The 494,599-nt window shown below is 41.1% G+C and overlaps 14 protein-coding genes and 3 long non-coding RNA genes across 35 annotated transcripts; 6 read left to right on the forward strand and 11 right to left on the reverse strand.

The window, feature by feature from the left end:
- The first annotated feature begins 20,245 nt into the window (after window positions 1-20,245).
- Window positions 20,246-51,738, forward strand: arhgap20 (Rho GTPase activating protein 20). The gene is made up of 15 exons (XM_082507350.1): window positions 20,246-20,545; window positions 23,082-23,167; window positions 30,269-30,445; window positions 31,577-31,726; window positions 32,274-32,315; window positions 32,578-32,662; window positions 32,810-32,887; window positions 33,123-33,189; window positions 34,836-35,045; window positions 38,946-39,136; window positions 39,745-39,909; window positions 40,622-40,725; window positions 41,158-41,347; window positions 47,167-47,278; window positions 48,601-51,738. The coding sequence occupies exons 1-15, from the start codon at window positions 20,453-20,455 to the stop codon at window positions 50,259-50,261; spliced, it is 3,411 nt and encodes a 1,136-aa protein (XP_082363476.1). The 5' UTR covers window positions 20,246-20,452; the 3' UTR covers window positions 50,262-51,738.
- A 34,176-nt stretch (window positions 51,739-85,914) lies between these two features.
- LOC309691295 (radixin) lies at window positions 85,915-131,541 on the forward strand. Its single transcript, XM_082508925.1, has 15 exons — window positions 85,915-86,045; window positions 99,972-100,069; window positions 116,601-116,684; window positions 120,909-121,004; window positions 121,315-121,437; window positions 123,062-123,213; window positions 123,412-123,495; window positions 123,612-123,758; window positions 124,591-124,687; window positions 124,794-124,957; window positions 125,755-125,885; window positions 127,721-127,881; window positions 128,267-128,359; window positions 128,439-128,648; window positions 130,629-131,541. Exons 2-15 carry the CDS (start codon window positions 100,058-100,060, stop codon window positions 130,791-130,793), a joined length of 1,719 nt encoding a protein of 572 aa, XP_082365051.1. The 5' UTR covers window positions 85,915-86,045; window positions 99,972-100,057; the 3' UTR covers window positions 130,794-131,541.
- A 923-nt stretch (window positions 131,542-132,464) lies between these two features.
- LOC309691293 (putative ribonuclease ZC3H12C) lies at window positions 132,465-158,603 on the reverse strand. 2 transcript variants are annotated; one of them, XM_082508920.1, is made up of 6 exons: window positions 158,417-158,603; window positions 140,609-141,434; window positions 139,535-139,674; window positions 139,147-139,381; window positions 138,827-138,933; window positions 132,465-138,657 (listed from the first exon to the last, which is right to left on the reverse strand). In XM_082508920.1, the coding sequence occupies exons 2-6, from the start codon at window positions 141,319-141,321 to the stop codon at window positions 137,138-137,140; spliced, it is 2,715 nt and encodes a 904-aa protein (XP_082365046.1). In that variant the 5' UTR covers window positions 141,322-141,434; window positions 158,417-158,603; the 3' UTR covers window positions 132,465-137,137. The 2 variants fall into 2 exon arrangements, with proteins under 2 accessions (XP_082365046.1, XP_082365047.1); XM_082508921.1 differs by lacking the exon at window positions 158,417-158,603 and adding an exon at window positions 148,636-148,709.
- Window positions 158,604-173,871: 15,268 nt separating this feature from the next.
- Window positions 173,872-199,680, reverse strand: LOC309690331 (interleukin-1 receptor-like 1). 2 transcript variants are annotated; one of them, XM_082507372.1, is made up of 12 exons: window positions 199,320-199,680; window positions 193,233-193,299; window positions 192,589-192,838; window positions 192,246-192,435; window positions 189,580-189,706; window positions 189,234-189,302; window positions 179,962-180,088; window positions 179,512-179,663; window positions 179,265-179,402; window positions 177,862-178,023; window positions 177,502-177,647; window positions 173,872-174,740 (listed from the first exon to the last, which is right to left on the reverse strand). In XM_082507372.1, the coding sequence occupies exons 2-12, from the start codon at window positions 193,294-193,296 to the stop codon at window positions 174,492-174,494; spliced, it is 1,674 nt and encodes a 557-aa protein (XP_082363498.1). In that variant the 5' UTR covers window positions 193,297-193,299; window positions 199,320-199,680; the 3' UTR covers window positions 173,872-174,491. The 2 variants fall into 2 exon arrangements, with proteins under 2 accessions (XP_082363498.1, XP_082363497.1); XM_082507371.1 differs by having other exon boundaries at window positions 189,556-189,706; window positions 199,320-199,679.
- LOC309690339 (uncharacterized protein) lies at window positions 186,061-187,930 on the reverse strand (the record flags this gene model as incomplete). 2 transcript variants are annotated; one of them, XM_082507391.1, is made up of 2 exons in its annotated part: window positions 186,061-187,453; window positions 187,523-187,930. In XM_082507391.1, the coding sequence occupies 2 exons, from the start codon at window positions 187,928-187,930 to the stop codon at window positions 186,935-186,937; spliced, it is 927 nt and encodes a 308-aa protein (XP_082363517.1). In that variant the 3' UTR covers window positions 186,061-186,934. The 2 variants fall into 2 exon arrangements, with proteins under 2 accessions (XP_082363517.1, XP_082363516.1); XM_082507390.1 differs by having other exon boundaries at window positions 186,061-187,360; window positions 187,391-187,930.
- On the forward strand, window positions 193,316-195,462 carry LOC309690346. Its single transcript, XR_014271712.1, has 3 exons — window positions 193,316-194,415; window positions 194,501-194,618; window positions 194,750-195,462. It is a non-coding gene; the product is annotated as an uncharacterized lncRNA (long non-coding RNA).
- A 4,622-nt stretch (window positions 199,681-204,302) lies between the features above and the next one.
- On the reverse strand, window positions 204,303-223,456 carry LOC309690332 (interleukin-1 receptor type 1-like). Of its 3 annotated transcripts, none has more exons than XM_082507373.1 (12): window positions 223,330-223,456; window positions 222,219-222,294; window positions 217,184-217,397; window positions 216,238-216,412; window positions 212,268-212,442; window positions 211,321-211,392; window positions 210,839-210,965; window positions 210,442-210,581; window positions 210,192-210,338; window positions 209,851-210,015; window positions 206,931-207,119; window positions 204,303-206,630 (listed from the first exon to the last, which is right to left on the reverse strand). In XM_082507373.1, the coding sequence occupies exons 2-12, from the start codon at window positions 222,283-222,285 to the stop codon at window positions 206,437-206,439; spliced, it is 1,665 nt and encodes a 554-aa protein (XP_082363499.1). In that variant the 5' UTR covers window positions 222,286-222,294; window positions 223,330-223,456; the 3' UTR covers window positions 204,303-206,436. The 3 variants fall into 3 exon arrangements, with proteins under 3 accessions (XP_082363499.1, XP_082363500.1, XP_082363501.1); XM_082507374.1 differs by lacking the exon at window positions 223,330-223,456 and adding an exon at window positions 222,934-222,970; XM_082507375.1 differs by lacking the exon at window positions 223,330-223,456 and having other exon boundaries at window positions 209,851-210,009; window positions 222,219-222,426.
- Window positions 209,930-225,699, forward strand: LOC309690347. Its single transcript, XR_014271713.1, has 3 exons — window positions 209,930-209,986; window positions 210,220-210,370; window positions 225,087-225,699. It is a non-coding gene; the product is annotated as an uncharacterized lncRNA (long non-coding RNA).
- Window positions 225,700-225,790: 91 nt separating this feature from the next.
- On the reverse strand, window positions 225,791-252,836 carry LOC309690329 (interleukin-1 receptor-like 2). 4 transcript variants are annotated; one of them, XM_082507368.1, is made up of 13 exons: window positions 252,664-252,836; window positions 247,306-247,452; window positions 236,991-237,068; window positions 236,342-236,594; window positions 235,632-235,824; window positions 235,057-235,225; window positions 233,330-233,392; window positions 233,019-233,151; window positions 232,718-232,872; window positions 231,431-231,571; window positions 230,247-230,414; window positions 229,156-229,436; window positions 225,791-226,851 (listed from the first exon to the last, which is right to left on the reverse strand). In XM_082507368.1, the coding sequence occupies exons 3-13, from the start codon at window positions 237,064-237,066 to the stop codon at window positions 226,564-226,566; spliced, it is 1,920 nt and encodes a 639-aa protein (XP_082363494.1). In that variant the 5' UTR covers window positions 237,067-237,068; window positions 247,306-247,452; window positions 252,664-252,836; the 3' UTR covers window positions 225,791-226,563. The 4 variants fall into 4 exon arrangements, with proteins under 4 accessions (XP_082363494.1, XP_082363493.1, XP_082363495.1 ...); XM_082507367.1 differs by lacking the exon at window positions 247,306-247,452; XM_082507369.1 differs by lacking the exons at window positions 247,306-247,452; window positions 252,664-252,836 and adding an exon at window positions 247,216-247,239.
- Window positions 252,837-253,970: 1,134 nt separating this feature from the next.
- Window positions 253,971-276,006, reverse strand: LOC309690338 (interleukin-1 receptor type 2-like). 4 transcript variants are annotated; one of them, XM_082507388.1, is made up of 10 exons: window positions 275,838-276,006; window positions 270,480-270,626; window positions 260,168-260,245; window positions 259,519-259,771; window positions 258,809-259,001; window positions 258,234-258,402; window positions 256,505-256,567; window positions 256,194-256,326; window positions 255,936-256,090; window positions 253,971-254,986 (listed from the first exon to the last, which is right to left on the reverse strand). In XM_082507388.1, exons 3-10 carry the CDS (start codon window positions 260,241-260,243, stop codon window positions 254,955-254,957), a joined length of 1,074 nt encoding a protein of 357 aa, XP_082363514.1. In that variant the 5' UTR covers window positions 260,244-260,245; window positions 270,480-270,626; window positions 275,838-276,006; the 3' UTR covers window positions 253,971-254,954. The 4 variants fall into 4 exon arrangements, with proteins under 4 accessions (XP_082363514.1, XP_082363513.1, XP_082363515.1 ...); XM_082507387.1 differs by lacking the exon at window positions 270,480-270,626; XM_082507389.1 differs by lacking the exons at window positions 270,480-270,626; window positions 275,838-276,006 and adding an exon at window positions 270,390-270,411.
- A 1,138-nt stretch (window positions 276,007-277,144) lies between these two features.
- LOC309690673 (interleukin-1 receptor type 2-like) lies at window positions 277,145-283,725 on the reverse strand. Its single transcript, XM_082507904.1, has 9 exons — window positions 283,530-283,725; window positions 283,329-283,406; window positions 282,693-282,945; window positions 281,983-282,175; window positions 281,408-281,576; window positions 279,679-279,741; window positions 279,368-279,500; window positions 279,110-279,264; window positions 277,145-278,160 (listed from the first exon to the last, which is right to left on the reverse strand). Exons 1-9 carry the CDS (start codon window positions 283,546-283,548, stop codon window positions 278,129-278,131), a joined length of 1,095 nt encoding a protein of 364 aa, XP_082364030.1. The 5' UTR covers window positions 283,549-283,725; the 3' UTR covers window positions 277,145-278,128.
- Window positions 283,726-296,575: 12,850 nt separating this feature from the next.
- Window positions 296,576-303,837, forward strand: LOC309690836. The gene is made up of 3 exons (XR_014271821.1): window positions 296,576-296,793; window positions 302,780-302,889; window positions 303,753-303,837. It is a non-coding gene; the product is annotated as an uncharacterized lncRNA (long non-coding RNA).
- Window positions 302,709-308,805, reverse strand: LOC309690835 (interleukin-1 receptor type 2-like). The gene is made up of 10 exons (XM_082508217.1): window positions 308,738-308,805; window positions 306,558-306,651; window positions 305,610-305,862; window positions 305,038-305,212; window positions 304,719-304,896; window positions 304,174-304,263; window positions 304,004-304,069; window positions 303,736-303,871; window positions 303,042-303,187; window positions 302,709-302,869 (listed from the first exon to the last, which is right to left on the reverse strand). The coding sequence occupies exons 2-10, from the start codon at window positions 306,640-306,642 to the stop codon at window positions 302,724-302,726; spliced, it is 1,275 nt and encodes a 424-aa protein (XP_082364343.1). The 5' UTR covers window positions 306,643-306,651; window positions 308,738-308,805; the 3' UTR covers window positions 302,709-302,723.
- A 4,503-nt stretch (window positions 308,806-313,308) lies between these two features.
- Window positions 313,309-420,023, reverse strand: LOC309690320 (mitogen-activated protein kinase kinase kinase kinase 4-like). 8 transcript variants are annotated; one of them, XM_082507329.1, is made up of 32 exons: window positions 419,668-420,023; window positions 419,340-419,405; window positions 374,009-374,065; window positions 359,001-359,126; window positions 356,881-356,991; window positions 356,602-356,692; window positions 355,709-355,839; window positions 355,435-355,489; window positions 355,054-355,132; window positions 354,793-354,968; window positions 354,540-354,612; window positions 354,075-354,285; window positions 347,277-347,438; window positions 347,055-347,141; window positions 345,235-345,573; window positions 343,218-343,367; window positions 339,760-340,041; window positions 337,969-338,078; window positions 336,927-337,087; window positions 336,622-336,719; window positions 335,702-335,883; window positions 334,613-334,730; window positions 333,740-334,192; window positions 332,828-332,942; window positions 329,541-329,708; window positions 329,000-329,143; window positions 320,479-320,613; window positions 318,201-318,301; window positions 317,890-318,039; window positions 317,637-317,796; window positions 317,186-317,325; window positions 313,309-316,441 (listed from the first exon to the last, which is right to left on the reverse strand). In XM_082507329.1, the coding sequence occupies exons 1-32, from the start codon at window positions 419,722-419,724 to the stop codon at window positions 316,358-316,360; spliced, it is 4,572 nt and encodes a 1,523-aa protein (XP_082363455.1). In that variant the 5' UTR covers window positions 419,725-420,023; the 3' UTR covers window positions 313,309-316,357. The 8 variants fall into 8 exon arrangements, with proteins under 8 accessions (XP_082363455.1, XP_082363456.1, XP_082363458.1 ...); XM_082507330.1 differs by having other exon boundaries at window positions 333,740-334,084; window positions 419,668-420,021; XM_082507332.1 differs by lacking the exon at window positions 333,740-334,192 and having other exon boundaries at window positions 419,668-420,022.
- A 5,576-nt stretch (window positions 420,024-425,599) lies between these two features.
- On the reverse strand, window positions 425,600-445,365 carry lonrf2 (LON peptidase N-terminal domain and ring finger 2). Its single transcript, XM_082507362.1, has 13 exons — window positions 445,266-445,365; window positions 438,639-439,666; window positions 436,323-436,441; window positions 434,912-435,034; window positions 434,178-434,336; window positions 433,629-433,854; window positions 430,153-430,252; window positions 429,925-430,039; window positions 429,554-429,675; window positions 429,256-429,442; window positions 429,031-429,165; window positions 428,616-428,765; window positions 425,600-428,223 (listed from the first exon to the last, which is right to left on the reverse strand). Exons 2-13 carry the CDS (start codon window positions 439,381-439,383, stop codon window positions 428,065-428,067), a joined length of 2,340 nt encoding a protein of 779 aa, XP_082363488.1. The 5' UTR covers window positions 439,384-439,666; window positions 445,266-445,365; the 3' UTR covers window positions 425,600-428,064.
- Window positions 445,366-480,845: 35,480 nt separating this feature from the next.
- nms (neuromedin S) lies at window positions 480,846-485,677 on the forward strand. Its single transcript, XM_082507397.1, has 7 exons — window positions 480,846-481,231; window positions 482,850-482,896; window positions 483,299-483,355; window positions 484,050-484,076; window positions 484,169-484,222; window positions 484,656-484,730; window positions 485,459-485,677. Exons 1-7 carry the CDS (start codon window positions 480,994-480,996, stop codon window positions 485,489-485,491), a joined length of 531 nt encoding a protein of 176 aa, XP_082363523.1. The 5' UTR covers window positions 480,846-480,993; the 3' UTR covers window positions 485,492-485,677.
- Window positions 485,678-485,805: 128 nt separating this feature from the next.
- On the reverse strand, window positions 485,806-491,105 carry pdcl3 (phosducin-like 3). Its single transcript, XM_082507394.1, has 6 exons — window positions 491,000-491,105; window positions 488,603-488,720; window positions 488,364-488,454; window positions 487,878-488,021; window positions 486,801-487,009; window positions 485,806-486,374 (listed from the first exon to the last, which is right to left on the reverse strand). The coding sequence occupies exons 1-6, from the start codon at window positions 491,003-491,005 to the stop codon at window positions 486,229-486,231; spliced, it is 714 nt and encodes a 237-aa protein (XP_082363520.1). The 5' UTR covers window positions 491,006-491,105; the 3' UTR covers window positions 485,806-486,228.
- Window positions 491,106-494,599: the final 3,494 nt, after the last annotated feature.

Here is a 494,599-nt window from a genome sequence, read left to right on the forward strand (position 1 = left end):
GAAGACTCGGATGAGGCTGGACCAGGCGAGGACGAAGACTCGGATGAAGCTGGACCAGGCGAGGCTGAAGGCTCTGAGGCTGGACCAGACGAGGCTAATGATGATGATGCTGCAGCAGGTGGCTGGACGGGCTCCTCGGGCCCTCCAGCTGAGACAGGTGGCTGAACGGGCTCCTCGGGCCCCCCAGCGGAGACTGGAGACAACGGCCGGAGCGGTCCCTCAGACCCTCCAGCGGAAACAGGAAACAAAGGTCGGAGCGGTCCCTCAGACCCTCCAGCGGAAACAGGAAACAAAGGCCGGAGCGGTCCCTCAGACCCTCCAGCGGAAACAGGAAACAAAGGCCGGAGCAGTCCCTCGGACCCTCCAGCGGAGACACGAGACGAAGGCTGGACGGGCCCCTTGGACCCTCCAGCAGAAGCCATCACAAAGCCAGCAGGCATGGAGTCCTCTGGCAGACATGAAGGCAATGGGTGCTGTGCTGAGCACTGGCCCTGCTCAGACAGCACTGACACGGAGTTGTTCTCTGAGGGCTGCTTAATCTTCAGGGGTCCAGAATCAGCTGGGGACTGAGACCTAGCCTCTGGGGAAGCCCTGGAGTGCAGAACGGTGCCTGAAGCAGCTAAAGCGCGAGAAACTCCCTGACTGGACCTTAAATTTCCTCCCTGCATGGAGTGAATGAGTGGAACCGGTACTGCTGGAGCCAGAGCTACGGGTAGCGGGGGCACTGGAGCTACTGGGGCCTGCGCTACAGGCGGCACTGGAGCTACTGGGGCCTGAGCTGAAGGGGGCACAGGAGACTGAGCTGAAGGGGGCACAGGAGACTGAGCTGAAGGAGGCACAGGAGACTGAGCTGAAGGAGGCACAGGAGACTGAGCTGAAGGAGGCACAGGAGACTGAGCTGAGAGTAGCACTGGCTGCGGGGGAGCTAACCGAGCTGAGAATGGCTGCGGGGGAGCTAACCGAGCTGAGAGTGGCTGCGGGGGAGCTAACCGAGCTGAGAGTGGCTGCGGGGGAGCTAACTGAGCTGCCGGTAGCTGCACAGGCGATAAGCAGCTCGCGTTGACATCCGCCACACAAAACGCAGCCCCTGAATGAACAGTCATGCAGTCTGAAAATGAAAAAGAGTCCTCACTCACCACAGCCGGCGATTTAGAAGCCCGAACGTCCGGCTGTGGGGTGGCGCGCTTGCGGCGCGATCGGCGTTTCCTCCCCGCAGACGGCTCCGACGGGCCGGGCAAGATCACATCCGGCGAGTCGGGCAGCGAGGCAGGAGTGGCTGAGAGAAGGTGAGGTGTGTGCCGGAGAAAAGCCTGTATGGTCGGAGGAAGTGAATTCAGTAGCCGGAAAAGAGACGTTGTAGCCGACCTTCCACGGCGCGGCGAAGCTCGTACGGAGGATTCTCCAGCCACAGCCCGAGGAGGATCTCCACATTGTAGCCGATGTCATCCTGGAGCTCCTCGGATGGATTGACTGCCGCTGGGTCCATGGTGGCTGGTTCGTTCTGTCACGGTTTGCGGGGCAAGCCGTGTGGAGTAGTAGAAAAGGACCCAAAAGGCGGCAGCTCAGAAACGAGGATGCAGGGAGGTCCGGGGAAATACACAAGAAGAGACGCAGGGAGACCGAGGGGAAACAACACAGACGAACCAGCGATTACTGTTAACTTGTTATTTTCTGTTTTATCGCGAGAGTACGGTTGCCCGCGAAGTGTTGTTGTTGTGGTCCGTATGTAAAATGGCGGAACGAATAAAGCGCTGTGAATGAGAGTACGACGTCGTGTCTTTTGAGTTAACATTGGTAGCAGAGGATGGTTTCCAATTACAAAGTACCACCAAAGCTTGATGAAGCCAGGCCATACGAATGCTGGAAGAATGAAGTCAATATCTGGAGACGGGTTACGGAGCTGGATAAAAAGAAACAGGCCATGGAGATACCTGCGGAAGATTTAGACAAAGATGACGGTATGGAAATACTACTTGCAAAACTTGACGCGGTGTTTCAGAGAGAAGAGAAAGACCGCGCTTATGAAGCCTACTCGTGTTTTGACTCCATTGCAAAGAACCACAGCGTGTCCATGGCAGACTACATTATAGACTTTGAACAGCGTTATAACCCCTAGAGCTCACTAGTTCGGGACACTATTGTGTGGACATTAGAGATGAAAATACTACAGAAAGCTGCAATGAAAATGAAGTTCTCATGGTAACTGCTGAAATGTCTACAAAATAGAAACAGAAAGTCCTTGTGAAACTTCATAAGCAGTTTGGTCATGCATCTGCAGAGAGGTTATTGAGGCTCATCCAAAGCTCTGGCAATACAGATAAACAATGTGCAGTTATTCTACAAGAGATAGTTCGTAACTGTGACATTTGTCAGAAATATTGCAAAACCAAGCCGAGACCTGCTGTTGGTCTACCCCTGGCTTCTGAGTATAATGAGACAGTAGCGATGGATCTACATGAGCTGGAGCCCAATGTGTGGTACCTTCACATCATCGACCACTTCACACGCTTCAGTGCCGGCAGCATCGTAAAGACAAAGAAAGCTGCAGAGATCGTCAACTCCTTCATTCACACCTGGATAAGCATTCACGGTGCCCCCAGACGGCTCTACACAGACAACGGCGGAGAGTTCAACAACACAGACATTCGGGACATGGCTGAAAACTTCAACATTGAGGTAAAAACAACGGCGGGGTATAGTCCCTGGAGCAACGGACTACTGGAGAGACATAACATGACACTTACAGAAATCCTCCTGAAGGTAAAAAAGGAACGAGGATGTGACTGGCACACTGCGCTAGACTGGGCCCTTATGGCCAAAAACAGTATGCTTAATGTACATGGTTATAGTCCACATCAACTTGTGTTTGGCCAAAACCCCAACCTTCCTTCTGTGTTGATGGATAAGCCACCTGCCTTAGAGGGCACAACTGTAAGTGCAAGAGTAGCTGAACATATCTCAGCATTACATGCTTCCAGAAAAGCATTTACTGAGGCAGAGTGTTCAGAAAGGATCAGGAGAGCACTACGCAAACAACTTAGGCCTACAGATGACAAATATGAGGCAGGAGATAAAGTATACTACAAACGAGTCGACTGTACAGAGTGGAAGGGTCCAGGTGTAGTTATTGGGCAGGATGGAACTGTTGTATTTGTAAGACATGGGGGGACTCTTGTAAGAGTACACCAGTCAAGATTGACTAAAGTGGATTCACAGACTGGAGATAAACAAATACCACACAGTACTACTGATGATGACAACAAAGACGCAGTTGAAAATGATGACACTGACACACCCGATGGGGAACAGAGTATTAGTGAGGAAGAAGACATCACTATTGACAGAGAAACTAACACTACAGAAAACATGTCTGTCACACACACTACAGAAAACATGTCTGTCACACAAACTGCAAATGAGCCCTCTACACCCACTGATCATGTCTCTGCAAATGTAAAGTTAAGATCAGGACAGCTGATTGCTTTTACCAACAGAGACAACGGTGTTCAACACACAGCCAGAGTGCTAGGCAGAGCGGGAAAAGCAAAAGGGCAATACAAAAACTGGTACAATGTGCAATATCTTGAGCATGATGGTAGTGAAGGTGAAAAGAAAGCTGTAGACATGTCACTTGTTGATGGTCTTTGCACTGAAGCTGAAAACAGAGATGCAGATGTACTCATAACAAAAGATATTTCCTTTGATTCTGCTAAGCAGCAGGAGATTGAGAGCTGGCAAAGTAATGGTGTGTTTGATGAAGTGAAAGACCTGGGTCAAAAATGTGTGTCTACTAGATGGGTCTGTACACTCAAAGAAACTACTAATGGTGTTGTCCCAAAGGCTCGACTTGTGGCACGGGGGTTTGAAGAGGTAAATACTAAAGAACTACAGAAAGACTCTCCAACATGTGCGTCTGAGTCCCTCAGACTGGTGCTAGCTGTGATATGTCAAAACAAGTGGAGAGTAAATTCAATGGACATTAAATCTGCCTTCTTGCAGGGAATGGAACTGTCAAGAGACATCTATCTTCGTCCCCCACCTGAAGCTGGCAAGGACAATGTTCTATGGAAACTGAAAAAGTGTGTTTATGGACTTGCAGATGCTTCACTTTATTGGTACAATAAGGTCAAAGACATTATGCTCAAAACTGGTGGTAAAATATCACAGGTTGATCCTGCAGTGTTCTATTGGCAGAATGAACAATCTGAGGTTACAGGAGTGCTTGCATGTCACGTTGATGATTTCCTTTGGGCTGGTTCAAGTCACTTTGCAACTCATATCATTCCTGTACTGAAATCTACCTTCCTTGTGGGCCGTGAAGAACATGACAGCTTTTCTTATGTTGGTATGGACATTTGTACAGTTAATGATGTAATAGAGGTGCATCAACAACTTTACATTGACAACCTACAACCGGTTCAGCTACAAGCAGCACGGGCTGTACAGAGGGAGGCTTCCTTAAGTGAAACAGAACGTGAGCAACTCAGGTCAAAAATAAGACAGATTTTGTGGGTTGCCAAACAAACAAGGCCTGATGTTATGTTTGACACATGTAGCCTTGGATCTAATATCAAAGATGCAACTGTACAGTCTATTCATGAAGTGAACAAAATTATCCGTAAACTTAAGGCAGAGAAAGTGACTCTTAAGTTTCAGCACTTGGGTAACAGTGAGGATCTGGCATTGGTTGTTTTCAGTGATGCTTCATTTGGCAACCTTCCTGATGGCGGTACTCAAGGAGGGGCATTAATCGTCCTTATGGGTAAAGGAGGAAAGTTTTGTCCTCTCTTCTGGCAGTCTAAAAAAATCAGGCGCGTGGTCAGAAGTACACTGGCAGGAGAAACTCTTGCCATGTCAGATGGAATAGACAGTGCAGTCTTCCTGGCAACACTTTTTTCTGAGCTTACAACTGGTAACACTGGTCTAAACGCTCTTCCTTTGATCTGTGTAACTGATAATCATTCCTTGTTTGATGCACTCAAGTCTACTAAGCAGGTTACAGAGAAGAGACTGGGGCTAGAAATGAGCAGCATTAAAGAGCTCATACAAGGCAAGAAAATCAGACAGGTTTGTTGGTCAGATTCAAAATCTCAACTTGCTGATTGTCTGACGAAAAAGGGAGTTTCACCTTTAACCCTTCTAAAGGCGCTAGATGAAGGACTCTGGATACTGTAATCCTTTGTCTACAAAGTTGTCTTTGCATTCAAATGTACCATTGTTTATTGTGTGCAATGATAGTATGCTTTAAGTAAAGCAAAGCACTTTTGAAATGTTTTTTTTGTTTATATAAATATATACATATATGTATACAAATGTTTACAGGGGTGTGTTTATACTCTTATTTTATTTTTTTAAGAAAGAGGGAGATTAACTTGTTATTTTCTGTTTTATCGCGAGAGTACGGTTGCCCGCGAAGTGTTGTTGTTGTGGTCCGTATGTAAAATGGCGGAACGAATAAAGCGCTGTGAATGAGAGTACGACGTCGTGTCTTTTGAGTTAACAATTACTAAGACAGAAAATACAACTTAAATACACTCAGAACACAGGGAGATTACACACAGGTGGGAGACACAGCTGGGAGTGATTAACATGACGAGACCAGGGAGGCAAACTGAAAACACTCACATAAGACGCAGACCTTCACAATAAAACAGGAACACACGGGGGGGAACAGGGTAAACACCAATTAGAGAACAGAACCAAAATCGCGAAGAGAAAACACAAAACGCTGGGTCAAAAGGACCCAGGATCATGACATGTACATTGTGCCTTGGTTTAGTGTCTGGAAGAGTCCTGATTCAGTCAATTATAGATGATGTGAGAGGGTGGGTGTGTGTGTTTAGAGCACGGATGGCTTGGGGATAGAAGCTCCTCTTGAGTCTCTCTGTCCTTGCCCGGAAGATGCGGAACCTTCTACCAGATTGCAGAAGTTGGAACAGTTTGTTGCCAGGATGGGACGGGTCCTTCAGTATCTGCGCTGCTCTAGTCCGGCATCTCCTGGTGTAGGTGTCCTGAAGCGGGGGGAGAGCAATCCTGCAGCAGCGTTCTGCTGTACGGATCACTCTCTGGAGAGCTTTTTGGTCCTTCACACAGCTGTTCCCAAACCACGATGTCATGTTCTGTGTGAGGATGCTCTCCACAGCGCCTGTATAGAAAATCCTGAGGATCTTTGGAGAGACCCTGAACTTCCTCAGTTGTCGTAGGTGATACAGGCGCTGCCTAGCCTTTTTGGTCTGGACCTGAATGTGGGCAGCCCATGTCAGGTCTTATCAGCTGGTAAAACAGTGATGTTGTGGTCTTTGCTCAGGGAAGCGACGGCCTTCTTTTCCTGTATTGTGAGGTTGGATGGAGGGACTTTGGCACTGGAGAGCGTGGCTGAGACTTTCATCCTGATTTGCTCTGCTTCTGTCTGTGATAATTTATTAATCCGTATGGCAGATTCTGTGCCCAACACTCTAATGGAAAAGAAAGACAACGCAGGAAATTTCACACCTTGCTTCCAAAAACACACACTCCTCATCCTGAACCTACACAACCCAGAGAAGAAAACACACCTGAAGTCAGTCAGGAGAAATGGGTTAAGAACTTTTCAGACAGGATTCTCACTGAACCTGAAAAGAGAGTATTAGCCAAAGGACTCAATTTTGCCATTTCTCCACAACAGTTGCCCATAGTGGACCTCATCACAGCCACAGAATCTGCCATACGGATTAATAAATTATCACAGACAGAAGCAGATGGCTGATTGGGACCCACACCCAGTTTCACACCTTGGCTCAGGCGATTAGAGGATCATCAGGGGGTCCTTTTGTCCCTCTGTGGGGGGAAACTCCCACTAGGTTTATATCTGGGACTCTCCACCATTTGACCTTAGAACTGAAGAAGCTTCTCGGATGAGAGGTGAAACGTCTTCAAGTAACTTAAAGAAGTCCAGACGCTTTTCTTTGCAAGCTCCTTTGACTACGATGACCTGGATGACTGAGAACCTTCACAGACATAAAACTCTGTATATTCCAACAGATGTTGATACAGTGGGGTGGTTGTGTTTCAGGGATCAGTCCAGAGTTCTATCTACAGTGGGATCCTGGCCACATGCACACGTTTCTCTCAGGCTTTGTTTTGACAGAGCACATGACTGAATGTGCAGCAAGAAGCTATTCCAGTGCTTGTGGCTCGCAGCAGCTCCGCTGCCCGCTTAAAAATAGCAACAGGCGTTCCCTGCAAGCAGAAGGGAGAAAGCTCCGTGTGTCTGTCAAAGTCCAACCAACACATTTTTGTGATTGTGTGTAAGTTAGCATGTGACTAATAAGCATCTGTCTGCATAGTGTGTGTGTGTGTGTGTGTGTGTGTGTGTGTGTGTGTGTGTGTGTGTGTGTGTTTGAAGAGTGCTCTTAAATTAGGGCGGGTTAATTGTGGCTGGAAACTGGAAAAAGTTCAACATTATAATTCTGGTCCTGATCCTGGTTTATTTCTGGCATTGCATAGCCAAGGCGTGCCATCTAGTCTAATTAAGAAATGCACACACAACCACACACACACACACAATCGTGCCTTTTAATAAAATCCAGGCCTTGCTTTGCTGGTTATTGCAGGGTTAGTGAAGCCACACTGGGGTGAAATCCCATCAAATTCCAACAGAGATCTACGGAGCCGTTCCTTCTCTGTCCAGTCAAATTGTTTTCCACACATACAAACTATTATAAAAGTGCTCTGTCTATTCTGCACTTTAGTGTAAATTGTCTGGCTGAGGGTTTGGCAGGGTCTTGGCAGTGTGCTGTTCTTTTGTATTATTTAATAAAGCACATAACAAAAGAGATGAAAAAGAAAACTCAATCCTGCACTTCATTTCCATTTAATTTCAATTCAAATTTATTTGACAGGAACAATTTACAGCCATAACAAAACATTAATCTCCTACGAGAAAAGGTGCAGATTTAGCTAACAGCTAATTAGCTAATAGCTAATTAGCTATAAGCTAAAACTAGCAAACAAAAATGAGATGCTGAAATTGTTAATGATGACAAATCTGGTTTATCAAAATTCACCTTTTTACATCACATGAGAAAGAACAAAAGTGTATACTGGATTTCAAATAAGAAGCTTATTATCAGCCATTCCCTGATAGCTTTAAGGGATCTACCTTGCATTGTTTGCAGTGAGTTTATATTTTATAATACTTATAATCCACTGCAACTTGGAGAAAAATATGGCACTTTCTTTGTGTACTTGACCATGGTGGTGGTCAGAGGGCCCGGTGGCGCCAGTGTCCGGCAGCCTCGCCTCTGTCAGTGCGCCCCAGGGCAGCTGTGGCTACAATGTAGCTTGCCATCACCAGTGTGTGAATGTGTGTGTGAATGGGTGGATGACTGGATATGTAAAGCGCTTTGGGGTCCTTAGGGACTAGTAAAGTGCTATATAAATACAGGCCAGGCCATTTATTTCATTAGATACTTTTCAGATAATGCTAATTTGAAAATCTTGCTAACACATTACTGGATTAGTCTAGTTATGCCGTATAACCTATTAGCAAGTCTATATCATAAATATAACACTGTAATCTTACTGTAGCTACAATACTTCAGTTAATACCTTATCGACACTTTCCAAGGTGAAGATTTCAATTCTTCAACCAGTGACTGATTAGCACTTACATAAGCCCTGATTCACATTCATATTCAGCACACAGTCTTTTGCTGTTTTCCAGTGACCTTTGACCTGATGTTCCTCAACCTCAAAAGGAAACTCAGTCTGTTAAATTTTCCTCTGGGGAACACTTAACTGTCCGTAAATGTGAAACTTTCAAGGCCCAGAGGAACCCTCCTCCGATTTCATTTTTCATTATGAGTTTAGGATCCTGGACATAGGAATGCAGACTTTGACCTCCTGACCTTTAACCCCTGCCGAGGCTGATAAGACTCGGCTGGTAGTGATAGGGGCTCACACACTGATCCTGGCTTATGCTGTGAAAGCATGCGCTGATTGACGTGACTCTCACACACAAGCAATGTGCACAAATCCATCCAAACTCTGGGAGACGGACTTTACAATCTCACACACACACACACACACACACACACACACACACACACACACACACACACACACACACACACACACACACACACACACACACACACATACGCCTCTGGTGATAAAAGGATGAGGCTGCTGAGTGAAGTGTACATAAACACAGTTGAAAGTGTCTGATTGATTAGCGCTTCCTTCTCTGCTGCCTGTCTGACTCCTCCAGGAGAGAGCAACCAGTGTTATGAATCCCTGAGTGACTCTCTGTCTCCTCCTGTCTCCCGGCTGAGCTTCCAGACACATTATTCACAATCTAATGTGAGTCAGCACTGTTCACTGCCCTTCAAAAGAAGATGCTCAGATCTTTTATGCAAATTAGTATCTAGCTGGGTACCAGTTCAGGAAAGTTTCCCGTCTATTGTTGTTGTTATTAACTCAATTAAAGCATATCAGATGACAATTAAAATCGTTAGAAGTGGAAGGAAATGATGGATACCTGCAGTGTGTATAGTGTTGTATAGTTTCTGCATAAACAGAACACACAGCCGCTGCATTAAAACAATGTGGATGGAGAACTGAAATACAGCAAAGTTGTCAGATTAAAAAGGAAATGACACAAATTGCTGTTAACACTCAAATGTGACCAGAGGAGCTATTATACTGAAGTGAGAGAGATTTTCCAATGAGTTTGTATTATTCGCTCCACCTCATCAAGCTGTCAGACAAGTCGCTGGAAGGGCTGATGGGGTCAGCACTTCAAGTCCTGCTGAGAGGGCTCAGCTGATGGACCGGATGGGAACAGATATTAAATGCCTGATGAGCGACAGTGTTGGCTTGCAGGGGGTGGGGCAGACTGACTGCAATTCTAGCTGGTAGAATAAGAACGGGTGGTAACCCAAGTTAACTATCTAACTATCCATAGTCTAGCATGCAAAGATAATACATTTTCAGTGGCACAGAGACCCTCAGGCTCAAGAATAACTAGCAAATAGGGTTTGACATCAAGTTCTGGACAATTCTGACATGGACAAAGACACGTGCTTGTACATGCTGTTTTCCAGCAGATCTGCCCAAAAAGTTGTTCTGCTTGCTCTTTACTGGCAATCCACTCGTCATATACAGGTTTTAAGAAAACGTGCAGCAACCTGAAAAAGTCGTGCACTGAATTATCTCATGCACATTATCTCTGGCCAGCTGATCCTCTGCACCAAGGTCAAACTGCTTGAGTGCAATTCTTGCTTTAGGCTCTCATATTTCGGGAGTGCCATAACTTACGGGGGTAAACATGACCACGTTTTTACTTAAACAGTTCACATTTTAGGAATTATCCAGAATCCTATCTGCTGTCTTTGATTGTACATTATCCTTTCTTTGTGTTGCTGTGCAAACGGGTCAAACGTGATCGTGTTTACTTTGGGAAAATATGCTGCTCAGCTGATTTAAGGGTGACCTCTGCGCATACCCGTCATAGTCATTTCCCGGAGGGATTTGTTCCTACATTTTTCCCTAAAAAAATACTAAAAAAAGACATGTTGAAGTGATGTTTCCCGTGTTGTTTAGATGACAAAGTTTCAAAACATTACAGTCAGAAACTGCCAAAAATAGATGCAACATTTCCTGGCAGCTTCGTGATATATTGTATCAACAATTCTGAAGTAACTCCTTTTCCTTTTCTTGACTGAGAAAGAAAAGAATCAGATATGGATTTTACACTGAAGCATTTTTTCACTGTTTATGGAAGAATATGGCTGCAAAGTGCAGTTAAAAGATTACCTTTGTTTGAAGATGTCATTGCTCAGTGGATGGGGTCGTGAGGGTCAGCCTGCAGGGATCTGAGCCTGTAGCTCCAGTATGTGCTTCCGAAACAGACTGCTGAGTAAGTGCAATGGTTTCATTACTTTAAGAGTGGAAGAGCAGTAATTGATAGAGCTAATATTTTTATTAAACATGTATGATTAAAGTGTTATTGGTTGTATTACTGGTGTGTATCAAACTGTGCAGACCATGAATTTGCAGCGATCCTGGAATAATAAGAACAGTACGCTTTCAGGTTTTCCACTCTATGGATTAATCAACACTTTGGAAGCTTCAGTATAACCATCAGACATTTTTATATTACACTGTGAAATGTGTGCAGAGGACAGGCTGTCTCAAGTGAGGATCAAAAGTTCTCCAAGTTCAGTATAATTTATAAATATTTAATCTTTGACCCAGACTGCGGGCGTAAATGTGCACAACTCTCCTACTTTGGAGAAGCCTGTGGAAAGGTTCTGCTGGTGCCTGATGCTGCAGGTATGTAAAACACTCAAATTAAACAGTGCTATAAACATCTGGAAAAAGGTGATTTTTTGATTTCTTTGGCATTTTAGCCAAAACTGATCATTCACTGCCTACAGGTGGTATCCTGAAGCTGCAATTTAATTGAAAAAATAATGTGTAAAGCACATAAAACTGAAGAGAACAGTGAATTAGAGGTGTGTGGATTGATCCAAATATCCATAGTATTAATATCCATGCAGGTATTGGTATCAGAGCTATACCAGCACAATAGGACACAATCATATTTTTTTATCCTCTAATTTTAGCATGTCATCCACAAATTGTGTTAAATTATTTTATTTCTTTAACCCCTGGAGGGTCTTGGGTCGATTTGTGGCTCTAGGTCCGATAGTGTATGCATTTTTCTAAGACCCCCCAGGGGTTAATGAACAAATATAACTCAATCATTCACAATGAAAAGTGTCTGAACCTTTTTGTACTGATCGACACATCTGCGTTTTTTTTTATAGCCCCTGTCACATTTATACAGCAGGCACTGACCAGTGATGCTTTAGAGACAGACACACAAAAGCGACAGTTTTTTTCAAATACATGAAAAGCTGAAAGGTGTATTTCTTGTGTTAAGTCATTATTGTGGACATAAAAAATCAATGTGATTTAATAGTCATTAAAATGTGTTCAGAATGATTCACCTCATAAATTACGGCACTCTGCTGTCCCCTACATGAGCTACCTCTATACGTTAAAAACACATCAGTGTCGGTATCGATATCGGCGATGCTGGAGACTCGGTACCTATAAAAGCAGTTCTGTGTGCGCCTCTGACAGCACAATGCGTGTTGTAATCCGTTCCGATTTTATCCATCATTCAATAGAAAGCGGGTTTTAAAAATTCACCAGCGTTTTGAGGCTATAGTTTGCGTTCTCCAGAGCGAGAATTTTCGAGATGCTAGGAGCAGCAGATGGGTGGGGTGCAGCGCAACGTGCAAATTTTCAGGTAGGCTTCATCTGAAACAGCTGCATACCTCGAATAGCTCACACTAGAGAATGTCACTCACACCCTGGAGACGCGCCTTTTCTAAGTTTGGAGGAATGTGATGAAGCCACACCAACTTACTTAAATTAGCTGACTTTAAGACACAGGTGCACATAGATAGTGCCCCTTAATACTTGATTTTATAGAAACGGGGGATATCCAGGGATAGGCGCACGTGTGCCACAACATCCCAGTACCACATTGGCTGATCCACAGCGCCAGTGCACAGAGGATCTCTGGCTCTGTAACACAGAAATGTGGTGTGGTTGAATCTGCACCACGCACAAGTTCTGAGTTCTGATTAAATAACCTAACCCGTGTTGCTGCATCCTTAAGATATCTGTGGGCGAGCACGCGTAAACACATGTAAGCAAAACATGTGCACACTCTCCCATATACGCAGGAAAAAGGAATCCCTGATTATGAGCCAAGTCTCAAAAGCTAAATGAGTCCAAATTGCGGAAAATAAACGGAATTAAATTAAAGCGTAATGTATTCTAAATGGCTTCTTTGTTCTGGATCTGAGTTTAGCTTGATATATTTCGTATTGTTAAGATACTGGATGCAATGCACACTGCAAACTAAGCGAGTGATATAGTGACAGAGAGTCCGTCACAACAACTATAAAGCACAAACCTTCAGTGCATCAGTAGCATCTTTCACTCTGTAGGGATACTGTGCTAATCAGATTACAAGGGCTAGAGGGTTTGAAGGCAGGAGGGTGTGTGTGTGTGTGTGTGTGTGTGTGTGTGTGTGTGTGTGTGTGTGTGTGTGTGTGTGTGTGTGTGTGTGTGTGTGTGTGCGCGCACCTAACTAGAGAGCAGATGTAGCAGGCCAGCAGCCAGGCTTAGACCGTCTGTTTCTCTGATTTCAGTCTCAGTATCTCTGACTGAGTGAATGACAGTCTGTCTGTCTGTCTGTTTTTCTCAGACAGCAACGTTTTAGACAACAGACAATTTTTTTATAAATGGCTGCTTCCACAGTCTCTCTACAGCACTCACCATACCTCTACTAGATTAGTTAAACTCTTCCTCTTTTCATTAATAAAGAATAGAGTAGAATAGAACAGAATAGATCTTTATTTTCACTGTTACAAAAACAATGGGTTTGGCATCTCTCCATTAGCAGCATGTAGATTTTTACATTAATGTGGCTTTAGAAGGGGAAAAACAGTTTAAGAGGTGCCTACACAGGGAATGTATGTAATAACGTATAAATAAAGTTGAGCAACTTCTGTTTTTGAAGCTATACACCGATCAGAGATAGCATTTTGACTACTGACAGGTGACATGAATAAATCTTATTCTCTTATCATGACACCTGTTGGTTGGTGGGATGTTTTAAATGGTAAATGGTAAATGGCCTGTATTTATATAGCGCTTTACTAGTCCCTAAGGACCCCAAAGCGCTTTACATATCCAGTCATCCACCCATTCACACACACATTCACACACTGGTGATGGCAAGCTACATTGTAGCCACAGCCACCCTGGGGCGCACTGACAGAGGTTTTAGGAAACAAATGAACATTTTATTCTTAAAGTTGGTGTGTTGGAAGCAGGAAAAACAGGCACGTATAAGGATTGGAGCATGTTTGACAAAGGGTTCAATTGCATGTAAGGATGCATAGCTGCAGATCAGTCAGGGTGCTCATCCTGACCCCTGTCCATTGCCAAAAGCACCAACAATAGAAAAGTGAGCATCAGAACTGGAGCAGAGAGCAATGGGAGAAGGTGGCCTAGTCTGATACACACAACATGCCTTCAGGGGCCTAGTGGAGTCCATGTCTCGATGGGTCGGGGCTGTTCTGGCAGTAAAAGGGGGACCAACAAAATATTAGGCTTCAGGTTGTGAACTTGGCAGCTCCACCCACCTGCTGGACCAACCTTTCATTCGCAAGAGGCAGCCAATCCGAGAGCTGAAACAATATGTTTAAGACAGTGGATGGAGTGTGAACTGAGGATCTACATCAAGGTCAGTTACTGTGAATTTTACTCTGGTAGAGCCCTTGAACATACGCATGTGGCAGAACTGAGCATAACAGCTTTACTCCAAACGAGAAGAAATGTGACGTATGAACCACAACACACAAGATAATTATAGAAAGCATAAGTAACTTTTAGAACAATTTCTCCAGGATTATAGGCTGGATATATATACTAAATACTGTCCTAAAAAACAGCTAATTTTGTGCCGTAATGTGAAAGTGCTATGATTAAAAAACCCTGTCTTTTATCTAGTAAACAGGCTAATAGAAAACCAAAGGAAGTTCTCAGTTTGGCCTGAAACAAAGAAAACAAACAGCCTTTTGGTGTACAACTTGTGGGGCATAGTCTGCTTTAAAGTGGCCTTAACGTGATTGAGACCTGACTGTTATGTAATTTAAAAAAGCTTAAAATCAGCCCTGAAAATGGCGCACCACTTGAGACAGATCTGTTAGAAACAGTTGCCAGCTAACCCACAATTTCCATCTCCAACACAATATTGTTTAGACGTCTTTCTTCGCTCTCCTCCACCTGACTCACTCTCTCACCGCAGGCTTTGTCACAGTCTGTTTCGCCCAGGCCGCCTCCGTCTGTCTCCTCCACATGTCTCCGAGGTCTGATATGCCTCGGCCTCCCCACGCCACAGTGTTTAGACAAACCGAGAGGCACAGAGACACGCTGACTATGGTAAAGAGAGATGCTAAAATTTCTTGCCTTCTCTTTCTCTGAAACTAATCCTGATATTGGTCTCAGAGGCTTTAAAGACTGGATGGTTAAATCCCATAGGAGTAAACAGATGATGGGCTCAGTATGGGAAAACCCAAACAGTGGAAATGAAAACTAGCTTTCACTTTCAGCTGTAGATGAGCTTTCACTATAAACATATTAGGAATTCCCCCGTAAAGGTTTAATCAGAATAGAGTTAGGGGTTTTAAATTCTTCGTGCCTGTCCTCATCTGAAAAAAGAGAGCACAATTTTCTTTTTCAAACACTTAATATACATATTAGCAGGAACACGAAAAGGCCAAACACCAAGAGTGTTGTAACAAAGAAACATGCCTTATGGAAAATGCTGGGTGTGCAAAGCATTTGATTTAAATGGTTTGAATCCAGTGTCCTGGCAAAATTTATTCTTGTTCCATGAACAATATTTTCCCTGCATAAATGAAGCCGTTTCTTGCCTAACTACTACTAATACTATGAAATACAGACTGGAGTATCCGCGGGTTGAGCCACTGACCCTCTGACTGATAGATAACCTGTTCTCCTTCCAGAGCTACAGCCGGCCCATAGTACCAACTTTAGTACTAATAATTAGAAATATTTGTTTTCTGTATCACTCTTTATCAGTCCCTCAAACATCAATGTGGAGGAATTTTGGCCCATTGTTCTTAACATTGTTGCTTCAGTTCATTGAGGTTTGTGGGTATTCATTAACGCACAGCTCTCTTAAGGTCCAACCACAACATTTTAATCAGGTTACGTCGGGACTTTGATTGGACAATTGCAACACTTTGATTCCTTATTTTTTCAGCTATTCTGTTGTAGATTTACTGCTGTGTTTGTGTTGCATGACCCAGTATCAGCCAAGCATTAGCTTTTTAGGACAGATGGCCTCACATTTGACTCTAGAAAACTTTGGCATACAGAGGAGTTCATGGTCAGTCACGACTGCAAGGTGCCCAAGGTCCTGTGGCTGCAAAACAAACCCAACTCATCACCCTTTTTACCACGTGTTTTGAGGTCTCTGTGCTGATATGCTGTATTCGGTTTTCACCAAACGTCATGCTGCACATTATCATCAAAATTCGTCACTTTGGTCTCGTCTGTCCAAAGGACATTGTTCCTGAAGTCCTTTGGTTTGATCAGGTGCAACTTTGCAGACCTACAGTAAGCTGTGCTACTATGTTCTGTTTAGAGAGAAGAGGTTTTGTGCTGACAACCCTTTCAAACAAGCCATACTTGTTCAGTATTTTTTTAATTGTACTATTATTAACTTTAACACTTCACATGCTAAATGAGGTCTGCAGAGTCTGAGCTGTAGCTCTTATGTTTTTTGTTTTTACAATTTCTATGAGCAATGCACAATCTTTTAAGTCACACCTAAATGTTCCAGAGCAACAAACTGTCAACATTTCTGCTTTTATAGCGGTGCTCACACCTACTGGTAATCAGTTAACTGAGCGAATTTGATTTGCTGCACTTGGCTGCTACTTACCCTCTTAATTCCTATAGAAGCTGTAAGGTTTTACTTAGTTTCTCACATAACTGAATAGATTTTTGTGAAAACTTTCCTTTTCACTAATAATTGATTATTCAAGAAAGATTCCAGCCACGTGGAAGTCTGGCTTTTTAAAGTAGCAGCAGCGACAGTGGCTGCTGCAGTGGCGGTCGAGGCTACGGTGGTGGATGCCGTTTTGGGTCACAGTTACTCCCTGTCTGCCTGAAGTGTCTCCGTCATCTAACACACATCTATCTGTCCCTGAATCCGTCTATCCGTTTATCCACTAGAGCCTGTCATCAACCCCTCCCCGTACACGAATATGTGTGTTTGTAAGTGAGCTCTTTAAATAGACACTCTGCTATGTGTTTAAAATGCAAAGTGAAAGCCTAACACCATAACCCTCCAAAGACATGAATGAATCTTTCATAAACAGCTCCTGTCAAAACCCTGGACTCTCTCCAGCTCACTGTCTCTCTCAGGAATCTACTGTTTGTTGTCCAAGTCAATACTCTCCTCGCCTTCAGGTTTTCAATAGCCCAGCTTCCTGGGTGTGACAGAGACATTCCCTCTTCCCACACTTCAAAGAAAACGTCAGATGAAATTCTCAAGGACACGTATTGAAGGTCTGTGTTTCATGCCAGGACAGAATCCCTAGAGCAGATTAAGCTCCCAGTTGTTTCTTCTGACCTGAAGCCATTTGGGCAAACTTGGTTCAGCTTGGTTGGAGTTTGGGGCTGCCGTCTGACACAGAGATTCGTGACCCAATTTGGATTTCTGGCACGAATTAAAAGTGTGCTTTTTGAGCTACCGTGCAGAAATGTATTGCTTTGCCATGGTTACCAAAAACAAAATCCAAAGCACACTTTTTATTGGTGCAATCTAAAGTGGAACATTTAGGTGGTAAAAGAAAAAGCAGTGCAGTGCAGTGCAGAGGCAGTCATGGTCAACCATTGGTGTTTCCAACCACATTTCTGACACACCCTCAATTTAGTCTAACTTTTTTTCTTTTTGTTTCCTTTTTCTTTCTTTTTTTGGTGTTTTTTTTTCTTTGTTTTGTTTGTTTTTTGCTTTGGGTCCCTCCAAACAGCAGGAAGCAAAGGCAGTCATTTAACCCCTAAAAAATAGAGTGCACAAAGTGCAGTTTAGGTTCAGGGACAAATATGACTTGGCCGCACTCTGTTCTGGAATAAAAGCATTGATTTAGTGGCAGAATAAAGGAATGCAGCATTTTGTGCATCAAGCTATTTTCTCTAGACAGAATCCAGGTTCCCCGGCTGCTGTCTCACGTAGCTCGTGACGTGATCAAAGAGGATGGTCAAACACTATCAATGTGTTCTTATCATTCGATGCATGCCACTTTTCACAGGACAGATAAGATGGAACAATCACTGCATACCTTTACATTTGTGCAGGAGAGACAATGGTCTACAGTGGGCCGTTATTGTTCTTTAGCTTTGGAATTTCATAGACAGCAAGGCAAAGAAGAGAAAGAAAGACGACTTGGTACCTACATGTTCTTCCAGGTGAGCCAAACGCTTTTTAAAGCTTTGAAACACACCGCAGTGGCACAAAAATACAGATGTATTCAGATATCATTTATATCAGGTCACACTCATGTTGCTGTTGATTTTATACTCCCTGGTTTCTCCTGTATATGTAAGTCCTAACCGTGAAACCAGTGGACATGTGCAAGAGCTTAAAATTCAGTTCACAGACTCAATAAATCAGTTTAGCTTCAGTGGTGTTGGGTGCTTTTTGATTGCCTTCAGACTTTTAAAAGTAAACACTCTCAATCCACAGAGGAAGGTATCCCACTGAGGTTTACTGTAGCTGCAGCTAAAATTCAAATGAGTCAAGCGTCATGCCTGTGTTAAAAAAAAAAAAAAATACTGTGGAGATTCCTCCTCATCAGTTATTATTATTATTGGCCCTGGAAGTACATTCTTACACCTGAACTGGATCCTCTGTAAACTGCATTACTGTACTGCAGAAACAGGCGTCCTCTATATGGCACCGACTGCCAAAGAAAACACGGAGGGCGCTTCAAATGAAAACACACTCACATGCATATATACACGGGCGGTTTAAGAGTGAAACTAAAGCATGATTTTAGCAACAGAACTGGGTCAAAACATGAAGATTAGGCCATGACGGGCAGTCTTCAAAATAAAAGGGCCAAATTTGGCACTCATATGAACAACTTATAATAATTAGATAGAAAGTCTTCATTTGACATCAGTTTTTGTTGCAATACAAAAACTGCACTGAAGTCAATTCAAATGCTTGAAACAAGATTCTTTTATTTTGTTTTTACTGACGTGTGTCTGTGGAAGGGACATTGCAAGTAATAATTTACATAATCATAATTTTTAGCATCCTGGTGCCATCATAGTGTTTTCAGTGTTGTCACTGACATCCACCCTCTCTCACAAATGCATACTTGCTTCTGCCACAAATTTGTTCCTTTTACATCAACCAGTCATCAGTGATGTTGGAGTCACCGGTGGACTGAAACAATTATTCAGGCTACTCTTCTGATTCTGTTCCAGGCCTCTCAGACCAGTTATATTCATATTTTAATGTTTAATGTTTATTGCATTTGTCTTGTTTCTATAGGAAAGTGGAGTCTGTAAGCATAACTGTGCCCAAAAAAGTCATTATTTAGACACCTTTTCATAGAGTGAGACGCAAAGTAAGTTTAACTATCTTAGATTGAAGTATTACACAAAACTGCTCACACATGTTTCCTGAAAATGAACGAATTCTTCCTTTCTCTCGTTAATCTTTGCTTTTCCTTGTGACAATCGTTTACTTTAGGGCAGGGGTGTCAAACTCAAATACACAGTGGGCCAAAATTCAAAACTGGAACAAAGTTGCGGGCTAACACTAATATTTATTGGAAAAAAAAAATATCTTCCTCTAGATATAAGAATGAATCTTTTCTTATGGACTCAAACAAGTTTTGCTGAAAAACTGAATATGGAGCAAGCAAAGCTTAATACTAAACAATATATATATTAGCTGTATAATACCAGTAGGCCAGCTCTAATAGTAATTTGGTATGGCTTCGCGGGCCAAATGTAATTAGGCTGCGGGCCAGAGTTTGACACCTATGCTTTAGGGAGCTGAAATATTATCAAATGTTGCCTGCCTTGTCTGGACTCTGCACATGCGCCCTTGTGCGCGTCTTGTGCGCACTGCTTCCAGAGTTTATCTGCCAGAGCAGAGTGGCTTGATGTGTGGATTCTGAGAACCCACTGAGAATCTTACTTGTTTATTTTACAGTCGAGCTGACTGTTGACGGTAGGCCAAATGACCCTTTAGCTGCCGGGAAATATCCCGGTGCTTCCAGCGGGCAGTCCGCCTCTGCTTTGGAATTTATTAAACCACTTTCAGGCTTCCGGAAGCTGTTTTCTCTCCACAGACATCGAGCTGTTCTTCAACTAGTCTACGCTCACTGAATTTCTAATTTGAACAAACACTGCAATATTCACCACTCACCACTGCTGTTGTTATTTTTATATCAACTTGTATATATATATATATGTTATAGTTTTGTTTTTGATTTACAAAAATGTCTCGTGATATCTTTGGATGGGCTGAAAAGTGACTTTATTTTGAAAAGCACGGACGGAAGCTGTGTACCTCATTGTCTTTAACTTTGAAGTTCAGAGTGAGCTGAAGTACACCGTAACCGCTGCGCTCAGAGCAAACAGCGCTCAGAGAGAGACACACAGACAGAAGAGAGCAGTCACCTCTTTTCATACTTCAGATCAGACCTCTCCATCATGGATTCGTTTCTGGCTCGCTCTCCCTTCTCCGCCGGATAAACTTTTGGACTTACTTACGTATCATGGGAATATACCGTGGGTGCGCTCGGACCCGTGGATTTATACAGCCTTGATGGAAATCATGTCACCGCAGCAGGGGACCATGGGACAGAACAGGTCCGACTCTCTGACGGGAGAGAGCAAGGCGCTTCCCGACAGCAAAAAGGTACATCTGAAGTAATGTAACGTTATCTAGACGCACTTTCTGTTCACGTGTGCGCGTTTTTGCGCATCGGGTGCGCTTGTTGTGGGTCTTCTTTTACTTTTGAATGACAATATGAGATGTAAGACACAGAGCAGTATCTGCAAGAGTGAGTTAAAAGACCGAACGCACGTTTCTGTTCCTGGCTTGTTCATTGTGTTATTTTCTGATATGTGTCTTTTTTAAATGTATTTTTAAAAATCAGTCTTTAAACCCTCATCTGTGTGCTGCGCAGCACGTCTAGAGGATCTGAATTAAGACGCTTGACTGTTCCTCGTCCATGTCATTGTGATTGTACATAGTATGAGCGTTTATGTGATCACAGTTTTTCACAGGCTTGATCAAGGTTTGTCCTTGAAGACTTGTGTGGATCCACCCTGTGCACGTGCAATAGTGTAATCTTAAGTGTGGAAAAAAGAAAAGCAAAACCAGAGGACTGGATTCTGGTCTTTCCAACTTGTGATTTATTATTATTATTATTATTCTATAAAAAGTTGAACTTTTTACCCAAGAAAAACTCTTGAAAAACAAAACGGGTCATTACTTTGTTTTTTCATGCTTAGTGCAGAAAGTATGGCTGAAGCCAAACAACAGAAAAAATATATAAAGAGCGATTATTTGTTAATTTCACAGGCAACACGGGCATGGATGTTGCGCTTCGGTTAGTTGCGTGGCTTCTCTTCACTGAGAGCATAGAGTATTTAAACAGAAGAGGGGAAAAATAAACACAATTTTGCGTGTCATTCCACATTACCGCCTGTGCTGTAAATCGAGGGCTATGCATTACAATTATTTCATGTAAATATTTCCCTCCAGATCTTCGTCGCTGATAGAGCAGACGATTCCCAGCGGCTGCTGAACGAACGCGTAGCGCCCCCTCCTCACGCCTGTTTAAAGCAAGTAACTGTAGCTTTCAGCATGGGAGGATGTGAGCGCTAAGTGTGAACATAAAAGTGCCGCAATGCCTCCTGAAAGCAACAACTGGGTTAGAAAAGTTGACCATAGGTTAACAGGATGTGCGTGATGGTTGGCAAATATAATATGTACTCATATGATCTCCACTAGTTACTTCTGCACAGTACACTGGTGCTTTCTAAGTATTTCACCACTTTCCAGGCCTGGAATTTTATAGTGAAAAATAGTGTTATGGATTTACAAATGATGTTGCTGTAGCCCACCCCAACCCCTCTCTTCTCTTTCCCTTCTCTGAGCAATTGCTGCTCTTTGGCCTGTCTGCGACACACTGGGCTCTGCTCAGCCTTAGGAAGTTGTGAGAAATGCAATCTGTCAGCCAGAGCCTCACCGAGTGAGAAAATGCTCATGAAAATAGAGTTTCCACATGCATCTCTTTGAGTAGGACTTGTTTTTTCCTCTCGGATATTTCTGTGAGAATGTGCTTTCTTGAATTGTACGTGACAGGCATGACAGGCACATAATGTGTACTTGTCCTGCAGCTTTACAGTGCAGACTTCCTCTTTGGCTTTAGCACACAGGCTGCATAATTTAAGACTTGAGGCTTCAGGGTGTCCTGCCTCGTGTCAGTCACCACGGCAGAACAACGAGATGACACCTGTCACCAACGTCGCTGGTGCGTTTGAAAATCTGCGTGGAAACGAACTGAATTATCAAACTTACCGTACACAAAACTAATGGAAAAACCAAACCCGATTTAAAGGGTTTCCACAAAACCATCAAGTCAATTCAACTAATTTGTAGGTGTCAGATATTCATCTCAGGCAAGACGTGTCACTGTGAATTATTGTTCCTTTTTTAAAAAAAAAAAGAAAATAAGCACATTGAAGCTGATGCTTCTTTCCTTTTTCCAAATGTCCAATAACTCACAGCATGTTGGGCTGGGCTGTAGCAACTCTGACCTCTATTACTAACAGGAGTTTGTTAAGAGAGGAATGTCACCCTTAAGTAACTCCAAAAAGATTCCAGGAATCCGAGTCTTATTTAATTTGGGTCGCTACTTTAATTATTTCTTGCCTTCCTCTGATTGAATCACTGTAGTGTACGTCGTGGGGGAGGAGGAGGGGGAGGTATTGTGAGCTAACAAGGTTTTGGCATGCTGTAGGTTTAAATGAAATAGCTGTGGCGGACATAAAGATGCCTGTCATACTTCTGTGAGTGAGCGCACCATTTATCGTGCCACAGTGGGAATATGTGAACCATCATAAACATCACACGCCGATGATATATTTCCCAGCTCCGGCCATCTTTTCTGTCTCGCTGTCGCTTATTTTTCTGTCTGCCTCCATCTCGCTCGTTTCCTCTTTTCCCTCCTTTTTAACTGCCGTCACTTCTCCTATTAGTCGCTTTCTTCCCTTCTCTGTGAGTCCTGTATTTCCTGCATCGACCACAGCTAAACAGCCAGCTCAGAGCAGTGCTGACTGTGTACTTTGCCTTCCGTCTCTGTAACCATTGCGTGTTGTACCAAACCGAAAACAGTGACGCAAAGTAATGTCTCTGACCCACCTCTCTCTCTCTGACTGTGCAGAAGATGAAGACCCTGGCGCAGAGACGACAGTCAGCTCCTTCACTCGTCATCAGCAAAGCACTCACCAGATCAAGAAGCACATCCAGGTATCAGCAAACACACATACTGAGCTGCTGAGGTGCTGTCACCACTGTGTGCCATATTTCTCCCCTTTTTCTTCATAAACTATTGACCCTACCATGCATGCTTTATAAAGGCTTTATAAACTGAATTTAATGTATTGAAAAAATCCTTTTCCTGCTTTCTTTGCCTAGTAACCTGTTATTTTTTTGCACGTACAGACTTTCTAGATTGTTTAAACATAACTTTTCTAGACTTCATGCATTTTGATGGATATTTGCACTGACTCACAAACTTCCTAGAAAGTACTTACCTGTGGGTTTGATGAGGTGACAAGAAAGAAAGTATAGCTACGAGGCTGAGATAAAAATCACTGATTAGAAAATATATGCCTCTGATGAGCAAAAGTGGAATCCTTTGGTTCCAGGTCTGAGGTGTTTAGTATTTCAGACACACATTAAAGTGTCTAATTTCATCACTTAGATTCAGATATCTCTCCCCTTTTCTGTCACATTCAGTGTCTTCAGACATCAGCATTAAGACTGCCAGGCCTTTCTGACTCATTCATCGAGGGCTTTTAAATCCTCACTTCCATCAGAACTATCGGGCTTTTCATCACCCTCGTATCTCACAAATCCCTTCATCCTCCTTCAACAGTTTCGGAAATAAGCTATTACAAACCCTCCAGGAAGGGTATTTGTTTACTAGAAACTTTGTTTCTGTTATGCACTCTGTTTAATTTTCTGCCAGTGCCAGCTTTTTGGGGTTTTTAGAGGAAAAACACTTTGAGGCAGGCTGGCTTTTCAAAACACTTTGAGGCTTTAGAAAGTTTTCATGTTGTCATGATTTCACCTACAAGCGAGTGCCTGGTGAATAAACCTGATGCCTTCCCACTGCCAGCGTTACATTATAGAGAATTGCTGTTGGCAGCTTTTATGGAGATCAGGATGGTAAATCTTCACGATTTCGACAAAATCTTAAATAGGCCAGTGTTGTTGTAGGGTCTGTGTGTGTCTGTGTGTGCATATGTGCTAAACAGAGTTAGAAAGACAACTTAGATGCTCTGTTTGGATGCAGAGTGAGACACCATGAGACCATTTATTGAGTGAAAGACAAACAGAGGCTGCCTGAGAGTCTGTCCAAGTCTGACCTGTGTGTGTGTGTGTGTGTGTGTGTGTGTGTGTGTGTGTGTGTGTGTGTGTGTGTGTGTGTGTGTGTGTGAGCTGACCTGACGCTCTCTGCTGTCACCCTTAACCCCTGACCTCACATCAGGAGGCTTAGAGGCCGGTGGAGGTCAGCTGGGGTCAGAACCTAACATGTCAGTGAGTGTGTGAAGTAGTTATTAAGGTCCGGATATGTGTGTGCAGGGTGCTACCAGCAGAGTGCTTAGATGACTGAGAGTAGGTAAAGGCTGATGTGACTCTCATGCAGCAGGTGCTTTTCTTTCTTTCTTTATTAACTGGGCACTTTTTATTATGAATGCATATTTGTTGTTGTTAAGATTTGCAAACCACATGCAGGCTGTTATAAAACCCCGGAGCCCCAATTAAAGCAGTTAGAATGGGAATATCCATGTGCCAGCAGGTCTTGGCAGTGGGGTTGCACATCATTGTATCACTGCTGTGTTCTTTAAAAAGGCTCTACTGCTGTTACAAACTCTCCTTGCACAAATTTTTATTGTAAGCAGCTTTTTTGTTCTAGTTGATAACTTCTTGCCCTTATAGGCTAGGATTTATTGTCAAGTCTTTAACTTTATGCTTAAGAGCTCCTCTCTGAGAATAGCACTGACTTGCTGAGTGTCCTGTTGGTCTGGCATTTTCATCTTGTTCATGAAGCTGTTACTCACTCACAGTCAGTTCATTTTTCAGTATTGAGAACAGCTGGAAAAAAACAGGTTTAAATATTAAACAGTGCAGAGCAGCTAAAGCAGCTACAGAGTGAAACACACCTCAGGCTTTGATTTGAGTTTCTGTTCTGTTTTTTTGTCTCATCTCTGAACTCTTTCCCCCCTTTTTTTTCCTCTGCTCATGACTCGTGCAGTCAGTGAACAGCGCTGAGTTTTGGCTCCTGTTCACTTTTTTAAAATAACAGTGCTACAATGAACTGAGTTCTGAGGTACCGGGGGAAAAAACAAAAAACAAAACGAAGGATTAAAAAAAAAAAATTGGCACGGTGAAGTTTCCATTGTTTGGAGTGTGTCTTTTTTCACAAGAGATTCTTTTTTCTTCTTTCCCTCCCCTCTGTCCCTGAGATGCGTCCTTGCCTGTGTTTCCCATCAGCCCTAAGAGGCACCGGAAGGGTCTCTGGACCTTTAGCGCAGCCATTTACATCACCTCCGTGCACAAACTCTCACACTTCATCTCGAAGTATAACGTCATCCCTTTGCCTCCCAACTACAGTGCGGGGGATTAAGGGTCTCCTTCAACCTTCAGGCAATGAAATCTATACACATGGACCCCTCCTGACCTCACACTTTCACGTGCTATCAGCCGCGCACACATAAATGTGACAACCACACGGCTCTTTACTTAATCTTAAATCTAATCTTATTTCTGAGTAATGACTTTTAGAAATGTAAAAAAAATTAAAAACATCTCAGTTTTCAGTTTTTTTCCTGGTTGTTGACATCTGGATCTCAAAATGACAAATTCAAGAACACACACCCACTTGCACATCATGCAAAAATCATTTCCTGGTTGTAATAATGAGCTCTGTTAAGGATATCATGGCTGACAGCCCCTAGGCAATTCTAGCTCCTGATTCTGACCTCATCCCTGTGTGTGTGTGTGTGTGTGTGTGTCTGTGTGTGTGTGTGTGTGTCTGTGTGTGTGTGTGTGTGCTTCCTCGTCTATATCAGGGCACTGGTGTCAGGATGAACTAACATTATATTTTGCCTATGAACCTATCTGATGCACGCAGAGCAAAAAAAGGTCAAGTTTTAATTGTTTTATGTGCAGTAGTGAGTTGTTAGTGCGTTATTGTTAATGGTTATTATAGTGTATTTGAATGAGATGTTGCCTGGCTGTTCAGTTTCCTTCAAATCTGTAGAGCTTTTTAGCCTTTTTTAGCTTTTGGTTTTTTTGTTTCCCATTCTTCTAGGGGTCTAATTAGCAATAGAAAGATGCAAAATAGTCCCCTTTTCAGGTTTTAGGAAGGTTAAGGAGTTGTTCTGTAGAAGGAAAAAGGCACCTATACAGATAAAAACAAATCAAAGCTCCTGACCTAGTTACAACTATAGTAGGAATGTAATTCAGAAATGTGTGAGTAATGAAGTGAGTAATCTCTTTATTGCCAGTCTTACTGCAGCCTTCGGGGGTTTTTATGCCACGATAAACAAAAGCTTCCACTGTGATTCGGGCGATGGTGCGGAGTGGAGTGTGTTTATGCAAAAATGATGTCTTCCCAAATCCGCTTGTTAACAGACGGTCTCTTTTCACTGCTTCGTGCACAGAGATGCCAATTGTTGCTTGTCTGAAGATCTTTTATCTGGGACAAAGAGGTCAGGCTGTTGGTGATTCAACCCTCCTCGTACAGAAACATATGCAAAGGTTCAACGGGTGACATCTCTTGTAGTTGGGGGAAGGGGGTCTCCAAATTAAAAAACGTTATCTGCACTTCACAAGTCTCTCCTCTGCTCTCTGTTTCACTTTGCGCAGAGCAGAGGAGACAAAAGAAGAAACTAGCTTTGACTGAAGACTGCTGAACTGTGCTGAAATTTAATGAATGGTCACAAAAATGAATAAAATATTTAGCTTCTTACATTATTTTCCTTTCGATTTCTTCCCCCTTTAATTTCTTGTGGCTTGGGCTTCCCCTTTAAGGCGGTGAAAGAGGAAACACGGACATCTCTGCCTTTGCTTTTTCGTCCTATCTTTATTTTTATTCCCTGTCAGAATTTACGCGTTTCATGAGAAATAAGAGCGAGGCTGAAAGTTTGCTCTGAACACATTTCCATTTATTTGCTTCTTCTCGCCATGTGTTGACTTAATACAGGAAAAGCAGATTTGCCACCAAAGACAAATTAGCTGCAGACAAATTAATGACACAGATGATGCACAGAGACACATAAATGACACTCAGCGTTCTTCTCAGGGTTATTATCAAAGCTGAGCAGATGGACAGTTATATAAGTGTCATTTCTGCCCTGAGGGAGTCAGTCTGTTCTGTCTAGGCTGACTGTTTGACAGCTGGGGAGACTTTAAACTGTGCATCAAGACACAGCAATATAAGCAAAACAGCGCATCTAGCCCCACTAAGATCCCGTTACAATGGGAAATACCTGGAACTGGAAATAAGTGGTAAAAAGAAAGTGGAAACAATGAGTGGAAAGAAAGCTAAGCAACAAACAAGACAAGCATAGAAAGTTCCAGCTGTTTGTCCAGCTGTTTTCCCTCTGGGTATGTAGCACTCACACCTGATGGATCATACTCATGTCCATGACTAAGGCTTTACTTATCTTCCTTCATGATTTAAATACTCGGTGCTTTTGCTGCACGAGGCTGAGGAGATGCCACAGCCAGGCTTTTCTTTACACGTGAAAAAGCTCCATTTCTTTCTGCAGATGGGTTTTCATTTGGGCCGTCACAACAAGTTAACAGAGTCTGGCTCAGTGATGAGGATGCTTTTCTTTGTGATTCAAATTTGGCCTTTTTATTGAACACCGATTCTGTCTTCTTCATTCTCTGTAACGCTTGCTTTTCATAATTCCATCCCTCGAGCTTTATAACTTCGTAGTTCTCGGTTTCATGGTGTCGTTTTCTTTTCTCGATACGCTCAACTCCTCATCAATCAGGCGTTTAATGATTAGGAGCCATTTTTTCACAAATCTGTCAGTTTTTGCTGTGTAAATGAAACTCACTTGTGACTGTCAGACTGGGTGATTTATGCTTATAAGACTTTCATGCAGAAATGTTTCCCGCTCCTGCTTAAATATTCATGCGGGGACATTAGTATGCGGCGTTGTGCAGCTCATTGTACAACTCCCGCTCCCCCCTCCCATATCGTGTTTTAGAAAGTCAACAGTTCTCCTCACGGAGCCGTGCCTGAACAAAGGTGGCCATGTATGCGCGGGCGGGGTGGACGCTCAATTTATCAACATCACACGATGCACATTGGAGCCATTAGCTGTTCATCCGTCCGATTCAGCTGTCACTCTAACATTTAGGAGGAAGGGATGTGCGGTGAATACGGAAGATGTTGCCCTTTTTGTGGGGAAGTGAGATGTGAAAGAGGCTTTACAGGAAGGTGTTATTGTCCATGTTGATCTGTGCGTGCGTGTGTGTGGGCTCTTCTGACAGATGCATTTCTCAACTACATTTCGGTGTCCCTCTCTGTTTTAGGGGGTGTGCAACATTACGTTATGGTGCCACCTTGAAAGATTTAATGAGAGCCAGCTATCAGCTGTGCTTTGGAGAATTTATATTTGTGATATGAAGGCGATGCAAAGAAAGAAATGCATTAGTTATATGACTGGAGGGTAAGGGTAAATAGACAAAAGAAATGAAACTGCGTCACATAGAAAGTATTTATTTTTAAGCTGTGAGTGTGCCCGTGTAGTCGTCCTGGATCCTGGTTCTGCAGGCCAACATGTTCCACTGAATCACTGATGCTCTGCTGGCTAAATTCATTGAACCTAATTAAATTTACTGAGCCCACATTTGAATTTATTTTTGGATGACACACAAAGAGAAATAATATGAAAGCACTCTAGCGTGGCCGTCTGGTTTTTGTTAATTAATTACGTAACCGCTTATGCTGTAGCTGGAAGGACTTTGGCGAGTAAGAGATTCATCTTCCCTGGCTTCCAAATATTGGTTCTTTCTCAGATTTTTGCAGCAGAAAAGTGTGTCCTTGCATGTGTCCTGGTAGGCATCGGGGGTGAGAAACTATCCTAAGAAGAGGGTGTGTGCATGCATTAGTGTGTGTGTTTGTGTTTGCACACGTCTGTTTACATGAAAGAGACTAAGAAAAGCGGAGAAAGATTTAAAATGTGTATGTAAGTGGATATTTGGGTCTTTTATCAGCCACCTCCAAATAAACAGGAAAGGATGGAGCTCTCAAATGATTTCCTCTTCCTCTAAAAAATGATTTTGTCTCGTCTTAAAAAATAGCCCTTCTGATTTTTCTTTGTAGCCAAACAATTTCCCTGATGTTCTAAAACTATAATCTTGTCTTTTTTTGTATTAGTTAGATTACGTGCGTTGGGAATAAGAGTCGGAATGAGGAGAAAAATGAGGAGGAATGCTCAAATTTGGAGGGTCAGCTAAGCCTTTTCACAGCTTGGCTCACATGCTACGTGGGATTCCTGCTTTCACTTACACCATTCCTGGTTGTTTCACATTCTGTATAAGTTTGGAGGAAAAAAAACCCTCCACAAGAAAATATGCAGGAATAAAGAATAAAGTATTACTCCACCAAACCAAATGTATGTGGAAATAAAGTCGTGGTCTTGTGGCCAATATAATACAAAACGTTCAAGGTTGTTCAGATTGAGCTATACCATGGGTTTTGTTTCAAAACCGCAAAGCATTGACTCCCGACCTTAAAGTCGTAATAGCTCCCTCAGTGTTTACCGGGATGGAGCTAGTTTCCTCATACGATGCCAGGCAGACATTTTATGCCGTAACGTCTTCCTGGTGGTAATCCAAATTAAAGGGAGGTAGTGTTTGAATTGCATCCTTCTAAGCTAATAGTCTTTCATTTGATTCTTGAGTTTCGTGATGGTGGTAGGTATCTCAGGGGCTGGGGGAGCCTGATTTGGATCCATTAGTAAGAAAGGTGCACACTTTCTTAAGTGTCTTGCTCAGACGAGTTACTTAAATCTCCTCTGTCTATCCTCACAGTGGATTACAACTGCTTTGCTCACTTTTTAGGTGTTTCAAGCTCACAATGTTTCTTCACTCTTTTTTATTCTTGTCACTCGGCAGCTTCTGTGAGCTATTCAGGAGCTCTGTGGCAATTTTGCAATAGCTGTTGAGCGAAGCAAAGAGAAATTCAGTCCAACTGTGTTTCCAAACCTGTTGTTTCAGTGCATGCTTCCACATACTCCAAACCACAAATTTCTCCTTTGGGGATCAATAGTGTAAATCATTCCTTGCGTCTGCGTTGTCTCGGTTTTGTCCCCCCAGGGAAAGCTGCTTGACGCCAGTAAGCCCAGAGACTTGTCCTCTAGTCCAGGCCTTCCTGGCTGAGTGTCCAGGCCGTCTGTTCCTGGGTCACGCCCAAACACAGCTAAAGACCGGCTTGCAGATCCAGGAGAGACACCTTTTCCTCTTCACAGACACCCTGCTCGTCACCAAGGCCAAGTAAGTTTCTTTCAGTGTTTTGTGAAATGACAGGGAGATGTTTATACGTGGTTGTGAGTGTGAGAGGGGGCGGAACAGGAAATAGAGACAGAGTGACATAAACAGGGAAAAATAGGAACAAAAAGCGGCCGTGCAACATTTCATTGTTCCTAGTTGTTTCTCTGCTGGTCATAGCAAAAGAAAATTTGTGAAGGATGGAGTTTCCCCCTGTCTCTCTTTACATACTCTCCTGCTTCTTTTACTACTCTGTCCCTCATTTTTTCCCCCAGCATATAATTATTTCCCAGCCAATTAAATCCATATGAAGCCTGGCTCAGATCAAAGCCAAACTGGCTCGCCTTGGGCCTAAAGTATGGGGCTTCCCACCCACAAACTACACAACACAAGCACATTCAAATATAGAAAGCAAAGAGCACATAGACAATTTTGAGGTCCACACAAACACACACACACTCACACATACACATAAACACACAAGCTCTGCACACTTACAGTATGTACTTACTGTACACACAAACCCCTCAGTGCAGACACAGCAGGATGGCTGCGGTCTGTCCTGGGAGTCATGTGCCAGTGGGCGGAGCTGACCCTCTCAGTGGAGAGAGTGTATGCTATAATTGGCTTTAATACATTGTGGCTGAACCCAGGGTGAGTTAGAGGAATGTGTGTTGGTGTGTATGTGTTTGAAAGATAGTGATAGCAAGAGGGAGGAGGGGAAATTTTTAAAAGTTGAGTGGTGTGTGTGTCTGTGTGCGTGCGCCTTTATATCCATAAAGCAGAGAGTATGTGTTTGTTTGCCAAATGTATGCATTCGGATCATCTCCCTCGATAATTACAGATGCTGTGGCACATAAATACATGTCTACTGAGCATGCCTGTGTTTAACGTCTGAGAATAGCTGAATCTTTTAATATTTTGCTTCTATATTAAGTGTTTTTTTAGATTGCCATATGCCACAGGAGGTTTATGGACATCAGTTATTTAAAGAAAACTAAGTCAGATTCCGCACTTAATGCCCAAAAAGTTCCTTGTGGAATGCCTTGAAACCCTGAAACCAGTTGATAGATATGAGCACTTATCACATTTATCACAAAACACTGTAATATAGCATGCTGTTTTGCTTGTTTGCAGGTCTCCTACTCATTTCAAGGTGAAGGCTCAGGTCCGGGTTTGCGAGATGTGGACGGCTAACTGCATGGAGGAAGTGTGCGAAGGAAGCACAAACCCCGAGAGGAGCTTCGTGATGGGCTGGCCCACCTGTAACTGTGTAGCCACCTTCAGGTATGTACAAATTGTTCACATCCAAGAATAGGAATTCCTAGAAGGTGAAATGTAGCCATGTTTTTTCAAATTGTCTTGATTCGATCAAACAGGAGAAGCTTGAGGTAACTCAATTTCCTCTAAAGTATTCATTGCCAGCCCGTTAACCGCTTACTCCTGAATATTTCTGGAAAAGTACGCAATGTACTGAGGTGCAGATGTACAGTATAGTAGAGAACCCCACCGCAAAATCCATAAAAAGCTTAAGCACAAAGGCAGCTTTCAGTCATAAAGCTGTCTCAGTAAAAATAGAGCGAGTAACCACACACAGGCACAAACATGCAGCACGTACAGATGTATTCAGCGCCGTATATTTGCACCTGCCTTAGCAGCATCTACACCTGTGTACCCATTCACAAACACACCCATTATATTTTCCATCAAGAGGAATCCAGTCATGGCTCCAGGGGGAAGTCTGGTTTTTAACTGCGGGAGTTACATAACAAAGCAAGAGCGACAGTTACTTTTCCTCTGATTGTGTTTTGTAACATCACTGATTTCATTTCAGCTCTGAAGAGACTAAGGACAAGTGGCTGGCGCTCGTCAACAGGTAACATATTGATTAGAGGTTCTTTTTCTTTGGCCCTAATGCTTTGTTTAGCTTAAAGTTCTTCCTTGCAAATCAGATTCCCCTCTACAGGCCAGAAAGGATTTGATTTTAAAGAATAAAATGATTAAGCTGAAGCCTCCACAGCATGAATGTTTTGTATTAACAGACAAATTCATAAACTTATACAAAAGTGTTATTCTAAAACAATATTCTCGCTATAACACTGACCTCCTTCCCATTCCCTGTTTTCCACCAAACTCAGTCGGATAAGTGAGGGAAAAGAGAAGGACGACCCAAAGACCATTCCTCTGAAAATCTTCGCAAAGGATATTGGAAACTGTGCATATGTAAGTTTCCCTTCATCCCCCGTGAGTTTTCATTGCCTCTGTCAGCACAAAAACAGCTATTATAACATCTCTAGCACCACTATAACTTACGGATCACACAAACATCTACATATTTCCGTGATGTTTACCCAAAAATGTTTCCACCAGGCCAAGACGCTTGCGGTCAGCAACACAGACAGCACCACTGAAGTCATCCGCATGGCTCTGCTGCAGTTCAGCATATCAGTAAGTAACCGAAGGCCTGTGTTCAGGATCCAGTGATTGATGATCGCTAGATATTAAACTTTGTCGTGCGATGCTACAAAACTCTCTCGAGGCTCTCAGTAATGGACCTTCTGGGATTCACAAGCTCTGTGAAACAGTGCAAAACCTGATGGCTGAAGTGGTGTCAGAGCAGTTTTTACTAAAGGAGTTTCTTTTTGCAATCTCATTAAAAGTGATTCTCTTTTTCTCTTCTTAGGGTTGCGTTAAAGACCACCGGCTGTGGGTGAGCTCCATTAAGGATGACCCTCCATATCCACTTATCGGTGAGTCCTACTGACATCACTGTATAAAACAAAATAATAAAAAATAGCTTAAAGCAGTCACATTATACCCCTTTTTAATGAGTTTATGTAAGTCTCACAGGTACCTCGAACTGGTTATGAAACAGAACTTTATTTCAGCCTTCATGAAGACCCCGCAGTTTTATCGGCGTTTTTAAATCCAACTAAGCCGTTGATGCCCACGGCCTTTTTAGGTAGCGCTCTGTGAATGAATGACTGCAGCAGCCAGTTGGCGCAGTAATCCATTCATATATCAGATGCAGCCATGATTTTGCTTCTGGCTTTCTCTCTAAGTCAGGGATGTCCAATTCTAGGCCTCGAGGGCCGGTGTCCTGCAGGTTTTCAGCTGATCTAAATGGCTAAATTACCTCCTCAAGATGTCTTGAAGTTCTCCAGAGGCCTGGTAATGAACTAATTTGCTTCAGGTGTGTTGACCCAGGGTGAGATCTAAAACCTGCAGGACACCGGCGCTTGAGGCCTGGAGTTGGACACCTCTGCTTTAAGTGATCATTTTAGATCTAAATGAGGCCAAATCATTGCACAGCGTAGGCCTCCGTGCGTGTATCATGATTTTATAAAATCAGGTTTTTATCAGTGCAGAGGGGAAGCTTGGAACATGGTTTGCGCGTGCTACTTCATAGGCACGGTGTTGTCTGACAGCAGAAAATGAAAAGCACAGAAACAAGAGGGACCCTGCTGGGATTTCATGGGTTTTAAAATTCAGTACAGAGAAGGGAAGAAGTAAGCAGAGTAAAAATGGAGCCAAAAAAAAGCAATCTGAGGTCAGTAAGGACCAGAGAACAAAAGAAAACATAAAAAACGCAGTAACTGACACACAGTCTTTTGTTTACTGGTTCCCATAATTTCCTATTCTCCCTCAGCCTTCTGATATCATTAGCTGCGTAATTTGTTAACACTTGCTGGCACGTTGTGCTCGTAGAACAAACAGTTTGGCCCTTGAGTTTGGAGAAGCTGCTCTAGCTAGGAAATAACAATGGCTCACTGTCCTATTTTGGCAGATCTGCTGACCAGCTGGGGTATGTGCTTATCTAGTTTTGATGTCACAACCAGCTGCAAATCTGAGCACCTCATTCAAAGACACACACTTTCTGATCTGCGGAGAAAAGGAACAAGGAGACAAGGTCTCTTTCTTGTGTTTTTATGGGTCTCCAGTCACATCTGGGACACACAATAGATATGGCTGAATTTGATTACCTTAAAATATTTCCCTTTTAAAGGCACCCTTAAAAGAAGTAGTTCAACAGTTGGGTAATGATGTAGGATGTGGTGAATAACAAAACGTACTGACATCTAGAAACACAGCGTCTCTTCCTCAATGAGTATTTAGAAAAAAACTCTCCACTTCTCACTTCTATGCATGCATCAGTGGTTCAAAACTCACCATCTGGGAACATTTCAGAGGACGTGGTTTTCTTGTGGGTTTTTTGTGTTACCATAATCTTTTGTTTTGTAGTCCACACAGAATTCCTGACACGCAAACACAGAATTTATGACGCTGTGTTGCAAAATGCAATGCTGTATATGCCCCTTTTTTTTAAAGCATCATGTGAGGTGCACAGACTGCAAACACCAGGCCCTCCAGCGCTAAACTTTGACCTTTCATTCAGGCCACGAGTTTCCCTTCAGCATCAAGATGAGCCACATTCGAGACGTTGGGAGCAATTGTGGAGGACTTGGAGGAGGAGGAGGGAAGGATGTGCTGAGTCCCACAGACTGCCCAGGGGTTCTTCTGTTGGACCAGTGTCTCCCTCCAGACACGCAGTGCCAATTTATACTGAAACCCAACAAGGCTGTCCTTGGGCAGACTCAACTTTTAGGTAAGGGATTTCATAGTCAGTATGTGTCTGGTATTTTGGTTGTGTTTATTAGTAGTAGGTATTAAAATTACATCCACCATTAAGTATTTAAAGTTAATCGTTTGGGGTTTAAAACGGTAGCATTCTGATGATGGCCCTTCATGCACCACGGAATATTCATGAAGTGAGAGAAGTAAACATTGTTGTTTTTGTCATTACCGTGGCAGCTTAGGTTTTCTGAGTACATGGTTGGTCACTGTGAGGAATCCATCCATAAATCTAACTCTCTGTGAAACCACAAGAGGAAATATGAGGATACAGAAGTATTAATACAGAACTGAAAGTACTTCCCAGAGCGAGTTCCACTTATATAAAACATTTCAGTATGTTTGTGCTCGTCTTTGAGGTTACCGTCGTGTTTGTTAGTCCTCAGTTTGAATCAGCAGGTGGACAAGAAGGGGAAAAAAAGCGTCATCGACGGTGGGAAGAGCATTTTAATGGAGCGGTGGGTTACAGCAGGGGTTGGAACAGATGCGGTGTCAAAATAAGAAAAACATCGGACAGACAAAGAGGAAGAAACCCCAGAAGGACCGGATAAATGTGGGAATAGGAAGATGGAAAGTAGAAAGAGATGACACAGCTATTGAGTAAGTGTGGAAGGTCAGTAGAGGTGAAGGAAAAAGAAACAGACAACTATGGCAGAGAGAGAAAGGATTTGCAGACCAAAAGACTGAAACTTGGACCTTAAAGCAGAGAGGTACGGATAAATTAGGAGGAAGAAAAACAACATGACGGTGGACAGGAGTGAGGATGAACTGCGGGTACGGAGACCAGGATGGAAAAAGGACATGATGAGGTTTAGTGGCGGGAAGAAGCAGAGGAGAAAAAAAATGTGTGTTTTCCAGTCAAGTAGGCTCCAGTTTGCCAACCGCAAGCTTTGCCTCAGATTCCTTTGCTTCAGGCACAACAGGGTCTTACGTAATCTCTCCATAACAGCCCCGCCACCATACATGCCTAATTGCTCGCGCCCAACCAGAAAGCTAACGAATATGTGTTTACTGGCTTGTAGCCCTGACAAAAGCCTCATTTCAGCCATTTATTCTCAAACAATCACACAGGAAATTGTACATGTTTAACAACTAGCGGGTGTATGACAAATAAAACTCCTCCAGTTGTTCCCCAACATGCTTCATGTCCAGTTTGTGCCAGTCTACTGGGGAGATACTGTAACTGGACAAAAAGCCTTTGAGGTGGCTCATGGCAGCAACAGAGAGTGAGGCTGAACGTGGATAAAGAACCACTGCACACAGCAACACAGATCTATGCTGTCTCAGCACTTGAAAAATGAGCAAAGATTTTGTACTAGACCTATAAAAACAGGTATTGTTGTGCATTCAACTGCAAGAAGAGATTTTCTATGTTCCCATTACAATATGAACCATATTACTGGCATGTCCACCCTTGGAAGTGGCTTAAAGTCTGCTTGTCAAAGCATTCATTTCCTACAGTTCAGTAGAGCCCAGTGTTGCCAACTCCTCAGTAAGGAAAATCGTTATTGGTTGTCCTAAAAGTCGCTAAATGATGTCATCGCCTAATTTGCATAATTTGTCATGCTTATGTAATTGTAACCTAACTTTTAGGAGAGAGAAATAGCATCCTGGACGAGACGTAAAGTGAGTAAAAAACACCCTAAATGCATTCTGAATATATTTGGAACTACAAATTAAATTCTTTTAGCAATTATTGTTTTTTTAGTCATTCCAACCCTCCTCCTTTATCCGGGCTTGTGACCCAAAACAGCCTCTGGCGGAGTTACACACACACACATAGACACACAAAAAAGTCTGTGTGTGTGTGTGTGTGTGTTTTAAGTAGGTTTAAAGCTTGTGATCCACAAAAAGTAAGAGTAAAAGAAGAACTGACGTCATTACAGTCAGGGCTGGAGCAGCGGCTTCGCTCACTGGAGGTTCATTTGCAGGATGCGTAGGGGTGAACGTCTCCTGCTCTGACAGCAGCTGGGGGGGAGTGTTGCGTGAGGACTATCCGCCGCCTGTGAGCGCTTCGGCACGGGCGAGGTGCCCACGGTAGCACCGCTGCTTGTTGAGAGTAAGAGCGATACGTGCTTTCACGTCAAAAAGTGGTCATACGTCTTCCTAATAACACCAGCAAAAGTCGCCATATTTGTCGTTAGTCGCTTTTTTTGAAAAAAAAAAAAAAGTCACTAAGGGGGTCTGAAAACTCGCAAAGTATAGCGGCAAGGTTGCTAAGTTGGCAACACTGACAGAGCCAGGTTGGCCCATCCTCTGGAGCTAGCTACACCGGCAGTGTTGATTTGGTTATTTGGAAAAACTAAGAATCGAATAGAATTATTGCATTTATGCAAAGATGAAAGATTATTCCATTTGCCTAAAAATGAAATAAGTAAACTACTAACATGTCAGCACCTGTAATCTGGGGTTTCTATTACAGGACACTGACGTCACTGTGTAGTCATGTCTGTGGTAATTTCATTGTCAATGAAGAGAAATACAACATCTAGCACCTGTTTTATAACACAGTAGAAGATTAGTGTAAGATGACAGAGACTGCCCACCCAGACATGTCGTCTGTGTCTGTTTCCTCATTCCACTGTCTCTAAAACGGTTCCCTGCCTCGAGAGCCGTAATGATGTAACACCTGATTTACACCAAGGTCATGTTTTTTCATTTTTTGATGGCAAAGGCCTGCTGAGAAGTGCCAGAACAGGCCAGTAAATCTGTTACTGTTGAACTTTGTTCCAGAGTGTATTTGGGCATCACGCCACGGCAGATTGTTAAATAATGAATTCTATGTGAGGTATGGCGTGTATTCTGAGGGCCCTTTCGGGGCCGATGGGTCCCCCGCCCACCGAAAGAATCTTTTGTTTGTTAGGTTGAGTCCCACCCTTGGATACAAATCACCGACGCTTAATAACATAAATGTTATCATTTCAAGATTGTTGGCAATTCAAAGCTGCTACAATTACATTTCACTACAATGGCCCTTTAAGAGATTTAATGCACTGTTTGCACATTTTGCCCGTCTAAAAACGTCGGCGGTGGCTCAGAAAGGCAGTGCTGCCACAATTAGTGACGAATGAGTCATTATCATAACATTTGTGATATGAATCAAGGTTTTTGAAATGCATTTCAGCCCGGAGTGACATTTTATTTAATCAGCAGTCCAAAACACAAAGAAATTAAGTCATTATTAAATATACATTTCTTCTGTTTAGCAGCTAATTGTAATTCTAATGCGCTCCACGGGAGTTAATCATGCTAAAACTAGCTTTTTAAACTGCTTGTTTATTTTAGATGTCTAATTACACGCTAAAGTAAATGTACATTCTTATTTATAGGCACTTCAGTGCACACGTGCTATGCAAAAACATGCTGAGCTGGTGCTTGAACTACACAGGCAGACATTGTGCCTTTGCACTGCTGTGCAAAAACTTAGGAAAGGGAACACGCAGTCACATGCACATGTTCTTTTTAGCCTTTATTGAGACAGGAAAGCAGAGATGTGACCTATATCAGCTCGCTATGAGGTTTTGTTAAACGCACCCGCATGAGTAAACAGAGTAAACCATCGTCTATCACATCTGCTTTCATTGGTTTTCATTTCTCAACCATGAGCAGCGCGTTAGCATGATGCATGATGAAAAGCTCCTGCATCTGACGCTGATGGGCAATTCGTAAGCAGTTCTGCCCGAAATTCAAGCCCACAAAAGTAAACATTACGAAACAGTTTCTGAGTCTGCACTTTTGAAGCTATGTGAATCAAACAGTTTGGTTTCCTGAACGTACCTTGGGGCGCATTCGCCATCCATTACTCAACAACAAAAGTTTGATTATATCTCAAACTAAAGTTCTCCTTCCTCTATTTTTATTTTCCTACCCACAGAGCCTGGTCAGCAGAAGTCTTTTAAGAGAAAGAGATCTCTGATCAATTGGCCTTTCTGGAGAGGTTCGAGCACACAGCTGGACGGCGTGCCCCTGTCCCCAACCTTGCTCTCCGCCGCTCACGGTCGGCTGTTCGGACAGCCCTTGAGCTCCATCTGCTCTCCAGAAAACGGCCTGCCTAAACCTGTCATGGTAAGCCGAGTGGAGTTCACATAACAGGGGTCAGGACCCTGACTTGAGGGAACACAGGTTGACTGTTTAGTTAGGGAACGAGAGACTTGAGGGTGTGAGAAAGTAGATTATTTTAGGAGCATTTTATTTGACTTCTACTGCTGCAATCTTACTATTCTATGACTTTAATACATCCACCAACCACTTAAAATAATTGGCGGACCCATTTTCCATTTTAGATTAAATCAGATTTTTTTTCCTGGAAACAGAATATATTTTAATGTACACATTCTTCTTATTGGGAGTGAGTGACCCTCTCACTGAGGTGTCCTCTAAGAGAGACGTCTTTCTTTCGTTCTTTGTAGAAACACTGATTCAGACACGTTCCTCCTGTTGGTCCACAGAAGAATCTGTTAAAGGGAGGTGCCAAATTGAAATCGAGATAAAAATTCTGGCAGGAATTCTTTGCAATTAAGACCTCAGTGGAATGAAATGCCTTCTGCCATTAGGGCCTGTTTCCTAAGCTCCCGCTTGTGTAATCTCTGACATTAAGTTCTCCTGTTTCATCAAATGACATTGTTATTAAACTGAACAAGTTGGTAACCTTCTGTTTCGATGTTCCCCCAAAGGACATGCTGGCATTTCTGTACCTGGAGGGGCCATACACCAGAGGCGTCTTCAGGCGTTCAGCTGGAGCAAAAGCCTGCCGGGAGCTCCGAGACAGGCTGGACAGTGGGAGCGAGGACGCGGAGATCACACACCAGTCTGTGTTCGTCATCGCTGCTGTCCTCAAGGTAACCACACACACACAGCTCTTCCCCCGTCTCTCTTTCTTGTTTGAAACTGAAAACAGGCACGACTGATGTTGGTCCAAAGTCACCTTAGTCCAGACAGGATAATCTGTCTCTGCATAGCCAGGCAGACGGCCAGTCACACACACAAGGTGCAGCATTGTTCAGGATCCAGGCCAAACGGCTGTCATACAGTCGGGCATCCAGGAGGTAGCTCGGGCCTTCTTCTTCTTCATTTATTTCTTTTTTTTAGAGATGGTCCAACTCCCTTTTTAAATTTTGTTTCACTTGTTTTCCACATAGAGTGCAAGGATTGTCAGCCTCCTGTGATATAAAGGGGTGGCTGTAGCCCTTTAAATTGCAGGACGGAGAGGAAGTCATTTACTAGTCTACCGGTTCAATCCCTGGCTGCTCCAGTCTGCATGCTAAAGTATCCTTGAGGAAGATATATCACTGTCAGCAATCATCACAACTCCTACCTGTTGTGCCAGTAGCCTAACTTTAATTTCACAAGTAAAAATGCACTAACATAATTGGATTTGTTCAGTGATTATTATACGACCACCAAGCTAGGATCGAAAGAACCACAACCACAGATGAAGCCATAAAAAAGTGAGAGCAGCAAAAATCCCTTTGACAGTTGTTTCCAGTCTATAATGCCTGTCTGTCAGTATAAGGCATTCTTCAGCTTCACTTATAAACGTTTTGCATACAGGACTTCCTGCGAAATATCCCAGGCAGCATGCTGTGCGTGGACCTGTATGACCAGTGGATGGAAGCGATGGAAGGAGGAGAGGAGAGGATACCAGCTGTCCAGAGGTAAGAGATCTCTCTTGAAATCCTAAAACATGCGATATCTAAGGCCGTGATCGTCCTGCTAATCGTATAGCTGTCAGTGTCTGACAAGAAGATGCAAATCCTACGCGCATTTTACATAAGTCAGCAACACAGGACAGGAAAGATTGAATAAATGGCTGTTCTGGTGGCCTGTGGTAGAGCAACACCTTAGACGCTGTTGGTTTTTTCCTTTAATTACCTACAGTTTATGTTTAGAATGAGAACTAAAAACAGAGAGCAGGGATGTGTGTATTTCCAGTAGCAACAAACAAAATTCCTTCTGCTTAGGAGAAAAAGCAACAGTGGAAATTCTCGTCCGGGCAGAAACAAGCAGCCGTACTGAAAGGAAGAAGCAGGGACCGAGGATGTTTTTCGTAATGTGTTTGATCTCATTTCCTGCCCCACTCCCATTAGGCTCCTCCACCTCCTTCCCAGTGACAATCTGCTTCTGCTGCGACACGTGATCGCGGTACTCCACTGCATACAGGGCAGTGCCGACGACAACCAGATGAACGCCTTCAACCTGTCTGTCTGCATTGCTCCCAGCATGCTCTGGTCTCCGGCGCCAAGCACCCCTGAGATGGAAGGGGAGGCCACTAAAAAGGTGAGACGGGACAGGCCTATGGACACTTTAGAGCAGGGGTAGGCAACTCCAGGCCTCAAGTGCCGGTGTCCTGCAGGTTTTTGATCTCACCTGGGTCAACACACCTGAATCAAATGATAAGTTCATTACCAGGCCTCTGGAGAACTTAAAGACATGTTGAGGAGGTAATTTAGCCATTTAAATCAGCTGTGTTGGATCAAGGACATCTAAAACCTGCAGAACACCGGCACTCGAGGCCTGGAGTTGCCTACCCCTGCTTTAGAGACTTATCCAAATATAAAATCTTTAACTTGGCTGGTCACATTTAGTACAATAATGTGACATGTTGGGGGAAAACGCTTATCCAGCCTTCTTGCTGAGAGTTGAGGGAGATGTTTGTTGGAGTAATATGAGTCTCAGTGTAACAGCGGAGCAGTTTGCCTGCTCGGGGCCAAGAAATACTTCTGCACAGAACCTCTGGAAAAACCACAAATTTCTACACTTTGGTTTTTGTACATGCAAAATAAACGAGACACAGCATGAAACTTAAAGACTTTCAGAGGTGCTAATAGGAGGATTAGGTTACACAGAGCAAGGAGACCTACTTCCTTTGTTTCCCGTCTACATACTACCCTGAGATCTGCTGCCTGCAGCTAAATTTTCTTAATGTATAGAGATTAGAGTAGTATCGTTGTTATCATCCCGCTCGCAAGAAAATGCGTTTCTCAAAAAGCCAAAGTGCTCTGATCTGCTTCCACAGGCAGTTTGCAGAGTGCGAGGAATTTAACATTTGGAGGGAAAAAACAGAAGCAAACTGCTCGTGACCAAGCAGAGACCTGAATTTGACTGACAGTTAAGTTACAGAGGCTTCACTGACACAGGTGTATACGTACACTAAGTGCTCACATGCATACTTCACGTCAGGCCGAGAGCCATTTGTCTGCAGACTGAAGGCTTTCCCCGTGGACGTGACTGCCCACCTCAGATCAGGAGCTGACCCACTGCCACACAGCAGTCACACACACGCAAACCCCCGTCCCACAGACGCGCACTGTCAGTCTCATTCACATGTGATCTTTGACAGTTACTCATAAGCCTCTTACATTCAGCTAAGCTTCAAATCCCCGAGTTTAGAACAAGACTCGGCAAGTTTAGCTTCTCGTATAGAGAAACACATGCACAGCATCTAGTTTGGCGAGTGTCACCGGGGTTAATTCTCGTTAATTGTAAAGAAAAACAAGAACAAAAACAGGAAATTTAATTTACCTCTCGAACTACTTTGTGACAATGTTGGAGTAGAGTCTGCATGAATATCACTGCAGTTTCTCTGTACTTTTGTGTATATAAAGTGAAGTCTGCAGTGAAGCAACCGTATGTCTTAGCCAGCCATTCTGGCCTGGAATGGCTTAATTCTACAGCCAGAGCCCACATAGGAAGGCCCCTCGCCCACCAGAGCCCATCATATAGTCACTGAAACCCTAAGCATACAAAGTCTGCTGATTTGTGGTCTGTTTGGAAAGTTACAGTTATTTAGTTACACATAATCTCACTGGGTGGCTGTTTTGCTTATCTTTTCCAATCTGTGTGTGTATGTGTGTGCGTGTGCATGTGTGTGTGCGTGCGTGCGTGCGTGCGTGTGCATGTGTGTGTGCGTGTTTGTCTAGAAGTGGTTGAGGTTCATTTGAGAAAACACGCAAAGAATTTCCTACAGAATCTGAGGACTGGGATGTTTTTGTGGAAAATTGTGTCACTGAAACACCCTCTTTCTCTCTCCATACACACACACACACACACACACACACACACACACACACACACACACACACTCACATAAGTGCTCGTTGGCAAAAAATACCCTCATCACCCACAAATACTTAAATATCAGCTTCACAAATACTCCCCTGATAACACTTTCCCTCTCGCACACCGCATATTTGTGTGTTCGTCTCGAGCACAGGCGGCTATTTTCTGGGGGGGGGGAGACAAATTTTCAGCATTCCCACCTTGCAGTCAAAGACAGGGGCCAATTTAAAACTTTTTTGGGGGGGATCGTGGATGTGTATTGGCCGGTTTTCAACCTTTTCCGAGGACATGTCTGTGCTCACTGTTGGCCAGTTCAGTTTAGCCTTCGTGTCCCTCCTGCTTTCATGAAGCATATAATTTAAAGGTTTTTGGCTGAACATATCCCTTAAAGAGCATCTGAGGTAAATGCAGTTTGCGTCTAACTTTAAACGGAGACAGGAAGAGATAAATCATTTAGAAGTAAGTTGTTTTTCCTCAGGCTTGGCTCTGGAGAATGCAACTTTTGCTTTTCTTCTGCTTTGTTTTGCTTTTCTATATTATAGTAAAATCACAGAAAAGTGATACCCAGCTCAGAATGCTGCACGGATGGTTTTCCAGCGTGCACAGTTGCAGCATTTTTACGCACATACACGCCCAAATACTGGAAGATTTCTTCCAAATCTTGCAGTACTATTGTATACTCTTACAGTAGGAATCTGCAGTTCATGCAACAGATACATATTTTGTGAATGATGCATAGAGTTCGTATTTCCTGGTTTTCTGAATGCTTGAGAGAGTTAAAGATGACATCTCACTGAGGTGAACAAGAGGTTCTGAATGGGCTGCTGATGGATGAATAAGTGAAAATCTCCTGGATGCCCACAGGCTCCTTTTGTTCAGTGCTTTGCATCACGTAGCAGTGCTCACTCTCACTGGGTGACAGTGAGGGATGCTGAGTGTTGCCACAGTGGATGGATGCACAGATTTGATTCAGGGTAGATTTTTACACCTTCGTGATGCTAGCCTCCTATTTACGCTGCTGGTTTATATCAGCTAATTATTTGCTTCATTCGAAACACGCATGTTGCCAACAGGGAAGTTGCCCTCTGGTTGACATACTATGCAAAGTCAACACCCATAACACGGTTGGAGGATCTTTCTCACCTGTTTTCTGTAATATTTAAATTTTATTAATGCCATTATCCATAGATAGAGCTATAGATCCAGTATCTAACGAGAACAAAAAGAAGGAATCCAAGGTCTAGGTGTTTTATCATGGCCATATGGCACCAATTCCTCCTTTCCAAAGAAACCTAGGTTGTCAGTGTTGGGTTATTTAAAAGTCTTGATCAGATATGTTATATCCAAAATATTGGAGGCGGATCAACTTTAAATACCCGCCTAATGTTAGCTCTGTTTGAAAATCAACAATTACCTTTCTGTTGCCTCCCATGCAGATGTAAAAAGTCAGTGTCACGGGAGAGATTTGCAACAAGATCTATGTAAATCATTGCCAAGGTCTGGCAGGGACTTGTTTTTGGTGGTTGGAACTGCGGCAGGTCCTGTATATTGATCGCAAGTTCCCAAAACTCGCACCCTGTTCACACATGTTTAGTTGTCTTCTTTAAAAACCTGACCCGAGTTTGCTGGAAGAGCAATTTACCCTCCAGGACTTTGCGGCAGCAAACTGTGAGCAACTGTTTTTATAGAAAATAGAAATAAAAAAACTAGTTCAACGAGTCATAAATAACCACATCATCCAGTTTTAAATGATGTTTCATTTGTAAACGGACGGATTTAGGACATAATTCAGATTGACTGGGTGCTGTTGATCACGAACGCCACCGTTTGATTGATAGCGTGCATGTATGACCTTGACTAAAGTTGTTTGTGATGATGATTGGCTTCCTGAACACTTCAAAGAAACAGTTGTGGAGTTCATTGCGTTACATAACTCTGAATGTACAGCTCATCATCATCATCTGCTAGCTTAAATGTAAATAAATAAACTGTGAGTGGTAGTTTAAAAAGTGGATTTTTTTTCAAGCTTTAATAAAACGCTGGGTTTAGAGGAAAGAAAACCATTTTAAAGGACTTTTTAGCACAGCCTGATTACTCCTTGTTTGGACAGACGACGGTTTTTTGGCGCATACGGACACCGTGCAGACACAGACCAGACAACATCTGGCCCACAAACAAACAAATGAGTGTTTACCGGCGCAGTATTTCCATAGTGTCACAGGCTTATTTATGTACACATCAGGCAGATTTCAGTGGAAATTTCCCAGTGGCCCCGGCGTTTGCCAACTATTTGTGTCACAGGACGTCATGTGTGTAAATTTTGTCTGTTTAGTTTTAAAGGCAGCGGTTTCTGCCAAGTAGTGTGATTTGTTTGAGGATGGATTCCAACTGGGCTGATAAAACTCATAAAGCACAGACAGCGTTACAGTGTTTGAAGACATCAACTGAATGTGCTTAAATTAGTCGTTCAGCGGCGAACGATTGGTATTTGGATCCCTTTCAAAGATTCTTGCCCCTTTGTGACATTTGTGGCCGTGGTTTTGCTGCGAAAAGTCGTGATTGGCTTTAAGTAAAAAAAAAACACAAAAGCACACAAAATGGGGAAAAAAACTACACCTACATTGTATTCGGTATCAAAGCCAACTGATGATGTCATAGCCAGTATTATCAGGACATTTTCCAGGGCTGGTAAGAAGGAATGGATGGAGGAGAGGGAGTCGATGTTTTCCCGTTCACTGTGGAGGTTGACATCAACGCAAGCAAATGAAAAGAAATGTTTCCCCAAAATGATAATATGGGAAAAAAATGTTAAAAAGAGCTTTTGACAGCTGTTTGAAAACAGTGCCACAAAGTTATTTGGGTCACTATATCATAGAGCAGTGATATCACAAGTCAGTAGCTACAGTATTAACAACCACACACAAGTTTAAGCACTCTGCTTCTCAGACGTTGTTCTGAGCATCTGCGTGACCCGTTTCCTGCTTTTCTGTCAAGTCAAAGTCAAATTTATTTATATAGCACATTTAAAACGAAAACGTTGACCAAGGTGCTGTACAATTAAGATAATTAAAAGAAATAAAAACATAGGGAGACATGATAAGAGTTAAGAAAAAGAATCATAAAATTAGAAGATTTGAGTAAGAAATAAGATAAAAGTAATACAAACTCATTCTGATTTAAAAGCCAAGGAATAAAAGTGTCTTTTCAGATGGGTTTTAAAAGTGTCCAGTTTTGGGGAGGTCCTGGTGTGAAGGGGCAGTTTGTTCCACAGTTTCGAATCAGTTACAGCAAAGGCCGGATCTCCCCTGTGCTTTAATCTGGACCTCGGGACAGCCAGGAGCAATTGATCCGCAGACCTCAGCGATCTTGCAGGAGTGTAGCAATTTAAAAGATCAGAAATGTATCAGGGTGCTGTGAAAATCTACACTTTTAAATGCTATTGGATAAATAGAAAGGTGTGAGATCTAAAAATACTTACATGTCTGCAGAATGTGCATCAAGTACAAGTATCAAGTTAAAAATATGACACAGGCCGTTCACACGACCATGGCTGCACAAAACTCCGGTTTTTAGTCTTATTAAAAATGGATTGTGTCAGTAATTTCAAATGAAATCAGCAGTTGGTACCTACACACCGCCTGGGATGTGGTGGCAGCAGGCAGACCTCTCTCTGCTCCGATTTGCCTCTACATCGCTTTTATTGGACCACTGACTTAGACATAAATGTCTTTGTGCCCCAGGATGGAAAACACAAGCTGTCGGCTGGTGCAACCCAGTCACGACGCCACGTTTTGTGTTTCACGTTGCAGTTTGTGAGTCCGATCGGTATTGCACAGACACATAACAGTAAACTTTCTGTGTTGCTAAATTATGGCTGAACTGGCTGCTTCCGTGAGGTCCAGCTTCAGCAAATGAATCTGTAAACACAAACACCTCTTAATCTATAAGAGTGAAAACTAATCGTTTGCCACCGAAGTAGAGCAAAGTGAAGATGTTGGTGACAACATGAAATAATCAGGCGCTGTTTGTTCCTGCAGGTTTGTGAGCTTGTTCGCTTCCTAATAGAGAACTGCAGCACCCTCCTGGGGGACGTCACATCACTCTTCAGAACCTTCAGCCAGAAGAGCAGCAGCAGCGACCATGGATCTGGTAAGAACTGAGATTTAGGCCAGACAATAAAGAAAGGACAGAATATCAGTAGGAATTTAATTTAAAAACAGTTAATTAGGATGTACAGGCTTTTTCTTAACATTTTATGATTTTGTGATCCAGTTTAGTTGTATAAGCTTGTAGGAAAAAACTGTTAAGAATGGCTGAGACAGTGACAAAAAAGCCAAGAGGTCTAGAAAATACTGCTCTCTAATAAAGTGCTTAGTATTGAGACTTGATTCCTACATTGTTAAAGAGTCTGATCCCATAAAAAAACAAACAGGCTGCAACTGTAATGGAAACATTTACAGATTTTGCAATTTGGGTTTCTTTTGCTTTCAGTTTTCTGACTTAATAAATGCAAACTGAAACCGCACAGCCAGAGCTATTACAGGGAGAGGTGTGGCATTAAAAAAATCTTGAATTGAGTCTACTTCATTGACGCATAAGATGGTAAAATTCCACAATACTCTGCACGCTCGCCCCTACCATCAACTGAAACTGAAAAAGCCACTAATGTTGTTGCACATGTAGTTGTATAACCTGCTGGTAAAAAAAGAAAGAAAAGCCTGTTAAACCTTATTTTGGGGGCAAAACCACCAAACATTTTAAGCGTTACTATCTAAGATTTAACTGGTTATTCTGAAAATGTATTTTAACCCAAAATAAATGCCTGGAGTTGATGACGCTCTTGTGGCAAAGCTTTGTTCTAGGAGGGTTTTAGCACAGCTAGTCCTGTGAAAAAACATAACAAAAGAAAAACAGATGCACATGGAGACGATGTTCTTGTGTCAAATTTGTTCTAAAGGTCAAGTGTGTGTGTTTTGTGTGTGTGGGATAAAGGATCCTTTATTTATTATCTGAAAAAGTACTGATAAAGCCTCACTGTGTTGCATCAAGGTGGTTTGGGACTGACTAGCTTGCTCTGTGTGGGTGCAACTGAATTGCCCAGGAGCTTTAAGTCATGTTGAGTGGGGTCAACAAATTGACCTGCAGTAATTTCAATGATTGCCAGGATCACATGATTAAGATAGCACTGAATATCCTCATTCATGCTGTTAGCTCTTCCTCATGCTGTAAGTAACCACCAGGGGTCAAAGAGCACATAGCAGAGATATGCTTTGTCCTCTGTTCTCCTCATGTGCACCAGTGAACTGTGACTTTGTTCATTCAGCTCAGGAAATGCTCTCAGTTAATTGAATCTTTTTTTTTTTGTCCTCTAGCAATGGCAACCAATCAGTTAAAGCGACTCTTTACAGTGAAAAATGGCACTGTTGCTAATTGCTAATAAAGTGAACCATGTTTTCTCCTTTTCTTCCCAGATGTGTCGTCCTTCCAGATGAACGACTCGTCTTACGACAGTCTGGAGAACGAGCTGAACGATGATCCCGAGTCTCCCTTCCAGGAACAGCTTCCGCTTCGCGACAAAGACAAGCCGGACAGCTGCAGCCGTGACTCTGTCATCACGCTCAGTGATGGCGACCCTGAACCTGACCCCGATTCTAACCTTTTGCTGCAGCTCCCGCCTCTGGCCAGACCCAGTAGGTTCAGTCCCGTGGTTCGACAGCCTCGCGTACGCCACGCCAACGGCTCGTCGCAGGGTCCTAGGAGACTGAGGAGGAGCTCAGAACCGGCCTTAGCCCTGGCTAGCATGCCGAGTTCAAGCATGGTGTTGGCTCATGCTGATAACCGCCACCCGTCAGTGAGGAAGGCGAGCTACGATGCTGCCATGGAGGGGGAAGCAGATGTGGATGAGGTTTTTCTTGAACAGGGGCTGAACGGGCTGCAGCTGAAAGAGGAGGGAGAGGATGGCTGTGAGAAGAGAGGAGTCAAAATCCAGAACAGCGGGCGGAGGAAGACGAAGCATGCCCCTCCACCGCCACTGCGACTGGATGCCAGTTGTTCCAGTCTGTCTTCACCGGCAACCTCACCAACCGGCTCCTCCCTCAGCTCCTTAGACTCTGCTTTCTCACAGTACTCCACTGACTACGCCACAAATGTGCCACTTCCGTTAAATGAACCCCTTCCTCTCTCCCCCCTTTTTCCTGGACGCCCACAGCAGTCCTCAAGGAGCTCTCCCCCTCAGAGAGAAGCGCTGGCTCATTGGCCACAAGCCACCCAACCCCCTCGAACCTGCCAAAGTGCTTCCCACTCTCATGGCCTCCACCCTAACACGTGGCTTAAAAGGGACCGGTGCCTGACGCTAAGGCAGCCCGATAGTGGACACACTGAGGAGGACCTGCCCGTGGTTAACGGGAAATCCTTCTCAACCACTAACTGCTTCTCTGTCAGTGCCCAGGAGGCCATGGTGACAAATCAAGACTGCAGACATAGGTCAAGCAGCCCTCCATCTTACCAGCAGGCTCTGCTGCAGCTGCAGCGCAGCCACTCTCCTTTTTACGGTGCGACAGAGAAGCCTCTGACAGTCAAAGATCTGAGACAGCTCCATGACCAGACCTCTCCTAACAAACTCAAACCAAACCCAGGAGCTGAGATCGCACAGAGGCTGGCTGAAGGTGGCTGCGTGCAGCCCCCAAAAGGTGTTTTCTTTGGACAGAGTGCCACCACTCTGGTCCTCCAAAGACAAAAGTCCCACTCTCTAACTCCTGCCATGGACATCCACAGAGGGAGGAAGACCCTTCCTCGCCGAGCATCTGAGCCTGCTAAGGTCAATGTGAACTCTAACCGTGGCCCCAGCCTTATCTTAGACAGACTTCCTGCTTCTAAAGCCCGGCCCCAAGACGGCAGAGCGTCAGATAACCACGCCAAGCCGCGCCTCTGCTTGTCGCCCTCTGCCACCAGGGCTGTAAGGGACTACTTTTCCTCACAAGGTCAAGAGGATGTGGACGCCTGCCTGCAGAGGAGTCATGAGGTCACGCTAGCAATTGTGCAGGGTAAGAAGGAGTGGCAGAACAGGCGGTGCAGTGACCCGCGGCTGGAGGACTTTGAGCAACTTTTTTTTGCAGAAGAATCGTATGTGTAAAAAGGAACTTTGGAAAGACAAACTGTACAGGGGAGACTGACTTTCATGTGATATTGTAACTTGTACACAACTGTCTTTTTATTGTATTATTTTTCATATACTCCTTTAACCTGTTGCTGACTACTGTAATGGTACATCAGCGGTTTAAGATTTTTATGAGGTACAGATGCAGCGTAAGTGTAGCGTCTCGAACACCAAAAATCTGGTTTCTCTGGACAAAATGTTTCTCTCACCGCATCCTTGTGCACCTTCCAGATCTATGGTTGTTTCTTTTTCAGCATGTGATGAAAGTCTGGAGAGCTTGTCAGCAGTAAGAAAAAGAAACGACAAAGAAATCCTTTTTTTCATGTTCGGGAAGCTTGCAAAATGTTTAGAAAGCAAGCAGAACATCCATTACAGCTGATGGGAAACGAAGGCCGTGACAGTACAAACAGTAACATTAAAAACTTGAGCAACATTCGTGCCGCTCGTGACCGATCGCAACCATGAAGTGAACTAATTCTTTTCCAGTGACTGAAGTGTTTGTCTGAGTCAGTGAGTCGGTGGGGGCAGTTTTTGTGTTCGTATAAGCATCCTGCAGACACACAGCACAGCGTCGTCCTCAGTAAGTCTGGTTAATATCTCTGACCTGGAAGGAGAAGATATCTGCATGTGTGTGTGTGTGTGTGTGTGTGTGTGTGTGTGTGTGTGTGTGTGTGTGTGTGTGTAAAAGAAAGCATTGCTGATTGTCAGCGTGTCCTGAGCCAAAAGAAAATCAGTGCCGCTGAAAGAGAAATCGCATTTAGTTTTGCTTTCAAAACACTTAATTATCCTCATCAGGACCCTTTGGGTATCGCAAGGAGACACCTTGTTGAGCAAGTGCATGTTGAGTTGGATGTACCAGTTTGTGTGTTTTGTCCATACATGTATGATCTTTTTGTTCCAGCGCTGCAGTGTTGACTCCATAGTGACACTTAACAGTAAATGGCCTTATTCCACTGTCTATTACCGTGATGAAAAGTATGTAAATACATACCCACAGATAATGTTAGCTATTGTTAGTTTGCACCAGTAATAAACAGTGTTATCTCTTACATAGCTTCTTCACAGGACCACACACACAGAAGTAAGGCCATTGTCATGTGCTGCCATTTTAAATGATCTCATGGAGTACTTTGTCCTGTATTATTATTAATATTATTATCTCCTTTACAGAACTGTGTTCAGCCTGTATAGTTCTCCATATTTATGATGCAGATATATATATATGTATAAATCTCTATATAAATATATTATCTTGTTGTTTCGTATGTGGTGTGTGGTGTGAGGAAATCAAATGTGTATTTTTGTACATGCCAATTCTGCTGCTGCTGTCTTTATAGAAAGAGTATTTGCTACCAAATGCACCCTTTGTATATTGTGTACATCTGAATTCCAGCAGGAATTCACAAGAACCAAAATATAATTGATTTCAATAAATGTTGCTCTCGTGAAACTACTTTGCTAGTCAAATGTGAAATTTGTTCACAGGGGTGGTTTCGCGTGACAGTTTTGTGGCTATCACCAGGGTGGGATACAGGATGAGGATCATCATTAACATTTATTGCAAACAAATGAACAGCGTGTGGACACACTCCACCCTTTGATGGCTCTGCTCGGAAACCGAGGCCAGTTTGCTGTAAGGTACACCTTGCTGTAATGGGTTGGATCCACTTTTGCCTTCACAACATCCTTAATTGTTTGTGTAGCTTTAACAAGCTGCTTGGAAACATCCCCCAGAGATTTTGGTACATCACACAATTACTGAAGATTTGTCTGCTGCACCACCATGATCTCCTGATCTGGTGACAGTGGAGGCATTTAAGTGCAGTGAACTCCAAGTAAACTAATTTGGTTCAGGCTCAGATCATCACAATCACCAGCCTGAACTGTTGATACAAGGCAGGATGGATCCATGCTTTCATGCTGTTCCTGCCAAATTCTGACACTATCATCCTTATGTTGCAACAGAAATCAAGACTCATCAGACCAGGCAACATTTATTTTCCAATCTTCTGTTGTTGCTGCACACATCTCTCGGCTGACTGTAGATCAAGAGGTACAGCAGATCGGTTGGAAGTTTAACAGTTTGATCCCTGGCTGCGGCACACTGCATGCAAGACTTCTTGTGCAAAATACTGAACCCCAAGTTGCTCTCTAATGCATCAAGTGTTAGAGAGAAAGCTCTTAGAAAAAGCATAGAAAAACATGCTAGCAGGGATCTGTGTGAATGGGTGAATCAGCCCATTTACCACAGCTGAACAGGTGTGTCTAATAAAGTGAATTTAATTTGTAAATGAATTTATTAAAATGTCTTCAAATTTCCTGAAATCCAGCTTGGTAGTCCTTACTAATCTTACTACAACACAGGTGAGCATTAAAAAAAGTGTAAATATCCAAATATAAACTAAGGACTGTATGTAAAATATGTCTCTGTCCTGAGACCTAGTGGAACTGAAATCTGATTAATAAATTCCAAAATATGACAAAAGTGATGTTTAAAAACACTGGTCTATAAAGAGCTCATTACAGCTACATTTAAAGCTAAAAAAATAACACTTCTATCCATATTTTAATAAGTCAGCTTGTAAAGGAGGTCAGCTAATCAGAGCGCTACTCAAAAGTACAGCTTAACAAAGCAAGAACATAAGAAAACAATCTGGCCTAATGAGTACAGTTGAATAGTCCAAAAAATTTACCTCATATCGTGTTTAGCATTTAGTTTAAAAAGGTACAATTCCCTAAAGCCAACACTTATTCCAGCTGACCCAGAGTCTAAACTGATTCATGATTCTTCATGCATGACAACACCTTGACAAGAAACGGATCGTAAGGCAGCGTAATGTTCACAGGCTGTTTTCAAAAATCAAAACATATCAGTGTGCTGTGGCACGAAGTGGAAAGCACATGTTTTATTAACGTTTCCACGATCTCCACCACTTTATCAGTTTTGGTGACAAAAGTTTTGCTGGGGCATATTTACTGATCTTCAGAAGGTGAATCACTATGAATTATGGGATGGCAGTATCTTCGTTTCCTTGCTAAAGTATGGTGTGATGTATCCTGTGCTAAAGACGGTTTAACAAATCAGTGAAAAAGTAGTGAAAACCAAATGCACTCCCCATCATTTAGAATAAAGTGTTGTGTGACGAAATGTGTTGAAACAAATTACCAAACAAGCTGCGCGTGTGCTGTGAAACTCTCATGACTGCAGCAAAAAGGAAATTAAATCTGGCAACGGTGCGGGAGAGGGAGAAACTTTAGACCTGCACGTCTGATTAATGTGAGCGCAGAGAGTGGATGAATATCACCAAACTTGTTTCGAGTGTGTGGTTGTGGATACGGCCATCACAGCAACCGTGACGTCACCTACTGGTTAGTGAAGTCCCTTTGTGAAGGCTGGAGCTGAGCGACTTTGCGGGGGGTGATTCTGACTGAGGAACTAAAGAACACTGCACGCTCAAGGTCGACGTCTTTTGACTTGCTGGAGGTTTTCATTAGAGTTCAAACTCATTACGAGCATCTTAAAACCAAAGATAAAGGGAACAAGTGTCCATGTTTCCATTCCTCTATTGGGTTTTCTCTTACATGTTTTCCAAGTTTTGATCTTTTCCTTTATCACTCCATGAGTTTTTCTTCTCCTTGGACATCTCTGAATCGGTTTGATAACTTGAAATAAAGTTTTTTTTATGAACAATCCCTAGCTACATTATTATATAATCAAGGCTCACAAATCATGGTGGGATTCTTACAAAAAATCCCCAGTATGATTCCTACACAGCGGCAGAGGAAGAATTAAGTGGGGCTTTGTGATGGTTTCTCTAACCCTTGTTTATGAGTTTTTGTAAAAACCTTCAACACCGGCAGCCACGGTTGACTCATATATTTACAAGAAAACTTTGTAAGACGTCAACACCAAAAGAAATATAGACAGAATCATCAAAACCTTTCACATCTGTACACTTATGGGCCACATGTTTTCCACTAATGCATGATGTGGAGATATACAGGCACAAGCTGATGTTGCTAGGGAGACAGGTTGCACAGCAGGTTGGGAGAATTAGTCAAAACACAGCTTTGTCGGACAAACAGAGAGGTTCAGCTCAGTGTTAGAGGAACTACAGGCAAAAACGGGTTTTCTTACTATGAGTTCTTCAAGAACTCATGAGTGGCTGATCTCTCTCAGCCATATCTGACAACCAGCAGGCACCCTAACACCTGCTGGCCTCCTGATTTTTGCAAACTTCTGTTATGGGGGTAACAGAGCAAAATAGAGGAACATGTTCAGAGCAGCAAAATCTTCTAAAGATAGAATAAATCAAGTTGTTTGATGCTGTGCAAAAGTCTTGAGCGACCCCTCACTGTCTTTATATGTCAGTAGAAAAATGAGAAATGGGTGCATTTATGATGTTGAGGTCCAATGTGGAATTCATTGTGTGTTTTTCTATCCAGGTATGCTTTTACTGCACTGGCGTTGTGTCTGGGATCATTGTCGCACTGAAAGTGAAGCCTTTACCAACCAGATGCTTCCAGCTTTTATTGCACGGATCAAAATCTGACAGCAATTTTCTGTGTTTATAATTCAAACTGATCGAGTAGTATTTGAAATTGCCTTTGTTCTTGTTTTTTCCTGCTGCTGCTTCGTATTTTTATGCAATGCTGTTGTTCTCTATAATGGATCGGTCTACAAACTTTTAAGGGCAAGAATACAGGTATTCTTGAGGTTCGTACTCTATTTTAGGTCTCTTGCTAGTTTTACAGGTGCAGTTTGCGCTTCCAGACCTTAAGTTGCTCCCGTAGCAAAAGAAAGATTTGCTTTTATTTTCAGAAGGATGATAAAGGTTGTTTAACAGCCGCTTGGCTTCTCCATGAGATTCCTCAGCCAACGCCGAACTCGATGCACAGTGAGGTCACACTTGATCCCAGTCATGAATTTCAGACAAATCAGCAATCAGTATGCTTTCCCTCCCTTTGCTATACTGTTGACCCACTCTGAAAAGCATGCAACTCCCTGGGCAGTAACCCTGGTGTTATTCCCACATATTGTTTTTCTGACACACATTCTCCAGTTTTGGTGAAGCAGTAACGCTGCAGCAGGCGTGAGTGAACTCCCATTCGCTAAGACCCGCTAGACCCTGAATGTGATGTTGATTAGTTTTCTAAAGGCAAAATACAGGATCACAACACAACTGCACTAACACAGCAATACAACTGTAGAAACCTTCACAATGTTTTATAGAAGCTGCTGTAAAGAACCAAGCATGTTATGGCATTGTTTCTCCCTAGCTGAAAATCATAAAATAAGATTGTGTGATGGTTTATGGGGCTAGGTAGATGTACACAAGCACAGGAAAACATTTTTGTTTTACATTTGTACATATAAATACAGCAAATTATAGGAGTAGCTTAGAAGAATGTAAGACCTCCGACAAAGCTTAGTTACATAATAGGAGGGAAGATTTATGGGGTTGAAAAAATGTGGTCAAGAGAGCCTGGTAAAAACACCTGGTAAGAAGTCAGTGAGGGAAAAGACTGGATATGTGAAGGCATTTGAGCATATTAATGTGTATTCCCACTGAAATACTGTACGCAAAGCTATTTCTCAAACTTAATATTTCATGCGGTCAGTTTTAATGACATTAGCCATTTTCTACATGTTGCTGTGTGCTCAGCTAGCTAATGAGCTTGATTGTGTCATATTTGACTCAAGCTGTATATAAAAAATATACTTAGTCTCCAAAAACCGTAAAGCAAGAGGGAAGATTCAAGGGTTAACTATGATAGGGTTAAAGTTGGAGTTTTCAGTGGCAAGAAGGTGGCTTTCCTTTTACCATTGACAAGAAGCGTGATGCAAAGGTGACAAGTGTTGGTGTGATTATTTGGAAATAGAAGAAATATAAAATCATGTTGGTCTGGAGCTCCAGGCAAAATGTTGCCTCGTGGGGTAAGGACTTGGAGGGCTATGAGAAAGGTGGTGGATTGCTCCAAAACTACACGGATAGAGGTTGTTTGTGATTTGAAGACAGTTAGGACCACAGTCCCCAAGAACACCATTGGTAACTCACTATTCTATAATGGACTTAAATGTTGCAGTGCCCAAAAGGTCCCAGTGCTCAAGAAGGCACATGTACAAGCCTGTCTTAAGTTTACCATCTACCTGGGAGAAAGGGCTTGACCTTCCATTGTTGGAGGAAAAGAAATGCTGAGTATGACCCAAGGAACACCATCCCCACAGTCAACCACACAGGTGGAAACATTAAACTTTGGGCTGTTTATCTGCTAAGGGTAGACACTTGTTATTAATCTCTGTCTTTCTTCCACAGCATGTCTTTTATCCTGTTTTCCTTCTCTCAGCCCAACCGGTCGCAGCAGATGGCCCCGCCCCTCCCTGAGCCTGGTTCTGCTGGAGGTTTCTTCCTGTTAAAAGGAAGTTTTTCCTTCACACTGTCGCCAAAGTGCTTGCTCATAGGGGTCATATGATTGTTCGTTTTTTTTTCTCTGTGTGTATCCGGTTGTTCAGTCTGACGTCACTAGCCGTGTCTGGGTCTAAACTCCGCTGCAGGTCCATATATCAAACGATCACTATGGCATTACTGAGAGTTAAAAAACTGTCTAAAGTCTTTCATCTTTAATAAAATGATCAGCGTTCTGCTCTACCAGGTGTAACAATTGAGTTTAACATCCAGGCATCCATGAAAACGGAATTTATGACATTTAACGGAGTTAGAAGTTAGCAGGGAGTTAGCTCGCTAGCTTCTATCTAAATACAATATGCTGTGCTTGCCAACAAAGGTTTCTCAACCAAGTACTAAGTCGTGTTTTGCCTCGAGATCAAATACTCTGTCTCCCAAAACAATGAAAGTACCTTAAGAATAAGACTGTTCATTAAAACTTCAGCAGGGGATCAAAAAAGTGTTTCTTCCATTCTAAATGGGATGCATTGCAAAAGGCAAATTATCCTACTGCTTATTAAAAGTGTGATCTGAGTAAACAATTTTGTGATGTGTTTATGCGCTCAGTCCCTAGTTTCATACAGTTTGATACAGTTCGTAAGTAATGGTCCTATCCAGAGTAATAATAAAATAAATCATGGGTGTTATGTTGGATTTGGGGGTTTTATTTGCCATCCGGTCTTTAAGTCTGATGTCGTTAGCAATGTCTGGGCCCAAACTCTGCTGCAGGTCCCTAAGTCACACGATCACCGCGGGATCACTGAGAGTTGAAAAACTGTCTAAATTATTTCGTCTGTAATAAAATGATCAGTGTGGCTGCTCTACCAGGTGTAACAATTAAGTTAAACATCCAGGCATCCATGAAAACGGAATTTATTCAATTTAACGGAGTCAGAAGTTAGCAGGAAGTTAGCTCGCTAGTTTCCATCTAAATATAATATACCATGTTCTGACTGAGAGATTTCTGAAACAAATTCAAACATACAGCTCTGCTATCACTTCCAACATAAATGAAGACAAAGTAAACAGCAGTGACGTTTGTAGGGTTACTGAAGTTTGGCTAGCTGGTATATAACGATGTGCTACGTGATCGCTAGCAACACAGCTATGTTAGCATAATATAAACAGTGAAGCTGGAGGATGAACGCTAATTTTTTCCACTTGATAAAAGTTAACACGAGGGCTCCCAATGGTCAGGGACAAATGCAGTCGCATGGCAGGGTGGCAGGCTGTAAACGGACCAAACTTCAGCCAGGAGAACAACTGAGATAATCCATCCAGAATACGAGGTTAGTCATTCATATACTGCTGCATGGGCTGGGCTATAGTTACATCTAAGGTCTTAAAAACTGAGCTTTAAAATGATTAGCGGTAATAAAAACCGAGTGAAAAACAGTCACTGACTGTTTTTAGGGGCTTTTTGAGATTAAATAGAATAAGATACAAAGCATTAAAACATGTTAAAAACACAACAGTCTTATTAAACGCAGGGTAGTTTGGGCCCGGAAGCAGGATTCATCACATCATCACTTAAAGACCGGATTGACAATTTGCTACTGTATGCTGAGTCAGCACTACCTTGCATGTCACTTCAATTTAAAACAAACCAACCAACAAACAAACAAACAAAAAGCAAAATTAGGACCTTTAATTCAGAAGACCTAAATAAAATGGTTGAAGTCCCCCCCTTGGCTGTGTGTGTTTTATATACACCCGTAGTCAAGCCCAAATGTGAATTAAAGAGCTAAAACATCTGTGATATTTAATTCTTGACATGCCACCCCCTCATTGTTGTGAGGCACCTCGGATGAAAAGCTCCATCATTAAATGGCTAAAAATGACCCTGCATCATTTTCCCTTTCATCTACAAAGAGTTACGTCTCTATTGCTGTCCTGTCTACAGCTCCCTTTAAACAAGTCATCCTCATCCTCCCCGTCTCTTCTATTATTCTCAAGGAAGCACACATGTCCACTTATTGATAACTAACACTTTTTTCATATCCACAAACAACAAATAGTAAATCTGTTATTTGTCTGTGATATGCAGAAACCTCAGTACAACTCCAGTGCTGTTTTCCACATGCTGGGCTATGCATTTGTGTATTCCTGTACCCTTTATGTGGGTGCCAGGGGAGGTGGGTGGGAAGGCACATGAGTCTGACCTTTGCTGGCATTAAAAGAAACAGATTAAGCCCAACTTTCATCTGCCTCTTTGTTATCCACACCAACGCTCCCATCCGTGTTCCCCCATGAAATCAATAAAAAATGCTTTGAAGGCCTTTTTTTAAACTGCTGTTGGAGGGGAAACCCCAGAATATTCTTTGGGAACCACTCTGTAAGGTGATCTTACTGTACATCATACAAGTAGCCTTCCACAGAAATGCTAAAGTTCTTCTTCACGTATAGTTAGCTGTAGTTGTAGTCCATATGGAGTACAGAGCGTGACCCTAATATATAACATAGAGCAGTTATCTAAGTGCTTAGATAGTGCTTAGATATCCATGTCCCCCTCTCTCTATAGATAACTGATAACTGATATTTATCAGGAGAGAGAGGGAAAACTTGAGAATAGCCCTCTTTCTACATGCAGCATTTAAAATAAGCAAAGTTATTCAAAAATACTACAGTATACACTGTAACCTATAGCCTTCATGTGGTGTGCCTGGGGGATTCCCAAGTGAGTTTTTGAGAGAGCACCCAGAGCCTTAGCACACATTAAAAACTCAGTATTCAGATAAACTACTTGGTCAGTCCCAAATTTCAGTATTTTGCCGTCTGGATAACTTTGCTCCCAGCAGAACATAGTGGTCAAACCTGGGCCAGCCTGGCACCAGTTACATCAACACGTAGAGGTAGCCTAAGAAAAATAGCGGTCTGGTGGTTTGCATGAACAGGGTGGCCTGGTATGGACTCAAAATTCCCAGCCTTAATTATTGTTTTTGTCTGCCCCTGTGTTTAAACCTGAAGCTTTCATTGTACATGCGCGGAAGCAGGGTATGGTTAGTGAAGGAAAAGTTTTGAAATGAAAAATTAGCATGACATTATTATTTATTTATTCTTTTTTTTTTTTTGCATCTGGAGAAATCATTTATTTAGTTTTTCAACCTCAGTCAAAACAAATGTGAAATAAAGCAATTGTTCAAAATAAAACAACATTATAAAGCCAGAAAACCACATTAAAGGTTAAGTCACTGTCATTATCAGCAGCTATCATGACTTAACTATTTCAGAACACCAGCACAGCTGATGGGAAGCCTAACAACCAAAGGTGGCATCACAAAACCTTTCCAGAGGACAGCTGATTTCTCCTTTTAGTAATAAGCTCGCCAGCTTTGCTTTGCAGTTTCTATTTTTAACTTTTAACTGATCCTTCAACTCTTTGTTTTGGCTGGCAGCGAACACTGAAACATGAAACATGAGAGGGGGAGAAAAAGGGCAGGTGAGGTGGGGGTGCTGCGATGACCTATGAGTAAAACTGAGCACATCAAGAACCACTGATTTATCCTACCAAACATCAAGGTCTTAAAAGCACATTGTCCTCCCCTCTTCAACACCGACACCCCATGTTCCTCTCTGATGACTGACACACACGTGACTGATGTTTGTTGGCTGGTCAGTGCTACTCCTGTTGAAGGTATAAAGTGTGTTTTTATGGATTCACCTCAGGTATCAACCATCTTGCTTCTTTGACCCTCTCTCTGTTTTGGCCTTCCTGTAGCAGACTTCAGTGACCTGTTTTAAAGCTGTTGCATGATTTAACAAATGCCTTACGGTTGGGTCAATGATTTGTTGGGCACATTGTTTAGAGGTTTGCCTTTTGGACACCACCACAGTAGATTTTAAATAATCTACTGTGCAGTCTTTCAGCATTAATTCAATTTTAATTAAAAGGAAATTCAACACCTTGAATCTACTTCAGATGTCTGCATCATTTTTATAACATAACAAGGAAATGCTTTATCTCATGGCATCAGTCCAGTTACTTTTGAGTTTCTAAAAGTTGGGGACTGTCTATCAAAATGTCTTTGATTCCTAAACGGTTATTCCAAAAACCGTTTAGGAATACATTTGGGCATTTATTTTCATTCATATTGTTCATCTTCTCTCCTTTTTCTTCTTCATCTTCCTCTCTTATAATTGCTACTTCATACGGAGCAACAAATTCAGGTAATGTATAGAGATACAGTGTTTTGTTTTGTTTTTTGGCTTGGGAAATCTTTTTGTAGCCTAAGCCTGCTTTAAATTTCTCAATAACTTTATCCCTGACCTGTCTGGTGTGTTCTTTGGACTTCATGGTGTTGTTGCTCCCAATATTCTCTTAGACAACCTCTGAGGCCGTCACAGAGCAGCTGTATTTGTACTGACATTAGATTACACACAGGTGCACTCTATTTAGTCATTAGCACTCATCAGGCAACGTCTATGGGCAACTGACTGCACTCAGACCAAAGGGGGCTGAATAATTACGCACACCCCACTTTGCAGTTATTTATTTGAAAAAAAAAATGTTTGGAATCATGTATGATTTTCGTTCCACTTCTCACTTTGTGTTGGTCTCTCACGTGGAAATCCAATAAAATTGATTCATGTTTGTGGCTGTAATGTGACAAAATGTGGAAAAGTTCAAGGGGGCCGAGTACTTTTGCAAACCACTGTACCTTTGTTCGACACCTAAGTGCTTTCTAACCAACATTCACACTATGATGGATGCATCAGACCTCCTGAGCTACAGCAACCCAAGATACAGTCAGGTATACATATGTGTGCATAGGTGTTTGTGTGGACCAAGCATCCCCATAGAGAACTTGGCTGTCAGGTGAGATGCAGATGAAGTGTGTATGTGTTTTATATGCCTTTACCTGCCCGCTATATTCATAACTTACAACCCCCTTAAATAACCCTTCTTGTTTACTGCACCCAGGACTTTTCACAGACTGTAAAATGTCCAAAATATGAATGTGTTTCAGGCTACTTCCCAAGAAGTGACTCAGAGCTGGCTTTAAGGTGACATAAAACACCTTCTGAACCCCTTTTGGAGGTCTCCAGCTCTATTGAAAGAGTATTTTTGTACAGGTAATTGAGTTTGAGAACCTCTAACATCACCCACAGTCATATCTGTTGAGTTCTGACCAAAAGAATAAGTTTACAGATATAAAGGTGAGGCTCTTTGTACTGCAAAATACTGTAGAAACAACCAGGATAAGTACTTACATCCCAACTATACGGAAAGGGGAACAAATGTTCAAGTTAGTAGAGCTGAAAAACATAATTTATAATGGTAGACGGCATATATGTAGGGATAGTAAGATGGATATTTAAGGCGAATATTCAGAAACTGTCTCTGTGCACAAAATCAAAGCAACTAAAAGCGACCAGTTTGAGCCTAGTAAACATCATTCTTTGCACAACAAGTAATTCCAACATGAATTTGGAGACTTTAATGTCTTGTTTCAACATGACATCACTCCTGTGTATAAAGCCAGATCCTCAAATAAATGTTTTCCCAGTTCTGTGTGGATGAACCTGACTGGTTGGCCCTCAGCTTTAGGCAGAACTCAAACCTCATCACTCAACGTCTGTGTTAGACCTCACCAACTCTTTCTGAAATAAATGATGGCTGATGAACAAGTTCAGCACCTGGGGGAATGCTGCTTGGACGTCACCATATGTGATCACATTTTTCCAGGTTGTAAAATTGGTAATTTCCAAATCTAAAGAAGCCGAGCATAGAATTTCTCAAATAAGTTCAATGTGAGCTCTTATTTCCGGATTCACCCTGGTGTCTAGATGATGACTTCACTGTTTCTTCTCCTTCTCTGCATCCAAAAACATTTCCAATTTTATAAAAGATAACAGAAGAAAGTGCACACACAGCTGAAAAAAATCAAATGAAAAAACTGAAACCCGTACTGTCCATATCAGGGCATGCTGTGACTCCTTCATGCTACATTTTGCTGGCATGGTTTGGATCTACTTGAGGCAGTGGGTCACTCCAAATCAGCACTAATTCTGAGATTTTTGTTTGTTTTTATTCTAGGACGTGTTATACAGTGACTCGCGTTTTTTAATCAGGGCCAAAGCCCCAGCCAACACTTATCTCCAGTCTTAAATTTGACCTTTACCCTGCACCCAGTAGGAGTATCCTTTGTGAACTTTGCTTCACTTTTCATTATTCCTCCCATGAGTATCACATCCAGGAAAGTTCGTCATATTCTTGCCTGTTTTTCGCAATCAGGAAAAAATCAGGGATGCTGTCACTGCCTAAATGTTGCTTCTGGTAGAGTGTAAATGCCTAAGCTGTGTAACACACTAAACGGGTTCAGTTCAGGCTCACATTACATTCATAACTGAAAAGAAAGCACAGTACACACCCCCACCCCAGTCAAAATAACCAGCATTTGTAGTAACCAGTATAGATGACATCATGGTTGCATAACAGTAGTCAGCACAAAGGGGAAGTTGGTTGTGTAACCATAAATGTTTGTCAGTCCTGCAGCGAATGCAAATATGCTGGTTTATTTCAATGGGATTTGCCCAACACCTAAAAGCTGCTGCGCCTGTTCAAATATCACCGTCACTCCTGTTTGTGGCCAATATGCTGAAAGAATGATTTTCTCTGCGCTTGGTCAATAGCAAATTGGTCTCAATCCCAAGTCGTTGCTCAATAATAATCGGGACCCTGGGTGTTGTAGAAACTGCTCTTTTAATGTGTGCTTATCACTGTAAAGCAGGGCTGTCTAATTTTCTGTCGTGGGCCACATACAGGCCGGACCAGTTTAATTCACTTTGTCGCAACCCACTAAACAGCAAAAAAATCTTATCTGGCACATCACACACAAAAACAATTAACCACCAGATAGATAGTGTCAGTAGAAAACAAGTATTTATTTTACAGTTAAGGCAAACCAACCAATTACAGGACAAAAATAAACAACCACAGGGAAGCTTTAAGCTTCAGGGTCTCAAAATGTTTTTCAAAAGTGGTTTCATGAAAATCTGTATAACGGTTTTAACTGTGGACAAAACCTCCTGCATCCTCAAACACACTTTATAAGATGAGTCCCAAAGTGATGGAGCGCGAGAACTACTCTAACTACGTTTTATCATAGTGGGTATAAAAGAGAACTATTCCACACATCCTTTGTTTTAAGGTCACATTCATGAAGTAAAGAACTCAGGAAATTATCAACAGTGGACCGAACCACTGCAAGGCCTACAAGGGGGGAGTCCATTTACAAACCTTTGCTCTTTTAACCAGTATGAAAAGCAGTGCATGTTATTATTGTATTAGCATCCTCTCTCTTATCCAAATAACTTTGTTACCTTTCCACATAACTGAATGATTTAACCTAATCAAATGGAGACAGAAAAGTTAACTAAAGCACATTTTAAAAAACAAACAAACTTAAACTGACACTGAAAAAATGGTAAAAATCAAAATCTCCTTCCCAGTGTGTCAGAGGGGAGAGGGAATACCGATGTCTGATTTGTTTTTGTAGTTCTTCAGTATTTTTAATGGCAAAACAAAGGACTACAATTTAGTTTATTGCAATAACACGCTTATCTTACTGTCTAAACTGTCTAAACTTCTACCGTTTACATCATATAATGTGACGGTAATAGTTTTATTTATCAAAATGTCAGTCCATATCAGTATATTGATTTATTGCTTTCTTACAGCTCTCCCACATTAGACATCCATTCATACTGTATCTCAACAACAGTTACAGGACATCTTTAGCAGATGCCACAATAAGATGAACAGTTTTGAGTTTTCAGCAGCTCGTTAAATCCCTCAGAGGGATTTCGTTTTACAATATACAAAAAATAAAAACCATTCCAATCTGATTAATATCATCATCATTAAGTAAAAGGCTTTGGTCCAATTTGGTTTATATGACAAACTGAACAATAAGAGGAGGAAAACTAATATTCAGGCACATATCCATCACTGATGGGAGTATAATCTACCATGCTGACCCACTTTCTGGTTTTTGCTTTTCTATTGGCTCACAGCCCAGCAGTTGTCGGGGGAGACAGAGTTCACCAGCTATCATTCACCGGCCTGTTTGCTGGGACACAGTTCAGATTATCCGGTTTATCCCTCGCAATACTTATTTTGAAAGGACGTAAATCTGTCCTCGCAAAGTTTTAGTGTGAAGACTTTGTTTGAGGTTAGCTCCAGGTTAAGGCTGGGATAAAAGGTTAAGACAATTAATTTAAATAATGTAATGTCTACTTAATTTATGAATGCTGTGTGTGTGTCTAAAAGAGAGATTTCAAAGGCAGAGGTCCTGTAGGTCTACCACATTAACCCTGCGCTCCGTTTGGCTGTGCACATTCTTTTCCAAATATGTATTTTGAGACCAAAAAAGAATCTTGTTACAAAGTTATATTTAATTATATAATTGTAAAGTTTTGTAAATTTAAAGTCTTAATGCAATTTGCAGTTGATAACAGCAATGACAGCTACACAAACCTGAAGGTTTATCACTAAAGCACACAAAAAGAGTCACCATTCACCCCCTTTGACAGGTTTCTTTTGACATGGCTGCTTTTTCACTTGTTTTTAATCTAATCATAGTACCTATGAATGACTCAAGCAGAAAAAAGGTGCCAAACTCAAAGCATGAACCAGTGAGTTGCTAAAGCACATCATGTGTTTCCATTTCTTTTGCTGAAATGAAAAATGCCAAAGATAACACAATTTGACATAAAAGAGTATTTCTGCAACAACAAGATCATTCCCAAGGTGCTATTAGCTAAAAACCTGGCATGTCTCAGTATGCTTTTCATGTGTGTCCTTAAAAACTGTGAGGAAAGTGGACATGTGCAGGATAAAAGAAGAAGCAGACCTTAAATAATATCTACAGTAGATTAAGAGTGACTGAAAGTCATGTCCTTAAGAAATAGGGAACAGTCCAGTAAAGACCTGATGCAAGAACTGAGAAATGCATCTGGTGCTTCAGTTGATCCATCTACTGTTCGCCAAAGCCTCATCAGTCTCAGTCTCAGTGGATGGGTGGCTTTCAGAAAGCCATAGTTCAGAAAGAGAAAAGGGGAGAAAAGGCTGGGGTATGTTAAATTGCACAAGAACTGGACTGAAACTCAGTGGCAACAGGTCTGATGCAGTGGATGAAACAAAATTAGGAGTTTTTCATTCAAAACATTGTCAATATGGGATGACCACAGTTCAGGGGGATGGGAAGCTCATCTTGTAACCGGAAGGTTGCCGGTTCGATCCCCAGCCATGTCTGTCTTGGTCGTTGTGTTCTTGGGCAAGACACTTCACCTTCCGCCTACTGGTGATGGCCAGAGGGGGCGATGCCACGATATGGCAGCCTCGCTTCTGTCACTCTGCCCCAGGGCAGCTGTGGCTAGAACTGTAGCTTGCCTCCACTAGTGTGTGAATGTGAGAGTGAATGAATAATGGCGTTGTAAAGTGTTATATAAATGCAATCCATTATCATTATTATCAAACATATCATACATGAAGAAGGTCAGGGGAGAGGTACAACAATGAGTGTTTTCAGCCATCTGTAAAACACAGCAGAGGCTCTGTTAAATCAGTCTTGCCTGAGGCGTGTGCTTAAAAGACAATAGCAATGCAACATGAGCGTGCTGTTCTTCTCCTTCAAACATGCAGTGTGCAAGAATCTAAAAAGCAAACAGACAAACAGACAAGTGAGGGCACCTCTGCTATCTGTTGTAAGCCCCTCCCAACAAACCTCTCCTATGTACTACAACCATGCTGATTTCTCACAAAGACACATCTATCCCAGGTGAAAGTCCTCAGCAGACTGTGCAAAAGTCCTATGTGGACTGCTTTTTCTACCATTTTAGTCTCGTTGACCTGATCTGTGATTGCACCCCCTGTGACTGGCTGATTTTCTAAAGCCTTAAAAAACAAGCTCACTGGAAAGCTTGAAGTACAAGTCTGCTGATATGTGACTGTGGGCTTTTTTCCTGAACTGGATAGGTGAACATGATGGATGAATGGATGGATGGATGGATGGATGGGTACAGCTGATGCCTTGAGGCAATTTGCACACAGTAATCAATATGAACAAATAAAAGGCAGAAGTAAAAAAAGAGACAGTTTAATTTGAGGCAAATTATCCCTTCAGATCTATTGATGTGTGTATTCTCTAATATCTTTTATTAGAATGTCAGTCATGTTAAAGTCTTATTTGACATGAGAATTACTTTTTCTCCCAAAATGAAACTTAAAGCAGTCAGTAGAGACAATGAAGATATGAATATTGTGCTTTGGCAGTGATGCTCTGTAGATTCATCGATTTTGAGGATTTGGACATAAGTGAAGATCGACTGATTGTAGATATTTTTGCGCTTAATGACAGGATTTAGTGGAGGCATCGCATGACAAGTTGTTTCCTAGTCTTGCAGCAGCCAGACACTTTGATAGGTCAGTGGCAAATATAAATATTTGATCCAGTTATGCAAATCATCTTGGCCCAGGACCAGAATGCAGCTCACATGACTTGTTTTATATCCAGCACACGGAAGGAGCCAAATGAGGCCCCATTCAACTGCAACCATCGCTGCTGAACATCTGCCATCTTGGATCTAATAGAAGCACAGGCCGTATGCATCACCTCCCACTTCGCTCTCTTGACAAAAAATTGGATGCCACGTTGTAAAAATGGAAAATAAGACAAAGCAGGTCAAGGCGAAAAAACAATTTCAGCGTTCTGTGAAATACATTCCTGATTAATCGGAGCACCTGTTGTGTTTGAGGAGAAGTCAGAATGGTAACTGAGGATAATTTCAAAGTAAGCAACACAAAATCAGAGCTAGAAGAGAAAGAGCGAGTGGAAAAGGGAAATCTGAGGTGTAAATGAAGACATAGAGCCAAAGAGCTGCCAAGATCAGAAAGTTCTACATTTACTTTGGTAAGAGCGTGATGAATTTGAGTCCTTTCATTGAGGTCTTAGGGTGAAATCACATCTTTGGAATGAAGTTAGAATTCTTTTTCCTTCTGGGGCAAAGTATCATCCTCCACTCTGAAAGTTATCCTCTCATAACACAACCACATTAAAATGAGAACATCATTATGGACTTCAGATGAAGATTCCTTTTCAAACTAGTGTTTTGATGTCAGCTCCTCAGCTGAAAGCGCTTTGTAATGAAGTGAAGGGGAAAGACAAAGGCAAACAGAGGGAACAGAGTAAACACTGTAACAGGCTTAATCGTGATCCTGATTAGATTCTGTTTTAAGAACAGAGCCAGAGAGGGAATCAAACCATCTGAAAGCAAATGTTGTTTTTGGCAGACGGAACAATGGTTATAGGTTTCCAAAGAGCGGTGAGAGAGGGGACTGTTTATTTCACACAACTTAAAGGAAAAAAGCTCAGATTTTTGTTGTATAGAACCTGAAAAACTTCAGCATTTGTGTTTGCATTTTTGTACAAAGTGTGGTTCTTACTCTTGTAATATTTTGCAGTTATGCTTCATATATTTGCCCACATCATATTTCTGTTTTATGTGTTTTCATTGTGTAATGTTGCATGACTCAAAAGTGAAATATAAAGCAGAAACAACAAAGAAGCATCTGCTCCACTACCCCTGCTTTAAAGCACATGTCATGGTCTCTGAGTCTTGAGCCACTTGTTTACAGTTTCTGTTAGTGTTTGTTTTTGTTTAGTATGTTTGTGAAGTGAATAATGTTCATGTTTTGTTCCTTTTTCCATCCTTCTTGAAACGTAGTATTATATTTAACTCCTCTGAGGTTTTGTTTTTGGTAGCGCTTGTGTCATTCTGTTTGCAAACACGATAGCTCGGAAAATTTTGAATTAATTCTGATAAAACTTTTTAGGGGGTTAGAGTGGCGTCATGTTGACAATCAATTCGAACTTGGTTCATGTCCACCAAGGTCAGCTTAGTGATTTATTGGTCAAAAACTGAAACTATGGTTCTTACAAGTGTGTTGTGACATTTATTATGTTAATTTAACCTTTATTTAACCAGGTTAGTTCCACTGAGATCAAAGATCTCTTTGAAACATATGGGAAGTAGCATATAAAGATTTAAAATATCATGTCACCTCTGTGACCTCTGACCTCACCTTCAAGGGCAATAGATTGATCTAAAGGTCAAATTGATAATAATGCTATATAGAACTATTTAAAACTATGTTTTTTACTACCATTGTTTGTACTGATGACATGATAGGGACTAATATATGGGGATTCAAAATATCACCTTACTTTGTGCTCCTGACCTCTTGTTCAAAGTCAAATGAGTTCAAACTCTCATAAAATGTCTTTTAGCTTTAAAACTTTGCTTAAAATTGTGCTGCCTTTGTTTTTATCGGTAGCATTTAGTACATGATACTGGTATATGGGGACTATATAAGAGTCACAATATAGTTTGCATCCAAATATCACTTTTACGTTTCACAGCTGTTGTCCCCAAAGTTGACCCCAAAATGCATTATTTTTTACTGCACTAAAGACATCCTAAAGTAGGTTTAAATAGATCAAAGAAAAGAAAACGAATATATACAAAAATAACGCTTTGTTCCCTTAAAAGTAAATACTGCCCTGAGATTGAGCTGGCTTGGCCGAGGTTTGTGCTCATCATCTTTCCTGGTATTGTTCATTATTACCTTCCCAGTGGCCTGTTTGTATTTTGGCTTACTTAAAGTCCGTCATTTTAGCTTTTCCTTGGATTGAGTTTCCATATTTCTTGGTTAGCTGATGTTTAGTATTAAGTTTCTGTTGCTAATCCACTCTGTATTTACAAGTTCTATTTATATCATATTTTGCATTTGGTTCTCAATGGCTAAATTCCTAGTATTATTTGTCTTATTTTCTTTGTTTTGTTACTCTCAGATCATCCTTTAGTTGGTCCCTTTTGAGTTTCCATTCAGTTCCTCCATCTTTGTATTTCTGTGTGTCCCTGTCTTGTGCTCCTCTCTTTCCTATGTGTCACATTAATTCTGTTTCCCCTCATTCTGCTGTTTCGCGCTTCCTGTTTGATTTTGGTCAGGGTTGTGCTCTGTTTAATTTTTTGTGCCTAATATTTCCAGTCACGCGTCCCACCTGTTATCCCCTCATTATCTTATGAGTGCATTCATTGTCTCTGCGTTTGTTATTGCATCATCCTCCATAACTGCATGAACCCCAGCTCTTGATTCTGTATTTCCTGGCGATTTCTTATGTTTTGGTTTCCCTAGCTCCATTCCTGTATTTTGATCTAATCACCAAACCCTGTTTTGTGTTGGACTTCTGCCTCGTGTGCCCTGCATATGAGTCCGCAATAAACAGGTCACACAGCCCACTTATGACAGCAGAAGTGGAGTTATTCATGAGGAACTCATAAAAACTCCAACAGAACCAAAAAGCAACACACTCTGTCATCCAAGTCTCTGTTAGCAATGATTTGGCAACTGATTTAATCTGCCTCATCATCCATCCATCATCACTTTACGCTTTTAGACATTTTGATTCATATAATGCTTGGGTTATGACCTAAAATATATATTGTGAAGTCACAGAATGCTGGAACATTAAGATTTAACCACCTAGATTTAATAAGGTCATTTCAGGTTCAAGTGAATGTCTTTTGAAGAAAAACCCCAAGGCGTCCCTAATATATCACAGTCACAAGATCATAACGCCTCTACTTGTTGCTGCTGCAATCATGGAGGCATAAAAAAGCCCTCTGTAAAGCTGGATCCACATATTATTCATCAGAGTTAGTGGAAACTGGGAACAACCCCAGATTTCTTTTTAACATTGTAGCCAGGCTGACAATGACTCAGAGCTCTGCTCAGCTTTTTATTCCCTACTAGCGATGACTTAATAACCTTTTCTACAAATAAACTTTAAGAGAAGACAAGTTTTGAGATGAGAGGCTGGCAGCATGCGTTTACTTGATCAACATGTCTTTTAGACTGGAGTGCTCAGTGTTGTTTTAACCTGGATAACCACTTTCACATTAAATCTGATTGATCACTTTCATTAACAGTCCTCTGATTATCTTGATGCCAGTAAGAAAATCACTTCCAATTCTCCCACTGAAAATGCTACGTCCACATGAACAGAATCAACTTCATGAGAATCCTCTGATTAACCTCTGATTCAAAATCTGCAGCACGTCCTCGTGCTTCAGCCTGGTGCCTGACTCTGTTTGTAAAATGCATGAAAATGCTGTTGCAAACCAGCTGAGTTTGCTTTGTGATTTGTTTGAAAGGTTTCAGAGCAGAACATAGGCCAGAATCAGCCCTGCTTTAAGTCACCAGAGGTCTTTTGAAGGCCTCGCACAATTTGTCTCTTTATTTGTTCTGCTAGATCTCAGTGTTTCATTTGACAACATTTTATTACAGCAACTGGAGGTTATAATCAGGTTGAAAGGAATGACACTACGCTGCTCGAAGACTAGAGTAGAAGCACAATCATATACACCTTCCTTAAATTAACCCAGCCCAAGCAAAGTTACTGGCTCACAGCAATAGTGAAAACATGGAGGTGAGTTAAGTGCCTAAACCTAACAGGCGCAGATAGATTCCCTCCTGGTTCTCTATCATGGCTTAAAATTGGATTGCATGAGTTTTTTGTTTGTTTGGGTTTTTTTTGCTTAAATGGAAAAATGACACAAAGTCTTTTTAAGGTAAATTGAGTGTTCATGATCATCATGTGTTCTTCCACAGCATGTCTTTATCCTGTCTTCCTTCTCTCACCCCAACCGGTCGCAGCAGATGGCCCCGCCCCTCCCTGAGCCTGTTCTGCTGGAGGTTACTTCCTGTTAAAAGGGAGTTTTTCCTTCCCACTGTCGCCAAAGTGCTTGCTCATAGGGGGTCATATGATTGTTGGGTTTTTCCTCTGTATGTATTATTGTAGGGTCAACCTTAAAATATGAAGCGCCTTGAGGTGACTGTTGTTGTGATTTGGCACTATATAAATAAAATTGAATTGAATTGAATAGTTTAGATACTTCTGTTTAACCAAACAGCCAATCACAGGGCTCCAACTTAATGTATTAAGCCTTATAGATACAGTGAAGAAAAACCTGATGGGGTTCCAACTGAGCACAAAACATGGATGAAGAAAAGTGAATACAGTAACTTTGAATGGCACGGTTGAGAGAGTGATCTAAGTGTTTCAGAAGCTACTACCTGGATTTCCCAACACAACCGGGGTTTACTGTGAATTATCCCAAAATATCATCACTGAACAACCCAGCGAGCAATAGCTCTCTGGGGGAAAATGCCTTGTTGATGTCAAAGGTCAGAGGAAAGTGGCCAGACTACGTGACAGCGAGTTCACTGTGCTCAGATGTTCTCCACAGTCAGCAGATCTCAGTTCCAGAGAGCACCTTTGGAATGCGGTGGGACGTGAGGTTCACCTGAGGGATGTGCAGCTGACAAACTGGATGATGTTGTCATGATATTTATTAAAAATCTCTTAAAAAATAAAATATTTCCAGCATCTTGAATCCATGCCATGAAGGATTAAGCCAGCTCTGAAGATGAAAGGTCTACCAAGAAACTCCCATGGTCTAACTAGAGATGGACCGATCCGATATTACGTATCGGTATCGGTCCGATACTGACCTAAATGACTGGATCGGATATCGGAGAAAAATAAAAAATGTAATCCGATCCATTAAATATCACGAAAGCACCTCACAAAACTTGCAACACCCCGTAACTCACCTCAGAACGTTAGCATGTCGGAGCAGTATGCATCACGTGATAGAGCGGCTGTGGCATGCGGGACCTGTGGTCTGGATAGCATTTGGAGCTTCGCTAGCAACCTGGCATTTCATCTCCGACAAAGTTATCCCCGAGAGAAGTAAAGCACGTGTGTAAGTCCATCTCTGAATGTTTGTAAAGCATTCCTGCGTTAAGCTTAACGAGCGACTGCCTCTCGCTCTCCGGCTGCTACTTCAATCGTGAAACTGCTTAAATGATCAGCTGATCAGCTTTTCTGTCGCGAGTCCGTCTTTGTTTTTGGCCCACTTTGCACCAGAAAGAGGAAACCAGCGGCTGAACAACAGCAGCACGTTTAAGCTTGATAAGCTGTTGTTAGAATTTATTTATTATTACTTTCTACACCAGGATCTTTTTCTACGTAGCTGACGCTGGTAACTGTGCAGGGGCGGATCTAGCAAAGTTTAGCCAGGGGGGCCGATAGGGCATTAACAGGGAAAAGGGGGCACAAAGACATACTTTTCTTTCTTATTCTCATTTAAAATGTCTAGCTTTTAATAAATAATTATCTGACACACAAAGTTTTAATTTGATGTAAAATGAATAGAAGTCAATTACTGTATATAGTGACTATTAAGTCTAATATATATACCCTAGTAAGCTATAGTACTTTTTCCTTTGGGAAGGTACCATCTGTGCAGTCTGCAATTTTGTTGAAGAAAGATGTTGAATCTATTTAATATTTCTTGAAAAATAATTGATTTCTGTGCATTTTTTTTCACACTGCATCAAATTAAGGTTGATTACGTTGATTAAGCATCATGAGGTGGAGCGTGAGGGGTGGTTCCCTATTTTTTATTTATTTATTTTTGTTGTTGCTGGGAGTTGGAACCCTATTAGTTAGGTTGCTTAATATTTACGCTAAGTACTCTTTAAAATACCAGAATAGGGAGGATGGTGTAGGTCTAAGTTTATTAGATTGATCAGTATTGCTGAACTATTAAATATTTTTTTTGTACACAGGTATAACAGAATAGCTTTAGTGTAGTTGTTGTTTTAAACTTGAGTATGAACTTGCAGACTTGCAAAATGCAGCAAGATATTTTAAAAAACAGTTTTGTTGATTAAAAAACACTATATCGGATTCATATCGGTATCGGCAGATATCCAAATTTATGATATCGGTATCGGTATCGGACATAAAAAAGTGGTATCGTGCCATCTCTAGGTCTAACTAATGACGAATTTATCCCTGATTAATCATGGAACCTGCTGGATTTGAGGGAGAAGACGAACAACAACTGAGGGAAATTTCAAACAAAGTAAGCACAACAAAATCTGAGGAGGACGAATGACCGAGAGGAAAAAGAGGAAAAGAAAAAGGCACATGATGAATGGATGAAAGGAAAACTTATGCTCAACTCTGGCTCCTATAATTACTGTGGCAGCGACTGATGGTTTTAAATCACTGGAATTAAAATCAGGTTCTCTTTTTTTAGATCTATTTTTTTTAGTAGCGAATAGCTTTGGAAAAATACAAACAATGGCATGAAATCTGACCAGACTTTAGCAATCTCCACTCACAAATGCTCCCACAAAAAAAATGCTATTTTAAAGCAACTCTAAACAAAAATACTGCTGTTTACATCTGCAGTCACAATTCTGAGGAGGTTTACCGGCAGTCTGAGCTCACAATCAAAGTGTTAAAGCGTGTGTTTACAAGAGTGAAATATCATCTTTCAAGCTGTGTATGGCTGTTTACATCTTAATACTGTGAGCATGAATATCCCTGTTCACAAAAGTCAACAAACACAATAATCGAATCAAAACGGGGGCACAACAGAGCTAAAACACGCTCATCGCCACTGACAACAGCATCATATCTACTCAGTTAAAATTTCCCTAGACAGCCACTAGTAATTTAACACATGATGTTATATATTTAACTTTAATAATTCCACATAGATGTTAAGAAGGTGAAAATTTTGCATTTGTCAGTTAACACTGGGTAAGAGACTGTATTCTAGACACTTTACTGACCTACATCAGGGCAGTATGACGACATGTTTCTGCCTCTATCTAATATGCATATACACAAACCCATTCACACTCATGGTTCAAGCAAAGTGCTGACTTTACTGGGAAACACACACACAGCCCCAACTCGTCTGAAGATTCCCAGAAGAGAAGACGCTAACACTGCAATACCAAAATAGGTCAGAGATTCAGGGCAGCGGGGATGAGTAAAGTGTGAGAGCACGACAAGCTGTCAAAAATCAAAAATGGGGACGTGTTTCATCTGGACTTTTTTCTTAGTTACAGGTCATTCTGGGAAAATTATATTTTGACTGTGACTGGATTGTAAAACAAACTGAATTCACTGTCGGGTCTTCAGAGGGTAACTTCAGACAGCCTGGGTGCTATTAGTAATGCACTAATGTTACACTAACCACAGACTGTATATAAAAGATAGACGTAGCCAATTGGGGTGTCCGACACTGGTCAGTGAACTCTTGTATTGATACCTCGGGCAGAGAGTGAAGATTTTGGTGTTTGGAAGTGAGTGACTGAGCACTGCATACTGACAAAGCAGCAGCTAATCAGTTACAATGCATACTCTTCTTTGTTGTCTCGCTTTGACAGGATAACAAAGTAAATAATATGGACAAATATTATGATCATCTGAGGCCATGGACCCATTAGGAACGTGTTTCGTGGGATAGCAGATCAATGGAGATGAAGGACTGTTTTCTCGCAGGCTTCTATACAGTTCTTTTTGTAATTGGAGGGGTCGCCCCCTAGTGGCCATTGGAAGAAATGTTTAGGGTACTTCCAGAACGTTACAACCTAGGAGGCCATGCATCTTTTGTATATGTTTCAGGATACCTACTGAGTGCATTCCTTAGGCCTGCAATTGTTACACTCTTACCAAGATAAACAGCAAAGCAGAAACTTCCAGGTTAGCCAAATTAAAATGAAGAGAAAACTGAGGCCACATGCAACAATAAAATATTTCCTTTTTTTAAATTTTTTGTTACAGCGATCAAAGTTTGCTTGGTGATACATATGGGTATTACTGTTATCTACTGAAAGACAGGGTTTCCTCTCAACTTCTTCCTTAGTAGGGAAACTCTGAGTTACACCTCTCAAAAAGAGTCGTGTTGAATTATTTCTCCTCTTCTTTACTTGCTTATCTCCGTGTCTATCTCACTCCGCTGCTATGTGTTTCTCTTCTCTCCTGCTTCTTGTCACTGTGAGTTTTTATTTTATCCTCACTTTATCTTCAGTCTCACAGCCCACTACTCAGCCCCCTCACTCCTCTTCCCAGTTTCTGGCATGCACTCTTTGATGTTCTCATTCCTCCATATAAAGCAATGGAAACACTGAGGGTCTCGGGCTGATGATGACACATGCCACTTGTCACTGTGACTGGCTGCATGGGAAAGTGCTCCTCCGGAGAAAACTGAGACACTAACGTTGCTATACCAATATGTTGGCTCCATAGTGTAACTCACAAAGTATACACTAGTAGTTTAAAACGTATGATGTTATCATTCTGCTGCAGAAACAGATCCACAATCCTGACAGCCTGCTGTAAAACAATGCCTTCATGGTCGGATTGCACTAATTTCATTCAGTTTGCAACATGCTGACTGCTGAGAAATACAGACCAAATATTTACTAAGTGAGTTTATGTCCTTATTGCACATTATAATCTGCATCTGTATGGGACAGTACTGAAGAGCAGCCACGTCAACGAGAACCAGCTCAGCACCTTTTGCTGCATTCAAAAAAAATAAAAGCTCTCATTAGCTTTCAGATATGGATCAGATCTCACAGTCCTGATTAAGAGAAGATGCTAAATTCACTCATTAGATACACTGGTTCAACTGCCTGTTAATGCAAATATCTAATCAGCCATTCACATATTAGCTACTCAATGGTCTGCTGGGATTTTCCTGCACAGCCGAGGGCAGCATTTCGCTGGATGTAAATGCCATCTTCACGCTTTTAACTGATAGGAAGGCAACAGAACTCAAACAACCCCCCAGCTACATGTAATGTTCAACATGTCGAACCTTGAAGCAGAAGCATCAGAAGCAGGAAAAACAGGAAAGATTAGACACTAGAACATCGGAAAAGTGTTGAGTCTGATGAGTCTGAATTTCTGCTTTAATAGTTGGGTCACAGGGCCAGAGTTAGTAAACATGAAATCATGCATCTATCCTGTCTTGTGTCAGTGCAGATGTAATGGTGTGGGGGGCATTTTCTTGGCACACTTTGGCCCCATTAGCACCAACTGAGCATTGTTTAAACCTAGTTTTGAGCCTAATCTTAAAAGTAGAGAGGGTGTCTTTCCAGACTGAGAGCTGGTACCACAGAAGAGCGTCCTGAAAGCTGAAGGCGCTGTCTCCTATTCTACTAAAGATTGATCGATCTAATAATCAATAGTATTAAAGGTGTAACATTTGTTCAGTTTAGCCTATTTTTTTAGTGAAACTATAACATCTATTTTACAACTTTTCACAACGTTTAATGCAGGTTAAGAAGCTGAAAGAAGGTATGTGAGACATCTGTGTAGCAAATTTTTAAAAACCACTCTGTCTACAGGAAGGGCAGGGTCTACTTTAATACACTTCATTTCAGCCTTATTTACCTATTTATAATAATTTCTTATATTATTGCTCATTTTTCTGTTTATAGTATAAATAGGTGCTGGTGGAAACTATGCTACTGTTGGGCACAGGAGAGGAAAAAGGTGTGTTCACAGGCAGAAAGGGAGAAAGAAAGTAGCAAAGCGTATGCAAGATTGAAGAAAAGAGGAAGACCACATGTAAAGAAGATGAAGAACATGCAGAGGGTTGGTGTGACAGAAGATGATGCAAGGGATAAGATGAGATGGAGGCAGGTGGTCGACCTCATGGTCTTATTATCTTTTGCTGTCAGTGTTCCAACAGTGGGTTTGTTTCCCTGAAGAGACACAACTGTCTCCCTCTCTTTTGCCTTTCTCTTTGAGTTTTACTATGTTGCCAATTAAGGCAGTTAACCCACACTGACTGCTCTGTCATTTTTCGTAGTCCCGGTGTTTCAACTCAATGGTAAATTTGCTGTTACTAGGCAATTCAGTTTAGAAAACTACAGTAATTATTCTTATTGCAGTTAAGCCCACAATTTGATTAATCCACCACTTTTCCAGCCAGAATCCCATTATTCCACCTGCATAATATTGCTTTTGGCATTCATCTTTACACTGCTGAAAACACTGAGTCACCTTGCTGGCAAAGTCAAACTCTGTGTTTAGTATCCAAGTCTATGTCGCCCGAGCTCGACACCCCAGCTAACTTGAAGGTTGTGTATATCTGATGAGAGTGGAGGAAAAGTAAGAAAATACATTTATTTTCGTGGCCAGAACTTGAGTTATGTTTGAATCACAAATCGGGCTTCTTCTCGCAAATGCAAATTGGTCCTGTTGTGTTACTTAAATAAATCTAGTTAAATTGGTCAATTTTGTAAGATTAACATATTCTAATTCTTTGTCATAACTTCTTGAAGGCATGAATACTTCAGTGCAATTTTTGGCGGTAGAGCAGTGCTCCAACATGGTATCTCACCAGATGAGGAAATAAAAAACATTGGGTTTGGGAGGGGTTTCAGTGGCTAACTACCAGAACTCTTAGCTAGAGGTTTGCTTTTGTTGTAGGGCGTTTATTTACTTTCTCTTTTTGAAATTCTATTTTTTACTTTGTGATTGCTTAGATTTAAGATAAGAGGAGTGTAGGTTAAAATTCACCCTTTGACGACATTAAGCACATGTTGCAAAGTTATCTTGTTCCAATATTTAACAAACTTTTTCACTAGTGGTTTGTTATGGACACAATACCAAGTAAATACAGGGCCAGTGCTGATGCTGATACTTTTAACCTATAAAGGCAGCTGTAGGGAAGAGCAATGTGTCATGCTTTATGAGATGAATCATCATCAATTTGCAGATTTTTATGACCACTAATTGACTTTTTACTTTCCACAATACTGAGTTAGCATAATAAAAAGACACCTTTCAGTTTTTTTATGTATTTTGAAACCAGGAATTTAAACCTCCCTGTCTGTAAAGCACATAACACAAATGTGTTATCGAGTATAAATAAAACAGATGTGACGGTGAACACAAAAGGCTCAGACCTTTTTCATGTTGTGCGTTTGAGGTGTATTTTGTCATTTTCAAAAAAATTTATTATTGCACATAGTTCAGTGGGCTACAAACTGAACTTAGAGGAACAAAATACTGATGCTATGGCACTATATAGATCCAATATCAATTCCAGTGTTCATATTGATATTATTGATATTTAGATCGATCCGCACACATTTTCATTTTTTTCCCACAGTCTACTTTAAAGGATCAGTTGACAAAGAGCGAGCGAGTGAATTTGACAAAGTCGAAAGATGACGGCAGCTCGCGGCCCTTGCTGTCGAGGTGCGGCAATTGTGGCTCAAGAGTTGGGAGTTCGCCTTGTAATCGGAAGGTTGCCGGTTCGGTCCCGGCTCGGACAGTCTCGGTCGTTGTGTCCTTGGGCAAGACACTTCACCCGTTGCTTACTGGTGGTGGTCAGAGGGCCCGGTGGCGCCAGTGTCCGGCAGCCTTGCCTCTGTCAGTGCGCCCCAGGGTGGCTGTGGCTACAATGTAGCTGCCATCACCAGTGTGTGAATGGGTGGATGACAGGTTGTGTAAAGCGCTTTGGGGTCCTTAGGGACTAGAAAAGCGCTATACAGACCATTTACCATTTTACTTTTTGGCCACTAAGATAAGTCCTGCAAAAGTGATGACAACAGCTGAGTGCATTTGTTTAGGGTCCTGATGCTGCCGAACTCAGATACTGCTACTGTCCATCGGACAACTCTTAAAGTCAAACAACAAAACAAGCATGACACCCAGCTCGTTCACTGGGACACTATGGCCCTGAACGAGTTGTGCTATTTGGAGAGTCCTGGCAAAGTAGCCACATGTTTCAAGGCAACAGTGTTCAAACATGAGTGCATTTTAAATTATTGTATTTTGTTTTGTGTATTTATTCAGTTTTCACTTTCTATCTTCAACATTTCTTCACTCATAATTGGTTACTTCTGCACACAAATTTAAATTAAATTCATATACAAGAGATAAATTCCAATTTGTTCAGGTAAAAAAATCAGTCTTTCATGTACATACTGTAAAAACATTAATAATGGAGTTCCACAGGGTTCTGCACTAGTACCTGTATACTTTTTACTTTAAACATGCATTCCCTGGGAGATATTATTAGGAAAAGAGCATAAATAATAAAAGATTCAAAAATACTTTGATTTTAGGTGGTAAACTGTAAGAAATGAGAAACATAAATGCCTGTATGATTAGAAATGTTCTACTCCTCAGTCCCCAGTAAAGAGAAAAATGGAAAATTAACATGAATTAGCCCTATAATCACTTCAGAAACACATTATATAATTTATTCACGGTGTTTTCGGTTTCTGTAAACTTTACCTGCTGCATAAATGCCAGAAAAATAAATCATGGTGAGAGAGCATTCAGTCCCATCAACTTACGAGGGCAAACCACCTCCATGTGTAAACACACTGGTTTGTTATACTGTACTCTTAGGTAACATAATGAGGACATGATGGAACTGTATGCTGTGTTGACTCTCATATCAAACAAGTCAAACCTGTGTTTGCTTTAAACTTCAAGGAATCAATAGTAAAGGAATGCCAAACGCAAACATAAAAAGTAAACTGCTCAGCACCATTTGTTTGATATTTCATAGGGCAAAAAGAGCCACACTAATACTGTATGTGACATCAGATGGTGATATGCTGCTCCCAAGTGGTCATGGGAAAATTCACTGGGCAGATTTCAAACCAGTGTTTCCTTCTGAAATGACTGAAAGAAGAATGTTTTAATGCAAAAGCGCCTTATAGTGCTGTGAAAAAATATTCCTTATTTCTTGCTTTTTTACATCTATCATGCCATATGTGACAAATCTGAACTTGTTTAATGATCTAAAACTTTGCCTTTACTCAGGTATCTTTGCCTAATGTTAAAATTTGTTTGATGACCTGAAACAAATATGCAAAAGACTAAGAAATCAAGAAAGGACAAAGACTTTTTCACAGCACTGTGTGTAGTCCACTTTTACCGAGGTAATACATTTAATTTTCCAGCAAAATTAATATCCCAATAACTCTGGCCTGTGTTTAGTTCAAGAGTTTAAAATTAGGTCTCATTTGATAAGTCAGCTGTTGGAGACATTTGCCCTGACATTATTTTTTGTAATTTCTTTCATTTAGTATGTCAAACTCTATGAATATGCAAATTATCCACCTTCTCTCTTCTGATAATTGCTTTTGATTGCCAACCCCACAAAAGTTACCGTGCTTCATTAAGGGTCAATGTCAATCCACAGCCTTGAAGGAAACAACGGCAGGAGAGGAAGGGTTCATAGTTTGAAAACCACAAAATACAGAACATAGAGTGAAAATAGAGTTTGAAGAGAGGAGGCTCCAGCCTGCAAAATGCACAGTCACACAGTTGTGGTGCCAACAAAGCTTGCCCTTTAGTGAACATTTCACATAGACTGTATCGCTCAGAGGGACATTGGGAATGACACCAGCTAACTAATCTTCCAACAGATCAGTCAATGTGGGGATTTATGTTGTTAAAAAAGGGGTGCCCAAAAGCTGGAATGAGTGAGATGCAAATCAAGAAACTCCTAACTTGTATGAGTTACAGCAGGTAGGTATTTGAAGCAATTCAACACATGTGCTAGCTGGATAATTTGGATTAATGATGAGAATACTCATCTCCACTATGTCTCCAGTACTAACGAGGACGAGAGTTGATTATCAAATCAAGAGGATGCATGCATGCTAAGCTTGAGCTGCCTAAAGATAAAAGGGGTTAATCAACTAGCACTCCCTGCACTGCTCATAAGCTGTGTCTTTTGGCTGAATGGGACATAACTAAATTCCTATGTTCACCACAATGTATGCACCTACTAGCACTCGTTCCTAGCAGAGTTTTGGTGGGGAAAGGTGCATTGAGCACACCGGAAATTTGCACCAGTTCTTTCAGGAGTTAGAGAATGGTGAATGGACTGGTTCTTATATAAGGCCTTTCTGCTCTACCTGAGCACTCAAAGCACACGCCCATTCATACAAGCACTTTGTGATACAGTTAAGTGCTTTCTATTTAACATTCATGCTAATGGTGGTGTCAGAGACCATGGCATGCAGACTGGACTGAACCACCAACCTTTTGATCAGCTGATAACCTGCTCTACCTCCTGAGCCGCAACTGTTCCTGTACAGAAGAACTGCAAGAAATGGGCAAAGCATATAGGTAAGGACAGTGGCCGAAGTTTGTTTTAAGTCGACACTCTTCAGTAGTTTTTAAATGGGTTAGCTGTGAGAGGCTCCAATAGTTTAGGCTCATGTTCTTTCCTTACAAAGTCAGCAGTAAAGGTTCTGACCATGATGGAATATTCCAATACAGAAGGCTTTGCCTAAAGAAATGAGCTGCTTAGCTTGCTTTGAGTGGGATGGTCAGACACTTTCACACCTAGAAAAGCAGTAAAAGATGATAAGTGTCCTCGGCTGTTGCCCAGGAAAAAGTTTTGCTCCAACAAGAATTAAGGTAAAATGTTTTGGCTTGGTCTGAAGCATTATAGTCACTGATCAAGCAGTAGGGAATGCTGAGTGGTAAGTTTCTGGATCATAGGAATTGCATGTGGAGATAGCAGAGGAGCAGGCACTGACTGAGTGAGGAAACATGCTTAGTTTGGGTACGGACCCTCTGCGCTGTGACTCTCTGAATCCTTGCAATTAGAGTCTTTTCAAAACACAATAATACTTGGGGCAAAAAATTTAAATATTTGAAAGACACAGCTGATATTTTCTCCCTCATTGGGGTATTAAATGAACCAACAAAGACTGCTGGTGAGTGTGTAATCAGTGAAAGGCCTGTTCTAAAGTACACTGTACTTCAAACTTTGAAGCACATTTAACTTGTCTCTGAAGTGCTGATATGAATGATTGTGTTCTGTACGCGCAATCTTGTCTGTGTGATTGCATTTGAGTAAGACTGTAAGATCCTGCTATATTCTATAGTCTTCCAGCCTTGTTAATCAGTCATGCTTTAAAAAGCCTTTCATAATCTCAGCGAGAGTTAAATATTTGAGCAGAAGTTTTACTTTGTTCTTTTAGATTAACCTTATTGAGCAGAGAGGCTCATGAATGGATCAGCACCTATGGATCTTACTGGGGGGTTTTTTTCCCTGCAGGTAAATTTCCTGCACATTCTGCAGTAATCCTCACAAAGGAAAATTAGGCCCTTGAGTGAACCTCGTCTTGTAGGCTCAGTAATAAAAGTAAGAGGTTAATGCAGAAATGTAACACCACAGTTTTAACTCAGGATTTAAACGGGGTTACTAAGGAGAGAATTTATTAATTCATTTGATATTTTTGGGATTTTTTAGAGTTCGAGAGCGAAGAACACTTGGGTACATGAGGACAGCATTTTTGAAATTCCTGTCATTATATATTATTCTGTGTTTGCAAACACCTAAACATTTGTATTAATAAGAATGTAGTAAGTTCTTCACTGCAAATAATATAATGTATACTAACCAAGGTCTGCTTTCCATGTGTGAATTCAATGCACATTTTTCATTTATTACTAATTATTTTTTCTTGTCTTTGTTTTTCCACAAGTGAGGCCAGTGTCCTTTTCTCCACTACCCCCCACCCCACACACAAACACACACAAACACACACATGAATCTACAACTGACCTCTGAACTTCATGGTTAAGGTCATGGTTAAGGAAAGTGCCCACCTACACCCTCTAGTGGTTGCATCTTTACAGACTTTTTGCAAAAAATATGGGAAATTGTAGAACCTATAGGTTTACTCAAATTATTTAATTAATTTATTTTTTTTTTTCTCTTGGTCTACTGATGCAACTAGATTGTGGCTCTCCATCTGAGCTTTATAAACAATCTTTATTTCTCTTCCACCTTTAATTGGAGATCCAGATTATATACATATAAACAAAGGTTTATGCTATATTAGCCTTCATCTGTTACCAAACACAGCAACAGGAGCACCCTTTAAAACAGATGTTTCCCTGGAGACTAACAACTTGTGCTCATAAATGTACGCAACCATCGGGTGTCAGTGTTGTACAATAAAAAAAATCTCAGTAGTCCCTTAAACTCTTGTCTCTTTAACAATTAAAACAAGAAAAGAACACCTAAATAACAATTGCACAATCAATGTGTTACATAAATGACATTTTAAATAATCAGTCAGGTAAATTATGTTTCCTGAAGTTGTGCGATTTATGTTAAATGCAGGCTGGGTGCTATATATGCATTAAATTTAAAACAAAACAAAAAAAGCAAAAAAGTAAAGGATTTCAAATTCTGAGTTAAAAACTGAACCATTCAGCCAACAAACTTTTAAACATGGCTAACAAAGAGATGAATCATAGACTGATTTTGAATAGAATAGAGCTGCATATTGCAGTTTTGGATCGAAAGGTTTGATTATCTGTGTTCCAGACTCATTAGTTCAGTTTGCAGAAGACCTTAATTCACATGTTACTGGAAGAGAATCACACTGTGTCATGGAGCGCACTCATGAGATTACTGTAATCCCATTTAATGTACTACATTACTTCCTAAAACTGCCGAGTGAACAAAACAAAACCGTGGTGAGTGAAAGCGAGAGGACACGGCCTTGAAGAGGTGAGAACAAAAAAGAGGAGCCATATGTGGGAGGAATGTGAGCGCCATCACAATGTTAAAAGTATTGAACCTCTAATGCAGAAGAACCAAAGACCATTTGTTCTTCTGTTCTCCCTTTATGACCACCCGTTTTTGACAGAGATGCTGAAATAGGCCAAAGATGCAAACTGATGAATCAGCCCCCCTAGAGATATGCAATTATAATCTGGCCTCCATATTCAAGCAGATTCTTTCACTTTCTCCTTGAGGCTGACATCTGACACGGCCGTGATAGCACACATACCTTTCAGTTGCCCTGCATGCTGTATGCTGATATTTGACACCTGGACAAACTTACACATACTTAATGGGTGGATTATTCCCAAACGTTGCGCGAGTAAAATGTTTGGAAGATAAATTATAAACTTAATGAGCAAATCCGTCAGATCAGAGGCTCCTAATAGCAAAAATGTACACCAGTTCCAGAAAGCCATTAGTCAGGCTCTAATTGGATGTAAACAGCAATTGATATCTGCTGATATTATCCTTGTGTGGGTTTTTTTTTTTTCCTTTTCCTTATTACAACTTCAAGTTTAGGCAACTGAGAATGCCAGTGACTCACAGCTCAAAGATGACACATCTCTCCTCTTCATAACCACATGGACTGTTTCACAACACGGCTATTTTCATAAAGCTTTCATTTCCAGGCGGGGATGGATGAATGGTGAGCTTTTTCAGGAGATGCAGATGGGCGCTACCGCCTGCTGAGGTGGAAGGAAAACTCGACAGACAAGTGTCGACGATATTGTTCTACTTTCACTGAAGGCACGTATCTGTGAGGTCAAATGTTTCACGAGTGTCTGTGATACCACTGCAGCTCTGGAGTGAATCTGCTACTTCATATGGGTAATATAGGGACTAAACAACTAAGGAGGCATATGTGTTGTAAAGCAGTCCCACCGCCTGCCTTGTGCCTTCAGTCTTACTCCAACACATTCAGCATGAATCCAGCACTTATTTTTGACACTAAGGTCCGCCAGCAGTGTCCTGTTTCGTGTTTGATGTAAATTAATGCGTGCCCCTTGGTCATCCTCAACAGACTCCTTTCATGACCACACCTTAAAAATACCGCCTAAAAAACCAACCTATTAGACTGATTTATGTAGAAGAATTACATGAAAATGTAAAATTGCTGATCATTGGCCAACTGATGTGCCTTAAAGTGAGTTTTTCATCACTTTAGCTCACCAGCAAGGGACAGCAGGGCACGCTGCAAAAATAAATAAATAAATAAATAAAAACACAGGTGATGTAAAGAACCAGGAACCACTATGTGCTGAATGCATGATACACTAGCCATTTCACTTTGCCATTACTCTGCCACTGTCTCAATGTGAAGCTGATTTCTAACGGATCTGGAGCACTGTGAAGGAGTTAGAGCTGCATGCTCTTCTTCTTTTCATGTTTCTAATTTAATGGCCATGCCTGCAAGATTTACACAAACACTGAGGGTTCCCAGTGCAAACTGTTAGCACATTTAAAAAAAAAAATAATAATAAAAAACGAGTCTACATTCGTTAAAGCTTTGACTGCTTTGGTGCTTTTAGCTAAATGTCTATACAAACACTTTTACAGTCACACACTTGCCACATTACATAGCAGCAGGGGGGCACTTCTCAAAATAAAATGTGACCCAACACATTTACCAGAAGGGTCTGTGAGGTAATAAAACGTCTCCTTTTTTGGAGGGTGGGGTGATAAGCTCCTGAACCCCAGTCCTACACCCCACAGCTGGGCTGCTCTGCAGAGTTTCAGTCGCACGGTGTGAGGAGGAGGGGTGGGTGAATCTGCAGGACTCTGCTCACCACGCCTCGGTACGGTGAGTTTGTCAGCCATATTGACAACCTCTTCTCCGGTCGTGGGAGACTAGCGGAGGAGTCTCCCTCCAATGAAGCCTGTATCACTATAGCTACACTCTCAGTACGCACCGTGTCCGGGAACGTGAAACGGTCTATTTTTAATCGCTGTGGATATATAAAGTACTGCTGCCTGCTGGAGGGGGTGACAGTTGGGACACATCCTCGAGCGCAGCTAGGCGTTAGAGGTGAGTTTGACCGTCTTCATCTCTGCCTGTCGTCCTTCTTTTCCTTTAAGCCGTCCATTATGAGAAGGGATTTATTTTCTTCTCTGGGCTGCAGAGCGGCAGCTGTGTCTTTATTTGAACACTCTGGGCCGCTGACGAGCGGCACAACTTATTTTCTAGCGCACTTTGACTGGCAGGTTAAAGGCGGCGTGCCCCCGGTTTGGCTTCACCTCAGTTTCTAACCGGCTTCGTGCACGTTTTAGGACGGGAGGACGGGTGAGTAAGCCCGTGTCGCTTTCCTCTGAAGGGCTCAGTGTCAGTCGGTGTTAGGCAACAGAAGAGGGTAGTCATGGCAATTAGTTGTCATGTCTACTTCGAGATTCAAGCGGAATATATATGTGAGCTTTCACGAGCTCCTCTGAGCGCTTCGATAATGATTTCAACAGCTACCCGGGAGAGCTTGAACGTGCCCGCCTTTGCTGTTGAAATTCAGGCGAGGTCCTGTTCACGTGCTGGAAGGGACTGATGCTCTGGTGGGGAAGAGAAAAAAAAGCTCGCAGCGGAAAGAATGTTTCTTGCGCCGTTTGCAACTTTTGTGGTGCTGACAACGCGCCTTTCTTTCTGTAACAATGTCGAAAACAGCCGCTGCTGAAACACGATTAGCACATCGTTCACACTGAACTGTTAGCAGGTGCAGATACGGCATTCGGGGACTCGTGTGTTGCGGTCACCGCACTTTGAGATACTTGCGGTCGATTTAAATTCCGCTTTTTTTTAGCGCTGCCTCCAAGATTATACAGGCGATACTGTAACGTAAAAACAAATAACAACTTCGATTTAAGTCTGACTTTTTTTGTTTATCAGCAAGATGAGGATATGTTAACGTTGGCAACCTTGGCCTTAGTTTATCATTTTCAAGTTTAGGCGCTAAGCTTGAAGCACGCGGACCAGTATGGCTTTTGCACATAAATAACGGTTTTCAATTCAGTCACAGTAGCGCGCGCACACACACACACACACACATGCAGGACGCTAGCGGTCCATCTGGCACAAACAGATGCTCTGTCGGCGTCAGGCAAATTACGAGCTGCTGATAGGCACAGCGAGTGAATTTATTGGCCATTATTCCCATCGCTCAAATTCTCCTGTTGCTCTCGAGCCCGCCCACTCGTGGGACCGAATTACAACTCATTTGAGAAGGAGGCTCTCCGCACCATGACATCAGATACCCTTGACTGCTGGTTTTAGATTTCTCTCGGCTGCGCTATTTTTTTTTTTTTTGTAACCTGTTGAATAATCCCACGGCACAAGGCCACAAAAAGAGAATGCTAATGCTTGTCCTGACCACACGTCCATATAGCTGTTAATTCCTGAGAAATGTTGCTGTAAGACCACTTAAATGCAGAAGAAGAAAGCTTTACAGCAGAAGTTATTAATGAAGGCTTGAAAGTACATGCTTACTCATTGGCTAATTAAAGAGACTTGTCATTACGATTAAACTTCGTATTTGTAAATAAACCCTCACTGTATCAAAAATGGTAACCGTGACATAAATGTAAAGACACTAAAATGGCAATAACAGCAGTATCCCTCCGCTATTTTAAGAAAGAGAATAGGCCCTGGTTTTCTTTATTCTTAAAAATTTTAAACCAACTTGCACCAACCAAAAGAATGTTCATAATAAGACAATTTGCCAGCTGGAAGAATTTAGACAGAGTATTCACACACCAGCTGTCAACGTGAAACTCCTCTACTATGTTATGGCTATGGCTGTGTTCGTACTGAGTGCAGTTTTCCCTTATCAGCCTTGTTAATGAAAATTTAGACTTTTATGGTGTTTTGTTGCTATTTCCATTCTATCGTAGTCTATGTAAGCACTTTAAAAGTTTAGAGACAGTATTTACATTGTCTGTTTACATTTCTTCTGTTAATTATAGATGCCTGTCAAGTCTAGTTACATCTAAAACAAAGGAGAAATGTGCCAGAAACATCTATTATTGTCATTCGGTGCATTGTGAAGGTGCATTCATGCATGGGTAACAAGTTTAAATGGTCAGAGTTGAACCAGGAACATGCTTTGCATTGCAACAAAAGTAATGGTGAATCTTTAACTGTTCAAGTGGAAAAAGAGATCAAAAATATAAAACGCAGTGAGTTATTACTGTTGTTCTACTTTTTTCACAAACATAAGGCTGACAGCTTGCAACATCTTAAGTAATATGCCAGAAATATGCCTTTCTGTCTCATGTATGTTGGTGTAATTTGTCACATCAGTTGTTACGTTGGAGCATATGTAGTAGTATCAGCTGGGAACAGGGAGCCAATACTTTAGCTCCAGAGGCCTGTCGCAGACTGATGCTATCTAGTTTCTCTCATTTCTCCCTTATTTATTGTGCCTCAATCTCATGTCCTCTCTTTCACTTTCTTTGCCTTTATCTGCTCTGTTTCCTGCACACTTTAAAGCTGGTTTAAGTAACTCAGTGCGTGAAGAATTCTGACACAGAGGTTACGGTTTTGGAGGGATAACAAATGCAAACGTCCTTCATGCACGTCTGTAAATAAAACGGGCTGGTTTCAAATTCAGCCATAGTCATTACACATGCATCTGGAGCTAGTCTTTGTTTTTGGCTGATTAGCGTGGTCTTCTGCGGTTGGCTGTTGAGATTCAGCGTTATACTCCATCCCGTCCCCCAATCCTACCCATTCTCTGCCTCCCATTTCCTCCAACTGAGAGGGGGAAAAAAGTCAGCATGTAAGCTTGGAGCGCTTGGAGGTGATTCCAAAAAAGCTGCTGTTTGTGCCATAAATTTTATTATATTTGAGAAACTCATGAAAATTCACACCTTTTCAGTGGCTTGAAAGGAGTTTGTGTTAGCTCAGTTAGTTTCAGAGGTCACACCTGGGACAAGCCATTTGCGTTTTATCACAAAGTCTCCCCTCCTGACATTCACAGAGGGGTCAATTGGCTCTTTGGTGGTTTAAGTAAAGCTTTGTTTTCTAAGCAGTTGGTGCCGATTCCTGCTGTTGTAACAGCTGCTCAAAGTTATGAGTGTGTCAGCCCTGGCACTTAACAGCAGGACATTTTGTGGCTTCTGCAAACACACATGTAATGACAGAGATTTACCGTTGCAAGTATTTCACAGCAACAGTCGCCCTTTGTTTTTTATGTTTAAGCTATCACTATGTAAATTAACAGAATAAAGGAAACCGGTGATGTTGTCAAGAACTGTTGAAAATAATTGAACGAGATCCAGCTCCACATTTCTGAATGGGGTTTCATTACCTTCCCCCTCCCCCCACCACCACTTATTTTATTTTATTGCCATTTTTAAATGGCAAAGAAAGTCAGAACAGTATTTCCCAATATGAATCACAGCCCAACTTAACATGATTAAATGGCAAAGGAGGGACAAGTAACAGAGGTCTGTAAAGGCGACTGGAAAATCTATAAAAGTCTGTAAATTTTTTTGATATTAAGTTAGGGCTGTGCGATCTGACCAAAATCTCATATCCCAAAATAAGAATTCTATCGTCCGATAACGATATAAATCACAAAAATGTAACATTTTCTGTAAATTATGTGAATCTCAGGCAGCTCGACTTGCGTGAAGTGTTTCCAGCTGGAGTCGTGTTTTAACCTATGCATGAAACTATACATTTTTAGACATAGTAACGGCCGCCGTTTTCTTTATTACACGGCGTGCTGCAGGGAAAAGCCTGTTCTAACGTTTGAGTCTAAGGTTTATTTTTTAGCACCTGGCGGCTCTTTTTTGCTTCTCAACCGTAAATAATCTGCTCTTTCACGTGATTCATGTGAAAAATCTCAACAGGATCTTGAGCTTTATTGTGAAAGGTTTATGTGGAACATAAACAAGCGGACACGCGATGCTGTTACCGTCGTTGTTGCTAACGACAACGCATAAAAACAGGCGCTTGTCCGTCCCTAGTGTGGTTATATTAAATATAAGAGAAAGAGAGAACTTTAAGAAATTAATAAAAACTACAGTGACCATCAAAACCATGAAAAAATAAATATTGCCGTAAACAGTTTATTTTGCGACACCACGAAACAAACGATAGCGTAATATGAAATGATAGACGTTTTTATATCGTCATCCGATATATATCTTTATATCAAACAGCCCTATTAACAGTGTTGATATCAACTGGGAAAACGAGAGAGATGAAAGAAAGCAATGTTCACATTGAGAGAGGTTTCTTTTTGCATGAATGGGGACCTGAAAGCTATATCTTTTTTTAAGTGACCCTGTGGTTTCACTAAATATATTACATCACTTTTTTCTAAGCCTGTCTACACAGTGCAGACCTGTGTGTGCTGTGGGTTTTTTCTTTTTTGAACGACTGGCTTTATACTGTTTCACAGAACACAGACGTAAAACCACTTCAACTCTCTTAGCATTCAGTGTCTTCACCTATCTGCTGGCTGCAGGTATATGGGTCAAGTGAAGCTTTGAATTCTTACCGACTTTCTCTCTCTCTCTCTTTTTTTTTTTTTTTTTTTCTTCTTCCATCAATTCACTGTTGTAGTCCTTCCTCACTGTCTCTCACCCTCGATGTGAAATAGAAAGACACAGAGCAAGCAGAAGGTGTTACAGGGTTGGAAGAAAATTGCACAAGGTGACTCAGCTGATAAACTCATCCCAGGCTTTAGATTTTGCAGTCTACCTGCTTTAAATTTAAGTTTTCCAGCCAAGGGACTTATGCTGATAATGGTTCAGTTTCTTCTGGTTCAGTCTAGCTGTTATTAAATTGTGGATGAAGTTATTTTAGATCTATGAGACACTTTCTCATCTTTCCTACCTACAGCTGAAAATGGTTTCAACAATGAATTTGTTGCATTGATTGTAATAGGGCTTCTAGTGAAAAAGCTGTTAAGGCCAGCAGGAGCGATGGAACTGTCTGAGTTATTTATGCATTTGTGGTGCTGATACTGATATCTGTTTTTAGGGTGCTTAAAAAAATCCAACATCAATACAAATTGGTCAGTATTTATATATCAGTGCTTCCCACCACAAGTAGAGCTCTGTTGGATCTGGTTTGCACTGTATGTTAACAGCTGTCAGAGTTTGTTTGGTAGATAATTAATCTCACTGTTATTTAGAAAGTTCAGTTGCTGCTAGCCTGCTATCACCTGTACTTTCTATCTTGTGATTTCCATAGCTCTCTAGTTAAGTGGCTGTTCTGGTGTTAGTTTGTGCATATACACTACTTGCATATAGATAATTCATAGGTCCAATAAATATATAATTTCAGCATATCTGGTATGCTTAAGAACCAATATTGGAAGTAAGTAACATTTATTAAGAGCTTTACACAAAAAAAAGTAAAATTAAAAACATTAAGTGCCATAATAGCCAATAAAAAGATAAAATAAGACACAATTAAGAAAAAGATTTCTAAAAGACAAACAAATGAATAATAATAATAATAATAATAATCCAATAAAATCAACACAAAGCCTGTTTTATTAAAAGTTTTTACTGCTTTTTAAAAGCACCCACAGAGTCAACTAGACGTAGTTGTGGCGGTAGACTCTTCCATTGCCTCGGTCCCACAGACTTAAAGGCTCATTCTCCCCAGTCTTTAGTTGTGTACAGCAAACAACTAACAGATTCTGAACCCGTGAAGATGGTGAGGAGCAGTGTATATAATCTGGACCTTGGCCGTGACTTATTTCGTATGTTATTACAAGGATTTTAAAATGAATCGTAAACCTGTTGGGAGCCAGTGTAAAGAGTATGAATGCTAGTGATGTGGACTTGCTTTCTAGAAGATGTTACTAGCCTGGCCGCAGCATTTTGTATTGCTTGGAAGTGTGAAAGTAAAACTTTGTCCAAGCTGGTAAGCAGGCCATTACAGTAATCTAAATGAAAAAACAAAAACGATAAACATTATTTTCCATTTCAACTAAGGAGAACATAAGTCACAGTTTAGAAATGTTCTTTAAATGAAAGAAACAGGAATCGAGACAAAGATTTTATATGCAAGTCGAACCCCAAAGAAGAATCAAATATTACACTAAGATTCTGAATGCTGGACTTAGCCGTTGAACAAAAAACGTACGAGTCTGACTCATTTTAGGTTATAGTTCACAAGGAGCTATAATTATGGTCTCAGCATTGTTGGTGTTCAAAGCAAGGTAATTGCTAGCAAGCTTATACTAATCTGGGTTAAATAAGATGGACTAGGGTGGATAAAGCTGAATGTCATTGGCATCGAAATGATACGAAACGTAATTAAAAGATTTTAGATTTCCACATAATGACTGCGAGCTACACTAGAGTTTCCTCTGACTCCACCCTGCCTAACCATAGTTCACCATCTTTCAGTTCCTATCCCAAAAGTGGTAGAGATATATCCCGGACAGGCAAGTGTACTCAGTTACATGTCCTATAGATAGTGCAGTATTGTAGATAATGGAGATCAACATTCTCTTCTGGAGAAATTATGAAATGACACAATTTCTTAATTACAAAAGATTTTTATCGGCACAAACTGGAAACCCTGATGTATCTTTGATGGGCAAATATCAGCTGATATCAGGAAACCAATGTACACTACCAGTCAAAAGTTTGGACACACCTTCTTATATAATGATTTTCCTTTATTTTATTTACATTGTAGATTCTCACTGAAGGCATCAAAACTATGAATGAACACGTACGGAATAATGCAGTAAACAAAAAAAGAGTGAAACAACTCAAAACATGTTTTATAATTTAGATTATTCAAAATAGCCACCCTTTGCTTTGATCACTGCTTTGCACATTTTTGGCATTCTCTTGATGACCTTCATGAGGTCGTCACCTGAAATAGTTTTCAACACTCTTGAAGGAGTTCGCAGGGATGCTGAGCACTGGTTGGACTTTTTGCCTTCACTCTGCGGTCCATCTCATCCCAAACCATCTTGACTGGGTTTAGGTCAGGTGACTGTGGAGGTCAGGATATCTGGTGCAGAAATCCATCACTCTCCTTCTTGATCAAATAACCCTTGCACAGCCTGGAGGTGTGTTTGACATCTTTGTCCTGTTGAAAAATAAATGTTGGTCCAACTAAATGCAAACTGGATGGGATTGCATGTCGCTGCTGGATGCTGGGGTAGCCATGCTGGTTCCATGTGATATCAATTGTGAATAAATCCCCAACAGTGTCACCAGTAATGCACCCTCACCATTACACCTCCTCCTCTATGCTTCACGGTGACTATCTAAAAGACACGGTGGGTCGAACCAAAACTCTCAAATTTGGACTCATCAGACCAAAGATTTTCATCAGATGTCCATTCCTTGGGTCTTTTGGTCCAAACAAACTCTTCTGATTGTTGCTTTTCCTTAGTAGTGGTTTCTTAGCAGCTATCTGACCATACAGTAAAGGTCTGATTCACACCAGTCTCCTCTGAACAGTTGATGTAGAGATGCTACTGGAACTCTGTGTGACATTTATCTGGGCTCTACTCTGAGGTGCTGGAAACTTGTGTTTTCTGAGTCTGGTGACTCGGATGGATTTATCCTCAGCAGCAGAGGTGACTCTTGGTCGTCCTTTCTTGGGGCAATCCTCATGTGAGCCAGTTTCGCCATAGTATTTGATGGTTTTTGCGACTGCACTTGGGGACACATTCAACGTTTTAGCAATTGTCTGGACTGACTGACCTTCAGTTCTTAAAGTCATGATGGACTGTTGTGTCTCTTTACTTATGAAATCTAAAATTTGTCAAACAGGGTTGTCAGCTGTGTACAAACCCGACTTCTGCACAATGCAATTGATGATCCCAACCCCATTAAGAAGGCAAGAAATTACGCAAATAAACTCTGACATGGCACACCTGTGAAGTGAAACCATTTCAGGTGACTACATCATGAAGCTCACTGAGAGCACATTCAGAGTTTACAGTGCTGTCATCATGGCAAAGGGTGGCTACTTTCAGGAATCTAAAATATAAGACAGAGTGATTTATCAGTTTTTTTCTTTGCTGCATAATTCCATATATCTTTCTTCATATATTTGATGTCTTCGGTATGTATCTACAATGTAGAAAGTAGTAAAAATAAAGAAAAACCATTAAATGGGAAGGTGTGTCCAAACGTTTGAGTGGCAATTTATCTGTGAGCCTCAGTTAGCCACACAGTCTTAGTGACTGACCAGCAAACCCACACATTGACCTCCTGTGACTAAAGATAAAATGTATATTTCCTGACCAGCTGGCGATTGATTGAATTTTATTTTATTTTAATGTTTTCAATGTTGAAATCTGTTGCAAAGATGGTGTCACTAGCAGACTTGTGCGGTCACTCCGTTTGTATCGATGACACCAACTTACAACTTATGCAGACCATATCATCATCATCATTTGCTCTCTGACCTTTAATGAAACTTGAAAATGTGCAACGCAAACTGGAAATGGAACATTTGCCTTCAAAGTAAAAGTTGCAGTGGTAAGGTGCAACTTTTACTTTAAAGCTGGTAAGCAGATACAATTACCAGCTAGTTTCCATTTGGGATTTTGTGATACCGGGGGTCACCGACCTGTCTCTAGGCCTGCATAATTGGGGTTTTAGGAGTCAATGTCAATGCTATCAATCACTTGCCAAACGTGGAATACTGAATTTTTCCTCAGGACTGAAAATGCCAGATTTTCACTTGGTGGCTTCTAGCATTGTGACTGAGCCTTTGTACTGGATGCTCTTTCAGTCTATTTACCTGCTAGAAGATGACCTCACTCAGCAGTATTGTGTGATAGAAACCTGAAACTGGTCCTGTCGGAATAGAGCTTTTTTGTGATATGAAACTTTGGCTTGGGGGTGCGTTCAGTTGCTGTCACAACTGTCAGTAATAGTATTGTCCTAGTTGTCAAAGGAGCTTGCAAAGAAAAGCGTCTGGACTTCTTTAAGTTGCTTGAAGACGTTTCACCTCTCATCCGAGAAGCTTCTTCAGTTCTAAGGTCAAATGGTGGAGAGTCCCAGATATAAACCTAGTGGGAGTGACCCCCCATAGAGGGACAAAAGGACCCCCTGATGATCCTCTAATCGCCTGAGCCAAGGTGGGAAACTGGGCGTGGGTCCCAATCAGCCAGAGTTTCGGGTGTGTTCATTGTGAAACCTGGCCCCACCTTATCATGCGAATTCCTGAGGTCAGATGGCCCAGGATGTGAGTGGGCGTTAAGGCGTCTGGGAAGGGATCTCAAAACTGGATTATAGATGGCAGAGAGTTGGTGTCGTAAACCCCCGCCTCTGTTCAAAGATGGTCGCTCACAGTGGACATAGATGGCTTCTTTCACTCCTCTTTCAAACCATCTGTCCTCTCTGTCCAAAATGTGAACATTGGCATCCTCGAAAGAGTGTCCTTTATCCTTAAGATGCAGATGGACTGCTGAGTCTTGTCCTGTGGAGGTGGCTCTTCTGTGTTGTGCCATGCGCTTGTGAAGTGGCTGTTTGGTCTCTCCGATGTAGAGGTCTGAGCATTCCTCGCTGCACTGTACAGCATACACCACATTGTTAAGTCTGTGTTTTGGCGTTTTGTCTTTCGGGTGAACCAGTTTCTGTCTGAGCGTGTTGCTGGGTCTGAAATACACTGGGATGTCATGCTTGGAGAAAACTCTCCTGAGTTTCTCTGATACACCGGCTACATAGGGGATGACAATGTTGTTGCGTCTGTCCTCCCTCGCTGGTGTCTGATCTTCTTTTCTGTGCCTCTTTGCTGACTTTAAGAACGCCCATTTAGGATAGCCGCACATTTTGAGTGCTTCCTTTACATGTGTGACACACATGTAAAGGAAGCACTCAAAACGTGCGGACAGAAAGGACAGGTGGTTTGAAAGAGGAGTGAAAGAAGCCATCTATGTCCACTGTGAGCGACCATCTTTGAACAGAGGCGGGGGTTTACGACACCAACTCTCTGCCATCTATAATCCAGTTTTGAGATCCCTTCCCAGACGCCTTAACGCCCACTCACATCCTGGGCCATCTGACCTCAGGAATTCGCATGATAAGGTGGGGCCAGGTTTCACAATGAACACACCCGAAACTCTGGCTGATTGGGACCCACGCCCAGTTTCCCACCTTGGCTCAGGCGATTAGAGGATCATCAGGGGGTCCTTTTGTCCCTCTGTGGGGGGTCACTCCCACTAGGTTTATATCTGGGACTCTCCACCATTTGACCTTAGAACTGAAGAAGCTTCTCGGATGAGAGGTGAAACGTCTTCAAGCAACTTAAAGAAGTCCAGACGCTTTTCTTTGCAAGCTCCTTTGACTACGATGACCTGGATGACTGAGAACCTTCACAGACATATTGTCCTAGTTGATGTGGTCAAACTACAGCTGCTGCTACTGCTGACAGTACAATCAATCTTTAGTAGTCTTAAATATGTTCCTGCCCTCTGAAGGTGCCAGTGTTTCAAACAGTAATATTAGTTTTGCTCACTCTTCTTCTAGAATAATGATTTAAAACATGATTCTGTCCTACATCTTCCTATTTTAACAAGTACTATTTCAAGCGGTAGTCTAGAGGTCACTCGTATTACAATCTTGGCTTAGTTGAGATGCTTCTGCACCTGAAGAAAGAAGCTCATCTGGCTTCCAAAGCTCTCTTTGAACGAAAATGTATTCTGAGCCAGGTAGACCTTTAGGATTTGGGCCTCATAAGACGCTGATGTGATTATGGAAGGCTTGACTGAGACTGAGCAGTGCATTGATTTGCAGGTCATGTTGTACAGTTTTCTGACACATCAAAGGGACTTTTTAAAAGTGAGAATTTGTAAATTTACAATGCTCTCAGATGTGACTATAAAATTTCAGTTTGCCTCAAGACTATTCAAATATGTAGAAATCCTTCTGCCAGCCTTCTAATAGGATGGAAATATGTAGGGCAGTTATTGACCACATTAAATGGATCTGCAGTGACTTCTGTAAAGTATTTAACTGAGGTTAGTTAGCAGTTCAATGTAGTTGTCCAAGTTAATTATTCTTTAAATAATTTTTACTGTTTTTTCTGTTCAATAGCCTAATCCTTTAAATGTGATTATTGTAAAGAATGTTTTATGCAGAGACATGTAAATTCTTGGCTGAAGTCCTCAAAATAATTTTCTTTTAGTCTTGGAGGCGTAGGTTTGTTTAAATTCACTCACTAATAGTTAGACAAACAAAGCATAGCAGAGGCTGACTGCACTGATAAGTCAATTTGAGAACACACACTTTGAAACCAATTTCTTTTAGATCTAAACACCATCTTTATGACATACTGAATGTTTTATTTGTCCCAGTTTACAAACCAAACCTAGTTTCCATCATTATTTCGAAAATAAAAACAAAATGAAGAACTCTTCCATAATTCTTCTTGGATGGCTTCTTGTGGTCATATTAATTAGTGTAAACCTTTCCAGTAACTCTGAGATATTTAGAGAACCAAAGTCTTTCACTTTGTTTTTCTTGTCAGACCGAGCCTAAGCCTGTGTCTGAGCCTGGTTTAATGCTATGTGCTGACACTTGTGGAAGGTCTATTTCTAGCCCCACACATCACAAAGATCTGGCACCTACGGGACACCTACTAACTGCTCTCCTTACATTCTAATCATTTTAGGTAACAAGATGTACTAGATAAACCCACACTGTCCAGAGAACATAACATTTCTCAGTAAGCAAGTTATGATTTGTCATAGAGATCATGCAAAGGGCTTTGTAAACCCCCACCACCCCCACCCGTTTTGTCCCCACTTACTGGTTTGTTTCTGTTTCTTCTTTCTTTCCCTGATTTTCTCTATAACTAACCACTGTCCTCTACCTACTCTATGGTTCTCATTTGTTTTTTATGCTGAGTTTAGGACTGCTCCTCTGTTACAGCTTCATCTGAACACTGAGGAATTCTGCTGTAGTCAAAGGATCTCAGTAACATCTGTGTGTGTACAGTATGGTTGTTTGCTAAGTGTTGCTAGTTTAGTTTGTCCCTTTTTCATAACGTACTTGCAGTAAAACATGAAGTTAATAGTGGTTCAGTGATTTTTGTGACGTAATCTTATATCAAATGGCCAGTTTGTCCTGTTTTGACAGTGTGACCATGTCAGCAGTGTTCTGTTTGGAAAGGTTTGCATTTCCCCTTATTCCTTATTAACCTGCAGCAACTGATAAATCTGTTTTGTCAGGGCTATTTTCAGTCAGCGCACACATGGTTTAGAAAGAGATGTACGTAAAGGATTATTGAAGAGGCCTAATCCCACCTTTACAGGTAATATAACAGTTCAGTCACACAGTTATATTGTGTGACTGACTGCGGTGTAATGAAACATCACATAGTCAGACACACAAAGTAAATATGTTACAATAAAGAATTGTAACATCAGATTAAACAGTAACAGATTGTTTGATAAATGGTAAATGGCCTGCATTTGTATAGCGCTTTTCTAGTCCATAGGACCCCAAAGCGCTTTACACTACATTCAGTCATTCACCCATTCACACACACATTCACACACTGGCGATGGCAAGCTACGTTGTAGCCACAGCTGCCCTGGGGCGCACTGACAGAGGCGATAGACTGTTAGACAACTATGTGCTATATAGTTGTCCAGATAACAGTTCAAATCAATATATAGGTCGTTAGGAAACTCCAGTGAAGACTGATCTGTACACAAGGTCTAAGTTTTAAAGTGGGGAAAAATAAATATGTGCAGTAGTGCATGCAGCACCGTAGCAGCAGAGATGGTAGTGAACTGACTACAGCTTGTTCGTCTGCAACGAAGTTTCCTAACCAGTAGGAATTCAGAGGAACACGGTGGTGTGGAAAGTAGCACTGATGCCTTACAGCAAGAAGGTTCTGGGTTTGAATCCAGAATTCAGTCTGGGCCTTTCTGTTGATACAGCCGTGCAGCACGTTACACTTAACTGATGACAGGATTTCTCATTCGGCAGCTTCCTCATAGCTCTCACACATCCTTGCTAAGAGGAGTTTACATGCCTGAGCATAATGAAAAGCACCTTGCGTACATCCAGCAAACTCACTTCAGTTGCTGACTTTTAGAGAGCAAAAAAATTCTTGAGTTGGAGAAAACCCCGTAGGAACAAGGAGCACATGCACACCCCACACAGAAAGGCCACCCTCAGAAGCCTGGGTATCTGAACCCAGAACTCTGTTGCTGCAAGGTGGCAGTACTAGACCCGTGTATTGGTCGGGCTCTAGCATTGAGTGTGTGTCAGCAGTGTTTTTGTAGCCGCAGTATTAAAAATGACTAGGTATGTACATTTATAGTGAGGAGATGTGAATTCAGTTAGTTTATGTATGCACAGTGTGACTAAAATGTGGGAGGTTTATCTGTTACAGCAGATGCTGTGAAATCATCCATCCATCCGTTTATCCATCGTCTTCCACCTATCTAATTCAGGGTCGTGGGGGAGCTGGAGTCTATCCCAGCTGTCACAGGGCTGTGAAGTGTATATTAGAAAAATTACCACGTAAGGAAGTGGTTGGTATAATGAAAGGAAACGCAGTGCAAACTGTTGTCAGCATGAACCCAATCAGCAGATCCTTTGTTTTTATCTTTCTGTTTTCTAATCATAGCACTGTTCTGTCTTCAGCACAAATGTATAATTGTACTATAAGAGAACCAAGAAATATAGAAGAAACACACTACAGCAGAGCCCTGGGGCTACGTCTACCTTATGTTGTTTTTTTCTCTTATTTGTTGACATTTGCTTTCATTGTTGCTTTGTGTCTCAGGCGCTGGTGCCCCGGAGTGAGGCAGGAAGACGGAGGACGACTTCTTTCTGTTTCATCAGCAGCAGGGGACAGGAGAGCGGAGAAAGATGCCCAAACCGGTTAGTACCTACATCAGGAATGAATGGTTGACTTACTAGAGTCATGTCATAGTTACTCCCTGTATTGCTATTCTTAAGTCCTGCAAGGTTTTCCCAATCATCAGATTGCAGGGTTTTGGGGGAGTTGTTGCATCGATTTAGGTTTGTATCTTTTTTTTTTTTTTTTTAATTCTGTGCTATGGGCAAAGCAAGGATCTAATTGCTCATGTCAGCAGCATGTAAGGTTCCTGAAGGTTTGGATTTGCATTTTGCAAATGATTATAAAAGAAATGAATGACTTGAGGATGTTAGAAGATGGCAGCCCATTCAATTAGCTCTAAATTTGCCCAGCTAATGCATTTGCTGGACAGTGGGTTTGTCTGGGTTGTTTCACACTTATGCACACTTCTGATTTCTGGGGCTAGAATAAAGACAATGCAAAATTTAGGTTTCCTGTATATGTGAACAACCTTGAAGTTTCAGGGGCTTTCACACATAAACACCAATTTGTTTGTTTTTATCACAGTGAGTCAATTTGTCTCTTACAAATAGAACATTCAAGAAGATATTAACCACACAACCTGAGGATCATCATTTTATGTACAGTATCTGCTGAGCTCTTGGTTTTTCCTCCATTGAATACTCAGGCTAAAGCTTCTGTCAGAGAAAAATGGTTGGCTGTAAGCTCAGGATGGGTTTTGGGTTCTGGTTGGAAAACCGAAACCATTGTTCTTTTCCTTTTCCTCAAGTGTAGCTGGAGGCAGTAGTACTGGTGACATGAATTACATGAGTCTAGACTTTCTTTTCAGCTCTACTAGTCAGAAGTAATGCTTTGTAGGACAACACAGAGTTTTGGGATAACACACACGCATGCACAGAGGCACAACAGTCGTCCACTTTGTGGGATTGTCCTGTCTGTTGAGGGGGAAAAAACCCACAAAGAGGGCTTTCTCTGCTCTATTTTTAAACTGAAGGACACTGGGAGCTTTCATTTTGCTGTGACACAAACGTGTAGAGGCTGAGATTGCACTGCCGCTTAAATAACAGGATTATATTTTGATGGCTGTGATGTATTTTCTGTCTATTACTTTAATATTACTTTAGAAACACAATGTAAACTCCTCAGCATGATATAAACAAAATTAAAGGCGGTGGTTATGAAGAAATATAGAATTTTATTCCAGATTTAAATACTAACCAAGATCTAACAGAACCAGATGTTTAGTAAAAGTCAATTGTGGTTTTCCAGCCTTAGTTTGGTGAACCAGCTCAATGCATCGCTATAAACCTCAAGCAAATAATAATAATGGGTTCAAAGCAGATTACAGATGGAGCAGATAGTGATCATTAAAAACTAAAGCAAGGGCAGGAAGCTGGACGTTACGGGGCTTTTATGATCCTGCTGCACGTACACGCTGGCTGCTTACACGGTTTTCTTGAGCCAGAGAGCGACAGGACTGAACCCTTGGCCCATCAATCTCGGTAATGGGGAATTAGGCCAGACACAATTCCTGGAAAGAGGAGATTGTGGGGGAGAAGCAGCAAGAGGATGGGAGGTGAAGCATGAGACACAAGGTAATAGAATAGAAAGATGAAGAGATGCAAAATGATGAAACGGCTCATAAGAAAAAGGATAAAAATGACAGAAGAGCAGAAGACGATAAAATGTTCCTGTCCATAAAGATGCCTTCGGAGGGTTTGTGATATGAAATAATTTGGGGTAGTGTTACAGGCTTTTACAACAAATTTGAATACTTACGTAAAGAGGTTAGCTCTGCGAAACAATCAGAGATGGTGCTGAGCCAGATCAGATGGGAATTGCTGGAGAAATTGTGTGGTGGGAGGATGGAGACAGCGCTATGGACAGATAGATGGGGGGTTGGGGTGCAGGAGTGAAGGAGAAATTTGTAATGAAAGTGCAGATTATTGAAATTGACCATCGGGAGTGAAAACAAAGGGATAAAAGAGGATTTGGGAGAGGACTGAGTGATGGGCACTTTGTTCACCTCCAGTCTAGAAAAACGACACCCAAGCTACCCTTGAGGGGAACTCCCACTCTGGTTACATTACAATGCACTTTGACATTAAGCCTAGCGGTTGAATAGTAAACACATCAGCCCTTTCACTGCTTCATTTATGCATTCTGGTTTCCTGAAAATGCTTAAATGTCACTTTGGATTACAAGCTAAAGCTGAGTTCCCCCTGAAGGCATACCTATAACCATTGAGCACATAAGCTAGCCTGACTCCTTCAGCTCCAAGCTAATAAGCAACAAAAGAAGAAACTGTAGACAGGAAAAACGCATCAACAATTGAGGTGACCCGAAAGGTCTGCAAAGCATTTGTCTTGTTGGGGCACAAAGAAAGACCCTCAAAAGGCAAGACAGGCTATAAGCTAGCTAGCCCCAGGAAAGCCATTAAAAAGTGAGTTTGCACTAGATCGTAATCCTCCCTTAAGCAGTGTTTTAATGGCAAGTACACACCCCTAACCCAACATGGACGACCCCTGCTACTGACTGCTTCCTTCCTTCTTCTTTCATGTAGGTCAGAGGGGGTTGTACAAAACGAGTCTGTGTTAGGAAGCAGCCCAGAAATTGATTGCTGTAAAAACAGAGGGTGAATTCTTCAAAAACAGTGAAATGAAATTGAAATGAAATTTTCTTTTTTCTTTCCTCACATTTTCACATGTTGTACTGTGACTGAGAATTTTATATTCCCTCATCAGATAACCTTGATAATGAAACACAATACCACACCCTACCTTCACAATAACCTTGAGCTTGGATTTGGTTGGATCTTGACTATAAGGACACTTGAACTAAAGTAGGGCTGCCACAAATGATTATTTTGATAGTCGACTAGTTACCGATTATTTTTGCAATTGGTCGACTAATCAGATCATGCATCCATTGAACGTCAAACGTACAGCTTATTGCACCAGCATGCATCTGCTCTTATATAACTATCATTATCTTACAGCTTTAAGTGTTTAAGGTATGTGCTAACTAAAAATAAAGACAAGATGATAGTTTATTAAATTTTAATGAAATTTGCAGATTGTTTCTGTGAAGTTTAATAAACTCCTTGCTATCTAAACTATAACAGGACACCGGAGTATATTCTCGAGCATCTCACACTTCTGATAATCAGCTGTCTGCTTGACGTTTGTTCAGCTGTGTAAAAACTATAACTTTAATCTCAGCCAAACCGATTTACTCAGGAACAAATAAAATACTGAAAAAAGCCAAACAATAACATTTTTAAGTTATCAAGTGACTTATATATGTTTAACCTGAGTAGCGAAAGACGGCGGTGGGTTTAAAAATGATTTGCCGGGAGTCCGGTGTTCTCACGGGTTCTGGTGAGCCTTGCCCCCGCTAGCTATCGAGCTAGTGGGTAACAGACGTCTCTGAAAACGTCGGAGCGCTTTTGAAAATATGTGATGTCTTGATAAACTGAGCAGATATTTGAGGTTTACACAGCTACATTCTCGCCTGAAAATATGTTAAATGTTTATTTTGTGACCCAGAAAGAATAATAAGAGTAATATTAAAACTAACTAGCTGCCGCCATTGTTGGAAACTGAGCTGGGCTGCGCTGTGAATTCTGGATAGGTTGGGCCATGAAGTATACACCCGACCCATCCTTCAAATCTGGGGAAATGAAGGACGCATTTGTCGGAGTCACAGGAGGATGCGGTTCCTGAATTTGGACACCGCTACGATACCAGACACTGCTTCTTCTTCTTCGGGGTTTAACGGCAGCTGGCATCCTTGTACATGCAGTGCTGCCATCTTCTGTTTCAGTCCGTTATTACACTCTTAAATCCTACTACTTATTCCTGTGTCTTTTGGGATCTTACAAAGCTTCAAACGATGCGTCGACTACCAAATAAGCTGCCCACGATTTTGATAGTCGACGTAATTGTGACTAGTCGACTAATCGTGGCAGCCCTAGACTAAAGCAACATCTGAGATCAAGCTGAATGTGACCTTGCATAATGTAAGTTATTACTGTTCAAATCCCAAGAACTTTTATGCAGCTTTTAACAGAAATTGACAAACTTCTTATGTTCTGCAAAATCACTTTTCTGGTGATTTCTTAATGCTAAAACTGTTCTACATTTAGAGACATTAATCTTTGGCCGCCAATGCCAACTTCTATTTCTTGCAGTACATATATCCATCAGGAGTCTAGACAATGATGTAAGCTTGATTTGTTTGTGGTAGGGCTGTTCGATATAACGATATATATCAGATGACGATATAAAAACGTCCATCGTTTCATATTACGCTATCGTTTGTTTCGTGGTGTCGCAAAATAAACTGTTTACGGCAATATTTTTTTCATGGTTTTGATGGTCACTGTAGTTTTTATTAATTTCTTAAAGTTCTCTCTTTCTCTTATATTTAATATAACCACACTAGGGACGGACAAGCGCCTGTTTTTATGCGTTGTCGTTAGCAACAACGACGGTAACAGCATCGCGTGTCCGCTTGTTTATGTTCCACATAAACCTTTCACAATAAAGCTCAAGATCCTGTTGAGATTTTTCACATGAATCACGTGAAAGAGCAGATTATTTAAAAAAAAAAAAAAAAAGCCGCCAGGTGCTAAAAAATAAACCTTAGACTCAAACGTTAGAACAGGCTTTTCCCCGCAGCACGGCGTGTAATAAATACTCACAAAGAAAACGGCGGCCGTTACAACTTATGTCTAAAAATGTATCGTTTCATGCATCTGTTAAAACATTCGACTCCAGCTACATGACGCGCAGCTGGAAACACTTCACACAAGTCGAGCTGCCCGAGATTCACAGAATTTACAGAGATTGGAGATTGTTACATTTTTGTGATTTATATCGTTATCGGACGATAGAATTCCTTTATCGGGATATGAGATTTTGGTCATATCGCACAGCCCTAGTTGGTGGAGGCTTGCAGTCCCATGGCAGTAAATCGGTTAAAAAAATGTCTACCCTTAATATACTGTGTGCATGTGTCATTATTTATGACACATGTTTGATTGTGTGCTGCCCACTTAAAATTAAAAAATGAATTAAAGGGAAAAGACTCCCTTTCGAGGTTGCCGGGTTTAGGTCTTGATCAGTTAGACTTTGACACTTCAGATGTTCGGAGCCTGGCTTGACTGTGATGTGCGTATCGTGTATCATTACAGTCGACATGTTTGTTTTACCCATCCTCATCTGCCGGGTCGAAGCCAAAAGTTTAGCTGCTCACAGAGGCCACACGCAAAGCCAGCGTTTGTAGAGAGACCCACTTCTCTCTACTCATTTCACTTGATGATCATTTTAATGAAAATATTTGAAGTTTCAGCGACATGTCTGCCTGGGTGAATGCAGAATGTGTTGTTTACTTGTTTGCTGTGTGTGTGTGTTTGTAGGAATGAGCAGGCATCAGGCCTTTTAATCTAGGGTGTGAGATGCAGCGGGGGATCGTACATTATTGATTTATTGCGGCGTTTTGCACATGTTGCCCCTCCTGGCGTTGGTGTCCCTGAGGGCCAGGGGCTTGTAGAGAGGGGGCAGTGAGCCCTCGCTGGAGGCTATAAATATTTTACACAGCCATTTTCATTTATATAATGGGAATTATCAAGTCACTAAATCTAATTAGAGGGAGGGTGTGAAGATCAGCACTACTTCCACCTCCTCTCCCCACCCTACATTCAGTCACTGCTTCAGCTATATTTTCAAAATTTGTAGATAAAACATTAACATTTTAATTGTAAACTTTTATTCATTGTGATCTACAACTTAGTGATTTGGAGAAATAATCGTATGATGTGATTTTAACCATCCAAACGATTCAGTTGTATTTCAATGGAAGCTTGGTGTGGTGTAAAAACGGCAAGGTTCCATTCAGCAGTTTTATGTATGGACCTCTCTAATGTTGCTGGGACTGAATGGGAGGAAATCTCTGCAACCAGTTTCCAGAATCTGGAAAATCATTCGACAAAGCTGGATGCCATCATACTGATGGTCATCATTAGTGATGCACTGATATACAGTATCTGTATCGGCCAATACTGACGATGTTGACTGACACCAGTGGCAGGTAGTTTGTGTCACATTTATTGTGAGCTGGCAAAAAGTAAAAAAAAATTCTCAAAATTGATGCATATAATGGTTTCAAATAACTTTCAGCTCATCCACAGACTGATGAGCTAACACTGTGGCGAGATGTATATCTATTTGCAATTCACAAGAATTACTACTACAATAGTAATACAATAATACTACTATAGTATTGATCAGAAATCCATCAAACTTACTTTACAGTAAATTCTCACTGCCTCTCCACTGATTAGTACTCAGATCTAACACTTTCGAAAACACATTCTCAATATTGATACATTTATTTATACATAAAATAATAAAGAACTTCATGATATAAGTGAAATACATTAGCTGGGGCCTTCCAATCCCCATTATGTTACCATTAGTAATATAGTTAACGCTCACTTTCACATGGTTTTGAACAATGTTAATTTGTCCCAGCTGTGACTGTTAGTGAGCCTCCTTCTCAGGGGTTAGTTTGTGCCGCACAGCCAACCAAATGAAGCTTACTGTAGGGCCAACCAATCAGGTTTTACAAAGAAACCAGTAAGAGGCGGGCAGTATAGCCTCAACATTTGACAGACTACATTTTAAGAAAATTTGCAGTTATATTTCTGACAGTGTAGGAAAAAAAAATACTGAATGCTTTTATTGGCACTCAGCTTTCAGGCAGCAGCATTTATAAGTAAATGAAGGATTACTTTTCCATCCTTGTTACTGATGGCATACTGCCTCATATAAAGTGTAAATCTAATGAAACAAGGTGCCTGCAGCTTTATTTTATTATAGTGATATAATGCTCTGTCAGTAGTATTGCAAATGACACGGCACAAGTCAAATATAAGCACAAACTGTTAACTGGAAGGTTTTAAGTAGAAGCACAAAATAGCTGCAGAACACTGTTATATACTGCCTAAATTCATACTGGTTATCACAGAAGGTATGATATGGGATGACCCTATAAAGGATATATGTGATGGAAAAAATTGTATGTTGTGGCTCCACCACAAATTTTGTTTGTATTGGTAACCAATGGTAACCAAAGTATAATAATAATTTGAGGGAGAAGGAAGAAAAATCCACCTTTTATTTTCTCGCTGTTTCCTGAGCTGGAGGAAAGTATTAGATTTGTGCTGCCCTTCACTTTTTATTCTTGCTTGGATGTATTGTTTTTTTTCTCTGCATAACTGCAGGCAAAGCGAGATCTTCCATGCTATCCTCTCCCACTTAAGACCGCATCAGCCCTCATTACTGTGTAATTTCCCAGCGCTGATGTATGGATTTTTACTGTGAATCCATAATACCTGACTTTGAGAGCGAAAATACAAACAGCCATTTGAACAAACCCGAAGCAAAACACACTAGTCATTAATGTGCTGAATAAAAAGAGGTGTGGAAGAACAATGGGTCTAGGAAAGCAAAACGATGAATGGAAAACGGGTGAGGCAGAGGTGAGGAGATGAAGCTTGACAGAGGGCAGGTGTTAGATGAGATAAATGGAAAGATCATGCATGATGATGAAGCGCTGAAGGTGGCAGCATAGCCCCCGGTTGCCTTTAAAGCCTCTGTTAACCAGCTTAGCTACCAACAGCTTGTAATTATGGCTGTCTGAGAGTGTTCCTCCCTCACACACACTAACAGTCAACAGGTGGGCTGTATTGCGTGGGCAGCCTGAGCCTGTACACACTAGCCTACTATTTAGCTGTCACTACTTGTTATGAATAACATGCAGGGACTGGAGGATGCTGGTAAACACTGGAGCTACAGGCACACGGGATCCATTTCTCCAGAGTCTCCTTAGATGGAATCTTATTACAAAAACTGATATAGTATATAGTGTTTCAGCTCATCTGCAGTGCAAATAAATATTTCTGCTCTCTGTAGCTCCACTCAACTTTATGGATCTTTCTCTTCATGGCTGTTTTCACACATGCCCTGCAGACCTTTACTTTTCTATATACCTGACAGAGATGCCCCTGAGAAGACAGATGCCCCGTGTATCCAGATTGGACAATAAACTGTCTTTAACCTTCTTTAAAAAGCCACATGAACCCCATAGTTTTCTGTTCTTGCTCAACTCCTAAAGCTGGGAGATATAAATTTTTTCGATAATATGATTTTTTTCCAAGTGTTGTAACAGATTGCCGCTGTTACCTTACGCAGTTTTCTGTGTTCTTCTTTTTTTTTTTGTTGTTTGATGTTGTCTTTACTAAAGTATGTCCAAATAACAGGCACACAATTTTTATTTGGTACAAGCTAGTAGAGCTCAGTATTTGACTTTTCCTCCATGATGTTTGCATGTTAAAGCCTGGAGCCGTGTGACGACACACATGCTAGTGTGCTTTGAAGCAGACAGTACATAGTGAGGAAGTATTAACAGAAGTTAAAACAAACAAACAAACAAACAAAAAAAGCAGAAATAACAAACATGGGAACAATTAGTTCGATTAGAGGATCTGAGTGTTGGTTTTGATTCAAGCCCTAGTGCAGGTAATTCTAAATTCGCAGCTGAATACCAAACAGACTATTTCTAGTAGTGTCATGTGGACTCTATACTGGTCTGTGCTGCATTAGAGAATTTCCATGTTTGGTCAATGTCCCAACCTGATTCTCCAGGCAAAGTCCAGTGTTCATTTGTGGTAATGGTGTCTGGTCCCATATTAATGGCTGTCAGTCAAGATATCATAAGAAGCTGTCCTCAGAGACATGCTGATCATGTGGATTGACGTCATAAGGTTAATATTGTTAACAGTCTACATCAACATAAACAAATCCATGAGGTGTCATGTTGCAGTCAGGCATGATTTTCTACAAACAGCTACTTTTGTTGTCGACCAAGTGAAAGCAAAGGGATCTTCCTGTGCCATCACTCAAAGCGGTGCTTGTGAAATTTACTCATGAATTTTGTAAAGTTTACATTAATAATGTATTTATTTATCATAGCGATTTAACTTTAAACATGTTTGTGTCGTAACAAGTTCAAGCTGTGTTTCAACATGTTGTCTGACTACAACAAGCTATGTGACTGTTAGCGCGCACACTTGTGTGTACTTAACGGGAGTCCTGTTTAGAATAGACTATAATGAGTTTATGACATAGACAGTAGAAAAACTGACACGCTGATTGCATAAATCAAATTTTGATGCCATGACCTGAGCGTTGTTGTTGCTGCGTGTATGTGGAACAAAAAGATGTTATGTGTTTCTCTAAGTTTTATCAGCTGGAGTGAGTCAACAGTAACAGAATAGACTGTGGTCAGTAAACTGCTGAGACCGCCTGCTTTATCTGTTAACAGCTATCAGCAAGAAGACATGGCATGGTTCTTCATCAGTTTGTCCCACTCTTTCTCTGTCACACACAGACACACACAAATACAAATGTTAAAACAGCTCTTGCTCACATGCGTACACACAAATCTACAGCTGGAGTCTCATGTACAATATAGTGAACACTTTATATAAAGAGTTGTTTCAGGTATTTTTTTTTTTCTTTGCAACTAAAAATGGCAAAACATACATCGTAGCGATTTCTCTACAAGTCAGCCTGTTAGAATGTGGTGGTGTTGGGCTGTTTGTTGTTGTTTTGTTTTTTACTGTAACTTCATGTCTTTGGGCTACTGGTCAGACACAACTTAAAAAAAAAAACATATTAGTCAGTGATAACTTGAAGTCGATATCTGCACAATGCATTTTCTGAACTAAAACATGTGGGAGAAATAACACAAACAATCATTTTAGCCTCGCTTGTTTAACGTCGGTTTAGCGTTTTCTTCTTTTACTGTTGCCTGTCTGTTGAACCGATGAGCTTTTCTTTCATCTCAAGAGAGGACGATCCTTTCTAGGCCACCCTGTCAAGTGTTAAAATCCCTCATTAGGACGCCCACATGGCTTTTTAGAAAATTACATTAAAATGTGCCACTGGGATGTTGCTGTGAGGTATTATCATGTGGAATACATGGTGTACAGTGTGTGCACGTCATATGCCCCATATGGCTGCACTCTCATACATACGCACAAATGTCAGTCTTGTTGTTAAATGCATGCACACACACACATATACACACCACCATATGGTAGTGTTCCCATGCTTTCCCCGCATCTACTGCACAAACACTGTTCCCTCTTCAGACTTCAAACACACTTCATTTTTCACAAGCACATTATCAATACATTAACATGAGTAATTATATTTAAAGTAACAGCTACACAGTAACAGTGTGAAAAGCTATTTGGGTCTGAATTCCTGTTTATCCAGTTTAATGACAGAAACTTGATCAAAAATGATTGTGGTGATCAATAATAGTTGAGTAAGGGTTTGGTGTTAAAACTGAGGCCCAGTCAGTGTAGCAAACATCCACAATCTTGTGCTGCGGTCAGCCCGACAAAAATGAGGTAGCTGGTTATGTGTTGCAGCTGTGTGCGTAGGAACAGCCCCCTAGGAGCTGTTGGGTAACGAGTCTCGTAAGATCAACCTTGGATGCAATGTCAGACCAAGAACATTAAATGATGCCCTCATTTTCAAAATTACTTGAATTGGGACCTTTTTTTTTTTTTTTTTTTAATTTCTTTCTGCATGTGATAGGAAATTCATTGACATTAAGAGTCAGTAACCCACGCCAAGTCTTTGTGTGTACTGCTTTCAAACTGGCACTTTCACAGTTTCTGATCCATCAGCAGTGTGGTTGGGACATAGTTCTGGCATGTGGACAAGGCTTACGGGAGTGTTAGCTGCTGTGACTGTGCAACATGCTGATGCAAAGGATTCTCCTGGTTTTGGTGGGAGTGTTGCCATCGACAAGAAAAGTAATTCAGTTGTTCAGATGCCAGAAGTGCACAGAGGCTATTGGGTTATTTATCATGCTTGTAGCTGAGACATTGTAGAGTCAGAAATGGAGTGTGTAAATAGTGAGTAATTAAATAAAAAAATAAAATAAAATAAATCCATACAGTGAAGCAGCTGCTCATTCTGTCCTACCTCCGTATGTTATGAGTATAGTCCGTACTGTCTTAGAGGAGTCGCCTAAAAAGTGTGGACTGCGGCTGGTGGTATATAGTTTAGCACAGTGTGGGGTTTTTTGTTTTTTACAAGAGAGGACCTCACTTTGGTGTGGAACTTATTGGGAATTTATTAGTATCTTTGCAGACAAAAAGATGCAACACATTACAGGACGAGAGGGAAAATATAGAGTATAATATACACACTTTAGTGTGTGTGTGTGTGTGTGTGTGTGTGTGTGTGTGTGTGTGTGTGTGTGTGTGTGTGTGTGTGTGTGTGTACCCACTGTCTGTCGTATATTTTTCAGGTCAGTAGAGCTGTCTGTGATTTCTTATGATTGATGCGTAGGCATCATCTCTTTGTCTTTGTGTGTCTCTAAATATTACACACACACACACACACACACACACACACACACACACACACACACACACACACACACACACACACACCTTACTAGTTCCTTATGCAGCAATTTTGTACTTGAAGTGCATTTTATTGCTTTCGTTGTATGCATTTATACTTCAGAGCTGATGCAGGATTGACAGAACTATGACAATAAGAAAAACTCCATATGTCCACACTGGCAGATTACAGTAGTTATTGGATAGCATAGTGAGCAAGCTAGATACAGTTACATTCTATTACATGTAGTTTCACAGGGGTTACTGCAAAGCAGACAGTTGTTAAGGTGGCTGCAGTGTTTGCATTTCTGGGAAGGTATAAGTTAAGCGATTGCATAGATTTCTTATAGTAGTATAAAACGGCATAAGACTGGTAGTTTTTACTGTATCATTGTTATTTCTCATCTCCTCTGTGCCTCTCTCACTCCCCTCTCACTTTCTGCCAGGGTTACTTGAGGACAGTGCCAGTTGGTGGTTGGTTTCACTGCAGAGAGGGTTTCATACTGCGGCACAGGGCATTATAATGTATTGCACCTCGAGTGGGAAGAGAGGAATAGATGCACACCAAGAGAAATGTGCGATTGCATATTTATGTACTGCATGAGTATGAGTTCATTACTATTAAAAGTGTCTGGAAAGGATTACTGTAGGGCAGTGGTGTGGTTTTGAAGGCTGATCTGATCTCTGGATTTCTTAGTCTTTTAAAACATGTTACTGTGTTAAAATTTAAAATGAGGTGAAATTTCCTGAATTCACGCAGAGACGGTGTGTTTTCCTGAGATATCTGTCTGGGCTTTTCTTATGAATAGCACTACATCATAACTCATTGAGGAAGTGACGCATTCTCCAAATTATTATGGTTGTTTCTTGTGCAAACTTCCACTCTTCTATGCGGAAGCACAGATGTCCAGTGAACCCCAAAGATCCAGGAGAAATGGTTCTTATTTTAGTTTGAGTTAGGGCTGCTCAATTAATCGAATTTTAATCACGATTACGATCTGGGCTTTCAACGATCATTAAAAATGACTGAGCCGATTATTAGCCCCTCCCTCATTTATCTGCGACACCTTAAAGGCCGGTCCGTGAAAATATTGTCGGGCATAAACCGTCCGTGGCGCAAAAAAGGTTGGAGACCGCTGATTAAGAGGACCCGAGGGAAGCTCGGAAAGCTAAGCAGAAGTTATTTGGAGAGTGACTGCCGTTGGTTGAAAAGAGAGTTTAAAAAAAAAAAAACTTCAGTGGTGTTGCACACTATTTTATATTATTTTTTTAAAGTCATTGTTAACCCTTTAAAGCCGGTCAGAGCAGCACGCTCCGTTTTGCGTAACTATTGTTAAATCCCTGTAGAACCTGAACCGTGTAAGCTAGCGCAATAATTTGTTTTGCATATGAAACCGGAGGAGTTGTACTTACATCTGATGCCATCAGCTTGTCCTCGGTCACGGTTTCGTTCCACATATAGCTTTGCAAAAATTGCATAAAAAGCGCTTGCAGGAACAAAAACATAATATTCCAGAAACACGCTTTGCCGTTCCGATCAGCTGTTCGTAACACTTCCCACAGTGAAATGATGCACATGCTGTTTTCTTTGCAAATTTGCATCATAGGATTGTTTTTTGTTTTTCCTGCAGTATATAAAAATTGCTGTATCTCCAAAATAAAACTATGAAGACACTCAAAATAAATTTCCTGTTGTTGTAAACTATTTTTTGCAACTTTATTGTATTTAAAGTTTTGAGGGATAAGCCTCTTAAATTTCTCCAAGTAGAAATATATGTAAACAAAACAAAAGCGATTTTCAATTTTTTTTGTAGTTTATTGCACTTTTTTGCAATTTATGTAATTACTATGGACTTAATGCACACATATTATTAAAATATGGGCTATAACAGTTGTATTGATGTATAGCAACTTGAAATGCTCCCACAAATGGCACTACAGCATGTAAAAAAATAATATAAGCTCTGGTGGACTTGGTTCTATAGTAGGTCTTAAAGGGTTAAATAAATATCGTCAAATAATCGTGATCTCAATTTCAGTGAAAATAATCGTGATTATCATTTTTGCCTTAATCGAGCAGCCCTAGTTTGAGTCATTGTAGTTTTCACTGAGTACCCCCCTTTTTTATTTTTATTTACATTACAGTTAAATCGGAAACCTAGTGACAGGTCTTGGTAAAAGTGGAGTGAAAACTTCCTCTATTCAATTTACGGGAAGAAGGATAAGCAGCGTAAACAGACTGCACCTAATATGGAAGGTGTGTGTGTGTGTGTGTCTGTGTGTGTGTGTGTGTGGTCACTATGTGTTGGGAATATTTATAGAAGTCTGACAGGGACTCGCACACAGCTGCACAGGCAGTCCCACCGGCAGACTGTGGAGCCTCAGATCAGTCCAGTTTACTTTTTTCCAAGCTGCTTATATTTGCTTTCTTTCAATACAGTCTTTAGATTTTCACACGTTGTTAGGAACTTTCACATCCTGTTTTTAGCAGTTCTGCTTCCTCCACACATTTATTTATATATATATTTAGTTATTTTTTTTAATATACACTTAGGGTTCCCTTTTTTTCTAAATGTAATATATTAATTCCTATTACATTTCATTTAACCTGTTAAATGTGTTGCAGCTTCCTGTACACGCTTCCTTCTCCTTCCCAGTTACAGTGGGGCAAAAAAGTATTTAGTCAGCCACCGATTGTGCAAGTTCCCCCACCTAAAATGATGACAGAGGTCAGTAATTTGCACCAGAGGTACACTTCAACTGTGAGAGACAGAATGTGAAAAAAAAATCCATGAATCCACATGGTAGGATTTGTAAAGAATTTATTTGTAAATCAGGGTGGAAAATAAGTATTTGGTCAATAACAAAAACACAACTCAATACTTTGTAACATAACCTTTGTTGGCAATAACAGAGGTCAAACGTTTACTATAGGTCTTTACCAGCCTTGCACACACAGTAGCTGGTATTTTGGCCCATTCCTCCATGCAGATCTTCTCGAGAGCAGTGATGTTTTGGGGCTGTCGCCGAGCAACATGCACTTTCAACTCCCGCCACAGATTTTCTATGGGGTTGAGGTCTGGAGACTGGCTAGGCCACTCCAGGACTTTCAAATGCTTCTTACGGAGCCACTCCTTTGTTGCCCGGGCGGTGTGTTTTGGATCATTGTCATGTTGGAAGACCCAGCCTCGTTTCATCTTCAAAGTTCTCACTGATGGAAGGAGGTTTTGGCTCAAAATCTCACGATACATGGCCCCGTTCATTCTGTCCTTAACACGGATCAGTCGTCCTGTCCCCTTGGCAGAAAAACAGCCCCATAGCATGATGTTTCCACCCCCATGCTTCACAGTAGGTATGGTGTTCTTGGGATGCAACTCAGTATTCTTCTTCCTCCAAACACGACGAGTTGAGTTTATACCAAAAAGTTCTACTTTGGTTTCATCTGACCACATGACATTCTCCCAATCCTCTGCTGTATCATCCACGTGCTCTCTGGCAAACTTCAGACGGGCCTGGACATGCACTGGCTTCAGCAGCGGAACACGTCTGGCACTGCGGGATTTGATTCCCTGCCGTTGTAGTGTGTTACTGATGGTGACCTTTGTTACTTTGGTCCCAGCTCTCTGCAGGTCATTCACCAGGTCCCCCCGTGTGGTTCTGGGATCTTTGCTCACCGTTCTCATGATCATTTTGACCCCACGGGATGAGATCTTGCGTGGAGCCCCAGATCGAGGGAGATTATCAGTGGTCTTGTATGTCTTCCATTTTCTGATGATTGCTCCCACAGTTGATTTTTTCACACCAAGCTGCTTGCCTATTGTAGATTCACTCTTCCCAGTCTGGTGCAGGTCTACAATACTTTTCCTGGTGTCCTTTGAAAGCTCTTTGGTCTTGGCCATGGCGGCGTTTGGAGTCTGACTGTTTGAGGCTGTGGACAGGTGTCTTTTATACAGATGATGAGTTCAAACAGGTGCCATTCATACAGGTAACGAGTGGGGGACAGAAAAGCTTCTTACAGAAGATGTTACAGGTCTGTGAGAGCCAGAGATTTTCCTTGTTTGAGGTGACCAAATACTTATTTTCCACCCTGATTTACGAATAAATTCTTTACAAATCCTACCATGTGAATTCATGGATTTTTTTTTCACATTCTGTCTCTCACAGTTGAAGTGTACCTCTGGTGCAAATTACTGACCTCTGTCATCATTTTAAGTGGGGGAACTTGCACAATCGGTGGCTGACTAAATACTTTTTTGCCCCACTGTATATAGCACTTGTGTTGGTTATTTAAAATCACAGATTCTGTAGAGTGACCTCTCGACAGTTTCTAGATCTCCTTTGCCACCTCTTATTTCAACTCAGTGATCTCAAATTAGAATTTACTGAAGGGGTTTTCCAACACTCTGCATTGCTGTCAGTGTCACAATGGTTACAAGGTGTGGATCATCTTTGACCAAATACAGTGGCCATCACTGCCTTTATGCTGCATCATGGTCGTCTGTGGGAAACATTCAAACCACATAAATCAGGTTTTACATTTTCTACAGTATAAGTCTTCAGCTGACACTCGCAGAGCATGCTGGCAAGCTGCACAGCTATAGAAACCCAAATGAAGCTTCTGGTGCACGTTTCTTCTGCTGATGTTAATGCCAGAAGAGTTTTGGACCATTGCAGTTGTTAAGTGTGCTTTTCTGCAATACACACTTCAGCACTTGGCAATGTCACTATGCAACTTCACGTGGTCTACTGCGTCATATCTGAGTTATTGTGGTTCCTAAACACTTCCACTTTGCAATAACAGCACTTACAGTGGAATATCTGAAAGGGAGGAAATTTCACAAACTGACTTGTTGCAATGCTAGCGTCCTATTACAGTACCACACTCGAGCTCTGTGAGCTTCTGAAAATGACCCAATCTTTCAAAAATGTTCGTAAAGGCTGACTGCATGGCTAGATGCTCGAAAACTATATCCCTGAGGGTAACATCCCACTGAGTATGTCTGTCTTTTATATATCGTCCGTGTTCAACAAGTAGAATTAAGTAAACCATTTACTGATCCATTACTTGTGTTTCACAGATCAATGTGCGCGTCACCACCATGGACGCTGAGCTGGAGTTTGCCATCCAGCCCAACACAACAGGCAAACAGCTCTTCGATCAGGTAAGAGTCGCATACTGTAAACACAAAGATGTAAGTGTCTTATTTTTAATTTATTCCGTTTTGATCTCAGATTGTGAGGACCAAATCTTCTTCTGCAGCTAGAAGGGTTCAAAATGACTTCTACTGTTAGAATAGACACTACAGGTATTTTAGACTATGTGACCTACTGAAAGACTCATGGATTACTAATGAAATGCAACACTGAAACTAAGTGCTGGTGCGTGTACCAGGGCGTGCTTGGCTGGGTTCGGGTTGGTACTGGTTCTGTACAAAGAAAACATATAAAGCACTCTTTGTTCAAAAGAGGAGCTTTCAGGAGTCAGCAGATGGGTGGAAGTATTGTGTGGATGGTGTGCATAACTGTGTACGTGTGTACGCTGTCTGGGAAGTAAAAGGGCAGCTTTCAGTGTCGTTTCATGTCAGACTACAAAGGGTTGTTGGGGTTGTGGTGGAATACTGTGAAGACAAAATGCGAGAGAGACACATTTGTTTTCTGCTTTTGTTGTCGCTTTTGTTTTCATGTTCTGTACAGCATGAGGGGAGTAAGGCTGTGTGTTTGTAATAGATCTGTTTTAACAGCAGAAATCAGGACTTGTTGCAGTCTAAAGCTGCAGATCATATCTGTAGTATTTGTGCAATATACACACCCAGTGAAACTGTGGTTTTGTTTTTGTATTTGTGTGTTCTGCTTCCTGCTGTGGATAGCTGAGCAACCACGTTCTGTTTCAGAGCTGTCTATGAACGTGCCTTTGACCTTTGGGTACCAGGATCCATAGAGAAATCAGACTCACTTAATGACTTGCTTCTGTGACTCGTAAACACATTTTCCTAACATTTGTTATACAGTTATTTTTTTCTCATTCATATTCTGACACTGATCAGCTCATCTGATTGTTTGAAAGGATGATGACAGTTGGTGGTTGTAGCTGACTCGTGGAAACCACTGAGAAAGATACCAGCTTCTGTTGACACTAAACATTTTAATCTTGCAGGAAATGCAGGTGTAAAACTGCGTGACGCTGGAATATTAACACATTAGTTAATTTTGTAGTTAACATGAATTGGCTCTTTTTTTTTTTTTTTTTTTTTTTGGTGACTTCACAAAGTCTCTGCATCCATTACTCTCTAATATCGCTTTTCTTTCTATGAAACGCACAGACGCACCAAATCTGAACGTTTCAGCTGCCTGTGCCTATGCATCGCCATAGCAACAAACTGTCAAATGCCCAGTGATTTGTGTGTGTGCGTGCACTTGTGCTGCATAGTACCGAATCTGCCAAAGGATGCTTGTTTACAGTCAGCGTACAGTGATATGTGTGTTCAGTGTGTTTCTGTTATATTCACGCTCATAAAAAGAATACCAAATATTCATTTGTTTGAGATTATTTTGGTTTTAAAAGCAACCGAAAGTAAGCAATAGACGGGATGCCTTGCAGCTTATAAATGAACAAGCCAGTGGGGATAAAGTATTGAATGATGAGATCTTGTAGCATGTGAGTGGCTTATATAGCATTGGTGTGGGATATTTTGGCAGGTTTCAGACATGTGAATGAAGACACTGATTCTTTGTTCTACAGGACTCAACAGAGACCAAACAATGACAGGTCTCCACAGGGCTACATTCAGTAGCCATACAGATGAGCTCCTTGTTGTCTGTGTGCCTTTCAACTCTAAAAAAGGAGGTAGCACCACCTTGTGGTGATTTTGAGCATTTCACTAGAGCTACTTGAGAAGGCTTCGAACCAACATCGGCTAATTGTTATTAGTACACACTTAAAAAAGCTTTAAAAATCAGTTATTTACCTGAACAGAATTCTTAATATCAGTGAAAATTCTACCCTTCACACATTATAGCACTTATTCAGCTAGAAATAGATACGATGGTGGATATTTGGAGAAATTATTGTGATTATGTTACATGAATATACAAATCTTAATTGTTCCAAAATGAAGATAGCTCCTGTCTTTTCGCTTTGTTTTCCTCCCTTTATTATTTCAAGGCTTGTTATCGCTGTGTTGTCTGTTCTGGTAATTCCCATCATTAAGGGCAAAGCTGTTACGCAGGCAGCCAAGGTATTACAGGTGTATGGATTTAGCCAATGTGCAGTCAGAATTCCTAGAAAGAATTCTGCGAGTTTGATAAAATAGGTTTGTTCAGTCCAGAGATGCCCAATTCCTGCTGTAACTTTGCTATATGTAGGAAACTACCTTAATCTTTATTTGATGGATTTGTTTTGGTGATATTTCTAAACTTTTTTTTTTTTTTTTTTTGTTAATAAGAAGAAATATCCCAAAAGTTTGAAAATTACAGTGTTACAGTAACCAAAGTGTGGAAAAACAACTTTGCACAATAAAAAGAAAACCAAACCTCAACTGGTACTAAAAATGTATTTTATTTTATTTATTTTTTTAAAAACTATTAAAAATGAGCCTTTTTGTGATCTTCAAAAAAAAAAAACAGGTTTAAAGTGGAAAAGACTTTGTATCTGTTGCTGTGGCAGCGGAGCTGAAATGAATGTTAGACAAAGTGTTCAGCTGCTTGTTGTAAATGGTGCAGAGCGTGGTCTGGATCCACTAAATATCCAGAGCCACAGTCATTCCACAGAGGAATCCAAACAGTGTGATGATTCAGACTGGATTGGACCCATAATGACAGCAAATTCCCTCATGAGGATATGAATGCATTCCAACATCTAAAAGGACATTACTTCATGTTAGACCACCTCTCAATTACAGCTAGTACAGTCCCTCCACATTTCAAATTAACATCCACAAGAAGTCCTGAAGCCACACTGTGGTCCAGGAGTGTGGCAACATCTCACTACAGTGCTCCATGAAGCACACCAGTCTACACACTGTAGTACTGTGCAGTATTATAGTCCTCGCTGCAGGCAGCAGAACTGTCAGAGGCAATCAGCTGATAAAGATTGTCTGTACCAACCTCGGTCATGGAGATGCTGACATGGTTGTCTTTTTGTAAGACTCGGATGTAGTTCTTTTTAAACCATCCGTCATATAAAGTGTGATTGATATGCATAGCAACAACTGACGTGCTTCAGGAGCTATATTTCTTCTGCATCCTTTATAATCCTGTGATCCCTTAAATGCAGCCTGGCTATGTTACCTACAGTACAGGAAGTCACATGTCCAGAAGGCAAACGGAGGCAAAGGCAAATGACATGCAGCACAGGGAAAAACTGTGCTGCATGTCCTGATTCCTTCGCAGTGATCCAGATTCGCATGAATGAAGTGAGGGCTTCATTGATAAAGAGGCTGCAGAGCTCACTATAAATGGCTCACTCAAACACACACACACACACAGGATGATAAAAGGCCACATCATGATGGAAAAGCTTTTCAGACAAACTAACCCAAACATGTAAGCCTGTGATGGGTGATGATCACACTCGCTTGTAAAACTGCCCGTGTGAGCAAATGTTTTTATCTAGCCTGAAAGTATGAGACTCCTGCTCAGAGGTCCAGGCAGCTTGATCGCCTTTCCCCGTCTCTGCTACACTCATCATTCCTCCCCTCTCATCCTGAAGTCTCTTATCCACATAGCTGTCTCCTCGTACCGCAGTCCCACTGGAGGCCCGCTCTGTGTAGGCGTATGTGTGTGTGTTTGCAAATGTAATTGATTGTACCGTTACCATCGCAACGGTGTGGTTTTTTTTTTTTTTTTTTGGATGGGCGATTGTGGGGGCTTTCGCAGTTGTGCGTGCATGCAACATGGGTATTTAGCTTGTTTATGTCAGCATCTCTATTATTCTCTGTGCGTGAGAAAGAGTTAATTACATGGTAGAAGTGGCGTGGTATTGACTGTGTAAATCACCTTAACATCTGAGAGAGTGTCTACAATCCCCTCTGGGATCATCTGTGTCTCTTTCTCACGCTTCCTCTCTGTGTGTGTATGTGAGACAATAGTTTGTGAATGACAAACAGAGAATTGTGTTTGAGAACAGGGAGGAAAGACGAGGGGAAAATATTCAGTTTCACTTTTTAATGATGCATCGATTTGGTAAGATTGCTGTCAGTACATGATACCAGTGAGATGACAGAGCACTTTTACTTTATCTGACGCAGTGCGTACAATTTGTGGTCTCAAATCCTGAAAGAACTGAAACTGCAAGTACAGACAACAGTCATACTGACTACAGGTGTCGGGGAAATTTTGAGACTTTTTGAAGAGGAAGTGGAAAACATAAGATATATTTGTGGTTTCAGGTGGTGAAAACAGTCGGTCTGAGGGAGGTCTGGTTCTTCGGCCTGCAGTACACAGACAGCAAAGGCTACGTGACGTGGCTCAAGCTCAATAAGAAGGTGAGAGGCTGCTCAAAACACAGGAAGAAATCCATCCCTCAGCATAGCTTAAGCATGCTTATGTTTATATTCTTTGTAACAACTGAATTTATTCTCACATTAAGAAAACATTTTAATCTTATGACTCCTTGTAAATGGTAAACATTCATCATCCTGTTGTTAATACTTTATAAAACGACGTAGAGGATGGACCATGAACACTGAGATCTGTTTTTAATGTATTTTCAGTTTAGTTTTCTCAGGACTTTCATGTCCCATGCACTTTGTAAAGGGCAGATGATGAAGGCTTGTGTTCGGGTGTTCCTTCCAGGTGACCCAGCAGGATGTCAAGAAGGAGAATCCGCTGCAGTTCAAGTTCAGAGCAAAGTTCTTCCCTGAGGATGTTTCTGAGGAGCTCATCCAGGAGATCACACAGAAACTTTTCTTCCTGCAGGTACTGTGAACTGCTCAGGCTGCCAAGCTCATGTACGGGGTAAACCTGCATGAAAACTGAGCTGGATTTACAGCTGTAAAGAGCCTTTCTTATCTAAGACAATAATTACACCTTTTTTGAGCTGGTGTCATGTAATGTGGCTATTGTGGTTAGTATAGATCATGCTTACCGGTATATTTGCTTTCTACATCAATTATTGGCAGTAGATGGATCAACATATCAGCAAATAAAAGAGTACGTATGGTTGCCACTGGCTTACATTTATTAAATATAATATTGAAAGGTGGTTTGATGACGAGCTGAAATACTTTTCCTGGAGTTTTAAATCATTATTTATTTCCCTATCTGCATTGCCAATGTCTGTCAGCTAAATTGGGGGGTTTTGTTTTAATAACCATGTTTAATGTGCATCCCCCGCTGCAGAATAATATTGACAGAAACACTATTCTCTGAATCCTGCTGTTTAGTGAAAATCCCTGTAATTCCTCTACATTCATTTAACTATAGCCCACCCACTGACTGTTGTCACCCCCAGTTTTCTGATATATGAGTAAAAGGCCTCAATTATACTCTGTTGTGGGCGCGGACAGCTGGAGACACCACGGGTGAGCAGTGATTCCCGTTATGCTTCTTTGAAGCGTCCTTGTAGTCCGCCACCTGAGGTGCACTTGCCTGCCAGTTTTTCGAGACTACACTTTACAATGCACCAACTGTTCATGCAGCCTAGGCAGTGTGCTTCCATCCAGGTGAAACAGGAATGATTGCTCAGCTGTGATGTTTCCGTGTCCGCAACAGAGTCCTGTGTTCCATTTGCATCGTAAGTTGGAAGGCGGAACTGGGAAGTGACATTACCCCCAAGTTCAGCACATTCATTAGGAATGTCAGAAAAGGAAGAATAAACAAGGTTTGTTTCAGTGCTTAGCAAAGGTAAAGGTAGAGCCATTAATGAGGCACATGCATGGCCAGTGTTCTGCATATGGCTTATTTAATTTATTTATTTATTTTGGCTTATGTCTCAAACACACATATGTAGTAGTGTAGGTTACAAGTCACAAATGTTTACATACACTGCCGCCATTTGGACTGTTAAGTTAGGGTTGGTGGGGGATCACCAACTTCTGAGTTGGAAGTCCGACTAACTCAGAAATTCCTTCTTTGGACTTAAGATGGAATGCTTTGCATTGGCTTACATCTGCCAAAGATGATTTGGCTTGTAGCGCCAAAACACAACAGCAGTCTGCTCAAGGCGCTTTATGTTGTAGGTTACAAACCCTACGAGACACCCTAACAATCAGATGACCCCATATGAACAAGCCCTTGGCAACAGCGGGAAGGAAAAACTCCCCTTTAACAGGACAAAACCTCCAGCAGAACCAGGCTCAGGGAGGCGTAGCCATCTGTTGGGGTTAAACAGAGAGGGACAAGACAGATGGGAGAAAGCCAGAGTGTGAAAGGAATTACTAATTAATGATATAAATGTATTTTAAAACATCTTTGGACTGCATTACTATTTTAGTTCAACTCAGTTCTGCTGGAAAAACAAATTTTCTTTTTTACCCATGAATCATGGAGTCAGAAGATCTTGACGCTTGTGTGTTTTTGCTTATATGTGTCCTCTGAGCAGGTAAAGGAGGCCATTCTGAATGATGAGAACTACTGTCCTCCAGAGACAGCCGTGCTGCTGGCCTCGTATGCCGTTCAGGCCAAATACGGAGACTATAACAACGATATTCACAAGCCTGGCTACCTGGCATCTGACCGGCTACTGCCACAGAGGTAAAATCAGTAGACATAATATGCTACTCCACGTGGGTCTAATGAAATATCTGATTCCAGAGTCTCTCTTTGTTAAGAGTAAAAATGTGTACATTTTAGCATGATTAAAAGCCCAGGAGTGCTTGTTGTGTTATTGTTTTCACTGTTAACTCTTGTGTTGTGTCGCTTGTGTCCTTTTCTCCTCGGCGTGTCCTGTAGAGTTCTGGAGCAGCACAAGTTGACAAAGGAGCAGTGGGAGGACAGAATACAGACGTGGCACGAGGAGCACAGAAGCATGCTCAGGTGAGTGTATTGTGAAAGTTTCATGGTTATGGTTTCATATTATTTTGCATGGAAAGTTTCATTCACTGGCTCCTGCATGTTTCTCTGCTAACTGTTTTCTCCTATTGTGTGTGCAGGGAGGACGCGATGATGGAGTATCTGAAGATCGCTCAGGACTTGGAGATGTATGGCGTCAACTACTTTGAAATTAAAAACAAGAAGGGCACAGAGCTGTGGCTCGGGGTCGACGCCCTGGGACTCAACATCTACGAGCATGAAGACAAGTAATAAATCTACACATTTGCATGGATGTGTACTTGTTGTGTTATTCGTGGATATCGTCATTGTTTCTTGTGATCAGGGACTCAGCTCAGTATTTGTTTGACGAAATCATTCATGTAGCGGATGAAAACCAATACGTCATTTTAACCAAAGAAGGAGCAAAATGGAACAAAAAGAGACGTTTTGTTAGACAGCTGCTCGGTTTCATTTGGGGAAAAAGTGGAACAGAGATTGATGGCTGGCATACATACACTAATGCGGTTTAGAACAGCGGTCCCCAACCCCCGGTCCGTGAGTCGTTTGGTATCGGGCCGCGAGAGTTGAGGCTCAGGTGTGAAATGTATGATTTTCAGGGTTTTTATCGGTTTTCAGCGTTATTTTGTTATCGTTAACTCAGTTTTCCTGGGTCTTTTCACGTGTGTTATGAATAAATCTTCTTTTTCGGTACCGGTACTAGTTTTATTTTGTTGCATTTATCCACGACACCTGAAAATATTGTTGGGCATAAACCGGTCCGTGGCGCAAAAAAGGTTGGAGACCGCTGATTTAGAACTTAATTACACAAGAAAACGTAATTCAGTCGTTTGTTTAAATCGTTAAATCCACCTTCTAACACTTTTTTGATATTTAGTCCGAGTATGTAAATGAGGTCTGGGATGCACTGACATTATTTCCCTCTAATGGTTGTGAACAGTGGTACACAACTGATTGTTGAAACAAAACCAGGATTTTAATGGGCACCCATCGTCTGAAAGCCACTGTTGTTTTGAAGTTTTATGTTTACCAGCTCGTGCGTTTATTTAAGTGGAGTAAAATCTCTCTCTGCTGCCTCAGGTTGTCACCAAAGATCGGTTTCCCCTGGAGCGAGATCAGAAACATTTCCTTCAATGACAAGAAGTTTGTCATCAAGCCCATTGACAAGAAGGCTCCAGTAAGTGCTGATGAATTCATACACGGTTTAATGTTTTGTTTTTTTTCCCCCCCACAGAAGAATAAAATTTTTACTTACTAACCTTTCTTATGCCGGCTTCCTCCAGGACTTTGTGTTCTACGCCCCACGGTTGAGGATCAACAAGCGTATCCTGGCGTTGTGTATGGGAAACCACGAGCTGTACATGAGGAGGAGGAAGCCTGATACTATTGAGGTGCAGCAGATGAAGGCTCAGGCCAGGGAGGAGAAGCACCACAAGCAGATGGAGAGGTACGGCGCAAAAAGACCTATTAATGGATTTATTGCATGAAGTTTATATCTAAATACATACCAGCAGTTTTAAATGGTAGTCATTTCCCACCAGTCTATCCTGTATTTCTCCTAGTACTGCACACTTTGTATGACAACTACATACTGTAAGTGACAGTACGCTAGTAACCCTTTCTGGCCACTAGGGGGCAGTGCTGCTTTGAAGAAAATCATAAGGCTGAACTTTACTTTTTTCTGTTAACTGTAAATTTCCACATATTTCTATTTGGTAGCAGGTGATGTGGCGATTTTTATAAATGCCATCAATGTGTCCAGCATTGGTTTCACTTTGTGCTGAATTTTTGTGTGTGTGGGTAGATTTAGTTTTACTTAACAAATTGGTAAAAGTGTCTTTTATTGACTACATAAGGGTTTGTTTGTTTTTTTTGTTTTTTTGTAAGTGATTCTAAAACATATTGTTTTATCATCTTCAGTCTGTGTGTGCCAATATTATGTGGTTGTTATGGATAAACAGGTAAATTTGGCATAATATTGCAAGAATGATGTAAGCTGAGTAGTCAGTCGATCTGAGTGTGCACGCAGTGCCTGAAAAAACATGTTTTTTTGTGTGTGTCAGCGGGTTCACATGAACAAAGGAACCACAGCTTTCTGTGGGAAACTGGGTTAAATGGTTAATTGATATGAAGCTGGAGACACAGCAGCAGGGAGCCAGACTCAACACAAACCTTTAAAACCTTCCTCTTGAGTTTTGTCGGTACACAATCATGTGACGTTTGCTTTCTTTGTGGTCTGGACAGGGCACAGCTGGAGAATGAGAAGAAAAAGCGAGAGCTTGCAGAGAAAGAGAAGGAGCGAATAGAGCGAGAGAAGGAAGAGCTGATCGAGAGGCTGAGGCAGATCGAAGAGCAAACTCAGAGAGCTCAGAAAGGTACGTCTCCACCCACTTCACTAGTGTGTGCGTGCGCGTGTGTGACAGTGGGGTGTACTACAAACGAAGCTCAAGGAAGTATTACGGCTGGGCTTTGTTTGCTTTAGCTGGCTCAGCAAAACCTAAGCCCCACTCGGAGATAACTGCTGTCATGGTGATGGTTATCAGCTTTCTCTGTTTAGCTCTCTGTCTCAGGCTCTGTGCACGCTCGCATTAAAGGGGGGCCTTTCACCTCCTACATCAATCACAGATGAAGATGGTAAAATGGTGATTAAAAAACTTTAGAGAACAGAAAACACTAAAATTTCAGACTGCTGCAGATCAGGCAAAAGATCTGGTGATTTAGATCACAGAGAACTTAGATAACATAACGTAAAAAAGTGTATGCATTTAAACTATAAAGCTTGCTGACCCACAGTCAGAGGAGAGTTTGTTGGCACATCAAAGTGAAATTAATTTGATTGATTTAACAGGTACTCTTGGTGACAGTCTGATCAACTTTCTAACCTGTGGTCTAGCAGCTGCAGTTCCAGCTGTGTAAAAGACACATAGTAGCAGATTAGAGTCGAGCATAATTATATTTGGACATTTCCTTAGTATTACGTCACAACAATGTGATTGGTCACTTGCAGTGTTGAACCTGGAACAATATTTATTATGATGATGTGGGAACAACACCAACTCGACGATATCAGATCATCTGATGTAGCCAGGTAAAAACAAACCGACCGGTCACTCTCACCTCGTTCTGCACGTCCTCTGTTCGTCAGCCTGTGAGACGTAGATATTTCCTTTAGTCCTGGGAGTCATTACATGTTTGTAGCCACAAGTCTTTTATAGTGACATAATTTATATTTATTTATGTCATTTCACACATAACTTTAATTGTGGTTTCAGTACTGAACTGATAAGAGACATTTGGTAATAATGTTTTAATCACTGAACAGGGAGCTGTTTTTCTTTCCCTGGAGGTCAAATGCAGTTTCCCATCCTGAAGTGAGGGTTATTGTGAAGTGTATCTAATCTGATAATCTGCACACCTACCCACAAGTTTGCGTTACTTGGCTGATGTTTAACATTTGGGAACTGCTATCTAAGACGGATCAGCATCTGTGGTTCATCATCTTATTACTAATTCTCTGAATTTGCATAACATAGAAGCTGCAGTGCAGACCGCAGGCAGCAGCAGGCTGTACTGGCGCCGATCCCAGAAGATTAAGAACAATTCACACCTGGAGTGTTTTTAATCTAAGAAATGCTTGAAGCGTTGGATTCACCACTCTGTATCTGGACTGTACAGGTACAAATGTGGAAGTTTAAAAAATGAAAAATAAACATATTTTAAAGAACTCGTGACGTGACGTTTGAAAATATTGGTCTGCTGCAGTTCTTTAACTTGGATTTTTTTTTTTACCGGGTAAACATAAAATGTTTTCGGTTCATCATTAAAAATACATGTTATTTAAAAAACTTTATATTTGTTGACGACTTTACATCCAGGGTTGCAAGTAAAGCTTAAAAGTAGATGTGAGAAACATTTTAGTTAACTCATTTTGACTTCAGTTTTTTTTTTTTTTTAAATAAATGGATTTCTGTATTAAGACTTTAGATGCCTGCATAAGCTGAGAGGTGATTCCATTTAAAACACTAAAACTAACCCTGGACCACATAAAAACGAAATAATCTGAGAGCAAAAAGGGGCTAAACTGACACGATCAAATCCACTCTGGAAACTGAACTGAATAGAAAACAAAAACTCTAAAAAACAAATCTGAAACTGTGGTCACTGCATGTTAGCGATGCATATTGAGACGCTGATATGCGTGTGCCTGCAGAGCTGGAGGAGCAGACCCGCAGAGCGCTAGAGTTGGAGCAGGAGAGGAAGCGGGCGAAGGAAGAAGCAGAGCGGCTGGAGAGGGAGAGGCAGGTGGCGGAGGAGGCCAAGACAGCGCTGGCTCAGCAGGCCGCTGACCAGATGAAGACCCAGGAACAACTGGTACCTGCACACGCACGTGGATATTCATTCATTTATACTGGTGCTGTGGTGCAGGTGTAGATGCCACCAGATCTGTGAAAAACCACATAACAGTTTTTTGTTATAGATTCATGTTTGACCAGTTCAGTGATTATTCATCATTTTCCTCTTTTATTCACATTTAGATTTTTTTTTTTTTTATAAATAAATACATAATGTAAAAAAAAATTGTAACCATGTAGCAAAGGCTGTGTTTCTCCACCAGAACCATCCTTTCCCTAAAATATGAGAATTGCATCATTATTTCTGCTTCATATTATTTTGCATTGCAAATAGCATTGTGTGCTTGAAATGTCAGTTATGTTTGTGATAAGTTTTTGCTTGGATGTGTTATTATTTTCCACAGGCTGCTGAGTTAGCAGAATTCACTGCCAAAATTGCTCTGCTTGAGGACGCAAAGAGAAAAAAAGAAGAGGAAGCAACAGAATGGCAACACAAAGTAATGCCTGTGTTTGTGTGTCTGTGTGTTTGTGTGGTTGTCATTACTCTTTCTAAGTATGCATGTATCTTCTTTCCAGGCTCTGTCAGCACAAGAGGACCTGGAGAAGACCAGGGAAGAACTTAAGACGGCCATGACATCTCCACCGGCGCCAGAAAACGACGAGCAGGATGAAACGAACGCCGAGGCCAGTGCCGAGCTTCTCAGCGACGGTGTCACCAGCCACCGCAGCGAGGAGGAACGAATCACTGAGGCGCAGAAGAACGAACGTGTTAAGAAACAGCTACAGGTAGAAATGAGCCTGAGTTTCTGGGGGAGGGATTCTTCCAAAGGTACACACTCACTGGTTACTTTGTTAGGTCCCACTTGCTGGGCAACTGCTTTAATCCTGCACGGCAAAGATTAAACAAAGACCTCGAAAAATGCTCAGAGATTTCTGTCCATATCGACGAGACAGCATCACACAGTTGCTGCATGCATTAATGATGTGCGTCTCCTGTTCCACAACGTCCCAAAGGTGCCCAGTTGGATTGAGAGCAGCTGGTGACCATTTGATCTCAGATATCTTCTTGTCGTGGTCATTGTTAGTTTCCTGATCTTAGCTGACAGGAGTGTCACCCAGTGTGGTGTAGCCCATCTGCTTCAAGGTGTGAGTTGGCTGTGTTCAGAGATGCTCTTGTGCATACCTTGATTGTAACAAGAGGTTATTTGAGTTACTGTTGCCTTTCTAGCAGTTTCCAGCAGCAGGCCATTGTCTGCAGGCATCAACAAGCTGTTTTCACCCAGAGAAAATGCCGCTCACTTGATATTTTCTTTTTTGCTTTTAAGAAGAGAAAATATTTTCTGTAAACCCTAGAGATGGGTGTGTGGGGAAAATCCCAGTAGATCAGCAGTTTCTGAAAGGCAGACAGCCCACCAACAACTGTTTAATGTTCAAAGTCACTCAAAGTCCCTTTTCTCTCCCATTCTGATGCTCAGTTTAAATTTAGGCAGGTCATCTTGATCATGCCTAAATGCACTGAGTTGCTGAGATGTGGTTAGCTGATTAGCTATTTGCACGTAGTAGTTGAGTAGATGTACCTAATAAAGTGTCCAGTGAGCTGTTTTAGATGCACACAACAAAAACTGTATGTGTGTGTTTTCTCTGCATTAATGAGAACTCCTTTCATCAAACATCCAAGCTGGCAGACACGTACACACTTGCTGCCAGTTTGCTACAACAGAAACACCACCTGAGAAAACGGGTTTCTGCAAGACCGGCACAGTCGAGTTTGTCAGTGCAAATGCAAAGCCTCCAATCCCACTTTTCAACGCAATCTGTGTATCTGGCATCATTTGCAACTTCAGGACTGTCACAAAGCTGAAAGGACTAAATAAATAATGCTTCTTTCAGTTTATTAGACAAAAGCCAAGAATCGTACAATTTGATGGGGTTTTTTTGTTGTTGTTATTAATAAATTTCTGCAAAACTTTGAATGTACTTCTTTATTCAGTGTGGTGAACAAAGTGAGGAAGTACTGTGTATCAGTCGGTCGAGTTTTTGATGTTTCTCAACACATGCAATCATTGGAAAAACAAAGATTGCACTAATTTTCTGTCCTCATTGGCACTATCGTACAATCTGTACATCTTAAGGTGAAGCGTTGGTGGAAGGACTGCATCCTTTCTGAAACCACTGCTGCGTAGACACTGTGGCAAAGTTATTTTCCGGTAAAGCTGCTAAAAAGATCTGGGTCTGAATTTTGTAGTTTAATCCGCAGAAAGTAGCCTGTGCAGTGAAAAGCTCGTAAGTTTTCCTGCTGCACATTAGAATATACGACAGATTTGATTGCAGCTTCGGTTACAGCGGCGGTTTGTCTGAATCCAGAGCAGCTGTGAAAATACATTAACACTGCCTTTTATCTGCAAATCAGGTGGCGCATAAGCCAGCCTGGCAGGTTGTTTTCTTTTATCACTCAGATGTACCGATGTCCTGTTGAACGGCAGCTGTTAAAAGCTTTTCATCCTTATTATGATATGGGAGCAACCACAAGCTGCCGGCTGTCAGAATTCAGCATTTCTTGGCCGTTTGTTGATCTTTACAACAATGTGTCTTTGTGTTTCTGGTCTTTAAAACTTGACTGAATAAACAAAAGCCAAAATTCCCTGTATGTATCAACTCCCTGTAGGAGTTGATATAAATTTAAGCAAATATTTCATTCGAGCAACGATGGAGTCGATCTTAAGTGAATTGTGTCTCACCACCTCCCTCCCTTTGTCTTCCGTCCAGGCTTTGAGTTCGGAGTTGGCGGAGGCTCGGGACGACACCAAGAAAACGCAGAACGACATGCTACATGCCGAGAACGTCAAAGCGGGCAGAGACAAGTACAAAACCCTACGGCAGATCCGCCAGGGCAACACCAAGCAGCGTATAGATGAGTTTGAGTCCATGTGAGCCAGAAACGTGGATGGACACGACACTGAAAAGAGACCGTTTGGTCTCATTGCCATGTCAACGCCTCACTCTCCTTGTAAAGCCCAAAACCTGCTGCCACTGCAGAATAGCTTACCTTTTCTCTACCCCGGAGAAAGATGAGATAGAGGGCTTCGTAGCTTCAACCTCGCCAAAGCTCTGCCTAGCAGCGGCTGGCCAGCCACATACTCAGCTTTCTGCTTTTTAGAGCTCTGCCCTCGCCTCGATGAAGCACACGTCTTTTAATCAATCTGGACAAATAGCAAGCAACGTGTCGTCTCCCTGTACATTACTAGCAATTTAAATGCTTGCATGTTTGATAATTAAACAATATCGCAACCTTTAGACAAAACGTGACTGTTCCGAAATGGTTTCTTTTATTCAACAAAATAAAATGATCATTTGTAGCTATAGCTTATTGATGTTGGGAGTTCGCTTTAATCTGTACCTTTATTTTGTCTTCAGCAGAACAATTTAAATTTTTTTTTTTTAAACTGCTTTACTCGTGTCATTTCTTTCCCTTTCACTGCTGTCATTTTGTTTTGGTACAGTTACGCTGTCGTCCACATTCAGCAGTTAACTTGTTCTTTAACAGGTTGTGTGCTCACAGAGAGCCGTTAGCAGGCAGATAAGCAAACTAGATTTGCTTGGCGTTCTCTTTCCATTGAGGCAGTTGTTTCAATATATATTTTGTCTCACAATAAAGAATGAATTTATATTTCCAATAATACACCTATGGTATGATCTTGGTCCTGACTCTTCCGTCAAACAGAATGAGTATCAGATTTGCAGGATGTGGCCTGAGCACCTCTATAGAAGCAGAAGTGTTGGGAGTTCGCTGCTGTGGTGCATTTAGCTGTGGTTTAACACAGTACCATAATCTTCCCATGAGTGGATGTCCCAGCAAAGTGAAAGCCAAATATAGTTCATATCATATCACCATAAACACCTCATGCCAGCTGTCAAGCACGGTGGTGGAGGTGTCATGATTTGGGTTTGCTTTGCAGCTACAGGAGCTGAACACCTCGCAGGCATAGAGTCAGTCATGAATCATGAAGTCAAACTAGGTCATCAAGACAATGATCCAAAGCACACCAGCAAATCTGTAACAGAATGGCAAAAATATGAGTAAACTAATGCCTGCAAACCTCAATGGACTGAAGCTGTAAAGAAATCCTCCACAATATGACAGAAATTTATACAGAAAACAGATCAGTTATTGCTACTACAGGTGGTTTTACAGCTACTGAATCATGGAATTTACTTAATTTTTTCACGGGGTCGCAAAGTGGAAAGTTTCATTTTCATAACTTAATGGAAACATTTCACAGCACTTTTCATTGTTTCCTGCCACAGCTGATAGATCGTCAAAAAACAGGAAGAGTGATGCAAGTGTAAACAACTGCAGTAGAGCAGTGATGTCACTTCTCTTGCTGTGTCCAAAATACCCAAAAGAAAAACTCTTCTAAAATCGGTGTGATAAGGTCCATCCAAAAGCGATCATGCAGGTTTCTGTGGCATCTGTGGTTCAGTGTAGGCACATTACATTTAATACAAATAAAAATGTTCATGAAGGAAAATTAAAAGACTCTTATTTCAAATCACACTATACCAAAATCCAGCATGTACACAGACCAGGCAGGACGTGAAAGCTTTAAGTGAGGCTTTTATTGGTCACTTTTACATCACTCACAAGAACAGTCAACATGTCTCATTCAGCCACATTTTCCCTGATCCTGTAGGTATGTCACATTTGTTTTATGTGCTCTTGTTTTGGGTTTCAATCTCTAAAGCTTAATCGAGCACAACAAATGTTTGGTGAAACCGACTCTGGAATGGTGGTTTTATAGAATAAAAAGTTAAACTCATACAGGGGCGAAAAAGTGAAAGTACTGTACATTAAACCAAAAATCAAAAAAGTTGTTGTGAAGCACAATTTTAATCACCTTAATCAATATAGTGATGAGTGACAACATACAGCGTTGGTCCACCAAATACAAACAAAACGGCTTCAATGTCAATTTTCCACGTCTCTGACACTCATCTGGAAGGATAGTTTCATTCTTCTATCAGATATTCCCACATTTAGTGTTTTGATGATGGTGGTGGGAAGCATTGTTTAACATGCAGGTGGGGTTGGAGTCAGGTGATCAACTCATCAATGCCATCTGAACTGAAATGTTTTGTCACAGGATAAATATGACGCCCCAGAACAACTGACGCTTCCCTCCAAGGGGACAAATGCAACCCAGAAATTCCCTCCTCCCCTCCTTTTAGGTTTTCCTTTTAATTTGTTAACTCTATGTATGAATCAATACTGTGATTTACCACCATAATCCTGGATCACATTATAGAAAGAACCACTTTATTCCCTAGCAGAATATACAGTGAAACAGCAACAATGGTCTAACACTTTTTTTTCCTTTTTAATTTTGGTTTAATAAAAGCACCACTAGCCCGAGAGATGAGCAACAAACAGCCTTTTCCTTGGCTGTGGTCCCTGAAGAGATGGCACTTACTTATTTCTGTAGCAGAAATGAAGCTGTATTAAAGCACACTAAAAATAAACATGTGAATAAATGTGCTAAACAGGGACTGTCGGCATTTTACATTTTTTCTATTGATAAAACACCTAATAAAATACAAACACACATCATGATTTTAGTCAAATGAGCAACAAATGACAAGTTGCTCGTCATCGGTTAATACAAACCCCACATGCAAATTCAAAATGCAAATAAAGCGCATTCAGACTGAACAGGAGGCAAATCTGAGTTCACTACACACATACAAATCTCCTATTATTGCTTTGGTTGTCAGCAGATTGCTACCATCGTCTGTAGTTTGCAGGGAAAATGCTAACTACCACCTATGGCATAGAAAAACTGCAACCGAAGTTGGTGTGTTCCATGCTTACTGCTACCAACCTGCTAGCAACCAAAGCAGTCGCAAGGAGGTTTTTGCCAGCCGGTGGTGGAATATTTATTATGCCCTGGCTGGGGCAATCCATTTGCATCCTCCTTCAGAAGCTACTTGCCAACTGGTCAAAGACTACTCATTGCTCCCACACAACCAGAAGTTGCAGACCAGTTCCAAGGACTGTGTGACCATCCCTAGAGAGCCGAAATTGGGACTAATCATGGCTATAATTGATGGTAAAATTGTCTCCATGATTGTCATATATAGATGACCCTTTCAGAAATAACAGGGCAGCTTAAAGTACTTTATTACAGTAATGATAATCCAGGATATGCTAGTTGCCGAGTCCAGATTCAAAACACTAAGATGGTGCAAGAAAACGCTTGTGCTTTTCAATGGGGTTTTGCTACTCAATGCTTGACGTCACGGTGGCTAGGTCCATCTCTGATACTGTCTATCATTTCAGATCTTTTCCCCATGAACTGATATGAACCATCTTAGTTGTTGCAGAATTCTCCAACATATTTAAATCCAGGATTCTTGAGAGCCAGGTTCTTCTTTTTGATCACTGCTAGCTAAAGAGACAGAATATTAAATGGACATATGCATAAGACGGAAAAAAGAAGAGATTTAACTGTAGTCATTCCAAATGTGGCCTGTATGTTGCTAGCTAAAGAACATTTACATCTGTGTAGTCAGCACATTAGCTATACTTAAATTTAAGTATATAATTCAAGACAGAAATTTGCTTCGTGTTCAGTCGGAATTCACTTTTTCAAGCAACAGCTATGAAGAAATCCATTCACAGCATGATGTCAGGACATGATTTAACACACACTTTCTAGGGATTTTTTTTTTTTTGAGAAAAAAAAATACACACATTTAGAAAAATACCTTTTTAAAACGTTTGTAATAATAGAAAAATATGTATTTGTACACTGAATAAAGTTGTTAATATTTATCAGAATGTAAACACAATAACTTTAGAAGTTTGTTAAATTATACTGTAGGGTGTCTTAACCCATTTAGCAAACACTAGCACATAGTGCCAGACTAGCAGGGTTACCACAGACTTAGCCTTTAGCATCATAGCGGATAACAATGTAGGCTAATGATAAGAGAAAAAATGTGTAAAAAAAACCTGACAGACTGTTACTCACATTTGTTCATGCCTTGCATACAACTCTCCAGGGTTTGAGAATAAAGTTTTTTGATGTTAGAAAGCTCCACAGAAATAAAGAAATACATTTTCTGGAAAGTGTTTAAGAAACATTTGGAACATTCAAGCTAGCTACAGCGTTTGCTGCTCCCATGGAGTGTGATGCCAGGAAACTTTAATAACAGCCAATCACATCACAAAACAACTTTAACAAGCTCTTTCTGTTATAAAACTTTTAACCCTGATCACTTTTACTGTTTTATGAGCGTGTGCCCACTTAGCCTCTAGCTAACCAGTGTTAGAGGTTTCACCATTTCTGAGCTAGACTCCACCTTGCTTTCCGTTCACCGACAATACACACAACTATATCCAAAAAGTGCACTTGAGACTTTACTGCACCCGGAAACAGGGAACAAGAATCCCCCTTACATAAAAGCCGAACTATCACGGGCGACATATTTTGCCACATAAAAATATTCAACTGAAAACTTGTTCTCACATTTTCATATAAAACAATGTTTATTTTCACCATATAGGATACAATTTGTATCAACTAAGAGAGGTGTCATCGGGCTACTTGAAATTAAGCTAACCAGGCGAGAGAGTTAGCTTTCCAAACAGTTCCTCGGGTAATAAAAATAACCTCACTGGCAGAGATAGTAAAAATAAATTATCATAATTTCATTCAAAAACACACAGCTCCAAGCAAGCTGCATTAAGAAGACACAACTTAAAAATAATTTTAAAACACTAAAAATATATTTTAAATCCCCCCCGCCCCTCGATTTTTGGGAGAAAACAGGCAATTCACAGAAGTCACCTTGGGCACTGCAAAATTATTATGAATATAAATATATAAATAAAAAAAATATGGTTAAAAAAGTAAGGATAACTGGAAACCTATACGAGCCCTGCTGGCATTTAAGGAGGTCTGTGATGGTCAGGATCAGTTGAAGTTATTAAAAACTATTTTTATTGTCTTTTTTTAACAGAACCACAGACTTTGAAACCAAACATGAATATCTCCTGAGAAAAAAACCCCTGCAAAGTAAAAAACTACCATGGTCCAAAATGTAGTTCAGTGGTGATGTAGTGATTTTAAGGTTATGATTCTCACCCGGTGCCTGTTTTGTTTTTTTATTCAATGTCTCATAAACTAAAAAAAAAACAAAAAACTGTGGATCTGTGCAGTTAACACAACTGTATGCAAAGCATTAGAGGCAGATAAACCCTCCACCACTGATAAACGATACCCCGTGTCTCACATTCACAAACATTAAGTATAATAAATTAACACATAATTTAAATTAAAACAATACCAACAATCTGTTCCCCATAAACATTTCCAGTTGCCACACTTTGAACCTGATTTAGCACACTGATATTGTTTAGCGATGGAAAGGAACAGCGCGTGATGAACCGTGAAGTCAGCTGACAGGGCTATCCTAACAGAGGAAATAACTCTCATTCAAAAGTGAACAAGAGCTTGGGGTTTTCAAGTGGAGTTTTTGCTGTCTTCTTTTGTGGGTGCTGGTTAAGTTTCACTTCCTTGTTGGGGGAAATCCACAAAATCTCGCAACAACTGATCTGCCACCTGTCAGCACAGAAAGAAAGCCGTTTGTTGGGCTTACTTGAGCGTCAACTATGGTCGGGCTGTATTTGCAATGTGGCAAATACGTGCGTGCCACGTTAATGCTGAAAATGTTAGAGCTACATACCCAATGTTGTCATCTCAGTGACTAAAAAAAATTAGAAACAGAGAAACAGCGCAAACGGCTATAATTATACCCTGATATGATTGCCAAAAGAAATGATCTGAAGAAAAAAAAAAATAACAAAAAGTGCAATAAAACTAAAATAATTTTAAAATTATATAAATAACTTAAATGTAACAAATAAATAAGTTTAAAATCAACAATACTGCCACCCTTGAAACACCTTAAAAGCTTCCCTAAATACAGTGCTGTTTTGACTCATAACCAAAAAAGATGAAACATGCAGATGCACCCCTACCTTTTCCTATGTTACGTTCAGAAGTAGCAGGCATATTTCTAGAAAAAAAGTATGGCAATTTTGGTATTTCTCTGTATAATAATAGCATTAAAAAGGCAGCGTGTTAACAGCTGAAGGAGTCTCGTATCTTGTGATTTTGGTTTCTGTATGCCCAACTTGACTTTTTTTATTAAGCTTACAGAGGATATCCCCGCAAATACGAGTTTAGTTAAGATGAAAACTTCACTGTGTTTATTCAAGAGCTGTGCTGTGACTTCTCCATTAAAATGGCAGCTGCAAGCTCCTGAGCATCCGTCACATGTGGGTTCCTGGTCATTACCATCCTCACCAAATCTGGAGGGAAGATGCCGCACAAGTTAACAAACACCCTCTCCCTAAGGTCCTGGTATCGACCCAAGGCAGTTGGCTTTGCGTGCTGGGTTGCTGAGGGCATGTGGCTCTTGTGGGTAGGGACAGATGGAAGAGACTGCTGTGAAAGCGATGGAAGACCTGGTATTAAAAGGCCATGTGGTGATGAATGAACTTGCTGGCCCCAAGGAGAGTGTCCATGGACTTGTGGAAAACTCTTATAGGAAAACAGATCATAGTAAGGCTTAGGGGGTGGCTCATAATTAGGGTCCCAGTTCTGCTGGTGCTGAGGTTGTTGGGTTCGCACAGAGTAGTTTCTTCTAGAATGAACTGGTGAGCCTTCACACACTCTGTCCTGAAGCCCATGTTCCGGCCAAAGGGAGCCCACCATATTGTGGCCTCGAGGGAAGCTCTGAGACCGGGCATGAGTAGTGGGTGTTTGGGGTGGATGTTGTGGATGAGGTGGTTCCCCTGGAAAATTGGCGAGCAGCTGAAGCTGTTGCTGGGGTTGGATGTAGACAGAAGCGGTGTTGACGTGATGTGGCGAAATGCGAGAGGCGACAGATGCTGGAGTATCTTCTATGCCAAAATCACGTTGTCTCCAAAGTCCTTGAGGATGGACATAGCCACGAGGAGAATGCTGGCTCAGACTAGGAGAAACACGGCTTGCCTGGTGAGGGTACTGGCCAGAGTAGTGATGATGATGGTGGTGGTGGTGGGGATGATGGTGATGGCACTTGGGGCTATCATCTAACACGGGGTCAGGAGAGAAAGAATCTGAGCTGACACTGCTTTCACTGCTACAATCTGAAGCCAGTGAACTTGTGCCGAGCTCACCTGGAAAGAAGCATTCAGGAGTCTGTGGCACTACAAGACTGAGTCCCGAATAAGCTTTTACCACAGAGTTGTAGCCCACCACTGGAGAACTGCATCTGTAATAAGATTCAGCTTTGTTTGGTCCTGAAGCCCCGGCAATACCGGAGCTGCATCCAGTACTTCCAGCAGGGTGTTCCCATCTTTCCAGATGTCCCGATGAAGGCGGTCCCCCTGGAGCAGGATGTGCTACAATGTTATTGCTACAGCTGCCACTAAGACTGCTGTTTCTCCTCTGTTCCTCCACTTTGGAACTGACCTGAGTTTTGTCCTCTGAGAGCTCACTGAAGGAGCTCTGAAGGCTCCGATTTGGCTGTTTCTTTCCGGTATCCCGAATCAGCGGGGCCTCAGCCATTCCTTCTGATTGACCATTTTTTTGGCTCTTCGCCATCAGGGCATGTTCCAGCAGGCCTCTTGAAGCTACTGATGAAATTTTGGCACTGGCACGGAGTTCATCTGCCACAGCTCGCTGGGGCTGACTACCCCTTTCAGGGTGATAAAACTTGCACTTGTGGCCATATGTGCACTTTTTTCCTAATGGAAGAAAAAATGTGAAGTTTTTTTGTCATTGTACTGGAATAAAAAGCATTTATTCTCGTACAATTTTTTATCTAATTCCACTATGCAAGAGCAGACATCTTCTGCAGCATAGCTGATAAGCATGCATTTGATAAGAAACATAACTAAACATTTTTTTTATTACCATAAGGACATGGCTGCTTTCTATGTTCAGGAATAACAGGCCTCTTTCTCAAGAAATTCTCAAGACTAGGTCCATGGCGTCCCAGCGGGTCATCAGGTGGCATGAATCTAAATATACAGTTAACAGACTGAAATTAGATGCAAATATTGAGTTCTTTCAAACACAGACATAAGTTGAAATTCTCCCTTTTTTTTAACAACAAATTGGTTAGAGTAACACAAAGACAGCATGTTATTTAGTATGTTCAAAGGTGCAGGGAAACAATGACGTTAAAAGGAAATCCAACAGATTTGCTTCTTGTGCTGGTGCGATATGCTTACTTGTCATTTACAAACGAGTACATCAGCAGGCGCTCATCTATAAATTTCTTCCACTCTGGCTTCTCATTTGCTAAGTCACGGTAGTTGTCGTTTGAAACAATTATACCATCTGACTCGTAGGCCAGTTTGACGATGAATCTGTCATCGTAGCAAACCACACGACGTCCCTGAACGCGTCGTGATGGAGTGAAAACCAAGATCTTTTCTTTCTCCAGACGCCGCAGGATCTCTTGGTCTGAACAAGGAGAGGTGCAATAGTTAAATATAGAGAGAAAGACTAGAGTTAATGGATAATAGGAAATGCTTCCAAGAGCAGGATATTAAATCACATCCTTCACACTGTTGTTATTCTGGGACTTTCAACTGTGACAACGACTGTAATTTTTACCTGTGATAAGAGCATCAGGTCGCGACTGCTCCTTTCTCCAAGCAGGGACAAACACTGTGATGTCACGGTGGCCTCGCTCCAAGAACCAATCAACTGCTAGCTTGATACCTTGGCAGGAAAAAACTTCCTTGTTCCCATGACTACACAAACAGAAGGCAAGCATCAGCCACACAGCTAAGATTAAACTTTGCCTGTTTGCTTGTCATAGTCATACTGTCAGTATGGCAGGTTTTTCATGTTTTTTGAATTATAATCAAGTAACACAAAAAAAGCTTAGAAGTCAAACTCTTGAATTAGGCATCTGAATGTAGAGTATCCTCAGGTTGATATTGTTGATGAAGATGTGTTTTTGCATTTTACTAATGATTGTAACCATCTGAGGTTTAAGGTTGTAAATCCAACCCTCAGAGAAAGAACTGTTTTTTAAAATAGTTGTCTTCCCTGACTGCTGAGACTTTGAAAAACAATTTAGCAAAAACAAAAATTACATAATCGTATTACATCTTCCCACAATGAACAATTGTTTCACTTTGTGTCACTAATTACAAACCAGTGATACAAACTACAAAGGCATAGCATTAGTTCACACAGGCCACAATCTCAAGCTCAGCTAGAATTAGCTGATACCCTTCTATGCATCGAATTGGCAATATAAAGCACTGCAAGCCACTTTGCAACCCATCTGTATTCCAACTCGTTTCTTAGTAAATCTGATTAAATCAATCTTACACCTGTTTTCACCGATGTCTCCTCTATTGCATGCCGGAGTCTTGCTGCTTGTCTCAGCATGTATAGTATGTAACATGTAACTAACATTAATAGTTTTAAACTGATATCTTCTTAAATGGTTTTGGTAAAAACTGGATTTACAAAAATTCAGAAAACTAAACAATGCATGTTTTCAACAAATAAGCATTTCTCTAAATGTGTGTTATATGGCTTTCAGCTTAGCTATATATGTTAGGCTCTTAAGCCTAATATAAAGTAATAAAGCTACACTCTTTGTGAGGTAAAGAGGTAGATACATGAAAGCAGAACAAAACCCTAGTATATTCCAAAGCTTCTCCTCCTCACCTCATGGCTACATTGCTTCCATCCACAACAACAGGTCGCAGGTTTTCTTTGTCTTCTAGCAGGTGGGACCGGCACAGTAGCCGAGAAGAATCCAGAGAGGAGTTGGAGGTGGAGGACAAAGAGGACGAGGGAGACTGTGAGACAGCTTGACCTCCTTGCTGATCCATCTCTATTTTGGTTCCCAGTTTAACCAGCTCTCCCAGTATATCATTGATAAGTGCGTCAGGGCCTAGTTTCCTCAGGACCAGCAACACTAGCTCTTCGGGGTAGCCTAGTTTGAGAGCGAACTCCACCTTCGTACGGCAGTGTGTGATGGGGTCAGTCAGAGATGTTTCCGGGGGGTCTCCAGGAGATGTATTTGGTGCCAGGTCCAGCCTGACTGGCTGAAAGACTGAGGACTCCTCCCTTTGGTGTAGGTGAAGCTGATCGTGGTGCGGTGTTTTAGAGTCAGAACCAGACCCGGTCTGGAGTCTTTCATCTTCACTGTCAGAGATAGCACTCTCTTCAGAAAAGTTACTGCAACTGCTACTGCTGCTTGAATGAATGATAGAGCTAATGCCTCTGCTACCAGCAGTATTGCTGCTTTTAACAGTGACACCCGCTCCTAAATTCCCAGCCTGCCGTTCAGCACCTTCCACGTGTAGGTAGTCCAGATCCAGCCCTGGGCTGAGGATGTGGCCTGTCCCATCCTCCAGATGGTCCTTCAGGCCCATGAATCCTTCTCATACATCCAGCTCCACTACCTCCGTGACCTCCCAAACACCTGACTGACCCCACTGTTACTACTGATACTTAACTCACTTACTAACTAGTCCTGTGAGGGTACCTGGGAATTAAAACATAAAAAGGAACTGGTTAAATTCTCAGTATATACTCACTTGTCATGTGATACCATCACATGAGGACACAGGGCACTACACTGCATTTATGTTCAAATACAGAAACACTCGTGGTCAGTACTCCATTAACTTCTACATAAAAAACAATTGAAATGTCATAAACATTAAAAACCAAAAAATCTGTTTATCTAAAGTATGGCCCAATGATAATAAAAATTCTCCCCAGCAGCTGTAAGGGTATTTTATTCTGCTTCTTCCTCCCATCTCAAGCACGCCTCTTCTTCATCAAAAGGAAAAAAAAACGCAGGGCCCAAAGCAGCAACACCTCCTCTGCCCTGGGATGCGTCTTGACAGAGTCTGTCTGCTCCAATAGCTAATTTGCATATTAAGTTCTGACTGCAAGATTCAAATGAAAAGCTGCTGATGGTGCACGCTTTATGATGCTTAAAACATGCAGGCTGAAAACTATCTTTACCAACTTCTACTGATTTGCATTTTAACAGTGATGAGTTGTGTTGTCAAACAAATAACAGCTCTGGGACAAAACGCTAAACACCTTCCCCTCGAGCAAATGAGGGGAAGCCAGCACAGACGTAATAACTGTGCAGCACGGGCAATTTTCATCTGCTAAAGAACAGCAGCACTGTCAGAAACACTGTTGAATCATATCCAGCCCTCTGCTTAAGGCATTTTTAATTCTTCAGTTTGATACTTTACGATTTAAAGCACCTCATTTTATATGTACAGAGTACAAAACTTGACTCTGTCATATGCAGGCATTCTTATTCTTATTGACATATGCATTTTATTTTGTGAAATACATTACTTTACATTTTGAAACAACAGCTCAGTGAGAAATAGGCCAACGATCTTGCCATATGAAACACTTCATTGCTGCTTCACACCAGTAATATAAATAAAATAAAATAAAATAAAAGCCTTTTTAGCCAACAGGCAGATTCTCCGCTTACCTAATCAATGCATGCACTAGCTGTAACTTCTAAAATGGGATTGACATTGTTTGTCTCCTCATATTGTGGTGACTTCATACTCAAACATAGAAAAGCGCTTCTTCTTGATACATCATTTCAAAACAAATATGAGCAAAATTCATTCATATGCGTTTAGTGATTGCATTCACTAATGGAAACCGAAATGAACGTGACGACGTGACGTTACAGTAATTACAAAGATCTGCAAAGTTTGTGGCAAGTCATCGGACACGTTTTGTGTGATAACTCAACAGAGTGCGTTAACTTTTCTGTCTCACTGAGTAAGTGAGAAAACCCACTGCAAACATGATTTTATTGTTAGCAGCCCTGTTTGGCACATCTGTGTCCTCAGAGTAAAGGTAAGAATAAGCTGTCATACAGAATCAAACGCATTTTTAACTGCTTGGCACATTTTGCACATTCAAAATCTAAACGTGCAGCAAGAAAAGGTACAGCCGAAATTTACAAACATGAGCAGCCAACAGGAGATTAACTATAATTAAGAATAATTTATGAAAAAAGCCATGGATATATGTATGATAAATTAAATCCATTTTGACTGGACAAAGCTAATGTTAAGAGGCAGGAGGTGCTGGCCGTGACATGAGTCAAAAAACACATTTTCCACTTATTTCAAATCGTCCTATCAAAATCATAAAAAGAGGGCTCTTTCTGACACAAACAAGCGTTACTGTTACAGCTGTGTGAGCTACCATGACAAAGAAAAATTACAAACTGCCCATTAACACAAACACAGTACATGTTTTATGTTTTCCAGTTAGTTTACTGATCACCGAAAGCCCAGAAGAAATCCTCACAGTTGGACACAAACTACATTACATAAAGCTGTACTTCTATTTAAATCCACAACATAAAATCTTAAGTAATGTTTATGAAATTCAGTCAGTGATACACCAGCTAACACTGCAGTCAGTGTTTGTGTTTATGTGGCCTTCCTGAATGTTTCTCAGTTCCATCTGTGGTAGCAAATGAGAGAAACCCCTAATGTTGCTCAGAGCCTCTGAGTGTGGCCTGCTGGTTGTGTGGGGGTGCACAGACTGGCTGAAACAAAGAGTGATCTGTAAATTGTTCAGTGACCACTTTAAAAAAAGAAATTAAATGTCTTTGTTTACTTCCAGTGTATTCACACAAAACATCCACTAAATTACCGATGCTTTTGGTAGCTATAACCTCATTTTGAGTTGACTTTAAATGTTGCTCATTTCCTCAGAAATACTATGTCTTTTTTTTTTGCCTGTCCCGTTTGGTTCCTTTGCCATCAGAATTATTGTCTAAAGGCAAAGAAAGATGCCCAACGGATTTACTTTACCAAATTGACCATCCCAGCCTTGCCGTAATGGTCCATTTGATTCACCTTTTATTGTTTATTTTATTTATTTTTTATTTTCACTTGCTAGATACGGGACAGACTTGAATGAGGAAAAGAAAGGGGAGAAAGGAAGAGGGGGAAAAACAACGGAGAAGAGGGACGGGGATAAAGGGCAAAAAAACAAAAACCAACTAAATAAGCAGACAAAAAAAATGCATATATCAATCACCTGGATCACCTGTTGAGAAAGAAAAAAAGAAAACAAGCAGAAGAAAACGAGAGCAATACAATAAACAACATCACGATGATATATGGGAATATAACAGTAAATACTAAATATTAAACATTATTGTGCAGCACGTAAGATCGACAGCGCACAGTGTGCTTTGAGGTGGGAGCCAAAAAGGGTGTAGTTTGTGTGTGTGGACCTGTGAGCATGGACGCGCTTGTTTTTAAAAGGTTCCTTCATGTAATGATCTGCTAGAGGGTGTGGGGAGAAATACTATATATCTGGTTCCATATTTTTATTTAGCATACTAAATAAGCCTGGCATATTTTAAAGTTCAAAATAGTACCTTTATTTGATAGTGCTGGATATTTAATATTCTTAAATCACACTTACATCACCCTCACACAGCTAAACATGAACATTTGAAAAAAAAAAAAAAAAGAAATAAAGCTGTCCAGCGCTCAGAGCAAGCCACCAGCTAGCTGCTAGCAGCCTCGGTATGAGCAACGGAGGCAAGGTAAACATTATGGAGATGAGTGAAAAAGAGAAAAGTTATAAATATATAAAGATACTGAAAAATAGTGTAAGCACCTGACATTAGTTTTCTTAAGTAAATCTGCTGCACCAGCTTTTGTTTGGTAAGGTAAAATATGTTGGATAAAGGTGGTTTAAAGCAACTCTTTCACTTTTGCACATAGCATGTAGTTTTTAGATATTTAAGCAAGAAAAATATCCTTTAACTTACTCAAGTTTAGGGGGAAATAAGTTATATCCAGTGAAGTTTAATATTTTACATTAAAAAATGCTGTTTGTTTGTATCAGCAGATCACAAAAATTGTACAACTGAACCAGCCAAGAAAAATAAAATCAACTATTTACGCTCGGCCTAGTTCCTGCCCTTCATAAACAGCAGGTTTGTACACCAGGTGGGTGGGGCTTCTTCAGCCCAAGCTGATTGCCAGAGATGACTATTTCATATAATATCCACTCTCACTGACATACAGATCCAAGAGTAGATAAAAATTCTGTGAATCAGAGCGTGATGCCTCATGTTTGGTTCATATTGAACATGAACATCCACTGTTCTAGCACAATATATATGAAGGAAAGCAAGAAAAAGCATTGTATACAAATTACCCGTTAACCTAGTTTAGTCTTGTTGGCTTCATGCATAAAAAAACAGACAGAGCCAAGATCCTCCTTTGAGGGTACCTCAAAGGTACAAAAAAATTTATCTTCAAACAGAGGCATAGAAAAAGGAAGTGACAGTTGAAAACCAGTCATATGATGACTTGCCTCAACACCCCACCTGTAACTGGTATGATGTGGACAGAGTGGGCCTGCTTCAGTTTTTAGTGACAACGGTTCACATCACAAACAAATACCAACAACTGTGTGTTTGCATGTAAGGTTGTTTATCTGTGGAAATACCCACGGAGGGTACTTCCAGTGCATGAAACTGCCCTGAGATCTGTGAGAAGTGAACGGGAATGTTATTTACAAGTTTGGTGCATCTTCTTCAAATGTTGTTCTTCAAAGTACGATGTCAAAAAAAAAAAAAAAAAGATTTCTGTGAAAGAAAAATACTCTGTTATGCTGCTCTGGACAAATAATGCTGATTTTTTTTATGTGCTGACACAAGGTGAACAAATACTGTCTGGTAGCATTGGAAGACTTCAGTTCACTTCATGAAGCTGCTCCTCATACAAGACTGAACATTTATTTCAAAAGATACATTTTTTCACCAGTTGTTTGCAAATCACTTCAAAAGAGCTACTTCTGCACTCTGTATGCGCTCCTATTTATGGTTATAGTTTAAAGAAGAATTTCTCAGATCGCACGCTAAAGCACCGGAAAGCAGGGGCCTCTTAATGTCCCGACCCCCGACGTCTAAGCTGCACCGCCGCTGTTTTTCATCCTGAATGCCACAAGAGAGCCGGAATAATTTAGTCCAGCAAAAAAAAACCAGAAAAAAACAGAAAAAAAACAAAAGAGGCACAAAGGGGAAGAGAGCGAGAGTGAGTTTGTGTGTGTGTCGGGGGGGAAGAAGTGTGTCTGGCGTGCCGTCCTTCAACAATGCAGCTGCCACACAATCTGTCCTCCTGTGATGGGAGTATTGTTCTCTCGGCCCGAGCAGCATGCACAGACGGAGGCAGGGGCTTTTTTTTTTTTTTAAACCCATTCACCCCCCACACCAGCACATCAACATGCAAAGCATGCCTGCTTATGCATCAGCCGCGCGGACTTCAGTCGCAGGATGCCAGACGGAATCTGAGGAGTCAGCAGAAATGTGAGAGTGACACAGCAAGTGTGAAAACCCACTTATAAGGCAGTCCGGTGACATGTGGTGTGATCTCTGCACTATATACGTGTGCCATATAAAGGAGTGTGAATACACAAATGTATTTGCATGGAAGTTTTTGGGAAAACCAAGAGGAAAAAAAAAAACTCCAATAACTCACGAGGAATGCCATTAGCTGTTCCTTGTAGTATTTCTTATAATATTTCAGTTCCATTTTAATGTTACTTAATACTACACAAAGACCTGGATGACAATTAAGCTATTATAGTTTGTGTTTCAAACATACTAAATACATAAATAAATAATATCGCTGGTGGATTTGTACAATATCTGAAAATGTCCAGTTAAACTTTGAAGCACTGAACAGCAGCATCTATTGCTTCATTTAGTTTTATAAGTGTTGATGCTGTGGGTGTGGATCATAAACCAAGAAAGCAGTTCAAGAGTCCTGTACAGCAGCAAGAAGTGCTACAAAGGAGACTTTTGAGTACGTTGGAAGGTTTTTGTATATCTGTCAGTCTTTGGTAACATGACAGCGTCACCACAATGCAAGATGCAGTCGCGATAATTCACAGGTGTGCAGCCGACATGAAAATAAGAGTGGGTGTCTTCCAACAGCTTAGTGGTTTCAGAGCTGGCGTGATCCCTACACATGCTAAACTTTAGTTTTGAATGAACTTTCTGTTCACTGCTGTCTATCCGGAATAGCCCATCTTGAAGTACAGAAAACAAGCAATTGTCTCCTGGTTAAACGTGGACTTGGTTGTAGGGAGGAAACTCAGCCTATCAGATGACTGTATAGTGTTAATATACACGGAGAGAGTTTACATAGTTTTTATATTTAGTTACAGGGTGAGTTTTTTAGCTTCTGCCACCACACAGTGTCAAATCACCAACCTTTTTGTTCTTTTCAGTATGAAATATCAGAGATGGGTGAAAAAAATGCAATTGCTGGTGAATACTGTTTTTGTTGAGCAGCCATATATTACAAGATGAGCTGCAGTGACAGATTAGCTTAAACCATTTAGCTGAGCATGCATAGCCGTTGATTAGTCTCCTAAAAAACTTAATTACATGCATCAAAATCTTGAAGAACTGTAACGATCCTTTAAGTCCCTTTGGATAAAATAAAGAAAGAAAGAGTCTCACAAACTGCCAGCTACCGTGAGTTTTAATTTTGAGTGTGTATTTTATTGGAAAGAATAACTTGTCTACCAAACTTCGGTGAGTCAGTGTTTCATCGAGGGGAAGCTGAGAGTCTTTCCATACTGAGCAGATGCTGCAGTCTGCACTTCGTTGACCTACCCTGCCCATCCTGACAGTGGTCTGTGCGTATCATTATATGTGTTGTGATCCCGGGTTAGCCCCCTTGGGTGTGGGGTGGAAGGATGAGCTCCCCTGAGGAAAGACCCCGACCAGTCCCTCAGGGCCACCGCATGGCTGCCATTTGCCGGCTGAGTACAGCAGTGACCCAGTCTGCCACGCCAGCGACCGGCTGGGAGGGGGACAAAGAGGGTGCGGAGAGTGGGGGTGGGGGTGCATATAGGATTGGGGGAGTGGTGGTGGGGACAACAGATGCCTGCTGAAGCCACAGGGGACCTCCCTGAAAGCATCCTGTTCCTACACCCTCCCTGACTGCAACTGGTGGTGTCCAGATTCATCCTCATTGATACATATCACCACTGTCTGTCATGTGGCTTTTTCTGGTAGCGGACAGCACTCGGTTTCACCTCTAAGCTGTGCAGAGTCTGATTCTGCCTCCCTCGCTGCTCAACTAAAGGCCATCATACGGAGACATTTAGTGGTCCAGACCCTGCTAACGTTCGTCAGCACATATGATAATCTATAATTTGTTTACATTAATTTAATTGAAGTGAAACCTAACCAATGACCCGTTGAGGGGGAAACCCAAGGAATCCCCCAAAGAGCCCTGATTTAAAACCACAAACGGCCTTGTCTTAATTTCACTTGTGAGCTCAGACTGCGATGCTTATGTATATGACAACCTTCCAGAGTGAACTGCGCTGTCCTAAAAATCACACTCAGTAACTAACAGGTATTATTAGTCTATAAATGTCCCCGTTTGAGCGTTACAGCAACAAAGACTGTGCAGCTTTAACTGTTGTAGTATTACAGCACGTCTGTTCACTGGTCACATATGTTTATCATTAGGTTATATGGTTACAGAGATTTCATGATAAAAAAAAGAGTGAAAAAAACCCATCAAAATACTGCAGATAATCCAGGATGAAGTATGACAGCAGTGTTATCAGCGTCTTTAACGGGCCAACGCGAATCCAAGCTAAACGCACAAAAGTAAATTAGTAAGACTTACCGAACAGTTCCACGAGAAACAGCAAGGCAGTAAAGCACAGAAGAACCAAGAACTCCTACAAAGTGTCTCCTGACATGCTACTCTGGATCATATCAGCAACAAAGCACAAAGTGGGAAAGATTTTAAAAAAGAAAATGACCCAGTAAAGTGGTGAGGACTAAGCCCAGGAGTATGGCCCGATTTTCTTTTAATGGAAAAAAAGGAAGTTAAATGTCTTGTATCCACTAGAGAACTGGAGAAAGCTGCCAGTCCAAGTGGGGCTGAGCAAAAAATGAGTTTCCTGGTCGAGTCTGGCAGCAGTCTTAAGTGATCAACCATGAAGTTCTCCTTTTTTTTTTCTTTTTGTTGTTGCAAAGCAGAGTGATGTGTCCTGAAGCTGCAGGGCTAGCAGTGTTACTGACAGCAGATGGAGTTTAAGGCACCTACCGTCCCCTCCTCACTGTGAGTCTGCCCACCAATACGAGCACAGAAATCTCCTCGCACAGCTCACTTTCGTCTCTTCACCAAATCTCCTTCTGTACACATGCCAATCACCCCCCTCTCCACCAATAAAAAAGGGACTGTGAGATGTAGTAGGGTAACTCCACCCCTTCCCAACCCCTCACAGACACACGCACACATCACCAGACCATCCGCCGACCATCAGCCATGAATGGACGAGAAGGCATGAGTTGACAATAGAGGGGAGGGGGATACAAAGGAGGGCCCTCAGCGGGCAGCTGCACACGGACACACCGTCCTTAGAGCTATTACACCCAGACACACACGCACATGCACTCACAAACACACACACACAAACAGATACACAACAAGAAAGAATGAGTAAAAAAAAAAGGAAAGAAAGAAAAAACAGCACCCAGAATGGAGCCCTGCGTAACACCTGGCTCGGTGGAGACGGCTGTTGCCTTCTACATCTTTGTTTCATGGTGGGAGGACTGGCTTGACTCAGACAATGACACAATTATGTTAAAAGTAGTGTGTGCTTCCCAAAATGGGTGTCAGGAGTGTGATCGCCTACGAGTGCGTATGCATCTCTCTTATGGAAAGTTAGCAGGTGGGGAAGGAAGCTGCAGTGAGCAAAAGACACCAAACTAACGCAGTAAAAAAAACAAAAACAAAAAACCCCCAGCCATTACAATCAGGAGGAATTTTTCAGTCTCAAAGGAGGTCGGGCTGGACTTGAACAGCTCAAGTTAACCAGTCATTTCAAATTTAGATAGAAAAATATTTATGATTTTATTTTTCCAGAGAATAATAAAAACACATTTTAAAACATCCCGTGAACAAACGTAATCTTTAACAATTTCTGTGTGAGGTTTGCAAACACCTAAGGGGAAGATTGTGCTCCACGTTCCTGAGCAGATTAAATTCCTTTAATCTAAATGTAGATGTCAGCGAGGGAATGTTGATTGACATATAAATAACAGACTGTATACCAGAGTCAAAAACTGAAAAGTTAAGCCAACCGGAGGTATCCTTAATGACCAGCAGGGGGCGACTGCTTTAGTTGCAAAAAGACTTCCAATTGCGTAGAAGTCTAGGTTAGAAAAAAGACCCCTCAGCTCCTTTCATCAGCGACCATGGTTCAAACATTCCTGATCATTTTATGGGCTCAAGTGCTATTTTCACATCACACTTTTTACACGTGCACGTCATCTATACACATCTGGCTAGCAAAAAGCAAAAGATCTCAGTTAGGTCCTGGGAGTAGACAGGATTTCATCCGATATAAAAAACTCTGCCAAATCAAACATGGTGGAGCTACCTGCTGTGGCAAGCCCTTGTAAATAAGGGAGCAGCTGAAAGTAGCTTTGTTGTTGAGATTTGAGACGTTTCATAATCGAATTTCTGAAATTCTTTGATAAAAAAATCTCAATACCAAATCTCAGGTCTTTAAATTCAAATTGAACCTCACGTAGTGGAGCTTTGACCTTTAATGGCTCTTTGATCAAATCTGTCTTGTCTCGTGTAGAGTCATATGTGGCATGTTTCCATTTGAAATGCAGTCAATATTGCCAGCGGACGACAGTCAGGAAGATGTTCCAGCTAAGCCCACACAGTCTCAGTGGAAAGTCATTTATGTGGCATGCCACTCATAAAGCTACACTAACAAGACACTCGGTTAGGTGCATACTACTAGTCCCAGGTTTGATCGTATTTTGCTTTGAGAACTTCATAAATTTTTCATGACTCTGCAAATTGAATTCTTGTCAAATGTGTGTGGGAATGTGGGAAATATAGAAGTGCGCTACTGAATTGCAATCTGATGTGTACGTCTGTGTTCTTAGTTGTTGTTTTTGTCTGATCGGGGACTAAAAATGAAAAGTAGCCCTTTGGCTAATTTTGTGGATGCACAGCAGCCACCTGCTGTTCAAACCGTCTGTTTTTGTGGGGCAGCCAATTAGAAGAAAGCTGGCTCAAAGGGTGGGGCGTTAATACTGAAGGGCTTCAACCTCTACACCGGGAATGTCAAATTTCATATTAGGGGTCAAATACAGTCCACCTTGATCTTCAAGGCGCTGGACCACTGAACTTCCCACTTCTATCAGTGTGAAGAAGTTTAACCACATATTAAATCTTTGACACAGCTTAATATAAGAAAAGGAAGTGCAACTCCAACAGTATGTCCTAGATTTTCCACATAATATAAGAAATTTTCAATGACGTTTTTAAGAGATGTGAAAAATTACAGAAAAAATTACAGTAGCTCATTGTGCAGATTGTCCCGTAACTATAAAACAGAAAGTTTCCATTAATTCACAGAAAATGTTGTTATTTGGAGACCCATTGTGAAAAAATTGTCTATAGTCAACAGTGAAAAAACTGGAACTTTTCTGTTATTTAATTTTTTGTCTTGCTTAATTACTGTGGTGCAATATGAATGATCATGTCTCTGTAAGCAGAAAATGCTGAAAAATGTAACTAAAATATGTTAAAAAAGTCCAAAACTTTATGCCCTCCTTCACATTTTCCAAAGTGTCCAATGCAACAGATTCAAGTCTTTGCCTGGCCAACACCAATTCTGGACCCCGGACCTTATGTTCGACACCCACGCTCCACCAATACAAGATAAATAAAGATTACATTGAACTTTACTTTATTAGAGCCCAAAAGTAAAAATGAATAGGTCTCCTTTCATTTTCTTAATTCTCTTAATAAATAAAATAACGACAATTATTACAAAGACGATGCTTTCCCGTAGCTGTTTCTAGTTCGTCTGTCTTCCCCCATCTCGCATACTTCTTCCCAACACCATCCACAACGTGCTTCCCCCTCATTCTTTGTCTCAACTTCTCTAAGTGACCCTTATTTTTTGTTTTACTTTTCGGTTGGCCAGTTAATCTTCTGTCTTTTGTCTTCCAAAAACAAAAAGAGAAAAAATATATAAGGCCCCCTTTGCTTGCTTAGGAAAAACCCATGGTAAACAACTTTACATGTGGTAAACATGGTTCTTAATCCAGGAAAATTACTTTAAATTACTTAACATGAAAAGCAGCCAAACCTGGCTCACTTGGAAAGTCCAGGCCATGCAAAACTGTTGGCCTGCTCCCATTGTTGTCTAAAGCCTCAGAATTTATCCCTCAGGGTTGAGCACTCGCTATGTTTTTACAGTAGGCATCACTGGTTCTTTAAATGCAAATCTGACCACATCAAGCAGTAATACCTGTTCTGTGTACGCCCATGATAAACACAGGCAGCATAATGGTGTCACTCCCTCTACAGGGAAGACTTTAAAAAGATGTAGGTGCAGAGTTTGTCAAAGTTTCAAACAAAGAACCCTCTGAGTCATCACAGGCATTAACTCTGAATCTGTCCCTTAAATAATTTTTTTTAATTTTATTTTTTAAATGTGTTAGACTGATTTTTTTTTCTTTGACTGATTTGAGTTGGAGTCATCACCGATGATGACTGAAACCTCAGATGGATAAAGGTGTGTTATGTGCTGGCATCTACATATCTGGTAGTTATAGTGTGAAATGTGGACTTCTTCTGCTAAAGAAATGCTTCATTGTATTATCCATTGTCTAAGCCGTTGGTTCCCTTATGGTGTGAATTGTTACTGTACTGTCTACTGTGTACACGCTTTGAACACACTCATTTCCTCAAAAAACAAAAAAACTCTGTCAAACAGAGCCCCAGTCCCTTTGCATGGTTCCTGGATGATGGGAAATTCAAAGGCCCTGAATGACAGCAAGGATCGTATGCGGCGTTAGCCATCATGATTCACCAGCACAGATGATTGGCGATGACCTTTAGAAGAGAGAAAAAGTATCACAAAGGCAACTTGTCTTAAAGTACAGCTAGTCTGGGGATGTCAACAGCCCCTACGCCGTGAAATCTCTGCGTTATTGTAACTTTAAGCGCCTTGGAGTCAACTGTTGTTGTGATTTGGAGCTTTAAAATAAAACTAAATTGAAATCTGAGATTTATCCTCCCACATCTTTAAGGGAAAATAATAATTCAACCAATCCAGAGGCTACTGATATGTTCCGCCCTCCAAAAGAACATTCCCTGACAGGATTAACTTTATGCCTAAACTGGATCGTAGCTTAGGCCCTTGCAAACATCCTAGATGCAAACATCCTAGATGTTTGCAAGGGGGAAAAGAGGCCAAGCATACGTAAAGAAAGAAACCTCCACAGATGACAATGGTTTAATTGTTTTAAACAAGGTTTCACTTCAGCAAAGTTTTTTGTCTGTTATTGCTTCTGTGTTCCCTGCAACAAGTGCCAAGCTTAAAAACCAAGAGCAGAGGAGACCGGCTGTTCCACCCATTTCTGAAACAAGTGACAGTTCACACAGCTACAGCATGTAGGTGTGGCTCTGCAAAGCTCTGTTTAGACACTTGGGGACAGTTGGCGAACTCTAACCTTCACAGAAAACTAAAGAAGCATTTTTAAAAAACACAACAAACATCCCTTCAGATAAAAAGATGCTGCATCTGAACAAAAGGCAACACAACTTTGACCTGGATTATGTGAAACTGTTTGAGAAGGGAATTTAAGTCTGATATGCGCCAGCAAAAACAACCGACTCAAACGGGCTAAGAGAAAAGCAATCAAAAGCAGAACTTTGTGTGACTATTTACTGCAGATATGAATACACTGTGACTACACATTTTGGTTTTTCCCTTTTAAACCTCTGCACACAAAATGTTTGAAAGTGACTGCACAGATTTACTTAAAAGGATGCATCTTTCCAATATGGCACACTTTTCTCACATAAGTCTTTCCAATTCACCATAAAGAAAAACGTCCAATTAAATTATCTGAAACTTTTTTTACTTGGAAAAACAAACTGCTTAGTTTCAAGTGACAAAAGCATAGCTAAGTATATCATATATCTGTGTATGCTGATTAGATGACTCACATGTCGGGGGGTTAGTAATTAGTAAAGTAAAGAAGGGCTCCTAACTTAACCAGCAGTATCATGTCTTTTAATTCCACAGTCTGATTTGTTCAATTATCACGTCACAGTTATTTGATTATCAGACTGATTTTCCTCTCTCTCTCTCTATCATCCACCCCCACTCCCCGCTCCCCTATGACTTGCAGTGACTCCTTAATTGGGGCTCAGCTGACAGTTTTTCCCCTCGGGGGAGCAGGCGCCATGTGGACCATCTGCTTCAAGTCGCAGGATGAACAGGTGTCCTGCTCCCGGCCGCCTGCCTGCACCTTACCAACCCTATCGAAGTGTAGCACGGCACAGTGTTGCGCGGTGTAGTAGCCGCCGCCGCCGCTGTGTACACAAGATAAATCCGAGTAGTTTTGTTTGACCTGAGCAGCATTTCTGCCTCAGACAAAGGAGGAAGCATATGGAAGCGCTACCTAATCTGACATAAAGATCACAGCCATGACAGTAAAGCCTGTTACTGCACATCTGAGTCAGAGTTGTTTGGTTGATGCATCTGTTCTTAAAAGCATTTTGAAAATTGGGGTTTTGTGTTTTAATAAGCGATTTCTATATTGTGTCCATAATCCAGAAAATCCATATTTATGTTGTTCGTCTATATTCTACCCAGCTTTGGAACAGGATCTCACTCATGTGTGATAGTGGGTCACTACAAAGTGGTTCCTCTACAAAGGATTTCTATGGTTAGTTTGCGCTGAGTCTTGTTGAGTTTAAAATTCAGATAAGGAAATACAGACAAGAAGAGAACATATCAACTCTACACTGAAAACCACCATGTAAAACAGCGCAACTGGATGATATAACTATGGGTTAATACATGTCCCAACCTATATCTGGATGAATAACAACAACCGGTGATTGAATCAATATCAAAAGTGGCCTGCATTTCACAGGTACACATTTCCGATCTAATTCACCTAATTCTGCACCATCATATCCCACACCTTTACTATTTAAAACTACTTTTTTGCAAGACTAGGACTGTATTAAAACACATTTTACTCCTTTTTTTTTTAAAGCATTCTGCAGTATCGAATGAGTTCCAACAGGAAAATTAAAACTTCAATCTGGGTAAATTTAAACTTGAAACTTTTAGAGATGTCTGTTATAATCTTTGATGCTGCACCAAACATGCTGGTCTGCGTCGTGTGCGTTTCACTTCAGAGTTCTGGAGCTCTGATTGCAGATTACTTTAAATAACCTTTAACCTGTCTACACCACCCTGAGTACCTCCATTAAAAGATTATTTTAATGTCCTTGAACAGTGAATATCCAGTTGAGTCCTTTTTACTCTAAAATCAATGATCTAAGTAATCAAAACAAATAAGGACAGAGCAAAAAGGATAGAAATAAGTGTGGGTGTAAAGGTAATCCACGCTGAGGGCTGAGTAAGTGCCAGGAGCAGGGTCTGCAGCAGATCTTCAAACAGTACACTGGATAAACACTGATCCAGGCTGCAAGGATTACTCCAGCCCTTTAACAAGGCCTGAGGGGTGGAAACAGGCAGGGGAAGAGGTAGTCCAGCTGGTATCAATGACACACACGCGCACACACACACAATACTATGCTAACAGGCTCTACACATGCTGCTACCTATGAAGAGGGAAGTCAAACAAACCAGTGTGTGTCGGGTGTGTGTGTGGGGTTTGTGTGTGTGTGTGTGTGTGTGTGGGGGGGGGGGGGGGAATGGGATGGGGTCACTCAGGACTTTGAAAGAACAATAGGTTGGCCTTCAGGCCAGTGCCCTCTGGGTCACTTAAGGAGGCAGCATGAAAACATGTTAGTGCGCACACACACCACCTGCTGTTTCCTGCAGGCTTGTATTTGGTGTAATGGAGATGGAGTGATTCTGCAGCCACACATTACTGAGATTTACCACATAGCTGAGGCCAATAAAACCTCCATGGCAACTTGGCTAGCATCTTTGGAATTGTAGTTTTAAAAAGCACATTAGGGCCGTAACTGAGGATAATTTTCACTGTTGGTTTGTCAGAAAGCGGTTAAAGACTGAAACATACACTGGCAATATATTACTGCATCAGATTGAACTGTTTGCTGGGAAATTACAAACCAAATTATAATGGCACACAACACACGACTTGGCTACCAGCAAAGCTCGCCAGGACTCGACAGAGAAATATCAGCAACTGACACTGATACAGGTCCTTTTTGCCTGCAGGCTAATATCAGTCAAACAGTCGACAGCGGTGACCTGTCAGTACACCCCTGTTTCTAAAGAACTGAAAAGCGATAAGAGTGCTACAACATCCATATTTCTGTATTGCCAATTACCTGTGGCAATTTTCAAGCTGCTACCTGCAGACCTACTTCAGTGTTCCAAGTCTTTTGATGTTTATGGTAATGCTAGCGGGATTTTGAGTTCTTTTTCACTTTTTTCGAGCACTCTGTGAGAATTAGAAGAAAAAATATAGGAATGATCTGAAGCAAAACAAATTTCTTAATGCTACATAAAGTGAATCAGGCACATGTACACGGTGTTTCACACATAAATTCACAGCTCTGTGATTAAGTCATGATGGATCGTCCCCACAGGGCCTGGCCTATTGAGCACCGTTGTGTGTGTATGTGTCTACAGGGCGCTTTAGCAAATAATCAAATTTACATATATGCCTGCACATCCTTGCATGTGTGTGTGTGTATGCGGGGTCATGTGTCTGACTATGTGCAGGTGTGCGAAAGTGTGTGTGTGTGTTTGACATCAGGGCGAGTGCCGGGTCAGAAGGGTCACAGAGAAACAAAAGCATGGAGCAGCTCCAGCAGCTGCCGGGCCAAACGTCATCCACAGAGACCTCTGGCCTTACCATCACCCTTTCTTTTCAATGGGAGCGTGCCGTGGTCCTACTTCTGCTAACACATGCATATTTACACACACACAGACACACACATGCTCTGCCTGGCGGGCCACAGTCATGTCTGGAGCTCAGTGCAGCAGGCGAAGGAGGTAAAAGGTCATTTGGGGACATATGCAGAGGATGTATGGGTGCAAATCAAGTGTAAACCTCTGTGGCTGAAAAAGTGAAGACATCACTGAAGTGCAAAAAAAAAGAAGTTTCTCTAAAAGTCACACGAGTCTGCCTCCAAAAATGAGCCAGTCTTCATAATTCAGCATCAGCTATGCTTAACGGTTTGATGTAAAACTCTCTATAGTCTATTCCCCCTTCATAAAATCATCTCATGCACAGTAATTATATTTTTTTAAAAACTACAACACAAGCAGCTTATTCAAATCACTGAGCTACATCTCTTTACTTGTGGTGTTGGTGCCTTCTGGAGCATTTTTAACTGCAATACTTGAAAAGGTTATGGTCTGCTGTGTGGTACATCCCACTCATGAAGTTTGTGCTTCAGTTGCTTTTTAAATTCTAATATTTTACACATATGTTGCACTCATGCAGTTTATGGCTGACATTATTAGCTGATAATGTCTAAAGATGGCCATTTGTCGCAAAACACAGCACTCACCAGAACCTAATAATTCAGGCTTCCTTCCTTCCTTCCTTCCTTCCTTCATTCGTTTATTAACGTTTGCTGTGCCCATCTGCAGTGTATGGTGCAAATGCCCAACATGATTATACCTCAAATCAACAACTACAAGACTCTTAAAATTATCAATCAATCAATCAATCATGTCACAAATTGTGTAGAAAATCCATGACCTCTTCACAACCATTTGCCTTTGTGCCACTGTGTCACAGATCAGTTTTTCCTGTTCCTGCTCAATTCATCAAGCTCCCAGCTTAGATGACATGTTTGAGCACAAAGGGCTTAGTGAGAAAGTGAGTGGCAGTGTGTTTGTATGTGTTCACGAACAAGGAAACTGAATATACTTAATGAGGAATTATTTTAGTAAGTAAATTTTATCCCAACATTAGCTAATTATATTGTATACTGCACTTATGTCTGCAGACTATAAGCTGCACTGACCATGAGTTCATTCAGCACTATCACTTTACAGAAATATTTGTTTTTTTTTTTAAAAAAACCAACATAGAATAACTATACACCTGTCCCATATCTATTAACGATCTTTGGACATGTCTGTGATGCTACACCGACTTCATATTGATTTTACTAAAGTTAAAATATTTCCTGTGCATACTGTATTCTTGGTTCCAGTTTTTATAATGTTTTACTTTACTGATATCTTCTCTTTTCCCTAAATGTAAACTGCCAAGAATCAGTAAGGAATCTTTTGGTGCATTTTTGTTCAGGCAGTGTGAAAAGATTCATATATGATCCCTATTATATGTAGTATTTCATGATATAGTATTTCATTTCTTATGCATGTCGTTAATGATGACTATTCATTACTGTATATCTTGTTGAAAACAAAATAATGTCCACTTACTTTATCGTAGCATCCTCCCGTGTTGAATTCATTCTCCATCACATGTTACGACAAGTGTCCTTGTAAAAACTCTCATGGTAGTGCAAAGTTTGCATGCTGACGCTGCTGCTCTCGGGATCTCGTGGTTGTCAGAGAGGAAATCTACAGAACAGCCGAGCAGTGAGCGTTTCCTTGTGACTGCCTGAGAGTCTCCACCTAGCGGCCATGATCTGCATCTGCATGAAATCTGTTTCTTGCACTTTGCTCCAGAGACGATATTGCTACGCCTCACAGTCTATTGTGAAAGCATATTCACAAAATATGTCCCTTTATGCTCCAGTTTGTGCATTGAATGATTTCACACTATTTGCACATCAAAGCCTACTTAAGTCTATTCTTAGTGACAATGTGTTGTACTTTTCAGTGATGATCTCAATATTAAGTGCTTAAAATTTTGAACTACTTTGTTATTACATGTAAAGTGTGTTCTTGAAAAAAATGGGCAAAATGTTTGAATTTCTTCTTTAATTTACCACAGACAAAAAGAAAAACACTCCTTACAGGGATAGTCTATGAAGGAGTTTCAGACAGACTTGACACTTCAACCATTATTTGGAAAACCTTTCAATACCTAAATTCTGGAAACATGACTACGTTTCCCCCCTAATACTATAGGTACTAAAGGCAGCACATATATTGCATACAAGCAATTTTTGAAATGGAAAGCTAAAGAAATTTAATTGAACTGTCTAATATTGTAAGATAAAGACACGACAATATTAAACAAAGCACAAAAACAAAAGAAAAAAACAATCCACAAAAAATATAAAACTGAAAAAGGAAAAAAAGAAAAAAGAAAGAAAAAAAAAAAAGCAAAACCCAAAGATCGAATGTGACCAAGCACTTGGCAACAGTGGGAAGAAAAAACTGGTTTAAAAGGAAACTTCCAGCAGAACCATGCTCAGGTTGGGGCAGCCATCTGCCAGGACTGGTTGAGGTTTTGCGTAACTGTAATTTAATTAAATGCCAATTTAAGCAAATTTTTTAGATTAGGGGTAAAATAGAGCACCTGGTGTAAAGCAAATGCAACATACTAAAGCCAGACTTCACACAGTACACTGACGTGCTAACCTTCTTTCACGAAGTTTAGGTTCGTTACCATGTTGCCCAGATTCAAAATCAGAGATCTATGTGATTTCTTTGAGTAGTTGCTCATAAAAGGTGCTTTCTGAGTCTGAGATTACCCACCCTGTGCTTACTGAGTCTGTGAAATTGCTGAGTTCTGTTTTTAGAGCATGTCATTGTCTGCATACATTCTCGCATTGCTCTTGCAGAGCCTCTCATTTTCGTTTTTGGTTTATTCACTTCTTTTTGCAGGATGTTGTTGTGCTGTGTAATGTTCTTTTTTTTTTTTTTTTTCAGCTTGGGGAGCAGAAGTTAAAATCCTGAGGCTGTCGATCTCTGCTCTAAGTTCACTATTCTGCTGATGCAAAGTCTGTTCCTTAACAAGCTTTGACCGCAGCCCCTCAAGCTGTGAAAGCACAGAAAAAGTCTCCTACCAGCCAAGATACCGATACAGAGTATTATAATTTGCCTTAACAGCCTTTAGATCGTATAATCCATCCATTTTCATGAACAGTATCAATTTCTTTAGACACATTGTTATTTTCTTCTTTCTTTCTTTCTTTCTTTCTTTCTTTCTTTCTTTCTTTCAGTTTATTATGGTTTATTATGGTTTATTATGTTTGCCTCCAATCTTCATCAAGAACAACCTGTTTGGAGACATCAGCATGCCTTTTATAAAGCCTTCTGCTGCATGCCTGCAGGACTTTTTCTTCATTTTCCAGTGCGCTTAAAGCTTTTCTAATTTCTATACGATTATTTCGCTCACGTATTTGAGCTTTCAATTTCTCATTTTCAGTTTTCAGTTTTCTCATACATGTTATGAAAGCTTTGTTTTGAGAGGTTAAAATTGCGATGTTTAGGGGTTTTTATGAGAGAGAAGACAAATATGCACCAATTATAAGTTTTCAAAATTTATTATCAAAACTGTTAGAATTTCAAATTATTTTTACATGGCGCCATTAACCTCCTCTCTCTGGCTCAGAGACAAAAGGAAGTGGAAACGTATTCCTTTGAACAGATTCTGTGATGTTTAAATGCTCAAAGCAAAATACAGGAACAATAAGATGAAGAATTCCACAACAGTCACTGGTACTAAGTAAGGAGATGCGTCCTAATGCAGAGTATCTGTGTTTAGAAGAATAAAACACAAGGTATCTAAAGTTTGAGGTTAGTTTAATTTAATTTCTTCATTTAAAACAGAAGACTTCATTATTGAATCCACCATTTAGACAATCAAGTCCATATAACTGAAGTGAATACAATGTTTATTTTGAACAAGTTAAAAAAGTATAACAACAAAAACTGAGAAAAAGAGACAAACAAAAAAGGAAAACAAAAGGAAAACAAATCAATAATAATTAATTATAAATGTCTTACATGTTCAAAAAGGAGTAGGAAGAAGCATAAGGTTATTTAATCCCACCCTCTTTCCACTACTTAGCAACTATCAGCCTACACTTTTTCTTCCTGTTTATGTGCTGTTTATCATAAATTGTTCATTGCAATTTGTTACATGTATTATTTATTTATTTAATAACCTCAGTAACACATCAAAAGATATACAAAACTTGAAACTTTGTTATGTGTATGACTTATATGAGACTTCTAGCTTATTTTATCATCTATTATCACACTAAGAAACTCTTTCAATTTCCACACCATTGCTACAAATCTGCACTTGTGAGTTCCCTTGGGAATTTGTAAATAAGACGATCTCTCTCTCTCTCTCTCTCTCTCTCTCTATATATATATATATATATATATATATATATATATATATATATATATATATATATATATATATATATATATATATATATAAAATGCTAATAACTTAAAACAAGTAATCGGATGTTTTCAGTCTCCCCTTTCCTTTTAAGGAACCTTACTTTGTGACAAATATTCTGTCAAGAGGGCAGATGAACACACAGTAACAGTAATATTTGTCTCCCTCTACAGGACAAAAACATGTATAATTTTCTACATGTTAATAACATGGACAAGGACAAAGCAGAAGAAATCATTTACAATCTTTGTAATATTTGTATTATATTAGCATTTGCATTAAATAAGAAAATACAAAACAGAATTAAAGCTGCAAGCAGCGTTATGAGGGCCCTCGCACCCCGGCATGTCGAGCCACGCCCAACACCTACAACCAGCACGTCCGATCTGATTGATGGAATTCATGCATTTAACCACCAGCTAACAATTCATCTCATTCAATCATGATTATAGTCGTCCCACTAGGTGGCGCTCTAAACATTACTGACAAATGGCATAACAAACATTTCCGAGCTCGAGTCTCATCATGCCTGCGACCAGAGAGATTGGACATTGTGTTTTTGAGTGACAGCAGATTACTGCTTTTTGGCGAGTGATTGAAACTCCACGTGCCGCCATGACCACCCCGTTTCCCTGAACGTAAAAAGCTTCGCAATTTAACATCACAAAGGTCTTTAGATTCCACACAGACGATATCGCATTAATCTGATGAAATCCCTTGGAGGAGTTCGTCAAAGAACGGTGCCTGAAAAGAGGGGAAAATGTCGCTAAAATTACACATTAATTTTAAAATGGCTGACTTCCTGTTGGATTTGGGATATTGCTCCAAGAGACTTTTTTCTACATCTTGATATCTTACATTAAGCTTGCCAGGTTTCAGACTCATAGATAAAACACAGAGCAGGGGCTGATGTTTTGAAATATTGTAGGGGGCGCTGTGGAGCCATTTTGCGCTATAGGGCTTTGGAGTTGACGTCACGCCGCAATGCATTGTGGGAGCGCAGCTCCATTTTCGGGGTCTACGAATCAAAACAAACACACTGTGTTGGAACAACGACGACAAGAAACATGCTTAAAAGCAGCTCAAAAGAAAACGGACGGTATAGAGACCGATTGCGTCCAGAGGCGAAGCAGCGGTACTTGGAAAAAAAAATAGAGTGCATCGCAAATCTGGACCCATATGAAATACGGCAGTGGAGTAAAGACCCAGACGACTTACCGCCACTGTCCTACCCCAATATCTTCACGTATCTTGTTTGTGGAGTAAGCGCTTACACAGCGAACCAGTTTCGTAATTACAAGTCACTGGAGGCGCACATCCAATTTACAAATAGCTGGGTGCAAGATTTGGCTATTTTCAAGCCGCCAAACTCTGAGTACGTCGTCAAAGTAAGTCAGCTGGAGTGCATCGAGTGAAATAGCCATTTTCCACCCCCCACCATAATTAATGTTACACATTTATCATTGAACTGCTAAAATATCATTATCATATTATATGCCCATAATTGTAAAGTACATGCAAATTAACACATTGATAATCGGGTAAATTATTAACGCCAATTTGTGTCCTTCCTGTCTCATTTCATTTATTGTCTTTACATCAACCAATCAAGTCACTCCATTCTATGTTTGATCGCAATTTCTATAACTTCCGAGACCACCAACGATGATATTATTCAGCTATAAAGTGTGATGTGAACATATTTAGAACTTACCGGAATGAAAATGTCTTGAGCACACCAGCTGATATATCTGGAGACGTAACAGAACTGGATATCAGCTCGTCTCACGGCTTCTATCCAGGCTAGACGCCTTCGTTTGGTAATATCCGATACATGAGCTCCTTCATGTTGCTTCCAGGTTGGGAAAGCATAAAAAGACAATCGAAACTTATTCCCGTGCCGGTCGTAAGATCGAACATTGCAGCCGACCACACAGCAAGTACGAACCATGGCTATGCTTTCGCTCCTTACTTAGACCCCCAAAATGGCGGATCAGGCCAAAATCCTTTCCACGCCCACCCCCGTGACATCACGCTCCAAAGCCCTATTCAAGGAAAGTGATCACATAACAACAAAGCCTTCATCACATTGAATCTGTGGGCCAAATTTCAAGACTTTTTAAACTTTCCAAGCCCCTCAAAAGCCACTTCATTTTTCATGGTGGTCTGTATCCCTGAAGACGTCTGTGTCTGTCATGCTTAATAAAATTAGATTTATTCATTATATTAAACCAAACAACAGAAAGTTTAATGCTCCTAAAAGTTTGGAACTGAAACTGATATGTAAAACCAACTAGTGTCTCCACCTAACAGCCACAGAATTAAAAAGGATTGTAGATTACTGGTAAATTATTTTTGACAGAATGAATTAAGGCTATAGTGGGAATATCAAACACTAGGTTTAAAAAAAACAAACCTATTTGGCATAACTTGTTCTGGCTTATCTCACATGGTGATGAAATCCTTTAAAAGTTGGACTCAAAAGTTGTTGTTTTTTTTCCACAGAATAATCAGAGAACAGATCAAACTAACGGTTGTTTCTATTCCTCTCCATCAGAAACATTAAACTGGTGCAGTTGGTTGCTTTTCATATGGAATGACCCATCTATTGCCTGGATATTCTACTGTAAAATGTGACAGATTTGAACTTTGATGAACCCAACTGCTATCTGTCATTCAGTTTATTAATAAAACCCACGTAGCCGGTTTTTGGACTGAAAGTTTATTGAACACTAAAATTACCATGCTTTACAATGCAGGAAGAGAAATATCAACGTAAAATATGCTGTACAGATTTTTACAGTCATTCACCAAGAGAAATTGAATGGCCTCACCGCTTAGAGCCTCACTCCTTTAAGGTATTATGTGTGTTCTGTCTTAAATCTTATATCACTGAGTAATATTATACTGTACGTCTCTGACTAAAGTTAAATGCCATTAAAAACCATCTCTCAAGATTTTCAGTACAAGAATAAAAAGAAAAAGGTCTATTTGTTCCAGGTGTTATCCAAGTATTTAAACCCACCATTCATTCTCTAAATAAATAATTCTGTTAGCTCAGGTTGGAATTAAGAGATACAGATTAGAGCCGCTAGATGAATGCTTACTGGCTAGTGGGTAGTTTGCTTGGTACATTGGATCCACAACTGTCCAAATGTACGTGTTTGGTTAAAAACGGTATCAGTCCAGTATTTCTATGCCGTTTCCAACAACATAGAAATAATTCCCTGCAAATTAGATTGGGGGAAAAAAATATCTTATGAGTTATAAAACATGTTTGTTCAACTGAGAAATCCCTGAAAGTTAGCAAAATTTAAAATAATAAAATAGTAATAATTTAGCCTAGAGAAATTTTAATTTGTGTCTGCACCTACAGACTTAAGACAGGAAGGTTCATACTCGTGTTTTATCATCTGGTTTACTTCATTAAAGAAGCAAAAATGCGAGGGAAGGCGATAACTGGATAAGATGTCATCCTCTTTCTCCTCAGCTAAATCTACTGAACTGAAGTCAGAGCTCTAACACATGAAATGTGTAAAACATGTTCATTTTTTCCTGATTTCATCACAATTACTTATTGTTAGTAGATTAAACATGCGACCCTACTACCTACAGACAGCTGACACTGAGCTGGCTAAAACACAGCAGCAATAAGCTAATGCTATATTACCTAATGTTAGACTCAAGTGTCCTAAAAATCACATTTTCCCTCCAATAAACAATTTGATTACACTCTCACATTGTATGAGAGTTTATTCGCTAAGAGTCTGAATTTAACAAAGTTAGCTCCACTTCAAAGTGTCACTAACAAGGGCAGCACTTATTGACAGAGAAGTTCAGGATATCTTGAACAACACTGCAGTATCATTTTCAGACAGAAATGAGCTTCAGTGACTCATCGACTCATATTGGACTCAACCACAAAGTTTTGCGTTTTCCTCCATAGATGTCGATACATATTGCTACTGCTGAGCTAAACAGCGGACTGACAGCACACACTCACTACAGATAAATGGAAACCACCTTAGTTGGGATTGTGTATTTGGACTGGGAGGGGTACGAAAACAGAAATGGGTTGAATGCAGTCTGCTATGTACTGACATCTAGTGTTGAGATTTTGCACACTGTTACTTTAATCTTGATTAATATTCACAATAAAAATATTAATCAAACATTTTGAAGTCTGTATGTGTTTCATAGTGTCTAACTGTTCTGGTACATTTAAACCTAACAATTACTACATGATGGAAACACGTCATGTTATCTCTTTTAATAAAGTTTGTCTATGTATACACAGGTCATGCTGATATTGAACAAAAAACACAAAGATCAGATGTTAATCAGATTTATTTGCTCTCTTTCCTTCTTAAACATGTTTTTAATGTTAGTTATGATTCAGAATTGGTGACTGACCCTTTCTCACTGTCCCTCTTCCCTTCTGTTTTTCTTTTTCTTCATCTTTCTTTCTCCCTTTCCTATCCCTCAGTCATGTCTGTCCCGTCTGTAACAACTGAAAATAAAATAAAATAAACAATAACAACAAAGGTTGATCAAATGGACCAATACGGCAAGGCTGTGATGATCCATTTAGCAAAGTAAATCCATTGGGTATCCTTCTTGGTCTTCAGACAATTCTGACAGCTAAAGAACTAAATGGGACAGGCAAACAAGTATGACACATACGGACATCAGGAAATAAAGACACAATAGATATAACCTCGGTAAATGAAATTGGTGTACACCAGGCCAAAGCAATGGTTTTGACTGGAACAGTGTTAACCCCCTGGGTTTAATGTCATTAGTCAAATAAAATTTAAAATAAGTAATTGTCGTGATCCTGGGTCGTTGACCCAGCGTTTTGTGTTTCTTTTTGGGTTCATCTTGTGTTTGGTGTTTATTCTGATTCTGTATTAATTATTTGGGTTGGTTGTCGTGTTTATTATCCCTACCTGTGTTTTTGTTGCAAAACAGTCTGGGTGTTTCCAGTTTTACTTTGTAGGTCTGCCTCTCATCATGTCCATTAGTGTCAGCTGTGTCCACCCCTGCATGTCATCTCCTCATTACCTAGTGTGTATTTATAGTGTGTGTTGGCTTCTGTTCATCGTCGGATCGTCTGTGTTTCTCGGTGTAACTATGTCTCTCTGCATTCTCCGCTCCCCGTTTCATGCTTAGGTTTGTTATTTAGTTTTCCCAGTCTAGGTTTTTTCAGTCATTCGTCTTGTCTCACTACCTGTTCAGTCGCTCCACTTCTGCAAATAAAACTTCATTCTCATCACCAGTCAACTGCCTGCATTTTGGGTCCTTTTCCTCCTACACCACACGGCTCACGCCGGCAGCCGTGACAGTAATTTATTAAATGTTTGAACAGAAATATTTAAATCTTCATTTAGTTCACTAATTCCAATTTTAAATAACTGACACATTTAATTATTTAATGGTGTATTTAATTTATTTATGTATTTAATTTTGTCACTCCTTGCCCCCTAATATTAATATTAGTTGTAAATAAGAAAACACACGAAGACAAAAAAGTACCCCAAATTGGATTAAAGTCATATTTCACCAATATCTTTTCCTTGGGACCCAGTTTTTAAACACCTGAAACCTTTGACTCAGATATAATGTGTTGTGAGACACGTGTGGCTCCTGAGCCACTGTCTGTGAATCACAGCATTCGGTAATGTCCATGACCCACACATTGGATTCCAACTCACTGTTCATCTAAGACCTGAAGTCAGGATAGCTAATAATTTTTTGACAGCTCCATTACATGTGTGTGTCACAGGTCGTCTCTAGAAACCCGACATAACCACAGTTAATGCCTTTTATACATTCATCATTTGCTAGAGGGCATTGAAAACTGAATAACCTGGCGCAAATTTGTCCACGTTTGCTACCTCACGGTCCGATTTTGAGTGCGCATGCATTGGCACCATCTCCTTCCAGGTAACAAATTAACAAAATCCAGGAAATTAAACCATTCACATGGGTTGCTGATTGGCAGAGCTAACTCGAAAAAAAAATTACTCTAAATTTTGCGTTATGGATAGCTTTTTTTCTCTAAAGAGTGATACATGTGCCAGAAATGGCTGCCCCTGCTTCCTCCTCTGGATGCTTCTGAATTGAAGATTCACTTGTCCTCCTCCAAAAGGTCCAGGTGGTGGTACCAAATGAGAAGGAGGGGAAGAGGGACTGTAGGAGAGTTAATATCAATAAAAGCTGAACAGGAGCTAAGAGCATGAACTATGAGAGGCTGAAAACAGAGCAAGAACTATGAACTAGGGGACTCAGAGCTAAGAGGGAAGTGGCAAATAACGTGAACTGTGACACTATGAACTATGTGGAATGTTGTTTGTCTGTGTTTTATTGTGTTATGGTGTGATGATATCTGTGCATTCCTGGATTATCCCTTTGTGTTACACATTTCACTGTTTTTTCCTTTGCTACCTAACCTGGCCTGTCTCTCCAATGTGATGTTTGTGTATTTTATGTATGGGTAGCAAGGTCTGTCGTCTCAGTTGTGGGCAATTCACCTCATCTCATCTCATCTCATCTCATCATTATCTGTCCTCCAGGGAGTCAATTATGGTTAATTAGGTTAATTATGATCAGTGTTGGGACTAACGCTTTATTGATGTAAAGCCAGAAAAGCAGAAAAAATTCCGAACATTCGGGAACCTTGGCGCATTCCGGAATTCCGAACATTCCGGAACCTTGGCGCATTCCGGAATTCCGAACATTCCGGAATTCCAAACATTCCGGAACCTTGGTACAGAATTCCGAACATTCCGGAACCTTGGCGCATTCCGGAATTCCGAACATTCCGGAACTATGGCGCATTCCGGAATTCCGAACATTCCGGAATTCCAAACATTCCGGAACCTTGGCGCAGAATTCTGAACATTCCGGAACCTTGGCGCATTCCGGAATTCCGAACATTCCGGAATGCCGAACGTTCCGAAACCTTGGCGCATTCCGGAATTCTGAACATTCCGGAATTCCGAACATTCTGGAACCTTGGCGCGCAATTCCGACCATTCCGGAACCTTGGCGCATTCTGGAATTCCGAACATTCCGGAATTCCGAACATTCTGGAACCTTGGCGCGGAATTCCGAACATTCCGGAACCTTGGCACAGAATTCCGAACATTCCGGAATTCCGAACATTCTGGAACCTTGGCGCGGAATTCCGAACATTCCGGAACCTTGGCGCATTCCGGAATTCCGGAATGCCAAATAATCCGGAACCTTGGCGCATTCTGGAATTCCGAACATTCCGGAACCTTGGCACATTCCGAAATTCCGAACATTCCAGAACCTTGTTGCATTCCGGATTTCTGAACATTCCGGAATACTGAACATTCCGGAACCTTGGCACGGAATTCCGAACATTCCGGAACCTTGGCGCATTCCGGAATTCCGGAATGCCAAATATTCCGGAACCTTGGCGCATTCTGGAATTCCGAACATTCCGGAACCTTGGCGCGGAATTCCGACCATTCCGGAACCTTGGCGCATTCTGGAATTCCGAACATTCCGGAATTCCGAACATTCCGGAACCTTGGCGCAGAATTCCGAACATTCCGGAACCTTGGCGCGGAATTCCGAACATTCCGGAATTCCGAACATTCCGGAACCTTGGCGCGGAATTCCGAACATTCCGGAACCTTGGCGCATTCCGGAATGCCGAATATTCCGGAACCTTGGCGCATTCTGGAATTCCGAACATTCCGGAACCTTGGCACATTCCGAAATTCCGAACATTCCGGAACTATGGCGCATTCCGGAATTCCGAACATTCAGGAACCTTGGCGCATTCCGGAATTCTTATGTCTGTGTCTAGTCTCCTCTAACTCTAACCCTCAAAGGTTCTCAGTCTTGTTCTTTAAAACCGCAAAAAATTATGGACTTGATCAACTGGCTCCGTAACGAAATTGAAATCCTCCTGGGCCTGGGAGAGTCCGATTGTCCTGCTGAGACGTTTACTGTCGGATACTCGATGGTTGGTTGCGTCCTGTGTCTGCCGACACTCTCAATTGAGGACATTGAATGACATCTACCAATTCAGAAACATGATAACAGAGTTCTGGATGATTGGAGCCGGCTTGGACCTGGCTTATCGAAGAACAAGAACCGGCTACAGCTGTTCAAAATCCCACAAGGATGGCCGACATGATAGACCAAGATAGGGTCTAACCCTAACCCTAACCCTGGTACTCCAGGCCTCAAGGGCCGGTGTCCTGCAGGTTTTAGATGTGTCCTTGATGCAACACAGCTGATTTAAGTCCCAAATGACCTCTTCAATATGTCTTGAAGTTCTCCAGAGGCTTGGTAATATGTAAACCCTGCAGGACACCGGCCCTTGAGGCCTGGAGTTCGACACCCCTGTAATAGACAATGGGCAGGACTGTGAATACTCAGACTGTGTTTATTAAACCCAATATGGATAACATCTTGGAGAAGCTCATAGCTTTGAAATGGGTAAGATCTTTGAGAAGAAGAATGGGAATTGAGAGAATTGGTGACCAGTGACGGACATTTGACCAACTGTAAAAGTTGGATGCAGCTGTTCACACTAAACATAAACATTCACCGTCTTCACTCATGCAGCTATCGCACTGGCACCAGCTGAAGGCCTGCCAAGGTCAAAGCTGACTGGAACAACAAAAATTCTTCCATGATAAACAGGACTGTTGTCAGCACTCTTTGTCCCTCCTTTAAGGCCCCATGGGTCCACTGGAGACTGTTGTCCTTCGCTTAACTGGGCGTGGTGACACTTTCTCTCAGCTGAACACGGGATACACACACGCACAGACACATGTACACTGATACTGATACACTCTCACCGTCACCCTCCCTTCCCCAAATCCCATGCCTCCTCCCATGCTTACCTCCCATCCGATGTGGACAGCGGATCAGCTGGAGGTGCGATCAAAGATTGCAGCGGTCCCAGATCCAGCTGTGCACACTGGAATGTTGTTTGTCTGTGTTTTATTGTGTTATGGTGTGATGATATCTGTGCATTCCTGGATTATCCCTTTGTGTTACACATTTCACTGTTTTTTCCTTTGCTACCTAACCTGGCCTGTCTCTCCAATATGATGTTTGTGTATTTTATGTATGGTCAGCAAGGTCTGTCGTCTCAGTTGTGGGCAATTCATCTCATCTCATCTCATCTCATCATTATCTGTCCTCCAGGGAGTTAATTATGGTTAATTAGGTTAATTATGATCAGTGTTGGGACTAACGCGTTATTAATGTAAAGCCAGAAAAGCAGAAAAAAAAGCAAAGCTTAAGCTCATCCTGCACAAGCTTTACTTAGCGTTTATTTATTTTATGCTTATTTATTCTATCCTGTTATTCTATTATTAATTTAGACTTTACCTAATATTTATTGATTTTATTCTTATTCATTTTTTAATCTTCTTACTCTATTTATATTTATATTTATATTGTATCCTGTTCTTATTTATTTTATCATTTTACCCTGTATATATCCTATTGTGTCATATCTCCAGTGTTTCTGCACCGGGGCTGTGATCGACTGTGGCTGCTGGGTCTCTGGGGGTCCTCTCAGCCTGGCTGGGGGGCTCCTTGGCCTCCCTCCTGCTGTGTGCCCAGCCTGGAGGCTGCGGTCTGTGACCGGCTCCCGGTGCAGACGGCTCCCTGTTATAGTGTTTCCTCACTTGGCTCATGCGAGCCCAGCCCAATTTTTACTCTTTAAGTGTGCGCGTGTGTGTATGTGTGTGTGTGTGTGGGGGGGGGGGGGGATATGTGTGTATTCACATCATTTATGTTAATGAGAGTGTGGGGAGTGAGTTGGAGGGTGGGGTGGGCTGCTTTTAACTATGTAAAGCACTTTGTGCTACATTTTTTTTGTATGAAAAGTGCTTTATAAATAAAGATTGATTGATTGATTGATTGATTGATTGATTAATCTCTACAACCTTTAAAAAGGCAAACCTGCCGTGCACATATCAAGACCCAAGTCACATCGTCACTTGGCTCTTGGACTATGTATGGGCAGAACTGGAGGATGAAGAGATTTATATTACACCCAAAACTTTTAAAACTATTGACAAAAAACTTCTGAAAGACCTCTACAACACCATGGGCTTTATAGAACGTGTTATAGTTTCAATGGAATTACAAGAAAGTGAAACTGCAAAATGCATTTTGGCTAGTTTAAAAGATCATCTGGGAAAACCAAAAGCGAAGCGTTCTGCCATTGTCAGGTTCTTTTGCGCACTGGGCAGAGCCATCGCCAAGCCATTCAGACCAAATACTTAGTCACCAACTTTTTTTAATCTTGAAAGAAAGAAACGATCCAGTCTTTCAAGATCAATACACAATTCACACAATTCCTGTATTCCATCTAAATTTTCAGCTCTCCTCTGCCCTCTGTCCCCTTCTCTCCAAACACCTCTCCATCAATTACTTTCTCCCCTCCCTTCTTCATCCCTTTTCTTTTTTCACCTTCACCCCCCAACCAGTCCCGGCAGTTGACTGCCCCTCCTGAGCCTGGTTCTGCCGGAGGTTTCTGCCTGTTTAAAGGCAGTTTTTCCTCCCCACTGTCGCCTAGTGCTTGCTCAGAGGGGATCGTTGGGGTTTTCTCTACCCTTTCTTTTTCCTTCTTTCTATCCCTTCTTTTTCTGCCTTCTACCTTTCCTTTACCCTCTTCTCCCCCCCCCCCCCCCCCCCCCCCCCCTTCATTTCCTCCATCATCTCTCTACCCTGTGTTTTAAAAAGTGAACACAGGGTAGGGAGATGGGGGGGACAATAAACATAATTTGTTAAATTTAACATGTGTCAGATCAGTGTCTTCATTCAAGAATAATTCATCTTAATTATATCACTTTAAGCATATTTGCACTGCACAAGACACTTACAAATGTGGATTGCACAACACTGGACATTATATTTCTTCATTTCCATTTAATACTTGTACAGCTGCTGTTATTGTGTGTATATATATATTTATATTTCTTCATACATTCTTATATATTTCTATACTGTGTATTGTGTATTTTGTTGTACAGTTATTTTATTTTCAACTTTAATTTATATATTTTATCTTATTCTTTCCCATTTAAATTTACCCTTCATTCTAATTTGTGTTGTACAGTTATTTCATTTTTAACTTTAATTTTTATATTTTATTTTATTCCTTCCTAGTTAAATTTACCCTTTTTAATTTTCATATTTATTTCCTATCTTATTCATAGCCTTTTCTTTTTTCTTTAGGTCATGAGCAGTTGTGTAAGCATTTCACTGCATATCGTACTGTGTATGACTGTGTATGTGACAAATAAAATTTGAATTTGATTTGAATTTGATTTAAAAACAAGAAATGGGTAATAGTGTATTTTTGTGCATAATATTCATACTTTACTCGTTGTATCCAAATCCCAGAAGGAAGAAGAAGACAAATTTTTAAAAAAAAATAAACAAAAATAAAACAAAAATATATTTCTCTTTCTTCCCAGGTCAGTTTTGGTTTTAAATCCTGATTTTTAACACCATTCAATGAATCTGCAAGTTACATCAGGTGCAGACATTCATGTTCCCTTCATTATTCATCATCATCTTTGTCACTAGTTTGCTTGCAGTTATTTTTATTCATTAAATTAAGCAAAAAACTAGACTAACCAACTAATCTAAAACTAAGAAACACTAAAATATTACCTTAAATTTGAAAACCGGCTAAAACAAATATCCCCATTCAAAAATGTCAATCGACAATCGCATTGGCTTAGTGAGTGACGCCTTTAGAATCTTAGATCAAGCAGCAATTTTTAGTCAGTTTGTTCGCAGCAGTTGTTTTCTCAGACTTCAAATGTTCGACCAGAGAAACATTTGAAACATTTACAGAACAAAATTAAACAAACTGAAGAACAGAAGCTTCAACTAGAGGAGAAGAGCAGACAATGGAATAGAAGCAGAAAATAAAACCTTGGAAGAAAGAAAAGACCAACAAACTAAGAATATGCAACACCAGCAGAGGCGTAATTTCTAGGGGGGTTAGGGGCGTTATGACCCCCCCCCCCAATAATCAGACCCAACCAATATAATCCCCCCTAATAAGATTATTTATTATCGTGCATTATCTTGTTAATTTTCTTTACTCACTTCAGGTTTTACCAACAAAATAGTTGCATGTTTAATCATCTGGGAATTCACCCAGATTTATTTATTTAGACAGAGATCTTGACCCCCCGATGTTCAGCACAAAGTTACGCCGATGAACACCAGCCTGACATAAACATTATTAATGAAATTATATGTGGTTTTGAAAAAGTTCACTAATATTAAACATTTAGCAACAGCAACGTAGTCACAATGTGACTTACGTGACTTCTGTGGTTTGCATGCAGCAGTCACCTTTTATGATTCTATTGTCCCCTCCCCCCATCTCTTTACCCAGTGTTCTTAAAAGTGAACACAGGGTAAAGCTCTTCATATTTTTGGCCACCAGATGTCACCAGAGAGGACTGCGTTGAAAAGCTTCGAGTAATGCCGGGGCAAGCCGTGTGTGAATTATTAACGGACCCAAGATGCAGACTGCTTAAGTTGTGAGTGAGCTTTATTAACAAAAAGGTGAAACAAACAGGGGCGAGGTGGACGAAAACCAAAACCTAAGAGTAAACTAAACTGGGAAAAGCTAAGCAAAAACAAACCTGAAACCTTGAGACGTGAAACAGAGATGCGGGGAAAATGCACAGGAAAGTGGAGGGGAACAACACAGACGAACCAGCAACTACTACGACAGAAGACACGACTAAAATACACTCAGAGAAACACAGGGACATTACACACAGGTGGGGGACACAGCTGGGAGTGATTAACGTGACGAGACCAGGGAGGCAAACTGAAAACACTCACATAAGACGCAGACCTTCACAATAAAACAGGAAACACATACACGTAATGACACAACACACAAACTTAACACAGACTGAGGGACACAGAACATAGGAACATGAAACGTGAAAAGGGAGAGTACAAGAAACCCAGAATAAACAAAACCACAGAATAATAATAAACCAAAACATAAACACGGATTCACAGACTCCGGACCATGACAAATGGCTTCTTGGGATTTATAAAAGATAAATCCTGATCATCCTTTTCTTACATTTCCCAATATATGTACAAAACATTAAACAAAACGTGTTGAAAGATGTATTAGATAATAGTAGACTGTGCACATTTTTTGACAGGTGTGGCAGGCATCAGGTATCTCACTCTCTTCCAGAAGCGAGAGTTCCATGCTGCAGCGCCTCCAGAGCCCTCTGGCCACTTCAAAGGGGCACTCTTACGAATCAGGTGCTGCAAGCCCGGGGGGAGGTGTGTGTATTGCTGTTGCCCCGTGTCTCCTAGCTGGATCAAAATCACACTCAGTTCCCTCTGGACCAATGCATGGTGGAGCCCCACCTGGTAAATCATCAACAACACTTTAGTCACCCTTTCACTGTACACTTAGTATTTTTATTTACATAAATGCTATCTAGTAGTGCTACACATTGAAAAAATAGAATAAACTTAAGTATAAAAATATGATGCCATAATACACATATAAGTAGAATCATTTGTTTTCACAACAATCAATCTATTCCTTATTAACACAGCAACAGATGCCTCAAGGCGCTTTATATTCTAAGGTAAAGATCCTATGACAATAGAGAGAAAACCACAACAATCAGAAAATTTCCTATGAGCAAGGATTTTGTGATAGTGGGAAGGAAAAACTTCTTTTTAGCAGGAAGAAACTGCTATCAGAACCAGGATTAAGGAAGCGCAGCCATTTGGGGGTTAGGGGAGATAGGAGAAAAAACACGGTGTGACAAGAGCCAGATTAATAAGAACTGATGATTAAATGCAGAGCAGTGTATGAACACACAGAGAGTGAAAAAGGGGTAGTTATATGGACAAAATTGTTTTTCTTATATTTTTATGGCTCAGTAAAATAATCTCAATTAAACCTGCAGGTTAACTAATTTGTGTATGTGATCGAGCTTCATGGATACATAAAGCTGGGTATCGTCTGCATAATAAGGAAAACGTATGCTATGCTTTCTAATAATGCTGCCTAAGGGAAGCATGTATAATGTAAATAGAAATGGTCCTAGTACAGAACCCTGTGTAACTCCATAATTAACCTTAGTGTGTGAAGAAGCCTCCCTATTTACATGAATAAATTAAGATATGATATGTCACTTACCTTTGCTAGTGTCAAGGTAAGTGACACCTGATAACTGCAATGCCTTTTCTAAACTTCTTAACATGTCACCCACATTATGTTAATAAAAAGGTTCAAACCAACAATTAAATTAGTAAAAACTAACCATAAATTAATGGAACTGAAAGGAAAAATTCAAAATGAAATTCAAAATATTCAATTGTGCACCAACTATTCAACTATGTGTAACTGCTATTACTGCTTGTTTGCTTACTTACACCAAAATAAAGTTGATGGTCATCGTGTATAAAGCCATATGGAGTGGATGTATTGAACTTGTAGCACATGGCCGTGGTCCCCAAATGTCAAATGTCTGTTTCTTCAAATAGTGTCTTTGTGGAGAAATATAGTATAACAGCCACACATTGTCCCATTTACCATTATGTTTATTTATTTCCAATATTTCAGTCTGTGTGACATGTCTAATAGCCAGGCATCCTTAATTGGCCGAACCTTACTGAATGCATGCATAGATGCAAATGTTTGCATGGACACTTTATCTCTGTATCTGACAAAGTTTGCAAGGACCAAAAAGTTGTAATTGAATAAAAATGTAATGGTAACAGTGTGTGGAGGTTATGCTACATTTCTCCACAAGGATTTTTTCCCCCCTATGTGCACTTGTTTCCTTAGATTTGCTGTAAAAGTATTGTACTTTTCCCACCGACGGTATTGTACTAGAGTACCAGTATCTTACATCATGCAATACCAATAAATTAGAGTACAGGAATATAACTTATATTTACTTGACTACTTTACTTGCACTTTATTTAAGTGCTGTACCATATTCTGCTTCTACTCCACTATATTTTGGATGCAAATATTACAGTTTGGATTCCACTTGTAGGTATTTTTTAAAATGATAAAAGAATCTGAAGTGTAATTCCACACAATAGGTATATACTATAAGTATTTAAAATATATTGTGCAGTTATATTGATTATACACCCTGTGCACCATTAAGCTAATTAAGTAGAAGTATAACTTTTCAATACTTTTTTCCACACTGCAAAACAGTTATCCAACACAAAATTATACTTGTGCAACACAACTTTTCATGTAATAAATCTGAAATGGGACACAGGGCTGCACAGGATTCTGAAAACTTTTGTCATTAGCCAGCTCAAAATTTCAAACAGACAAATATAAAAGGAACAAAAATGTATGTAATTAAATGAAATTGAAAAGAAGTGTGAAGCGGCTAAATCAGTCATATTTTAAAGAAAGATAATTAAGCAAAACAAATTTGCCTACTGTGGAGAAAATAGAGAGGATGTTAGCACCAAGCCTCTTAAACCATTATCCAGTGGCAACAAGTGTACTTCCTCTCAGGACCTGCCTCCTGCCCTGTTCGCCTCCTACAAAGCCAGGAGGAGGAAAGCCAAGCAGTTGGCAGGGTCCTCACTCCATGTCTAATGCTTTCTACAGCAAATTATTCTGCACTGAATTGATCTCTAACTAAATATTCCAGTTTCAGTGAAATTAAATTGCATTTTATTTATATAGCGTTAAATCACAACAACACTTGCCTCAACGCACTTTATATTGCAAGGCCCTACAATTTCTTGTGGACCTCCTTGTGTGCCTTGTTCTTGGTTCCACAACTCCCACCCCCATTTAAAAAAGATGCTACAAAGGCCCCTGCTCACGTTGCCTGCAAAGCAGAGAAAGACAGACAGAGAAAGTGGGAAACGCTGGATAAGCGTATTTATGTGAGTCTCTTAGTATGCAAACCTGCCAGGTTTCTGTGAGCCAGAGAATTCTGATGTGTGGATTGTGACAGCATAAAAGATGAACATAGCTACCTCGACCCCACTCACTGGTTTGTGAAGTCCAATTTTAAAGCCTTTGGATGAGCACTTTGGGTGCTTTACAAGTCCTTGAATAATGATTTGTCAATCACAGGTCATTAGGCCAATGAGCATACTCCCAGGCAGTCCCTGTCTCAGTTCTCACCTGCCAGTCAAACCCTCCCATCACTGAGGTTTGGGGTGAGGCAGGCCATCGCTCTGTCGTCATGGAGCCTGATCCCAGATCTGGTGTGAGAATGACCATGAGCCTCCTGCTCTGATTCATGCATTTCTCCACCAACTCCAGACGATCTGTTGTGGTACAACAAAAAGAAAAAAACAACAACAACAAAAAAAACCAGGTACATGATGGCTCTTTAAATTAGGCAGCACAACACTGGTATCCCTTTAACACTTAAGCTGGGCTACAAAGAACACTGCAGACAATAAAATACCTGAATCACAAATACAAAATATATTGGTTGTTGATGTCCAAAATTACAATTAAAGCACATAAAACACTGACCTTCCCCTGGTATGTCATCCCTCCCGTGGATAAAGAGCCGATATCCGCACTTATCTTCGAGGACAGAGGGCAAAGTCTGTGTGATAAACTGAGAGAGTGTGTCCTCAGTGATCTTGTCCATTGGTGTCTGGTAGACCACATAGGCGTCATATAAACTTGTGTCTGGGAAACAAATAAACAAATCAGTGGAAATTTATGTGTACTTTCTTTGACAAGGTTTTCTCAGTTTTTTTATTAATGTTTCTTCCTTATCGGCTCATTGTGATGTAAAGTGACCCTGTCACCACAATAAGTCATTTGTGTTTGAACAGTTGTGGTCAGAAGTTACAAACACTCATCATTGACATGAATGTGTAATTTTTAACTTCTTTGAACCTTTCTTTTTCCAGGGTGGAACAATTGTACAGCATACATCTTTAATGAGTTGAAACATACAAAAAAAAACCCAACAACAATTGGGAGGACAGGTTTCAATTCATCCCACAAATGCAGAGTCAAGATTATGCATACAGGCTCAAATATATGATAATAATACTACCACTAATATTTGGTAAGATGCCCCTTGACCAGATGCTTTTAGCAGCCCCCAAAAAGTTTCTGACTCAATTCTGGACGGATGTTTGACCACCCTACTTGGCAGAACTGGTAGGTTTAAATTTGTGATATCATCTCGCTTTTGGGCGTCACTCACAAATTTTCAATATGGTTGAGGTCAGGCTTTGGGAAGGCCAATGTAGAAACTTAATATTCGCCTGGTTTAACCTTTCCAAAACCAGTTTTGAGACTGTGGAATATGCACACATGATAAATGGCTGCTGAAAACTGGGTATATATTATCGCTCCAACTGCACTTTATGGACCCCTGTGTTGCTGTAATATGTGAATTGCCACAGTGTGGGATTAATAGAGTCTATGTCATGCCATCTCAAAAGCTTTCTCCAAAAGGCATTTGGCTTACTTGTTCACCATAGCCAAAGTGAACCAGCATTTTTTATATGTTGTTTGAACCTTCAGAAGGAACCAAAACACTTCAGGTTTACTTATTTGTTATTCAATTTGGTTACTCTTGCATTTTTCTTATATTTCTAATTTGTCATATTGAAAACCACTGGATACCACTATTTTGTAGCAAACAAGCTGATGAATATTTTAGGAAGTAACTTTTGTTTTGACATAATATTTCAGGGTCTATAACCACAACATCTTCCTCTCTTAAGTCTTGGATGTGTTAAACTGGTGCATTTTTCCTTAAAGTATAGCACTGAAGCTAGGGAGCAGGAGTAGCAGCTAAACTGGCTCGGTCTATCCTCTGAAACTGACTAATTAGCATTGTACTTCATTCCTTTACTGTTGGTACAAAACTAAGATAATAAAGCCCCCAAGAAAAATATTTACTCTCTTACCTTTATTGCTACTGCTTAGTGGGAAGTAGGGTCTGAAGAACAGGGCTAAGTCAATGGCAAAGTATTTGACCAAAACAGCGACAAAAACACCAACGAATAACATGCATACTCCTCCAATGGCAAGTGGAATTATGGATTCTAGGAAACACAAAATTATAGTGTAAAATAACATTTCCATGCTTCGCTAAAAGTCAACAGACATTTTTGTTAGCAAGGCTAAAAAACAATCAATGGCCCTGTGACTGACCTTTCCGCTTAAGAGTTAAAGTGGCATTCTTTGTTACGTAATAATAGCCCTCGCCAAAACACTTAAACTTCTGTTGAAAATCCTTAGCAGACACTTTTTTAATGGTGAGGATTGCAGTGGCAATGGTATTCTTTGAAGGTTCCTCAGTTGCTCTAACAAAGAAGATAAGAGTTTGTTTTGTTAAAGAAGACAAAGGGTCAAAGACAAAGTTCAGCAGAAAGGTTCACTGCAGACAAATGAGAGGAAATACATAACAGTTACTATTTAACATATTTTCAACAGATCTTTGAGGTTCTCTTAAGTGTGACTCTTAAACAATAGCACTTAAAGAGGTCATGTTAACTTATTCTGTAAAACACCTTAGAAGCACCTTAAACTACATGTTGAAATCCACTCAAAGGATTAGCAAAACATTAAGTGTACATTGTGTAAAGTATAAAAGAGGCTTACATTTTGGTAGTTTGACTATAACCATCCCTGTTTTTGAAAGGAATTCCATTGATGTACCAGCTGGCATTACAGTCATGTTTCACATTAGTCCCACACAAAACTGAGCAATTCAGCTTAATCTCCGAGCCTGGAAGGAAAGAAGGAAGGGAAGAAGGAGGGAAAGAAGGAAGGATGAAGAAAGAAAGAGGACGGGTTAACCCACTGGAATACAGGGTAAGATGCACGACAAAGGCGCACATTCCCCTGAATGCACAGTCAGTAAAACTGGGGCATTATTCTTTCCAGAGTTTTTATATATTCCATGTGACCAGCTATGGAGTAGTAATAGGATGCCTTGAAAATCTTTCCCGATGGCCACTCGTTTAACACCTCCACCAGTTTGTCAAACCCCAGCCAATCGGTAACAAACATCAGGGGGTGCAACACAGCCCTAATTCTATGTTTATTCCTGTATTTAGTTTCCACTGGCACTAGGATGCCTGTAAGCCCTGATTGCAGCAACACTCCCTTAAACGGAAGGTGGCAAACTTGCAAGCCTGCACCATTGCCTTAAATGCATCCAGGAAAGTCTACAGGTCATCCACCTCCGTCATTTTAAATAAGTCCACCTCAGAGAGTGGAGGTGACAGTGCTGGAGAAGCCGCCACTCCTTCCTGGGTCACCGGGTACATTGGGCACCAGGAAGGGCAGAGGGATGCATTTTACAAACAATTTTATTCACACAAAGCGTTACACACAATCTTTCTCTCTTTCTGTTTTTGGCTTTGTCTTGTTTCTGGCCCCCACACCTACTGCCAGAGGAGAGGTTAATTAGACAGATGTGCTACCCTCATCATCAGGCACTGGTCCCCAAAAACACACTGCTCCACCTCCCCCCTTCTTAAGTGATGAGTCAGTCACTCCCTGTATGGATGCAACTTTAGTCCTGCTAAGTGCTAACTGAGTAACTTTCAGAGGATCACTGTTATTAACCAAGTATTTGCAGTGTTTGCAGCCTTACAGAAACCTGGTTGCAGCAGGATGATTATGTTAGTTTAAATGAATCAACACCCCCGAGTCATTCTAACTACCAGAAATCTCGAAGCACAGGCCGAGGGGGCGGTGTGGCAGCAATTGTTCACACCAGCCTATTAATTAATGAAAGACCAAGACAGACTTTTAATTCATTTGAAAGCCTGATGCTTAGCCTCGTCCACCCCAGCTGTAAAACTCAGAAACCAGTCTTACTTGTTATCATCTATCATCCACCTGGGCCTTACACAGAGTTTCTGTCTGATTTCTCAGACTTTTTATCTGATTTAGTTCTCAGCTCAGATAAAAAAATAATTATTGTGGGTGATTTTAACATCCATGTAGATGCTAAAAATGACAGCCTCAACATGGCATTTAATCTGTTATTAGACTCAATTGGTTTCTCTCAAAATGTAAAAGAACCCACCCACCACTTTAATCACACTCTAGATCTTGTTTTAACATATGGCATAGAAACTGAACATTTAACAGTGTTTCCTGAAAACCCTCTCCTGTCTGATCATTTCCTGATAACATTTACATTTACAATAATTGATTACACAGCAGTGGAGAGTAGACTTTATCAAAGTAGATGTCTTTCTGAAAGCGCTGTAACTAAGTTTAAGAATATAATCCACCCACTGTTATCATCTTCAATGCCCTGTACCAACATAGAGCAGAGCAGCTATCTGAACGCTACCCCAACAGAGGTCGATTATCTTGTTAATAATTTTACCTCCTCACTACGTACGACTCTGGATACTGTAGCTCCTGTGAAAACTAAGGTCTCTAATCAGAAGTACCTGACTCCATGGTATAATTCTGAAACACGTACCCTAAAGCAGATGACTCATAATCTGGAGAGGAAATGGCGTGTCACAAATCTAGAGGATCATCATTTAGCCTGGAGAAATAGTTTGCTACTTTATAAGAAAGCCCTCCGCAAAGCCAGAACATCTTACTGTTCATCACTGATTGAAGAAAATAAGAACAACCCTAGGTTTCTCTTCAGCACTGTAGCCAGGCTGACAAAAAGTCAGAGCTCTTTTGAGCCAACAATCCCTTTAACGTTAACTAGTAATGACTTCATGAACTTCTTCACCAATAAAATTTTTATCATTAGAGAAAAAATTACCAGTAATCATCCCACAGATGTAATATTATCTACAGCTACTCTTAGTACCATTGATGTTAAGTTAGACTCTTTTTCTCTAATTGATCTTTCTGAGTTAACTTCAATAATTACTTCCTCCAAGCCATCAACGTGTCTTTTAGACCACATTCCTACAAAACTGCTCAAAGAAGTCCTGCCATTAATTAATTCTTCGATCTTAAATATGATCAACCTATCTCTAATGATCGGCTATGTACCACAGGCCTTCAAGCTAGCTGTAGTTAAACCTTTACTCAAAAAGCCATCTCTAGACCCAGCAGTCTTAGCTAATTATAGGCCAATCTCCAACCTTCCTTTCATATCAAAAATCCTTGAAAGAGTAGTTGTCAAACAGCTAACAGATCATCTGCAGAGGAATGGTTTATTTGAAGAGTTTCAGTCAGGTTTCAGAGCTCATCACAGCACAGAAACAGCTTTAGTGAAGGTTACAAATGATCTTCTTGTGGCCTCTGACAGTGGACTCATCTCTGTGCTTGTCCTGCTAGACCTCAGTGCAGCGTTCGATACTGTCGACCATAATATCCTATTAGAGCGATTAGAACATGCTGTAGGTATTACAGGTACTGCACTGCAGTGGTTTGTATCATATCTATCTAATAGACTCCAATTTGTGCATGTAAATGGAGAGTCCTCTTCACACACTGAGGTTAATTATGGAGTTCCACAGGGTTCAGTGCTAGGACCAATTCTGTTTACATTATACATGCTTCAATTAGGGAGTATCTTTAGAAGACATAGCATACATTTTCACTGCTATGCAGATGACACCCAGCTCTATCTGTCCATGAAGCCAGATAACACACACCAATTAGTTAAACTGCAGGAACGTCTTAAAGACATAAAGACCTGGAAGGCCGCTAACTTTCTGCTTCTTAATTCAGATAAAACTGAGGTTATTGTACTCGGCTCTGAAAAGCCTAGAAATATGGTATCTAACCAGATTCTTACTCTGGATGGCATTACCTTGGCCTCCAGTAACGCTGTGAGGAACCTTGGAGTCATTTTTGACCAAGACATGTCCTTCAATGCACATATTAAACAAATATGTAAGACTGCGTTCTTCCATTTGCGCAACATCTCTAAAATTAGAAATATCCTGTCTCAGTGACGCTGAAAAACTAGTTCATGCATTTATTACTTCCAGGCTGGAAGACTGTAATTCATTATTATCAGGATGTCCAAAAAACTCACTGAAAAGCCTTCAGCTAATCCGAAATGCTGCAGCAAGAGTGCTGACAGGGACTAGAAAGAGAGAGCATATTTCTCCTGTTTTGGCTTCCCTTCATTGGCTTCCTGTTAAATCCAGAATTGAATTCAAAATCCTGCTCCTCACATACAAGGTCTTAAATAATCAGGCCCCATCTTATCTTAATGACCTTGTAGTACCATATCACCCTATTAGAGCACTTCGCTCTCGCTCTGCAGGCCTACTTGTTGTTCCTAGAGTATTTAAAAGTAGAATGGGAGGCAGAGCCTTCAGTTTTCAGGCCCCTCTTCTGTGGAACCAGCTTCCAGTTTGGATTCGGGAGACAGACACTATCTCTACTTTTAAGATTAGGCTTCAAACTGTTAGGATGCCTGGGTCGTTGACCCAGGGTTTTTGAGTTTACGATATTATTTATACTTTCTAGTCTTTGGTTTCTTTGAGTTCTGTCTTATGGTTTATGTCTCTGTCTTCTTTAGTTGCTCTGTCTCCCCTATCACCTGCATCCCCTTGTCTAGTTCGCGTCTATGTGTATCCTTAGTTCCTATATCCCCGTGTCCAGTCAGTGTTTGTGTCTGCCCTGGTCCCACGTCTCTGTTCCCTTTGTAGTGCCTGCATGTGAGTCTGCGTCTTTGTTCAGTCTGTGTTATGTGCTTCCTGTTTTACTTTGAAGGTCTCTGTCTTATCTCAGTGTGTTCAGGTTACGCTTCTTTGGTCTCGTCAGTTCTAATTTGTCCCAGCTGTGTTTCCCTCCTGTTACTCATTCCCTGATTGCTCCCTCTGTGTATTTAAGCCCTGTGTTTCTTAGTGTCTGTGTCGCGATCTACTGTTTTCTTAGCTGTGTGTCTGTCTCCGGAGTCTGCACCTTGGGTCCGATTCCTGCCTGCACACAGCCACACCTAACAGAAGATCGCGACCAGAACATGGACCCCGCAGACTGTTCCACCTCGGATTTTGAGGCTGAGATGAAGGGGTTGGTTGATTTGCTGGACCGCACCGCTCAGGCCGATAGCTTACAGGCTATGGCTGTGAGACTGAGCGCGGTCGAGGCAATGATTACAACCAACCCCCGGCTTCATCAGTTCTCCGTGGACACATATCTGAGCCACACCATAGCCGCGTGGAGGGAGCATGTCAGAGCCAGTGAGCTGGCTATCTCTCTCTCCGCACCAACGCAGCAGCAGCAGACGGAGCTTGCTGTAAAGCAACTGCGTCTGCCACAGCAGGACAGTGTTTCTGCTGGAGGTTCTGGAGAACTGCTCCTGTGTGGTGAGCCGGAGGATCTGCAGCCCGGTCAGCTGGAGGCTTCGCGTCTCGGTTCGCCTGCTCCCCCTTCCCGGAGTAAACGGCGTTCACGCCACTGCCACTCCAGAACGACTGAGCATACTCCAGTTTTGGGAGAAAGTGACTGCTTAGTGTTCCGGCCAGCCCCTGTGGCTGCTGTTATGTCTAGGACTCCTTTTGTTTCTCTGGCAGATTCTCAGCCTATGACTTTTTCCGTGCCTCAGCTGGCAAAAAGAACTGGAAAAAGAGTGCCACCTGCCATAACTAAGTTGGCTAAAGACCTGGGACTTGGCGTTGCAGAGCTTATGGATCAAGCTAAGGTTAGTGTTTTTCGGCCTATTATATTTTCACCTGTTTGCTCATCCGTCCAGCCGTCTGTTCCCGCTGGAGGGTCCGAGGGGCCCGTTCAGCTTCCTGTCTCTGCTGGAGGGTCCGAGGGGCCCCTTCAGCCACCTGTCTCCGCTGGAGGGTCCGAGGAATCGCTTCAGCCACCTGTCTCCGCTGGAGGGTCCGAGGAACCGCTTCAGCCGCCTGTCTCCGCTGGAGGGTCCGAGGAACCAGTTCAGCCGCCTGTTTCCGCTGGAGGGTCCGAGGAATCGCTTCAGCCGTCTCTTCCTGCTGGAGGATCCGAGGGGCCAGTTCAGCCTTCTGTTTCCGCTGGAGGGTCCGAGGAACCGCTTCAGCCGCCTGTTTCCGCTGGAGGGTCCGAGGAACCGCTTCAGCCGCCTGTCTCCGCTGGAGGGTCCGAGGAACCGCTTCAGCCGCCTGTCTCCGCTGGAGGGTCCGAGGAACCAGTTCAGCCTCCTGTTTCCGCTGGAGGGTCCGAGGAATCGCTTCAGCCGTCTCTTCCTGCTGGAGGATCCGAGGGGCCCGTTCAGCCACCTGTCTCCGCTGGAGGGTCCGAGGGGCCCGTTCAGCCTCTTGCCTCGTCAGCTGGGGGTCCGGGAGGACCCAGCCAGCACGTCCCAGTGTCTGCTGATGGTTCTGGCGAGGCCGTTCAACCACCACCGGCTCCACCGCCTGGTCCGGCCTCCGAGTCTGCAGCTCCGCCTGGTCCGGCCTCCGAGTCTGTCTAGTTCGCGTCTATGTGTATCCTTAGTTCCTATATCCCCGTGTCCAGTCAGTGTTTGTGTCTGCCCTGGTCCCACGTCTCTGTTCCCTTTGTAGTGCCTGCATGTGAGTCTGCGTCTTTGTTCAGTCTGTGTTATGTGCTTCCTGTTTTACTTTGAAGGTCTCTGTCTTATCTCAGTGTGTTCAGTTTACGCTTCTTTGGTCTCGTCAGTTCTAATTTGTCCCAGCTGTGTTTCCCTCCTGTTACTCATTCCCTGATTGCTCCCTCTGTGTATTTAAGCCCTGTGTTTCTTAGTGTCTGTGTCGCGATCTACTGTTTTCTTAGCTGTGTGTTCTGTCATTTCTCTAGTTTAAGTTTGTTTTGAGTTTTTTTTTTTTTTTTAGTTTTGTTATATTTTGAGTATTAAATTAAAGCCTTTTTTGAGTTCACGTCTGTCTCCGGAGTCTGCACCTTGGGTCCTATTCCTGCCTGCACACAGCCACACCTAACAGAAGATCGCGACCAGAACATGGACCCCGCAGACTGTTCCACCTCGGATTTTGAGGCTGAGATGAAGGGGTTGGTTGATTTGCTGGACCGCACCGCTCAGGCCGATAGCTTACAGGCTATGGCTGTGAGACTGAGCGCGGTCGAGGCAATGATTACAACCAACCCCCGGCTTCATCAGTTCTCCGTGGACACATATCTGAGCCACACCATAGCCGCGTGGAGGGAGCATGTCAGAGCCAGTGAGCTGGCTATCTCTCTCTCCGCACCAACGCAGCAGCAGCAGACGGAGCTCGCTGTAAAGCAACTGCGTCTGCCACAGCAGGACAGTGTTTCTGCTGGAGGTTCTGGAGAACTGCTCCTGTGTGGTGAGCCGGAGGATCTGCAGCCCGGTCAGCTGGAGGCTTCGCGTCTCGGTTCGCCTGCTCCCCCTTCCCGGAGTAAACAGCGTTCACGCCACTGCCACTCCAGAACGACTGAGCATACTCCAGTTTTGGGAGAAAGTGACTGCTTAGTGTTCCGGCCAGCCCCTGTGGCTGCTGTTATGTCTAGGACTCCTTTTGTTTCTCTGGCAGATTCTCAGCCTATGACTTTTTCCGTGCCTCAGCTGGCAAAAAGAACTGGAAAAAGAGTGCCACCTGCCATAACTAAGTTGGCTAAAGACCTGGGACTTGGCGTTGCAGAGCTTATGGATCAAGCTAAGGTTAGTGTTTTTCGGCCTATTATATTTTCACCTGTTTGCTCATCCGTCCAGCCGTCTGTTCCCGCTGGAGGGTCCGAGGGGCCCGTTCAGCTTCCTGTCTCCGCTGGAGGGTCCGAGGAACCGCTTCAGCCACCTGTCTCCGCTGGAGGGTCCGAGGAACCGCTTCAGCCACCTGTCTCCGCTGGAGGGTCCGAGGAATCGCTTAGCCACCTGTCTCCGCTGGAGGGTCCGAGGAATCGCTTCAGCCGTCTCTTCCTGCTGGAGGATCCGAGGGACCAGTTCAGCCTCCTGTTTCCGCTGGAGGGTCCGAGGAATCGCTTCAGCCGTCTCTTCCTGCTGGAGGATCCGAGGGGCCCGTTCAGCCTCTTGCCTCGTCAGCTGGGGGTCCGGGAGGACCCAGCCAGCACGTCCCAGTGTCTGCTGATGGTTCTGGCGAGGCCGTTCAACCACCACCGGCTCCACCGCCTGGTCCGGCCTCAGCCTCTGCAGCTCCGCCTGGTCCGGCCTCAGCCTCTGCAGCTCCGCCTGGTCCAGTCTCCGAGTGTTCAGCTTCGTCTGCTCCTGAGGTCTCCATGCTGTCTGTTCCTGCATGTCCTGCCCGGCCTGCTCGTCCTGCACGTCCTGCACGTCCTGTCCGGCCTGCTCGTCCTGCACGTCCTGTCCGGTCGATGACTGGACGTCGTTGCCGTCATGGACGGCCCCCTGAACCACGCCACTGCCTCCCGCCCGGCCGGCCTCCTGACCTGCTCCGTCGCCACCGGTGCCTTCCGCCTGGCCGGCCTCCTGAACTGTTTTCTGGGCTCTTGGACCATCAGCCTCCGGGCCGCCCCCCTGAACTGCCCGGGTTTGGACTATCGTGCTGTCAGCCTCCGGGCCGGCCCCCTGAACTTTTTTGAGACTATTGCCTGGGCCTCTGCGCTTTTCGTGAGCTCTTTTGTTTGTTTGCTTTTGGACTTTGCCTGGGCCTTGGTGCTGTTGTTTTGGACTTTGTTCCTGTTTTTTGTTCTGTTGCTTTCCGGGCTCCAGTGTTTGCATTTTTTTTTTTTTTTTTTGTTGTTTCTGGCTCCTTGTTTGGTTTGTTTCGGGCCCTCCATCCTGTTTCCCCCGCCGCCCACCCTGGTTGGGGGGTTTTTGTTTTTTTTGATTTTGATGTTTTGGTTTGGGCTGTCTGGAAGCCAGCCCTTAAGGGGGGGGTACTGTTAGGATGCCTGGGTCGTTGACCCAGGGTTTTTGAGTTTACGATATTATTTATACTTTCTAGTCTTTGGTTTCTTTGAGTTCTGTCTTATGGTTTATGTCTCTGTCTTCTTTAGTTGCTCTGTCTCCCCTATCACCTGCATCCCCTTGTCTAGTTCGCGTCTATGTGTATCCTTAGTTCCTATATCCCCGTGTCCAGTCAGTGTTTGTGTCTGCCCTGGTCCCACGTCTCTGTTCCCTTTGTAGTGCCTGCATGTGAGTCTGCGTCTTTGTTCAGTCTGTGTTATGTGCTTCCTGTTTTACTTTGAAGGTCTCTGTCTTATCTCAGTGTGTTCAGTTTACGCTTCTTTGGTCTCGTCAGTTCTAATTTGTCCCAGCTGTGTTTCCCTCCTGTTACTCATTCCCTGATTGCTCCCTCTGTGTATTTAAGCCCTGTGTTTCTTAGTGTCTGTGTCGCGATCTACTGTTTTCTTAGCTGTGTGTTCTGTCATTTCTCTAGTTTAAGTTTGTTTTGAGTTTTTTTTTTTTTTTAGTTTTGTTATATTTTGAGTATTAAATTAAAGCCTTTTTTGAGTTCACGTCTGTCTCCGGAGTCTGCACCTTGGGTCCTATTCCTGCCTGCACACAGCCACACCTAACACAAACTTTCCTTTTTGCTAAAGCATATAGTTAGGGCTGGACCAGGTGACCCTGAATCCTCCCTTAGTTATGCTGCAATAGACGTAGGCTGCCGGGGGATTCCCATGATGCATTGAGTTTTTCCTTTCCAGTCACCTTTCTCACTCACTATGTATTAACAGACCTCTCTGCATTGAATCATATCTGTTATTAACCTCTGTCTCTCTTCCACAGCATGTCTTTATCCTGTCTTCCTTCTCTCACCCCAACCGGTCGCAGCAGATGGCCCCGCCCCTCCCTGAGCCTGGTTCTGCCGGAGGTTTCTTCCTGTTAAAAGGGAGTTTTCCCTTCCCACTGTCGCCAAAGTGCTTGCTCATAGGGGGTCATATGATTGTTGGGTTTTTTTCTCTGTATCTATGAAGCGCCTTGAGGCGATTTATGTTGTGATTTGGCGCTATATAAATAAAATTGAATTGAATTGTTATGACAGCAACATGTTGACATGAAGATGAGATTTTATTACCTTCATCAGCAAACTGCTCCTGCGACTCATCAGCTGGGGTCAAAATTTCTAGGTAGTGCACAGCTTTTTCTGCAAGCAACCAAAAAGAGTGAGACATTTTTCATCCTCTAATAGGACATTTGGTATGCTATAATATGGGTATTGTTTTGAAAAATCAGGAAAACCTGTGACATACATACATACAAATCTTTAGCTCTGGCTCATTATTAAACATGTTAAATCAACACGCCATTACAATTTCACTTATAAAGTCAAGTTTATGTTGGTGTCGCAATGTGTTGTGTTGGTATCCAGAACTAAACACCAAAGAATGCAGTTTCACCTAGAAGTAGAAGTTCCCTCGAACCTGACGTACTGTACACCTTATTATTGTATGCCCAGGTACAAATACAGGTGTAGAGGCCCTCGTGGTCTTTGGTAGCATTATGCACTCTCAATTCGACTTCATGCTGATCTTCAATAAGAGTATAGTCCTGCACCGAGAAGGGCACAAATAGGGAAAGCAACACATTTTACTTCAATGAACATGGTCTGTTTTGTAAATCATCACAATGGCCCTGTCAATTACATCATTGTGGCTTAGTTTGTAATTGTTGTATTGTAAAAGTTTAGAGGTTTTTAAAGTAGCTCCCTTTTTATTAACTTGCAATCAGGTTCTTGCTATAGCAATGAAACCAACACTTTTATCTTACATAAAAATGTACACTGGTATTAACATGGACAATGTTTAAAAAGTTAAATAAAATTCCTTTGTTCAGAAGTCAAGCAACATTTTAATGTCATCAACTTCCAGGGCCAGTGGAATCATCTTTTGCCCCACTGGTTTCACTGGTTAGTACTGGTACTTATTACCATCAGCAGTCAGTTCTGGCACCTCTCAGCTTTGCAGCTTCAGAATCAGAATCAGAATCAGAATACTTTATTCATCCCGAGGGAAATTAGGGGTTACAGCAGGCAGCACGCTAATGGCGCATGCGCACTCACAAAGGAACCTTCTGACCAACTTTACACAAACATCACATTGGGCAGACATGTCAGAAGGTAGGCTGATAGGAAAAAAAACAACGAAAATACACTACATGAGGTAAGAGGAGGAGAAAAAAAAACTCCACTCAGACTGAGCTCCTAGTGGGAGAACAGTTTGATAAAAGAAAAAACACCTCAGCACAAAAGCACATGACTATCAATACACCATAGAAACACGAGACAAGCAACAGGGGCGGGTAAAGGGTAAGAGAGAGCCGGCGTAGACAGCGCATCCGGTCCTGCAGCATCTGTGCTGGTCCAGTTGACTGCTATCATCCCCGGTAGGGCACAAGCATCGAAGGCGTTGGAAAGGGAGGGGGATGAGTGAGTGCTTATCAGTGTAAGTGTGTGTGTGTGCGTGTCCATAGTTTAGCTGAGACAGTGTCCTTCGGCCTATCAGGCTAAGTAAACAGTCCTCCAGCCAATCCAGGTGTCCTTCATGGGGCGGGAAGAATAGTCATCACACAGTCGTTATCAGGGAGTTGTTTTGGTGGGCTCCAGCCTTGGGCCTGCAGCTGGGGCCGTGGTGTCCAAATGTTGAATATTGTTGATTTCTCCTTTGTGAGCAGCTCGAATTCTAGCACTCCGAGGCTGGTCTCTCGATCTCCCGTTGAAGAGCTGCGAGCCTCCCCATGATGGTATCAAACTTCTGTTCCGTGGTGTTGTCAGTCTTTTGATTCTGAGACCTCACAACTGCAGTGATCCGTTCCACGATGTTTTCCAACTGTCGCTGGTTGGCAACTAGCTCTTGCACCTTTTTAGCAAAGTATCCAGAGTCATAAACCAGGCAGGGTCATACCATCAATTAATCCAATGGCCTTGATCCAAAAACGATTACCGAAGAGTCAGAAAAATCCCCCCCAAAAAAACGTGTATTCAAAATGGCCAAGCACCAAATCATTCAGCGTAACAAACAACTGGCAAACACACACCTTTATAGGGAGTTTGTACGTGTTTTGGAGTTTGCAAGTGTTTTGGAGTTTGCAAGTGTTTTGGAGTTTGCAAGTGTTTTGGAGTTTGCAAGTGTTTTGGAGTTTGTAACGTGCTTTGTCTCTAGGGGCCACCGTAAACCCCCCTCCCCCCTAAACAAGCTCCGAGTGAGCAACGACGTAATGGGAAATTCACAGAGAAACTTGCGGATTCTTCAACTGACCGCTGCGGCACTCCTGCTATACAGGTGAAAATAGAGCAACAGGACCGCTAGTCTTTGATTTTATTTATTTTCTGCTGTGTTTTACTTGCATCTATTTGAAAGACTGAGTGTAAAAACAAAAAATATTTTATGTGCTGGAATGTGCAGAATATAGGTTTAAATGTTAAACTAATTTCTTCAAGTCAGAGAATGGTGCATATAATTTAATTTTTGCTTGATGCATAAAGTTAAAAGCTTAAAACTAATAAAACAAGTTTTAAAAAGAGACTTTTCCATTTGATTACATTTTGTATGATGGATTATGCAGAAAAAGTAGAATTGGGCTGAAAGATCTATCGCTTTATCACCTATTCAGGTTGTAAATCGTGTTTTTAAAAAGTAACTAAGTAACTAAGTAATTAATTACTTTTGAAAATAAGTAATCAGTAAAGTAACGGGATTACTTTTTGGGGAAGTAATCAGTAATTAGTTACTGATTACTTTTTTCAAGTAACTTGACCAACACTGGTTCAAGTGCAGTTATTTTCCTCTGAGTTTTGATTCTGTCCCTAGTTAGCTAACATAAACTAAAGTATCAACTTCTATACTGACATAAGATGACATGAATCATCACACTGAACATGATTTTTAAAACTGTATTTCTTAAATCCAGCTTCACAGCCACACATCTATGTCCGTTTTTGAAAGCAGGGCTCCATGATGTCACTTAGCCCTTATATGTGTAGTGGCAGAGGTGGATGACCTGTAGACTTTCCTGGATGCATTTAAGGCAATGGTGCAGGTTTGCAAGTTTGCCAAACAAACAGGAAGCTGACCTGGGCTTTTTGGCCTACCTTGTACCAGGTGATGTTTCCTTTGAATGCACTACATGTGCTTCGGACTCGTTCTGGACATGGGACCTTTTTGCTCTGGTCAGAGTTTTTGATTTCTCCGTAGTTTAACATCTTGCTTCCTCTGTAACTTGCATTGAACACTTCAATTTTCACAGCGTGGTTAAAACATTGTCCTGAAGACTTGATTTCCCTAAAAGTGAATCAATGAGTGGGAAGCACATTAACAAAAAAAGAGACAAAAAAAAGAAGAAAATTGTTTTAGAGTTCAAGAAAACCCAGACCATCACTAATGTTAGATGCTAGATAGAAATTTTGTAACATATTTCGTAGAGATGATTCTTACCAAGCAGCGTAATCTCCAGAATCAGAAATGTTGAGGTTTAAGAGAAACAGTGCTTCGCCTTGGTAATGCACCCTGGCTTTCTTATCAGAGGAAATATTCTGAATTTGGGTGCTATATTTGTACCATGTAAAATTTTTATTGTTGAAGTTTGGTTCTAAAATAAAAGGTACATAAAAAAGAGACTCCCCTTCAAGCACTGTAATGCTCTCCTCATTCATGATCTCACATTGTGATTTGCCAGAATCTGAAACTGAGGGAGAAGCAGATAGAGGTGATGATAAGTGCAAATGCAAATGTGAAAGGTGTGTTGCAGATGCTACAATGCTGTACGATGAAATGAAAATGTTTATGAAATGTTCCTTTTCTTTTTTGCCTTAATGTTTTTCAATGATTTTTATGGCCTTTCTGTCTTGCCATACATTTTTACCTTCTACATTTTGGCTTTGATGTTTTGCTGACCCATCAATGATAACCTTTGATATAACTTTTTCTACAACTTGCTCAAAATTGTCATGATATGCATTTCACATCAGCGGCCTTTTGAGCCTGATTAATACTGGGTGTGCTGCTTCACCAGGTTTCATTGTAAGGTGTAAGATGTGCGGTTTAGCACATGCAGATGAATCGTGTACTGTATACACCACCTGATTTCCATTCTGATATGGATGTCACCACTGCAACAAGAAAGAGAAGCTGGAAAGCATCCATTAGCTGAGAGAGAGAGAGAGAGAGAGAGAGAGAGAGAGAGAGAGAGAGAGAGAGAGAGAGAGACATAGGACATTCAAAGCCAAACCACACTGTTCTGAATCATGTGATATATTTCATATTTAATTACACTAACTTGACTTGCTTTACTCATACACTGTCAGTCCTGCACATAAGCTTTTACCATGGCCTCAACAGCTTAAAGTGCTTCTCCCTGTCTGTTCCACAAATAATGTGACAGTTCAGTGATTCTTGAGATAAGGGACAAAACATGTCCGGCAGATAAAACCCAATTTTGTTGTTAAAAATATGCATACAAGTGTTAACCCAACTGCCTAAAAGACAACAGCCACTATGGTGTGGTGTCCCTTTAAGACACCCAAGTCGAGGGTTGATGGTGTCATCGGTTTGTGCCACTGCTCTGCTCTCTCTCTCTGTGATGGTGTGGACATGTGCTTGCACGCTAGTAGATGAGGAGGGACGGATTTTATGTTTTACCTCTCCAGACACCTTTGTTTGCAACGTTATGGGTTGTACGAACACTGTGCGCTATGTTTGTTAAGCTGCAGCCGTTCAACCGGGCTTATATGGTTGATGAAGAGAAGGTATACTAAAGAACACACTGTGGAATCCCCAACGCCAGTGTGAGTGTGTATTCTTTTGGCTACCCTGCTAAGTGTTTTGCCGCCTCCTCTCAACCACTAAACGCAACCCGACGTTACAAACTGTAACAGGGCGGCCCTTAGCGGCTGGAAACTAGTGATGTGACGTTCTGTATCGAGTAATGGAGGGGGCGTTTCCGCGATGCGCGTATCGAGGCTTGCTTCATTTATGGGAGGAGCTGAAAATGATGACGCCGAAGCCTCACTGCCCGGCTGTACCACGTGACTGGTTCATGAAGTGTTTCGAACTTTGCCGCGAGCTATGACAGCGATATAAACCCCTCAGACTTCATTCAAAAATGTGGGTGTTTGATGGAGAGTTGCGGTTAGTGAGAGTTTGGAGACCGTTTGGAGGTTTATGAGAGTGAGGAGAGAAAGTCAGGAGAGAATGGAGCCGGCTAAGAAGAGGAGGATGTCCTCCCCTGTGTGGGAACATTTTGATCTTATTCCTCCCAACAAGGTATGTAAATTTCTACAGAAGATGTATTTTCATAATACTGATGGTGCAATACAATTTATGTTAAGCGGCTTTACTTTTGTACAAGGTGAAGTGTTTGCTATGTGCCAGGCAGCTGGGATATAACAACAACACCTCATCCATGCTTAGGCACTACAGAGCTTTGCATGAGAATAAGGGGAACACCGATTGTGGAGCAAGACCAGGTGAGCCATCAAATGCCATGATAATACAGCATGCAGTAATGTTACTACATGATATAACAATATTATACAGCTGTAATAAGTTACGTGTGTGATATTTATATCTGTGCTTTGTCTTTATTGTCTTTCCTCAGGAGAACAATCTCAAATAGATGAAGACCTGGTTACCATGGTGATTGAGGACTCCCAGCCAGTTAGCATTGTGGAGGACAAAGGATTCAAAAGATTTGTTAAATCATTAAATCCTAGCTATGTTCTCCCCACTAAAAAGGTCATAAAAGCAGTGAAAATTTAGTTTTTACAGAATAAAATGTGAATAGGCAGGACTGAGGCTCAGTGTGTAGCTGTCCATACCTCAACGTTACAAAAGCACAACTACTGTCCACACCCCAACCACACCTCACCTCACAGTAAATGATCATTTCCATTTTAAGCATTTCCAAATAATCATTTTCCATACTGCCAGTATAAATATACACAGTATACTGCCATCACTACAATATACATGTTTTACACATTCCTTTTGTTGTTGACATTTACAGGCTGTGTGCAAAAGGCCACATTTCAAATTCTTGCCAACTAATATTTTTACGTCCAGTAGATGTCCTACTAGAGCAAATGAAGCTTCAAGAAGCTTTGCGCTGGGGTGAACCAATTGGATGAAAAGCTTCAGTGCTTCATGAAGTTTCATCTGCCCATCACTATCCCCAGGGGTCCAGACACCATTTAAAGGTTCCAGGAGAGACCATTGGTAAAGAGAGTGTGGTGAATCTTTTTGTGCTTGGGTTTCTGGGTTTTTATAATATTGGGTTTGGTGTAACATTAAAGTGTGAAATATTTATTAATATGTAAATGTGAAAATGTATTTATTTATTCTTATATTTATCTACCACATTCCTTGATGATGAGCAGCTGTGCAGGATCTGAAATAAGGCTACCAACTGATTTTAAAATTCCCAATAAATAGTCAATAAATATTTAAACTTCTTTTGTGCAAATCCATGCTTAAAGTGCAATGCTAAATAAAGTGCTTGATAAGGTGCTTTTAATAAAGTGAAAGGTGTGCTCTAAAGTGCTATACAGATAATATAATATAAATAAATGCAGTAAGGGAGTCCTCTTCCTTACACAAACCAAGGCAATTTTTTATATGATTTTGCATTTTTTATACATATTTATTTATTTTAAATGGTACAATACATTACCAGTACCTTAAAAATCCATTGTCCAGAAGCAGGTGTGATAATATTAAAATACAGAAAAAAAAATTAAAAGTAATGTAAAATTAAACATCATGGCTCTCGTCACTAAGTATTTAATTCAATACCTAATATCAAAATATGCAATTGAAAATTTATTTTTACATATTTTTTAAGTGATTAAAATCATGTCCAGAGTTTTTGTCAACACCATCAGATTTTTTTAAAAGTACATCAAAAATCAGGAATTATTGTGGGTAGCTTACACTCTGAGGACCCCTTTATCACTTCCTGTTTGATACACATGCCATGAGGTCACTGCTGTGATAATTTTTTTTAAATTTTAATGTCATTTATTGCATACCTTTCTGATAAAACTCTTTGTCACAACCATAGTGTGTCACCACCAAAGTCGATGTAATGCAAGATTTAATTATTTTTTTTGTAAAAAGAGCTTAATTTAGGTAGATTGTAAAAGCCATAAGCAACTGATGAAAAACAAGATGGCTTCTGTCAGATAAACATGTGTTATGAGACAAAGTCGGGTATTTTGTCAACACCATCAGGATTTTTGTCTGACGGTGTTGACCCTTTTCCTAATGGTGTTGACAAATGCCACAAACGTGTGCTATTCACCATTTATATTAAGTTATTTTTTTACTAATATTTCAGATATATTACGTCCTGTGTATTTTACTGATATTTCTGCTTCACAGATGTGTCAAATATTATCAAATTTGTCTTATCTTGAATCTCATTGTTTATGTTTATATTATTAATCCTGTAGGAAAATGCTTAGTCCTCTGCATTTAACCCATTCACTCAGTGATGCAGTGGGCAGCTACAAATCATGTGGCGTCTACTGAGCTAGCTGTGCCTCGAGAGTTGGTCTTTAAGTGATGATGTATGAATCCTGCTTCCGGGCCCAAACTACTCTGTGTTTATTAAGCCTGTTGTGCTGTTAAAATGTTTTAATGCTTTTTATCTTGTTCTATTACATCAGAACAAGCCCCTAAAAGAGCCCGTTCTCACTCCCGAGGCGTAATATGCTGACGATTTGTCACCTAGCGTAAAATGTTACGCTTTGGGAGTGAGAACGTGTTGCCTAAAAACAGTCAGTGATCACGTCAGCCTAACCATCGGGAACCCTCACGTTAACTTTTATCAAGTGGTAAAAAGTTAGCATTCATCCTCCAGCTTCACTGTATTTATATTATGCTAACATAGCTGTGTCACTAGCGATCATGTAGCACATCACTATATACCAGCTAGCCCAACTTCAGTAACCTGACAATAGTCACTGCTGTTCAATTTTCTGTCTCTATTTATGTTGGAAGTGGTAGCAGAGCTGGTTTATCATGTTCAGGTGGAAACAAGCAATCTAACTTTAACTCTGTTAAATTTCATATATTCTGTTTTCATGGATGCCTGGATGTTACACCTGGTAGAGCAGCCACACTGATCATTTTATTAAAGATGAAAGAATTTAGACAGATTGTAACTCTCAGTGATGCCGCAGAGTTCCTTTGACTTTGGGATCTGCAGCGGAGTTTGGACCTGGAAACGGCTAATGACATCAGACTTAAAGACCGGATAGCATCTCTATTGCTTAATGCATAATTGTGTTGTGAATATTCATCCTTAATCTGTAAAAAAGCATAAGGTTCAGAAAAATTATAGTAATTACAAAATGGTACATTTCAGGCTACAATAGCACAGGGGAAGCTGTCAGTAGAGGAATGAAAGAGAAGGAACAGGGATGATAAAAAAAAGGAGAGAAAAAGTTAACAGCCAGCCTGAGTTGAAGAAAGAGTTTCTCATAAAGGAAAGGGAAAGATGGAGAAATAGAGTGAAAAAGAGAAAAATAAAGAACATCAGTGATCTGAAAGAAAGAGAAAAAAGTCAGAAGAGAAGGTTTTGGAAACAAGCACAGAGACAAAAGGAGAGAAAGTCCAGCAGGGTCTAAACACACAACCACAGAACTTTAGGAATCAAGGAGTAGTAGGCAGCTACTTGCTGGTGAACTATTAAGATGTAGAACTTGACATGTGCAAAAACAGAATTGTTATGATGTGTCTTGTGATATTACAAAGGTTGCTAAGGTTTAATGGTCATTTTGAAAGAAATATATTGTTTTCTACTAGTGTGTCAACACCGTCAGATTTGTGTCACCACCGTCAGCACCTTGTCAACTCCATAATATGGAGCTTTTGTTTATTTTTCTCTTTTGAAGAACCATATATTTTCCTCCCTCATGATCTTCCTATAAAAATACGTAATTTTCTCAATGTGTAATTTGCATTCTGCTTAATATGATTGTTTCTTATAGAGATTAAATACAAGCTTCTGAAAATATGTATGACTGTAACTCTAATAATAAAAAGCCAAAACAATCTTACTTTTAAACCTGGTATAATTACTTTGAAAACATATGTGCATAAACAATAGAATAGAGAAGCTGCTAATAGTCAAAGTAGCTGAAACAACTTTTTAAAAAATCAAAAAATATATTTTAGAAAATTAAAACCTGTTTTGTCCCTAATCTCAGGAATCACTGAGTTATGAAATCAGTTAAAATGCTGCTCTCTCATCACTGATTGTTCAAAAGAACAGAATGCTGTGCGTTTTGTTTTTCTCAGGCTTGCATGTTTCCTTTGGTTTTGAGCCAGCTGGTTGCTGGAGAAAGCTATCAACTTAGAAGCCTTTCAGTGGACCGATAACACAGGAACTTGTCAGAAGAAGTTTCAGATGAAATTGAATATGACACTGATTACCTGTGAAGATTGTTATCAAATAATTCCTGGTTATCAAACTTAATCATCTTGTCATTTAAGGACTTTTTGCACAGTGCAACACTTCTCACAATGTCCTTGACAGACTCAGTGGCTGAATAAGAAATAACAGCTAAAAAAACAGCAAAAGGACAAAGTGAACACAAGTCACATGGTGTTACAGTGCCAACAGTATAACAATCTGTCTGTCAAGAGTATAGTTGTAGCATCTCTGACATGTTTTTAAACATGTCTGAGAGCAACAGAGACACACCACATTCATCTTCAGTAGAGAGCCTGTTCACATAGAATTGCTACAAATGTTCACCAATATTTGTAACTGCTCAGTCGAGTTTCACTTTGAATCATATCTTCTAAACAGGAAGTTTATAATTTTGCAGCTTGAGCTCATATCAAATCAAAGTGTTAAAATCCTGAATAAGTCTTATAATAATTCTTGAATAATTCAAATTGAATACTGATTCGATCCACTATGAGTTTAAAGAATTGCTAGCTTTAACTGTTCTGTTTTCCAGATGCTGTGGAAATAACTATGGAAGAGATCTGAGAAGATCTGTAAACAGATCTGTAAAGCCTTTATAAAGTTTATAAGTTATCTTCTCACCCTAGTTCTTCTTTCTGTCACTTAACTTGGAGTATACCTATTTAGAACCTTAGCATATCCTAAAGCAAGGAAGTTAAAATTGTTAGTAGTAATGAAAGTGTTTGCTTACCTCACAAAAGTGTGTGTGCTGGCTGTTGGAGTGTAATCAGCTCGAAGCTGCCGGTATGGTTGTTTCTCTCACTCTCTCTCTCTCTCTCATGCACACATGCTTCGTCACCAGCCTGTTTCCCGTCTCTCATGTTGGACCCGCCCGGGGTCCATGCTTACATAACAGTCACAACAACAGCAGTGCGACTGTTACTTCAACAGGCAGACTTGAAAAGCTACACATTCACCTGAACAAAACAACCACATGTTAATGCTGACGGGGTGTAGATGTAACATAGAAATCTATATCACTAAAAGCCACTCAGTAGATCAAAATTAGAAATGAACACCCATGTTTAGGCACATTTTCTTGTTTATGTTATTTAAATGTGTTTCAGCCATAAGAAAATTTGCTACAAATCTTTAAGCTAAAGATAAGCAGAAGAGAATGGATGGATGACAGATGTTCATATCATTTATGTACATTTTCAGCAGTGTACCTGTGTAATATATCTGTATTGTGAGAGCTTGTTTATACAGATCTGAACAGACGTGCCTGATGATCCTCCTTATGACTTTATAATTAAGGTAATCTGAGCCTGTGACATTTCATATTAAAACGGGCAAGATCGATAAGTTCGATTCTGACTTAGTAATGTTAGGGTCACATGCTTGAGCCCCCATTTGGTGGATTGTCTTGTAATGCCTGCTTGCAATAGTTTTATTATTAGTTCAGGTATAGCAGATAAAGTGGCACTGAAATGTGAGCTTGGTGTTCTCTAATATACAGTTTCTACTATTTCTTGTAGGTGAAAAATTACATGTGAAGTTCATTATCACATCAGAGACACTTTTTACACTGTGATCCAGCATGACAGAATTAATTTTACAACAGGATCACAAGCCCATACACGCACCTTAAAGTGAGACCCGCTCAAACACCAAGGAATGCTCGGCTTATCCCACTCTGGGAATTATAATCACATTTTCCATGACTGGAAACTACGCGGAATGGGCAAATATGCCCTTTCAAGTAAGCACTGCATGTGGGTGTTTCCAGTTAGGGGATTCCCTGAACAGATGTGACTTTCACCACTTCCAGTCAATAAACCCTCCCCACTGATCAAAGTTCTGGCCTGGAGTACACTGAAAAAAAGGGACTGGCCATCTCTTGGATTTATGTAAGCATCTTGCATGTATTTAACACAATTGCCTCATGTTTTAAAGTTAAATGTAACTATATAGTGTAAAAACTACATGATATGCAGAAAGGGTGTATTAAATTGTTCATATCATGTTCAGGTGAAGTAAGTCAATACGATAGCAACGTTAAATCTCGTGAAACCACGCGTGATTTCATCTCGCGGGCTTTGGATCGTGGTTTAAAAAAGGCATCCATCTCAGTCAAGTCCAGCAGCCAACTCTATGTTTTTTGGTATGTCTTGATTTTTTGAATTAATATTTATTTAAATGTAGTTAAACATCTAGAGTGTCATCATGTAATATGCTAAAAAAGAGCCGCTAACTTATTTGCTGTTTTATCTGTTGTCAAAGAATTGGCGCTTTTTCATCTGAATTTGTCTTTGGCACAAGAGCCGTAATATCACATTAAACCTAATTACGAGGCACTCATAACATAATCTGGTTTTCTGTGTGAATAGATTTGACAACTGACTCTTCAGTTACATTGTGTATTTACTGCACCGAGGTGTTAGTGAGATTTTGGACATTGAACAGCTTTAGCTAATATCATCAGCGGCATTATGCTAGCTTACATCCCTACACCTCCTGCCCTCACCTGCTGTCCTTTTGTTTTTGTTTGTTTGTTTTTTTGCTGCACATTGAGAGATGACCTCTATTCTGCATTTCACCAGGAGTCAGCTGATGGATTGTGGGTTCAAGGTGTTATGGTGAGAAAGTATATTCTATTTTCGCTTAAGGTTTCTGTAACTTAATTATAATAGGGTTTTTATAGTTATTAGGTGTATGCATACTCAAATAGACCACCCTATTAATACAACTGAGAAATCCAAAATCTGCCATATAGATTTAACTTATACCAGTATGTATTGTCAGAAAGGTGATTACTGGACTCACACTTGAACTAAAATGAGGTTTTAACTTGTGGGTTGTTGGGTTGCAAATCAGAAACAAACATCTTTGGATTTTTTTTAATCCCATAAGATCTGGAAACAGTTTTTATTCAACAAAACATTACTGATTAACCAAGCACAGTGCCTGCTGTTATTTCAAAATTATTTTATGTCATTTCAGATAAAATGAAGCATTCCAGTGCATCCCAACCATGCCTTTACAGTCAAGGTTTCTAACGGAGCTGAGTTTCTCTCTGACAGTCTGCTGAAAGTGTTTGCAAAGTGATCGGGGGGAACAGGGCACAAAGCTAAAGGATGTAGCTGCCATGATGACAGTAAGAACTTTAAAATTCTTTAACTACAAAGTGTATATGTATTGCATTAGGTCAGTAAAAGATTTTTATGCTGCATCCATTGGTATGGGTTGGCTGGGTTGTTATCAGGAAAATGATATTTGCGGATTAATTTACAGTGAATTAAAAATGAATTGTTGGTCAGAAAAACTAAATCTGAAAATAATAACATTTGCAGCCTCAAAAGCACAGAAATCATAAAAAACCTTTTTTGATTTTAATTCTTACATAGCATTATTTATCAAGAACAGCTACAGATAGAACATTACTCCAGATGTTCTATCAGCTCCAGATATTCTTATCAGTCAGTCAGTAGTCATATATTTTAATTCTCATATAATATTGCAGATGAGCTATATCAGACATAGCAATTTCCCTTTGGGATCAATAAAGTCATTCTTCTTATAGCACAACTTAGTATGTATTAGTGGCAACCCATGTATCTGGGACCTGCATTCTGCCATAATCAGTGTTGGGGAGTAACGGAATACATGTACCGCCGTTATGTATTTAAAATACAAGATATGAGTAACTGTATTCCGTTACTCACTACGGCAGCCGTAATGCTCTGACAATCCATCAAGCAGTGCGGCTTACCAAAGTTGTACTAAAACATCTTTTAACAGATTTCTGCACGCCAAAATCGGTTCGAGGTCAGTAAGCACAACCAGAATTCATACATAAGGCACAATCTCGATTTTTGAGAAAATTAAAGGATTTTAAGTGTGCCTTATGGTGTGGGAAATACGTTATACAGAAGAAAAGAATATATCGTGATATATATTGTTACCGCACATGCTTCAAATTATATCGCGATATGAATTTTAGGCCATATCGCCCAGCCCTAGTGGCATCATCTTCCATTTGAGTTATTGCATGCTTTGGTGTTTTTGTGTTTTGTCTTTGTGTTCTGCAGCTCTTCTCCAGCTGCCAGCTATTTAGAGTTGAGTACAGAGAGTAGTTGATTGGTAATGATTTGAGCCCTTCTCAATAAAGGGGAGAGAAAACAGGAAGGATGTTCTTTGTTTTTCTGTAGGACACAGTTGGAGAAGGGAAGCCGGCTGAAATTGGAGACTCCAGTGAGATAAGTGAACATTTTAAAGGAAAATAGTTTTAACCTGATCTGGAGGGTTTTGCTCTTAAAATAATCAGTGACATCAGGAAGTTGATTCACTTTAATTAGAATTTATGTGGATTTGTTGTGATAAAGAGACTGGATTGGAAACTGTTGGTGTGCTGGACCTGCGTGTTACGCGAGTTTAACGGGGAAAAAGCTGTAATTAGGAGGCAACCAAAGAGAGGAAATTGTTCAAGACTTGGAGAGGAACAGCTTGACTGTTGAAGTCCCTGATGGGGAATCCCACTCCCTAAGAACACAAAGTTTGTTAATGTGGGTGGAAAGCCTTTCTCAGGAACATGCGAGATTGATGCACTATATTATCTTGGGTTCCAGCAGTACATCCATCTACAGATGAATGAGAGAATCATTTATGAGTAATGCTTGTGCATAACTGACTAATTTCTTTCTCACCAGTCTTTACTCAATATTTAGCACCAAGTTATAATATGTTTGCATATAATTTTAAGTTCAGCCCGCACAGCAGCTCTGAAGCTGAAGCCAGATTTGGATGCTTTGAGCTAAATATCACTATGATAATGATAACATATATACAAGCTCGTAATACGCTGAAGTTAAGCAGATTTACATCGTTCAAGTGTGTTGATATGCTGTTGAGAAACATTTTTCAGATGAGTGACCCGTTAGTGAACTCACTAGGTTTTGCTGTTTTCAGGCAATCAGATTTAAGGCATGGAAATGGGTTCGGTGATAGCCAAAAGTAGAACCCCTCCAATATATAGATCATATATAGACAAGCAGTGGTAACATGATTTGATCTGTCATTTCGTGCCTTTTATAGCTGTCAGTGCTCAGAAAATTCTGAGAAAATCTGTTTCGTCAGGAATAAAGTCTAGGTGACAGCCAACACAAACAGAAAGAGACCGACGACTCCCGCCGCATAAAACCGCAAACACAGGATGCTGGCAGTACACGGAGATCAAATGACCAAGATAAGTAAAAGAGGGGATTTTTTTTATACACTGAAAACAAATTGCACAAAGTGCACAGAAAGTATCAGTTAGGATTAGTCTGAAACTAATCAAAAACTGTTAAATATGCCACTGATTTCTAAGTCATGAAATTTAATTTTATTGTTTGTCTTTAAGTCTTTGACAGTATAGTATAAAATCTTTATAATAGTTTTAGAGATGCTTTTACAGTTCTGAATGTTTAATTTTTCATTTATCTTTTTCTGCATGTATACAGTGAAGGTAACATCTTATGCGTATTGTACTTATTTAAGAGGAGATTGGATCAGTGTCAAACCTGCAAACTTTTACTGTGTTTAAATTGCATATATCTGGATATATTTGTGTTTCGATAAATCTAAATTACAAACCTGGCCCTCTTCACACACAAACTTATTTTTATTAAATTATTATTATTATTATTATAATTATTATTATTATTATTATTATTATTATTATTATTATTATTATTATTATTATTGTTATTATTATTATTATATGGTTGCCCTAGCATCATCTGGCCTTTGGAAGGGACACAGCACTGTTAACAAGAAAAAGCGCAGCATTATGGTTATTTTGTGTATTTAGATGCTGTCTTTCCGTTAAACGGAGGATCTTGGAAGGTTCCAAAACATCAGCTGGCTAATATTAGCGCACTGTTTTTAGGGGAGTTTTCCATTTAGAGGTTTTTCCACTTCAAGATCATGATATCTTGTGTTTAAGGTGTATTGCCCTTAAAATGACTTGATTCAGTTGTGACTGGTTTCCTGTTCTTCAGCATACAAAGCACTAAATCATAATACAAAACAGCAACACCTTTTTAAAGAGATGTTTCAAATGCTAACAGCCTTCTTACATGGACATGTTTGCGTTTATATTCAAACCTGGCTGAAAATTGTAAATATTTTTACCTGTATAGTTAAATATCTTCTACATTACTGAAATTAATTTACTATTAGGTGACCATGAAGAATGGAGGGATTTTTTAAAACCATTCTTCTAGCAAAAGTGGCAATAAAACACTATAAACAAAGCTGTGGTGAAATGTTCCTCATCTGTGTTGTATAGATTAAAAATACTGCCAAAGTTATTAAGGCTGAACTAATTTTTAAATGTCTGTGAAGGTTCTCAGTCATCCAGGTCATCGTAGTCAAAGGAGCTTGCAAAGAAAACTGAAGAAGCTTCTCGGATGAGAGGTGAAACGTCTTCAAGCAACTTAAAGAAGTCCAGACGCTTTTCTTTGCAAGCTCCTTTGACTAATTTTTAAATGCTTTATACTCACCGTTTAATCATATTTGTAGTGGCTGTCCCTGAACATGAGACTGCACCTCTTCTGTTTAAATAAACTGGATCTTGCGCTCACTCCTTGTTATCAAGCTTTACCTTGCTAATGTGCTAAAGGAGTAATTAACACATTACTCCTTTAGAGTGCTGTATAATTACAGTTACACAGCACTCTAATTCCTCTACATCACACATATTGTCCAAGATGGCCAATAAGAGGAAACTTATCACAGAAGACTCTAGTTGCTAATGCTAGCTGTGTTTCCACACAAAGCAAAGCTGTTACTTGATCTGACAGCAGTGAAGCATCTTGTCTAGTGCACTAATATTCTATCAGTCTCCCATTAAAGACTGGACTTTATACACAATGAACATGCAAAATCAGTCAGAAAAAGCTGCTGGACTCTTGGCTTGACAAGCTCCAGCTATCGTTCATGGGACACAGACATGCCCATAAAACAGAGACACGCTACTGTTTCCATTGAGATCCCAGGCAAGTGCAGCTTTCGACAATTATACCCAGTAGCATCCAGAATATTCTAGTGATGTAGGGATGAATGCAAACAGGCGACGCGCATCATGACAGAGCACTGTTTGACACGAAAGTAGAGATATCGCTTCCTCTTGCTATGTTTTAATTAATGTCTAATTTTGAATTTGACTAGGTGCTTGTCTTGATGGAATGCCATTGCCTCAAACTATTCTACTGAATAAGTTTAAATCTTTTCCTCTGAGTAAACTGATGTGATGAAGAGACACAATCAGTAAGCCATACTTGGAAGGGAAACTTGGAAAAAAAGAATACAAAATATATAATACTTAAACATTTATACTCAGTCACAAATACTTAAATAACAGAATATAAATATGTATCATTCAAAAATCTATCATTCAGTATAAAAATAAGCAATGCTGTCAACATAAAAAATAATTATCCTTTCAAATATGTACACATATGTATGTACACAGCCCTTCTATAAAGGAAAGGTGCAATTTTAAAAGTTGCTAGCATGCCTGATGATATATTATAAGTGCATAAAAAAATACAATTCAAATGTAGAAAAAATGTATTGCTATCACTTATGAAGGAAGTAATAGCAAACATGCACCAATAGAAAAGTCCAGCAGATGCCTCCATCCTTGTTGCACATGTTGTGAAATTCATTGTGCAGAAGAATATATGGGCTTGCTTATTGTAGTCCTAGTGAGTCTTAAAAATACAGGTGACGACAGCTGTAAGCACGTAAAGTTTCCATTTGTCAAGTGTTCCAAGAAACAGGCCTGATGGATGAATCCCATCAATAAAACTTTAAGATATTGTTTAGACAATAGTTTGGAGCCTTCTTGTAGGTACTGGGGGCATGTGGTACCTGAGATTTATCCAAAAGTTTCTCTTTGAGTATAATTCTGTGAATTTGTGTGTCGCAAGAAAATCTTTCTTCCACTTCAGGGCTCCTTGTTTCCTCTTGATATAACGCACAGACTCTGGCAAGTGACTGTAATCCACTGGACCATCTGGCAAAAAAGAAAAACAGTTTAAATATAAATGAAAATAAACACGTTTAATAAGCTGACATTTTAATTTTTATTAAACGAAGTCCTGACCGAGTGCAACAAGTCCAGAGATGAACACACTTTATTCCTTATCAAAATGTACTAAGTTAGCTTAGCATAAAAGCTGGAAGTAAATCTCTGTTTGTGATGCCTGCAAAGAATTATACATGACCAAATAGGGCATGAATGCTGAGCTATATAACCCGTGACTTAACAGAATTCATGTGGCTAGAGATTTTTGAAAAATGAGGAATCATTTACCAATTTCCACCAGGATAACTCTGGGATCATTCTTCGTCAAAGCATCATGAAGGCCAACTTTCTGCTCATACCACACTTGGCTTTGATTGTCACATATGCAAGTGCTTTCCTCCGTTTTCGCCTCAGGTGATAAGATGATAAGCAGTCTGCGGCACTGGTGCATCGCAGCAGCTGTTGCATCGTGTATTGCTGTAAGGGATTCATGGCCAGACACAAAACTGCAGGTTAGAACTCTTTGTCTGCAAACTGAAGGCAGCCCATTTCAACAGCACAAACTATAATTTTGGGCAGAACTGTGGCTTCTTCCAGGCACTCATTTCTTCTTCTTTTTTTAACTTACCAGTTTAGTCTGCATTAATAAAATTAAAGAACCTTGTAAGTGCCTTGAGGCAGCTGTTATTGTGATTTGGCACTATATACATAAAAACTGAATTGAATTGCAATGTATCACCAATACAAACATAAAGGAAATAAACTAGAGCAATAAGAAGAACACAAAAAGAAAAGGGAAAAACAGAAATACAGAGGATAGCTAGACATCAGCTCAAGAAAGTATTAAGTCTGTTTTTAACTGTACTGTACTGTGTTCCAGTAATTTAGTAAACATGGCTTTTATCCAATTTCTCCCATGTATTATACTAGGAGTTTAACCAAGAAGCTCTTATTTTCTTTTCAAACTTCTCTTTCTTTTTTTCTTTTTTTTGCAACTATAAACAGAATTCTTACAGATACAGTTGTGGTCAAAGGTTTAGATACACTCATCATGAGAATGAATGCAATAGCAATGCCGCCACCATGCTACACAGCTGTTACAGTGTTCTTTGGTTCAACAGCCTTTACTTTATCTTCCAGGTCATGGCAGGCTTGAGTCCTGGTGGTTCCGCTGAAGTTTTTCCTAACTAATGTTCTCTGATCTGAGGACAACATTATTTGGTCATCCTCCAGATAGTGGCAAAGCAGTGGCGCATCCAAAAAACTTGTACTTTTTTGTAGTTAGAGTTCTGAACTGAGGGTCTTGGAACCTGCTGTTGTTTAACAATAACTCCAGACTTTCCCTTCCCAATTGTAAATCTACAATAGGGCTGCCACGATTAGTCGACTAGTCACAATTACGTCGACTATTGAAATCGTCGACGACTGATTTAATAGTCGACGCGTCGTTTGAAGCTTTGTAAGATCCCAAAAGACGCAGGAATAAGTAGTAGGATTTAAGAGTGTAATAACGGACTGAAACAGAAGATGGCAGCACTGCATGTACAAGGATGCCAGCTGCCGTTAAACCCCGAAGAAGAAGAAGCTGTGTCCCAGAATTCATAGCGCGGCTCAGCGCAGAAGTCAACAATGGCGGCCGCTAGTTAGTTTTAACTTTACTCTTATTATTCTTTTTGGGTCACAAAATAAACGTTTAACATATTTTCAGGCGAGAATGTAGCTGTGCATACTTCAAATATCTGCTCAGTTTATGAAGACATCACATATTTTCAAAAGTGCTCCGACGTTTTTGGAGACATCTGTTACCCACTAGCTCGATAGTTAGCCGGGGGGCTAGGCTCACTAGAGCTGTGAGAACACCGGACTCCCGGCAAATCGTTTTTAAACCCACCACCGTCTTTCACTACTCAGGTTAAACATGATATATGAGTCACTTAGATAATTTAAAAATGTTATTGTTTGGCTTTTTTCAGTATTTTATTTGTTCCTGAGTAAATCGTTTGGCTGAGGTTAAAGTTATAGTTTTTACACAGCTGAGTAAACCTCAAGCAGACAGCTGATTATCAGAAGTGTGAGATGCTCGAGAATATTCTCCGGTGTCCCGTTATATTTTAGATAGCAAGGAGCAGACGGCTGAGTTTATTAAACTTCACTGAAACAACCTGCAGATTTCATTAAAATTTAATAAACTATCATCTTGTCTTTATTTTTAGTTAGCACAGACCTTAAACACTTAAAGCTGTAAGCTAATGATAGTTATATAAGAGCAGATGCATGCTGGTGCAATAAGCTGTACGTTTTACGTCCAATGGATGCATGATCCATTAATCGGTGACTAGTCGACTATCAAAATAATCGTTTGTGGCAGCCCTAATCTACAATTGTCCTTCTTAGATCTTCACTGAGACCTGAGTATTGGTCAATCTAATGAGTGCTGTCAAACAAATCCTTTTCATGCTGGCAAAGAGAAGTATTGACTGACTACAACATCAGTTGTAATCGCTGATGACTTTAGTAGCACAAAGATAATAGGCCTTGGTCTTGTCAAGTTAACAGATAGTGTAGAAGCGGGGGTCTCGAATTCCAGACCTTGAGGGCCGGTGTCCTTCAGGTTTTAGATGTGTCCTTGATCCAACACAGCTGATTTAAATGGGTAAATTACTCCCTCAACATGTCTGAAGTTCTCCAGAGGCCTGGTAACGAACTAGTCATTTGATTCCGGTGTGTTGACCCAGGGTGAGATCTAAAACCTGCAGGACACCGGCCCTCGAGGCCTGGAGTTTGAGACCCCTGTTGTAGAGGCTTCAGCACCACTTATTAGAGGTTTAAGTGAGTGTATGTATATATTTGACTCTTTGAGTCTGTGTGCATTAGAGAAAATCAAAATGAAAATCAAGCAACCAGTTCTTGTTTTATAAAGTCATTAAAAACGTTAATTTAACCACATTTAAAATGCAACTAGTTCTACTTGTCTTTTACCTGAAAGCATCATAGCAACTGATTTAGATTCGTTGGTTATGTATTTGATGTCTTAATTTAATAAAAACTGTGAACAGCAGTTTGTGACAATAAACAGCTCAAAGCCTTTGTATGTTTTCCCGTCTTTTGGGGGTTGGAGAATGACCTTAACAACCTCAAGAATTACACTACATCTAGAAAGACAAGTCTTTCTACCTCTGTTTACATATTATGGATATCTGCTTCTTACCTTCGCCAGGACAGTCATCCCGTCCTCTAATAAACAGAGAGTAGCCATATTGTTCCTCCAGTTTCTCAGGCAGGATCTGCATGGCAAACCTCGCGCCCTCATCTGAACTCATGGCATTGGAATGGATGAAACTCACGTAGGCATCATAGAGCTTCCCATCTGGAACTGACAGAATCTAAATGATTGTTTATGTTCATTTTATAACGTTTGATCCTTTTAAAATGTGAATCAACATCCAGCTTTCACGGCTTTCAGTACTGTGTTGGTTGTGCTGTAAGGTTAGTAGTATCTCGTCAGATGATGCCACACAAAAACTTAAGTTCAACTGATAACGGCTTTACCTTGTTGTTTGGGAAAATGTGCCAACAGATCCCTGTAAGCCAATATCAGGTTTACTTTAAAGAAGAAGAAGCACGCAGCCAAGGCTAGAACAGCCAGAGATGCAGAAAGGCAAACAGCCCAACTCATGTGGAAAGAACTGCGGTCAGCTGGAGAGAGGAAGGAGACAAACGTAAGGCAAGTGTCTCAGACGACTATAATTCTTGAACACACACACATTTATATGTATATGTCTATATATATCTTTATTACCTTCTTTAAGCTTCACCACACTGATTTGTTCTCCCGCTAGGCTTTCTAAATGGCACTCGAACTCAAAATTCAGGAACTTGCGATGAACTTTAGCGATGGACAGAATGACCAGTTCGTATACTTTGCCTTCTCTATGAATACTAAAGGGTACAGAAACAATCAGTCAGTCAGAATGAATCATGGAATCAAAGAATAATATGTAAATGTTAGGTGTTAAGTTTTTTGTGCTGCTACAGTTGCAACATTTACAGTCTATTACTCAGAAAAGAAGTTCTGCCTCCAAGTGACATTTAATGTCTGACACATTGTGTTGTTTTGATTTAATCTCGATGCAGTATAATGCAGTGTTTTGTATTCGTCCTATTAATAGCCCCGTCCATGGCAATGTAAAACTCACGTTTTCCGGGACACACTAATCTCCTCGAGGTCCTCAGCGTAATCCTTGCCAACAGTCCAGTGCAGTGAAGACTCGTTATCCTCACTGTAGCCTATGAATGCTAAACACTGCAGCTCCACTCTCAAACCTGGTGGGCAGTGAGAGTAAAAAACAAAGAAACTGTCAGTCTACATTTCCCGTTTTGATCAAACAAAAATATGAAGTTAGCTCAAATGAAATTTAACGTCACGGAAACTTTTCAAAAGGCTTCTGACTAATTCTGTTCAGTCGCTAGATGACAAAGCACCATTGCAAAGGTTTTAAAGGACTTTATTGTCATCTTGACTTGAAAAACAACTGTTTGTCAAGTATTTATCATAAAGATCATACAGTCAATAAATGGATAATGGTGTAAATGACTTCATGATATTTAAAGGTGTTTATAATATTTTTCCATAGCACTAACATTCACTCTAATGCATTTTATTTAGTGTTTCACTTGCCTAGTTCAACTGTAATCTCTTGCTTGTCAGGGGTCACCAGCTGTGGCTCTACAAAAACTTTTTCTGGGAGGTCTGCAAGAAAGAAAGAAGGAAGGAAAAATAAAGAAAGTGGGACAATATACATTTAGCTCCATAAGCATTTGTATATATTGCCTCTGTACACCATCACAGGCTAATTTAAATCAGACAAACCAGATGTGATTGAAGTGCAGATGTTTAGCTTTAATTCAAGAGGTTTAACCGAGGTTTTGCATGAACTCTTTAGGAATTACACTCGTTTTTATCCATAATCCCCCATTTTCAGACGCTCAAAAGTATGGGAGATGAGGCCTGTTGCCTCGTCATTCCATGATAAACAAAGTTAATTAAAGACATCTGGATCTGAGTCCAATAGCTAAACTTGTATTTCAGCATTTCACTGGAACTTGTGAAATTCACTGAGACGTTGATGCAAATTAAGGAAATGAATCTGGCCCCAGAAGACCAAACAAACCTACTAGAGTTTAGATTTAAGAAAAAAAAGGCTAAACAACATTTACCACAGTTGTAAACACTCAAGGAAATATGGTGTCGTTATCAGAGTCTAGAATATACAATCAAGAGATGCCTTTATGAATGTAAATACAGATGGTTTACCAGATGGTGAAAACCACTGTTCACACTCAAAAACAAGAAGAGCCTGCATGTTCTGAGAAAACATCTTTGGACATATTTAACTTACAACAGCATGAGGAGAAGAGAAAAATAATGAAAATGGAGAGATACAACTCGTATGCCAAAGCATCCAATGATTTATTTCTTTTTTGTTAAACCCCCTGAATTAAGTCTTCAAGTCTATGATTAAACAAAACAAAATAATAATAATAATTATGTACAGCCAGAGTAATATATTAAAAAATGACACCAGAATAATTAAGGATTCAATATGAGAGCTCTACAGTACTTACCATCTTTAACAGTCAACAGGATGCTGCGTGAAGCGGTATAATTCCTGCCATCCAAGTTAATGTCTATCAGGCAGGTATATTTCCCATTGTCCTCCTCTGAGGCTTGAGGAAGCCTCATGTTGCCTTTCATATCAACAGAGATGGGTTTCCCTTGCCGCTGAATGAGCTGGCAATCCTGCAGACAGAAACCAATCCTGTAGTTAGTTTTCACAGTGCCATATTTTTGAGAGGCATTTTTGAGCCTCAAGACAAGAAAGAAGAGCCAGAAATAAAGGAAAACATGAATAAAAAGCAAAAAACTGGCATAGTGATCTCAAAATGTGTTGGTTGCAAGTTTCCAGGTAACAAAATGCATAGTACTACATTGTTGCTGGCCTGGGTGGCAACCAGTCTTATCTGCCAGGGGGGCAGATCTGGCACACATTTTTCCCTGATATCTACAGAAGGGGGCAGTGTTGCATTTATGGAAGTTGTAAAACAGAAGCCTGGGATTTGGCCCACCTAAGCACTTTAGATGGAGCGATTGTGTATAAACTAGCCTAGTTTATATCTGCTGTTTCCACTGATAGTTTATCAGCAATTGTTTCTGTCCACTCTTCATGATATTATATTCCATAAAATGGGATTATACACCAATAGCATAGCATTATGACCACTGACAGGTGAAATGAATAAAACTGATTTATTAGCACCTGTTACTGGCTGGGATATCTTAGACAGCAAATGAATATTTTGCCCTCAAAGTTGATGTGTTAGAAGCAGGAAAAATGGGCACGCGTAAGGATTTGAGCAGAGTTTGACAAGTGCCAAATTGTGTTGGCCACACAGCTGGGTGAGAGCCTCTCCAAAACTGGAGTGTGATCCAAGCCAACAGACGAGCTACTGTAGCTCAAAATGCTGAAAGAGTTGATGTAGGTTCTGATAGAAAGGTGTCAGAATACATAGTGGATCACAGTTTGCTTTGGGTAACGTTCTGCTGGGAAACCATCCATGAGGATGTAACTTTGACATGTACCACCTAACTAAGCACTGCTGCAGACCATGTATGACCTCCCATAGAAACAGTATTCCCTGATGGCTGTGGAATCTTGCAGCAGGATAATGCACCCTGCCACAAAGCAAAAAATGGTTTACAAATGGTTTGAGCAGCACAACAATGAGTTTGGAATCTTGACTTGGCCTCTAAATTCTCCAGATCTCAATTTAATCAACATCTGTGGGATGTGTTGGACAAAGAAGCCTGATCCATGGAGTCTCCACCTCCCAACTTATAGGAATTATAGGATCTAGGGCTGAACGATATATCGCATTTGCAATAATATCGCGACATGATCAAGCGCAATTTTCTAACCGCAAAGGCTGCGATTATACTCTGGACATGTCCAAATTCATGGGCTGCATCCTCCTGAGGCCGCATTTGTAGACCGATTACGTCACAGCGACGCGCCGAAGGCTGTCCAAATTACTACCACATCCCAGAATTCATAGCGCGGCCCAGCCAAACTCCAGTTTCCAGCAATGGCGGCCGCTACTAAGTTTTAAAATTACTCATACTAATCTTTCAGGGTCACAAAATAAACTTTTAACATATTTTCAGGCGAGAAAGTAGTTGTGTAAACATCAAATATCTGCTCGGTTTATCAAGATATCCCATATTTGCAAAAGTGCTTCGACGTTTTCAGAGGCGTCTGCTACCCACCAGCTCGACAGCTAGCCGGGAGCTCGAGGGTTACTGATGCGGCCGAGAACGGCACAACTCCCGGCACATCATTTTCAGATCACCGCGGAGTTTCGCTGCTCGGGTTAAACGTAATATATAAGTCACTTAGACAACCTAAAAATGTTATTGTTGGGCTTTTTTCAGTGTTTTGTTTGTTCGTGAGTAAATCGGTTTGGCTGAGATTAAAGTTATTAGATTAGATAAAATAAAACTTTATTAATCCCCCGGGTGGGTTCCTCCTTGGTTTTCACACAGCTGACTAAACGTCAAACAGAAAACTTATTAAACAGAAGTATGAGACAGTCGAGAATTTACACCAGTGTCTGGTTATATTTTAGATAGCAAGAAGCAGACGGCCGAGTTTATTAAACTCCACCGAGACAGCGGTGACGCTAATCAGAACTAGACCGTCCAATTTCACGCCTTTAAATTTTAAAGGCGTGTTTGTGTGTGTGTTTATACAATTGCTATTATGTTTGCACTTTATGTGTAATGTTACTGACTGCAGAGATCAGTAAGATGTGTGTATTTTTTATTTATTAGTTTTATTTATTTAATATTATTTTTTAATTGAATGACTGTCTAGTAGTTCACAGATGTCGAAAAACTGAGTGTGGTAAAGCCACTGATTTTGTTTATGTATATTTCTGCAATCTGCACATTGTACTGACTTTCATTTTAATGTTTACACCAGGGTTCCTTGTCAGCACTTTATGCTCAGATGTTTGTAAGCTAAAAATAAACTATTGTGTATGTTCAAATATACTGTTGTGATTGAAGAAGTTAAATAAAAATGTCAGTCATCAATTCATGCATCACCTCATGTCATCATAACAGAGGTCTGTCTTCCAGGAAAGAACAGTTTAAAATTAATGTAATATAGTATTGGTCATACTATACGATGTATTGCTTGTCTTTGTTTAATAATACAGAAGACAAAGACCTTAAAAAATAATCGCATATCGCATCGCAATCGCAATATTGGGGCAAAAAATCGCAATTAGATTATTTTCCATAATCGTTCAGCCCTAATAGGATCTGTTGCTTAGATACCACAGCACACTTTCCGGGGTTTTGTGGGGTCCACGTCTCGAGGGGTAATGTCTGTTTTGACAGTAAAAGCGTACTACAGCGGATAGTGGGAACAGCAGAGAAGATCATCGGGGTCTCTCTCCCCTCTATTGAGGACATCTACACCACACGCTGCATTCGCAAAGCCACCAGCATTGTGGCTGATTGGACACACCCCCCTCACACACTCTTCAAACTCCTGCCATCTGGAAAAAGGTACTGAAGCATTCGGGCACACACATCCAGACTGTGCAACAGCTTTTTTCCACAAGCCATCCGTCTCCTCAGCAAAAAGGGACTGACTGATAAACACACACACACACACACACACACACACACACACACACACACACACACACAAACATTATCACTCAGGTTAACTCAACTACCTCAAAACATTGAGACTGGACTGACTAATCAACACAAGCGCAAACACACTGACCTACACCACCAAACCATCGTACACACCAACCTGTTAATGCTCTTTTGCACAATATTATTACTGGACTTTTTGCACTAACTTCTGTACTTCCTAATTTTTGCTGCTACACTAAGGAATGTTTACTGTTCCTCCACTACCTCAACTCATCATCACAAAACCTTATTACTGTATTATGTTACGTTGTGTTTTTCTATCATTCTGTCACTTTGCTGCTCTTGTTTGCACATTTGCACGTGCACTTTGTTGTCTGCTGTCTGATAACAAAAAAAAAGTCTTCCTTAGATAGTTAGATAGTTTGGTTTTTTTTGTTAATTTATGTTGTAATTTATGTTAGGTCAGTCTGTCTTGTCTCTGCTAGCCAGCTAACTAGGTCTCTTAGTTGGCTAGTTGAGTGTTTTCTGTTAATTTATGTTGTAAATTTATGTTGCATGTAGCACCTTGGTTCCTGGAGGAACATTGTTTCGCCTCACTGTGTACTGTTAAACTGTATATGGTTGAAGTGACAATAAAGCCAACTTGACTTGACTTGACTTGAAAAGGGGGACCAGGTGGTCATAATGTTATGCCTGATTGGTGTATATGGAGGGCAGAGACCAGACCGCCAGTACGTTCTTCAGCCAGCTTTTTTTAGGTGCAAAATAATATTGATGAGCAACAGTTTTCTTTGTACTCAAATCAGGTCCTAACAAGGCAAACATGTCAATGCAGTAAAACAAGTGTATTAGGCCTCTTTATACCTTCATCCATCGTACATTCACCACGCTATTCAGGCCGAAGATTTCTTTCTGTTTACAAGGAAGACTGTCGCTCACTCCTTTTGTGATGGAAATGCTCTCAACGGTATAAGGACACTCTCCACTAGACACTGACACCCAAAACTTTAGCCTCCGTAATAATACTCCAGACTGATTCCTGAAAAGAAAAAGAATTGTAAAGCCAACAGCAAGAAATATCCCTGTACTTTTTGTTTATCCTAAATGGTTACAGACAATATGACTAAAATATGAATTGATGTTTCAGTTATGCCTCTATTCCACTGATAAGCTGAAGTTATATATCTGTTCAGCACTAATTAGATATAAGATAAAAAAAAATAACATCCATTAGGAATATAAATTAGCACACACACGTACAGAGACTGCCTGAAGGCTGGAACTGAGGAGATTTGATATCCCTCCTCTCATATATATTTGGATATTTATCCAGTTGCTCATTTGCTCTTAATGGTTTGATCATTTCCTGGATAAATAACACATTCATTTTTAGAAATGGCCAATCCCGTCTCCCTGTTGTATAGGAGGCTCCATATGCTCCCAGTACAACCTTCACACAGTCTCCTAAAAGTGCAACATCAAAGATTTACAGATGTTAAAATCCAGTTAGTAGGTTAGTTGGCATATCTTATAAAACAGGTCGCAAAAGGTTGATTTTGTTCATCTGGACGTAGCGTTTTCATTGGAGACTTCTGAAGAAGTCACTTGGATGAGTGACAAAGGGTTTCCAATACAACAGAGCTTGATCATAGCCTGCATACAACTGTTAGGTTTTACAGCATTTTATTATAAAGTAGGTTGTGTTTGTCTGTGCACGTGTGTTAAAGCACATTTATAAATATACTAGAAACATGGAACTGCAGGGATCAGGAGAACTCATGCAAGAGAAGTCATACAGATATTTTTATACCTTATCTGACAGGTGTAAGATCCATTGTGGGACATCTGGACAGGTAGAAACCAAAGTAACCTGTCCCTCACTTCCACTCCAGTGGGCAGGCTCAGATTGTCTTTACTCTCCCCTCTGCTCCAGATCACGACATCATGAGCCTCTGCTGTGTAGCAATTCAGCAAAAAGAAATGGCCAGCACTCACATGGAAGGTATCTATCTCCCCACGGTGGTCTGTAGGTGACAGTGCAACAGGAGAACAACTATTTGTCATTTAATGTAAGATGTTAAAAAAATATATCAATCTACAAGGAAGACATGTTACTCCAAAAGAAGAACAGATAGAACAGAATAGGACTAAGTAAGTAAAGTAAGTAACATTTTATTTATATAGCACCTTTCTAGACAAAAGATCACAAAGTGCTTTACACAGAGATAACAAGGTATAAAACAAAAACAGACAAAAAGTTAACGAAATGCAATTCTAAAAAGATGTGTTTTTAGTTGTTTTTAAAAGAGACTACCGAGTCACATGTGAGTACTTCAAGGATTTGGTCAAAAGCTTTGCTGCAGCGTTCTGAACAACCTGCAGACGTTCCAGGGAGTTTTTGCTTAGACATGTAAACAGTGAATTACAGTAGTCCAAACGTGATGAAATGAATGCATGAATAATAATCTCCAGTTTAGTACGAGATACAATAGGACTTAATTTGGCAATGTTTCTTAAGTAATAAAAGCAAGACCAAATCAGAGATTTGACATGGACATCCAATGTGAGAGCCGGGTCAAAGGTTACCCCTAGGTTCCTGATAGATGATTTCACAAATGTCGAAAGGGGACCAGCATTCATTATCATAGGTACAAGTCAGGAGCCACATGCAAGGACTTCAGTGTGTCCTTCATTAAGTTGGAGAAAGCTGTCATCCAGCCAACCTTTAATGGATTCTAAGCACTCATTCAGAATCTGCAGCATAGATAGATCTTGGGGCTTAAAAGCAATGCATAGCTGGCGTCGGGTCCAACATCAGCAAAACAAAACATTTTCCTGCATCGTTTTGCATCAAAATGTCACTGGAGACTCTAAGAAGGGCTGTTTCAGTAGAATGAGGTCTACGAAAGCCACTGACTGACTGAAATTTGTCAAGAATATCGTGTTTGTCCAAAACTGCTGTAAGCTGCTTAGCCACAACCTTTTCTAAAATCTTAGCAGTTAGTGGTAATTTTGAGATTGGCCTGCAACTGCTGTTTTTTTTTTTTTAGATGGGATGTACAGCACAGGGACTTTACCAGTGACGTGTTAATTGTGGTGAGCACACAGGGACCGATAGACTGGAAGACATTTTTGAGTAACGATGCAGGTAAACTGTCAAATGAACAGGAGGATACTTTCTTTGAATTAACTAACTTTTCCAGCTCGGCTAGTGAAACCGATAAAAAGCTGTCTCAAATAACAGGCTGAGGCAGAGTAAGAAATGCTGATGGGGAAAAATGTTTTCTTACATTACTAAAAAAAAAATTCTATTAAGAAAGAAAGAAATTTTTCACAATCTTCATTTGAAGAAATTGGGGGCAGCAGGTGGACCAGGAGTAATAATACCAGTAATGGTGTGAAATAATACCTTAGGATTACCTCTGCTCTGGGTAACAAATTTAATTCTCCTCAGAATAAATGTGTGAAAACATCAATGCCCATTGCGATTTAACCCATCTTGTCACTCGCCGTAGAGTTTCTGTTTACAACTGTTTGTTCTTTTCTGTTCTTCTTTTCATTTATGGCATGTCAAGGACACAACCAATGTTAGGTCATTCATAAAGATAAATAACAACAACAAGGCAGGGAAATACCTCCAGCTAGTGTCGGACCAAAATGCTGACACTGAAGTTTCAAAAGTTGAAAACTCATGGGTGACCTGATGGTGGCCCATCTTTCATACTGTTTATAAAAGATATTTTTAGGACAAACACCCCTTGGTGGACCTAGCTAGCTGTTAGCCAACTTCCAAACTTCCATGAAAAGACATTTGTGTTCTTTTCCAAGCTGTGAATGCCATGTCCAAAGTAGAACAACACCAATATGGATTCCTGGAAATGGGTGTCTTGCTACAGTCAAAGAGCAAACATTTCGTAACAATGACTAATGCAACTTGTTAACTTCTAATATTGCAGGTTATCAACCACTGAGAAGGGCTATGCACGTCCATGCAGGTGTGCAAAGATATGTCACCACCACCACTTCATTATTGAATTTAATAGTAACTGTTTGGCATCTGTAAACAGAACTAGGGATGCTTTCCCGTTTTTCTTCCCCGTCTGTTAATAACATAGGATAAGATAAACCAGTATTTGTCCCACACATGGGAAATTTGTTGGGTCACGGCAGAAAGGGGACAGTACAAAGTTACAAGCACCAAAAATTAAGAAAACAATAGAATATAATAGTTTATAAATAGAATAAAATAGTATGTTGCATCGAAAATTTACACTTTGTAGTATTGCACCTAAGGGAGACAAGGAGAAGGCTATCATGGTGTATTGGATGTAAATGAAATTCTATGATAATTGTATTTTGTGCCACTTTTGTGCTGAGCAAACAGTATGAGATATGCAGCAACCTGTGGTAAGTGGTTAAATGTTTGCTCTGAAAAAGAGCAGTTGCTGCACAAACTGTACCAAATCATTTCTACCTTTTTCTTGAGTTTTTAGTTATCTAAGTTTTACTTAGTTAAATGGATGTTGCAGATATGTGCAAAGTTATTTTTATCAAGTTATATTCTGACTGGTCTGAAGAGTCAGCACTTTTAGAGCTATCTAAAATACTTTGCTATTCACAATGTCAGAGATACATGACGTTTGTGGTTAACAAGATTGTTACTGTGGTAGAAAATACCCACGTGTTTTAACATATTTAGTCTTCAGGCACAGTTGAGGAGCCACAACGAAGTTTTGGTCGATGGGCTGAGAACACGATACCTGAAAACGAGGTTATCAGCCCAATGTGATGATGTATTTTTTATTATTAAAAATCACACAATCAGACAGGCCCTTATTACATATTACCATAGGCTCCCTCCTGTTTATGGTAATGTGCAGGAGCTTTCTGAAGCTTTTCATACAGACAGCTAGAACGACATTTCACGGAATTAAAATAAACATCAAAATATGTCAAATTTGTTTAGAAATTTTACACACTATGTTCGCACTTCTTGCCACAGCTTGTGTGTATTCAGCTATGGACAGTAGGCAAACTGGATTTTTCACGAATGTGCAGTTGTTCTAAATTGGTGCTTTTTACATTAAATGTTTAAGCGTTTAGTGTTAATAGAAACCGCTGCTAATGTTTGCATTTTCGCTTGTTTAATGACAAAAAGGTTATGGGATTTTAAAAACTGTAGGCAATTTATGTTCTGCCTTTTCCACTATTGCTCAAGATTGCATCCTGGGCGCAGATTATTCAAACAGTGAGGAAGAGTCTTGTTTGCCACTTCCTGTCAAAGCTGTAAATCTGTCATCAGTGGAACACCTCATACAGCATTAACTGATGAGACATAACCCTCATCGGGTTTTTTTTAGACCTCAACATCATTTTTAACCCTAATCCTAAACCTGTTATACTGTACTTCACATTACTGTGAACATTAAATTGCACTTTTGCACATTTCTTTTTTTCGTTTTAATTTATCAAAAAAATTATAAAATGATTTTATGTTTCAGGGTTTAAAGGATTAACAAGATATAAACACTGTTTTCACCTCATCATGCCAGTTTACTGTAAGAAGAAGAAGAAATTTGTATTACACAGTCTAACTGTTAGTGAAGTTGTAAGGCTGCGTCAGCGAACCTTGTGAAATTCAGGTAATTCTAAAGCATTTGTTCGTCACAGCTAGTCAAACCCAGCTGACAAAAGTGCAACGTGCAGCCGTATCTTAGCAACGCTTAGTAATTTTAGCAGATAGCTGTTAATGTTTGTCTTACACTAATACTTCTTATCTGTGTACAGCTTACCTCCATGTAATAATATGGAGGTAAGTCATGTCAGCTAGCCTGTATCAAAGTATTCAGGTATAACAGAATATTTAGAGTAGTACTTTTAAAAAGATTACTCTGCTTATTACAGTCAACTTTTTTATTATTGGCGCCACGCTTGGCGAGGGATCCTTGGCTCTGCTGGAGCATTTTATAAAACCTTGTCCTTTATGTTCAGCCTGACGTGCACAGGTGCTGCAACTTTAATGCTGACATCTTTTAGCTAAGACGCTTCCTGGAGATTCACACATCAAAGTCTGAGTATAAATGTTTGGTCTCCTTGACCTATATAATCATCAAAAACCCCACAGACCTTTCAGTTGTTGTTTTTTTGACGTTATCGTCTATCAGAATCACTTCATTGTCGTGAGAGGAATGTTGAGGGGTATGCTTTTTTTACTCATCAAACCACAGTTTATCTTTTTCTGTCGTGATTGTCTGTCTTGATAGCAAAACCTACCCAGGTAACCTATCAGTTGAATAGAGATTTTATCATACTGCCGTATGCATTCTGTGCAGTCCCCTACCACAGATGTATGAATAGATAAATCCACTACAAGGAACACTGAAGAATCAGCTTTTATTCCAGTATCTATTCTGATCACTGATTTATGATTAATTTATGGTAACATTTGAGTTAGGATACATATGTACAATATGTGTGTATATATATATATATATATATATATATATATATATATATATATATATATATATATATATATACACATATACACATACATACATACATACATACATGCATACATATAAATGTATTTGGCAAAGCTATAGGATAGTTTGCCCTGTCTGTTAACAGACAGTTTAACTGGTTTATAAACCAGTTAAACTGGTTATAAACCAGTTAAACTGTCTGTTAAGGAAAATCTTAACAGACAGTTTAACTGGTTTATAAACCAGTTAAACTGGTTATAAACCATGACAGCTAACCCCACGACATTGGCATAAAGCAGACAGAGCTTGTCACTCAGCTGAAACTAAGTGTTCAGAAGAAGTTGGAGAATCAGTACTTACCACGCGTCACAACAAATGACAGAGACAGCAGAACAGTCACCAAGCAGACCCAACCTGCCGCTGCCATAGTTCTTATCTGAGGGAATCAACAGACTGCATTTCAGTAAAGTCCGGTGTGATTTTCTTGAGAACACGAGCCATCCTCTCAGGCGAGCGTATTCTTTGCAGTGTATACAAGTTTCTTGACATACTTCCTGGGGAGCACAGCTTCCCTTAAAGGGAAGTGAAAGATGGAGTGTTCTCAGCTCTCACAAGGAAGTCAGAGCCAAAACACTCCCAGTAAAGTCCCAGGAAGTTCCACTGATTGGTGTTTCTTTGTCAAAGGTTGAGAAAAAAAATTCTCTTTGTCATTTGTAGTAACTCTCTGCTGATGTAAATCATTCATGCGTCTTTGTTACGTCATCGAAAAGTAATAATTCATATATGAATTGCACTCATTTTGGTCATTAACATAAAGTGGATCGGAGTCAGGTTATATATAAGGGAATTTATGGGCAAGTTCATCTGCAGCACATATTTATTTAAAAATACTTCATATTAATAGAAAATCAGAATTTCCCAAAATATAATGCCAATTTTGGGCTTTCTGGGCTTTGAAAAACAATGATGACATTCCTATAAAAATGTCTTAATAATAAACTTTGTAGTAATTTTTGAAATGAGTAAGCCTTATATCTCACAACTGCTGTGATAAATACTTAAAGTAAGGGTTTACCCTGAATGGTCTTCAGTCGTCACTTGATATATGTTTTACATGGCAATTTTTGTCAGCATCGTATATATTTTCACAGTTTACTCAGATATCCCTCTTTAAGTTTGCCTTATTGTAAAGTGGTAACCTTCCAAAGCTCAGTGAAGCAAGTGAAAATCACAGTCGCTGAGTATTTAAACTTCAGTGCCTTAAATAAATAGATGTCAAGACCAAAATTGAAAATCTGCTGCCAATATATTTTGTGTAAAAGCAATCAAAAGAAATATTGCTGAACAGAAAGACAAAGATAAAATCAACAGAGTGAAACCACGTCAATGTGAAACCAGTACTATAAAATTCAAAGAAGCCTACACCAAGTATTTAAAAAAGATGTAATCATAAAGCTTAATCGAAACTCACCTGTGACGTATATGAAGTTACTACAAAAATAGAAAGAACTATCTGTACAATTACAGCTGTAGTTTTAATTATAATTTTGACTTTCTACTCTGAATTATGAGACAGAAAGTCTGCCTGTCACTTACAGTACAGTGAACTTGCAGTGACTTGCTGGATTTTCCATCCTCCTACTCCTCCTCCTGTATTTGCATTATTTTATATTGTTCCACTACCCCGGTATGAAATTTCCTCTCAACTGAAAAAAAGTACAACTTGCTTTGCAGTACAGGTGCAGCACAGTTATTCAACCACAGCTAAGTAGCACTTGACAGATATAGGTCGAGTTGTTGGTGGTTAAGATTTGAAACTGACAGTTGTTTTCATGTAATAATGTAATGGCATTTAACTAACTAGCAGTGTACACTCTAAAAACTATTGTTTAAGCTCAACAAAAAAAATTAACGCAACAGTTTCCATTACTCTTTTTGAGTTACGATAACTTATGTTGAAATTAGATTGAACCAACAAACTATATTGAGTTAGGGGAATTAACTTTTCCTCCATAATCAAAGGTGATTTTAATTACCATTTATGTAATATTTGGTAGCTTAAAAACATATTTTTAAGTTGTTTACTCATAAAAATTATCTTCCTCCAATTACTTTTTCCACATTATTTAAAATGATTTTTAAGTGTTATGTAATTAATTAACTGCACATTCCAGGGTGGCCTTTTGTTGTGGGCAGTCTGAGGTACACCTGTGCACTACTCATGATGTCAGATCAGCATCCTGATGTGGCACACCTGTGAGGTGGGATGGATTATCTCAATATAGCAGATGTGCCCACTACCACACATTTGGACTGATTTGTGACCACTGTTTGGGAGGGATGGTTATATTGTGTATCTGGAATGAATTTTAGGTCTCTACGTCCATCCCATGGGGAATGGGAGCAGTAACAAAGGTGTTGCGTTTATATTTTTGTTGAGTGTATTTATTTAAAAAGTACTTCCTTCTAAAACAGTTTATTTAGTTAAACTCAAAGCCAATATTTCGTATTCTTTTTCTTAGTGTGACACTGAGATAAGGATGAATAAAAACGAGGGAATTGTTAGTTGTTCAAAGAGCGATAAAACAAACACGGATGCGGCTGCAAATCCGTTATTGGAAAAAGCTGTGAAACTTCCCAGAAACTGTGTTGGAGCTTGGATCAGCGCAGTGTTTTCAGATTATTACATTTACAATGCAGTTTGATTTTTCGTCAATCTGTGAAAATCGTCAGCCAGATTTTCAAAACAAAAATGTAAACGTTCCCTAGGATCCACTCTCTCAAACCTCAAAGCTCTTTGTGGCGTTTTTCAACATATTGGATTTTATCCAAACTTAAAAAAAAATATTCCTACAATTTCTTCTCCAGTTTCAAAGAATTTTACAGACAGTCATCACAAGACTATTTTCACTAATGACGAAATGGCAATCACAGTTTTCTCAACATGCAATAGTGTTAAAAATGCCGTTTTCTGCTCTTTCCCTTGACGTCTCGAATGACTTGTAAATCATGAGTCACTGTTAAGTTCAAAATAATCCGATGGTTGTGGAAATGTAATGATGACTTCTAAGATTTACAAAAATGTTTGATTTTCAAAGCATCATTAAAACAAAAATCAACAAATGTTTGTTTTTTAAAAATTCCTATATTCGACGTTGTTGTAAAATCCAACTTCGTATCTGTTTCACTCTCGTCTGTTTCCTTCTCTTTTTGTCTATGACCAGTGAGATCCAGTTACACGTCTGGGCATGATGAAAGGGAACGAATGACTACGCCCACGAGACTTGGAACCAGACACGACAGGGTTGAACTACAGTGGCGCTTCCCAGTCGTGACTGACCTGAGACGCAAGTTGAGAGCAGTGCAGGGACTGAAAGCTAAAGGAAGAAATTAACATGAGCCAGTGTTTGATAGTGACCAACTGAGTGTTTATATTATGCTTGCTCTTTAAACTAACCAGAAGTTGGTTGGTGAATGAACCCAAACTAATATTCTAAATGATCTGTAACCAAATTAAAGGCACTTCAAATCCTAAGTGTGTGTATAAATGTACCCAATAATCTCTTTAGCCCCTTTGTTTGATTTACCTGCTGCAGTTAGGTAGATTAGACGCATGATATGGTCTTGCTATTTGAAATGTTCAGCCTTTTTTAACATAGCATCCATGCACAGCTGCCAGATGGCAACCTTTTTCTTTTATTTTCCATTCTTATTTTCACAAATATGGAGCTCCTTTATGACACTCATGTACACTGACAAACATGTTACATGGTTTAAGCAAAGATTTAAGATTGGGGAGGAATTTTATATTTAAGTAAAATCAGTGTAGCAGAAATGTGAAGTAAATTGACAAAAAAAAAACACGCTATAATACTAGACCCAGTGTCTTTGTGGTGTATGTTTCTTGAGGAGGAATGGAAAAGAGTAAAAACTGAAAATAATCTTTTTATTTGCAAAATAGTCACACTTTAAAACAAAATTCAAATAGAAAACAGAGTATTTACAATTTCCCAGAATCATAAGTAAAAAAAAAATCATTGATTAAAAATGTTAGCGCATACATTTTAACCTAGATTTTTATGCAGCCTCATTTCATGATGTTGTTTTTACAAATAATATACATAAATTTAAAAAATCATCATGAATGTATACTTTTCTGGTTGTTCCTCTTTACAGTTTTTACATGTTAATTTATATATTTTTTCTACATATTTACAAGTTTAATCATACATATGTACATTTCCTGATATGCCTATCGCCCAGTGTCAGCTGGGATGTTGAGGATTGTGGTAATAAAATAACTGTACGACCATTCAAGCTATTTTCATCTGCATTATTTTTCAGGCCCCTTCTGTTACTGATTGTCAGCAGTTCACATACAAACTGTGGACAATTCAGACACTGCACTGATCTGTCCATGACCAGCTGTCATCTTTAGCCAATACTTTCCACATTTCTTACACTTTTTTTATACTCATTGCAATGTGTTACTTGAAAAGTTCCACAGAAGGTAAAGGTGACATCTCTGCTGAGAGAACATTTGGAGTTGCCTGTGCTGTAAACTTGACTCAGGGTCTTGGTGTCACTGCTTCTGATAACAGTGCCCACGATCTACCTGTGAGTGAGTAAATGCAACTGCCACATTTACATTAGAAACCAGGTACTCTCTGGTTCAATATCTGACAAACACAGATCGCCATCAGAATTACAGAAAGGCGATTGTTTCAGGATACACTACCCTCTTGCCCCGGACAGGCATGTGATACCTCAGTTCCTTCCAAAACCTAGAGGAAGGGGAGAGGGATGTTGACAGCTGTGAGTCTGTTCCAGTTTTTTCTGCATCAGCTCCACTCATGCACGTCTTCCACCTTTCCCTCGTCCTCTGGTTCTTCCACCAACACACGGCACCCTGCTTCTTCCTCAGATGACGCACTGACTCTGGAAATAGAGCCAGTTGAGCAGGCGTGATCTCCTCCAGCTCAACCAGAACCACCTGCAAAGCAGAGCTTAGATTAGACTCGGTGGAATGATTTAATACACATTAGGCAAAAGGGTATCTTTCTGTTTAAAGTTGTAGTTAGAATCAGATACAGGAAATAAACTCTGGGCTCTGAACTTCACATTAATCAGTAATTCTGCATTCACTTCTTACATTTATCATTATTATTTAATATTTTTTGATTTTGGGATAGAAGTACAGTCAGTACTTATGAAATGCCCATCAGTCCTCCTGTTACACTCATGTTTGACATCACAAAATTTAGCACAGAAATAAATTTCTCAGCTGCCTCTTTAGCTGATCAGTTAGCTTGATATAGGTGAGAATGGAAATCCATACTAAAAAAATCTGATCAAGATCGGAGCCATATCAATTTGATTTGGGCATCTGCATCTAGCTCACACATCACAAAATATTATGATGTTGTAATATTTTTCCCTTATACTTATCTATCTATCTGTATGAAATACAGACTTATACAAAATTCATGTTTTTACATGAATAATTATGTGTTGTTGTCATTTTAGCCCATTCCTTGTGGTTTTAGGGAACACAAAGACCTCATAATGTCTGTCATACACTACGGGTCAAAAGTTTTAGAACACCCCAGTTTTTCCAAGTATTTATTGCAATTCATTACATTGAGGTCCAATGAATAGCTTGAACTGGTGCAAGGGAAGGGCTGAACTGTCAGAGGCTTAAAAAAAAGGTAAGGTTAACCAAAACTGAAATATAATGTGCATATCAGAATTATACAAAAATCGTGTCGCCTTTTTCAGGGGACACAATATATTTTAACAATTTAAAGCTGTTTTGCAGCAATTGAGATTAATCAAGCTTGATCAAGCTGAAGCTAGTGCAACTGATCAAGCTAGTGCAACTAATTCCTACAGGTGTTCCAGTTTTTCTGGATTACTTACAACCCCCTCTGTCTGCATAAAAGCAATGTTGGAACACACTGTGGTACCAAACCCTCGTGAGCATCTGTGAACAGTATTGTACTGCAGATAGTGGTGTGTTGCTACAAAAATGGCGAGAAAAAAAGGCAATTAACAATGGAAGAGAGACAGACCAGCATAACACTTAAAAATGTAGGTCTTTCCTACTGAGAAATTACAAAGAAAGGTTTCAGTGAATAAAGTTTCCTTCACCATCAAAACGCACTCAGAAACTGGGGCAAATGCTGACAGGAAGAGGTCTGGCAGATGAAACGCCGCAAATGAATCAGAGGACAAGTTTCTGAGAGCTAACATCTTGTGTGATAGGTGGCTCACAGGACAACAGCTTCAAGCACAGCTCAATAGTGGCCATAGTAAGTAATTTCAATTGAAGAGTTTGAGCTTCAGGGTTGACTGGATGAGTTGCAGCAAGAAAGCCTTTGCTATGACGTCAGAATAAGACAAAGAGGCTTGCCTGGGCCATGAAACACCACCATTGGACTACTGAAGACTGGAAGAAGGCATTATGGACTGGTGAATCAAAATTTGAAATCTTCACGAACATCGAATTGGCGAAAGGATGATTCCAAAGTGTGTGGTATCAACTGTGAAACATGGAGGGGCAAGTGTGAAGGTCTGGGGCTGTTTTGCCCTCTTAACCAAAATGATTACCACACCATTGTGGAGTGCTATGCAATACCCTCTGGTATGCACGTAGTAGGGCAGGGGTTTATCCTACAGGAAGATAATGACCCAAAACACAAGTCCAAGCTATGCCAGAACTGCCTTGGGGAAAAAGAACGAAATGATAAGTTTGAAAACATGGAGCAGACAGCACAGTCTCCAGACTTAAACCCCATTGAGCTGGTTTGGGATGAACTGGACACAAGAGTGAAAGCAAAGCAACCTACAAGTGAACTGAACTGCAACAGATATGGGAAGAACTTTGTGAAGAATATTTGATTTTTATTGTAGAAAGAACGCCACGGGTGTGTTCAGCTATCATCTACCAAAGGTGGCAACTTTGATGAGTCAAAAGTTTTGGTCTATAAATTGATTCCATGCTTTTTTTTTTTTTATTGCTTATTTTTTACTATGCTTTTATTTCAGAGTGCATGAAACATTAAACAGCATCATTTTCAATAAAAAACTGGAAAAGTTGGTGTGTTCAAAAACTTTTTACCGGTAGTGTACATAAGAATGGACCTAATATGTACCTGTGTGCCAATTTTTGCTCAGCTCCTGATCGTGTAGGAGTTCATGTTTAATAGCGAGATATGCAATTGCCTCTGTTTGACATTAGTCTGATGTCTGGCAGTTTTTTCAGAGACGTGCCTCTGAAGAGTGTCTATTTCCTCACCTTGAGGGAGCCCTCGATCAGCACTCGGTGCATTGCTGCCACACACTCCAGCTGCTGCCTTGTGTCTTTACAGACTTTATCACCAACATCAGAGCTTGTAATGCTAAAGCTGTCACTGGCATTTCTTTGACTTTCATCATCGCATTCACCGCTCTTAGAAATGTTGTTATTATTACTGCTGGTGCTGCTTGTATGTCTTTTGGTGGTAAAAGAGGAAGCAGTGTAGAGAAGGAGGACACGGCGGCTGGCTTGTATGTTTTCTTCAACAGAGTCCACCATAGCTGCAGGAGGGAACAAATAATGAAAACACACGGTTAGAAAATAGGAGCTAAATAAGGGAACTTAAACTTAGCTATATGCAGCTCTAACAGTTATATTTAGAAGTTTATTCCTTTTTAAACTGAAAAGAAGTAAATGCAACCATCGCAGCAGACAGCCAAATTGCCTTTCTTCACAAGCTAATGCAATGCTACTTTTTAACTGCATGAACAAAAAATAAATAATTTGGCTTTGCCACATATTTTCTACTTAGGAAGTCACAGCAACAGGCAAAATATTTGAAAATGAAACAAGCTGATGTGTACAACACTGGGGAATTCGTCTGTGTTTGTGCATTTCTAGCTAGCAGTTATTGTTGACCGCCCTGAAAAGGCAAGACAAGATCACCACAAAACAACTTATATAAATCCTTTCTCATATATACTCTATCTCATGCAGTTTCGTAAAGGAAGAAAGTGAAGACAAAAAGAGGCTAGCTTTTACCACCTACAGCCCATGGTATTTACTTAAAAATACACCATGACCAGCTAAACGAAATGCAAACAGAAGCTTTTTGGATAGTCTTTCAAGATTTTAAGCTTGCTACGTGTAAAACAGCCTAATAATATTTAAGATCTTGAAGTGATCTGCCAATAATGGGTGGGATAAAAAAAATCACAAATTAATTTAAAGAAAAGCATGAAATTGTTGTTATTATTATTTTTTATAATACTAAATGCCAGTCCTTCTTCAAACAGTGCAAGTTAGGCTCTGTGGTTTAAAAAATGGCTCTGGGCCACATGTCTCCGTACTGTTTGCTGTGGGTAAATTACCTTGCCCAGGCAGGCAGTCACGGCCTGCTATGAAGAGTTTGTAGTCACAGGCCCTTTCCAACACATGAGGCAGTGTTTGAAGGGCAAATGTTTCCACATCCTTGCTGAATCCGAGGTCACAGGGCTGTGGGTATGCCACATAGGCATCGTAAAGCTTCCCATCCAAGTCTAACACAAGAAAAGGAAAAGTTTATGACATGCATAGTTTCGACTAAAACCCTCAAAATTTGATCTTTCAATTAAATATTTAGAGCTGTCATCTATAAACTCAGTTATTCTAATTATTGCTGTGTTCATGCTTTGCAACAAGAAGTTAGATTTATATTGTCAGACAGTGTGCTACCAAGCAGGCAGGGACAGGTACATTGCATGTAATTTATTGCAAAATGACCCCAAGACACCAAGCCATCGGGAAACCGGCAGATATGCCTGGAGTTCACCGAGCATGTGCAGCTATCCTGCATTGTTTCTTAGACTGGAAGCAAATTGGAGACATTATGTCAAACATGTGTAAAAACATTTAAATTCACTGAATAAATTCAGCATGAAACAATTTGTTCAAGCAACAGTGTAACAAATAAATAAATAAAGTTACCAATATGCTAATTGATGATGACAGCAAACAGTAGCTACGTTAAAGCTAATGTTCAACGTAGCTACTGCAATTGCACTTTCTTTTTGAGGTGTTACCACATCAAACTACGTGCTACTTCTGTGTTTCGCTATCTGCATATACGATTTCACATATGTCAAACTGTGTGGGTAACGCTGTTTTCCTTCTTGTTCGGGTTTTCAAACAGTACTTTTCTTACTGATTCAGCCGTGGATGCTTTCTGAAGTCTTAAGAATCATCGACTTTTAGCAAAAGCAGTCCAGTGTTTGCTATCCCTTTCTTTCATAATCAGCAAATGACATTTGATGAGAAGCAGAGTAAGCAGTCCTGTGGTTAGCTTGTTTCCTTTGTTTGTTCTCGCTGCTGACACATGCAGAGTTTATGACTCTGTAGGTTGTCGTGAATATGTGGGTACTGTGTGTGAAGTAAAGGTGCAAGCTGAAAACATTGCTTGGGGTATTTCCATTGTTAAGTACTGTACTGTTAGATGACATTATTGTTGCTATTGTTTTCTGTTTATAATACGTAAATCAATTGCACATTAATAACTACAAAGCTGCTGAGAACTTACCTTTATTTTTGTAAAAGACTGGAAATGCTCTCCTGAACCACAGCACTATTTCAATCTTAAAAAGGTAGTATAGGGTGACGGTGATGATAAACAGAACCATCATACCACCAAGCACAGATCCGATAGCTATGCCACTTGGATCTGTGGAGATGAACAGCAAACATACCAGACATAAAATTTTAGATTATATATTTGCTGCTGATGCACTGGCTCCAAATTCATTATGGCTTCAAATGTCTAAAAAATTACTTTTCAGTCAAATTAACATTTATATGAGATTTAACTGGTATAAAAACAGCATAACATAGCAGTGTAAAAATGTAACTGTTTTTCAGCTACTTCCTCTTGTAATGTTCATATTTTCACCAGCATCTTTGAAAGCATGAAATTTTGCCTCTGGTTTAATTATGTATATTGAGTAGATTGAGCAGGCTGAACAGCTCCCTCTGCTGGTCATAGTTCTAATAATGCCTCCGAGAACTACAATTCATGCATGTTTGTAACAATTTCTAATCCTCTAGAAATAATACTTTAGATATAGACTCCTTTGTTATTTTGTTTGTTTGTCTGAATATTAGATGCTATGCTAAATGCCATAGCATTTAGCATAGCTAAAGAAGACAACAGAGTGTAAATAAAGTCATAGTAAGACTTTATTTACCTTGAACATGGCTCTGTTATCATGATACTAAATGTTTCTTACATGAGCCTCGTTTGCTCTTTGAGGCCTCGCCAAATCCTGGGTTTTTACTGTTATACAGGTGATTTCTTAGTGAGGTACATTACCATGATGACTTATTAAAATATGTAAAATTGTGAAAATACTTATCAAAGCTTGTTATTTGATTGACCTCAAAAGATTTTCAGATTTTCATTTTGCTGTGCGTTTGACTAAAGCGGTGCAGGTTTCATACTAAGTTATTAACAGGTCCAAGTCATAACAATTACTGTATATGAACAGTTCATTCAGCTATTTATTCAGCTGTGGGACCCTAACAGCAATTTGACTGCATTGCTATTATGAACTGTGTTCATTAAGTAGAAAGTTTGCTAATGTGTTTGGTTTAGCTGGTGGTTTAACACCTATCAAGAGGCAAAACATTTACATTGAAGGCAACATTTTCTGTATTGTAATTAACTAATTCTTATTCATGTATAAGATAATCACTTAAATGAAAAGATTACTTGATTAAGTAATTGTGAGTGGTATTCTCAAATGTAAAGCTTTGATTGCTCAAGGTTAGAGACAAACTAAAATATCATGTTTAGGGGAGACTCTGTTTTTACCTTCTGGTTGCAGACTGAAATATCTTTCAGGAAAGCCCCTGTCACTGTACGCACGGCAGGTGTAGTTGACGTAGAAGTCCTCCTCCCTTAGCTCAGAAAATATCAGCCAGGTCTCTAACCACGCACCTTTACTGGAGCCATTTTGGGGCAGCAAACTGTCGAGGACAATCAGATGAAACAGTTAAAAGGTGATGTGACAAAATGCCTGTTAAGGCAGGAGTCTCAAAAGACATCAACTCTGAACATTGGTTCACTGATAAAGCAGATCAATTAAATAGATTTAGAGTAAAAAGGTACTGACCGCTGTTCTAACATGTGTACACGGTGAGAGGTGTTAGTCTCAAAGAATCCATCTTTGTCCAACCAATAAATATCAACGATAGGCTTCCCAACACCCGGCACAAACACCAGGCACCTTTTACTGAAGTTGTACCCTGAAAACATGCGCAAAACAGTGACTCAGTATAAACATGAAACTGTATATTTAGCATTTACTCTCCCTGCAGAAGTCTGTGACTTTCAACCCAATATGTTGGCCTAAATGAAGCCTGAGATACATAAATATGAAATCAACAGAACACCACATTTCTCAGAAGATCTTAGAGGACTTACCGCTCTGTGCTTTGATTACATCATTGGAGGGTTCATGCACTTGTGGAACCAAAGAGTAATCCCCTGAAACAGAGAACATCAAATACTGTGTATCTTACAGTAGAGGTTGAATAATCACAAAGATATAATGGAAATTGAATCATATTTCTCTTTCACAGTTTTACAGTAAGCAAACCTAAGAAACCATTATTACTAACACAACTGATGTTTCTTTTTCTGTTATTATTTTTATTGTTAAAATGAAGCGATTATGCTTTTTTCACCGGATTTTTGTCAACGTACAGTAGTGTCAAGATAGTCTTTGAGGCCTTTGGGCTGGGATGTGTTGGGCAACCGTGATTCTGTCCTTTCAACTGCGCTCAGTATAGAAGTCACGATACCTCAGCTCGCTTGCAAGTGTTTGGGAGCTGTTCTGTTCTGTTTTGTTTGTGTTTGAGGGCGTTACTGTATATGCCTGACTAACTGAAGTGGATATCACGGTCAGTTAGCAGTCAAACATAAACCTTGCTTGAATAACAGAACAAAGACACAGCTGCCCTTCTCAGCTGTGTGGGGGCTCCTGACGAGGTCTTTATCTTGTGTAGCCCAAGGCAAACACAGTTTTTGTTTTGTATTTCCCCGTCTTGTGCCACATGCTTGTTCAAGATATAACATAACAATTTTCACTAAGTGAATCTGTGAATCATAATTTGAGGTATCTAGGTGCTAACCTATAAGCTACATGAGGCTTAGCGGGGGATAATTATGACACAGTCAAACCCAAGTAAATGAAAACCAAGTTGAGTGCTCGGAAATACCAGCTTTATGACTGAAGAGCATTGTGCACATCTATACAGTTACTTATTGTATCATCACTGTTATTTTATAATTCATCTTTACATATGGACAAAAAAAAAAAATCACTCTGTTGTCTTCTTCCTCTTTTTTCAGCTGCTCCCTTCATGGGGCGCCACAGCAGATCATCTGCCTCTATCTCGCCCTATCCCTATTGCCCCTTTCTGTCACACCCACCCTCCACATGCCCTCCTTCACTACATCCATGAATCTTCTCTGTGTTCTACCTCTTTTCCTCCTGCCTGGATGCTCATCCTCAGCATTATATGTCTAACATAGCCCCTTTCCCTCCTCTGCATGCGTCCAAACCATCCCAGCCTTTCCTCTTTACATTTATCTCCAAACTGTTAACATTAGCAGCCTCTCTGATATGTTCAATGCTAATCTTAATCATTTTTGTCACACCCAGTATAAACCTATATAGATCTTCAAATCCCCCAGCTCGGCCTCCTGTCTCTTTATCATTGCCACCATCTCCAAACCGCCATTACCATTATCTTCCCTCCAGTCAATACTTCCATTGCTCTAGGTTGTCTTCCACCTGCTCCCTGCACTACAGGTCTGCAAACATCATAATTCACATCATCATAATCCTGTCTGACCTCATCTTCAGCCTGTCCATCACTATCGCAAACAGCATGGTCAATCCCTGGTCCCACCCCCACCTTAAACACCTTCTATCACTTCGAATGCGCCCCGCACCACTGTCTCGTTGTCCTCATACATGGCCTCCCTCACATACTTCTTCACCATTCCTGACTACGTCATTCAGAGCCAAAGTTCCTCTCCTAGCATACAAAAGTATGTCATCTGGACCAACTGCCCTTCCACACTTCATCCACTTCATAGCCCCCTCACTTCATTTCAGTGTTTCTCTTAATCTACAATCTCACCTTTGACCTCTGCGCTAATAGTCTCTGACACAGATCCTTTGATGCCACCCAGGGTGAATGTCAGAGTACAGGTATAAGTGCCTTTGTGTTGAAGGTCCACACTGGTAATTTTCAGTCTGGTACCCCAGTACTCATAGCTGCCTGTTCCGTCCTCTATGGGGTCACAACCCTAGAGGGAGAAACGCATAAGTCTTTTTTCAAATTAACAATGCATGAAGAAAAATGTTAACTATTTAAATTGGAGAACAGTTTACAGCCACTGGGATAGTTTTGATGCTCCTAATCTGTTCAGATAGACATTTAAAGAGTTCCATGATTTTTAATATTATTAAACTGTTTGTTTCCCTTCCACAAAATTAAAGGGCACGCACACAAACACACCGAGACTGGGATCTGCTGTCAGTCAAATTGCAATTTTTAAACACTTGTATCTCCCCAGAGTTTCAATACATTCCTGGTATTGATAGAAGTTGGAATAGTGGTAGTAAATAGTTGAGGCTGCAGCTACTGTGCAGTCTCTCCATTAAAACCATTAGGTTTCATGCAGCACTCAACAACAATTCTGGAGAACTCACTCTGTACCACTTGATGGAGGAAGAGATGTTGTAGCTGTTCAGCTTATTCATTTCGTTCTTCAGAGGGCAGCTCAGATTGTCAGTGACTCCTTTTGTAAGTGGCTGATAAGCTTTCCTCGGCCTTCCACATTCTCCTGTAGGTCTTTCATCCACCACCAGTCGGCTGGCCTGCCTGTAGCAGTGGGAAGGAGTCCTGTTGGGAAATTAAGCAGAAATATTATAAATGAATAGATAATTGGGCACACTCGCCCTGGCAGTGACGGTCATTGTTTGACCTTCTTCACAGTCAAAAATCAAACAATATTCATATTAAATTTGTTGGAATTGTAAGGGATCTTGATCTTAGATTTTGAAAATCTAAATCTAATTCTGTGTTGGGGATAGATAATATTGCAGCAGTGCCGCTGCACGGGAGGCGGACGCACCTGAGCGGAATCCGGTTGTTGTTGTTGGAGTGTGTGGCTGCAAGCTGCAAAGCTGCAGCCCGTGTGTGAACGGCAATTGGAATAAAAGTGTTTGAAAGTACTGAGATGTGGGCGGTTTCGTCATTCTCCTATTATAATTTCCAATACAGTAAAAGCCATAAACCACTCTGTGTTCACTGTGATTACTGATAGATCATGGAGGCAGTTCGATGAGTTGTGTAAGGTGTAAATTAATACTGTGTTCTACTCATTTCTAATATTTCTACTTCTACTAGTGCTTCCTACCTCAGTATGGTCACATAATCCCCACTGTCATTCATGGTTACATTGAGAATCCACAGAGTCTCCTCGTGCACCAGGATGTGACCAGTCTGACTGCTGATTTCTTGGCCTGACACCGAGTTGTACCACGTGATGTTGTACGGGACAGTTTTGAAATCAAAGACGTCTGAGGACACCAGTGTGCTTCTCAGCATAGCCACATCTCCAGGAACAGAGAAAACCCTCTCAAACTGGAGTTTGTAGTCAGTACAGTTCTCTGCAACATACATGTAAGTGTGGAATAGAGAAAATAGTTATTTAACCTTTTATTGCTGAGAAATCAAACATTTCAAAGTCAAATATAATGTTGTTATTTGTTTGAAATTAATTGAATTGAACTGAACTGAACTGAGATGTGACATATTTCCTGCTCCATGTGTTTTTACTTGAACTTTCCCAAGCAGAGTTAAAAATCAGTGTTGTTGTAATTCTATCCCTGGCCACAAGAGGGCAATAAAATACTTCAGATCATGCTAGTGGCTCAAACTGCAGCTTGGCAAAAACATGACATATGATAAATTTACAGAAACATTTAAAAATTTGTTAATGTGTTCAGTGTGTGTGTGTGTGTGTGTGTGTGTGTGTGTGTGTGAAGCAGTGTTACTCAGCTCACCCTGTTCAAATCCGCTACAGATTCCACACAAACCAAGGAAAAACACAAGGCTTGCCAGTGTTGAACTTGAACCCATGGCTGAAAAACAAAGATACAGAACATTTAGAAGTGAACATGCTAAGAGTCACAGCAAAAACCTGAAATGGAAATCAGCTGACCTAGTGCCAGGTCTTCCTGCGTCTTTAAATTACATCCAGAGAATGTGAAAAGCCCAAGAGCCTTTAAAATCCAGCAAAAACCAGAGAAACTGAAAGAGCTAACTGTACACTGCCTGATATTTTCTCTCTCCTGCTCACTTCTCCTTTCTCACGCCATCTAGCTCCTTCTCTTGATCGTGAATGACTAGCGCTCTGGTATTTGAGGAGCTGCGTGTGTAAGCCAAAATGCTGCGTAATGCTTTATGACTGGAAGCAGACCCAGAATTCCTGATAACAGTCCAGTGTTAAGTGTTGCTCCCTTGGCCAGCCTCTACATTTTTGCATGGAATGTATTAACCCCTCAGGAGGAACTGAATTAAAACTGGTGAATTTGTATGAGTGTCGGACGACATCAGATTTGTTGCTATGCAAATCATACCCCCAGACAGTAAAGTGTCAAGTGGGACTAAGTAAATGCACAACCCAAGCCTCCATTAGTTCGCCAAAAACACATAAAATAAAGTTTACTAAGATAAACAAAGATAGTCGCCATTCTTCCGAGGTTTCTTTACAATTATCCACTTCTAGAACAGTTTGGTTGCCCAAACTTTTTAACGAGCACAAAAGTGATCGTTTGCCAAAAACTGATTTCCAGTGTTGCCGTGTGTGTGTTTTTTTGTTTGTTTGTTTTGATGTGTAATGTCTTTACTTATATTGGTAAGTAGATTTTAGTGAACAGGGTTTACGGGGTTATATATAAAATTTTAAAATGACCTGTTTTTTAAGTATCTTTATGACTCTGCGTTATTGTACCAACATTAAAACCAATCCAGTCCCCTTTTGGCCACTAAAAATATCTTTATGGAACTATTGTTATATAGTTGCAATTTCTGCTATCCTCTTAGTCACTTTGTCAAAAACTGACTGCGGCTTCTAGCTTGTGATACCAATGTTGTTTTGTGGCTCAAGATGACTTATTTTATATTATTGAGGGATACATTTGATATGCTTCGCTGTTTAAAGGCCAAAAGTTTATTCATGGCAGTTTAAATACTTGTAATTACTTTTTGGCAAATGCCAGAAATCAGTTTTTGGCAGACGATCACTTTTTGGCACATCGGTAGCCTACGCCCACTTACACACACATGCAGTGTAATGATTGTTTACGCAGGCAAGCTTGACCTTCAAAATAAAAGCACCACAATTTGAACTAAATAAAATAACAAATAACAAATCCCACTTTAATATGGTCATTGGTTTACTGAAACCCACAATTGCTCCTATCGCATCCACCGTGATGAGTGCGAGTGTGATTATGACTGTTAAAGTGTTGTACGAATATGAATGTGAATGTGGCTTGTAGTAAAAAAGTGCGCGCTGAGACCGATTTGATTTAACTGCATGCGTCCGTAGTTTTAATGTGGTTGTTTACACATAGTGAGGTAACCTGGTAACCTCGACAGATTGCGGCTGTTTAGCCCGTTGTGTTTGGCACTGAACATTTGATCTAGTTTTAAACAACATGTAAGCAGGGACTGTGTTTACAAGCAGATAAACCAGAGTTTGTCTTCAAAAGGTGCAAAATGTGGGCCTGTACAGGGCAGGGGTGCCACCAAGGGGGTCGCTGGGCAACCCCCAAAATTTGCTGCCCCGCCTTAGTGCCTCCGGGCAAGACTGCCCTATGTTGGTAATAATGTAATAAGGTTGCAGACAAGCTGGTGCAAATCCCTGGACAGATCACTGGTGCATCTCAGGGCATAACATAACATAGAGACAGGCAACAGTTCACACTCTTGCCTGATCTAATATTTATGATTCTAATTCTTATATGATTGTAATATTTATTTGTCTTTCCTGACCAAGTTTGCTCTTAACCCTGGAGAACCAATGGGGCCAGAGCCGACCCCATTGGCTTACTAGGGAAACCATGGGGTCAAATTTGACCCCATGGTTTCTCCAGGGTTAAAGGATAACTCCATTCTGGGAGAGCCGATGCTTCTGCTCGGCTCTGCTGAGAATCATTAAAACAATGGTTGAGACTTCCAATCAATCAATCAATCAATCAATCAATCAATCAATCAATCAATCAATCAATCAATCAAAACAGATTATTATGGATTTTAAAATCTTATTTGGTTTTGATATGTACCTATTCTTAGTGATATCAGCTGATATCGACAATTAACCAGGCAGAACATTCATTTTGCTCTTTGTCATACTTTTTCAAGTAAACTATATTTGCCGACAGCATATTAAAACTGGAAATTCTGGTTTTATGGTGTGTCACCCCTGTATGGCCACCTCTATGAAAACATTCTGGAGGCGACAGGGACACAGACAGAAGGGCAGGGTGTGGTCGAGTGAGAGCGAGGGCGAATGTAAAGAAGGTGCAGTGCTTGTTACAACCACGGCAGTGAATCAGAGAAGTAAAATGTTACGGTCCCAGCAGTTACTTTTTCAAGCAGAAATAAACACGCCCACACCTCCCAACAAGCCAGAGGGATGGTCTTGCTTCACCAGCTTTTGTGTGAAAGTAACCGTAACTTAGTTCCCATGTGTAAAAACAGTGGATTGAAGGGACCTTTTAGTTCCCTGAATCAGCTCCTGTGACTGAAAGTTCCAGAGAATCTGAGTTGAAGCCCAGCATATGACATTTTCTAATAAAGAAGCAATAAAATTTAAAATCTTCCCAGGAATTCAGTACCAGCTTTAAGTGCCGTTAGAAGCAACATCTGGGTTTTTTTCACACCTGAGCACCTTGTTTCTTCTGGCTGACATCAGTTCATGAGTTTGCATAAATGTGCATGGTTTTCTCATCAGTTCAGTGTGGTTTACGCATATGTCTGGGCAATTATTAAAACCAATAGAAGACCAGAGAAAATGGCATTTAACTTAGAATTACATATTACCAGCCTTTCACTGAACTAGTACTGGTATTACACAATCAGTCCAGTCATGAGTCCAGTCATCAGGTTCAGTTACAATTAAAGTACACGACTAAAGCAGAAGGCAGACATGAGTGTACTGAGTAAGGAGTGACTTACTCGGTACATTTTCTACATGGATCTGAATCAAACATGCTGATTTACTGAGTGATTAACATCTTAACAGATCCATTCATGTTTGATCCAAAATGACTGTTACTGCTGGTTTTAACTTCCTATTGAATTATTTGCATGGATGTGGTTGGAAAGCGCCAGAGGAAAAAACAAAACAAAACATTGCTTTCCTAAATATGGTACAGAAACCTGTCATTAACAGCACACAAGCAGTTAAAATAAAATCTCAATTGTTTCATAAATTCCCCTCACCCCCACCGACTTCATCCACCCATCTTCTGAAACTCTGTATGAATAGTAGTTTAGCATACATGCTTGAACTGGTTGAAACAGCAGCTGTAATACTCTGTATGAGGTCACGTTCAGATGAGATTTAATGACAGATTTTTTTTCTAACATTGTGTGACTTCACACCCGCAGAGTCTGTAGCTGCAGATAGTGTGGAAACTTCACACAAAACAAGTGCAGTGCTTTTCTGTGTTGAAAAGGTGATAAAATATAGAAAAAAATAAAAGGAAATATAAATTTAAAAAAATGACAGATATTAAACAAATGTGTGTGCCAGTCCCGGCTTTCATGATATTGTCCCCCCCTCCCATCAGTAGTAATTTAAAAACGTTTATAATGCTTTAACAGCTTTGGGGCAGAAACTGTTTTTAGTGTATATGACCATGATTTCATTGCATTGTCTACCCGATGTTTCGCGATGGTCCGATAATGAATCTATCAGCACATCTTGAGTCGTTTGCAATTTTAAGTAAAAAGAAATAAATTGGTACATAATATCACAAATCGGTATGGTAAGTTTTGACAATCTGCACCAAGGCAAGCAAAGGCTTTTAGAAGAACACAGTAGCAACGAAATGTGTGCAGCTGCTGTGGGAAGAAGGAAAGGAAATGATCGAAACCTCAAAATTCTCACCTGTGTATCACGATACAGGAAGAGCTACTGCTGATGGGAAAACTATAATGAATGGGAGATTGCTTGTGGTTAAAGAGGGCTCCAGTGAACGCTGTGAACGTGTCTTAACACTGAGTGGTGTTTGTTTAGTTTTGTTTCATCAAAATGTTTCACATCTTTCTGGGAAAAATGTAACCAGTATGCAGTGTGACACCACAGATAAAAACAAGCCAGTGCCTTCAATAAGTGTTATCCTGGGTTCACAGGCCAACCGTCAAAGGCAATATTGGTTGGTATCGAGACTTGGCTAATATTAGTGCTTTTATTGTTGGCTTGTGTTTTTTTACACTGCATGCAAACCACACAGGATCTCGATTACACGTGCACTTTTCAAGTGGTTGTTGTTTGTTTTGAGCAGAAGCTCTTCTGAAGAAATCTCGTTTCTAAGAAGAAAAGGTTCACAACATTTTGACTGTGAGAAACAGGCATGCAAAAGCAGGCTCCATCTATCTAAAGCTTATATTCACTCAGTTTTTGTTCATAAAAGCAAAACAAATAATGGAAAATAAGCACGGCTTAAAATAAAGTTGGCTAAGTGGTCTTTAGATTTAAACAAAAAATATTTTCAAGGTATAAAAGGAGAACTGAATTTTAATTCATTTTAGACCCAATATCTGTGTCTGCTTCCAGTGCATAGTTGAGCTATTTAGACAAGTTCAGGCAGAGAGGGGCGAGCGTGGGAAGAAGTGAACTGGTTCATCGGGTCACGCTGCAGACATGAGGCTGAAGAAGACAGAAACGAGTGAGTCACCGGAGGTGTAAACCAGCAGGCAGGTCAGGGATCCCAGAGGTTGGCTGCGCAGTGGATTCAGACTGAGCTCATGTTTACCAAAAGTCAGATGACGCTTAACTTTTTCTTTCTTACTGTACTTTTGAATGACTCAGAGCCACACATGCACTCTTTGTGAAATGGTGGTGTACCACCTTAACTCCAAATAGATTTATAGTTGTGTAATATTACACTTTTCAGCACCTTATCTTGGTACCACTTTCACACATTACTGGAAACATCCTTAACTGCAGACAATGGCTAATCAGTGCAGCTCAAAATATTGCTTCCTGGCAGGAAAGAAGCAGGTTTCCCAGCCAAGATCTGCCTATTTTGAGCACTATTTGGGTTTTTGGAAGAGAAATTCTCTATCATTTTTGTCATTGGCAGTGTTGCAAGATCTACAGTTTATGCACTATTACAGCTACAGTCAATAATAAACTTCAAGCGGACACCTTATGCTCTTTATTTTGCTTTTTCCCCCTCATAAATACTCTGTAATAACTGTGGAAGCTCACATTAAATATAGTTCTCAGTAAAACAAAAGTAGAGATAAACTCTTTTTCAGTCTTTGGTCTACTTTAAGATCTTCAAGATCAGGTAGAAAGGGATCATCTATAATAGCTCATAACTGTTTAATATTCGCTGGGAGCTATTTGACTGTTATTCAGAGATCACACTCCATCTACAAAGGGCCACACAGCTATGACAGACTTGTGACATGCTAGCTTCACCATGCACAGTTCACAGCAGACCTCCCATATGATGTAGCCTTCACAGATGCCAATGACAGTATTTATACTTTTGTGTATCGTGCACCTCCATTACTTTGTATTGTCACTGCCAAAAGGCTATATAGTGAAGTTTTCTCTTCAATTCGATCTATTCTCGTTCAGTCAATTTAACACAGGACCATGAATCCGGCGTGAGGCACACAAATCTGCCTTTGATCACAGTGTATCCACTCGCTTGCTGTTCAGACCTTTTGTTTGCAAGGGGTAGCCAATCAGAGCAAAAATGACTTAAAGGGAGAGGAGCTAAAACACCAATACTAAGCAGTTGTACCAAGACCCACTATAAGATAAATGACTATTCTGAATAATGTCATTAGAGTTCAATAATAACAATAATAATACTAATAAAAGTTTTGGATGAATTAATCAGAAAGCATTTTGAATCTAAACCTCCCCGATTAAGTTTCAGTCAAGGCACAAAACAAGAAAGTGATGCAGTTTTTCCAGAGCAAGCAGCACTAAAGATGTCTGCTTCTGGGAACAGATGGTGGAAGGAGTGAATGGCTGATGAGAATATCGTTATCATAGTGTTGATAACCACTTTAGGGAAGGGCGCAAGAGGAGCAAGGCTGCTGGAAATCATTTCGTATCTTAAGATATCTTAAAGCAATAATCTACAGTTTATAAAATCTGCTAATCATCTTCAGCACGACCTTTTCTGTTTGCATTCATTGGACAAAGTCAAGCTGTATGTTGTAAACCACAGCAGTGTTATTGAAAATGCTTGCATGGCAGAAAACTTACAGAAGCTGTTGGGAAATGGGCCTCGCTAACGGACCAAATTTGTGCAATGTTTAAATTTCGCTACAGCAAACTGACAGAGAGGAACAAGCGTCTGTTTTCTGTTTACATTTGGTTAAATGTTCATTTGGTCTACAGATCTGTTCAGTCATGTGAACTTTGTCCATCTGTTTATAGGGCAGCGATTGCCACATACACTGAAGAGCGGTCACAGGTGCAAGGTACTGATAACACGAACATCTCAGGAAAAGACAGACACTTTACGTGCATGCGTAGCTCAGGATTTTACTTTCAATTCCATGTTATGTTGGAATTAAATTAGTTTGTCAGCAGGTTTGGTGTAGCAGCTTAAAACTGCACGAGCCTGAAACAACAAGTGCTTTCTGTAGGGCAGTCAAATATTTAAAATCAAGGATGATGTGGAAACAAACAGCAGTGAGCTCAGCAGTGATTGGCTTTAAACAGAGGTTGCAAACTTTGTATGCGTCACCATAAACATACAGATTCCGGTTGTGATTCAGATAAACGTGCAACAGCAACAAAATGTTCTTTCAACTGCTGTTAACAAACAGCTCGCAGCTGTAGGAGACAAACTCTGGACTTCAGGAAGGGAAATATCACAATACTCAAGCACTGCTCAGGGTTCATCTTTTTGACTGACTGATCAGTCGAAACCAACATTAAGTTGCTAAAGTTTGTCCTTAAAAAATTCTAAGCAGTATTTTAACTCATTTAAATGTTCATGTTTACTCAATTTCAGTTTGCTCTTCCTCCAATTTGCCTTTAACCTCATTTAACCCCATCTTGTGAATAGTTTGAACAGCGCAGAAATGTTTTGGAGAAACGTGGCAAATGTCAGCTTTTTAACATTTCCATGTTCCTAGAATGATGAAAAAGTCCTTAGCTAAGCTAAAACAACAAACTTTTTTTTATTTTAAGGGGAAGAGGATGTGATTTCAATGGAGAATTGAAACCCAGATCTTCAATGAATCGCATCAACCAGCAATAAAAGTAACAACTTGCTCACAAGACTGACACACCCTGTAGGTCAGTCATAAAGATGACTTATTTATCTTTGAGCACACAGCCTAGTGTGCTCAAATAACGCCTAAGACTTTTGGATTATTTTCCTTTGTATAGTTGTTGTGGATTTGTTAAAATATGCAGAGGAGGAGAATCTGTGCGCCTGTTCTTGCACCTCCAAGTTTCTACCTTCTGTTGCTGCTTTTAAATCCAATAAATAGTGTTTGCATTCTCAAGCGCCACCTGAATTTCATGGTGTGCATAGCCTTTCCTAACCAAATATCTGTATTTTTATATTTATTAATTATTTAGGTTTTTATTTGCACCCAGAGAATTTTCTGCACTCTAATTCAGGATGCTCACGCCTCTTGATTGTTAAGCATCAGATCAGACTATTTTCACAAGCTGAAAGGAAACACGCTGTCCTTAAGAACACTTTGAATCTTGTTCTCATGTTTGCTAAACCAAGTTATTTTTAACCATGTCTGAGAAATTCTGTTTTAAATTAAAGATGCAGTATGAGGAAGCCTTCCCGGAAATGTGAGGATGACCATCCCTGCTGGCCTGATAAGAGACGAACAATGTGGGAATTTTCTAATATAAATGACATTTCAGCCCTTAAGAGCGCAAAGGGAGACGTCTCAGAAATAGTGATGGAATAGTTTTCTAAAACTAGCCTGCAGAAACCGTGCCATCCTTGAACAAGGGTTAATGGCTTAAGTTTAAGACATGGAGCTTGTGGGAGGTTATCAAAATACATGACTCAATTAGCTCTGAAAAAGGGAAAGCAACGGGAGTTACCCTTCCTTCAGCCGAGCCTGAGAACATGAATAGTGTGACTGTGTTTTTTCACATTGTGGAAACAATATTGCAGGTAGTGTGAAATGGTAATTTGTTTGTGCTTTTTGGTTTGAGGTGAAATCCTCTGTGAGAAGGCTGCTCTCGTTTTTTTCTATTGTGGCTCTGTTATTTTTCCTCTAAGCTATCTACCTTAAACATGCAAGAGAACATAATGTAGAAGGGTCTAAATGTCCAAGTAAACACAGTTTCTAAGAGCAGCAGTAACATACAGCTGTGAATGAGCCAGGTCTTCCGGTTGAGTGAACGCTGGCGCGACTGGCTGCCGCTACTCACCGGCCGCCACTCACCTAAGTCCACCCTCAAAACTCATCTGTTTAAAATTGCCTATTCTTAAATTTCTGTATGTTTTAACTTTTATCTTCTATTTTTATCATCGTGTATATTTCCAGTTTTTATCTGTTGTACAGTGTCCTTGGGTGCTTTGAAAGGCGCTATTTAAATAAAATGTATTATTATTATTATTATTATTAAACTCGAACAAACTGCAGGCTTGGGAATGCAGATGAATGCTCCAGAATTACAAGATTTTGTTCAGGGATTATACTGCGTATCCACATGAGAAGCTGAAGCCTACAAGTGTTTTGTTTTTTTCCCTTTGCTGTCAAATCACTGTGTACACTCCCTGCAGTCCCTGCCTTAAGCAAGCTGTGCCTGCTTCAATTTCCTCTTTTCTCCTCCTTATACTAATATTTGACAATTTGCTTAATTTCCTCCTGCATCAGTCTAGCCTATCCCTCATCACCCTGCTCTTTCAACACAGAAATATTCATAGGCTATTGTTTATGAAAATATCTGCAGGTGGATTGTTCACAGTTCAAGCTTGGTGTTTAAGCTGCTGTTTATAGAGCTGAACCAAGTGTATTGACTAATCCCCATATGCATCATTTATAATGCTAAAGAATAAATCCAGTGTCCTCTTTCTTAGCAGGAGAGTCAATGTACAGTTGATGTAAACATGGGGCAATAACCTGTTTTAACACAACAGAAAAATGACTGAAGTCCCACACAACTTTTTCTTATTTTCTAGCCAAACCACTGTGCATATGTTACATCTGCAGCAGCCATCTACATTTGCTCTTGGATTAAAACAAATAACAGTTATAAATAACTGTCCAAACTCCCGAGGGAGGTAGAAAGGTCTAAAGGGGAAGGACAGAAGCTGAAATATCCGCACAACATGACAAACAAATGCCTCTCTGTGTAACTCTTGAACTGATTTGACGATATGCATTTCAATACATTATTAAATCAGAAAAACCTTCCCTAAATCAAATCTCTCATTCCTGTCATCAAAGCCTTCATTGGGTATATTTGTGCAGGGTACTGATAACACACAAAACAAACAGCACTGTGGCTACAGGAACCTGTTATAAATGTTGACAAAGTTCAGTCACGGTAATGCAGGAAGAACTCCTACATAAGCTTTGGAGATGACAAACTGCGAGAAAACCGCACAGTACAACCCACACTGAACAACCACCCAGAATGCACCTAAATGAATCACTCCTTTAATGTGAGGTTTTTGATTTGGCATGAAAATCGTCCCTTTTTCTTCTCATCATCTGTCAGTTTTATACAAGAAAAAAGGTGTCAGTATTGCTATTCCTGCTCTATGAGATCTATCCATCGCTCAAAAATCAAACATTTGTGTTGGCTGCAGTGGGCATCTTTACTATAGTGTGAAAGGAAGTGTGCCTCCTTTGTGGTAAACATTACAAACGCACTTTTTCGAAAAAGTAAACAGGCGAATGGTAGACCTCATATTTCTAAGAATTCGAGCACCGAGGCCACATTCAGTGGCAGAGTTTGCCCCAGAAAAGTCAGAAATTATTAAGAACATAAACAGCTTAGGAACAAGTAAGTGGTAAATATTGACTCACCTAGGAAAAAGAGACACCGAGGCACAACACAGGCGAAGGAAGGATGAGACAGTTTACTCGACACGGCAGACCTAAGAGAGGAAATCTCACCTCTGACCCTTGCATGCAGAGAGGAATCTCAAACGTGCTGCCCAGCCGGTGACTCAACAGCTTTGTTCCACCTCCACAGGACGACGCACAGACACAGAGGAGGAAGAGTGTGTTTGGATTGCACCTCTCAGCTCTCTGTTCTCCTTCCTTTGCATTTCAACACAGCGTTAAATCAGCTAAACCTTCCCGAAATCAAATCCCTCACTGCTATGTTAACTAAAAATAACTTATTCTGGTTCACTAACTGTTAACCAGAAAAAACGCCCATAACATAAACACGGATGTTAAATATAAACAATATATTTAGTTGCTCATATTGTCTACAAGAGCATAAGCACATTTATATTTGTTGTTAAATATGACTGAAAACTCACTTTTCATTCACAGGATATTTAACTGTTGCAAGATTTCAGCAAGAAATGTGAAATCTTTGTGTTGTTTTTTTCCGCAAAAGAAAAAAAGTCTTTGCTTTCAAAGAAATGTCTATAATGTAATGAATTAACAGAAGAACTAAATTCACCCTAAGCATGTTTAAAACGCTTCATTTTACTTTGGCGGAAAAGAAAATACACGCTATTATAGTTCTAATTGAAAAGATTAAGCCAGAAGAAGCAGAAAGCAGAAAAACTGTATATCCTTACTGTCAGATTTAATGAGGACGAGACCCCAAAGCAGGACTACAAACAAAAAGCGAAAAAGCAGGGAGCCAGAAAATCAAACACACAAGACACAGTTCTGGGATCAGCTCGGCATTGAGGCAAGCATGGGGAAGATGGCGGTTCGTACGGCCGGCCAGGTGGCCAATCGTGCAGATAAAGCAACTCTGTGGGCTGCCTGAGAGACCAGTGACTGAAACCCTCTAATGGTTTGAGTGGTGACAGGCATTGGTGATGGGACACGTCAGGCAGATGGACAACATGCCAGCAGTGGAGGTTCAGTGAGAGACTGTGTTGAAGGAGGAGAGGGGACTCCTCTAGAGGCTTGTGTGGAAGCCAGCGATCACTGAGACAGAAATACGCTGAAAGATGGATGGGAGCCCAGGAGCTGAGATGGAGCAATCACATGTCGCAGCAGGTGGTTGACAACAAGAAGGCTGATGCTGACAACAAAGGAGACCCTGGTGTAGGCTTGGGGGTAGGAACAATGTAGGAACTCCACAGAAGGCTCAGCAGGTATCTGCATTTAAGACAGAGACCCTTATACTCAGGCTGTTTGTTTGGAACTCTTGGATTCAGGATTGTGCTCACACACTTGCAGAGACGAATCAATGGACTCAAGCTGAGACGCAGGTGGAGAGGGACCCTTGGACTCGGCATGTTAACGGCAGTCAGGGTGCCATTGCCTGTCCTCTAAAGGTCTGTGTATCCCTTCATGGATATGTCCCAGATTATCACTGACCCACCGCCAAACCGGTCATGCTGGATGATGTTACAGCAAGCAAAACCTTCTTCTCCACAGCTTCTCCAGACACTTTAGTGTCTGTCATATGTGCTGAGGGTGATCCTGCTCTCATCTGTGAAAAGCACTGAGCATCACTGGTGAACTAACCAATTCTGCTATTCTATGGAAGATGCCATTGTTTCACTGTTGCCCCTCTAATGCACCTGTATTTAATTTAACATCAAAGCAGCTGAAATTAATTAACACCCCCCTCTGCCACTTAACGGACAAGATCAATATCGCAGAGGTTTAATTGCCTTGATGCTGAGTGCAACACAATGCAAAGGAGGAAAGACATCAGTAATGTTCACAGAGAAGCAACTGTTTCAGCCCGTCAATATTAGACGGGTTATAAGGCCATTTCCAAACAATATGAAGTCCATCATTATGCAGTGAAAAGATCATTCAGAAATGGAAAACATTCAAGACAACTGCCAATCTTCCCAAGGAGTAGACGTCCCAGCAGATTCATCCCAAGATGCTCAGAGAAACTGTAAAAAAACACCCAAATAACAACCCCCTGTCTAAATCAGAGACAAACAGCTGTTTATGTTTTTAAACCCATTTTGCACAGAGAGGCATTTTTTGAAAAATGTATTGATAGCAATGTTGAATATTATTACACAGGAAAAAAAAAACTACACGTAAAATAATCACACCGTGACGCCTCTGCCTTTGTAAATGGAGGGACAGTAACTGCGTGTTTATATGTAAGCGTGTAAAACCTGCAGATAGTCAGATTAACAGTATTTTGTCTCTATCTGCCATTCTGCAATTCATCTCATGTAAACAATAACGTGGCGCACAGCGTGACATGAAAAAAGGCACATACCTTTGACGCTGCGTGACGAACTCTGTATTCCTCGTCCACACGGAAACGCAAAAAAGGAGGAAAATCTCAGTTTTCGCTGATTCGAAACGCCGTTTACGTGTGGATGAAACAGCTGCGTTTTCAAAAATACCCGCGTAGGTGCGGACGTAGCATAAAAGAGTTAGTGGTTTATTTATTGCAGTTTACTTGTATTTGCTTAATTGTTTACTAAATGTTTGAGGTGTGAAATAAACCGCAATGGAGCAAAATATGGGTGTGTGTGGTTGGAGGATGTGTTTGTGCATGCATGCGTGTGCGTGTGGGGGGCGCGAACATTTTTCATGTAAAACAAAGGGGGGCCCAGCAAAAGAAGTTTGGGAACCGCTGCATTAAAGCATTAATAAGGCAACCACGTGTTTGTGAATGTCAAAGCACACAAACCACAGGAAGGCATCCTTAAAACATGCTTCAGCATATCTGTGTATTCGGCACTTGACTCAGATAACCTAGAATCCGGACATACTGGGTCCTAACTAGAGCCCATTCAAAAAGTTGAGATGAGGTAGTCCATCAAAGCAACAAATGATAAGGGGAAAAAAATTCCTCCAGAAATTCAATTAAAGTCTCTTGAGTCAAGCCCAAAGCAATTATACAGAGGTGTGAAGCCACACCCGGGCTTCCCCAGTGGATAAAGGAATCCCCATGAGCCACAGCCATTCGTCAAGATATGAGTCAAGCCCTACATCGAGTACAATCCCTGAGTAAATGTCACATTTTCAAACAGGATGTGCTGCGAGAAATGTGTACCAGTTCAAAGCTACAATTCAGCAGTGAGACATATCCCGAGCTCACGCAGCAAATGTTCTCTTTTCTGTTTAAGTGAGTAACCTGAAGGTTTTTTCCCTTTTTCTCTGCCTACTCACTGTGTAGACTGTTGGTGACTTGTGATATTGTATTTACAATTTTCAGGTATCTGTACTTTACTTGAGTATTTCTTTTTCTGGCAACCTTTTGCTTTTACTCACTACATTTACATAAATATCAGTACCTCAGCGCCTAGCTAGCGTTACAGAAGAGGAGCGATTATAAAAGAAATAACGCTTTTTAACCGTTTGTGTGCAGTTTGTCTCACAGTCTAGCTAAAGGTTCAGCTGTTGTATTTCAGATGGAGAGAGAAGAAAGAGAGCTAACGTCACTCAGAGATAGAGAAAGATAAGAAAGACAGGACAGGAGAGGAGAGGAAGGAGAGAGGTTAGATGTAAAGGTAGGGGCTGCTAAGTGATATTTCATAAACTGGAAATTTCAAATGTTTTTAAATCAGATATTGGGTCTGTACATGAGACATTATATTTTTTCATATGTGAAACGTGCTGCAAAACAAACTGAAGTAGACGAACCATGTTATTTAAAGGTTGCATGACAATCCTCTACAGCAGGGGTAGGCAACTCCGGGCCTCGAGTGCCAGTGTCGGTGCCAAGTGGATCAAGGACACATCTAAAACCTGCAGGACACCGGTCCTCGAGGCCTGGAGTTCCCCACCCCTGCTCTACAGGTTAGTGCAGGATAAACAGGTTAGTTTGCAGTTGTGGACATCCACAGAGGGCAGCAGGTCAGTTGATTACAGCCTGCACACTAAGAAAATCTACTGGAGCTCTCAATAGAAATGATTGTGACTTATGATTCTTTTCCCCACACTGAGCCATTAAAACAATTTAAGATTTCACCACATCCCACCAGCAATGTTGGGAAAGTTACTTTTAAAATGTATTCCATTACAGATTACAGAATACATGCCCCAAAATGTATTCTGTAACGTATTCCGTTACGTCACTCAATGAGAGTAACGTATTCTGAATACTTTGGATTACTTAATATATTATCATGCTTTTTACAACTACGTGAATGTACTATTGCTGTGATTTATTACTGTTACTGAAGGTCCGCGGGTCCGAACCATAGTAAAGGGACCTCTGGTGTTGGGCTCGTAGCCGAAAAATAGCTTTACTTTGTTGTCTGGGTCAAGTTTGCTAGCGAGAGACAGAGAGAGGAGTTGAAAGGCTGCTCCAACGGAACTTATTGTTTCGGAGGAAAACATGAACACAGCATACAGTCTAGTCGTAATAGCTTACTTACAACTGGGCTCGTCAGGCACTCTTCTTGGCTGCAGTGGTTATTATTATATTTACATGCTTCCCGCTCCCGTTTCTGCTACGATAACTACTTTTCCACTCTCCTTTTTCTCCCTCCTCGCGCTCACAGACACATAACGGGTATGGCAGTCCATTCTCCCTGCAACACGGACTACACTGCCCATAAGGCTACATTCTTTAGGGCTATGCCTGTAGCATTCTGCCTGTTAGCTTAGCACAACAACAACAACAAAAAGGCGCTCTCTCACCCAGGAAACACACAGTCACAGAGAGAGCGCGTGTCGCCCTGTAACCATGGCAACCGTAACTCTGCCGCCTGGAACAACAGAACATAGCTGTCAAACCAAACCCAAACAGTCCTGACCCGCCACAATATGAAACAGGAAAGTTCTGCTGTGTAATCCATTTACTTCAACAAAGTAACTGTATTCTAAATACGTAACGGCGGTACATGTATTCCGTTACTCCCCAACACTGACCATTGTACTCCCATCCTTTATCCAGCCGCTGGTCTGCCATGTTTAAATGACACCGGTTAAGAGGGAGCATGCCAACTGCATTTGTGAGCGTGTTTGTGGGCGTGTGCTTGTGAGAAGAAAGTAGCTTAAATAAATATCACGTGTTTTTTCTTTATTTCTGAGTCCTCTGTTGGTTTACTTCAGGCTCCAGTGAGCAATGCTTTTGTAAAATATCTGGGCACATGTACGTAAAAGCATTAAAAGTAGGAAAATCATTTGAATCTGTCTCTTGAAGGAACAGAAAAAAATGTGTTAAAGTCTGTCTGGCGCTTACGTCACCGACAGGACTTCGTACCAAATCTGTGTTGGTCAACATGACACTGATCTAGAAATGAGACTGTGTTGAGTGCCACACATGCAGAAGCATCATGGATGATTAGAGTTCAGAGGTTTTGATGTTATGGTGTTAGATACCATTGTTTAACACAGGAAACTCACCAGACTGCTGTTATGTCAGTCCTTCTGTCAAGGCAACCGCCTCCTTAGTTTACGTGAAAGTCTTGTAAAAACATCTTAAGGTGGAAACAAAAAAATCTCATCTTAGACGTGTCCTTCGCAGCTCATACTTCCTCTTTCTGTGAGGACTTAAGCACATGTGGCAATTTCCTTTTTGGGAGATATTTTGAAAGCCAAATGATGTCCTAACATGTTGGGCAATCTTTGGGAGGAGAGCGTGCTGTTCGGGTGATTCACACATACACTGATCTCTTCCACGCCAATTACTGTGGAGCACCTTTTTAGTTCTTGTTAAAACAATCTTTATTTTAAGTGCAATTGTTGTTGTTGTGTGTGATTTTTTTTTCCGTTTTCTGTCACGTTAAGTGGTTCCAGCAGCCTGAGTGCGTCTGTCTCCCACATTTCTGCGTGTTATGACGGTCACACTGAGCCCTCTTGTGGCTGCACGGGGAGTCAGCCTGACACAACGTCGAGCTTTAGCCGTGAAATGTGTTTCAACTTATGCTAAACTTTGATTTTAATGGTCCTGCTGCACTTTGAGCGCTTTTTTTAGCCTGTTTCTGGGGAGAGGATGAATCGAGAACTTTCTGTGTGGACTGCGTGTTTCTCTCTGTGTCTGTGTGCTTTCCCCTGTTACAGTACAAAGTCAGTCAGGCAGTTAGATGTTGGTGTGGCGGTGTTTGATTGTCTATATCTGCCCTTTACTGGATGTATGTGAAACAGGGCAAACAAGGATGTGGTTTTAAAATTAGGTGACTGTTTCCATGGCCTTGTTTTTATAGGCCTCTGTGGTACTCAGAACCACAGAACTGTTTAAAACTGCTTGTGCTCTGCAGATGAATCACATTTATTCTCTGGAAATTCACACTGTAGAAAATGAGGCACTCTTACATTTGTGGAATAGGGACACTGCCTGCACTGTACACAAGGGCTCGTTATGGAAGCCTTTTTCTGCCAATGAAAAAATACTAGGCATCAAAATGTCAAATTAGGGACTTCAAAATTTCAATTTACTAGCTAAAACTTAGGGGTTAAGTAAAAATTGTGAGACACCTAACAAGGAATTGTGAGCTAATAACCCCAAATATTATGGTTGGAATTTTTTTAAAATGGTGAAAACAAGTTTCCGTAGATCCCACTCGAAAACCTTTTCCTGTGAAATGTTTGGGTCTGTTTGCCCACTGCTCTGTGTCACATCCTGCCGAACGATGACGGGTTTGCAGGGTCTCTCATGTGGAGGATGATGTGGACAGCAGGACAGATATTACATCAGAGTCAGCTCACCTTGGTAATAGAATAGAATAAACCTTTATTATCCCACAAATAAGAAAATTTGGTGGTTACACAGATCTTATAGCAAGAGGGATATAAAATATAAATGCAAGACACAAAGTGGTCCTATACACATAAGCAACTGAAGTTCGTATGCATGTACAGTGAACAAACAAGCTGATGAGTAAGATAACCAAAAAATTGTTAAACTGTGTTACAGAGTCTGACAGCTGTTGGTAAGAATGACCTGTTGGTAGCGCTCCTTCCTACACCGTGGGTGTAAACGTCTACTGTCGAACGAGCTGCTCAGTGCTCGTACAGTCTCATGCAGGGGTGGGAGGGGCTGTCCATGATGGATGTTAGCTTAGACAACATCCTCTCCTCCCCAACCTGCTCAGTGGACTTCATTAACCCAGCAAATGTCCAAGTGTTCAGTGATAATTTTCATAACACATGTAACGATGGCCCTGTAATATCAATTCATTTTCAGGTGTGACTACACATATAAGAAAGATTGTCTCACTACCACCTATGAACTTATAGCAACAAAACATCATGACTGGTACATTGCACTAAGTCAAACATTCAGGTCACCTTGAAGATTTTCTCAAACCACTTTCTTTTAGGATAGCTAGGTTTGCCGTTTAAATGTGTAGATATAAAGGTTTGTAAATTAACACAACACTCGTCTACTGAACAACATGCTCAGAATATTTATTGCATATATATATGTGTATATACAGTGGACACTGATTGCAGTAGTAATATCTTGTGCAGTACAACACAACAGCTCTATTACATTTTTCCCACGTTACAAAGAAAACATTGTTTATATTTGGTTAATTCATTCCAGTAAATCCCCACTGCAAACTACAACCTCAATAATTAACATAAAATTATTCATTTGCTGGTTAGCAGCCATTATAAGTGGATTTTACAGGCAAACCTGATAAAGATGGAGTACTTTGCTGATGCATCAGTTTGGTTACTGTGCGTTACAGTCAGGCACCAGTTACAACGGTGATGTTTGAATCTGGGGAGATGAACAACCAAGAGAATTAAATGTCAAAAAAGCGAGTGAACCTTAAAAATGTAACATTTGATTTACTTTACAACAGTTTTCCCTTTAGTTTATTTTATTTTTCAGTTTCATAAAAAAGATCATCATTCAAAGCTGGCACAATTCCCTTAATGAAAATGTTGCATCTGGTGTAATTATTGATATTAAATAGATGTTTAAATTATGCTAACATTTTTCCTGTCTTATTATCACTTTGAACAAAGACTTGCAGTCCAATTCAGGTTGGTCCTTTCAAAGCGTGCCGACTGCAGTGATGAAATAAACTAAATAAATAAAAAGCTTAAACAATAATCATAACTCTTTGTAACAGTTTATAAATATCTTCTACAGATAATGTTTTGGATATAGACTTCTTTAATATTTTGTAGTTAAAAGTTCGTTGTGCTGAGACCTGTGATTAGTCTGACTGGGAGTTTATTTACCGTGAACATCTGTTGTCATGGTAATAAAGTTATCCCATGTGAAATAATATAAAACTAGTCAACATGAATAAAAGAAGTTAATAGAAATGCTTTGGTGGATTAAATGTTAATAATTTTTTCACTGACTGGATGTTATTCAAAAAGTTTTTTTACATTGTGCTCGTTCACACTTTGAGGACTGTTACACAAAGCATGGTTTGAGTTTAGTGAGGTAACTTCACTAAACTCAAATCCAGGTTTTTCACTGTTACGAAGGGTCGCTTCTTACTGGAGTACATCGCCATGGTAACTTGCACTGCAGTCCTAAGCTGCTCTGAAGCTCTGTTTGGTATAAGAGAAATCACCACCTACTGACCAGTCAGTTTGACTTCTTTCTTTTTCATATTTTAGAGAAAAGATTACTTGATTAACTGATTGGGAGAACATACACTAGTCCTCAAGGTTAGTAAGCAACATTAGGTGAGATATAATGTTTTTACCTGCTGGTTGCAGACTGAAATATCTTTCAGGAAAGCCCCTGTCACTGTACGCACGGCAGGTGTAGTTTATGTTGAAGTCCTCCTCCTTCAGCTCAGAAAATATCAGCCAGGTCTCTAACCACGCACCTTTACTGGAGCCATCTTGGGGCAACAAACTGTTGAAGACAATGAGATGAGATCGTCCTAAAATTCCCAAAAGTCTCAACGTTCTCAAAAGTAAGCAAATAAAACAAATTGATGGAGATTTAAGGTACTGACCGCTGTTCTAACATGTGGACACGGTGAGAGGTGTTAGTCTCAAAGAATCCATCTTTGTCCAACCAATAAATATCAACGATAGGCTTCCCAACACCCGGCACAAACACCAGGCACCTTTTACTGAAGTTGTACCCTGAAAACATGCGCAAAACAGTGACTCAGTATAAACATGAAACTGTATATTTAGCATTTACTCTCCCTGCAGAAGTCTGTGACTTTCAACCCAATATGTTGGCCTAAATGAAGCCTGAGATACATAAATATGAAATCAACAGAACACCACATTTCTCAGAAGATCTTAGAGGACTTACCGCTCTGTGCTTTGATTACATCATTGGAGGGTTCATGCACTTGTGGAACCAAAGAGTAATCCCCTGAAACAGAGAACATCAAATACTGTGTATCTTACAGTAGAGGTTGAATAATCACAAAGATATAATGGAAATTGAATCATATTTCTCTTTCACAGTTTTACAGTAAGCAAACCTAAGAAACCATTATTACTAACACAACTGATGTTTCTTTTTCTGTTATTATTTTTATTGTTAAAATGAAGCGATTATGCTTTTTTCACCGGATTTTTGTCAACGTACAGTAGTGTCAAGATAGTCTTTGAGGCCTTTGGGCTGGGATGTGTTGGGCAACCGTGATTCTGTCCTTTCAACTGCGCTCAGTATAGAAGTCACGATACCTCAGCTCGCTTGCAAGTGTTTGGGAGCTGTTCTGTTCTGTTTTGTTTGTGTTTGAGGGCGTTACTGTATATGCCTGACTAACTGAAGTGGATATCACGGTCAGTTAGCAGTCAAACATAAACCTTGCTTGAATAACAGAACAAAGACACAGCTGCCCTTCTCAGCTGTGTGGGGGCTCCTGACGAGGTCTTTATCTTGTGTAGCCCAAGGCAAACACAGTTTTTGTTTTGTATTTCCCCGTCTTGTGCCACATGCTTGTTCAAGATATAACATAACAATTTTCACTAAGTGAATCTGTGAATCATAATTTGAGGTATCTAGGTGCTAACCTATAAGCTACATGAGGCTTAGCGGGGGATAATTATGACACAGTCAAACCCAAGTAAATGAAAACCAAGTTGAGTGCTCGGAAATACCAGCTTTATGACTGAAGAGCATTGTGCACATCTATACAGTTACTTATTGTATCATCACTGTTATTTTATAATTCATCTTTACATATGGACAAAAAAAAAATCACTCTGTTGTCTTCTTCCTCTTTTTTCAGCTGCTCCCTTCATGGGGCGCCACAGCAGATCATCTGCCTCTATCTCGCCCTATCCCTATTGCCCCTTTCTGTCACACCCACCCTCCACATGCCCTCCTTCACTACATCCATGAATCTTCTCTGTGTTCTACCTCTTTTCCTCCTGCCTGGATGCTCATCCTCAGCATTATATGTCTAACATAGCCCATTTCCCTCCTCTGCATGCGTCCAAACCATCCCAGCCTTTCCTCTTTACATTTATCTCCAAACTGTTAACATTAGCAGCCTCTCTGATATGTTCAATGCTAATCTTAATCATTTTTGTCACACCCAGTATAAACCTATATAGATCTTCAAATCCCCCAGCTCGGCCTCCTGTCTCTTTATCATTGCCACCATCTCCAAACCGCCATTATCATTATCTTCCCTCCAGTCAATACTTCCATTGCTCTAGGTTGTCTTCCACCTGCTCCCTGCTCTCACTACAGGTCTGCAAACATCATAATTCACATCATCATAATCCTGTCTGACCTCATCTTCAGCCTGTCCATCACTATCGCAAACAGCATGGTCAATCCCTGGTCCCACCCCCACCTTAAACACCTTCTATCACTTCGAATGCGCCCCGCACCACTGTCTCGTTGTCCTCATACATGGCCTCCCTCACATACTTCTTCACCATTCCTGACTACGTCATTCAGAGCCAAAGTTCCTCTCCTAGCATACAAAAGTATGTCATCTGGACCAACTGCCCTTCCACACTTCATCCACTTCATAGCCCCCTCACTTCATTTCAGTGTTTCTCTTAATCTACAATCTCACCTTTGACCTCTGCGCTAATAGTCTCTGACACAGATCCTTTGATGCCACCCAGGGTGAATGTCAGAGTACAGGTATAAGTGCCTTTGTGTTGAAGGTCCACACTGGTAATTTTCAGTCTGGTACCCCAGTACTCATAGCTGCCTGTTCCGTCCTCTATGGGGTCACAACCCTAGAGGGAGAAACGCATAAGTCTTTTTTCAAATTAACAATGCATGAAGAAAAATGTTAACTATTTAAATTGGAGAACAGTTTACAGCCACTGGGATAGTTTTGATGCTCCTAATCTGTTCAGATAGACATTTAAAGAGTTCCATGATTTTTAATATTATTAAACTGTTTGTTTCCCTTCCACAAAATTAAAGGGCACGCACACAAACACACCGAGACTGGGATCTGCTGTCAGTCAAATTGCAATTTTTAAACACTTGTATCTCCCCAGAGTTTCAATACATTCCTGGTATTGATAGAAGTTGGAATAGTGGTAGTAAATAGTTGAGGCTGCAGCTACTGTGCAGTCTCTCCATTAAAACCATTAGGTTTCATGCAGCACTCAACAACAATTCTGGAGAACTCACTCTGTACCACTTGATGGAGGAAGAGATGTTGTAGCTGTTCAGCTTATTCATTTCGTTCTTCAGAGGGCAGCTCAGATTGTCAGTGACTCCTTTTGTAAGTGGCTGATAAGCTTTCCTCGGCCTTCCACATTCTCCTGTAGGTCTTTCATCCACCACCAGTCGGCTGGCCTGCCTGTAGCAGTGGGAAGGAGTCCTGTTGGGAAATTAAGCAGAAATATTATAAATGAATAGATAATTGGGCACACTCGCCCTGGCAGTGACGGTCATTGTTTGACCTTCTTCACAGTCAAAAATCAAACAATATTCATATTAAATTTGTTGGAATTGTAAGGGATCTTGATCTTAGATTTTGAAAATCTAAATCTAATTCTGTGTTGGGGATAGATAATATTGCAGCAGTGCCGCTGCACGGGAGGCGGACGCACCTGAGCGGAATCCGGTTGTTGTTGTTGGAGTGTGTGGCTGCAAGCTGCAAAGCTGCAGCCCGTGTGTGAACGGCAATTGGAATAAAAGTGTTTGAAAGTACTGAGATGTGGGCGGTTTCGTCATTCTCCTATTATAATTTCCAATACAGTAAAAGCCATAAACCACTCTGTGTTCACTGTGATTACTGATAGATCATGGAGGCAGTTCGATGAGTTGTGTAAGGTGTAAATTAATACTGTGTTCTACTCATTTCTAATATTTCTACTTCTACTAGTGCTTCCTACCTCAGTATGGTCACATAATCCCCACTGTCATTCATGGTTACATTGAGAATCCACAGAGTCTCCTCGTGCACCAGGATGTGACCAGTCTGACTGCTGATTTCTTGGCCTGACACCGAGTTGTACCACGTGATGTTGTACGGGACAGTTTTGAAATCAAAGACGTCTGAGGACACCAGTGTGCTTCTCAGCATAGCCACATCTCCAGGAACAGAGAAAACCCTCTCAAACTGGAGTTTGTAGTCAGTACAGTTCTCTGCAACATACATGTAAGTGTGGAATAGAGAAAATAGTTATTTAACCTTTTATTGCTGAGAAATCAAACATTTCAAAGTCAAATATAATGTTGTTATTTGTTTGAAATTAATTGAATTGAACTGAACTGAACTGAGATGTGACATATTTCCTGCTCCATGTGTTTTTACTTGAACTTTCCCAAGCAGAGTTAAAAATCAGTGTTGTTGTAATTCTATCCCTGGCCACAAGAGGGCAATAAAATACTTCAGATCATGCTAGTGGCTCAAACTGCAGCTTGGCAAAAACATGACATATGATAAATTTACAGAAACATTTAAAAATTTGTTAATGTGTTCAGTGTGTGTGTGTGTGTGTGTGTGTGTGTGTGTGTGTGAAGCAGTGTTACTCAGCTCACCCTGTTCAAATCCGCTACAGATTCCACACAAACCAAGGAAAAACACAAGGCTTGCCAGTGTTGAACTTGAACCCATGGCTGAAAAACAAAGATACAGAACATTTAGAAGTGAACATGCTAAGAGTCACAGCAAAAACCTGAAATGGAAATCAGCTGACCTAGTGCCAGGTCTTCCTGCGTCTTTAAATTACATCCAGAGAATGTGAAAAGCCCAAGAGCCTTTAAAATCCAGCAAAAACCAGAGAAACTGAAAGAGCTAACTGTACACTGCCTGATATTTTCTCTCTCCTGCTCACTTCTCCTTTCTCACGCCATCTAGCTCCTTCTCTTGATCGTGAATGACTAGCGCTCTGGTATTTGAGGAGCTGCGTGTGTAAGCCAAAATGCTGCGTAATGCTTTATGACTGGAAGCAGACCCAGAATTCCTGATAACAGTCCAGTGTTAAGTGTTGCTCCCTTGGCCAGCCTCTACATTTTTGCATGGAATGTATTAACCCCTCAGGAGGAACTGAATTAAAACTGGTGAATTTGTATGAGTGTCGGACGACATCAGATTTGTTGCTATGCAAATCATACCCCCAGACAGTAAAGTGTCAAGTGGGACTAAGTAAATGCACAACCCAAGCCTCCATTAGTTCGCCAAAAACACATAAAATAAAGTTTACTAAGATAAACAAAGATAGTCGCCATTCTTCCGAGGTTTCTTTACAATTATCCACTTCTAGAACAGTTTGGTTGCCCAAACTTTTTAACGAGCACAAAAGTGATCGTTTGCCAAAAACTGATTTCCAGTGTTGCCGTGTGTGTGTTTTTTTGTTTGTTTGTTTTGATGTGTAATGTCTTTACTTATATTGGTAAGTAGATTTTAGTGAACAGGGTTTACGGGGTTATATATAAAATTTTAAAATGACCTGTTTTTTAAGTATCTTTATGACTCTGCGTTATTGTACCAACATTAAAACCAATCCAGTCCCCTTTTGGCCACTAAAAATATCTTTATGGAACTATTGTTATATAGTTGCAATTTCTGCTATCCTCTTAGTCACTTTGTCAAAAACTGACTGCGGCTTCTAGCTTGTGATACCAATGTTGTTTTGTGGCTCAAGATGACTTATTTTATATTATTGAGGGATACATTTGATATGCTTCGCTGTTTAAAGGCCAAAAGTTTATTCATGGCAGTTTAAATACTTGTAATTACTTTTTGGCAAATGCCAGAAATCAGTTTTTGGCAGACGATCACTTTTTGGCACATCGGTAGCCTACGCCCACTTACACACACATGCAGTGTAATGATTGTTTACGCAGGCAAGCTTGACCTTCAAAATAAAAGCACCACAATTTGAACTAAATAAAATAACAAATAACAAATCCCACTTTAATATGGTCATTGGTTTACTGAAACCCACAATTGCTCCTATCGCATCCACCGTGATGAGTGCGAGTGTGATTATGACTGTTAAAGTGTTGTACGAATATGAATGTGAATGTGGCTTGTAGTAAAAAAGTGCGCGCTGAGACCGATTTGATTTAACTGCATGCGTCCGTAGTTTTAATGTGGTTGTTTACACATAGTGAGGTAACCTGGTAACCTCGACAGATTGCGGCTGTTTAGCCCGTTGTGTTTGGCACTGAACATTTGATCTAGTTTTAAACAACATGTAAGCAGGGACTGTGTTTACAAGCAGATAAACCAGAGTTTGTCTTCAAAAGGTGCAAAATGTGGGCCTGTACAGGGCAGGGGTGCCACCAAGGGGGTCGCTGGGCAACCCCCAAAATTTGCTGCCCCGCCTTAGTGCCTCCGGGCAAGACTGCCCTATGTTGGTAATAATGTAATAAGGTTGCAGACAAGCTGGTGCAAATCCCTGGACAGATCACTGGTGCATCTCAGGGCATAACATAACATAGAGACAGGCAACAGTTCACACTCTTGCCTGATCTAATATTTATGATTCTAATTCTTATATGATTGTAATATTTATTTGTCTTTCCTGACCAAGTTTGCTCTTAACCCTGGAGAACCAATGGGGCCAGAGCCGACCCCATTGGCTTACTAGGGAAACCATGGGGTCAAATTTGACCCCATGGTTTCTCCAGGGTTAAAGGATAACTCCATTCTGGGAGAGCCGATGCTTCTGCTCGGCTCTGCTGAGAATCATTAAAACAATGGTTGAGACTTCCAATCAATCAATCAATCAATCAATCAATCAATCAATCAATCAATCAATCAATCAATCAAAACAGATTATTATGGATTTTAAAATCTTATTTGGTTTTGATATGTACCTATTCTTAGTGATATCAGCTGATATCGACAATTAACCAGGCAGAACATTCATTTTGCTCTTTGTCATACTTTTTCAAGTAAACTATATTTGCCGACAGCATATTAAAACTGGAAATTCTGGTTTTATGGTGTGTCACCCCTGTATGGCCACCTCTATGAAAACATTCTGGAGGCGACAGGGACACAGACAGAAGGGCAGGGTGTGGTCGAGTGAGAGCGAGGGCGAATGTAAAGAAGGTGCAGTGCTTGTTACAACCACGGCAGTGAATCAGAGAAGTAAAATGTTACGGTCCCAGCAGTTACTTTTTCAAGCAGAAATAAACACGCCCACACCTCCCAACAAGCCAGAGGGATGGTCTTGCTTCACCAGCTTTTGTGTGAAAGTAACCGTAACTTAGTTCCCATGTGTAAAAACAGTGGATTGAAGGGACCTTTTAGTTCCCTGAATCAGCTCCTGTGACTGAAAGTTCCAGAGAATCTGAGTTGAAGCCCAGCATATGACATTTTCTAATAAAGAAGCAATAAAATTTAAAATCTTCCCAGGAATTCAGTACCAGCTTTAAGTGCCGTTAGAAGCAACATCTGGGTTTTTTCACACCTGAGCACCTTGTTTCTTCTGGCTGACATCAGTTCATGAGTTTGCATAAATGTGCATGGTTTTCTCATCAGTTCAGTGTGGTTTACGCATATGTCTGGGCAATTATTAAAACCAATAGAAGACCAGAGAAAATGGCATTTAACTTAGAATTACATATTACCAGCCTTTCACTGAACTAGTACTGGTATTACACAATCAGTCCAGTCATGAGTCCAGTCATCAGGTTCAGTTACAATTAAAGTACACGACTAAAGCAGAAGGCAGACATGAGTGTACTGAGTAAGGAGTGACTTACTCGGTACATTTTCTACATGGATCTGAATCAAACATGCTGATTTACTGAGTGATTAACATCTTAACAGATCCATTCATGTTTGATCCAAAATGACTGTTACTGCTGGTTTTAACTTCCTATTGAATTATTTGCATGGATGTGGTTGGAAAGCGCCAGAGGAAAAAACAAAACAAAACATTGCTTTCCTAAATATGGTACAGAAACCTGTCATTAACAGCACACAAGCAGTTAAAATAAAATCTCAATTGTTTCATAAATTCCCCTCACCCCCACCGACTTCATCCACCCATCTTCTGAAACTCTGTATGAATAGTAGTTTAGCATACATGCTTGAACTGGTTGAAACAGCAGCTGTAATACTCTGTATGAGGTCACGTTCAGATGAGATTTAATGAGATTTTTTTTCTAACATTGTGTGACTTCACACCCGCAGAGTCTGTAGCTGCAGATAGTGTGGAAACTTCACACAAAACAAGTGCAGTGCTTTTCTGTGTTGAAAAGGTGATAAAATATAGAAAAAAATAAAAGGAAATATAAATTTAAAAAAATGACAGATATTAAACAAATGTGTGTGCCAGTCCCGGCTTTCATGATATTGTCCCCCCCTCCCATCAGTAGTAATTTAAAAACGTTTATAATGCTTTAACAGCTTTGGGGCAGAAACTGTTTTTAGTGTATATGACCATGATTTCATTGCATTGTCTACCCGATGTTTCGCGATGGTCCGATAATGAATCTATCAGCACATCTTGAGTCGTTTGCAATTTTAAGTAAAAAGAAATAAATTGGTACATAATATCACAAATCGGTATGGTAAGTTTTGACAATCTGCACCAAGGCAAGCAAAGGCTTTTAGAAGAACACAGTAGCAACGAAATGTGTGCAGCTGCTGTGGGAAGAAGGAAAGGAAATGATCGAAACCTCAAAATTCTCACCTGTGTATCACGATACAGGAAGAGCTACTGCTGATGGGAAAACTATAATGAATGGGAGATTGCTTGTGGTTAAAGAGGGCTCCAGTGAACGCTGTGAACGTGTCTTAACACTGAGTGGTGTTTGTTTAGTTTTGTTTCATCAAAATGTTTCACATCTTTCTGGGAAAAATGTAACCAGTATGCAGTGTGACACCACAGATAAAAACAAGCCAGTGCCTTCAATAAGTGTTATCCTGGGTTCACAGGCCAACCGTCAAAGGCAATATTGGTTGGTATCGAGACTTGGCTAATATTAGTGCTTTTATTGTTGGCTTGTGTTTTTTTACACTGCATGCAAACCGCACAGGATCTCGATTACACGTGCACTTTTCAAGTGGTTGTTGTTTGTTTTGAGCAGAAGCTCTTCTGAAGAAATCTCGTTTCTAAGAAGAAAAGGTTCACAACATTTTGACTGTGAGAAACAGGCATGCAAAAGCAGGCTCCATCTATCTAAAGCTTATATTCACTCAGTTTTTGTTCATAAAAGCAAAACAAATAATGGAAAATAAGCACGGCTTAAAATAAAGTTGGCTAAGTGGTCTTTAGATTTAAACAAAAAATATTTTCAAGGTATAAAAGGAGAACTGAATTTTAATTCATTTTAGACCCAATATCTGTGTCTGCTTCCAGTGCATAGTTGAGCTATTTAGACAAGTTCAGGCAGAGAGGGGCGAGCGTGGGAAGAAGTGAACTGGTTCATCGGGTCACGCTGCAGACATGAGGCTGAAGAAGACAGAAACGAGTGAGTCACCGGAGGTGTAAACCAGCGGGCAGGTCAGGGATCCCAGAGGTTGGCTGCGCAGTGGATTCAGACTGAGCTCATGTTTACCAAAAGTCAGATGACGCTTAACTTTTTCTTTCTTACTGTACTTTTGAATGACTCAGAGCCACACATGCACTCTTTGTGAAATGGTGGTGTACCACCTTAACTCCAAATAGATTTATAGTTGTGTAATATTACACTTTTCAGCACCTTATCTTGGTACCACTTTCACACATTACTGGAAACATCCTTAACTGCAGACAATGGCTAATCAGTGCAGCTCAAAATATTGCTTCCTGGCAGGAAAGAAGCAGGTTTCCCAGCCAAGATCTGCCTATTTTGAGCACTATTTGGGTTTTTGGAAGAGAAATTCTCTATCATTTTTGTCATTGGCAGTGTTGCAAGATCTACAGTTTATGCACTATTACAGCTACAGTCAATAATAAACTTCAAGCGGACACCTTATGCTCTTTATTTTGCTTTTTCCCCCTCATAAATACTCTGTAATAACTGTGGAAGCTCACATTAAATATAGTTCTCAGTAAAACAAAAGTAGAGATAAACTCTTTTTCAGTCTTTGGTCTACTTTAAGATCTTCAAGATCAGGTAGAAAGGGATCATCTATAATAGCTCATAACTGTTTAATATTCGCTGGGAGCTATTTGACTGTTATTCAGAGATCACACTCCATCTACAAAGGGCCACACAGCTATGACAGACTTGTGACATGCTAGCTTCACCATGCACAGTTCACAGCAGACCTCCCATATGATGTAGCCTTCACAGATGCCAATGACAGTATTTATACTTTTGTGTATCGTGCACCTCCATTACTTTGTATTGTCACTGCCAAAAGGCTATATAGTGAAGTTTTCTCTTCAATTCGATCTATTCTCGTTCAGTCAATTTAACACAGGACCATGAATCCGGCGTGAGGCACACAAATCTGCCTTTGATCACAGTGTATCCACTCGCTTGCTGTTCAGACCTTTTGTTTGCAAGGGGTAGCCAATCAGAGCAAAAATGACTTAAAGGGACAGGAGCTAAAACACCAATACTAAGCAGTTGTACCAAGACCCACTATAAGATAAATGACTATTCTGAATAATGTCATTAGAGTTCAATAATAACAATAATAATACTAATAAAAGTTTTGGATGAATTAATCAGAAAGCATTTTGAATCTAAACCTCCCCGATTAAGTTTCAGTCAAGGCACAAAACAAGAAAGTGATGCAGTTTTTCCAGAGCAAGCAGCACTAAAGATGTCTGCTTCTGGGAACAGATGGTGGAAGGAGTGAATGGCTGATGAGAATATCGTTATCATAGTGTTGATAACCACTTTAGGGAAGGGTGCAAGAGGAGCAAGGCTGCTGGAAATCATTTCGTATCTTAAGATATCTTAAAGCAATAATCTACAGTTTATAAAATCTGCTAATCATCTTCAGCACGACCTTTTCTGTTTGCATTCATTGGACAAAGTCAAGCTGTATGTTGTAAACCACAGCAGTGTTATTGAAAATGCTTGCATGGCAGAAAACTTACAGAAGCTGTTGGGAAATGGGCCTCGCTAACGGACCAAATTTGTGCAATGTTTAAATTTCGCTACAGCAAACTGACAGAGAGGAACAAGCGTCTGTTTTCTGTTTACATTTGGTTAAATGTTCATTTGGTCTACAGATCTGTTCAGTCATGTGAACTTTGTCCATCTGTTTATAGGGCAGCGATTGCCACATACACTGAAGAGCGGTCACAGGTGCAAGGTACTGATAACACGAACATCTCAGGAAAAGACAGACACTTTACGTGCATGCGTAGCTCAGGATTTTACTTTCAATTCCATGTTATGTTGGAATTAAATTAGTTTGTCAGCAGGTTTGGTGTAGCAGCTTAAAACTGCACGAGCCTGAAACAACAAGTGCTTTCTGTAGGGCAGTCAAATATTTAAAATCAAGGATGATGTGGAAACAAACAGCAGTGAGCTCAGCAGTGATTGGCTTTAAACAGAGGTTGCAAACTTTGTATGCGTCACCATAAACATACAGATTCCGGTTGTGATTCAGATAAACGTGCAACAGCAACAAAATGTTCTTTCAACTGCTGTTAACAAACAGCTCGCAGCTGTAGGAGACAAACTCTGGACTTCAGGAAGGGAAATATCACAATACTCAAGCACTGCTCAGGGTTCATCTTTTTGACTGACTGATCAGTCGAAACCAACATTAAGTTGCTAAAGTTTGTCCTTAAAAAATTCTAAGCAGTATTTTAACTCATTTAAATGTTCATGTTTACTCAATTTCAGTTTGCTCTTCCTCCAATTTGCCTTTAACCTCATTTAACCCCATCTTGTGAATAGTTTGAACAGCGCAGAAATGTTTTGGAGAAACGTGGCAAATGTCAGCTTTTTAACATTTCCATGTTCCTAGAATGATGAAAAAGTCCTTAGCTAAGCTAAAACAACAAACTTTTTTTTATTTTAAGGGGAAGAGGATGTGATTTCAATGGAGAATTGAAACCCAGATCTTCAATGAATCGCATCAACCAGCAATAAAAGTAACAACTTGCTCACAAGACTGACACACCCTGTAGGTCAGTCATAAAGATGACTTATTTATCTTTGAGCACACAGCCTAGTGTGCTCAAATAACGCCTAAGACTTTTGGATTATTTTCCTTTGTATAGTTGTTGTGGATTTGTTAAAATATGCAGAGGAGGAGAATCTGTGCGCCTGTTCTTGCACCTCCAAGTTTCTACCTTCTGTTGCTGCTTTTAAATCCAATAAATAGTGTTTGCATTCTCAAGCGCCACCTGAATTTCATGGTGTGCATAGCCTTTCCTAACCAAATATCTGTATTTTTATATTTATTAATTATTTAGGTTTTTATTTGCACCCAGAGAATTTTCTGCACTCTAATTCAGGATGCTCACGCCTCTTGATTGTTAAGCATCAGATCAGACTATTTTCACAAGCTGAAAGGAAACACGCTGTCCTTAAGAACACTTTGAATCTTGTTCTCATGTTTGCTAAACCAAGTTATTTTTAACCATGTCTGAGAAATTCTGTTTTAAATTAAAGATGCAGTATGAGGAAGCCTTCCCGGAAATGTGAGGATGACCATCCCTGCTGGCCTGATAAGAGACGAACAATGTGGGAATTTTCTAATATAAATGACATTTCAGCCCTTAAGAGCGCAAAGGGAGACGTCTCAGAAATAGTGATGGAATAGTTTTCTAAAACTAGCCTGCAGAAACCGTGCCATCCTTGAACAAGGGTTAATGGCTTAAGTTTAAGACATGGAGCTTGTGGGAGGTTATCAAAATACATGACTCAATTAGCTCTGAAAAAGGGAAAGCAACGGGAGTTACCCTTCCTTCAGCCGAGCCTGAGAACATGAATAGTGTGACTGTGTTTTTTCACATTGTGGAAACAATATTGCAGGTAGTGTGAAATGGTAATTTGTTTGTGCTTTTTGGTTTGAGGTGAAATCCTCTGTGAGAAGGCTGCTCTCGTTTTTTTCTATTGTGGCTCTGTTATTTTTCCTCTAAGCTATCTACCTTAAACATGCAAGAGAACATAATGTAGAAGGGTCTAAATGTCCAAGTAAACACAGTTTCTAAGAGCAGCAGTAACATACAGCTGTGAATGAGCCAGGTCTTCCGGTTGAGTGAACGCTGGCGCGACTGGCTGCCGCTACTCACCGGCCGCCACTCACCTAAGTCCACCCTCAAAACTCATCTGTTTAAAATTGCCTATTCTTAAATTTCTGTATGTTTTAACTTTTATCTTCTATTTTTATCATCGTGTATATTTCCAGTTTTTATCTGTTGTACAGTGTCCTTGGGTGCTTTGAAAGGCGCTATTTAAATAAAATGTATTATTATTATTATTATTATTAAACTCGAACAAACTGCAGGCTTGGGAATGCAGATGAATGCTCCAGAATTACAAGATTTTGTTCAGGGATTATACTGCGTATCCACATGAGAAGCTGAAGCCTACAAGTGTTTTGTTTTTTTCCCTTTGCTGTCAAATCACTGTGTACACTCCCTGCAGTCCCTGCCTTAAGCAAGCTGTGCCTGCTTCAATTTCCTCTTTTCTCCTCCTTATACTAATATTTGACAATTTGCTTAATTTCCTCCTGCATCAGTCTAGCCTATCCCTCATCACCCTGCTCTTTCAACACAGAAATATTCATAGGCTATTGTTTATGAAAATATCTGCAGGTGGATTGTTCACAGTTCAAGCTTGGTGTTTAAGCTGCTGTTTATAGAGCTGAACCAAGTGTATTGACTAATCCCCATATGCATCATTTATAATGCTAAAGAATAAATCCAGTGTCCTCTTTCTTAGCAGGAGAGTCAATGTACAGTTGATGTAAACATGGGGCAATAACCTGTTTTAACACAACAGAAAAATGACTGAAGTCCCACACAACTTTTTCTTATTTTCTAGCCAAACCACTGTGCATATGTTACATCTGCAGCAGCCATCTACATTTGCTCTTGGATTAAAACAAATAACAGTTATAAATAACTGTCCAAACTCCCGAGGGAGGTAGAAAGGTCTAAAGGGGAAGGACAGAAGCTGAAATATCCGCACAACATGACAAACAAATGCCTCTCTGTGTAACTCTTGAACTGATTTGACGATATGCATTTCAATACATTATTAAATCAGAAAAACCTTCCCTAAATCAAATCTCTCATTCCTGTCATCAAAGCCTTCATTGGGTATATTTGTGCAGGGTACTGATAACACACAAAACAAACAGCACTGTGGCTACAGGAACCTGTTATAAATGTTGACAAAGTTCAGTCACGGTAATGCAGGAAGAACTCCTACATAAGCTTTGGAGATGACAAACTGCGAGAAAACCGCACAGTACAACCCACACTGAACAACCACCCAGAATGCACCTAAATGAATCACTCCTTTAATGTGAGGTTTTTGATTTGGCATGAAAATCGTCCCTTTTTCTTCTCATCATCTGTCAGTTTTATACAAGAAAAAAGGTGTCAGTATTGCTATTCCTGCTCTATGAGATCTATCCATCGCTCAAAAATCAAACATTTGTGTTGGCTGCAGTGGGCATCTTTACTATAGTGTGAAAGGAAGTGTGCCTCCTTTGTGGTAAACATTACAAACGCACTTTTTCGAAAAAGTAAACAGGCGAATGGTAGACCTCATATTTCTAAGAATTCGAGCACCGAGGCCACATTCAGTGGCAGAGTTTGCCCCAGAAAAGTCAGAAATTATTAAGAACATAAACAGCTTAGGAACAAGTAAGTGGTAAATATTGACTCACCTAGGAAAAAGAGACACCGAGGCACAACACAGGCGAAGGAAGGATGAGACAGTTTACTCGACACGGCAGACCTAAGAGAGGAAATCTCACCTCTGACCCTTGCATGCAGAGAGGAATCTCAAACGTGCTGCCCAGCCGGTGACTCAACAGCTTTGTTCCACCTCCACAGGACGACGCACAGACACAGAGGAGGAAGAGTGTGTTTGGATTGCACCTCTCAGCTCTCTGTTCTCCTTCCTTTGCATTTCAACACAGCGTTAAATCAGCTAAACCTTCCCGAAATCAAATCCCTCACTGCTATGTTAACTAAAAATAACTTATTCTGGTTCACTAACTGTTAACCAGAAAAAACGCCCATAACATAAACACGGATGTTAAATATAAACAATATATTTAGTTGCTCATATTGTCTACAAGAGCATAAGCACATTTATATTTGTCGTTAAATATGACTGAAAACTCACTTTTCATTCACAGGATATTTAACTGTTGCAAGATTTCAGCAAGAAATGTGAAATCTTTGTGTTGTTTTTTTCCGCAAAAGAAAAAAAGTCTTTGCTTTCAAAGAAATGTCTATAATGTAATGAATTAACAGAAGAACTAAATTCACCCTAAGCATGTTTAAAACGCTTCATTTTACTTTGGCGGAAAAGAAAATACACGCTATTATAGTTCTAATTGAAAAGATTAAGCCAGAAGAAGCAGAAAGCAGAAAAACTGTATATCCTTACTGTCAGATTTAATGAGGACGAGACCCCAAAGCAGGACTACAAACAAAAAGCGAAAAAGCAGGGAGCCAGAAAATCAAACACACAAGACACAGTTCTGGGATCAGCTCGGCATTGAGGCAAGCATGGGGAAGATGGCGGTTCGTACGGCCGGCCAGGTGGCCAATCGTGCAGATAAAGCAACTCTGTGGGCTGCCTGAGAGACCAGTGACTGAAACCCTCTAATGGTTTGAGTGGTGACAGGCATTGGTGATGGGACACGTCAGGCAGATGGACAACATGCCAGCAGTGGAGGTTCAGTGAGAGACTGTGTTGAAGGAGGAGAGGGGACTCCTCTAGAGGCTTGTGTGGAAGCCAGCGATCACTGAGACAGAAATACGCTGAAAGATGGATGGGAGCCCAGGAGCTGAGATGGAGCAATCACATGTCGCAGCAGGTGGTTGACAACAAGAAGGCTGATGCTGACAACAAAGGAGACCCTGGTGTAGGCTTGGGGGTAGGAACAATGTAGGAACTCCACAGAAGGCTCAGCAGGTATCTGCATTTAAGACAGAGACCCTTATACTCAGGCTGTTTGTTTGGAACTCTTGGATTCAGGATTGTGCTCACACACTTGCAGAGACGAATCAATGGACTCAAGCTGAGACGCAGGTGGAGAGGGACCCTTGGACTCGGCATGTTAACGGCAGTCAGGGTGCCATTGCCTGTCCTCTAAAGGTCTGTGTATCCCTTCATGGATATGTCCCAGATTATCACTGACCCACCGCCAAACCGGTCATGCTGGATGATGTTACAGCAAGCAAAACCTTCTTCTCCACAGCTTCTCCAGACACTTTAGTGTCTGTCATATGTGCTGAGGGTGATCCTGCTCTCATCTGTGAAAAGCACTGAGCATCACTGGTGAACTAACCAATTCTGCTATTCTATGGAAGATGCCATTGTTTCACTGTTGCCCCTCTAATGCACCTGTATTTAATTTAACATCAAAGCAGCTGAAATTAATTAACACCCCCCTCTGCCACTTAACGGACAAGATCAATATCGCAGAGGTTTAATTGCCTTGATGCTGAGTGCAACACAATGCAAAGGAGGAAAGACATCAGTAATGTTCACAGAGAAGCAACTGTTTCAGCCCGTCAATATTAGACGGGTTATAAGGCCATTTCCAAACAATATGAAGTCCATCATTATGCAGTGAAAAGATCATTCAGAAATGGAAAACATTCAAGACAACTGCCAATCTTCCCAAGGAGTAGACGTCCCAGCAGATTCATCCCAAGATGCTCAGAGAAACTGTAAAAAAACACCCAAATAACAACCCCCTGTCTAAATCAGAGACAAACAGCTGTTTATGTTTTTAAACCCATTTTGCACAGAGAGGCATTTTTTGAAAAATGTATTGATAGCAATGTTGAATATTATTACACAGGAAAAAAAAAACTACACGTAAAATAATCACACCGTGACGCCTCTGCCTTTGTAAATGGAGGGACAGTAACTGCGTGTTTATATGTAAGCGTGTAAAACCTGCAGATAGTCAGATTAACAGTATTTTGTCTCTATCTGCCATTCTGCAATTCATCTCATGTAAACAATAACGTGGCGCACAGCGTGACATGAAAAAAGGCACATACCTTTGACGCTGCGTGACGAACTCTGTATTCCTCGTCCACACGGAAACGCAAAAAAGGAGGAAAATCTCAGTTTTCGCTGATTCGAAACGCCGTTTACGTGTGGATGAAACAGCTGCGTTTTCAAAAATACCCGCGTAGGTGCGGACGTAGCATAAAAGAGTTAGTGGTTTATTTATTGCAGTTTACTTGTATTTGCTTAATTGTTTACTAAATGTTTGAGGTGTGAAATAAACCGCAATGGAGCAAAATATGGGTGTGTGTGGTTGGAGGATGTGTTTGTGCATGCATGCGTGTGCGTGTGGGGGGCGCGAACATTTTTCATGTAAAACAAAGGGGGGCCCAGCAAAAGAAGTTTGGGAACCGCTGCATTAAAGCATTAATAAGGCAACCACGTGTTTGTGAATGTCAAAGCACACAAACCACAGGAAGGCATCCTTAAAACATGCTTCAGCATATCTGTGTATTCGGCACTTGACTCAGATAACCTAGAATCCGGACATACTGGGTCCTAACTAGAGCCCATTCAAAAAGTTGAGATGAGGTAGTCCATCAAAGCAACAAATGATAAGGGGAAAAAAATTCCTCCAGAAATTCAATTAAAGTCTCTTGAGTCAAGCCCAAAGCAATTATACAGAGGTGTGAAGCCACACCCGGGCTTCCCCAGTGGATAAAGGAATCCCCATGAGCCACAGCCATTCGTCAAGATATGAGTCAAGCCCTACATCGAGTACAATCCCTGAGTAAATGTCACATTTTCAAACAGGATGTGCTGCGAGAAATGTGTACCAGTTCAAAGCTACAATTCAGCAGTGAGACATATCCCGAGCTCACGCAGCAAATGTTCTCTTTTCTGTTTAAGTGAGTAACCTGAAGGTTTTTTCCCTTTTTCTCTGCCTACTCACTGTGTAGACTGTTGGTGACTTGTGATATTGTATTTACAATTTTCAGGTATCTGTACTTTACTTGAGTATTTCTTTTTCTGGCAACCTTTTGCTTTTACTCACTACATTTACATAAATATCAGTACCTCAGCGCCTAGCTAGCGTTACAGAAGAGGAGCGATTATAAAAGAAATAACGCTTTTTAACCGTTTGTGTGCAGTTTGTCTCACAGTCTAGCTAAAGGTTCAGCTGTTGTATTTCAGATGGAGAGAGAAGAAAGAGAGCTAACGTCACTCAGAGATAGAGAAAGATAAGAAAGACAGGACAGGAGAGGAGAGGAAGGAGAGAGGTTAGATGTAAAGGTAGGGGCTGCTAAGTGATATTTCATAAACTGGAAATTTCAAATGTTTTTAAATCAGATATTGGGTCTGTACATGAGACATTATATTTTTTCATATGTGAAACGTGCTGCAAAACAAACTGAAGTAGACGAACCATGTTATTTAAAGGTTGCATGACAATCCTCTACAGCAGGGGTAGGCAACTCCGGGCCTCGAGTGCCAGTGTCGGTGCCAAGTGGATCAAGGACACATCTAAAACCTGCAGGACACCGGTCCTCGAGGCCTGGAGTTCCCCACCCCTGCTCTACAGGTTAGTGCAGGATAAACAGGTTAGTTTGCAGTTGTGGACATCCACAGAGGGCAGCAGGTCAGTTGATTACAGCCTGCACACTAAGAAAATCTACTGGAGCTCTCAATAGAAATGATTGTGACTTATGATTCTTTTCCCCACACTGAGCCATTAAAACAATTTAAGATTTCACCACATCCCACCAGCAATGTTGGGAAAGTTACTTTTAAAATGTATTCCATTACAGATTACAGAATACATGCCCCAAAATGTATTCTGTAACGTATTCCGTTACGTCACTCAATGAGAGTAACGTATTCTGAATACTTTGGATTACTTAATATATTATCATGCTTTTTACAACTACGTGAATGTACTATTGCTGTGATTTATTACTGTTACTGAAGGTCCGCGGGTCCGAACCATAGTAAAGGGACCTCTGGTGTTGGGCTCGTAGCCGAAAAATAGCTTTACTTTGTTGTCTGGGTCAAGTTTGCTAGCGAGAGACAGAGAGAGGAGTTGAAAGGCTGCTCCAACGGAACTTATTGTTTCGGAGGAAAACATGAACACAGCATACAGTCTAGTCGTAATAGCTTACTTACAACTGGGCTCGTCAGGCACTCTTCTTGGCTGCAGTGGTTATTATTATATTTACATGCTTCCCGCTCCCGTTTCTGCTACGATAACTACTTTTCCACTCTCCTTTTTCTCCCTCCTCGCGCTCACAGACACATAACGGGTATGGCAGTCCATTCTCCCTGCAACACGGACTACACTGCCCATAAGGCTACATTCTTTAGGGCTATGCCTGTAGCATTCTGCCTGTTAGCTTAGCACAACAACAACAACAAAAAGGCGCTCTCTCACCCAGGAAACACACAGTCACAGAGAGAGCGCGTGTCGCCCTGTAACCATGGCAACCGTAACTCTGCCGCCTGGAACAACAGAACATAGCTGTCAAACCAAACCCAAACAGTCCTGACCCGCCACAATATGAAACAGGAAAGTTCTGCTGTGTAATCCATTTACTTCAACAAAGTAACTGTATTCTAAATACGTAACGGCGGTACATGTATTCCGTTACTCCCCAACACTGACCATTGTACTCCCATCCTTTATCCAGCCGCTGGTCTGCCATGTTTAAATGACACCGGTTAAGAGGGAGCATGCCAACTGCATTTGTGAGCGTGTTTGTGGGCGTGTGCTTGTGAGAAGAAAGTAGCTTAAATAAATATCACGTGTTTTTTCTTTATTTCTGAGTCCTCTGTTGGTTTACTTCAGGCTCCAGTGAGCAATGCTTTTGTAAAATATCTGGGCACATGTACGTAAAAGCATTAAAAGTAGGAAAATCATTTGAATCTGTCTCTTGAAGGAACAGAAAAAAATGTGTTAAAGTCTGTCTGGCGCTTACGTCACCGACAGGACTTCGTACCAAATCTGTGTTGGTCAACATGACACTGATCTAGAAATGAGACTGTGTTGAGTGCCACACATGCAGAAGCATCATGGATGATTAGAGTTCAGAGGTTTTGATGTTATGGTGTTAGATACCATTGTTTAACACAGGAAACTCACCAGACTGCTGTTATGTCAGTCCTTCTGTCAAGGCAACCGCCTCCTTAGTTTACGTGAAAGTCTTGTAAAAACATCTTAAGGTGGAAACAAAAAAATCTCATCTTAGACGTGTCCTTCGCAGCTCATACTTCCTCTTTCTGTGAGGACTTAAGCACATGTGGCAATTTCCTTTTTGGGAGATATTTTGAAAGCCAAATGATGTCCTAACATGTTGGGCAATCTTTGGGAGGAGAGCGTGCTGTTCGGGTGATTCACACATACACTGATCTCTTCCACGCCAATTACTGTGGAGCACCTTTTTAGTTCTTGTTAAAACAATCTTTATTTTAAGTGCAATTGTTGTTGTTGTGTGTGATTTTTTTTTCCGTTTTCTGTCACGTTAAGTGGTTCCAGCAGCCTGAGTGCGTCTGTCTCCCACATTTCTGCGTGTTATGACGGTCACACTGAGCCCTCTTGTGGCTGCACGGGGAGTCAGCCTGACACAACGTCGAGCTTTAGCCGTGAAATGTGTTTCAACTTATGCTAAACTTTGATTTTAATGGTCCTGCTGCACTTTGAGCGCTTTTTTTAGCCTGTTTCTGGGGAGAGGATGAATCGAGAACTTTCTGTGTGGACTGCGTGTTTCTCTCTGTGTCTGTGTGCTTTCCCCTGTTACAGTACAAAGTCAGTCAGGCAGTTAGATGTTGGTGTGGCGGTGTTTGATTGTCTATATCTGCCCTTTACTGGATGTATGTGAAACAGGGCAAACAAGGATGTGGTTTTAAAATTAGGTGACTGTTTCCATGGCCTTGTTTTTATAGGCCTCTGTGGTACTCAGAACCACAGAACTGTTTAAAACTGCTTGTGCTCTGCAGATGAATCACATTTATTCTCTGGAAATTCACACTGTAGAAAATGAGGCACTCTTACATTTGTGGAATAGGGACACTGCCTGCACTGTACACAAGGGCTCGTTATGGAAGCCTTTTTCTGCCAATGAAAAAATACTAGGCATCAAAATGTCAAATTAGGGACTTCAAAATTTCAATTTACTAGCTAAAACTTAGGGGTTAAGTAAAAATTGTGAGACACCTAACAAGGAATTGTGAGCTAATAACCCCAAATATTATGGTTGGAATTTTTTTAAAATGGTGAAAACAAGTTTCCGTAGATCCCACTCGAAAACCTTTTCCTGTGAAATGTTTGGGTCTGTTTGCCCACTGCTCTGTGTCACATCCTGCCGAACGATGACGGGTTTGCAGGGTCTCTCATGTGGAGGATGATGTGGACAGCAGGACAGATATTACATCAGAGTCAGCTCACCTTGGTAATAGAATAGAATAAACCTTTATTATCCCACAAATAAGAAAATTTGGTGGTTACACAGATCTTATAGCAAGAGGGATATAAAATATAAATGCAAGACACAAAGTGGTCCTATACACATAAGCAACTGAAGTTCGTATGCATGTACAGTGAACAAACAAGCTGATGAGTAAGATAACCAAAAAATTGTTAAACTGTGTTACAGAGTCTGACAGCTGTTGGTAAGAATGACCTGTTGGTAGCGCTCCTTCCTACACCGTGGGTGTAAACGTCTACTGTCGAACGAGCTGCTCAGTGCTCGTACAGTCTCATGCAGGGGTGGGAGGGGCTGTCCATGATGGATGTTAGCTTAGACAACATCCTCTCCTCCCCAACCTGCTCAGTGGACTTCATTAACCCAGCAAATGTCCAAGTGTTCAGTGATAATTTTCATAACACATGTAACGATGGCCCTGTAATATCAATTCATTTTCAGGTGTGACTACACATATAAGAAAGATTGTCTCACTACCACCTATGAACTTATAGCAACAAAACATCATGACTGGTACATTGCACTAAGTCAAACATTCAGGTCACCTTGAAGATTTTCTCAAACCACTTTCTTTTAGGATAGCTAGGTTTGCCGTTTAAATGTGTAGATATAAAGGTTTGTAAATTAACACAACACTCGTCTACTGAACAACATGCTCAGAATATTTATTGCATATATATATGTGTATATACAGTGGACACTGATTGCAGTAGTAATATCTTGTGCAGTACAACACAACAGCTCTATTACATTTTTCCCACGTTACAAAGAAAACATTGTTTATATTTGGTTAATTCATTCCAGTAAATCCCCACTGCAAACTACAACCTCAATAATTAACATAAAATTATTCATTTGCTGGTTAGCAGCCATTATAAGTGGATTTTACAGGCAAACCTGATAAAGATGGAGTACTTTGCTGATGCATCAGTTTGGTTACTGTGCGTTACAGTCAGGCACCAGTTACAACGGTGATGTTTGAATCTGGGGAGATGAACAACCAAGAGAATTAAATGTCAAAAAAGCGAGTGAACCTTAAAAATGTAACATTTGATTTACTTTACAACAGTTTTCCCTTTAGTTTATTTTATTTTTCAGTTTCATAAAAAAGATCATCATTCAAAGCTGGCACAATTCCCTTAATGAAAATGTTGCATCTGGTGTAATTATTGATATTAAATAGATGTTTAAATTATGCTAACATTTTTCCTGTCTTATTATCACTTTGAACAAAGACTTGCAGTCCAATTCAGGTTGGTCCTTTCAAAGCGTGCCGACTGCAGTGATGAAATAAACTAAATAAATAAAAAGCTTAAACAATAATCATAACTCTTTGTAACAGTTTATAAATATCTTCTACAGATAATGTTTTGGATATAGACTTCTTTAATATTTTGTAGTTAAAAGTTCGTTGTGCTGAGACCTGTGATTAGTCTGACTGGGAGTTTATTTACCGTGAACATCTGTTGTCATGGTAATAAAGTTATCCCATGTGAAATAATATAAAACTAGTCAACATGAATAAAAGAAGTTAATAGAAATGCTTTGGTGGATTAAATGTTAATAATTTTTTCACTGACTGGATGTTATTCAAAAAGTTTTTTTACATTGTGCTCGTTCACACTTTGAGGACTGTTACACAAAGCATGGTTTGAGTTTAGTGAGGTAACTTCACTAAACTCAAATCCAGGTTTTTCACTGTTACGAAGGGTCGCTTCTTACTGGAGTACATCGCCATGGTAACTTGCACTGCAGTCCTAAGCTGCTCTGAAGCTCTGTTTGGTATAAGAGAAATCACCACCTACTGACCAGTCAGTTTGACTTCTTTCTTTTTCATATTTTAGAGAAAAGATTACTTGATTAACTGATTGGGAGAACATACACTAGTCCTCAAGGTTAGTAAGCAACATTAGGTGAGATATAATGTTTTTACCTGCTGGTTGCAGACTGAAATATCTTTCAGGAAAGCCCCTGTCACTGTACGCACGGCAGGTGTAGTTTATGTTGAAGTCCTCCTCCTTCAGCTCAGAAAATATCAGCCAGGTCTCTAACCACGCACCTTTACTGGAGCCATCTTGGGGCAACAAACTGTTGAAGACAATGAGATGAGATCGTCCTAAAATTCCCAAAAGTCTCAACGTTCTCAAAAGTAAGCAAATAAAACAAATTGATGGAGATTTAAGGTACTGACCGCTGTTCTAACATGTGGACACGGTGAGAGGTGTTAGTCTCAAAGAATCCATCTTTGTCCAACCAATAAATATCAACGATAGGCTTCCCAACACCCGGCACAAACACCAGGCACCTTTTACTGAAGTTGTACCCTGAAAACATGCGCAAAACAGTGACTCAGTATAAACATGAAACTGTATATTTAGCATTTACTCTCCCTGCAGAAGTCTGTGACTTTCAACCCAATATGTTGGCCTAAATGAAGCCTGAGATACATAAATATGAAATCAACAGAACACCACATTTCTCAGAAGATCTTAGAGGACTTACCGCTCTGTGCTTTGATTACATCATTGGAGGGTTCATGCACTTGTGGAACCAAAGAGTAATCCCCTGAAACAGAGAACATCAAATACTGTGTAGCTTACAGTAGAGGTTGAATAATCACAAAGATATAATGGAAATTGAATCATATTTCTCTTTCACAGTTTTACAGTAAGCAAACCTAAGAAACCATTATTACTAACACAACTGATGTTTCTTTTTCTGTTATTATTTTTATTGTTAAAATGAAGCGATTATGCTTTTTTCACCGGATTTTTGTCAACGTACAGTAGTGTCAAGATAGTCTTTGAGGCCTTTGGGCTGGGATGTGTTGGGCAACCGTGATTCTGTCCTTTCAACTGCGCTCAGTATAGAAGTCACGATACCTCAGCTCGCTTGCAAGTGTTTGGGAGCTGTTCTGTTCTGTTTTGTTTGTGTTTGAGGGCGTTACTGTATATGCCTGACTAACTGAAGTGGATATCACGGTCAGTTAGCAGTCAAACATAAACCTTGCTTGAATAACAGAACAAAGACACAGCTGCCCTTCTCAGCTGTGTGGGGGCTCCTGATGAGGTCTTTATCTTGTGTAGCCCAAGGCAAACACAGTTTTTGTTTTGTATTTCCCCGTCTTGTGCCACATGCTTGTTCAAGATATAACATAACAATTTTCACTAAGTGAATCTGTGAATCATAATTTGAGGTATCTAGGTGCTAACCTATAAGCTACATGAGGCTTAGCGGGGGATAATTATGACACAGTCAAACCCAAGTAAATGAAAACCAAGTTGAGTGCTCGGAAATACCAGCTTTATGACTGAAGAGCATTGTGCACATCTATACAGTTACTTATTGTATCATCACTGTTATTTTATAATTCATCTTTACATATGGACAAAAAAAAAATCACTCTGTTGTCTTCTTCCTCTTTTTTCAGCTGCTCCCTTCATGGGGCGCCACAGCAGATCATCTGCCTCTATCTCGCCCTATCCCTATTGCCCCTTTCTGTCACACCCACCCTCCACATGCCCTCCTTCACTACATCCATGAATCTTCTCTGTGTTCTACCTCTTTTCCTCCTGCCTGGATGCTCATCCTCAGCATTATATGTCTAACATAGCCCCTTTCCCTCCTCTGCATGCGTCCAAACCATCCCAGCCTTTCCTCTTTACATTTATCTCCAAACTGTTAACATTAGCAGCCTCTCTGATATGTTCAATGCTAATCTTAATCATTTTTGTCACACCCAGTATAAACCTATATAGATCTTCAAATCCCCCAGCTCGGCCTCCTGTCTCTTTATCATTGCCACCATCTCCAAACCGCCATTATCATTATCTTCCCTCCAGTCAATACTTCCATTGCTCTAGGTTGTCTTCCACCTGCTCCCTGCTCTCACTACAGGTCTGCAAACATCATAATTCACATCATCATAATCCTGTCTGACCTCATCTTCAGCCTGTCCATCACTATCGCAAACAGCATGGTCAATCCCTGGTCCCACCCCCACCTTAAACACCTTCTATCACTTCGAATGCGCCCCGCACCACTGTCTCGTTGTCCTCATACATGGCCTCCCTCACATACTTCTTCACCATTCCTGACTACGTCATTCAGAGCCAAAGTTCCTCTCCTAGCATACAAAAGTATGTCATCTGGACCAACTGCCCTTCCACACTTCATCCACTTCATAGCCCCCTCACTTCATTTCAGTGTTTCTCTTAATCTACAATCTCACCTTTGACCTCTGCGCTAATAGTCTCTGACACAGATCCTTTGATGCCACCCAGGGTGAATGTCAGAGTACAGGTATAAGTGCCTTTGTGTTGAAGGTCCACACTGGTAATTTTCAGTCTGGTACCCCAGTACTCATAGCTGCCTGTTCCGTCCTCTATGGGGTCACAACCCTAGAGGGAGAAACGCATAAGTCTTTTTTCAAATTAACAATGCATGAAGAAAAATGTTAACTATTTAAATTGGAGAACAGTTTACAGCCACTGGGATAGTTTTGATGCTCCTAATCTGTTCAGATAGACATTTAAAGAGTTCCATGATTTTTAATATTATTAAACTGTTTGTTTCCCTTCCACAAAATTAAAGGGCACGCACACAAACACACCGAGACTGGGATCTGCTGTCAGTCAAATTGCAATTTTTAAACACTCGTATCTCCCCAGAGTTTCAATACATTCCTGGTATTGATAGAAGTTGGAATAGTGGTAGTAAATAGTTGAGGCTGCAGCTACTGTGCAGTCTCTCCATTAAAACCATTAGGTTTCATGCAGCACTCAACAACAATTCTGGAGAACTCACTCTGTACCACTTGATGGAGGAAGAGATGTTGTAGCTGTTCAGCTTATTCATTTCGTTCTTCAGAGGGCAGTTCAGATTGTCAGTGACTCCTTTTGTAAGTGGCTGATAAGCTTTCCTCGGCCTTCCACATTCTCCTGTAGGTCTTTCATCCACCACCAGTCGGCTGGCCTCCCTGTAGCAGTGGGAAGGAGTCCTGTTGGGAAATTAAGCAGAAATATTATAAATGAATAGATAATTGGGCACACTCGCCCTGGCAGTGACGGTCATTGTTTGACCTTCTCCACAGTCAAAAATCAAACAATATTAATATTAAATTTGTTGGAATTGTAAGGGATCTTGATCTTAGATTTTGAAAATCTAAATCTAATTCTGTGTTGGGGATAGATAATATTGCAGCAGTGCCGCTGCACGGGAGGCGGACGCACCTGAGCGGAATCCGGTTGTTGTTGTTGGAGTGTGTGGCTGCAAGCTGCAAAGCTGCAGCCCGTGTGTGAACGGCAATCGGAATAAAAGTGTTTGAAAGTACTGAGATGTGGGCGGTTTCGTCATTCTCCTATTATAATTTCCAATACAGTAAAAGCCATAAACCACTCTGTGTTCACTGTGATTACTGATAGATCATGGAGGCAGTTCGATGAGTTGTGTAAGGTGTAAATTAATACTGTGTTCTACTCATTTCTAATATTTCTACTTCTACTAGTGCTTCCTACCTCAGTATGGTCACATAATCCCCACTGTCATTCATGGTTACATTGAGAATCCACAGAGTCTCCTCGTGCACCAGGATGTGACCAGTCTGACTGCTGATTTCTTGGCCTGACACCGAGTTGTACCACGTGATGTTGTACGGGACAGTTTTGAAATCAAAGACGTCTGAGGACACCAGTGTGCTTCTCAGCATAGCCACATCTCCAGGAACAGAGAAAACCCTCTCAAACTGGAGTTTGTAGTCAGTACAGTTCTCTGCAACATACATGTAAGTGTGGAATAGAGAAAATAGTTATTTAACCTTTTATTGCTGAGAAATCAAACATTTCAAAGTCAAATATAATGTTGTTATTTGTTTGAAATTAATTGAATTGAACTGAACTGAACTGAGATGTGACATATTTCCTGCTCCATGTGTTTTTACTTGAACTTTCCCAAGCAGAGTTAAAAATCAGTGTTGTTGTAATTCTATCCCTGGCCACAAGAGGGCAATAAAATACTTCAGATCATGCTAGTGGCTCAAACTGCAGCTTGGCAAAAACATGACATATGATAAATTTACAGAAACATTTAAAAATTTGTTAATGTGTTCAGTGTGTGTGTGTGTGTGTGTGTGTGTGTAAAATAGTGTTACTCACCCTCTTCAGATCCTCTACATATTCCACACAGCCCGAAGAAAAACACAAAGCTTACCAGAACTAGACTTAAGTCCATGGCTGAAAAACACACAGATACACAACATTTACAACACAGCATTCATGCTAGAAAGTATATAAACATCATAAAATAGCAGTCAGGCAACAACTGGAAAATTTTATGCAGTGAAAGCAACAACTTACCAGAGCCTTTAAAACCCATCAACGATCAGCAGAAATGAACGACTTTACTCTGCCTCAGATTTTTCCTCTGCTTGCTTCTCCCTTTCTCTTTCTCTCACGATCTAGCTTCCTCCCTCCTCATTCCTCATGAGTGACTTGTGTTGTTGCGTTTGAGGAGTTGTTTATATAAACCTCAAATGCTACATAATGCTCTTTGAGTGGAAACAGAACTTTGCAATTTTAGGCGTTGCTGGAAGAAGGAAACTGTCTTGTAAAGAAAAGTAGACTGAAACTAACAATGCAAAGTTTCCTCAACTGCAGTGCAGCCCAGAGAGAAAGTTTCAAGTGTAAACTGGAAAATACAAAGTCTCCAACCAAACAATTATCATGGTAAATGGACTGATTCTTATATAGCGCTTTTCTACGCTCCCGCAGTACTCAAAGCACTGTATACAACATGCCTCATTCACCCATTCATAGAAGCACTTCTAAACTCAAGTGGAAACTAATAAACATTCACACTCCAATGAATGCATCGGAGGGCAACTTGGGGTTATTATCTTGCCTAAGAATATTTGGCATGCAAACTAGGGAAGCCAAGGATCGAACCACCAACCTTCCAATTATGGTAAATGGACTGGTTCTTATATAGCGTTTTTCTACTCATCTGAGCACTTAAAGCACTTTACACAACTTGTGCATTCACCCATTCTCAAGCACATTTTTCTTAGTGCTTTATAACTAACATTCACACTCCGATGGATAGGGATGGGTATTGATAAGATTTTAACGATTCCGATTCCATTTTCGATTCTGTTTAACGATTCGATTCTTTATCGATTCTCTTATCGATTCTTTTTTCTTTTTTTTTTTTTTTAAAAAGGAGAACACTAAGGTCGATTAGCTTAGAACTTTGTTTTATATCTTCTCTTTGAACAAGATAGAAACTTAGGAGTAACATGGCCTTACAAACCCAACAGTGAGAGCTTCAGAGATCCAGCCTACGGCTCTTCAATGGGGTGTCACAGGGTCCCCAGGAAAAAAAATTGTAAATGTAAAATAATAAAATAAATATTCTTCTGTAGCAATAACAAAGTATAACATAAATTGTTCTGTGGCAATTACACAAGAATATCCAGTAATGTCCCTGCCTACAATTAAACACATTCACTTACCAAAAATCATCTGCTGTGGCAAACGGGTGCAAGCCTTTGACCACAAACTGAGTCACTGCTCTGTGACATTCGTCTATCCTGCCTGAAAGGAGACGCTGCCGGCAGACTGCAGCGAGAACTCCCAGCATCTGAGCCAGACTGTCACGGTGCGCTGTGACAGACCATGCGGTGGTGTGTGTGGTGGACCCAGGTGCGAACACAAGTGAGCAGACAGGAGTGAACTTTAAACAAAAGCGAGCCTTTTATTGTGGCTGGTAACGCAAGAGAAACAAACAAGAATAAGGGCAGCACAAAAGCAATAACTAAAACAGAAACCTAAACTGGAAATGAACTAAGGTAAGGCTATGACTTAGAATACAACAGACTGGGCATGGAAACATGGAGGGTGGGAACATAGACGACGCGACACAGACTGTAAGAAACACAGAGACTAAATACACATGAGGGATGATCAGGGGAAGTGGCCACACATGGGAACGCAGCTGATATACATGAACTTAACGACAGGAGGAGTGAAACTGAATACACTGACATTCAATACAGACTTTCAAAGTAAAACAGGAAACATGGAGATTAGACATGACATGAACTAAACATAACCATGCAGACATGACTCATGACAGATAGACGCACGAACCAGGGAGACTCAGTACAGGGGAAGATGACAGAAGCGACAGCATGAACTTGACAACACAAGACACACGGACATAAACACATGAAGGGCAAGGGAGGCTATATACAAGGGTAATATAATTACAAATGAGCTGGAATAACTAAATGAACCTAAACAATCAATAAACATCAAAACAGACTAAACACAAAACACTGGGTCGCACGACCCAGGACCATGACACCACCCCCCCACCAAGGGCTGGCTCCAGACAGCCCCAAACCAAAAGAAACAGACCACCGAGCCCGGGCGGGCGGCGGGGGACCAGGACGGAGGGACCAGAACAAGAAAAAAAACAGCCAACAGAAAACACTGGAGCATGTGACAAAAGTCCAAACATAGTTCAGGGGGTCGGCCCGGAGGGCGGCAACACACCAGCCCACAGTTTACGAGTTCAGGCGGCCGACCCGGGGGTTGGCAACCCAACAGGCCACGCCATCTCCCATCAGGAGGCTGTCCATGTGAGAGGCAGTGGCTGTGCAGTTCGGGAGGCCGACCCGGAACGCGCGGGCACAAGAGTTCAAGGGTCATACAGTCGGGGGGGCGACCAGGCGGGCGCCACAGGTGACAGAGCCGGTCAGGAGGCCAGCCGTGCGGAAGGCAACGGTGGCGGCGAAGGGGACGGCGGAGCAGCTCAGGGGGCCGGCCGCGCGGAAGGCAGCGGTGGTCCTCCAGTGTCAGGCGTACTGGCCGAGGCCCGGTGGGCACAGGACCAGTCGAGGTAGGACCAGGCGGTGGCGTGGCAGCCACAGGTGACGGAGCCGGACCAGGCGACGGCGAAGCAGGAGCTGCGGCAGAGGCTGGACCAGGCGACGGCGAAGCAGGCGCTGAGGCTGGGCCAGGCGAAGTAGGAGCAGAAGCCGAAGCTGGACCAGGCGTAGCAGAGGCAGAGGCTGGACCAGGCGTAGCAGAAGCAGAGGCTGGGCCAGGCGAAGCAGGAGCAGAAGGTGGCTGGATGGGCGGCTCGGGCCCCCCAGCTGACGTGGCTTGAGGCCGGATGGGCTCCTCGGGCCCCCCAGCTGACGTGGCGTGAGGCCGGATGGGCTCCTCGGGCCCTCCAGCTGACGTGGCGTGAGGCCGGATGGGCTCCTCGGGCCCTCCAGCTGACATGGCGTGAGGCTGAACGGGCTCCTCGGACCCTCCAGCTGACGAGGCTTGAGGCTGAATGGGCTCCTCGGGCCCTCCAGCTGACGAGGCTTGAGGCTGAATGGGCTCCTCGGGCCCTCCAGCTGACGAGGCATGAAGCAGCGGGGGTGCTGCGAGGTGCCGAGGTGGCACACCCAGGGATCCAGCTACAGGTGCAGGATGAGCAGTGATGGAGACCCCTGGCAAAACAGAGAGCTGAACAGGGGACTGAGCCGTTACCCTGGCAGAAGAAAGATGCCGCTGACTCTCTGGGAAGTTTAATGTAACATCACACGAGTCATTTTCCTTCCCACACACAAAGTCAGTGTCTTTATTCCCAGTCTTTGGTTCTTTACACTCAGAGGCAGAAAAACAAACTCAGATTGGCTGCCTCACCCTCACCAGGATTACATAGATTAATCTTGGTCACACAGGCAGCATCTACCCTGTAATATTGCCCAGAGTCCGTAACGGTCTCAGCATCAGCTCCAGCGGAAGTTTCGCCATCCCTAGCAAGCGAGTTAACTGTTAAGAAAAACCCCTGTTCGAAAGTTGGACCCCCAAGGCTCTCAGAACAGTTCATTTCCTCTAAGGAAACGTCACGTTGTTTTCCTGTGACAGTCTTCACCTGTGACAGGGTTTCAGTCACCAAAGGGGCTAGTTCGACCACATGAGCTGCGTGTATAACTGAACCGTTCATGGAAACATGGTTAATCAGTTCATGGCTAGGTTCCTGGACCTCCATTAAGTCGGCACAACTGGGTAAAGAAGACTCATTCACGTCCATTTTGAAGTCATGTGGTGGACTTGTAACCTGATCAGAGTCTGTGCTTACAGATACAGCAGTTACACTTAGTTCTGATGGGATGGCTGGCACTAGGTTAACGCCAAGAGTCTGAATGAACTTTTCTGTGATTGGTTTGACAGAGCCATTAGCTTTAGCAGAGAACATATTAGGCACAAATGAAACAAAAGTGGTGCTGTCAGAGGGGATTGAAGCCTCATTACGCTCTGACTGACAGGAATCATGCGGCTCGGCCTGGTATTTGGCAGTCTCAGGCCTGCATTCCCCAGCTAGCCCCCCACCAGAAGTTGATTTAGACAGAGACTCTGAGTCATCTATGAATGGAAGTGCAGCTAACGCAGTGTCTGATAGAGCAGTGGCTGCCAGTGGTGGTGCAGACTGGGAGCTTACTAAATCAGTAGTGCTCCCAACCAACACCCCATCCTGAAATGAGTTAGAAGAAACAAAAGAACATGATTCCAAATTTACACAAACTGAAGGTAAAACATGATCATTAGAGACAGTATCGGAGGCCATCCTTGCCAGAAATGAGGCAGGCGAAGTAAAGTCTAAGCGGATTGGAGACGGCGAGCGGCTGGTAGGCTGTGCAGCAGGTGAGAGGTCCTCCTCCGGGATGAGCCAGGGCTTCCACTGGAGCTCGTCCTCCCGATAAGCCCGTAACACCTGCTGCCGCTCTTCCTCGCCAAAGTCTATGGCCTCCGTCGTCTCCGTGTGCCACGCCGTGCGGCCAGGCCGCGGTGAAGACGCGGAAGCCGACGGGGCGCGAGCGGAGGGTGTGTCGGTGGCGAGCCTCACCGTTCCAACCGCAACTGCTTCTGGCTCGCGAAGCAGCGGGGAAACGGGACAACAGCAGGGCTCTGGCGGCACCGCCCGCACACTAGGCAGCCGTGGCTGCGGACAGAGTTGGAGAGCGGTGATGAGAAAGTCAGTGATCAGCGGGTGTAGTGCCTCCCATAGCCAGGGAAACACAGACACGCATACTCCCGCTTGGCGGGCTAACTCCTCCCGTTCCTCCTCTCCGGAGCACCGCAGCCATTTACCACATAGCGACTCCACCGTCTGGAGGATCTCCCTCTCTTGTGTCGCTGGGTCCGACATGGTCGCGTCGTACTGTCACGGTGCGCTGTGACAGACCGTGCGGTGGTGTGTGTGGTGGACCCAGGTGCGAACACAAGTGAGCAGACGGGAGTGAACTTTAAACAAAAGCGAGCCTTTTATTGTGGCTGGTAACGCAAGAGAAACAAACAAGAATAAGGGCAGCACAAAAGCAATAACTAAAACAGAAACCTAAACTGGAAATGAACTAAGGTAAGGCTATGACTTAGAATACAACAGACTGGGCATGGAAACATGGAGGGTGGGAACACAGACGACGCGACACAGACTGTAAGAAACACAGAGACTAAATACACATGAGGGATGATCAGGGGAAGTGGCCACACATGGGAACGCAGCTGATATACATGAACTTAACGACAGGAGGAGTGAAACTGAATACACTGACATTCAATACAGACTTTCAAAGTAAAACAGGAAACATGGAGATTAGACATGACATGAACTAAACATAACCATGCAGACATGACTCATGACAGATAGACGCACGAACCAGGGAGACTCAGTACAGGGGAAGATGACAGAAGCGACAGCATGAACTTGACAACACAAGACACACGGACATAAACACATGAAGGGCAAGGGAAGCTATATACAAGGGTAATATAATTACAAATGAGCTGGAATAACTAAATGAACCTAAACAATCAATAAACATCAAAACAGACTAAACACAAAACACTGGGTCGCACGACCCAGGACCATGACACAGACTCTGTCTCTCTCATCATGGTCACCTACATGTACAGTAATGGCAGGTCTTGTAATAAGGCAGATCGCGCTAACATAATATGCACTGTTAGTTGATTATTTACCTGCCGCATTAACGGAAGAGGGCGTGCAAACGTTACCGCTGCTGCTGGGAGAGTCACGAGTCCGGAGTGGAATTAAAAACACGACATTCATTTAAGGTCATCGCGTGTTTTGTGAGCAAATGCTTTTGCATATTCGTAGTGTTTCCTCCCTTAAATGAAATATCTACTTTGCAAGTTGCCCTGTTGTCATCGGTTCTCATAAAGTATAATCAAACTTTTGAGCGTTTGAGCCGCTTAGGCGCCATGTTTCCTGCCAGGTAAATGACGCTCCGCAACGTGGTGACGTCATTCGGGGCGACTGGAATCGATAAGGGAATCGTTTGCAAAAATGGCAAACGATTCCAAGGAATTGAAACAGTGGGAACCGGTTCTCAACAAGAACCGGTTTTCGATACCCATCCCTACCGATGGATGCATCGGAGAGCAATTTGGGGTTAGTATCTTGCCCAAGGATATTTGGCATGCAGGGGAAACCAGGAATCGAACCACCAACCTTCCAATTAGTAGGTGATCGGCTCTACCACCTGAGCCACAGCGCCTGGTATTCCCAGGTGGTCTCTCATTCAACTACTAACCAAGCCCAACCCTGCTTAGCTTGCGAGATCGGGCATGCTCAGGGTGGTATGGCTGCAGTCAGTCACTGCCTGACTCTGCCAGCGTTGGAGAAAAAAACTGCTTTACTTATTATTTTAACCTTCATCTTGGCAACTGGGGTGAGCACAGACCGCTGAAGTATTGTCAGTCAGTTTGTTCCCAATGATGTCACATTATTGCTTTCCATTTCTACTTTGATTAGTGCTTTAAAAATCCAAATGTTTTGGGGTCCAAGGGGACCACAATCAAAAGCACCCAATCCGATGTGTGAAGTTTTAATAAGTTTTAAGTTTAATAAATGGAACTCTTTGTAAATATTTGTTTCTCCTATCACATGCAAGCATGTCTGAAGACTAGCACGAGGCAAAACTGTGTGCTGTAACTGCCTGCAGTCCTACTGTTGTCTAAGGCTGTGCTGCCCTATAGGCAATTATTTGAGACTGTTTTTTGTGTTTAATACATCTTGACAATTGTGATTTTTAAAGTCTAGAAGAACTGGCTCGTTTCCCTTAGTTTTACTTAAAAGTAACTTTATTTGTCTGGGTAAGCCTGTGATGACATCACTTCCTGTCCGAAAAAATTCGGCCCTGTCTCACTATAGCTGTGTCCCAATTCAGGGACACAGCAATGACTGTTTAAAAGACTTTTATACAGTCATTGGTAGCGACACGTACAAATCGAGTCTACCCGATCCATACCTCGCATGTGCAGGTCTTTTCCAGGGATCTGGAAGCTGTTCGGATGACTTAAAGCAGCAGCACTTTCTGCACCTGCATAAACTCCAGGACACGTTTACTAACAGTGTTTGTTGCTGTGTGTGCTGCAGCTGAAGCTTTGAATTTTTTTTTTGAGAGTTAATATTTTGGCTAAGATAAGATAAGATAACCTTTATTAGTCCCACACGTGGGAAATTTGTTTTGTCACAGCAGGAAGTGGACAGTGCAAAAGTTATGAGGTAAAAATTAGAATACAATAAGAATAAATACAGTACACAACTGTACAGAATAGAATAAAATAAAATACTATATACAGTAGAATAAAATAAAATAAATATACAATAAGATAAAAATAGAATACAAATACAAATACTATATACAACTGAGTAAAAATACAACGATGACAGAAAGGATTATTGCACTTAGTATTATTGCATATGTATGGATGTGTGTGCTTGATCAGTTAAAGTCTTTATTATGGAGTCTGACAGCAGTGGGGAGGAAAGACCTGCGAAATCTCTCCGTCCCACACCGTGGGTGCCGCAGTCTCCCACTGAAGGAGCTGCTCAGTGCTGTCACAGTCTGCTGCATGGGGTGGGAGATGTTGTCCATCAGGGATGACAGCTTAGCCGCCGTTCTCCTGTCACTCACCACCTCCACTGGGTCCAGAGGGCATCCTAGAACAGAGCTGGCCCTTCGGATCACCCTGTTCAGTCTCTTCCTGTCCCCAGCAGAGATGCTGCCGCCCCAGCAGACCACGCCATAAAAGATAGCAGAAGCCACCACAGAGTCATAGAAGGTCTTCAGGAGTGGGCCCTCCACTCCAAACGACCTGAGTCTCCGCAGCAGGTACAGCCTGCTCTGCCCTTTCCTGTAGAGGGCGTCTGAGTTATGAGTCCAGTCCAGTCTATTGTTCAGATGAACACCATACCTTAATCCATACCTGCAATTTTTTTTGCCCCAAAAAGAGTTATGTACGAAACGACGGAGAGCACGGCAGCTCCGTACAAAGACATACGTGACGAAAAGGCAAAAAACGGAGGAGGAAAAAATCAAAGGAGTGAAAGGGTCAGACCCACACCCAAACTTCTCATGGCTTCCAAAGCAGGAGAAATGCTGGCAGCATGCTGTCGTTTTCTAATAAAAGTGTTGGGAGCTCTGAAATGTGTGGAGAACATCTCAACACACACTCAACCTGTAAACATGCAAATGCACACACACCTGCTGCTAATGCAGCCAGGGTTTGACTGGTACCCTTCATATGCAGCAGGGGGCACCAGAGGGCTGGGAAAGGTTGGAGGAGCAAAGCATTGATGTTGGAGCAGCAGGCTGGTGATTCTCCAGAGGTTTTTACCAGCCGGGGATTACCAGAGGTAACGTTATGCAATATATTCAGTTTTATCATTCATATCCTGTCATGGCTCGCTGCGTGGCAGGCAGGATGAGGACCCAATCGCAAAAACTCACGGACTCAAGGGATGAACTCAAAAGGCAGGGAAATCCACGCAGCATGAGGGAGAACGCGACACAGAACTGAGGGAGACGCAGACATAAATACACCAAGGGTTAACAAGCGGAGTGGGAGCACATGGGGAACACAGGTGACACTGATAATAATCACGAGACATGGCAGGAGTGAACACAACACTGACGGGAGAGGTGAAACAGGAAGTACAGAGGTTCAGACAGGAGGAGAGAGAGCACGAGTAGAACACCAACATAACGGGCAGGGGAGACACGGAATAAACACGAAAGGGGACGAGGGCTCATGAATACACAGAGGGGCACACAGGGGGTGAGAGTCACAAAGGGAAAGCACTCAGGGAACAACACAACAGGGCAACTCAGGAAACATGGCCTAAACAGGGAACTGAATACAAAGACACATGAGAACTAAGAATACTGGGCCAACATGGCCCAGGATCATGACATATCCAATGTTAACTGTAGCTGGACCTCCTCAAAGCATCGACCAGGGTGGCACATACTGCCCTATGCCACCACCGTAGATCCGCCCCTGCTGGTCTCTACCATTAATACCAGTAAGATTTAAATCCAGTGATGAAAATATGACCAAGCATTTGCAGCGCTTGGCGTCACTGTGACTATGGTGGGAGACTACTGAGTAGTTAATGTTGCTGATCGATTTAAATCTAATTTTATTTTTCAGAATCAAAATCGGTTCAAGTCGGTCAAAAGATGTTTATAGTTTAAATGAGTTTTTTTTTTTTATTTCAGGCAAATTGATTTACTTTAAGTGTTGTAGTAGTTTAGAGAGTTGCAGTACTACTATAAGCACATGAAATATTTTTTGTTACAGACTAAAATAAAAATGTTAATAAAGTTATTCTTTGTTTTAATTGAATCTATATTTCTTTCGTTTTTCTTTTGTTTTCGTTAATGTTAATATGGATGCAATGTTATGCAGAGATGTACTTATAATAACAAATTTATAGACATATGATACTATAGTCACGGGGGAGAGTGGTGGTGGGGGCATGGTGGGGTTTTGGGCTTCACCTGTACACAGTGTTTGTTAGGAGGACACAGACTGTGGGTGACAGAGGTCTGCCCCTGCCACAGAGCACAGGTGCCACCTGCTGGTCCTGCTGGGAGGTTGTGTGGGCTGAGTGGTTGGCCTATAGAGATCGACAGACCACGTGACTTTCGCGCATTGCATTGTAGCTACGAGTGGCAGCAGAATCAAAACACTGCATCAAGTGCTAGCATTTCCAGCACCAGTTATCATTAATTCTACAGTTTTAAGATAAGATAAGATAAGATAAGATAACCTTTATTAGTCCCACACGTGGGAAATTTGTTTTGTCACAGCAGGAAGTGGACAGTGCAAAAGTTATGAGGCAAAAATTAGAATACAATAAGAATAAATACAGTACACAACTGTACAGAATAGAATAAAATACTATATACAGTAGAATAAAATAAAATAAATATACAATAAGATAAAAATAGAATACAAATACAAATACTATATACAACTGAGTAAAAATACAACGATGACAGAAAGGATTATTGCACTTAGTATTATTGCATATGTATGGATGTGTGTGCTTGATCAGTTAAAGTCTTTATTATGGAGTCTGACAGCAGTGGGGAGGAAAGACCTGCGAAATCTCTCCGTCCCACACCGTGGGTGCCGCAGTCTCCCACTGAAGGAGCTGCTCAGTGCTGTCACAGTCTGCTGCATGGGGTGGGAGATGTTGTCCATCAGGGATGACAGCTTAGCCGCCGTTCTCCTGTCACTCACCACCTCCACTGGGTCCAGAGGGCATCCTAGAACAGAGCTGGCCCTTCGGATCACCCTGTTCAGTCTCTTCCTGTCCCCAGCAGAGATGCTGCCGCCCCAGCTATGGTATCTTGTTATGAAATGTTGTGTGTCAAAGCTAAGTTTGATTGGGAAACTCAAAGCTCAATAACCTGTATCAACAACAATTCACTGCAGCCTGTGCAATATTTGATGCATCATAATTTATTCCAGTCTATCTTGCAAATACATGTTTGCAATGTCATGCACAAACACACACAACTATTAGATCCTTAAGATCAAACCTGTGTCATTATTTTGGTCCACTGCAGTGTAGTAGTGCGACCATGGCTCAGGGGGTTGGGAAGCGCATCTGTAACCGGAAGGTCGCTGGTTCGATCCCTGGTTGTTGTGTCCTTGGGCAAGACACTTTACCCTACCACTGGTGTTAGCCTCCCTTCTGTCAGTCTGCCCCTGGGCAGCTGTGACTAAAACTGTAGCTTGCCTCCACCAGTGTGTGAGAGTGAATGAATAGTGGCATTGTAAAGCGCTTTGGGTGCCTTGAAAAGCGCTATATAAATCCAATCCATTATTATTATAGTAAAAAAAAAAAAAACTCCCCCCAAAAAAAGAAGTGAAGTGGCCCCAAATGGCCAGGATAGAGATCAGAGGGTTAATGCGCAAAATGTATAAAAAAAATATTGATTACAGGATAATACATTAATGTTAATATCAACAATAAGCTTTTTACTCTGAAGTTACAAGTATAAACAATGCTGTTACATTTACACTTAAATTCTTTACTACAAGTATGGAAACAAGTGAACAACATTTTATAATAAGTTTAACTGGAATTCTGTACACTGAAAAGCAAACAACACATAAAAAACACAAACAAACAGCCATTACCTTCATCTGTCCATTAAATGTCAAACATCGCATTGACCCGTAGTCCCTGCTCATCAGCACATGCTTTTAAAAAGAGCTCCATGTCCTCTGCAAACTGAAAAACAAAGAGGAAGAAGTCCCTCTACACAAAAACACTGCAGATGACAGGCCAGGCAAACATCTATTGACCTGTTTGAATGCCTTCACATCATGTGAGCCTTGAAGTTTTTTTGTAAGAAGACTAAGACCACAGTGAGGGCGTTTCATTTTCATGGACTTTCCACAAGCCACAGTTTCATTTAGCACAGAGGGTAGAGCACATGAATGTTCTACCCAAGATTCAGAAAATGGTTAGATGCCGGAGACAAGACATCGAGAGGGAGATGGGGCTCCACGGAGAGTTCAGTGGGGAGCAGTCCTGAATGCTGACATGACAATAATTGACTTGCCATATCCCCACGCTGTATGACTGTCATGTTGCAGACCGGGCAGTGAAAGTGCACCGGCATATCATTTTGTCTGTAAGAGAGAAAAAAAGAAAAAAAACAACAACAACATCTAATTTAAATGTAGTTATATAGAATGCAATCAGTTTATCTAACAATCAGATTGTACATATTAACAAAAATATCCAAGCCATCCTCAATAATGAAAGCAAAATGGTGTGGATCACAAGAGCTGTCAGGAAATGTGGTGAACAGGAAAAAATATTTAATGAAAACACTTTTTTCTCTTGCTGATGAATACACTGAACTGCACAGTGTGAAAAGCAACATTTAAGTCAACAAAGAGACTGCAGAGGTGCTGAAAAGAAGTGCATATTTATAACTTTAACTATGAGGTATATTTAATACCAACATACCTTTGAAGGCAAAGCATTTTTAATGTGTCCATTTATATGCTGCTCAATCTTTGCCCTGACAGTAGGGCTGAGAGTGGGGCACAGAGGGCAGTGAAACAGCCAACACGTGGTGCATTCCTGCAATTCTGGCTTGGAGGCAGAACTCCAAATTGATATTTGCATCTAAAACAGATAGAAAAACAGATAAACACCATATACACATTTAGGTTCAGGTTTTAGCAGAAATAACACGTTACAGTTAGCATGTAAGAGATTTGGGAGAAAATTCTTTACAAAAACATAATTTACAAGACACTTATTTGTGACATACGTATAGATTGACATATAACAGACAATTTAACAAAGGCAAACTAAAATCTGGGCAATAAAAAAGCAGAACAGAATGGAATAGAGAATATTAGTATTTATACATATATAAAACTCTGTGACGACCTTTACAATGTTTTTGCAGGTGGAATGAGAGACATGAACAAAGTGCAATATGCAGTAAATGGAACAATGTGCATTGATGTTACAGATTGTGAAAAGTAGTGAAGTGAATTTGTTCATAACAAGCAAAAATCAAATACGTTTGAAACTGACCGCTAAATGCTAATCAGAGGTGTCAAAAGTGCACACATTCCTTACTAAAGTTTAGATACCGCGGGGGTCTGACCGTTGTTGTAACGCTAACAAAGTGTAAGCAAACTAGATGATTCCTAGAATTATATAATTATTAACGGCAAATTTAGACATGAAAGACTCTGTCCCAACCTTTACAATCCAGTGGCGTGTCCAGGGGGGTGACCTGGGGGGGCACAGGCCAACCCCGGTGCCACCCCGAAGCTAAATGTATGATTATGTTTTCACAGTGAAGTTCAGATATCCGAGTGTAAGTGAATGCAGCATCGGCTTCTGCACTATGAGCATCATGTTAGCAAAGGTAGGAGAGCCAAGCACAAAAGACGGCGCAGCAGAAAACAATTTTTCAGCGAAAGATTAACAGGTTAACATAGCTGGACTGGCCATCGGGCATACCGGGCATTTGCCCGGTGGGCTGATGACTTATTTATTTATTTTTTTTGTAACAGCATGAACAATGAGTGGTGGTGGATTGGCCAGATGCTGGCCGATGTGTAAAAAAAACTAAGTTGTTTGGTGGTGGCTATGGCGGAGCTTCCACAGAGGCCAGCAGGTGGATGAGGGAAGGGGAGGCAGGAGGAGCAGAGACCCGAGGCAGCCGCCGGTCCGAGTGTCAGGTGAACTGAACTTCAGGTAAGAAGTTATGACCTGCAGTCTATCTGGGTCAGATATGAACTAAGTTTAGGTGCAGTTTATTTTCATGTTGCTGACCTTTTACAGTCAGTTACAATAACTCATACTGCGTGAGCTAGCATGACGGAGTTTCTATACAGCTGGGTGGGTGCTATGATGTTACTGATAGTGAACTTTATTTTATTCATAAGGTTAGTTAGTAGAGTTGCCAACGGCTCCTTAAAAAATGCAATGGTCCCTCATTCAGAGAAAATATTACACGTTTTGTGTTGAGCTGAGAAGAGACGCAGTTTGTCCCGTTAGCTATAATGAAAAAAAGACACAAAACTGGAGTTATTCTGTCTTTACGCTGCACAGCTGCCTCTTCTTCTCTCATTCTCTCCCCTGCCTCTCCTGTTCCTACTTCAATCATGAAACTGATCAATGATCAGCTGATTGGCTTTTCTCTCTTGTTTATTTATCGCCCACTTTGCGCCAGAAAGAGGAAACCAGCAGATGTCGCGCTAAACAACAGCAGCACATTCAAGCTTGATCAGCTGTTGTTAGAATTGATTTAATATTAATTTCTAGTATCAGCTGATGTTTGCTGGAGCCACAGCTGTAAAGCTGCTGGTCATGATGTCGGTTTGGATATGTGGTGAGAGGGAAATATGAAGATGAAACCAGGAGATGTCCTTATTGAATCATCAGAGCTGAACAGGTGATGGAGAAATAGGTTTACCTTTTAGGTGACATGAATGAGTTGAAGGGAAGTTATGAGCTGTTTCTGAGACACAAATAACACCAGGATCCTTTTCTAAGTAGCTGACAGCTGGTAACTGTGCAGGGGCGGGTCTAGCAAAGTTTTGCCAGGGGGGCTGTTAGGGCATTAACAGGGAGAGGGGGGCACAAAGAAATACTTTTCTTTCTTATTCTCATTTAAAATGTCTCGCTTTTATTAAATAATTATCTGAATCATGCGAACAAAGTTTTTATCTGACGTAAAATGTATAGAAATCATACATATACCAACAAGACTGTACATCACTGTCACAACAGGGTTTGTTTTCAGTCAAAGGCTTCATGGCTTTAATACCTGGTGGGTCGGTCTGTAGTCAAAATGCTCGATTTTCTGTCCCAGTCCAGCCCTGCAGGTTAATACTGGAAGTGTCACCATGCCAGCTGACTGTATTTCATCATCAGCCAGTGTTGTTCTTGATCAATATTACCAAAGTTTACCATAAGGCAGCATAGAAAGTATTTACTTGCTTTCAGGTTTTATTCAAATGTTAGTCTTTTCAGTTGTTTCCCCACTTTTTTCCTGTTTCAAAATCAAACACCAGTTTGTAGGAAGATTATCTTTTAATAGGCAGATGAAGTTTTACATTGGCATTGGCTAATTTGCCAATTGTATGTTAAAAATGTTCGTATTTTAATATTCAAAAATGTTTTTGCCCTGTAACACCGTAGTGGTTAAAATCTCATTCTAATAAGAGTTAAAAGCGCATTCGGTTATTAGGTTTACAGGGTTATTGAATTATGGTGAACGGTTGGTAGAATTTTTTTTTAACATTATCTGCCAATTGCATCTGCCACCCTTCTCCAAATCTGTGCCCCTACCTGGCCCCCCCAACAAAAAATTTCTAGACACGCCACAAGGTTTCCACAGTCGATGATCCATGCAGGAATGTCTTTCTCCCTGCTGTGGAGGTCACGTGTTTCCGGCCACTGTGGCGGTCACGTGTTTCCGGTTAGTGTGGAGGTCACGAGTTTCCGGTTAGTGTGGAGGTCACGTGTTTCCGGTTAGTGTGGAGGTCACGTGTTTCCGGTTAGTGTGGAGGTCACGTGTTTCCAATTACTGTGGCGGTCACGTGTTTCCGGCTACTGTGGAGGTCACGTGTTTCCGGCTACTGTGGAGGTCCCAATATGACCCTCCCCAGTGGCTGCAGCCAGACCCTTCTCAAAAAATCACGGTTTTAGTAACACAGTAACGCAGCGTGTTTATGGGAAAGTAACAGTAATCTAATTACTCTTTTTGCAATAGTAATCCCTTACTTTACTCGTTACTTGAAAAAGTAATCGGATAACGCGTTACTGCCCATCTCTGTTCACGAGTGACGGGAGAAGGGAACAGGAGATCGACAGAGGGATTGGTGCTGTGGCTGCAGCGATGCAGACTCTGTATCGGTCTGTTGCGGTGAAGAGAGAGAGTAGAGAGCTGCTCCTTCACATCGAAAGGAGCCAGTTAAGGTGGTTCAGGCATCTGACAAGGATGCCTCCTGGGCGTCTCCTGGGTGAGTCGTTGCGGACATGTCCCACCGAGAGGAGGCCTCGGGGCAGACCTGGGACATGCTGGAGAAATTAAATCTCTCGGCTTGTCTGGGAACGCCGCGGTGTTCCCCTGGACAAGCTGGAGGAGGTGGCTGGGGAGAGGGAGGTCTGAGCTTCTCTGCTGGCCCTGGATAAGAAGAAGATGGATGGATGGATGGCACTTGCAAATCTTGCATCTTAAAATCTCGTTGAAATGGTGCGCGTTTCTGTTTCACCCCTTCAAAAGGTATACACAGGCATTTTGAGGCATGGCAGTGGATGGAGATGATAAACAAAAATGTGTAACGTACTTGACATAGGTCAAGTCAGTTTTTCCATTTAAATGTGTAGATATGAAAGTTTGCAAATTAAGCTCTTCAACAGAACACGATGCTTCCCTGAGAACATTTATTGCACTTTTTAACACATACACAGTATAAACACACCAGTAACAGTGGTAAAAAAGCAGTTTGCTACTGCAATGTTTTCACCTGTGCCAACTTTGATGATGTTCCAAGTATTACACAAAGAGGATAACTGGACAGAAACAGCACTTCAGCATTTAAGAAATAAGTTTAGTCCTGAGAAAAGTGAAACCAAAATTAAGGAAGATGTTTTTGAATCGCTACCTTATCGTGGTGGAGGGGTTTGTGTGTCACAGGGATCCCAGGGGCTATGTTGTCTGGGGGCTTTTGCCCCCTGGTAGGGTCTCCCATGGCAAATTGGCCCTGGGTGAGGGACCAGACAAAGAGCGATTCATAAGACCCTTATGAAAAGGACACCGAGGGAACAGTTTACCCTGCCCGGGATAGGGTTACCGGGGCCCCGCCCTGGAGCCAGGCCCGGGGAGGGTGCCCGAGGGCGAGCGTCTGGCGGCCGGGCCTTAGTCCATGGGGCCCGGCCGGGCACAGCCCGAAGAGGAGACATGGGCCCATCCTCCCGCAGGCCCACCACCCGCAGGAGGCGCCACAGGGGTCGGGTGCATTGTGTGCCGGGTGGCGACCAGGAGCGGAGGCCCTGGCGGACTGACCCCCGGCTGCCAAGACTGGCAATAGGGACATGGAATGTCACCTCTCTGGTGGGGAAGGAGCCTGAGTTAGTGCGTGAGGTTGAGAGGTGGCGGGCTGGGATGGGTATCCTAATATACCCTCGGCTTGCTGCCGGTACATTGGGATTTTTCCCGGTGGACGAGAGGGTTTGTTCCCTGTGGGACTCCGGAGGCAGCCGACAGGTATCGACAGGCCAAGCGAAATGCGGCTCGGGCAGTGGCGGAAGCAAAAACTCGGGTGTGGGAGGAGTCCGGAGAGGCCATGGAAAAAGACTTTCGGACTGCCTCGAAGAGATTCTGGCAAACCGTCAGACGTCTCAGGAGGGGAAAGCGGTGCTCTACCTGCACTGTGTATAGTGCTGGCGGAGCGCTGCTGACGTCGACTGAGAAAATTGTCGGGCGGTGGAAGGAATACTTCGAGGACCTCCTTAATCCCACTGACACGTCTTCCGAGGAGGAAGCAGAGTCTGGGGATGAGGGGAATGACCCGCCAATTTCCGGGGGCGAGGTCACTGAGGCAGTTAAACAACTCCTTGGTGGCAGAGCCCCTGGTGTTGATGAGGTCTGCCCCGAGTTCCTGAAGGCTCTGGACGTTGTAGGGCTGTCCTGGTTGACACGCCTCTGCAATGTTGCGTGGAGATCAGGGCCAGTACCTGTGGACTGGCAGACCGGGGTGGTGGTCCCCATCTTTAAGAAAGGGGACCGGAGGGTGTGTTCCAACTACAGGGGGATCACACTCCTCAGCCTCCCTGGGAAAGTCTATGCCAGGGTGCTGGAAAGGAGAGTTCGTCCGTTAGTCGAACCTCGGATACAGGAGGAACAATGCGGTTTTTGTCCTGGTCGCGGAACATTGGATCAGCTCTTTATCCTCTCCAGGATACTTGAGGGTGCATGGGAGTTTGCCCAACCAGTCTACATGTGTTTTGTGGACTTGGAGAAGGCATTCGACCGTGTCCCTCGGGGTGTCCTGTGGGAGGTGTTGCGGGAATATGGGGTGTCTGGCCCATTGCTACGGGCCATTCGATCCCTATACAACCGTTGCAAGAGCTTGGTTCGCATTGCCGGCAATAAGTCGGACTCGTTCCCGGTGGGTGATGGGCTCCGCCAGGGCTGCCCTTTGTCTCCGGTTCTGTTCATAATTTTTATGGACAGGATTTCTAGGCGCAGCCAAGTGGCGGAGGGCTTTCGCTTTGGTGGCCTCAGAATCTCATCTCTGATTTTTGCAGATGATGTGGTTCTGTTGGCTTCATCGGGTGAGGGCCTCCAGCTCGCACTGGAACGGTTCGCAGCCGAGTGTGAAGCAGCGGGAATGAGGATCAGCACCTCCAAATCTGAGGCCATGGTTCACAGCCGTAAAAGGGTGGAGTGCCCACTCCGGGTCGGGGATGAGTTCCTGCCCCAAGTGGAGGAGTTCAAGTATCTCGGGGTCTTGTTCGCGAGTGATGGGAGAAGGGAGCCGGAGATTGACAGACTGATTGGGGCTGCAGCTGCAGTAATGCGGACGCTGCACCGGTCCGTCGTGGTGAAGAGGGAGCTGAGTGTAAAAGCGAAGCTCTCAATTTACCGGTCGATCTACGTCCCTACCCTCACCTATGGCCACGAGCTGTGGGTAGTGACCAAAAGAACGAGATCGCGGATACAAGCGGCAGAAATGAGCTTCCTCCGAAGGGTGGCTGGCCTCTCCCTTAGAGATAGGGTGAGAAGTTCGGCCATCCGGGAGGGGCTCAGAGTAGAGCAGCTGCTGCTCCACATCGAAAGGAGCCAGCTGAGGTGGTTCGGGCATCTGACAAGGATGCCCCCTGGGCGCCTCCTGGGTGAGGTGTTCCAGGCATGTCCCACCGGGAGGAGGCCCCGGGGCAGACCCAGGACACGCTGGAGAGATTATATCTCTCGGCTGGCCTGGGAACGCCTTGGTATTCCCCCGGATAAGCTGGAGGAGGTGGCTGGAGAGAGGGAGGTCTGGGCCTCTTTGCTTAGGCTGCTGCCCCCGCGACCCGGCCCCGGATAAAGCGGATGAAGATGGATGGATGGATGGATGTTTTTGATGGACCTGAAATCTGGGACCTGATGCTTGACACTGAGCGCAAAAGGAAATTGAAGCCAACTGAATTGGAATAAACACATTATTACAGTTTTGGTGGGAAATAGTTAAAATTCCACTCATCGTCTTGATATATCATTATCCAAATGTGTAAAAACATCAGTGATGTCAGTGTGTATCTCAAACATCTGGCGTGTTGTCTTAAATTGGATTTCATGTCTTGAATCGGTGTAAAAGAACTAGGTAACACAACGGCTCATCTTTTACATGCTTCTAACCTTACAAAAAACATTGTTCACCTTTGAGTGTCAGAGAGGTATTTGTTTAATTCATTCCAGTGAATCCCCCCAGAAAACTATAACATCAATAACAAACATAAAGTTATTCATTCGCTGATTAGCAGCCTTTAGCAGTGAATTTTATGGACAACCCTAAGAAAGACGTGGTGCTGCTCCTGGATATCACACGGAAGTAATGCATAAAAAATAATCTGATGTAAAAGGTAAAGTTTAAAAGGAGGTCTCTGATGAGGAAGCGTGCACAGCGCCAGAGCTAGAAGGTGCTGCTCTGCCGAGCCAGAAAGTAATCCCTGTTCTTTTTCCTTCTAGGTTTGAAGAGGACGTAGAGAAACACAGAGACCACTGTGAGGAATGAGATCACAGCCCCTGCAGCCACAACCACCCATGTAAAGGTGGAGTCTGTAGACAGAGAGGCAAAGGTAGATTAGTGTCTTTACATATCAAGGTTTAGTTGTCCTGTCTTTGGTTTGTTGAGGTGATCTCAACAAACCAAAGACAAAAAATATAACTTAATACTGTGTGTGTCGTCAATTTTGCGAGAGTTCGCAGCCTAATGTGAAGAACAGCTCACCTTCTAGTCGAAGCTGTGCAACAACTTCTCGTCTTCCTCCTTTGTTCTGAGTGACACATTTTAACTCTGACTTCTCGTCTTCTTCTGTTATTGGTTCGACAATTAGCCTCAACTCAATCTGGCAGCCTTTGGACACCCTGGTAACCCTGGAAACATCGAGACAAGCAGCCGTCTGTTTTTAATGCTGTGAACGAGGCGTGTCTCTAATGATTTCACATAAAGAGTAATCATTAGAGTCAGAGCTGTTAGCAACACCTGGTAGTAGATTATTTCAATACTGGTGGATCAAATATCCATAACAACCTCTCAGAAATGTGTTATTTAACTTGTCTGAGAGGCAAGACACCATCACAGTTTTTTACAGACCAGATCCTGTAGGAGCGCAAAAGGTTATGTTGGAAATAGGCACGATCGCAAAGTGGGTTTGGAAGAGCACGATGACCCGTGTTTCCGGCTACAGGGCTTATCTTTAGCATGCACATACACATGTTTGTCTGCTGGCCTTTCATTTGTATTTTCTTTTGCAATTTTTCTCATAATGGTTCCATCCATTTATTCTCTAACCTGCAGTCAAAATCGAAGAAGCTATTATTATTCCAAAGTAGCATCAGTTGAACTCGTAATAAACTTACATTTAAGTTAGATAAGGTTTACGTGTAATTTTAGAACCAGTGCAGACAAAATCAAAAATTACCTTCTTCCCCCCTGCAGAGCACGCTTGTCAAGGTACGATGACTCCACTGTCTGGCTATTTACCAACCACGTGACCTCAGTAGAATCTGCTGTTTGACATTCGGTGAGCACCTGACAGAACAGTTTCAGTCCTGAACCTAAAGAAAGTCAGAGGCAAATCTAGATGAGACATTTAATATATATTTACAGTCTGTTTGGTTGTATGTTTATTTAAGAATGAGGTTGTATTGTTATTATTTATTTTAGGACTAAAGAGTTTTATCACTCACCATGTGGACTTTCAAAAACGGTTCCATTTAGTGGTGAAACAATCACAGGTGGCTGAACTATTGGAGCTAAAACATAAACAAGGCATTTCTTCATGAACAGTCCCTCTGGGGAATTTGAATTAATCAAATAAAAAAAAATAAAACATCTATCTATCTATTAAAAAACTCACTGTTGACAGTGCTGGTGCTGATTAACCCAAGGTCAGAGGTCACAGAGATGTTAGGCACAGTGGATTTGGTTGTGATCTCAGGATCAGGGCCTGGAAGACACATCCAAACAAACGGCTCCTTAAATAATAACAACAGTGGACTATTTGGCACAGTAATAATCATTAATGTGTTTGATGGAGTTATCTGTGCGGCCCATGCTATTTCCCTAGTGGGCCAGTAGAGGGCAGTGCACCACAACGCTCTAGTTGTAAAGAAGTAAATTGATGATCTTTATGTAAAGTACTTGACCGTTGCACATTGTCATAAAATTAAAGTGATTTGCTTATTTAAGTATTAATTTAATGAATTTTTTTAAAGATTTTTTTTCTCATTTGCTCTGCATGTTTACTTAAAAAGAAGCGTAAGTGTGATCTGTCCTCTAGCCTGACAGTTGTATTATACTTAATAATCTAAAACTATAAATGCAGTAATAGCCATGTAATAGATAAAAACTCTTATTTAACCCACATTTCTCAGCACATGCATGACTTTGCAGATCACAAACCTTGCACATGGAGAAGATAGACTCTGCTGACTTTGTACTGCTGGTTGTTAATGCGCACCCTGAGCTTGCAGGTGTAGATGCCTGCATGGGTTCGCTTCACAGCTGGGATCATCAGTTTGCCTCTGTGCTGTTGGAAGGACCCTGCTCTGCCTGCTGGAGAAGCAGTGGTGTTGGAGTCCTGCAAGAAGGCAGCATGTGGTTAAATGACTCATCACTACCAGCCTTAGCCGATTACCTCAAAAGAGTGTAAAAAAATATCCCTGTCAACCGCATCAGGCAGAAAGTTCCTTGCCAAGCGCCGACAGGTTCGTTCACTCACCTTGTACCACTCTATCATGCTGTCCGTCTTGTTGAAGTTACGCAGAGATGGACACTCTAATGTCAGCGTCTCTCCCACTGCGGCTGTCACTTTATGCGTCAGCTTTTTCATGTCTACTAAAGTGGGCTCGTACACGTGCAGCTTGATACTTCCAGTTACGCAGTAGGTCTCATTTCTGGAAACAAAAGTGTTACAAGTGACCAAGTTTTCTCCAGTTTGAAAGTTTCAATCCGGAGAGGAAAGTATAAAAAGAAACATACTTTCTGCTAGTTTCTGATATGTTGCTTTGTAGCCACCCTGTCTGTAAATTGGAGGGGGGGCGGTTTTCCATCTAATTTCTAACAAAACAGCAAGTAGTTTAAAAAAAAATTGTAAAAATTGAAATGTGAAAAATAATACTTTTATTTTAGGTAATCATTGCATGTTTAAGTGTTGGACATAAAAACTAAACAATGTTGTCATTTGTTCCTATCAGATTACTTATCAGCTTTTGCTAGTTTTACCAGCATCGCCTGTGGAAAGAACGGTCTTGTTACTTGGAGAGATCATTTCTCTTGACTCTGGTTAACTACCTGTATGTGCAGGTGTATTTCCCTGAGTCTGAAGCCACAGCTGGGAGGAGCCACAGCTGGTTATCCTGCTGCTGAACACGTCCCTGATAGTTTGTGCCCTCCATCTCATTGTCCTTGGTGATGGAGTACTCAGCGGTTGGGGGGGCAATGTTGCGTTTTTCAAGAACATGGCTGAATATCGGGAAAGAGAGGATTACTGCTTCACCCTCCACTCTGAATGTCGCCACCTCTGGATCGACCAGGTAGCAGCCATCTGCAAGTACATATTAGGGCCATGTAGTGATTAGAAACGACACGTGCAAAATAATCTAGCAGTGCAACTCATAAAGTGTGATTCTCACAAGGCAGTCACACTGTCACATGAGCATTAAGTCAGTATTATCAAAAACCTCTTTCAGTCCCTCCAACACACCACCTACAGTGCTCAACATTAGACCTCCACCCGGTGAAAGGTTGATCTTGCTTAACCATTACAGTAACACTTTTGATGTTTCTGCAATGGTTAAGCAACCAGTATGATCAAGCTCTGAGATCCAAATTCTACTTTTTAATGTTAGAAAATAATTATCAGATTTTTTTTTCTTTACACTTTTACGAAAAAGCACATTATAATTTTTTGATGAAGATGCCGTACCTAATAATTTGCCAAATATATAGCTATAATTTTTAGTTTTAAAGAACTTTTTGACAGCCTTCTTTGTGTTTTCTCGTTCTAATAATTTTGGTAACGGCTGTACCTGTAGGGCTTGAAAGATCGCGCCCCAGCATCTACATGTAAACATATGTAGAGTGGGTGATGATCATGGAGTCGGTTGTAATAAGATATCTGTCTAAAAAGCAAGATCACCCCGCTGTAATACTGTAATGATCACAATGCATTCTCTCTGTGATGAATACTACTGCCTCTTACAGTATGCAGTGTGTGTAGTGTAGCTGCTGCAAGCTCACCTTTCGTTGGCAAAGGAGGTAATGGAGGTCCTCCATAAACACAGCTGATGATGACCACAGCACATGTTAAAGGCAAAAAGACCATGATGGCAGTCTGCAGGGAGACAAACGTCTGAAATAAAACATCCACCAGCAAAACTTGTAGTGATGTTTAAACAAGTCGGTTCAGTTGCTTCCAGCTTTCCAGCTTAAATGTTTTTTCCAGTAAAACATTAAAGAAAAGGCTTAAGAGAAAAAATAACCCACAGAGAGGATAAAAAAGGGCATCGAAGGCCAGAAAAATAACAAAGGAAAAACTTCAAATGTTATCCGGACATGAGGCTTTAAACACTGGGCTGCTGAGGTATAAGTGTCCTCGCCTCATAAAGCTTTAACCAAATCGGCTTTTATGCAAACTCTTTTCAGCTTGTAGAGGTTGTGACATCAGCACATCGTCATCAAAGATGTCGGCAATCCACTTCATCTCGCCCCCACATCCTAGAGTCAAATTTAGGGAGTTTACCAATGGCACCACATGGGATGACTCATATTAAACCTTTTAAAGTCACTCACATCATAGGTCAGTAAAATGAATAACAATAGTAACTGGACTAAAGATGTAGTATTAAAATATGTTTTTGATGTTCGAATGAACAGAATGGCTTGGTGATAAATTGGGGTTTAGCTACTATTTTTTTATTCCAATACTAAAGACCTAAACTAGTAGTGAGGACAGGTGTAACCTATAGCAATTTTTTATTAAGATCAGGGCAACAATTTGGTAATATATTGCATATTCAGTCAACAATAAATATACATTTAGCAGGGGTGGGGAACTCCAGGCCTCAAGGGCCAGTTGTTGCAGCTTTTAGATCTCACCCTGGGCCAACACACCTGAATCAAAGGATTAGTTCATCACCAGGATTCTGGAGAAGTAATTTAAATCAGCTGTGTTGGATCAAGGATATATCTAAAACCTGCAGGACACCGGCCCTCGAGGCCTGGAGTTCGACACCTGTGATTTAAAGACGCATAAAAGTGCTGCATAATAACATTAGTGTAAAGTCTACTTGTATTTAATTTTTTCTAAATATAGTCCGTTTACTGTATCCTATTTGCACACATATAGTAGTATATAGCATACTTTGAAAGTTTTCCGTATCGTATTTAAATGCATTTTGTTAGGTAAGATTTCCATAGTTTTGTTTCCGTGGAAACAAGTGGATTTTCGCTTCTGTTTTCTCCTCCGATTACAAGGATCAGCTGAGAGAAGTGAACATTTTCTCGCTCACTCTTACACACAGACAGACAGACACGAGTGCCACACACATGCGCGTGTGATAAATCATTTCCACACTGAAATCCTCCATGTGTCATTAAAAGCAAGGCCCATAAAGTGTGGGAGTGCCAGTGTTGTAAATGAATATGCATACACAAGTCACAATGCACTGACACATTTTCCAGGATTAAGAGTTTCGATTAAAGCCGAGAACAATTTTATAACTCATTTATTATGACCGTTTTTTTTACTGCTACTGCCAAACCTTACAATGCTATCTGTAGTTTCCTTCAGTTTAAGTATAATATTATAAATACTGCATGTGCTCTTATGATAAGCTCAATATTTCATAATTAAATGAACCTTTTGTATTCACACAGTCTACGACGAAACTAGAGAATTTGACCTCCACTTCAAAAATATATCTCAAATTATTAACGCAATGATGGCGACTTAATTCGACATTAAGTTGCGGATGCCTTTGCATTTATCGTGAAAATCACTTATTTAAGAAAAAAAAGTATACACATCCTCGTTTGATTCAGTAGAACTGTCGGTCTGAGAAACATTTACATTTTCTTCCTACAGTGCACCCATACAAATATTTTATTATAGTAGTTTTGGATAAACTCTAAAGTCTCGATCTGTTGCAAACTAAGTAGATTTAAACATTTGTGCAGCAAATGAAATATTTAAAGTAAACATGCTGTGACAGTAAAACCCTGCAATGTAAATGGTTGCAAATATGACAAAACAGAATAAAATATGGAATTTTCAGTACTTATTAGTACATAACAAGCGCATTATTGTTAGGCAGTTTTGTTATATAAGCAACCATATGTGTGTACATATAAATACGGCACACGCGTGTACCTAACCTTACTTTCCTATGATTACATACACAGCAATGCAGTATACTCACGGTGTAAAGGTGAGCGTGGCGGTGGTCCTGGCAGTGTGACACTGGTGACAGGTAGATGTGGTGACAGCGTGGACTGAAGCAGCAAATGATCAGTTTCCTATTAGCTCAGGGGAAACCTGCAGTCTCTTTTCAATGTTCCCACCCCTCTGAGGTGGAAATTTCTCAGGTTTCCCAATGTAATGCAGTGTGATGTACAGCTCACCACTCAAGTCTGGTGACTCCAAACACACAGTATATACCGTACACAAACCCACTCAGATGCACTGTGGGAAAAGACCTATAATGATTTCCAAACAGTTTCCCGAGTCTAAAGGCAGCATTCTTGTCTTACATCTGTTTACAGCTGTCGCTCACTGGAATGAGCTGCTGCTTGTGTCTGCATGGACATCTCTGTTTGTTTTAACACATGAACACACATCATCACGAGCGTCACAATGTACTCACAGCCAGCAATGCTGTGTGGAGCCATGCAGGCAGTTCCCCCTGTTGAGATATTGAGCTGCCTTTAGCCACCCCGTCATAAAGGGGTTTGTACTTTCACTGTGGTTCTGAAATTACTTTTTAAAAACTGTGTTCATTGAAAAGCTGTCATTTAAAAGACCCTCAAAACCTTTCTGCTTTCTTACCACTCTTTCTCACAAGGTCTAAGCAATTTGGACACAATAAGGCAATTTGTTTATTCACAGTTGTGATTAAACTGGTGGAGTAGGACAGCTCACCAGCTGTGGCGACACCTTCTACAGTATGTGAGCGTGCACACCTTCACATAAGCAGGGAGCGTTTGACATTTCACTAAGCAGAAACAAGAAAAGCAGCAGTTTTGCTGATGTCGACATGATAAACGATTTAATGTTAGCGTAGCTGAAACTGTTACTCATTTGGGATCTAAACCTTTAGTCATAAAATTACTGGAATTCTGGATTTCAATGTTCTTATTATAAGAAATGTAAACTTTTCTTCGAGGGATCCAAAGACATTTCCAACTACTTAATTCATCATTTATATATCATTACTCCTCCTCAGTATGCCATTTATAAATACAGATATTATTATGATTATGATTATTACTAGCAGTGATGGTGTAGCACTCATGGCTGTACAAAGTGTAACAGTAACAGATGGATGAATATATCTGTACTTATAAATGGCATACTGAGGAGGTGTAATGATATATAAATGCTGAATGAAGTACTTGCTAATACATTATTAAAGTATTACCTTTTGTTTATATTATGTATTTTGAGAGAATAATCTAGCTCAGAGGTGGATGCCTCAGACAATCAGCCTGGCAGTGTTATTGGATTTAGCACTGAAATAGTTTTAAAGGCTTTTTCTAATAACTGATTTGCAATTTAACACAATAAGCTTACATTAGGTCACACTATATACTACTGAAAAACAGAAACCTACTTAGATTTCTGTATTAAAAATTATACATTTATTTTACATTTAAAAAGTGTAATTTGTTTAAGAAAAAAGAAAAGAAAGGATCCAAACTCGTCCATTTTGAGGTTTTTTTGTTTCCCTCGGCCAAATTTGTTTACTCAAACATTTAGAAAATGATATGCATAAGTTCTGCACATGTCCACAAAGCTTGCCCTCCGTATAACTAGAACAAAAGACAATTGCAGTATAGTTTTATTTTATTTCATCCAGTCTTATAAGCAGAAATATCATTGCAGTCGATTTTCCAAAATCCACAAATATAAACTGTGTTCGTTAGAAGAGAAAATTGGCATCCAGCTTTGCAGTTATTAATCAAACACAGGTCCGTAGTATTGCAGTGACTCATTGCTCTGACATCTCCTTGCGTAGCAAATACAGCGTCCATCTCTTGCCCAATATTCCTGCATTGCTCACTTTGATCCTGACTGGACATTTTCCAGTGTAGAAGTATGCGTATGTGTGACATGAAAACACTGAAGTGATGGAAGTGATGGGAAATAATCCCATATCAGGCTAGTGTCCACAACACAGGAAAAGGTTCCTGTTTAGATTCAGTGTATTTGATTACAAGTGAGACCAGCACATGTAAATAACAGTACTTGACTACATTCTAGAAAATGGCAACTTTGTGTCACAGTCCTTTTGAACTTTAGCCCAGTGTATCCATATAATGTGTAATCCTGTAATCCTCCACCTGCAAACTCATGAGTCCCATTATCCTCCACCATCTCCTTTATCAAAACCTGCTTTAGCAGCTGTGTCACGTGTGACATTTTGTGTAAAACTACGATAGTTTCCCATTAAGGTAATATTTATGCATTCAGGAAATGGAATGAATAAACATGCAAACGTATGAGCGTTGACATGTAGGCCAGAGATACACATTTTTTTGGTTGCTGTAGCCTTTTCCAAATAGTTTATCCAACAAAAATAACAGTAAATATTACACACCTGGTATCAGAAGACAGGAACAGGGCGGATAATGCACAGCTATGCACAGGCCTTTATCACACACACACACACTCACACACAAACGCATATATCCAAATTAGCCAGTATCTTTAACGCATGCAGGTTAAAAGGAGACCAAGACAGAACATGCCGTTCCTTTGATGACCGGACTTTGAGGAAGCAGAAGATGTTGCGTGTTTTGGGAATTTTCGAGTTCGCCTCAGCATCTGTAGATAGCAGTACTGGATAGATGACTAAACAGTTTGACACGTTGGCTTTCCTGTCCGGTGCTAAGAAATCCACCTTTTAGGGAGTCGACATCCAGCAACAGGCCAATTTCTGTTTAAGAACCTGTTGATCAGCTGAATATTAATTGACAATGTCGTGCTTAACTGAAAAGAGCACTTCCTTATGGGGGCACAGAACAAATGCAGAACCAAGAAGTGAGCTTAAAAACACGTTTAATTGTTTTCATATTTTTTCACCTTTATTTATTTACAGGGCTACCATCTGTGAACCAAGTATGTAAACTGACATTTGTACATTAAAAAAACATCTAAGAAGGTGAGATTCGACTCCCCGTGTGCTGTAAAATCTGCTGCTCACAGGAAACGACACACACAATAAATGCCATTGTTTCATTACCCAGTGTGACAAACTAGACAAACTACAGGTTGTATGGAGTTGGCCAGAGCAGTTAAACTAAATTAAAGCTGACCCCAAACCCGGAGTAGTGTGAAGTTGAGAAGATTTGAGCTTTGTGCTGAAAGCAGCCATCAGACAAGGAGTACACTGTGCTCATGAGCTAAGTCAGGGGTGTAGAACTCCAAGCCTCGAGGGCCAGTGTCCTGCAGGTTTTAGATGTGTCCTTGATCCAACACAACTGATTCAAATGGCTAAATTACCACCTCAGCAAGTCTTGAAGTTCTCCAGAGGCCTGGTAATGAACTAATCATTTGATTCAGATGTGCTGACCCAGGGTGAGATCTAAAACCTGCAGGACACCAGCCCTCGAGGCCTGGAGTTCGACACCCCTGGGCTAAGTGTTGCAGGAAAATATCACCCACACCAATGCACCTACCATCCAGCAGACTCAGCCGACCAGCATTCTTCCAATTTTCAACTTTTAGTGAACCTGTGAGAAATGAAGTCTTAGTTTCCAGTTCTTAGATGAGTGCATTATTATTATTGCCTTCCTATCGGCTCAAAACAGTCTGGCCATTCACTTTTGACTTTTAGCATCATTGCGGTGACTGGGTATGGGAGTTCAACACTGCATTATCAGAGTGTGAATGTGTCTTACTGTGATGCAGAAAGCACTCGGACACAAAAACAAGTATATGGGTGAATGTTGTATACGTGGGAAAGCCTCTGAGATCTTCCTTATTGAACTTGCGCATAAGCTTCATTAATAACATTGCCATTCAAATGTTCAGCTTCAGCAGGAAGTCATGATATGTAATACATCTTGATATATGCCTAAATGCACTGAGTGGTGCACGTGATTGCACAGAAAACAACACTTTCACACAGCCCCAATCGGCCCCTACCCGAGTCTGGTTCTGCAGGAGGTTCCTTCCTTCCTATTGTCGCCAAGTGCTTGCTTGTAGGGGGTTGTCTGATTGTTGTGTTTTCTCTGTATTACTGTAGTTCCTTTACCTTACAATATAAAGCACCTTGATAGGACTGTCATAACTTGGCGCGATATAAATAAAATTGAATTGAATATAAATAATTTAAAAAGCTGTTATCTTTCAGAGAGTAAGCTGTTCGTGTGAATGAATATCCTCTTGCACAAGATATTCTGAGAAAATTACCTTTTCTTATTACTTCCCTTTTTAGCTGAGCTCAACAAGAATTCAGAATTTACAACATGCCAGTAAGATAACTGGACTTTACCGTGTCGTGAATAAAGGAACAATCAATATAATCCAAGCTTTTTTTAGTGCATTGCATCGTGTAGCTGAGCGGAAATGGTAATTTTGTCTGAAAACAATATGCACAATTTCCACAAACAAAGCATTTGTCGAAATCGCCCCATACATGCAACTGATGTGTTCCACTGTGGTCTGTTGGCCAACACCTGTTACAACATGTCTGTTTTCAATGTGCGTGCGTGTACTTGGGGAGCAAACATCACCATCAAGAGAGGCCAAAGAAGGAAGGGCACAACATTGTTGTTTTAAAATTACTTTTAAAGTTTATTCAAAGAAAACAAAACAAAAAACTTTCAGGAAAATACATGACTTCCTGTCATACACAGAGAGGACATAAGTTAGAGTAGCACGGCAGAAACAGCAGAGGAAAAAACACGTTGCCTCACGTCCAAGCCTGCAAGGAACGTTACTGTAATGTTTCCATGTTGAAGCAGCGTTGTGTGAATACCTGAAATGAACAACACGTGTGTTCTTTGTTGTGGAAAAAGTTAGCAGGGGTGGGAGAAATGACAAAGAAAAATAAATAAAAACTAACGAAAGATTTAAAATATCCAATAAAAAGTGGGCTCAAAAAGCAGAAAGTATGAGTTAAAGAACTAAGATGCATTATGCTCTCAAACATAAATACCATGATGCACATTAGTGTAACAAAACATTGCCTCTGTAAACAGTTTCTCCACCTAAGGTGAGTGTAATAATATTAAACCACCGCAGTCGCATAGTTACGTTTACATAGACTTACAGAAACAACAGAAACTATTGTTAAGCTTCTCAACTAGCTCTAAAACTTAAGAATACACAATGCTTCGAGTGATTTTTTAAGTTTTTTTGTTGTTTTTATTTTTTGAAAGAAAGGATTTCCAAGTAGTGGTTCTTATAACAACAGGTTTACACGTTTTAAATGCTGCCCTCTTGGCACTTTTTCCAACACAAGCCTGCAAACGACTGATTCGTCTCAATCGGCCGAAGAGCGCGTTTCTTTCTTTAGATCAATAAGAATATTGATAATAGCCACAAATTATTTTCATGAATTCAATACAGCCACTCATCAAGGCCTTGATGCAAGAAGAGACACACACCGAGCACTACTGCACACGCAGACCTCACTGGGGCCCGAACGGCTTCTCCATACAGAGACATAAACTAAGTGACCAACAGTAACCTTATCGTCAAGGAGGGAAAACACCCAAGATAAGCTTGTTTGTGTCCTGACAAAAGGTGTGTTTGGATATGACGTCATAGATCGGACTCTACCCTTGCTCTTCCTGTGAGCAAATGATGAGAAACATTGCAAAAAAGAAAGGAAAAAATCCAGCTGGGCAAAGATCGTCCATGCCGAAGGTTGTTGCTCAGTCTTTCGCATACAGGGAACTTCAATAACAGCTGGAGTGGGACATGAGGGGGTTAGGGAGGGGCACAAAATAGACAAACTATTCCTTCCTATAAAAAAAAAAAGAAAAATGGGGATTCTCTCGTCAGTTCCTTCACAAACAGCCGAGTGAGGGAAAAATCTCTGCTCAGTGTTGCCTGTTTGGAGACACTTCATCACAGTAACACTGAAATCCAGAGTCTGAGTGCTGAATCAATAAAGGCGCGCGTGTTCTCGTTTGAACGGGAAAGCCGCGAGAAACGCTCCTCGGCTCTGACACACAGATTGCCGAAGGCTGCGAAACAAATACGGAATCGAAAAATGTACATCTGACGCAGAGGCTCTGCTGCCGCCGCCGCAGCTTCGACTCCAAAACCGAACACCTAGGATTGATCACTCGTGACAAGATACAAAGCAAAAACGTCATCTCATGCCTTGGACCACCACACAGTAATAAGTCTTTCTACATTCTTGACACTTAGTGCATTGAATACATACAAATGTTCTAAATGAAGCATGAAATGAGTCGAAATCATGAAATGGAAGATGGAACTCCACCTCCTGTGCCAAAACAAACCCGCCGACCACGTGTTTACCTCTCTGCCACTTAAACCCAAAGCGATGCCGAACTGTTGACGGCACACGCGCACACATACACGTACTAAACTTTCTCATCTACATTATCTCACGATTTTTTCCCCTCTCTCCACGTTATATCTGTTTATTCACAGCAGTTCAAGTTTCTCGAGTTAAGATCAGGTCGTCATGCTTCCCCGCCGCCGGTCCGACACGACAAAAGTTCCCAAAGCTTTATTTGTACATAGACACTTTATTTAATATTTTGGATCACACCCGCATTGCATTCTTTTCATACGGACACACCTTACACTTCTGTGGTTTTAGAGCAAGCAAGTTGTGTAGGTGGATGTGTGTGAATGATTAAAAAAACAAGGTAAAAGACATGTTTAACTCCACATAGTTACACTTATCTTCAAGGAATAATAATGATTCAAAAAATACTATTCTGAAATCCATCACCTACACCAACTCTCTCCGCCCTCCCCTTCTTTTTAAAGCGCCTGTCCGATACAACACTATACTTAAACCACACACACGCACGCACACACCCTCATGTTTGAGTCCTGTCAACCTGACCTTTGTGGTAAAAACCTTCAATATTAGGTCCCTTTCTCATGCTTGTCACTGAGCCTCCAGCTCATTGGACAAACCAGCATGTTAGCAGTAGGTGGACCAAACAGAAGTACACACACACACACACACACACACACACACTACTGTAGCATTAATACAACACACTCTAGAGCCCCACCAGCCCCACGCTCACAAGAAGGGGCGGATGGTGGGAACATGGGGCAAAGGGGGGGACTCCCTTACAAGAGGCAGACCTGCAGAAGGTAGTAGCAGTGGTAGTAAGAACAATAGCGGTAGCAATAGTAGTAGAAGACCTCAAGCTTACTAACCAACCCGGGAAAGGATGCAGAGGTACAAAAATCTATCCCATCGCAATGCATCCGATGAGCACCAAGAAAACTGAGAGGGAAACAAAACGTTGCTTGCCCCTCCCTTTTCTTGAATTCACATTTACAGTATTACTACTTCCTTTCATTTATTAACCTTTGATTTCATTATATAAGCCGTCGCTTCGGATTTTACGGAAGGGACCGACGACTTGACCGTCTGTCTCTGCGTCGCAGGCAGACCCAGCAAGGCTGCAGCTACAGGGCGTTGCTGTCGACTGCTCCAGACGGCTGGTAGGTTGCTGTGTTTGTTCTCGTTTGGTTGTCCGAGGGCTGACAAGACATCAATGGTGGTTTTCTGAGATCCAGTGTTAGAGAGAGGGGGAGGACAATGAGGAAGATGAGGAGAAGGAGGAGAAAGAGGGCAGGCCGTGGACCTCTACCAGCTCAGCAGGTTGCTTCGGCCCAGAGTCATGAAGTACACCTGGCTGGAGCCTCCAGAACGTACAGAGGCGAAAAACACCTGAGGAGACAAAGTGAGATTTTACTGCTCAGCACAATCTGAGCACAAATGTTGTAACTGAAAGTGCCGGTGATTAAATACAGTGTTAAAAACCCCTAACCTTTAAATATATATATATATATATATATATATATATATATATATATGTATACACTTGTATATATGACTATTCAAATAAAATTATCTGGGGAGGTCTTAAATGATTTCACAAGTCACTAACACTCAGAAACAAAACTCGGGTGGTTAAAAGTTTCTTCATTCATTTGTCATATGTTACCGTACTCTAAAAGTTCCCATTATTTACCGCACATGCTGTCAAAAATACAGACCCACAAAAAGAGAAAAACAGTCCAAAAAAAGAGAGAAGAGAAACTAGAGCGGCCTTAAGTTACTTCCACAGCTGAGTCAACAGAAATTGTGCAAACAAATTTGATGCCAGGATTTAGCTTCACAGCTAACCTGGCACATCTGATGTAGGTAGTCACTGTGTGTTTGCATGTAACTGAAGACATAAGGGGAGCCTTTTTCATGTTTCATCACTTAAAATCTGTAAACAAAATCAGTTTGATTTTAAAAGATGCTTCTCAGATGGCCTGCAGTCAAGTTGGAGGAGCTGGTCTTATTTGCTTGGAGGAGGGTTTTCTTGTGTTTTATTTTTATCGAGCAAACACAAAGTTGACTAATCCCAAAGATGTGCACGAGTCGGTTAGGTCACTGGCAGCGGTGCTGACATGCCAATCTCACCTTGTCATTTCTTTCACAGAGGAACTTGAGTCGCTGAGCTCTCTTGTGCATGAAGACGCCGTCCAGGTGACCGGTCTCCACAGAGCGGATCTCGATGGCCTTCTCGCCCCAACCCATGATTTGGTTAGACCGAATGTAGGCTGTGAAGAGATGTTTTAGTTAGTCTACGGATATCTAACTATTTAAAAACAAGACGAAGAAAATGTTAAATCCCTAGACCAGAGGTGTCAAACATAAATGTGCTAAAAGAATCGACTTGTTGATGATTTTTAATCATTAAAAGAAAAAAAGCACCACTTTAAAAAAAAAAAATCAGGTGTAAAGGTGTAGGTGCAGGGACACTTTAGCTCTTGGACGGTTGTGAGGCAAAAAGGCTGGGCAACACTGACCTAGACAGACAAGAAAACATTATAGGGCAGGTGTTTGTGTAGCTTTTCACCCAGTTACTCACCCACTGAGGTGGGCATCTCCCCCCACTGCAGCACCACGTCCTTGGTGATGCGTCCGTAGGTGTTGACATAAACACCCTCGTCCTCGTAGCACACGAGCAGTTCAATGCCATCAGTGTTAGGCAGAATGATGATCGCGTGAGACTGGATGCTCGTCTGGATCTGGAGGAAAAACAACAGACATTATAAGAGTGACTCCTCTTTTAACACATACAACAAACGAGCATGTGCGTTATTTTACAGCTGTGTTCTTACGTGTGTGGGCAGGTAGATGTCGTAAACGGCCCCAGAGTCGACATCCACGGCGTGAAAGCCTGAGTACGAGCCATAGATTACCTTTAACCTCTGACCTTCCTCCACAGTCAGGTCAACCAGCAGCGGCTTATGCACCAGATCACCGAAAGACTGAGGCGCACACAGATCAGAAATCTTAGTCTTTCAGCTTAATATCAGTAGATAGTTGCCAAAACACAGAGATGATAGATTGCTATCATTTGGAAAAGAAAAAACACAAAGAGCACAATAACAAGCAATAGCACCAACAACTAGCTGGCCGGTTTATTTACCTTGAAGGCCATGAATTTGTGGTAGGGCTTGGGTGCCCAAGCGTAGACCTCCACAGAGTTCTTCAGAGCCAGAACCAAGAATTTGATCCTTTCATATTTCACTGGGGAAATAAAAATCTGAATAAATCACTTAAAAATAGCATGATTACCACAGGGCAGGAGAGTAGTGTGGGCTCATCTCTGCTTACTAACTTAATATTGCAACAAATGAAGGGAGAAAGTTATTATTTTAACTGATGTTTATTTGGGTTTAATCTGAAATATTCACAGCAGTTTGTATTGCACCACAGAAACAACAATTCCTGGCATCTTAAAAAGAAAACGGTTAGCCCAGAATGCCTGCACAATTAAATTAACAGAAAGTGCTGCTTTCAGCTTACATCTATGTAGAATAAGATAAATGCCCTCTAAACCCAACCCCGGTACAAGCTTACTTTTTGCAAACCATCTGAGGAACACAGTTAAATGTGCACTCTCAGCTCTTTTCCCCTACGTCCACATAAACCCACTGTTTTGGCAACAGTGTTACAAATGTTACTTTTCCAATATTGATTTTCTCATCATTGCTGCAAAGCCCTGTACTTTCCACAAGTGCTGATTCAAGAAAATAATGAACATGCATGAATAAAGCTGTTGGACGGGAAACGGATTCCTCAGCCAACAGCTCTGATCACTACATAGGAGTTTCCAACAGGAAGTGCCAGTCTTCGCAAAGCAATAAAATCATGAATGACATTCTGAGTTTTAGACAGGAAGGTCTACTTGCATGTCTTCTCAGATGCTTTTACCACATTATTACTTAATCAAGGGTTTTCATTCTACGATTTATCAATGGCATGTAGGTTCCCGAAGCACATATCCGATTTGAATTCCTACATATGAAAAGCACAAAGCGGAAACTAAAGGCTGATATTCATAGACACTGATAGATAGACATATTTGGCAACCTTGTTCCCAATTTGTTGCAGTGTGTTTGTTGTTGTTTTGCATTGTTAAGCACTTTGTGCAGCATGGACTGTTTGGAAATGTGCTATATCAGTGTCCAACTCCAGTTCTTGAGAGCTACTGTCCTGCAGCTTGAATGGCTTCTTATTAGGCCTTTGCCTTGATGGCATGCTGAACCATTTAATTCAGCTGTCTTGGAGTAGGGATGCATCTAAAAGCTGCAGGACAGTAGCTCTCGAGGACTGGAGTTGGACACCCCTGTGCTATATAAATAAACATGACCTTGACCTTTTGATCCCTGTCAATTTAAAGTTTTTGTTTTGTTGTGTTTCTTTGTATTTGTAGTTTCAATTCAATTCCATTTTATTTATATAGCACCAAATCACAATAACAGTTGCCTCAAGCACTTTATATTGTAAGGCAAAGATCCTACGATAATACAAAGAAAACCCCAACAATCAGACGACCGCAAAACTAGATGAACAAGAACTTTGGCGACAGTGGGAAGGAAAACTCCCTTTTAACAGGAAGAAACCTTCAGCAGAGCCAGGTTCAGCGAGAGCCGGCCATTTCCTGTGAGTGGTTGGGGGTGAGGGGAGGTAGACAGGTCAGAGATTTCTCCTGTGACATTTAATTTTAGTCTTCATGACTCAGAAAAATTTGGGAATCACTTTATTTATTTTATTAATTATTAAAGCACTGAATAATTAAAAAGTATTATGTACATGGATCTGTTCTGTTCAGAAAGCTGCATAGCTACAGCCAACTTCCCAGAAGAGAGTAACCTCTCCTAGTAGTTCACAGAGTTTTACATGAGAATGAGCATCTGTCTGTGTTAAAACTGGTGGGGAGAAGCTGCTTGTTTTGCAGGCAGTGAGCTAAGAGGTGGCTGTGACCAATATCAGGGACCAGTTATCATGTCTACAGCTGCCAGCAGGTTTCTAAGTAATTATTCAATCAGTAAAAACTATAGATTCTACTAATCCCTTTTGTCCTTGTCAGATTGTCTCTTTGTTCACTGCACGTTGGCCTCTTGGTTTTCTTTTTGTGACTTTGTGTATTTTGCAATCTAGTGAGTGGGTCAGTTAATAGTTTCATTTAGGAGTGGTGTGCAAGTAACCCCCCATTAGGTGTGAAGTCAGTAAAAAAACAACACCAGTCCCTGCTGTGATCTCCACACACACTGTCCCCATGCACTTGCACTTTTGCACTGTGGAAGGCCCTTATCTCAAACTTACCACCTTGGTAGTCTGTTATGAGTATTTATGCTCATAAATACAGTGAAATCTTCCCAAACTCTTAAATGCAACATGTCCTTTTGTGATAAACGTACCAACTTTGTAGTGGACGCATCCCTCCAAGTCTCCTACGGTTGTCCAGCCTTGTTTCTTCTCAACCTCTGGGTCATTATGCAGAATCTTATTCCTCAGCCAGGACAGGTAGTATACACGGAGCTTGTTCTTCTTACCTGTAATTGATTGAGAAACACTGAAGTAAAGAAGAGCAAAAACAAAATGTAAGAATTGCTATGCGGTTGATCTTATCAGAGGCTCTGAGAAATGTCTGAAGCTGCTTGAAACTCATGAGGTTGTGTGTGTGTGTGTGTGTGTGTGTGTGTGTGTGTGTGTGTGTGTGTGTGTGTGTGTGTGTATATAGAGGAATTTTGCACCATCCTACAAAATAATTTCAGGTTGGCAGCATTTCTGCATCAAATCTTGATGGAACAGCCTTTTTCAGTTGCCTTAAGGTCTGAACTTTGACTTGACCATTTGAAAACATGAATTTAGTTCTTTTTAAGTGATTCTGTTTGTTTATCTTGCACCACTTAACCTTTCTAAGTTTCAAGTCATGGACTGTGGTTCTGATTTTCTCCTGTAAAATGCTTTTTCTAATTTTTTTATTCATGATTCATTCAACGACTCCAGAATTTGAGGTAAAAAAATAGCCCTAAACTCAGACATAATCCAAATCTGTTGCCCTTACTGTATATATGATCACTTATGGTCCCTTTTTCCCATATCCCACTTACTAGCACATACCAACTAGGGCTGGGTATCCCACTGATTTCTAGAATCGATTCGATTCCGATTCACAAGGTCCTGAATCGATTCGATCCACGATTCGATTCGATTCGAATCTGGGAAATTTTGCCTCAGACAGTCAGAAATATTATAATTCAGATCAGTACATTTACATATTTTTGTATCTATAAAAGGGAAGCTGACACTTTCCAGACTTTATCAAAGGTGTGAGCATCACAGCAGAGGTCAAAGTAGCTGAAGATAAAACACAGAAAAACATGAAGGTGATTTTCCTGGCCTGGAATTTTATAAAAATATTCTGCAGTAGATCAAAAACGAAAGAAAATCTTTAATCAACTTATGAACATCACCTCTGACGTTACAGCGGTTTCATTAGAGACACAGCGTTTTGTATTTTGTATAATTTTTAAAAGTTTAAATTTGTTCAGAAGCCTGTTGAACGGCAGAAATTAGGTTTTCTTTTCGGAAGTAAGTAAAAGGAAAAAAAAAAAAAACATCGGCCGACAGCGCTGTAAATAACGGTAGACTTGTGCGTAACAAGCAAGCAAATAATGCAGAAAACAGATTTTTAGATGGGAAACTGTTCTTGAAGTACAGAGAGAGAGAGAGAGAGAGAGAGAGAGAGAGAGAGAGAGAGAGATGTGCATGAAGTGTGATTTTATTGTGGTGGAAGCAAAACAGCAAAAGTAAGAGGGAATCCATGACGATGTTTATGTGAAGCCTAGTTTGGATCTTCTTTTGCTGCTGGTTCGGTCAATATTGTTTGGAGAGAGTGTGGTGGGGCGTGGTCTGCGGTGCTGTGCAGGGAGGGCGGACGCACCTGCACGGCATTCATAATCACGCCCGCTGGGTTAAAACACAGGGACTCAGGTGTGTGTGGTTGTTGTTGTGGTGAGTGTGACTAAAAATGTGCCTTATTCTCACCACAGAGAGATCAAACTAACAGCTTTAGAATCAGCGCAAAAAGAGCGTAAACACAAAGCGTGGACCCGCCGAAACATCAGAATCAGCGAGCTGTCGGCTTTCAGCCCCGAGCGTGTCCGTGCCGTCGGGTGAGAAAGGCAACATCTCACCGATTCTGATCCGCGGGTCCGGGCTTTGCGTTTACGTCTTTGTGCAGAAGCCGTGTACCTGCTCTCATTTACTGTTTTAAATGTTTGGTGGTTGTTGAAATTTTGTGACGTTTCACCTGAGATTCTGGAATTTTGGGCAAAATACATTTATATAAAAAAATCGATTCAGGATTTTAATGAATCGATATTACGTTATCCAAGCCAGAATAGATTTTAATCGATGAATCGATTATTAAAACCCACCCCTAATACCAACCTAACCTGAAATAAAAAGTTACATTTAAGGTAAGGTGTTGTCATGATCCGGAGTTTGTGACTCCGTGTTTATGTTTTAGTAGTTATTATTATTCTGGGTTTTGTCCCCCACCTGTGTGTGTGATCTCCCTGTGTTCTCTGAGTGTTTTTAAGTCTTGTCTTCTGTCTTAGTCGTTGCTGGTTCGTCTGTGTTGTTTCCCCTCGGTCTCTCCGTATGTATTTCCCCGGACCTCCCTGCATCTTCGTTTCTGGTTTGTTTTATTAGTTTTACCCAGTTTAGGTTTCCGGTTTCATGTTCACCCACCATTGCTGTTTGTACCCACTCCTGTAAATAAATACTCACCTGCACCAGAGCTGCCGCCTTTTGGGTCCTTTCTACAACTCCACACGTCTGCCACACCGGACGTGACAGTACGAACCGGCCAGCATGGACCCTGCGGCACTCAATCCGTCCGAGGAGCTCCAGGATGACATCAGCTACAATGTGGAGATCCTCCTCGGGCTGTGGCTGGAGAATCCTCCGTACGAGCCGCACCGTTGAAAACCGGCTACAACGGCTCTTTTCCGGCCTGCCATGGCTTCTAAAATCGCTTCCTCCAACCATGCAGGCTTTTCTCCGGCACACACCTCACCTTCTCTCAGCCACTCCTGCCTCGCTGCCCGACTCGCCGGATGTGATCTTGCCCGGCCCGTCGGAGCCAGCTGCGGGGAGGAAACGCAGATCGCGCCGCCGGCGCGCCACCCCACAGCCGGACGTTCAGGCTTCTAATTCGCCGGCTGTGGTGAGTGAGGACTCTTTTCCGTTTTCGGACTGTGTGACTGTTCATTCAGGGGCGGTGTTCTGTGCGGCAGATGATTATGTGAACAGCATATCACCTGCTCAGCAGCCACTCTCAGCTCAGTTAACTGCCCAGCAGCCACTCTCAGTTCTGTCTCCAGTGTCACCCTCAGTTCAGTTTCCAGAGTCACCAGCGTCACTTTCAGTTCAGTCTCCAGAGTCACCTGCAGTTCAGTTTCCAGAGCCTCCAGTGTCACCTGCAGTTCAGGCCCCTGCGCCTCCAGTGTCACCTGCAGTTCAGGCCCCTGCACTTCCAGTGTCACCTGCAGTTCAGGCTCCAGTATTACCAGTTTCACTCATTCACTCCATGCAGGGAGAAAGTCTAATTTCAACTCAAGGTGCTTTTCATAGTTTAGCCGCCATTGGCACAGTTTGCCGCTCCAGGGCTTCCCCAGAGGCTAGGTCTCAGTCCCCAGCTGATTCTGGACCCCTGAAGTTTAAGCAGCCACCTGAGAACTGCACCATGTCAGCGTTGCCTGGGCAGAGCCAGTGCTCAGTGCATTGCCAGTCGCCTTTGTGTCAGCTAGTGGCCTCCATGACTGCTGGCTTAGTGATGACTTCTGCTGGAGGGTCCGTAGGACCGCTCCGGCCTTCGTCTCCTGTCGTTGCTGGAGGGTCCGTAGGACCGCTCCGGCCTTCGTCTCCTGTCGTCGCTGGAGGGTCAAAGGGATCCGTCCAGTCTGCAGCGCCTCCATCTCCGGCTTCCACGCCGCCGCCTGCAGCGCCTCCGTCTCCGGCTTCCACGCCGCCGGCTGCAGCGCCTCCGTCTCCGGCTTCCACGCTGCCGCCTTCAGCCTCGTCTGGTCCAGCTTCAGAGCCGTCAGCCTCGTCTGGTCCAGCTTCAGCCTCATCATCCACGCCAGCTGCAGCCTCATCATCCACGCCAGCTGCAGCCTCATCATCCACACCAGCTGCAGCCTCATCATCCACGCCAGCTGCAGCCTCTGCTTCAGCGTCGCCTGGCCCAGCCTCCGTGTCTTCGTCCTCGCCTGGCCCAGCCTCCGTGTCTCCGCCTTCAGCGTCACCTGGTCCAGCCTCGTTTGGGTCTGCAGCTAAACGGCCACTTTCTAGGCCACTGGCCAGGCCACTGGCCAGGCGCCATCGCCGTCGTGGGCGGCCCCCAGACTCCCTTCACCTGAGTCTCCACCGTTGCCTTCCGCACGGTCGGCCCCCTGAACTGTGTCCATTTCGGCGCCGCTGCCTTCCGCGCGGCCGGCCTCCGGACCTCCATCGCCTGGGTCACCGCCGTTGCCGACCGCACGGCTGGCCCCCGGACCAGTGCTGTCGTCGTCGCCGTTGCCTTCCTTACGGTCGGCCTCCCGGACTGTTTCCACGTCGCTGCCGTTGCCGTCCGCACGGTCGCCCCCCTGAACTGTTTGGACTCCTGTGCTGTCGGCCCCCTGAACTCTTCTGTTTTGGACTCCATTTTCTTGGCTATGGTGTATTTCATTTCATTGTTTTTTGGTGCTGGACTCGTGTTTTGTTTTTTGTCTTTCTGGTGCTCCTGTTTTGTTTTGCCTCGATTATATAAAAATACAGCTGTGATATTAAGAAAACTTTCTCCTGCATCTGTGTCACTTCATTTATGACCAAATTCTTGAAGAGCACACAAGAACATGCATGTCTTTTATGTCTGCATGGTGGAGTTTTAGAGTTTCAAACATGTCTGGACTGAGGCCTTGGCTTTGCTTTGCAGTGGATTTTCCCTTTTTTCCTCCAAACAGCGCTGTGCACGCCTGCCAAAAAGTTCAACTTACATATTATCTGATTGTGGAACAATACAATTGATCTCTGGCTTCAGACACGTAGCAATGGCAAAGTGTTTTATATTGTGGTAAAGTTAACAAAGATTATATATAATATAATGATACCCAAACATTTCTGTGAGCTAGTTCTCGTTCTCCTTTGTGCAGGACAGCATGTCGTGTTGTTGATCTGATTTTCTACCAGATCTTAGGAAGAGCAGAAGTAGCCCTGAATTATTCGGACAATCTGTCTTATTGAGAATTAATGAACATGAAATTTTCATTTAAAACCTGCATTTTGTCTACCGTTAAAATTTGTTTGATGATCTGAAAGTCAAGGCAAGTGTGACAAATATACAAAAAAAATAACAAATCAGGAAGGGAGCCAGTACTTTTTCACGGCTCTGTAATGTGCCTTTATTTATAGGGATGTGGAAACTTTTACAATCCACACTTCCAATCTCATACTCCTAACTTGAATATTATCCAAGATTCACGTCCCTTTTTCAGCTAAAGCTGTGAGTAATCACTCAAGAGCTTTTACTAGTAAGTGTTTGTGTTATGAGTTTAGTCAGAATGTGTTTATAATAGTGGATTTATGAAGACCCAGTAACATTTTGCAGAGTAATGAGTGCTGAAATCTTGGTAATTTTCTTCTGTCACACTGTCTCCTAGAAATCTACTGCAAATCAGTTACATGGAAGAACGTTTCCGTCCATCATGGAAATCTCAATTGTGTGTCAATGTTACATAGCATGCACATACATGACGTGGTTTCAGCTAACAGAGTTTTACTCAATATCCTTTTCACTCAGATTATCTGTTGTGTCATTTCTGTGCATTTGGGAAATTGTGAAAGGAGAAGTACGAGTGCGGGTGCTCTTTCAATGTGCGAAAGTAGAAAGCAGACTAGAAAACGACGGTCAAACAGATACTGAGCAGACTAAGCTGAACAAGCAGAAAAGTGAACATTTTTTGGCCACATAATGTACAAACTGAAGTATTGTGCAAAAGTCTTGAGCCACCCCTCATTTTTTAAATATTTTACTTCCAAGCAGCCAAATTTTTCACTTTTACTCCTTAGTCATAAAAGGCTGATTGGGTATTGTCATCACCCCGCTAGGCAGGCAGCAACGACACCCAAGTCTGTGAAGGCGATAACTCAAGATAAGGCAATGTAGGAGCTTCAAATGTATACCATAGGTGTAGCTGCTAAAACTCTCAGACGACTTTGAATCTCAGTGATCTTGACCTCAAGGTCAGAGGTCAAGTTCTCTGGAAATCTTGTAAATGCAATTACCTGGAAACAAGACAATGTAGGATTTTGAAATTGCTGCTTTGCTGAGTTTGTTTGTTGAGCTACTTATCACTGGTCGGTGAATCATTCAAGCATGAAAAAAGCATTAACTCCTGGGATGTGCCAGTGTTGTGTCTAAACATAAAAGACAGCTTTGCAAAGATTCAATTTTAAATAGTATCTTTTGTCACTAGAAGCTGAATCCAGGAAAAATGAATACAATGAAACACAACATAAAATGGTTTGGCATAAAATATTTGACAGCAGAAATTTCTGGAACAATTTCGCCTACTTCCAAGGTGCATGGACGGGATGAAAAACTCACAATGCAGGAACTCCAGCAACACTTAATATGAAAGAGGAACAACTTTATTGACTGACCAACGCGTTTTGAAACGCATTAGTCAGTCAATAAAGTTGTTGCTCTTTGATAAAATATTTGACGAAAAATATTTTTTCATCTACAAAGTGATTCTTAAGAGTGATTACCTGAAAACTTGACAAGTAGAGAACAAAAGAATTTGCAGATAGCTGAAAGTCAAGTCTTAAAGAAACAGGAAAAAAGGCCAGCAAAACCTGACACAGGACCTGAAAGATGTATCTGGACCTTCAGCTGATCCATCTATTCTACAATGAAGCCTCACCAGCGGTCTCAGTGGAAGTGTGGCTGTCAAGAAGCCACTCTTAAGGACAAATTATACAAGAACTGGACTGAAAATCAGTGGAAACAGGTCTGATGGAGAGATAAATATAAATTTGAAAATTTTGGTCCAAATCATCATCATACATACAGAAGAGTTGAGGTAAAAATGAAAATACCACCAGATTTTCAACCACAATGCAATATGTTAAACATTATTGGCAGTGACTTCACTTTTTAGCACACTGCCAATGCAGTAAAAGCATAGCTGGACAAAAAAACACAATGAAACACTATCAGTCATAGCACGTCAACATCATTAAAGCAGTGTGGTATCAACTTGAGAGAGAGAGAGAGAGGTGGCCAAAGAAGAGCTTTGAATGTCCTTCAAGAAGCCTGGAGAAGAGTTCAGACTATGTTGAAGAATAATAGGCCGCCTACAGGGAGGAGGTGGATCGTCTGGCTGAGTGGTGCGACACAAACAACCTGCTGCTTAACACCGAGAAGACCAAGGAGCTCATCGTGGACTACAGGAGGAATGCTGGCCCACATCCACCCATCTACATTAAAGGGACGGCTGTGGAGCGTGTGAGCAGCTTCAAGTTCCTGGGAGTCCACATCTCCGAGGATCTCATCTGGACGACCAACTGCTCCAAGCTGGTCAAGAAGGCTCATCAGTGCCTCTTCTTCTTGAGGACTCTGAGGAAGAACCACCTGTCCTCAGACATCCTGGTGAACTTCTATCGCTGCACCATCGAGAGCATCCTGACCAACTGTATAACAGTCTGGTACGGGAACTGCTCTGCCTCGGACCGGAAGGCGTTGCAGAGGGTCGTGAAAACTGCCCAGCGCATCGCCGGAGCACCACTTCCTGCCATAAATGACATCTACGGGAAGCGGTGTCTGAAAAGGGCTGGGAAAATCATCAAAGACCCCAGTCACCCATCACATGGACTCTTCACCCTCCTGCCCTCTGGGAGGCGCCACAGGAGCCTCCGGACTAAGACCACCAGGTACCGGAACAGCTTCTTCCCCACAGCTGTCAGACTCCTGAACTCTGCCTCCTGACATCTGACCCACGTTAACTCATGGACAGAACATACACACACCCACAACCACCTGCACACACACACACACACACACAATGGACAACTGTACCCTCATACACACAATAATAACATGGACTGAACCACCACTCACAAGCACTAGCACTTTATATACCTCTGTAGAAATTATCCACACCCTCACTTATCTTACCTGCACTACTGTATAGTTCTGTATAAATAATCATTCTGTACATACGATAATTTTAATTCTACAACTGTTTATAACTTGCATAGGTCATATTTCTGTATAGCTTTCATATTTATATCCTGTTCATAGCCTGTACATAGCTTGTACACCACTACAGCCTGTACATACTTATAGTTATACATTATTTTTTACATTACATTATTATGTGTACATTATAACATACCATAATAGACCCATATTTTGTACCCTCATACCTATAACAGACCCATTTCTGTAATATACTCACATATCTATATTATTGCTAATATATATTTGTAATATATCTATATCATGGCTAAAGCACTTCTGGATGAATGCAAACTGCATTTCGTCGCCTGTACTTGTGACATGTCCAATGACAATAAAGTTGAATTCTATTCTATTCAATTCTAATAGGTGGTCAGATTAAATACTAATTTCTGAGGCTACTTGAAAACGTATATACTTTGTTTTCACATCTTTTATCATTACACCTAATTCCAATTTTCCTAGCAAAATATAATGAGGGGTGGCTCAAGGTGTTTGTCGAGCACTGTACTTTCAAGGTAACTCTGTGTGCAAGTTTGTGCTTTATACTGCACAATTTTAGACGTTGGTTTCAGTCCATCTCTCATCGGTTCCTAATTCTAGTTGCACTAATCAGGGTGCTTAAAGTGTGCCTGTCTGTGTACCTGATATAGTGACCAAGACATTGAGTCCTTCCAGGACGTCCATCTGCTGGAAGCGTCGGCGGTTAATCAGAGGGTAAACTTTCCCCTGACCACTGCGATCCAACAGCATCAGGCCGCTTTCTGTTCCCACCAGTAAGTTCACTCCTACACACAAATGCACAAACATGCCCATAAGGATAACGTCCAAAAAAAGCCACTGAGCTCAACTGGAGGTCTGCTGCTTGGCCTGACGGCGCTAATATGTGGCCTTATTAGAGCTTTGCTGCCACCATGTGGTGAAGGCCTTTATAACTATAACTTCTGGTAAAAAGCTGGACTTTGATGAATGTTAATACAAATACTTAAACATTGGCACAACAAATTTACCTTTAATAATAATTTACATCAAAAAAAATCCTTATTAAATAAGTAGCATTTTCTTTAAGAACCCATTATCCCCCCACCCCCACCCTGTTATTCAAAGTGACATCATAGTCTGATCAACTGATGGGTAATTATTTTAAAGTATCCTTTCTTTTAAGCCCTATCTTTTTGTTCTTACCCCAGAGGGCAGCGCAAAGAATCTCAGAGTTGAACCTCTTCTTGTATTTGCGGATCTCTGGGGTGTCACTCTGAGGGCGGGTGTTGACCGGATTGACGTTGACCACGGAGCCCTTCCGGGATGGATCTGCTCTCAGTGCCTCTGCCAGCCGGGCATCGTTCCCATAGCCTAAAAGGTCAAAGGGAAGGGCTTAGGTAGGATGGCGTAGGATTGTAGAGTTTACCGAACGGGGTGAGGGTCAGTCACATGATCAGCATTAGAAAGCTGTGTAGTGAACTGTGATATTTAAGAATGGAATATCAATATTGTGTGATTGATGTACATGTTATATTACTGTGAATAATTGGTCATGTTGTAAGTATGAAAGTTTGGAATGGGATACAGAAATATAAATATCAATGTAATGATTCCCACTACTGCTCCGCTCAAACCAGTAAAAAAGGGAGCTGATGTGAGTTTTTATGGTGTCTGTTGTGGATTACTCATTACCCGGCTCTCTTACATGCATTTGGTTCTAGATTCAGGCATCTGTAGGAAAACTTAACTGCCTCAAATCAGTGATTAAATGCTGACTGAACAATCTAGTATACTTAAGGGGGTCAATGGCTGGTCACCAGCTGCATCAGGTGAGGTAATGGCTTAAGATTTGGCCTTGACGATGAGAGAACAGGGCTGTAGTGATAAGAAAGCTTTGTTTGTTAATGACGATAGCTAATGAACTCTATGACCTGAGTGAAACAGAGTCCAACTCTTTTTGTTTGTTAATGATAATGACATTTTCATGTGCTCAGCCTCTTTACTCCTTGAAAAGAAGAAGCTGTGTTTGTCAGAGCTTCTGTGTATCTGAGTGCAAGTTTGCAGCTGTGGACACTGGCGGCTAGTCAGACGAAGTCAAAACTGAAGCGGTGGGTTTAACCTAGAGGAACGGTTTTCAGAGAGCCACCACTGGGGGTGGCTTGGGGACGAAAGTTGTGTCGAACTTGGTTGTTAATAATGATGAATGATAATCATCAATTAAATCAACAAAGATAAACAACCAAAAGCTTCCTAACAATGATTTTTAGCACACTAAAATTCAAGTAAGATCTCTTTGTTTCACTTATGATTACTGAAAGAAGTGTGTTGGACAATATGAACCTCTTTTATGACTTTTGGAGGAGGAAATATGAGAAAAAGTCCCAGTCGTCAAGAAGATATTAATATTAATTCCCATTGCAGCCATTTATATGTTCATACTACCGCTCACCTGGCCAAATGCTTATTCAGCATCCAGGGAAAGACCAGCACTTGAAAATGTTTATTGTAAACTACAATAACTCAGTTATATTATTTTAAACCAAGCCTTAATTTCTGAAGCAGATCTCCATGTATTAATCTCTTTAGTGTTGATTATAGTTGATTATGGTCAATCACACACCTACTGCCTCAAAGACCTCACCTTTAGGCAAAGTCGATTTTGCAAAGCTCCTCATTAGTAGTTTTTTTATCCTCTTTCAGTCCTTCTTCTTTTTCCAGTTGCTCTCATTAATGGTCATTAAAGCAGATCATCTGCTCATCCTCTCACCCTGTCCCTTTCATCATCCTCTGTCACACCAAGCTTCTGCATGTTCTTCACTACATCTTTCTCTCTGATTTTTCTCCCCTGCTGGCAGATGCATCATTTCTCCGATATATCCACTCTCCCTCCTCTACATATCTCCAAACATCTCAGCCTTGCCTCCAAACTGCTCAACATGAGCTGTCCCTCTTTCATATTTAGTGTTTTGGATGAATTTCACTAAACTATTATTATATTTTTTTCATTATTACCTTGATTCAGTTGTTTAATAACTGTAGTAATAGTTTACCAAAATTCATCCGAATGACTAAAATGTCCCAAACATTTGTAAATTGTCAGAAAAGTAAAGAAAACCAGCCGTCAGTCATCATATGAGTCAACTGTTTGAAAGCTCACAGACTAGGGCTGGGCGATATGGCCTAAAATCAATATCATGATAAATTGAGCAGTTAACCTCGATAACGATGATTGGACGATAACCACCCCAAGTGCCAAAAAAACAAACGTTTTTGTTTTTTTTTTCATTTGATGGGGCTGTGGCAGGCAGCATAGTTCCTCCAGTTATTTTGATAATATTATTCCCCCCAGACCTATTCATTGCAATTATACTATTACCACTTTAAAGGACTGTAAAATGTCACTGAAAATAAATGAAGACAATAGTAGTAAGTACTTTTAGTGGTTAAGATTTATTAACTGAACAAAATAAAAAGTGTAGGACACAATATGTAACCATGCTCTCTAAAAAATTTATATCCCTTGTAAACAAAATAGTTTAATAATAAATATTATTTATTAAGAGGTTGGTTGTGTTACCTTGACTTGACACAACAGTCTTTTTGCAGAGTTTACATTTAACAATTTTTTGATCAATATCATCCTTGTTGAATCCAAAATGTTGCCAAACGATTGATGATGCATTTTTTTGTTAACAAGCGTCTCCTCTTCCTCCTCCACCAGCTCTACCTCCGTCGCTGCTGCTTCAACATTTAAATCGTCCTCCATTTGTTCACCCGTGTCTCGTCTTGTTACAGGTAGTAGAGTCATGTGACTCCACCCCGTCAAGTCTGTAACGTAGCACAGCGTCTTAAAGGGACATGAACATCGCCAACCTGCACATGCCTTTCCTTTTTTTTTTTTTTGAATACCGAATTTACCGACATGGGCAAAATGACGTCGATGAGAGTCACGATCGGTAACGATAAATTTTTGATATATCGCCCAGCCCTATCACAGACTCAAGTCCCAATCTGAACAGCTAAGGAATTTTTGCTATCATATTTTGAGGCACCTGAACTCCACGTGTGAGCATGAGATCAGTGGTGCAGCTCAGTCAGGGAAGCACTCTGGGATTTCTCTTTGGATGTACTCAGAAGGGCTGTTCCCTCCTGAACGACAGTCAAACCTCAGAACTGCAGCTTCTATTCCAATTCAGTGACTTTGAGTTGTGAGTAAAAAGTTGGCTTGTGTCAGAATTGAAGTCATTGTGTTTGAGCTTTTCCAGAGTGACAACTTTTCCTCATAGTTTGTTCAAAGTTTGATTCAACAACCAGAAATGCTTTTTGGATTTGTCTTATGCCTGCGGTAAAACATCTAGTTAGGCTCTTCTCAGTGGGCCTAAGAAATAATTCTTTGACTCTGGAGCCTGCAGACCTTTATTGTGACCTTTATCCCCGTGTCATTTCTCACGGAAGTGTTAATTTAACCTAAGTTGACAAAGTGACCTTACCGACATTGTTGAGGGCACTGCCGGTGGATGGAGAGACCTGGAGAAGTCGTGGGTCAATGAACGGAGTGAAGGAGGAAGAAGACTTGTGCTTCTGCATGTTGTTACTAGACTGGCTCTGCAAAGAAGGAGTTTTGTAAATGTTTAAGTGTTGTTTTTCAAAGACCATAAACATATGCAGATATTATGGACAAAGATAAATGGAAACACTTAACAACACAGTGAAAACACAGCCAGGCAAACTGAGGATTTTGGTATGTGTTGCATGCAAATACAGTGGACAGTCATTCAGGAGGTAAACTTATAAACAGTGAAACAGGCAAAAAGGATGATGAAGGCTAAAAAAATATGAATACTGCTGACAAAACAAATAAAAAACAATAACAACACAAAAGGGAAAAAAATGCCGTTTAAAAAGTGTTTCCTTGGAAAACATACTTGCGGTTTCACTCCTAACTGCCATGTGTGCTACCATCTATTGTCTGGAGAATGTGAGAATATAGCTTGTTTGCTGAAAATAGGCAACATCAAGGCATAAAAATTGATTTAAATGTTTTGAGGAATGCTTTTAAGACAAAAGACAACTCTGGCAAAAACAAAATAAAACAAAAAACCCCCAAAAACTGAGCTAACAGATCTGTTGCGATAATAAATATATCAAGGAGATATTCACAAAAATGCAAGCTTCCACCAACACGAGCATCTCTCTGTAGAGAGATGGTGTGTCAAAATCTGAAAAACTGAAAAAACAAACAAACAAAAAACGAGCACTCATCTTATTTATTTGAATGATTTTAGTTGTTTTGGGGAGTTACAGTGTTATAGATGGCAATAATTATAAAAGCTCCCTTTGACACTCCTGTGCAAGAAATGAATACCCTAAGCCAGTGTCTGCGTTGGGACTTGAAGACATACCTCTGTGAGGATGCCAAGCTTGTCCAAGGGACTCTGTGGGGACATGGACGAGGGACTGGCAAGGCTGGAAGAGGAAGGGGAGTTGGATGCAGAGGAGGAGGGGGAGGAATGGTGGCTCTGCTGGATCAAGTCTGGGAGATGGTGGATGCGACCAGCAAAGCCATTCCTGTCCGAATGCTGTATGGGGTGATGATGGTGATGATGATGGTGGTGGGGGCTGGGGGTGTGGTGAGCGAGGCCCTGGAGCGACACCGAGCCGGGGCTCGGGGCAAAGCCTGCATGCATGCCAGGTGTCTGCGTTTGGCCTGGGCCAGGGCCCGTACGCTTTCTGTTGTCACCTGCACTCTGGAAGTAGAAAGAGGGGTACACAGCTTTGGGTCTAGATGTGTTCCTGATGAGTTCAGGGGAAGGGAAGGTATTAGCTAGAACAAAGGGTATACTAGAGCGGCTATTCTACAGGCGGAAAGAAAACTCTTGTTAGCAGTTGATTACATGGTAAGATAATACTTTCGTAATGCCCCAAAATTACTTAAACTGACCTTTTGTAGTGTGCATTGGTCCTAAATGTATGTGAAGATGACCTACGTACCTGATTCTTTTTCTGTCACCTGATCAAATGGCTTTTTAAAAGTTAAATGTCTGAAATTGTTCAACACTTCTCTGTATGCATTATTAAACTCTGTCAGCCTTTTATGCTTCATTTCTTAACACTGAGTTGCTATCCACTGGCCAAAAAGTAAGAACATGACCAACGAAACATACAAACAAAATGGATAAACTGTCGGGGTATGAACAAACAAAATGTACAAATAAAGGGAAAGCTAAAAAGTACGAGGTGAACGATTGGTTGTTCTTTTTCCGATCTCCCAGTACCTGTCTGACAATCAGCGTGCTGTCTTTGCATGGCGTTGTGCCCGCGTCACTCTCGCCCTCTTCGTGGACGATCATGGTTTTCACAGACTCCGTTTCTCCGTTACTCAGCCGAGAAGAACTGCAGGTGAGGGGAGGAGAAGTTCAACACAAACACATCATGTTTGGGCTCCAATATGGTTTTACACACCCGTGCAAGCCATGAGAAAAAGCAGCTTTATAAAAGACAGACACGGCACTCAAAGGTACTCTGCAGAGCCGAAGGTGATAGTTGCCCCGGACTTTACCCAACGAGCCAACAAACCGCTTGCCTGACAACAAATTAGCCAAATGTCCTCTGCACATAGGCTCAAAGCAGTCTCTACTGTGCTCTAGGAGGCTTTCTACATCTCGCTGTAATACAGGTGTAGGTGAATGTGCTGTCTACACCCATAATATGACTAAGTGTGACATTAGTTTAAGTCCTGTGGCATGTTGATCATCTCGGGAATCAGAATCAGAATACTTTATTAATCCCAGAGGAAATTATGTGGTCACAGTTGCTCCAGAACAGTAAGAACAATAACTAAATGAAATGAAATAATCCAGTATATTACAAAATGTAACAGAATATAAAAAAATAGCTCCAATTATAAATATCCCAGTATATCACACAAATTAAATACATATAGTTAAAACTGAGGTGATCTTCTTATCAATACATTTGTTGTTTTCTTTGTAGAGGATATGATATTAAGAGTGTGCAACTACTCCAGTGTGTACTTGTGCTTTAGATAGTATCTGGACTTAAAGCTTAAATGTTTAATAGTAGTACAGCATTTGATTAAAGAAAATAAAATGTGATTTGACTGGTGACTGCAGACTTTCTGCTTTGTTTTATGCACACAAGGCTCCTCCTTATTTAGACAGGGCTGGTCCTGTCAGCCTGCAGGCATTACCAAGACGACTGCAGTCTGGCTTAACTTGCCTAAAAAAACTTTCAGATAAATCAAAATGCATCTCTGCTAAGCAGGAGCATAATCTCATCCATTAACCCGAACCGATGAATTCTGCTCTGAAAGTGTAAAGCCTGCAGGAACGTTGTGTACATACACAGCTCTGGAGTCCTCCGGGCCAGAGGTCGACTCTTCACCTGCCTCCTGATCCACCTCTTCATCGTCATCTTCGTCAGTGGTGTCCGAGTCTTCACTGGAGGATGAAGGGTAATCTGTCACCTTATTTGGGGGGCGAACATCATCCACGGCACGCAGTTCTTTGGCCAGAGCCGTCAGGTCCTAGAAGCCGAGACATAAAAAGTGAACCGTGTTTTAATGTGTTCAGTCATTCTTGCTCTGCTGATGTATTGTCCGTTCTTCATCACTGCATATTACATGCAAATAGCAAGGGGCACTACGTAAGATTTGCTGTTAATCTTGCTTAAGAAACGCAGGAAAGAGAAAGCTGCTGGAGAAGAAGAATGGTTATAGATGTGCGCCGGCCAATGAGAAACCAACGGAAGAGCAAAGCCAAAAGAGAAAAAAGAGATGACTCCAGAGCAGTACAGCTGGTGCTCCTCAAGCTACAGTAGGTAAGGTTAGTGGATTAATTCTAATAATGAAACAGTTGTTAGAGCTGCAAAGATGAAAAATTAAACCAGCTCAGAAAAAATAGTTAATTTATTAAGTTAAGAGAAGCCATGAGTTAAAAAGACCACCGCTGAGGAAGAGACCGCTGAGAAGAGAATGCGAATAATACGTGCAGTAGACCCCTTCAGCCAATAAGCTCAATCCAAAGATAAAACAAGCATTTCTTAGCCTGAGCAGACCAGTCAGTTTATTTTCATTCATATACCCACACACAAAAAAGACTCAAGCAGCAAGATCCCTGTCACAATTTGTTAATAATCACACTCTCCATCTATCTAACAGCAACTAACTGGACGCAACACGTAACAGTCACCACGCACACAGAATTTAACTAAACCCATCCCGCCTAGTGAGCTACTGGCTAGTCAGCTCCGGGTCCACTCTCACCGCTGATCTGTTCGGCCTGAGCACGTCCCTCCTCTCCTCTGGTTTTTTCCCAGCATTCTCTGGCCGCTGGAGGGGTGAACCCTCCGATTTAGAAGAGGCTAAAGGAGGTGGAGGTGATAAGGTCAGCATGTTGGAAAATGTTGGAATAAAATCTACACGTTTAACTAATGTTGTTAGTGATTTCACCTACATGTTATTACACACTTTAGCACAGCTATTTTTTGAGGTGATTTTTTAGTTGTTTGTTTTGTCCACCTCCTGCATGTTTCTAATTGCTGACTTGGTTAACATATGTGTGAACTCACAGCGGGCCCTGAACCTCTCTCCTGAGCCACAGTGAGAACCGGGCTGAGAGCTGGAGTTACTGGAGCTGCTAGAGGAACTGGAGCCTCCGCTGCCAGTATTACTGGTCGTTCTGGGAACCAGTTTCTCCACTCGTTCCCACAGCAGCCGAGGCTCCGCTGCACTGCAGAGGCAACAGAGTCAAGAGAGTCAGGTAAACTATCATAGATATAGAAACTTTTAAACAGCAAATTAAAATGTTATAAATAGAGCACAGCTAATTTAACTTCTTAAATTTGCTAATTATTACTGACATGTTATTGGATTACAGTTAAAGTTCTTAATGAGCAGTGTAAAAACGCTAAACACTTGAAATTACAGAAAGCCAAGAGTTTTAGATATTAAAAACAGCACTGCAGGGTAAAGAGGAAGGAAGAGAGATGGCACTCCATGAAAAGGTTTGTGGTTTGAAAATAGAGACACACATTTACACACAACTATAGAAGTAGAGACAACAAGGTTAGACAGCTAGAACTATTACATAAAGCCTCCCACACAACTCCGCAGACTGAGACTGCAACAGCACAGACAGTGAAGACGCTGAATTAATTTGTCAGATCAGATCCATCACTAAATGAAGTGTTTTTGCACAGCCTTTGTGAAAGTCTTTTCTTTCTGGATGTCTTTGTAATTGCAGAGTTGAAAACAGGAGACTGGATTCAACGTGCTCTGAAGCACGTTGAATCCAGTCTCCTGCTTAAGACACTGGTGGAGTGCCACAGGGTACTATTCTGGGCCCAGTTCCTGTCGTTTAACGAATTATATTTTTGTTATTTCAAAGAAGACTCACGTGTCATACTACACAGATGCTTTTTAAAAATAGCAAGCTTGGCTTTTCTTTTCTAAATATCACATATCTAGAATGTCAGCCATATCGTTTAAAGGGCACGTTTCCAAATTTTGGAAATGAAAAAAAAAACAACAACAAAGACTGCAAGAAGAAGAATGCAGTAGTAAAGCAAAGAAAGGAAACACATTTACACAACACAGGTTACTAAAGTTTACCTGGCAGCATTGTGTTGTGCTGCGTGGCTGCTGTGTACGGCGTTGCCAAGGTGATGAGGCGAATCTCGCCTCGGCAACACTGGTGACCTTGATGTAGTCCTGACGGGAACCTTTTCATGATAAAAACAGTAACCAGCTTACAAATACACACATTTTAGGCATCGATGTGCTGCCATGTGCCCTGAATATGCAAATCACATATTTTTAAACTTCACCGTCACATGAGTGTGTCACCATTTTAATCCACTGGAAAACTTCAGAACTAGTAGCTATACCACAACATGTCAGGATGACTAAGGTAAACACATTATTTGGCTGGACTAATCGTCAGACTGGATTCCCAAATAGAAACTAGAGAAAATAGAGATTCATAACCTTTACTGATTTTGTAGAGATACCTTTCACTCAGTGATATAAAAGTACAGATTGTGTGTAATTAATTCTGGCCCAGAGATGAAAGCTCCAGTCAGTCAATTTAAAGTCTGACTTGGCAGTAAAATTACACCCAAAGCTTAAAAAATGTCCAACAAGTAATAATTGTCACATATTAGAAGGATATCAGAATTATCAGGGGGAAGGTGTGAGTAACTGAAGTGTTTTAGTATTCATGAGTTTAGCAAGCATAAAACAAAAGTGTTAAAATAAAAAGTAGCAGCTTTGGAAGCTAGACAGTTGGTACAAATCTTGTAACGAGCTTAAATGTTGTTCTGGTACTGTCAGGATAAGTAATCTTATTATCTTTCATGTAAGGGGGAGTAGACTGCCTTCTAATAGAATACACAATAACTGTGTTCACATCAGACTAAATTAAACAGCTGGGTTTGTTTAAACAACGCACCAACAAGCTCACATTTCAGGTTGGTGATGACGTGACTGAAACAAAAACACAGGATCTATGCGTACTGCATCTCTGCTGCTTATGAGCTGCGCATCTCTGACGTGACTGCCTGTTGTGTTCTTACAGTATCTAACTTGAAATGTATAAATGTAGGTACGCCAACTAAAGCCTTCATCGTAGTCACAGGTCACGCATGTGAGGCACATTTTCCCCTAAATCAGTCACATGTAAATTCAGTGAAGCCAACGCAGAGCAGAGCAACACAGCCATGCACAACAGAACCTTCAGCCATTTATTTATTTAAGAGTTTAAGTTAGGGACAACATGGAAACAGTATGAGCTGATGTTACTGATTGGTCAATCTTTTCTCAGTAGCATTTTCCTCTATTTTAAGGCTGAACCTGCTTGTGAGGTCCACCATTGTTTACTTGAAGCTTTCCCATTGTGTTGCATTGACAGGGTGGATTCTCTTAGGAAACGACTGTCTTCTTATGCTTACATTCCTCATCTTGTTATTTTTATGTTTTTTTGCGGTGGTGCAGCAAAAGTCTAAATTAGTGTGGTGAGGGAAGAAGAAAGCAGCATGAGGCAGACTGTCTCGACTCATCCTATAAGTGGAACAACAGTCGAGTTATAGAACGGTCACGGATTGAATGTTGTGATGCATTTTAACTAACAGCTATTTTTGCATGAACAAGAAATTTCACCACACAGTAACTTCCTCTTTTGTCAGATATTGTGTGCAAAAATTGGACTAAAATGCCCTGCAATATCCGATTTCCTCACATACAGTGGATATCGTGTTTCTTGGTCTCCATACAAGGAAAAAAAATAACAGCTGTTTAAATTCTGATATTGTATAAAAAAAAAAAAAAAATGGTGGGAAATAATTACAGAAGACTGTCTTATTCAACTAATGCTACCACACTGGGCTTCTTTCTTCTAGTCCTTACCCTCGGTGGGACCTCCGCTGAAGGGGCTGGTTCATGGGGCCTAGGCTGAGGATGGGGGTGTGGGTCAGTGCGAGCAGGCGTTGATGATGAGGATGATAGTGGTGATGATGATGATGGAAGGTGACGGCGGGATTCGTGGCTGTTTTGAAGGTGGAGATTTTCAAAGCTAGGGGTAAGTGGCTCTGTGAAGGAGTGCAATCGCGACACAACAGGCGGAGTGGCAGTGGAGTTTGATGAGGCCACGCTGCTGCTGCTCTTTAAAGCAGCCAGATGAGAACGAACCTTGCGGACGACACAAAACAGAACACAATGGGGGAGCGCAGGTCAGTCTGCATGCAGGGTATTCAGACAAGGAACAAGCTCAGGGACTGTAGGGTATTTTAAGGGGTTTGTCACATTTGAGCTAATGTTAGTAACACTAACATTAGACTTCTCAAATGTGGAAATCAGGGCGATGCAGGTCCTACTGGTTATTGTAAGGTTATTTTGGGTCATTCATAATTAGATGTGGAACAGTGAGAGGGATCTTACAGCACGAAAGGATCCAGCAATGAGCAGAAAGTAAAAACAACAAAGAAAAGCTGCGATGACTTAACAGAATGACACATCCATACACTGCAGCTGTCATTTAGCTCCTACTTGCTGCCAGGCTTCAGCTGAAGAGCTCTTCTGCACATTCAGTTGGTATAGATGTAAATGAGAGGATATAATTACATTATAGATTTATTATAATGCTCTTAAAGTAGATGGAAGATGACATATTTAACCTTTTGCTGCTACAGTATTCACTTTTTCCAGTGGCATTAAGTTCAATCAGGGATTCTAGATGGAAATGTTCTTTCAGCTCAGATGCAAGGATTTTCAGTCTTGGTCATTTGTGCACAGAGCATTTATGATTTATAAAAACACACGGTGTCAGATGTGGCGAGTTGATCTGACAACTTGGCAGAAGCCAACACGATGTTAACAACCACTGCTCTGAAATACTAGATCGTTTTAACGCCACAGAAGCTGATTTCAGTTAGAAATTGACACAGCTTGTCTGTAAAATCAAAGAAGAGCTGTAGACATTTTAAAGGCAAAGACTCAAATCTTTGCAAATCCCCTTAAGAACCCAAGAGTGTAACAGGAGGGGAGAAGGAGCACTTGTGAAATAGACATATCTGCACGTCATACCTGTTATCACCTGGGCCACCCTTTTTTTGGAGAGCAGAAATTTCACTGTAAAAGCTTTTAACTAAAAAAAAAAAGAAGGGTAGCCTGGATAAATCAGGGAACGACACAAAATATAAAAGAAGACATAATTCACAGGGAATGGAGAGATTAAGCTGAATTGATCCAGGAAAAAAAATATTGAGTCATGATTTTACTGGCTTGGCTTTTAGTCAGCTTTTTTTTTTGGACATTTTAGTCCTTTTGATATACTACACGGTCCTTTTAGATCACCTTCAAAAATTATCTGGAGATGATGCATGAATAAGGAGTAAAAACAGGCTGACATGCAAACAAGCGTGCCGACAGAACCACAACGGTCCACGCAGCATGCACACATTCATGGCTGGGAGTGGAGGAAAACATGTGACTTTGATAGTGGGCACTGAACATCCTGCCTTTCACCTTATTCATAATCACCATCTTAACCTTAACTAATTTTTGTTTCCATATTTGACAGCAGTGAGATTTCTTTAGGAAGGCAGCTAATAAAAATACCTCACGTCGGTCCTTAGGCATCATGATATGAGACCTTTGTGTGGTGAATACTCTATAGGCTCTCTGTTAATGAGAGTAATCCACTTTTAACATTATGGGTTAATAACGCTCTAGTGAATTACATCGTCACACCCGCGGCCAACACAACCCCCATCCTACTGAATAACAGCATCATTTCTATATAATGTAATCTGTGTGACATATCCAAAACAGATTGACTTATATGAACTGTGATTATTCATGCTTCGTGTGCTCAATCCTTCACTGGGAAAATGACTAATACTGCCTGAGTCACCCTGCAAAATTTGGATGCCCATGAATTATGAATGTTTTAATCACCAACACACAATAAGGAGTTACAGCATGTAGAGCAGAGATGTTCAAACCCCCCATTACAGCATCAGGCAAATCCCATAAACACACACATTTGCACACCTTGTGGTAAACACACATCTGGTGAAAGGGCTTTTGTTTGCATTTACATATTGGGAGGACAACTTGTCAGTCCAAGAGTTAATTATGGCAGAAGGTTGGACTTGGTTGATTTTCATTACCACAGGGAAGCTGGGTGAAAAAGGGGAGATTTCTTTTCAAATCAGTCAAGAGTTTTATGCTGTTCCACATTTTAACTGGTTAAAACGAGGGAAATGAAATTGAGGTAATAACAAGCCCGAGGCTAAAAAGAGTCATGAGAAGTTCAGCAGCAGCACACAGTTGGAAACATTATTCAGATGAAACGACCTCAAAGCTAAAGATACAATCCATGAAGGCAGAGAAAAAAAGCAGAACAACTAAACTGAGAAACAATAAATCTTCCAAAGTGCAAAGATTTCAGTTTTCCTCGAGTCACCTGAAGGAGAAACCTAATGAATTATTATCGGGGGGAAAAAATCACAGATAACATCTTGAAGCAATGTTCAGGTTATTAAGAAGGTAAATGGACTTTTCGAATAAACCGGTATTTTGTGAAAAATGAGCTTTTCAAAGCATGCATGCAAGGGTCTATAACACATTTCAGCATCATAAATCCACTCAAAGTTGGCAAGACAATTTGGCAATATAAGGCTGACAGCATACTCTTAACCAGGGGTGTCGAACACATGGCCAGAGGGTCAGAACTAGCTCTCCAAAGGGTGCGTTTCAACTTATTAATTCATTATTAATTTTACAGCCTTCTTACAGACAAAGATGTTAACTATGGGTTACAATACCACAGTGACATAAGGTGGTTAAGCTTTGGCTCTTTGATTTATGACAGTAATGTTTCATTTTAGTGACAGTGAACTGACTGCAGGAAGGAGGGGAAAACTGAGTAAGTCATTACGCTATGACTTTGCTTATCATGCCCACTGCAGATCACGTCCGGTACACTGTGGCCCAGGAACGAATAACTCTCGCCCTAATTTGGCTTGTTCACATAACTGAATGACAGGTTAGCAGCCATAAAGTCCTCAGGCATGCTCAGCCCGACCAAGCTCCACTATTACTACTTCCATGTAGAAAAAGGGAAGTCGATATTACAATCAGATCTTGTGTCATGCAAACATTATGAAACTGTCAAATACATGAATCTCTCTCTCATAATCTCATAACCCCATCCACTGCTCAATATGCTCCAAAACCCTTTAAGATGTAAATCACCAGTGGACTGTTCCTAGTCCAGTGATCCAGTGGACACCAACTCACAGCTGTAAATGTAAAAGCAGAATAGTTTAAGAGAAGAAGAAATGGTTTGAAGTCACTCTTACCTGTGGTTCCACAGGCCGGTGCATGGCCTCAGAAGCAGAGTTCCCATTGGGGTATGAAGACTCAGATCGCGGCGGCACCGGAGGCTGCTGTGGTTTGGTCTGAGCCGCCTGGGGAGAACCCTGGATGTTCTTCCGATATCGCTCGTCAGCCTAAGAAGGACACGTGCAAACAGCAGCATTAGCAGCAAGTTGAGAATACAGGTGGGTACAGGTCAGTACACGAAGAGGAGAAAAGACAGAAGCCATCAGCCGATATGGTTTGTTAGTTTCTTCCAACAGAGAAGAGGTGATTTGTTCTGGCAGTAGTTCAAGCACATCAGAAAGTTATCTGCTGATACAGGCACACCAGCAGGGACAACAAAGCACCTCCTCAAAGGCAGCAGTGTTATTGGCACCGCAGTGTTCCCACATCCCTACGAGAAGGAACCAGCAAGACTGTCATGCATTTTCATGTGGAGAGAAGACATTCACAAAGGAAAGGTTAGGTCACACACTGAGGTCCAGGACACGGTTCACCATAGAAAGTCAGATTTTGAAATGTTGTTTGGGTTGTTCTTCAAAATGGATATTTGGATATCTTTTCCATTTGTGATTTTTTTTTCTTCATGTTGCCACTTTATCAGAAACTTTGTGATTACAGTGTTATCATTACGACAAATATGATGGCTGAACTATCAAAAGATGACTATCCTGTTTGTTCCACCAATGTTAGGGCTTCTGAGCTGTTTTGGCCAATGATGTGCTTTTATTTGGCTAGCGTCTCTGTCATTATCCTTCCCAATAGGCACTAAAAAGGATACCAAATGCCATAAAGAAGAAAGAGACTGTAAGTCACGCTGAGCACTAATGAGGTGGCTCGTTTTTATTAATGTGGGGACAAGGACTACCATGAGGATAATTAGAGACCAGTTGTGTCCTTCTTTAGAGGGACGAGCTGTTCAAGTGAGCATTTCACTGCAAACTCACGAGAAAAAGCTCAAATGACATCTGCTCATACACTGTAAACAGAACGCTGACATAGCCACCATGACACCAACGTTTGGGCTTCTGCTTTGAAGGCCAGATTGTCACTTTCAATATCGATGTCTTGTGTTTTTGAAACTAGATGATAGGAGCATGGGGGTGGATCTGACTGAGAAACCAGGGATTTTAAGTTGTACCCTGGTTTATCATCTGCTGTACTTGAAATGGGGCTATAATTTGCAAAGGAAGCATCAAGATTTATTTAATAAAATGTGAACTTGGCAATCGAGACCCTAAAAAACTGATTACTGATTTCATGCATAAAGGGAGAAGTAGGTTCATTTTCTCACAGGCTTCTGTACAATCTTACTTATCTTGCAACCAGAGGAGTTGACCTCTGCTGGCCATTAGAAAGAATGCACCTTTAAGGCACTTCAACATTGGCAGCCCTTTTCAGACTCAGAGGCTGTATTTTTTATTCTATGTTTCAGGAAGTCTGAAGGAATCCTCGAAGTGAACATGAATATGCTGCATCTAGATATTAGTTTGTTGGTATTTGGTATAATAATTTCTTTAGTTTCCCAACTTTTTTCCTATGAGGATTTCACAAGTATTGGAAATTAGCAATACTATAAACTCTATGTGCAGCACATCAGTTTCATGCTCCATATTGGACCTACGTTAACCATTATTCTCCCTTTTGTTTCTGTTTCTCTCTCAGTTAGCCCTGCTTTAATCTTGCTTTAAAGATTGGTCTCAAGTTGAGTTCAATTTATTAGAACTTCATATTTAAGTTCACCTAAATAGATAAAATAACTGCTGTTGGTCCTGTAACACAGGCATATATGTGCGTCATGGACCTGTTTAATTATTAGACATGTGAGTTTAGAAACAGTCTAGCTACAGAGCTCGTCTACAAAGCCATTCACCCCACACCATCAGCTCACCGTCACCATCTACACACGATACACTAAAGACAGCGGGAGTGAGTATACACAAGCAAAGGAAGCATTTTAAAAGCAGTCACTGTGACTGATCAGCTAACGAGGTTCACCTCTCTGACTGGCTCAGAGTCAGGGGCGGGGCCTTGAAGGTCAGCCACTGGTAGCCTGCTTTCTGTAGTTTTTTCCAGACTGGAGGCTGGACTGGGCCGTGTCTTCTCACTGTCAGTGTTCTGTGGTTGTTTTGTTGTTTCCTGCTCAGGGGCTTGCAGAGGCTTTACCCTGTCAGGTTCAGGGTTCTGTGGGGGTTTGGGGGTCTGTTGCTGGGCTGTTTTGCTACTGTCCAAGTTCTGGTTTTGCTGAAGCGACAGCAGGTAGGCCTGCTCCTGCTGCAGCTGTCTCTGGAGTTTCTGAGCTTGCCGCTGCTCCTCAAGCTCCCTCCATTTGTACTCCTGAGTACAGGGAGGGTCAAGTTGAACCAAAACCGCTAGCACACATAGGCTGGTCGACACTTACTATGTCCAAAAAAGTCCTTTTTGATACTTTAAGGGATTAAGAATCCATTTAGATGACCCCATACAGTTACACCAACCATCCGTTTGGAGTCACATGCCAGCAGTGACTGTAGGAATACGACTGTATGAAAACTATTGTGTAGAAGCTAGCATCAGAGATGGAGAGAGCACTTTGTTTTGAAAGGCTCTTGGTGGTAATGGCATTATAATATTGCAAGGCTTTTAACTAATTTCTTACTTTTATTACATATTATTTATCCTTATATATAAGGATATATTTATATTTAATATATATCCTGTAACTGTGAGCAATGACATCACAACTGTTAACAAACACGGCACACATAGCTTTATATTCTAGTTTCTATAAGGCTGAGTGTCTCAGGTCCTAAAAATGTTAAATGCACCCTTTATGACTGAAACACTGCTAATTCAACTCACAGTGTGATTTGACTGTGTAAAAATGTGCTCTGTTAAAACATTGAGTTTCAGGCTAAGTCAGGGTTTAGTGGAGAATTTAAATGGGAGGAGACTAAAAAACAAACGAAAACAAAACAAAACCAAACAAAAAAACTAAACCATCTGATGGATACTGGTGGGGGAAAAAATGTCCAACTGCACGCCTGTTAGACCGCTGTGGTGAAAAGCAATTAAACCAGTGAAGCATTAATACAGTTTTATGCAGTGGGACAGTTGTGCCCATTGCCAGAGGCTCCATCTAATTATAGGTTGTTAATTCAAACATGTAACATTCATCCCTATAATACAGCTCAAAGTAATGTGTTTCGCAGTTTAAATAGAAGTCAGCTTGTTTTTTGCATGAGTTTGTGAATGGTGACTATGCAGGAACCACATGGTCAGAGATTAAGTAATGGTTGAAACTGGAAGTGAGGATGTTAACGGTCATATCCTTTTATTATGTGAATATCCGCTCCAAACCCCAAAAGGAACAGAATCCTTTAAAAAGAAAAAGAAAATAACAACATGGTTTGAGTATCAGTATCGCCTCCCCTGACCCTTTAACATCTGGAAGAGGGGAAGCCCTCTCTTTCCGTGGGATGACTAGTTTCCTGCTGATGACATCACCTTCACTGAGAGGCTCGTAAACATCCTGATTTCCCCGGCAAAATCTGAGAACGCTCATTATACTCTGACCTCAACCGTTGACGGCTCCCCTCGGCTTCACTAAAGTCAAAAGTTATTTCTAAAAACTTGATGAAGTTTAGCACAGAAGGCAAATGGACTCAGGAAAACTCATGTAACAGAGGAATAAAGTACCTGCGTTAGGAAATTTAACAACCTGGGAGCTGCAGAAACATTAAAATCACTTGGGGCATGAAAGTAGAAACAGCATTAAGCTCATTTAGATTTTTTTTAAAATGATAAAAGGGGGAAAAATGAAGTTGAATGTGACTCACCAGAAGCATGGCCTGTTCATGGAGGAGCTGCTGTTGCAGGATCTCCAGGTGCCTCTGCTCCTCCTCCAGCTGTCGACGTATATACTCCTGTCAGTCAGAGTCCACAGCCATTAGTTAAATATCAGAAAGGTGGGTGTAAAAGTTCATCCAAATTAATACAAATCCTAATTAAAGTTGATAAAACAAATCTTTCAGTGTCTTGCCCAGTCGATTCCCTCCTACCTGCTCGCGGTCGGCCCTCCTCTTTTCCTCCTCGGCCCTCCTGCGCTCCTCCTCTTCTTTGCGGCGTCGTTCCATCTCTTCGATGCGCCTCTTCTCCTCCTGCTCGCGCCGGCGCTGCTCACGCTCCTGCTGCCTCCTCATCTCGCGCTCACGTCGTTGTTGCTGGAGGAGTTAAAAAAAGAAAGAAACTGCTCGTCGTCCTAGTTCTGATTTTTGTCAAGTCATACGAGACACTGACCTCATGTTTCCTAATCAGTGCTGAACTAGAATCTGCATGACTGGCACAATATTAATATTTAAATTTGACCTGGATTGGTAAGAGAAGCAACGTGAGACCACAAAGTGTGCGACTCACACGAAACGGTTAAAACCCTGTTCAAACATTCAGCACACTGCTGTATAGCGCACATGGTTATTGCTCTGAATTTTCCTCCATAACGATAACTGCCTTTGGTGCCACTCGAGTGGCAGCGTCTGGGGCAGAAAAATGAAGCTGCTCTAAAAGTGTATGAAAGTGGTTCTTTGCCACACTCAACCTCAAACACTCCTATGCTAAAAGGCCCAACATTACAGCATCATTTGGCTTAATCTAAGGCAAATCAATGGGTTACTGGATAATCTTCATGTTTTAGGTAAAGTCTGCAGTGTCACTGTGATGGGACTCCAGAAGTGTCTCTGCTTCATCACATCAAGGAGATACATAGTGAAGGCTGCTTATACAGTGGGGCAAAAAAGTATTTAGTCAGCCACCGATTGTGCAAGTTCCCCCACTTAAAATGATGACAGAGGTCAGTAATTTGCACCAGAGGTACACTTCAACTGTGAGAGACAGAATGTGAAAAAAAAATCCATGAATCCACATGGTAGGATTTGTAAAGAATTTATTCGTAAATCAGGGTGGAAAATAAGTATTTGGTCACCTCAAACAAGGAAAATCTCTGGCTCTCACAGACCTGTAACGTCTTCTGTAAGAAGCTTTTCTGTCCCCCACTCGTTACCTGTATGAATGGCACCTGTTTGAACTCATCATCTGTATAAAAGACACCTGTCCACAGCCTCAAACAGTCAGACTCCAAACTCCGCCATGGCCAAGACCAAAGAGCTTTCGAAGGACACCAGGAAAAGTATTGTAGACCTGCACCAGACTGGGAAGAGTGAATCTACAATAGGCAAGCAGCTTGGTGTGAAAAAAATCAACTGTGGGAGCAATCATCAGAAAATGGAAGACATACAAGACCACTGATAATCTCCCTCGATCTGGGGCTCCACGCAAGATCTCATCCCGTGGGGTCAAAATGATCATGAGAACGGTGAGCAAAGATCCCAGAACCACACGGGGGGACCTGGTGAATGACCTGCAGAGAGCCGGGACCAAAGTAACAAAGGTCACCATCAGTAACACACTACAACGGCAGGGAATCAAATCCCGCAGTGCCAGACGTGTTCCGCTGCTGAAGCCAGTGCATGTCCAGGCCCGTCTGAAGTTTGCCAGAGAGCACATGGATGATACAGCAGAGGATTGGGAGAATGTCATGTGGTCAGATGAAACCAAAGTAGAACTTTTTGGTATAAACTCAACTCGTCGTGTTTGGAGGAAGAAGAATACTGAGTTGCATCCCAAGAACACCATACCTACTGTGAAGCATGGGGGTGGAAACATCATGCTATGGGGCTGTTTTTCTGCCAAGGGGACAGGACGACTGATCCGTGTTAAGGACAGAATGAATGGGGCCATGTATCGTGAGATTTTGAGCCAAAACCTCCTTCCATCAGTGAGAACTTTGAAGATGAAACGAGGCTGGGTCTTCCAACATGACAATGATCCAAAACACACCGCCCGGGCAACAAAGGAGTGGCTCCGTAAGAAGCATTTGAAAGTCCTGGAGTGGCCTAGCCAGTCTCCAGACCTCAACCCCATAGAAAATCTGTGGCGGGAGTTGAAAGTCCGTGTTTCTCGTCGACAGCCCCAAAACATCACTGCTCTCGAGAAGATCTGCATGGAGGAATGGGCCAAAATACCAGCTACTGTGTGTGCAAACCTGGTAAAGACCTATAGTAAACGTTTGACCTCTGTTATTGCCAACAAAGGTTATGTTACAAAGTATTGAGTTGTATTTTTGTTATTGACCAAATACTTATTTTCCACCCTGATTTACAAATAAATTCTTTACAAATCCTACCATGTGGATTCATGGATTTTTTTTTCACATTCTGTCTCTCACAGTTGAAGTGTACCTCTGGTGCAAATTACTGACCTCTGTCATCATTTTAAGTGGGGGAACTTGCACAATCGGTGGCTGACTAAATACTTTTTTGCCCCACTGTAGAAGTTACACCTTCAAAGCAAAACAATCAAGAGGCTCAAGAGAATCAATTTTCAATCATTTTCTGAGTTCAGCTATGTTAAGATTTCTCTATCACACAGATATAAAAAGATAAAACCATGAATTTGACTTTTTAGAGGCCATCAAGGATGAATTTTAACCCTGCAGGGCTCAAAACAGGATGAGTTATAGATTAATTTGGAATGCACTATGTTGCAGGTCATCTCTTTAATTATTTTATTCACGGCTGTCAAGGATTTACACAGCTCTACCAATGTGGCTCAGAGTTCGTTTTAACAGCGATCCAAATTGTGTTGTTTTGTTTTTTGTTTGTTTTTTTATTTGGGGGTTTTGGGGACCTTTTAAACTCAGTTTGCAAGTATTTTTGAACAGATAGACATCAGTATAGGTTGTGGCAAAAATGTATTATTGATGTGAGCAGAGAAAACATAAATACTACGGAGGTGTATGAGCTGGACAGACAAGTAAAAAGACGATAACATGTCAACATTTCAAGGACTGCATTAACACTGGATATCTTAATCAGTGTGAAAGTTCAGGCCTGACAGGCAGCGTGTTTTTGTTTAAGCTTGGCTCTCTAAGCAGACACATGAAGAAATTACACTAATTTCTGTCTGTGAGCGAGTTGTGACAGGGTGCGGTGAACGCTGCGGGACTGCAGGTCACGGATTGCGTACGATGACGCATCGTGTTTGCACAGATTCTGTGCTCAGCATTCAAGCTTCCAAACGTGGGGATCTATCAGAACAGGAGAGCACATGTACGCCGATATTTCACTGACGTGGCCGGCGTTCAACTGTGGCTTCTCGCTGTCTGATTCATCCACAAGCACCGTCATGAATCAAAAACGGAGCCTTGAGCTGTAAGTGCAGTGGGAAAACACGAGCAGAAATACAACTTTGTTCTCTCTCTCTTCCCACAGAGGCCTTACACTTGTGCAGTGCATTTATATGTGCTCAGTGAATTTTTGAGCGTGTTTAAATTTGCTTTTTTTGGGTGAGTGGGGGTGGGTTGTTTCCCCAGTCCCTCTTTTAATATTTAGAGCTGTCTCTTCTCTTTTTCCTCCAGAGAATTTAGTTCAGTCGTGTCCAAATTTATAATCATCTATTTGAAGCTTTTTTCCTCCCTGCACTTCCTTTACTCCTCTCCGGTGTTACTGAACTTTTTTCTCTCTCTTCTTAAGAACAGAGGATGAAGCCAGGTTCAGAAAAGTGATTATAGCTTAAAGAGATAATAGGATAATTACAGCAAAGGTGTTCAAATTCACTCTCTGGGGAAACCAATTAACTTTTTTCCCACTCTAGTCAAAAATTGATTTTGGAACATTATATGAAATTATCAAGTACAAAATCTAACTGCTATCCCCCCGAGTAAAACAACTTTAATCTCACCAACATAATGTACACACATATTAACTGCAGCAGACAAACTGGCTAACCCCCCAGGGTTCACTGCCCAAACAAGACGAGCTGAAATCAAAGGAACAAGGACTTTTCTACTTAGTCATTCTAACTTTCTGCTGAATTTGTCGCTTTGAAAAAACAGCAAAGTGTTACTGATTCAGATCTGTTGAATTTTATGTTTTTTCATTTATAATTCAAAGCCCAAGAAGGACCAACAGTCAGTTCCAAATTTAATTTAAAATGACACGAATCAAAGCCGAGAAGATCACTCAGTTAGCAGTTCTGATTGCCAAAGTCTTGTTTTGACGAGTCAAATTACTTTTATAATAAACCACAAGTGTCAGAGGTGATGTGTGACAAATATAGAGTGAAAGGGAAGATTTACAAGAGAGAAGTGGGATCTGCTACGATGGATGGTTTTGGAGGTGGTGGCACTAACAAACATACAGCAGGTGAAGCTTAATGTGGCAGAGTTGAAGATGTGAAGATGTAAAGATGTGCATTGTGAGTGAAAGTGACAATATCAGCTCAGGTTCAGAAGTTTAGAGGCAAAGTTCGAACAGTTCCAGTCCGGCTTTCGTCCTTTACATAGCACTGAAACTGCTCTTATAAAAATAACAAACGACCTTCTTATAGCAGCTGATTCTGGTCTCCTCTCCATCCTTATTCTTCTTGATCTGAGTGCAGCTTTTGACACCATCTCTCATCCCATTCTCCTTAGCAGATTAGCTTCTATTGGTCTCTCTCACACTCCACTAGCCTGGTTTAAATCATATCTATCTGATCGCACTCAGTTCATTCAATTAAAATCCTTCACTTCTCAACTTTCTCCTTTATCCACTGGGGTGCCCCAGGGATCTGTCCTCGGGCCCCTTCTCTTCATCATCTACCTTCTTCCACTCGGATATATTTTTCGTAAATATAATATTCAGTTCCACTGCTACGCCGATGACACCCAGCTCTATCTCTCTACCAAACCTGACTCTACTCTTCCTCCACCCTCCCTTATCCTCTGTCTAGCTGAACTTAATTCTTGGTTCTCCTCCAACTTTCTTAAACTCAACAGCAATAAATCGGAACTTCTTCTGGTTGGCACCAAACGACTGCTATCCAGAATTAACAATTTCTCTCTCACCATCAATAACTCGCTGGTCCCTACCTCTCCTTCCGTGAAAAGCTTGGGTGTCATTCTCGATAGCACATTATCCTTTAACTCGCATATCAATAATATTACACGTGCAGCATATTTCCAACTCCGTAACATTAATCGCCTCCGCCCCTTCCTCACACCTTACGCCACTGCCATTCTCATCCATAATCTTGTTATCTCTAGAATTGACTACTGCAACTCATTATTATTTGGCCTCACACAAAAATCTATCAACAAGCTCCAACGTGTCCAGAACTCTGCTGCCCGTATTATTACTAGGACTTCTTCTACCCACCACATCTCCCCAATCCTGAAGCAACTTCACTGGCTCCCGGTCAAATTTCGCATCCATTTTAAAATAATTCTGTATACATTCAAGGCTATTCACTCTCTCTCTCCATCGTACCTCTCTGACTTATTACAGATGAAGCTCCCATCCCGCTGCCTCAGATCTTCATCTTCTCTTTCTCTCTCTGTTCCCTCTGCTCGTCTGATCACAATGGGAGGGAGGGCCTTTAGTTGCTCTGCCCCTCGACTTTGGAATTCCCTACCCCCGGACCTCAGAAATATTAGCTCATTCTCTCTTTTTAAGTCCACCCTTAAAACTCATTTGTTTAAAATTGCCTATTCTTAAATTTCTGTATGTTTTAACTTTTATCTTCTATTCTTATCATTGTGTATATTTCCAGTTTTTATCTGTTGTACAGTGTCCTTGGGTGCTTTGAAAGGCGCTATTAAAAATGTATTATTATTATTATTATTATTAAAGTTAGAGAGGAAAGGCTGAGGTGGTCTGGGCATGTGAAGGAGGAGGATAGAGGATAATGGAGGAAAAGGAGAAAAAACCCACAGAGGTGGTTTACAGATGTAGTGAAGGTGGACAAGCAGAGGGTTGTGTGGCTGAGGATGAGGATGTAGCGTCCTCTAATGGGAGTACTCAAAAGAAGTAGTAGTAGTAGTATACATGTGAGCAGTACTTTGGATATTGTTGCCATGATAAGATCTAAGACTGATCTTTTGATTTTTTTATGATGTCAAAATAAATCAAGATTTACTGGAGAAGCAGATGAAGTCAAATAGGTTAGAAATGTCCTTTTCTTGGGCGTGAGAGTCCAGAGTCATGTTATACATCCATAATCTAAATAATATATTTAGCATAATAAATATATTAAGTTTCCCTGCATCCAACGAGCCACATCAGTTTCTTAGTATTTTAAACAAACATATAGAAGGTAACACTTAAGAAAACTTCAGAAAACATCAAAATTTACTGAAAACCCTTCAGTTTTGTAAAAACAGTGATGCCATTCATTTTCATGGGAGAACCTCTCTGTGTACAAAACTTCATAAATAATTAAAATCTTTCCCTGCAACAGGGTTATTTTTAGTCCTATTGAAACTTCCAGGGTAAATGCTTAATTAATAATAAATAACTCATATTTTAAATATGGTTTTTGTTTAGGCAAATTTACATCCCTCATTTTCTTTTTCGTTTTTTTCTCACAGATTTTGCCAACATTTTTCTGACTCTGTGACACAGTGTGGTCAGGCCCGAACTTTCAGCCTTAAGAGTCACTCAAATACACGACTCACATTAAACTGAACCTCCTGTGCAGTGGTCGCAAACAGGCAAGTTAGCTATGGAGACATTTTGGTAGTAAATATACTGACTTCTGCTGTTGAGCTGGGCATTTTAACATCTATGATTTGTTAGGTTGTCCTGCTGGATTCTGTTCTGGTGATATCACCACTTTAGATCCAGTTACACTGGATTATTACATTACAGGAACACAACAGTCAAACAGCAGTCTATCGCCTCTTCTAAACACACAGTCTTACCACAGCACTGTGTCTACTCGATTAACATAGAAATCCTATTAATTTGTTATGAGGTTTCAACCTCCTCCAGCCGTCTCCGCTGCTCCTTCTGCTGCTCGATACGTTTCTGCCTCTCAGCCAGCAGCTGGCGCTTGTACTCCTCCTGCTCACGGAGCTGCTGCTCCTGGAGGAGCTGTTGGCGGCGAAGGGCCTCCGAACGCTCCTTGTTCTCCTGCTGCAGACGTATGAAGTCACGACGCAGGGTCGACTCGCCCGGCACGTTGACTATGGAACTGTACAGATGACCCGATGAAAAGGATGTAGAAACTGACCCGTATGACATCATAAAATACTTTTCATATCAAGGGTGTAATCATGTGACCTTGTGCTACACAAGTACTGAGGCTGTAGCGTGCATATGTATGTGTATAAAGGAATCACTAAGATGACTTCAAAAACATGGTCAGAATTCACTTTATGATGTTTAGCTTATAGTAAAAAGCTAAAACTATGTACTGTAACTATGTATTGTTAGATGGATCGATACCTTGGCTCTCCTTCTTGCTCAGATGACTCTTCCTCCTCTTCTTCACTGCCACTGTATTCATACTCTGTCTCATCTGCAGATAGTTAACAAAAACAAAGTCTAAAAATTAGAGTCCTCATTAAACCTTCATCATAATATATGTATATTTTTTTTAAAGACACAAAATATGCCCTTTTGAGGGAGTAGCTTCTGATTTTTATCAATAAGTTCATTTTTGCACGTTAACACTGACAGAGCTTTGTCCTGGACTCACCTTTCTCGCCCCTCTTCTTCTTGGTTCGGTCAATGTGGTCTTTGAGCTGGATGCGGACCTGCCTCTCATTGGGCTGGTCCCGAATGAAGGGGTGTTTCAGCAGCTGCTCAGTGGGAGGGCGCTGGGTGTAATTCTTCACAAGGCAACTCTCAATGAAGCTGAAGAACTTCTTTGACCTATGATGGCAGTTAGACGTCATGTACAGAGTTCGGATCGGCATGGTTTACTGATATCAAGAATAAAAGATGGAAAACATCTCACCACTTTTTGGACTTGAGTCGAGGAGGTGGGTTTCTGGGAATGAGGAAGAGGGCTCTCATTGGATGCATGTCACACAGAGCTAAAGGAAACAACAGAAGAGAAACCAAATGAGAGATCAGAAAAAACTAATATAAATGTCAAAGTCATACATTTAAGATGATGGGGGGGGGGGGGGGGGGGGGGGGTGCATCTGTATTGCCTGCATAAAAATAAGGGGTATAAATAGAAAATGTAAGTCTATAGTGAAGCTACAGTTAACAGAGTAAACAGAGTTCTCTTCTGATCATGCAGGTTTGAAACAGAAATACACCAGTAAATTTGTTTAGAATAAAAGTACCAGTTTCTACTCATGATATCATTGAAATCAGGTATTGTACTTACGAGGAGCTCCCTCAGCCATCTCAATGGCTGTGATTCCACAGGACCACAGATCACTCTGGAACACAAAGAGATACGATTAGTTAGAGTCTGTGTGCTTCTCTGAGTAACACATGTGATGGAAATGACAGAGCAGTCTTCTCATTGGTCATATTAATGATTAAAACTATAATCTTTTCTATCACATGGATGATGCTCCTATTTGACTGGTTCCAAACTCATTCTGCACCATGAATCCCACTAACATCTGCGACCAGATGCAGTTTTGCATGCTCACCCTGTAATCGTAGGTAGCATCAGGGTTTTCGTCACACGCGATGACCTCTGGAGCCATCCAGTATGGCGTCCCGATGAAGGTGTTTCTTCGACCTACCGTCCGGTCCAGCTGAGCGCTCACACCAAAGTCCACTGAAAGAAACACGAAGCATTCAAATGAAGAAAACAGACTAAAACCGTTCAGATCCTGCACCAAGGCAAACTACAACTGTGAGAGGGGCCCCTCAAGTTAACTTGAGTCTGCCTCAGAGTGTAAAGGGTCAGGTTGCTGTATTTTAACCACGGTGGAGACACTTTGTTTAATGCTGTGTCACGGGACATTATTAAGCTAGGTAACACAGGATGGCCTGATTACAAGTTGCAACTGAATTGTGGATAATTAAAGGGAATAAAAACAACATTGATCGGTGGTTTCACACAAAGGTTTGGTGAAAAAGAAGCGATTTTTATACAGAAGTTAAAGCTTTTCTTTGAAAGTTAAAAACACTGTGGAGGCTGATTTACAGATCAGCACAACTGGACACTAAATCTCCAAAACTCAGAACAGATTCTTCTGTCTTTTTGTGCACATATCATAAGTGAAATCAAACGTCTAGGTAGTTTTGTTGCGAGAAATTATTGTGACACTGTAATCAGAAGAAATCTAAATAAAGACCAATTTTGGAGCTGTATATAGACCTTATGTTTCATAAGGATTTGACTACACAGGCCTGCAGCCGTGCGATCATGTGAAACATTCGAAAACAAAACACTGGCAATGAGAAAGCTCCAGTTGGCATCGCCACAGTGCTGACTCAGATCTGCTGGTGCAATCGCTTTTCCATGCACCGGTCCAGAACCACAGCGCGGGAGCACTTCCCGTCTACAGGCCCGGTCTAAAGCCAACTGACTCACCCAGCTTGACTTCAGCGTTTTCAGTCAGCAGCACGTTTTGTCCTTTGATGTCGCGGTGAATGACATGATGAGCATGCAGGTGAGCTAATCCCTGGTGGGATAAAATATAAATTAAAACAACTTATTAGGAACACGGGCTGTATCAGACGGTCAAACAAGTGTTTGTTTTGTTTAAATGCAAAAGTTAAATTATTTAAAATCATACTTTTAGCAACATTTCGGACACAAATAATATAATCTAGTGAAGATGTTGGCAGCAGACTGTGAGAAATAACTGACCCTGAGGATCTCTCGGGAGATGTAGGCGATCCAGTCTTCCTTCAGCGAGTTGCCCTTGGTGTTCTTCACCAGATCTGTGATGGAGCCGGCACCACAGAACTCCATCACCAGCTGGAGGTGAGAAAGAGATGCATTTGTAACACACACACAAACGCTCACCATCATTCTACCATCAGCGTAAGACGCCATGCAGCGTTTTACTATCGATACACCATTAAGACATTAGTTATGTATTACTGTAATGCAATATTAAGATTTCAAATGTGCTTTATTGTGTTTATTTACATTTATTACTTAATGATCTTCTTTATTTTATTTCACTTTAATGTGTTTCATTGCACACCTTTGATTTTGTCTAATTTTTCATTATTGAGCTATTCTAGCTTACTGGGCTCTGACAATCTTATCATGTTGTATTTTATTTTAATAATCCATCCTAGTTTATTTTAAGATTTGCAGCTTGTTGAGTTTAATGGGAAATTCCTGTGTAATATAGGAATTCCCCAAATTTGGGAATAAATAAGGTAGCTTATCTCATCGTATTAGAGCTACCTTGAGCAAACAGAGCAGTTATTGAGAAACTCAGTGGTCCCAGTTAACTTTGCATTTTCCTTCTGTAAGCCACCACGCCTCATGTGAATGCAAATCATCTGGAGTGCTGTGCAGCACTTCAGAGTATTCTTTCTGCCGTCAACAAGAGACGGCAGAAAGAATAAAAGGGAATGCGGAAGGAAAAAATGCAATCACTTCTACTAGTTCACCCTGTGCTGTGATTGAGACAGGAAGCCAACGGCTATTAGGAAATGTGGTTTTAATGCAAAAGAGAAAAGCATTAGCAAAACCACAAGTGTAGGAAGCTGGAGACAATACAAATACAGAAGTGCATCTGTTGAATCTCATGGGGTGCCCTCGTCACTGTTTTACAATAAATTTAAAGTTGGAAAGCATTTTCTGTGCACCTCAACAGGTGGCAGCTGTCATGCTGCGACCTGGGGGACTGATCCGATTCATTTTTAGTACTACATATGTGACAAACATAAAAAATCCTCAAACAAATATGTCAAGACTGGCTCTCTAATGGTCACTAAGCCTCTGATACCGTGTCTCTTACTTGCTTACTAAAGGATATATGCCTCATAAACACATAAAGTGATCTTCTTGAGACAGTAGTCTTAAGTGGTGTCAGCACAGAACCTGAATATCATAAAACAGACACACACTCTGTATGTCACCCCCACGCACGGCAGACAGCATGAATCCACAACAGTGGAGGCTGTAAACGGGGAGTGGAAGCAGCTGTAAAAACAAATACAGGACTGTGTTGTGAAGTGAGAGTGAGATCCCTCCTCCTCCTCCCCAGGAACAGCAGAGCCTCCGGGTCATAAAACGAGGTAATCCTGCCTCGGACAAACGACCAGCTCTAAATTTTTCCTGCTGCTGTTCTCTACTTCCTGATCCTCCCCACCTCTCCCTTCTCTGATTGACTCTCTTCCTTTTGTGTCTCACTTATGCACCATTTATTTAATTCCACAGTCTTGTTGCTCTTTTCTAGAAATCTGTTTTGTTTTTTTGTGTTGCTGTCATTTCTTTTACTGCTCTTCAAATATGAAGAACTGCATATTGGCTGTAATGAGGAAAATGCATAAAGCAACTTCAACTCCATATCAGCTGGAGAGCTTTCTGACTTCATGGTATGTAATATCTCTCTTATCTGTCATCACACAATCAAATAACTTTCTAAAAATAACAGTGTACACTTTGGCTGTTATACAGGAATCCCTAATATTGTTTAGTTTGTCTTTTTTTAGCCTGGCAAATCTTTTCATTACAGTCTCAAAATACCTTCTAACGTGTGATGATAACACACTGAATGTATGCAAAATCAAATCTTGTTACGTGATCTTACAGTTCCTGCTTGAATATGAATTTAATCCTACTCCGTCCCTTTGCTCAATAACTCCACAAATGTTCTAAATTAGGATTCTTCAAGATTCAGTTCATTAAGATATATATATATATATATATATATATATATATATATATATATATATATAAGTTTAAATTGAACCTGTAATGTGTGTAATACTGTGCTCGTTATAGAAATGGGATGTTAAACTCACCCAGAGCTGGTCATCATGGCCTGGTGGACTTTTCTTGATGAAGGCTCCGTAGTAGGTGGCTATATTTCTGTGATGGGAGTACTTCTTCAGCATGTTGATTTCCAACTTAATTTCCTCCTCTTCATCCTATGAAAAAAAAAAAAAAAAGGTGGAAAAACAGAGTTAGGACACTATCATTGACTGTGGATCAGCTGGGAAGCAATTATTTGAATTAACAGAGTAGATCCAAACAAACAGTCATGTCTATTAGTTCTGTTATCTGAAGGATAGGAACGAGGTACATATCACGCCCCCGTGTCCTGGCTGAAGAAACCTCTATTCAAACCCTAAAGACGACCTGTAATGACATGGTTTTGGCCCCGCCTGCACTCACTCCCTGTAATCACAATGACCCCGACTTCGATAGCCGCTCTTCACCGAGCCAAGCTGCGTAACAGGGCAGCCTTGTGTTATACCAGGAGGCACAAAGGTGTAATTTCGTCTTGCCAAATAGATCCCAAATCTGGGCCACTGTGAAAGGGTGCAACCTCCAATCCCTCACCAGGGGACAGCCCCTGGAGGGAAGGTCTGGCCCCAGGTTCAGGTGGCCTGGAACATGGGTGGCTCTTAGAGACAGAAAATGAACACTGCGCCATAGAAGCAGAGAGCGAGACAGCTTTAACAGGGGAAGAGAGCGTATCCCTCCCTGCCTGTTTATGTAAGAGACCACTGTTAAATTGTCTGTCATCACTAGGACATGCTGGACCCTCAGAACAAAAATGCCTGAGAGCTAAGAACACTGCTAGCAGCTCTAAGTGATTCATGTGCAGCTCAGGCTGCTCTGTGGTCCTGACACCTCTCACTGATGCGTCATCGCACAGAGCTCCCCATCCCCATCTGTGGATACCACCTTGTGAAACAACACCCTCCCAATCTGAGAGCCCTGGTGCAGTCTGGGCTCCCTCCAGGGACAGACAGCTAGCATGCAAGAATCGTGTCATTGTCAGGTGACACGATGCACACAGGTGGTGAGAGAATCCACAGAAACGCCGCCTGCATTCCAGTTGAAACTGTCCAGCTGCAACGTGGAGAATCTGCACTGCTTGTACGGCAGAGTTGTGGGGCCACCAACACCATGGTTGTGGGACGGTGCCAGATAAGCAGCCAGGGATGGCTCCATACCAGGTGTGTTAGCTAAGCCAGCCTCGTTGGTGTCATCCATGTACTCCATGCTTCCCAGCTCCATGTACTGTCAATAGGCAGGCACAGTGATATGGTTGGATGGCGGTTTGCTCCATGATGCAGTTCGCTTGCAAACAAATTCTAGGAACATGGGAAGATGAATTTTTGGCCCCATGGGCTCTGGTGGAAGGAAAAATTCTACAAACTGGTGGAGGAGAGGGCCAGTGGCGAAACAGGGATAAAGAGACGCATCATCGTAGCTGGCCAGCGCAGTAGCAGCAGCACGCTGGGCTGACGATAGGCTCTCCTGCTCATCCTCTGACAAACCACGGCTATTTCATGTGGTCAGCCCAGCTAACTGCAGGTACATCGACCAGATACTCCTCGACTTCGGACTCGGGCAAAGCTGGGGCCCCAGACTTGGAGAGGAGAGGGCCATGCTGTGCAACAGCTGTCTCTCCCAGCACTTTCTCCACAAACATCACCATTGTCTTTCCAGCGCTCAGACTTCGGGCTCAGTCAACACTCTCCGAGTGTGGACAATCCCCAGGCAGTCTGGGGGTATCAGTGTCATATGATAATAATGATAATGATCTTGAATCTGTAAATGTTCAGCTTACACACTGCTAAATATTGTTAATAAGGCAAAAGCATGCCAGAATGCACACACAAGTAACAGGAGCACCTGTAAGCACGTACATGTAACACTTTTACAGCCAATCGGTGCCAACTGTTTGAAAGAACTACGGTAACACAGACATGATTTGAACGTGTATAAATTGACTGGCAACTGCTTTATCTATTGACGACATTTAAAGTGCAGACTTTAAAAGTCTCAGCTGGGCTGTAAAAATGCCAAACAAAACAACGAGCAATCTAGAGGAATATTTACTATCATCTGCCAGACAGTAGTGTCAGCTGATGTATTCATAAATTAAATAGTTCTTATTGTGTGCAGGCTTAAATGTTTTGTTTTTTTGTCTGAAGGCTTGCAGAGCTGTTCTGTGCGCTTTTACAGCACCACCTTTTGCTGTGTTCCTGCATAGCAGATTTACAGCTGAGATCTACACAACTCTTAGTCTCTACTTCTCAAAGTCTTTATTTGACTCCTTATTTTAAATGGTAGGAAAACATTTGACTATGTTTGAGGATTCTTTGCTATGCAAGAACTGGTTTTCATACTTATATGAAAGTCTGGTCTCAGTGGGAAACTTATAAAATGGGCTGTAACTAAACCAGGTTGTTGTGTTGGTAGTGAAAACTAAAAGAGAAGCTAATTTTGCTGTTTTTTTGCATCTACTTGTGAAAGACAGGGCCAGGCAAGAACACAAACAGTGTCCAAAAGAAAATCTAATAAATGTATAGCCCTCCAAACAAACATGGAGACACAGCCTGAATTCAAAATGATAACTGAGCCAAACAACCCCCCCCCCATGTCTCCCCGTCACACTCACAGGATATTACAGTACAGGCTCAGACACACGTTCAGGCACATAACAAGATCAAGTGATTATTTCTCAATCACGGTGACAAAGCTGGGTGACATTTGTTCCTGAGTGTTTTTGCTTCAGCTGAGCACGTGCGTTTGATCTAGCGACCCAACCGGGAGTGACATGACGTGACATTTTCTTTCCAATGGCGGCTGCTTGATAAGCAGGAGCTGCAGCCTGGACTCCTTAGTAAACTGCAGCAGCATCATATGTCCACGGAGGAAAGGCCCCGAGGAAGTGCTGGGCAAACTGTTTGGCTTTTCATATCGAAGATGGTGACATTTTAACATGAACACTGCTGATGTTGCAACTCTACTAACCATTCTCTTTATTGTTGTTGCACTCTGGTTGTGTTGCAATAAGATTAAGATTTGCTCTGTTTTATGGAGAATATATGCAGAATCCTTTTCCACACAATAATCCAGGTACATCTTCATACTACGACATATACAAGGTAGAAACTTGTCAATCAGGTTGGCCTGCCCTCCCTTAACCCCGTTTACAACTCCAATAGAGACTGTATCGCACAAAATGATGATCATGCTACTAGAAATTAGAAACTAAGATCATACAGTCATGTTAGGGCTGCTCGATTATGGCAAAAATGATAATCGCGATTATTTTCACTGAAATTGAGATCTCGATTATTTGATGATATTTATTTAACAATAACAATGTATTGAATAATGACTTTAAAGATTGTCAAAATTTAATATAAAATAGTGTGCAAATACTGATAACAGTGCAAATGTTTGCAATATAAAAAATGAATGAAAAATGTAAACATCTATGTTTAGTGAACTTTGCAGTGTTGCTCTGTGGTGCAGCTACGACACTGTAGCAAAGTTTACACACTGTGTCTACTAGGGCTGCCACGATTTGTCGACTAGTCACGATTACGTCGACTATCAAAATCGTCGACGACTGATTTAATAGTCGACGTGTCGTTTGAAGCTTTGTAAGATCGCAAAAGACGCAGGAATAATAGCAGGATTTAAGAGTGTAATAACGGACTGAAACAGAAGATGGCAGCACAGCATGTACAAGGATGCCAGCTGCCGTTAAACCCCGAAGAAGAAGAAGCAGCTGTGTCCCAGAATTCATAGCGCGGCCCAGCTTAGTTTCCAACAATGGCGGTAGCTAGTTAGTTTTAATATTACTCTTATTATTCTTTCTGGGTCACAAAATAAACGTTTAACATATTTTCAGGCGAGAATGTAGCTGTGTAAACCTCAAATATCTGCTCAGTTTATCAGGACACCACATATTTTCAAAAGCGCTCCGACGTTTTCGGAGACGTCTGTTACCCACTAGCTCGATAGCTAGCCGGGGGCTAGGTCACTAGCGCCGTGAGAACACCGGACTCCCAGCAAATTGTTTTCAAACCCACCGCCGTCTTTCGCGACTCAGGTTAAATATATATGAGTCACTTAGATAAATTAAAAATGTTATTGTTTGGCTTTTTTTTTAGTATTTTATTTGTTCCTGAGTAAATCGGTTTGGCTGAGATTAAAGTTATAGTTTTTACACAGCTGAATAAACGTCAAGCAGACAGCTGATTATCAGAAGTGTGAGATGCTGGAGAATATACTCCGGTGTCCTGTTATATTTTAGATAGCAAGGAGTTTATTAGACCTTACCGAAACAATCTGCAAATTTCATTAAAATTGAATAAACTATCATCTTGTCTTTATTTTTAGTTAGCACCTTAAAAGCTTAAAGCTGTAAGCTAATGATAGTTATATAAGAGCAGATGCTGCTGGTGCAATAAGCTGTAGTTTTACTTCCAGTGGATGCATGATCTGATTAGTCGACTAATCGCAAAAATAATCGGTGACTAGTCGACTATCAAAATAATCGTTTGTGGCAGCCCTAGTGTCTACTTGATCCACGTCTGACTCCGCGAACCCATAATGTTTCCACACCACTGAAGTTTTCTTTACCTCTCTTTTCAACCAACGGCAGTCACTCTCCTCTCCAAATAATTTCTGCTTAGCTTTCCGAGCTTCCCTCGGGTACTCTTAATTGTTGTGACGCGTGTTCGAAATGCAGAGAGGTGCGCTCGATTTGCCACACGGAGCAGCGCGAGAGTAAAGCACGAGGGGGGGGGGGGCTAATAATCGGCTCAGTCATTTTTAATGATCGTTGAAAGCCCAGATCGTAATCGTGATTAAAAGCAGCCCTAAGTCATGTGGAAAGTGTCTACTGAGGACACAGATCAAAGTAGCCGAGGGTGATTTTCCCATAAACGTCCATACAAGCAGACCTTTTGCAAACATCAAAGTCCCTCCCGCTGGCCGTTTGAAAGAATGCAGGTTTAAGGCACATGATGTTCACTTTTTAGACCCAGAAGGCTACCACCACTTCATATATTTCATCTATAATAATACAGTGCAAGACAACAATTTTTGTGGTGACCGTTTGGGGACTTTCCACAAAGAAATGGTTGTCCTTCGCTGGTAAAGAAGAACTTCATCACTCTGCACAATGTGTCTGGATGCTCTTTACCCAAGAACTTCAACTAATCTATAATCATACTACATTGTCTGTGAGTAATCTGGCAATCGGTTACTTAGACTACTTCCACACTAGCCCAGATAGATATGAAAACGGCCTTTTCATCTGAAAACGCTTCACACTAACATTTTCAGTCGTTTTCACAGAGTTGTGCGTCCACATTGAAACAGCCGAAAACGCTTACGTTCCAGTCCTGCGCATGCGTGAAGCATGTGAAACATGTGGAGTGACCTTTGTGAAATAGTAGCCCTTATTACAGTTACTCATTAACCTCCTAAGACCCGAACTCTTCCACGGCATGCATTTTTAATTTCTCTTTGATATTTGGGCTGATTGAATGTAAAAACAAAGAATTACCAGATTTTTTTTACCTTATTTTTGTTTTTAAGAAAAATAAGACCATATGAGGATATTCGTTTAAAATTTCGATAGAACAGTAGCAGTATAATGTCCTCGTAAGTGGATATCAGGCCCTTGTAGAGCAAAACTGAGTATTTTGGTCTAAATAACCCAAAATGTGATGACCATATATGTGGACACCAGGTCCTAGGAGGTTAAACCACTTACTGCCTTTGTTTGATTACTTAAGTTTTTACAAATATCCTCATACATCAGCGAGATGGGCAGATAGGAAAAAAAACAGTAATGTGTAATGCACATTTGCACATCGATCACCCAGCCTCTGTTTGAAAACAACAGAGTTTGAAGGTGGAAACGTCACGTTACTTGAAATTTGTGCAAGAGAAGAGCAAAAATGTGACGATGCAAACTATAGCTAGGCCACAAATAACCGTCAGGGTTTCCTAATATAGGGTTTCTAATATGCTTTAAAAATATATAATATAACATATTGTATGCTGTCACTTATTACATGTGTAAATGTTAACTATGATTCACGGCTCTCAGTGGTATAGGCTGTACACAGTGACTCACTGCACACGCAGAGATGCACTTAGGTCAATACAGCTCCTCTGTTCTGTCTGTACCACGCACAACATTAATTGAGCATAATATTAAATTACCCCGAACCCTACAAGTACCTGTTTAACAACCTTTCAAGGTAAAAACCCCCAGGCTATTTACTGCAGCAACCGGGATATCAAATCTCCCCAAACACCTGTAAATGCAACATTGCTAATGACAAGCTAGTATGGACTGACGCCTAACGTTAAGAATTGGTAAAGAAATTTGAGATCAGACTATGATGATCTCAACCACGAAAGCTTTGGTTTAACAGGTAAGTAAAAGAAGCAATGAGTACGTTCATTAGATTAAAAAACACTAAGAGAAACAAGAACCCAGAGCCTGTAGTTTACAAATCAAATACATTTCTGCACTGAGGACACCATCTCACACTTTCAGATGATTTGCTACCAACAGAAAATCTTCTAACCAACATCACACTGTAGTTACATAAGAATAGTGGCCAATTCACCATTGGTTTTACTGCAACTGTAATAAAAATCTTCTTCCTACTCGCAAGTTAATGCCGCTTGATGACTGCCAAGACCTTTATATTTATCCCTGCAGGTAGCTACCTCACTCTGTTGGCTGTCAAATTCAACTTTCTTGTTAAAGGGGATAAGAGTGGCTTTTTATATTTTAACGGCAGGTTCAATCTTATAAGTTGGCGCTGGAAGAAATTAAAACGTGCACGTCTTATCGAGAACTGCAGGAGCAACAAATGACAGGCAGCTGACGGCTGCTACCATTTCTGAATCCGACCCAGAAGTTAAAGGGCAGTTCTGCCAGACTTCAGCATTTAAAAGATAAGAGATGGGTTCACTGGCGACTCCATTGGGTAAATAAAAGCGAGCAGCTCAGTTTCACTATCTCTGATATTCAGAACACCCAGTAAACATCACGTTTGGATAACTGACAGCGCACAAGTTCGTGATCACTTTAAAAGAAGATATTTTCATGCTGTCAGTCATGTGGACAGTATTTCAGAAGCAGTGTTTTTTTTAAACTATTTAAATATTTCTGCACTTTAAGCAGCTTTTAAGTAAAGCTCTATATACTCTGTCACTTCCTGCAGCTAAAAATGAAAGCTAGTTTACTTTTAGCTTCCATTGGACAAATTTTCTGATATTTATTTTTACTTTAACATGCTGAGAGTTTTTAAGGACTTCAGCAGGAGCTTTGACTGTCATAAAGATGATGGGGTCAGTCGGTCAGACAGCCAGCAAGCCAATCCCTTGAGTCACTGTCCATCAGGCAGCCCGCTGGTTACTGCTCCAGCCAGGCAGCCGGTCATTTGGCTAGGCAGGCACCCAACCAATCAGTCAGAAAGCCAGCAAACCAGACTGCTGGCCAGCTAGTCCTTCTGTTTATCCACTCATCAGCAGCAGGCCCGCAGTTAGCCAGCAGCCGTCCAGCTACTCACCCAGCAGGTGAGCCGGCCAACCTGTCAGTCAACCAGTCGGTTGGTTAGATGAGTAAATTATACTTTGAAAGTAAAAACAAAACTATAAAGGGTGCTAAAGGATGCAGAGAAAGATCCACACAGACACCAGTACCATCTATGGTCAACAGAGCATCCCTCGCCCACAAAATGTCAGTCATGTGAACATTTTTTGTAACAACTGAGAATAATTACAGATGCGGAGACCAGAGTGAAGGCGGAGGAACGCAGCAGGAACATTCTTAAGCATTACCCAATATGGGACATGAATCACAGCTAAAACAGCGGCTAAAGGAGACGAAGACGAGAATCCCCTAAACTGACAAAACACAACAGTGTTCAATACAACAATGCATCTATAACATGCACCTATTTTACACTAAAACACAGCAAAGACATGACAGCAAAGACTTCAAATAGGGAATCTGAAATCACTTTTATTGATTCTGTACTTTAAATTTGTTGATTCTACTTTTGTTTAAAAAAAGAATTGCCAGAACCAGCTAATCAAATGCATGCGATCTTTAAGCACTCACGCTTGCCAAAGTATTACTATTATCATCATTTACACATTATTATTATTATTATTTATATCATAACAACATTACTATAACCTTTGATAAATGATCAAAACAATTAATTTACAGTCAAGATTGGTGGTGATTAATTTAATATACAGTTATGAATGAATCATCATCATCATCATCAACATCAGTTTGTCCAGATCAGACACATAAACTGTGTGTGTGTGTGTGTGTGTGTGTGTGTGTGTGTGTGTGTGTGTGTGTGTGGAGAGAGAGAGAGAGAGAGAGAGAGAGAGAGGGGATGAAAAGCAGGAAGTAGCCTGGATGTCAGGCCACAGCTGCTTTAACGAGCAGATGACATCACCCCCTCTCTTTTTGTCACATGTTCACCGTGTCTCCTTCTCTCCATCTTGTTTGCACATTTATCCTGTCCAGCCTCTGTCCTCCTTGCAACATCACTTCCAGTTGTCCTCTATAATGACTCTACTCTTTACTTTCACGTTCATCCATCCCGTCATTACACATCTCACCTCGGCCTCTCTCTTTCACTCTCGCCATCTCTCGCTCTCTGTCTCACTTTCCCTGATTTGTAGTCAGTCCTTCAAAACAAGGCATCCTGAAACTACTCATTATCATTCCAGGGCATGAAATGGTGGGGAGACTCTGTTGCAGCCATATTGCTTCTAAAGTATGACAGCACACAATTTGAGCAGTGCTCACAGAACTACCGACCCAGGGGAGCAGACAGCCGCAAAATGGAAGCATAATGGAAAATGGAAGCAGAGTAGCAGGGAGACTTCTTCAGAGGCCAAAAAAGGTTGACATCCCTCTAACAGACAACCGGGAACATGGAGAGACTTGTTCCAGGCATTACTGGGTTGGCTGTCATACCTGAAAATGCCCCCATGTGGATTCCTCATATATGAAGAAGGGTGATAGAGGGACAAAATCCACAGTATTAAAGTCTTACAAATGCATTTTCAATTTCTGCGTAAGCTAACACTGTGGCTCAGCAAGGAAACACTTTGAGAGAAGCTAAAAAGGCTGAAAGGATGAAAGATCCCAATTTGATTCATCTCACTTTTAGCATTGCTTAAATTAAAACTGTTGGAAATGGATTTATTTTACAAATTCTGCTTTAAACTGGTCTTTGAGGTTAGAATATATGAAACAATTGAGTTACATACATTGATTTATCACACTACATGTTATCAGTCTTTAAAAATGATCCTAGATTGAACATGAATAGTCTTAACCAAAGATATTCTAGATATTTCAGTGAATAAGTGAAAATGCTGACTGAAAAGCACTGAAAGTTGTTTCAAAGGTTTTCAGTTTTAACTACTTGGGAATATCTGATGAATATCTGCATCAGTTTGTATGGGAATCCTTCAATGATGTTGATGTTTCACTCTGAAGTGACGAGCTAAGTTTTCTCAAACCAGAATCGAGTTCTTTTGTTGAACACATCCAAACTGGAGGAACGATTTCAGAAACTTAAACTCAAAAGGTTCAAACTTGGAATTCAGTGTAATAGGTTTTATATTGCCAGACATTTCAAAATGTTTTATTATGTCATTCACTCTTACTGCGTCTTCCACACCTTCCCACATTCACACCTCTGAGTGTACAGGGAGCAGTGGGAGAGGGAGGTGAGTGAGAGGAGAGAGAAAGAGCTCTCTTGGCTTGTGATGTCTTTCAGTTCATGCACAAAATTTACTGAGACAAAAGGATGCAAGGAAAAATGTCTAGAATAGTAATTTATTTCCCGAGGGAAGCGAAAGGCAGAGAGAAACATGCTTGCTGTTGAGTTTTTCCTCTAATCAAGATTGATTTTTTCCCCCCATTAAATTCTGAGTCCTGCTGTATTACATCAAGTCAACAGCAGCAGTGGGAGATGCAGAATGCAGCCATGCTGCAGCTACAATTCCCTCTCTACCTCTTCCGCTTTCTTTCCAATTTCCTATAAGGGATGATGATGACTTCACTCCCTCTGTCAGTTCTCTCACACGTTCCCTCATTTCGCAAACAACAGAGGTGGTGGCTGGTGAGAGATGGTGAATGATGGAAACGGGGGAGAACACAATGGGCATATTTGTGCCAGAAACTGGAAGAGCAAGGGTGAAAACACAAGCGAGGATGAGAAATTTAAGAAAAAGAGAGCAAGGAGACGACTGATGTAAGAATCTGGAGAATGGATGTGATTGAGCCTGCAAGCAGTGATAGCCCCTCCCATAATCCCACTGCACTTTACATGAACCTTCTCTGGAGGAAGGGGGGGCATTATCACTGATTTCTTCTCCTTATCTGAGCTTACTCTCTTATGTAATCGACAAACATCCAAAAAGACTTCTTACAATTAATCAGACAGCTGTACTACGGGGACAGACATTCCTAAAACGCAGCATGGGCACTGCTTTTCTATCTAAACTTAAACAGACTGCAAAAATAAGGATTCCTGCACAGGAGACATTAAACTGACGGACATTAAACTGCCAGTTGCTTTGGATGTACAAAGTCACCGGTGTGGCATTACTGGTCTGAAGTAAAGCACAAGGTAAAGAGTTGCCACCTGAAAGCATTACCACACAGTAAAAAAGAAAAAAAAGAAACAGCAATTACAGCTGTCTCAGGAAGCAACACACTACTGTCTCCAGCACGCCACACTACAACAAAAGCACATCCACACATCTAAAACGATGTAATAGCATTTTACAGGCATCACAAGAAACTGCGTGGTGCAGAGAAGCCTGCATACACCATCTCTCTCAGTCTTAAGCACAGGAAGCAAGCTCAGGCTAATTTCCTCAAAAGTAAATGAACAAAAAAAACTGTGGTAAACAGTTCCAACCCTTTTGGAGAGAAAGGATGCAGTATTTCAGTGTCACATAAAAGGCACGAGTACTGCTCCACTTACAGAAACTTCTAGTTTATCATGTAAAAGGCAGGAGGAAGAGAAATCTATGTTAATGCCACTTTGACTGGTTTTGAAAAAACTACAATTATATCTGAACAGCGAGAATCTTTAATGTCTGTTTTCATCTTATTCACTCTGTGGGAGATGGAGAGGAAGACACAGATGTTTCTAGTCAAAACAAAAGCTTCAAATAAATTAGTTTTACCTGTTATAACCAGAACCAACTGTGAATCTGTGTGTTAAACGCCGGTTTAGCTTGCACAGCTCTACCACATTAGCCCAAATAAAAGACAGTGTTTCTGGGGTTTCAGAGGTTTGCAAGTCTGTGTTGAAGCTATTTGTAAATTTGGTACTGCAAATAAATATTTAGTTATAATTGATTTATTCTTCAATATTCTTTATTGTTAGCAGAAGTAAAACAACAACAAAAATGCTCATAAGAGAGCTTTAAAGTGCAAATCGGCACCCTTAAATTGCCTTTATAGTCCAACCAATCAAAACACAGACATGTTATGACTTTAAAAATGTTACATTCTGTCTGAAGCAGTCAAATATGAGTGAATGTTGCTAAAAACATAGTCTAAGAATAATACAATTATCAAACCAGAAAAAGTATGAAGTAATATGAAAATCTCTGTATGCAGCCCTGGAAGTTCAGCTGAGCACAGCCTGAGGAAATGTGTTCTAGCCTCAAGAAATCATCAATGCTGTTGCTGTTTATTGCAAAAGACGTGCTGCCAATAAGGAGCTGATGAAAGTCATTGAGTTACAAAGGCAATTTAGCTCTGCTGTAACCTTCACATTATGACAATTTGCATGAAATCAACATTTTAGTTTACAGTTATACCCGCTCATCTTTAGCGGCCTATTTTTCACACTCTCAGTCTTTTAATGGGGTATTTAAAGGTTTAACAGAAACTTTAAAGCAACTGGGGCTCAGAATGACTTGCTTATATCACAAAGCCCAACCTTGTGCACTGTTACTCTATAGCCCTACTGTTTTCTTAAGTGTCCATTTTTCACCCTCTCTCTCTCTCCCACACTCTCTATACAGAACAGGAAGTGGTATGTGGGTCAGAGCACATATGCAGAGATAAGCACAGGGAATCGAGAGCGTTCCCAGAAACGCACACACATAGGAAAGAAGATGTATAAATGGGAGGTTTTCCATCCATGACTTGTGAGTGCATGAAAGCTCCTGTGGTTCCCATCTCTCTCTCACACACACACACACACACACACACACACACACACACACACACACACACACAGACATACATATGCATATATACAGTAACTGTTATACTGAATTTGCGTACATGTGCAGTATCTCAAATTTTCCCAATGCAAACAACTTCCTCTGCCTGACAGTCATTCTTGGCCGGTGTCCAGCCAAACAGGCTGTGTTTATTTTATAAAAATGGCTGAAACCGTGTGGAAAAGGGACCACTCAAAACATTTTGGTGGAACGGGAGGAAAAAAAGTAACTGCCAAGACTCCTCAACATGTGTATTTCTCTTCAATGATTCATCTTGTATGAATACATAAACATGTCCCCATCAAATGCTCTTGATCCTTCCTCGTTCCCTTCTTTTTGATCTCTGAGGCTGGATATGTAGATTTGTTCCTGCAGGCCACAAGACTTACACCCCGAGCTCGTGATTGCCGCTTTTAATGTTTTACCGTGAACTAGATTTTTCAAAGGCAACTTCAATATGCGGCATGTGAGAGCCCAGATGTGCTGAAGCTGTAGAGTAAGAGCCTTATGTTTGTTGAGAATACTGCCATGGACTGTATAACCCAAACTGCTTCCAGACACTGGTTTCCAGCTGCTCCTGGGTCATGATTATCTAGAACCAGCAATTTTGATTGTTTGTTGTAATCTTTTTGTTTACTGATCAAAACTGTCAAATAGGCCAGAATACTTGTTGCACTAATACGAATCTGACTTTAAAAACAACACAAAAAACATTTTTTTAATGAATTTCAGAATAACTATTTATAATCTATTAACAGTGCTATACAAAAGTCTTAAGCCACCATTATATAGTAATACGCTATAATAGTTTCCACAATTCTAATAAACTTGAAAGTCAGTATTTGGTATGACCACCTTTATTCTTCAGCACGTCCTGCACTCACTGCATTGACAGTGTGTTTGGGATCACTGTCATGCTGAAAAATGAAGCTGTTGCCAATCAGATGATTTCCAGATGGTATTGCACGGTGGATCAAAATCTGACTGCACTTTTCTACATTCACACGTCCATCAATGTTGACAAGATTCCCAACACCACTGGCTCGGAGGCTGTCATGCTTTTGGACAAGATACTCACTGTTGTACCTCTGTCTGAGTGGCCATGTCTGAAGAATACTTTGAAAGACCCTCCTAAAGGGTCATCAAAATGTGCTGGCAATATGTCCCTATTGCTCTCTTGTAACACAAGAAAAACAAATTTTCTTAAGGTATGTCATACTGCACCATCACAGTCTGCTACACTGCTTCCATTTATGGTGCACATAATGTTGTGCTTTAAAGCTTTTCCCTGTAAACAGCCTTCCAGATTCTGAGTGGAACCATGTTTTAGACAGCCCTGCATAAAGACACAGACTTTAACACTGTCGCTTTCATCCATAACTCAGAGGTGGTCCCAGAAGTTAACTTGGGAGGTGTTACAGAATGATTGAACAGATAATTAAAATTAAATACTCAACAAACAAAAAAAATCAGTGGCTGAAACACTTTCTTTTCTTTCCATTTCAGAATTAACTGATACTACAACATTTCTGAGGTCTCTAACAGTCCTGGAGGCTGATTACAGCACTACCATCTTTGTTACAAATGAGCTCTTATTATCACAGAGGACCAATTTCAACAAGGATAGAGTGGGATGCACATTAGATAGTAAGTCTTTAGAGATACAGATGAAACCAGCAGGGTCCTGAAAGGCAGACCGTACAATCCTCTTCAGTGTGACAGTTAACCCAGATTAAAGCTCTGTTGGTACACTCATTCCTCTTTAAGCCATCTGCAGGAACATTTTTCTTCTTGGCTCATTTGGCCATTGATTCAATGATGAGTAAAAAAAACCCCAAAAAACAAAAACAAAACATCAGCATGAGGTTACTTTAATAACATTTTCTGCTTGTATACACATTAAGGAACACAGAACTAAAAAAGGCAGAAACAGCCCTCTGGGGCCCAGTTTAACGCTGTGGATCTCAAAACATTTACATGCACGAGTCTAAAATCATCATTCGCTAAAGTGCCCTGAGAGAAGTGAAAAATCTGCTTGCTTCAAACGTGACCTCCTCAAAGTTCATCTAATGAACAGAGACCACTGTTAAGAGTGATGGAAGCTATGTGATTATATTCCTGACCATTTTTGGAGAGAAAATATTGACATGAGGGTGTGGAATGGAGAGAGGCTGTGGAGTGGGGAAACTGTTTGGTGTTTATCTTGTATGCTTCAGAAAAGCTATTTATTCCATCACATGCAATAAAACTTAGTCTGGAATCAATTACAAATATGCAAAGTACTAAAAGTACTAATGTGCCAACTTCCGCGTGCAGTAGGTTTCATGATCAGGCCTACTAACTTTAAACAGATGTCTGCTTGCAGTTAGAACCAAATCAAATTTCCCTCACAAGACGCCTTTCCAGCACCAAATCTCACGTGTTTATCTATGTTCCAGTGTAATTTGTTTTCTGGATTGAAAGAGTGACTCTTTTCATCATTTTATCTATATAAAAATTTATTGGCTGACAATTACTAAGGCAGGTATTCCTATAGTCCTACAGCCACTGCATCTGTTTCAGTGGAATATAGCTGTTTCTGTAATGGCAGAATAATTTTACTTCATTCAATCCTTCTCGTGACCGGCGTTTGCTGCAGGATTTAACAATCCCACAGTGCAAGAGTGGTTTAGCTGGGATTGAAACCTGATTAAAGACAACAAAAGATTACAAGCGCATGCTGATAGGTGTTACTGACCTCGGTGACGTCCATGACCTTGATGGCCGCCAGCTGTCCCGTCTTAACATGTCGACCCTGCAAAGAAACACAGGAGAGAGGAGAGATGAGCAAAGTGGAAATCTGTATTTTTGTGCATTGTGAACAGCTGCTACCAATGTTTGTGATTAAAGTGTAAGCTTGGTTATAGGACAATTAAGAGCACAATGTGACAATAAAAGTTGCTGCTTTATTGAAGGCCAAGTATATGACTATGCAAATCGACGGTAGTGTCCAAGGCTGAGTACACATGGAGGTTTATTCAGCCGTTCCAAAAAATAAAAACCACATTTATAACAAGTTATTTGTCTCTACAATAGCGTGGAGAACCACAGGCAATAATCCAAACCTTTATCATTTCCAAACAGGCTGAGCACAGTGTTTCCAACGTGGACTGGTGCAAAGAATTAAAACGGTAAACTCATTTTATCCAGGCAGAGCAAACACAGTCTGAACAGCTTTTCCAAATTTAAAGGACATAAACAGCGTGAAATAGTATGTGACCTGAAAGAGGCAATAATGATACCATGCTTCACTACATGTGTGAGTAACTAGCCTGCAGCTCCACCATACTGCATGCATGTTTTTCATAATTTCAGAATGAATGTGACAAAACATGCAATAGGCTTGCACAACGTTGGATGTGCACCTTTCTTTTTTTTAGAAAAGAAGTTATTGCCAATAATTGTTGAGATAACCGCAAGCTTGTGGTCAAAGCAGTATTATCTCATTCTTGAGAGGCTTTCAGAAATACTTTGAGACTTCGTGAAACTCAGCACCAAAAGTATATAAAAGAAAAATGAAGGGGGCTTTAAATGAGCTAGAAGCTGGAAATAGATTATATGCTAACAATAACTTTTGGGAGCAAACTAGCATGTAGCAATTTATGTTTTTGTTTTTTAATACCATGTAAAAATTAAACCAATAGCTTATTTTAAAGATATTGTGAAGACTTCACTTTTTATCGTCTTTTTAAAATATTTCAAGCAAAAAATAATTACTCTGAAAGGATAAAAAACTAACAACTTACATGTTGCAGTTGCTCTAAAGCCCCCTAAATTAATTCAGCGTTAGGGCCACTGGGAAAGAAAAAAAAAAAGTGGGCATGTCTTTTTTTTCTTCTTTTCCAGAATTCTGAGAAAAAAAAGTCAGAATTCTAAAATAAAAATAAAAATAAAAAATCTGACTTTAATGTCACAATTCTGACTTTTTTTCTCAGAATTCTGGAAAAGAAGAAAAAAAACAACTTGCCCACTTTTTTTTCCAGTGGCCCTAATCCTCTTCTGTAGAAAACAACTAATAAATACTCACACTGACAAATACTAATGAAGCACTAGCTACTTGAGCAGTTTAAAAAATAGACTGTAAAACTTAAATTTCAACCATTTGGAGAGCTAAAATTTTGCAGTTCACCATGAAAAGAACAAAAATTACCAACATATTTTTCCAGGTAAAAGAACACACCGTTCAAGTAGTTTTCAGATGCCAGAATAACACCCAAAGAACAAACCTTATTCTCACACTAGCCTACATAGCATTACAGGAAAGGTACACAGCTGTTACAGCCTGAACAAGCAAGCACTTTTGAATACAGCAATGGTGTAGAGATAAACAAACTCTTCCAGGAAAGACAAACACAGAAAGGGAAAAATTTGAGATGATGCAATGCTTTATGACTGTATTATGTGTGTAGTGCCTGTGTGCGTCTGATCAGGTTTCCTTTGTGAGAAAAGGCACTGTGACACCTGAACCACCAGCCCCAACGACTGAGTGATGAGAGATTAACCCATTTCAGTTTAGTCAAGGGGGGCGTGTGTGTGTGTGTGTGTGTCTATATGTGTGTGTGTGTGTCTATATGTGTGTGTCTGTGTGTCTGTGTGTCTGTGTGTGTGTGTGTCTGTCTGTCTATATGTGTGTGTGTGTGTCTGTGTGTGTGTGTGTCTGTGTGTGTGTGTGTGTGTCTGTGTGTGTCTGTGTGTGTGTGTCTGTCTATATGTGTGTGTGTGTGTGTCTGTGTGTGTGTGTGTGTCTGTGTGTGTGTGTCTATATGTGTGTGTGTGTGTCTGTCTGTCTATATGTGTGTGTGTGTGTCTGTGTGTGTGTGTCTGTCTATATGTGTGTGTGTGTGTCTGTGTGTGTGTGTGTGTCTGTGTGTGTGTGTGTGTGTGTCTGTGTCTGTGTGTGTCTGTCTATATGTGTGTGTGTGTGTGTGTCTATATGTGTGTGTGTCTGTGTGCCTATATGTGTGTGTGTCTGTGTGTGTGTGTGTGTCTATATGTGTGTGTGTGTGTCTGTGTGTGTGTGTCTGTCTATATGTGTGTGTGTCTATGTGTGTGTGTGTCTATGTGTGTGTGTGTGTCTGTCTATATGTGTGTGTGTCTATATGTGTGTGTGTGTGTCTGTGTGTGTCTGTCTATATGTGTGTGTGTCTATGTGTGTGTGTGTCTATGTGTGTGTGTGTGTCTATATGTGTGTCTGTGTGTGTTTGTGTGTGTGTCTGTGAGTGTGTCTGTGTGTGTGTCTGTGAGTGTGTGTGTGTGTGTGTGTGTGTGTGTGTGTGTGTGTGTGTGTGTCTATAAGTGTGTCTGTGTGTGTGTCTGTGAGTGTGTGTGTGTGTGTGTGTGTGTGTGTGTGTGTGTGAGTGAGTGTCTGTGTGTCTGTGTGTGTGTGTCTTTATGTGTGTTTGTGTGTGTGTGTGTGTGTGTGTGTGTGTGTGTGTGTGGCTGACGAAAAAGGTCAAGGCTGATGGAGACAGCAAACTGCAAAACTGACAGGAAAACAAATCTCTGATGGTGCTTTTTGGTGGGGACTATCGAGTTACACTACGGAACACAATAAAGGATAAAGGAGGACTCTGACTTTTCTATAGTACGGTACTAGATTTCGATATTCTGTTATTTTGTGACCTTTACTTTATGCCTTCTTGTGGCAATGTGGCTCTTATCTCAAAATCTTAAACCTTTCTCTTTATATAATCTTAACAAAATATTATAAGAGAAATAAAGGACAAACAAATGAGAAATAAACAGATGTTTTTAAATGCAGAGAGGAGATAGAATATTAACGTAGTACATTACTGAAAATGCTGAGAATGAAGTAGCTACTAAACATCAAAAGGATCAAGCTGTTTTGACCATTTACATAACGTGACATCATTTTAAAAAGACTTTTGTTGCTTAAATGTAGCCCAATTTAGGTTCAATAAGCCCCACATACATTCTAGCACATGAATTAACTATACAAATGTTTATTTTATTTTCTCCAATGAATATAAACTTCGACCATCAGTTACATTAAAAAAAAAAAAATACATTTTGCAACACACTGGCGAGTCAGCCACTTTGTTAAATCCATCGCCAATACTGTGATGAACTTTCTACAGGCCACGCTGCTGCAGTGGCCTGTAGTTTGCATAGAAATGTGAACTTATCTGCAAAAACTCGTTAACTACTAACTGAGCGATACAGAAACTTCCAGAAAGTCCAAACTTTTACTTTGAATGAAAATGTCTCTATCAGCCTCCATCAAGCTTAAGTATCTATCTTACTGCAGCGCTGCTGAGTCAAACGTTTCTAAGCCATGACACAACCACACTGCAGGTTTTCCCTATTATGTACTGATGCACACAAACTAACCGCCACTAACAAATGCTCTCACAAGGAGATTTGCAGGCACAAAAGTATATGAACCCTCACTATTCCCCCGGCTTACTGCCTCCTCAGTGTGACCTCACCACCTGCACTTCAGACTTTGCATTTCTTTTTCTCCGAGCCATGTTTAACAATTTGTTGTCAAAGAGAATAGCAGGTAGGGTACCAGCCCATTTTAGCTGATGATGCAGTTTGTAAAGGCGGCAGGATGTGTCTCACACACACACGCACACACTGCAAATACTCTGAAACGTCTTATATTAACTCCCTGACAAACAATGGAAACTCAAGCAGACACACACCTTACATTCCCCATACACTCACACAGCCGAGGCTCAAAGATTGTATAGAAGTTGTGTAGATACTGATGAAATCATGAAATGAATGTGTGAGAACATATGCATCTCCCCCCCCCAGGTTTTGTTGCATACAGTTAATGTGTAAATATGAACAAATATAATTACGACTGTGTGTGTGTCACAGACTAAATTACTAACAAATTTCTACGCGTCTGCATCACTCGCCTTTGCATGTGAGAAAGGTGACCTCAGCACAGCACAGACTGTTATAATTACAGACACCCCCCCCCCCCCCCTGCACTAGACAAGCATACAACGGTTAAAAGATGACATCATCTTCTTCCCAGATTCTTTTGTTCAAAAACGAGACACAGATATACACACACACCTGGCCTTTATGAAAAACCAAAAGACAGAAAAAAAGCCAGAAGGAAGAATCATCAGTCTTTGGAAATAACAAAGACTTCCAGAGAGGAAGAGAAAGAAATTAGATGTTCACACAGGCTGTCCAGTTTTGCAACAATATCTAAACATGTGGTTCTAAAAGTGGACCCTCCAAATTGCCTCAAATCAAATCTGCTTGTAGGCCCATCTGAAATGATTTACTTAAAGGATCCTGTCTTGTGTCTATTTACGTAGCTCTTGAGGCAGAGTCCAAGAAGAAGTGGACAACATTTCAAAAAGCACAAGTGAAATGTTTCAGTGACATTAACTCTCAGTTTCACTCCACTATAAACCATTTCTTTGTCTGTAAGGATGATGGTCTTTTCCACAGCAGTGGAAAAACTCAAAAACCACCAATGTCAAAAACAGAAAACATGAGCAGCCCATGTTTCAGAGTAGTCTATAAACTTTTATCACTGCCCCCTACTGACAGTCCACAGCTTCAACATACAAATGCAGGTCTTTAAGGCCTAGCAGAAGCACTCATGGACGTCTGAGCTGTAGGATTTTTATTTTTGTTTTATTTAGATAAAAACTGAAACATGCTAAACTACTGAGATCACGATTCATTGTGCTAGCCCCAGCATCTTCAGTGTTGGTAAGATTGAGTCACTGCACAGATGAAACACATTCAAAGAGAAAAGGAAACAAAATCGCTGCCGGAGGTTAAGACAGTTTATATATAGTTTGGATGCTCATACCACTGCAGTAATAAGGACACTGGATTTTAGGGGTTAAAACATCAGTTACTGCCTTAATAGACACTCAGGCATATATTTAGTTGCCAATCTTCCAGTTTTAGAGTCTTCCACTTTAGAGACAATGTTTTTTTCATTTCAGCACATAAATCGTCACAAAAGATGACGATTTACCAAGCTTTACTCGTTGGGTATAAACCATATGGTTTTTAGCACTTAAATCAAAACTGAAAAAATAAAAACATTATGACTGCTGCTGCTTTTTTTCCTCCGAGAAGAAAAGAAGATTAAAGGGGAACATTAAACTTCAGTCAATCCTTCATTCTGCTTTTTAAGAGCCCTTTATTGCCTAACTATGAATGCAAATAGTACAGTTACTGAAACTCTCTGTTAACACCTCCCAGCTGACTCCATGCCCCATTCAAACATGATATAATCTTTCTGTCATCCGACTCTCCCATGACTAGCACCGTGATCTATCCATTCAACGCTCAGTCAATTCTCTGTGTGGGATGTTTGGACCAGAGTTTCCTTCATCATGGATAAGCCTGCAGGGCTTAGGAAGTGGAGAGGAGCTGGTTTCAGCAATGAAGTTCGGCTCATATTTCCTTAACAAGTTTTTTGAGACAGCCTTAAGGGAACTTTTGCAAGTTTGAGATAACAATACACCCTTGGTTTGGGAGCTTTTTTACATGGATGTACTGTGTACCCTTTTCCATTAAAGGTTTTTTTAGTGCCATCGTCCAATCTTAAACTGGTTCTATGCAACTCCAAAGACTGGGGATGCCAAAAGAGCTTGCACAATTTAAGAGGCATTATGAATGGCTTTGCATTCATATACTCATTGATAAATATAAAAGTAGGTAATTAAAGCAACAATCATCAAAGACGAATGAGCACCATGACAGATGAAGAGTCGCAGCCTGACCTTTAGGGATTCCTTCACTCTCATTGTTCATCTCTCCAACCAGAACCCACCAATGGTTTAATGAGGACCTGACCCTAGAGTTCACAAGGATCATTCAGGTAGTGTGACCTTTGACCTCAAGCTACAACTTCAAGGAGCAAGGGATCCAGGTTATTTTCACTGAAGTGAAAAGCTATGTCCACATAGAAGGCCTGGTGTTTACAGGACATTTGCCCCATCTGTTTCCACAAATGATGTGTCAAGGCAAGGTAACCAGATGTAATCACTTCTTTACTGAAACCACCCAAGCCGGAATCTGCAGCTTTGAAGACTTCCAGGTTGTGTTCATCTTTGATGGTCTGGATGAGTGTCGACTTCCTCTGGACTTCCACAACACTGATGTCCTAAATGATCCTCGAGAGTCCACCTCAGTGGATGTGCTGCTTATAAACCTCATCAGGGGGAAGCTGCTTCCCTCTTCTCACCTCTGGATAACCACACGACCTGCAGCAGCAAGTCAGATCCCTGCTGAGTGTATTGACATGGTGACAGAGGTCAGGGGGTTCACTGACCCACAGAAGTCACATTTGACCAGTCGAATAGAGCCCTTCACGGCATTAACCAATCAATGGATTACAGACCCGCCTCCTACGTAGGTGGGGAGCGAACAGCGCTGCATTAACGAGTCAGAGTTGTAATGGCTGACTATGGCTACTGACTATGAACTCGTGGCTAAAAATAATAGTACCTCGCTTATTTGGAGGTACTTTGGATTTGATAAAGACGACGTTCTCCAAACACAGGTGCTCTGCAAAACTTGCCGAACACTCGTGGCAACCACCAGAGGAAACACGACTAATCTCCACCATCATCTTCAATACAACCACAGAGAACTGTTTGAGCACGATCTGATATCATCGTGTTGGTGTTGTTCCCAGATCAACATAGTAAATGTTGTTCCAGGAACAACACCAACACGACGATATCAGATCATCCACTGTTTGAAGAGTTCCAGAAAGACAGGGCTAGCCAAACAAAGGTTGCTAATGTTAAGACAAAGAGCGCAGCAGTCCAACAGCCGTCTCTGTATCAGAGTGTTTCAAGTGGAACTCCTTATGAGAAAACGTCAAAGCGCTACAAAGAAATAACAGAGGCCATTACACATTTTTAGGCTAAAGACATGATGCCTATAAATACAGTTAGCAGAGAGGGCTTCACTAGTCTGATACATAAAATGGACCGGAGATACCGCATCCCCTCACGAAACTACTTTTCCCATGTCGCCATTCCACAAATGTACGAAACATGCCGCAAGACCGTCATATTTGAACTGAGCCAAGCTGAAAACTACGCAAGCACTACAGACCTATGGTCAAGTCGTACAACGGAACCATATATGAGCTTCACAGTGCACTTCCTCACCGAAGACTTTGAACTGACAACACTGTGTCTAGAGACTGCATTTTCCAGACTCTCACACTAGTGAAAATATAGCCCATGTATTAAGTGAGGTGCTGGCCAGGTGGGATCTTAAAGAAGACCCAAATTTTTTTATGGGGGCAATGTTTCAATGTTAAAGTGCACTTTGTTGCTACGCTGCTAATACAGCAGCTTTCTTTAAATAAAACTGTTGCAGTAAAACAGAAATTATGTATTCTGGGTTTGTTTGTTTTTTTGCTATTTATTTTATCGCAAGTCACATCGTTATCGCAATATTGATCACAGTTATCGCACATCGCAGATTTTCCTAATATCATGCAGCCCTAATATACCAGATGCTCATTTATCAGACGGTTACTTATTTTAACTTCCCTGAAATGACTTTCTGCAGGTTTAAGGTGTTCAAAGTGCATGCAATAGAGATGGAAAGTCACACGGGCTTCCTGTTATATGTAAGCAAGAAATCATGACTTCTCAACCCACTGGACCCTGTAATCCTCCTAACAGAGAACATTGTACGGTTCTCACTGTGCTACATTACAATAAAAAATAAAAGTGTCATTTTTCTTTTTTTCTTTTTTTACAAGTGCCCACATAAAATAAGTTTGAAGCTGAAGAGGTTTTACTGCAGAGCGTGCATGCTGCTTTCTCGTGGCTGCCCTTTACCCTTGCAAAATAAGACCACACTCTAGACTTCCTGCCTCATATACGTGGGCTTATCACAAACTAGGAACCACGGGGACCAGCAGGCTGTGACCGAGCGCCACCACTTCCTGTCAGGTTTAAGATATTTTTTGCCCTATAACCAATAAAAACACATCTCTTATCATTGATTGACATCTGTTTGACTATTACACACCACACCACACCACACCAATTATTTCACTGACTTTTTGTTTGTTTAGTTTTTTCCCCCTGTTGCTTTTTTATGGGGGGGGCACACAACACATTTAGTGTTGCTGGTTTGCTTTAAAAACCAGGAAATCTGGTTTTACATTTTTTTCCAGCTGCTGCTTGGAAACGGCGGAAGTCTGGAGAGATATAAAGAAGAGCGAAGACGAGCAAGACGAGGCTGAGAATCAGAGGGTTAGAAGGCGAGGAAAAACAAGAAATAACAACATGAGTTGGTGTGTGTGTGTGTGTGTGTGTGTGTGTGTGTGTGTGTGTGTGTGTGTGTGTGTGTGTGTGTGTGTGTGTGTGTGTGTGTGTTACAGATAGAAGCCAGATAGAATTAAGACAAGGGGGGGGAAAGAAACTGTGCGACTTCCCCCTTAAGGAAATGCCAAGGAAGTGGAGTCATTTTAGAGCCAACACACACACACACACTACAAATTGTTGTCAACTGTACACATAGTGCATGTTTATCTTTAATCTGAATATATACCTGATTTTACTGGGCATACGTGTGAGTGTACATGCATGATCCATTTCAGGACAAAGCGTCCTTTATTGTGCCCCTCTGAGCTTTCGGGGCATAGAGAAGGAGCCAGGTGCAAGCTTTAGTGCAAACACAAATACTTTCACAAACACATTCACATGCACAGATGCACAGAGAAACCCCCAAAACAAACACACACATATAGAAAGATGTGCACAGGCAAACACCCTGCCTATTTCTGCAGCTCGGCAGTGTGAAAACCATCTCGCTAACAAGTCTTTATTGATCAAACCAACAACGTGTGGAGTTTTGAAAAGTCTTGAAACCATCATGACGATGATGGGCTTCGACACCTATGAGCGAAGCTGCTCATAGGTGTATGCTAAACACAACCTCATAACTGCTATAACAGCAGACACACACACAAAACAAGGTAGAAAGAAGAAAACACAAGGGCCAGAGGAGGAATTTAAACTTTTATTGCTGCTTCCACATCACAGCTGCTGCTCAGTTCTCTTGTCAACAACAGTGACAGTGTCGATCGCTAACCCTACGGTGCTTCTATTCTCGTGGGGAAAGCACAAAAAAATACAGGCACACATACAATTTATGAAGGTGTCATAAGGCAGGAATTCTCTTTTTAGTTAGTGTGTGTCACAGTACATAGTTTCCAAGCACACCACTGTGTATTATTTAGAAGCAGGGCAGTTGATTATTTCTGCTGCTCATTGATCTGTCCATTAAGTGCATAAAAAAACAAAATACTGTATGTGTGTGTGTAACTGTTCTCCAAACAGTCGCAGTTGGGAAACTTCGATGACAAAAATCCATCTACCATCTGCCATCAGTACAAACGGACACCTGTTTTAAGCTGTAAAACTTCAAGCAGCTGTTTCAGAAAATCCACCCAATCAGCTCGCATTAAATATGCAGACGAGAAGCCTGCATTTCATATCATTTACTGTCTTAACAGTAAATGATATTATTCTTCAGGCAAAACATTTTTAAAAGTCCTTTTTGTTATCCCTTAAAGCCTAGATAAAGCTCAGCTTTTACTTCTTATTTTGGCCATTATAGCACCCAGAGTGTCTCCCAACACTGTAACCTGACATTCACGATTCACTCAAAGGTTTGGTTGTGTGGCTCAAGCAGAGGAGCTCATCTGCATCACTTCCTCCTGGTTATGACAGGGTACCGTGCAAATGAAGAAGACATCACTTGTGTTGATCTACTGCTTTGTGACAAACACCCAGTTAATGCAGAAAGCTTGTATTTTTGAGCTATTTTTATCAGTGCCCCCTGAGGAAGACTGCAGCTGCCATCTTTAATGGAAAGAAACAAGAATAATGACAGTCAGAGATTTTTTTTTTTTAACTAAAAACATTTTTCTGCCTGATAGTAGACAACCAACCAGTGTCAAATCTCACGGAGCTGAGTCATATTTGTGGTGCTTTCTTTGTTTGTGACTCATTCATTCCCCTCCTCTTTTTATTCCCTTATCTTAAACTCCACCTTCGCAGATGGGGAATGAGCTGCATTTTTGCTATTTCTATATCAATTCAGACTGGAGGATTTTCATTAATCTACAGTACCTACCAGGCTCCCGCCTTTGTCTTCTCCTTTGTCTAATGTATGTCTGTTTCTATCATTTCTGGATCTACAAAAATCACTATTTATCAGTTTGTTGCTTCTCCCAAAAACAGGAAAACAACGAGAGACTTGATAAGATGTTAAGCTCAGTTTCTGCTTCTCCTTTGCTCTGCCTTAGTGTTTAAACAGGGAGCTCTGTGTAAGTAGGCCAAGAAAACAGTCTCACTCTGGGGAGCAACACAAAGACACGGAGAGGGGGAGAGAGAGAGCGAGGTTGGTCAGTAATAAATCTCCATTGATTGCTGTGATCCAGCTAAAATTCAAAGAGTGTCTGCACCTGCACTAATGATGACCACACACACACTTACAGAGAGACTGACACTATCCTTTTGATCTCCACACACATACAGATACCACAAATCTTTAGTTTCAGACATTAAAAAAAGAAATAAAGAAAACAGAAAGGAGTGAGGACATTAACGTATTACAGAAAGACAGACGGTGAAAAGTGGATAGGTAGGTGGGGGAGACAGTTGAGGGATGGGGGGGGTTGGCCAGCGCTGCATAGCTGCTGTAATGAGATCTAGTGGTAGTAAGGGGGTTACATTCTGGGCAGTGCCGCAACTTTCCATAACGTAATGACCTATCACCCCATTTTTAGACACACTAGGAGGACTGACGGTCATTGAAATGGATATCGCTTATGACCAGGCCGACAAACCACAACATCAGGGCTTTTCCAAAGCTGTTCACAGGCAGCTGGGAAAATGCTGAGTGCCGCAAAAATTTTAATCCTGCACCTGAAGACGAGCAGTATAGTGGAGGTAACCTTTCATGAGCCCAAACCTCTACTGAGACCTCAAAACCTTCCAAATTTTAGTGCTAATGACATTAGCAAAACATTGCTTCCTACTGCTCCAAAAGACACATTAAATTCAAGTACCCTATGATAATTAGGCTCCAAGTCTGAAAAAACACAAACAAAAGACAGACAGCTTCATTTGACACAAGCTTCAAAGTGATGAAGATGAGTGGAGGTGTTGGAGCATTTTGCGATTGTGAAGGCTGAGGACGTCTAAACACAAGATGGCTTAGCATCCTTTTCATCACGACATTCCTCTAGCAGCTCCTCTGAGCCTGGAGGATCAGCAGGAAAAACACACCGATACAGAGGAGACAAAGGCAGAGAGCACGGCATGAAGGACAGAGGAGAGGCAGATCTGGTATGAAGACGTGAAAAACACTGAAAGTTGAGCACATGAAGGCACTTCCCAAGATACCAATGTTTTGGTGGTCTCCTGCACTAACAAAGATCTACATGCATATAAGGACCAAACTGATACAAATGCCCACAATGACTGTTTAAATGTAACATGTGAAACTGAGTTTAGAGCGAGTCTTTTGAGGCAACTCTCAGATATTAAATAAACATTAAATTTTTTAAAAATGCCTTAAAAAAAAAAAAAAAAAAAAAAACAGGGAGCCACCTCCTCTTTGCTTCATCAAACTGTCTCCAGGTCTGAAGCCTGTGGACGGAGCCCAATGAAGCGGCCGAGCACGCTGGAGGAATTAGCTAACTGTCGGACACCATTACCCCCGTTGTTACTGAGATATGGCACTGACTCCGCCTCCACACGCTGTCCTCCCTCGCCCAAAGAAGACACAGTAGAGCTTATTATTCTCTTTCAAAGGCTCATTAGTGTTGATCTTGGCTGACTGAGGGTTGCAGAGATATGAATCGGGGAATAGCACACTATTAAACAAATCCTGTTAGAGAGGCCTGCTCGGAGGCCTCGAATGAAGCTTAATAAACTGATGGAACAATGTTTGCAGGAAAGAAGATAATACTCCTCATCGGAGAATCATTACTGGAAATTAAATTCAGCAGAAAAGAGGGAGTAAACGGAGAAGTGGGTGACAACTTCTTCCAGTTTAGCTGAATAAAGCACTAACAATACCAGAGTTTACAGTTCAACTGCCTTTAAAAGACAATCTAATACATGGGTATACTGTTCCTGTAAATGGTTATCTAGGAATGTGTTCTACAATGGGATTCAATTATCTTCTAACTGGCTTCATGCATGACAATTTGACCAACCCCCGCTTTGAGCTAAGACTTGGAAGATCTCAGCAAGTTCGGGACTGCTGTGGACTTTTGTACAGAAAGTAGGGCTGCTCGATTATGGCAAAAATGATAATCACGATTATTTTCACTGAAATTGAGATCACGATTATTTGACGATATTTATTTAACCCTTTAAGACCTACTATAGAACCAAGTCCACCAGAGCTTATATTATTTTTTTACATGCTGTAGTGCCATTTGTGGGAGCATTTCAAGTTGCTATACATCAATACAACTGTTATAGCCCATATTTTAATAATATGTATGCATTAAGTCCATAGTAACTACATAAATTGCAAAAAAGTGCAATAAACTACAAAAAAAATTGAAAATCGCTTTTGTTTTGTTTACATATATTTCTACTTGGAGAAATTTAAGAGGTTTATCCCTCAAAACTTTAAATACAAAAAAGTTGCAAAAAATAGTTTACAACAACAGGAAATTTATTTTGAGTGTCTTCATAGTTTTATTTTGGAGATACACCAATTTTTATATACTGCAGGAAAAACAAAAAACAATCCTATGATGCAAATTTGCAAAGAAAACAGCATGTGCATCATTTCACTGTGGGAAGTGTTACGAACAGCTGATCGGAACGGCAAAGCGTGTTTCTGGAATATTATGTTTTTGTTGCTGCAAGCGCTTTTTATGCAATTTTTGCAAAGCTATATGTGGAACGAAACCGTGACCGAGGACAAGCTGATGGCATCAGATGTAAGTACAACTCCTCCGGTTTCATATGCAAAACAAATTATTGCGCTAGCTTACACGGTTCAGGTTCTACAGGGATTTAACAGTAGTTACGCAAAACGGAGCGTGCTGCTCTGACCGGCTTTAAAGGGTTAACAATGACTTTAAAAAAATAATATAAAATAGTGTGCAACACCACTGAAGTTTTTTTTTTTTTTTTATACTCTCTTTTCAACCAACGGCAGTCACTCTCCAAATAACTTCTGCTTAGCTTTCCGAGCTTCCCTCGGGTCCTCTTAATCAGCGGTCTCCAACCTTTTTTGCGCCACGGACGGTTTATGCCCGACAATATTTTCACGGACCGGCCTTTAAGGTGTCGCGGATAAATGAGGGAGGGGCTAATAATCGGCTCAGTCATTTTTAATGATCGTTGAAAGCCCAGATCGTAATCGTGATTAAAATTCGATTAATTGAGCAGCCCTAACAGAAAGTCTCCAGAAGACTTTTCCACATGACTTTGTTGTCACCTAACGTGGCCCCTGGCCTATCACGAGGACAGAATCATGATCTTTTCTCTTTTTTTTCAGAATACTTTGTTATTGTTTAGAGCGATAAGATTAGAGAGATGAGGGTGGCTGTAGCTCAGGTGGTAGAGCAGGTCATCTACTGGTCGGAAGGTTGATGGTTCGATTCCTGGATTCCCCTAGTCTGCATGCCAAATATCCTTCGGCAAGATATTAACCCCAAATTGCTCTCCGATGCATCCATCGAAGTGTGAATGTTACTTAGAACAATGTGTTTGTGTGAATGGGTGAATGCACAAGTTGTGTAAAGCGCTTTGAGTGCTCAGAAGAGTAGAAAAGCGCTATATAAGAACCAGTCCATTTACCATTTATTTTTAGCATCATAGTATTTGCTTAAAATCACCACTATGGTCGCTAAGGAAAGCCATAGATGTTAAAACAAAGCTTTTTCTCAAAAACTGCATAACCAGCTATTATCATCATTGCTGCAGCTCTAAAGAGAGGCCTGTTCACATGTTGCATGTTGACTGGATCAGTTGTTCCTAACGTCACAAATGATATTTTAGGGAAATCCCAGTTCAAGATTGGTTTTATTATTCAAAGTCAGTTATGAGCTGTTTTCTTAGCTACTCAGGAGGAGTTTTGTTTCCACTGGGTCAATTTGACTCTCAACTTCTTGACTAATTTAAAGGAAGCAGGTTGGCTGCCCTAAATACTCTAGTCTCAAATTATATTCTGCCTTTTGAATTAAAGCTTTCTTGTAACTGCTGTGTGTTGTAAAGTTTGTAAAAGGTAAACACCCATCTATCCATATTTAAAATCTCCTTTACAGTACTTTCACAAACACTCCTTGGCCAACAACAACAGCAGTGATTAAAAAACAGAGGACTGATGGGGGTCATATACAGAGTGACCATTTAGGAGGTGACCTAGGTAATGTAAACTACAGCATCTGTTTTTATCCTTGTCTCACTGCCCTCTGCAGCTCCCTTGGTGACCCATAACTCCCACAATCTTTCTTATCTTCTCCCAGGCTTAACAAAACCTCCACCCACCAAGCCGACATCAGACGAGAGACTGTGGCTGTTTACGTTTTGCTTACAAACTAGAACAGGAGTTCATCTAAGGGACACAGAGAGCTACTGACTCAAACCTTTTTAAATATTTTCACACAGCTTTAGTCAGCAAAATTAAAGTGGGATTTTTCACATGTTCATGTGTTGCAGTGAATGAGGGGGGAAAAAAATACGGATGACAATCTTATTCATTAGGACTCCGTAATATTAAGTAACAATAATCTCCATAGATTGATTTCCAGAAACCATTAGATACCCAAACAGCTCATTCTAATGCAGGGAGTCTGTGTGGGCTTCGGCAGCTTAAACTATTAATTTCTTTTACGTAGTTTGGGGGTTTAAATGCTCTCATGTCCCACAGTGGGTTCCCAGCCTAATTTCAGCCTAAAACACTTCAAAATGCAAATGATGTGAATGAAAATGTGCTATGGAACAAGAGGATAATAACTGACTCTAAATCTTGTTGAAGCACGGCCGAATAATCCGCACGGGCCAGAAGCTGCAAAAAAGACAATGCTGAGCCTAACGAGAGCAGAGCAGGGAAGTCTAAAATGCAAACTCAATTAGCTCATAGCTGAAGGTGGTTTAAGTCTGGTTACCCTCTGAAATAAGTGGGCGGGGGAGTGCTAAGAGCTAAGCTACCATCATGACACCCAAAAGCTTTCTTTTAGGAAATATAACTCTAAAGTTCCTTTGCATACTTCTTCTAGGTACAGAGAAGAGAACTTTAAAACCTGATTGCAAAAATAATTACAATACAATAAGAGCAGTTAGCTGTTGGCTCAACTACTCCGAAGCCCAGAACTGGACATGTTAACCACCTTTTAAAAGTATTTATATTTGCAATTATCTGACGCTTCCTTTGTGTATCAGCAGATTCTTTAGTCATTTCTCAGTGAGTAAAGTTATTCTGTTATATTTATATTTGGCACTAATAAGATTGCTGTGTTTACTTATGAAGTACATTAACCAAGATGCGTAGCATTAGATTGTAACGTACTAAAAATATATAGATATTTTGCATTTCGTAATTTTTTTTTTTGCTTTAATGTTATTGTGGTTATACATACTTCAGGTACCACTAATGCTGTTTGAAAATAAAAACAAGAGAAAATTGCATCGTCAAGATAAAAATAATGGAATAAATAATCAATAATCAGACATCTCTGCAACAAATCAGCCAATTGCAAAACGTCTCTATTGAATATCAAAAGGGCTGACATACATCACACAGAGCCGGCCTGCTCACTCAGCTGCACAGCTCCATCTGAGGGGGAAACAGAGCGCAATTGGAAGTGCAGCATGTGCATCCGATCAGCCATGTCAGACAAGGCTCGTTTTGATGGCACGCGTGTGCAGTGGTGATCAGCTGTGTGTCCCTGTTTGTGCTGTGCGAAAGAGGCCGGTGGCCTACTTTCCACCACCACTGATGCAATTTGGGCACTGCTACGGCGCTCTATTTAGATTCAGTCTAGCAACTGAGGAACAAAGACCTGCAAACATGTACGTGTATTATAGACTAATTAGATAACACAGCAGTATTTACATGAGTTATTTTTAACAATGATTACAATTCAAATAGTCATGAGTGAAACACAAAGTAAATGTGTGAGATTGGACTGCTTTTGTGTGTGAATATTTCCACATTTTCTTGTGCATGCAGAGCAATGTGGGAGCATGCCATGAGAAAGTCCACTGACTAGGGCTGTGCGATATGACCAAAATCTTATATCCCGATATAAAACCTCTATCGTCCCGATAACGATATTAATTCACAAAAATTTAACATTTTCTGTCAATTCTGTGAATCTCGGGTTGCTGAAGTGTTTCCAGCTGGGCGTCGTGTACCCTGAGTCGAGTGTTTTAACCCAGCGGTCCCCGGTACTGGTCCGTGAGAGTTGAGGCTCAGGTGTGAAATGTATGGTTTTCAGGGTTTTTATCGGTTTTCAGCGTTATTTTGTTATCGTTTTTATCGTTAACTCGGTTTTCCTGGGTCTTTTCACGTGTGTTATGAATAAATCTTCTTGTTTTCGGTACCGGTACTAGTTTTATTTTGTTGTATTTATCTGGCGACACCTTAAAGGCCGGTCCGTGAAAATAATGTCAGGCATAAACCGGCCCGTGCCGCAAAAAAAGGTTGGGGACCGCTGTTTTAACCGATGCATGAAATGATACATTTTTAGACATAACTTGTAACGGCCGCCGTTTCCTTAGTGCGTGTTTATTACACGGCGTGCTGCGGGGAAAAGCCGGTTCTAACGTTTAAGGTTTATTATTTAGCACCTGACGGCTGTTTTTTGCTTCTCATCCGTAAATACTCTGCATACTTTTTCACGTGATTCAGTCTCAACAGGGTCTTGAGCTTTATTGTGAAAGGTTTATGTGGAAAATAAACAAGCGGACACGCGGTGGTTTTACCGTCGTTGTTGCTAACGACAACGCATAAAAACAGTCGCTTGTCCGTCCGTAGTGTGGTTATATTAAATATAAGAGAAAGAGAGAACTTTAAGAAATTAATATAGCCACTACAGTGACCATCAAAATGATGAAAAAATATTGCTGTAAAGTTTATTTTGCGACACCACGAAACAAACGATAACGTAAAATGAAATGATAGACGTTTTTATATCGTCATCTGATATATATCGTTATATCGAACAGCCCTAACACTGACTCTGACAAAAAATAAATAAATCAAAAATCCACATAATAATTTTTCTAGGTAAAATATAACATTGGCATGAAGACTATAGTCAAAGCTTAGTCTAGCGAGGAGGTGCACTGAAATGTAACATTACTGGGAAGAGGTAATGTGGGTGTTTTGTATTGATGAGAATTCAACAGCAGTGTTACTGCTGTGTATGTTTTAGCTTTTACCAGTATGGAAAAAGCTGTAGGGCATTTGCTTTAGTACCTGTCTGTGTGTGTGTGTGTGTGTGTGTGTGTGTGTGTGTGTGTGTGTGTGTGTGTGTGTGTGTGGGGGGGGGGGGGGGGGGGGGGCAGGGAACTAATGTGCTCCTTCCCATGATGCAGCAGCCTTTCCATCAGCTGTAGCACATGGCGTCACCATGGAAACAGAGCGAACTGTGACAATGAGAAGGCAACAATGTGATTTAAAGATAGGTCAAAGGTCAGCAACATGTCTCACCTATGCAGAAACATCAATGGCTAGAAGAAGAAGAAGGGAAAAAAAACATCCACACACCAAGAAAATCAGAAGCATGGCTATGATCGTGGGATCACAATCACAAGTGTCAAATTTTCTAATTAAAAAAAAAAAAAAAAAAAAAGGTGCATCTGACGGACATTTGCATCTAAACATAGTTTTCTTTACTGGTAGCACACCAGTCTATATCAGTCCCTGAGTCTGATGATCCTTTCTGGGCCAATAATGTTGATTATACTACTCACCAATGCTTTGTGTATCAACTGTGTCAAGTTTATGTTCCAAGCTAGCCACATTACATCATGTATACAGTGCGGGTTGTTAGCAGGACTGAGTGTAATTGCAAGTGGCCACATAGTTCCACCCCGCTGCTCATTCACAATACGAAACACCCACCTTATTGTGACAATAGCTTACTTGTTGTCCAAATAAACATGTTCTTGGATGCGCTTAACACTCTCTGTTGTGTGTATGTTGCCCTAAAACCATGTCAGTCTCACCAGACAAACACTGCTCAGGTCTACGCTGCTTCAAAAGTCAGGCTGTGGACTTTTAAGCACCTATGATTCACACCATTAGAATGTCTTTCCTAAACATTTTAGAACGGTGACCTCATTTTTTCCCGCAAAGAGGAATTTTCAAGACCCCCTAGGAAGTTGCTACCAAACAGAAATAACAAGAAATGCAGATTTCTTTCAAAAATGGTAACAAAATCACCACCTTTACTATAGCTAGCATAATCATACTTATTGCAGCGTCATCCCTAAAGGCCCCATTCTGAGCCAGGAAAAACCCCTGATACTAATGATACACAACAAGACACAGGAAACGACAGGAAGGGAGGGCTGTGTCCCTGCAGTGTGTAATATATAGATGCATCTGACTGGGCAAAGCAGCTAGGCCCGGGTCCAAACCAAACCTTGGCTCTCCTGGAGATTCTGCCCTTTGATAGATGGTGCATAGGGTACTGCAGTGTTTAGTGTGCTGGAAGAGCTGGCATATAAACAAAATCCTCTGAACGTACAAGCGGAAGGAAAGGAAGGAAGAAACAAAGACGGGAGGGTATCTTCAAAGAAGAAAGTGTAAAGTGTGCCAAGTTTTTTTAAAACAGGACCAAAGAGAGCGATCGTGCCTCTCCATGAATCTTCTTCTTCTTTTCCTGCTCTGTCATTTAAAGCACAAGTCTGGACCGTGTTCCCTTCTGAAACATCCCTTCAGCCCAGTTCCTAGTCATGCTCAGCTTCGACATCGCCTGCCTCCAGACAGGAAGCTATTTGTGGTTTGTTGTATAATTGTGCCATGAGTAGCATTTTGTGCAACCTGTAGATTTGGTGTTTCCTGCAATGACTTCAAGGTTGCAGCCACTGATGCCAACTACACCCTCCATTTTCAGACACAAGGGCAGGGCGATATCCAAACCACTGGAACTTTCTACCCTGGCATTTTTTATCACCCCTTCAAAGGGCCTGCAAGAGTAATGAAGGGGTTTTTCTTGGAGGGGGCAAGCTAGGGGGGCTCTGGCTCTCCCCTCGCTACTAAATACAGGGCTTTACAATAGCGAGGAGTGAGGTCTGAAGGCGGTTTCATTCACAGTGGGCTGTAATAAAAGAGAGCGGCTCTTTTTTTCCAGTGCAAGGAAGGGTGAGGCGCACTTAATTAAGACAGAGATGTTTTAACCGCCTGTGAAAACACACAGCTGAAAAAAAATAAAAATGAGGTGGCGGCCGCAGGAGACAGGAGAAATTTTAGACTGAGGGTAGGCCGACACTGGATATTTGTCATCGGAGATCCGTCTCTTCTGCGGTCCATGTTTTTCAGTTCTGCTGCACTTATGCACGTGACAGAGCCATAAAATCCTCCAAGGGCTTATGGAAGTATTTTACCTCAAAGTGAGAAGTTCAACTTGAAATGTCCACTGATGACATCAAAATCTCAATCACTACCATAAATCCCTGGTCTGCAGCTGACACTCAGGAGATTCACAGATTTAAAAAAAAACAAGATTAGCTACAACGTTAGATTAATTTCGTTTAGATCTTACTCAATATTTTATCAAAAAAAACAAACAAACAAACAAAGAAAGAAACAAAAAACACTACACTGTCCAGGTCCAAGAGAGTAAATGGGTAGCTGAGGCAGCCTCCCACTTCCTGGTCTTTCAGGAAGACAGCAAAGCTTTCTCAAGCCAGCAATGAGACATAACTTGAGTCTGCCATGGGGTCTTCTTTGGACTGGACATGCCTGAAACACCTCTCCTAGGAGGCATTCAGAAGACATCCTAGTTCAGATGCCTAATAATTGGCTCCCTTCAGTACAAATAAGCCACAGCTCTATTCTGAGCCCCTTCCAAATGACCAAGCTCTTCATCCTAAATGGTGTCTAATGATACCACAGTGATATTTGTACAACTTCAATAAGTCTACAATCTAGATACCACACAGCCCAAAAAAAATTGGTTCAAATTTTACCTTTTCACAATTTTTGGTTAGCAGAACCAATCAAAGCTTCGGATTAATCAAAAATAAAAAACAAAAATTTTGTTTGACTGGAAGCAGTCTAAAAATCTAGCTTTGAAAGATTAAAGAAGGAACAAATCAACACAAAGAAGGTTTATGTAGGTAATCAGTCATCCAGGTCATACAAATCTAAGGAGCTTGGAAAGAAAAGCGAGTGGTCTTCTTCCATCCCAGAAGCTTTTCGGACGAGAGGTCAAACGTCTTCAAGAAACGTAAAGAAGTTGCTTTTCTTTCCGAGCTCCTTAGAAACACAAAGAAGGCTGTCTCCAGTGTGGTCTGTGTGGCAAACATTAGTGAAGGTCAACATACAGACGCCAAAGGTCAAAGTAATAATGGTGTGTAATTTCTCTCTTCAAAGTGCCCCCACATACCAACTTGTCAACAACGATGGATTTAAATTAAGAACATAATACCGATGCCAGATCCTTTTAATTTTCCTGCAGATCTAAAAGCTCCATTCTGCATCACTTTCTGTAAGTCAGATAGCTTTACACCCTCCCCTATACAGCGTGTCAACCTTATCCACAACGGCCACTTTTCTGGCTCCATTCTCAGTTATGTCACAAACATTATTACTGCTTTTCCAGGGCTCTGTTGTTTGAAATCTCTATGCATTGAAAAGAAGGAATTATTACCACATGACTGACTATTGAGAGCAATAAAAGGCCACACAGCTGAAACTGTCAAGGGTTCAGTTTAGTGGGTAAAAATGTTCCTTCACAGCAATATAGAGCTGTTATGCACAAAGCTGTGTGCTTATGAGAAATTAGGAGTAATTCAGTCAAATCCTAAAGTCAACAGTAACCAAACAAAAGCTGGTTCACTTCTTGATGAGCTGTGCTGCTGAGGGGAGGGAGGCTGATTTGGCTTGGCTAGCATCATAAACCCACATGTCCAAAACAGCCTGTAGAAACTTGGAAATGACAACATTTTAAGCCGTGGGACACAGCAAAATAATACCCTCCTTCGAAATATAACTAATAAAACTTATGGTGTTACGTAGAGGTGTAGTACGTCCATACGCATGCCAGATATTTAATAATTTGCTAATTTGTTTTTAAAGCTGTACTGTGCTGACTTTGTGTTCTGCAGACCAATGTCAGTGGGTGGCACCTTTAATAACAGTGAGTTGCCTGCTGACCTGGATTGAGCTCGACCCAACCCCTTCCTTCTGTCAACATCAACACACTGGCAACCAGCTATTTGACAAATACAGTTCGCAATTGTGCATGGACAACAGTGCATTATACAGCAAAAGCATGAGCAGAAACAATTAAGGAAAGTATTGGTCCAAAGTCAAAAGGCAAATTCCACAGACTTTTCTCCTCTTATTCATAACATGACAGGGCCCCTTTTTTCTTCTTTTCAAGACATAAAGCAAGTTGTAATGCACCACGCAGCACAAACAGCTCCTCCTACTCCCTCTCAACATACTGACCCACAATCCAGCTCCACTGCTGCTGCTGCTCACTATAAATAGAAAGAGATTTAACCTACAGCGAGGGAGAGAGGGAGGGAGGGAGGGAATAAAAGGGCAGTGCAGTGCAGCAAGATAAAGAGGGATGAAGGCAGAAACAAATATGAGCACAGAGATCTTCTTCCTGCAGATATAACTCATATCTGATGACAACATGAGGTGCCGGCAAGTTTGAAAAGACCTGTAAGCAATCAGCAACCACAGGAAGTCACAGAAGTCTATTTCCCCCAGACAAATTAGTCAGAGATGTGGCTTCTGTGGCCTTTGCACTTCATAATACAGGTGACTGCAGACAGACAGCAACAGTGAGGGGTAGAGGCTTGCCAACAGAGCAGTGAGCATTCTGTCTTCTAAAGCACACAGTCAAAACTAGGACAACCCAAAGCACGGCGACATGAAAGGGAAAGAAAACGTCTGCGTCAAGGTTAAATGATGCATAAAGCAAAGAGGGATTCAACAACGCTGCCCAGAACTAATTAAATATTCTCATTAATCACTGATCTATTAAATAATTATGCTGATTAATTCACTTAAATTTTAAACTAATGAAACATCAACATTTTAATTTTGATTTAGTTACATTTTATTGTCTGGATTGTCCCTTGAGAATATTTTTCACCACATACAAAGTCCATCAAAAAGAATCATCCATTTATAAATTGATTAAAATCCATTACTGGGCTGTTCACCAGTAACAATCCAAGCATGTGCTGTTAGAAAGAGACAAATCGTGAGTTTCACATGGCTGCCAGTAGAATTTTCCCTCCCTCTTTCAGTCTGTTTACAGTCTGAACTACTGAACATGTTTAAGCAGCCCATGCAAAGTATTAAAAAGGAAAGACATTTGCCAAAATGCAACCTCTTTAAAAAGAAAAAACTGGCTATTGTGTGATTGAGTGGCAAAGACCAAGCTTTGTAAAATATGCTTCTGTGAACAATAACTGGTACCTAAACAGGAAGTTCTGGGCAAGCTAAAACGCTGGCCGCTGCCTCTGAGGTGAAGTCAACAGACGATAGGTGGTAGGTTTCCATATTACTCATGCCTTGAAATGTCTGCACCAGAATTCAGATACAATTTAATACTCCAAACTACAAAAATACCACATAGTTAACAACATTGAAGCTCACAGCTCAAAAAGGCAACCTCACCCCGTCGAAAAAGACTCCTGTGCCACTCTTGTAAAGAAGAATCAAATAAGATTTAGGGCCTGCAGTGTGAACACAACCATAGCAGAGCAAAAACTGTTAAGCCCCTTCGTTCTGCTCTGGTTGATAATCCCCATAGCCTGGCTCCTCTCATCTGACAACATGAACCCTCGCCCAGTCCAACACAGGAAAGCCTAGTATGATTTATTTAGCAAGTAAGGGGAGAGCTGGGATTACACCTGAGGAGAGGAGGATGGGACAGACTGCAAGAACCTGAATCTTAAACTGACAGAGTGACAATAAATTCTCATCAGGTTTTCGTCTTTGTACTCAGGTGGGCTTGACACAGGTTTGCATCATCTGTTCTACATCTGCCTCTGGCTCAGTTTTAACATCAGGAAAGATGTCACCCCGTTGCTTCGTATTCTCCTGCCTTGAAAGAACGATTTGACAGTAGGACGTCCTGGCTGGCAGCAAGACAACCGTCGTGTCCAACAACAGACGCGCTCCCTGCCGAAGGGCCTTTCATCTAGACTGTGATCCCAGGACAGGCTGAGTCATCATGGGTGTAAACAGGGGAAAGCAAATCTAAAAATGCTTGTTCTGAAACCCTGCAAACTTGAAGGCCAAATACAAAATGAACACTTCAAAGACATTAAGTGTGCCACAGTATTTTTGCCTTTTTCAAAAGGAATTTGGTAACAACATTTACACCAAGGAAATGCTAATTAAAAGAAAAGTATTGCATTTTTGAAGACATTTTTTCCAAGAGAAAATAACACAACGCGAGCTCCCACACACCTGAAACAACAGGAAGTAACTAGCAGCAACAATCCCAGTTTTTCATGTTTCATGCAGGATTCGTGTAGGGTTTATTTCTGGGTTGTCGGTTTGAAAGAAGCCATTAACGATCCGTTATGCCTCCTGGCATCTTGTCACATCTCCACTCAAACTTCATTGTCTTTTCCTGAATTTTGGTTTTTGAACAAATCAAACTGCCAAACTGAATACAACTTCAAGTCAAAGGACTCCAAACCTTTGTCCAGCCTACTAAGTCCCAGTTGATGTTAAAAGGGTGAATTGAGTATTTTCATGCTGGGTGTTGGATAAATACTGAATCATATGTGAAAATTTGAGAGTAGCACTCGACCCATTGCTCAGCGGACTGATATCATCAGTAGCTATTTACCATACCATTAGTATTGGTATTTATACCAGCTGACAAATTTATGTTAAAACAGTAAAGAAGAGACAGGAGAACACCATTCTACCATCTTATAAGTGTTGACATTGCACAAATAACTACACATGTTTGGGAAATTTGTTTGTTTTCGTAGGCCTAAAATTAAGAAAAATATTGCACGATATGTCAGATTTTTAAATCACCAAATATTGGCATCAATATTGGTATTACAAGTCACATATTGGTCAGACTCTACATGACAGGCTTTCAGAAATGGAAATCTTTGAAAACATTAGTCTCCTGATAAGGGTAGTTAATCATTTTACGTCACACAATCTCTTCTTATTCTTCCTTGACAACGTGTAGAATTTAGCTTTCCAGCAGGACCTCAGACTAGAGCTGCTACTCTGCTGCAATGAGAAGAGCAAGTTAAGATGATGGAGGTCTACCAGGCACACCCAGCTGGGATGAGATCCAGAAGGTGGCTCAGGACGCATTGGAGAGTTTACCTCCCAGTAGGTCTGGGAGTGGTTCAACTTCAGCAAAAGGATGGATAGATAGAACATACGTAGACAAGCGTGGAGGCATTTACCTCCACGCTCCAGGCTCATTAAACCAAAAAACAAACATACTAATTACTCCTGGATCAGACTAAAGGTCACACCTTTGATCAGATCAGAAGGTGAGCCACAACAACCAAACCTATACTGCCATAAAAACAAATAAAACGTAATATAGGTCATACCACTAAAATGTAAAGTTCTACAGCGGCTCAGCATCACTTTGCTGTTAGCACCTCCACATAAAGTAATTCTTCTCTGAGGCCTGCAGAACTCATCACGAGTAGCCAAAAATAACCAGCAAACCAGGCCCACAAGTTGCCATAGGATCAGGGCGGAGGGGTGGACATCAAGCGTTTGTTTTAATCACATGGTGGCAGAGGAAGAGGAGGAGAAGGGGATGGTGGCAGTTAGACAAGACAAGAGACAGTGGGAGAAAGAGAGGAGTGAGGGTGATTACAGAGTGATTTCACTGCAGAGCAATGCCAAGATGATAAAAGATAAACAATAAGCCCTTTGGCTTAACTGAGAGATTTACTGCGAGTGTGTGTGCATGTGTGTGCCTGTGTGTGTGTCCACGTGACAACAGCGTTTTATAGCTAGGCAGATCTTCTATTTATTTTGTCCTTTCTATTGTTGAAAAAGTGCCAGATGTACGCAGATGTTTTCGTTGCTTGTAAATTTTTTCATACACACACACACACACGTTTCAAATGCACAGAGACACACACGCATGCACAATCATTCCTTTACATTCAAGTCAAGCTTATTTAGAGAGCCAAAAAACACGAGCCACCTCAGTCTAATACATTTGACTTAGATAAGAAAAAAAATTAACTATTATATCAATCTGGCCTTTTTGTCACCTAACAAAATGAAGTAGATAAGTATCAAAAACCTATAGACTGTTTGCTGTGTGCTATAAAAGGTGCTACCTTTCATAACAAAACACACACACAGGTAATCAGTGAGTGTTCCTCTGAGTGTTTACATGGCTTTTTATGACGCCTGTTAAGCATGAAGGACCCTTGAACTGCTGTGCAGCAGCAGCCGGTCAGAAGTAGGCCAAGTTATGTGGGGCAGAGTACACAGAGCGAAGCCTGTAACACCCATCAGCACCTTCCACCAATACCACTCCAAAGAGAGGAAAGTACATGACAGAGAGCAGTGTTCAAAATGTCAAAGCTGATGACATTTAACAAAAATTTATTTCACATTAATCAAATCTGTTTCAGTGGATTGTTGACAGTGGGTAGAAACTGGGGTGAATAATTGCAAGTCTTTGTTTTTCTAAATTATCACACACTCTTCAAAGTCTTAGCGCTTTTTTATGTAATTATTTTTATGTGCAGGTCAGCAATGCCAGTAATGCTGCAGTCATGCCAGTTAGAAAAAAGTGCTAAAACACCTGTGTGAAAAATTTCAGATATCATCTCAGAGAAACTAAAGAAACTCTCAGATCTGATATTTTGGAGAAAATAGGCAATCCACCAACACAGATCAGGGGGTGAAATTTTCTCCAAAGGGCACCGAACAGAATAAACCAAAACATACACACATAAATACAGGTAAAATATCAGCTCTTATCATTTAAAATGGTCAAAATAAAACCTTGATGGGAATGCCAGAAATTCAAAAACAATAATGGGCATAAACACAAAACATTCAGATAAAAACCACACAAAGCATATTATTATTTTACTTTTTGTAAAGTATACAATATATGCTTTTGGGTGTGTTAGGAAAAGAAGAAACTATACTGACTATAGATGTGTGGTGTAATTAAGGGTAAGTATGCAGCAGGGACACTGCACGCAGGTGTAGCAGTCTGTGCTATCCACTGACATGTCCAGGCTTGTTCTGGAAGCCTGTGGTGTGTCAGTGAGGTTTGATGAGAACGAAAAGTCTTAGTTATGGATCATGTGTTTCTAAGTAGCTGAAGCCAACTCTTTCTTACAGGTCACTGAACAATGAAAGTACTTTTAAATTGCAACCACACCTGCGCCTACACAGGTGATGTGCCTGAAAGTTCCTATTGACCCACTTTGATTTGAGGAAGTATTCTATAACAGAAGAGCATGTCAGAAAACAATGCAACCAGTGAGAAATGTATTAAAAACGTACATCACTGAAACAAACACTCATTTGATAATTACTAGGTATAACTAGCTAAAATCAGTGTACTCTAAACCAACAAGCTTGTAATGAATCCCAGACTGTGTAAGACTGTGGGAACTAAATGGCAACAGTAATAATGTAATAAAAAAGGATCATTAACTTATACATTAAGAAGCTAAATGATTCAAAGAAAGCTACAGTTTTTTCAGATGTCTACAAACTGCTGCTGCTATTTTAAACCATGCTGCTTTAAAGCTCTGGAGTTTTGCTTTTCACATACTGAAAGACTAGTTAAATGCAACATATTTAACAAAAACTGCATAATAAATGGTAACAAAAAACATTAAATTCCTGAGTAGCTAGATTTATCTGACAATAGCTTTTCTCCATTTAAGTCAACGGTGTCAAACATAAGGCCCAGGGGGCAACATTGCTCCATGCAAAGTGCATAAAATATATTATTACTTTCCAGTAATCTCACTTCAGCAATGTGGCACACTTGACATTTTGAAAAATGTTAAGGTGAGCATAAACTTTGGACTTTTAACAGTATTTGAGGTTTTGTAGCTTTTGCAAGACCTCTCCCATGAGCATCCAAACTACACCAAAGTAAATAAGAAATACATCAATAATTAAATTAGAACAGTGCATGTTTCTTTCATCATCTACTATTTTTGAGTCACAGTAAAAAAAAACAAAAAACATATAAAATAAAAGAAAAAGAAAAAGACAAAAAGAAAAACTGAGTTTTTTGGTTTTATAATTACAGGACAGTCTGGGCAATGAGCAATTTATTTCTTCCAGTTTAAGCACAAAAAGTTTTTCTTTTATTTACTAAAGCTGCATTTTTTTTTATCATGTAGAAAAACTCAGACACACTGCTGAAATTTTATTTATTTTTCTTCTACGGAGATATCTCAGGCATTAAATGTGCATTTAAACTTCATACTGATAGAAAAGAGAGTTTCACTGGTTCAGCCCACTTAAGGTCAAACTGGGCTGTATGTTGCCTCTGATCTAAAATAAGTTTGATATCCCTGATTTAAGGCCACCTTTAATTTAAGCCAGCTTTGTTGTGATTGGCTGCCCACTGGAACCAGAAGGTCTGAGAAACAGAAAGTGGGTGGAGCTATGCTAACAGCTAGTCTGAAGGCCTGAGCTTTTGGTTAAGATGGATTGCCGTCATCTATGGCTTAAAAAGTAACAATACTGTAAGGTAGTAATATGAACATTAAAAAGCATTAGAAATGTTCCTCATTAACACTTTATTTTGGTTAGTTTATATGTAAAATCAGCACAGAAATCACATCTTTTAAGCATCTCACACAGCAATAGGTTTTTCCCATATACCCCCCTCCTCATTTTACATAAAGCACCAGTCTGCCGAACACTTTCCAAACCCGTCTCCAAGGCAACCTAGTTGACTGAGGATAGTACGATGAAGGTGTGTGTGTGTGTGGTAAGGGTCATAAAAGGTGCTAGGAAAACAGAGTATAGAGCTGATCCTACAGTAACCTGTGTGCCAGCTCAACACAGCGAGGGCACAACATTTCACTTTCACTGTGTGTTATACTTGTATAACTATGCATGTGACAAAGGAAGAACCTTGAACCTTGAACAAAAATCATCCAACATTCCCACAACAACCAGAAAAAAAGCTTCTTAACACATTTTGTAAATGTATCTGTGTGTGTACCTGTTTAGACATCTTTGTCGGGACCAAAAACTGGAACGTTACTATACTTGTGGGGACCAACAGTCACTTATAAGGACAAAGGTGCCTGTCTCCACGAGTTTGAAGGCATTTTTAAGACTCAAAATGTGGTTTTAGTGTCCGGGTTACAATTAGGTTATGGTTGGGTTTAGACTAAGGGTTAGGGTAAGTGGCTATGGAAAGCATTATGTCAATTAGATGGCCTCACTAAGACATCAAATCGAGAATGTGTGTGTCTGCGCAGTGCTTTCAGATGAGAATGGTGTGTGACACATCAGAGCCAACTGTGAGTGACATGTTTGTTTCCAATGACAAGATAACAAAGAGAAAGACAAATACAGGAAAAAGCCGGTGACAGGGATGAGTGTAAAATGCATGCAGGGTTGCTTCTCCTTTCTCCAATAAAGTTGGATTACATAATTGTATTTATAGGGGAACCAAGGATGAAATCTAAGGGCAGAAAGTGATTTATCGTATACATTTTTTTTTTCCTAGGAGCAAAGCACTTTGGGAAATATGCTTATCAGTCATCAATTTGAGAATTAGAGGAGTATGTGCTACCACCCTCACTCTCATTTCCTATCTGTATTTCCACTGAAACTGCCGACTAAAACTAATGAGCTGAGCTGTCCTATGCTTGGAGTGGATGCACAAATGTGACACTGAGATTGATCTGCTGTTCAAACTCTGTTCCAGCAGTTTCTCCCTCCCCGCGTGAGCAAGAAATGCATTTATTTGTATCTGCCTAGTAACACAAACAGATTTCGAGTCACGACAACATCGCCTGCATTAATTAGGTTTTTGTTTTCCCAGGTTCTGGCACGATGAGATGAAAAAAAAAAAATTCGTATCCTGTGGTTACATCATTTTCAGGTTTTCACTCAGGCTGAGCTCATAACTAAAGATGCTCTTTGTTGCTCCTGATATACTGATATTTTTACTTAACGGTAAGGCATCTATGTTTTCTTCTATGGCTGTCAGAGGTTCCCTCTACATAGTTGCAGTAACTGTCTCTCTTCACTGCAGTCTGTATATGTGTTTTGAAACACTTCAGTCCTCATGGGAACTCGCAGTCTGCCCGGCTACAGGAGGAAGTGCTTTGAGAGGCTCTAGCCCAATCAGATGCCTGGCTTCTGGTCAGCTGGCTGAAGCTCAGCGCTGTGGTCCAATCATGAGGCAAAGTTTGTGGTCAGGTGACAGATCAGACCGGCTCACAGTGTTTTGAAGCAGATGAAAACAAAAGCTAATGTTGCTGTCAGTCGGCCAGCCAGCGGCCTCACTGTGCGCAGGGCTGAAAGGAGCTACAGAACTCAGTTAAACAAAAACAGGGTTTATTATAACTGCGGCAACAAGCGAGTGTGTGTGTGGCTAAGAGCCTGACCGATACACTTAAAGCAAGCAAGGCAGGCAAAAACTATTGAATAAAATGGTAAAATAAAATAAAATAAAATACATGCATGGCTTTGCAAATGTGCCGACGTTTTTGCACCTCCAGTCTAATTAGATGCTGATCTTGGTTGATTGAATGTTGCATAACTTGCAGAACAGTTGCCATGTTTGTTTCCAGGTTTAAAGCTGGTGACATCGCTTTTAAAGTTCTTCTTCATCAGTTTGCCCTCCAAGACTTCTCTTAAGCTTGTAACCCAGGACAAACACCCCTCCCGCCAACCCAAGAGAAGCTTTGACACCCCCCCCCCCTCCAGATGGCCACTCATACACTCAACCCCCACCTCAACATTACACACACATTCACACAGAGTTCACCGTGTGCACCCGTTTAAACCACAGAAGCTCAGACAGTCCAACAACTGTCATCAAGAGCTTCGACCAGACACTGAGAGTTAGCTGGCGCGTATGTTTCGTGGGGGGGTGGCGGCTATGATAAGCCAACAGGAGGGCCACTGGGTTCTGCTTTATCCGGAGGTGCAGTTAGTTCCCTTCTTATCCAGTCAAAACCCAGCCAAGGACGCATCTCAAGCCTTTAAATTGAATTACTTCCTCTCCAAACAAGATTTCAGGAACGTCTGTAGACTGAAGCTCATCATTTACCGTCAGAGCAAGCTCCCAAGTTCATTAATGTCCTCTGCTAATTTTTGGGCCACTGGTTAAAGTGTGAATTTAACAGGGAATCTAGTTCAGTAGTTCAGTGAAGTTTTTCAACTAACACACACATACACAGGTCTGATTTTTGTGGTTTGATTCCCTGACAGAGATGCATACTGTATAAAAGAGAAAACATTAAGGCTTTTAGAGCATCCAACTCTCCTTCTAAGCAGATATTATGCACTAATATAGCTGAAATGACAGCAACGCTGTTGTCTTGACTGTCTTTATGTTTACGGTAGCTTTCTCAGAAAACATAGTTATAAAAATCAGGACAGGCCTTATGAGAGACTTCCCTTATGACATTAGTATATTAAATGTTTATTAACATTATTTTGCAAATGCATAAAATAAAGTAAAAAAAAAATCTACCAAAATTCCAAAAACTCAGATCTGATCTAAAAGCATTACAGGTCCATAGTCAACAAAGATGTGGAAAACCTGAGTGAATATCCAACTCCTCCGACTTTTAAACAGCCTTTCATTTGTTGGCATTATAAAGCAGCACCTCATAATAATCAGTAAAGATGGTTGTATGACCTGAGAGGCAATGCACCAGCTTCAAAATACTGCAAAACAACTCTAAAAGATCCCACAAATGCTCCACTACCTAGATGGTAGCTTAAACAGAGGCTTGTAGTCAGAGTTATCAGGCAGAAACAGGTCACAGATAACATAATGAAGGGGCCTTTGTACAAGATGCAAGCTAGTGCTATGTGGAAATCAATAAAGGTGGAGTCCTAGGAAGAGGGAGAGAGAGCGAAAGGGGGAAGAGAGGCATGAAACCCATCTAAGTACACTACACTCGCGTGACAGATCCTCCGACCTTGGAAATATGACTGTGTGTACGTGTTCGTACTCACGACAGTTTAGCTGAGCTCCAATCTGAAGAAGGTGGGAGAAAACTAAAAGACTGTGATGAAAAAAATGCTCCTGTTGATTTTACACACACATAAACGACACCTATTGTGATATTAACAGTGTGAATAACTGCAGCAGCATCAAAATATTTCTGGGAAATTGAATTGATGCAAATTGTAAATTAAGTCAATGGTGACTAAGCTGCAACACTCCTGTATTTGGCTCAGATATCAGTCTGATCCTGGCTCAAAAGGCTTGATCAGATATTGGTGCCAAGTCTGTTCTCTTGTATGTTTTTCTGTGTTTGCGATGTCATCGGTCAGCAGCGGTAAACAAGCACTCATAAGAGGGCGAATACTGCATGAAAGAAGCGAACATCAGTTTGGCAGGATTTTAACATAGCAGCTTTTCTTCTTTTGCTTAATATTTTTTCACTTAAGCACAAACTCTTAAAGGCTCTACACCAACTCTTTCTCTCGCTCGCCTTTTTAACTCCAACTCTTATTATGTTCAGTTTAAGGCTTGATGGTAAAACAAGAACACAACAAGACTCACACATTAACCTCCTAAGAACCGAACTCTTTCATGGCATGCATTTTTAATTTCTCCTTGCAATTCGGGCTGATTGGGACCTGATGAATATAAAAACAAACAATTATCTTTTTACCTGATTTTGCTTTACAAGGGTATCCACCTATGAGGACATTTGTTTTAAATTTCGATAAAACAGTGGCAGTATAATGTCCTCATAAGTGGATATCAGGCCTTTGTAGAGCAAAATTTATTATTGTGGTCTAGACAACCCAAAATGTGATGTCCACATATGTGGACGCCAGGTCCTAGGAGGTTAAGCTGAAATCCATGTAAGTGAGATAATTAAGATAAATATATGATGGTAATTTCCCCCAAAGCCAAGTTATCAGTATCCAAACAGAAAAACCAGAATCAGGGCAACTCTAACAGTGTTATTACCACATTGGCATTTACCCATGAGACTGAATATTTTAGAGAATGGCTATTTTTATAAATCCCCAACGACAGAGGATTTGAACATAATGTCATTTACTTAAAAACTTCAACAAAAAAGAAGAAAAGCAAAGAATGCCATTTGATGCCTGCTCTATAAAACAAAATGGATCTGCTGTTATCTTTTGTCGAGGAATAAATTTTCCTAAAAGTGATTTTTTTTCCTGCAGAATTTCCATCTGGATTTTAGCTTTAGCCCTGTGGTTGTTGAGTTTTAGAGGACGAAGATTGCTGGCAGTTAGGGAAATATGACTGATGTAACACACAGGAAACATTAAGCAAGGTGAAGCTGAAGTAAGCAAGGCTACTAATAACATCTCATCACTTGCCAGTCCTGGCATGTGACATAGTTTATGGGCTGGATCATAGAAAAATGGACTCTTGTGCCTATCGTGTGTGTCAGCGTGACTGTAACTGAGAACAGAGGAACAAACACAGAGGGATATCTGTTCACAACGAGACCTAATCAATCTAATAAACTGCAAAACACCTTCACTCCAAGTCTTACAACAGCCTCCTCACACTGACAAACAACTGCACCACCTCAGCTTTTAAATTACATTTGGCCTTCTTATCGCTCTCATCCATAGATACTTAGAGTAAGGAAAACTGAGGCTCACTGACTCTAACGCTGAGAGAGAAACAACACAGTACAGGCCAAGAGAAGCACATACAAGAGATTAAGTGGATGTTTATCTATTTAAGGCTGGAACAACAATTCGAGTTTGACTGAAAATAATACAAACTAAAGAAGGGGTAAAGAAGTTCAAACCCCCTGTAGACAGAGGTGTAACAGAACACTGCAGCAATATATATCAGCAAATAAAACATATTACACTAAGGGAGAGCAGAGGAGGAAGAAAAAGAGGAAGAGGAAGAAAAAGAGGAAGTAAAGATGAAACCTCGTGTCAAACAGGTGGAGATATTTAAATAAAGATTGAAGCTCAGAGTTTACATACCCACATGGAATCTTTTTATATTTAAATATTCAAATTATGCTTTGATTTATTTTTTTTATGTACTAACTGGAACCCGATGCAACCTGTTAATAGCATGCGTGGAGACTGTCCGTCCTCATCCATGCTGAACGTCAGTGAAAATAATAATTGGGGATTTGCCAAACCCTGACTTTCAATTGATGCACTCTGAGACGTTATCATATCTATACAAAACTAATTACAAAATAAAAATGTGATTACAGAGAACTTTAAGCCTGGCCAGTAGCTCCATGTCAGATTTCAGTACATGGCAGTTTTCAATCTTTAGTGCTACAGACATTTTGGTCCATACCAAATGCTGCCACGGTGCACTCATTTACAATACAAAGGCTCATTTCTTTTGTTGCTCATTTTTGGAAATGTAGCATCTACAGTTTGACACGGCACACAGGCAGAGCTAATGCTCTGGACAAGCCATCTGTTTGCACTGTCTGCACGCTTGCATCCATCCACCTAACACCGCATACACACTGTAGCTGAGTGTATTATATAACAACCTTTCCAGGAGCCAGCAGACACAAAACAAAAAAAATAAAAGAGGGCTATTTGTTAACTAAGATGGGTTTTTATAGACATGCATAAGTGAGACAAACACAGCTGATGCTACTGTCTGGATTTACATGTGGCATCTCAGACATTTAGCTGAGCCAGAGGAACAAATGGGGAGTTTAAATATAGTTTAATACATCTAATATATCAAAAATCCTCCTCAGAGGCATTCAAATAGGAATCAAAGCAATATTTTACATTGGCAGGCCACTAATGGGTCTATTAATGTCAGTCTGAGTGTATTTGGTTACTCACTTCAGGAATGATGGATTTACCAGTAGACACCCCTCATGCCCTATTATGGAAGTTTTTTGAAAAATATCTCTGTTCACATGAAAAGCCAAGAAACCATATCAAGCACTGTCAAGGGCAAGTTAAAGAAACAGGAGGCAATATGACCCTAACCAGGCAGAAATATTGGCCAATCAAAAGCCTACAAACAATAAAGTGGTAGAGTCTGATGTTTACTGGAGCTGCACACCTTTCATGTTGCAAAATGAAATCTCTGTAAACACAGAAACGGAGTTGGAAGGAGGTTTTTTTTTCCAGTGATCCAAAACGCTGTTTACGTGTGGACGAAAAGCCAAAACACAGATACAAAGCTTACCCCACCACAGTGCCGCACCAAGAGTGTGAACATGGCTCCATTGTGGGGCTCTGCTTAATGTGGACAGCCCACACAATGGGCTGCCCAACACTGCGGCGCCCAGATGTGCTCTAAATTTCAAACCAGTAGAGGGGCCCACTGTGGACAGCTCACTGTGGACCCACGTGGGCCAAAAGATTGCATCTTTGATGGGTATTTGTCTCGATTTAAAAAGCATCCACACACACAAACAATCCTTTTTTCCAGACTAACTGATAACACCACTTCAGCAATTTCAGGTGAATTCCTGAAAAAAGAAACCTTTGCTTTGTGAAAAATATTTTAACAGAAACATAAAATATGTACTTAAAAGCACAAAGGGACTGATACACAATTACATCTCAAAAACTGTAACTAAGAGCTGAACAGCAGCAAGTGTAGCCACTTTTTTCTCTTTATCCTGATCAGTCCTAATTCTCTCTCTCTCTCTCCTCCGTGCCATCTTGAGGTAATCAAGCCAAGGTTTTCCAGTTTTGGGTCAACCAACACATCGGCCACAATGGTTGACTGGTATCAGCAAGTAAGAGGAAATTGACTGAAGGCAGTTACCAATCCTGTGAGGTCAAATGAGTTATGTGCTTGAAATTTTTTTAAAAACTAATATGATAAAGAACTGAAATTAGTTAGATATTTTACAATGAAGTTCTCTCAACTGATAAATGTAAGAAAATGAGGAAAGGGAAAAAACATTTCAAACTATTTAATATATATTAATATAATAACATTAAATACATAAATAATCCTTTTATTTTTATATTTTGGTCGCATTTTACTTTAATCTATTGCTTTGTGTTTATATTCTGTGAAGAATCAATTTTTTTAGCACAGGCAGCGATCTCATCTTTTATATTGTTGGTTTTAATGATCAGTTAAACTGCAATCAATGCTGTGCTCAAGAGAACACACAAAAAAATAAAGATCAATAAAAGCAGTGAGGTAAACTTGCGACTAGAGATTCAATCTCCAGCAGAGTTAAAAGTGCCAATCTTGTTCTGGTGACAATGGTGTAAAAATGAACGCAACAAATGGAAGCAAATGTCATCCATGTCAAAATCTCTTGAAATACAAAAGAAAAAACTAAATCTTTCTGCTGATGGATGAAAGGATCCTCGGAGATTCACCAGCAGAAGCAGTACAGTCACTGCATTAGTCCGCACCAGTGCGAGCATCAAAGAACATGACCCAGATACTGTCTGAGGCTTGTGGCTTATTTTTAGCTTAACTTTAGCTAGCAGGCACGGTTGGCTACTGCTAACAGATTCATTAACAACAGTAGCAGGGTCACCTTTGAGTCGAATAAAAAAAAAACAAAAGTGCTTCTAAAAGAGAAAGTCACCTACAACTTATAAAAGATTCGAGCACTACAGGCTTGAGCAATGTGTTGAAGCACTTTTGTGAAAACCTTTACACTGAAAGGCTCGGGAGCAGTTCCATCAGCGCTTTAGTGCAACTTCTCCATGAAACACGGTGACACAGTTGGGTTCCTGTTACTGCTATCAGTGGCAGAGCTTCCACTTCTTCTGTCTGGAAAGGTCACAGCAGATAAGCGCAGCTCTGACGGTAAAGAAAGTTCCCCATAGAGAGGTGGCAGGCTTTTGCTGCTTCACTTCCTGTGCTGAGAAAGGTCGCAGCAGACAAGACTAACATTCCAGTTTGAATAGCCGGAAGGCCGGTGAGCCGGCTTTGCATGAGCCTATTCCTTCTGACAGCTTTGCAGTTCCTCCACTTTACAGAGCCGGGGCCCCGGCTGTAAATAGCTTTACCCGTACAAGTTATAAAACAAGAGAAATTTAGGAGGTGGGTAATAATAATAATAATAACGTGCTCCTGATGAAATCTTTTTTTAATAGGTTTAAGCTCGTACACCATTATTTCTGTGGATATTCTGAGTCACTGAAATGTAGATATTTATTTTTTAACACATTTAAACATCCAGCCTTTATTAACCCTTTAGAGCCGATCGGAGCGGGAACGCTCTGTTATGCGTAACTATTTTTAAATCCCGGTAGCACTGCAACCACGTATGCTAGCGCAAAAATTTTTTTTGCATATGAAACCGGAGGAGTTGTACTTACATATTGTGCCATCAGCTTGTCCTAGGTCACGGTTTCCTTCCACATAAAGCTTTGCAAAAACTGCATAAAAAGCGCTTGCAGGAACAAAAACATAATATTCCAGAAACACGCTTTGCCGGTCCGATCAGCTGTTCAAAACACTTCCTACGTTGGAATAGACGTCAGTGCGAACTTTTGCATTTCCGCCATTACCTGGCCGAAACCGGAAGTGACGTCATTTTCGCGGAAATGTAGTCTTTTTTGCGATCAGGGCCTCAGGGCCTATACTGCTCTTTTTAAAAGTTATCTTTGACTTTATGACTTTCTGTGTCGTTTCTGGGATGCTTAGGACTCATATTGCACTGCTGGAAATAGTTTATTTTGATGCATATGCTGCTTTTTTGCAAATTTGCAGTATAATATTTATTTTCGTTTTTCCTGCAGTGTATAAAAATTGGTGTATTTCAAAAATAAAACTATGAAGACACTCAAATTAAATTTCCTGTGGTGGGAAACTATTTTGTGCAACTTTTTTGTATTTACAGTTTTGAGGGATAAGCCTCTTAAATTTCTCTAACTACAAATATATGTTAAAAAATCAAAAACGATTTTCAATTTTTTTGTAGTTTATTGCACTTTTTTGCAATTTATGTAATTACTATGCACTTAATGCATACATATTATTAAAATCTGGGCTATAATGGTTGTATTGATGTATAGCAACTTGAAATGCTCCCAAAAATGGCTCCACAGCATGTAAAAATATAATATAAGCTCTGGCGGACTTGGTTCTATGGTAGGTCTTAAAGGGTTAAGGAAGTGGCTTTTGTCAAGATTGAAGATTGTAGTGACGAAAACACACAACAGTGGAAGTTTCCACTTGGATTAATCATCATGTTGAGTTGTTAGATGATAAAAAATTATTTTGTCAGTCAATTATTTGACTTATTTGCAACTTCTCATGGAGAAGTTGCACCAAAGCGCTGATGGATCTGCTCCCACGCCTTTCAGTGTAAAGGTTTTCACAATTATTTTTGGTTTCAGTTTGTCAAATCTGTGGATTTACTGTAGGTCAAGTACTGTGCATACTCATTAGTCACAGTCCTAGTTTGTAGCACTACTGGATAGGGCTGTTCGATATAACGATATATATCGGTTGACGATATAAAAACGTCTATCGTTTCATTTTACGCTATCGTTTGTTTCGTGGTGTCGCAAAATAAACTGTTTACGGCAATATTTTTTCATCATTTTGATGGTCACTGTAGTGGCTATATTAATTTCTTAAAGTTCTCTCTTTCTCTTATATTTAATATAACCACACTAGGGACGAACAAGCGCCTGTTTTTATGCGTTGTCGTTAGCAACAACGACGGTAAAACCATCGGCCGTCCGCTTATTTTCCACATAAACCTTTCACGATAAAGCTCAAGATCCTGTTGAGACTTTTCAAAATAAACTGAATCACGTGAAAGATTATGCCGAGTATTTATGGATGAGAAGCAAAAAAAATAAACCTTAGCGTTCTAACCAAACGTTAGAACAGGCTTTTCCCCGCAGCACGCTGTGTAATAAATACTCACAAAGAAAACGGCGGCCGTTACAACTTATGTCTAAAAATGTATCGTTTCATGCATCTGCTAAAACACTCGTCTCCAGGTATATGACGCCCAGCTGGAAACACTTCCCGCAAGTCGAGCTGCCCGAGATTCACAGAATTTACAGAAAATGTAGAATTTTTGTGATTTATATCGTTATTGGACGATAGATGTCTTATATTGGGATATGAGATTTTGGTCATATCGCACAGCCCTACTACTGGATACTACAAGTCAAGATTCATGATATTATTTCAGTCACAGAAAAAGCCAGATACACCAGCTACCTATCAGGTATGGTGATTCAAATGAACTGGGTGTTTTTAATGATTGGGGCGATCGTGGCTCAAGAGTTGGGAGTTCGCCTTGTAATCGGAAGGTTGCCGGTTCGAGCCCCGGCTTGGACAGTCTCAGTCGTTGTGTCCTTGGGCAAGACACTTCACCCGTTGCCTACTGGTGGTGGTCAGAGGGCCCGGTGGTGCCAGTGTTCGGCAGCCTCGCCTCTGTCAGTACGCCCCAGGGCAGCTGTGGCTACAATGTAGCTTGCCATCACCAGTGTGTGAATGGGTGGATGACTGGACGTGTAAAGCGCTTTGGGGTCCTTAGGGACTAGTAAAAGCGCTATACAAATACAGGCCATTTACCAATTACTTTAAAAACATTTAAAGAAAATCCAATTGTTCTGCAGCTGTGGGCATTACTAAAAGCAGTGGGGCAATATTTAATATTCAAAAACAGCACTGCAGTCACTTCATTGAAACAAACTGAACCTCGTGGAAGATGCAGATGCTGATGTAGACTTGCAGCAGGTTGAAGGAAACCTGAAACAGAGCCTGAGTACTTAGACGTCCATGTATCTGACAGATCAGCTATGCATTCAGTCATACGCTGAGGTGCATCTCCTCTGAGACACTTGCAGTAATGGTGCTCTACCCAGCAGATGACAGGCAGCTGATAGAGAGCCACACCCAGCTTCACTTTATCAGCAAGGAGAAAAACAAGCATCTTTCCTGTTAGAAAGTCAGGATGAAGACTTGCACAAGAAGTGAAACTGCTTTGACAGGAGGTTTATTATCTGTTCTATCTAAACAGATTTTTTGTTTTACTTTCAGCCGTGAGATGATTTAGTGTTTTATATATATATCACATTTTGCAGGCATTACCTTAAACTTCAGAGAGATTTATTATCAAAATGCAACAAATCAAAAAAAGGATTGATTTTTGCAGCTGTTAAAATTGTTGCAACCTAACATTTAATCAGATCTAAAGGTGTTATCACATCTACACTTGGTTCTTTTCACTGGCTTCCTGTGAAATAAACCAAATTATAAACAAGTAGCAGCATTCATGATGGTTCCTACTGGGGAATAAATCAATGTTATAACTTTAAATGCGTTTCATCTTTCCCCATAACGTGGTCATGAGATGCAGGTGAAATCGAGAATCGTAGTGCTGATGCTTCTATGTCCAAAAACAGAATACAGGGAACACTTGGTCTTGTTAGCTGCACAGAATATCTGGCACTGGAGTTCCACTGGTACACTATATATTGGAAGCACTACAGATAAAATCCTCACATACCACTGAAATGGCAGGTTAGAGAACGATGATTACAAAACACTGCACCAGGGTGAGGCGGTACATATTCCACCTCTGATACGAGGAGAACAGCCTGCTGTGCAATCTGGCTTTCATTTTATTCACATCTCTTTCTAGTCATTCACTTAGAGTTCAAGTCTTTTTTTAACATAAAAGTCTAATTACCTTAGGTTTTCACTCATTTTCCAATGATCAGCCACAACAATAAAAAATTAAAATAAAAAAAATAAATAAATACTTTTTTTTAAACTCACACCTGTCCAACAGTGTGCAGGTCCCCTAAATGCCTTTAAATAAGCTCTGACCCATCGAGGTGGTGGTGATCCATCCTGTGCTGTCTTCTGACACCAGGCTCATGGGCACTGGATCCTCTGAGGTTGGGATGCTGGGCGGGTCTTCCATGGATCAGGCTTGTCCCAGCGTATCCTGCTCCATTTGCATGGTGTATACCTCCTGCAGTTTTTGCAGTATTTTTGAGGCACACTGAGGCGGGGTGTTTAATTTGCTTTTTGATTTATGACTTAAGGTGGCACCTGCATGAATGCCAGGTTTCCCAGCAGAACACGGCACCATAACAAGATGAGCCAAGTTACCCACTGTGCCTGTCGGGCATTTTAATCTTGTGGCCCATCTGTACTTTTTAATAAATACTTAAGGGTGTGTAAAGGCCTTAAAGAGTATAAATTCTAATTGCTCATGTAAAAACTGGATATTTCCAGGCTTTCCACATTTGTGGAAATTATGTTATTTCAACTGATATTTTGTACTCCCTCTAGCATGTTGATAATAAGCTGAACATGATCCACAGTGTGGTCTCCTACTCCACTTTAAATCTCATATTATTGCAGAATTTTTATAAATCTGAAACCTCTGATATACATCGTGTGGATACATGACAGAACAACAGGAACAGGGCTGTGGTTTTTCTAATCTAGCCATCAGAGCACAGCCATTAACTTCTCCTCACTATGCTGATGACTTCCGCTGTTTCACTGCTTCCTCACAAATTTCCATTCACTCTACAAATGAGGTAACAAGCTTCATCTTTGGGGAGTAAAGCCAAAAAGCTTATTCGTTTACTCGACTCAGATACTTTGTTACAACTTTGTAATACGGAGTGAGCCGGTGAGCCTGAAACAGTGAGTAAAGGAAAGAAGCGCAGCGAGACTCAAAGCTCAGAAAGTCATAAATGGGTTAAACCATTTCCTCAGAGAGAGGGGGATTCCCAGCCCCACATGCTGAGTGCAGCCTTACACCGGAGTTTTAAAATTTCCTCCAGCCCCTCTCTTCAGCTTTGATTGAACTTTTCCCTCACCTCCCACTGTTTAAATGGAAACAGAAACACTGTGACCTCTGCATATTCATTTGTTTCTTTTCATGTTTTTTGCAGATGTTTCAGCTTTTCATTTCAAAGAAATCCAGTGAAACCTACACATTACGCTAAACTCGAAACCCCGTCGCGTGGAGGCAAACTTGTCGTCTGGAATGTTCAATTTAATACGTGGCTTGCACAGCGGTGTGAATGATGCACTGAGGCCCTCGTCTTTATTTTCTACAAGCAAATTAAAACACTGGTACCTCAATGGTGAAATCTTCTCTCTTGCGTATTTCATCTTTTCTGTCTTTCTCTCCCCAACCGCTCTACTCCCTCTCCTGTTTTTATTTCTCTGTCCCAACAGCTGTTGTCGGTGCACACAGCTGCAACACTCCTCACTCTGTCATGCTCTGCAGCTACTCGCCAGCCTGGGAAACCTGACCAATCGCCAAGTGTGGAGGATCAAGTGCACATGTGCAGACCCAAACACACACAGGCACACACATAGGTTTTTGGGTCAGATGTTAGCGAGGCAGGCGGCACAGACAAGCACAGGGAAAAAAAGCCTCAGCTTCACTCAAACCCTGGTTGGCACACGTAATTATGATTCATTGAATCCTGAGGAACTAAACTCAAAATGTCAAGGTTAATTTGTGCTTCGGTGCATCAGAGCATTTCCAAAACCACTTGTCCCCTGCTCTAATGAAACGTTTACAGCCACCGTCGCCTTCCACTCCCCGCCAACCACAAAGAAACAAACAAAAAAATAATAATTCAAAGTAAATCGAGATCTCATTCAGTCTTGTTTTTCTTGCAGCACCGAAAAAACAAAAACAGCCAAACAAACACACCCACTGTGTATAATTACAAGGAGAAATTTCGCTGCACACACCGAGCGTGCATTTATAGAGGCTCGCCTCAGGGCCGGCCTCGCCATCCACGACTAGAAATTCAAAGTGACGCTCCTCTCAATAAGAGGAATCGCTCGGTGCTGCCAGTGACTTGTGTAATCCCCAAAAGCAAAGATGCAGTAGAGCCTTGTACTCTACTGTGAACACCGATGCCTAACGTACATGTGTAAATACGAGAGGTCAGACGAACATAAGCTCACAAAATATGCTTGCATAAGACTGGACTGCCAGTCCTAAGACTGCCCAGCCAATATTATTGGGTGATATTAGCCTTTTGCTGATGTGACCTTATTGACATTTATGATGGCCGATAAATGAAAATTGACAATATATAAATATATGGGAATATTATATTTTATTAAAATCAGGCTTAAGAAACCTTTATTATGGGTCTCGATTCACACTTTAGGACTGTATTCATTAGCAGAGCCAAAGCAAATCTTTGTCCACAGTAACTGTTCCAGATGGACTCTATCGAGGCTTTAACATGATCTCATACCATTGCTACCATATGGAGCATGTTAACCAGCTAGAGATAAACAACATAGCATATATCCATCCATTCTTTTTTTCTACTTATCCACTTCAGGATTGCAGGACCACTAGGTGGTGTGGACAGTATAAAAGATGGACGTGGCTACAATAATGTCACCCACTAGATTCTGAGGTTCCAACTGAAGCCTTGAGATAAGCATTTCTTTATCTTAGTAGCCGAGTGGCTAGTGACTGACAACTTATAGCCAATGAGCAGGGAGTCCTTAATTTTAAAACACAGGCTTGACCAAGAGTTATAAAATAGACTTATTCAATTTGAAATGAGTGACTGAGCCCATAAATTCAGAAACATTTATGGAGGTCAAGTAAAAAGATATTTTCCCGCAGACATCTACAGGACCAGAAGTCCTTTTTTGCAACCACAGCTATCGCCATATAGTGGGCCTTGCAGGTTTAAGGCACTTACGCAGCGACTTCATTTTTGCGATAGGGAGGCAACCTCCATTTTTTATACTGTCTACGATTGGAGAACATATTTATGTATAACTTTAATCTATTTTCAATCTTCTTCATGTCACGATTTCTAGCACATGTTACAACCTCCATAACAACAGTACTAAACATATTATGAGGCTGATGTAACTCTTTCTTAAAGTCTTTTTGGGCACCAAAATAAAGGCAAACACTAAAAATGTAGTTTTGTCATTCGAGATCTTGCTGCTATCCAGTTCAAAAACACTGGCTGACAGCTGCAGTCATACTTAAATGGCGGAATTACCCCCTCCCTCTGTGTACTGTCCAAAAACAATTCTGTCATCCAAATTAAATCACGATTTAATGCTTAGTAAGAGCTGATTAAGCTAGCTGACTGTATTAAACCCCTGCCTAGCTTACCTTATGCATAGCAGCCCCGAACTTTTCCCAGACATTCACCCATCAGACTATAACCTCCTAGTTCTCTACTCTAAAATCTGTGTGACGTCCAGATGCGCAGATTTAAGAACAGTTCATGTGATAAGACTGGTTTGTTCACAGCTAGCAAGTAAAGTCATGCCTCCTGCACGTACCAGAGAGGTAACACACTTAAATTAACGGTGTACTTGCAGCACTGAAAACACAGCACCGGCACGCACTCCTCCCACTGTGTGCGACATGTAAGAAAGAACAACTTCAGACAATGTCATGTGTGTTCACGTGTGAAAAGAGCTCGACAAAACCTAAAGTCAGTTTCAATTAATCCTACAAAAAAACCTGGTGGAGAGAAAATGTGCACCACAAATCTCAGTCAAGGTGTTTGTTGTTCAGTGAAATTCAGTTGGAGTTATTCCAAAAGGATTTGGGCTGGGCCAATGCCATTGCTAGAATGCATCACAGAAGGGGGAAGGAAAAAAAACGCACAAACATACACATACGGGGACTATTTTCTAGCTTCAGGAACATAAGAGTGGATTGCAGATTTGACTTGCAATTTGTGCTACACAAGTGTCAGATGTTGCAAATGACTGCAGGTCACAGCCATCCAAGCCTTACCTGCTTTGTGTTTTACATGATATTCGTGTGACATATTTTGAAAACAAACCACAGCAACATTCAGAAATGCAAAAGCTTTATATGATACAAAGCTGCATGTGTGTGAGACGCTATTTTCCAGCAGCCAGCTCAACAGAAGCTCTGGCAGATCCATCAGCTGTAACCCATTCCTCCTTTTTTCCCCTGTGCTCTCAGCTTTGCCAAATAACAACAACAGGGTGATGTCGCTGCTCTGCTGCTCATCTCTGCCAGGCTATGGAGGTGGAAAACTGGGCTGCAAGAGTACCAGGTCTCCGTCAAATGCCTTTTCCGCTAAGTGTGATGGGATGAACAGGCCTACCTCCTCCCCCCTCCCATTAATGCAGCACAGGGCCGCTCCAGCAGAAAGGCCTGCCGGGCAACGGTGTGCACAAATGCGCAATGAAACACCGCCCACCCAATGGCGCACAAGTCGGTCAGCGTGGTGAAGCCTGTCATGCACGGATTGGGTCGGCCCTGTCAGTGCGAGGCAACGCGTGCACTGTGCAAGGAATATTTCACTGGGGTGTGGATGAGGAGAGGAGGAGAAGAGGGAGGAGGGATCTCTTCAGGACCAAAATAGGCCTAACGTTACCGGGATGATGTTAGCATCGTTGAATAACATTAAGATGAAATAATTAAAATAAATAAATGGATGTAAAGCAGAGAGAGAGGTCAAAACGCTATCAGAGATAATCCAGTCCAGACCGCACTGGTCCCAAGTGAAGGAGGGGAGGGGGTAATGTTATAAAAACGTGTTTCTGAGACCGTGAGAGAGGAAAAAAACATAAATGCATGTTTGTGCTCCAGTTTCCGCCGCCAGTTTGTTCTCAGATGGTGCTTAAACACACAAACACACACACACACACACACACACACACACTGAGAGAGATGGAGGCTCAGACCAACCTTGTAGACTTGTCCATATGTACCATTTCCGACCACTTCCACCAGCTCGAAAATCCCAGCAGGATCCTGGATTTAAAAGAAAAAGACAAACCGCAGAAGCGGATTAATTGATTCCCCGTAGCAATTACAAGCGGGTTCGTTCGATGCAGGAGCCGGCTGCGCCCGGTTCGCTTCTCATGCCAGCGGATATAGACAAAGAAAAGCTGCCGTAGGGCTGTGTCAACAACAGCACTGCCTCGCTGTGTGATTGTATTTTTTTGTTAAAAAAAATCTGAGGGAGAAAGAGGGTAAACGCGAGCGTGAAAATGTCACTGTGAAGCACACTCACCCTCAGGGATGCCAGGTCTATGTCCACCAGACTTTTAGCCGGAGAGTCGTTCGCCATTTTCGTTTAAAAAAGGTGGTAAATTAGCGGAATAACGGCGTGTTTTAGTCTCCTTCAGGCGGACGGCGTGTGTCTCATCCTCGGGTAGTTTTAATTTTAATCCCCTTACTAATATTTTCAACCCAAGGCGCGTTTTTTTCTCGCTATAGTCCCAGACAGAAGCTCCGCTGCTGCTGCTACATACCGACCAAGTGCCGGACCGCTGCCTGCTGCGCTCGCTCGCTCGCTCTCTCTCTCTCTCTCTATTCTCCGCCCTCTCTCTCGCAGTCAGTCCCTATGTCTCTCTGCCTCTCTTTCTCCTCATTCCCCGCCCCTTTATCCCAGGGACAGCACTAGATTTTCTGGGGCCTGGAACCAAAGTCACCCCCTCCTCACCACCCCGAAGTATTTCTGCACATGCGCATTCACACAAGTGGTTCAACAATATATAGCAGTTACAAACACAACCCACCTCTTAGGATTACTTATTTCTTCTTCACCACGCCCACCTTATTAAACATTAGCGCTGGAGCACTGCCTGATTTAAATCTCTGCAGGAAATGCCGTGGTGACTTACAACGTAAATGGAAATGCCTTTTAACCTTGCACCATATGCCTCCTCGTAAATCCGACGTGCACCTCCTGAGAAAAAACTAGATGTGAAAAAACATTTTAGTTGTTAGTTTAGCTTCTGACATATGCATTGCATGCAATAATACTTAAATTGTTATAAAACAAAACAAAATAAAACAGAAACATTTTTAAACAATAAAAACTAAGCAAGAAATCTACTCTGGAAACTCACTGATACCAACCAAATAAAAACCAAAATTCAAATTAAATAAAAATAACTAGAAAATACAAAACTAAAATAACTCTTGTGTATATTCAAGATTGCTAGAATGAGGATGCAGTTGATACTAGCATGGCTGATAACCGTTATTGCTGTGCAGAAGCTAGCGCGCAGCTATCAAGTCAGTAGACACAAACTAATCACACATGGTTAGTCCATTTAAGTCCATTTAAGCAGACATAGCCCCATCCTGCATATTTATATTGCTTCTGGCTACTTTGTCCTCTCAACAAAGATGGGGTTATAGTTGTAACATGACTTGAGCAATAATTGAAATCTAACCATGTAAGATGTTTAAAGGGAAACTATCTCTCTGGCATCAACCAGATAGTTTGTTACACAGAACCTACTAACTCCCCTTTGACACTGTTTATAAAAAGGGCCAATGTTAACACGTCATCAATGACTATAATGGGTTAAGGCACAGTCCTAGCTGCCAGTAGTCCGTCATGCAAAACATAGCTTTTTGGACCCTTGTGCGAAAAGCAACAACTAATCAGAGCAATCAGATAAATGACAAATCTAGTCAGTAGTTACAATGTAAGTAATTGTAAATGCGTACCTATTGGGAAGTCCTGTTTCATTTAGTAGTTTATTGCCTTCACGCAAACAGTTTTCCTACTTTCTTCTTTTCTTCCAGCTTTTGTTTGTATCCTCCCATTTCTCAGAGAGGGATACAGGACAATTAGAGCATGTGAAATGGAAACAGTGATAAATATTTCAGTACTGCTGTCACTGCTCTGCAGACGAGCTGCATTATTTCCTGCTGCCATCCCTCTTACAGTACCTGTCAGCAGCCATGTCGCTTGTTAGCTGCATACTGATAACATATCACATCACGATGATATCAGCATCCTCTTTTACAAGTCATGTTGTATAATTTGTTCTCCAGCATCCCTCTAGACTAATGCTGGATGTGATGTGGATACTAATGTCTGAAGTAAAGGTCTGCTGGTTTACGGCTTCAGTCCAGGCTGAAATGGGTCAACTCAACAATTGATATTACCATGAAAAATGCACTAGAGACAATAAAGAGAAAAATATCCTGTTTGTGGTAGTTCTCTGGGTGAAAATGCACTGCTGGTGGTGAGTGGTTGGACTGCTTCAAGCTAATAGTAAAGCAAAATTAACTCAAACAACCACCCACCACAATCAGTGTATGCAGAAGAGCATCTCTGAATGCACAAGACGTCAAACCTTGAAGGAGATGGGCTACAGCAGCAGAAGGCCGCACTTGGTGCCACTCTTGCCAGCTAAGAACAGGAAACTGAGGCTACACCAAAACAAAAATGTAGCCAGGTTAGTTTTAGTTTCTGCTGTGACATTTGGATGGTGGGTGTAAACAACATGAAACCATGGATCCATCCTGCTTTGAGGTCATCAGAAAAGGAAGCAGATGATGGTCTAATGGTGTGGAGGATATTCTCTTTGCACACTTTTGGCCCCTTAATACCAGGAGAGCATCGTTTAAAGGTGATGACCTGTCTGAGTATTATTGGTGATCATGTCCATCCACTTTTTACCACTATGTACTCCTCTGAGGGCTGCGTCCAGTGGGATAATGTGCTATGTCACAAAGCCCAGATGGTCTAACTGATTTCATGAACAAGGCAGAGAGTTCACTGTAGTCAAATGGCCTGAAAAATGACTAGATGTCAATCCAACACAGCACATTTACACATTCACTCATTATAAGTTATATATGATAAATAATTATAAGTATAAGTTTACCATTTAGCACTTGGAAGAACACACTAGTAGGCTGAAACTTAATGACAAAACTTGGTAGATGCACTGTTGTGTCTTCACGAGCCATAAAACCCAATAATGTCCCAATAATGACAATTTTATTTGCAAGTTTGGATGAGACAATTCAAACTTTTTGTATTTTTAAATTGCAGCACTCTATTTACATCTGTTGCTTTTATCCATCAGCAGCTCTTCAGTCAGTCAGTTCAGTTTCCTGATTCTTGTTCTGCAATTTGTCCCCAGTCTGTTTTCTGCAGCGAATTCACTTTGTCTGTTTGTTTGTTATTTTTGTTCTCTTTTCTATATCCATGTCCATCCCTATGCTACAGTTTTACATTTCTCTGGTAATCCAGATGCTAAAGTTTTGCCTCGCTCACTTTGAACTGTCAATCCACGTACACCAAAAAAAAAAAAGGAAAACAAAGAAAAAAAGAACATCAGTTAGCCCACATGAAACTAAACCACAGGAATCTGGAGTACAAGTTAACATATACAAACATACCTTCAGTATCATGTTTTCCATTGTGAAAAGGGGCACTTTAAATAAAAAAGCAAAAAACACAACTTTGATTGCATCATTATAAGAAAATGAGATTCACAGATTTTTACAACAATTACATTTGGGGGGGAAAGGACTACATGGGAAGGAACATAATGGAGTAGCAAGGACAAAGTATGAAGACATCAGAAGGCAAGAATTGGGTCATATGAGCTGCTGTTTCACATCCTGTTGGGGATAAAAATAATTTTGCACTGTGCCCTAAAACTTATGGTCTTGCCCGCTTGATTGAGTCTTTCCTTTGAAGGTGATGAAGGGGGATGACCCAAAGACATCAAAGTATCAACCGCTGGGTGTGCCCTGCTTTCATGTGTTATCTATAGAAGGGATATTTTGGAGATTCCAGGCTGGACATGTAAATTAGGCTGCTTAGTTTATTCTAGACCTGGAAAATATACTCAGACTCTTCATGAGCCTGCCCAGAGTGACTCATGGAGGGCACCGCTCAGTGTTTGCTGAAGCTCGGCTCCTCAGTGTTTGCCCATTTGCAAGTATTTTCTTTTCGGCTTTCTCTCTTAGATTTTCATAATGCATGTTTATCTCAGATGGTTCTTCACCAAAGAGCTTGTCAGATCGCATCAAAGACGTGTGTCTGTGGGCTTTTTTTTTTTTAGCAATCTCTTCTCACAAGGTAATTTTCCATGTGTCAGGTTACTCATCTGTATCATCTGTATCTGAGTTATGTCTTGCTACCCAACATAATGATGAAATCAAAAACAGCGCCGTAGAAGGGGAAGTCAGAAGGAGAAGTTTCTAACGACGCGCACGACCGGGCTGAACCTGAAATAACAAACAATACCATTTAATCCCTGTGACAAACACACCCACTGCCACTGATCCACACCTTGGAGGTGGAGGAAGTGGCTTTTGTCACTGGACATTCATGTTTGTATTTCTAATGTCATCGGATGGTACTCACACACAGTGACTCAACAACCGTGGCTGTTAATCAGGTCAAACAGGGACTAAGAGCTGGATTACAGAAAAGGCTTTGATCCAGATATTTTCCTTTTGTGTGTATGTCGCTTTTTAAAAGATCTAAGTTTTAGCCTGAACAGTTTTAACTGTTCAGAAAGTAAAAATGGTTTATAAGATGAGAATAAGAGTAAGAACAAATTGCAATTGTAATAAGCAGGTTTTCCAAGTTTTATTATAGGGTGAGGCATAACCATGAGTCCATTCACGGAGCGTTAGCTATTAAATATCTTTAACACCACTCATCACACTGATATTTTTAAACTGGTCTGTTACACTTTATGTACATAATGGCACACACAAATGTCTGGTTTGCTATCTTTGTGGGGACCTCCCACTGGCATAATGCTTTCCCTACCCTAACCCTAATAATCAAAGATGAATGCCTAACCCTGACTCCTACCCTAAACCTAACCATAACCCGGATGGGTCGAACACTGAGCTAACACTCTGCTTGTGTTTGATCTACCACAGCTTCCTCCTTCATCCTCTGTGCCGTTGAAGTCGTGATGTGTAACTGCATGTCAGCATGTCGATGAATTTGAATTTGCAAGATTTGCCATTTCGTTGCATTCAATGGTAAAAGCAGGATTGACAGTAACTAGTTTTACCTCAGCCTAGGCCTCAGTCCCATTGATTACCTGAAGCAGGACATGTAACTGTTGGCAATGCTAGTATGGCTTCCCACCACTAAAGGCCTGTTGGTGTATGAATGAAAAAGATGGCCGGGGTGGGAAGAAAAAACACCTCGTGCTCTTTGAACCTAGAAAACAGGAGGCAGAAATTACATATCTGGACAAATATCACTAGGCTAAGCATATTTATGTTTTCTGACAGAGAACAGGGGGAACAGCTAATTTTCTTCTAAAATGCTGCACTTTTCTTTTCCTTTAAAGGAATCACTATGTGTGTGTTCAGTCTCTGTATGATGTTTCGTATGTGCACTTTTGATCCCTTTGTCCTGAACATGGCACAAGAGAAAGACTCAATATGAAGTTCATCCACATCTCTTAAAAATACCAAAATCTGTGTGCATACTGTGGTTATTTGTGTGGTTGTAAACGATGCTGTTTATCAGATGGCAGTGCTGTCATGATGCTTTTGCAATGTTGACAAAACGCACTTTGTGTTACATCAAAGACGTGTCAGAACATGATGGATGTTCTACATGGATGTGATGATGATGCTACCATATTCTTCTGCCTCCTCTCAGCTGGAGGCCTGTATGAACTCAATGCACCCATGATTCAGCTCACCTGCTATCTTCCAACAAACACTGCCCCCCTGTGGCGCACAGCTGCTAGAGCCAAGCACATCCACAATTCATTTTGCCCAGTGACAGTCACATCGTACAGACTATATAAATAAAACACCAGTGGAGCCTAAGAGGAGAATGAAACAGGTAGATGCTTGTTGTTTGGATTGAGTGAGCCAAATCTGCAGTCTCACTGAGGGAGGAGGATGTGGATGTGTCAGGCCTCGTTCCCTGTTACAACTAGAAATGGGGATTCTCAGGAACCTACTGGGATAAAGTATAGATAAACTACACCCTCTAAGGTTTTAAATATCAGGGCATAATACAAAAATGATCTTGTTCGTAGGAGTTGAAATTACTGTATATGACAACTGATAATATCAAGCAGAAATTATTATTATTTTTTTTAAATCACCATTGTAGGCGTACATACACTTCATGCCTATCTACCTTACTTTTACGAGATAACAAACTCAGAAACGGCTACAAAACAGGTGGACACGACTGAATGTGCTTTCCTTTATTTGCAATAAAAAATAGGTATAAGAGCTCCCTTTACAAATACGCCAGGAAAATGCAGCACATTGTGAACACTGCTCCCATGCAGAGAGCACGTGACTGCAGTGGAGTCACAAACATTTGAAGAGGAAACGGCAACACAGAGAGAATATGCATTTATATGCACACTGACAATGTAATTATAGCCACGACCTAATCTGCTTAAAAGTCTGCATAAAGAGACTCAGGACGCTCTTTATTATTGACAACTGCTGAATTCCATCTGTAGGATAAATATATAGAAATCTCCTTTCAGACATTTAAGTAGAATTTTCTCATTTACATTCATTTTCTCACTAAGAAAATCCACACGTGCAAAATCATGTCATGAATTTTTAAAAACCTCCATTGCTCTTGTTTTCTTCCCCCCTTTTTGGCATGCTTCATATGTTATTGCTAACAGACACTGTGAGAGCTTGAAATTGTGGGTAGAAACCCAAATTTAACTACCAGGTACAAAGAAACTCCAATTTAAGGCCAATTTAAAAACAAGACAAACCAAAAAAGACAAACAAAAACTTTAAACATTATGCAAATTTGGGTTACAGGATCAATATTGTGCGCCAATTTTAGGATTTTTAAATCAACAACTGTTGATGCCAAGTGCCAACAGAAACAGATCTGTAGCAGCAAAAACGTTTACAAAAGAAGAAAAAAAAATTAACTCTTTGCAATTGTTCACATCGACATGTCTGTCAGGCATCAGAGATACATAGAAAGTGCTTGGGTGATTTCATATCAACATATCCAACTGCTCATTAGAAAAATCCAGGAATTCCATTACAGTGTGCATGTAAATGAACAGGAAGAGGATGAGAGAGAAAGATTGTTGAAACGTTCCTTAAATAAAACATTAAAAAGGCCTTAGAGTTACAATTATACACAGAAATTCACCCAAATTAAATTTGAACATATACATACACTTAAGGGCATAGCAGAGTGAGAGAAACAAACATAAAAATACACAATCAGCCCCTATAACTACATCAGTCCCAAAGATATGCTACATTTAGGACATTAAAAATAAAATATCCAGATCAGCATTATCAGGATGCATTGTTATCTGCTCTTTCCTAAACGCTAGCACGACTTGAGTGATGGAGGTTTAAGCTTTAGTCTTACGCTCAATCGCTCTTCAGAACTAGTGCAGATGTAGAGTTGCACTTGATCTTACACACCGCAGTGTGTGATGGTTTTTAGTGTTAGCATGAGTGAAATCACAGTCTCAACACAAAGGCTTTCATGGCATTCATTCCTTCCTTTCACACTATCTGAGGTACTGATGCTTATGCACCAGAGTTTCGGCTCAGGAAGATTTCAAGCGAGGCATCAGCTGTTTGTCCGCTTTTTTTTATTTTTTATTTATTTAATCCTTACCAAGTGGGCCGGGCAACCTGGCAGAAACACCTGTATCTGTCTTTTTATTGAAGAGTGGATGGAATCACAACGCTGAATCTGACTCCAGAGTAATTTAACTCCAGGGTAAATGGCCAAATTATAAATGTAATGCACAGATTTTATTCTGAAAGCTCTGACAGGAAGTGTGGATTTGTATCTCCTCTTTTTTGCCGCCTTTTCGGGGTGTTGGTCTGCCCGAGTTGTTCCTCGTCCACCATGCTGTCTTCTTTAGAAAATAAGCTACACCTTTCATGATAAATACTGCATTGTAGGAGTGCGGTCCTAAATGTCACAAGTGAGCCTTATGAAATCTGTATAATATAAAGAAAACAAAAAGCTGATTCTGTATGTGTAGTCTTGGGGGAGGAAAAATATCTACAACCTACAGCCTGGCCAGTACATTCACATGTGCTGCCATCATGCAGTATTTTTGCATTTTCTTTCTTCACACATCGCTGGGGTTCGTTTGTTTTTGGTTCCCAGTCGTGAATCCTGAAGACTGCACAGCTCTGTTCCCATTTTGTTAAACACTGCTTAAAATGTATAGGAAAAAAATCCTCTTGAACCTGAACACACTGCTTATGTGAGAACAGGTTTTTGTTCCTTCATAAAAAGAGCCCATGTTGACCATAATGAAAGCATTCCTACTCAGCTCGATTGATTTTTCCTCCTACAAGACTGAAAACGCCACATCAAAGATCACTGGTTTAGAAGTGTGTTGTGGTCGGGTTCACTCATGAGTAGTGAAGCTGGTTGGGAGATGCTGGATAAAGAAAGAAAGCAGGAACACCTTCATGCCAGCGCTGTGACCCACCTGATACTCTCAGCAGAACTGACAGGCGTTCGGGAGGGCTACGTGACACAGGAATGAGCATCTGAGAATAAACTGACGCAGGAGAGAATGAACGAGTAAACACGTACAAAGTGAATCAGTCAAGGAGCGACCCGACGAATGACCGAACACGTTTCTGAACTGCATAGATGCCAGAGCGGTTCTTCCAAGCAGCTCCTCCATCACCGTGGCCTCTTGCGAGTGACAAAGATGAGGACTCTTCGGATGGCAATGAGGCGATCCTTGAGGGAGGTCATGGCCAGGATTGTGAGCTGGGCACGGTTTTCCAAGGGAAGAACAGCAAGCAGCCACCAGGACCAGGCTGGACCACTGGGACTGGCCTGTAGTACAACAAAGATTTGTTCAATTTAGAAACAGTTTACACAGATTAGAAAAACCTTCAGTGGTCACATGACTTAGCAAAGCCCTAGTTTTCTAATAGAGTCATTTTATGTGACTTTAGAAGACAACTCTTTGTTTGAAAACACACAGCTCTTCTATTTTGCCATCTGCAGCCAAAACAGTTACTCATGTAGGGTATTAAAAAGCATGCAAACACTGGGAACCTTGCCGAATATGAAATGCACACATCCATTCAAGAGCAAAAAGAATTTTCTGTGACTATTCCTGAGATGTTGCTGATTTTCTTTCTTTCCTGCCATCACAAGGTGTTTATCAAACTGCGCCTTTATTTATAAATGAAAATCCGTGAGTCAACACTGCACTTTCAGACCTGTGGGTCCGGGTCTTTCCTGGGAAGGTGTCCAAAGTGGCTGTGTATCTGACTCTTCATGTTGTCTTTCAGAGATGTGAACCAGCCGTTGGCCTGATCATACACGGAGTCGTGCAGCTTCAGAAGCTCTGTTAGCTCTTCCCCCGCCACCTGATCAGACAGACATATTTTATAAGCGTTTTAGAAAAAACAAACAAACAATGACATGTTTTTTTTCCTTTCATATGAAAGGACTACATTTGCCAGTGGCACACTAGCAGAGACTCAGGTTTGTTTTTCTTTGCACTGCTGAACAGTGACAGGCAAAACCCCCCCCGAGCTCTGCTTTGTGCCACTCTGATTGTCAGTAGTGTGATGTAAAGTGTCTGAAATGGTTCTACTGACAGAACATCAGCACATCGCTCCTCACGCCCACCTTCTTGTCTTCCAGGTACTCAATCTTAGCAGTGTTGTAACCATCTCTCTGGCCGTGGCTGAGGACCTTGAACCGTGACACGCCAATGGTGTCAGCCACTGAACGGCCGTCGGGAAAGAACTTCACGTCTCGCACCTGAAACACAGTATTTCATATCAGCACTCATATGATTTCTATCTGACTGCTCACAGGGACGCACAAGAAAATCTGTGAAGAAAGAAATACCTGCAGCATACAGCCATAGTCAGCAAAGCCTTTGAGCTCATCAGCGATGCACATGCCAAACTGCTTGGTACCAGTTTCCATTGAGCGGCGAATCATCAGGCGGTAGCGTGGCTCAAATACGTGCAGAGGGCAGGGGATGGTGGGGAAGGCCATGGTACACACAAAGATGGGCACTTCCTGGTTTAGACTGCAAGAGACACAGTGAAGAAATTGTTACTTTTTGTGTGTGTGTTTGAATAATCAATAGGTTTGCTAAAACAATCGTGAATGTGTGCACGGGTGTGTTAGTAAAACTGACTTGGAAAGCTCCTTCATCTCCTCTTCATGGATTTTCTTCCTCTCTGCCAGCTCATCTCCTAGGTAACGCTGCAGGACTTCCTCCATCAGCAGGGTCTTGTTGTAGCCCCTGCTAGCTAGATACTGTAAAAATACACAATAGCACATTTTCCTGCACATGAGCATTACAAAGAAAAATATTACCGTCAATTTATTATTAAAGATTTTATTCATTCATTCTTTTCCTGAATAAGTGAAACCTGCATTTTTTTTGTCTAATCGACAGTTCAAAACACCTTCCATCACATGCTACATTAAACATTATGAACACAGAAAAGAAAAACACTAAACAGGAGTCACACTGACATCACTACCCTCTATGAACAAGTGTACCTCAGACAGATTCTCCTTGCACAGAGGACAGTTGGGATTGTGGTCCAGACAGCGTTCCAGACATTTGAGGCAGAAGGTGTGACCACAGGGAGTGGCCACAGGCTCGTAAAACAATCTGGACGACAAATGAGCAAAAGCACCCAGCAGAATGCCAACATGACAAACTTGCACACACTAATTTAACAGGTCTTAAGCTGCAAATGCTGAAACTGAACTGGGTGAGCTTACCTCATGCAGAGTGAACACTCCAGGTCTCCACTGTCCAACAGCTCAGCAGGAACTGATCTACCTCCACAAGCAGCAGTGGTCTGACGGATCTCCCCCTCATCTGCACAATAAATTATCATCCTCAGCACAAGTTTGAGCAAAGCAAGATTCCTCTTTACCTCAGCAGCACATCAAGTACAAACATTAACGTCTGTATTGTTGGCAAAAGTAGGCTCGGGAGTTTTCTTCAGTAGCGGAATAAAATGATTCATTGAAATAAATCATTTTAATTCATATGGAAAATGCAAAATTTGCTTTTCATTGTTTTCTAACATAACTAAAAGACCAAAACTTATTTCTGTAGAGATGAGAAACTGTTTCTAAATGAGCCGATCAAATTTAATGCCTCATCTACTGAATAAGAACGGCCCCTGGCTGGTAAACAGAACAGCTGCTGTCCACCATCGTCATACCCTCTAGAGCAGCTTCTGCTAACACCAAAACTAAAACATCTTAAGAAGAGAGGGAAAAAAACTCTGTTGTTACCAAGAGCAAACACAATGCACTCCTGCTATATGAAGAACTGAGACAAAGAGACACTTATTTTGAAGCCAATCTCCTCCCAGCAGTAGACAAATCATTAGTGTTAACATGCTGCATGTCTAATGTGTCTTAAATGGTACGCTCAGAGGCAAGTGTTGTGCTGAAACTAATTCTGCAGGACAATCAGACACTGTGAAAATGTTAATGAACTCAAACGTGTAAAACGCTGTGTAGAAAAGAACTGTGCAACAGAAAATACTGTTTAATAGTGATTATATGTCCAAAAAACTCCCTCTGAGGAATTTCTCAGCTGTGGTGCTGTATAATGATTATATAAGCATCCAACCTAATCGTACACACCATAAATCCCATATCATAAAGCTGTCATCAATTCAATATACCCCTGCAAGATGTGGGTGTGTTTTGGGGATATTGCACCAAATATGAGGATTTAATAAAATACCCATCTAGATAAGCTATACTGCATAGTAACGCAGGTATCTGTAGATACATGTGAGCCTCATGGAAGAGCTGTGCGTGGCTGATGAATCTTAACGTTTAAGACCGCCACAGCTTTCTAGTCCATTACCTAACGAACCTGATTTGCGTGACCTACATTCTGAACATCCGCTTTTCATTTTCTTGACACAGATCTCGTTTTAAATAGTAACACTACATGCTAATGCTATTTGGAAAATTACATGACTGTGACTCATTTTCCTTTCATTATGCAGCCAAGATTTGGGTAAAATTACGCCCTCGTATTTTGCTGTTACACTTGAAATAGAAAACAGCTTTTCGCAAATTTTCTGGACAGATGTGATGACTAAGGATTTCTCAGTGTACGTTCAAATTTAACACCTCTGCACTGCTCAGAAAAGAGGGAGAAGAAGCAAAATGCCAGCAACCTGCTGTCCTAATCCATGATCAATATAACAATAAGAAAAACATAATGTAACTCATCAGTTTAAATGAACCATTCAGTATCTCACAATGTCAGTGAATACACTAAATTACGAAATTAGATTTTGGTCCTGAGTAGTCAGATTAGCTCAAGTTACTGGAGGCTGAGTCAGAATCCTAAAAACCCAAATAAGGACTCCTTAAGAAACTTTTAGAATCCTTCAATATCTGATCTCTTTCAAAGAAACCAAAGAAATTCTTCAAAACATCATTGCTATTCATGTCTTTATGTATGCAAAAACTGTTCTGTACATCAACTGTGGTTCAAATCATGAAAGGGAGAGCATGTGATGATGCAGCACTGTTTGAGCCAAAGAGCAGCATTTCCACCAACTGAAGAATACACTCATTCTCCGAAAGGAGTAATTCCTGGTACTATGTGTTCCATTTCTTTCGCAACTTTAAGCATCCTAATTGAATATGGAGTGCCAATTAGGGCTGGGCCATATTATACCATTCACGGTAATACCGGTATAATGTTAGGCAACGATAGGAAAATGAAATATCGCGATAGAATGGGAGTAAAACGCGCATGCGCAGTGCCTTTGTTTTCATACGCACATGGCCGATTGTTGAGTGAAACAGATGAACCAGAATTGGTTTGTAAAAATGGTGCAACTTCAGTGATGTGGAACTGGTTTGGTGTTTGTCCGTCAGATACACAACAAAGCACATTTTTTGCAGAACATGCAAGCGGCTGTCCTTATTGTCGTATTTGTCGGACTAAGATGCTCTTAAATCTGGGAGTAATCTGGGTCCTAAACCCCGTATTTCTCAGGTCAAACAACACTGCAGCATCACTTAGAGTTAAAAACTGTCTAAATTCTTTCATCTTTAATAAAACGATCAGCATTGCTGCTTTACCAGGTGTAACTATGAAGTTTAACTTCCAGGCATCCATGAAAACAAAAGTTATTACATTTAACGGAGTTAGAAGCTAGCAGGAAGCTAGCGGAAGTTAGCTCGCTAGTTTCGCTAGTTACCTAAGCATGATATTGCATGTTCTGACTGAGAGATTTCTGAAAAAATTCAAACGTACAGCTCTGCTATCACTTCCAACATAAATGAAGACAGGAAACTAAACAGCAGTGACGTTTGTAGGGTTACTGAAGTTGGGCTAGCTGGTATATAATGATGTGCTACGTGATCGCTAGCGACACAGCTATGTTAGCATAACATAAACAGTGAAGCTGGAGGACGAACACTAACACTTTTCCACTTGTAAAAGTTAACGTTAAGGTTCCTGATAGTTGGAGACAAATTCAGTCGCATGGCAGGATGCTGTAAACGGACCAAACTTCAGTCAGGAGAACAACTGAGATAATCAATCCACAATATGAGGTCAGTCATTAATATACTGCAACAACATGGGAATAGAGCAGCTGCCAGAGAATTCAACATTAATGAATCAATGGTACAGAAGTGGAGGAAGCAAGAAGAATGAGTTTAATAAAGTTTGATTTATCTGACTGCTTTGTTTCGCTTAATGTGCCTTATAATCCCGTGCACCTTATGGTCCGAAAAATACGTACTGCACACTGCAGTTTAATGTTGCAAAGCACCTCTTTTTAACTTCAGTGGATATTATACATGGTTATGCTCAGGATATGTCAGCCCATTTCTACTGGAAATGCCTTTTGGTTAAACTTTCAGCAAGGAATTTGCATTTGCACTGTTACATTTTTATAAAGCTTTAATGTACATAAAAACCAGCTTCTTGTTTAAGTGAAAATAAATGGAAGGTTGTCTTTTTGCACTAGTAATGTTGTGGAGTTGTATTTTGTCTCGCATCAATTATATCGTCAGTTATATCGTTATCGCAAATTTTCAAATATATATCGTGATAAATATTTTTGGCCATATCGCCCTGCTCTAGTGCCAATGATGATAAAACAACCCTACCACAAATATCTACATTTTACCTTTTTCCACTACAGAGGTTAATGTAAAGAAATAAAATTATATTTAACTGAATTATTTTGGTTTCATACCAACTCTGAGAAGTTTAGAGGGAGGGCTGAAGGTTGCTGAAAGTTCATCACTCTTGTGTTTCCTCTTAAGGCCACCAGGGGGTGCTGGCAGTGCAGCCAAAACATCAGCCAGGCTCTTTGTGCTGCCCTCCCTTGGAGAAGGGTCCGATTTACCAGCAGACAGAGCACAGAGTCTGGAGGATGAGTCGTCCACTGGAGGGCTTTTAGTCACAGTGAACTCTGAGTCCTGGAAACACAAACACACAGACAGAAAAATACGTTAGCATATCAGGTGGATTAAAAAAAAGAAAAGAAAAAGAATGATTAGTTCAAAAGCGCCTTTGTGGAAGATCATATTCAGAATTATAGAGAGTATTAGATGCTACTACAACAACTCTCACTCGAGTAGTTTTGGGGTTGGTTGCAACAGATGTAGTTGTTAAGACCACTTGTATATCCATGTATCAAACACCTTATAAATAGCTACTTTTTTTTCCCTTCTTCCTTATTCACAAGCGCCAACCGCAGCGAGTACTTTGATTTGGCAGATTCTTATACATATACAGTTACCTGTGAGGAGGATGAGCCTGGTTTCTGTGGAAGTGGCCTCAGGGAACTGAGCAAGGCAGGAGGTTTGATGAGACGCGTAGCCAGGCCTCCTTGCAGAGGGTGCAACGGCGTTGGAAGATCCTCATTCTCAAATACAGAGGAGAACAGCTCGCCCAGGACCTTCAAGGTGAAAGAAAACAGGTGGCTAATTAACAATCGCAAAGAAGTAAGCACAGGAAAATTTACCACAAGAAAGTCACCAAAAACAGGATCAAAGACAGCTGTATACTCATTTGCACTCCCCATTTATATCACTCTCAGGAAAACTGAAGAAAGCAGAAGGCTTTAACTTAAAGCACTTACACTTTCTTAAATCATATTTTGAACAAAATCGATTTTATTCCCATTTCCTTTAAAGGGTAGAGCCATATACAGAGAGGCTTTGTAATGACACTGGCAATAGCAGAATTTACAAATGAGAAACCTTCTTTCAGCTGCAAAACTGAGCATCAGCAAAACTAATTATTCTATCACGTAGTTATGTGGGCAGCGCATGGTTAGCGCCGTTGTCTCACAGCATGATCTCCCTGTGCCAGTTTTCTCCAGGATCCCCAGTTTCCTCTCATGCTCCCAGGACATGCAAGTTTATTTAAAAGCTTATCCGACTATAGTTTGTTAAGAGGTTCTGAGAATTATGACATGTTTTAGTCCGTATCAAATTACATATTTCACACCAACAACTGGTTCTGTCTTACCTTCTGAGCTTCCAGTTTCACTTTGGCCCAGTCGGGCTTTAGTGCCACACACAGGAAATACTCTTGTAAGGCTTCATCTTTCCGGCCTGCTTTACTCAGTGCTGTAGCTTTCAGATAGTGAGCCTAAAAATGACAGAAAACTTGTGTTTGATTTTTGAGGCATGGGCTGTGATAATGACATTTCTAATAATAACAAGATTAAACCAAATGTCCCTCCTTTATGACGTTTTGAAATTTACAGTTTAGAGAATTTGTTACCCAGATACACAACTATTACTGGTACACGCACTGACCCCTTGAATAAAGTAATAAAAAGGAACATTTTTTCCTCCTCGTGACATGCAAATTCTAAAAATGTGACCACACGATAATGTGTGTTGAGTGGATGGACACTGGTCCAGGGTATCTGACTATGGCAGAGAACCTGCGTGTCACAGAAGGTCAAGAACATCATTGTACCATTATTAGTTTCAGCATCTTTTTATTGCCAGAAATAATGACTGGTAATACAGGAAGCAGAATATTTATTCACGGTTTATTTTTATACAGAGAAGTAGGTTAAGCAAACCATGCCACACACCACAGCATTTATAACCTAAGCTAGTTTGCATTACCTGTTCCTAGATGAGCTTTTAACACACACACACACACACACACACACACACACACACACACACACACACACACACACACACACACACCAAAACTTAAACAACAAATTATATTAAATTATAGACACCAACAGCACAGGGCAGAGACTGCAGTATAATAAAGGTAAAATAAGACTGCACGTCCAATTCATCTTTAAAAACCGTTTTAGTTTAAGTTTATAATGATCTCAATCAGGCTTCAGTTTGAGTTCTGTAAGCTAATAGTTCCACATGTTAATAAGACAAATAGAAAAATGCCATTTTCCAAAATGATTTCTGTGCCCTGCAGTTTCTAACAGATGTGCTGCACGTTACTGAAGCCAAACCTCGAACAGGAACCACAAAGTCACAGCCGAATATGTGAGCATTTGTATAATAATTGTGGATTAGCAAATTGCAACAAACATTGAAATACTGCAATCTTGCTGGCTTCTTATCCAGAATTTGCCCATTTGTATTTCATCATAAGAGGCCTGACTGTTTGAAGTGATGCTTGTGACCAAAAGGTTACACAATAACTAATAACAATGAGAATGTATAAAAAGGGACTGACAGCATGAAATGGCAAATATAAGTTTGTTTTTGCAACTTTGGTCACATTTGAGCAGCTGGACTCTCAGTGACAACTACTGAATGCTGCAGCACTTAATATGAAATGTGACCATTATCTTTAGTCTTGGTCTTCATTCTCACTCAGGTACATTTAATTTTGTCCTATAAATCACTTCAAACTTTTCCCCAGTTCAAATTGTTCATCTTACCTCTGTCCACAGGGTTTTTAGCCTGCAGAGACTGCTGGCATCCTGCACTGCCTGGCTGAAATTCTGCATCTCCAGGTGCAACTCAGCCCGCTGATGCAACAGTCTGCCTGAAGAGGGCACTGTATACACAGGGATGAACAGACATCAGTTCATTGGATAGGTCTCCAGGCAATAGACTGTTTTTTCTAGGTCTAGGAGAAGTAGGGCAATAATGTAACATGTGGCATGAGACCAGTTACACGTGTTAGAACACCATCTAACTTATGTTACAACTCTAATAACTGACATCAGCCACACCAGCGGACATTAACATTTAGTCTCATCTGCTTGGAATGCATGCCTACATAAACACACTGCTTCATGCATCACGTACGCAAATTATGCACTTTACTGGTTTCTTTGAGAAGGATGAAAAAGTTCCAGCCTAAAGTATATTTAACCCACTTTGTCTGAATGGCTTTTAGTTGTCAATAAGCAAAATAACACTCGCTGTCATCTAAGATTTCAAAGCGACCTGATAGTTAGTTCATAACATAATATACAAGTTGAACAGGTATTCATAACGAAAGAAAGACATTTGTGGAACAGCTAAAAATGGCACATGGTTGTAAAGAAACAGGAAGAAAAGTTTGCAAAAGTTTAGATGCTCAGTTGCCACCGTCTTCTAGTTTCATTACTAAGTGTGTGTATGTGTACACAACAGAGCCAATGTTTCAGTGCAGAAAAAGCAACGCAGTTTCTACAATATCCGTGCAGCTTAATAAGGGGTTCAGAAACCTGGTGTCTGAACCTCTTGGGCAAACTTTGCCCATAGGATCAGGACAATCAACCAAAGTATGACAGTAAACAAACAAGAGGACCAGCCTATCATCAATGTGTGGGACATAATAGTTGAGGGAAAGTATAGTATAGAAAGAACTACATGGCTCCGTTACCATAAAAACCGCAACTAATAACATTTTTTGAGACTCATCATTTATCTGACTGCATTTTCTCCATCTCTTTACACAGATGGAGACCATTTGCAAAAATGTAAGACTATGCTTTACATGCCATACCCTTGCACACCACACATATCAGGACATATTATCTGCTAAATTTATAATTCAATTACATGCAATCCAAATGACAGATACCAGACAGCCTCCTGCTGTCTTTGTTGGGAAAACACTGGCTGGCAGTGACAAAACTGTGAAAGCACTCTGTCCTCCCATCACCCAGAGTCATTCACAAGACAGAAGGCATGAATCAGTATTGATCTGGGGAGAGAAATGCCTGAAAGGATGCCACAGGGATGGTGCATAGTCCTTTTATCTGAACTGTGATTTCAAAATTTTCAGCTAAATCAGGCTGATCAGTTTTATAAAATGACATTAAAGTGAGAACAGCAGAAAACCAAAGAGGAGTCTGAAAAAAGAATTACAATTAAAAGCTGCTTTAATAAGTAGGCCAGATGTGGGAGGGGAAGGAGGAGTCAGTTTTAACTTTCTGAGGATTCAAACTGTGCAACATGATCTTGCCATGGCCCATGATTAATGAAACACACTGGCTGCCTTTATGTAATGTGCCAACATAACAGAACACTCCGTTTTATAATGTTTAGGACAATTTGTCCTTAAAGTTACCAGAAAAATAAATAAATAACTAAAATAAATGAATAAATAAACATGAAGCAAATGAGGGTGTTAAAATAGGCTGTTGTTTTTCTGTTTAAGTACAATTAATGACCAACTACCGTTCACCCAAACGTTACCCAACACTGCTTATCCAACACCATACATAAGGGGAGGAGTTAAGGGTTATGTCAAACCAGAGACAATACGATGACCTTCTTCTAGAAGGACACTGACCCAACCCGGCCAGACAAATCTGATGAATGTATTCATACAGTAGCGACTGAGCAAATAAAATTTTCAGTTTACATAACGGAGATCACATAACAGTGGAAAAACTAAGTGAGACATCAGGTCCAGAGAACTACATACAGACGTCCCCTCTGCAGCTCTGTGAAAACAGCACAGCCCTGCCAACTATAAAGAGAAAAGCAGCATTAAACAACCGCTTTGCTGTTTCTTGCGTGCACGGGTAGGCTGTGTACTGCTTTGGTAAAAAGGGACGGCACGTCACGTAACACCTCGGTACAATCCAGATAGGAGGGGGTGGCGCCCCTCATCGGTGACACTGAGAAGTTAAGACTTAAAAAGTAGGTCATTGCACAAAAACATTACACTTTTAATTGCAATCTGTCAAGTTAAACACTGGAATTAGCACAGGGTTATCTCTCGGTGCGCATGTAGTGGCTGTGTGCAGTCTTACCTAGATCCACTGCTCCGTTGTATTTCTCCAGAGCCTCTAAAAGATTCTGCTTTTTCCACGAATCCTCTCCTTCGATCCATAATTTCCTAGCTTTACTCTCAGTTGCAAACAGTTTGTCCAAGAGGCCACTGAGTACAACGTTTATTCTCCGGCCGTTCGGCAGTCCTCCTTTCCTGCTCAGATTTTGTTTGCAGTGTACACAGTTTGTGACAGAGTCGTCATCTGTGCAGCGTTTGCAGAAAGTGTGTCCACACTCCACGGTTGTAGGCTCGTGGAGCAAACACTTGCAGAGATGACAGGAAAACAAGTCCAGGGCTTCATCATCCTCACACTCCCCACTATTTTGAAACCCGTCTTCCCCGCTGCTGCTTTTATTGCTCCCGTTTACAGTGGCGTGGATGCCCAGCTCTTTCTCACGCAGAGTTCGGGCGATGGTTTCCACCAGGAGTTGAAGCTCCTCCGGGCGCAGCTTGCCAAGGCTGGCCGCTGTACAGTACGAGTCCAACGCTTCGGATATCCGCCCGGCACAGGATAGCGAGTCGGCCTTCCTCAAACACAAGCCCCTGTCAGGGTGCTGGAGATCTGCGAGTTGGGATCTATAGATCTCTACGGCCAAATTGAAGTCCCCGGCCCGGCTGGCCTCTTCTGCTACCTCCAACATTTCAGGGCAGATCCCCGCAGCTCCTGGATTGGAGAGCGGGTGGACGAACGCTTCGCCCTGGTGAGACCTTAGTCCGGTCTCCATCTTCTTCTCCCGACGGGAAAATCAGACGCTTAGAAGACTATGAGAGTCACTGAGAACATGGCACAAGCACACACACTCCCCACCATAAGAAATCATTTCCCCAGTTATTGCACACTATCTTTAGCGTTTTTAAATGTCAACCCAGACTTCCAGTTGTGTCCAACTCTCAGTGATGGCCATGAGTCCGATCCATAAGACCTCAACCCAGATAAAACAGGGGGCCTGTGTAGCATGGCTGGTCCTCGATAAGTCCCAGTATCTGATGTAGTTTCACTGCAAACACCTGGAAGTTGAAGGTCGGCGTTATTTATTACAAAAACTTTCAGCGTATCGAGGACCTCATCGCTCCCTTTACAACGCGGAGGTAGTTTTATTTATGTCCCGTCTAAAGACAGAAACTTCTTTAGAAGAAGAAAAAAAACACACACACACAAAATGAATCTACGGCATGTTTAGGTACGAACCGGTGGGTAAAATCCAAGGAGCTTAGTAAATAAGCAGCTTAATTTCCATGGATCGTGCTAACTCGTAGTTATGATGGTAAATGTCCGCAATAAAGGTCAGGTTTCGAGCCACAGAAGTCCCATATAGAGTGGATAAATGCTAGACCCACAAGCTCATCATTTCTACAAGAAGTCACAGCTGATCGGCCGTGTTTATATAAGAGAGCCCGGGAGCAGTTAAGTCCGGGGAGCCAGCTAACGTTACTACTGGCTAACTGGACAACACATACTGCCACTTCGCAGTTTGTTAAACTCCGGAACTCTTTCCGAACCGATATCCCCCAAAAATGTGCATTTACACGACCTCGAAAGTCATTTCTTCGTCTTTTATGGCGAGGAAACCCAAACAAAAACAAAGCTCTCGCCGGAGGTATCCATCTTGGTTGTTAGCCAGCTAGCTTTGAGCTGCTAAAGGTTCTGCTTTGGGATTTCGCATACAATTCGCCGAAGCAGACACAAGACCACACGTGACACACGAGACAAGCTCCTATTGGCCCTTTATGTGGCTCACTTATATAACTCAATAATATTGTATAACCTTTGCAGATATCGCTGAATGAGTGTCTGTGTGCGTTACCAAAAAGACACTTCACGTTTTTTAAATTTAAACGAGGTCTCACACATGATATTACAAAAATAGCCTCGAGTAAAACAAGAGAACGCAGCTTTCGGTTCTGGTTGAGTTACTTTATTCACTTTAACTTATAGTTTCATCTGTGGGAGTTGATTCATTGTTTTATGTAATGCTTTATATAAGCAGTGTGTCAAGTCTGGTTTTGGATTTAAAATGCGGACGACATGTTATAGTTAAGATCTATTGCTTAAGCCAAAGGGGAAAAAAGTCTGGTGTACGACCTTATCTTCTGGATCAAGTAAAGCTTTTGTTGTGCTGTTAAATACTCCATAAAGCTGTGACCCAATTTAGGTAATGGGAATCCACACAAGGGTGAATTCTTTTAAACAAAAGAAAAGGTTGTACAGACCCTGCTGCTAAGTATGCACAAGGACGCGGCCAAGAGGGTCCCCAACAGCTCTAGGTGCATTGGGTTCAAATTCAAATTCAATTTTTATTTGTCACGTACACAGTCATACACAGTACGATATGCAGTGAAATGCTTAGACAACTGCTCGTGACCTAAAGAAAAAAAAAGGCTATGAATAAGATAGGAAATAAATATGAAAAATTAAAAAGGGTCAATTTAACTAGGAAGGAATAAAATATAAATTAAGGTTAAAAATGAAATAACTGTACAACACAATTTAGAATGAAGGGTAAATTTAACTGGGAAAGAATAAGATAAAATATATAAATTAAAGTTGAAAATAAAATAACTGTACAACAAAATACACAATACACAGTATAGAACTATATAAGAATGTATGAAGAAATATAAATAAATATATACACAATAACAGAAGCTGTACAAGTATTAACTGGAAATGAAGAATATAGTGACCAGTGTTGTGCAATCCACATTATGTCTTGTGCAGTGCAAATATGCTAAAATTGATTTAAGTGATGAAGTGAAAACAATGTCCAGAATGTCCAGTGTGTGTGTAAGAACTGTATGTGTGGGTCAGTACTGTGTGGTGGTGTGATTGAGAGACCGTATTGCCTGCGGGAAGAAGCTCCTCCTCAGTCTCTCTGTGTTGGTATTCAGGGAGCGGAAGCGCTTCCATGATCTGAACAGAGAGAACAGTCTGTTGTTGGGATGGCTGAGGTCCTTCACGATCTTCCTGGCCTTGGTCCAGCACCGCCTGCTGTAGATTGAGTGCAGGTCAGGGAGCTCGGAGCGGATGGTGCGCTCAGCTGATCGCACAACCCTCTGTAGAGCTCGTCTGTCCTGCATGGTGCTGTTCCCGAACCAGGTTAAGATGTTTCCCGCCAGGATGCTCTCTATGGTGCACGAGTAAAAGTTCCTGAGCACCTTGGAGGGCAGTTGGAAGTCTCTCAAGCGTCTGAGGTGGTAGAGACGCTGACGGGCCTTTTTCACCACGGTGTTGATGTGACAGGACCATGACAGGTCCTGCGTGATGTGAACTCCGAGGTATTTGAAGCTGTCCACTCTCTCCACTGGGCACTCATTGATGACGGGGGTCTGGTAGTTCCTCTCCTGCTTAGTGCTGAAGTCCACTATCAGCTCCTTTGTCTTACTGACGTTTAGGAGGTTGTTCCTCTGGCACCAGTTCTCCAGATTCCTAATCTCCTTCAGGTAGGCCGTCTCGTTGTTATCAGAGATCAGGCCCACCACGACGGTGTCGTCAGCAAACTTGATGATGGTGGTGGAGCTGGTAGTGGCCACACAGTCATATGTGTACAAAGAGTACAGCAGGGGGCTCAGAACACACCCCTGGGGGGCTCCAGTGCTGAGAGTGGTGGAGGCTGAGACATGTCCGCCCATCCTTACTGCCTGTGGTCTGCCAGTTAGGAAGTTGGAGATCCACTGACACATAGATGAGCTGAGTCCCAGATGCTCCAGCTTGGTGGGGAGTGTGGAGGGAATTGTGGTATTAAATGCAGAGCTGTAGTCTATGAAGAGCATTTTAACATAATTCCCCCTTCTAGTGTCCAAGTGAGTGAGTGATGTGTGGAGGAGATGAGAGATGGCATCGTCTGTGGAACGATTTGGACGGTAAGCGAACTGTAGTGGGTCCAGTGTGTCTGGTAGTGAAGAAATGATGAAGTCTCTGACCAGGCGTTCAAAGCACTTCATCACTACTGAGGTGAGGGCTACAGGGCGATAGTCATTGAGAGAAGCAGGGTGGGGTTTCTTCGGGACAGGAACAATGATGGACTCTTTGAAGCATGTGGGGACCGACTGAGATAAAGAGATGTTGAATATCTCAGTGAACACAGGAGCTAGCTGGTATGCGCAGTCTCTGAGGATACGACCTGGGATGCCGTCTGGTCCTGCTGCTTTCCTGGTGTTCACTCTCTTGAAGGCTCTCCTTACTTCATGCTCGGAGATGACGAGAACGTTTCCGGTGCTGGCAGTATCTTCCTGTCTGCAGCCGTTAGCACTAGCATTGTTGGAGACCTTAGCTGCAGCCTCGAAGCGAGCATAGAAAGTGTTCAGCTCGTCTGCCAGAGTCACGGCCGCGTTCATCATACCGGTTGTTGGTGCTTTATAGTCCGTTATTGTCCTTAGTCCCCGCCACAGGCTCCTAGAGTCACTCTGTTGGAGTTGTGACTCTAGGTTTATATAATATATCAAATATATAAAGATAAGCAAAGTTATTTTGTAACCTTTGTTTTGTTTTTACCTTCCTCATACACACAGGGAGAAACGAGGTAAACGATTATCAGTGGATGAGACATATACGAAAAATTAGGTCCTAAGCTTGGTTTGCATTCCAAACACAAATCCACCCTGTCTGCTCCACCTACCAAAATTAAACGACCCAGTTGAAAAACGTGTGCCCCAGTTACCTCCTGCATACCAAATGTAGCATGTCAACATTTATTTCGTTTTTGGTGTGTTGTTGATGGACAGGACTGAGATACAGGGAGTGCAGAATTATTAGGCAAGTTGTATTTTTGAGGAATAATTTTATTATTGAACAACAACCATGTTCTCAATGAACCCAAAAAACTCATTAATATCAAAGCTGAATGTTTTTGGAAGTAGTTTTTAGTTTGTTTTTAGTTTTAGCTATATATCTGTGTGTGCAGGTGACTATTACAAATATACATTTCTGACATTCAAAAACAAAACAAAAACAAATCAGCGACCAATATAGCCACCTTTCTTTGCAAGGACACTCAAAAGCCTGCCATCCATGGATTCTGTCAGTGTTTTGATCTGTTCACCATCAACATTGCGTGCAGCAGCAACCACAGCCTCCCAGACACTGTTCAGAGAGGTGTACTGTTTTCCCTCCTTGTAAATCTCACATTTGATGATGGACCACAGGTTCTCAATGGGGTTCAGATCAGGTGAACAAGGTGGCCATGTCATTAGTTTTTCTTCTTTTATACCCTTTCTTGCCAGCCACGCTGTGGAGTACTTGGACGCGTGTGATGGAGCATTGTCCTGCATGAAAATCATGTTTTTCTTGAAGGATGCAGACTTCTTCCTGTACCACTGCTTGAAGAAGGTGTCTTCCAGAAACTGGCAGTAGGACTGGGAGTTGAGCTTGACTCCATCCTCAACCCGAAAAGGCCCCACAAGCTCATCTTTGATGATACCAGCCCAAACCAGTACTCCACCTCCACCTTGCTGGCGTCTGACTGGAGCTCTCTGCCCTTTACCAATCCAGCCACGGGCCCATCCATCTGGCCCATTAAGACTCACTCTCATTTCATCAGTCCATAAAACCTTAGAAAAACCAGTCTTGAGATATTTCTTGGCCCAGTCTTGACGTTTCAGCTTGTGTGTCTTGTTCAGTGGTGGTCGTCTTTCAGCCTTTCTTACCTTGGCCATGTCTCTGAGTATTGCACACCTTGTGCTTTTGGGCACTCCAGTGATGTTGCAGCTCTGAAATATGGCCAAACTGGTGGCAAGTGGCATCTTGGCAGCTGCACGCTTGACTTTTCTCAGTTCATGGGCAGTTATTTTGCGCCTTGGTTTTTCCACACACTTCTTGTGACCCTGTTGACTATTTTGAATGAAACGCTTGATTGTTCGATGATCACGCTTCAGAAGCTTTGCAATTTTGAGACTGCTGCATCCCTCTGCAAGATATCTCACTATTTTTGACTTTTCTGTGCCTGTCAAGTCCTTCTTTTGACCCATTTTGCCAAAGGAAAGGACGTTGCCTAATAATTATGCACACCTGATATAGGGTGTTGATGTCATTAGACCACACCCCTTCTCATTACAGAGATGCACATCACCTAATATGCTTAATTGGTAGTAGGCTTTCGAGCCTATACAGCTTGGAGTAAGACAACATGCATGAAGAGGATGATGTGGACAAAATACTCATTTTCCTAATAATTCTGCACTCCCTGTACTGAACTAAATGTGAAACCTCAACCTTTTTCATTTTTACCTAAACCGTGTGCACAAAACTCTGGAGGGATCTAAATGCTAACGTAGAACCCAGTCAGGACATTTGCTACTGCTGTTTGCTCGTTTTGTTATGGGAGATCATTTTCAGGTTTCAAGTAGCACCATTATACCAACATTTCACATTCTAGACATTGTTTTAGGTGTATTTGACCAAAAATTTGACTGAAAATTCACATGCAAGCTTTTTTTCAAGGCTGTGGTATTTGCCCGCAAACAATACCTTTCAGCTAGCTAAAACAGAATATTATGCTATCACCGAGCAACATGGCTAATGCCTTTCACACAGCTTTGTCTCAACTCCAAAGAACCACAGAAGTAAAAGCTCATAATAATAATTGAAACAATCTTTGAAAAAATGACTTACCAAGCATGGCAAACAACTCAAATATGTAGAGCAAAATGTTCTGAAACGGCTTCACTTCAGCTTCGATTGGAGCCTATGGTGCTGGGGGCGGAGTCTGTGAATTTACTCTGTTGGTGTCATAGCCCCTGTAGGAGTTCAGAGTTAAGAGGTCAAGAGTTAATGTTTCCATTGAACACCTCCAGATTTGACCTAGAAACACTCATTTTTAACACTCGATTTTAACTACTATCATTTTACACCTCAGAGTTACATTAAAAGAATGTGACTCTACTTAGAGTAAAATTAACTCTACTTTTGCAAGAAGACCACTAACACCAAAACATTTAACACTTTTGAAGTTGCTGTGTGGCTAAACATATGAGATTTAAGAGTTTCAGCTCCTTTATTTGTCCTCAGCGTCTTATGTTATGTAGACAGTGAGTTTATCTAATAAAATGAAATGAGATGGGATTATGTTTGTTCAGCTCAGAACACTAAAAACATCTACTTAAAATATTGGTGTCATTCCCAGCCTCCCTGGGAAAGTCTATGCCAGGGTGCTGGAAAGGAGAGTTCGTCCGCTAGTCGAACCTCGGATACAGGAGGAACAATGCGGTTTTCGTCTTGGTCGCGGAACACTGGACCAGCTCTTTATCCTCTCCAGGATACTTGAGGGTGCATGGGAGTTTGCCCAACCAGTCTACATGTGTTTTGTGGACTTGGAGAAGGCATTCGACCGTGTCCCTCGGGGTGTCCTGTGGGAGGTGTTGCGGGAGTATGGGGTGTCTGGCCCATTGCTACGGGCCATTCGATCCCTATACAACCGTTGCAAGAGCTTGGTTCGCATTGCCGGTAATAAGTCGGATTCGTTCCCGGTGGGTGATGGGCTCCGCCAGGGCTGCCCTTTGTCTCCGGTTCTGTTCATAATTTTTATGGACAGGATTTCTAGGCGCAGCCAAGTGGCGGAGGGCTTTCGCTTTGGTGGCCTCAGAATCTCATCTCTGATTTTTGCGGATGATGTGGTTCTGTTGGCTTCATCGGGTGAGGGCCTCCAGCTCGCACTGGAACGGTTCGCAGCTGAGTGTGAAGCAGCGGGAATGAGGATCAGCACCTCCAAATCTGAGGCCATGGTTCTCAGCCGGAAAAGGATGGAGTGCCCACTCCGGGTCGGGGATGAGTTCCTGCCCCAAGTGGAGGAGTTCAAGTATCTCGGGGTCTTGTTCGCGAGTGATGGGAGAAGGGAGCCGGAGATCGACAGACGGATTGGGGCTGCAGCTGCAGTAATGCAGACGCTGCACCGGTCCGTCGTGGTGAAGAGGGAGCTGAGTGTAAAAGCGAAGCTCTCAATTTACCGGTCGATCTACGTCCCTACCCTCACCTATGGCCACGAGCTGTGGGTAGTGACCGAAAGAACGAGATCGCGGATACAAGCGGCAGAAATGAGCTTCCTCCGAAGGGTGGCTGGCCTCTCCCTTAGAGATAGAGAAGTTCGGCCATCCGGGAGGGGCTCAGAGTAGAGCCGCTGCTGCTCCACATCGAAAGGAGCCAGCTGAGGTGGTTCGGGCATCTGACAAGGATGCCCCCTGGGCGCCTCCTGGGTGAAGTGTTCCAGGCATGTCCCACCGGGAGGAGGCCCCGGGGCAGACCCAGGACACGCTGGAGAGATTATATCTCTCGGCTGGCCTGGGAACGCCTTGGTGGTGGGGAGAGGGAGGTCTGGGCCTCTTTGCTTAGGCTGCTGCCCCCGCGACCCGGCCTCGGATAAAGCGGATGAAGATGGATGGATGGATGGATGGATGGATTGGATCAACTGAAGGCTTTTCTGGGAGTTTTTAAGATAAACTGATTATAATTGATCACAGTAGTCCACCTTTTGAAATAAACGCATGGACTAAACATCAGTAGAAATACACAAAAAAATAGTCCCTGTTGGGATTTTAGTGAAACAAACTTAAAGCTGTAAATGTCACATGTGTAGCAACTTTCTGTGATTGCACGTGTCTGATGGGGTATTGTAAAACAAAGGAGACTTTTTAAGAAAATAAATGTCACTCTAGCTTTACACCACTCTTGTCCTTTTTTAAAAAAAAGAAAAAGCAGAAAAGCTTCATGCGAAAACCTGTTTTAAAAACATGTCAGCATATAAGATGTCAGCTATGAAATATTTGCTTTTCATTGTGCAGCCAAGATTAGGGTAAAATTAGATGCCTCCACATTTTTTGTTTAATAACAAGTGTGTTTTTCAGTAATTATCTAGAGCAGGGGCTATCAAAGTTCAAAATCACACATCAGACACACTCAGTACTTGTTTACAGTTTTCTAACCATCAGAAAGACAACAGCTATGTCTGTCAATATTAGAGAAGTTTGCTTCTTGGGTGGTTAAAACAGACAAGAAGAGTTTAAACTGAATACAAAAGCTCCCTTTGTGCCCCAAATATCATAGTATGATCATGCACGAGTGTCCTCGTTTCTCTTCACGCTTGAAATTTTATCAGGAGCTGCTGCTGGGCTTTGGAGCCGTGAATCTAGAAGGAAGTGGCGGTGGATGTTTCCTCAGTGTACATTCAAACTTAACACCTCTGTACTACCTAGAACAGAGGAAAGGGAAGCAGCCAGCTCCCAGCATAAGTATAATAACTCAAAGTGAAATATACAGGGTCAATCTCATGTTAATAAAACCTCCAGAATTGTCTTTTCTTTTTGTGCCCTTTTGCAGTTCTGTTAATCAGTTTTGCATTTACACAGGACAATAGGTATTTGTTTGTGATGTAGGCAGATATCACAGGAAAATGCACAGGTTTCTGTAAAACAGAAGACACCATCTAAAATGCCCTTTATGGTATGAAGACAGGTTGTGCTCAGGTGCTAGTGACCCATAATAAAGGTCCATTCTGAAACCAAAGACTCCCACCAATCATCCAATGTAAACACCTACCACATTCACTTAAATCTTTACTTAAAAGACACATATCTGCACGTGTCTTTCCAGATCACAGTTTCCTGATCTGTAACCAACCATACGATTTATAATCCTTGTCTTTGACCACGTTAGCCCAACATGGATTCAGTACTGTAAATTGGAAAATATGAAGGGACATCATAGGATCATCTTTTTTGTCTGTGTCGGTTCTCAGTCATCCTGGTCATCATTGTCTAAGGAGCTTGGAAAGAAAAGTGTCAACTTAAAGTCCAGACGCTTTTCTTTCCAGCTCCTTAGTTCATCTCAGTTAATTTTATTAAATCGGGTTTTCAGACTTACATGCACTTACATACATGCAGATGCTTTTGTCAAAAAGGGGCATTAATGATTACAAGCAAAGTTCCATCCATCCATCCATCTTCATCCGCTTTATCCGGGGCCGGGTCGCGGGGGCAGCAGCCTAAGCAAAGAGGCCCAGACCTCCCTCTCCCCAGCCACCTCCTCCAGCTTATCCGGGGGAATACCAAGGCGTTCCCAGGCCAGCCGAGAGATATAATCTCTCCAGCGTGTCCTGGGTCTGCCCCGGGGCCTCCTCCCGGTGGGACATGCCTGGAACACCTCACCCAGGAGGCGCCCAGGGGGCATCCTTGTCAGATGCCCGAACCACCTCAGCTGGCTCCTTTCGATGTGGAGCAGCAGCTGCTCTACTCTGAGCCCCTCCCGGATGGCCGAACTTCTCTATCTCTAAGGGAGAGGCCAGCCACCCTTCGGAGGAAGCTCATTTCTGCCGCTTGTATCCGCGATCTCGTTCTTTCGGTCACTACCCACAGCTCGTGGCCATAGGTGAGGGTAGGGACGTAGATCGACCGGTAAATTGAGAGCTTCGCTTTTAAACTCAGCTCCCTCTTCAACACGACGGACCGGTGCAGCGTCCGCATTACTGCAGCTGCAGCCCCAATCAGTCTGTCGATCTCCGGCTCCCTTCTCCCATCACTCGCGAACAAGACCCCGAGATACTTGAACTCCTCCACTTGGGGCAGGAACTCATCCCCGACCCGGAGTGGGCACTCCACCCTTTTCCGGCTGAGAACCATGGCCTCAGATTTGGAGGTGCTGATCCTCATTCCCGCTGCTTCACACTCGGCTGCGAACCGTTCCAGTGCGAGCTGGAGGCCCTCACCCGATGAAGCCAACAGAACCACATCATCTGCAAAAATCAGAGATGAGATTCTGAGGCCACCAAAGCGAAAGCCCTCCGCCACTTGGCTGCGCCTAGAAATTCTGTCCATAAAAATTATGAACAGAACCGGAGACAAAGGGCAGCCCTGGCGGAGCCCATCACCCACCGGGAACGAGTCCGACTTATTGCCGGCAATGCGAACCAAGCTCTTGCAACGGTTGTATAGGGATCGAATGGCCCGTAGCAATGGGCCAGACACCCCATACACAGCAAAGTTATAGTCTTATATCCACTAGATCAGGGGTCTGCAACCTTTAACACCCAAAGAGCCATTTGGACCCAGTTTCCACGCAAAAGAAAACACTGGGAGTCGCAAATACTTTTTGACATCTAAAATGAAGATAACACTGTATATATTGTTTTTTTTACCTTTATGCTTTGTGTGAACAACTAAGGTGTGTTGCTTATGAAATCCATGAAGTGCTACAGAGAAAAATACATTTTATTTATTTAATTAACACATTTTGAACTCTTAAAGAAATATAACAAAAGGAAAGACACCCAGCTGAACTAAAATGATCCATGTAGCAAACAAAAACTGTTGTGAGCCGCCACCCTTATATCGCCTTTGGGCTTTTGAAGCCTTGACCTGACTTTTAAAAAACAACTGGAAAAAAATACTATGCTGCTAAAAAATGAAAAATAGATATTTGCAAAATTCTGCAAGATTTGTATAAAAAATGAGCGTTTTGAAATAATAATGACAGGTTTTAGTTTTCTTCTCCTTAACTACATTTCACTTGCAAACCTTTAACCTTGCTTTTCTCTTATTTTCCTTCTGCGAGGTTTTTCGTGTCTTCTCCTTGCGGAGGTTTGTTTTCCCCACGCGCTCTGACAAAAATGATATGATTGGCTGAGAAGTATCACGTGGGATAACAATACACGTAATTGGCTTGCTTTTTCTGTGCACGTACATTGACTACCGTAAAGACAAAGGAAAAGGCTGTGCAGGTTAAAATGACCTTACCGTAAATACAGAAAGCCTAGGCCCTACAGTATGGCCAACACCTTATGTCCTAAACCCTTCGGTAATCCCAGAGCTCACCTGACGCATAATCTGAGATTCCTAAACAGTCAGTCAGTGACTCAACGAGCCAGAATATAATTTCCAGGCAGTCCCCGCCTTGTCAGGTACACCTCATGTCAGAAGCACACAGTACGAAGAACCTTCGAGCTGTTTTCAGTTCCTCACACTTACACCAGTAAAGTAATGCTTTAAATATAAACAGAAGAAAAATAATGTCAAAAAGGTTCAAACTGATGTCACCAGATAAGCATATTGAGATATTATCTGCATGAATTCTCTTCTAGGTTTCCAGCTACATATTTTGCCTGTTAAATACAAAAAAAAGAACCCACGGTTCACGGTCACGTTTTCGGGAATGAGGAAGTCTTAAATTAGCGTTAATAATAAGAAACAAGATAGGAACGTCTTCTAAGAATCAAGTGGTGAGTGTCGCTTTCTCTGTTCAGGATATAGCTGCAGGACACGAAAGGAACATGCGGTTTTTATAAGTTGCTGCTTCATTGATTGTGTCGGTAGGTTTGTAGTGAAAAGGAGACGGAGGGATGAAGCAGTTGGATTATCGAGGCAGCAACATGTGACAGCTTGCTCTGCTGTCCTGGGGGCTGGTCAGATGGCCAGTCTCCATTCTCAGTGGTACAGTATCCCTTCTTTGTCCCGTGTGTTGCTTTCAGTGACACACAACACAGGCAGGGGACAGACAGAGAGAATAAACACTTGAGCAAACGTGACAGGAAACAGTGGCAGCTTTATTAATGCATATAGGGTGATTTTATATAAGATCATAACTCTAATTCACCGAACGAGCTTAATGAAAGATCTCATTTTACGGAAGACATAGGAAGAAAGAGATCTAAAATAGGTTGTGATTGCTGTGAATGAATTTATGTGCTGTTCCTGTTGACTGGTAACCTTTGCAGGGCCTATCTTGCCTCATGAACGTTGGGATAACGGATCCAAAATAACACTGAAGAAATTGTAAGTGTAGTAGAAGAAAGAGAGTTCGGTATCACGATGTCCTCAAAGCAATGAGTCATCTGTCCTAATCTACCATTTTTATTCTGATGTAAACTGAGTCTAATCGACACAGTGTGTTCCCGTGTTTAGCACAGCTGTCAGACCACGTCCAGTTCATGCAAGCCTTGTATAACTGTTAGTTACCTCTTCCTGTCGTCCCTGCCAAGTGCACCGAGTTCGTCATCACTGGCACGTGGCCCTGATACTATTCAGACCCCCCCCCCACCCACACACACACACGCTCGGCTACTGGCTGCCTGTAACCCACACGCACTCACAGCACCACCTGTCTTCCTGCTCCGGTGTGCTACAGTTTATGTGTGGAGTCAGTAGGGGTGAGCTATGAGAGCGGTGAGCGGCAACACGTGAGGTTCCTTCCGCTGGCCTTCACACATGCAGCAGGCTGTGTGTATGTGTGCGTTTGTGTTATTGGATGGCTTAACCACTTTTAGCCCAACTCCAATACAATAACTGGGGTTCAACAATGAATAGTTATTTACGTTATTATTTTTATAGAAGTATTGTGAGCCCCACCACACCACCACAGAGACACGCGTATTTACGCATACGTGCCTTCCACAAAAGGCGAGGACAAGGAAGAAAAATGACATTTCCTCATTCAGTTTTCGGCTGAACAACACCCTTGAATGATTTGTACAGCGACACAGAAATGGGAAGTCTGCACTAATGATGTTTTCATTTCCGTCTGTTTAGATGGAAAGGTGATTACAGGCACTGTAACAGCAACACTGTAGTTTCTGGCTTCAGTCTAGCAAACTGCACCTTACTCTAGCAGTAAGTATGCGGTGTTTTGTTGGTCCTTGAAATGAGCAGGGAAATACTGTACTTTAAAAAGCAATACATATCAAACTGAGGTTTTTTTTTCCTGAGTTATTGATATGATGAACAGTTCAGTACCAAAAACACTGTGATAGTTAGTGTCATGGGACCTTACGTTTCACCGCATGGCACTGTATAAACTCTACTAGTTTCCAGATTTGCTTTGCCTTGCACGCCTTTCATCACCTTGTTAACATAAATGAATTTAACATGTAATATAAAGATAGTAAAAACTTCTGTACAAATAAGTATTTACAGTATAATACATTAGTTTTTAATTCAAATACGTTTTATATTTGACATTATAATAAATTTAAAAGAGATATACTGTATAGAACATGAACTACCAGTAACTGATATGAATGCATTTCCTGATGAGTGCACTTAAGGAGGGCGTTACGTTGCACATGCAGATTTAGATGGATTTCTTTTCCTGTAAAGGGATTCAATTATGCTCTCTGAATGCAGCAAATTAGAGTTATTACAACATTAGATCATATATTTGGATTGGAAAAACTCATCTTAAAACCCTGCAAACAGGATAATACTCACCCATTAAAATATTTAAATCACACTTTCCCTGAACACACAGAAACAGCACAAGGTGACTGACACCATTTAGAAAGATGAGGAAAAATGGAATAAATTAGAAACAATTCAAATGTAAATCACTTTTGTGTGTTAACTGGGTATTATACATAATTACTGTCAGGTTTGAATCCAAACACAAGACTCAAAGCTGGCTGAAATAACCCAAACAAATCTTTATTAAGGCTTAATAATGCAGACAGAGAAACAAAGTCCAACATGCAATAGACAATAGAGAACTGGAAAAACATTGCCTGGTTTGATGAGTCTCGATTGCTATTACAGTGTTTGGATGGTAGGGTAGAAATCGGCTAATAGCGTGGGGGATGTTTCCTTTGCACACTTCACCCTCCTTGGTACAAACTGAGCATTGTTTAAATATCACAGCCCACATGAGTATTGTTGCTGACCATGTCCATCCATCTGTGACCACACTGGTCTCATCTCCTGATGATTGCTTCCAGCAAATTAACACACCAGCTCACAAAAAGCAAATCATCTCAAACTGGTTTCTTGATCATGACAGTGAGTTCACTGTCCTCAAATAGCCTCCACAGTCACCAGCTCGAATCCCCATCATGGGAAAATCACATCATGAATGTGCAGCCGACAAATATCCAGCTACTGTGTGACAGCATCATGTCAATATGGACCAAAATCTTCCATCACCAAGTAGTGCTGGGTGGGTAATGAGTGTATGTACAGGCATCGAGGCTAGTTGGAAACTGGGAATAGGAAGAAAATGAGACGTGGCTAAAAGTCATCAAGACAGTAACAGGGAAGGAAGCAGAACTTAAAGCAGCTTACAAAAGACAACTAACTGTCAAAGTAAAACAGGAAAAGTGAGCCGACTAAATACAGAGACACATACGCTGGGGAAGCAGGAATAAACCAAAAACAACCAAACCATAATAATTATAATAAAACTTGCAAAAAAGCCCCAATATAAAAGCATTATAAGATCAATGAAACACAGACAAGACCCAAAATAAATCCATCCCTTAAAAAATAAGACTCAAACCTAAACGGAGCTCCAGATTTAGATGTATTAACTAAGGTTACAAACTCAAAAACACAGCTCATCCCAGGGATCATGACAACTACACTGTTGCCTGTAACGATGGCATACAACCAGAAGCTGTCTGTGTACATGTGTCTTTGAGTATGAAGCAGTGGAGCATATTTTACCACAAGATGGCAGTCTGACCTCTGAGGACGCCAGCTGATTCAGACATAGGCAAAGTTTAGTCTTGTGCATGTTTGGCTGTTCTGATATTGTACATGTTTACAGAGAATGATAAAGACTTATTATTCCAATTGAAAGGTGATCAATAAGTAAATCTATTACCAAATAAAATATTGCAGGCTTTATCATTAACATCATTTGATCAGACTTTGAAGTTTCCTACATTCAAAGAAGTCCAGGTTTCCCCTTATATTTTCTCAGACAGATGTATAGAAAGAACATTTTTTAAATATATATATTATCTCACTAATCAAAATCGTCTGAAACACAGTTTACTTACATTCATCAGTTTCCCTATTTCTATTTTTTCCCCACTTTTGTCACGAGTTATGGACATTTTAGCCCTTTTTCTTTGATTCCTGCATCATCCTACCACACCTCCTTTAAATATGATAGCTCTTTGAGACCTCTGATCTTGAATGTTACTGTAAAAAACAAAATTAATTGTTATTATTCTGAGGAAGAGACACATTCATGCACATCAGACAAATTGAGGGCCATTGTCCTTGTTATATATTATTCATGTTTCAACGTCTAGAAAGTATTTCCATTGAGCTTTCACGAACATGTTACTATTTCCATAAATGCATCTTGAGCATAAAAAATATCCCTCCAAAAATATTTCGTTGAGAGAAAGCCAGAGCCCCTGGAAATAGCAAACCCTGAAAGGAAATGAATACATTATGAAATTATTTCATTTTCTTTTGAAATTATAACATATTTATAATAAAAACCCGTTCACAAATAGCACAGGTTTTCTGTTATGCTAATTCTGACTCTGCTCATACAACAAAAAGAAAAAACTACTACTACTGATGTAATGAGTGTTTTTCTATGCTCCTACGATGAACTGTAATAGTGAGTAGTGGATACAGTCATTGAGTTGCCAATAAGCTCTCGCACCAATAAAAATACTCAAACTTTTATTGTGCCGTCTGTTATTGATCGACAGAAATTGCTCACAGTCGATTCTTACCAGACAACATGACTGATTCTGGGAAAGTGCTGTTCCTGATGAGGATGCTGTGAGTCACTGTGCTGTGACTGTGTGTACCAGCAGAACTCCGTCAGTAATGTAATGTCTGAAGCTCTCGGCTGTAACTGTCCTGGTTAAAAACAGCTAATACTTCACCGGATGATTGGGCATGATTAAAGGGAGATGCCTTTGAGGAGGTGACTTTGGCTTTCACATTAGTGAGAGCGGGATCTTGTTACTTCAGTGTTAGCAGCCTTGCACTGGCTCCCTGTGCATCACAGAATCCAATACAAAGAGGCACTGTTAGTATTTAAATCCTTAAATGGTCTTCCACCTTCATATGTGGTAGATAAGCTGTGTCCATGTACTCCTTTAAGACTGCTTGACTGCACAGTGTCATGTTTAAGCTTTAATGGATGAGATTTTTGGGCTTGTTTTTCTGGGATTTGTCCAGGGTCCACAGTTCCATGCTTACAACTTTATGGGAACATTTTGAGGAAGGCCTTTTTTGCTCCGGCATGACTGTGCTCCAGACACACTCCAAAATCTCGTAGAAAAACTGCCCAGAAGAGTGGAAGCTGTTATAGCTGCAATGGATTTAAATAACCCATTGCATCTATAATTGGGTTTAAATTATTGGGTTTAAAAAGATAGGCTTGACCTGGGTTAAAGAGAGAGAGTGTATCAATTATTAATCCAAAGCACACTACATCACATGGAAACTCAGTACACACAAAACAACAGACACCAAAAATGTGGAAATGAATCATAAAGCAATTATCTCCTATGTGCTTAGCTTTCCCCAAAATTTCCCTGCAGTCAGATTTTTAAGAGAAATTTTAATAAACCAGCCTTTTACAGTTCAGATAAGGCCTTAGTTTTTTTCAGGGAAGGGTGAGCCGCTAGTAGAGATTTGTCATCTTTGTTGGTGCATTGAACAGTTAGTAAGATTCAGCCTAGAGCCAGTCAAGAACTATTGTGTGAAAGGACCGTAGAGTTTTGAATCATGACAGTACAGGCTGGTGACACATCACAGCTAATGCCACTGCACTGTAGCCAATCAACTCTTCCTTTCTGAGCTCCCACTCTCCTTTCATTAATTTTTTTAAAAATTCTGCCAGAATGGTAACACGTCTGACTGTCATCAAAGTGAGTTTAACAGGCTATGTGGCACCTGGGCCACAGGATGTGGAAAAATCTGGAAAAGAAGGAAATGCATGCTGAAACACTGAAACTGGAATGCTTTAGGATTCTGAAAAAACAAAAACTATAAGAAAATTGAGCATATCACGATGCATGCTCAATCATCCAGGTAAGGAAATTCCAAAAAGTTTATTCTGTTCATCTGGATGTAGAGTTTTCAGTCAGAGAAACGTTTTGTCTCTCATTCAGGTGACTTCTTCGGTTCCAGCTGACTGCAGGTTTCTCCAACCTAATAAACAGTACATTCTCACAATGACTGAAACTAGCGCCACTGATGAAGAATGGGCTGTCAGGTCAGTTTCATTACAATTAATATGCACACTGATCAAAGACCAGCTGATCAGTTATCGTTGATAAATAGTCTTTGATCACATTATTACACAATTTCATGTACAGTATCCTTCTATTTCTATCAAACAGATGAGGATCAGTGTCACACAGAGTGAGGGAGCTTCCATTATCTTTTGAATTGTCCTCCAGAGTATGTTTCAGCTTCTATAACAAAAGTGCTTTTTATTGAAGCTGTAAGCAAAGTGCTTCATCAGCTGGGCCAATATAGTGTTTATGTGCTAAACAAAGATCTGCTTATTGAAAGTACAAATCACACAGCAGGTTGAAGATTTGTGTGATCGCTAAGTCTGTCAAACTGAACTTCAGCCCCTAACCCCAAAATGGTTGCTGGGATATTACCCAAGCAGAATCAAGATGTTCACACACTTCTTCAATACAATCATCTGCAGAAGCTAGTCCATGACTGGCAGTGTGTTTGGGATCATTCCATACATCCGAATCGCCAAGTAACCTAACCCCACTAACAGCATGCCTTTGGACTGTGGGACGAAGCCAATCAGATGCTTTCAGCCCCCTACCCCAAAATGATTGCTGGGATGTTACATGGTGGTGTTGCATGGTGAATTATTTCCATCAATACCACTGACTGAAATGTAGCCTCAAACCATAACACAGCCTCCAACAATGACAATCTGAACAACATCATGATATATAGGGCACCAAACCTGGATTATAAACAAACATGAGGGTGAAATTGAGAATATGTAGAGAAATATGGAGCGTGTTTAGGTGAAATATTCTTTTGTTGTTTATATGTGGGGTGATAACCACTTGTTAAAAGTAAAATAAATAGTAAACATTGCATAGCTGTGTAATATTTGTCATAATTTTTTTTTCATTCATCATCTGTTTTTGTTCTAGAGTTTGGTAGCCTGTTCATCAGACTTTCATGAACAGTGAGTTCATGAAAGTCCACATATGTAGCGGTACTGTATGAACACACACACAGAAAGTCTCAGTTTTTTGTTAAGTTTTTTCATCCAGCTGCTGCTGGTATGTGAGGTAGGGCTGCATCTTCTTCCACATGTGCCTCTGTCTCACCAGTGGAGGGTGTCGTGTAGGGCTGCCACAAACGATCATTTTGATAGTCGACTAGTCACCGATTATTTTTGTGATTAGTCGACTAATCAGATCATCATCCATTGGACGTAAAACTACAGCTTATTGCACCAGCAGCATCTGCTCTTATATAACTATCATTAGCTTACAGCTTTAAGCTTTTAAGGTGCTAACTAAAAATAAAGACAAGATGATAGTTTATTAAATTTTAATGAAATTTGCAGATTGTTTCGGTGAAGCTTAATAAACTCCTTGCTATCTAAAATATAACAGGACACTGGAGTATATTCTGGAGCATCTCACACTTCTGATAATCAGCTGTCTGCTTGATGTTTATTCAGCTGTGTAAAAACTATAACTTTAATCTCAGACAAACTGATTTACTCAGGAACAAATAAAATACTAAAAAAAAAAAGCCAAACAATAACATTTTAAGTTATCTAAGTGACTCATATATATTTAACCTGAGTAGCGAAAGACAGCGGTGGGTTTGAAAACGATTTGCCGGGAGTCCGGTGTTCTCACGGCGTTAGTGAGCCTAGCCCCCGGCTCGCTAACGAGCTAGTGGGTAACAGATGTCTCCGAAAACGTCGGAGCGCTTTTGAAAATATGTGGTGTCCTGATAAACTGAGCAGATATTTGAGGTTTACACAGCTACATTCTCGCCTGAAAATATGTTAAATGTTTATTTTGTGACCCAGAAAGAATAATAAGAATAATATTAAAACTAACTAGCTGCCGCCATTGTTGGAAACTGCGCTGGGCCACGCTATGAATTCTGGGACACAGCTGCTTCTTCTTCTTCTTCGGGGTTTAACGGTAGCTGGCATCCTTGTACATGCAATGCTGCCATCTTCTGTTTCAGTCCGTTATTACACTCTTAAATCCTGCTACTTATTCCTGCGTCTTTTGTGATCTTACAAAGCTTCAAACGACGCGTCGACTATTAAATCAGTCGTCGACGATTTTGATAGTCGACGTAATCGTGACTAGTCGACAAATCGTGGCAGCCCTAGTGTCCTGTGACTCATGCTGACTAAGTTGCATTGGTCACTGTGTATTAAATGATGGCATCTGTCAGAGGTGCTGCTCGGCTATTAGAGTGATTTACCAGTGTCTTTAGTGCACCGTGAGCAATGTTCCCCCTAAGCTGTGCGTGTGCGCAATTGCACACTGCTGGCACGGCCTCTGCGCACAGAAAATCTGTGTTGCGCACAAAAAAAAAAAACCTAACCTGAATTGAAATTAAAATTAAAACTTTAACAATTCTGTTTTGCAGTGTGAGTCAGTAAGTGACTGGCTGCTCCCGTATGGGATTAGAACAATGCCACCTTATTCCATAGTTCAGCCAATGATGCGCTTCACAATCATATATACGCAGCCAGTGTTGGGGAGTAACGGAATACATGTACCACCTTTTCCTATTTAAAATACAAAATATGAGTAACTGTATTCCGTTACAGTTACCGTTTAAAAAGGTGGTATTTAGAATACAGTTACTTTGTTGAAATAAATGGATTACACTGTTTCCCTGTTTCATATTGTGGCGGGTCAGGACTGTTTGGGTTTTGTTTGACAGCTATGTTCTGTTGTTCCAGGCGGCAGCGTTACGGTTGCCATGGTTACAGGGTGACGCTCTCTCTCTGCGTGTTTCCTGGGTTAGAGAGCGCCTTTTTGTTGTTGTTGTTGTGCTAAGCTAATAGGCAGAATGCTACAGGTATAGCTCTAAAGAATGTAGCATCATAGGCAGTGTAGTCCGTGCTGCAGGGAGAATGGACTGCCATGCCCGTTATGTGTCTGTGAGCGAGGGAGGGAGAAAAAGGAAAAGTCGGAGCTGTCATCGAGCAGAAACGGGAGCTGGAAGCATGTAAATATAATAATAACCACTGCAGCCAAGAAGAGTGCCTGACGAGCCCAGTTGTAAGTAAGCTATTAAGACTCGACTGTACGCTGCGTTCGTGTTTTCCTCCGAAACAATAAGTTCCGTTGGAGCAGCCTTTCAACGCCTCTCTCTGTCTGTAGCAAGCAAAGTTGACCCAGACAACAAAGTAAAGCTATTTTTCGGCTACGAGCCGACACAGAACCCACCGTTAGTCAGAGGTCCCTTTACTACGGTTCGGAGCCGCGGACCTTCAGTAACAGTAATAAATCACAGCAATAGTACATTCACGTAGTTGTAAGCAGCATGATAATATGTTAAGTAATCCAAAGTATTCAGAATACGTTAATCTCATCGAGTAACGTAACGGAATACGTTACAGAATACATTTTGGGGCACACTCTGACAAGCCAGCGCGCACACAAGCCTACATATTGCTCAACTTCGCAGGTCCCGAAGCTATAGAACGGGAGCGGTCTTTTGTTTACGCGCCAGAAGTGAGAGAGCCCGGCGATGGAGGACGAGTACTCATTCCTGCAGAATCGAAGGAGGATCCTGAGTGCCTCAAAAGGAAATTCAGAGAAATGTGCAGCCCTCAAACCAATGTCACGATGGAAAGACACAAGTTCAACACGCGGAATCAGAGGACTGGCGAGACTGTTGAATCCTATGTAAGTGATTTACGGATTAAAGCAAAAAGCTGCAGATTTGGTGATCTGAGTGAAGAACTAATAAGAGACAGACTAGCAGAGATGGGCAGTTGTAACGCGTTACTGTAATCTGATTACTTTTTTCGAGTAACGAGTAAAGTAAGGGATTACTATTGCAAAAACGGTAATTAGATTACCGTTACTTTCCCGTAGGAACACTGCGTTACTAAAACCGTGATTTTTTGCAAGAATGTCTCATGACAGTGACGTAAGCGAGTGCGCTGTTAGTGACAACAGCTGTGTGCAGATCAACAATGGATCACATATCGATTGTGGGAGAGAGTATGAGCATGCAGCGTTTAAAGCGTGGAAGTACTGACCTTACCTTGAGTTTGATTCCATAAAAAGTGACAAAAACATTAGCGTCCGTTGTGCGTGGGAAGAAAACTTCTTTTTACAGCGAAAAAAAACCCCTTAAACTTCCAAGCAAGCACCAAGTGCGCAACGACGTAATGGGAAACTCACAGAGAAAGTCGCGGATTCTTCAACTGACCGCGGCACACCTGCACCAGGGTAAACCTCCGCCTACCGCAGTGCTGCTTAATAGGTGAAAATAGAGCAACAGGACCACTGAGTCTTTGACTTTATTTATGTTCTGCTGTGTTTTACTTGCATCTATTTGAAAGAGTGAGTGTAAACACAAAAAATATTTTATTTTATGTGCTGGAATGTGCAGAAAATAGGTTTAAATGTTAAACTAATTTATTCACCTCAGAGAATGTTGCATATAATTAAATTTTTGCTTGATGCATGAAGTTAAAAGATTAAAACTGATAAAACAAGTTAAAAAAAGAGATTTTTCCATTTGATTACATTGTGTATGATGGATTATGTAGAAAAAGTAGAATTGGGCTGAAGGATCTATCGCTTTATCACCTATTCAGGTTGTAAATTGTGTTTTTAAAAAGTAACTAAGTAACTAAGTAATTAATTACTTTTGAAAATAAGTAATTAGTAAAGTAACGGGATTACTTTTTTGGGGAAGTAATCAGTAATAAGTTACTGATTACTTTTTTCAAGTAACTTGACCAACACTGCAGACTAGTTTGTGGCATCAACAATGACAATTTAAGGAAAGTGCTACTGCGTGATAGTGATTTAACGCTAGCAAAAGCCATATCTGTCTGCCAGATTCATGAAATGACTGAAGAGTATAATAAAACACTTGCTTTTCCTCAACAATCTGCATCAAATGTTGATGTGCTCCAGCCCACATTTACAAGAAAGCACAGAGGAGATAAAATGAAAATACAAGGAGACAGGTCTGAAACACAGCATGTCACTAACTGTGGGGGCGCTCATGCTGCAAAAAAGAGCAAATGTCCAGCTTTTGGGCAGCAGTGTCATGCATGCAAAAAGTGGAATCATTTTAAGAAACGGTGCAGAGCTGTTCAGCCTACCCAAAACGTAGCAAGACACAGAAAGTCAGTTCATCATGTGGAACCAGACCAAGCTGATGAGAGCGGAGATGACACATTCTACGTTGATGGTGTAAATCTGCAATATGCAATCCATGCGACTGATGTGCATGTGGAACACAAAGAGGAAGTTTTTGTCACCGTGCAGATTAATGGGATTCCTGTTGAAATGAAGGTGGACACAGGTGCTAAATGTAATGTGCTTCCCAAGAAAACGGTTAACATTATAAGAGCAGATAAAGAAATGAAAGCACACCCCAAGTCCGTTAACCTAGTAGCATTTGGAGGCAGCAAGATTCAAACCTCAGGTGTAATTAAGCTGCAGTGTTTTCTGCATGGGCAGCCACATGTGCTATCATTCTTTGTTATTAATGAAGATGTTCAGCCAATACTTGGACTATGTGCATGCAGAGAAATGGGACTTGTATCATTCAGCAATGACGTCCACCAATTGAGCATGTCTGCAGATGACCTGTCACAACAGCTTATCACAGAATACAGCGACTTATTTTCTGATGAGCTTGGGAGGTTGCCAGTCACCTATCGCATGACACTGAACCCAGATGTGAAACCAGTTGTTCGCCCAGCACATCGCATCCCTTTGGCCATGAAAGACAGGGTCAAGGCAGAGCTGGTCAGGATGGAGAAATTAGGCGTCATTACTCCCGTCTCAGAGCCGACAGACTGGGTGTCTTCCATGGTAGCCACCAACAAGAAGGGCAAAGATGAAATCGGGATATGCATAAATCCTCGAGATTTAAACACTGCTCTGAAAAGACCACACCATCCCATGCGCACAGTAGAAGAAGTGGCTGCAATAATGTCAAATGCTACTGTGTTCTCTGTTTTGGATGCTAAGAACTCTTTTTGCCAGGTGTCATTGGATCAAAAATCATCCATGCTAACCACCTTCAGCACTTGTTTTGGTTGTTTCAGGTTCCTCAGAATGCCTTTTGGTCTTAACGCTGCCAGCGAGGTGTTTCAGAGAGCCATGGAGCAGATATTCGCTGGGTATCCATGTGCCATCATTGTTGATGATATACTCATCGGCGGAAGAACCATGAAAGAACATGACGACAACCTGAGAAAAGTCCTTGATCGTGCCAGAGAAGTAAACCTGCGACTAAACCCATTAAAGTGCAAATTCCAGCTGAATCAGGTCAGTTATGTCGGACACATTTTCACAAGCGAGGGGCTTAAAGCAGACCCTTCCAAAACAGCCACAATCAGAGAGATGCCAGTTCCAACAGATGTCCAAGCCCTGCAGAGGTTCCTGGGGATGGTCAATTATCTTGGAAAATTCATTCCAAACTTCAGCCATCTGTCAGCTCCTCTGCGACAGCTCACACACAAGGACAGCGAGTGGATGTGGGACACACAGCATCAGACTGCGTTCAAAGCACTTAAAGAGCACATGTCTAATCCACCTGTTCTGTCATATTATGATGTCAGCAAACCTGTGACACTAACGTGCGATGCATCACAGTATGGTCTTGGTGCAGCTTGCTTACAGGAAGGGCGACCTGTGGCATATGCTTCACGTACTCTGACAGACACTGAAACCAGATATGCTCAGATAGAAAAGGAGCTGCTGGCTGTTGTTTTCGCATGTACAAAGTTTCATGACTCCATTTATGGCAAGCCTGTGGTCGTAGAAACAGACCATCAGCCACTGGTCACCATACTAAAGAAACCTATTCACGCTGCACCAGCCAGATTACAGAGGATGCTGTTAAGGCTCCAAAAATACAACATCACCCTCACATATAAATGTGGAAAACACATGTATCTGGCTGACACACTGTCTCATGCTCCCAACAGCTCCACTTTCCAGCAGCCTGAAGAAGAGGACAACTTTGATGTCATGACGGTGAGCTGCACCTCTTCTTCACGCCTGGAGGAACTTAAAGGACACACAGCTGAGGATGAGACACTGCAAGCGCTCAGCTCGTTCATCAAACATGGTTGGCCACAACGACTCCACAACCTTCCCTCAGCAGTTCATCCATATTTTCCTTTCAGGGATGAGCTGATTGTGGATGATGGCATCATTCTTAAAGGTTCCAAAGCCGTGATCCCAAAATCACTGCAAGGAGACTACATCACCATCATGCACAGAGGACATCCCGGCGTAGAAGCTACCAAGCGGAGAGCACGGGGGATCGTCTTCTGGCCGTTCATGTCAAGAGATATTGAACAAACAGTTACTTCCTGCTCGGTGTGTAACAGCACTAAACCTCATCAACAAAAAGAGCCCCTTCATCTGCATGAAGTTCCAGAGCTTCCTTGGTCAACTGTGGCTACAGATATCTTTGAGTGGCACTGTCAGCACTATTTAGTAGTAGTCGACTCATACTCAGGATGGTTTGAGATTGACCTGCTAAAGGATTTGACATGAAAAGACACTTCTCAGTTCATGGTGCTCCACACACTCTGATCTCAGACAATGGCAGGCAGTTTACAAGCCAGCGTTTCAAAGACTTTGCTTCACAGTGGGACTTTCAACATGTCACCAGCAGTCCAGAGTATCCTCAATCCAATGGGCTTGCTGAGAGAGCAGTGCGCAGTGCTAAACAGCTGATGGAGAAATCACACAGAGATGACACTGATGTATTTCTCAACCTGCTGAACCTCAGGAATGTTCCACGTGATGTGAACCTGGGTTCCTCTGCAGAACGACTTCTATCCAGACAGACTCGAACTACGCTCCCAATCACAACAAAACTGCTCAAACCACAACACCTTGAATCTGACAGAGTGAAAGCCCAACTACTCAACAAGAGACTGACTCAGAAGGTCTGTTATGACAGATCCAGCCGACCACTTCCACCTCTCAACGAAGGACAAGTAGTGAGGTTACAGACCCCACAGGGTTATGACCGCACAGGTGTGGTGAAGGAACTTTGTAAAGAACCTAGATCCTACCTGGTACAGTCAGATGGAAACACTTACAGGAGAAATCACAGACACATATTGCCTGTGTCTGAGCCTGTTACTGTTCAGAAAGACACTGATCATCATTATGATGGACTGCAGGTTGTGGGTGAAAACAATGATGTAGAACAGTTTAAAGACAGCACTCATGTTGAGAGCTCTTCTGATGTTTTGCATTCTCCAAGACCTTCCAAGAGTGATGGTGTTTACAGGACACGCTTTGGTCGTGTGTGCAAACCAAATCCAAGATATAGGGATTAATTGGGTACTAGTTAAAACACAGAACATTTTCAGGTTTGATGTTTGAGCCAACAGTAACTGATGTCCACGCTTCAAGTTAAATTCTGTTTGAGGTGATTTTCAGTAGTAATCATATTTAACTTTATACAGCAAAATGATATTCTTGTCATGTTTATTTCTTCCATCTGGTTGCAAATTTAAATGTTCCTAAGGGTCAGCGTATGTCACCTTTTATGCTGTGATTATTATTATTCAGTATGCATTAAACTTTATATCCGGTTGGGGATGTACTAAAGAAGGGGGATGTAGATAACCTGCTGTTAGTTTGGTATTTTGTTCTAATCCGCTTGCCGTACCTCCGTGTAGGTGTGTGTATAGGCGCCATTCCGTTATTGAATCCAAGCATGTAAGTTCTCTGCTGCTGTGCTGGTTAATAAAACCACGTTAACTGAGATTACTGCTTCATCATTATCATACTGGTGAACATACAACACTTCCCAACACTGTACGCAGCTAATCAACGTCGTTGACCTTCTTATATGCCGACACCGGTGTTTTAGCTTGCAAAGCGGCGTGGCTGATGTGCAGTGAAGCCACGTTAATGACAACTAGTGATGGATGGGCTCTTTTTAGAGAACCGGCCCTTTCGGCTCGGCTCACTAAAAAGAGCCGGCTCTTTCGGCTCCCAACCAGCTCTTCAGGTTGTTTTGTTGCTCTAATTAATTTATTATTAACAACAATATAAAATTATGCACAAAAGGAATTACTAATGTAAATAAAAATGTGGTTTTATTTATATATGTTTATATATAAATTTTTACGGTGGCCCCTAGAGACAAGACACGTACAAACTCCAAAACATATTTCTAGCGTTAACTGAACTTCCAAAACAGCTACCTATATCACTTAAATTACACAATTGAAAGCATGAAAGCATATGTGTATTGTTTGTGTATTTATACACAAGCACTCATATATTCAAATAATAAAAAGAAAAAGTTAATTTACCTGTTACTACCACACACCAAATCCGGTCTTATGTAGCCACTAGGTAACAAAAGCTCAACACTGCCCCCTAGCATCCTGGAGCACTTCTGTTGTGTTTTGTACGTGTTTTTGACTGTGAAGGTTCTCAGTCAGGTCATCGTAGTCAAAGGAGCTTGCAAAGAAAAGCGTCTGGACTTCTTTAAGATGCTTGAAGACGTTTCACCTCTCATCCGAGAAGCTACTTCAGTTCTAAGGTCAAATGGTGGAGAGTCCCAGATATAAACCTAGTGGGAGTGACCCCCCACAGAGGGACAAAAGGACCCCCTGATGATCCTCTAATCGCCTGAGCCACCCAGTTTCACACCTTGGCTCAGGCGATTAGAGGATCATCAGGGGGTCCTTTTGTCCCTCTGTGGGGGGTCACTCCCACTAGGTTTATATCTGGGACTCTCCACCATTTGACCTTAGAACTGAAGTAGCTTCTCGGATGAGAGGTGAAACGTCTTCAAGCATCTTAAAGAAGTCCAGACGCTTTTCTTTGCAAGCTCCTTTGACTACGTGTTTTTGAGTTTGTACGTGTTTTGTCTCTAGGGGCCACTGTAAATATACTTTTATTTATTCACTCCACATAAAATGTAATAAATAAATCATATAATACAAAAACTAACTATTTACATTTTCAACTTTTAACTATTTAAATTTTCAGCTTTTTCCTTTTAAACAAATTTAAAGTGAAACAACACAAAACACTGCAAATCACAACACAATTAATTATAAATTAAAATATGAAAACAAAAAGAAGATGCACATTCTCTGTCATATGGACCTGCATGAATAAACTTTCTGAATCCTTTATCATCCGCAAATGAAAATAGTTGTGGATGATTACTATACCTTTCTAATGTGACGTTGTTTTTCCTGGCTCTCTTTCTCTCTCTCTCCCTCCCGCTCTGTTCCTGTGCTACTGCTAGTGTAACTACGCCCCCCCAGCGCAAAGCACAAGGCTCGCGTGCGGAGTGAAGCGGAAAAAAGTGTGAGAGAGAAAATAAAACACCAACGGCTCGCGTCGCTCTAAGAGCCGTTTCGTTCGCGACCGACACATCACTAATTACAGGGTGTACAACCATTGGAGATGTGAGCAGGACCGACGGAACAATTGACGGAAAAAGTGTGGACTTTATACCAGTTTTTAAATTGTGTTGATAGGCCTCGTAAAACCAGAGTTATGATAAAAATATCTGCAATGTTTGGTTTTCTTCCCGAATACTATCGTTGTTTATATTTACTGCGGGAAGAAACGGTAGAAACGGCGTTTTATAAGGAAAGCGCTCAAAGCCCTCTCCGCCTGTGAGCAAAAACAAAAACAAAAAAAACCACCCTAGAAAAATGTACCATGTTGACCAATCAAAAAATGATATGGCAACATGGCATTTAGTTGTTTAGGAAGGGGGGAAATCTTGTGTAGTTAGTGTGTAGTGTAGTCAATAGTTTTGTTGTGTGTGTCAGAACAATGAGGCGACTGCTGAATGTTACAGGTGTTACAGGAGTGATACATCTCCTGTTGTCAGGCCTGCAGGTATCAGGCTGTTGTTCTCCTTTATCACATAGTGGACAGAATTTATTTTTTGGAGTGGCACAAATGATTTGTGTGGCATCAGATTTGATGCAGAACATCTGATTGTTCTGTAAATAGTTCAAAATATTTATTTAAAAAACCACGTTGGCTGCAGTTTTAGGTAAACAGCTGCAAAAAACTTTGTTGTTTGCATAACTCAGTTACTTTTTTGAAGAAGTAACTATATAATTAATTGCCCAACATTGGTCATTATATACTGTATTTTGCAGAGAGAGACTTACAGGACTCTCTCCCAGACCAAAGACTCATACTCATAATACAAGTCAGAGCTTTATAAAAAAAACAAACAAAAAAAAAAAAAACCCGAAAGAAAGTTGTGTTTTCAAAATTGGAATTCAAGTTATTTTTACTTCCAATAGTGTTAACATACTACACAGGTCATAAACAAGATTATTTTTTTACATTTTCATTGTAAGTGGACTGAAGCAGTTAATTAAAAGTAGTAGTTGATCATTTTAGTAAACCATGTAACTTGCATGGATTAGATGTGACCACGGTGCACACGTCTGCTGTTGCTCACAGTGGTCCGACACATGAAAAATTAGAGGGAACATTGACCGTGAGTTAGGTCAGTGAATTGTGTACTGTTCTGTAACTTGATCAAGTACTTATTCAGATGTTCAGCCACAGCCACTTTGTAAAGGAGGGTAATTAGGTTTGTTTTAATTAGGACCACACATGCAATAAAGAATAAACATTGCTGCCCTGTGGTGTTGAAGTAAATGTAAATGTGTGTGAAGCTGAATGGGCGCTGAATCCACAGAGCTGAACCTCCAAACATACAGGTGTTAATGCCTTGCTTTTGCTTTATGTCGTCAAACTCCAATGTTTGTGTAATTTTCTTCATAAGAAAGATGCAAAGCCAGTCAATGAAATAATCCTTTAACACATTAAAGGATATAACAGTTCATATAAACTCACCCTCCACTTTGCAGGCCATATTTTTGTAGTTTGACCTTGGTGGGCCTAGTGTACTATTAAATAGCCAAGTGTAATGTCTTTGTATCACTGTCACGGTCTGGCTGGCAGACCGTGGGGGTGTAGGGAAGGAGGACCCAGGCGCGGCGCTCTGTATGTAAACAGTGCATTTATTTACAGTGTATAAAACTAAACAACAATAAATCCCCGTGCTTTCCCCAGACTCCCGTGTCGTGTCTTCTCCCAGTGTTTGTGCTCTCCGCTCCCGTGTCTCAGCACTCCCCCGTGCTGGCTGCTGTCTGGCACTCCACCCCTCTCCTGGGGACACAATAGAAGCAGCTGTCAGGACACATAGAACCGTGGGCATACACACACTAACCAAGCACAACGGGGTGACTAACGAGAAGTCTCAAGCAATGATCCCAGGTCGGTGGGAGCTCCAAGACTCTCCTAAGTAGCTCCCCCGACGAGGCCTGATCAGCAGCAGGTGTGTGGCTTCAGGCGTGGCCAGTCCGTCAGCAGGGCCACACCCACCAGGCCTGAAGGCGCCCGCAGAAACACATACACACACACACACACAAGCAGGGAGAAAGACAGCAACACCAAATATACATACAATAATAATAATAATATAATTCATAACTGCTCAGGGATCCTGGGTCGCTCAGACCCAGGATCCCTGACAATCACAGCCTTATAAATACCTCCTTTCCTTCTCTGGCTTCAGTGGAAAATGTCATGTGATCAAGAAAAAGGGTTTCGAAAAAGCCAAAGGACCTACATTTTTTGATTAGTTATATACATCCACTTTGCTCGGTACACCTGCTTAGCCACTTGTTGAACAGGTACCTACCGTGGCATGGTGCCTGTTAGGCCGGTCTGACTATTTTAAACCAGCTGATCTACTGGGATTTTCCCACAGAATGGTTCAAAAAGAGAAAGCCTGAGCTTGTAGGAGGACAACAGTAGGTCAAACAACCACTTGTTACAACCAAGGCATGTAGAATGCACAACACATCAAACAACATTTGAAATACAGGGTGGGCCATTTATATGGATACACCGTAATAACATGGGAATGGTTGGTGATATTAAAGTCCTGTTTGTGGCACATTAGTATATGTGAGGGGGCAAACTCCTCAAGATGGGTGGTGACCATGGTGGCCATTTAGAAGTCGGCCATCTTGGATACAACTTTTGTTTCTTCAATAGGAAGAGGGCCATGTGACACATCAAACTTGTTGGTAATGTCACAAGAAAAACAATGGTGTGCTTGGTTTCAATGTAACTTTATTCTGTCATGAGTTATTTACAAGTTTCTGACCACTTATAAAATGTGTTCAATGTGCTGCCCATTGTGTTGGATTGTCAATGCAACCCTCTTCTCCCACTCTTCACACACTGATAGCAACACCGCAGGAGAAATGCCAGCACAGGCATCCAGTATCTGTAGTTTCAGGTGCTGCACATCTCGTATCTTCACACCATAGACAATTGCCTTCAGATGACCCCAAAGATAAAAGTCTAAGGGGGTCAGATCGGGAGACCTTGGGGGCCATTCAACTGGCCCACGACGACCAATCCACTTTCCAGGAAACTGTTCATCTCGGAATGCTCGGACCTGCACCCATAATGTGGTGGTGCACCATCTTGCTGGAAGAACTCAGGGAACGTGCCAGCTTCAGTGCATAAAGAGGGAAACACGTCATCTTGTAGCAATTTCAAATATCCAGTGGCCTTGAGGTTTCCATTGATGAAGAATGGACCCCATATACCACATATACCACACCAAACCATCTCTTTTGTTGTTCCAGCAGTCTTGGAGGGATCCATCCAGTGTGGGTTAGTGTCAGACCAATAGCGGTGGTTTTGTTTGTTAACTTCACCATTCACAGAAAAGTTTGCCTCATCACTGAACAAAATCTTCTGCGTGAACTGAGGGTCCTGTTCCAATTTTTGTTTTGCCCATTCTGCAAATTCTGTGCGCCGATCTGGGTCATCCTCGTTGAGATGCTGCAGTAGCTGGAGTTTGTAAGGGAGCCATTTGTGAGTAGCTAATATCCGCCGAAGGGATGTTCGACTAATGCCAGTCTCCAGTGACATGCGGCGAGTGCTACGCTGTGGGCTCTTGCTGAATGAAGCTAGGACAGCCACTGATGTTTCTTCATTAGTGAGTTTTCTTGCGTCCACATTTTGGCAAATCCAACACTGAACCAGTTTAACGAAACTTAGCAAGCAGTTTGCTGACTGTAGCATGGGAGATGGGTGGTCTCGTAGGGTGTCTTGCATTGAAATCTGCTGCAATGACCCGGTTACTGCGTTCACCAGATATCAACACAATTTAGATCCGCTCCTCACGTGTTAACCTCTTCGACATGTCAATGGCTGTGAACAAAGAGAAACTTTTAAATAACTCATGAAAGAATAAAGTTACGTTGAAACCAAGCACACCATTGTTTTTCTTGTGACATTACCAATAAGTTTGATGTGTCACATGGCCCTCTTCCTATTGAAAAAAACAAAAGTTGTATCCAAGATGGCCGACTTCTAAATGGCCACCATGGTCACCACCCATCTTGAGGAGTTTGCCCCCTCACATATACTAATGTGCCACAAACAGGACTTTAATATCACCAACCATTTCCATGTTATTACGGTGTATCCATATAAATGGCCCACCCTGTACTTGGGGTTCAGCAGCAGATTCTCATTCTGGATACCACGCCGGTCAGCTGAGGCTAAAGTTAGCAAAAGGTCAGTAAAACTGTGCAAAAGAGGGATGGAGGGATGTAAAACCATTCTTCCAAAAATATTAATTAATTTATTTTATTTATTAGTTTGATGATTGGGACTGAGAGTAACATGTCAGTCTCAAGTCTCCCTTACACATGCAGCTGGGTTGAGAACTGCAGACTGTGCATACGATTCGCATCATTTTCATTCTCTTCAAACTCTTTAGCCAGCCTTCAGCCGCACCCTATGGATGGGGCTGTGTCGCTAGAAGAGACCACTACAGACACGATGAAAATGTTTCATCACAGGATAAACGCAATTACCCTCCTTTTAAGGGGACAAGTAGAGCCAAACCATGTGAGCATAACAGAGGACCAGACCCATGGTAGAGGTTACGGTTTATTAAATTCCTTTTTTCTTGTTTTCTGTGTTCAACCACAGAGTTTACAAACTAAAACCAATTGCTTATATTTCATTGTTAGATTCTCATGACAGCTCCATTTAACAGTGACAAGTAGGTCAAAGTTAACACTGTGAGTCCCAGTTTATGCTGCTAGCCAAAGAAAAATAAATATTTTCAGTATTTTGGATTTTATAACTTTTAGAAAATTACTGTAGCTCTGCCATGTCCCTTGAGGTGTCATCAAACATTTCCAGCTTCATGATGTTTTTACCTCTTGTGATAAGAAGTCTCTTAAAATCAAAAGAATAATAGAAACAATAGCAACTTTTGTCTCCTTTCTAAAGCATCAAATCATGTTACTGTGCACATCCTCGAGCAAAATATATATATATATGTATAATTTGATCACAGGTCACGAAAAAGTGTTGAGCAATGCCCTTTAAAGTGTATGTGTTTTCAGGTTCCCCGAGGAGCACTTGCGCTGCATCGACCATGTGAGATACGACACTGTGGGTCATTTTAAAGGTAATGCCTGCTGGCGGGGCAAGCTGAGTTATGGGGTTAATAAGGAGAAGAGCATTGATGGGCCTTAACAACAGTGTGATGTGGACTCACTCGTTAATGCCAGTGTGTGGTAAACACCCCAACAGAAAACAATGGAATATCAAGAATCTTTTTTTCTGTTAAACGCTGACTCTGGAGAGGAGCTTCCTGTTGTTCTGGTTGGTTTGAAAGGCAGACAAACAATTTAAAAGATCTTTGGAGCCTCTTAGGCCTACATCTTTATTTCTTTGCAATTACACTTCATCGATAACTAAAAGCAGAAGGGAAGCTCAACAACGGTTGGCAAATTCAGTCTCAATTTGGCAACCATTCTGTTTCACTTTTGTGACCAGCTGATCACACGCAACCAATCCAATCCATTTAGGCATCCAGACATGGTGAAAAGACGGCCTGCTGATGTTTAAACTGAGGATCTTCACGAGGGGAAAAGAGTGATGTAAGTGACACTGAACAAGGTTGGTGCCAGATGAGCTGGTCCATGTATTTCAGAAAATGCTGCTATGCTGGGATCTCATATATATTGTATAACCATTTTTAAGTTGGCCCGAAGGAGAGAAAATATCCATAAGCTGCTGGAAAGGTAACTGAAACTCAGGATATGCTCTTCTGTATTCTGTTGTTACAAACAGTGTTGGTCAAGGTACTTGAAAAAAGTAATCAGTAACTAATTACTGATTACTTGACCAAAAAAGTAATCCCGTTACTTTACTGATTACTTATTTTCAAAAGTAATTAATTACTTTTAAAAACACGATTTACAACCTGAATAGGTGATAAAGCGATAGATCTGTCAGCCCAATTCTACTTTTTCTGCATAATCCATCATACAAAATGTAATCAAATGGAAAAATCTCCTTTTAAAACTTGTTTTATTAGTTTTAATCTTTTAACTTTATGCATCAAGCAAAAATTTAATTATATGCAACATTCTCTGACTGGAAGAAATTTGTTTAATATTTAAACCTATTTTCTGCACATTCCAGCACATAAAATAAAAATTTTTTTGGTGTGTTTACACTCACTCTTTCAAATAGATGCAGGTAAAACACAGCAGAAAATAAAGTCAAAGACTAGCGGTCCTTTGGCTCTATTTTCACCTGTAAAGCAGGAGTGGGGTAGGCGGAGGTTTACCCTGGTGCAGGTGAGCCGCAGCGGTCAGTGGAAGAATCCGCGAGTTTCTCTGTGAATTTCCCATTACGTCGTTGCGCACTCGGTGCTTGCTTGGAAGTTTAGGGGGTTTTTTCGCTGTAAAAAGAGGTTTTCTTCCCACGCACAACGGATGCTAATGTTTTTGTCACTTTTTATGGAATCAAACCCAAAGTAAGGTCAGTACAGCAGCAGAAGACTGGATGCCACTCACATCAGCTATCATCAGGAACCCGATGAACTTCGTATGGGTTCACAAAATTGGACAGTAGATAATTGGATAAGATTGTTCTGATAGATTTCTGCTGTGACATTCTGGTGGTAGGGTCGGATTTTGACATAAACAACATGAACACATGGATCCGTCCTATCTTGAATAGTGAAACATACACAGCACGACGCTTAGATATGGCCCAACTGTGTGATGCTATCATGCCAATAAAGACCAAAATCTCCGTCGAATGTTTCCAGCAACTTATTGAATCTGTATCACAAAGAATTTTGGTAGTTCTGAAGGCCAAAGGAGGTCAAACCTGGCAGTAGCAAAGTGTAACTAACAAAGTAGCCAGTGGGTGTAAACAGAGCACACTGTGAAACTGGCGCAGAAGTCAGCGGACATCTGGTGGGTGGATGAGGTTCACGCTTTGCTCTCCATTCTGCTTTGTTCTTTCTAGTCTCCAAGTGATACAACGCAAGAAGGGTGCTCTGTCTTTGTGCAGTCATACGCAATCAAGCACCCATAACCTTTAGGAGGTTGTAGCGATGTAGCAGCAAATCAAACACATAGCCACACGCGCACACACACAAACAGAGGCAGCAAGCTTGGGTTATCCAATATAAAAGCGTCTCAAGAGATTCATAGTAGTGAAGCAGCTGTTGCAACAAACCAATCAGCCTAAATGCTATACTGGGAACCTCGAGACTGCAGGACACTTCTTCATTGGATCACACCGCCGTGTGCACCCATAGGCAGCAGCTGTACCGTCATGGCACAAACGTCAACCTACGACCACGGGGAGTTACATCACTAGTGTTTGGGATGCTAATGGGCAATTTTTGTTCAGGGAAGCATCATGCGCCATACTGCCATGAGAGTGTGACACAAATATTTCTGTCATGGGTCAACGGGTAGTGTTCAGAAATCTTCGTGTTAGTGCTGAAAATTCAGCTCTGATGTTTGTTAATGGGTGGAACGATAGAGAGCTGCATTTAATTCTCACCTCAGTGAGTGAAAAATCAGATCAGGTGGTGATACAGACGTGAATTCCTCAGAGGCTGAATAGTATCTGTCTCACTTGTTTAATAATATTCAGTGGATCATGTTACTTACGGTTCGCTTTCTACAGGGTAGTGAAGATAACAATAAAAGGTTTGAAAGATGGAAAGAAAATGATGAGCTATAATGTCTCCTGATTCATTGGATTCAGGTTTCAAATATTCTAATCTTGCAAATAGTGGCTGTCAGAATTACACTGTGAAGCTTTTGGTAGCAGCTAGCAGCACTCTGGAGGCCTCCTCTTTACTGTAAGATTCACACATGAGAACATATTCAGTGAGATTCATATTCTTGAATTGGTTTCACCTTATTCCACCGATGATCAGTTACAACAAAGGCTGAACACAGAGTGACAGCAGGCTGCTGGGGATGGATGGGTGGAAGAAACAGAATAGTTTCAATAATCTCACCTAATCGAATAGTTTATGAGGAAAAACTTGCTTTTGAGGCTTCAAGTATACAAATAATGCGCAACAGTCACGGTGAACTGGAGTTTCATTTGTTTACAAGAAAGCAGTGATACAGCTTTAGAGATCCTGTGAAATTTTTAATTTTGACTTCCTGGAAGAAGCAATCCGTATTTGTGACCTCATGCTGCAACGTGAATTCATTAATTTTAATGGGTCCGGTGTCGCTGACAAGCATGTCCACATTTGGAAAAACAACTCAACCCCCTGTAACATGGAAACTGATTTTTTTTTTTTTTCGGACACGATCTATTCTAAATAAAACTGGCAACAGATAAATAGAAACATGATACCAAACTCATCGAGTTTCTTTAATCAATATGGCCACAAGCACTGAGTTTAAAGGGTTTCTGGACAGACAGAAGAATCCAGTAGCTGAGGGTTTGAAGTGAAGATGTCCTGTGGTGGACAAGGCCTGTGTATATGTCACACAGTGGAAATTTGTATTTATCTTGTATATTGTTTTTATTCTGATTTTTAGTGTTTATTTATGAGTGTTTTATTTGCATGGTTTTATTCTGTTTCTATTGCATGGTTTTTAGTGTTTTATGTGACATGGTTTTTATCCACTGTGGACTGGCTGCACATGGGACAAATTAGCTGATAGGGACCACCTGCTGAGGCAGGGGTGTGTCCAGAGGTGGCCTATCAGCTGTGTAAAGACCTTTTAAAAACAGGCTAGCTGGGCACTGAAAGAGAGAGGCCCCAGACTGGAAGGTTAATGCGAGATGGCCAGTGTGATGCGGCGACCAAGTCCTGACCTCATGGAACGGCAACAGTAAGAGACAACGCGTGTGATTGGCAGCCGTGGTATCTGACTCGCTTGCTCCCCCTTGTATTTTAAAGAATCTTTCTTTTTAGCGTGACATTCTGGCGCGACCGCTTTAGTGTCCGCCGCGCGTTACATTAATGTAACGCGCGGCGGACACTAAAGCGAGTCAAATACCACGGGCACAGAGAGGGAGCAGGTCTGATCAGAAACAGTTTATTACTAGGCCAGGGAGCACAAATAAAACACCCTTAAAATGTACATAATAAAATGTTTGCTCTCTACTAAAAACAATTCTAAAACCCATAAAACTACCATTTTCTACATTCACTAAACCCCCCCTGCTATAATTAGGCCACATGTTCATTATGGGTCCATCAGCAGGCCAGGAATTCCTCGTTTAGAGCAGAGTCCACGCCAGCCCCGTCTTCAGCAGACAAGAAAGAGCCACCCATCTTCTTGTCCTTCCGCTGGCCCATCACTTCCCAGCCCGGCTTGCGTTCTGCACCCGAATCCATAATGTGACCACCGCCACAGCTCCCCTTGCGTCGGTGTCCTGCAACATAACAAATAGGGGCCAGAACAATGGTCCCAGAAGCGGCCCTGGCTCATGCCATGGTGACCCTCTCCCAATCCAGCTGCACCCAGTAAACAACAGTAGAGACCCTACTCACAAATGCAGGCAGAGGTAAACCTCTGCCCTGCTGCCAATCACACGCGTTGTCTCTTATTGTTGCCGTTCCATGAGGTCAGGACTTGGTCGCCGCATCACACTGGCCATCTCGCATTAACCTTCCAGTCTGGGGCCTCTCTTTCAGTGCTCAGCTAGCCTGTTTTTAAAAGGTCTTTACACAGCTGATAGGCCACCTCTGGACACACCCCTGCCTCAGCAGGTGGTCCCTATCAGCTAATTTGTCCCATGTGCAGCCAGTCCACAGTGGATAAAAACCATGTCACATAAAACACTAAAAACCATGCAATAGAAACAGAATAAAACCATGCAAATAAAACACTCATAAATAAACACTAAAAATCAGAATAAAAACAATATACAAGATAAATACAAATTTCCACTGTGTGACATATACCACACAACCAGTGATGAAGACAGTTAAGTAGCTGCATATTTGGGACTTCAGTGAATATTTTTCTAGAAGAACCAGTAGAACCATTTCACACTGTCTGCTTTTCCTGCACTGACACATTTCAATGACATTTCTAATGCTTGAAGTTTGAATTTTCATGTTTGTTACATTTCTGTTTCTGTTCCTCTGTTATTCTGGTATGATATCATTTTTTTGTCCTTTTAGCTCCTACATCAATTTTATACTAATTATCCTCTCCTGCGCTTCTAGTGCCCTTTCTGCCTTGTTTCAGCACATCCTTCTTGCCCTCTTGTGCTCACTCTTCTGCCATTTTTAAAATTTAATTTACTTCCAGCCAAGTTCTTCTCCTTTCCGTGTCTTGCTGTGTAATTATTAAGTGTATATACAGTCCTGTCTTCCACACACCTGTTGTAGGTTAACATTTTGAACTTTATTTTCAGAATGATTAAAATACATGCCTCCTATTTGTCTGCATCATGCAATTAGATGCCCAGGATCATATAAAAAGAAAACCCAAACCTTCTCGTGGTCTATTTCTAGGCGGCAATCATGCCTGCACATGGAGACGATAAGATTATGTGACAAAAATCTATATTTCTTAACATAAAAAAAAAAACTCCAGTAATGTCAGAACCTGGCCACAACTATATAGAAAAAAAGAGATTATGGCAGACTGAACAAAGAGAGCATCTGACTGGCACATGCAGAACAGAGTCAACGTTGGAGCGCCACAGATCACGAGGGAATTCATTACAGAAAACTTAAAACAACAAATGAGGAGGCTGTTTCTATAGCAACTGGTAAGAGGGGATGCCATTGAGAGAGGGTGGAGGATTGGTGATACTGTGATTGGAGCCAGGTGTGCCAGATAGGTGTGCCAGATGGGCAGCCATAGACCAGCCATGGAGCACAAGCACAAGAGAAAGGATCAGAACTGGAAGCACAGGAGACCACAGACTGAAAAATATGGTTTTGCATCCTAAGCTGCTACATTATAGCTACAGCTCTGCTTTAACAGATATGATTTATCTAATATATCAGTCTCTACTGCTCATTTGGGGTGGCTGTAGCTCAGGTGGCAGAGCAGATCAACCGGTGGTTCGATCCCAGGCTGCTCCAGTCTGCATGCCAAATATCCTTGGGCAAGATCCTAACCCCATGTTGCTCTCTGATGCATCCATCAGAGTGTGGATGTGTATGAATGTTAGATACTTAGCAATTAAGCTTAGAAGTGAATGGGTGTGATTGGGTGAATGAATTAGTTGTATAAAGCGCTTTGAGTGCTCAGACAGAGTAGAAAAGCACTATATAAGAACCAGTCCATTTACCATTTAGGGAAAAACACTACCCACCCAACCCCAAACAGAAAATAAGAACTATCTTCTGACTGTAGCCCACAAACGTAGATTACTGAAAAATGTGATGATCATTATTTTCTGACAGGGTGAAAAGTATGGCCACCTCAGCGAGACTTAATGAAACACCTGTCTGTTAGCACAAAGATGTGTGTGACAGATAAAAGCTGTACCGAACCAGAGAGCAATCACCTTGGCGGTCACCGTGTCAAACCCCAGTATCCTTATTTTATTTTAAAAGTAGTAAAAGGCAATGTTAAAGTTACATAAGTCATCATTTTTGCAAATTTTCTTATTGCTATATCACTGTTTGCTACTCAAAAACTTCATTAGCTTGGTATCATAGTTTTTTGTGTTTCCTTTGAATAGCAAAGGTAAAACTGGTACGTACATACGTGTTACCTAAACTGAAAGTACAAATGAAAAAATAACCATTTATTTCTCATCAGATCCGTCATTGCTGTATGTTTTAAATCAAGCATTTGGTTTTTGCGTAAGTGCCGTGGAATGGAGCATGTCTATTTTTCAAAATGAGAAACAAATCAACTGTTTCTCTGTGATTCAGTCATTCCCATTTCCTTTGTTTTTGTACAAGGCAATCACACAAGATGACCCCTGATTACCAGATCTTCATATACGCACACTTGAAAGATTCAAGAGTAAACAATGTTTGAGTTTATTGCTTTTTCCCCCTTCCCTTTGTTGCATGACAAAGAGGCTCAATCAGCAGGTTGAGTAGACTTTTCATTTGATAATCACTTAAATTATGTTTAAGGTTTAAGCTTTTCAGTCAGGGTTTATGTAAATGCACTGGTACCCACAGTCATGCAAAACAGAATAAAAGCAAAGCTACAGAAAGATAAAAACATATTGCAAAACAGCAAAATATGAATGCACAAAATTAGTATTTGTATCATTGAAAAGTGTCCGTCTTTCTTATGCAGATTTCTTATGAAGACTTTTAAGCAAAAGGTATTAAAAACAATTCAGTTTTATTTATACAGCGCCAATTTACAGCAACAGTCACCTCAAAGGGCTTTATATTGTAAGGTAGACCCTACAATAATACATACAGAGAAAAACCCAACAATCATATGACCCCGTATGAGCAAGCATTTTGGTGACAGTGGGAAGAAAAAACTCCCTTTTAACAGGAAGAAACCTCCAGCAGAACCAGGCTGAGGACAGGGTGGGGCCATCTGCTGCGACCGGTTGGGGTGAGAGATAATCATAGATTATCAAAAAATATTAGATCATTTTTGTCTGTAACCTTTGGTTTAATATATTCCTCTCTGCCTGTCTACAACGAAAGTCTGTCTATCACAGATAACAGATTATCTGCTTCTTGTGGGACAGATTTTTTTCATAAAACCAAAACAATGAATAAAAAGAGGTTAAAAAACACAGCAGAGGTTCAGAATCGGGTGTTAATCACCTGTGAGTTGATCGCTGGAAAAAAAAATAGGAAAACCAAAACAATGAATAAGAAAAAAATTAAGTGTTTCCAGGGTGTAACAATGCAGATTCACCTTTATTAGTAGGTTTTGGTACAAAATCTGGTGTCAGTGTCAGGGGAAATATGAGTGCAGTGCTCTGCCTCCAGTCTACTCGATCAGAACAGTTAATCCCTGAAAGAATAACATACAGTGTCCACGTCACAGCACCACCTGACACAAGGTGTGCTGCTTAATCTGTTAAATAAAACAACAACGTATGCAGGCTTCAGGTCTATCTATCTATCTATGAATGCTTACTTCAGGAAGCTTTAGCAAGCTTTAACTTGCCCTGTAGCTTCTCATAGGGTTTTCAGTCTAACAGATGCCAGGCCAGTCTTACTTTCTCAGAATAAGATTTAGCTGAAAAATTAGACTTCCCTAGTTGATGAAACTCTTGTGTTCAGAAACTTTTAGAAGCTGCTGAGGCTTCTAAAGGGGTTTGAAACAAGTTAAAGCTCAATTCTTGGTTTTCCCGAAGCAGAGACTCATTCCCTGACATTTCCAGATTATCTTTGAAGTGACAGGAATATTGCAAGTCCAGGGTTGCCAGGATTTAACACAAGTCATTTAGAAATAATGTGTCCTGTAAGAACGTACTACAGCATGTGATAACCCAGCAGAAACAACAACATGCTGTTTTAGGTTGTTTTAAAGCAGAACTTTTTGACTAAAGCAAACATACCATATTACTCAAGCTCATACAAATCTCCTCATATGAAAATTAATCACCGTCCAATCGCATCCCAGTAACATTTACATCAAGACCAGAACAGGAGAGCATGAATCTTCATATTCATTTATAGCTGCAGATCTTTGGAATCACCTGAGAGTGTCCATTTGTTTCTGTATCTTAATTAGGCGATATGTGAGTACCTCATACAGTTATCATTCGTTAATAACGATTTCCCAGCAGGAGTTCACATTAAATGCTGGTAATCTTTTTAACATTTAATGCAGTTTATTGGCTGTTTTTCTTAATCAGATTCACCATCCACTTTCCTTTTCCTGAAGGAGACCAGTCATATCTTTGTTATCAACTTGACGTCAGTCCACGCAGCAAAACAGCCCAATACTCCCAGAGCTCAACATTCCAAGTGCTCTGTATTTTTCCAACTCTACACCCTGTGAGTGGAGCGAGAGAGAGAGAGGGAGAGAGAGATGGAGGGAGTGCAAGGTGCGTTGGAGATTGCGCAAGCGGGTTTGCTGATGCTCAGATTGGTGTGTTTGTGATTGGCCACCTGAGGAGATGCATGTCAGCCAGCAAAGTTGCGTGCTTTTAAAGTGCTGCGGGCAGAGGGCAATGCATTCAGAACACTCACAGCTGTTAGGAGACGAGACCGGAGAGCAGAGCCACGTCAAGCAGACCTTCCTCAAACACAGAGAGAAAAAAGAAGAAGAAGAAAGTGGAGATATGACTCTGTCAGCTGTGCAACAACTTTTTCTGCTGTGTTTATTCATTTGCTTTGGATGTTGGAGCACAACAGGTGGGTGAAGCATGATACTGAGTCAGATACATGTAAACCAGCACCATCGTCAAGGTGCATGAGTTGTTTTTGGCAGCTAAAATTAATCATGCTCTAAAAGTTGTTTTCAGTGGTGATCGCTTATAAGCAAAGTGTAATTTTGAGTGCATTTTTTAAGGTTTTATATCTTTATGAATGCGCCTGTAAGTTATGAAGCCAGTCGTACATTTAGTGTAAGTTTTTAAAATAATTATTTATGGTATACTAATCCTGATGCAAGAAGTGGAAAATTCCAGCTCACTATATAACAAATAGGCTTCATCACTGGTTTCAGGAAATAAGGAATATCTGAGTCATAGTTGTAGGACTATTTCAGCTTGCACTTAAACTCTCAGTATATGTTAAAAAAAAAAGCAATGCATAGGTGGATTCAGAGGCAATTAAAGAGGGACTAACACCACAATGTAACACAACGTAGCCAACATTGAAATGGTTAATAAGTTCTAACTCAATCATTCATTGTCACTGAATGATTTATCAGTGCTGTATAGATCCATAATGAGCTAATAAATATAGGTTGATGTGCTTTGTACTCAAAGATGCAGTATCTTGCGCAGTCTTTTTAATTAATAAGACTTCTTCACTGGATATTTTAAACAAAAGTATAAAATTGGTATGTAGTGAATGGATTGTGATGTAATGAATGGTGACTGGTGATACACCAAGATGTGATAGGCATAATGTATGATTCTGATTAATAATAATTCTTCATAAATTCCCCTATAGGTGATGTTAGCTCAAGGTTATCCCACTTTTTAAAAAAAAGTCATAATGTGTGCAAGTGCAAAAACTGGTACAATATGTACAGTCTTACTCCAGTCTGGGTGCTCTGCTCAGACTGGGGAAATCTTTTATAAATGACTCATTGTAAGAGAAAAAAATGCATTTATTATTAAAATTTAGTACCAGTAGAATTATATCAATGTAAAACGTACTCTATTACAAGTACCGATCCCCTATTAAAATGATTTATCAAATAAATTTCCCTTCTAAATGAAGGAGTGTGATACCTGGATGGAAAGCATTTACCTGACCTCATATTAAAATGTTGCGCTCTGTTTTAACTCTGAAACGCACAGTGACGTAAGCACATCTATGCAGACAGCAACATGTTAACATGGAGAAAATTGTAAATGAAATGATACAGAACCAGTGGATGTCGGTCCAAATAGGTTTTTTAATGAGATCTCTGAAATTCATAACACTATCTCCAACCTGTATGTTATTATTCTGAAATGTTTCTTTGACAGCTTAAAGATGCTTATTGAGGAAAGCTTGAACGTTTTCAGCATGTCGTTCGATAACAGTCACTCATGAGCAGCCCGAGCCTCACAGTCATATGTAGTATTGCATCAAACATACACCAGCAGCCTCCTCATATTAGAGGCTTACTAATAATATGAAATTTGAACACATAAAAATACAATAAATGATGATACAGGACTTCTAAATTATTATTTTGGACTACATATGCATGACATCGTGGTATCAGTCCAATTACAATATTACATTTATTGAATTATGCTGCCCTACTATAAAAAGATCGATAAGTACTAACATTATGTGTATCTTTATCCAGATGCCAGTCCTCTTGATCAGTGGGAAGACGGCATAGTGTTACAAAAGGTAGTGAGACTCTTCATTTACAATCATCCCTCCATCACTGAGGCATTTTTCAAAGTCTCTACAATTTTTGTTTTTGCTGTTGTTATTTTCCTCCTAACTTAGTGGATGATCCACTCATTCTGGTCTACATTTCTTGTGTAATTAGCACTACTTATTGCCAGTTTGATGAACAGTGTCATCTGCACTCAGCCACACATTCGGTGCTTTGAGCAACTCTGTGACAAGAAATATACAGACACTTAGAAGTTTGAGTACAAATGTTCTATTTTACTTTCAAACAGTGTTGATGTTGTGTTTTATGGGAAAATAAGAAGTAAGAATAGAAAAATCACTGGTCAAAGGTATTATGTTGCATTCACTGCCAGCTTTCAAGCTGTAAATAAGTGTACTGTTTGTCTGCAGGTGCGAGGGATCAGAAGTGATGATTTGAGTGGTGTCTTGCGGAGAGACCAGAATGAGGTAGGCAAACATTTTAAAGCTACTTTAAAGGTTTCTATTCTATTCTATTCTATTCTATTCTATTCTATTCTATTCTATTCTATGCTATAGGCCTCATGCTAACACTTTAAAGGGGTTTTCGACGTATGATCACAAACTATATGACTTTAAAAACTGCTTTTAATGCTTGACTTGTGAAAAACCATACCTTCAAACCACAGCTGACAAACTAATCCTTAAAAAATAAAAGTCCAGTTCAATAGATGGTCACATGTCAAATTTCAATTCTCTTCAGCAAGCTGTGTCAAATGCACGTCCTTTAAATAAGAAACATTACATCACAGCAGAGGCAGAAGTACAAAGAGGAGAAATGACGAGATGAAAAAAAAGTGCTTCTAAAAAAAGACAGTTTTAGACGGTTATCCTGACGGTTAGCAGGATAAACATGACTGTGTCTGGGTTGCTACCCAAGTTTATCTCTTTTTGAAGTTATGGAGTGGGCAGGTGAGCCACCGAGTCAACAGGAAGACAACATGACATGATACCACAATACCCAAAGGAAGTAACAGAGCTGGAATCATTGTGTGCTCTCTTACGTTTTGCTGAATTATTGCTGTTTTGCCTGTTTACTGTATTCAAGAGTCAATGGAGGCAGGATAGAGTGTGAGAACTTTAATTCTGTTATTAATGCCTAATTGTTTTCCTTCCCCCACAGGAGCAGGTTCAGAATGTCTTCAAAAGAGTAGGTTTTCTTCCCTAGTTGTCTTTACACTTTTCCATCATTTCTGCTGTTTGTTCAGCACCAGCTCACTGATTCTGCTCCCCCCCCCCCAGTTCCTGTTTCATTACTCCAAAGCACGCAACTCTGTTGGAGCTGTACAAAAAGAGGTGAGCAAATGAGCAAACCAATCAAACTTAGTGTCTGATGTTTCCATTTATTTGTCATTTTCGAGAGTTATTGCTTTAATTTAATGCAGTGCTTAAACTGCTTTTGGTCATTTCAATTGGCAGCATGGGTGGAAAAGGAGAACACAAAACATCTGCTTTGAGGCTTTCAGGTTGATCATGAATTTTTATTCAAAACCTGTTGAAGTGAACGAATCTAAAGACTCTTTTTTTCACCCCCGAAAACGGCAAACAAACCTAAGTAAGTTTCAGTTTCAGAGCTGGCCATTTGGATGCTGTCGGCTCGCTCGCAGAGCTGATACAGCATGACAGCAGGTGGCAAATGCGACTTTAAATACTGAAATCTGGAGCGAAATTCTGGTCTTTTGGCCTACTCAGCAGATCCTCATGAAGCTCTCTCCCTTTCTTCCTCCAGTCTCATTCAGTTCACCCTCTCATGCGACTTTCACCAAAGCTTTCCCAGAGGAGAAAGAAGAAAGTGGTACTTTTGGTGAGAACACAGATCTGAATGCTTTTAACTGATTTTTTTACTTGGAGATTTCAGAGCAGGGTTATGAATGAAGCGGATAGAAAAACTGCAGACATTTGAGGTCATCTCTCAAGCTTAGGGACTTTTAAAGCTTCCTACTTAACAATTGGAGGTAGTAAACTGTTTTTGGCTGGTGAGCCATTCACGTTAATCAGTGTTTGCAAGCTGAAGGGGTTTTGAGCTGCTCAAGCAGGAACTGTTTATTGCTCCCATAATTCATTTCATCTCACTAAAAAATGTCTAAGTAGGCAAAACAATACAGTTAAGAAACTAGATTAAAATTTGGGGAAATAAATTTTTTTGGCACAGCACACATGAAAAAGTTGCCCAAACTGTCCTTTAGCCCCTCTAAAATTGACTCCATACACTTCAGAGATATAATAAATGCTAAAACTATGGCGCTAAAGTGAAAATGTGCATTTTTTCCATTATTAAGACTAAAAACAGCAGAAACATTTTCATCTCTTCTCTGCACATACAGCAGACATTCTCGAAAACACACACACGCACACACCCCATACTTTCCACTCATTTCTCTTCTGCCTATAAAGACTTAACCTTTTCAGGTAGTGAAGAAGTAGTGAACCAGTGATTAAGAATTAGCCAGCATGTATCACTTTTAATTGCATTACTACTCAGGTTCAATGTAGTGACTGACTCTTTCTCTTCATCTCCTGCTAATTAAACAGAAGATTCGAGGTCTGCCAGAGGGGATGTTGTAAAAGGAAACAAACAAACACACACGTATCAGAAGAAGAGCAGCTGGCAGATCCACCTGCGGACATCACACTCAAAATCAACTGATGGACCACGCAACAGCATCTGTAACTTTTTTGTTAACAAAAACAATTTGATTGTACAGCTGGAAAAAAACTGAAGTGTGTTGCTAAAGCTGCCGTGTGTCTTGTTGCTTGCAAATGCAAAAAAATAAATAAAAAATTGGTGTCATTGGACGGAAACTGTCACCAAGCAAATTTGGCAGATTGTTACACAAGACATGAGTATCTAAAACAAAACAACACAAAACCGTCACTGATCGCTGTGGCAAAGAGGTGAACTCACATTTAATTTACCAGAATTAAATGTACATGTACATTTTGTGACATAATTATCATGAAACGGTATTAAAAAAAGTTAAAACTCGTCTGTGATGCTTTTGTGAGGACGTAGTTGATACAGTTCAATGTTTATTCAAATTACAAAACAGTTGTTGTTTCCCCTGCTGAAATGTACTGTAGGATGATCATAATGCAGGTTTGACACTTTCCAGCAGCCCAGTGGCCTGTCCAAATACAGGACTGATCCAGTATAAGAGCGCCACCTACATGGTTACAACACACAACGCACATGCTGACAAAGGAGAAGCCGCCCCCTCTGCTCGGTTTTAAGGTCTTCGCAGTGTTTTCCATGTAGCTGTCACACGGCTTTTGTGGTTGAAGTTACAGGTGTTTACTTTTTTTTAATCCTCATCCTCTGAGTCACTGTCTTTTCGTGTATGAAGTGAACTTCTTATCGATGACATTAACTTGTCTTCGATTTGTTTCTTGGGGTTTTCCTCCAGGTCTGTCTTCACGGCTCCAGTTTCTGATAACCTCCACTCCAGCTCTGATTGGGACACACAACATGAATTATAGACACTTCAATCGCATAACATGAGGTATAGCCGATGCAATATCGCTCAACAGATTGACAAACTGCAGCGTCCAAAGTTACATGCAATACACTGAGATGTACTGAAAATAAATTCATAACTCTCAAACGAGCTTTAGTGACTTAATAGAATTCTAACAGTACCTATCATTAAAACCAAACTGCCTGACTAAAAGTGCAACTGCTGAAAAATGAAAACATGACAAAACGAATTTCAGATTAAATGCCAACACCTGTGTACCTACTTCCTGATATTTTCCAGTTTAAAACAACACAAAACGATCATTGTATCCACTCAGAGATAGGTCTGTCAGGCCTACAGTCAGTTAGTTAGTTTTGTGCTTAAAAAATGTTCGGTTTTGTCAGCAAGTCGCCTCTTACCTTCAACTTTCAGGTTCATGCCCCCAAAGACCAGAGGACCGATGAACTGGGCCTTCATCTCGCCCTCAAAGTAAACAAAGATGGTGGGCAGGTTGCGGTCGGGGTAGTTGGGGATGCAGGTGGTGGAGATGGACTTGAGGAACTTGGTCTGAGGGAACTTCCTGGCTAATGTGCTCAGGTGCTGGTTGATGAGGGTGCACAGAGGGATGCTGGTAAGGGAGATGAATGGAGAGAAAACATCAGACTGACCTGTTGGTGGTAAACTTTGTGACAACAGTTGCTCATTTTTAATGTAATGTCAGTTAATGTTAATGTCAGTAATTGTTTCCTGCCCCAAGTGAATGTGTGTGGAATATGAAATAGACAGCATCAGATCAGCAGTACTGAATGGTTATACCAATACGAATCACATTTAGGCACAGTACTGGGGACGTGAGCCACAACGATGGCCCAATGGCATTAATTATTTGGCCAGTTAGTTAATTACAAAATCTCCAGATTGCCATTGGCTAACTGATCCCTTCTTATTTTATCCAAACTACAAAACACAAAAACAGATATTCAAACAGCAACCAAGTGCATGAAGAAAAGAAAAAAAAATACTCATATCTAAGCAGAAGCATATAAAGAATGGAAATAACACATTATCAAATAAATTTGAGGTAATTTAACAAATCAAAGAATTTAATTTTAAGAATTACAAGACATTGTATTTTAAACAGCAACGGTTTGCAGTTTACCTGCTCAAAATACCAGGATCACCTCCAACCATGAAGTGTTCTGGACTTAGAACAGCTTTTCACATCACCAAAAATAAATTCTCTCTAACTTTGAGAGTAGATTTGTTTGAGATTTTGTTCAATAGCATTTTAATTGCTGCAATATATAAAACTGGACAAACATAATCCGACTGTTCAATTAAAACATTTTAATGATAACAGCAACCTGGAAGTGCTAAGTCTATTCAAAGAAAAAGCATGTAAAATAACTGAGATTAATGGTAAATATACCCTTATAAACACGAAATGAAAAACTTCACTCGATATTTTCCTCATTCATGCTTACTGGATGACCTACCCCTGCTTGTAGAGGTGCAGCACCACCCAGATGCCATCTCCAGCCTTGTTGACCTCTTTGACGTAGTCCTGTCCAGAGATTTCTGCCACCTCACCGAACACATTCTTCATCTGGGTTGCTTTCCATTCGGCAAGACGCTTCTGTCTGCAAGGAGACGCAGCCTACATCAGTACCCCGACAAACTCACATGACTATCAATCCACAATAAAAGTTTAAGACAGAGATTTTCTTCTCTAGCAAAAATGTTTTCTTTTTCATGACCAACAGAAAATACTAAGTATACTTTTAACTACCACATTCTAGTTAAAATCAGCTTTTCCCAAGATAATTTAACAGTACCTCACCAAAAAAATAACAGATCAAGAGGTCTAATGGGTGCAAGCAGAAGGTGTAAACAAACAGGCAACTAACCACCAGCATAAAGCTGAAATTATTTATTCTTGTTCCACTCTACTTGAGTTGTGCTCCAGTTGTTGTATTGTTTACCTATACATCTCAATGGCTGCTTCATCTTCCTCACTGAACTCATCTTCATTTTCCTCTAGCTCTTCCAACGTCATGTCCTCATATGTTTTAACTGATCAGAGAAAAAAAACCCATTAACATATCAAATAATACATCTGAATATTTCATGTGCATTTAACTGGCATTTGCAAACTATGTTAGGTTGGATAAAAATTTGCCTTTTGCAGTTTAAGCTACAAAGAATGACTGATCTCTCTTACCAACAGACTGCTGTTGGAGGGCCAGCTCCTCCTCTTCATCCTCCTTAGGTGTCTCCTTGGGAGGAAGAATTCCTTTCTTTCTCAGAATATCATTCCACTCTGTATCTTCATTTGGGTCCTAAAGAGAAAAGAAAAAGGTTTCTTTTAATCTGGGTTTCCATGTGATGTGAAAAAACAACATGACATTTCCAAGGTCAGTCTTTGTGCAAACAAATTACTTCCACGAGTTAACTTGATCTAACAAATAAGCTAAGATAGTGCTAGGGCTGCTCAATTAATCGAATTTTAATCACGATTACGATCTGGGCTTTCAACGATCATTAAAAATGACTGAGCCGATTATTAGCCCCTCCCTCATTTATCCGCGACACCTTAAAGGCCGGTCCGTGAAAATATTGTCGGGCATAAACCGGTCCGTGGCGCAAAAAAGGTTGGAGACCGCTGATTAAGAGGACCCGAGGGAAGCTCAGAAAGCTAAGCAGAAGTTATTTGGAGAGGAGAGTGACTGCCGTTGGTTGAAAAGAGAGGTAAAAAAAAAAAAAAAAACTTCAGTGGTGTTGCACACTATTTTATATTATTTTCTAAAGTCATTGTTAACCCTTTAAATCCGGTCAGAGCAGCACGCTCCGTTTTGTGTAACTATTTTTAAATCCCTGTAGAACCCAAACCGCGTAAGCTAGCGCAATAATTTGTTTTGCATATGAAACCGGAGGAGTTGTACTTACAACTGATGCCATCAGCTTGTCCTCGGTCACAGTTTCCTTCCACATAAAGCTTTGCAAAAATTGCATAAAAAGCGCTTGCAGGAACAAAAACATAATATTCCAGAAACACGCTTTGCCGATCCGATCAGCTGTTCGTAACACTTCCCACAGTGAAACAGACGTCAGCGCGAACTGTCGCATGTCCGCCATTTCCTGGCCGAAACCGGAAGTGACGTCATTTTCGCGGAAATGTAGTTTTTTACTTGTAGGCCTTAAAAGCCTATACTGGTCATGTTTGACTTTTCTGAATAGTTTCTGGGATGCTTAGAACTCAAATTGCACTGCTGGAAATAGTTTATTTTGATGCACATGCTGTTTTCTTTGCAAATTTGCATCATAGGATTGTTTTTTTTGTTTTTCCTGCAGTATATAAAAATTGGTGTATCTCCAAAATAAAACTATGAAGACACTCAAAATAAATTTCCTGTTGTTGTAAACTATTTTTTGCAACTTTTTTGTATTTAAAGTTTTGAGGGATAAACCTCTTAAATTTCTCCAAGTAGAAATATATGTAAAAAAACAAAACAAAAACGATATAAATTTTTTTGTAGTTTATTGCACTTTTTTGCAATTAATGTAGTTACTATGGACTTAATGCATACATATTATTAAAATATGGGCTATAACAGTTATTTAGCAACTTGAAATGCTCCCACAAATGGCACTACAACATGTAAAAAAAAAATAATATAAGCTCTGGCGGACTTGGTTCTATAGTAGGTCTTAAAGGGTTAAATAAATATCGTCAAATAATCGCGATCTCAATTTCAGTGAAAATAATCGTGATTATCATTTTTGCCATAATCGAGCAGCCCTAGATAGTGCTATGGACTAAGATAAGGCATGTGCACTCTATGGGTCTGGATGTGTTTTATAGTTGCTTAAAGTGAATGTATAAGAGCTCTGCTATACTCCTATTTGATCACAAACTGAGTGGATTTGTTTGCAGATCATATTTTATGGGCACTCATTGGGATCATTTTCTGCGAAAGAAAAGCCTCATGATCCGTGAAACGTCCCTACTAGATTGGTCAATAGATCCCCTTTGATGTGACTTAGCAAGCTGATACCCAGCTTTGGGTGACTGCTTATCTTTATAGCCAATGTTAGAATGAGTGAATCCAGATAACGGAAACACAGCCCTGGGTATGTTGAACTCGCTTCGTAGTATAGGCTCCAGGTCGTTATAAAGTTAACATCAAAACATTATTTGTTATTTACCCTTTTAATAAACACTTATTAAACTCAAATAAACTATAAACATTTTTAAAAGACTACAGGTCACTGGATTTATCAGTGGTTAAAAGTTTTTACATTTTCTTTTATCGTTTCCACAAAATATTTTAGCAAATCTGCTACCATATAAAAGTCTTCGTGTGCCAACGTTTATTTTTAGTTTGACAGTAATCGTCTCAACTCTGGTCCAAGACTATTCCGAGACCTTTTAACTGGTTTGAAGTGTTACAGGGCTAGCTTGCTAGCTAAGTGTAAAGCTATTGAGTGCTCAGAGACACTGCTGGCTAAATATCTAGAAAATTAAGTCGTCACGTTACACGGCTTTAAATGACATTAAGTATTCTCATTCACAGCCGGTACGCTGTGACTTTTAACAAACTAAAGAAGGTTTACCAACCTGCATTTTGACTGATAAGAGTTCTCTGAAATCACACCACTGTTCCCCTCCCAGACGCGGAAATAGAAGGAGCGCAGCCAAATCGATTCCGACAGGAAACAAAAACCTGTGACTGTTTCACATGCGCACAAAAAATACCCAGCATTAAAATAGCCCCCTGTAACTATCTATATAATGTCTCAAACATTTACTGAACTAATTTTTTTTTTTTACTGTGGTATAAAAACAAAAATTCCTGATTTTAGAAGGACTGGGAAAAAAACGCTTCACGGGGAGGACAATAATAACAGAGACACCAAGTTCCTGTTGAGGCGCAATATGCCCATATAAGGAATGAGAGCGGAGCATTCCATTTGTGGCTGCTGAGAGCGAATCCAAACAGGTGCCGTGTGTGTGTGTGTGTGTGTGTGTGTGTGTGTGTGTGTGTGTGTGTGTGTGTGTGTGTGTGTGTGCGCGCACACACACACACACACACACACAAAGAGTACAATATTTACTGTGGGATGTAAAAAGGGCACACAACGCAAAGCCTCTCAAGTGTAGGCAAGGCAAGTTTATTTGTATAGCACAATTCAACAACAAGGTGATTCAAAGTGCTTTACAGAGACATTAGAAACAAAAACAAATAAAAAGCATGATTTAAAATTGATTAAAACAAGCAAACAAACAAACTAATTAACAAACAAACAAAACAGTATATAAAATCAAAACAGATAAAATCAAAACAGATAAAATCAGTAGTTAAATGTAAGTTTTGAAATTTAAGCTTAAAAGTGTGGATTTGGTGCTTTATTCAAATGCAGCTGAGAACAGGTGAGTCTTCAACCTGGATTTAAATAAACTGAGTGTTTCAGCTGATCTGAGGCTTTCTGGGAGTTTGTTCCAGATATAAGGAGCATAAAAGCTGAATGCAGCTTCTCCGTGTCTGGTTCTGACTCTGGGAACTGATAAAAGACCAGATCCAGATGACCTGAGGGATCTGGAAGGTTCATACTGGGTCAGGAGGTCACTGATGTATTTTGGTCCTAAACCATTCAGAGCTTTATAGACCAGCATCAGAACTTTAAAGTCTATCCTCTGACGGACAGGCAGCCAGTGTAAAGACCTCAGAGCTGGACTGATGTGGTCCACTTTTTTGGTCTTAGTGAGGACTCGAGCAGCAGAGTTCTGAATGAGCTGTAGTTGTCTGACTGATTTTTTAGGTAGACCTGTAGCACATTACTAAAAAATTAGTGAATAGGTTATTAGCGATTCATATACGGATAGGTGCCACGTTATGCACACAATAACAGTAAGTACTGGTGTACATATTTTTTTATTCACAGATTTTCATAGATGTTTGCATGAAACTGGTAACACAGTGAGATCCTTCCGCTTGACCGCGGTCATTTTGTTTACTTAACTTCCTCTTTTTCTTCTTCCCCTTCTTCCTCAGCTTTACACCACTGCCATCCATCCGAGCTCAAAAATAATCACATGTGACTATATATGAATATAGATATATTCTTTTTGCTGGTCTGTCACTGTTAAAGGAGGGCGGAAAGCGAACTACTCAAAGCCCCAGATTCACCCTATAGGCTATCATTTTATTTATAATTTTATTTTGGGAGCTTCATTAATGTCAACATTGCCTGTCAAGTTGCACCATTAAAATATCCAAAAATTGAAGGTGTGGTGTTTAACAGATGTGCCTTAGAAAAAAAAAGGCCCCAGGTTTGATCACAGGAAACCCCTTTGGGCTTACCTCAGGAAGGGCTTCCGGTATAAGGACAAAAAAAGAGAGTCCCCAGTCAAAACATGTCGAGCGACCCCTTGTGAATAAAGGAGCCGAAGTTTTATTTTCAAATGAATGGGTTGGTTTATTGGCCCCTTAAAAAATCTGTGTTTAATCGAGTTATCATAAAGGTCGTTTGTGCTGTGGGGGTGGTTCGCTTCAAGCACATTCTGCCCACAAAAGAGTTATTTTTATGTCATATACTCTGTTAATTTTAGAGGTTTAGAGTTATTTAGATCTGTTGTGAAACTGTTCATTCAAACGCCCACCGCTGCAACAGGTTTTGTTCATCCCGGGCAACCTACAGTTAACCTTAAGCCAAGGATCCAGCAGATTGTTTGATAAAACAAGTACAAAGCGCAATCGCAGTCTGCAGTGACACAGAACAGGAGTGAAACCTTGCGTGGTTCAGTTTCAACCCACACTGTGGGAGTGTCAGAGAGCGTGGGTTTTAATGGAAGCAGGTGTGAAGTGCACCTGCCGGTGGATCTGTCGGGATAATATATCCTATATTATCTCTCTATGTGTTCCTTATTACACATTTCCAGTGTTTATCATCCAGGTCCTATACAGGATACAGGATACATTACAAGTCCTATAACATAAAAAGCTGTTTTCCACTCCACTGACAGTCTTTCAGTGTGTCACTTTTCACAGAAACTCTTTTTTTACAGACCTGAGGGCTGTTTCACGCGAAGGTCCAATCACAGAACGGTCACTGGCTCACTACCGGAACTGGCGGAAGGGAAAGTTGGTGAAATGCGGAACAGGACAAAATAAAGTGAAGAGCTCTCACTCTGACCCCGTTTTTCACAAACTGTGCGTTTTTTTTTAAACTTATTAATCAAAGTACAAGTGTTATAGCTGTGTAAGTTACTAACAAACCACAACTACTTTCCAGCTTTTACCTGACCACCATTCACAAGTTAGACTCTGCAGAACACGTTACAGTCATTTTCACTTATTTATTAGCTCTTTAGCTCAAAATCTGCTGCGGCTGATCTCAGTAAATCTAAGTTTCCTCTCTCATGTGGAAACTTATGCAACAATTGGCAGATGTGGTTAAAAGAGTTGCAGGAGAGCCAAAGATCAAATCCAAAGCAGACTGTTTTCATAAGAATCTACTGTAGCGGGTTAATTTATTATTTTTAAATTACAGTAAGTTTTTCCTGTTGAAATTGTTGAATGTTGAAATTTGACATTATTTTATATTAAATATTGAAGTTACATGGCACAGCTGGCTAAATAAAGGTGGGAGGTGAGTTTAATTCTGTTAAACTGTTTTTATTGTTTCTTTGACTGGATCGTGTGAGTTTGAAGAGGAAAACATGTGACTGAGAATATTCTGCATAATAATGGTTTTTCTTTTTTTTAAAGCAACATTTTGGCTGTGGCTATAGTGGCTAAGTTCAAAATTATTCCACAAACGTCACATCGACAGCTGCACATTAACAAATACTCTAAAGCAGGGATGTCACACTCATTTTACATCATGGCACACATACAGCTCAGTTTGAGCTGAAGTGAAAAATTTAAAAAAGTAGTGCAGTTTCAACAGTACATCTCAGTTTTTCTACATGATAAAAAAAAATGCTGCTCTTGAAGCTAAATGAAAGAAATCTGTCAGTTTGGCTCTTTCGGCTTAAATTGTAATAAATAAATGTGTAAAATTACACCAAAGGTTCTGGTAACTAATTCCTGTAAATATAAAACAGTTTCTAAAAAAGTTTCTGTTAATTCACAGAAATTATTATTATTGTTACTTTTTTAAACTTTGTTTTTGTTTTTGTTTTTTTTCAAAAAAACAAACAGAAAACTACAGAAAT

This window comes from Aulonocara stuartgranti (genome assembly GCF_965226115.1).
Source record: "Aulonocara stuartgranti genome assembly, chromosome: 16".
NCBI classification, from domain to species: Eukaryota; Metazoa; Chordata; class Actinopteri; order Cichliformes; family Cichlidae; genus Aulonocara; species Aulonocara stuartgranti.

Bases quoted from the DNA above. Each gene is read 5' to 3' on its own strand.
- arhgap20 (XM_082507350.1), top strand. From the start codon at position 20,453: ATGGAAATCATGTCACCGCAGCAGGGGACCATGGGACAGAACAGGTCC. The intron at 23,168-30,268 runs GTATCAGCAAAC...TTGTCCCCCCAG, and splicing joins AGATCAAGAAGCACATCCAG to GGAAAGCTGCTTGACGCCAG. The intron at 40,726-41,157 runs GTAAGAGATCTC...CACTCCCATTAG, and splicing joins AGGATACCAGCTGTCCAGAG to GCTCCTCCACCTCCTTCCCA.
- LOC309691295 (XM_082508925.1), top strand. The intron at 123,759-124,590 runs GTAATAAATCTA...CTGCTGCCTCAG, and splicing joins ATCTACGAGCATGAAGACAA to GTTGTCACCAAAGATCGGTT. The intron at 125,886-127,720 runs GTACGTCTCCAC...GTGTGCCTGCAG, and splicing joins AACTCAGAGAGCTCAGAAAG to AGCTGGAGGAGCAGACCCGC.
- LOC309691293 (XM_082508920.1), bottom strand. From the start codon at position 141,321: ATGGGCCTGAAGGACCATCTGGAGGATGGGACAGGCCACATCCTCAGC. The intron at 139,675-140,608 runs GTGAGGAGGAGA...CTGTTTGTGTAG, and splicing joins GGAAGCAATGTAGCCATGAG to TCATGGGAACAAGGAAGTTT. The intron at 138,658-138,826 runs GTAATAAAAAAA...TTCTTCCATTAG, and splicing joins AAAGCAGCCATGTCCTTATG to GAAAAAAGTGCACATATGGC.
- LOC309690331 (XM_082507371.1), bottom strand. From the start codon at position 193,296: ATGGATGCTTTCCAGCTTCTCTTTCTTGTTGCAGTGGTGACATCCATA. The intron at 189,707-192,245 runs GTAGGCCAAAAA...TTCTCGGTGCAG, and splicing joins GAAACATCACCTGGTACAAG to GACTATACTCTTATTGAAGA. The intron at 179,403-179,511 runs GTCAGTCACAGG...TGTGTTTCCTAG, and splicing joins TTTAACTCTTAAGCGGAAAG to AATCCATAATTCCACTTGCC.
- LOC309690332 (XM_082507373.1), bottom strand. From the start codon at position 222,285: ATGGCAGCGGCAGGTTGGGTCTGCTTGGTGACTGTTCTGCTGTCTCTG. The intron at 216,413-217,183 runs GTATAAAAATAT...TTTTCTTTTCAG, and splicing joins TCTTACACCTGTCAGATAAG to GAATCAGTCTGGAGTATTAT. The intron at 211,393-212,267 runs GTAAGTACTGTA...TCTTTCTTGCAG, and splicing joins CCTGTTGACTGTTAAAGATG to ACCTCCCAGAAAAAGTTTTT.
- LOC309690329 (XM_082507367.1), bottom strand. From the start codon at position 237,066: ATGGGTTCAAGTTCAACACTGGCAAGCCTTGTGTTTTTCCTTGGTTTG. The intron at 235,825-236,341 runs GTAGGAAGCACT...ATTTCCCAACAG, and splicing joins GATTATGTGACCATACTGAG to GACTCCTTCCCACTGCTACA. The intron at 233,393-235,056 runs GTGAGATTGTAG...TCTCTGTTTCAG, and splicing joins TATTAGCGCAGAGGTCAAAG to GGGATTACTCTTTGGTTCCA.
- LOC309690338 (XM_082507387.1), bottom strand. From the start codon at position 260,243: ATGGGTTCAAGTTCAACACTGGCAAGCCTTGTGTTTTTCCTTGGTTTG. The intron at 259,772-260,167 runs GTGAGCTGAGTA...TGTATGTTGCAG, and splicing joins CTGTAGCGGATTTGAACAGG to AGAACTGTACTGACTACAAA. The intron at 256,568-258,233 runs GTGAGATTGTAG...TCTCTGTTTCAG, and splicing joins TATTAGCGCAGAGGTCAAAG to GGGATTACTCTTTGGTTCCA.
- LOC309690673 (XM_082507904.1), bottom strand. The intron at 282,176-282,692 runs GTAGGAAGCACT...ATTTCCCAACAG, and splicing joins GATTATGTGACCATACTGAG to GACTCCTTCCCACTGCTACA. The intron at 281,577-281,982 runs GTGAGTTCTCCA...TTCTCCCTCTAG, and splicing joins CCTCCATCAAGTGGTACAGA to GGTTGTGACCCCATAGAGGA.
- LOC309690835 (XM_082508217.1), bottom strand. From the start codon at position 306,642: ATGGTCTTTTTGCCTTTAACATGTGCTGTGGTCATCATCAGCTGTGTT. The intron at 305,213-305,609 runs GTAGTTAACCAG...TTTTGTTTCCAG, and splicing joins AAATACACCTGCACATACAG to AAATGAGACCTACTGCGTAA. The intron at 304,897-305,037 runs GTGAGTGAACGA...GCCTTCTTGCAG, and splicing joins GCATGATAGAGTGGTACAAG to GACTCCAACACCACTGCTTC.
- LOC309690320 (XM_082507329.1), bottom strand. From the start codon at position 419,724: ATGGCGAACGACTCTCCGGCTAAAAGTCTGGTGGACATAGACCTGGCA. The intron at 354,969-355,053 runs GTGAGATGTTTT...CTGCCATCATAG, and splicing joins CGACTCAAGTCCAAAAAGTG to GTCAAAGAAGTTCTTCAGCT. The intron at 337,088-337,968 runs GTAAACTTTAGT...TTGCCTCTGCAG, and splicing joins GCACAACACAATGCTGCCAG to TGCAGCGGAGCCTCGGCTGC.
- lonrf2 (XM_082507362.1), bottom strand. From the start codon at position 439,383: ATGGAGACCGGACTAAGGTCTCACCAGGGCGAAGCGTTCGTCCACCCG. The intron at 434,337-434,911 runs GTAAGACAGAAC...TTCACCTTGAAG, and splicing joins TGAAACTGGAAGCTCAGAAG to GTCCTGGGCGAGCTGTTCTC. The intron at 429,166-429,255 runs GTATTTCTTTCT...ACTGTGTTTCAG, and splicing joins ACTATGGCTGTATGCTGCAG to GTGCGAGACGTGAAGTTCTT.
- nms (XM_082507397.1), top strand. From the start codon at position 480,994: ATGCATGTCAGCCAGCAAAGTTGCGTGCTTTTAAAGTGCTGCGGGCAG. The intron at 484,223-484,655 runs GTGAGCAAATGA...TTCTTCCTCCAG, and splicing joins TTGGAGCTGTACAAAAAGAG to TCTCATTCAGTTCACCCTCT. The intron at 484,731-485,458 runs GTGAGAACACAG...CTAATTAAACAG, and splicing joins AGAAGAAAGTGGTACTTTTG to AAGATTCGAGGTCTGCCAGA.
- pdcl3 (XM_082507394.1), bottom strand. The intron at 487,010-487,877 runs GTAGGTCATCCA...CTCCCTTACCAG, and splicing joins CTGCACCTCTACAAGCAGGG to CATCCCTCTGTGCACCCTCA. The intron at 486,375-486,800 runs GTAAGAGGCGAC...TGTCCCAATCAG, and splicing joins CATGAACCTGAAAGTTGAAG to AGCTGGAGTGGAGGTTATCA.